At 45.8% G+C, this 555,589-nt stretch overlaps 1 protein-coding gene across 2 annotated transcripts; it reads left to right on the top strand.

The window, feature by feature from the left end:
* Positions 1-223,816: 223,816 nt before the first annotated feature.
* SYT8 (synaptotagmin 8) lies at positions 223,817-483,450 on the top strand. 2 transcript variants are annotated; one of them, XM_078682752.1, is made up of 9 exons: positions 223,817-224,260; positions 349,900-350,057; positions 371,666-371,829; positions 373,791-373,886; positions 419,565-419,732; positions 430,240-430,407; positions 446,704-446,821; positions 478,975-479,108; positions 479,743-483,450. In XM_078682752.1, exons 2-9 carry the CDS (start codon positions 349,946-349,948, stop codon positions 479,968-479,970), a joined length of 1,188 nt encoding a protein of 395 aa, XP_078538878.1. In that variant the 5' UTR covers positions 223,817-224,260; positions 349,900-349,945; the 3' UTR covers positions 479,971-483,450. The 2 variants fall into 2 exon arrangements, with proteins under 2 accessions (XP_078538878.1, XP_078538877.1); XM_078682751.1 differs by lacking the exon at positions 223,817-224,260 and adding an exon at positions 266,426-266,953.
* Positions 483,451-555,589: the final 72,139 nt, after the last annotated feature.

The following is a 555,589-nucleotide window of genomic DNA, read 5'->3' as shown; positions in this document are numbered from 1 at the left end:
AAGGAATTCATACTCCAGAATTTCTGATTTTGAAGACTGAATTCTAGCCGTACCTGTGCGGGAGATGCAGATTTGGGAAGATTAAAAACAGCTTTGTATATCTTGGTTTGGAGCTCATTCAGTAACTCAGCCTCTTTACCGCACCATGTTTCCAAGCCGTAAGACAGAGTAGGTAAAATTTGTGCTGCCATCACTTTTAGGAGGTGAGTGTAAGCTGCACAACTCAATTCTTTGTCCAGCAGTCGAAAAGCAAAATTAATGGTTGGGCTTTAATGTTTAACTCCTGTTGATGGTCCTTATGTGTATTGCCTCGCCCCAGTTTTATGCCTAGATATTTATATGCGTCTTGCTCTTCCACTTGGACGCCGTTAACGTACCATTTAAGCTTATTTTTCTTGGGGTCCACTAGGTGTACCACCTTCGTTTTCTTTTTGTTCTGCTCTAGAATTTCCTGGTGCAGGTAATTTGCTAAGTTGTTTATTGCTCTTTGCAGACCGATCAGACTTTGACTTAGCCCAATGATGTCATCCGCGTATTGTAAAAAAGGTATAGGCTCTTTGGCAAGCATTGGTGGATGACTCTTTGCTGATTGGTTATGTCTGCTAAGAACAAGTTAAATAAGCTTGGCGCCAGGGCGCAGCTTTGTTTTAAGCCTTGCTAAGTGTTTATTCTTGCGGATACTCTACTTCCGTCGCCTAGTTTCAATCTCGCCCAGTTTTCCGTGTGGAGGGCGATCTTTGTGTCCAGCAATTTGTTCAGTAGCCCCCAGATTTTTAGTTTATCTCAAAGTTGATTTCTAGTCACTCTATGAAGGCAGAATTCAGGCCAATGAAGCATGCGAAAAATTGGTTTTTCCTTGTTAGTGCTTTTTCGCTTAACAGAGCCAGAGTTGCCAAGTTTGTAGTTGTTCCCACTCCTGACCCAAAACCTGTTTGAAACTTTGGGATTATACTCTTGTCATTCATCCATTCTTGCAGGTGGATTAGGAGACATGATGTATATGGTTTGGCTTCTACATCAATCAGAGATATCAGTCCATAATGTTCTGACTTGCTATGAGTGCCATTTTTAAATATAAAATGGATTATATTCCCTCTCCAGGAATTTGGTATCATATTCTGATTACAGATGTAGTTAAAAAGGGGCATGAAATAGTTTTCCCAAAAATTGGGTGCGTTCTTAAAAAGAGCGTTTGGAAGCCCGTTTGGTCCTGCTTTCCCCTTCGTTCTTAGTTTTGTTAGTATACCTTTCAGTTTTTTGGTATTGGTAAGATTTTCTGGCTCATTGCTGTTTATCTCTAGCATTTGTTGATGGTAGCCTTCATGTGACTGGCGACTAAGATGTTCTTCTCCAGACTTTTTCTCTCCAGATTCTTTCGGGACCGAAACTGCATTGAAGTGCTTATTATAATCCACATTTTCGTACATATTTTGAATGTTTTTGATCCACCTGTCTTCATCTATTCTGGCGTCTTGTTGGAGTCTTGGGCCCTTAGTCAAGTTATTGATTATTCCCCAGAATTCCCTCCTTGTTGGCAGTTTATTTGCCAACAGTAGTTTTTTCCAAATGGATTCTTTAAACTCTGTTTTTGCCTCCCTTAATTTTTTACTATATTTTTTCCACATTTCCTTGAGGTTACCTTTATCAGGTTTTATCCTAATCTTGCTGCCCATTGCTAGGAGTCTCACCTCTCTTGTTATGCTCCTTGTAAAACTCGTAATTGGATGTTCAACCATGACTCTTTCCTGGTTTCTATTATTTTTAGTCGTCCAGGAATAGCTGGGAATTTTTGGATGAGAAACTGCCCCAGAAGTTCCTAGTTTTTTTAATACTTCTTCTTCTTTATGTGTCCCTTGTTGCTTCATGTAATCTTGGATTGTGTCCATTATTATATTTGTATCTAGACCTCGTCACTTCAAGTTCCCTAGGTGATATTTTTCTGGATATTGTTCCAGAGACTGGGTTAGTGTGATGTTAATTTTCGTAATCTGTGGAAAATGATCACTTTTTGGACGTGGACAGATTTGAAAGGAATAAATCGTAGAGATGACATTGTTACAGACGATGGTAAAGTCAATAATTGATTGGCTTTTTCCACTCAGAAACGTTATGGCTGATGTCTATCTCCAGCTATGTTGCCGTTCAAGGTAGTTAAACCTAAAGATTCCTGCTCTCAAATTATTGATTTAATTCCCAGAACATCCTTCCTCTTACTTCTGAACTGTTTCCTAATAATGAGATTACTATTAAAATCTCCTGAAATTATCAAATTGCTGTGCCCATGGGTCATTTGCAGCACCTTAATCAAGTTCACCAATGTTAGGAGTTTTTCCTTCTGCCGCTTTCTCTTTGGGTGGATGTATACATTAATTATTATTAATTGCCAGCTTAGTTTGTTGGAATGATGTTTACCAGTCAGTGTTAGTGCTTGCAGCCAGTTTTCTCCAGCATCTAGTTCTTCTATGGACCAGTCATACTTCTCTGTGGGGAAAATTGATAAACGTCCTCTTGGATGCCTAAACTTCGAAAAAAATTCTGCCAAGATATGATGTCCTGTATAACCCGGAATTGGAACTGGTTTTGTGTTCCATGTCTCTTGGAGCAATATTAAATCTTGATTTTGTATGAAGGACAGGGTTTCGTGATCTTGACCCATTTCTCCAAATCCGTGAACGTTTCAAGAGCAGATCTGTATTGATTCCGGGTGTAAGGTAAGTTTAGGTTTACTTTCTTAAATTCTAAAGACTTAATAGTTTTAAGTTTTACAAAAGCAAAGAAGACAAATAACAAAAACCAAAAACAAATCATAGACCAAGGAAAGAAAGTCCCACGGCACTGATGATGTCCTCTCAATGGTTTGATACATAATGATGTCCAGATGGTTGAGATCGTGTTCATTGTAAGTCCTATATCTGTTGGATATACTCAATTGTATAGAAAAGAAAGAAATAACATAACGACACAGGGATGATTCAATAGTAACATTACCATATAAAGATTTCAAATGATTTTTCACATTAGTAGTGTTTATGAAGTGGCAAGACAAGAGAGCAAGCGTAAGAAATTGAGTTATTATTTGAGAGGGGTGAGAACCCAACTAAAGTAATAATCAGTGGCGGCTGGTAAAATTTGAAAGTGAAATGATTGTCATACTGCACCGTAGCGCGCGAGCGAGCTTGAACAACCTAAGGAAGGCTTGAGGGGGTTCTCCCCCAAGAATTTTTTTTAAAAAGAGTGGACAAATGGTGCATTTTCAAGCAAATTAGAGAAAGCAGGGAGGTTAATAAAGCAATTGTGAAAGATCAGTTATTACATTAATAAAGAGATGTCATATAACATAGGTAGCTGCTTATCCAGTATAACCACATAGCTTCATAACAGACTTCGAGAAACAATGCATTTCTGAGTACCTCACAGATGTTTTTTATTTAACAAACAACTAAACACGTCGCAAACTAGCTGCATTCAACATATTCACTTTTTGTAGATAAAATCAGCACGTCTGTCTTTCAGAAAAGCAAACTTTTCAATTATTTGAATGTTAAAGTCTGGTATTCTTTTAACTAGATCTCTCTCTTTAGAGAGCATAGCTAATGCATTCAGTCTTTCCTGAATCATGGTGTTCCTCAGGAATGTCTTCATTCGGTTCAAAGTGGAAAAACATCGTTCCGCCTCTGCTGTTGTCATTGGAGTGATAATGACTATTTTTATTAAAGCCACTGTCTCTGTAAGTGACTTTTCCATGTTCAGGTTCTGAATTAAAGCAAGCAAAGAAATTGCACCAGTGGCCTGCCGATATACATACATACTGTTGAGCACAGTTAACCTCTTGGATGCTCGGCATATTTCCCTGCTGTGCTGAGAAATCGTAAATCCCACTCATCATGACGAGCTGGGCTCGTCATGAGCGTGCGAGGAGGCTACTTCATGACGAGCCCAGCTCGTCATGAGCGTGGAAGGGGTTAATTCAGTTCTCAGATCCTCTTTGTTCAGCATAGGGTATGCTTCCACAGCGTTATTCAGTGTTTGCTCAGGAAAGTAGTTATCATATTTTGCAAACATATCACTTTGCAGTAATGTGGCACTCACCAAATGGTTTGTAAAAAAAAACATCCCTTTGCCTGCACAATTATAGTGTCACATATCTCTTTTGAAATTCGGACCAGACTGCTGATGTTTTTTCTGCGGTTGGAGAAAGTAGAATCATTTGGCAGTCTGCTATCTAAATTGTCAACCCCTTCTCTGACTTTGTTAATGCTGGTGACAAAGTCAGTGGTAGCTCTTTCCACACAGACAGAATCTATTTCACGTTTTTGTAACCTCTCTTATAATACGTCAACATGAGGCATTATGTCATAAAACAAAAACAGCAAAAACTGGAACTCCCTGTCTTGCAGTGTTCTAGCAAAGCCACGGGCCTCACTCCGAGTTTTATATACCAATTCATCATTGGCTTCTATGGTGTCGAAACATTTCTCAAGGTCATCCCTATGTTGGTATATTAGGCTGATTGTACATATGTGAACATTCCAACAAGTTGGGCCTCCCTTTCAAATCCTTCTGTTGACAATCGTATGAAGTACCTCTGATCTTTTGGGGGAACATGAGAAGAATACTGCCATCCTCCTACATCCATAAAGAATATCTGTGATATTGTCAGGGATCTTTCCTACTGCTTGTTGCATAATCAGATTAAGTTGGTGGGCATAACAGTGCACATAATGGGCATTAGGGTACACATCTCAAAATTTTTTTGGGTACTCCACTGGAGGTGCCATTCATTACTGAAGCACCATCATGGATTTTGGGCAATCAGTTTTTATTTTTGAGGCTGCTCTGGAAAAGTCAAGTTTAGTTCTTGTAGAGTAGCTGAAGAAATGCTTTCTGCACTAGAGTCTCTTAAATGAGTGAAACCATAGAACCTCTCCACAACTCTGCTGTCATTGTCAAGGTACCGAAAGATCAGTACAGACTTTATTTTAGTGGCCTCATCAGTGGTGTCATCAGCTTGAATAGCCACAAAGTCAGTGTTTTTCAACTCTTGCACGGTATTGCTTTTTACAATCTCTAGCATACACTCAAGCAGTTAATTTTGTATTATTTTAGAGGTGCCCTTGAAGACTGTAGCACTTGCTAAATGTGCTTCCATTTCACGGTCTATGTTTGCTATTAAATCCACAAGGCCTCTGAATATACCAGGATTTGAGGAACTTTGAGATTCATCATGCCTTCGTAATGCCAGTTCAAAAGCACCACATAAACGAATGCAATCAATGATTTTTGATAGTATGTGTCTAGTCCTATCAACTGCTTCATTGTGTTTCTTTATTGTTTTTCGGTAGGCGTCGCTTATGTGGGCTTCAATCGGTGTATCTCCCAACATTCCCAGTCTTGTCAGGTTTTCCATATGTATTTTTGTGTGCGCATGCTTCTTTACTTTATCGGACAAATGCTTCAAGTCTTTTACTCCTTTTGTGGTCCAAGAAATTTCACCACCAAACAGCAGGCAGGGGAAGCAGAACAGAGTATTTTTTGAAGAACATCCTGTAAGCCAATCAACTTTTGTGTACCAGGTGTTTGAGGAAGAACATGTGTAAATCTTCCCTCATTCTAGGGAACTTTGTTGTAGGTTTAGGTCTGGCCGGTGAGGTCCTAATTGTTTTACAATTAGTTTCTCTTCACGTTTCAGTCCAATGAACGGCTTTGCAAGTAGTTGCTCTACTGTATTCATGGTGTTACCAATGTTAATGTTACCTGTCAATAATCATAAGTACAACGTATGAGGTTTGGTGCATGTATTTAGATGCCACCCACCATGTAGACAACGTACATAGCCCTTGACTACTAGAATGTAAAATATAGCAGCAGTTTCCTTACCTTAAACACTGGGGTTGTTGGCTGTATTGTAGCAGAAAAGGAGGTTGGTGCCTATTCCTCTTAGCCTTATTTGCCTAAAAAATATTGTGGCAGCCTAAAGCTTTACCAGTTGCTGAAAAGCAAATACAACAAAATGTAGTTGTGTCAACCAAATACACAGACTGTTACTTGAAAAGAACCCCAGGCCTCGGATCATACATAAAATAGATTCATCCTGTGACTTCAGAGTCAAGTTGTGCCAACGTTTCTACCCACCACCATTGCACATTGTCTTATTTGTTACGGTATGAGTCGAAAGAATGTAAGATCTTAGTGAGTCTTGGAATTGGAATGTAAGAAATCTGCTTTGGAATTGATCTAGGCAACAGATGCCCAACAATATGCTTTGAGGGCGTAATGTATCCTTTATTCTAATGGCCATTTATTTTAAATAAAGCAATCTTTTTCTTTTTAAATGCAGCCCTTTTTCCTTAAAGGAAAATGGGATCCGTCCAAAAAAGAAAATGAAGGAGTAGGAGTAGGAAGAAGTACTCCCTTGCCAAATCTCCAATTGCCGTACATTATCATAATATGCAAACTTCCCTGAGCAGTTGCATGCGTGAAAATTGTTTGTGAGGTATGCCCTTGCATACAAACGACATGCAAGAAACCAGCTCAATGCATTTTGTATACAATTTCTAAACTCGTGGAGTGAACACTGCTAGCAAAGCCATTGCCAACTAATTGCCCTCACACAGGTTTCTAAGTGCGCGCGCCTGCAGCCTACACAGGATCTGGATTGCCCTGGATTGAGTGGAAGAAACAAACAAACAACTCTGGCCTTTGAAAAACCCAGGAGTTAAGGAATTATTGAACCTGCCATGCAGTGATGCGCAGTTTAGAGCAGCATAGGCATCAGGAAAGGATATGTGATACCGGGAGCTGTATGTGTGCTCTTCTGCCAAACAGGGAAATAATACCTCCAAAACTCATAATTAGGCCCTCAATGTGTGGACGTGTGTGATGTTAAACCACATGCCTCACACTGAAAGTGCACGTGCTGGGAATGTGGGTTTCCTGGAATTTTTATTACACAACATTGTATTTATATAGCGCTTAGTACCCCAGACAAGGTGTCCACCATACGGAAACACACATCGAAGATCACCCAACACACAGTGTACTCAAACAGATGGTGGGGAATAAGACGTACCTTAACCGCTTCCGTGCGGCGCCGAATCCCCCCCCTTGCTGGACATTCCAGAACAGGGTGCGGTCGTGACGGAACCATTCTGTCATCAGCACAGCTCAACCGTGACTGATGACGGAATGGTTCCGTCACAAGCATTGAAGGGGTTAAATGAGACATGCTGAGTGACACAGCACCAGTACTGCACAGCGCTCTGAGATGTGAAACAAACTCACCTCAGCTGGTGAGACCGGTCTTCACTGAGTGAAAACGGTCTCTCTAGTGCAGCACTGAGAGGACAGTAGGTGCAGGAAATGTTCATACTAGTGGCCTGTCTCTACCGCGCGAGAGCCTCGGTGTACCTCCATCAACCCACAGGATTCGAAAGAGCTGAGGGGTAACACCAGGCAGGGATTAAGGGAAGGCATGTTGTGGGAAGCTGAGGTGGCGGTGCTTAATTCCTACTACCTCAGTCACAAACAAGGCCCATGACTTGACTGCATTCGGATCCTAAATGCCACCAACACAATCTAATCAATCATAAAAAACATACTTCCATTTATATGAACAGCGTCACCCAGACACAACCTTTGGCCCACCCAGTCATGGGAGAAGAGGCCATGGAGACCTCTCCCCTGTAACCCCCTGCTGTCTGTTGTTCTCCGACCTTTCCTCCTCTCTCTTCGGATCCTGAAGAACTCTAAAGTGTGCAAAGTTGACATTGGGGCCCGATGCAAGCCTCAACATAAATATATAGCTAAAATCAGTAGGCACACAAGCAGTGGAAATAATCAAGCCCCATAAACTGGAAGGAAAAGAGGCGCAGATTCTGGAGACTGAATGACAAATGAGGGCAATGATATTAAAGGATTCCTCTGCAGTCAGAGGTCTAACAACACTGAGAGTGGCTACAGGGGTCAAAGGCAGCTTCTCGACACTGGACTCTGGGGGGAGGCAGCATAAGAGGGAAAGGATGCCATTATACTCTGTATATATATTTTTAATTAGCAAACAACTCACCAGACTCTGGATAGAATAAATTGTTGGTGCCGTGATATATTTCTTTGAACTGCAAATGTTGCTCGAAACCCGTCCCCCACTAAAACAAAGCTGAACAGTGAGCATTGTAATGTTTGCAGTCTAGTTGTTGGTGTAACACGCATCCCTACATCCGCAGGCCAGGCATGGCCTGCGAGGAGTTAATAAATGGGGTGGCGACCGCTCGAGGCGTCACTTCCGACCGGACTACTGGCTGATGTTCCGTGACTGCTGCTGCGCAGCCTGCCCCCGCGCTAGCCATAAGCGCCCCAGTCAGGCCTAGGTGCCATCGGCCCGTGGACCATCACATTGGCGACGAGCGGAGGGGGCCCAACCCTCGCCCGTGCCCTGCATGCCTGTGTGTAGCGTCCAGCCCTCCCACATGGCACCGCAGCGCCCCAGCCTGCTGCCGTGTCTCCCTGAGCCTGCTGACTGCTGCTCCCCACCTGCGGCTGCTCCTGTGCCTGCCTGCCTACCTGCCACCTCCAAGTGCCTGCGGCACGACCTGCTGCCTCACCGCCAGCCCGGAGCGAGTCCCCCCGCCAGGACCGGCATTAATCGAAGGACATCGCGCACGACGTCGCTGAGTCCCACGCATCTCGGCTGAGTCGTGGAAGATGGTGCCAGACCTCACGCATTTCGCGTGAGGTCCAAAAACACCCGTTTCAAGGCTGTGGTGACACCCTGAAAGGTTTGGTGGACTGGAACTGCCCCACTGAGGGTTCCCATAGCCCACACACCTGGAGGCCCCAGCCTGCTGCTGCCCGGACGCCTCTCAACCCCGCGTCAAAGCCTGAGGGAGCCCGGAGTGACCATGCCACCGTCACGTGGTCAAAAGAAAAAGGGGAGAAAAGGAGGAAACAAGCGGTGCCAAAGACCGGCATACAGTAAGGAGAGGGGGTGGAAGGATAGGTCCCTCCAACACCAGGTTTTTCCCGCAAACGAGTGTGAACGCCGAAGCCACGCCCCCCCACGGCACAAGGCTCACCCAGAGAGACAGTACTGCTGATCAGACCACGCCACAACCAGCCGACATGGTAGACGACGAGGCCCCCACGACGGTCCGCATTCCCTTTCAACACGCAGCGTCAGGGGTCCTGCCCCCCTTCAGCGAGCTGGAAAACCCTGCAACGGCGGCCCCCAGATGGAAAATCTGGATAGAACGGCTGGACAATTACTTCAGCGCGACTAGAGAAATGGATACTGTGGTCAAGAGGTCCCTCCTCCTTCACTATGCTGGGGACGAGATATTCAAGTTGTTTAAACATCTCCCTAACACTGGAGCAGCAGATGACTACGATGCCGCCTTAACTGCGCTCAATAACCATTTTGACCCACAGTTAAACCCAGATTTTGAAGTCTTCAAGCTAGGTCAGGCGCGCCAGAGGGAAGGAGAAACCATGGACACCTTCTACGCCCGCGTCAGAGAACTAGCCAGCACGTGCACCGACATAGACCAGCCACAGGCAATTAGGAGGCAACTCATCCAAGGATGCCTTGACAAGACGCTTCGTGGCCTCATACTACGGAAACCAGGAATCATGTTGGAGGACATCCTGATACTCGCCAGATCGCACGACCTATCAGATGCGAGAGCCACGGCCATGGACCAGGCGCTGACCAAGCCCCAAGGGAAAGTGGAAGCCATCAAGACAGAGAGGGCGGATGCCGTGAGAACGAAATAAAGAAGCGACCAATTCCGAAGGCCCAGAGCGGAGACACCCAGGACGAGATGTGGGTACTGTGCCCACGAACCTCATGCGGCAAAGGATTGCCCTGCCCAAGGAAAGACCTGCACAAACTGTGGTATCCCCAAGCATTTTGCGGCTGTATGCAGACGGCGCAACAACGCCAGGTACTTCCGTGGGCAGAGGCCACCGGCGAGAGCAGTCCGACAACTGTCGATCACAGACACTGAAATACCGGGGGACGCGCCGAAGAAACCCGCGAGGTACTTGCCAACAGTCGAAGACTCGTCAGACGACGATGACGAGGAGGCGTACATAGTGTAATATGCCTACGGGTCAGACACACCCCTGCCACAATAAGGAAAGATGTTGGTGCCAATCAAGGCGGACGACCTCAAGGTAACTGCCACCATCCACGTAATTCACAGAGAGGCCGATACCCTCCTGAGCAGTCACACGGCCGAAGACCTGAAGCTGATTGCGTTTGCCAGAAGGATCAGAACACCACAGGTAGATGAACTCCTAGCAAAGTTTCCCGGACTGTTCAAAGGGCTAGGCTGCATAAAGTGCGAGCCCATCAAACTACACATAGACCAGTCAGTCAAACCAGTCGACCTGCGACATCGTTGGATCCCTTTTCACCTGCGACCACTTGTTGAACAGGAACTGGAAAAATTTGAAAAGCAAGGGGTCATCGAGAAGGTATCCGGACCCACCCCGTGGGTATCCCCGATGGTCATCGCGGAGAAGCCCAAACAGCCAGGAGCCATTCGTCTCTGCATAGATATGCGCCTACCCAACCAGGCAATAAAAAGAGAACGCCATATAACACCCACGATGGATGACATTATCGCAGATGTCAACGGATCCAAATGGTTCTCGAAGATCGACCTGAATGCCGGGTACCACCAACTACCCCTGGCGGAGGAGAGTCGTTTTATCACGACCTTCAGCACACACCGGGTCTCCGAAGGTACAAGAGGTTGAACTTAGTCAAATCCTCCGCGGCAGAAGTGTTCCAGAATACCATCAGGGAACTACTGTCAGGGTTGCCCGGAGCACTCAACGTGAGTGACGATATACTCATCCACTCTGCCACCGCCGCGGATCACCACAAACACCTCCGCGAAACCCTGAAACGCCTCAATGCCTATGGGGCGACACTCCATCGGGACAAGTGCCAGTTCTTCCAACCCTCCCTGGAATTCTTCGGGTACGTGTTTAACCAAGATGGCATCCAAGTCGACCCACGGAAGTCACAGGCGATCAAAAACACCCCTGCCCCGGCCACGCCGACGGAGGTGCGAAGCTTCCTGGGTATGGCTACATACTGTGGGCGGTTCATACCCGGACTCGCCACCCGGAGTGAACCGCTTCAAGCCCTCACCAAGACAGACACTGCCTGGCAGTGGGGGCCGAAAGAAGAAGAGGCCTTCCAAAGTATCAAGGATGCACTCCTAGAAAATGCTACGCTAGCATACTTTAACCCGGCCAAACCGACGGAAGTACTGGTGGACGCGAGCCCCGGCGGGCTAGGCGCGGTACTAACACAAGAGCAGACACCAGGCCAGTGGGCCGCACTAGCGTTCGCCAGCAAGGCCCTCACCCCGACAGAAGCCAGATATGCACAGATAGAACGCGAGGCGCTCGCCATCAAGTGGGCCTGTAAACATTTCCACCTCTACCTGAGAGGGCAACCATTCACCATGGTGACAGACCACCAGCCACTGGTTCCGCTTTTCAAGGGAACGGAACCCCATCCACCACCACGAATCGAACGATGGGCCGTCCAACTACAACCCTATGAAATGGAAGTTACATACCGCCCAGGATCCAAGAACCCGTCCGATTTCCTCTCAAGACACCCAGCTCAAGCGGACCACCGCGACGAAGACGATGGCTGCGAAGAGTTCGCACACTGAGTAGCTCTCACCTCGTGCCCCCAACGCATGTCTCTAGAGGAGGTGAAGGATGCGGCAGCCACCGACGCGGTCTACGCCAAGACCGTCAGAGCGGTACAAGAGGGTTCCTGGACTGACTACCTGCGACAAGCAAATGGCTGGATCCCGGAAGATCGGGAGCTGCTCACGAAGATGTGGCGGGTTCGCCACGAGCTGAGCGCCACAGTAGACAGCGTCCTGATGAGAGGACATCGGCTAGTGATCCCGCAAAGCCTCAAGCAGCGAGCTGTCCAATTAGCTCACGGAGGACATCAAGGCGTTGTCAAAATGAAGTCGCGAATGAGAGAAAAAGTATGGTTCCCGGAGTTGGAAGAAATGGTGGAGGAGTGTGTCAGGCAGTGCCTGCCTTGCCAAATGACTGGAGGTCCGGAGAAGCCCCTACCGGTCATCACCGAAGAAGCCTGCAACGTACCATGGTCAAAGATCAGCATGGACTTCGGTAGCTTCCCAGGGGGTCGACACACACTTGTCATTGTGGACCCCTACTCAAAATACCCAGTGGTCGAGCCAATTGCGTCGACAGCGTTCGTCCACGTAGGGCCTGTCCTAGAAAAAACATTTGCGATGTTTGGATTCCCGCAAGAAGTCCGCAGTGACAACGGTCCCCCATTCCAAGGGGCAGAATTCGCCGCATTCCTCCAGCAACGTGGGATCGCTCATCGACGCATCACCCCTCAATGGCCCCAGGCAAACGGGGATGTAGAAAGATTCATGCGTACGTTAAACAAGAGGTTCAGAATATCCACAGTGGAACAAGCGGACCCAGAACACCGGCTGTATGAGTTCCTGAGGAAATACTGGAGCACCCCCCATTGCACGACCCAACGGAGCCCGTGGGCTCTGATGCTCCAAGGACCGCGGCGAGACCTCCTACCAACCATGCCGGAATGGTCGTCACCCCCCCTTGACACAGACGGAACGCAAGAACGAAGACGGCGGCAGAACCAAGAGGCAGGCAGACGCCGCCGAGCCACCCCCAGACGGCTCAGGCCTGGGGCGACGGTCATCCTGCGAAACCGACGTCAAGGAGGAAAATTCCAGACGCGTTATGAGCCTGGCACCTGGACAGTAACAGCAACCCATGGTTCAATGATAACCGCTCGAAAGGGGATGGAGGAAGGATCCCGGAACGCGTCATGGTTCAAGGAAGTCCCGCCAGAACATTACGCGGAGACTGTCATCCACCAACCGACAGCCCGAACCACGGACGAAGCTGAAGATGAAGCCGAGTCGCCTACCACCGGCCCGTCCGGTGAAACTCAAGACACATGTCCCTCTCCTCCTCTCGAGACAGGCCTGGGAAGTCCGGATTCATCCAGCCGAGAGGGGTGCACCGTCTCACAACGATACCATCTGCGGACAAATCCACGCCCGAGCCAGAGACTGAGAGACTATGCCTGTTCATAAGACCCCGGGCGCCCGAGGGCATCAATGTGTGTGGACTTAAAGAACATTCAAAAGGACTAAGTTGGATAGGGATGTAATGTTTGCAGTCTAGTTGTTGGCGTAACAAGCATCCTTACATCCGCAGGCCAGGCGTGGCCTGCGGGGAGTTAATAAATGGGGTGGCGACCACTCGAGGCGTCACTTCCGACCGGACTACTGGCTGATGTGTCCGTGACTGCTGCTTCACAGCCTGCCCCCGCGCTAGCCATAAGCACCCCAGTCAGGCCTAGGTGCCATCGGCCTGTGGACCATCACAAGCATCTTCTATTATCCGTGTTCCAAACTGAACGACGAGAGAGTCCTGGCAAGTTCACCCTGCTCCGAAGATGTTAACAAACACCAGGCCCATAAGTGTCACTTGATGGGTCAGAAAACAAAAACAAAACTGTCTCAGTGGTGTTGCCTGTTTTCAATAGATCACACGTATTTTCCCCTTCACATTTAGGGAATATAATTATGACTTCACCAGGTCAAGCAGAGGAGCAATCACACACATCTGATATTCGCCACACTGCTAATCCTTTGAGCCTGCATCTGTCTGCTCAAACAGCGCTTCTGGCTTGGTGCTTTTTTATTCAACTTATTTCAATTATTTCTATGTGATTCCCCCATGGCACATAGAGAGGTCCATTAAGGGGCTGTGTTTGTCACAGTCACAAAATGGCTGCCAAGTACTGCTGACCAGAGGAGTCAGTCGGAAAAGTAGATGTCCATTTCTTCTGAAGAACAATGACATTTTGGGGCTACTTTAAAGAAAACTGTTTCAAAAAGCAGAACTGGGCTAAAATTTGGTTTGGAAACACGTAGGTGAATATAAGAGTGCCACCTTTGCTGTCTGAGCGAAATAATTCACTTCCTATTTATTTCCTCCGTGAGCCATTGTCGTTCGTGAGCCATTGTCGTTCTCGAGTCGGCCCCCTCCATTTGCAGACATTTTTACAGGTTTACATAATTCAATTGATCTCAGTGGAACGGCGAGAATATATTATTACCCAGTAGCCAGTGCTATCAATGTAGCTATTACATTCCTCCGGGGAAGCCATCCGCACTGAATAGCTATCTTAATGTTACCTTCTTTCCTAGCTCATGTTATGTTGTCACCACCACACCTACCCTCCTCAATGACGGGTATTATGCATGAAGCGGTAAACCCGAACACTCCCACGCACGTTTGGGAAGATTTCAGGGAGCTAAATGCTACTCACAGGAGTAACATCGAGGCTGAATGCCAACAAATGCAGGGAAAAGACATGACACCGCGTGTGCTCTTCTTACACTGGGATCACCAAATCTATCTTCACCAACACCCGGCAAGCCTCCTCCCTCATTTTTGCACTTCAGAAGCAATGAAGATACTCATACTGCCCTCTTCAAGCCACACCTTACCCACACCCAACCCTCCGGCGATGGAGCCCAGCGGTTAACCCCCTTGTCTAGCTAGGGTGACCAACTGGCATTGGTGCAAATTCAGGACGGTGAGTGTAAAAATTCAGGACAAAACTTCAGGACAATTGAATACGTTTTACAGACACATCATAGGTCGCGCAATAGTATATAAGTAAGCCCAGCCATATCCAAACATATTCAACCATTTGCAAACCTATCCATCATATATCCTTCCATCTATCATTTCACTCATCCATCCTTTCATCCATCCATTATCCATACATCCACCCTTTCACCTTATGCACCTGTACACTCATCCATCCACTCTTCTACCCATCCATCCATTCACTCATCCATCCAGCCATTTCCCTTTCACCCACACAGCCATCCTTTCACTTACTCATCCATCCACCCAGTCACTCATCCTTCCACCCATCCACCCTTTCAGTCATCCATCCATCCTCTCTTTCTCTCTGCATCGACCCTTTTACTTAGCAATCCTTACTTCCATCCATCCACCCACCCATCCATCTACTCATCCACTCATGAATCCATCCATTGACCCTATCACTCATCCATCCTTTCTCTCATCCATTTATCCTTTCACTCCTTCACTCATCTATTCATCCGTTTGTCCATCTACCCTCCCTTTCACTCACTCATCCATCCTTACATCCACCCTTTCACTCATCCGTCCATCCATTCACCCTTGCACTTATCAATTCATCAATCCATCATTTCACTCATCCATCCACCCACTCACTCATCATCCATCTTTTCACTCTTCCATCCTTTCACTCATCCATCCACCCTTTTACCCATCCAGCTACCCTTCCACCCATACATCCAGCTATTTACCTTTTCTCTCTTCCATCTTTCCACTCACTCATCAATCCATCCATCCTCTCTCATTATCTTTCAATTCAATCTTTCATTCATCCATTCACCCTTTCACTAATTCATCCCGCCATCCACCCATCCCTTCACTTACTCACTCGCCCACCTTTTCATAAAATTTTGAGCTGAGCCTTTTTGAGAAGAGGCCCATCAAGAACTTCACCCTCGCTGCAGGAGCCATTCCAGGACTGGGACAGAAGCCACCCAGGGCTGAGACAGGATCCACCACAGGGGGGGACAGGAGCCATCACAGGCCGGGAGGGGAGGGGGCAGGAGCCACCACATGGGGGGGCAAGAGCCATCACTAGAGGGGGAACAGGATCCACCAGGGTGGGCACAGGGGTGGGCATGCAGTATTTTAGTATCATCTTGGTCTCTTCCAGGGTGGGGTAGGGCTCCTCACCCCCTACTGGACAAGACAACGAGAAGACAGGCTCTTTCCAAAATGTTAGTTTTGCCATCCCCCACTGTGATTACAGTACTTAAAGGAGATACTCCAAGAGAACTGATTGAACTGATTGTCCTCCATACTTTGTTAATCAGTGTGGGTGTGATTGTGCCATTTCTTTATTTTATTACATTATAGACTTCATGTTTGAAGAACCGAGGTTTGTTAACAATTTAGTGACAGTAATTAAGCACTGCGAAGAGAACTACGTGCTGCCTCGGTGTAATCAGGGCCGGTTCTAGGATGTTTGCACAGCCAGTGGTTGGTGAGAGGCTCCATAGCTGGCCCACCCACTGCTAGCACCTTCTGACTCTCTAAATATTGCTGCTCCAACCACTCTGCGGTGTTCGTCTGCAATTTATGAAAGCTACGAGTGACTTCAGCATGAAGAGAAGAGAGAGAGTACATGATCATCAGGGCTGCCTACTGACATGCATTTGTACCAGCACCAGTAGCCCAAGAGGATTGCGAATATGCGTGACCCAGTCTGTGCCTGGAGAGTGTTGTGTTCTTTCATGACTATGGGGGAGATGCATCTTCTTACCTCAAATGCTCACTGTTGGATGTACAAGGGCCGCAGTGGTGGGACAGCGCATGCACTTTCTAGATCTGTGGATGCAAGGAGGCTATTTTTACAAATAGCAAGCCTCAGCTAAGATCTCGGGTTTTCACTTCTTCTCAACTGTTATATATTTAGTTACGTTTGTGACTGTGATTTAATGTTAGGGAAGCCTCCGCTTTAAAGGAGTCATTAGGGTTTCTCCCCTCCTTCTGTATTACTTTTCTCATTTCCTGCCAAGAAAACTCACATAGTGCATGAGGCTATGCTAAACAGGAGGCCACGAGGCATCTCAATTTTATCCCTGCAGAATCAATAAAAATCAGGCCTACTGCCGTCACAGCCAGAACAAACCTGTGCAAAAGGATTGAGCTATTTCAAAGAATTACAGCATTTAATCTAGGGGCAACCACAATCTTCTGTAGAAAAACCCACAGACATTGCCTATTTTCTTCATAGGAAGGTAATGTGTGAGGCCACCTCTAAATTGCAGAGATGTGACGCATTCAGGGCTGTTTGCATCTGAGTAGATGCCCCTGCTCCTGAAGTTGCAGCCCCTCCCTCTCAGTCACCTTCAAGCACATCTTAACAGCTCATCAAGGGCTGAAGGTGTGAGGGTTGCCATCCCGCTGTGCCTCTCCAATGCTGCGGGGTATCTGATCTTTGGAACAGCATCGGAGTCAAGAAGGGAGGTGGGTGGAAGCTGTGCTGGCGTTAGGGTGGTGGGACCAGTGCCCGGTTAAAATTACGGACAAATGGCGTCCGTTAAAGAATCCTTCACGGACAACGGACAGACAGCCGAAATTACGGACTGTCCGTGAAATTTACGGACGTTGGTCACCCTATGTCTAGCCTGCAAGCCCCCCTCCCCGCTCGTGCTCTTTAGCCCTGCTTTTGAAGACCCGCTCACATGCAGGCAAGCATGTACACACACAAACTTGCACACAACACACACACACACACTCTAAAGACGCCACACTTTCTAATCCGAACTTGAGGGCATTTACCTCACATCGGACAAACAGAAAACACACAATTTGATAGATGTTGGCATATTGCATACCCTAATGTCTGATACACGTGGGTCATATTAAAGTTATTAAATTTACAAGCCTCATTTTGGGTGAAAGTGGTCCTATTGAAGACATCACACTAAACGATCAGCGGAGGCTATATTGCAGATACCGTACTGTGTCACGAACAAAACAGTGGAGGCGAGATGGTCTGATAGTCAGCGTCGTGAAAGGCATCATTCAAGACAATAGCAACAGCATAGCAGCATTCTTGGTGCATAAGCATACGTCCATTTGTAAAACCACTAAATACATTAGTTGATTTATTGCTAACAATTGGGCCTCAGGATGGTGGATAAGTGGCCAACAGGAACGGGCCCAGTGTGTGGGACAATATCTTCTTAGTGCACGACACGTTTTACTGAAATACTGCCCCAAATACTGCCCTTAGTGCACAAAAACAAAACGGGGGATTGAACAAATATATACACACACCTTGTGCTAAGCTGCGCAGCCTACAGTCACTCTTCTACGCGTCGTCACTGTAGTCACTGACAGTCACACAGTCACTCACTGTCTAGTACATCAAACCATCTGGAGTCGACTGCACGTGCTCTCGTGCAGAGAGGAGGAGGAAGGGTGACTGGCCGGCCCGATTTGCCCAGCAACGGCAGAATGTCCAATCACTGAATGGCTTAACAATAAGCCATTACAGTGATTGGGCAGTGCCCCACGTTGGACGCTCCCACCCCCGCAGTGCAAGTCAAGACTCGACTGGCAACCACACACGCGCTACATGCTACAGCAGCAGACAATCCTGATGCTGCTCTCTTCAGAGGAGAGCTGCTCTCTGAAGAGAGCAGCGTCAGGATTGGAGTGAGCAGGCAAAAACGTTGCTCATTTTGGAACCACTGGGGTCTGTGGCAGTGGGCAAACCCCGTACTCACCCATGCTTACTTTTCAAAGGCCACTGTGCGCAAGTAGGGTTCCTAGCTGCAGAAAGGCAGCCGGTCAAACCCCACATGAACTGTGCGCACTGTGCCGCCCGTAGTTACTTGACAGTCAGTGCAGGCCGAGCTGGTTGTCACGTGATGTGATGACGTGACGACGCCGTGCGACGGAGCGCAGCTTTAAATTAATACAATTCGAACATTGAAAGGTGAGAACTTGTATTGTAATTTAAAGCAGCGCGCTCAATAAATTGCCCAATAATTATTAGTTTTGCCTCACCGCCCAAATGGAAAAACCGCCACTGGTAATAATCACAATCCTTGTCAGGGTGAACCACTAAATATACCAGAGTGCAACCCCTGGTAGCTATAGAGCAGAGCAGACAGGCTTAACTTAGAGGCAATGTGTAAAGTATTTATGCAAAACTAAAATGATATTGAAGTTGAAATACAAAACAATACCAATCTCAAACGAATTAGAAAAATAGAGTGCAATTTAATGAACAACATTACACAAAAAATAACAAGAATCCAATAACGGAAACCAAATATATGAATCTTTAAAGGTTGAGATAAAATAGCGCCAAGAAGCACAAAGTGCCAATAGTAGTCAATGATGTAGTAGAGCAAGACCTAAACCCAACTTGAATCTGACTGCGATGAAGAGCAGGTCAAATACACTAACCAGGTTTGTCCTGATTCAAGATTTTACCTTCTGGCTTCTGTCATCTAAATCCTATCCGCAATAGGCCTACACTTGTAAAGCCCCAAAGGACCTGAGGGATGGCGCTTAAGAGATTCAGAGGGTGACAGACAAAGGCCAAAAGGAGTGTCTGGTCTGGGTCCAATTGCTACTGGTCAGCTGGTTTATTGCAGGAAAAAGCAGCTTGTGGCCTCTTGTCCTGGGTACAAGAGGGAGAGCAGACCCAGTTGCTCTTCTCAGATCTCAGACAGCAGGTCTAGTCCTCTTCTAATCTTCCACAGGTCCAGGAGTGTTCTGAAGTGGGTGCTTGGAGGTTCAACATTTCTGTCTGGCACAAGCTAGTGGGGGGAAGGATCCCTAGGGACGACCTAACTAATGGGGTAAAGGTCCCCCTCCCCAACCCTAGCCACTTTGGACATTTTCAAGACAACCAAAGTCTATCACCATGCTAGATTTTGGATTCAAGAGCTGAGAAATGTAGCAATCCCTAACCGATCAATAAGCTCAGGAGTGATTATCAGTCTTGGTGACTGAATTGAGGCCCCTATAATATACGCAGAACCACAGTTCTGGGTGGTTCCCCGTACAGTATTTCAGGGCTCTCCATAGGGCACTAACCCCAGGTATGGTACTTCATTGTCTTCCACAGGTGAAGTAGCGTTCTCCAGGGGATGGCCAGGGATGACGCTAACTAGCCTGTGGGGAATTATTAAGCACTGAAGGGTAGGGGGAACTCCATGCAAAAAAGGGCAATCCAGTAACTCTGGGGAGTGGCGAAGACAGTTTTATTTATCTTCCTGTCTCAATGGGATCTCCTACTATTCTTTAGTTAAATCAATAGTCTATATACTTGGATTCCCCTAACTGTCCAATCAATACTTGACAAAGGATAACTGTAAAATTTAGAAATTCGATTGACTGCTCTAAAACCAATGGAAAAACCGTATAGATCCCTATGGTTTAAGTACCAATATGATGGGTGAACACCATTTACTAAGGAAGGATTTAGCACCCCTAGCTCCAACATTATGGCCACTTCTTGTTGTAAAGCCTTCCTACAGGGCCTTCTGGGACCCTATAAGGCATTTGTTTTATCACCCTTCCTAGTTCTTATTTTCATTTGGTGAGAAATCACATGCGTCTTCCCTGGTGTTTCTGTAAAAAGTCTCTTTGAACAAGTGTAAGGTTTCTAACAGTTCCATTGTTTGTGACTCTGTCCTTTGCTCCCCAATTTCCCAGGCAGGTTTCTCTGTACCCCAACCTGCCATGTCTAGGAGGCAATCACCTAGAGGTAACTCACTCCACGGTGCCGTCTTATCATAGTACACTTGTTGTTGTTCTTGGGCTGTCTCTAGACTTAGCTCAGCAATCCCCCATAACTTTCATAGGCGAATTCTTAGATGAGCAACATATTCTGAAAGGATTTGTCTTTCCCTGAGAGTTTCTTCTCAATTTTCCTGGGTAATTTCCAGTAAAGTATGAGGCTTTTGTCCAAACAACAGTTTGAATAGGAGCACCCTAACTGGCTTGGTTCTGATTTCGTATTAAAACGAAAGCTGGCAGTAACAACTCACACTGTTCCTTTCCTTAATAAATCATTATTTCTCATAATGTGAGCTTAATGGTTGTAGGAAACTGGGTTTCTGTTGCAGTAACCCTCCCACTTTTGCCAGACTACTGATGCACTTTGACTTGATGTGCCCTGGGTCCCTGCTAATCAGGTTCCCAGGGCCTGTGTTCCTTTCCCAAAACTGTACTTCTGACCCACAATTGGCACCTCTCTGGCCACATGTCAGACCGTTGTAAAAGGTACCATGGGGACCAAGGGCACTGTGGACAGGGAAGGCCTCTAAGGCTGCAGCTCTTCTTGTGCCATCCTTAGAGGCCCTGTACCTTTACACACACACACAATGCCATTGCAGGCTGCGTGTTTTGGTGCAGAACAAAGTGAAGAGTTGACATGGCACACATGGATGTGTGCCATGCCTACAACCCACTGCCCTGGCATAGGTCAGCCACCTCTCTAGCTGAGTGCACTATGCCAGTGGTGAGGGTACATGTGCATGAGCTCTGAACCCCTACGGTGTCTAGATCAATTCCTAGACATTGTAAGTGCAGTAATGCCATTAAGAGTATATGCTGCTGGGAGTTTGTCATTACGAACTCCACAGCATCATAATGGTTTTACTGAGAACTGGGAAGTTTGGGAAGTTTGGTATCAAACTTCCCAGCACATTAAACCCACACTGATGCCAGTGTGGCATTTAATGAAAAACACACTCAGAGGGCATCTTAGAGATGCACCCTGCAAACCGACCAGCCTCTGGTGAGTACCCTGACAGGTACCCACCAGCCTGTCACCACAAGACATGTTTCTGGACCACTGGGGTGTGAGCCTTCGCTCCCTGAGCCCAGAAATAAAGCCTTTCCTGGGAGGAGATGGTCACACCTCCCCGGGTCAGGAAGAGGCATCTGTGACAGGGAAGCTTTAAAGGCCTTTGTAATTTAACCTAAGCTTCTCCTGCTATCAGGAGCAGGTCCCCTTCCTGCCTCCCCTCCTTTTCGGTGGGAAGAGAGGCGGTAAAAATTAGCCAGCCCAGAAGGTGTGCCCACCTCTGCCAACCCCACCCTCCAGGTGGGGTAGGCGAGGTGAAGTCCACTCTTCAGTGTCCACCATCTTGCAGATGGCAGGCACTCCCCAATCAGGATTAGGGATTGTGCTCACTCCCCCACGTGGGGTGAGCACACCAAGGGTGTAGTCACCCTAAGGCAGTGGTCTTCAAACTTTTTTATTCCGCGCCCCCCCCCAGTGTAGAAAAACAATTCGCCGGGCCCCCCCTCAAAATATTTCACAATTATTTTATTTAACTGGCAATGTTTAAATATGTCTAGACTTATTTAAACATTGCAGCTAAGTTCTGTCACTGTTTTAGAAATGCAAACAAATACATGATTTCCAAACATACTATTCCGGTGAGGCAGGACTTACTAATGTGCAAAGGATCCAGTGTGGTTATTCAAAATGGCAGTGTGGGTCTTGGAGAAAATTTGAAGTCCCTTCCCTTTTGACACCTTCCCCCAGCCAGGATTTAAATGACAAAGGATGTGAATGATGGCCCATTACAGACGTGCTTACTGCTGCTCATTTTTTTAGGCTGAAAACAAAGCATAATGTTTCTTTTGGCCAGAGCCTGGCGCCCCCCCTGAGATCACTCGAGGCCCCCCTAGGGGGCCCGCCCCCCAGTTTGAAGACCTCTGCCCTAAGGTCAGTAGCCCATGGCTACTGACCCCGATGTGAGAAGTTGGCCTGGTACATGCTGTCCACTAACTAAAGTGGGCTCCTTGCACCAGTCCAAACGACCCTTATTGATGATTAGGTTAAAGACAACCTTTAATGAAAGCCATCCTAGTGGTAGCTAAGGAGAGCAGCCTTCAGGCTAAATCTCGAAGGAATGTAAAGCAGCTTGTTTTACCAGATCATAACCTCCTGAATGCCCAAATGAAAGGAGAACCACACAAGTGTTATTATAAAAATATGTATTTATTACTAAACACTCTCTACTAATCTCTTTATGAGATTAGAGCACAAAGTACACAAGATGAAATCACTAGAATGATAGGAAATAGCACAATACACAGTGGGCTCCAGGGGGAGGCCAAACCATATACTAAGTAAGTGGTATAACAACCACGACCTGACAAGACACAGTGCCTAGAGCACGTTGAGTCGCTGGGACCCCAAGGAACCACCCATGGTACGGACACAGGGGACCCACGGAAGACGTGTGTAGTGTGAGAACTCAGCCACGAGTTCCTTACAACTCTATGGGAAAGTCGTGGTTGGAATTTTAAAGATTAAGGACACTTAGGAGAGGACTTCAAGTAAACCCTTTGCAACATAGAAGGTTCTAAGGTCAGCACACTTGAGAGTACCGAGGTACCCGTGTGACCTATCCCAGGGGAGCCGGGTGCATAGGGGTCAAGTGGTGTCGGAAACGCTCGTTGATTTCAATGGCGTGATGCGAAGAAGTGCTGCTGCCGGGAAGATGAAAAGTGTCCTGTGTGAACCAAGCCTGGATAGGAGCTGAGAAGAACCTGAAAGCAGAGGGGACACAGTCTGGGTCACTTCATAGTGACCAGGGGCATGATAGACGAATGCCCACCGATGTTAGGTGTTTCAGGTGAGAAGAGGTGAAGCTTGACTCTGCAGCCACGGGGACCAAGAGATGTTGAGGATGACTAAAGTCCGGGGGTGAGGTGTCCCATGAAGGATGTCAAGTGCAACCCACGAAAGATGCTTCTGTGAGGACCAGCAAGATTCTGGAGACTCTCCAAGCAATGGAGAGTCGGGGCACGTCTAGAGCAATCAGGAAAGCCCACTGAAAGTTAAAGTTGCCTTCACAGAGACTCACAGGCCAACGGACTAGGGATCACAAAGGCACCTTGAGCTGAATCACAAAATACCAGCCCAAGGAACACTCATGGAGTGTAGGCTGGAAATCTTTGGTGGGATTATTGCTCGGGGTTAGAACTACAAGTAGCCCAAAGCACAGCCTCAGAGATTGCCAAAAAGCATACGCTCATGCAAATGGACACGGTGCCCAGGGGTACGGGTGGCACAGTCCCCATGAAGGCTGCAAGTCTCAGGATTGCTGAGAGCACTAGTCAACCTTGGGGACACTTGGGAACCTACCTCCTGTGTTGCAGAAATCTACCGAGTCCTCAGGAGCTCGGGAGATGCAAACCGGTCAGATGCATTTAAGGTGCCTGCTTTGCAGGGGGGTAACTCCTTTACTCCAAGGGAGATTCTTCAGTCATCCAGCATAGTGTAGATCATTGAAGTACTTGGTTTCTGTAGCAGAGTTTCGTCCAGGCAAATCTAAAGTCCTGTAGTGAGGGGTCCCTACTTTATACCCAAGGAAGGGGTGGGACACACTCTGGGGACCCACCTATGGGAGGGTCAGGACAGAGGGATGGTTACACCCTTGTCCTTTGTCCAGTTTCGCACCAGAGCAGGAGCCAATGGCTCCTGCAACCGGTTTAAACTGGACTATGCATAGGGACACCAAATGTGTCCCCAGTGCAGACATCAAAGCACTCTCAGAGTGGACCCACCCAGCCCCAATACACTAAAGCCTGTCTGGGAGGTGGTTACACCTCCATGTGATAGGAAGCCTATTGTCAAGCCTTCCCCTGCTCGAGCACCGCTCAGTAGCAGGAGGGCAGATTCGTATCTGTGGCTGGCAGCAACCATTTTGTGATGCCAGGTTCTGTGAAGCTGGTACCGGTTGTACTGGTGTTGTCATATTTTTCCCTCTAGGAGAGTGGAATCATACCTCCCAGACCAGTTACTGGGGTGGAGGTATGATTCAAAGGTGTTTGACACCAAACAGATGTTTCCATGCAGCCGTTTTAAAGTTAGCATTTACCAGCGAGGTTATAATGCACTTAAGTATATGTGGTTTGGCTGCATCACTAAAAACCCCAGTGAATAGATTCTGAAGGCTGCAGAGGGGCTCTGCTCATGCCTGGGCACCCTCTCACACAAAACCCAGCACCCTGCCTTCAGGATTTATAAGGCTTGCAATAGGGGTGACTGATCGGTTTATATGTGTAGTGATATAAAGTAGATACAGTAAACCTATATCTAAGTAAGGGGTGCATGCACCACCTTACACAGGTTGCAGTAGCAGACCTGTGGTGTCAGTTTGAGTCGTCTCTCAGGGGTGGCACAATATATGCTGCAGCCACTGGGAGGCCTCTGGGGTACCTATGCCCTAGGTACATAGTATACCATATACTAGGGACTTCAAAGGGTACTCCAATCTGGAGTGTACCTAAAGTACATGCAATCAATTTAGAGGAGAAAGCAGCTAGGCTGGGGTCCTGGATAGCAGGATCCCAACCAGTCTAAGTCAAAAACAGTGAAACATCATCAAAAATTGCGGGTAACTAAAAGAAGCAGACCCTACTCTCCTACACCCGAGAGCCCTAAAATGCCCCCTAAATACAGAATTTAGGGGCAGCCCTGAACCAAGAAAGCAGATTCTTGCAACCAACGAAGAAGGACAAAGAAGACGCCCAGCAGAGGAGACTGCAGATAACAACTGACTTGGCCCCAGCCCTCCAGGCCCGTCAGCAGTTTCGAGAGAACCTGCGCTAGAAGTCGCCCTGTCCTGCAGTCAGCAGCCTACAGAACCCTGGGAGGACTGACTGCCTTCAACAAAGACCACATCTTATGTGAACAGCAGATCTGCTCAAAAGAACCTTCCAGAATAGCCTGCTGAGGACAAAGAAACCCAACGCCTGGAAGCAGCACTGCACCCGTCACCAACGGCTGAGTTCAAGTAGCCCACCAGCACCGGCAAGGGCCCCCAGTGCTCCAGAGTCCGAGTCCACCATGGGTTGACCCTTCCAGGACTCCCTGACATTGCCTGCTGCCTCTGCACAGAGACCCCCCAACGCAAGTGACCAGGTAAGGTAAAATCTGACCTCAAAAGACACCCCTTTATCCAGCTGCCCTGTGCCCTGGAGAAAAGAACCCGCGGTGCACCTACGTCCTGAGCCCTCCAACATACCTGCCCAGCTGTTGGCTCCTTCCGTAAGTCTTCCTGGACCAAGTCTGCAGCTGATAACCAAAACCGAAAATCCCCATTGAAAACAACAGGGCACCCCCCGCCAAAACAGCACCATGCACCCAGCCGCCCCTGCACCTCTGCGGGTACACTTTGTGTGCTGGACTGGGTCTCCCTTTGCCCTGAACCAATGACCAGGAGCTTTGCTCCCACAACCCAGTGGCCAACTCGTAGGCAGCCACCAACCAGAGGCGCCTTATCCCACATTGGATAACATAGAGCCTCAGCACTCTGCACCTGGCCTCTCTAGTGCCGCTGAGGGTGTAACAAGATTGCATCCTTGACCCTGGGGGAATCCTTGTTCTAACCCCAGAAACTCAACCCTGAAGACTGATTACTTACCTGGTAACTGTTAACTTAATTTCTCTCAATAGGAACCTATTGACTGTTTTTCTCTGAAAAATGTTTTTTGTGGAGTTGAATTGTATGGAAACCTGAAGAGTTACAATTGTGCAAAACTGATTTACTTACCTTTTCTCTAGGAAATGTCCCAGTGTGATATCTAGGCATATCACACTAAGTAGAAAAAGTAATTGAAAAAGTAATTGAAAAAGTAACAAAAAAGTAATCTGTACAGTAATTTAAATACCCTGACTTACATGTATCTCAAACAACTTCATTTGACCTTGTATTCACTTGTAAACACTGCATAATCTTTTGCTAAGCATTTATTCCACTTACCCGTACCAGGCTTGCCTTAGTTCTAGAAATAAAATAACTTAATAATATTTTTATACAAACAGAATTGGTCTGAGTTCAGTCTTTAAGTGTATGACATAATTTGCTGATTGAGTGTGTACAACAAATGCTTAACACTACCCTCTGATAAAGCATTACTGCTCGCCCACACTACCACAAATATAGAGTAAGGTGCTATCTTCTTTTACCTCTGCCTACCTTTGGGGTTCCACTAGACTCAGCGCACACCATACCTCATTTTGCTATAGTATATACAGAGCCAGCTTCCTACAATGGTGGCATCATAATGTTCTCCCAAACCATGGTAGGCTGATGTACGCAATTGCTTTATGCCCAGTTGCTCACAAACACGTTTCATCAACTAACTTCGATAAAATCTCCTTAGGAAAATCATGTGTAAAAAATGTCATAGACTGTTGGGGCTATTGTTTTTCTTTTTATTTCGCAAAAAGGTACAGCTTCTAGTTAGCGAGTTGTCTAATTCACCATGACCAATAGATACTTGTCTAGTGGATGATACCAGTGGGCGTACAATATCTAAACGTACCCTTTAAAAAAGTGTGTCCATAATAGTGCACGCTACAGGGGTACCCTAGAAGGTTTATATAAATCCTTTTTTTTACACTTATTTTTTTATTAATTTTTCTGTTCATCATATGTGAATATACATATTTCAACAATGATACAAGTAGGTGGGGCTTACATACAAAGGGCACATTTGTGCCTATCGTACATGCCAAAATCACGCAACTCCCTTTTTAGGTCGAGCTATTTATAGCTCTGACATATTGTAGGGGAAACAAACTCTTTGACCAAGCGGAATCCAAGCGGATTACGTCCAGTTCATGTGGTGCACTCGTGTGAGAGGGGTGTGCACAAAACCCATCAGCCTTGCTCCCATTCGTCAAACCCATCAGCCTCGCAGCACCAGACTTCACGTGCACTTCATGTTATCCAGTCGTGTGAGACGTGCGTAGCCTCGCACCCATTTGCTCCCAAGGAATCCCTTCCGCTCCCCCCACCTCACAAACCACCATTTGTCGTTCGCATCAGACCCGCCACAGCGAGAGATTCAGACTTCAAAGGAATGCTCTCCCCACCCCCCTCTGCGCAATGCCAGTTGTCTTTCTCACTCCACCAGACATCAAAGGCTGCTGCTCCCCCAACCAACCACCCCCCCCACCACAGCAAGGCCGCATCCAACAAGCGCAGCCTCTGCTACTCTTCCAAAACAAATAAAACCAGTGAGTGCAGAACTTCATCAGTTACCGACAAGAATGCTTGGTGTGTTCATTCCACTTAAGGCCCTGTCCGTACCTCTCCCACCATTAATGGGTGCTGCTTACTCTTTCGCTCTCCTGCTGCCCGTCCTCTCACGTGCCCTCTCCCTTGCCCCCTTTCTTGTGCGCACACTTCAAATGTGACAGCATCTGGTTTCACTGGTTGACGAGCCTCTATGAGGGCTTTTAACAACTTACTTTCTTCCCTAATTTAAGTGGTTGCTTTATAAAGTTCCATGTGCCGTTATATTGATTTTCACTTCACGCTTTGTTTTTAGAAACATAAACCTTATCTTAGTGCAACTCTGACAGCACGACTCTTCTCATTTAGGTGTGTTCTTTTTAACAATCTTGGCATTCACTTACTGTTGTTACACACACCTCTATTATTTTGGAAACCTAAACTGCATTAGAGCTATTGAATGATGTTCCGAGAAAATACACAGGTTTGCTCACCTGTAACTGTTCGGAGTTATGCTTTTGTTTGTAAAGCATAGATTTGGTATCCTTAAGCATCATGTTCACCCACAGTACAGTTTGAATACTTTGTTTGATGCATATTGTTCTGTCTACTGCTCATGAATAACCACTTTAAATAATTCAGAGACATTCAAATATTTTAACCATATCACGTTGATATCTGCTGTTAATATGAGATGCTGGTTAATTTTCTCTCATATATCGTAGGACAAAAATAAACAAGCATTGAAAATCACTTAATCAGAATGTGTCCGTCTGTAATGCAACTGGTGCTCATGCAAAGTGCTCTGATTACCTTTGGGTCGAGTATTCTGCATCTCCACGCCAACCCTTCTTTCACCCCTCTTCTCTCCTTTCTCTTTCCTACCCTCCATCTATCCTCCTTATTAGCTTCCCACAGCATCACTCAACGCCACAGCATCACTCAGCACAACTCAACGCAACAGCACCACTCAACGCCACAGGACCACTCAACACCACAGCACCACTCAACACCACAGCACCACTCAACACCACAGCACCACTCAACACCACAGCACCACTCAACGCCACAGCATCACTCAGCGCCACAATATAACTCAGCGCCACAGCATCACTCAGCGCTACAGCATCACTCAGCGCCACAGCATCACTCAACGCCACAGCATCACTCAGCGCCACAGCATCACTCAGCGCGACAGAATCTCTCAACGCCACAGCATCACTTAACGCCACAGCATCACTCAACGCCACAGCATCACTCAGCACCAGAGCATCACTCAGCGCCACAGAATCACTTAACGCCACAGCATCACTTAGCGCCACATAATCACTTGGCACCACTGAATGCCACAGCACCCCTCAACGCAACAGCACCACTAAATGCCACAACACCACTCAATGCCACAGCACTACTCAGCGCACAGCATGCCTCAACGCCACAGCATCACTCAACGCCACAGCATTACTCAATGCCACAGCATCACTCAATGCCACAGCATCACTCAGCACCACTCAAAGCCACAGCACCACTCAACACCACAGCACCACTCAACGCCACAGCATCACTCAACGCCACAGCATCAATCAACAACACAGCATCACTCGACGCCACAGCATCACTCTGTACCACTGAATCCCACTGCGCCACTCAATGCCACAGTGCCACTCAATGCCACAGCACCACTCATACCACAGCACCGCTCATACCACAGCACCACTCAACACCACAGCACCACTCAACGCCACAGCATCACTCAACACCACAGCATCACTCAGCGCCACAGAATCACTCAGCACCACTGAATGCCACAGCACCCTCAACGCCACAGCACCACTCTATGCCACAGCACCCCTCAACGCAACAGCACCACTCAGCGCACAGCATCCCTCAATGCCACAGCATCACTCAACGCCACAGCATTACTCAACGCCACAGCATCACTCAATGCCACAGCATCACTCAATGCAACAGCATCACTCAGCACCACTCAACGCCACAGCACCACTCAACGCCACAGAACCACTCAACACCACAGCACCACTCAACGCCACAGCATCACTCAACGCCACAGCATCACTCAGCGCCACAGATTCACTCAGCACCACTGAATGCCACAGCACCCCTCAACGCCACAGCACCACTCAATTCCACAACACCACTCAACGCCACAGCACCACTCAGCGCACAGCATCCCTCAATGCCAGAGCATCCCTCAACGCCAGAGCATCCCTTAACGCCACAGCATCCTTCAACGCCACAGCAGCACTCAACGTCACAGCATCACTCAACGTCACAGCATTACTCAACACCACAGCATCACTCAATGCCACAGCATCACTCAACGCCACAGCATCACTCAGCACCACTCAATGCCACAGCACCACTAAATGCCACAGCATCACTCAGCACCACTGAATGCCACAGCATCACTCAGCACCACTGAACGCCACAGCATCACTCAGCACCACTGAAGGCCACAGCATCACTCAGCACCACTGAAGGCCACAGCATCACTCAGCACCACTGAACGCCACAGCATCACTCTGTGCAACCATTCAACAACAACTGGTTCTAATATGTTCTCTCAATGTTTCAAGCTTTATTACAAATGTCACAAAAAGATGTTAATATTTCACTGCTGTTCTTGGATTTTCATCACAATAAAATACACTGAACATAATCTTCCAAAAAGTTATTTTCAAAAGTTTAAGCTATTGCCATTATAAATTACAATAACTTTTATTTAAGTATTAATTATTAAAAAAAATAAACGCCATTGTTATTTGTAATATTAATACATCTAAGTCATGTAAATACAACACATATTGCATTACAAATGCTATAGGTGTCACGTTTGCGAAGGTTAAAACTATTGGCATTGTAAATGACAAAGCTATTAATTTCGCTATTTTCAAAACCAACACACAAATAAAATATTTGTCATTTACAATACCAATACCTCAAACTTTCGTAATGCGAGACCTATTGCATTGCAAATGCTTGTTGTATATAGGAAGGTCATGCCGCCTTACAAGTCAATTGCAACCAGAAACAATTATTGTAACATTTCAAAGTTATAAACATAGCTGTCAAACATCATATCTTGTGCTGGGAAAGTACAGCAAATACACTTTGATGTTAGCTTGAGGAGACAATGGCAACATGCAATGATGAGGGTGGGGGACAAAGGCTGAGAGACAGTAGGATGCAGCAGAACTACAGTATAGTCACTTCCTAGACATATTAACCAACATGTAAAGTTATCTAGGCATACTAGCGCCGATTAAATTGATTGCATTAACTCTGAGACCTCTCATCTTATGGTTGTCCATCTAGCTCAAGCCGTAGCTGAAACTCAATAGGACATTTTTACAGGATTGTTTAGGAGTGTATCATGTTTCTCGCATACCATGGACTTTTACATCAAGAAATGTTTATTTAATCTAGGGCAACTGTCTCTTTTTAGCAACCCTGAGTGTTTCACGAAAGCGGATCTCATTTGAGTAAAAGACGCCTTTCTCAGCCTGTACATGAAGAGAGTGAATCCCTCACCTTATCAAAGGTCTCAGTCAGGTCATATGCTGCTGTGCAGACTACCCTGCATACAGAACCATATATATGATATGTCCACCTCTCATCGTTATTTATTAACATGTGTTAGATTAAACATGACACATCCTTTGCTGAGTAACCCAAGGGATGGTCACAGGGTGCGGTCAGCCCACCAAGCATTTGAGACTCAGCTTCCACTCAATGCAATATAAACTTTAATCTGTCCAATTAAAATCATTTCAGGTCTCGTTTTTTCAAAGACACTTTCGTTGGTAGAAATATTACCATGGCTTGGCCTGTTTTTCTGTTTTTAAAGCTATTAGGTGATCCTTTTATTAGTTGGTCTGTTGCTTATCTTTTAAATTGTGCTGCCAGACAAAGGAACCTTATTATTGATGATCATTATTCCTTGTTTTGCAATGTCTTATCTGTGTATTATTTGAATTTTATGTGAAACTGTCTCTTATGGTTTGCTACTTCAAACCGAATAAAGTATGTAGATGATGTTGATGAGGACTGTAGTAACTGGCTTCACTTTGGTCTTTTGCGGATTTTGCTTCAAGGGATTTTAAACAACCACCCTAGAGTGTGTATCACAGATGTTGGTTTAGCAATCATATCTATTCATTGCTGTGCTCATTTAGGCACAAGGGCAAGTCCAGAAATCTCCTGCTGTGTTTGGGCTCTTTGGAGTGCAGGGCCACAACCAGCAGACAACTGGCAGTATCCTTCACAATTGCCGTTGTGACCACCTCAGTTGTGCATGGCCGCCTCCTCCCAAAATCTCTCCATCAGGGTTACTGCCGCACCATCTGGAAGAAGCCAGCTGGCTCCTCTGACCATCTGGGGCAAGTACTGGACTCTACTGGGTACATGCGCCCTATCCATTTGGGGGTCAAGTAGGTATGATGGTGAAAGCTGACTTGAGTAAATTGTAATCAAACTTTTCTGGGTACCTCCTTGATGTAAGACAAGCACTAAGTCCATTCCTTTGAGGTCAGCTCCCTACTAAACTTTCGCGTCCAGCAGCCCTTCAAAGCTTCTATTCCATTTCCCATGCTATTAGTAGGGCACCATATAAGCATGTGACTGCTTTCCTTTTGCAGCCAATGCATCAGTAGTACTCATAATGTTTGTGAGACCTTATGCTCAAAACTGTATGAGGCTCTCACGCCCATCAATTATCGTATCAGTGCATTGCATAGTAGAGAGATACTCTGAGCCAGATGTACAACCATTCCATTTTGCCAATCGCAAATTGCAACGTTTTGCGACTCGCAATTTGCCTCTTGCAAAAGGGAATGTACAAAAGTATCTCAGACACTGTGATCCCTAATGGGATCGCTAAAGACCTATCCCATTAATAAAAATTAGGTAGATCACAATTTGCGACCCCTTAGAATCTCACATATCACAGACATGGTGGCCTGCTGGGGACAGCAGACCACCATGTCTCTGTTTGCTTTTAAAATAAAGCAGTTTTTTTAAATGCAGCCCATTTTCTTTAAAGGAAAATGGGACGCATTTAAAAGAAAAAAATTCAAAGATTTCTTTTCATTCTTTAAGCGCAGGCAGTGGCCCTAAAAGATATTTTTGCATACATTCACAAAGGGGAAGGCATCCCCTGGGGACACCTTCCATTTGAGACTGATACTTCAAGTAGATGGTAACTGCAATTGTTTTGCAACCACATTTATGGTAGCAAAACATTGTACATACCAGTGTGACTCGCTATTAGGAAGGGACGCTCTTGGCACACTTTTTCCGAAGAGCGTCTCACAAACCCTATTTTGCGAGTCAGTAATATGTTACCGACTCACCAAATCGGGTTCGAACATACCACAACCCTTTTTAGCAGTCGCAAACAGGCCCTTTTCCGATTTGCAACTGCTAAACAGAGTCGTATATCTTGCCGTAGGACAGGCGGCGGCCCCTCCATTAGGGCGGAGAAGTGCCGCTCCCCGCCACCACCCACAATTAAAACGAGAATGAAACAGGGTTCTAACCCATTTTATTATCGTTTTATTTTAATACCCCTGGACATGCACCCAGGGCTGTGACGAGTCTTGAGGGCGGGTCCAGGGGATCACATTGTGGTGGGGAGTGGTAGGGCACTCCCTTGTCTCTTCACTGCACATGAAGTGTTTGGCCAGCCGTTTCAGGCTGGACAAACATCTCAGGTGCAGTGAAGCTTTCTCCAGCCCCAGCACTGTTGCTGGGGCTGGAGAGAGTAGCCACAGGTCCCAGTCTGCCTGGGGGCGCAAATTTGTAGCGTTCAGGCCAATCCGCTGCTTTCCTGCAGTGTCATGATTGGCCGCACTGCTGTCTGGGAACCTGTCCTAGAAGCTAGAAAAGCGCAATGGAGCGGACGGCGGCAGCGGCGGCTATAAGTTAAGTTTATTTATATATTTTTATTTTATCTCCGAACCTCCCCCCCCACCCCCCCGATCTCTCCCTCCCAGCTCCCTCCTCTGGTCACCCGCCACTTTGACAGGGGATAGGCCGCGACTGTGCTGCAGTAGTCCAGTCTAGATCCCATCAGGGCTAAAATGCAGGTTGACCTACTCTCAAAGGAAAGCAAGGGAAGTACAGGACGGAGTTATCTCATGTAAGAGGGACAGTGAGGGACAACAGAGGAGATGCAATTGTCCAACAGAAGCCCAAGCCTCTAAACCTAATCCAGACTTTGCCAGATGAGGACAAGAAGCAAAATCGTCAGGCAACCTTGAAGAGTGCCATTGTTTCAGATTACCACAACTAATTAGAATGTCGGTTTTGTCGTACATGAGTTTAAGCCATTGACGTCCCATTGAAATGTTGTCCTTGTAATGTGAGGTCATTATTGAGCCATTGCTAAATCTCAATAATGACAATCGTCAACGTAAGTTTATAAATTAAGGACAAAGGAACAAACAATGGCAGTAAAAGGTCTCATATACACATTGAACAAATACGGAGGCACTGAGGTACATCTTGTGGACAGTTAAAAGAAGGAGAGAGATATTGTCCCTGTGGGGCCCCCCATTTTGAGACGAAATGAAATGTTCTAGTACTTTGTTCCTTTTACTGATGAAAGGGAATCTCACTGATGAGAATCACGTGAGCAACGGGGTCAAATGACACCCTAAAATATAATGATATTCGTTCTGCTACCGTTGTGTGCCACAAACGCAAATCACCTCCACCAGCTTTGCTAGGTCAGTGCTGCCACAGGGGCAAGATCCAGCTTGGGCATCAGCCACAACTTCATTACTCTCCAAAGAAGGACATTTAGATGGTGTTGGTTTGCGTGCACAGAGGGACCCTTTCTTGAACCCGTTGTTCTAAAGGTCGCTCCCACGTCCCATTGGATGGCACTGATGAAAGAGAGGAAATAGTGCACGTGAACTGCTGACAATAAGGACATGCCTGCGGGCTTTCTGGGGTTCATCTTTTCAAAACACAGGTTCATGTCTAGCCCTCCATAAACTATTGGCTGTTCCCTGTTCATTCTGGATCTGAATTCTTCATCATGCAATAGCCAGGTAATGCCCTCCAAAACTGGCTTGTACTGTTCCTCTTTATACTATGGATGGCATTCTTCTTTAGGTTTTCCCAGACATTCTTTAGGTCCAAAAAAGCAGACAGGGCGAAATTCCTCACAGTTTCATCATTATTTCATAAAATGTCTCGTCATTTGCATCAACTCCATAATCTCCTTATCCACATTTGTATCTTTCTGCATAGTGAGGGCTAGCTCAAAGTAATCCGTCCAGGTCATATTCTTCACATAATATCTTCGTAGAAATTGGTGAGGGGAACTAACTGAGGGATAATTAGCTAACAGGGCTTTAAACTCGATATTTTACTTATCTCAGTCTCATGGCTATTTTATTTTTTATTTTCTTGATCTCTCTTCTGCCCTCAGGATAATTTAACATCCCTCTACTTCCTTTCCATCTATCTACTGGCCAACTTTGTGCAGAGATGTCTTGCTCAACCTCTCTTACTATTGCCTCGGCCAGGCATTTGGTAGACCTAGTTGCGCTTGCTTCAAAGGAAGGGTCATACTGAAGGACTAGGGTCTATTAGTTCTGGAAGGTCGGTCTAAGGCTGAGACTGGTGGCAGGTGTCTTACATCCCTCTGCGGGGTACCACTGTACTCTTCAAAGTTTAGCAAAGACTTCAAGAAGAGTTTATGCCCCCTGCCGTGTTTCATCTTTCAGAGGTAGCCTTGTTCTCTCTGTTCTCGCTTAGCATGGCCGAGGACAGTTCCCTCAATCTTAATTCTTGAGGCCAGACTAACTGACCTCTGCAGGTAGGTAACCTTACTTTATTAGGTTTCGCCTGTCGAAAGCTGCGCCAGCAGCCTTTCGCACAGGCGAAATCTAATGACTTACACTGTGTGGCTTTGTTCCGCCCTCTCTTTCCATTGGCTAGCTCCATAAATGGAGGCTAGCCATTGGAAGAGAGATCTGCTCGTCATTCTGCGAGCAGATTCGTGGGCGTTCCGGCGATGTTTAGGCTTTTCGCTACGTCATGCGGCCGTGGGCGTGTTTATTTTTTTTTTGGGGAAGGTTTTTTTTGGGTCATTCCGCCGGAAGAAGTCGTCCTTGGTGAGTGCTTGCTGTCCTGTCTTCCCCCGCCCCTCCCCCTCCCGCTGTCCGTGTGCCCGTTACCGACCCCCCTCCCGCTGTCCATGTGTGCCCGTTCCCGCCCCCCCTCCCGCTGTCCGTGTGCCCGTTCCCACCCCCCCACCCCCCTCCCGCTGTCCGTGTCTCCGGCATACTTTTCAACTACTGTATCAGGGTCTGGGTGCCTTAGTGGAAGGATAAAGTGTCAAGTGTGAACACTTCGCTCAAAACCCAGTGTTTGTTTTTTCAGCAACCGTGTTTCTTACTCTGTCCTTGTATGGGGGAAGCACACACAGGGTCTAGGCGGATCGTGTTTGGTGACTGTGCCTTGGAGCAGGCGTCGTCTTTATTTCTGCAGTGGGTGAGAAGAAGCGGTTGCACTTCTTGGTGAAGAGGCAGAGGCCCTCCCAGCTCTGGAGAAATAGAGGAAAGCACAGAGAGAGCGAAGTCACATGAGCCATCATGTTTTTTTTTCTTTTGCAGTTTTATATAGCGCAAACTCAACCCGAAGGTATTGTTACATTACAGACGGACACATTCATTTTAGGCACAGATTAAGTGTTTTGCCCAGAATCACAGTGTTGAGCAGACGCCGATACGCCAGAGTCGGCAGCTCTGATCGTTATGCCATATCGACTTGTTATTATCCTGGCTCTGCTTGCTTTGGCCTCAAGGACGCTGGATTGAGGAACAAACCGCCTCCATCAAGGAAAGTCAACACGGACAATAACAAATTCCATTCCAACTCACGCCACACATCGCCACGCCAAGGCGGCAGAGTTCAGCGTGGGAATCGCCTGTGCAGGGACCCACAGGCTGCCGCTTCACACCTCGCCCCGGCGGGATGGGAGGATGCACGCGATAGGGCGACTGGCCGGCCCTCCCAGCCGCTCCCTGCACAGCCATTCCAACCCTCCCGCATCGCCACAAGCATGGCCTCTGCCAGCACGATGCAACACGAGTCTGGACACTTGTTTCCACCAAACGCAGCCCCAACTTCGGGGCACAAACACCTTCAGATCTCATCCAACCTGTCCTCTCGGGTACCACAAGTCAAACCTCTGCACTTGCCAACAGAGGTGGCTGGTGACATTTGAAAGTGGTAGGGCGTAAAATTAATGTTGTGCTGCACCTCGGGGAGCTAGCGTAGCGAGTGATTCACAACTCTTCTGGCTGGCATGGAATGGAAACAAATACTGAAGGTCCAAGACTTCCACCCTAATTAACCGCACTCTGTGCACACCCTTGCACGTTACTGAAAATATCAGGCACTTGTCACACTTTTATGTGAATCCAATAGAAGTGGCTGAGCACAGGCTGTTTCAAAGTTACAAAGTTAAATTTTGTTGCGTGCCCTTGATGTATCACTCTCTCGACCTCAGAGTGTGTAACCAAATAACCAAAAAAGCGACCCTGTGCTTCTGGGGCGACCCTCAAGGCACTGCGTAATCTTGCCCGATGGCGTTAAATCCTTAATGGAAAAATAAAGTTGTATTTACAACGTTGTATGGATATCTGTAGTTGTTTATTTCACTACTTTTATCATTTAGTTTCAGTTTGAATCTTGAAATGTTATCAAGTATATCATCCAATTCATCCATCACATGGAAACAAAACGTGAATAAATTTTCATATGATCCCAATGCATTTCGTGCGTGCAAGCGCACTTCATCAGGGGAATCTACAATTCAAGAAATGAAGTGTGTTAAGGACACACACCGTATTCTCATTAAATACATACGACAATAATGATTATCAGAGTAACATTTAAATATCATTATTTAAACGCTATAGGTTCATTACATTATAGACATGCAATTGATGTTGAGAACCAGAAAATTGCCGACATCCATCATAAACCACAAACTCAATAAATAATTAATTACATTCTAAAGAATGTCATGATGTTAGCACAATGTCTATATTGAAAACGGATTCAAACATATTCAAAAATATATCAAAAAAACATTCTGTGGCGCTGTGGTGGTTAAAAGGCAACCCTCGTTTTAGCTATAGCTGCATTTGTTATCTTGTGAGAACGGCGTGGGATCCGTCTTTTATTACAATACGCTAAAGCTTTCAAGTTCCGTGTGCATTAGTAATTAAAGTATAATAATTCGCCATCTCCCTACCAACGGTAGTATTTTAAGCATACAGCATTATGTCTCACCTTTCTGTAATGTATCGAATCCTAAATGGATGACCTCAGTTTACCACGACCGAATGTCGAATATTGTTCTTTTAAACTAACTAGGTGAAATGAAAATAAACAAAGGACTCGGGTGAATCCAGATGGTGACGCCATCTTGGAAAGGTGACATGAACTCAAGGGTGTCATAGTGACGCATAGTCTAAAGTGAGCGCCATCTTAGAAGAATGTGTAGTGTGATATATACAGTGAAAAAAATTATAAATAATGATCGCTCTAATAGAACAAATCTCAATACAGTTAATATTTTGAGTTCATAGATAGCAAGCGAATTCCAGTCGATAATTTAGTCCGTTCGGCTTCATAGAGTTGAGGAAATAAATCCAAAAGTTCTCTCTTTGTAATAACAGTTTGTTATTGTTGATACCTGGTGTTTTGTTAATGATTTCCAAAATCACAAATCTGAGTTGAGCTACATTGTGATGATTGTCTTTGAAATGTAATGCTATGGCTGATTTCTCATTGGCAGTGCGTATATTGCTTTTATGTTCCAGTATGCAGGTTTTTATTTTGCGCATTGTTTTTCCCACATATACCAATCCACATGGGCATTTTATCAAATATATGACATTGGCAGTGTCGCAAGATGCGTTTACTTTCAGTTTGATAGGAAAGCCTTTCATTGGGTGTGTGATGATAGAACCTTGTATTACGTTGTGGCAGTTGCTGCAATTGTGGCAGGGGACAGTGCCTTTATAATCCACTTGTACTTCTGATTTGATAGGCTTAATCATTTCTTGGATATTTTTGCTTCTGGTGTATCCAAAGATCGGCTCATTGTAAAAGATCCCATTGAAGTCAGGTTCATTCTGTAATAGAGGCCAATGTTTTTTGATTATTTTTTTGTATTGCTGGCTCATTGTAGAGAATTTAGATATCACTACTGTACGAGTCTGTGTAGTTTTTTGGATTGTTTCAACAGTTCTGATCTGGTGCGTGAGTTGCATTTCTCTTTTGCTTGTTCCAGGATCTGTCTGGGATATCCTCGTTCTGTAAATCTTGGCACCATGTTATTGAGTTGAGTGGGAATTTCTGCAGGATTAGAAACTATCCTTTTAACTCTGTACAGTTGGGATACAGGTAGATTGTTTTTTAAAGAAAGTTGATGAAAGCTTCTAAAATGAAGCAAATTGTTACGATCTGTCTTTTTCTTAAAGAGTGTGGTTTCAATTTTTGAGCCTTTTCTTGTGCGTTGTACATCTAAGTAAGCAATGGTGGTGTTGTCTATAGTATAAGTAAATTGAATCCGTTCATTGATTTGATTAAGACCATCGAGTGCTTGTAGTAGTTTCGTGTGTGTTCCCTGCCATAAGACAAAAATGTCGTCTATATACCGCAAAAAAAGTAATCCATGTTCTTTCCAGATAGTTTTGCTTTTATGTGACACAACGATAAGAGCAAGACAGCAAACGTCTTCAAATGTATATTTCCGTCTTCAAATGTTGTCCTTATTGGTGGTGAGGGACAGGCAGGATGCAGACAAATTGCCTGTGCCAGGCTACTTGTGATGAATGTTTGTGTACGGATTCTAAAAACAACAGGCTAGTTTATAGAATCATAATTTTATTTCAGGATTCCTCCTCCCTCCTGTCTATGCTTGCTCCGTCCGCAAATCCGTTCCCTCTCCCGTCACTCCTTTAAACCTCCATTGGCCTTTGATGTCCAGTGTTTCAAACTGCTGGCTCGGGGCAGCCATTCCGAGTCTCTGTGTGGACACGTTTAGGGTCATAGCGGTTGGATGTTTTCCAGCCTTACTCTAGACCCAGCTGTGGGCATCTTCATGCTGAAGATCCTAACAGTGCCTATTTCCAAGAGTGGGCAAGGCTACAAAGTCGTCCCCGATAAGTGTTCACAGTGCTGGCATAAATGTTTAATTGGAACGTGAGGCTCCTTCGGCAGATGGGGCCCTTTCGTGGAGTCGTGAATCCTGTTTGCATAGACCACACATGTCGTGACTGCGTCAGATTCTCAGATCATCCCTGTGCAAATTAATTATATTTTCAAATTGTCAACTTGCTCCTAGGTAGAGACCCCCTTTTTTTTTCCTGTGGTTGAAGATGTGTGCACATTCATTAATTGCATAATTCAAGTGGAAGCAAGTCCACTCTCAACTTGCTTTCACGTGACCTCAGCAGTATAAGTACTAATGGGGAGTACTACCTACCAGGCACTCATATTCTTGGTTTTAACATCACTACTGGCCTGCCTAAGGCTGCACTGAACAGAATCTGCAAACATGCTGAAGGGTCCCCCTCTGAGCCTTGATGTCACCGGTACAATGCAACCTCAACTACCTAGTTTTTGTGCAAAAATTTGATTTTACTAATCTGCTCCTTTAATGCAAAGGGCTAACTTGTGTGTGTTTTTATACAGCACCACCCCTTTGCAACCCTGTACTTGCTTCCCTGCCCCCTGGCTGTGTTTGCTCCCCTGCCCCCTGGCTGTGCTTGCTCCCCTGCCCCCTGGCCCCTGGCTGTGCTTGCTCCCCTGCCCCCTGGCTGTGCTTGCTCCCCTGCCCCCTGGCTGTGCTTGCTCCCCTGCCCCCTGGCTGTGCTTGCTCCCCTGCCCCCTGACTGTGCTTGCTCCCCTGCCACCTGGCTGTGCTTGCTTCCCTGCCCCCTGTCTGTGCTTGCTTCCGTGCCCCCTGGCTGTGCTTGCTTCCCTGGATGTGCTTGCTTCCCTGCCCCCTGGCTGTGCTTGCTCCCCCGCCCCCTGGTTCCCCTTCCCCTGGCTGTGCTTGCTCCCCTGCCACCTGGCTGGGCTTGCTTCCCTGCCACCTGGCTGTGCTTGCTTCCCTGCCACCTGGCTGTGCTTGCTTCCCTGCCCCCTCGCTGTGCTTGCTTCCCTGCCCCCTCGCTGTGCTTGCTTCCCTGCCCCCTCGCTGTGCTTGCTTCCCTGCCCCCTCGCTGTGCTTGCTCTCCTGAGTGTGTGTGTGGCTTTGGGTGGGTGTGTGTGGCTCTGGGTGGGTGTGTGTGACTCTGGGTGGGTGTGTGTGGCTCTGGGTGTGTGTGTGTGTGTGGCTCTGGGTGGGTGTGTGTGGCTCTGGGTGTGGCTCTGGGTGTGTGGGTCTGTGTGTGTGGGTCTGTGTGTGTGTGGCTCTGGGTGTGTGTGTGTGGGTCTGTGTGTGTGTGGGTCTGAGTGTGTGTGGGTCTGTGTGTGTGTGGCTCTGTGTGTGTGGCTCTGTGAGTGTGGCTCTGTGTGTGTGTGTGTGTGTGGGGCTCTGTTGGTGTGTGTGGGTCTGTGTGTGTGTGTGGGTCTGTGTGTTTTTGTGTGGCATTTGCCAGAGATTAAACTATTGGCATTGTAAATGACAATGCCATTTATTTATCTATTTTCAAAACCAACACATAAATACAAACTTTGTCATTTACAATGTCAATAGCTCAAACTTTTCAAAAGGCGAAACCATTGCATTGTAAATGCTTGTTATATATTCGAACTGTTATCCTTAAAGTTTGGAATCTTAGAATCCTCAGAGTTAATCGTTAATGTATATTCCATGTACTTGTGCAGCAAGGGTGGACTGGGAAAAGTCAGTGTTTGGTGCTGTTGTTTCATCTCGATGTCACACGGCTATGATTTCTATTGTTTGGTATGGATAGTTTAGACTCGATTAGTTTTCCTGTTTCTCCAGTGGTAGCTGTGCTCTAGAAATCAGAGCTTGGTCTAGAACAGGGCTATGAGCTTAGATTCAATTACAACAGAACATAATAGTTAACACAGTCAATATACCGCCAGGGCTATTTCTTTGCAAAGCAACACTTATGCAAAGCAACACTTATACAGCAAAAGAAACACAGACCAGTTGCAAAAACATATTCATGAAAACCAGAGGTGGGTATAATTGCAAGATTTTCTTTTGTGAAATTCTGCACATGTTTGAGACTAATATGTCAAATTATACGAAATTTCACAAACTTCACTTCACATTAAGCTCATGAAAATTAAACATGAAGGCATAACTCAAGGTCATAAAATATGCAAGATAATGGCATGGGGACTGGTTCAAGGAGAACATGCCCAATTTGAGTCAATGACCTCCCACGGAAATTTTGTAGATATAATCACAATTGTCGTCCATATACGTAGTGTTTGTGGATGGGCTCATCCTTGGTAGCCAAGGGAGCTCTTTGGTTATTGGGTGGGATCCTAGATTTAAAATATCTCAATGTCTCTTGGTTTCCCAGAGCATTTCTGGGCATTCTCCTAACAGTTGGTGGTGCGAGTGAGACACAAGAAGTCAGTACCTTGGAAATGCTTGGTTGTGGTTGGCTTTTTAGGTGCTCCTGGGAAAATTTGGATCTTCATTTGCCCATATCTCAGAATGGCCTTGCTGCTGTCAAATATATATCGTTACCTTGGATCAAGAGGTCCAGAGAGCCTGGTTAACTTTGGGATTTAATAGTTCCAGTCAGGAAAATCATTCACTGGCGTGTACCTAAAGGTCAGGGCCAAACCTTCAATTGATCTGGTGATACTGCGGGCCAAAGAACTTCAAGATAAAATAAAATAGTTAAAGAAATCTCTAAGTCAGGGACAGGTAACGTCCCGGGTGTGGGACTTTCACTGCCATCCTGTGTGGAAGTCTCAAAGAACCTCATGCATGTCCAAATAGCCTGACAGCCCAGCTAGGGAATGTCTGCAGAGGCGTACTCTGCAACTTGATGTCTCCCACACACACATTAGCCTGCGCAGGAAAAGCGGCTAATATTTGGCTCAGGTGGACAAGGACTATATGTATTGTGAGCACTTGATTTGTCCTCTCGTGTTCACATAACTGCTGTAAATCACCGCCAAGACCTGCTTGCGGAGCCAATCCTAGGCTTCTACCATCTTAATGTGCCTCACAGGGACCACTAGTCTTTGTTGTAAGCTCTTGCCTAAAATACAAAAATATTAAGAGAATGCTTGGCATATACTTTCCTATTTATCATTTCTATAAATACTTCTTTACATTAATTTATTCAATACAATATATTACATTCTTTAGATTATATATTCTGCCCCTTGCAAAAGAAGTACAAAATAAGAGTAAGCATACATTATAATTCACAGTGACAATGAGAGCCTGACTAAAATTCAAAGCAAGTCATTCAAGGACTACAAACTTGGCTAGTGCACTAGCAGGCTATAACTAGAGTTTCTGTCCCACACCCAAGATGTATATTTAGAAAGCGCAAACATCACCGCCTGGAGTTAAAGTGATTTCAAATAAATACATTACTTCAGGCAAAGTCCAAATGATCAGGTTTGTCAGCGGTGATTTAAACTGGTACGATGGCTGTTGCTATTTAATAAGATTAGGAGTGTCTATATAGCGAGGAAAAGAGTTTCTTGTTTATCCTAGCAACTTCTGAGATATATGATATTTTCCTTTAATTGTTCCTGGTGCATGGCCTGTGAAAGCAACAGCAGAATTCATGGGCGAAACGTAATTCCCAGGACTTCTAAAGGAAAAGGAATGACACAATCCAGACACTCATGCAGTTCAAGAGAAAGAGATGCACTTCTCGCAATCCTTATTGTAATCTTTTCTTTCCCATTGTGCTTATGACGGCGTGTCAGACCTGCTTCGCGCTTCGTCTCTTTGCGCTGTGAACATTCCGCTTCTGCAATTGGAATCAACATCCAGATTCCATCAGGCTGCACTGCCTTTGGACACCTTTGGATTGAATCCAATGAATCAATTTCTTATACTTTTTCCATCACTTTTATCTTAACTTAACCGTTCATTTTTATCCATTTACTCTTGATTTGTGTTCAATTCATTTTATTTAAATGTAGGTATCGTACAGAAACTTGGGAGTCAGCAGTGGGTTCTACAAACCGTGACATTTATTTTGACAGTTAATTCCCTTCCAAGCTTGTGAATCACCCAATTTTATATAAAACCGATCATTCCTTCTTTCATTACCAGCGTGTTGAAACGCTCCTGATGGAAGTTTTAAAAAAAAACTGCCGGTGATCTATCTGTCCTTTCAGACGCTTCCTGCCCAGCATGGTGGCACTCATGTGGGAGCAGGGAGTACAGGTGGGCCATCCAAACCACCAGAGGCAACAACAGGTGACTGTTTGAATTTTAACAAGGGGTTCTGTACAAGGCACCCTTGTAAATTTAAGCACGAATGCTCCAAGTGCGGGTGGAGACACCCACTAGTGCAATGATTCACCCTTACCACACCAAGCAAGCAGTGGCGGGCAACGAAAGGGAGAGGGCAACTTGGACTAAAGGGCCCCTACTCCAATTAAGCTGGAAGCATGCACCCATGGCTTTTGGTCTCCCGCACAGGGAGGCGGCTCTGCACTTACATTGGGGTTTCCAAGAAGGTTTCAGAGTCAGTTATCAAGGTCAGGCGGATAATTTGAAATCGGCCAAAGAACAACCTGAGGTAGTGGAAGCAAAACTGGGAAAGGAAGTGGTGGAGGGAAGGATGGTGGGTCCTTTTACGGACTGCCCATGTGAGGGCTTGATTGTGTCACCATTAGGGGTGGTGTCCAAAAAAGACCCAGGGGAGTTTTGAATGATCCATCACCTCTCCTGGCCGGAGGGGCAGTCAGTCAATGATTTAATTGCAGAGAATGACTTTAGGGTGCTGTATACATCAGTGGACGACGTGGTCCATCTGGTGAGGGCGTGCGTGGGGCGAGAAGAAATGGCCAAGTGTGATGTCAAGTCTGATTTCCGCCTGTTGCCTATTCATTTGGTGGACTTCCCGCTGCTGGGGATGCAGTTTGATGGGGCCATCTACGTGGACAAGGTCTTTCCCACGGGGTGTACCATATCCTGTGCGCTGTTTGAGATGTGCAGCACATTTTTACAATGGGTGTTCATCAAGAAGAGCGGTCACAGCGAGGTGTCACGCAACCTGGATGATTTCTTGTTCATGGGCAAAGGGGGCTCAGGAGACTGTGCAAGCGCGCTGCAGCATTTCAATGACATGGCAAAGACTTTCGGAGTACCACTAGCACCTAAAAAGACAGCTGGGTTCAGCTGTCAGCAAACATTCCTTTACATTGAGCTGGATTCTGTGCAATGGTTGGGACGTTTGCCCCAAGACAAAATAACTGAAATGCAAAGTTTCCTGCCAAGGGTATTGAGGGAAAGGAAGATTGAATTGAGGGAGGTGCAGAAGTTGCTGGGTTTCCTGAACTTTGCCTGCAGGGTGGTAAGAGCGGGGAGGACGTTTTGCAGGCGGCTTAGCATAGCCATGTCAGGTGCGGTGCTGCCACATCACAGGGTCCGGATTTCCATGGGGGTCAGGGCGGATTTGGGTGTGTGGCAAATGTTCTCGGAGGACTTCAATGAGGTCTCTTTGGACTTTGGATTTTGTGGAAGAACGTACGGTATGGCAGGTACAGATATTTTCAGATGCGGTTGGTGCATCGGGTTTCAACCTGTTTTGAGATGGCCGTTGGTGTGCAGAGAAGTGGCCGGCGCATTGGTTGGCCCAATGACAGCGCATTGCCTTCCTGGAATTCTTCTCATTGTTGCTGGCGCTTGTAGTGTGGGGCGGGGAGCTGCAGAACTGGACGGTTCTTTTCCACGTGGATAATACCAGAGTAGTGGAGTTGGTGAACGGCCAGAAGGCAAAGGATTTGAAAGTTTTAAGACTGTTTCGAAGATTCAAGTTGAATTGTATATGCTTGAATGTTGTTTTACGTTCCAAGCACATGCCCGGGGCGAGCAATGATGTGGCGGATGCTTTGTCTCGTTTCTAGTGTCAGCGGTGTCGGACTTTGGCACCAGGAGCAGACCAGTGCAAGACGCAGTTACCGGACAACATCTGGGCCTGGGGGGAATGAGACTGATAGGTCTGATTGAGAAGTCATTGGCAGACTCAATGCTGCGAAGGTACAGGCTGGCTTGGTCTGAGTTTGGAGAATCTTTGGGTCCTGGAGTGGTGACATTGGACATCTCTCACCAAGAGGTGGAGCAAGGAGTCCTGGGTTGGTTTTGTGTTGAATTGCATTGACAAGGGGCTTTCGCAGACGACCATAGCTGGGAAGTTGGCGGGAATATACTTTTATAGTAAATTGTAACTGGGGTTTGATCCTGCAAAAGATGAACTGCTGAGCAGGGCATTGAAAGGTTGGGGGAGGTAGCAGGGGACTGGGGGGGAGGACGCCGAGGGGAGCCATTACTTTTGAATTATTGAGGGAGTTGTTGGGGGGTGTTACCGGTTTACTGTTATGAGGTTGAGGAGGCGAGGTCGTTCAGGCTGTGCATGATCTGGATGTTTTTTGGGGCGTTTCGAGTGTCAGAACTGTTGGGTTCACTGTGGCAGCCTGGTTTGTTAGACGGCGAAGTGTCCTTGGGTCAATGGAACCTGGGTATCTGGTTGAGGCAATCGAAGACTGACCAGGCAGGGAGGGGTAGATGGGTATGGTTGAACGAAAGCAGCTCCAGTGATTCATGTCCGGTGTGTGAATGGCGGGGGCAAGGCACACAAGATCAGCGGGATGGTGTGGAAATATTCTGTCATGCTTTTGGGGAAAGGTTCACGTCTTTCTAGCTGTTGGCAGTGTTGCGGAAGGCACTCAGGAGGGTGGGGAGGGAGCCGACTGATCATGGGAAGCATTCCTTCAGAATTGGCGCAGCTACCTCTGGCTGGGGTGGTCATGGGGGCAGATTTGTTGGATTGGGCGTTGGCGGACACGCTGTTGTGAGAGATATGTGATGAAGTAAAGGGGGAGCGGGGGTATATCTGTTGGAAGGAGAAAAGGGGAGGGCTTTTCGCTTTTTGAAGTAGGGGTTGGTTTCCAGAGGCTAATCCCATTTTCTTTATGCCGCAGGATGCGTAAGAGGACCCGAGGACCAAGACGGTCACCTGGACCATAGGTCACTCGTTTGTGCACTGGGCAGCAAAATACTCGGACCAGCAGATGTATGGCCGCAAATAGGGCCTAAGAAGCAGTCATCATGAAATCAGCTGGTGGCGTAAATTGGGAATGCGATGGGGGGCGCTACTGCCCTGGCTAACAAAGATGGTAACTCAGAGGGGCTGCCCAGATATGCTAGTTATTCACCTGGGGGAGAACGACTTGGTGCGGATGTCATTGCTGCAAGATATGCACAGGGACTTGGAGGTCCAGAAGACAAGCCTAGCTGGGACATGTTTAGTATGGACAAAGCTAGTACCGAGGAGAATTTGAAGAGGAGCTGCCAATCATGCAGCTATCAATAAGGCGAGAAGAAAGCTCCATAGAGCAAACATTAAGTTGATTGCTCATGGAGGTCTGCGACTGGAGGAGCTAGTCCTAGTCTTGGATGATGGGGTGCACCTTTCGAAAATGGGTAATACATATTACAAGATGGGGATGCGGGATAAGATCAGCAAGCTTTGGAATTAGACCATTTGGTGTCGGAGGGATGAGTGATTTTGAAATGTGCACAGGACAGCGTGAGGAAGGTAACCGCCCTGCGGGGGTTACCTAGGTGGCAGATCTTTGGAAGGGTGATGAGTCACGGACTGGCAGAGCCATCCATCGGGGCAGGGGGAGGTACACAGGTGAAGGAGGGCGGAGCGCATGCTGCAAGGTGCAGCGGATGAAAGGCAAGAGAGGATGCTTAAGAGGGCTGTGAAAGTGAGAAGGGATGTATGGAGAAGTTTACAGCAGGAATGGGGAGGAGTGAAAGTGGTGAGAGGGATGGTGAATGAACGAGGGGTGGGAGTTGCTTACTGTTGATTAAAGTTATAAAGTTGAATTGTGATGTTTAATAAACGTTGGGAGTTATTGATAACCTGGTCCTAATAAATGGCCTTTTGCGCTTCAAGCCAGGGTGGAGTGGAGTTATTGCGCGAAGCTGTAAGCATCTGCACAATCAACGTAGTTTTACACTCGTGTTACCCCAGCAGTTTCCAATGGTTCCAAAACCTTTTGATCTCTACAAATCCTTGCTACATAAGTGCTAGTTTGTAAAAACGCCCATGTGGCAGATATGCTGAAGGCAGAACCAGTTTCATATGACCCAGCCAGGCCCACATCTCTTATTCCACCGGTAAATTACACCTGTGTCATATTAATTTCTTTGCACTGCTTCCCTTCACATGGGTCCCACGGGTGTCTTATACGCAGCCGCCTTAATACTCAGCACACATGTTCTGCTTAGTTTACTAATAATTTACAACAATTTGTAGCTTGTTTGTGCAAAACGTTTCAGAGACACTGTTGACACAAGTTGTTAGCATATATAACTGGGTGAGCTTTGATAAACGAGCACAGTGCTTGCGCCCTTAAAGATACAGGCCTCGCGCGGCAGCATGTGTTTCTGATTGTGCACCGGCTTGGGCTAATGCAACTTGAAATCTGAATTTCATGCCCTCGGCATTCAGGAGGTAAAAGGAAGCCTTTTTTCGCCAAAACATTACAAATTGCCTCATGCGAAAGAGCTTGAAAGCAGAGGCGTTCGTTTGCCATCAAATGCACAATCCATGACTAAACAGGTCAACGCCGTCTCCTCCTCCTGCTTCAACACCCTCCGCATGCTCCGTAGGATCTACAAGTGGATCCCCACTGAAACGAGAAGAACAGTCACCCAGGCCCTTGTCAGCAGCAAGTTGGACTATGGAAACGCCCTCTAGGCAGGAGCCTTGGCCAAACTCCTGAGACGGCTCCAACGCATCCAGAACGCCTCTGCACGCCTGATTCTCGACATCCCTCGCCGCAGCCACATCACACCCCACCTGAGAGACCTGCACTGTCTCCCGGTCAACAAGAGGATAACCTTCAAGCTCCTCACCCACGCACACAAGGCACTCCACAACACCGGACCAACGTACCTCAACAGACGACTCAGCTTCTACACCCCCACCCACCAGCTCTGCTCCGCCGACCTCGCCCTCGCCCTCGCTACAGTCCCCCGCTTCCGAAGAGCGACCTCAGGCAGCAGATCATTCTCCCAGCTCGCCGCCAAGACCTGGAACACCCTCCCCATCCACCTATGGCAGACCCAAGACCTGCTGACCTTCAGAAACCTCCTCAAGACCTGGCTTTTCGAGCAGTAGCAGCATTCCCAACCCCAGCGCCTTGAGACCCTCACGGGTGAGTAGTGCGCTTTACAAATTGTATGATTGATTGATTGATTGAATCCATCCGCGTCTTCATTGTAAACTGGAAGCAGAACTTTCAGACTGAAGCAGACGCTGGATTTGAAAACTTTTTGTCCAGCGCTTAATTTGTATAATACTATACAATAAAATAAAATAACTATTGGGACTAAAAGAAGGTAAAAAAATACAGGACTAAGGCACAGAGAAAGTTTAAAGAGAGACTTCAGAAAGAGGACACCTAAAACAGAGTCAAACAAGCGTAAGTGAAAGCACGGCACGTTGCCCGTAAATAGTAACCTGACCCACGAGGAGAGGAATGCAGCTGCCACCCTGTGCGCCACTGCTCGCTCCCGTAAACAAAACGCTGTGGGAGTGAACCTTTGCAAAAGAGGTGGGACATTGTAACAACGTGCCCGTTCGGGTAGAAAGAGAACCCCCATTGGATGACTGGTGGAAGGCTGGCCTTACCTAACACACATCTCTGCCCCTTTGCCAGAACGAGATGATTACGGAAGGAGTCAGCCCATGGCCGGAAACAGGAGAACTGGAGGAGGACTGTACCTTTAACGGAAAGAACACGGAGAATGAAGCCCCGCCCCTCGATGACGACATGTACATCGGATTGGGTAAGAATCAGGAAGAAGAGAGTCTGGTGTGTGACGACACCCCTGGAGACTTCGGTGCAGGAGTGTGGAGTGGAGGAGACGCGGAAGGAGTGCTGACGACCCGGGCAAGATGAGAGGACGAGGGGAGAAAGCCAGGAGGCCAACGGACCCGCGAAGCGCCGTGCCACACTCCCGAGGGAGGAGTGTGGCTGCAGCAGGTACGGCAGCGGTTTGCAGGGTGGGTAGGGAGACGAGGGACCTCGGGTTCCTCAACACAGTTATACCACGTGTGTTGTGCATTTCCCTTCCACTTGTAAAATCCTCTTAGTGTAAATACCTACCTATTGTATATAGACCTTCCCTATCACCGACCTTCACTCAGAAACACTACTGATTTAAATAGCACAGCTTCACTGGTGTCCCTCACCCCCCGGTTTCCCTTTGGGGTATCAGACATAGGACCGCGTTCCTGATTGTCTGTTTCTCTTTCTTTGCATGTGGCGAGAACTAGCGGAAAGAAAGCCCTGAAGATCTCCCGAAGTCAGAGGGACTTAGGAAAAGGAGAAGACTGCTCCAGTAGACTTACCGCTAAGAAGCCTATATCAATCATTAGCCACCACGGATCCAGCGGCGTTCCAGAGAGAGAGACTCACCACCCACTATAAAAAGACCTTTTCCAAAATAAAGCCTTACCTACCCCGATCTAGTCTTCGGCCCCTTTCTGGTACCACGCCACAGACATACACCCACCTTTAGCCATTTGCAGGCTACGATGACAAAATGACACAGGCAAAAATCAACCCAATGTGTGTGGGGTCCCACACAAGTAGTTTAGGTTGCTTACAAGAAGCCTCGCAGAGCAGCACATGCGCGCTGGCTCCGGCTCAACCTAAAAATAGTGCTCACCCATTTGATAAAGCAGACCGTGTAACGAGCCAAGTAAAAGGTCCAGTCCTTATGGGCTGTCACAAATGGAGACAAGGCGGTACCAAGGAAGGACTAACAAGCCTCAAAATGAATCTGAAGCCAATGTTTACGAAGGACAGTGACACAAGACAATTAAAAATACGGTTGGAGAGTGGAAGGGGCTTCCAGTGCATACTCTATTACAGCATGCCTCGTATTCGCGCTGCCGCCAGGATCGACCTAAAGATGAGACCCAGGTCTGCGGTGTAAAGCTCTCCCTGCAGCTCTCTCCACTCTTGAGGACCATTCTGCATCGCCAACCAATCCTGCACCAAAGTAACTGAAAACATAGTATTTGAGTTTCTAAGTATTTCTCACCGGCTGAAAGACTATAAAGATAAACCAGTGCCATATAATGTACTGCTGAAAGATCAGACCCTAACATATAAAACAGACCTGTCTTCTGGCATGGAGTTAAACTGGCTAATTGTTTATATGTAACTATTGTGGGCACCAGCACATACCCTAATATGCACCTCTCATTAGCATCATCTCTGAGTCAGATCTCTACACTTCCCCTTTTTCAACCAGGCAAGGTTTTTCAGTGTTTCACCACTTTCTATGTCATACCCTGCCGTGCACAATCAAGTGTGTTTTTCAGGTTGACAGGACTTATGTGTAAGTACTATTTCTGCAATTGTGGGCACTTCATGAAAAATAGACTAATTCTAGTTATAGTCCAGGATGTATTTCACCTTCCTGAAACGTAAGCGCTCTGGCTTGATTTACAACACTAGGGGCCTGATATATATCTCGGCAGGTGGGTCAACCCTCACAACGATGACAGAAATCTTGTCCGCTGAAGTATAAATCCCATTATATCCAACGGGATTTATATTTCGGGGGATGGGACATCTGTCATCGTTATGAGGAGTAAACCCTCAATCGAGATCTAAATCAGGCCTCTAAATCCCTTGAGAAACTTGAGCTTCGCGCTTGCATGGAGGCGAGGCACAGGTCAGTGACCATCTAGAGAAGCACCGTGCGGGAATTTACGTGATAGGCTTTAGTAGCATCACCATCCACCGCAGTGTTTGCCCTATAACTGGGTTTCAACCTCCTGCAAATCAGAACACTGCTTTGAGTTTGGAAAATGAGTCAGAAGGCCCACAGTAGAGATTTGGGGGCAGCCAACCACAGGGATTTCTGTCCCCTGGGTATTTTGGGGATATAGAGTAGTCTGACAACTGCTCAAGGGTTGCCCAATTTTTGGGCTACTTTTGTAGCCCAAGGGGGATATAGTCAGGCATTTTGTAGGTGTCAGCCACAATTTTGTTGGTAACACAGTGACTGGTACCGAGGCAGTGGTAGTTTTGGCATTTCATACAGTGTTAGTTCAGGGTGTTGTTAGCATTTGTATTTTAGATTCAGTTATTGTTAGAAAGTTCTGAATCTACCTCAACGGCATTATCCACTGACAAGATGGTGGCTCAGGCCATGCAGCTGCTGGATGCTATGGGGCACCTGGATCACCTTTCGGAGGGGTGTCGCTGCAAGGTGGGCACCCCATGAGGAAGGCCGGGGAGGGGATCACGGGGGCGGACAAGGCCTGTTCTTCAAAGCTCCGGCCACTCGATTGTGGAATTGCCCAGGTAGGGAAACAGGGCCACTCCCGAGTCAGGAAGGCAGCCCCTGGTTAAGGCAAGATAGATAGGCAGGCAGCAGGCAGCAAGAAGTGCTGGATGGCCGGAGTTGACGTCAGAAATGCAAATTGGGAGGTAGGAGGAGGTTGTCAGGATCACCAACTCGGAGTAAGGGCGTGAGGCCTTAACTACCAGGCCAGAGGTCTCACATTTCATTGCAAGGGTTGGGGCCGCCGAGGATGGTAGTGGGACCCCAGGCAAGGGGGTGGGGGAGGGGAAATGAACCACATGTGAGCCAGGGAGGCAGTTTTCATGCTAGAGGATAAGTCAGGGTGGTGTACTCTGTTCTGCCAGCGGAGTGTGCGGAGTTTTACCAACTCCGTCCTCCTCTAGGAATGCGAAGTTGAGACAAAACTCCCACTCCGATGTGGGGCGGAGTACTCCCCTTAGCCCTTGTGCCACAGCTCCCAAAAAAAGGGTTATAAAACCCACCTACTTCCTCTCTGGCGTCTGCGGGCCGCCCTCCTCTTCGCCATGGTGTCTCAACTCTCTCCTCCTCGCCGCCATCCTCATCCTCGCTGCAAACCCCTATATTTACATCTTGCGTGGACTGCAAGACGTAAAACATAGGGGGCTGCGATCGGCAATGAGGAGCAGGACTGCGGCAAGGAGGAGACACCACAGCGAGGAGGGTGGCCCGCAGACGCCAAAAAGCAGGTAAATGTTTTTTTTAACCTTTTTAGGTCTCGGACCGAAAGGCTGCGCTTGCGCAGTCTCCGGGAGGAGATTTAATGTTATTGAGTACGGGGCTTGAACCCGCCTCTATCCTCCATCTCTCCTCCATTGGCTGGCTTCCTAAACGGAGGCCAGCCATTGGAGGAGAGAGGCATCACTCCAAACAAGCCCGGTCTCTTTCGGATTCGGGGGCGTGGTTTTGGCGTTCTTTCGCCCTGTGACGTCATCCGTCACTCAGAACGCCAAAACACGCCCCAGAATCCGAAATTTTCGGACGTTTGCGGCCGCCATTGTTGGCCGGAACAGCCTCGCTGCCACAGGTAAGTTTTCTTCTTCCCCTGATTGAACTCGTGTTTATCTTGCCTTCTGCCCCGCTGTCCGCCCCCCTTCCCTCTGCCCGCAGCTCTCCTTCGTCACTCCTCGCCCCTCGCGATTTATGTTGCCGGGATCCGTCTCCTGTCGTCTCCGTGTACCGTTGTCCGTGGCTTGTTTAAAATTACTTTAAGAGAACATTTTGCATCTGCAGTTTATTTTACTCCTGGAATGTGGCACCTTCCTCCTAGTTCCCGCAGCCTGCTACCACTTTCTCTCTGGCCCTTGAAAATGGGTTCACATTCTTGAATTGTCTTATGCTTTACCTGGGACTTAATACAACTTTCCGTAAAGAGTTTGAATCTTCGCGCAGCTACGGTGAGCACTTATGTTTTTTTGCAAATGGCCGGCCCAAGAGTCCGAATCACAGAAAGACTCATTCCAGAAGGGCCGGGGCACGGCCAAGCCGAGAAGGTTGGTCGGTCCTGCCGGGGCCATGGGGGAACGGTCCCTGGCTGAACATGCCCTCCTGGACTCGTCAGATAGGTTCAAGGCCACATCCACCCTATATAAGAAGGTAAGAGGAGAGTCCCGTGCGAGACCTCAACTGTTTACTTTCTATAACACGTGGGTTGAGTTAGGAATCATCACCGCTTGGCTATCGATTTATTGATGCACAATGCCAGCCTGGCAGCAGGGCACATTCACGTTTCTAGGTGATGGTGGGACGATATAGGAGGGGTCCGATGCTTAGTGGTGCAGGTGTGCTTGCAGGATATCGCCTGAGCGTGTCTTTTTCGGGGTGTGTACGTTGCTTGTTTTAATTAATTGCTTTTGTAGCCAACGTGTTGGATCAGCACACCTGCGGCTTCTTTTTGAGCAGCACAATGAATCCCCATGCGAGCGCTTGTTTCTTTTCACTCGGCTGGTGGTGCTGTCCCCCTACCACCTCCCACCCGCTGCATTTCCTGTTCCCTCCCAGGTCGCTGCTTGCCCGCCCCAACTCCCCTCGCGTCTCATGAATGTGTATGTAAACAAACTTTTTAAAATTAATTGCTTGTGTAGCCAACGTGTTGGATCAGCACACCTGCGGCTTCTTTTTGAGCAGCACAATGACTCCTGCATATGGAATTTACCCTTTTCGTTGAGCGTAAATTTATTAAATATTCAGAGCAACGTCTTCCACATCAAAGCGCCACTCAAAGCCCCTGCTCATTCCGCTGGGCTACGGGTTGGCATAAACTCGACTTGTCTCGGTGCTTCTGCTGGTGTCGGTTCCGCTCACATGCTGTCCTCTTCTTCCGAGGTTCTGCTCCTTGTGGAACAGCTAGGAATCGGGTAAAGCGCTCTGATACCTTCGGGGCGAGTTCGCGCTATTTAAAACTATTGTTTTAAATTAAATGTACGCTTAAGGAGGTGCGCTACCCTGCAGCCCCGTCCTGCTCTCACATGATGCAGCCCCGGTGCGCCGTCCCCCGCCCCCACCTCAGGTGAGTTACTTGGGTAACCTGCTGCTCCTACCCCTCTCCCTCCATCTCGCCCACGCTGTGTGCCCCCACGGTCACCTGGCTAACCCCTCTCCACCCCTCTTCGGGGCCTCGCGCCACCTGCAAGTATGGGTGTGTGTATGAGTGTCAGCATGTGAATAAGTGGTGGGTGTGAGTGTCACCTGTGTGCAAGATGTGAGTGTGTCCGTAAGTTGTGTGTGTCAGTGTGCGTGTAAGTACGAGTCAGTGTGTGCAAAAGTTATGGTGTGTGTGTGTCAGCATGTGTGTGTCAGCATCTGTGCAAGTTGTGTGTGTGTGGAAGTATGAGTGTGTGCATGTGTGTCAGTGTGTGCAAGTTATGGTGTGTGTATGTCAGCATGTTGTGTGTGGGAGAGTGTCAGCGTGTGTGCAAGTTGTGTGTGAGTGTCAGTGTGTGTGTAAGCACGAGTCAGCATGTGTGGAAGGTGTGGTGTGTGTGTGCCAGCCTGCAGCGCTGTGTGTCTCTGGGCCTTGGCAGACCCCGGCTGTTCTCCAGTGCAGGCGAGGAATGCGCTCTCCTCGTTTGCGTATGTGCATACTGTGTTTCGTGTGCAGGACTGTGCTTGCATTCTATGGGGCCACATGCAACCATTCAGGTACTTGGCTCTGCACAAGCTGCGTTTAATTTACATGACTTGTACCAGTCCATGATTTGCTGAATCTCATGACCAGGACTGTGAACGGGTCCACGGCGCTGTACATTTCACGTTCATGACTGGCCGTGTATAGCCCAGAACATGGTGCGACATCCCCATGTGTTAAAATGTCGATTGTACTGGCCCAGGGAAGGATGCTTTTTTTATGTACAAGGTATTGAATGAATGAAGTGCCTCTTCAAATAGTCCCTCCCTGGGGAAAAATGACATTCCTATTTTTTTATTTAGGTTTCCCTTGTTTGCATTTAAAGAAAATTAATTTCCCGGTATAATTACATATGTGGTTAGAGTTTGTTCCTTATGAGCCATGCCCTTCTTTCTAAGTTTTTGACGTATGTAGCTTAGGAGGACATAGTGGTTTGCTGAAAATGTGTGCAGAATGGGAGCCCGTGACATTGCACCGTCTGGACTGCAGTCAGACAGTAGCGTGTTTTCAGCTCGTCGCTAGCCCACCGCATTGTCACGATGCCCGGGGCGACCAACAGCAGGGTACCGAGGAGGCCAAGCCGCAACTAACTTAACTAGATACATAAGAAGAGGAAAACACATTAATTTGACATTTCTCTAATATAAATCTGCTGCCATTTAAAATTGCCTCTGCTCCCCCAATTGTGAAATTTTTCTTGCCTCTGCCCCCCTTATTGTGCTCGTTTTCTTGCCTTCTGCCCCCTGATTGCACTCGTTTTTCTTGCCTTCTGCCCCCTGATTGCACTCGTTTTTCTTGCCTCTGCTCCCCTGATTGTGCCATTTTTCTTGCCTCTGCTCCCCTGACTGTGCCATATTCCTTGCCTCTGCTCCCCCGATTGTGACATTTTTCTTGCCTCTGCCCCCCTGATTGTGCTTGTTTTCTTGCCTTCTGCCTTCTGATTGCACTCGTTTTTTTCTTGCCTTCTGCCCCCTGATTGCACTCGTTTTTTTCTTGCCTTCTGCCCCCTGATTGCACTCGTTTCTCTTGCCTCTGCTCCCCTGACTGTGCTATTTTTCTTGCCTCTGCTCCCCTGATTGTGCCATTTTTCTTGCCTCTGCTCCCCCGATTGTGACATTTTTCTTGCCTCTGCCCCCCTGATTGTGCTCGTTTTCTTGCCTTCTGCCCCCTGATTGCAGTCGTTTTTCTTGCCTTCTGCCCCCTGATTGCACTAGTTTTTCTTGTTTTCTCTGGGACTCAGGAGTGCATCTTCTGTGGCCCTCCACGGCCCGAGAGCAGAGGGTAGGGGGGCAAGCCCTTGCCTTGGGCATCCATAGCTACCCTGTGTGTGCTGACAGAGATGGGTGGTCATCCTGCATAGAGGGATTGTTTGAGAAACGTTGTTTTTACGTGAATTTAAAAGACTTGCCGGGAATAGGACTATTGATTTGGGGGCATGATGAGCATTGGGCAGGCCAGAGTTCAATACCTATTATTAAGCCCTACATTATTAGTTATATCACACAGAATGTTTTAGTAGATGTCTGACAGCCCGCGCGGGCCCATCGGACTTTTGCCATCCTGTTTCCTCTGCTCCGCAAGCCATGGTGGAGTTGGTAAACGACTTCCTGCAGCTGCAGGCCGTGGGTGCGTGGAGGGACCTGACGACCAGCGACCAGCTGCGGGCCGCCACCATGCTGCTCGACACCATGGAGGAAGGGGCCTTCCTGCTGGCGGAAATAGTCCCGGAGAACACCGACAACCACCGTGAGTACCACTTCCATCCCCTTTTAGAGTCACACAGCACGACGGAGGGCACAAGCACACTCCTGCCTGGCAAAAATAAAACTGCACATTTTCTGACGAACTGAAAACCAGCAGCTTTGTCGTTTTTGTGAAAAATCTATATTGTGTAGGTAGCAAAACGTTTCTTTTGGGGGTCTAAAGAACGTTATCAAACCTCTTCCAAGTAGAATTCGTCCCTAAAGCACTACAGCTGAATGAGTTGATTAAGTGAAACCCTCAACACATTCTTTGACTCACTTATGCAGTGATCAGGTAACACATACACACTGCATTTATGTTGTCTGTGTGTGTGTGTGCGTGGCTCTGTCTGTGTGTGGCTCTGTCTGTGTGTGTGTGGCTCCGTCTGTGTGTGTGTGGCTCTGTGTGTGTGTGCGTGGCTCTGTGTGTGTGTGTGCGTGGCTCTGTGTGCGTGGCTCTGTGTGTGTGTGCGTGGCTCTGTGTGCGTGGCTCTGTGTGCGTGGCTCTGTGTGTGTGGCTCTGTGTGTGTGTGTGGCTCTGTGTGTGTGTGTGTGGCTCTGTGTGTGTGGCTCTGTGTGTGTGTGGCTCTGTGTGTATGTGTGTGGCTCTGTGTGTGTGGTTGTGTGTGTGTGGCTCTGTGTGGATAGCTTTTTTTGTAGGTGGCTCTATGTGTGGGTGGCTCTGTCTGTGTGAGGGTAGCTCTGTGTAGGTGGCTCTATGGGAATGACTGCGTGGTTGGCTCTGTGTGGGTGGCCCTGTATGTGTGGGTGGGTGGCTTTGTGTGTGTGGCTCTGTGTGGGTGTAAATGCAATAGGTCATGCATATGCGAGCGATTAAGCTATTGGCATTGTAAATGACAATACCATTTATTTAACGATTAGGCTATTGGCAATGTAAATGACCATGCCATTTATTAATTCTTTAAAAAAAAAAAAAAGAAATTTCATGAGCAATGCCAATAGCTCTACCTTTAATAATGCCGAGACCATTGCATTGTAAATGCTTGTTTTTAAATGTTTCAGTGGGACTGGGACCGAGCGGAGTTCCACTGAGTTTTTTTAACTCCGTGGACCACCGCGGAGTGCCACTTCGCATACACCACTGAGGGTTACTTGAGGGCACACGCTGGAAGAGGGAGGAGCTGGGGAGGACAACATAGTGATAGGTGCAGCAGAGCAGGGGCAGGATTGGGAGGGTTAGGGGCAGGACACAGATTTTAGACAGGTTTATCAGGAACTATTGATAGAGAGTGGGGAGGTTCAGGAAATAGACAAGGGTTGGAGGAGGAGGCACTCAGGGTGGGGGGCAGAAAATGGCAACTGGAAGCCCTTAGATTGGGACAGTGGCACCTGCTTGGACAGGGCACAGGTGGGGTGAGGGCACTATGACCCAACAGATAGCAGAGGTTAGGATGGCACAGGATGGAGTGCGGGGTGAACCTGCCTTTATAAGGGGGCAGAGGGCAGCAGAAGTGGAGGAGCGGGCCCACCTTAAGGGGACCATGACTGCAGTGGCAGCTGCAGACCTGAGTTGGAGCACAGACGATGGGGAGGACCGAGTTTGTGGTACAGTGGCGTGACAAAAGTTTAAGGGCCCCCCTGCAATGTACACGGAGGGCCCCCTGCTCCAGATTTAAAACGGAGCGCTCAGGTTTAAGTACTGTGCTGAGGGAGGACCCTTCAGCTTGGGACCCCCCTCACACTGCGGGGGATGCAGGGGCCTGTGTTATGCCCCTGTTGTGGGACTGAGGACATATTTGGGCCACAGGCAGGTCGTTCTACACTAGGAGATGAATCTAGGCCCCTTTTCAGAGTATATGGCAAAGCAGGCAAAGTGGGGTGCAGCAAGGAGGGATGAGGAGCGAGGTAGGAGAATTGGCATTTGGCAGGGGGGTGGGTAATGTGGAGGAGGGGTTCAGGTGTGGGCGGGTCGCAAGTGAGGGCCGGGGTTGTAAGTTGTGGGAACATATCAGCACACCGGGCCTGCCTTGTCGCTCACAGGCCGCCGTGGATCCAGTGGTAGCAAATTCGGGAGAGCTTTGTACGACTCAGTGGTCCTGAGGTGAAGAAAAGGCGCAGTGCTGTGTGGCTAGCTGAAAGACATCGGTATACCGCAAGATCGCCACCCCATGAAGGTCTGCCACAACCTCGGTGGTGCAACAGGCAGGAGGGTGGAGTACAACCCATGACAGTAGTAATCTAAGGAGGAGTAGGCCTGTGTCAGCAGATAGGCTGGAAGACAGTATATGGCCACTCAGTGTACATGGTCACAACATGCAGCAGTGCAACGAGATGTAAGCATACTGGATTTTGATGAAGACAGTCTAGAGGAGGGTGAAGTGCGTTACGATGATGAGGTGCACGTAGTAGAGGGGTAGGGTATGCAGAAACATGAAGGGAGGGGGTGCCACTAATCTTTCGGGCTGTAGTGTCTTTCAGGTAGCACATTCCCGACACACTCAAGGCGAAAGTGGTGGAACCCTGCAGAGACCGGAATTGGCTAAACGGCGGGCCCAGGAGAGGGCACCGACTTTGGCACCAGGTAAGACACAATACAGTACATACATCCCTGCGATGCTGTCAGTGGAAGTTGAGGCTAATGTGCCTCAGTGTAGAAGGGAAGCCCGCTTGAGCAAAGGTCATTATGTGATGGATACAAGTGTAGGGACACACGATCACAGCTGGGACACTGGGGTCACTTGCACAGGGGTCAAAAGCCAGGGTACTTTTGGCAAGGTAGGGTTAGCAGGTAAAGAAAAAGAAGGGTTGCCCGTCAAGGGGTCCAGCACAGAGGGGGACAGTGAGAGGGATGCCCCAAAAGATAGCAAGACAGAAGGGGGGGAACACAGATAAGTTAGAGACTAAGGGGCAGATTTATGTCGGACTTGAGCCACGTTTACGCCGCCATTGCGTTACGCAACGGTGCGGAAACGTGGCGCATCCCTGCGACCTATTTACAACGTGACGCATCTAGGCAGATGCGTCACGTTGTAAAGCCCTGCGCCACATGAAACCTGCGTCAGGTTTCATGTGGGCCTTCTGGCGCAAGGTGGGCGGTCCCTCGTAGGAAAGCCCCGTAAAACTGACGCAGTGAAATCTACAAGATTTCACTGAGTCAGTTTTACGACGCTGCTGGGTCAAATCCTTACGCCTGCTTGAAGCAGGCGTAAGGAGTGACGCACCACGTTATGTATGGGTGGCCTCTGTACATTGAAGGAGTTGCGTCGCACTTGCGATGCTACTCCAGCAATGCGCCTCTCGTACACCACAAGATGCGTCACGCATCTGCCCTTCCTTGCACCATGGTGCGCCGCATTGTAAATGCGGCGCATCTGTGGTGCCGCAAGGAGGGAATTGCGTGACGCATCAGTTCTGGCGCATCCCTGTTGATTTGCAGAGATGCGCCAGAACTCATAAATCTGCCCCTTAGAAGCTGAAAATTGAGGAAACTCGCCTACATGGGAACATCAAAGCCTTTAGGAGAGCATCTCATGGCAGCCACTAAATAGAACATATGGGAAGGTGAATACATTGAAATTATGAAATTATGAAATTGCTGCACAGGTAGCTAAGATCAAAAGAAGGGTTCAAGGAAGCGGAATTCGAATTATCGAAGCGGCTCAAAGTCCCGGTCACTATTGAGAATTGGACGGCAGCTTTACTTAATTATGCTTGGATATATTGTGAAAAGTTCCCTGGTGAGGTCGGTTGTAATGTTTAAATATATGAATGTAATCAGAAAGGTGCACATCAATTATGACGGGTATGCATGGGTATAGTAGGATGAGGAGTTTATGGTCTGTATGGCATTTGATACAGAGGCTCAATGGGGCGAAATGGACATGGATGTATGGCAACATACAATGGGCCCGGCTAAGTTTGGGGAAACAATTTTCACAGCAAGCGGTTTGCCAATTGTGTATTGGCCCTTTCAGGGGCGCCCTACCCAGGAGGGTGTGGGGGCAACAGGGAGAGCTTCATAAACCAGCAACTGAATAGGTATTTGGAAGCTAACAGTATTTTGGACCCCTCTCAATCCGGGTTCCGTCGGGGCTTCAGCACAGAAACGGCCCTTCTGGCGGTCACAAACTCCCTGAGGATGACCATGGATGCCGGTGGTTCAGCTATTCTGGTCCTTCTTGACCTCTCCGCGGCCTTTGATACCATCTCTCATGCTAGGCTCGCGGAGAGGTTAAGTTCTGCCGGCATTCAGGGCTTAGCTCTTAAATGGCTGCAGAATTTTCTAACGGACAGATACCAAACGGTCACCATGGGTTACTATCAGTCTAAAAAAACATCATTAGATAAGGGCGTCCCCCAGGGCTCCTGCCTTAGCCCTACCCTTTTTAACATCTATATGGCACCACTGGCTAAGGCGGTTGAAGCCTGTTCGAAACGGTGTCGTACGCCGATGACACCCAGCTGCTGTTCAACATCGGCCCTAACGCGGAGGCTGACAGACTCAGGTTTAGCACAGGTATGCTGGAGATATCAAACTGGATGGCCAACAACTGCCTACAGCTGAACCCGTGTAAGACTGAAGTCATGTTGCTGGGGAAGGCGGCAGCAGCCTGGTCCGAGGATTGGTGGCCGACGCAATTGGGCCCCCCTCCCACGCCAAAACCGAGTGTCAGCAACCTCGGCATCAAGCTGAACCACGCCCTTTCAATGCAAGATCACGTAACCTCGATCTCTGGGGCCTGTTATTTTAGGTTAAGACTGCTGCGAAAAATTCTCCCCTTTATTCCCATGGCACATCGTAGAACGCTGATTCAAGCCACCATCATTAGCCGTTTAGACTATTGGAACGCCCTACTGGCCGAGGTTGGAGTAACTTACAGGAATAAACTGCAGGTTATCCAGAATACTGCAGCCAGGCTGGTCCTGAACCAACCGGCGGGTTCCCCTTCGTTGCCACTGCTGAGAACTCTGCATTGGCTACCAGTTAAACAAAGATCTTTTTTTAAAGTCTGTTGCCTGACCTTCACCGCGCTCCAGGGACAAGGCCCAATATACCTTCAAAAGAAATTGAAAAAACATGTTCCAATCCGCCCGTTGAGATCCAGCACGCTGCAACTACTCTATGTACCTCGAATTAAACGTCGTAGATCGGGGGGTATGGCTCTTCTGTACTACTAAGACGTCCTTTTGCCTAGTTGTTTCCCCCCAGGTATTACTCTGAGTTAAGCGCCGAGATGCCCCACGGTGATTCGTGCGCTATACAAGATTACCTAACATAACATAACAGGCCAGGCCAACATTTTCCGCACCTGCTGGGATTACAACTATGAGAGCGGCATGAGAGAATATTGCAAATTCCATCATGAGTGCTCCAAGTGCGCAGGCAGCACGCCCTGGTTAACTCCTTTGGTACGGGGTGGTCAGGCCTCAACCTGGCAGGCTCAGTTCAGCAGCAGGGATACAGCTGGGACAGCAGGGACAGGCAGGGGGCCACAGGGAAGGCAGGACAGAGACCTACGGGGAAGGGCTCGTACGCCCATTACATTGGAAATGCTGGGCATTTGGCTTGTGGCATATGACAGACTCAGTTTTAATGTGGGGATTCACATGGGGTTTCAGATTAGGGTACCAGGGGCCAATGGCAGATAACTTGAAATCAGCCAGTAAGTGCAGGCAGGTAGTGAGGTACAAGTTGTGGAAAGAAATCCAAGAAGGTAATGGCGGGGCCTTTTGATGATTGGCCAATGGAGGACCTGATTGTGTCCCCTATCAGGGTGGTTCCTAAGTAGGAACCAGCCCAATTATGACTTATTCAACACTTGACTTGGTGGGAGGGCCAGTCAGTATGAGTGACATTTAGTCGACTTTTGGTTTGTTGTCTGCACACCGAGGTGACTTTCAGCTGTTGGGGATACAGTTTGAAGGGAAATTATACGGGGGTATAGTACGGCCCATGGATTGCTCCATATTGTGCATACTTTTTTAATGCTTCAACACCTTTTTTGCAATGGCTGTTTATCACATGTACGGCCCATGGCAATGTGACACACTAGCTTGATGACTTCTTTTTTGTGGGGAACCCCGCTACCCGGGACTGTCAGCATACACTGTCAAATTTTCAGGAGTGGATGGGGGACATGGGGGTGCCATTGGCACAGGAAAAGACGGTGGGGCTCACTGCAGTGATCTAATTTCTTGGAATCAAAATTGACTCTCGTGTAATGAAAGCCAGGTTGCCTGAACATAAGAAATTGTCCATGCACCAACTTCTGGACTCGATGTTGGGGAAAACAGAGTCACAGTGCAGAAGGTGCAGGTTTTGAAGGGGCACTTGAATTTTGCATGCAGGGTGGTGAGAGCAGGGAGGACTTTTTGTAGGAGACTGGGTTTGGCTCTTTCAGGGCTCCCTTTGAGGAATCATCATATTTGATTTTCAGCTAGGGTGAAAGAAGACGTAAGGATATGGAGAGCTGTTCTGCATTCCTTTAATGGTATTTCCTTAGCGTCATTGGAAGAATTTTATTGGGACACTCAAACTTTCTCTGACGTGTCACATGACTTTGGTTACGGTCTACACAGGCAAGGGCACTGGTGCGTTGGGGCATGGCCGCAGGCTTGACAACAGGGCAGCCGCAGTATTGCCTTTTCGGAATACTTCCCCTTGCTAGTGGCCATAGCACTCCGGGCTGACCAATTCAAGCACAAAAAGGTTCTGTTTTGGTGGACAATATGGCGGTAGTGCAAGTTGTCAACAGGCAATCAGTGAGAGACTCACATATTTTGAAGTTACTGAGGGTCTTTGTATTACAGTGCCTACAACTGGATATAGTGTTTAGAACTTGAAATGTGCCAGAGGTGGGCAATGACATTGCAGATGCTTTGTCTCGTTTACATTGGGAGAGATTCAATGGACTGGTCACGGAGGCGGACAGTGTCAGGACTAGAATGCTGCAGCACTTATGGACAGTAGGAGAAAAAAGATGCTTCAGTTGGTAGAGGAGCCATTAGCTACATCTACAAGAGCGAGGTACTCACAGGCTTGGGCCAAGTTCTTGGCAGGGGTGGTGCAGAATACATCAGACGAATGGGCCATGGTGGAGGACATAGTGTAACTCAAGATCAGCTTGACAGAAAAAGGACAGCAGATATTGCACTCATGGGGAAGCTGTGGTGGGGATATGCGCCTTCTGCCGGCGAGCCGGGAAGAAGGATTCTGGATGGGTGGTCTAGGGAGTGGGGTCAGTCGGGGGGGCAAGAGGAAACCTTTGATACTGAGCCAAGGTGCTTGCTGAGTTGGCAGGTTTTCGCAGCTCAGACAGTAAATCAGTCCTTTTTTCCACAAGAATGTTGTGGATGTTCTTTGGCACGTTTCGAGTCTCTGAGCTATTGGAGGCTAAGCGGAACTGAGGGCTACATTTGGAGGAAATTTGTGAGGGTAGAGCAGGGCTATGACTGTGGCTATATAAGTCTAAGATGGATCAGACGGGTCAGGGTTAGAGCGTTCATTACTGGCTTATCTCGGGCTGACTTTTGCCCCATGCAGTGTGGTCTGTCACTGAAGCGACGGAATGTGCATGGGAGCAGAACAGTGTTTCAGCACTTGGACAGAAAAGCAGTCTCCGCTTTCCAGTTGTTGCAATCTTGTGCAAAGCATTGGTACGCATTGGGCTCGATGCTCGAGGCTTCGGGACCCATTCCTTCAGGATCAGTTTGGCTACAGAGGCAGGTAGGAAGGGGTAGTGAAAAAAAGGATCATCGGTTTGGGGCAAGGTCATCTAACTGTTTTCAACATTATGTTTGTGCAGAAGAAGAGATTTGCTAAGTAGCGAACAGGTTGTCACATTTTGTTTTTGTCTTTCAGATTCTGTTCCTGGGCCACTGAAGATCAGGTTGAATATATGTATTGTGGGACACTCCTTCATAAAGTGGGCTGAGTGGCAGGCCAACTCCAGTGCTCACAGGTCCAATTTGGGATTTAATGTTGGCATGTACCATATCTCTTGGCATGGGAAAGGGGGGATGCGGTGGAACAAGTTGTTGCCTTGTTTAAACAGATTGTTGGCAGGTGGTAAGTGCCCTGATATATTACTCCTACATTTAGGAGAGAACAATTTGGTGGTAGGGAAAGGGCTAGCATTGATAAAAGACATGAAAGAGGGCTTGAAGGAGATGAGCAAGCGTTGGGCAGGTTGCCCTGTAATATGGACTGTGTTCATTCCTAGAAGGATTTGGAGAGAGGCACACCGCACAGCTGCTATAGGTATGATGAGAGAAAAGATCATGTAGGAGATGAGGGCATTTTGTAGGGAGTCAGGCATAGGTAGACTGGCGCATATGGATTTACGTTTTGAAGATAAGGAATTTTCTTGGAGTGTTGGCATACATCTGTCCTCTATGGGCATGGAGTTATATCCTGTACAGTTGAAATTGGAGTTGGCTAAGGTTTTGAACATCTACTAGACAGATGACATCTAGGAGGGCTGAAAACGTTAAGGGGTATCTCCCCTTTTTCTGGGTGGCGGTCAGCAGATAAGCTGCCATAGTTTAGCAAAGTTTATTCTTGCCAACAGCGCCAATTCTGGCTGAAAGGGAATGGGTAGATTAGTCCACGTCAGGATGTCACAGGAAGTTAAAGGTTATGTAGAAAGTCAATGTGAGTAGGGATTAAAAGTTGTAATAAAGGGTTGGGGAGTTTAAAAGTCACAGTTACAGCTTAGCAGATCTGGAGTGAGTTCAATATTACTGTACTAAGTTGTTGTGTGCGCAGGGGGACTTTAGGGGAGGAGGTAGCTTATTATAGGTGAGATCATTTGTATAGTGAGGTTTTAGTTTCGTGAGCCAAAGGTCTAGGTTGTTTTGTGATGTGCACCTGTTTCAATAAAGCAGCCTTTTTCACATAATCCTGGTGTCAGTGGTCTGTGCTGCTCCTTCTCTACCTAAATGGGGATTTGGGGGGCAGCCAACCACAGAGAGGTCTGCCTCCCGGGTTTTTTGGGGGAAGTGGAGCAGTTTGACAACTGCTCAGGGGCTAGACAATATTTGGGCTCTTTTTGTTGCCCAAGGGGTATATAGTCGGACATTTTGTAGGGGCTAGCCACCATTTTGTTGGTAACACAGGGCCTGGTACCTAGACAGCGCCTTGACGCCTTTGGGGATTTGTTTGCGCTATATAAATTGGTCATTCATTCATTCACAGTGGCACTTTTAGCCCTACCTTCCTGTCCGTTATCCTTGTCGGCTGGGGAGGCGTCTCGGTTCATGGAGAGTTTTTTGCCCGGTGCGGCTTCATTAGAACAGGTGAGCAGGAGTTATTGTTGTTATTAGGGTTGTCCCTTTGGCGCAGGTGCATAGGCGGTTGGCAGAGAAGTTGCTATGGTTTAGCAAAGTTTAGTCTTGTTGACAGAGCCAATTCAGGCAGAAATGGAACAAATAGATTAGTTCACCTATGGCTGTCACAGGAAGTTCAAGGTTATGTAGGAAGTCTACTTGAGTATGGGTTAATAGTTGTATTAAAGGGGTGGGGGAGTCTAAAAGTAACAGTTACAGTTAAACAAATCTGAAGCGGGTACAATATTACTGTATTAAGTTGTTGTGGGGGAGGGAAATTTTTGCAGAGGGGAATAGCTTAATATAGGTGAAATATTCTGTATAGTGAGGTTTTAGTTTTGTGAGGCAAAAGCCTAGGTTGTGTAGTGATGTGCACCTGTTTCAATAAAGTGGCCTTTTTCACACAATCCTGGTGGTCTGTGCTGCTCCCCCTCTTCCCCAAGGATCCCTTGGATGCAAGAAGCCAGACCGGATATGATGTTTACGTCTGCCAGCAGGAACAGCAGAAGTTCTCTGCTACTGACATGGATATGGCAGCTTGCACTGGACTTTCTACCCAAAATTAGTTGGTCCAGTTCCATGACTTTGCTCTGGGACCATGAGGAATACACTGCTCAGGGCTGGTGCTAGGCATGGGCAGAGTGGGCAGCTGCCCAGGGCCTCGCGCTAAGCTAAAACACAGCCCCCCCCCCCCTTCCGTGTGAAAGGCCACACTTCCACAGTTAGCCGCCCTGCTCCTCTGAGGCCCCCTGCCCCACACTATCATATTACAAAAAGAGGTGCCTTGATCTTGCTGGTGAGATAGCGGTGGCATTCCAGGGGGTGCAGTTGGGGAAGAGACAAACATAATGGGAAGGGGCTAGCAATTATGTCAACTCACAGTACGGGGGCGGCGCACACCTCTGTTAAGTACCAGCCATTCTAGGCGACAGAAGGCCTCTTTGTTTAGATAAGGAGAGGTGGGTGAGGGGAGTAGGGAGCAGCCAGATCAAGTGGCTTTTGTTAACCTTCGCATTACAGATACCGACATTTTTTTAAATTGAAATGTGCCTGCTTGTTACGGCTCCGAGGCTCAGGGGAGAGGGGCCCCCTTCGCAGGGTCTCAAAACACTGGATTAAACTGTAAGGTCCAGGTGTGTGGGGCCCCCTTCCCTGGGCCTCTAAGCGCCGGAGAAGCTGCAAGGCCCAGGTGTGGGGGGCCCCCTTCCCTGGGCCTCTAATCGCTGGAGAAGCTGCAAGGCCCAGGTGTGGGGGGGGGGGCCCTCCCCTGTGCCTTGTATGCATTTTGTAGTGCTGCTATGCTAAAAGCAGATAAGCCCCAGGCATGTCAAGGTGGCCTATAGATTTACTTCGAAATATTTTGCCTGTCTTTAGGTCTCATGTCTAGAGCCTTGGGGGCCTGCCCCTACTTCATAAATTTAATATATTTAGTTCCCTTACTTTTTCATTTTAAACACCCCTCCCAGGATGGCAAAAATAGCCAAAGCCTATAGACGAGGCTTGGCTGTTCGGGGCAGGGAGGTCAGACTCTGGCGCTTGGACGCCTCAGGGCAGCTATGTGCGCTCTATAAAACTCAATTCATTCATTCATTCATTCATTCATTCAGTCCATTCATTCATTTTCCTTCTTGCCCAGAGAGGACAAGGACAGTGCCCACTTCTGCTCTGCCGCTGGCAGCTGCCCCCCCTTCTTACTCTTACTCTTTTTCTGTCTTGCTCTTCGGCACTTACTGAAAACTGTAACTTCAAGAATTGGGTAGTAATCCCTCTTATCTCTTTTCCTTTATTTGTTCTTCCGTGAAATTAATCCAAAAAGAAAAACACTTTTGCTGGAAATTTCGTCTTTTTTAGACATTTTTCTATTCCAAAGTACAGTCTCAGGACGTAGAGAAATACGTTTCAAGATGGGAAATATAACCAAATAAAGCAAGACACAGTGGGTCGCAAAGTGGCCTGATTGATTTTATTCAAATCCAAACACATTAGCACCACATTACAGAGTTTACCAGTGAAGCGCTACTTTTGTTTTCCAGTCTTTCTTTGAACAACATTGTTTTCCCCGGTAGAGAAGTGCACCACTCCTGGAGGTACTGAAATACCTGCTTGAAGGGTGGATTGGATAAAAATGTTAAGGTAACTAACTATGTTGTTCCTTCTTTCATTTCGCATGTGTTTCTCAATCTTGCTTTCCCTTGAGTGTTTGCTTTCTCCAGGATGTTGTAACTTGTTTCAGGCAGTATATTACTCTTGTCTAGTGCATAATTTCAATTGAGTCACAACCAGGTGTTTATAGCGGGGCACAATTGGGTTGTAGCTGAAAGCAGTGCGAGTTTCTCTCAGTGGGGTAGTATGGTGTTCAGTGGGGTAGAGAATGTAGCACTATGGCCAGAGCTGCTGAATTTGTAACTGGGGAACCAGGTTCAGCCTTCGTGACCTGTCCGCTAGACAACTCCCCTGAGGGAGCACATTCCCGTGCTAGACTGTCGAAGGCTCTGCAAGACCTTAGAAGCCCTGGTGTCTTAGCACCAGCAGGTGGACCCTAACAGTGGCAAGCGTGTGTTAACCTTGAAAGTCTAGCAACCACAATCCATACTGAAGTTCATCCCTAGTTTTGCACAGAGGCCTACGAAGCAGCACACCATAGTGCGACTATGACTGTCACTGAGGTCAGAGGACCCTTGAGCAGGGAGGCTCTAGGGCGTAGCTACCGGTACAATCGCACCTGGCGCTGACTCTGGTTGGGGTGTCATGTTTGCTGGTATATTATGTTTTTAAAACCACTTAATGCCTCCTCCTGGCCTCCAGCAAATTCCAGAAACAATAAAAATGTCATGATAACTCCGGTGATTAATATTCTTCCTAGTCAGAGATAGAGTTTTGTCAAGTGGAAGTTTTGATTTGTGGAAAGGTAGTACAGACGGTTAATGTGCCTGCTGCAAAGAACACATACTATGCAGAACACCGAGTGCGCATAATAGAAATAGGTCAGTGGGTTACAGCTTTTATCAGAGAGAGCCTTTAGTTTGTTGCAGTTTAGAAGTCAAAATCCTAACAAAGAACAGTGAGCTGTTAACTGTCATCTTAGAGCTTGATGCAAACTGCAAGGTATAAATTAGAGCATTATGTTTTTCCCCAGTCTGTGATTATCCTAATGTTGCAAAAAGGGTTCTTGTAGGTAGAAAACAATTCTGGTTATTAAGGAGAACCCTCAACCATGGTATTACATTCTAAATTCATAGTTTGTGTTTCTCCTGACCAATCACTATTAAACTATACTTCCTACTAGTATGGTTGTCATGTGTTGTTATGTGAGTCCTTTGCCGTACGTAACATTTCCTATAGAGTGATTTACAGACGTATGATTGATTGTCTCTGTGTGATATTAAGTGGGGAAGAGAAGTTGGCCTAACGGGCGCCCTAGCCTAACGGCTAGGACGCTCGACCTCAGACCTGGGGATCTGGGTTCGAGTCTCGGTAACGACACCAAACATCCTGTGATTCTGGGCAAATCACTTAATCTCCCTGTGCCTACTAAAAATGAATGTGTGTCCTCATGTAATGTAACTGGTGCTATGTAAAGCGCTCTGATACCCGATTCGGTAAGGGTCAAGGTCGCGCTATATAAAACTCTTCAAAAAAAAAGTGCTCTGACACTCTACACTGGTATCAGTGGCACTGTAAATCAAATTAAATGCATCTGAGCGAGAGTGTGGTTATGGAGACTTGAGAGGTACTGCTAAAGGGTGTTAGTGAGGGAATCTGTCGCGTAGAGCGTCATTGGAGGACACCAACAAGCATTGTCGCACAGGGCTTCACCAGCGCTAAAACCGGCCAGTACCACTTCCTACAGTTTAATACCAAATCAAAAACATTGATTTGAAAACCCCTTGAATCTACACAGCATACCTTTACTTTAAACACACCCAGATACTAAACCTTCCCTAATAAATCAACACCAGGGAGCCACTCAACAAGAATAATCTAGAATGTTGGAGTTACCCTCTCTTCATTGTTTGATTGCAATCTTTCCTTTTATCTGCTTTTTATAAGAAATGTAGATTTCCTCACCTGTTTCCCATGCTCTCATCCCCTCAATTCTTGTGAGGAAACGTGAATAATTCTGTCCTCTAAATCCAAAAGCACTGGTTCTTGGTTCTCAGCTGCCCTTGTGTGTTATGGTCAGTGAGTTACATAGCTTTCAAAGTAAAATGAAAAATACATGTATCTGAAATCGAATTAATCCTGCTATATATTCCCTTTTGCAAAAAAATTCCCAGTGATGCCATTCAATTGATTTTCCACAATGCTGTGGGATTTTCATCATGCGCTCAGCTGGAAACAATCAGTTAACATGGAGTAAATATTATCCATTCTTGTGAGACCTGCACCTAGCTTTTTCATCCAATGTGACAAATGTAATCCATTTTATACCGTTTTAAAATATATGGATTTATTGCATTTGTATATTTATCTTTTTGTCCATGTTACTGATGTCCACATTAGGTGTCTTCAGTGACGCCAAATAAGATGAATAGTACTGAGATGTCACTTTCTGTAATGTAACTTGTGGGACACCCCCGCGCCGCACGGCCACCAGCTGCTGCGTGTGCCCCCCAGTGCCTGCCTCCGTCTCAGCGCCGGCCTCGCTGCCGCCCTGAGCGATCTCCGTGGTGTTTCCCCCGTTTTTTCCAGTAACTGTGCTTGTTTTTTCCTGAATTTGTGCTTGTTTTTTATTTCTTCCCCAGATCGTGTTTCTCTGTAGTTTTGACCCGCTTTTGCCTGAATTTGTGCCTGTTTTTCCCCACATCGTGTTTCTCTGTAGTTTTCACCCGCTTTTGCCTGTATTGGCGCTTGTTCCCCCCAGATTGTGTGTCACTGTATTTTTTTCCCTGTTTCACTCAGATTAGCGCTTGTAAATTGCCGCTTATCATCGCGCTTTGCCCCCGCTTCCCGCCACCGCCTTAAGCCCCGCCCCTTTTCTCTTCTGTTTCCCTCCCCGCTCCCGCCTCCCAGCTGCTCCGCCCACCCGCGCACTTGGCCTTAAATGGCGACCGTGCGACACAGGTGAGTGTGACCCACTTGTGGGACACCCCCGCGCCGCACGGCCACCAGCTGCTGCGTGTGCCCCCCAGTGCCTGCCTCCGTCTCAGCGCCGGCCTCGCTGCCGCCCTGAGCGATCTCCGTGGTGTTTCCCCCGTTTTTTCCAGTAACTGTGCTTGTTTTTTCCTGAATTTGTGCTTGTTTTTTATTTCTTCCCCAGATCGTGTTTCTCTGTAGTTTTGACCCGCTTTTGCCTGAATTTGTGCCTGTTTTTCCCCACATCGTGTTTCTCTGTAGTTTTCACCCGCTTTTGCCTGTATTGGCGCTTGTTCCCCCCAGATTGTGTGTCACTGTATTTTTTTCCCTGTTTCACTCAGATTAGCGCTTGTAAATTGCCGCTTATCATCGCGCTTTGCCCCCGCTTCCCGCCACCGCCTTAAGCCCCGCCCCTTTTCTCTTCTGTTTCCCTCCCCGCTCCCGCCTCCCAGCTGCTCCGCCCACCCGCGCACTTCGCCTTAAATGGCGACCGTGCGAACGCGCAGCGTTGACGCGCAGCGGGCGCGCCGATTGTGCGCCGAAGGCGCGCCAAAGGTAAGCCCGTCTGCGCCCGTCCGCGCCTGGACCGCGCCCAGTGCCAGGACCCCTGGCCCCCACCGACGGAAGCCGACCCGACGAACCTACAGCGCCGCCGACCTCACCGCACTCAACACCGGCCACATCCCAGGATGTCACCAAGCCGCCCCGAAGCACACCCACGGACCCTTCAGCTGCCTCGCCTGCAAGTTCACATGCATCCGGACCTTCCCTGCACCCGACAAGCCGAACTCCAGCAGCACCCACCTCAAGTGCATCCTGCTCAACACCCGCTCCATCCACAGACACGCCGTAGAACTCTGGAACCTGCTCGACACAACCGCCCCCGACGTTGCCTTCATCACCGAGACCTGGATGAACGCCTCCTCAGCCCCAGACATCGCCATCGCCATCCCAGAGGGCTACAAGATCACCCGGAGGGACCGCGACAACCAGACCGGAGGAGGCATCGCCATCATCCACAGAGACACCATCCGCATCACGACCAACACCGACGACACCCTCACCACCGCTGAACACCTGCACTTCCAGATCCACACCAACCCGAAGACTACCCTCAGAGGCACCCTGATCTACCGACCCCCGGGTCCACGCACACGATTCAGCGAGGACATCGCCGACTTCGTCAGCCCGCACGCTCTCCCCTCCGCCGACTACATCCTCCTCGGGGACCTCAACTTCCACCTGGAGAACAACAACGACCGCAACACCAGCACCCTGCTCGACAACCTCGACAACCTCGGACTCAAGCAACTGGTGACCACCCCCACCCACCTCGCCGGACACACACTCGACGCCGTCTTCTCATCCAGCAAAGACGTCACCTTCAGCCACGCTACAGGACTCCACTGGACGGACCACAGCTGCGTCCACTTCACCTTCAGAAGAACGACGATCCACCACCTCCAGCAACAGGTTGCTCGAAGAAGCTGGAACAAGATCACAGCCGACCAGCTCACCGCCTCCCTGAGCCAGCACCCTCCCGCCAACTCAGCGAACCCCAGCCAGGCCGCCGACAACCTCACGAAGTGGATCAGCAACTGCGCGGACGAACTCGCCCCTCTAAGGACCCCGCCCAGCAGATCCTGCAGCAGAAAAACACCATGGTTCACCGACGAACTCAAGTGCTCCAAGAAGAACTGTCGAGCCCTCGAGAAAGCCTGGAGAAGGGAACCAACGACGGACAACATGACCACCCTCAAGCTCGCCACCCGGAAACACCACCAACTGATCCGCGCCACCAAGAAAAATGCATACAAGGACCGGCTGGACAACAACGCACACAACTGCAAGGAACTCTTCAACATCGTGAAAGAGCTCTCCAACCCCAACGCCGGAAACAACGACATCACACCATCGCAAGACCTCTGCAACTCCCTCGCGTCCTACTTCCACAACAAGATCACGGACATACACAACAGCTTCAGCAACCAACCAACGCAAGCCACAACCGCAACGACGCCACCATCCACCACCCTCCGCACCTGGACCCCGATCAGCACCGAAGACACCATCCGCACCATGAACTCCATCCATTCCGGATCTCCGACTGACCCCTGCCCTCACCACGTCTTCAACAAGGCCAACGCTGTCCTCGCACCCCACCTGCGGGACATCATCAACACCTCCTTCGACTCCGCCACCTTCCCTGAGAGCTGGAAGCACGCCGAACTCAGCGCTCTCCTCAAGAAACCCACAGCAGACCCCACCGACCTCAAGAACTACCGTCCCATCTCGCTCCTCCCGTTCCCGGCCAAAGTCATCGAGAAGACCGTCAACAAACAGCTGGCCGCCTTCCTCGAGATGAATGGATCCCTCGACCCCTCACAGTCCGGCTTCCGAGCGAACCACAGCACCGAGACCGCCCTCATCGCCGCCACCGACGACCTTCGAACTCTGATGGACAACGGAGAAACAGCGGCCCTCATCCTCCTGGACCTCTCCGCGGCTTTCGACACTGTCTGCCACCGCACCCTAGTACAGCGCCTCAGCAACATCGGAATCCAGGAGAAGGCACTGGAATGGATCACCTCCTTCCTCGACGGAAGAACACAAAGAGTCCGCCTACCACCATACAAGTCAGAGGCCACCAAAGTCATCTGCGGCGTACCCCAAGGATCCTCGCTGAGCCCAACCCTCTTCAACGTCTACATGAGCCCCCTCGCGGCCATCGCACGCCAACACAACCTGAACATCATCTCCTACGCCGACGACACCCAGCTGATCCTCTCCCTGACCAACGACCCCTCCACCGCCAGAGCCAACCTGCACGAAGGGATGAGAAACGTAGCCGAATGGATGACGACCAGCCGCCTGAAACTGAACTCAGACAAGACGGAGGTCCTCATCCTGGGCTCCACGCCCTCCGCCTGGGACGACTCCTGGTGGCCCCCCGCCCTGGGCACCGCACCCAAACCGACGGACCACGCACGCAACCTGGGCTTCATCCTGGACTCCTCCCTCTCCATGACCAGACAAGTCAACGCCGTCTCCTCGTCATGCTTCAACATCCTGCGCATGCTACGTAAGATCTTCCGATGGATCCCCACCGAGACGAGGAAGACGGTCACCCAAGCCCTCGTCACCAGCCGATTGGACTACGGTAACGCCCTCTACGCCGGAACCACTGCCAAACTCCAGAAGAGACTCCAGCGGATCCAGAACGCCTCGGCGAGACTCATCCTCGACATCCCCCGACGCAGCCACATCTCCGGACACCTGAGAGATCTGCACTGGCTCCCGGTCAACAAGAGAATCACCTTCCGGCTCCTCACCCACGCGCACAAAGCCCTACACGACCAAGGCCCGAGCTACCTCAACAACCGGATCAACTTCTACACTCCCAAGCGCCTCCTCAGATCGACCAACCACGCCCTCGCCGCCGTCCCCCGCATTCGAAGAGCGACAACAGGAGGAAGATCCTTCTCCTACCTGGCCGCCAAGACCTGGAACTCACTTCCGACCAATCTGCGCCTGACCCAGGACCACCTCTCCTTCAGGAAGAAGCTCAAGACCTGGCTGTTCGAGCAGTAGCGGCACCCCCCCCCTCCCAGCGCCTTGAGACCCTACGGGTGAGTAGTGCGCTCTACAAATGACCTGATTGATTGATTGAATCCTTGTGATGTTACATGCAAATTAGAGGGGCCTCACATCCTCCCTTTCGCCCGGGGCCCCAGAAGTCCTAGGACCGGCCCTGACATTGCTGTACTGCTTTCAGATAGCCTGACGACTGTGATGGCCCCTTGGAGAGTGGGTTACTCAGACTGCTCTGCTATGTACGTGTCCGCCTTGTGTGAACTGGAGAAATGGCAGGGCCCTTGCGCTTTACTCCGAGTGGTGCCTGGTGGACTACAGTAAAGCCTATGGTAAACCACGTTTCTATTGCTTTCGTGTGTGTAAAATCCAACAGAAATGGTGAAAAGGCATTCTGCAAGAAGGGGCGGGGGGGGGGGGGGCACTGTGACATGCCCTCTTGCCGCAAGTTTTAACAATCTGCACAAGTGAGGGGCCTGCATCTTCATTAGTACGAGGTAAAGAGGCAGAGGCTCCACCCTCCCTGTCAGTGTGAGACAATGCAACTGGCCAGTGACTCATTTAGTTATTTTGTGCATGACTGGCCTCTAGTGGCTACTGCTGATAACACAGTGGAAAACTATTTTTGGAAGTGTACGTTTTATTTAAAAAATAAACATGCCCGATTCTCCTGAACACACTGTTGTATATTTGAGGGTGTTTTCAGCTCCACATTTTTCTTCTGTTTCCTAAATTCGTATGGGAATATTAGATGATAAATTTGTTAACTTAATTTTAATGTTCTGGCTAGCTTGCACCTCTGCTCACTTCTTGGTCGACGGTTAGAGTATTTTTAGCCTTTAATATTTCCTACAGTTATGAAATATATTGAAAGTTGTAACTTACTATCGTCTTGTGTGTGACATACTCTTGAACGTCCACGCATGCGAAATACTTACTACTTTAAATGTTTTGACCCTGCACTGCTAAACTACACAATAAATATTTATGCACAAGCACATTGAAAAGTGGTCCCAAACAAGCCCATACTACAAGACTATCAGAACATGCAGAATACCACAAAATACAACACAATGCAATGTTTGCCTGACCACCTGCAAGCTTACCTTATTAAGAGGTGGCAAGAGCCGAGGTCCATCTGCAATATAGCATGTGTACAATGTACATAGTATTGCGCCGGATCCATGATGTCACCAAGACATCCTGCCTTGCCAAAGACACAACCTGCCTGCTCACTATTGTGTCTCCGCTGTAGAAGGTGACTCATAGGCCCTGAAATGGTGGCCGGTATCACAAGCAGGACATGGACAAAAGCCCGATGTAAGGACAGACCCACACTAGTGAAGGTCAGTCTAGGGAGTCTGCAAGTTGTGCCAGAGCAGGGTGTCACCAGCTGTGAGTCACGGTGACCTTTACACACGGCCTCGAGGCAGGCGAGCCTTTACTTCACAAATCCCTACGAACATCAAACTCACCAAACTTCATGGCTAGGTCTTCTGAAACGAATGTTATTGTTAGTCGCCAAAGGTCCCTATATAGGTGGGGTAAAATGTTGGGGTCCTCGTTCTGAGTGCAGGTAAATGCAGGTTTGTGGTGTTTTTGCATTAGCTGTGGAAACATTTTCACTGACTAAGCGATTTTGCACACATTTCCACGGGTACTTTTTTAGGGTAAAATCAACACAATTCCGAGGTTTGCAGCTTGAAACGGGTAGAAGTGTTTGTAATTACTCTGATACCTTCCTCGTTCTTCTTAGGGTCGCCATGTGGGCCAGAATATGTAACTTTTGCATCCCACAAACTCATGCATCCCTGCAGCACACAGAAGGAATTACACACGTAAAACCTAATAAAAAATACAAAGAGAGGAAGAGAGGTTGCCTGAGAGGATAAAGGTTCCTTGATTACTGCACATTTCTGCCAATAATGTACATTTTGGGTTATGTGCTAGTACCATCTCAAATCCGAGATATTGTACGAGTAATTATCTCAACAAAAGGACAGTGATAATGAAGGATAAATTAAAGAGCAAACATAATGCAATGTTGTTACCACAAACTTTTCCTCATTTTTTCACTCCAAAAATCTATTACGGCATATTACCATGCAGTAAAAGGATTACCACATTTGCGAGTTAGCATAAGATTGAACACACCACCATAAGTGAGGGCCTAACTAAGGACATTGTAGCATGGTGTACATAAAAAATGGATTAAGGGCCCAGCTCTGTGAGCTATTAATCTATGGACGAGGCTACTGACTTGGTGCGAAGGGCGGTTATGGGTACACTGCTTACTCCTTGCCCACCCAGGCTATTTCCACCTACTTAAAATGGAATGATAGGGACAAGAAATCAGTAACACGGGCTTGTCCTTGGGAAGTGTGGTGTCATGCAGCCTGTTCAAAGAACAGAGGGGCATATGTATGAAACTATTTCACAATCGCAAACACTGCAAATCACAAAAAGACAGTGTTTGCGGTCGTGAAATAGACAACCGCGACGTATGACACATTTTTGCATCGCAAAATAAAAAAATCACTATTTTTGCGATTTCTTATTTTGCGAGGCCCTAAGTCTGCGAATTTCTCTGGGCATTCGCAGTCTGCGATACGCAGGCTGAGAAAATCACAAATAGAGAAATCACAGTTTGAGCATTCGCAAAGCAATGTATAAAAAATTCGCAAATTGCAAATTCTGAAAAATTGCAATTTTGCACATCAATTTTACCTCCAAGTCAATGCAGGTGGTAACCAGGTGCAAGCTATATTAATAGGCCCACAGTGCAACAGGGACTTCCACAATGGCAGCGCTACATGTGATAGCCAGGAGGCTGAGAATTTGGGCAGCAGCACAGAGGAGGAGGCGACAGGAACGGATCTTTAGAGTGTACATCACTCTGTTCCAGCAGACTGAGGAGGAGATCCATGAGAAGTACAGGCTGGACTCAAAGAGCATTTTAGACCTGATAGAGGAGCTGAAACCCCATCTGGAACACCCAGCATGCAGGTGCAGGACCCAAACCATTACTACCAATGTGCAGGTCCTGTGCTCACTGCACCTACTGGCCTCAGGGAGTTTCCAAGGGGTGATAGCAGTGGCAGGTGGGGTCTCCCAGAGTGGCCTGTCATGCTTCTTCCATGCATTACTAGATGCAATGGTACAGAGGCTACAACATCACATACAATTCCCCAGCACACAAAAGGCATTACAGCAAACAAAACTGGACTTCTACCAGATTGCACGATTTCCCCACGTAATTGGCTGCATAGATGGGGCCCATGTGGCCATAACACCCCCATCAACCAATGAATATGTATTCAGAAACCGTAAATCATACCATTCCCTGAACATACAGGTCATCTGCAATGCGAAACATATCATTAACCTTGGGTGGTGAACTACGTTCCGCTCGTGGAGTTTGCGTATTTTCGCGTAGTTATCAAACACTACGCAATCGGCAACGTAACATAGTGGTTTTCTTCTTTGCACGCTCAATATGCGTTCTTGCGTGCGCGGTAATGATTTACCGGCATTCTGCGTTAGCCAACGAGATTTCCTATGCATTCGCGTGTGCCACGAGCTTTGGTATCTGGCCGCATGATCCCACGAGAGTGTGCGATCGCGAACACGTCATTCGGACGCGCCATCTGACTTCCGGCAGCAGTGTTGGTAAGATCGCGATCCCGAACATGGAAAAATTGCAATATGGTGGAGAATATCACCTCGAGCATCATAAAACCTTCTCGAAAATGATCATTTTGCTAAAAAAAACTCCGCAGATTGTGATTTGGCTGTACATTTTTGTGCAAGGAGTCCTTTTTCTTTCTTTACTTTTGCATTCTCCATTACATATTTTTGTCCATCTCTCTACAGTCTCTCTGAGTCTTCTCCTGGTGCGAATGTCTCTTTCATTCTCCCATATCTCTCTCGAAGTTCTACACTTTATTCTAATTAATCATTTCTAAACAGTGCCTGTCTTCTAGAGTGCCTTTTTCTACCACCTCTCTGCAATATTTGCCCCACTCTTTCTGCTCATTCTCCCAGCAGTAGCCATTTTCTGTCTCCTCGTCTTTCCAGTCACTCTCTCTCTCTTTGCAAGCCCTCAATTATTTATTTTCTCCTCCTCCTTTCAGTGTTACTTTCAAAGCCTCCCTTTCCCAAAGGTACACTTCCCGTCCCTCGCAGAGAATTTTTTTTCTCCCATCTCTCTCGAGTGTATTTTTTCAGTGTTTTTCTCCCACCTCCCACACCCCTGCCATCTCCCACCCCCATTCTACGCTCTCCGTTTCATCCTGCCTCTATCTAATTCTCCATCCCCTCTGCTCTCTTCTCTCTACTTTGTCTTTGTGCTAGAGCCCGGAAATCACAGTACTGCTGCCTGTGTCTGCTGCTTTCGTCACATATTGCTTTTTCTTGCACCGGTACCTGAGCAGATATGCTGGAGAGATATTATGAGGAAAATGTTCAGGGTCCGGTTTAAACATAAAAAAACACATCCAATACGTACTCCAGACGTGTGCTCTGATAGTACAGTGTGGCAAACAAAGCAGAAACTGTCGACAAGCACAAGTTTCTTAAACGTGAGCAGTAAACTAAGTAAGACATTTATTGTTCGTGGTCCTGCAACTCTAAGGTGTGTGATGTGTTCCTCTGTTCGCTGGTATGTGATAGAGTTGATTAAAAAAAGGGGGCAGTAATATCACAGGTGATACGTGATACTTACTATGACCACAGGTTAGATTGGGAGAAAAAGCAGACCTGCTTGCCAATTAGTTGTGAAAGATTTCCAAATCACCATGAAGAGCTCACAGATTGATTAACCTGTATAATGTTACAATGTTGTCACTCAGGTAAAATTTCATAACGTCTGTAAATATAGTTTTTTTTGCTTCACTATTTGAAGGAAATACCTTATTACAAGTAGTGCTGTTAGGTAGATGCTCTTCTTAGTGAAAGTGCTTCTAGTTTCTTGAGGGTGTCAGGCGCTAGTGTGAAAAACTGTAGCACCCTGTAAAGTCAGATTTTTTGTTTACTAATTGAACTGGCCTCCAACCCTGGTGCAGGTGTTCTAAAACATATGCACAGGCATAGGTAGAGGCAAGGCAGACAGGGTTCATATATCCTGCTCTCTTGGTAGAGGCTTTTACAGCCCATCTTGTTTATTTAAGATTTTTTCCCTCGTAGTTTTATATAGCGCACTTTGATCCGAAGGTTTCTGGTATCAGAGCGCTGTACATGAGCACCAGTTTCCTTACAGATGGACACATTCATTTTTGTTACGCAAGAGGAGATTAAGTGATTTGCCCAGAATCACAGGGTGTTGAGCGTCATTGCCAAGACTCAAACCCATTCCCCAGATTTGAGATCGACCACCCCAGCTGGTAGGCTACATCCTCTCCCCATTTGAGTGCTTCACATGCATGTTACCATTATAAATGTAAAGTGGCGGTAGTTGCCCTCTAACTCCACCCTCTAAGTCAACACTCAAAAACCACCATCCAACTCCATCCTCCAACTACAAATCCACCCTCCAACACCACCCTCCAACTCCACCCTCCAACTCCACCCTCCAACTCCACCCTCCAACTCCGCCCTCCAACTCCGCCCTCCAACTCTGCCCTCCAACTCTGCCCTCCAACTCTGCCCTCCAACTCTGCCCTCCAACTCCGCCCTCCAACTCCGCCCTCCAACTCCCCCTCCAACTCTGCCCTCCAACTCCACCCTACAACTCCACCCTCCAACTCCACCCTCCAACTCCACCCTCCAATTCCACCCTCCTACTCCACCCTCCAACTCCACCCTCCAACTCCAACCTCCACCCTCCACCCTCCACCTCCACCCTCCAACTCCACCTCCACCCTCCAACTCCAACTCCACCCTCCAACTCCAACTCCACACTCCAACTCCACCCTCCAACTCCACCCTCCAACTCCAATTCCACCCTCGAACTCCAACTCCACCCTCCAACTCCAACTCCACCCTCCAACTCCAACTCCACGCTCCAACTCCACCCTCCAACTCCACCCTCCAACTCCAACTCCACCCTCCAAGTCCAACTCCACCCTCCAACTCCACCCTCCAACTCGACCCTCCAACTCCGCCCTCCAACTCCGCCCTCCAACTCCACCCTCCAACTCCAACTCCACCCTCCAACTCCACGCTCCAACTCCACCCTCCAACTCCAACTCCACGCTCCAACTCCACCCTCCAACTCCACCCTCCAACTCCACCCTCCAACTCCAACTCCACCCTCCAACTCCACCCTCCAACTCGACCCTCCAACTCCGCCCTCCAACTCCGCCCTCCAACTCCGCCCTCCAACCACGCCCTCCAACTCCACCCTCCAACTCCACCCTCCAACTCCACCCTCCAACTCCACCCTCAATCTATCTATTTATCACCCTCACTCTATCTATCTATCGCCCTCACTCTATCTATCTATCGCCCTCACTCTATCTATCTATCTCCCTCACTCTATCTATCTATCGCCCTCACTCCATCTATCTATCGCCCTCACTCCATCTATCTATCGCCCTCACTCCATCTATCTATCGCCCTCACTCCATCTATCTATCGCACAACAACAGCATCACTCAGGGGCACCACAACATCACTATGCGCTACCACAGCATCACTGAACGCCACAACATCACTTGTCGCCACCACAACATCACTCAGCGCCGCCACAGTATCAATCTGTGCAAACATTCAACAACAACTGGTTCAAATATGTTCTCTCAATGTTTCAAGCTTTATTACAAATGTCAAAAAAACATGTTGATATTTCACTTCTGTTCTTATATTTTAGTCACGATAAAATACACTGAACATAATCTTCACAAAAGTTATTTACAACAGTTTAAGCTATTGCCATTATAAATTACAATAACTTTTATTTAAGTATGAATGATTTTTTAAAAAAAACATTGTTATTTGTAAAATCAATACTTCTAAGTCACGTAAATACAAAACATGTTGCATTAAAAATGCTATAGGTGTCACATTGTCAAAAAAATAAAAGTATTACCATTGTAAATGACAAAGCTATTAATTTCAGAATTTTCAAAAAGAACACATAAATAACAAATTTGTCATGTACAGGACAAAAAACTCAAACTTTCCTAATGCGAGACCTATTGCATTGCAAATGCTTGTTTTCAAGAGGAAGGAAGTGCCCCTGAGTCTCCAACTTTCTGTTCCTGTCCAGCAGGCTCCTCCCAGTGCTTTGTCCATGTGCTGTTCACTTTCATTTGGATTTGGAGCTGGAAGGATCACTTTTTGTGTCTGTCTGCTGCATCATATCATTGGATTGGATTTGATGACTTTTGGATTTGAGATTTACAAGCAAGTTGGAGAATTGGTGTCCTTGTTTGTTTGATTGGGGCATTGTTTGTACCTACATTTTTGGGTGATTTTCAACGTTTTTAAAAGTTATTGTTGTGGGTGGCCTGTAGTTTCAATAGGGGCCGAGTTGTTTTTCTTTGATTGTAATTTTAGCCAGTAGGCCTAGAAGTACTCATGGGTGCATGTGTCTGTGATGTCTGTTGAATTTAAACATCATTTAGGGCATGGATGGCATTGCATTGAATTGCTAAATGTGGGTTGGGGTGTATTTCACTTTTTGTGCGTGTGTGTGTTATTAAATAAATACAAATGTTGGATGTGTGTGTATGCTTGGTGTATAACTTTGCAACCTTTCTTAGCCCTGTGGATTTTCGTTTTTGTAATAAAGCTGTGTTATTTAGCATTGCAGGCCTCCTTTGTCTGGCCATATATAGGCCTGCTTGATCTCATTGTTTTCCATGGCTTGTTGTGACTGTGAGTGACCATGTGGCGTGGGGCCATTTTGTGGTGGTAGTTTAATAGTGTGCTGCTTTTTCCATATAGGCCTGCATGTCTTTCCTTTGTTCCCCTTGGCTTATGCTTCTTGTTGTTGTGGCCTGGCCATGTGGGTGGCAGCCATTTTGTGAAGGCAGGCAGTGTGCTTTTGCCATAGGCTTGCATTGTCTGTCTTCCATTTCTATATGTTGTGTGTGGCTAGCGGCCATTTTGTGGAGCCATCCAGGCAGTGTGCAATTTCCATAGGCCTGCATTGTCTGTCTTTAGTTTCTTGTTATTGTGGGTGGCCTGGCCATGTGGTGGCGGCAATTTTGTGGGACCACCCACTATGCTGTTGCCTTAGGCCTCCAAGCTTGTGGCCTAGTCTGCCAGTAGGTCCCGAGGTACTTATCATGGATGCATGAAACACAGTTTTATGTTGTCTGTTGAATTTTAAACATCACTTAGGGCTTGGATAGCATTGGATTGAATTGCAAAATGTGGTTTTTGGGATGGTATTTCAGTTTTTTGGTGTGTGTTAAATAAATAGGCCTTTTCAGGCAGTAGGTAACCCTAGACTTCCAGCTCGCGGACTTCTGGCAACTCCCCACTGCGCGACAACGTGGACTTACACTTTTAATCTTCTTCGCGCGCTCAATATGTGTTGTTGCGCGCGCGGTAACGACTTTTCGTGAAGATCGCGATGCCGAACACACAGAATTTGCAATCTGGCAAAGAATATCTCTCGAGCAGCATAAAACCTTCTTGAAAATTATGATTTTCTTCATTTTGCTAAAAAAACTCCTCAGGTTGTCATTTGGCTGTAGTTTTTAGAGCAAGGAGTCATTTTTCTTTTTTCACAATTTTTTTTAAAGAGGAAGGAAGTTTCCCAGAGTCTCCAACTTCCTGTTCCTGTCCTTTGTCTTCCCTTTTTGTTAATTTTCGTAATCAATCAAGAATGGACCACTTGACCTGAGTAACCAGGGTTTGCAATAATTATCCGAGTCGACAATAAAAATTCATTCATTTTGTTAACCCAGGCATTGTGCTTTTGCCAGAGGCCTGCATTGTCTTTCTTCTCTTCCTTTTCTTGTTGTTGTGGGTGGCCTGGCCATGTGGTGGTAGCCATTTTGTGAGACCAGCCGCTGTGCTTTTGCCGAAGGCCTCCAGGCGTGTGGCCTAGTCTGCCAGTAGGCCCAGAGGTTCTCATCATGGGAGCATGAAGCAACTGTTTCTATGTTGTCTGTTGAATTTAAACATAATTTAGGGCATGGATTCAATTGGATTGAATTGCAAAATGTTTTTTTTTTGGAGGGGTTCACTTTTTTGGTGTTGGTTAGGCCTTTTTAGCCAGTAGGCACAGAGGTACTCATGGGTGCATGAAACAACTGTTTCTGTGGTGTCTGTTTAATTTAAACATCATTCATGGCATGGATGGCATTGGATTGAATTGCAAAATGTAGTTTTTGGGGTGTAGTTAACTTTTTGGGTGTGTGAAATAAATGCCTTTGTTGCATGTGTTTGTGTTGTTGTTGTAGTTGTTGTGTAACTTTTCAACCTTTTTAGCCATGTGGATTTTCTTTTCTGCATTAAAGCTGTGTTGTTTAACAGGCATCCTTTGTCTGGCCATATAGTGATATAGGCCTGCTTGAGTTCATTGTTTTTCGGGCTTTGTGCCTGTGATGAGTAACCATGTGGCTGGGGGGCCATTTTGTGGTGGTAGTTAGTAGTGTGTTGTTTTTGCCACATAGGCCTGCTTGTCTTTTCATTGTTCCTCTTGGCTTACTGCTTCCATCCCCATTGCCAGCTGCAGGTCCCTGATGCTGCATCCATCCCACATGATGCACAAATTAAGGCCAAACAGGTTCCACTACATTTGTATTTTTGTTTTTGTTCTTTGCTATTCTTATTCTTCCTGAGTGTACGCAGTACACAAGTAGTAATTTGAGCACAGCAAATTCCACATTTGACTGATGTTCTTCCGGATTTTTTGCTTTTAGATGCACAAAAGACTGTGGAGGAGGTGTCTGTCATCATCACCCGTTGTACTGCCAGACAGACGTCCTGCTGTTGTACACAACGTGACGTGTGACCTGGCCAGACATCTCTGCAACTTGTGCACTGAGTGGTGCTGATATCTGAAGAATATGGGTCCAAAGAAAGCAGGTACCAGGTCCTCCAAAACCAAGAAAGTTGCTGAGAAGAAGGAACCGAAGAAGAAAGTGACACAGTCTGGTGTTCCACCCCACACGTTTTTTGGGGAAACAAAAATTACGCCTGCAGCAGCGGTGTCCGGGGGCAAGCTGTGGGTAGCACCTCCACATCAGTGGGCCCAACCCACCAACCCAGGCCCAAGCACATGAGTGTGGAAGAGGTAACAAGCCTAATGGTGCAAACCAGTGATACTGAGCCTGAGATATACTTTTCGCTATCTCAAAGTAGTACCCAATCAACACAGGAGGAAACACAGCAGGTAAGTGGTCAACAACAGCTGCAACCACCGCCCACAATACTAGTAGATGTTCCTCCTGAAGTAGGGGCAGTTCAGGAAATCAAGCCTCATGCAGAGGAAGAAGAAGAGGAAGCCACTCATTCAGAAGATCCATTGCCTTCTACATCCCCAGCAAGGAAAAAGAGGGTTAGTCCATCGAGTTCTTCGCTAAGCATCCCTTCTGATGATCTAGATGCCACTTGGAAGCCACAACCTGAGCCTGAGAGGGAGACACGTCCCAAGACCAGGCTAGGGAAAAGGAAGGTTCCAGAAAGCCTTACACTTATGGAGGTCGATGTACAACAGCAGGATGATGATGAGCCAGTCATCATGGACATTACTCCCGCCACAGTGCAGACCGACATTACCACATCCCAAATTGCTGTGAGTGATGTGGCACAGATAACACCAACACCATCTACAGCATCTATATTTACATTAGCAAAGGCCCAGCAGCGACCTACATCCAGCACAACTACCACCTCAGTTGAAGTAGATAGTGGTACTCGTACTGAACAGAGTCAAATTCAACGCACGCCCTCCAGTTCATCCGGCATTGGAAGTAGCACCTCCAGCAGGAGACAAAAGTTAATCTCCCCAGTTTGGGACTTCTTTACGGTAAGCGAAATGGAGGAGAACATTGCTATATGCTCCATTTGTAAAACCTCTGTTAGTCGGGGTAAGCTTGGTGCAAACTATGGTACCCGAAGGCCAAATAACCCATCTGAAAAAACACCACTTGATCAACTGGGAGGATCACCTTCGCAGCATAAAAACTACAACCATTGCTGTTGGTGGGGATAAGTGAGTAGAAGATCCAATCATGGTGTGAGAGGAAGAAGAGGGAAACATTCTAGCTGGTAGTGGTACACAAATTAGCATTGTCCCCAGCAGTTCAGTGGTACCACCCACATCCTAAGCAACATCTCAGTGGCACAAGAGTAAGAGTCAGCCTGAGACCCCAAGGAGTACCAGAATGAAAAAAAGCATGTCGTCGTTGAGCCTAACATGAAGGAAAACCATGCAGCCTACCATTATCAGCCTGTTGACTAGGGCGGAGGGGCAGTACGAACGCAACCACCCAATAGCACGTTTGTACAATGCGAAGCTGGCTAACATGTTAACACTGGACCTTCTCCCTTTTTCTTTTGTTGCAGGGGTGGGTTTTCTGAAATTTGTGACAGCCATCTGCCCAAAATGGCAGTTCCCAGCCGTTACTATTTTGCCAGAGTTGCTGTTCCAGCACTAAATCACAACGTGCTGGAATTGCTTGGAAAAGACTTGAAGCAGAGTGCTGTTCAGAGTATCCACCTGACAACAGATATGTGGACCAGACGCCAAGCCACTGATTACATTTGCATCACTGCACACTGGATCTCTTTTGTGGGGGTTAGAGAACAGATATCTGCTGGTGTTGACACTGCTGAGATTTTTCATGCCACTCGCAAACATGCAACTGTAGCCATGTTTGCCATGGAGAAATCTCATACTGCCGCAAACATTTTGGATGAGTTTAACAGTAAGGTCTTTGAGTGGCTGCGCCCCAAGAGGGCGTATCATTGGTTTTGTTGCCACGGACAATGTCAGTAATGTAGTTAGGCAAAAAGATAGCAGCGACACAGACTGTGTGGGTGTCTCTTAGGGCACTGATTTGTGTACTGGAAACACCAGTCAACCTTCAATCATGAAAATAGTTCGTTGAAACCAATCGTTTTCTATATCCAAAGTATTTTATTCATACTTCCATATGGATCAATGGTAATTCATGAGTTCATTAAATTACATTATTCTTTGATGAATCAATCACCACAAAAACTTCCAATGCATTTCGGCTACTAGACTTCGTCGGGGAAGTCTGTAAGGCAAAAAAAACATTGCTGTAACCCCTCTATATTATACCAAAATCATTATGTCAACTAAAATACATAACTTCTACTTAGTTATAACATCATATATTGAACATGACATCATGTATTGAAAATTCTGATATAAATGTGAACATGACTACTGGTGCGGTAATCACAGAATACATATCCTATTTTATAGAGCTCTGTAACATATATATTGCAAACGTAAACCATACCAGAATCAACTTATAAATTACATCGAAGCCTTCTTAAAATGTCGGTGCATACGCTATAAACACACACAGTAACCAATGGTATCGCTATAGGAAATCCCTCTAACTCATAATCTACAACGCTGTTAAATTGTTGATCACGGGTTCACCAAAGTGAGCCTCACCAGTGGTCTTACCGTGTATCTAAAGTCGTAACTCCCAAGGAACCGGGTACCCGCCCGTGGGATCCATGCGGTTGAATATGGCGTGTGACGTATGCGGAAGTGAAATACTCGACTGATGGCTAATGTTATCGCGAGAAGACACGATGGGGCATATGACGTATGCGGAAGTGTTTGATCGCAAATGTGTGTTATGTAAACAAGTGCAATTAAAGTGGTACTGTTACACATTCTAAACAAAAATGATAAACCATAAAGGTTCACGATAATATCCTAAACGAAAACTGTGTGAGGATGCGGGTTGAAACCTAAAATGTAAAGGTGGAAAGTAACACAAACACAATATAAACTATGCGCTGCACAGTCAAATATCTACGTAGATTCAGTACTATAATTGAAAAATGTAAAGATAAACATGATTCATAAATAGCAAGAGAATTCTGTCCGTTCATTCATCCCTCTTGGTTTGAGCGTTTGTAGATGGTATATCCAAAAGTTCTCACGCATTAGCAACGCTTTCTTATTGTCCTTATCATAACTCTTTTCCACCACTTCCAAAACACAAGGTTTTAATTAGCTTATTTGATGCTTAGCTTCAATGAAATGGGTAGCCACTACAGATTTGGGTGCTTTGGTTCTTATCTTACTTTTATGCTCGTTGAGTCTTATTTTTAGTTTACGTTCTGTTTGGCCAATGTACGCTTTGCCACACGGGCACTTGATCATGTAAATTATGTTTGTGGTGTCACATGTTGCATTCACGTGTAGATTTATTTTATTTCCTTTCATAGGATGGTTGATGCTCTTGCCTTCAATGATGTTATTGCAATTATTACAATTCCTACAAGGGTTTGTTCCCTTAAAATTTATGTTGGGTCCAACTTCGGGAGAGTGTTTGATTAGCTCACCCAAATTTTTTGCTCTATTGAAAGCGAAGATTGGCATGTCCTCAAAAACCTTCTTGAAGTCTGGTTCCATCTGTAGTAATACCCAGTGTCTTTTAATAATTTTCTTGAAAAGTTGGCTTACTGTGGAATATTTACTAACACAGGTTATTGTGGTTTCCTTAGTGATTTTGGTTGCTGTTAGATACACGGTAAGACCATTGGTGAGGCTCACTTTGGTGAACCCGTGATCAACAATTTAACAGCGTTGTAGATTATGAGTTAGAGGGATTTCCTATAGCGATACCATTGGTTACTGTGTGTGTTTATAGCGTATGCACCGACATTTTAAGAAGGCTTCAATGTAATTTATAAGTTGATTCTGGTATGGTTTACGTTTGCAATATACGTTACAGAGCTCTATAAAATAGGATATGTATTCTGTGATTACCGCACCAGTAGTCATGTTCACATTTATATCAGGATTTTCAATACATGATGTCATGTTCAATATATGATGTTATAACTAAGTAGAAGTTATGTATTTTAGTTGACATAATGATTTTGGTACAATATAGAGGGGTTACAGCAATGTTTCTTGCCTTACAGACTTCCCCGACGAAGGCTAGCAGCCGAAATGCATTGGAAGTTTTTGTGGTGATTGATTCATCAAAGAATAATGTAATTTAATGAACTCATGAATTACCATTGATCCATATGTAAGTATGAATAAAATACTTTGGATATAGAAAACGATTGATTTCAACTAACTATTTTCATGATTGAAGGTTGACTGGTGTTTCCAGTACACGAATCAGTGCCCTAAGAGACACCCACACAGTCTGTGTCGGTGCTATCTTTTTGGTTTGTCTTCACACTCCCGGGCGGGGAGTGATCTTAGGAGCACGATACAATATAATACATCATTGAATTAACTAGCAGTGCACAGCCTCGTTTCAACGTTTAGTAATGTAGTTAGGTCCATAAAAGATGGTGGCTATTTCAGGGTCCAGTGTTTGGCACACTGCATTAACATTGTTGTTCAAGACTTTTTGAAAAATGAATACAAAGTCAGCAACTTACTGGCCACCTCCAGAAGAATATGCACACATTTCAGCCATTCTTTTAAAGCCCGGAAGCAGCCGAGGGTCATTCAACGTGAGCATAAAATGCCAGTCAGAGCACTCATCCAGGAGGTGCCAACACGTTGGAACTCAACTTATTACATGCTTGCTCGTCTGTTTGAGCAGTACATACCACTCAATGCTTATGTCATGCAAAGATTAGGGGATCCTACTGTGAGAGGCATGACCGTTGAGATGGGCCAATGGGACCTCGTTTAATGGCAGACAGAAATGCTACTTCCTTTTGAGGTCTTCACACGTGAATTCAGCAGGGAGGACTGTACTATGGGCCAAGCTATCCCATTGTTGCACATGCTAGAGCAACAGCTGAAGGAGGTGTCTGAAACATTCACAGGTGTGGATGACAAACAAGACGCATATCATTTGGCAGACTCCTTAGCCATTCGCTTATGTGGAAATACAAGGATTCAAAATAACATTGTGTCACATCCACATAACATTACTGACACAATTTTGGATCCAGAGTACAAAGTATTTCTGAACAGTAAGGCAGTATTTCCATTTACAGAAGTGGATGTTGCCAAGTACAAAACTTTGATAGCTGAGCAAGCCATTGACTTTGAAAACGAATGGCTGGTAATTAGAGGCGCCCGCCCCAGGCCAGAACAAGTACTACAGGGCATCCAGTGTCAAGTTCTACTTCAGAGCCAGAGGGAAGTGTGTTTGATTCTCAGCAGTCACCAACACTACCAATAACATCAACAACAGCAAGAAAAGGATCATCAGCCACAGTACAATCGGCAACTGATTGGTTTCTACGGCAGGGGTATGGTAAGTCCAGTGCTTATGCAAAAGCGAAAGAGGCCGAGCACATCGGAGCACCTCTGAGCATTGAGCGGACAGTCCAGGCCTATCTGGATGACCCAACAGAGGTCTTCATGGATTGAAACCCATTGGTGTATTGGTATGGGAAAAGAAGCCAAGGGACAGTGCTCTGCTGGCTGGCGATAAAGTTCCTGGCTTCCCCTGTCTCAAGTGTCTCTTCTGAGCGTGTTTTCAGTGCTGCTGGTGCCATTGTATCTTTGAAAAGGACCAGTCTCTCACCCGAAAGAATGGAGAGGTTAACCATGATCAAAATGAATCAGCACTTTATACCACCGGAGTACAAAATACCGGAATCACAGCAGGAAGCAGAGAGCGACTTAGATGACGGAAGTAGTGTGTTAGATGACCTACTTCTGGTCGAACCACCAGAGTTTGAGGACAAGCTCCTCTTCCCTGACAACTAGACTTTCAAATTGTTACTTTCTTCCTTCCTTTATTTGTGTGTGTATCTGTCTTTCTGGTTCAAATCAAATCACAACAAATCCATCACCACTGTCTTCTCTTTTTGTTTCCATATTGGAGTTGCACCTCTGTGCATTTAACTGTAAATGTAAATGTACAGGAATTTATATAGCGCAAATCACCGAGCGGTTTCTAAGCGCTTGCTTAGGGAACCCGTCCTGGTATTCCCCTGTGAGATAACCCCGGCAGGGTATCCACAAGGTGAAAGCCAGGCATCCCGCCGCGAGGGGCCGTTGTGAAGATTAAGCAAGCTATTGCCCAGAGTCGCAGAGTGTGAACCCATGAATCAAGTAGGCACCGGAGCGAGAATTGTCGAGTCCGTGGACATTTTAGGACTCAAGACCCCGCCGAGCCGGGAAATGAACCCTGGTCCCGGGCTGACCTCTGCTTCCAGGTCTGCCTCCTCTAACCAGTGAGCCACACATCTCCACTCTTCAGAGTCCTGCTCCATCTTCCTGACTCACCCTAAACACATTTCCATCAAGCCAGACAATGGATGGAGAATAGTACAAGAAATGTTGCCTCTAACAGTCCCAGTCCCTCCAGAAGAAGTTTAACATGACTATAGCTATCCTTCTTTTGTTTCTGAGCCGAGACGCATCACTGTCCGAAGGCTACAGCCTCTGCAGCCATCCACAACTCTTCACTGTCAGAACTTGGCTTTCGCCAGTCGGCAGGCATCCAAAAGTAAACTCATCACTGTCAGAAGGCTACAACCTCGGCAGGCATCCAAAGCTCATCACTGTCAGAACAGAAGGTACTTGGCAGAGAAAGACAAGACTCTTCGAAGAAACTTGCTGACATTTCTGCAACCTCAATTGACCAATGACCGCTACCCAGGCTGTGGCCCATCACAGCAGTGACCATGTGAACCAACTTCAACTGCGACAAAGTGCCAGAGATGAATAAGAAGGAAATCGAAACAGCGACTAACAACACTCAAAATGAATGTGGAGTAATAATGAGGCCACTGCCTCGTTAAAAAAACACACACACCTGTCAGAACTAGGCATCTGATCTGACAGCCAAAGAGAAGAGCAAGACAGGTAATGAAGGCATGCATTGGATGCTTGCTGACTCTGAGCGATTGCTGTTGTTTGTGTTAATGTTGTGCATGAAGTCGAACTCTACTAGTAATTAATCTACCAAGTAAAAGTGACTCAAGTGACAGTCAATGTTTCCCTTCTTGTTGTTTAATAACCATATTGTACTCATACTACTGCAGGTGCAGGCCAATATCCGTTGCAACTTTTTAATATGGAATATGGAGTTAATCTGAGTCACTACAGACTGAGTTGCAGTTGGAAAACAAGTACCACACCATGATGATGACCATACTATCTGTACGCAGTCAGTCAGTTGGATCGGAGTTGATTGATGGAATAACTTGAGGCGTTTACTTTCAAATCATGTGGCATAAAAGGTAAACAATTCAACAACCACAGCAGACCTACATGTCTGTGTAGTGGTGGAGTCGAGTAGTACTAGTCACGAGTGTAGTAGTGGAGGTATGACTGCCAGCCATGTGTTGATTTAGTTTCTTAATTTGTGAAAATGCTATGATGCTGTATATGTGTCCTGTTTCAGGTTAATGCTGGAAACAGACTTGTTGTTTAGTAAAAAAGTTGTACTTCTACAGCAGGGCGATCCATTGGATATTTGAATATGGACAGTCAGTCAGTCGGATCGAAGATGATTTATGGAATAACTGCATTTCATGAAGTGGCATAAAAAGTAAACACAACAATTCAACAAGTACCACAGCAGGCCTACATGTCCGTGTAGTGGTGGAGTCGAGTGTAGTGGTATGACTGACAGCGGTGCATTGATTTAGTCACTTAATTTTGAAAATGCTAGGTTGCTGTATATGCCTTTGTCTGGCTCTGTCAAAATTTAAGCTAAATGGAGGTTGGGTCACGGCCCGGTGCCGTGGGCCTGTTCTGACTTGTTGGTGTTGTAGCTTAATGCTGTAAACAGAGTAGACACGATGTATCCAAGCCACCTCAGTCTGAAAGTGTTCTCTTTTCTCTTCTTGCACTGCACCGTAATTGATGCTTTTTTATTCATTGATTTTTCAATATCCCTTTTGTTTTTCCATCTACACTTACAGGCCAACCTTTACCCTGTGCTATACAATGGAGAAACAACTCATACTTACGTTACCAATCCGCATCAGGCAGGCAGAGACACCCAAGATTGATGTATGGAGCGTCCATGGAAGGGAGGATCAAGAGGAATGCCGAGATGCAAGTCCACAATTTGACCAGGATAATACAGTAACTTTAGTATTATTCATCATATTTTAATTGATTTGATTCCTTTTTTCTCTTCAATCATTACGACTGTGTGTTGTTGTTTGTTTGCTAATTGATCCCTACAACTATTTTTTAATTTTCTTTGCTATTAAAAGTAAGCCCGGTACAACATGTAATGTTTGTTTCTCTGAGGGCACACAGCCAAGGCAAATTGCATATTAATATACTGCTTCCCGGTACTGTCTAATTGTCTAGTAGTAGTTAGTAAGTACTACTCATTAACCATCAAGTTATCTTCATCATGCGTGCATTTCCTTTTTCTCCCTTTGTAGATTTATTGGATAAGATCATGGTCGTCTGCCAAGATTGTGTTTTGCTTTTGTTGTGTCCATGCGTACTGTTTTTCTTTGTTAAACCTTTCCCCAAACGCCCCTTCCCATCCATTCATCAAACCCTAACCCTCTTCCCCCACGCTGTGTGATTTATATTGAGGTGTGACTACATTAAATGTACACCAACAATTGATCACACGCTTGCTGAGGCAGATGTGGTGAAAGCAACACTAATTCAATTTCAAGGCAGGGCGAGGATCTTCTTCTGCTTGCCCACCCATGCTCTGTCTATGTGCAAGCCAATTTTTCTCCCAAAGGGACCTAATACATCATAATTAATTGCCGGCATTGATTGGATTCATCATCAACATCCTACCGCACAGCAGTAAAGGTTAAGAATTATGATTGTGTTAATTGACTCGACAACACTACAGTGTGTAACTTCTTGTACTAGGATGTCCCCAGCAACATAATGTTTTATTTTACCATTTGCAATATTGTTTGTTTGGCAGTGTTCTTGTGTCCTGTACTTTACTTCATTCTACTACTTCTCCCACAGTGTCTCTCAGGCGAGTGACTGTCTCATTTTTATTTTTGCAAATGCTACTACCATTGTCTACTACTACCCCCACAACCATGGCATCTTCTCCATTCTCTTGGGAAACCATACAGCCATCGCTGTACCTAACTTAATCATCATAAATCACAGGTAAGATAAGTTTGGTGGGAGGAATAATGGACTAGGTGGAGAGACTGACAGTACTAGTAAGACAAGTAACTCAGTGAGGGGTACCGCATCTATCTGTTTGATTATTTAAATCAAACACTGGCTGCGGCCCTGCAGCAGCAAGGAAGCCATGTGACTTAAATTCGTGAAACAGTCCCCCACAAAACATTAACATTGTATGTTTAAGTATACATATAGTTTATTACCCTAACAAAAATAAACTAGCCCACACCTGGCAAACCCCACTCCCTAACCCCAACCAACGAAAAATTCCAAACAATGTCCATAATAATAAACCCCAATGCCCAATTTCCACCCACCAACAAAAGAAATAAGAAAGGGGCAATCCAACTGGGTCATAGATAGTTCTTAGATTCGGCGGGCTTTTAGGTGTTTGTCAACGAGGATCTTAACCCTCTCCTCTAGGTGCTCCTCTAGGCATGCCATTCGGAGGAGCATCTGGCGGCGAAATGCCCTGCAGTTGCATCCACGGTGGAGGGCAGCAGGGCTGAATGTTAAAGTGCGGCAGCGGGCGGCTGCCTGACCGCAGCGCCGTACCACTGGAGGCGGGGCCTGGTTGGGGCCCGGGGCATTGGAGGAGGCGGCAGCTGCTGCCGCCTCCTCCTCCGCCACCTGAGCCACCAGCCGCCGGTACTCTTGACAGATGGCCTCCAGTTTCCGGCGCCAGGCCATGGCTGCCAACTCCTTCCTTGTTGGTTTTTCTTTGGAAGGAGGATCTATATCAAGAAAGAAAAAAAATATTGTAACCAATACTCTTAGCAAAACAGTAACACTAAATTAATTGAACACATAGTGGCACAGTAGCACTAGCAAGCCCAGTACATAACATTTGTGGTAAGTAAATATCTATCCTCCCACTTCCTCGGCCTATAACATTTGTGGGAGTTTCAGGTATTATACTAGCACTATGGACTCCAGTACACAGTACACCAGTCTTCTTATCTCTAGTTTAGCGAAATCACATAACCTTATTGTAACCGGCATGCCAGCTCAGTCAGCTAAGCTTGCACCCAAGACAAACATACGAGTCATGACGCAGACTCACGTTAGTTTTATTTACTACTGTCTGCAGGTGGGGAAGCTCGTATTTTTCTATTACCGGTGACACTGGCCATACTCTCTCTGTGACATGAAGGGCAATGGCTCAATTTCACTTTCACCCTGCCCTGGCTACTACAAAAAGGCAGATTATATATCTGATCCAATGCTCATTGCTTATATATGGGTGACGACATAAGGTCAGTAGCGGCCGGTGGTGGGCCTGCTGCCAGGCGGTGATGTGGGGTGGGGGTGGGGCAGGGTGGGGGTAGTAAACTATGGATTACGGCCGATTACAGGTAAGTAAAAATATAATTAAATAAAACGAATTTCGTTGCGCGCACTGCATCGCATTTGGTGATGCAGTGCTCACAACAAAATTTGTTTTATTTATTTTTATGTTTACTCACCTGTATTTGGCCACAATCTATAGTTTACTACCCTCCCCCACCCTGCACCTCCCCCTCCCCATGTCACCGCCCGGCAACACTCCCGTCACCGACCACTACTGCATAAGGTACTTTGTTTTGATTGATTGTGTAACCCAACAGATAGGCCACCCTTTGCAGGCTGGCTGACACAGTTGAAAATAAAATTAAGATAGGTAGGGAGTGTTCCTTGGAGTCGGAGGAAGGCGCTTGATGAATATACACAATTTTATATATATATATATATATATATATATATATATATATATATATATATATATATATATATATATATATATATATATATATATGATGTGCTTGCAAACTACTGTGAGTCAAGGGAGTATTCTGAAATTATTCCCCTCGGCTTTGCTACTCTAGCGCGGTTTCCTTTACATTCTCTTCTAACTAAGACTCTGCTTCCAGTGACAGTCTCCACCTATCCTATCTATGATGAATACATGTCATGTCATGTCAAAAGTTTTTATATAGCGCAACTTATCACCGCAAGGTCCCAAGGCGCTTGCAGCATAAAAGACAATTGATCATATGAGGGGCTAGACCAGAATAAAAAAGAACTACTTGGGGAAGAGCCAGGTTTTTAAGGATTTGCAAAATTGCTTATGTTCAGCAATGGATAGGAGATGGGGAGGCAGTTTGTTCCAGAGAAAGGGGGCAAGATAAGAAAAAGAACGCTGACCGTATCTAGAGGTACGGACGCGCGGTTGGGTCAAAAATGATTTGTTACTGGACCTTAAGGATCTTTTGGGGACATACCAATTCAGTTTTTTTGGGAGATATTTGGGCCCCTTGTTATACAGAGAGTTGTGCGTTATACTCAGGATCTTAAAATGGCTTCTCTGACGGATGGGAAGCCAATGTAGCTTTTTCAAACATGGCGCAGAGGCAGTTCTAGGGGGCAGGTCCAGGACAAGTCTGGTCGCTGCATTCTGGAGGGTCTGCAGTTTTGTCAGCAAATCCTCGTTCAGTCCAGCGTGCATGGCATTGCTCTAATCAAGATGGCTAATGATCAGGCACTGTACCAAGGGTTTTCTGGCTTCTATGGGAAGCCACCTGAAGATCTTCCTAAGACTGCACATTATTCCATAGCAAGTCCCTGTCACTTTAGCAATATGGTTTTTCATAGACAAGGTACAGTCAATTATTATCCCCAAGTTACGAACTGCAGATTTAGGAGAGGGACATACTCCCAATTCCGATGGCCACCATTCTTGTGTCCAGCATTTCTCTGCTTTACCAAACAAAATGATTTCAGTTTTACTAGCGTTCAATTGGAGCTTGTTGTTCCTCATCCAACTGCTTATCTCAACCATGCAGTGGATACATCCAGGCATCCATCCATTCAAAGTAAATGCCTATCGTTCTTCTTAATCTCTCAACAAACCTTAGTTTGTTTCACCAACAACCACACATGCGTCCTTCCTTGCTTGCCTTGGCTTTGAGTTTGACCCAAACACCGCTGATGATTCTTGCTATCCAGTATCCACCCATACTGTGTCGCCCACCCAAGCAGGCATCTTCTTTCACCTTCCACCCATCCTTCAACAACCCATGCATCTGATTCCTATCAGCCACCTATGCATGCTTCCAACATATCCTTCTCCGCCAGTCATATTACATCTCGCCTGTCCTCCCTCCTTCTACCCTTCTTTCCCTTTTTGTTCAACACATCCGTCAAGGTCATCTGATCTGACTTTAAGTCTTCTCCATAAAGCTTTCACAGCTGAGTTGGAGTCAGATAGAAGAGGCCATTGGTTACTCAACTCACGCTGCTAATGCTATTGCTAATGCTAATGCTAAGTAAAGGGTGCCTTCTTCAACCGTTGTATAACGTTCACTACAACTTCATACTTACTAGGTCTCAACAGTACTGTGAGTGAAGTGAACACCCTTCCAGCTAGTGTAATGTCAATAAGTAAAGAATGTAACTTACCACCGCCTGCTACTGCTGCTGGCTCACCCCCTGTAGCTCCTGCAGGTGCCACATCTCCTGCCCCCTCCGGAAGGGCCACATCGCCATCGCAGCTGGCCCCGCCGGCATTGGTGGTCGGTAGTACACCTAGAAAAAACATTACACATTTTTAGATGCCTGTACACCTCCCCCTATGTATTCATTTTCACTAGCAAGATTGAAAAACAAGTTAATACATACATATACAACATACATCACTAGTCCAAATCGAGTACCAAAGAGTAGAGTCAGTAGACACGAGTAGTGTTATGGTCCCTAGGGTCATTATAGTCTACTCTTTGCAAAGTTAGCCTGAGCCATGCAACCATTTTAGCTTCATCTCTTCTGCGCACGTTACCTCGCAGCTTGTTGTGTTGTACAGTAAGACGCCTTTGAGCCCACATGAGCTCATACAGCTACTGTCTGAGCGTTGCGTGCAAGAGGTCGAAAAATAAGCCACTTTGTTATGGAGTGCGGTTAGTCCGTAATGCTTAGCCATACCATGTTACACTTTTTGGCATGACTGAGAAATGCTTGCATTATACCATCTAACGCGCACCATTTTTCTCATAACAGGTGGAAGATTCCCTTCTAAGAACCAGAGATTTGCAGAGCTTATGATGCATGTAACCAGTACTTCTACGTTCTACGGTGAGTGGTGCCCCAGAATTAACACAGATCTTTTGTCTTCTTTGCACTTGTAACAATGTTTATTGTTTTAATCTTATGCATTTTGCTGTTGGGGCTGGTTGTAGTAAACTGAATTATAGAACAACGTACAGAGCTTGTTAGTTGAAAATAAACCTTTTGAACTCACACATAGACTCTGTGGTATTTGGTGTTGTGGTGGACTTACACGAGTGAGTGAGCGAAAGGGTGTTATGTTCTGGGTCGTGTAATCATTGGGTATCTTCGGGTGGGGTTTGGGGACCTAATGAGACACTATAGCTAGTCAGTCAGGGGATTGTGGGTTCTGACTGAGGTGTGAAGCAGGTCCAACCTCCCATCACCAACATCCTATTTTCATGTGCATAGTTCTGTATGTGGCTGTGCAGAATACCCACAACAGAGCAGTATGTACTATATCCTATAAAAAATAGTCAAGTATCTGGTTGGGCATTTTGTTGGAGGGAATTGTCAAAGCCTCAAGATTAAGAAGACTAAAAGAGGACAATCCAGTGGCTAGAGCTTTTGGTCAATCTGAGTTTTATTTAAAACCTTAAATAAAGAGTGGCCAATTGGGCAAGCGCCAGTTCGTGATGCGTTTTTCTTGTTCAGGAATGTGTTTTGCGTGTTCGGAATGCAGTTTGGGTGCTCGGGGATAGTATCTCGCGAACTTGCCCATGAGGTCACCTATGTGCGCGGCCATCTTGTTTTTCCATTGTCCTGCCCGTTCGCGATCCCTTATTTCCTGTTCCGGGTCACGTATAGCATGCTTGCGATACGCATTTCATGTTTGGGAACGCTTTTTGCATGCTTGGGGGAAAATATTGCACAAACTTACCCGCGCGATCGCGATGGGAGCGGCCATATTGTTTTTCACTCTATGCTATGGTTTCTGGGCCTGCTTTTCGATCCTCCCTCAATCTTTGCAATCCTTAGTTTTTTACAGTTTTTTAAAATTATTTTATTTATTTATTATCTATCTCTCCCTGTCCCTAAGTCTATATTTTGCATTTTATTTCTACTTTTACTGTGTTTTTTTACTTTTCTTTTGTTTTATATTACTTCCTTCTTTAAGCTCCTACTTCTTCCCCTAACTTTATTTTTTCCTTCTAACTTTTCTTTTCCGCCTCCCACACACCCCAGAACCAGGGCGAAGGGTAGCACTAGCATCTCCAAGGGCAAGGTGCCTCCGCACTAGAGCCTCCTGCCTTGCGGCAGATTGAGCCCTGCAGGGGTGCAGGCCCAGCAGCTTTTTTGCGAGGCGAAGGTGGCCGCCCTTGTTTCTTTTGTGCTGTGCCACCTCCCCTTGACCTTGGCAGCAGGCAGCAGGTCAGGCTCCGGGTACCCTACCCAGGAGCGCCACCGCCGGTGGGCGAAGGTGCGCCGGGCAGTGTTTCGCTGCTCAGGGGTCCGGCGCACCCAAAACCAGCTGGCCCACCGGTGGTCAGACATCCAGAACCGGGAGCAGTACCTGTTGGACCTACTAGGTGTCGAGGTCATGGGGCTTGGTGAGTAGCTAATATATAATAGTATAAGTATTGTGTATAATTTTTTCCGAATGACAAGAAAACTGCTGCTTACATTGCAGGTAAATTACGTTTCAAAATCTTGTAGGGCACAGGCGCTACTCTTACTTGTTTGTAACTTTGCGCTCACTTGAGCTGATTATGTAAGAGTTTACTTTAGAGAACTTAAGTTTGGTAATGCTATTACTATAGAGACTCTAGTCCTTCCTTTGTCCTCCTGTCAAATAGTGGTGGCTGGATTGATAGGTTTAGTTACTATTAGTTGATCATTTTTTAGTGGTCTGCGTGATGCATCCTCTGTCACTGAGTGCTGCTTAGCCCAGTCCTTAGTAGAACCTTTTGTAGTTTGTTTAGTGAGTGGTAGGCTTAGCAGTGTCAGTCACTAGCAGAACATCAGATGCAACCAACCAACAATTTGTGTATGCACAAATTTATGCATATGTCCTCCATCTCATCTATGCATTTTTGAGGGCTAAAATAAATGGAAATGCAGATTTAGTGAACAATTAGCCCGTCTGGAATAGGTGGGCTAGGTCAGGTGGTACTTAGGCTTAGTTAGTATTCTGGAATCAGAATGGGACACTGGATTAGTGTTCATAAATAAGTAGACGGTCCGTGAATCCCGTAATAATACTACTAGTCGATCTGATTAGATAGGTCAATTTTATTGCAACTGTTGTTTCCTACAATGTTTTTTGAGCATTTAAAAAAATATTTTATTTGTTTCACAGCAATCATTAATGTTTGTCTCTTTATTATATCTTACATGATCAGCAGCACCCAGGGGCAAGAAAACATGGTCCGAGTCGGCGGTACAACCAGAGGACAGCTCCTCTACCGAGGGCTCTGCTGCTGGCTCCAGTACGTCCTCCAGTGGTTAATATTAACAATTGTATTTCCCTAACTTTTACTGCTCCTTATTTTTTCCGAACTATTAATCTGGTTCCACTTCCTAATTCTATTTTTTTTACAAAATCTTCTTTGATCTTGACTATCTGTTTCTAAATTCTTGTTATCCGTGCCTCTAAGTTCTAACTGCCTCTGCTATGACTCTCTGTACTACTACTATTAGTCTTTGCATAGCTTCGCGTAGCGTGTCTACGCAAACTCTGCCCAGGGTTACATATCATCAATGACATTGTAGCTAAATACCCAGGCAGTACTCACAAATCTTTCATCTTTAGACATAGTGGGATATAGAGACATCTCAATGCTGGCAGGTTTGGTGAGGGCTACCTGCTAGGTAAATGCATGTCAAACAACCCAACATACAGTACATCTTTTTTATGCGGATGATACTATTTTATATGTTAGAACGCCCCATCTGAATTTGGAGCCCTTGATATTGGAAATTGTACAGTTCGGCAAATTTTCTGGGCTCAGCATTAACTGGCATAAGTCGTTAATCTTTCCGCTCGCGGCTGGCACGACCGCCTGGCCCTGTGAGTTCCCACTTGAATGGTGCAATGACGCAATTAAATATCTTGGGGTCTATGTCCATCTAGATAGCGCCACCATGATCAGACTCAACTACGGCAGGGCTGTTGGATCCCTGGAGTCACAAATCACGAAATGGCTGCGTCTGCCTTTATCATTGGCAGGTAGAGTTGCCAAAATTAAGATGGTCGTTCTCCCCTGGTTTTTGTACCTTTTTAATAAAATCCCCATACCTCTTACTAAAACCTTTTTTACGCAGCAGCGTACACTATTATTGTGCCTTGTCTGGGGAGACAAGATGCCTCGGGTTCGTTGGCAGACCTTGACTTTACCTTATGAGAGGGGGGCTTTGGGGTTCCTGATTTTCATTTGTATTATCTCATAGCACAATGTTGTTATGCACACGTCTGGTTTAACCCCTTCCATGCTTGTGACGGAACCGTTCCGTCATCAGTCACGGCTGAGCTGTGCTGATGAGGGAACGGTTCCGTCACGACCGCGCCCTGTTCTGGAATGTCCAGCACAGGGGCGGAATCGGCGCCGCACGGAAGCGGTTAACCCTGACGCTCGTTTCCCATATTCTAAACCGGAGGCGAATTTGGTACTACCATGCCTCCTTTCTAATATCCTGCCTAAGGGATTCCCTCGGGACCCCTGGGACATTCGAACTGTGTCTACCACATGCTGGGCGTGGGTCAAGCTGTGCAGATTGCTTGAGCTTGAGCTGCTCTATTCTCCTGCACTGCCCCTGCCTAACCCTTCCTTGCTTCCAATTACTGGCGAAGTCTTGGTCCAGCGTACGCTGGAAAAGTTTCACATTCGTACAGTGGGCCACCAGTTACCTGATGGCCACATTTTCTCGGTGTCTGAGGAGGCCCGATTCGCAGATCGTTCCTTTATGGACACTTTTGTCATGAAACGTATGCACTCCATGCTTTGTGCCACTTTCTCTTCATTTCCTGCGGCCCCCGAACCTACACCACCACTGACATTATTAATATAGAGCCCCACTGACTCACACTTGGTCTCCAAACTATACAAACAGTGTGGGGCGACCAGACCTATACCTGACGCTAAGGTGCGTGCGGCCTGGGAGGACTTGGGTTAGCCCCTTCACTTATGACCAATGGGAGCGGTGCTATAGTTCTACCATGGAGGTCTCGTTAAACAGTAGACACAAGTTACTTCATTTTAAATTCCTTCGTAGGATGTATCATATCCCCTCCCATTCTCATAGAATTGACCACAATGGGCCTCATCTTTGTCCGAAATGCTTGGCTCCATTTGCCGATTTTGCACACCTCGCCTGGACATGCCTCAAGATACACCAGTATTGGTCCCTAGTGCAGTCCACACTGGGAGACATACTGTCCAGGCAACTATTACCCACCCCTGAGATCGCACTGCTGGGCTATGTGGCCAACTTCCCCCAAAAAATCAGGAAGCTGGCAGCTCTGGGCTTTCTGTTGGCCAAACGCGAAATCGCTCTATTATGGGGCAGCAAGAGAACTCCTTCCCTGCAGGCATGGCTCCGGAGTTTGGCTTTTTGCAATGTTAATAGCGAAGAATATTCCACCCTGATTCCCAGCTCCACCCACCCTGTAGATATTTGGGGACCATACAGGGACTACATAGCCAAAAAGCGGTCTGAACGTGACTCGACAGCGTCGAGCGGCATCACTCCCGAAGGTTTTGGCTAGGCATTAGTTCATAGAGGGGTGTTGGGTTGATATACTTCTTTGCCTATTGCTGATGTCAATATGTTCCTATCTGTGACGTTCGATTGCTGTTGTGATTATTGTCTCTTTATATTGCTGAACCTCTATGCTACACTCAATGGCTGTATACCCCTGACATTTAACCATATTCCATCTTTTCTTCGCAATGGGACTTGTGACCATTTTGCATTATATTCTCTATGCACGTGATTTGTTGTCACCAATGATTGCACTGTAATGATCAATCTCCTTTACTATGCAAAAAATGAAAATAAAGATAAAAGAAAAACTATGATCATCAAATCTATATCAACATTTTCCAATTTGTTTGGAGGTAGAACATTTAATTTATCAATAAAAGCATCGAATATGAAAAAAAAACACTACCTCTTTGGGGTGTGGGACATTGCCTCACCTCTCGTTTCTATTCCTGCAGGTGACAGTGCATATGCAGTACAGGACTTCATCCTGACACCGTACCTAAAGCTAGCCTATGCAAGGGAGAGGAGATACAACAGTGCACAAAAATCTACACGCTGTGTAATTGAGTGGATATTTGGGATCCTGAAGAGCCTGTTCCGCTGCCTGCATAAAAGCGGAGGAGCACTCCAATACAGCCCTGACACCTGCTGCAAGATTGTAGCTACCTGTGCAGTGCTCCACAACATAGCTATGAAAAAAGGCATCCCAATAGAACTGACTGATACTGATACTTCGGACAATGAGGGCCGAGGACCCACTGACAGACCAGCAGCTGAAGTTGGGGCAGCTGCCGGACGGCAGAGATGGGATGAGATCACACAGAACTACTTCTAGGTGAGTAATAATGACATGATGCAAAAGATAATTTGTAGCACGTCTGTGTTTACTCAAACCCTTAACTGCAGGATAATATTTCATCACACAGCCTGACCGACTCAATGAGTGCTGCTGTAAGTAGCACATGTTAGGTCCACAATGCAGGTATTAAAGCAAGTCTGGAGTCCTGTAGGAATGGGTTGCCTTACCCATTTGCGTGACTCGGTGTTGCCAGTTCACCTTCTCCTGGGACGGACTGCTGCTGCCCGTTCTGGGTGCTGACTGCCGTCTCTTGAGTTCACAGGAGTTGCACCCTGTCTCCCACTGCGCCTTCTTGGATCGGGCATTGGTGGGTGATGCTGCTCCTGCTGGACACCTTCTCACTCTCCCCTGAGCCCAGGAGTGCTGTGCCACCTGTGTTTGCTTTCTGCAGTTGATCCACAGCAGTGGTGACCTACACGAGGCCTTTCGCCACATCCTGGCAGCAGTGGGACATCTCCACTTGCTTGCTGATGGTGTGACGTGTCAGCTGGCTAGTGGCAGTGCACAGGCGGTTCACCGCCTTGGTGTAGCTATTCAGACGGCTGTTGTAACGTTGGCTCACCTTGCGCCTGGCTGCCTGGTCCCTCTTTAATGTTGCACACAGTTCACGAATGGCACCTGTCATGTCCATGATGCCCTCCCCCATGTAGCATAGGCTTTTGTTGACTGTGCACAGCTGTCGGTTGATGGATCTCATTGATTTCTGTTGCAGGCGCTGTATCTGCAGCATACTGCCTCCAGTCCAGCAAACACTGGGGCCTCTTCATCTGTGGCAAAGCTGGTGCTTGCCTTTGGGCTGCGTGTCACTGCTCCTTGCTCCCTATGTTGGGGTGTGTGCTGTTATGGCACATGTGTCACACGCTGCCTGACTCTGCCTGAGCATCATCCTTCTGTGGAAAAGTAAATTTTGCCATGTTCTGTGTCCCTACGTGTTCCCCATCCTATGTTATATGTGCATGATTAATATGCATATGTATTCCCTTATGATCGATTAAAGACGCAATTCCAGTTGTGTCCATCTCTAATATGCCAGTTTCTAGTTCTCGTGAAAACTACGAGTACTAGGCCTATGTAAAGTTATGTTGCCACGTTTCACAGTGTGCACGTTAATTTAGTAAAAGTCCCCGTTTCTAGGCCTCAAAAGGGCCCGGACACCGGATTCAGCTCCTGTCTCCTGAACCCTCGCTGAGGAGCGATACAGCCCCCACCTGTATTCTCGACCCTTCACTTACTTCCTGCCTCACAGTGCCGGCACGGCCTGGCTCTGTCTGCTAGTCTGCCAAGAGTATGTTATGATTCTAGTTATCAGTCCAGCCCTCCTTCTCTGCATTCCTAAAGCTACTGAATCGCATCAATAGTTTCAGTCATCGTCTAGCCTTTACGTCTCCATGTAAGAGAAATACTGTATTAATGGTCATTTAATATTCCTTTACACGTACTACATGAAGAATAATGCATGCACCAGTCTTAGAGTCTGTTAGCCTTTACCCTGATAACTTTTGGATTCTATCAACATGTTCCCTAAACATCAGATACTAGATAATGTTTAGGCACATGTCGCCCTGACTCTCCAGACTTTCGTCTCCTCCTCTAGCGCAGAAGTCATAGCCCCCAGCTTCTCCTAGTAATACGTCATTACCAGTTTGCGCGCACCACTAGGTCAGAGGTCCCGGCTCCTTAGGTAGCCCCCTCCATGTTTCCGCCCCATTTATGACATATTCTGTTACGTTTGCATCACATGTCTATGTATACGCCCTGTTACACCTACTTTCAGTCTTATCTTTCGCGACTGCTACACGACACGCCTTCTGCTCCACCCACTGCTACGCCTACTGTATCTACTTCAATGCTATTGTTTTAGTATATATATGTTGTACATTGTTATTAAAAGCTAGCGCGCTCATTCCCTGTCCCCCCTGCAGGGCCCTGCCATCCTGTTCCCGTGCAGGTTGTCCTGTTCCTGTCCTTTATGCTGTATTAAAACCTGCAAACTCCAGCTACCTCGAATCTTGACTCTTATTTATTGAGCTATCTGTTATGATATATGTCTAGTCAAAAAGAGAGAGGTATTATTTATTTATTTACCACATAATGGCGCCCGAATAGGGACTTGCCCTTTCCCCACGCGCCGGTGAAGCCACGTATGCCCCCTGATCCTCTGCAGCCGTGACGGAACCATACCGTGCACGTGCAGATATTTCTGCTTCAAGTATCCCTCAGGCCCACGGAGGAGACGGAGGTTGCGGTCCAGCATCCAGACGAGGCGGTGGAGGAACGCGGCGAGTCCCGACCAGAGCCCAAGCCGAGAGTCCAAGGTCCGAGGTATCCGGAGGCCCACCCGTAACTGAAGTCCGAAGTTCGCCAGTCCGTCGTCGTAGCAGTCCAGTCCAGTCCGAGACCTTCCGTTCTTGCTGCCCGGTGAGTACCGTTGCTGGGGTAGTATCTAGACAGGGTCAATCTAATTGTCTCTGGTCCGTGGGTTTGGGGTACAACAGACTCAACACGAAGTATCCACTTAGGTGGGTGCGGGTCCTGACGTGTCTCTTTATTAGACCGGTAAGTTTCGTACTGTTTCAGCAGTGCATCTAGTAATTCTAGTCAGTTCTGTTCTCGAGAAAATTCATGTGTTCTGTTCTCAATATTTCAGGTAGTATCTTGTCCGAACTGTTATTTTAAATGTCATTTATGTTTCTCAGTGTCGTGGTACGAATGTGTTGTAATTATTGTGTTTATTGTGTATTGTATTGTGTCTAGATCCCAGTCCAGTCATGCCATTGTTTTCCAAATTACGTCAGTTAAAAACTAGGAAAGGTCTGTTAGAAGAAGCAGTTCCTGTCCCGCCTAGGGACAGTCCAGGTCATTTTATGTATCAAAAGCATGGCATAAGTGCCATAATATATCTAGATTTATGGGTCGAGTACACCAAGGAATTAGAAGAAAAGTATAGATGGCCTGTATCAGGCACATGGGATGCCGAGTGCATCATGCGAGTAGAAGAAGTATTATGGAAAAAGAAAGCCAGACAGTCACAGAAAGATGCCATCGAGTTATGGCGCAAAGAATCTCATAAAAGAACAGAAAAAGAAATCAGAAAGTCAGAATTAAGTAGAGAATCCGCAGAAAGAGCCCAAGAAAGGGAATTAATTGAAATAGGTGAACGAGTCAAGACTGAACAGTCAGACAGACAGAGGAATGCCCTTATTAAGGGTATGTACCCTCTTCTTGCCGAGGGCTTGCCAAAAGCAACCCCGGAGGCATCCAGTAATTTTCCGCCGCCATTAGTTCCGACCAAGCTACGTCACAAACCGACCGCAGCTGATATTTTTCTCTCGTCCTATTTGGACGACACAGTCCCAGAATATGCAAATCCTGTTCAGCCAGCTCCTGTAAATAATGCAATTCCTGCTCCTCCAGTCACCGGGGCACCTGTTACAGTACCTGTTACGGTACCCCCGGTCCAGCCCACATTACAAGTACCCGCTACATCAGTCACTATGTCAGCACGAAGAGTATCAGTCGACGATTCCAGTTTAGGGGCCGCGGGAGGAGGTCCTCCTCATACCCCGCCGCCAAATAGACGTCTAGGAGCAGTCGAGTTACATGAACGTGCGTTACAGCGTACGCCCAAGTATAAGTCCATCGCAGAAATCAGGCGAGCTCTTACTGAATGCTGTTATGATCCAGTTCCAGGCGAGGATAGTATGGTTATATTTTCCGTACGTATAAGGCAGGTGTCCGAGTATCTGGTCACCTTACCAAATATGAAAGAAGATCTAGACAGAATGTATCGTTTTATTCGTACAGGAGACGATCCAGAAAGTGTTGGCGAAGCCATGTCTCAAAGGAAAGCTGAGATTCAGCTCATGCTATTAAAATTTCTGATTAATTGTTTAATAAGAGAACAAGATTCCCCGACTAAAGATCCGGCCGAAATGAAAGTCCTGACAAAGTGGAGTGATAACATAGCCGAGGGTAAGCACAAGACCATCAGTAGTATAGAGAGTATGTACAAGAAAATTCGTAAGGAAATAATAAGGTTACACGAACAACGTAAAGAAGCACTAGTAAGCGAGAAAGAAAATGACTCTTCTACTGAAGAGGTAGACGACGAGAATCCCACCAGAATAGCGTATGTAGGTAGAACTAGACTTCCCGACCGACATTCACGCCTAGATTACAAGAAAACTGTTCCTTATCCAGCACCAGAACAAGGTTCTCTAGAACAAGTATTTCAAGCTACCGATCACATTCTGAAATCACGAATCGGTTATAGTGAACTTAGTACTATGCATGAACAAGAACTAGCCCGATCAGCAGTCCGATGGATTACTGATTCTACCACTTTTCCAGACGAAATAGTGGCACAAATGTTTCTGAAACTGCCCCCAGCCGAGCAGCGACTGGTGGGTATGTATATGATCCAGCACCTCATCACTCTGTATGAGGGTCAGCATTCCGATCCAGGTCCGTTACATGATATCCTGAACGAGTTACTCCAGTATAGATGGAAAGGTCTAGGTACCGATTTAATTAGTGTCATTCTAGAACAGCGCCACAAATATAGAACGTTTCTGAATCCGCATTTTGTTCATGTCTCACCCCCAGAAAGTAAACCCTTTTACATAGACAGACAGAATCCGTTACGAGAAGTACACCCAGTTAGGACAGCAGGTGGTGAACTAGAACGAGTGTTTGTTTACACCCCGATTACAAAGATGGAACTCTTAGAGATGAAGAAATTAATTCCCTGTCATGATAAAGATCCAGCAGGGTTCCATAGAGAATTAAAAGACATGCTCCGTATGGGAGAATACACGTATCCAGATATAATTAAAATGTTAAAGGTTCTGTTGCCTGCGGGCACATATGAAAAACTCAAGGAAAAAGAATGGGAGGTGGGAGAGAAAAAGATAGATTGGGCAGCTCTAGAAACTGAAGAAAATTCACGTGTACCAGGTACCGGTCTAGGAGATAAATGTAAGGAATTACCTGAGCTGTTAATTCAAGTTTTGCCAAGATTACTAGCCACGAAAAAGGAAGACTGGGATGCAATCTCAGCCTGTAAACAGAAACCAGACGAAGATACTAGTGATTTTTATTCTAGATTTGAGAAATGCTTTAGTATTAACAGTGGCCTCAAGACAAGTAGTGAGTCGTACCCTCATCTTTTTGTTACTAAACTAGTCGAAAATTCAAGTCCACAAGTTAAAAATCGAGTTTTGAAAGTTGAAAGTACTTGGCAAGCTAATACTCCGTCCCAAATGTTACAGATGCTTCAGTATCACCAGAATAGAATCAGAGAAGAACAAGATCATGAAAGGAAACGTATGAAAGACACGAAAATGAAAGTATTAGTTGCACAATCGGTTCCTCAAGACAGTCAGAAGAGGGGTACGAATCAAGCCAGTCATCCTGCAGTTCCTGTTAAAGGGACCTGCAAATATTGTAAGCAACCAGGTCATTTTATAAACGAGTGTGCAGTTCTGAAACACAACATAGCTACCGGTAAGACCAAAGAAAGACCACGTCCGCCTAGACAAGAACAAGTTTCACAGACTTCTCAGCCACCACAGAATGCATCACAGACAGTTACAGCACCGCAGCCTATTGCTGCAACACAGCATGTTACACAGCAGATGTATCAGTATGCACAGTCCGAGTACCCAGAGTACCAACAGTACTCATGAAACAGCCTAGAGAGGGAGGTAGGCTTGCCTCTCATCGAGATACCTGTAGATCAAGAGGGTCCCTATGTTCACAGTCAAGTACTAGGGAAAGACAGAAAGTTTCTGATCGATACAGGGGCAAGTAGGACTACTATTAGCCACGACGAGGTTCCAGGGGCTCCGCTCTCAGGCTCAAGAAATGTTTCCCTTGGATTTTCAGGAAAGCCTATTGTAAACGAGATATCAAAGCCAGTTACTCTAGAAGTAGGTCCATTGTCCCGTACTACTGATTTGTTACTTACGAAGTCTTGTCCAGAAAATTTGTTAGGCATTAAAACACTGAAAGAATTAGGTGCAGTTATTTGCTGCTCCCCAGAAGGAATACGTCTGTTCTTACGTGACTTCAAAGGTCACTATGTATTACGTGATTTTGATCCAAGATTGTTAAATGTCCCCCAGCATCTATGGGCACAAGGTCCAACTGATGTTGGTTTCATGCAGATCACACCCCATCGTGTGACTCTCAAGCCAGGTGTAGTGTTACCACGAATCAGACAGTATAGATTGCCACCTGAGGCTGTAGCAGCCTTATCCAAAATTATTGACGAGCTTATTGCTCAAGGAGTAGTTGTAGAAACTGACTCCAATGTATGTAATTCTCCTATCATTCCAGTCATGAAACGTACTGATCCAAATGCACCTCCAGTATATCGATTAGTGATTGACCTTCGAGAGCTCAACAAATGTATCATTCCCCAGTACCCAGTTGTTCCAGATATTTCTTCCCTATTGGCAGCCATTGATTCTGAAGCCACATTTTTTTCAGTCATTGACCTTAAAAATGCATTTTTCAGTGTCCCTATCCATCCAGACAGCCAGTTTCTTTTCGGATTCTGTTTAAATGGAAGGAGCTACCAATTCACACGAGCTCCTCAAGGTTTCACAGAAAGTCCTAGTATTTACAGTCAAGCACTTAAGAGACAACTAGACAATATTCACATGCCAACTGACACTGCCCTACTCCAGTATGTCGATGATCTACTGATCACAGCCCGTTCTGAACGTGACTGCGAGCGAGCGTCACTTACAGTTCTGTATTTCCTAGCCGAGATGGGGCACAAGGTGTCCACTTCAAAGCTTCAATTCTGTGTCCAGCAAGTGATCTATTTAGGCCACTTACTGTCCAAGGGGGGTAGGCAGTTGACACCTGACCGTATCCAGTTAATAGCAAGTCTTCCTCAGCCCAAGACCCAGAAGGAGGTACGTGCTTTTATCGGCCTCACTTCTTATTGCAGACAATGGATTCCCCAGTATGCATTTCTAGCCAAGCCACTGATACAGTTAACGACACAGGAGGCAGCCGTATCGACTGTCCTCCCTTGGAAATCTGAACATACACTTGCTTTTAATGAATTAAAGAAAGCCTTATGCCAAGCTCCTGTTCTAGCTACACCGAACTACAGTAAGCCTTTTACACTTTTCGTCACTGAACGTGAAGGTACAGCATTATCTGTTCTCACACAAGATCAAGCAGGACAATACAAGCCTTGTGCTTATTTTTCGAGCACACTAGATCCAGTAGCCCAGGCTCTGCCTGCGTGCCTCAAGTCAGTTGCAGCCACAGCACTAGCTATCAGACAAAGTGATTCCATAGTGTTAGGACATTCCCTGACAGTACAAGTACCACACTCCGTGGAAGTTCTTTTAAATCGAACACAGACTCAGCATTTGACGATTGCACGTTTAACAGGTTATGAATTGACACTGTTCCAGCCACACATAGAAATCAGACGCTGCAACGTTCTAAATCCTGCAACACTGTTACCGTCAGTTACTTCAAATCCCGCCACACATGACTGTGTGGAAGTAGTTAACACCATGACCAAGCCAAGACAAGACTTGACAGATATTCCATTACCAGATCCCGACCTGACACTTTATGTGGATGGTTCATGTATGAGGACAAGTACAGGAGATCTAGTAGCCGCGTATGCAGTGACTACTGACACTGAAGTTATAGAGACACACCGTATTGACACTCTGTCCGCTCAGGCAGCAGAGCTAGTCGCTCTGACCCAAGCCTGCATACGTGCCAAGAACCTGAAAGTTAACATTTACACAGACTCACGTTACGCATTTGGAGTCGTACACGACTTTGGAGTGCTCTGGCAGGAGAGAGGTTTCATGACTTCTCATGGAACCAAGATTCAGCATGGTCTCCTTATTCAAGCTCTGTTAGATGCAATACATTTACCGACAGCTATCGCTATCATGAAGTGCAAAGCACATACGAAAGTCACTGACATTATTTCCCAAGGTAATGATCTAGCAGATCAAACAGCCAAGCTCACAGCTCAGACTCCAGACATTCCAGTTAACAAGACACATACATACACTCCAGATCCGACTACATGTATGACAGTTAAGGACCCCACTCAAGATGTCATAGATATCCAGTCACATGCTACTCCCGATGAAATCAAGAAATGGTCCGAACAAGGAGGGGTCCAGACAGATCAAGGATGGTTGACGAAGGGAAAAGCCACATGGTTTCTCCCCGACTCAATGGTTCAAGTCATTATTAATACCGCACATAGTCCTGCACATTTAGGAGAAAAAGCTATGTTAGACAGTATCCAGAACATTTGGTTCAACAAGCACTTACGAGCTGCAGCCAAGCAGAAAGTCCGTACCTGTATGATATGTTGTCAGTTTAATCCAGGTAAAAGTGTCCCGGTGGAACAAGGGGGATTCCAGCCTCCTGACCACCCTTTTGAAGTCCTCCAGATGGATTATATTCAGATGGAGCGATGTCGAGGTTTCAAGTATGTCCTTGTAGTTGTATGCGCTTTGTCCAGGTGGACAGAGGCATATCCAGTTCCAGACTACACAGCCGCGACCACTGCCAAGCAGCTGGTTCGTGAATTCTTCCCCCGTTACGGACTTCCTAGGGCCGTGTATTCAGACAACGGCCAGCCATTCTCATCTGAGCTCATGAAGAACGTTTCTCTTCTGTTAGGGTACCAGTGGAAGTTTCATTGTGTACGCCATCCTGAAGCAGCAGGTCTCGTAGAGAGACATAATCAGACCCTGAAAATCCGCATCGCCAAAGTCTGTAAAGAGAAAGGTGTAGATTGGCTAGTAGCTCTGCCAGTCGCCCTATTCTATATGCGCATGGTCGCACATTCTAGATCAGGTCTGTCCCCGTATGAGGTCGTATTCGGCCGCCCCCCTAACATGTGGGGTACACCTAGACCCCGAAGTATTACAGATGTTTCCAGTAATATGCTGACAGATTACCTAGCTTCCTTGATGTCTGCCCTACACTCTTGTCGTTCACAGGTTGCCGCTGCATTTCCAGACAATACCGAGGTGAAACCGCATGAAATCGTTCCCGGATGCATGGTTCTTGTCCGGAATTTCGATCGTTCAAGTCCGCTGGAGCCCCGCTGGAAGGAGCCGAAGCAAGTCCTTCTCACCACCCGTACTGCCGTCAAGCTGGAAGGCAGGAAGGGTTGGGTGCACCTGTCGCACGTAAAGAAATTTTATGGACTAAAGACTATTTCTAAAAACATTTCCGAGGATTCCCAGGATTTTAAGGACTGCCAAAACACTGTTCTCAAGGACTGTCCCGCAAATGACTTTGATACAAAGCCCTCCCTGTTAGAAAAAACTCCGCAGCAGGAGTATAAACAGAAGCTCCGGTCTAGTAAAATAAGTCAGCCAGTTTAATTGTCTAAGTCCTCCCCTAGGTGAAACGGTTAGACAGGTTTCTGACATGTATAAGATAGACCCCCATAGTGAGAGAGTTAGTCAAAACTCTATCAGATGTATCATTATTTTATGTTTTCTTTTATTTTTTAGTTTGTTGGTTACTTGTATAAGCTATGCATTACATCTATATTTTCCAATTTCTCATGTAAATAAGTTTTCTAATGCTACAGTAGAGCACACATTTAGTGATCTGCCTCCTCACGAACTATCCTATCGTCTTGCTATGCGCAACAACACCTTCATTCGTATGTTACACTATTCACACCAGACCAGCAATGCCACTAATTGTTGGGTGTGTGGTCGACTCCCCCCTTTCCAGACACCGAAGGGAGTTCTGCCACTCTTTCCTTATCCGTTTTCACATAATGGTTCATGTGGAGCATGGTCCACGTTAACGTCATCCTCAACCGATATGTCCCTTCTAAACAGTACATGTTTTCCAGACAAGCAAGGTCTTCCCCATAGAACCGGGTTAGATCTAGAAAATGAAGTGTATAATTTAGGTAATTATTCTTCGAATTTTATGGTCCTGAATGTTCAGTCTGATACTACTCCAGACTTACCTGCAATTTTAGTACTACCAGTCAAAGGCGAATTATGTGTCCGAAAGAATGGTTCTACACATGTAGGACATAGTGATTGTACTACTATTGTCAAGTATAGTGACAGTAGGGAATCTATTTTCAAAGCCTCACGTCATTCATATTTTGTTTGTGGTCAGACCGCATATGTTCGTCTGCCCCTCGATTGGGATGGAACCTGTTACATTGCCTTCCTACTGCCACCAGTTTTCCTAGCCCCATCCGATTATCATAGAAACACACATCTAGTACACATTAGACATAGAAGAGAGATCGAGTCCCGATTGTCGATCAAACCGAAACCACTCTAGAACAGTATCAAGATTTTAATAAAGGATTCTTCTTCTTTATAGGCCCTATTCAGAATAGTAAGCTAATCCGTAGGTTAACCAGAACCCTTGAAGCAGTAGTGAATGAGACTACTTCTGCTCTAGGTAACTTAACCGAAGAGCAATCTGCTATGAGATTTGTAGTTTTGCAAAATCGTCTCGTCCTTGACGTCATACTGGCCGATAGGGGCGGGGCATGTAGAGTCATCGGATCTAGTTGCTGCATTTTCATTCCTAATAACGCGCCGTCTGTTTATTCAGCTATAACCAGACTTCATAAAATTGCCCATCAGTTACACCAGAATCCAGGCACCTGGACGTGGTCCGGTTGGCTCTGGAGTATAATTTCTGCCTGGGGATGGAAAGTATTGTCATTCCTAGGTATAGCAGTAATGATCATTTTCAGTTGCTGCCTCTGTTTACAATGTGGCCCTGCGATTTGCGGCATTTGTGCTACATCATGTATCCCTAGTCCTAAACCCCGCTCTAGATCCCGTTCCAAGACAATTCGAGACGAGCAAATGATACTGTATGAAATGATAGATGGTATCATGAATATTGATGTTTCCTGATGGAAACGTAGTGACAAGGAGGGAATGTGGAAAAGTAAATTTTGCCATGTTCTGTGTCCCTACGTGTTCCCCATCCTATGTTATATGTGCATGATTAATATGCATATGTATTCCCTTATGATCGATTAAAGACGCAATTCCAGTTGTGTCCATCTCTAATATGCCAGTTTCCAGTTCTCGTGAAAACTACGAGTACTAGGCCTATGTAAAGTTATGTTGCCACGTTTCACAGTGTGCACGTTAATTTAGTAAAAGTCCCCGTTTCTAGGCCTCAAAAGGGCCCGGACACCGGATTCAGCTCCCGTCTCCTGAACCCTCGCTGAGGAGCGATACAGCCCCCACCTGTATTCTCGACCCTTCACTTACTTCCTGCCTCACAGTGCCGGCACGGCCTGGCTCTGTCTGCTAGTCTGCCAAGAGTATGTTATGATTCTAGTTATCAGTCCAGCCCTCCTTCTCTGCATTCCTAAAGCTACTGAATCGCATCAATAGTTTCAGTCATCGTCTAGCCTTTACGTCTCCATGTAAGAGAAATACTGTATTAATGGTCATTTAATATTCCTTTACACGTACTACATGAAGAATAATGCATGCACCAGTCTTAGAGTCTGTTAGCCTTTACCCTGATAACTTTTGGATTCTATCAACATGTTCCCTAAACATCAGATACTAGATAATGTTTAGGCACATGTCGCCCTGACTCTCCAGACTTTCGTCTCCTCCTCTAGCGCAGAAGTCATAGCCCCCAGCTTCTCCTAGTAATACGTCATTACCAGCTTGCGCGCACCACTAGGTCAGAGGTCCCGGCTCCTTAGGTAGCCCCCTCCATGTTTCCGCCCCATTTATGACATATTCTGTTACGTTTGCATCACATGTCTATGTATACGCCCTGTTACACCTACTTTCAGTCTTATCTTTCGCGACTGCTACACGACACGCCTTCTGCTCCACCCACTGCTACGCCTACTGTATCTACTTCAATGCTATTGTTTTAGTATATATATGTTGTACATTGTTATTAAAAGCTAGCCTGCTCATTCCCTGTCCCCCCTGCAGGGCCCTGCCATCCTGTTCCCGTGCAGGTTGTCCTGTTCCTGTCCTTTATGCTGTATTAAAACCTGCAAACTCCAGCTACCTCGAATCTTGACTCTTATTTATTGAGCTATCTGTTATGATATATGTCTAGTCAAAAAGAGAGAGGTATTATTTATTTATTTACCACACTTCCCTGTGAACTGTGTGTCAACCTCCAGTGGTGACAGTGGTGCCACAATGGTGCGCTTTCTCTGTGGGACTGGTGTGGTCTCTGTGGTATCTTCGGAGTCCCCTGCCCTGCCTGCTCATCCACATGTTCAACCTCCTCAGCTCCTGCGCTGTCTTCCTGTGTCCTAGGTTGTGCTATGGATGGAAAAGAAATTTTTGATTTTGTTACATTGTTTGTATTTTTCACTCAGTAAAGTTTTCTCAATTTGTATTGGCTAACTGCTATCTATCGCTTTTTCCCTTTACAGGAATTCACAAAGCAACTGCCAATATTGCTGTAGCTCATTGCCCCACTGTTATGCATCTGACTACGTTTCCCATGATGCATTGCTATGTGTGCTGGAAAAAGTGGACCGGAGTGGCATGTGTAGTTTGTGTTTGGTGCATTCTGGACTGTGTGAATGGGATGGTGATGTGTGCGGCTGCATTTGGCATGCATCTTACCTTGGCTGGTGGTTGCAGGGTCAGAGCTGTCCATGTCAGCCACACCACTGACGCTCTCCTCTATCAGCACCTCCTGCTCCCTCTTGCTAAACTTGTGCTTTCTCTTTCTCCCTGCCCCCTCCTTGTCCTTCTGTTTGTCCGGTGACTCCATTGTAGCTGTTTGGTAATGCTGTGCTCACTCCTCTGCCTCTCCTCACAGCCTCTGACTCTGCATCAGGCAATCAGATGTCACTCCCACTTCCTGGGTGTAATGTCATCAAGCTGCACCCGAATTGCAGATTCCCTATATTAGCGATTTTTTATTTGAAAATTTCGCAAATAAGGAATCGCAAAAATGAGATTTGCAGTATATTCTGCGATTTTTTGGAAATTGCTAAATGTTTGCGACTTTAAATTTACATCGCGATTTGAGATTCTCAAAATGCGATTCGCTAAAAATCCCATTTTGGGAATTGCAAACCGTTTTTTTGATACGTATGCACATTAATTAGTTTATGGAGTGGTACTTAAGGCAGAGTGATCTGCCAGGGAGTTTGTTAGACTAACTGGACAATATTCTATTCGTTGGGAGTAAATGCCTTGAAACCTTGCAATATTTACAACAAGGGGTGGTGATGGACAGAGTCTCTGAATTAAGCAGAATACTCTCACCCAGTCAAGAGATCAGGGCTAGATCCAACACCGTTTTTTAGCTCATTGCACCATCCCAGTTTCAGAACCTGGCTGTATGCAAATTAGTCTGTCCCTGGCCCAGTGCATCATGGGAACAGGGCAGACCAGACTACAAAAGCCAATTCTTACACTGGGAAGGAAACAAGCTTCCGGGGACCGGTTTCTGGCATTTCAGCCGTCTTCGGCCCGGCTTGCTTGAATCCTGATGGTGCAATGAGCAAGGGACTCACATCTGAGTATACCCTTCCACGCTTAGGGTGGACAAAAATATTTACAACAAGGGGTGGTGATGGACAGAGTCTCTGAATTAAGCAGAATACTCTCACCCAGTCAAGAGATCAGGGCTAGATCCAACACCGTTTTTTAGCTCATTGCACCATCCCAGTTTCAGAACCTGGCTGTATGCAAATTAGTCTGTCCCTGGCCCAGTGCATCATGGGAACAGGGCAGACCAGACTACAAAAGCCAATTCTTACACTGGGAAGGAAACAAGCTTCCGGGGACCGGTTTCTGGCATTTCAGCCGTCTTCGGCCCGGCTTGCTTGAATCCTGATGGTGCAATGAGCAAGGGACTCATGTCTGAGTATACCCTTCCACGCTTAGGGTGGACAAAAATATTTACAACAAGGGGTGGTGAGGGACAGAGTCTCTGAATTAAGCAGAATACTCTCACCCAGTCAAGAGATCATGCCAGAAACCGGTCCCCGGAAGCTTGTTTCCTTCCCAGTGTAAGAATTGGCTTTTGTAGTCTGGTCTGCCCTGTTCCCATGATGCACTGGGCCAGGGACAGACTAATTTGCATACAGCCAGGTTCTGAAACTGGGATGGTGCAATGAGCTAAAAAACGGTGTTGGATCTAGCCCTGATCTCTTGACTGGGTGAGAGTATTCTGCTTAATTCAGAGACTCTGTCCCTCACCACCCCTTGTTGTAAATATTTTTGTCCACCCTAAGCGTGGAAGGGTATACTCAGACATGAGTCCCTTGCTCATTGCACCATCAGGATTCAAGCAAGCCGGGCCGTAGACGGCTGTAATGCCAGAAAACGGTCCCCGGAAGCTTGTTTCCTTCCCAGTGTAAGAATTGGCTTTTGTAGTCTGGTCTGCCCTGTTCCCATGATGCACTGGGCCAGGGACAGACTAATTTGCATACAGCCAGGTTCTGAAACTGGGATGGTGCAATGAGCTAAAAAACGGTGTTGGATCTAGCCCTGATCTCTTGACTGGGTGAGAGTATTCTGCTTAATTCAGAGACTCTGTCCCTCACCACCCCTTGTTGTAAATATTGAAACCTTGCAAAGCTTTTAAGACCTCAGCAAGTCCTGTGGGGCCCGCTTACTCCAGGAAAAATGCAGGGGCTGACACAATACCTAACATTCTTAGCAACTGAGATTTACAGTCAAGGTAATGGATTGCGGTTTGAATACATGAAGTGGATTTGGCCCGGTCTCCGCTTACCTTCAGACGTAGAAGAATTTTCAAGAAAACAAATGTCTGAGAAGGGAACGTTCAAGGCAGCCAGCAAAGAGAAATCGTTATCATCGGGGATCTGCTGGACGAAGCTGCAGTGGAGAGGATGTGGCCTAACCACTGGAGCGGTTGATTTCAAAGTTGGGGAACCGGGGTCGAGTCTTGGTAGGGATGCTCAACATCTTGTGGTTCTGGGAAAACCACTTAATTTCCCTGTGCCTAAAAAAAAAAAATGAATGTGTCTGTCTGTAATGCAACTGGTGCTCATGTAAAGTGCTCTGATACCTTCGTGTTGAGTTTGAGCTCTATAAAACTCCCCCCCCCAAAAAACTGATTTGTACGTTTAGATGTAGTCAAAAATCTCCAGCAGGATGAAGCTGCAGGTTGTAGCTGACGAAGGCACAACAATGTCAGATACCCTTGCAGCGAGGAGCCACTGAACAGGATTTGCTGCTGTGGGAAAGAATGTAGCTAGAGCTACCACAAAGTCAGGTTGACCGGTGAAGCACCTTGGGCGGATTGGTGAACAGGAAGGTCCCTGTCCCCTCCCAGTTTTCAAGGCACTTTTTGGCAATAAAAAAAAATACGAAGTCCCAAATTTTAGATCTGGGCACCTTTAGCACAACTTCCAAGGGTCAAGGACTATATAGTAGCATGTCACCCATATATAACACTGTACTTTCTTTGCATCCTCTGCCCCAGCTCCTACCCTGAGGTTGCATGTTACAGCGGATTGAGCTGGCTAGGATCTCCATGGCCAAGGAGAAGAGGAGGTAGGAAGAGGGGGGAAGTCCTGACTCATCCTGCGTCTATGAGGAAATGGGTCCAACAATAACCCATGGATTTGCACTTGGGCAGCCAGGGTGGCTTATATGTCGAGGAAAGCGCAAGTCGAAACCCATTTTGATGAGCACTGCCTCCATGAGCGACCAATCAACAGTGTTGAATGCCTTCTCAAAATCAACTATGAGAAGGGCACTGAGGTGCCACCGCACGTGCCAACAATCATTAGACAAAGTTCTGAGAACTGCGGGAAGGGATGAAACTGCACTGATCTGGATGGATCAGGAAGGGAAAAACCAGAAGGCGCCTGCGGGCAATAATCTTCAGCTTCAGTTATGTATTAATTAAAGAGATCAGTCTGTATGAAGGGCACAGTTCCAGTGGTTTCCCATAGTTGTGTATCAGTAATATAGTTGCTAGGTCTAGGTCAGTAGGAAACTCAACCTTGGACACTGCATCTGTGTATAGGCCCAATAAGTAGGAGATCAGTAGGTCTCAACATTTGTGGTAGAAATCTAAAGGGAAACCGTCTCGTCCTGGAATTTTCCCAGGGTTTAGGTCTGAGACCCATTGGTAACCTCTTTGAAGGTTAGTGGGGCCTTCAGTTCTGCCATTTGAGAGCCCAACAGCTCAGGTAATTGGGTATCTGGAATAATTGGAATTTCTTGGTCCTCAGGTGATCTGGGGATTTGAACATTTAGTGAGCTGTGGTAGTTGACATATACTTGGGCGATATTTGCTGCAGAGATTTGTGGGCGCCTGTTCTTGTTTAATACTGTGGGCACAATCCTAGACACAGGTCCGAAGTGACGAACCAGTAGAGGAGTTTACCAGACTTGTCCCTGTGCTCATATACTTGTTGGGAGTTTGTCCTTCAGTATTGACGAGCCTTGTCGAGGGCAAGCTGGTACAGGAAGCTTTTATCCAGTTCCAATTAACAGAGCAGACTGGGGTCTGGGTCGAACGTTTATTGTCTCTCCCGCAAAAGGATTTCTGTTTTGTGTGTCACGACTTGCTTATGCTTCTCACGTTCTTTACTATGGATGTGGCTCTTGGCAAGACCTCTGACGGTGGTTTTCCCAGCTACCTTCAGAACCCCCTTGTAAGCAACTGTGTCTTGGTTACAAATGAAGCAGCCCTCTATCTCAGTGGATAGGAAATTGTTGTTTCTTGGTCTATCAGGTACCAAGCGTTGAGTCACTATATTGCCTTTCTGTTCATGGATGGGGACCCAAGGTGGAGGCATGGAGGTGAGTGGTCAGAGATGCCACGAGGGAGTATTTCTGTGTCAGTAGCGCGTAAGGATTCTGGGGCTTTGTGAGGAGGTAATTCCAGAGCCCCCTACTTACCAAGAGAAATTCCACGGGTCCACACTGACGGCTGCTGCCAAGCCAGGTTCACCTATGAGAAAAGGAAAGAATAGATTAAACAAGGTAGACACCAGCAACCAATTACACTAAAAAGTTACCCCTATGTTTCTGCTCAGGTAGGAGGAGCCCCAACAGGCAAGAACCAGACCAATCAGATAGGAGGTGGAAAAAAGAATGCAGCAAATGTGAGACATCGTGCAGGAGAGCAGATATCCAGAAATAAAGGAATCCACAGTCGACCTGCAGGGTAGCCACCCAACGTATAGCACAATCAGTCTAGGACGCCACCGGTCTTGACGGGACCCCGGAGACCTGGAGCAAGGTGTGGAAGATGCTGATGAGCCACCGCAACTCAGGAGAATTGCAGTGTAGCAGGTGAGTAACCAGGGGGAAGGTGTAGGATTGTGGAAGGAGGGGAAGAGGTCATAGTGAAGGATTTTCTTGTGCTGCACATTGGGTTTTTAAATACGCTGCTAACACATAATGGAGCTTGAAATGTACAAATTGTTTCAACTCCCAGGATTCTTAATTACAAGGTCCTAAGAAAGAGGTCAGTTTCAAACTGGACCTAATACTCAAACCAGGTGACGATAACCTGGTGGGAACACATCTGACCACTCTGGTGCAAACTGGGTGGGGAAAACCTGGTGCTTAAGAAGACAGGATGGGAAACCTAATTAAATTGCATGAACTGGATCAGAAAGGAAAGAATTCCTGGGTTGCTTGGGAGCAGTGCCTTAAGGGAGGACGCCCTCAAGCAAAAACAAAGTGCATGCTTATTTTTACACCAAAGGCGATTCTCCTCATTTGATCACTAAAATGAGTGTGATGATGGTATAGGAAGGATTAGCCCCAAAATACCACCCATATACTTACCACTGTCTCTTTCTTAAGACTCGGGTGGCACCATCCTGAGGGAGAACACATAGAGAAAAAGAAAGACAACCAAACACCAGTTGTACCATTGCAAAAAACAACAACATCAATCCTCTGCCAAGATCTTTATCAACCTTGTTTGTTTTGTATTAAGAATAAGTATCAACATTTAGAAGCCTACCCAGCCTCTGCAACATTATATCTGCCCGGCACTCCTAAAGGCTGGGAAGAGTATGAAATCAATCCATGAGAGGGTTTTGTTGGCAGCTGAGGTGTGGGTGTATTCACATGTATGGGGGCTCCTGTCTCTTTATATGTCTCAAAAGCCCAAGACCCCCTTCCAGGTCTGGAACATTTTTGTTGTGTGACGTCTATGAGGTTTCTGTCCACAGAGGCATCCGGAACCAGGTTAAAGTCACCTGTCATAACTGTGACACCCTGGGGAAAGCCTGTCAATACCTTGCGACAAGCCTCTAAGGTACTTTTAGGGGACTGGTATGGTATGTATACATTTAAGAGTTTGATGGGATGCCCTCCAGATGACCCTCCAGCCCAGCATGTCTGCCCTGCAGTTCTACGTGGGTTTTTGTGATAACTCCACTTAAGCCTTTAGTGAATTCTGTGTGGTAGACCTGTTATAGCCAAAGTGGCCCAAGAATGTGCAATGGGTATCCAAGAGGTTGGTCTCTTAGAGCAGGAGGATTGCTGGTGCATTTCCTTTTGCGTACTGAAGGACCACAGTGCATTTAATTAAATCTAGGAGACCATTCACATTCCATGAGAGAATCTTAATGTCAGACAGACATGTCAGTGAGATTAGGGAATAGAGCTGGGGTCCGGTCATTTGGGCCCAAAATCCTTGTGCATAGTTAGTGTTGAGGGGGGCAAGCCGGGCTCAGTGGTGTGGGCATGGGTGCACATGCCAGACCAATGAAAGAATACCAGCATTGTTTAGAACAATGAGCAAACTGGGAAACTGAAACCTCCCTAGCACCAACTTCCCTGCCCCACACTTTGCTCCCAGAAACATGTCGCCTCAAACTTCCCTCAAAAACAACTGCTAATGTAGACTAAAATGTTTAAGAGGATACATAATATGAACGTTCCAGCAGACAGGTCCCATCCCCGCCGACCCAACCCAGCAGGCCCGGGTCAAGGTTTCAAAGGTGCCCTTGTTATTTAAGGGGCCTTATAAACAGTGATATGCATTGTCAGTTCTCTGACTGGTCTTTCCCTGAGTTCACCGGAGAGAGGTCTTCTTCTTGTTTCTGGCATGCCCAGAATAGGCCCATCGCCCCAGGTTCGGTATCTGATGAGGCGGGGAAGCGTAGGCAGTGGCCCTGGTCTCTTCTGGATAGGGTGTGCCTATGGGGATGAGCCTCCAGGAGAGTGTGTCCTGCCTGGGACCCATGATCCCATGAGGGAGTGCCTCTGGACCGGGAATCAGAGAGAAACTTTTGTCTGTCGCCAACTCCCATGCCTTCTCTAAATATTCAAAGAAGTGAGAGTGGGACTTGCATATCACTTTAAGTGTTACCAGGAAGATCAGCACCTAGCATAGATTCATCACCCTGAGCTTTTGTATAACATCTAGGAAGATTTGTGTTTGGATTGTACCATTTGTGTTTAGTCAGGACATATCATTATCAGGGAAGATTCATATGGGAGGTTACTCATCTTCTAAACCTCTTGAAGGATTGTGTCACGGTCCTTGAAGTTCATGACCTGGGTGAGGAGCAGTCTCAGAGGAGCCCCAGAGGCTGGTCTGGGGTTCTGGGATCTGTAGGCTTGCTCTATCACAAACCATTGAGATAGGGTCTCCTCCAGTATCCATGATCTCAGCCAGGTCTTCAGGAAGGTCTCGAAGTCTCCCCTCTTACACCCTCAGGAAATCCCACAAATCTCAGGTTGTTACATCTTGATCAATTCTCGACATCCTCGGCACCCACTTCAAGTTGTTTGGAGGAGGGCTGAAGTTTGGAGACAGCACATTTAAGAATGGGCACATTGTCTTCCAAGGTGGAAATACAGGATCCCCCTCGGTAACCCTATTAGCTATGTAACGAAGGTCTTGGCGGAGTATGGTGACGTCCATGTATACTTTTCCCATTCGAGTTTCCATCACATCTCTAGATGCCTGAATGGCCTGCTGGATAGCAGCAATATCTGGGGGGTCAGCCACCCTCAGGGGCTCAGGGGGGGTGGTGTAGGGCTCTCATAGGGCCAGCTGCAGACATGGTAAACTTGTCCATATTGGTATGAGCAGCTGAACTCTTGTCCTTACCCATCTCTGCTGGTCGGATAGACCACCCTGGTTTGGTGAAGAGGGAGGGAGGAACAGGATCATGGTTTACCCAGGCCCAAATCACCCATGTAAGCAGCTCTGGGGGGGGGAGGGGGCAGCACAAGCAACCAATGTGCTCCCTGATTATGCAGCAAAAGGCATGGTAGTGATGGTAGAGCAATTTATCCCAAGATACTGCCTGCTTGCCCCCCAGCCAAACTGAGGAGCCATTTTGTGTGGGGGCAGGATGAGCAGCCTGTAGATGACTCCGCTTGGGGGCCCTGCAAGGCAAGCTTGTTATAATATTTCCAATCAGCTTGTGCCCAGTGCAATCAGTTTCATGAGGGGTCTGTGTGGCCTCCAGGTAGTGTGAGCTCCTACGCAATGGCGGAGGAGCGTCACCCCACTGCCTGGCTCAGAGCCAGCAAATGTAAAATAAAACAATGTTCTTGCATCGTTTTATTTTACGTTTGCGGCTCTTAGCCAGCGGTGTTGGGAGGGGCGGGCCGAAGCATGGAAGAGGGAAGTGGGGAGGAGGAGTGCTAGTGCTCTCCACTCCCTAAGTGCTCATGTGTGTTTGGCCGGCAGTCTCAGGCTGACCAAAACACCCATGCACACTTAGGTCTTCTCCAGCCTAGCTGCATTGAGCAGCCATGCTGGAGAAACCCCACAGACTCCCTAGTCGGAGCAGGGCATCTTTCCTGCTCTGCAGCACAGGGAATGGACAGGGAATCTATCCCAGGGGTTGCTGGGACAGCAGTCAGGAAGAAGAGAGGCAGCGTGACGCTGGAGGCGGCCGCCAGCAAAAGGTAATTTAAAAATATATATATTGTATTCCCCCCCATGCGACGCCTCCCGCTCGACCCCACTCACCCCACCACCCTTTGTTTATGGTGATCGTCCCTGCCTTTGGGTCAGGTGATGCAGCCCCCCGGGGATTTAGTCCTTGATGCAAGATGATGCAGGAGAGGGAGAAAGATCCTCTTCGTTACAAATCCTGTCTTGGGCTCTGTATCATCTGGGGTACTCACCCCTCGCCAATCCATGTCTTAGCACTGGCACACACCGTGGTCCTGCCTCACCTCCAAGCGACGGCTGTCCGAGATTGACCACTGCAGGCAGGGCTATAGACACAGCTCCCAGACTGCCTCAAGCTCATTCCGCAGCGGCCCGCAGAACTACAGCCACGTAAGCCGAACCTCATCTGCGGAGCTTTTCTGCCGGGCTGAATAACTGGGTTGTATCCTCCTCTGGCCGTGGGGCACTCTATACCCAGGGACAGAACCAGCAGTCCTAGGCTTGGCTGGCAGCCCAATGCAGTAGTTCCCTTGCAATAAAGCCCTCCCGGGGACAGCGGGAGCCCGAAGTACCAGCAGAGAGCACAGGGCACCACCGGAGGCTGGGCCAGTTACTGGGCTTGAGGATTCTGCAGGATGGGTCGGCGAGTCGGAAGCTTTACAGAAAAAAGTGACTGCCATCTTCGCAATACCATCCACGCCCCAGAATCTAGCCCAATTATATGGCACACATGACCCCTGACTAGCCACATGACCCCTGACTAGTTCACTAATAGCATTGTCATCAGGATGGGGGCAGTAATGTTTCGTAGTTCATGTTTAAAAACTCACTTTTAATATATATATTACTAAAGCAGGATATGGTAGTGCACTGACATTTACAAAGAGCACATTTTCCATTTAATGGCCACAAACTTTCCTACTAACATGAAGTGTTACTAATAAAACTTTGTAGCATATAAACAATTTGTGAAAATAGGGTTTCAGCAAAAATATTTGTCATTTGCATATCACCAACTAAAGTGTCTAATTTGTTTTCATCCTATTTAAAACAAACATTTATACGACAGAGTTGCAAAACATGTGTTTTCATAACTACTGAAATATATTTTGAAATGTTTGTACAGGTTATTTACAAGCTATTTAAATGTTGTGTGTTAGAAACTAAAAACTGACACCCTGCAGCCTTTCATTTCATGCTCTTTGTACAGCGAGTTTGTCAGACAGTTCCCTTTACTTTAACTTTTTGCAAACGCCAGTCTCGAGGGTAAGTTAAGCAGCAAATGTTACGAAGAGACAGGCTGATATTTGCCCTCTGTCTCTGAACTCGGAGTAATTCTGACACTTTCCCAGTGAATAGAAAACTGTTCTATGTCAGCTCGCCAGAAGGGCCTGTAGGACCTAACAATAGTTTGCCCTGATAAAATCTTACTCACCATAGTGAGTCGGGCGAGTAGATTTCTCGAGGCCTGCTATGGGCTATTTAGGGCCTACCATAGGGGTGGCCTATATACATTAGTAGGGGAGGTTTAAGCCTGACAAAAGATTTATTTGGCCAAGTTATATTGGAAGTTTAAAACTGCACACAGATTGCAATGGCAGGCCTGAGGCATGTTTTAAGGGGTTACCTGAATGGGTGGCATGGTAACTGCTGAAGGCCCACAAGTAGCATTTACTTAACTGGCCCTGGGGATATGATATGCTACTTTACTAGAGAATTATAAGTAGATTAAATACCCCAATCAGGTGTAAGCCAACTTTACCATGTTTAAGGGAGTGAGCACAAGTACTTTAGCGCTAGTTAGTAGTGGTAAAGTGCAGAGTCCATAGGCCAATAAAAACAAATTTAGCAAAACAGGAGAGCAGAAGGCAAAAAGTTGGAGGGTGACCAAAGGCCAACAGTGAATTACAAAAACAAGAACTTAAAACATTGTAGGAAAATTTGATTAACCTGAGGGATCAAAAAAGAGTAAAATCAAGGCAAATGGGAGTGAATCTGAAAGTGAAGTGGTTGTTGAAACGGAGTTTCCATTGAGAGAAGTGCAGGGAGAAGCATTTGTGCATGTAGCTTGGTCAAGGAGTGATATTTTTACATTTTACGAAGAATTTCCTGTAGCTTAGAGAAGAGCCAAATAAGTGGTAAACAGAAAAGGCGAGAACTGTGAATATTTCAGATACTTTGGGCAGATTTGGATGCTTTATTTTCAATTGTTGTGACTCGAGATTTGTGGGCTGAGTCTAAGACTATAGAACAGTGACATAAAAAAGAACCACAGAGGAAAGTTGTTATTCAAAAATATAATCAGATTATGGAACATTTAAAAATAAAAGTTCCCATGAACGAATCAATTGGTCAAAAATCACGAATAACACAAAATCCAAAATGAGTCAGTATATGCATATTATGAGAGACTGATGTAGATTTACTGACAGTATTGTATAGTTGATGACTCTGCAAAAGAAGGTATTTCCGCATTTTTCTCTGCATTTGTGTTGAGACTGTGTCCAGATATCAGTGCTCATATTCACCAAAGTGTGATGTGTTGGTAAGTAAAATCATTACATGAAATTCTTGCTTATACAAAGAATTATAGCGACTGTTGTGATGCTAAAAAGAATATGATGAAGGAAATGTTGATGGTGGCTCAAACTAAGTTTTTCCACAAAGGTGGGCAGGTTTGTTTTCAGGTACTTGGTTTTGGTGCTGGTGTTGGTATGCAAAGTGTTAATGTGCAAGGCAACTGTATGCAATTTGTACAAGGTGGGAATGATGTTCCTCGTGATAGAGGTGGAGGATTTAATAATGCTAATGTGAGCAATGCTATTAACAATGCACAAATTTAAAATAGTCTGTACCACATCTGATAGAAAACTGGGCACTGGCAATGGTATTGTAGATTTAATCCAAATAGATTTCAAAATGCATCACAAATGCTTCCCCGAATGCAGCAGAATATGAATCAGATAGCACAGAATGGGATGACACAGTCAGTGGTATCAGCACTACCGACTCTTGTGCAGAACATGCAGAACTCAAGGGAGTTCAGTGGGAATATGCCTTCAGCCCCAGTTGTACAATAGTCCATATGAAATAACATGCAGGCATTTCAGCCACATTTCAGATATCAACAAAAACATACAGTGATTATTGACACTTCCACAAATTGTAGCTACAGCCCTGAATTCCTACAGGACCAAGTCAAGCACAATGATTGTGTCTTGATGAGGCGGAGGATTACATGCTTGCTGCACTCCTAGAGGTAGACCAGGATGGCCCTTCCATGGAAGGAGAGGTAAATAGCCACCCAGTAAAATTTTTAATCAATACAGGTCCTTCTCAGTCCACGGTTCTGCCAGTGGAGGACCCAACCTACCCCCTCAAGAAAAGAAATACAAGTTGTAGGCATTTCAAATAAACTGGTGACTAATACATTTTCAACACATGTCCCAGTGACAATTGTTCAATTATAAATAATCATGAATTTATAATCAGTGAGAAAAGTTCAGTTAATGTGTTGGCTCGCAATCTCTTGTGTAAAGTGAAGTGTGTGCTCTGCTGCACCCCGATTATGTTGACATTCAGACACAAGATGTACACTTAAATTTCAAAATAAAATGACAAGATGCCAAAGTTAAATTGTGAAAATTGATGTTTGGGATTTTACATGAAAGGAAAATTAGATAGGTAAAAGTGCAGAGCCACAGCAGGTCACTATAAAACCAAATACAGTGCATCTTTGTACTCCTCAACACAGGCTTACGCGTGAAGAAGAGGAGTGGATTTCACCTGTCACTGACAAAATTATTCAAAAGTACATTTGGTTATCAAAACAAAGACAGCGAAGGATAAATGGGGCACAGTGCAAAGCCTGCACAAAATGAATGATAGAGTGATCCCATTTTCTCCAGTGATACTGAAGCTTGCAGTAACTTTATTTAAGAGTCTTGCAGAAGTTGAGTGATTTATTATCATAGAATTGTGTTAAGCATTTTTCTCAATTACTCTTCATGAAGATAGTAAGTTTTAGCATTCAGAGTTCAAAATAGAGCACTCGTTTGGTGTACAATCCCACAAGGGTCTCCAGAATGCCATCCATTGTTTCACAATTACTCAGTGCTGGTGCAGGGGATGGATGACCTGATAGCAGCGAGAATGAACGAAGGCTGTAAACTTGATTCAATTGTTCTCTTAAATCATTTGACTCAAAATGGACATAAAGAGTTCCCTGTCAATTTGGAATACTGTCAAAAAGAAGTAATTTATTTGGGACACCAAATTGATAAAGTGAGAAAAATGTCCAAATAATGCATTTTTACTATTCTGAGAATTAACCTACAAGTTACACAGACAGCAGTGAGGATGTCTTTGGAAATGATTACAAATATTGATTGTATATCCATTTAGGCACTGCAATGCATTTACCTTAGTCAAGCTGTTATTAAGAGATTCGTCCTTCCAACTTCTTTGGTATCAGACAGAGGAATTCATTTTTAAAATGTGGTAATGAGAGTATTTTGCATTTCACTAACGGTGGAGCATAAATTCCATTGTAGTTATCATCCCTAAGCATCAGCAGTAGTGAAGCTAGACAGCAGTAGGATCAAAAGCAAAATTGACAAAGGTTTTTGCCTCAGCATCACTGAAATGGCCAGATCCTCTTCCTTTGGTTCTACTAAGTATGAGAAGCACTCCCAATAAAAGCACTGGGGAGACATGGGGATTCCTGGTATTTCTTCAGCTGCTCTTCTGAATATTACTGATCACCTGGTACTGGATTACTGCAAAGGTTTGGCTGATTGTGCTCACCAGGTGAAACTTGCTCCGCCTTCAACAAGTGGTGAGCCCTGCTACAACCTAGAGCCTGAAGAGTTGGTCATGGTGAAGAAGCACCTTCAAAAACCGTGTTTGGAGCCATGGTGGAGACGCCCATTCCAAGTGATCTTGGTGACTAACACTGCTGTTAAGCGTGGAGGCTTGCAAAATTGGATCGAAGAGAATAAAGACTGCAGATGAAAAGGTGGTGACACAAACCACTAATTCATAGGGTCAAGCTTGACTTTACTACATGAATCCAGAAGAGGGAGAACAAAGAGTTGCAGAACAACAATAAGAACAAAAAAGAACAACAAAATCGAGAACAGAAAACCAAACCTCCAACCCTTGAACTCTGGTGACCCCAAGAGCAACTCAAGGTGTTCCAGTTGCAAGTTGTGCAAATCAAGAAACAAATGTAGATGAAAATGAACCAAGTGTAGCAAATGTGACTAAAGAGGAAACCATAATACAAGCTGATTGGTCTGAAGGTATTCAAGGAGAGTGTTGCAAATATTTGACAGTGTGTAGAGAATTAAAGCAAAATCAGCAGAAACACTATCTGGTCTGATTGACAAAGATTTTGAAAAGCCTGAAGTCAGAAGATCTACAAGAGCAAGAGTGGGAATAACGTGAGCAGCTGAAGGAGCATATGTGGCAATGATTCAACCAAAGAAAGAAAGCTTGATCTGAGAGACTACTGACTTCAGTTTGAAGAAACTCCATAAAAATTAGCATGAACTGAGAGTGAAGGTGATCGACAATGAATCATTTCCTGATAGAGTGATGGAACTGAAATTTTGAAGTTTTATGTAGAGACATTTTTGAAGTTTGATATTTTCATAAGTGTGGCTGCATACCTCTCTCAGAGTAGAATTAGAATGTTTGGTTTTGTCTATACAAATACTGCCCATTATGCCAGTTGGCACATGGGGCAGAAATTAAATGAACTCCACTCCACAAGTTTCTATACGGTGCCCAGGTGTTCTTCAGGGCCTTCAGATCTGCTTCCAGAGTTCACCTCTAGGAGTGCTTTGGACTGCCTCTCTCAGATGCTACTTGAACCAGCATTCCTGTGTAATACATTGCCTGCACATTCCAGAATCAGATTCTGGTCTTGCATTTTTCACTTAGTACTTCTATCAAGTTGTCAGTTGTTTCCTTGCGGCTTTGACAACTGACAATCAAGCATGTTGCAGGCAAAGACTCTGGAAGTCCCTTGTGGCCAAAAAGTTTAGTATATCTGGCTACTGTTTCCGTAACAAATATTTTTGCTGTTTGATATAACTTGTTTGTTTGCCTTGGGCCCAACCCGAAGGACCAGTGGCTAGTGCTTCATCTGGTCTCTGCCCTCCAAAGGGATTTTTGTGGATTCCCACATTTCAGAATTCTGCCCTTAACTAAATGCTCACATTCAAAGAAGATTGATTTCGTACCTATTAAGGTATCCAGTTGAATGTAGATTTGTGCCTGCATACTTTATATGAACATTTGAAGTTAGCTTAGTGTTATATGAGTTATTGCTTTCATGCCCACTGAATAAGAACATTTGATTTGTTGAAATTATTTCTCCCAGCATTATTTTAGCTTTTCCTGCTTACATCAGTATGTCTGAAGGACTGTTATACTAAATGCTTGCAAACCTTTTAAACCAACAGTTGAAGATTTCTTTTTTTTAATACATTTTTGCATCTTGTTTTTGAGATAGAGATTTAATTAAGAGATAATTGTCATAGAAAGGGGATGCCTACAGGTAAAGAGAAATGTTACTGCCTTTAAAAATTGTTTTTATATATTTTTTATTAATATTAGGTGGTAATTTAGTGAGTATGTACAGCATTTTTCCCAGCCTGGTAGCTAGTAAATGAATCATGTCACACATGGAGCTCGGTATTACACGTCTTTATTATCTAGAGTGTAATCGTTAACTGAAACATACAGCTTCATTCGTTTTATTAACTACACCCAATCACTTATGTCACTAGACTGCGGAGTTCATTAGAGACCACAGAGGTTCCAAGCTCTATAATACACAAGACACTACATCTCCCCCTTTGTTAAATAAAAATACAAACAAAACATATATACATCATAGTTCCTCAATGAGTTATTGAGGTGCTAGAATCACTTTGAGGAGACACTGGAAAAACATTTGCAGCATGTACTGGTGAGCTAGCCACTGAGTTAGTCCTGGGGCTCTCCTGGCCCTCTGATGACAGAGTCTCAATCCAAATGTCTGGAACCGACAGACTTTGAGGCAGGTGCTTGAAATGTGAGGACTCCCTCATAATGGACTTGCCAGGACAAAGAGTAGTCACCATGTGTCCCTTACTAGTCATAACTTGCAATGGATCGGCGGAGAAGGGAGCATCAGATTTGCATTTTCGCCTCTTCTTAACAATGATGTGATCCCCCTTCTGAAATGTAATGTCCTGAGCACATCGGCGCTTGTCTGCATGAGTCTTCAATTGGGGCTTGTGAGATGAATCAGTGAGTCGAACTTTCTTGGCATCAATTGTTGTTTCAGTGGTCCACTGGGGCAGCTTGGTGGTACCCATGGCTCTCCCAAACATCAGGGTGGCCGGGCTTTCAGCGGTTGTAGAATGGGGGTAGATCTGTAGGTCCGAAGAGTAGACTAAAGAACTGACTTCAGCTCAAGTCCCTCTACGACAGTGTACTGAACAGCCTTCTTAAGAAGGCCCATAAAATGTTAAACAATGCTATAAGCCTGGGGCCATAAAGGTGTGCTTATCTGATGCCTGTTTTTTAGATGAGTAAGAAAGTCTTTGAATTCCCAACCATTGAATGGTGGGCTATTGTCAGATTTTAGAATGGACAGAGCAACCCAGGTTGTAAATATGCCTTCTAGTCTAGTTACTCGATCATGAGTCAGAGGAAACCGGGAGAGCTCATCTATGATTACCATAAGGTAATGACCATTTTCTAAGGGACCAAAGAAGTCACCTGCAATTTTGTTCCTGTATATGTTTTGGAAGATCCAACATATTCTAAGAATGCTGTGTTGTTTTGGGAGATAAACAGTTACATAAATGACAAGGCTGGAGCTCTCTCTCAACTTGCCCATCAGGATGAGGGAACCAAACATGGTCCTGGAGCGGGGGTCTCCAACCAGTCGATTGCGAGCTACTGGTAGCTCGCTGACACCCTGTCGGTAGCTCTCGACCTGTCTTTCAATTTAGTATCCTATCGTCGTTGTTTTGTTTATATTTTAGGCTTTCTCAGCCGTCTTAATCGTGTCCGCCGTCATAGAAACCTGCTGCTGTTGCTGGCTAGTGGAGCCTATCTGGACGTGGTGAAGTGGCTGACGTAGGCCCAGCATGAGCAGTGTCAGCCTGCCCACGAGAACCACGAGGCCTGACTTATGCTGCTTGCATCGTGCTTTTTCCCTGCCTGACTTGGAGGACGAAGCAGCAGCCTTGCAAGCACAACTGTCTCTGCATACAGCAGCGCGGGAGCTGCAGCACTTCCCACATTAAGCACAACCGGATCAGGTTTGTGGACAAGAGAACCTTTTTTTCCAAATGCGTGTGTGCAATGCTTTTTTCCTGACATCTGAAACACGAGCCGTTTCAAATGCTCAGGGTCTTGTATGCCTAAATAAACACTTGAGGTGGGATTATATGATCCAATTCTTCTGCGTAGAATAGATCAAGCGCATTGAATATAATCATCAATAACAACTTTATTTTCAAATCACTAAATATCCTTTGTCAACTTCTAAATGTTTGAAGACAATTTTTCAATACCTGCAATTGCATCTGTTACTACAATCTGTCATAGATGGAGCAGTCTGTGCTCGACATCCTTCCAAACCTGGCGATGACTTAGATTACATCATTATGTAATTTGGGAAGTTTCTCTTTTGATAGCCATGACTACTCGTGTGGAGTTGACCTTGGATAATTTCTATGCCTTGTCTGGTTTAAAATGCGATTGGTATTGTAATTCAGTTGTGGGTGTATAATGCAATGGAAAGCTTACAGTGATATAGTAGTATTTTCTTAAAAATCCATTGACACACTGTTTTAATTTCATCATTACATTAAAGCACCATTTCACAGGCATCTTTTATTTTTAAAGAAATAATGTACCATACACATTAATACTGGCCAGAACCAGGAACATCATTTTACGTGTCTATTCACTAAATTTTAATGAAATTAGGGGAGAAATGTAAAATTAGGTTCCTGACTCCAGTTTGTGCTCATTAAGAACTTCCATGAGGTACTTTATTTTTAAAAAATCCATGTAAAATGTTGCCTTATAAGTTAATGACATAAAGGGAATTTTTTTTAATGAAGTGTTAATTGTATGACACAATAAATATACAAGGCTTGACACTTCACTTTAAATTTATCCCATTTAAAAAAGTACCTTACCCCTGCAGAGGCCATATTTTTCTGTTGTGAATGGGGCCAATAAGTAACAGCATGAGCCAAGTGAAGGATCTGTGGCACATTCCTTTCATGAGCAAAGACTTGCAAATAATGTAAATAGTGAAACAAAAGTCATACAAAAATATGATGGAGTTTTTTTTAAAGATCACTGCGTTTATTTCTCCTTCATGCAGTAGCATTTCTTGTGAACATCAGATCATATCACTACATCAAGAGGCATTATTAGAAGTAATAGCTTTTGAACATGACATGATGGACTCCCACCGTCCATGGTGACACTGCTATATTAATAATAACTAAGTGGCAAGTCATGTGCACCATATATGTGGCATAAGTTATTATTACATGGAGCAAATGCATAGTCTAGCAGAGGGCATTTTTGGACAGCGCACACCCTGTACTCAGGCATTTCAAGGTCCCGGCATGTGATAATTTAGAAAATGGAGGCATTATGTAATAAAATATTTGTATTGCAGCATTTTTATATAGTCATGTGCTTACTACTCTTATGTAGGACACTGAAGCACTTACCTACATAATCCATGTAGGTAGGCTGTGTGCTTAGAAAGGTGTTATTTTTATTTTGTGATCCTATGTGGTAAGTATTTCCATGTTGTGCTTGATCACCGAGGTGCAGTTACAGAGTTTTTTTTTTGTTGAAAACTTTTTATTGATTTTATAACACAAACACAAACAACTTGCAAGGAGAGAAGAAAAAGAGACATCAGTATACACAACGTTGCAGTACATGGTGGCGGAGCGGGAAGGGCAATACCATGAGCATTTGTTCCATCGAGAAAGAATCTCACAGGGGGGGGGGGGCAGAAGAGACAAATTGCAACCAGCAAACAATAGTATGTGAAGGAACCCTCGGGTTACGGGGACGTGGGTGCTACATCTGGGTCAGGAAGAGGAGGGGCACATATATCACCACGGTAAGTGTTCCATTGAGTCCATATCTTCCCCCATTTACGGGGGGTACCTCGAGAAATATATACAGTTTTTTCTCTGAACATGCACCAGTCCATGTTTTGTTTCCATTTCCGAATCCCGGGCGGGCCCTGAGCGCCCCACAGTTGCGCAATGTCTCTTTTGGCAATCATATTGCCCAAGGTCACCCACCGAAGCTGCGACACGGAGTAATCATTCGGTTCCCATACATTCAGCAGGCATCTCCTAGCTTCCGGCATCGATCGCACCCCCGTAACCTCACTCATCACCTCGTGCACACGGGACCAGAATCGCACTATCTCAGGGCACTCCCAGATGATATGTAAAAAGGTGCCCAGGAGACCGCATCCACGCCGACACAAACCATCCACAGGGAAGCCCATGTGTACCAAACGGGGACCAGTGACATACACTCTATGCAGGATTTTAAGTTGCACAAATCTAAGGCGCGCCTGGATGGCCACCTCTTTAGGGGAGGAGATCGCCGCCTGCCAGTCCTCATCGTCCAGCTCCAGCCCATCACCAGTCCAGACCTCTCTAAGGCGAACCAGGAGATCGGACCTGGAGTTGATTAATTTTTTATAAATAAGCGAAATCGTACTATCAGGAACATGTCCGTCCAGTACCCTGTCTTCAAGCGGGGACGACTCCGGTATCTCCACACCCGAAGGGAAGACCGAGCGCACCGCGTGGCGGACCTGCGCATAGCGAAAAAATTCACGATCGCTCAAAGCGTACTCGGCTTTCAATTCCTCGAACGTCTTCATTCTCCCCTTAGTCCAAACATCATCAATCCTGCTGATACCAATCAAGTCCCACCTATCAAACCCCCGGAACTGCCAAAGTGAGCCAAGTCTATCAGACGCGTACAGGGGGGTGGCACAAGTCAATTTACCAGTCCACCCAAGCGCCATGGAAGCATGTCGCCACACCTGGACGGCCGTCCTGGTGGGGCCCTGCAGTTACAGAGTTATGGAACATAGTAATTTGGTGGATGAGGAGGTGTGAGAGGCAGATGTTTTTTTGCACGGTGGCAGCTGTGAACAGCACTGCAGGTCTGTATGGTTTCTTAGCATTGTAGTCTTCTTCGCTGGCTACTGCAGAGGTCAGGTGCACACAATGTGTTGAACAGGAAAGCCGTGACTAATAGGCTTTCTGGTTTCATACTGTGCATTGCAGGCACTAATAATGAGTATCTCTTTAACCCTAGTTAGTGAAGTTAGGTGTGTGGGGGACTTTGAAAATAATGTGCACATTACTCTGCCTTTAGTAGCTCACAATGATTTTCACAGATCAGAAGTAGCTCTCGCTATAGAAAAGGTTGGAGACCCCTGTGGAGGGATCGCTTGGTGGCAACAATTCCACGATGTCCCTCATGTACCATTTCAATGACTTGCTTTCGTAGATCGTAAGGAACGACAATTCTTGACTCTCTCAAGATAATCCTGTATTTTTCTAACTGACAGTTCATCACGCATATTCTTTAACTTCTGATATTCACTGTCGTTATCGAGAAGTCAAGCATGTGTTCTCCAGGATTGACGCATAATAATGTCTTGAGGATAAGCATAGTCTTATCTGCATTTGAAGCAGCATTTATTCTGTCCACAGACACAGTTGCAGAAGCATTGGATCTTACAATGAAGTTAACGCAGGCCTCGGCCTCTTTGGAAGGGATACCCTGACACTGTATGAGCACTCAAGAAAAGTAGTCAGCAGGGTTTTGATCTTTTTACGGCGTGTGCACAATGGTGTAATCATACTTTTGCAGTCGCAGCCCCCACCGCTCAATGCAAAGGGGCACTTTAGCCTTTCGATTGCCAAAAAAAGTGAGCAGTGCTTGGTGATCAGTAAGAAAAGTAAAATGTTTCTAATACAGAAGTACATGAAAGTGTTTGCAAGTCCACACAACAGGTAGGCTTTATTTCTCAGGTTGTGAGTAAGCTTGTTTAGTCTGTGTTCTGCTTCCATAAGTTACAATGCACATTTGTCCATTTGCATTTCCACTATGTTGGGCAAGAGTCATGCCCAAACCCACTGGGCTGGCCTCCACAACAATCTCTACATGCAATTTCAGTTCAAAGTAAGCCATTTCAGTAGAATTTTCAATTGCATGCTTTTACGTCTTGAAGCTTTGGTCACACTCCTGTGAAAACTGTATTGAAATATGCCTTTTTGTTAACTCTCTCAATGGGGCACTCACAGTGGCAAAGTCATGGATGTACCTGGAACAGTAGCTGGCCATACCAAGACAAGAACGCAGCACGTTACATCTTGCGGAGGGGAGGCAGATGACAAAGCCTGAACCTTGGCTGGATCTGGAGTGCCGAAACAATTTTAGTCTTGTTTTGTGAAACTTGCAGTGTTCAGCAATCAAATCAAGACCTGCATCAGCCAGTTGACAGCACATCTCTGTGAGGGCTCTATCATGTTTCTTTTATTTGGCCAAAAATATTAGTATATCATCACTGTAATTAAAAGCATGCATGAGAGGTTGTATAATGCGACAAATTACATCTTACAAAAGTTCTGCATCTGATAACACTCCAAAATGCAATCTTTGCATCTGAACACATCAAAATGAGTTGAAAGGCAGTAATGTATTTGCCTTTTTTTTCCAATTCGAGCTGGTGATACATTTTGTTCAGATCAAGTACAAAAATACTTTGAAAACAATCAGCTGGGTAATCATATCTGAAATGTGTGTACCTGGATGTCATTCTCTTTCAATTGCCTTGTTTGCTTGACACATGTCAACACAAATCCACACAGACCCTCCACTGTCCTTTTAAGGTACCACCACTATGTGTGACACCCATGGCGTCGGAGCAGTACAGCGCTCAATGATATCATGGTTCAGCAAAGTCTCAATTTCTTTTTCAACAGCTTCTTGTAGATGAAATGCAATGTGATGATGTTGTAAACAGCAGCAGGATGAATGTCGCCATTATTGTGAAGCTTCACTTTCATTGTCATAAGTTTTCCTACTCCATGGAACAGTGATGGAAACGGATTCACTGTGTCGTGATGAGCATTGACATTATATTTCACAGAAATAAGTCCCATGCCAGCCATAGTGCTGAAGCTGAGCATACATGCACACTGCAAAGTGCCCTAAAGGACATGGATTGTGGCTTGTGCCTTCGTTTTCTTTTGTGTTTTATGATCGCCATGAATGAACCTTGACTTTGCAATGGTGTCAAAGCTGCTCACATGTATACTTTGGCCTTTAGTGGTGTGAGACGGGCACTGGGAACAGGTCATGGTACTTTTTGTCTGGCATGATATTTATTGACAGACCACTGTCTATAATAAATGGTATATAGCAGCCATTACCCTTCAATTTTATTTTGGGACAATATCCAAATGAATGTCAGGATTTCACTTGTCAATATTTTTCCAACTTATATTCTTTCTTACAAATATCCAGACCTACACGCAGACATATTTTAGTAGTCAGCATTCACATCGTTCATCCATCTTCTTCACTGTCACTTGACAGTGATGTTGAAGAACCTTTTGACAAGGAATTTGATGACAATCAGCCTCTGTCAGTTTTTAATTGCCTCAACTGATATTGCCATTTACTGCAGTGGGCTCCACTGGAACGCTTCTGCAAACTTCTGCCAGCCATTTTGTCTTCACAACCTGACACACTAATTTTTTACCTCACTTTGCAAACTGTTACAAAATGTTTTTCTTTCCCGCAGTCTTTACATATCTGTCCTATGGTAGGACATTTACCTTAAAGAAACACAGAAACACAGAAAGAACAGAAAGGAAAATCCACATTGATAACAATTTCTTTTTCTTTGGAGACATCATGTTGTGTCCTTCTACCTTCTGCCTTTCAGGTGATCCTATGTGTTTAGATGTCATGAGAGTTTTGTTGTTGTATTTGTCAAGAAGCCAAGCATTTTGTTGGTCTTCAAATGCCTTATTTGTAGCTTTTAAGGTGGCTAATAAAGGAAAAAAATGGCAATTTAAACTTTGAATGATGGGTAAACAAAGCAATCAATTAGGCTTATGTTTCAGCTGGTTCTGTGGTTCCAGAGAATTTGCAAGGCTACTTTACCAGGACAGTTTCTATTTACTTTATTTATTTATTTATTTGAAAAGTTTTATATAGCACTGGCTAGACCCGTAGGTATCAGAGCGCTTTAAGTGAGGAAGAAGCACTGTTTCAGAACATGGTTACAAAGTTCCATCAGTTACTGGCGCATAGTTACATGAGTACAAAAGCATTGCATAAACATAAGGGAAAAAAATAGGCACAGGGAGAGAAAAATTAGGGGAGAGGGGAAAGGAATAGGGGAGGTAGACATAGAATAATGGAGGGAAAAGGTGGGGGAGGGGGTAGGAAGCACAACGGGGAGACGAGGAAAAACAGTGTCTGATGTCCGGCTGGGTAGGTGACGGCCGAGTGGTGAACCAGAGACAAACTCCTCTATAGCTGCATAGGACAGCTCCACCGAACATCGGCCAAAGGTTGCTAGGGAACCGTAGTACATACAGAAAGGTTATAGTTTCCGCTTAGGGGGGCATAGTCCAAAAGTTCCATCGAGAGCTCTGTTCCCGTTGAATGGTGCAGTGCTCCCAGCGGTAGTTGGATCAATCCCAGGCCTCCGCTGTGTGAGACTCCCTTGTCGCTGTGGACTCTCAGAGGGGTCTCTGAGACCACAGGGCATAAATGCTGGATCCCTCCCCAACAAGGGGAGAAGGTGTGCTTTGGAAAGGGCCCACTCATGGTGGCCATTATTAGGAACAATCGGGCTGGATTAGAGAAAGACCTTGACTGCAGTAGGGGGACGATGAGAGTTGTGTCGCTAGATCCGTAGTCTGGGAGACTGCTGCCCCATTGCAGCAATATTGATGGTAGCAGATTAAGACCAGTAAATTAGTATGTGTCGGGCGCCATTTTGATCGTAGTTTCTTGAAAAAGCAGCTACACTCACGGAATAAAATGGGTGTACGAGCAGAGTAAAGTGGGCCACACGAGTGAGGCTAGCACTGGCAAACTATGAGGTCCGCAATAACACTGGAAACACATGTTGCGGTGAGAAGAGGGTAGGTAGGGCTCGGTGGAAGTTTCAGCCGCTGTTTTAAGGACAGGCACAATCTCCGGAGCGATCGCCAGGGATATTGGCCCACTAGAAGTAGATCAACTTCTTACATCAAAAAGACGGTTGTCTCACCTGTAATCGGATGGAAGAAGGGCTTGCCTGAGGCCTCGTGTGCGGCAGCCATCTTAGGGTCAGGCATCACGGAAAGTTTGAGAAGGTTATCCAGTGGAGGAGAGGCCACGAAACAGCCAGATAGGACGCAGCCTGGGTCCATTGCAGTGGGGAGGGCGCAGGTCAAGCGACGTCGGGCTGTGTGGCGTCAGGGGGTAGACAAGGTCCTGCCATCTCGTTAGTCTCCCAATCAGACGGCAACACCGCAGCCAGCTCGTCGATCCAAAGCCAGGAAATATGTAGTGTAGCTACTTGGTCCACCCCAAGTAATTTCATAGCACACTATAGATTAGAACAAAAAAACGATTCTTTGAATTTTACTACAGGTATTGAAAGCTGCAAAAAAATGATCGTATGCGATCCGTTTTGAGTAGAATTGATTATTTGAATAAATCTAGGACATGTTATTTATGCTTGAGGTGCATGGTAGGACTGGGACAGAAAAGAGGCCCAGGCACCAAAATAAAAGTGGCCCACATTAGAAAATCTAATAGCTAAGAAAGTGGTCCACGTTTGCAAATCGGAGCAGTTTTGAACTTGTAAAGGCACTCTGTATAGGACTTTCACAAGGCAGCATAGACTGCATGCATTTGTGCTTGCTACAAGAAATGTTTGTGGCAATTTCAGGTACAACAACAGTAAAAACCAGCCCAAAAGACCATAACACAGGCCCACAACCGGCCCAAAAACCAGCAAACAACTGACTTCTCAACCCTGCCCATCAGGCAATGTCTGACTGCCCTATAGGCCAGTCCAACACTGCTGAATGGCTTGTTTATATCCTCACAAATGATGACTGGGAAGAGGAGGAGCGATGAGGAGGTAGTGAACCTATGACTTACTGGTACTCTTGATTACTCTGAATCTGGAGCTACTTGATCCCAAACTGATTTTCGGCCCTCCATCCCTCCTCATCCCTGTCTGATTTCCGGCCCTCCATCCCAACAGGTAGGGTGACCGTCCATTTGTAATTTTCATGGACTGCCTGTAAATTATCCCTAACGTCATCTCTTACCGGGTGGCATATATCTGAAATTCTTGCCTCTCAGCTAAAGAACAAATGTTGGTTCCCACAATTGAGACTCTCCAGCTGGAGTGGAACGGAGGGTGTCTCCTGTGCTGCATTGCGATGGGTGGGGACAGACAGCTAAAAAAAATAAGCCTCCTTGTCAGGGTGTCTGGTTCCCCAAAGAAGTGAAAATATGTGCAATTGGTTAACAGGCAAATGTAAATGCTGCTTGGGAACCATTAATTGATGGTGTCACCTGCAGCTGCCTGATGACAAGATATTTTCTTTTTGAGAGGGTATTGTGAAGGTGTTCCAAGATCAACTATGGAGTGCGTGCTTTTAATGGACTGTTATAAAACATGTTTGCACTAGGTATAATCTGCATATTACTGAAATCAATACTAGAATCACTTTTTATCTTTAACCTAAATGTATATGTTAATTTAGTAGCAGCCTATTTTATACTGTGTATAATGCAAGTTTAAAATAATGACTTAAAAATTCACAGTGCTTTAAGGGATCTCTTGCACTAAAAATACACAAGTCACTTTTCCCTGATGCACCAAACAGTATTCAATTTTTTGGTGAACGCATTAACCAATAGAGGTTTCATAACATAAAATAATTCATTTTCCGCTGATTTGTTTAACTTTATTTATTTTTCAGTAAAAGTGTAGTTTATTTTATATGACGTTACCTGATGGAGAGAGATCAACAAAATAGTTACAGATTATTTTGCTCTTTTTAGCCATACCCTTGATTCCGCCTCCATGCTCCCCGACTCAGTCCCAGTGGTAGTATACATTCTTTTTTAATGCGATTCAGCCGCTGCATTGAATAGCTTTGAGATGGGCGAGCCAAAAAATTAACAAAGAGTGCGGGCCAAGTATCTGGCTCAGATCTCAGAGCTTTTGCACGAGCCAAGCCCTGATGTGTTTGTTATGTAAATCATATCACAAACATACTGCAAAATATGATAACATTCAAGGGAAGTGATTAACATGTGAAGCATTCACGCTAATGTCACATTAAAGTCTATTAAATCAATTGCAATAAGGTTTTGTACAACTGGTATTCGGAACTCACATATTTGAAAGTGCTTTCATAAACATTAATGAAGAAAATGGAGTTTTGGTGAAGTAAAATATTTGCTTAAGATGACACAATTTAAGCAGGGAAGCCACAATTTATCCTTGTTTCCAAATTTAACTTTGTACAACTCAACCAGGAAAGGGTATTTGTCCTTTCTTATGTTAAAGCTTTCTTCTTTTTGCATTTTTCTGAAGTTTTTGTATAGGGTAAACTCCACCCAAAGGTATTGAAGCAATTTACATGAGCACCACTTACATTACACAAGTCACATTAATTGTATATCGGCATGGGAAGATTAAGTGGCTGGCCCAGAATCGCAGGATGCTGAGCTGATGCTGAGACTCGAATCTGGCTCCCAAGTTCCCAAGTCGGCAGCATTGGCACTAATGCCACATTCTGGGTAGAGGGAAGGAGGCAGGCAGAAGCCACATGAAAACTTGGCTCATTATGGGCTTGAACACGATCTCGAGCTAATCCACAGACAGACTTCAGGCTCAAGCCTGGCTCCTGCTTTCAGTGGCTCACCCACCTATAGAAGAGCTATATAATGTCTAAAATGCCAGTGATAGTAGCATATGGTGTCCTGCTTTACCTTGCCTTCATTATGGACATTTTGATTTTTAGATATCGTGTCAGATTAATCTTTGATCCGTATTTTTAACATAGTATACTATTCCTCTTACATAATTGTACAAAACACTGTCTTCTGGTTTTAAAGATGTAGGAAGCCAGCTCTGTATATACTATACCAAAAGGAGGCATAGTGTTCACAGATTGTCCAGTGAGCCCTCGAAGATATGGCAGAGGTTAAAGTAGATAATACCTTACTCTCAATTTGGTGGTAGCTGGGCTGAGCAGTTAAGCTTATCAGAAGTTAGTGTAAATGCATTTGTCACACCCACTCAAAGAAGGCAGGAACACACACTCAAGGACTAGCTTTAGACCAATGTTTTGTAAAAATATGACTTTAGTTACTTCTATTTTAGGAACCAGGTTGAACTCAGTTACAGGCAGGTAGTACTTTCAAAAAGGCAGTAGGAATATTTTATGGCTTTATAAGTACTTTGGTAGGGTCAATTCAAAACAGTAACGTTTCGTAGTGGTACAAGATATACAGTTGTAGATAATCAATAGAATGCAATGCAATCCTAAGGAAGGAAAACAGTGTTATGCATCAGCAGGTAAGTACTCGACTTATGTTGCCAGTCTTCGAGGGTTAGTTAGACCCTGAGCAAGGGTCAGATTGAGCTTGGCACTGCACCACCAGCGGTACTGAGGAGACAGGATGCAAAGTTCAGTATCTACGCCACAGCAGTTGATACGGGCAATGGTGTTCCGCTTAAGGGGTCAGCGGAGAACAATGAGGGTGAATGGGATTCAGTAGGCCACCAGCGCCGGGACCATCGCACTTGTCGTCAGCGAGTTACTGTAGATCAAAGGAGGCGCCATCATCCGAGCGGTCTTGGTTGTGGAGATGAAGATGCGCAGGGGATGGAGAAGTTCTGCCGAGGTTGGGCAGTCTCGGAGAGGCCACGGTCGAGAAGGCGGGGCAGGTTGAGGCCGACAGGGCCAATTGGATGAGGGTACAGGCTCTCGGGAACGAAGTTGTTGTCAGCTTGGGTCGAGAGGATCCCTCTAGGTCATGGAGGCGGTTCAGCTGCTGAGCTTTCTTCTGGCAGGCAGAGCAGCGTCAACACAAGTGTCGGTCCTCTACCGCTGCGGTCTTGTGGTTCCTTTTGTAGGATGGAGTCAGGTCGATACAAGTGTCGGTCCTCAACTACTGTAGTTTATGCACCGGCTGACACCAGGGACTAGTGCCTCTAGCACAAAAGGAAGTTCTTGGAGATGGTTTGAAGGTTGGAAGGTCTCTGGGGTTTTTTGGAGGCCTAGCAGGGTTTCTGGAAGGACATCAGGTCCAGCTGTCGAACCGGTTACAGGTGGCGAGTTCTTGCCGAGTTCTTTTTGCAGCCATTCTGTTCCTGGTCTGGCAGCGGTCTTCTTCCATCTTCCTCTTTTGGTCAGTCGAAACTGAGGAACAAGGTTCAGGGGACCCCTAAAATGCAAAATGTAAGGATGTTACTGAGGTCAGGGGCAGGAGCCAATAGATACTGTCCCCTAGAGTGACTACAACCTTTGGGTTCCCCCTCCCTTTGGGAAGAGGGGCACATCCATGTTCCTATTGGACCTAATTCTCCAAATCAAGATGGAGAATTTCTAAGAGAGGGGTTCACCTTCGCTCCTGGTGACCCTAGGGGGGTGCCAGGATAAGGTGGACACTCTGACTTTGGTCCAGGGCAGGTACCTCCACAAGTTAGAGCTGCCCAATTAAGCACATCACAAGGTCAGAGCCTTTGAGGCTCACCAAGTGTTGCTGTTCTTGCCATAGGGAGGTGTAAAGCACCTCCACCCAGAGCAAGCTTTGTTTCTGGCCTCCGGGAGCACAAAGGCTCTCACCCCATGAGGTCAGAAATGAGTCTGGTGGTGGCAGACTGGTAGGGACTAGTCAGCCAATACACTAGAGGTTGGTCATCTTTCAGGGCCATCTCTAAGATGTCTTCTGAGTGCATTTTAATAATAAATTCAACACTGGCATCAGTGTGGGTTTATTATGCTGAGAGGTTTGGTACTAAACGTCTCAGTTTTTAGTAAAGCTATCATAGAGCTGTAGAGTACGTAATGACAAACTCCCAGCCCATGCACTCAAAATGACGTTACTGCACTTACAATGTCTGTGAGTGGCATGGACACGATAATGCCAAATCCATCAATCAATCTGGGATTTGTGAAGTGCACCACTCACCTGCTGTCTCAAGGCATGGAGGAATGGGAGGGCGGGTTTTTTATCGCAGCTTTGTCCCATCCGAAGAGCCAGGTCTTGAGGCTCTTCCTGAAAGCTTGCAGTGTGGGGGTTTGTCCGATGCTGAGTAGGAGTTTGTTCCAGGTCTTGGCTGTGATATAGGAGAAGGATCACCTCCCTGCTCTGCCTTTGTGGATGCTGGGATTTCGGCTAGGCAAGATCAGCAGACCGGACTCTTCTATTGGGTGCATAGAAGGAGATTCTTTCATTGAGGTACTGGGGTCTGATGTTGTGCAGGGATTTGTAGGTGTGAGTGAGGAGCTTGAAGGTCACTCTCTTTTCGATGAGGTGTCAGTGGAGTTCTCGTAGGTGTAGGGTGATATGGTGTTGTCACGGGATGCCGAGGACAAGCCTTGCTGTGGCATTCTGGATTGTCTGGAGTTTGAGCAATAAAGATTTGTTTATTCTGGCGTAGAGAGCGTTCCCGTAGTCCAGTCTGCTGGTGGCGATCCTTCTGAATCTGAGGGGGATCCATTTGAAAGTCTTGGGGAGGATGCGGAGGGTGTTGAAGCATTTGGAGGATACGGCGTTAATCTGTTGGTGCATGGTGAGGGAGGAGTTGAGTATGATGCCGGGGTTGCGAACATAGTCTCTGGATGCGGGAGGTTCACAGAGGGTGATGGGCCACCAGTTGTTGTCCCATACTGAGGCGGTGGATTCGAGGATGAGGACTTCCGTCTTCTCTGAGTTGAGCTTTAGGCAGCTGTTGCTCATTCAGGAGGCAATGTCTTTCATACCTTCCTGGAAGCTGTGTCTGGTGATGTCGGGATCGTTGGTGAGAGAATGAGCTGGGTGTCGTTGGCATAGGATACTATGCTGAGTCCGTATCATCTGTCGATGGTGGTGAGAGTGGCCATATAGATGTTGAAGAGCGTGGGGCTGAGTGAGGATCCTTGGGGTACTCCGCAGCTGGGTTAGTGTCAAGATGGCCGCGAGGCAGGAGCGCTGAAATCGGGCTCCAGGGCTTGGGGATCACTAACTAAGTGTAACTCCCTCCCGACCCGACAAACCTACCTCAGCCACTATCCCTAATCTCACAAGACTCACCGGAATCGAACAGGAGCCAATCCAGGCGAGCTGAAGCACTCGGTGATCTTCCCTCACCCGATACTTCTGGGAAGCCAAGAAGTCCTACATGGGTGCCCAAGGCAACGGAGCCTTCAAATCAAGCCCAGGTCAGCCGGCTCACATTCCACTGGAGCCCCGACAGAGGTCCAGTGATACACGAACCCACTCCAAACAAGCGGCAAGGATCAGCGTGATTGCGCCGCTCAGCTGTTGCGACGGACTGACCCCGAGATGGCCGCCCTCGATCGACTTCAGCCTCTCCTCTCACTGTCTTGAGGTCCTGCTGCTCACCGGAACACTTGTCGGCGAGCTGTGAGCTGCCTCCTCTTGTGAGCGGATTAGAGGAGGCTCAGGTCTGTAAAAATGTGCACCCTGTAGACCGGCTTGGAGAGCAGGTCTTAATCGATACTGCCTGTCCCTAAGATGGACGACGCGTGATCGAAGCCAGCAATAGGAGAATTACCCACAGGTAACTACATGGACTTTTACCTCATACTTCTGTACTTGTGGCGCTTAGCGCAATACAGTTTCAAGCCCCGACGGCCCCATGTCCGCAAACAGAAATAGTAAGGCCCGTTCATTCTGCTCGCTGGACACATCACTAACTAAAGCAACAAGACTGTCTGTCCCCAAGATGGCCGACACCAGAACTCAGTTGGCAAAAGGGGAATTTGTAGTCTATTTATAAAAAAGACTTTACCCCTATAAAACATCACCTGAGGGGCTGAGCGAATTAAGACTGGGACTCGGTGAATACAGCTACAACTGATCTGTTCTGCCCCCTACTCAGTAAGCACCGATCTGCACTTCCCCCTATATTAAAGGTACCAATCCACTCACACCTCCAGCTGAAGCACCCTACCTAAACTACCTGCTACGTCGCGTGCATGGGGTAAATGCCCCAGCATCTCATTCCAACAAACGGACATCCCTCCACCGCAGAAAAGGGCAACACAAACCCACCAGAGTGTCCAGCTTCTCCCAGTCGACACTTCCTGATCAAGGCAGATCCCACACCATAGCAGAGGTACGGCCCCGTCAAAGAAACACAACAATGTCTCCGGGCACTCAAATTTACACCAACCCCTCCATTCCGACCCACATGAAACCGCAAGGCACGAACTCCTTTGCAATTATCTTCCCCCCTAACCTCTCCCCAAAAGCAAAAAGAAACTTTAAACATAGACTAATCAGCCAATACCCAGATACACTATTCGCAGACACTTACCACTGCGCCTCTAAAGGGCAGTGATAACACCACACTAAGAACGCAACTTCGCATCTCCAAAATGACGACCACCTCACATAATTGTAAACTGACGACCTCTCTCCCTAACCACTCAACTAGGAATGGGAACACTTCAGTGACCATCTATTCAAATGGCACAATCTTGATACAGGCAAAGAATGAGAACCTAGAGGCCTTTCACTCCCTCTTACCTGCACTCCAAACTACCCATCTTCACAAGCTCTGACCTTCCTTGTCCCAACTCTCTTCCCCGGACAACCTGTCCCTCCAGATGGAGCAAACATCCATTCCCAGGCCCCTTCCAAGAACCTCTAGCCTCCCCTCTCGAGCCTCTACTCACTCCTCTGCCCCCACGAACCGCGTCCCCCAACCCTGCGATGAACGTCAGACCCAATCGCCCCCCCAGTTGCACCAGCAGGAACACTTGAACCGTGCACCGCGGGCTCTGGCCACCAACCTTTATGTCACCCCTACATAATTCATATCCCCGACCACTATGCCACTCCTGCAGAAATCATGAGGATGAATTCTTGACGCGACCCTTGGCACCCCTGAAAAGGGAGGCAGCAAAACTGCACAAACAGCAAGAGACACAAATCGCAAGAGACACCTTAACTCAGTCTGGCCCCCCACCCCACGAGACGGCCCTAATCATCTCCCCAGCTCCAGAAAACATGGCGCACCGTCTGCCCCTCTTAGAAAGTCGTTAGCATTAATATTACTGGGCCTAAAGGAAATCCTAACCAACCTAAACAAAGCCAGAAAACCCCAGCAATCCCGACCTAGGACTCCTATTCTGACCAACCTAAACCTTCCAAATCACCCTATATGGGCCTCAACGACCCAGGTGACCTGGTTACAGTGTCCTACTAGAACTGATGCAGAGACCTTGCCACAGAGTCACACAAGAACCAAAGCCCCGGCGTCCCAGGTACAGAGTCTCCTAAAAAAGGAGGACGAGACCCAGACACATAGTCTTACTAGAACCATAGCTACAATGTCTGAAGAAGAAGCAGCAGATCTAGCCTCCAAATACAACTCCCCTCCCACAGCCTCCCCTAAATCCAAAATTCAAGTGATCATGGGCTTCAGAAGAGAATACCCCCCATAAAAACCTATAGACCCCCGTCCGTCCTCAATACCATACCTAGGGCCCCACCTGGAAACAATCCCAACAAAATAGGGCTCTCCACCATCTGCATGCCCATTAATTGCAGATCAGCCACTAAACATGCAACAGAATTAGCAGAAGCCATCCTCTCTCAAGACATAGACATTGCGTTCATCATGTAGACTTGGCTAAATGAGATCTCACCACCATGCTTAGATATGCTTGTGCCCCTAGGTTTTACTATCATCAACAAACATAGGAAAGACCAACGAGGTGGAGGTGTAGCTATCATTCACAGGGACTACATCGACATCATGGAAATAGACTTGTGTCAATATAACTCCTTTGAAAGGATTACTGTCAACATCAAACTTAAGGAAAACAATCCAATACTCTGTCACCTTCTCTATCACCCACCAGGTAACACTTCCACATTCAGGGAACACTTCTCTGACCTGATTGCACATTGCGCACTTGGAGACGCTAACTACCTAATCCTGGGTGATCTGAACCTATGATGGAATGAATCGAGCAACATGCTAATTCAAACCCTAAACAATCTTCTATGTGACAATAATCTATCCCAACACTGTACAGAGGAAACTCACAACAAGGGAGCAACCTTGGATGTCATCATCGATCATCGAGATGCAATCACGATCGACTACATTCTACCTGTCGACTGGTCGGATCACCACATGATCCTATTCCACATCAACTAAAGAGTGCTATTCCTTCCTCCCGCACAAGACCCACCCAAATGGTCTAGAAATCTCACCAAGATACCACGGGACGTCATGGAAGAAAGGCGAAGCTCACTCCTCCCCTGCGGCAACGAGCATCTCTCTACAACAGATCTCACCTCACTGTACAATGCGAGCATGGGGGTCTTGCTTGATCAACTAGCCCCCTTGAAAGAAAAAAAAAGCAGAGCTATTCCTTCCAGATCATGGTTTGACTCAGACATAAACGAAGAAAGGAAACAATTAAGAGTCTCAGAAAGACGCTGGAGGAATAATCCTACTAGTATCCATCGCGATCAACTCAGAACAGTCCAGAAGAAGTACAACAGCCACATCAAGAACAAAAAATCCACGTTCTTTCGCTCCACACTGGAGAATGAAAAGAATAGACCCAAGGAGCTCTTTAATATTATCAGGCAACAAACATCCAAACCAGCTACGTCCACTGTGCAGGCATCCAAAGAACTTTGCGATGACTTCGCCAACTTCTTCAATGACAAGATCTCCAAAATCGAGCACTCTCTGGTCCTTAACAGCCCCTCCCTTTTCAATAGCAGCCCGGCTGGATCGCATGGCAGCACTCTCATACTCCACACCAAACCCTGGTTACTCTTCCACCCCATTCCTGAAGCCGAGATAGTAAATTTGATCTCTAACTCCAAGCACTCCGCTCACGTCTTAGACCCTCTACCCGCGCAACTGACCAGAAAACTGAAATGCGCCTTAGCCCCACTCTAGTGCAAGATTATAAACAGCTCCCTAAAAAGTGGAATCATACCAGACTGCCTCAAAGTGGGTCAAGTCACCCACTGCTGAAAAAACCTGGCCTAGATACAACCGATCTGAACAACTTCAGACCTGTCTCCAACCTTCCTCTTCTATCCAAAATCTTAGAAAGATGTGTTCTACAACAACTAACTCAACAAATGGACAGTATCAACCTCCTTGACTCCAATCAATCTGGCTTCAGGAAAGGCTGCAGCACAGAATCCGCGATCCTCAACATCATCGATGACATCCACAAATCTCTGAACTCAGATCAATGCTGTCTTCTTATTCTCCTCAACCTATCGGCAGCATTCAACACAGTAGATCACTAAGTTCTCATCAAGGCTCTTCAAGAAAGGGCTGGGCTTGATGAGGTAGTCCTCAAATGATTCTCCTCCTTCTTACACAACCGCTCCCAGAGAATCAAAATCAAAAACTTTGAATCTGACCTTCACCCAGGCAACAGGGGAGTTCCTTAAAGGTCAGTGCTCTCCCCTCAACTATTCAACATCTACATGCAACCCCTCACCAACCTACTCAAAAAATCTAACATACACCTGTATGCTGACGATACACAGATTTACTTGGAAATCTCCTCTGCGAAGGACATTCAAAGACTCAACTGCATACTGAAGGAAGTGCAACTCTGGTTGTCAAGCAATCACTTAAAATTGAATCCTGACAAAACTGAATTACTCCTCATATCGAACAAAGTAGAGAACCCGTAAATGGTGGATTGGCTAAAATCTATCAATGCGCTCAATGGAAACCTCACCCTGGCTGACTCTGTTAAATCCATAGGCAGCACGCTAGACCCGATACTTGACATGACCAAACACATTCAGAACTCAGCTAAGAGCGCCTTCCTCAACCTGAAGTTATTGAACAAAATAAAACCTTTCATCCGGCCTAAAGATCTCAAACAAGCCTCTCAATCATTGGTGCTGTCAAGACTAGATTACAGAAATGCAGTCCTCACAGAAATTCCAAAATCACATCTTGCTCCCCTTAAAACTACTCTCAACGCAGCTGCCAGAATGGTCACCGGACTCAAGAAATATGAGCACATCTCACTGGCACTCAGAGAACGCAAATGGCTCCCAGTAGAAATGCGGGCTAACTTCAGAACAGCCTGCCTCACACACAAAGCCCTACACACCGGCAAATCCGAATACCTGGTGGCCAACCTCAAAAAAGCAGGACAGAACAGGAACCTCAGAAGCTCAAACACCCTACTACTCATACCACTGAAAGCTCGAAAACAAAAAACCTCGGCCAGGTCATGCCGGAAACGCGCCAAAAATCTGGAACTCTATTCCTCCCCACATCTGAACTATTCCCTCCTTTGCTAATTTAAAAAGCCAGCTCAAAATTCTGTTCCTCGATCGATCCCTAGTGAACCGATAGGAGCTATTGGAGCGCTGAAATTGACTCCTCACTCCGCCTTGACTCTACGCCAGCTAGATTGCAAACCTGATCTCTCTGGCGCTCCGATACCCACTGGTCAGGTCAGCCACTTGTGGGACACCCCCGCGCCGCACGGCCACCAGCTGCTGCGTGTGCCCCCAGTGCCTGCCTCTGTCTCAGCGCCGGCCTCGCTGCCGCCCTGAGCGCTCTCCTTGGTTTTCCCCCCGTTTTTGCCTGCATTTGTGCTTGTTTTCTTCGTGTTTTCACTGCCTTTTTCCCCGTTTTTGCCCGAATTTGTGCTTGTTTTCTTCGTGTTTTCACTGCCTTTTTCCCCGTTTTTGCCCGAATTTGTGCTTGTTTTCTTCGTGTTTTCACTGCCTTTTTTCCCCGTTTTGCCTGTATTTGTGCTTGTTTTCTTCATGTTTCACTGCCTTTGTTCCCGTTTTTTGCCTGAATTTGTGCTTGTCTTTGCATCTGCCCATCTCGCCGCCCCCCGCTCCCGCTTCCCGCCACCGCCTTAGCCCCGCCCCTTTTTTCTTCTGTTTCCCTCCCCGCTCCCGCCTCCCAGCTGCTCCGCCCACCCGCGCACTTGGCCTTAAATGGCGACCGTGCGACGCAGGTGAGTGTGACCCACTTGTGGGACACCCCCGCGCCGCACGGCCACCAGCTGCTGCGTGTGCCCCCAGTGCCTGCCTCTGTCTCAGCGCCGGCCTCGCTGCCGCCCTGAGCGCTCTCCTTGGTTTTCCCCCCGTTTTTGCCTGCATTTGTGCTTGTTTTCTTCGTGTTTTCACTGCCTTTTTCCCCGTTTTTGCCCGAATTTGTGCTTGTTTTCTTCGTGTTTTCACTGCCTTTTTCCCCGTTTTTGCCCGAATTTGTGCTTGTTTTCTTCGTGTTTTCACTGCCTTTTTTCCCCGTTTTGCCTGTATTTGTGCTTGTTTTCTTCGTGTTTCACTGCCTTTGTTCCCGTTTTTTGCCTGAATTTGTGCTTGTCTTTGCATCTGCCCATCTCGCCGCCCCCCGCTCCCGCTTCCCGCCACCGCCTTAGCCCCGCCCCTTTTTTCTTCTGTTTCCCTCCCCGCTCCCGCCTCCCAGCTGCTCCGCCCACCCGCGCACTTCGCCTTAAATGGCGACCGTGCGAACGCGCAGCGTTGACGCGCAGCGGGCGCGCCGATTGTGCGCCGAAGGCGCGCCAAAGGTAAGCCCGTCTGCGCCCGTCCGCGACCGGACCGCGACCAGCGCCAGGACCCCTGGCCCCCACCGACGGAAGCCGACCCGACGAACCTACAACGCCGCCGACCTCATCGCACTCAACACCGGCCACATCCCAGGATGTCACCGAGCCGCCCCGAAGCACACCCACGGACCCTTCAGCTGCCTCGCCTGCAAGTTCACCTGCATCCGGACCTTCCCTGCACCCGCAAAGCCGACCTCCAGCAGCACCCACCTGAAGTGCATCCTGCTCAACGCCCGCTCCGTCCACAGACACGCCGTAGAACTCTGGGACCTGCTCGACACCACCGCCCCCGACGTTGCCTTCATCACCGAGACCTGGATGAACGCCTCCTCAGCCCCAGACATCGCCATCGCCATCCCAGAGGGCTACAAGATCACCCGGAGGGACCGCGACAACCAGACCGGAGGAGGCATCGCCATCATCCACAGAGACACCATCCGCATCACGACCAACACCGACGACACCCTCACCACCGCTGAACACCTGCACTTCCAGATACACACCAACCCGAAGACCACCCTCAGAGGCACCCTGATCTACCGACCCCCGGGACCGCGCACACGATTCAGCGAGGACATCGCCGACTTCGTCAGCCCGCACGCTCTCCCCTCCGCCGACTACATCCTCCTGGGGGACCTCAACTTCCACCTGGAGAACAACAACGACCGCAACACCATCACCCTGCTCGACAACCTCGACAACCTCGGACTCAAGCAGCTAGTGACCACCCCCACCCACCTCGCCGGACACACACTCGACGCCGTCTTCTCATCCAGCAAAGACGTCACCTTCAGCCACGCAACAGGACTCCACTGGACGGACCACAGCTGCGTCCACTTCACCTTCAGAAGAACGACGATCCACCACCTCCAGCAACAGGTTGCTCGAAGAAGCTGGAACAAGATCACAGCCGACCAGCTCACCGCCTCCCTGAGCCAGCACCCCCCCGCCAGCTCAGCGAACCCCAGCCAGGCCGCCGACAACCTCACGAAGTGGATCAGCAACTGCGCGGACGAACTCGCCCCTCTGAGGACCCCGCCCAGCAGATCCTGCAGCAGAAAAACACCATGGTTCACCGACGAACTCAAGTGCTCCAAGAAGAACTGTCGAGCCCTCGAGAAAGCCTGGAGAAGGGAACCAACGACGGACAACATGACCACCCTCAAGCTCGCCACCCGGAAACACCACCAACTGATCCGCGCCACCAAGAAAAATGCATACAAGGACCGGCTGGACAACAACGCACACAACTGCAAGGAACTCTTCAACATCGTGAAAGAGCTCTCCAACCCCAACGCCGGAAACAACGACATCACCCCGTCGCAAGACCTCTGCAACTCCCTCGCGTCCTACTTCCACAACAAGATCGCGGACATACACAACAGCTTCAACAACCAACCAACGCAAGCCACAACCGCAACGACGCCACCATCCACCACCCTCCGCACCTGGACCCCGATCAGCACCGAAGACACCATCCGCACCATGAACTCCATCCACTCCGGATCTCCGACTGACCCCTGCCCTCACCACGTCTTCAACAAGGCCGACGCTGTCCTCGCACCCCACCTGCGGGACATCATCAACACCTCCTTCGACTCCGCCACCTTCCCTGAGAGCTGGAAGCACGCCGAACTCAGCGCTCTCCTCAAGAAACCCACAGCAGACCCCACCGACCTCAAGAACTACCGTCCCATCTCGCTCCTCCCGTTCCCGGCCAAAGTCATCGAGAAGACCGTCAACAAACAGCTGGCCGCCTTCCTCGAGACGAATGGATCCCTCGACCCCTCACAGTCCGGCTTCCGAGCGAACCACAGCACCGAGACCGCCCTCATCGCCGCCACCGACGACCTTCGAACTCTGATGGACAACGGAGAAACAGCGGCCCTCATCCTCCTGGACCTCTCCGCGGCTTTCGACACTGTCTGCCACCGCACCCTAGTACAGCGCCTCAGCAACATCGGAATCCAGGAGAAGGCGCTGGAATGGATCACCTCCTTCCTCGACGGAAGAACACAAAGAGTCCGCCTACCACCGTACAAGTCAGAGGCCACCAAAGTCATCTGCGGCGTACCCCAAGGATCCTCGCTGAGCCCAACCCTCTTCAACGTATACATGAGCCCCCTCGCGGCCATCGCACGCCAACACAACCTGAACATCATCTCCTACGCCGACGACACCCAGCTGATCCTCTCCCTGACCAACGACCCCGCCACCGCCAGAGCCAACCTGCACGAAGGGATGAGAGACGTAGCCGAATGGATGACGACCAGCCGCCTGAAACTGAACTCAGACAAGACGGAGGTCCTCATCCTGGGCTCCGCGCCCTCCGCCTGGGACGACTCCTGGTGGCCCCCCGCCCTGGGCACCGCACCCAAACCGACGGACCACGCACGCAACCTGGGCTTCATCCTGGACTCCTCCCTCTCCATGACCAGACAAGTCAACGCCGTCTCCTCGTCATGCTTCAACATCCTGCGCATGCTACGTAAGATCTTCCGGTGGATCCCCACCGAGACGAGGAAGACGGTCACCCAAGCCCTCGTCACCAGCCGACTGGACTACGGCAACGCCCTCTACGCCGGAACCACTGCCAAACTCCAGAAGAGACTCCAGCGGATCCAGAACGCCTCGGCGAGACTCATCCTCGACATCCCCCGACGCAGCCACATCTCCGGACACCTGAGAGATCTGCACTGGCTCCCGGTCAACAAGAGAATCACCTTCCGGCTCCTCACCCACGCGCACAAAGCCCTACACGACCAAGGCCCGAGCTACCTCAACAACCGGATCAACTTCTACACTCCCAAGCGCCTCCTCAGATCAACCAACCACGCCCTCGCCACCGTCCCCCGCATCCGAAGAGCGACAACAGGAGGAAGATCCTTCTCCCACCTGGCCGCCAAGACCTGGAACTCACTGCCGACCAATCTGCGCCTGACCCAAGACCACCTCTCCTTCAGGAAGAAGCTCAAGACCTGGCTGTTCGAGCAGTAGCGGCACCCCCCCCCTCCCAGCGCCTTGAGACCCTACGGGTGAGTAGTGCGCTATACAAATGACCTGATTGATTGATTGATATAAAACTCCTTAAATAATAAAATAAAATAAATAAATCTCTGTGGGTTCGGAGAGGAAGGGTGGGAGTCAAATTCTTTGGGTTCGGCCGGTGAGGAAGGAGCAAATCCAGTCGTGGGCGGTTCTACGAATGCCGACATCGTAGAGCGTGGTGGTTAGTGTGTGGTGGGAGATGATGTCAAAGGCTGCTGAGAGGTCTAGCAGGATGAGGGCTACAATGTGGCCCTGGTCAAAGAGGGTTCAGATGTCGTCCATGGCGGCTGGGAGGGTGGTCTTAATGCTGTGGTTGCTGCAGGAAACCAGATTGGGAAGAATCGTAGGCTATTACTTATGCAGCTATGCCTTCACCTGTGGTATGGTGCACCCTGCCTTAGGGCTGCAAGGCCTGCCAGAGGGGTGGCTTACCTATGCCACATGCAGTGTTGGGGGGCATGGCACACATGGATGTGTTGCATGTCGACTCTTCAGTTTGGTCTGCACAAAAACACACAGCCTGCAATGGCAGTGTGTGGATGTTTAAAGTGAGGGGTCTCTGAGGGTAGCATAATACATGCTGCAGCCCTCGGAAGCCCTCTCTGGTTACAAGGCCCTTGGTAGCAGGGGTACCTTTTAAAAGGGACTTATATGTGGCCCAGATGTGTGTTAATTGTAGAAACGAAGGTCTAGTTTTGGAAAGAACACGGGTGCTGGGGCTTGGTTAGCAGGGTCCCAGCACACACTTAGTCAAGTTGGCATCAGGTATCTGGCAAAATGTTCGGGGGTAACCATGCAAAAGAGGGACTTCCCTACATAACCCCCGACCAAGCGAAAGAGGATGAGACTAACCTTTCCCAAGAGAGTCTTCATTGTCTAAGTGGAAGAACCTGGAAAGTCTATCAGCATTGGCATGGGCAGTCCCATGTTGGTGTTCCACTGTAAAGTCCATTCCCAGTAAAGAGATGGACTACCTCAGCAGTTTGGGACTTTCACCTTTCATTTGCATTAGTTATCTGAGAGGTCTGTGGTCAGTTTGGATTGGGAAGTGAATCCCAAACAGGTAGTTGTCTCCGCTTCTTTAGGGACTAAACTACAGCAAAGGTCTTCCTCTCAATGGCACTCCAACACTGTTCCCTGGGGAGTATCCTCATGATTATAACAGCAGCAGGTTTGTCTTGGCCATAATCAAAGGTCTGGGATAGGACTGCTCCTATCCCTCGCTCAGAGGCATCAGTCTGCACATTGGATTGCTTGGTGTAGTCTGGAGCTTTGAGAATAGGTGCGGAGCACATTGCTTCTTTCAGGGTGTCAAAAGCCTTTTGACAACTAACTGTCCAGTTCACTTTTTTTGGCATTTTCTTAGAGGTACGTTCTGTGGTGGATATCACAATGAATCCATGCCCCTTCCCAAACTTCCTGTAATACTCAGTCAAGCCAAAGAATGCCCTGACTTGGGTCCAGGTTGTTGGAGTCTCCCAGTCCAGAATTGTCTGGATCTTGGGTTGCAAAGGTTGCACTTGACCTCCACCTACAAGATGGTTCAAGTATACATCAGTTTACTGACGTATCTGGCATTGGGATGCCTTGATAGTTAGGTCTGCAGATTGCTGGGCCTGTAAAACTTTCCCCAGGTGATCCTGCCAGGAGGAGCTAAAGACAGCAATATCATGTAGCTATGCTGCACTAAAGGTCTCCAACCCAGCAAGGACTTGATTCATAAACATTTGGAAGGTGGTAGGGGCATTCTTCAAACCAAAGGGCATAACAGTAAACTGATAATGCCCATCAGGTGTGGAGAATGTTGTTTTCTCTTTGGCTCCTGGGGTCATACCAATCTGCCAGCACTCTTTAGTCAAGTCAAAGGTGCTGAGAAATGTGGCTGCCCCTAACCTTTGTATCATTTCATCAGCCATGGGAATGGGGTGAGCATCTGTCTTAGTGACAGCAAAGAGTCCTCTGTAGTCCACGCAGAACCTCATCTCTCATTTTCCACCCTGGGGGTGAGGTTTGCGGACTAAGACCACTGGGCTGACCCAGGGACTTCCAGAGGGCTCAATAACTAACTCCAGCATCTTGCTTACTTCAGGTTTGATGCTCTCCTTGACTTGGTCAGACTGCGGATATATCCTTGTTTTGACATGCAGGCTGTCCCCAGTGTCCATGTCATGGGTACATCAGTGTGTCTGGCCAGGGGTTAAGGAGAAGAGCCCAGCATACTGTTGCAGGACATGCCTGCAATCATCCTGCTGTTGGGCAATGATGTTTTCTGAGTAGATAACACCATCAACTGGCTCATAGTTTGGACTGTAAGAGAGGAGGTCAGGGAGAGATTCACTCTCTGTCTCCTGGTCCTGAGAAGTGACCAAAAGCATGGACACATCAGCCCTGTCACAGAAGTTTCAAGCGGGTCACGTGGATCAACCTCTTGGGGTGCCTGCCAAAGCCCAGGTCTACCAAGTAGGTGCCCTCATTTTTTTCTCTCAAGGATAGCATAAGGGCCACTCCATCTCTCCTGGAGGGACCCTGGTGCCATGGGCTCCAAACCCCACCTGTTGCCCTGGTTGAAACTCTACCAAGACAACCTTTTGGTTGTACCACAGCTTCTGGAGCTGTGTGCTGATCTCAAGGTTTTTTGGATGCCTTTTCAATGTACTCTGCCATCCTGGAACAAGGGTCAAGTACATAGTCCACCAACCTTCTTTTACAAGAGCAAGTGGCCCCCCTTCCGGATGGCCAAACAGAAGTTCACAGTAGGAAAACCCTACTCCCTTCTGAGGCACCTCTCTGTAAGAGAAAAGCAGGCATGGTAAGAGGACATCCCATCTCCTTTTGAGTTTTTCAGGGAGCCCCATGATCATGCCATTCAATATCTTGTTGAATCTCCCAACTAGGGGTGGGCGGTGGACTCCACTCCGTCGGTGAAGTTCACAGTTTTGCTACTCCGCATAGCAATGTGGAGTATGGCGAAAACCCAGACTCCTCCCCTTGGTGGAATTAACGGATCCTGATGCCCACCCCTAGCTAAGACACAATTTTAGGTAGCTGAACTATCGAGATGGTAGTACTTTACACAGCCTCCTTCTCACAGCATAAAAACAGTGGGCAGCAGGAGGTGCATTCATCCAGTACCCATAGGTCTGATGGGCTGCGGATCCCTGATTATTATGCTACTTGTTTTGTCACTAAACCAATCACATAGGGTCACTTTTCCTAATATGTAGTAAGCCCCAAGGCACCCTTGATATGCCACAGCACAGCACTGCATTCGGCCATATCCGTTGTGCTTCAGAGGTATGTGTACATGGAAGGGGAGTAGAGGCAATATATAATATTTACAATGTGACAAAGTATTTTAATTACACATATTTTTGTTATGCAATGCTAGTTGAAGAGCTATGCGTCACTATAGAAAATGGCATTCTTTCTTCTTGCATGAAGCTCAGATTGAAACACTGCACTGTACTACATGGCCTAGTGCACTTTCAAGCTTGGAGCACACTGCACGGAAATGAGGTAATAAATCACGCTCTAATTCCTGGCACACACTGCACTCTAATGCGTGGTATACACTGCACTGTAATAGCTGCAGTCTGCAACACAATGCAATCTGAATCTTGCCATGTCATGACCTCTACTGTTTGGTACATAAAGCACTCTAGTAGCTGGCACAATCTACACTATAATACACGGTACAGTGCACTCTAATGTCTGGCATACAATAAGCTTGAATGACTTTCACTTACTTTCCTTTAATGCAAGATACAGTACACTCGAATGTCTTTTGCACACTAAGCTATAATGCATGGCGGAGTGCAATCTAAAGCCTGAAACATGCTGCAATACTCTTTGGTACTCACAGGACTTCTCCCAAAGGCTGGGATGCCAAGTTTTTATCAATAAAACACCATTACTTATCTGTCTTCACCACCATTTGATTTAGCACCGAAATCGGGTGGCCTACTAGGAGTGTAACAGGTGCGGTCCCAGAGGATACATAATGTAAATTCCTAGGGCAACTTAACAACAATATATAAAACAAACAAGTAAATACTAGGAGAGACAAGTGTAATGAAAAAATACAAAAATAGTTTTTTATTGATAGTAATGTATTCTTTTTTCCGATATAAAATATATGCAGCCTACACACACGCCACATCCGTCTAATCATACACACTCAACATTCAGAATATATGCATGTACAGATATATTCACTACTAGAGCCCTTGTCTATCAACATATTTTGTACATGTTCTGATGCATTTGACCCCGAGGACCCATGTTTCGGATGTGTTATGGACATGTAGCATATGAGGTTTGTACAGGCCCTTAACTCCCCTGTACCTCAGTGCCGCTCCACCAGCTTCATTTTCGAAGCTATGCACCAGAATCCAGCAGAGTGGTGCACACACATGTGCAAAACTGAGCTGGCCTTTACATTATCACAATATTACCTGCTTTCGGTCAATGCCATACCTGACCGGGACAGGATCAGCCAAAAGGTCACTGCTATTAACCATAAAGCATTCTCCCATGGAGCAAAAACTCCTGACGAGACCCTTCTATGCACTTGCTGTTGTGGGTCCAATTCGAAGACATAAGTAAATCATACAGGAGCAATCTAACAAGCCTGATGTGTGTGATACCACAGAATATCGAATTTGGGATACAAGTGAGTCCTGTTTGTTGAGACTACGTTTCCCAGCATTCATCCATGGCTTATGGTGACATTCTCAGCGCACCTTGGCAAGGCGTCACATAACGAGGGACACGCACGCAGGAGGAGTCTGTGTCCTCCAATCGATTACCAGCAAGTAGCAGAGCAGACTTGACAAAATCCACAGAAAGCACAGGTAAGTGGCAGACTGCCATATCATTTTTACACTCTCCGCTTCCGGGTTGGGGTTGGGGTTGGGTCGGGGCACAGAAGGATGCAGACAGAACTTGTGGTGTTGTGGTAGCTGTCTTGGCATGACAGAGCAATGAGAAAACTTTCAGGCAGCTTGCAGTGCCAAAACTGTACAGCTCTACCCTAACTCGTAACTGTGGGGCATTGTAAACAGTATAGACACCAAGAAGGGAACACAGGCGACCGATACAACTCTGCTAGCTCACGGAACTCTGCGGAAGTTGGCAGAGTTTTTTGGTAACTCTGCCAAATTTCGCAGAGTGAAACTCTGCGAGCTCCGCCCAAGTCTGCTCTCAATAAGGCCATTGGTTGTGGGTGCAATGGGGTAGAGAATTTGTAGTTCACTACACACTTACTCCACATGTGTTTCAGGTATGCAGGCATGAAGTTGGTACCTCTGTCTGACACAACCTCCTTAGGGAACACTACCCTGGTGAAGACACCAATGAGGGCTTTGGCTACTGTAGGGGCTCTGTAGTAGAACTAAGAGTAATTGCCTCAGGATATCTGGTAGTATGATCCACTACTAACAGTTTGTATTGGCTTCCTGATGCAGTGGGTGGTTCCAGTGGACCCACAATGTCCACCCCAACTCTTTCAAAGGGAACCCCAACCACTGATAGTGGATTTAAGGGGGCCTTTGGGTGTCCACCTGTTTTGCCACTGGCCTGACAGATGACACAAACTCCTTTACTTTTGGGACATCTAGGGCCAGTAGAAATGTCTGACAAACCTTTCCCACCTCTTGGTCTGGTCCAGATGACCAGCTAGGGGGATGTCATGGGCCAAAGTGAGTAGAAACTCTTAGTATAGCTGTGTAGTGAAGACACGGTTCTGCTTGCACACATTGCTATGTTAGCTTAAGTGAATTCATTGCTTGAATGCCATTTTACCGCTTTTGAACACAACACTACATGCCTCTGTTCTTGTAAGTCAAACAACTTTCTTTTCTTCACATGAGAACGGTCTGTTTTTCACATCTCTAGACCTACACCGCAACCGCAAGTCTGTACAGAGTGTTCAAGGTCAGGGTGCCTTTAATATTGCATTGCAGGCATGACAGGGACACTTGGAGAAAACCTTTCCATCTACAGAGATCTGTGCTGACCCTGGGATGTGATTGACTTCACCTGATCTTGGAGGTATGGGGTTCCCCGTTTTGACCTAGAGATCTTCTATTATTACTATATACGCTAGTTCCTAACAAGGGGAGGGTGGTACACAAGGTGCTATGGACCTGGTTCCACTATCAGTATAATATGATTTCTCCCTTTGTATTTTATGGAATTGTAACAATGCTGATTGTTTTATTTCTATGCATTTGTCTGCTTATGTTGGCTAAAATACTGCATCTTAGCGCACGTAGTTAAAATAAACAATTTAAACTATACAGTGTCTCTGATTACTCACGTTGTGGACTTGTATGAGAATAAAAACGAAAGAGTGTTCTTGATTCCCACTAGTCCTGAGAGTTCACTAAGTCGCTTGTTCTGGGTTATCTAATCATTGGTAGCTTCGCTGTAGCACGAAAAACGAATGAGACACTGATGCTAGTCGGATTGGGGTTCTGGGCACTGAGGTGGGTTTTTGGTACACCACAATACACTGAGGTCTTGGTTTCCTGCGCATAGTTCTGTGCAAGAGCAGAATCCCTGCAATAGCTGGGGCACTACCATTCTCCTAGTGGCACCAGGTTTGTGGTCTCTGGCCTCAGTAAACAGGAGTCCCTCCTCCCAATAGGTCTTGCGGGAGCCAATGACAAATCCCTTTTCCTGTGCAGTAGCTTGCTGTTGCAGACTTTTAAGAGTTGGACAGACCTGCTGTCAAAGGCACAGCTGTTCCCAGCTGTTTCCTAGAGGGCCCCGCTGGGCCAGGAGTTCAACCTGGTAAGGTTCAAGTTCCCTGGGCTTAGTTCCTTCTTGGGGTGACAAGACCTTTCCCGGAGGAGAGGGGTCCTGAGTCTTTTGCTGTTCAGAAGCTGGTCAGCCAGTCTTCTTACCCTTCCTCTTGGAAGGTTAGGCCATTCTCCCAGGCTTCAACATTTCTTTTTCACCCTGTGCATGAGTTTACACTCTTGTCTTCACACAGTATCTCAGGTTTGCAGCATGGCTGCATGGGTTTTTAGCTCAATCTCAGCACATGCTGAGGTCTCTAGGTAATTTCCAAGCAGACAGGTAGCTTTAAGTTTTGGAGAGATCACTACCTGTTTCAGGCCAGTACCCCCTTCAATCTAATGTCACCATAGCCATAGAATGGTGTGTAATGACTTTGTCACCGTTGGTGACTGAATAGGTTTTTCCAACTAGGTATTGTCCTGGGGAAACCAGTGCATCGCTAACCATACTGACACTGGTACCTGTACCCCTCAGGGATTCCACTCCAGTCCCATTCACTAAGGAGTACTACAAGTACATTTTAAGTTAGTCAGACAGACAGCTAAAGTGGCCAACTCTCCCTCCCCTTCAGAAACTAGGACAGCTTCCTTCAGTGTGAACCCTCAATTGCTCTGGGCACACTGTTGATCTCATCTGGAGATTAGCCACACCAGTGCTAACTGGAGGTGGACTAGGGGAATTCTTGTTAGGACAGCCAGAATCTCCAGTTTGGTGTCCAACCTTCCTAGAAGTGCGACACCAGGCCTTTAGGGGGGTCAGAATTTCTACCCTTATACCTACCAGTGGGCTGGGAAGACTTTGCGGGATCACCCTCCTGAACAGGTTTTTGGGGGCCTTTAGTAGACTCTTGGTTTTTCTCTTTTGGGAAGGGTCACCCCCTTTCCCCTGGGGAGGTTTTGTAACCCCTTTCTTTTGGTCACACCCAGTGAAAGTTTTGGTCACCCTTGTCTTGACCCAAGGGTTTGCCTTTGTTCCCAATTCTTGAGGAAGAATTAGACCTAGGTCCACCAGATACTGATGCAGCTTTTCGTTTGTGCATTTACTTAACATGTGTTTCTTAATCAACAGATTATAGTCATGCACTTCACTTCCAGTTAACCAACCATCTAGTATTTTTACTGAGTAGCCTCTTGAATCTAATCCTGTATTCCTCAGCTGTGAGTCCAACACCCTCAATCAGGGTGCCCTTCATGAGGTCATAAGACTCAGCATCTGCCATACTAAGGGTCAGACATCTGTCCCTGCAGTTACCAGTGAACAGTTCCCAAAGTAATGCTCCCCAGTATGAAGTCTTCACTTTTCTCATGCCATAGGCCCTTTCAGAGGCTGTGAACCATTTGGTTATATTGTCACCCTCCTCATGTTTGGAGACATCCCTTTGGGGACTTTAGGGTCATAAGGTTGCTCCATTTCCCTATTATGTTTGCTGGTACCATTGTTGAGACTGTTGAGAGGTAAGCCCCTCTCTGCACCCTCTTTTTCCAGAGCAGGGTGTCTTGACTCTAGATCTTTTCTTTTAGTCAGCCTTTCTAGAAGGATGGCCTCTTCATTGAGGCTGTTCTCAATGATCTCATCAGGACCTGAACCACCTGTGTGGGACCTAGGTGTGTGAGCACTACCCTTAGAGTCAGGGGCTCAGGGACCCTGTTCTCCTTATTTAGTGTCAGGGGCTCAGGGACCCTGTTCTCCTTATTTAGTGTCAGGGGCTCAGGGACCCTGTTCTCCTTATTTAGTGTGAGAGTTTAGGGTTGTGCTCCATGTCATAAACATCATCATCTCCTGAGTCAGGATCTCCCCCCGCAGAAGAGTGTTCCCTTGCACACTCGGCCAAGAGCTCCTGGAGCTTTATCTAGGAGGCATGGGACCCCATGGAAATCTTTTTAAATTTACAGAGGTACTTTAACTCTCTAGATGGAGATGAGTGAGTTAACCCTCACACAACCCTGTTCTGTGTATCGGTCATTATTTCACTAATAGTGGGGATATTTTTATAAGAGGCCTAAAAAACTTCTAAAATACTTCTACCCCTAACTACAGTAAGATGTTATTTAAAACAAATACTAAAGGGACTTACCCAAGGCCCAAACAGACATGTTTATAAATTGACAATTCAACAAATCTGACTCTAAAGACAATTTTGGAGTTTTTGTCCTGTGATCAGGTGTTGGCTGAGTAGTCCAACACATGCAATGGCGTAGACCCCACTGCTGATCCACCAATGTAGGAAGCCGGCTCTGTATATACTATACCAAAAAGAGATATAGTATGCATAGAGTCCAGTGAGTCCCCAAAGGTATGGCAGAGGTTAAAGTAGGTCATACCTTACTCTCAATTTAGTGGAAGCTGGGCTGAGCGGTTAGGCTCATTTGAGGGTAGTGTGAATGCATTTGTCATACCCACTCATACACGGCAGAAACACACACTCAATGACTAACTCCAGACCAATGTTTTATAAAAATATTACTTTAGTTACTTTTATTTTAGGAACCAAGTCAAACTCAGTAATTGGCAAGTAGTACTTTCAAAAAGGCAGTAAGAATATTTTATGGTCTTGGAAGTACTTTGGTATTGTCAATTCGAAAAATGTACATTTAGTACTAGTACAAGATATACAGTTGTAGGTAATATATGGAGTGCAATGCAATCCTAAGGAAGGAAAACAGTGTTATGCATCAACGGGTAGATACTACCAGTCTTTGAGGGTTAGTCTGACCCAGAGCAAGGGTCAGGTTGATCTTGGGTCTGCACCAACAGCGACACTGGGGCAGCAGCTGCAGAGTTCAGTATCTATGCTGCAGCGGTCGATACCGACAATAGTGTTCCGCTCTCGGGGTCAGCGGAGAACAATGGGGGTGAATGAGACTCCGTAGGCAGCCAACACCGGTACTATCGCAGTCGTCGTCAGCGAGTCACTATATATCGAAGAGAGGTACCACCAGCCCAGCGGTAGTGGTCGTGGGGATGGAAGAGTTCCTCCGAGTTTTGGCCGTCTCAGTGAGGCTGCGGACGAGCAGGTGGGGTAGGTGGAGCCCAACAGGGCCACTTGGAGGACGGTACCGGCTCTCAGGAACAGAGCTGTGGTCAGCATCAGTCAAGAGGATCCATCTAGGTTGTGTAGGTCGTCCAGCTGCTGGGATTTCTTCTGGCAGGGCAGAGATGCATCAACACAAGTGTCGGTCCTCTATTATTGCAGTCTTGTGGTTCCTTTTGTAGTAGTGAGTTGCATCGAAACAAGAGTCGGTCCTCAACTACTGCAAAATTTAAGGGCGTTACTGAAGTCAGGGGCAGGAGCCCATGGGTACTCTCCCATAAGGTGCCTTCACCCTTTGAGTGCCCCCTCCCTTTGTGGAGTGGGGCACATCTCTGCTCCGATTGTGCCTAAATCTCTAATTGAAGATGGAGAATTTCTATGGGAAAGGTTCACCTCAGCTCCTGACAACCTTAGGGGTGTGCCAGGCTACGTGGGACACTCCTTATCTACTTACTAATCTTCCCGCTGGTCCAGCTTTCAAAAGTGGGGTCTGGACCAGGGGGGGCATCTCCACAAGTTGGAGCTGCCCAAATTAGCACATCACAAGGTGAGAGCTTTTGAGGCTCACCTCTAATTGTTGCTGTTCCTGCCTGGGAGAGGTGTGAAGCACCTCCACCCATTCAGCCAATACACTAGAGGTCGGTCATCTGAGTGAATTTGATAGTAAATCCAACACTGGCATCAGTGTGGGTTTACTATGCTGAGAAGTTTGGTACTAAACTTCCCAGATTTGAGTAAAGTCATCATGGAGCTGTGGAGTTCGTAATGACAAACTCCCAGACCATGAGCTCAAAATGGCTTCCCTACACTTACAATGTCTGTGAGCTGCAAAGACACTCTAGGGGCATATTGCTAATGCAGCTATGCCCTCACCTGTGGTATAGTGCACCCTGTCTTAGGGCTGTGAGGTCTGCCAGAGGGGTGGATTACCCATGACACAGGCAGTGTTGGGGGGCATAGCACACAAGGAAGTGTGCCACGTGGACTCTTCAGTTTGGTTTGCACCAAAACACTTAGCCTGCAATGGTAGTGTATGGGTGTTTAAGGTGAGGGGTCTCTGAAGGTGAGATAATACATGCTGCAGTCCTCAGAGGTCCTCTCTGATCACAAGGGCCTTGGAACCAGGGGTAGCTTTTACAAGGGACTTACATGTGGCCAAGAGGTGTGCTAATTGTGGAAACAAAGGTACAGTTTTGGGCACAAACACAGGTGCTAAAGCCTGAATAGCAGGGTCCCAGCACACACTTGGTCAAGTTGACATCAGGTATCTGGCAGAAAGTAAGGGGGGTAACTATGTAAAAAGTGGCACTTTCCTACACAAGGGGATTGAGAAAAATTAACTAATCAATCAGTGGCTTAAGCGCACTATGTGTGACCGAGAAGCCTGGGTTAAAATCTCAGATTTCTTGCATGGATCAATTGTGTGATCTTAGTCAAATCAATTTACTTCATGTTTCTAATTTAATTGATAGTGACATTTGAGAGCACATTCAAGTAATTCAGTTTAAGATGGACTGTGTCCAAAAAATCACTTGCATGTTTTATTAGCCTGAAATGTTCCATCAGCCAAAACAATAATATTGGCCATGATGTAAGGGACACCAGATCATTGGTTCACTTTGTTCACCCCTGGTATTGTCAAGAGGGAAGGTTAATGAGTGTTTTTAAGTTCATGTTTAGAAACTTTCACTTCAAATAAATATTAATGCAATATTGTGATCTAAAGTACTAAACTGAAACACTAACCTATGTTTTTTAATAAGATTGTATTGTTGTATACAAAAAGAGGTCACATAGCATGATAGTAGCCAGATATGTAGCAATAGATTCCATCCTACAATTAGAGAGGAACATTTATGAAGAGCTAGCATACAATTGTTAAATGTTTCTGTGTAACAAATGGACCCATAATAAAGTGGCCCTTCCCACGCTCCTGCCCAGTTGCTGCTGCTTTAACTTAAAAGAAAGTGTTCTAGAGGGGAAATGAAGACAGTATGTCAGAGACAGACACTCTTAATCCACTGCCTTGAGTAGTTGCCTAGATGTGGCATAAACAGCTACTATATAGAAACCAAGTGTACATGTGTCAGTGAGTGGATTATGAGGAGAGAGTATCTTGTTGTTGGAGTCTTTAAAGCACCTGCACCAAAATGTGCCAAACCTGCATAATAAAATATTTGATTAGACGGCTCATTTGTCCCTGTGTAACACCGTGCTCTCAGATCGAGACAAAGAGAGCAGGACCTTGGTCCAACTTATGGTAACCAGAGGAAGTGAATCCTTCCAGATCAGTTTATTATTGTGTGTTGCTAGAAGAAGACGTAGGAGCCAGGTTGAGGAACTTGGTGGAGGGTTTCTTGAACTTAGGGTGGGGGAATACGCCCAATAGGACCACTTCTAGGTAATTCATTAGTTCACTGCCCATCATGGGCAAAAGCACCTCAAGACCTCTCTGGCAGTGTGAAAGGAGTGTGGGCAACACCAAAGCATATGAAGCAAACTGGCATCAAATTACATACAGCGAGGATGTGCAGCTGCAACTCCCAGGTATATTTTGTTAATTCAGGCAGGTGTAAAGTAGGCTCAGTTCCTAATATTACATTGAATATTACATTGAAAATACTTAAAACAAGAGACATGGGATACTTTGCAGGGATATTTCAATATTTTATCCCAGTCCACATCGTGAAATAGGGCATTTTAATGATTGAGGTATTCGCAAGATAGGAATTGATCCAGGTGAAGACAGTTTCTCACCAGCGACAGACAAATACAACAATTTTAAGAGGTCTGCAGCATGCCACTGATGGACTTGCCCTGAGCGAATGCTGTCCTACATGAGTGGTGAGGCCTAACAAAGGTATTGCAGGAGAGGAGGATTTCTTCCTGTTAGTGAGTCTGCAGGTTCTAATAGGGTGAGAGAAATTCAGATGGAATAACCCTGGGTGACATTGAGTATAATGGCCAGTTGGAAACAAGTAGTGCTGTAACCTATCCTTAAAGTCTTTACAGGTAAACCCCATCTTATGCAGGGGGTGGCCAGACACCCAGTGAAACAAACATTGTAGTTGTGCAGCTAAATAATGGCAATTTAAGTCCAGATGGACTAATTCACCCCTAGTTGCTGGTAGCTTTAGAGTAAAAAGAGCTACCTGGTGGCACCCCAGCCCCCAAATCAGACGTGAGCCATTTGGAGGTGGCTGAAAAAGAAACGAACAGATGAAGGTTTGCAAAATAGTACAATAACTGGGATAGACCCACCATTGTCATGTAGTTCCTATAAACCTATATAGGATCTGCGCGTTTAGACAACATACACTGTAGGATTGGTGTCAGACTGATTCTAGACACCCCTACCGGGTATGTTAGCCTTATACCAGCTAGCTCACAGTGCCACTAGAAAGCCCTCTCACCAAGGAGAGAAGAATTCTTGGCAACTACCGAACATGACAACCATGATCCCTCAGGATCGTGGAAACAGTATATTACTCAGTAGCGGTCGGCAGCAGGAGTTACTGCAGGGCGGTGACTTGGGCAGGGGGAGGGGCAGGGTGGGGGTAGTAATGTATGGATTACAGAGTTTTACAGGTAAGTAAACATTTAAATAAATAAAACAAATTTTGTTGCGCGCACTGCATCACCAAATGTGATGCAGTGCGCGCAACGAAATTTGTCCTGCAGTAACTCCTACTGCAGACCGCTACTGATATTACTGTTCGCTCAGTCACTCGAGCTCACTTCGTCTCAGAGAGATACACAAAATAAACGATGGGGACGTTTTTCAATAAGCATTTATTGAGCCAGCGTCATTCTAGTGTAAAATAGGTGTGCTGAAACAACCACTAGACAGTAACAGATATAAATGATTATAAGCACTAACGGAGTAAAAGGATGGTAGATTTCTACCATCGCGCTACAAGGAATACAGGCAAGTATATAAAATACATGACAGTAAAATGCATACTCCTTCGATGCGACTCTAACTAGATGTACCTAAGTGTACCTATCTTGTATTTAGGTTTAGAAGCGAAGAATCCCTCTAGGATAAAGTCAACCCCATTACCTGAAGTGAGACTGTGGAACCCCGTCTTGGTCTCGAGATAGACACCCCGCAAGGGGGGTCAGACCACTGCTAGCTGGATATCTGCATGCAGGAACGTCAGCGTCTCGCGTTAGTGTGTCCGCATGGAAGTCCTTTTCTCCTCCTACTACCTCAGCAAGATATGGTGTATATATACCCAAAGTGGTACCCCCTGGGGATATACCTTGCTGAGTCATGTCGGACTAGGATAACGTAAGTAATGACCCTTATACATAGTTATTATGCAGGAGATAGTAGGCCTGCTGTCCTGCTGTGATTCCAAGAATCCTCATGCATAATGGATGAGACGTAAGCTTTTCGGAGAAAACCCATGTCATCATTAGGCATTACCGTTACTAGGTAAAAGATCCGTAATAAGAACCGTTATACAGTGTAATATCAGGGAGATGTAGGTGAAAGGTGCATTCCTTACCTGAGACGATATTGGGGTGCCTATATGGAACAGAACACCATCTTTACTAGTGCCGCCACATGGCCCATTACTGAAAGAGAAGATCAAAAATCACACTGGCCGAGGAGGGACTTTCACTCTGCCCAGATTTTCAACCTGCAAATCAGTGGGATAATGGTATATAAAGGGGAAAACAATACCATATGTTATAGAAACTCTTCTTACATTTAAAAAAAATCTTTAGCATGTTCTTACATTTTGCTTGCGTAATTTTCATCCTAAATATTTTGAAGATTCTGCATGTACTTTGGCACTTAAGGATGAGCCACATCACTGGTTTGGCCTAGGCTCTACTGTGGATTCATTTTAAGACATGGAAAGAGCGGGCAATCGGCCAGCACAACCTTCTAAGGGCTCTAGCCCCTGCTCACCCTTCACAAACACAACCAGTGGATCATTTTACCAGCAGAGTTTGCCAGCATAGGTGCTGCTTGCTCAACCACTTGACAGTTCCTCTTCTGTTTCTCTCCTCTCTGCTGAGATAAATTCCCAAGTACACAATACTTTCCGATAATCATGGTGGGCCCATCTTGTCTGATCTTAGGAATTGTCTCACCTTGTTACCCTCTTCCTTATTTGTCCGGGTCTTAGTAAAAACCCTTTGAATCAGTTGCTGTGAATCTCCCATCTGATCTAGATTTCATCTTACTCTTTAATTTTATTTGACTGGTATTCTGGGCTCCCAGTTCTGAGCTAAATATAGAGTTCCTGAAGCACACACTAGTGCTGTGAGACCACAGACAAGTTCTGTGTACCTCACATCCTCACATTAGATGTGAGACTGACGCCCACACCATCTGCTCTGCCTCATTATTTTTTTTCAGGTTTTACGTTGACTGGAGGTTGAGGTGAGCCAGATGTTTTCATTCAACTTGTCCAAACCAGCATATGGTCACTTACCTTAATGTTTCCCAAACTGTTTGCCATAGATTTTAAAATGTTTAGAAACATAATCAAAATGTTGCTATTGCTTTCTCTCTAAGAATGTTTAGGAAATCTTGATAGAGATGATGACCTTAAATCCATGAACAAGGAACTATTGTGCCATCTGAATGTAGCATACATAAAGGCAATCACATAAAGACCACAGTGAATATATAGTTATATATTGAAAATAGTAAATAACCGCACTGACAAAGTACTGAGGTATGGTCGCTCCTTGGATGTGTCAGTATAATTGTCCTTTTGGCCTGAGTTTTTGTCCTTCATTTTAACTCTTTGTCCTGAATTTTTGTGCTTAATTTCGACCATTTGTCCTGAATTTTTTTGAAGTCCTCTCCAGAATTTGTCTCCATTTCATGTGGTCACCCTACCGTCAGGGCACCGATAATGTACCTTATGAAGACAGAAAATGCCTGGGAAGAGGAACATTATTATGGGATGGGCCACAAAAACTGAAAAATGACTACTTTTGTGGTAGTGAATTGATGTGGGAAGGTGCTGGCAAGAGAGCTGAGACTTACAGATGATGCCTGGGATGAGGAGTTTCTGGTTTTGAGTAATTAAAATTACCAGTAAATAATAGGGTCATTTATAACAATCCACTGATTAGAGTAATGTTGCAGTTACAGCATTATTGAAATCTGGGAAAAACTGCATTCCATCATGAAAAAGTGCACCCTTCCGACAAATAAAAGACCGGTGGTAACTACTCTACTCATGAGGCCAGATTGCATGTGGCCCATAATTCCAGGTTAGACAGGTAACAGGAATTGGAAACGTTAAGATCCACAATATCCAGGGTTCTACCTGGACATTTCTTTTGACCAAAGTATGAAAAAAGTGCAAGGGAAGTTAACTAGCAAATGAGGAATAAAGCAGGAATCTGAGCAGAAACACGGATTAACTATGCCATACCCTCGGGCAGATTTACAAGCCCCATGTGCCACCGATTCATCACTTTATGCAACGCATCGGTGGTTTTTGTTTCACGTAAAATTTATAAGGTGACGCATCTATGAAGATGCAACACGTAAACGGGGATGCGGCGGAATGGAGGTGTGCGAGAATCTGCTGCAAAACATGAGTATTAAAATATGCAAGGTAGGCATTCCTACATTAAATCCAACGCATTTCCAGTGTAGGCATGTTTACAACAATTCACCGCATCGATGCATCTTGATGATGCGTCACGCAATATTGAAATTATGCTCGCAAGCCTACGCCTCCTAAACCCACACGCAGGAAATGACGCAGGTACCACATAAATTGAATTGAACATCAGCACAGCAGTTTTGCAGCAGATCAGCCAACATGGACCTACTAATACTGCAGCTAAGATTTTGGCCAAGAAGACAACAACCTCCCCAGACCAAATTCCACAACCTCACTCCACCATCACAACTAAGGGAGCACAGGAAAAGAGAGCGCATCTACCGTCAAAGGACCACCTTCATTGGACTCCACGATGAACAAGTCATTAAAATGTATTGCCTCACAAAAGCATCAATTTTGTCCCTGCTGCATCAGATCTCACCATGGCTACAGACACCAAACGACAGGGTCAGCAACATTCCACCGCAGACAAAGCTATTGGCAGTGTACATGTTGGCCTCGGGATCCTTTCAAGCAACAGCTTGGATGCCATCATTCAGCTCACACCACAGCACATCCATTTTCCCAACACACCCCAGCAGCAGATGGACATTAGACAAGCTTTCTATGCCGTCGCTGGCTTCCCACATGTACTTGGTGCAATGGACTGCACACATGTTCAACTGGTACCGCCTGCAAAAACCTCACACCTATGCCACAACAGGAAGCACACACATTCCATCAATGTCCAGGCCATTGTGGACCATCGGGGACTATTCATCAATGTACTGGCAAAATATCCGGGGAGTGTGCATGATTTATATATCTTCAGAAACTGCATCATCAATGACTGTTTCCAAAATGGACAATATGGATATGGTCTCCTTTTAAGTAAGCAACAATAACTATAATAATAACATTAACACATGACTATACTCTGCAGGAATAGCTGGCCCTCTGGCACATTACGTGCCCTTGTGTCAGTTAATGTGAAAATGCCAACCCACATATACACAATGACCACATAACGACGAGGTCGATTGACAAGCCCCTTGTGCTGCCAGTACGTCACTTTTCGTGAAGCACTGGCAGAGCATTTCCCTGCCCCATACATACAAGTACAGGAAAAGACAGCCTGTATTTATTTTCCTGTCCTTGTAAATATGGCCTCTTTACACGCAGCACTTGGCGTGAAAGGGGCATTCCATGGGTTTTGCTGTGGGTATTCCCACACAACACCATCCAGACAGATTTACAAGGAATCGTAAATCTGGAAATGCCTCAGTATGCTATGTCATCCTAGGGGGGGGCGTCGCTTGGTGCAATGAGGAGAAATGTGTGCATTTCCCAGTGTGTTTCCCTCTTTCAATGTGTGCTGCATTCTACAGCACGCATTGAAAGAGGCAAAAGCCTGTAGTGATTGTTTTTGTGCAGGAAAGCCCCTTCCTGCACAAAAACAATCTCCCCATGACGCAGGCATACTTGCACCATGGTGCAAGGGTGCATGTGATGGCGCACTGCAGCCGTTTGTGCGCCAGTGCAGGGGAGAGCACAGGTATGCAACATTATATTGTAAATATGTCACATTCATGTGCCGGAAAGTGCCGTAGTGTGGTGCAGGGAAAGGGCTTGCGGTGCCATGCTGTGGTACCGTCTTGATACCATCTGAAGATGCACACATACATAGCATGATAACAGAAAGTGCCATGGGATAACAGATAGAAATTCATGCAAATATCATACAAAAAGTTGTGAAGACCAATAAGTCACACTCTTGAGTTATGCACACATCCCATCTAATTAAAACCAACTATCATAAGGTGTAAAGCATGCTTGGAAATAGCTACACAGCCAAATAGAATATGCACTTTGCCTTAAGGTGTACTTAAATGTCCGAATATATCATAAAGAGGATACAGGTATTGGTGGACCATGTGACAAAGGTACCTGTGCAGGGACATGTCACCAAAATGTGTGACAACACAGGGCCAAAGACAAAATCATAACATCAACAAAATGTTTTGGATCACTATGCCTTGCAACTGACTCTGTTTTGCAACAACAAAACATCTGAAGCACTCACATATTGAAATGTGCCTAGATGTGCCATGCACAATCAGGGAAAGTGTGCATCAAACCAAATCATCACACTGATAACAATCACACATTGCAACACCACACACCTTTCTGTCCAAAAAACATGCACTGCAAAGCTCCGTCCCTTGACATGCACATCAATTGATAGATAGCAAGTCAAGTGACAGGTGTCACAAACAATGGAAAACTCAATGTCATAAACAACATCTAATTATCACCAACAGAAATCATCATTATATTCTGTACAAACATAATGTACACCACAAAATAGGTATACATTCTTCTCACTAAAGTTAACACATTTATCTTACTTTCCACTTACAGCCAATCAAGGATATGGCCTACATAAGTGGTTGATGACACCATTTAGCAATCCCCAGACCGATCCACAAAAGGCATACAACCATACACATTGTCGAACAAGAAACATCACCAGAAGAAGCTTTGAAATGCTCAAGTCCAAGTTTTGCTGCCTAGATTTATCAGGAGGAAGGCTATTCTATTCACCAGAAATGGTCTGCAAGATGATAATGACATGTGCAATACTCCACAACATATGTGTCAAAACAAATGTGCCCTGGGACGAAGAGGAACAGCCCCCTGAACAAATTGATGATGGCTATGATGAAGCTGAAGCAAAAGGGCGAGCCATACTCAACACTGCTGCAGGGATAAGACGTCACACACACACATTGTCACTCAATTCTTCACATGATGTAGCAAATCTACAGTTGTAGCAATACCGAAAGAATTAAAAGATTGTGTGAGAGGTGTTATTTGACATCAACATATGTGAAGACACACAGGGTGCCTCACTGTGACATGATAACAAATGTCCTGCAGTTAGTGCTGATGATGTGTGATGCAATGTAATCCACATGATGTGCAAGTCTACCGTAAAAGTACCACAAATAAAGCAAATTCTTTTTTTTTATACACAAGTATGCACACATATCCCATGATGAACGTGAATGTTGTCAACATAAATTAACACAAACATTCATAAACTCATGCATCATGTTGAAAAGGAACACATACATGTGCATTACTTGACACATACCTTGTACAATACCACACATCTCCAGCTATTCACCTCAAAATCATGTTTGAGTGGATGTATGACGTTACAACGCATACTTTTACCACGCATACCTTTACAACGCGGTTTTTACCACGCATACCATTACAACGCATAGCGCTTAGAGGTGCTGGATAGTGGTAAGTATAATTTTCTATTCCAACTCCAGTCCCCGTGGACACTAGGGAAGTTGTTGGATAGAAAATTAAACGTATTACCTATCCTAGAGCGCCCCCCCCAGCGCAATGCGTTGTAATGGTATGCGTGGTAATGCCTGCGTTGTAATGGTAGTGCGTTGTAAAAATTTCGTTGTAAACGTTACATACCGTTTGAGTCACTCAGACACCCAAAACGTGTTGCAACAGACCGTAAAGTGTCGCAAAATTTAAAGCGTCAAGCAATCACAAATCAGGGTTGAGTCACTCAGACATTCAAAACATGTTGCATCAAACCGTAAAGTGTCCCAAATTAAAAAGTGTACAGCAATCCCAAATCAGGGTTGAGTCACTCACACCCCCAAAAAGTGTTGCAACAAACCATAAAGTGTTGCGAAATTAAAGGCGTAAAGCAATCACAAATCAGGGTTGAGTCACTCAGACACCCAAAACGTGTCACAACGGACCGTTAAGTGTAGCAAAATTAAAAGAGTAAAGCAATCACAAATCAGGGTTGAGTCACTCAGACACCCAAAACGTGTTGCAATGGACCATAAAGTGTCACAAAAACAAGTAGCATCTCCTTTAAAGTAGACACTAATCTTAAAACATGATGCGTGGCAGGTGCAAATGCATGTCATCGCATGAGGCCTAACACTTCAAGTATTAAACACACGCAAAACAGAGAAACGTCACTGTGGCGGGGTGGGTAGCGCAGGGGTAGGAATAGAGTCTGAAGGCAGGAAGAGTGCTTTTAAGGATGGCTTTATTTTTAGATATGCTTTCTTTCTCCGATTTGAATGTCTAATGCGGGCGAACTCATCGGTCTCCGTCCTAACGCCTTTCGGGAACCCAGGCGAGTCCAGGGCGGTTCTGCGACGTGAAGATGTTCCTGCCGCCAGAACGTCGGGGTAGCCGTCGACCTCCAGCCGGACTCCGGAAGAGCACCACCGGAAAATGAAGAGAAGAAAAGAAAACTCAGGAAGAGTGTTGGCTTCACACTCGTCGAGGGAGAGGGAGTGAGGGACTCTAGTGGTTCAGTGAATTTACAGAGCGGAGTGGCGGCGTGCTCGTGAGGAAGGGGTGCAGGGAAACGTGAGGCGGCATGTGGTGAACGCTTCAACCGTTCCAACCCGCCCAGCCCGCTACCTTGCCCCGTACCTTGCTCAGCCACGCCCCTCCCCCGGGTGCGTGGCAGGGCGAGTCGCGGAGTCGTTGGCCTCCTGGCTTGTCGGCTTCTACGAGTCCGGTTCCTCTTCTCTCCGTCTCCAGCGTCTTCTCCTGACCGCAATCGTCCTCCGGGGAAGTGTTCTCCGCCGACTTCCGGGTACCGCCTTGTTTTGAAGCGAAACACTCCTCCCTGGGTGACGTCACTGCTGCTAGGCTGTCGGCGTTAAAGGTACAGAGACCCATTTCGGTCTCTCCACCCCAGGGATACGGGAAATCCGGGTTTGCCCACTCCTCCTCAGGTTCTGCAGTCTCGTGCTGAAGGGGGCGAGAAAGGGCAGTAAGGGTACAGCGGACCACCAGTCCTGTGCAGTCCTACCCCGGTCCAGGTCAGTCTCACAGGGGCGACCCGCCCCGTCACAGTCACACATGTAGATGTAAACTAAAATGGCAATTGAGTAGAAAACATGACACATCATCAGAAATACGACGCAAAACATCAAAACGTGACGCATCATTGCAGGAAATGATGCAATGCCTCGGCAATGCTGAAATCCAGGAAGTACACAGTTACTTTCACTTTCTCTTAGTATTCCTAGGAGTGTGCTTGGTGGAGGAGGCTGTTGAGGAGTGCTGTCATTGTTTTTGGAGTTTGGACTGTGTTTTGTCTGGTTTGTGCGCACTTTTAACATTTGTTTGTCTGTCATTTGAAAGTTTTTTTTGTGCTTTAAATTGTTGTGGCTTGGGGTGTGAGTGTTTAGTTGGGGTAGCTAGGTGTACGTTAAGCATAGGGGTGGGTTAGTTTTTTTTTATAAGAAGATAGGTTTCCTTTCTAATTGTATTAAGTTAAATTTTAAACAACAAATTCATAAGTTGTCATGTCTGCCAGGTCCAAAAACCTGTCCACCAGACAGTTTGGTGGCATTATATGGCTCATATTCCATTTCCTGCCACGTATGATCAGCATGGGTGGGAGGGTGGTCAAGGGCTACTCAGCATCGGAACGGAAGCAGAGGTGGGGCAGCACAACATGGCCAGGATATTTGAGGTTGAGCGCACAGTTCACCAACTAAAGCACCGATGGCAGGAGCTGGTCAGTCGAGAGGGTGACTTGCTCGACCATCTTGGGCTGGAAGTCGGTGGACCAACTGGTAAATAAATGTCTAATAACAAATGTCTTGTTCAGTAAGAGGCATATAGCAATGCCATACATTGCTTTATCTTTAGATTTAACTTGAATAAGTGGTGTCACAGTGGTCACTGAAAAGATACATCATGACATTTGTGACAAAATTGCTTGTAGTCATGTCACAGCCTCATATGTAGTAAAAATAATTTTCAATGAATATCAAGGCATCTTTGCATATACACAAACACACAGTGCTAAGGGTGGGAAAATGTGTGTGATGCAACAATCTATCTTTTTGTGTTATATCATCTGTGATGTATGAAGCCGACATGTGTGACATTCATTGGCCATCTTAAAAATTCACATATGTGTGTCACTTCTACAGACATGCCTCGAAGATGTTGCTGTGTGTGTTCACACTCAATACCCATGGACCATATACGTTTACATTAATGTAACTTCAAACAACTTAACTATGATGGCATTGCACTGGACACCAACACTTGGGTGAAGAAATATCTAGGCACTATGGGGCAGATTTACAAGAAAGTGACTCAGTGCATTCCGCAAGCCCTTTTGCTGCACCCCACTGAGTCACTTTCAGAGCACATGAATGCAACATATTTACAATAATATGTTGTATTCCTGTGATCTGCGCAGGCGCACAAACAGCTGCCATGCGCCAGCACAGGCACCCTTGCACCATGGGGCAAGGATGACTGCGCCGTGGGGAAATTGTTTTCGTGCAGGAAGGGGCACTTTCCTGCACAAAAACAATAACTACAGGCATTTTCCTCTTTCAATGCGTGCTGTAGAATGCAGCACGCATTGAAAGAGGTAAAAACGGGGATAAATGAAAACATTTCTCCTCGTTACGCCTCCCTACACTTCCCCATGGGAGGCATAGCATTCACACGCATTTCAAGATTTACGATTCCTTGTAATTCTGGAAATGTGTCTGGTTTCATGGCTGTTGCGTGGGAACACCCACAGTAACACCCATGGAATGATCTTTTCACACAAAGTGCTGCATGTAAATGGGCCGTCTTTACAAGGACAGGAAAAGCCACGCAGGGTGGCTTTTCATGTCCTTGTAAATATGGAGCAGGAAAATACGCCACCAGTATGTCAGAAAAAGTGACCTACTGGTGGCGCAGGGGGCTTGTAAATCTGCCCCTATGTGTCAATAACAAGTACCTTGCGCTGCCAGTACGTCACTTTTTGTGATGCACTAACAGCACTTTTCTCTGGCACATATGTAGAAGGACATGAAAAGCCACCCTGTGGCTTTGCTGGTCCTTGTAAATATGGACTATTTACATTCAACACTTTGCATGAAAGAGGTTTTACATGGGCGTTGCTGTGGGTGTCAACATGCAACACCCATGGAACCAGACACATTTCATGATTGACAAGGAATTGTAAGCATATAAATGTATCAGTATGCTACGCCACCCTAGGGATGGAGTAGCGAGCCACAATGAGGAAAACTTATTTCTTGTAAACAAGTTTTTTACCTTTTTCAATGCTTGCTGTATTCTACAGCACACATTGAAAGAGAACCAACGTATGGAAGCTGTTTGTGTGCAAGCGCAGGGTAGAGCACATGAATGCAACATATCATTGTGATAATTTTGCATTTCAGTGCCCTGAAAGTGCTGCTGTGTGGCACTGACCAAAGGCTTGTGATGCCTAACTGTGGAACTTTCAATGTAAATATGTCCCTATCTTGAGAAAAAATGTCACATTCCACATTAGTCGGAATGTCGATGTAAGCATGAGGCATCAATCAATCAATCCAGGAAATTATGGGGTTTATCTACAAGGCCCTTGAAATGCGGATGTGTCACTTTTTCACATTTGAAAAGTGGCGCTTCGGCAAAGCAAGGGTCATGTGAATAAGCACCTATGAGTGCGCGATTCACCCGTGAGGGTATCAAGGCGCGGAGGGGGGGGTGAGCAGATCCGTGCAAAGAGTCAGGTCATTAGAGTGTCAATAAAGATGTGCAGGGTGGGTGTGTGCATGATGTTGATCCTTAACTTGGTCAAGGTGCGCAGGGTTTGGGCAAGTGCACGCTTGGCGGATCGGTGGTTACACTTGGGGGTGTGGAAGGAGAATCTGTAGTTGAGGTATTGGGCTTTGCTGTTGTGGAGGCATTTGCACGCTTGGATAAGTATGCTGAAGGTTACTCTCTTCTATATGAGGAGCCATTTGAGGTCTAGCAGGAGTTGGGTGATGTTTATGTGTAGGATGATGCCAAGGACGGGCCTGGCTGCAGTGTTCTGTAGGGTCTTGAGTTTCCAGAGGATAGTTTTGTTTAACCTGGCATAGAGGGTGTTTCTGTTGTCCTGCCTGCTGGTTATGTGTGTGTTGGTGATGCTCTTCATTCAATAATTGCTGATCCATTTGAAGCTGTTTTGCGATGCCGAGGGTGTTGAAGCGTGTGGATGTGACAGAGTATACCTGTTGGGCCATGGAAAGTGATGAGTCAAGTATGATGCCATGGTTGGTGGGGGATTCGAGTGGTGTGGTCCACCAGGAGTTATCACATGCAGAGGTCGAGTATCCGAGGATGAGGAGCTATGTCTTCTCTGAGTCTAGCATCAGGGTGACGTTGCTCAACCAGGATGCAACGTCTTTCATTCCTTCCAGGAACTTAAGTCTGGTGGTGATGGTGTGCGTGGTGAGGCTGAGGATGATATGTGTGTCACTGGCATAAGATACTGTCTGTCGATGGTGGAGAGGGGGCAATGTGATGTTGAAGAGTGTGTGTCAGAGTCACGATCCTTGGTGTACTCCACAGTTGATTTACATTGTTGTTTAGAGGAAATGTGTGAGTCTAAATGTTTGTCATCTCATGGTGAGGAAGGAGCCAAGCCATTAGTGCGATGTTACTTGAATGCTGGATTGTGGAGTCTGGCTGTTAGTGTGTGGTGGGAGATGGTGTTGAAGTCTGCTAAGATAGTGAGTACAATCAGGTCTGCAATGTGTCCTCGGTCGAGGAGGATGAAGATGTTGACTATGGCAGTGCATAGAGCAGTCTCTGTACTGTGCTTGTGGCAGATCCAAGATTGTGGGTGCTTGAAGATGTTGTTTCATTCAATGATTTGCAAATGCTGGACATTGACTTTGTGCTAAAATGGGATGAGTGAGATGGGTGGGTAGTTTTTAGAGGACCATGGTGTCTGCTTAAGGCCTCTTCCAGTTGTCAAAAAAGATGCCAGTTTTGAGGGTGGCTTTGAACGTGTGTTTCAGTTATGGAGCGATGGCTGCAGATGCACTGTTTAAGAGGGGTGGGACAGGGGTCCCTGTGGGATCAGGAGTGGATGCCTTTCGTAGTTGATGCAGTGTTCTTGGTGGTGATTGCGGTCCAGGATAAGATGGAGGTGTGGCTGGCGTTGCTGGAGGATTGTCTGCTTTCCAAGACTGGTGTCAGGTTGTTGATGTTGTTTTAGAAGCACATGTAATTCAGACGGAAGTAGGAGCATAGCTCGTTAAAGGGGTCCTGGGAGGGGAAGAGGTATGTTTTGTCGCTGGGTGGGGGGGTTGTCAAAGTCAAGGATGATTAAGCAGAGTTCCTTGCTGTTGCTGGAGTTTGCGAAAATGTTTGTGATGAAGGTCCATTTAGTAATTATGATGAGTAGGTGGAATTCTTTTATGGTGTCATTGGAGGTGGTGCGGTCCTATGAGGATTTGCCCTTCCTTCATTCTCTAGGCGTCTGCAGGTGCATAATGTTTTTAGGATTTTGAAAGAGAACCAGATAGCCTTCCAGTGCAGTTGTCTGTTGGGGTTATGTAGGTGTGCAATCATGTATGCACAGTTGGAGATCCATCTGTGGATTTCTATGTCTGTGAGTTTTGTGTTGGTCAACATGTGTGTGGCATTGCAGTCTTGGGCAGAGTTGAGTTGCTCTTTGGTGATGTTGTTCAGGTTTCTTTGTGGAGGGTGGTGAGCAGGTTTGTGTGACAATGGTTTATCTACGGGGAGGTGTACACATTGGTGGTCATGCCATGGGGATTGTGGGGGGTGGCTGAAGTGGATGTGGTACGCACACATATGTGAGGTGGCCAAGGGGTTCAGATGGATGTCGCGGACAAATGAGAAGCAGAAGGCGGACAAGACATGGCTTGTAAAGGATTCTGGATTACAAAACAAATTGGAAATGGAAAGCCAAGATCAACTGGAAATAACGATGGAGGTGGTAGTGGCCTGTGACCAGGACCATCTAATGCACCAGCACCGAAACCCGTAATTGCCTCGCCCTCTACTTCTGAACAGTGTTGCAGCCATTATACAAACTCATTACAACAAGGAAAGCCAGCTTCTTCAAATACCAGCTTTACAAAGCCAAAAATCGCCCAAAACTACTTTTTGAGCTAATTAAATCACAATCCATCAACACCCAATCTCAGCCCCTCTCTAACCTGCAACCAAACTGCGATGCAGTTATGGAATTCTTCCTCGAAAAGACAAATAAAATCTAATCAGATCTAAGGTCTGCTGCACTCAATCTCTCGCCCTCTCTTGACTCCTCTGTCTCCACACCCCTGCCCTCGCCTCATTGTCTCTCACTCAAAAACAATGCGTCATGGAGTCAATTCACTTCCCTCAATGACATTACCAGCCTCAATATTCTCTCGCCCCTTAAACCCTCTAATCACTTCAATTACCCCTTCCCCCCCAACTTCTTCAAAGAAATGATAGGTTCACTAGCACTGCTGTGGTTCAAGAATCTCAACGCCTCACTTCTTCAAGGTGAAATCCCGACTGCCTGAAGGCTGGCCTAGTGCTCCCTATTCTCAAAAACCCTCGGCTGACCCTGTTGACCTGAACTACCGACCAATCACAAACATACCCACCCTGGCAAAACTTCTGGAGAAATGAGTTCATGAATAACTACGCAAACACATTGAGCAATTCCAGCTTCTCAACCTACTCCAATCGGGCTTCCGCACTGGCCACAGCACCAAAACGGCCATCACTCACATTGTGGAAGACGCTCTCACTTTACTTGACCAAAATGAAGCCTGCCTTTTAATTCTGCTTGATCTCTTATCTGCATTCGACACTGTCAAACATGACAATCTACTCTACCTCTTGGAACACAGGATGGGGCTCTCAGGCATGGTCCTTAAATGGTTTTCCTCTTTCCTCAACAAAGAACACAAAGAGTCAAATCCAACCAGCCTTCATCTAACCTTAGTCCCTGCACACTGGGTGTCCCCCAAGGTTCCTCACCCTCCCCCACACTCTTGAAACTTTTCCTTGAACCATTGACTGTAATTCCTAAATCCTCCAACATCCACTATCACATGTATGCGGACAACACCCAACTCTTCATGAAAATCTCTTCCCCCAATGACTTCAAATCTCTCAACTCAACCCGCCTCAAACCTTAAACTGGCTAACCTCCAACCATCTCAAATTAAACACCCTCAAGGCAGAATTCCTCCTCATTGCACCCGCTAGGCAAACCCCCACTGTGGTGAAATATCTCTGTAACCTCACCGCCCTCAACTGCACACCTCACGTCATTGACTCCACTAAATCACTAGGAGTTGGGCTAGACAAAAACCTAAACATGCAAGCCCACATCAGATCATCGACCAAAGGAGCGAACTTTCAACTTTGCACCCTTAGAAAACTCAAACACTACCTTCCCCAAGATGACTTTAATTCGGTGGTGCAAGCACTTTTTATCTCTAGACTAGAATACGACAGTGCTAATCTATGTGGACTGCCGAAAATCAGTTTAGCCCCCATGAGAGCATCTCTAAAGGCTGTTACTAGACTCATCACAGGTGCTAAGAAGACCAACCACATTTGCCGGACCTGAAATTGCTCAATTGGCTTCCCTTTGAGGCAAGGATCCAACTAAAGATCGCTTGTATGACCCATAGAGCACTACACTTCAACACCCCTCTCTACCTAACAAACAAGCTGGAACTTTCTGGTGGCTCCAGGTCCACAAGGAGCACTGGCACACTGCTGCTCAAGCCAAAGAAATTTAATAAGCTTAAAACCTACAATCGAACATTCTCTGGCATCACCCGTAGAATCTGGAACTTCCTTCCAGTGGATACAAGACTAATTTCCTCTACACTTGCCTTCAAAAGGGAAGTTAAAGCTCTACTAATGAACAAATTGTTGAACTAGATGCTTTGCTCCTCTTGCCTCTAACTCATTGTATACATATCATTTGTTGTGACCCATTGTCGCCTGCCGTACTGTCTTGTTTGCTCTTGATTTTTATTGCCCTACTTCTCGTTCTCGCCCAACCTGCTTCCTATGTCCAACTTAATTTCATTTTGCTCCTGTTGTATATTGTCCCACTGTTACCCTGATTTTTCTCCCCTAGCTGTTTTCCTATGTCTACCTAAACCATATGTAAATCGCTCTGATACCCACCTGGGTCATGTTCGCACTATACAAAACTGTAAAAATAAATAAATGGGATGTCCACCTCCGCCTCCTCACGCCCAGCCCAGACCGCCTCCGCTGATCGCCCCCTCCTTGCCTCGCGTGGGGAGTGGGACGGGCGGCCAGTACACCTTGGGCGGGTCTGGGCTGGGCGTGCACTACTCTGGCTCCTCCACCCCCTGCCACGCCCCATTCAATACTCCCCCCACATGTGTCCCTATATAATCACTTCCCCTCACCGACGGCGCAGCAGGCGGGCGCAGCGGGCGCGACGAAGGCGCGCCGAAGTTGCGCCTAAGTTAAGCCCGTCTGCGCCCGTCCGCGGCCGACCGGGGCTAGGGGCACAATCCTCTGCCCAAATCACCTCTTACACCTCTTCCCAGCTTCACAGGCTACAGGGTCCGTGGGTGCTATCTGCTTCTATACACTCACGGATATCCGAGCTAGATTTATCCCCTCCTTCTCACTGTTCCTGTTCATTCACTTCTCCTACTCCGGTCCCCCCTCCCATAGAAGCCGTCAATACTGCCCCAGTTAAGACCCTTAAGGCGTATTATCTGAACACCAGATCGGCGGTGGCTCATTCACATGAACTATCACTGTTGTTAGATCAGCACACACCTGATCTTCTCCTTTTAACCGAGACATGGTTCTGTGATGACTCCCTACCCATCTTGCTAGCTACATTGCCCGCCCCCTACTACGCACTTCGGGCCGATCGTTCATCCGGCAGAGCGGGGGGTGGCGTCGCGGTCATTGCCCGGTCTGATCTTCCATTTCAACTGCTTTCTCTCCCCGATATTGCCACCACAGAGTATCTTGCCATTCGAACCACGTCCACATCCCCCCCTCTCACCTGTCTTCTCATTTATCGACCCCCCCAGTCGCCTCTACGATTTCTCCCTGACTTCCAGGAGGTGTTGGCCACCCTCTCGGTCAACAACTCTTCGGTGTTATTACTGGGTGATTTTAATTTTTGGCCCTCTGACCCAGCAGAGTGTTCATCTTCTAGAGAGTTTTCAGACACTCTTTTATCTCTTAATTTTGTTTCCCACGTATCTTCCCCAACTCACGTCAAGGGGCATATCTTGGACCAGATCTGGTCCTTGAACTGCCCTGTCGACTCCCTTCTTATTTCTCCCTGCACCTGGTCTGATCATCACCTGATTTCTTTTGTTCTTTCTATCAGCTCTCCAGTTAGGGCCCCCCTTCCCAAAAATGTCTGGGTCCGCTCGTGGAGTAGAGTTGACCCGGCGAACTTATCAGCTCTTTTAAGTGCTTCTTATCCCGCCCTACACGGGCTCTCCACCTCGGCTCAGGTTAACAGCATTGAACAATGGCTCTCCTCAGCCAGTGAGTCCATTGCCCCCTTGAAACGTCTGACCTCCAAGCGGGAGAAAGATGCTAACCTGTGGTTTACCGATGACCTGAAAACCATCAAATTATCGGTACGCCGTGCTGAGAGGGCCTGGAGGAGAAACTACTGTCCCATCTTAAGAGCTGATTTTACCACCCTATTAGCTCAATATAAGAATGCCATCTTGGCCGCTAAAACGACCTATTTCTCCTCCAGGATCCTCACAGCCGAGAACCAATCAAGGGAAATCTTCTCAATTGTTCAGAACCTAGCCTTCTCAGATCGTACCTCTCTTAAGCCCTCTCCTTCCCTTGCCCTCTGTCACTCTCTGAATAGCTTTTTCATTGATAAAATTGCTGCCATTAAAGCTAATATCCCTGCACCTTCCCCGTCTTTTGTTGATCCTCAGTGCCCCCCTTCCCAGGGACAATTAAACTCTCTCCCCCTTCTGACCAAGGAATCTTTCACATCTTTAATCCCCCTTGTAAAATCTGGCTCTCCCCTGGACACCTGTCCCGCTCATATACTCCGTCACATTTACATCTCTTGCTCTGATCCTCCCCTTCATTTACTAAACAGTTCACTCTCTCAAGGGGTTGTCCCCAACCCCTTGAAATCAGCTATTATTTTACCCATTTTAAAAAAACCTGGCGCAGACCCCTCGATCCTAGCCAACTTTCGCCCCATTTCGCTCCTACCATTTTTGGCAAAGGTGCTCGAGCGCCATGTCACCAGGTCGCTGGGCACCTTTGTGGAAGAAAATGGGGTATTGGCTTCCCGCCAGGCTGGCTTTCGCCCCGCACACTCTACGGAGTCCGTAGTCCTCTCGGTCCTTGACAACCTCAGGGAGGGGAGGGACACCAATCAATTCCAAGCTCTGGTCCTCCTCGATCTCTCTGCCGCCTTCGACACGGTGGATCATACCATCTTACTTTCCCGTGTCGCGGCGGCGGGGATCGGGGGTACGGCCCTGGTTTGGTTGTCCTCCTTCCTGAGGGACCGCACCCAGGCAGTTCGCCTGGGTGACTTCACTGCGGACTTTCGGAAGGTCCTGTGCGGGGTCCCCCAAGGCTCCTCCCTTTCACCGCTTCTGTTTAATCTTTACATTTCTCCCCTCATTTTTTCTTTACAACAAATGGAGGTCACCGTATACAACTATGCGGATGACCTTCAACTTGTCTTCAATCTGTCCTCTTCTTCTGCCTCTATCTCTAATTTCCAGTCTACTATGATTTTCATCAGGGACTGGATGGATTTCAACCACCTGAAACTCAACCCTGATAAGACCGAGTTGGTGCTGACAGGTGGTTGCTCCAGTCCCTGGTCTTCACTTTTTTGGCCCCCTTCCCTTGGTCCCTCTCCGGTCCCCTCTTCTTCGGTAAAAACCCTTGGTATTAAACTCAACTCTCACCTTACCCTTCACTCCCAGGTTAGTTCTGTGGTTTCTTCCTCTTTCCTGTCTCTTCGTACCATCCGCAAGGTCTCTCGATTTTTCACCTTTGAGGCCTTGAAGTTGATCATCCTTGCGATGGTCATCTCCCGCCTGGATTATGGCAACGCCCTATATGCGGGTATTCCTGCATATAGTCTCAGGCGGTTGCAGATGATCCAAAACCAGGCGGCGCGGCTGGTCTTTAACCTTCCTAAATCCTCACATGTCACCCCCCTTCTGAAACTTTTACATTGGCTTCCGGTTCGGGAACGTATCCAATTCAAGCTTGCATCTATTACTTACCAGGCTCGATTGGGTACGGCCCCTGCATTTATTTCTTCGGAGATTATCCCCTACTTGCCAGCTAGGGAGCTCCGATCTTCTTCTCAATCCCTCTTGATGGTTCCCCGGTTTCGCCGGAAAAAGTGGGGGGGCTCAAAATTTGCGACCCTTGCCCCAACCCTTTGGAACTCATTACCCCTTGATCTTAGATCTTTAACCCCATATTCCCAGTTTCGAAAGAAACTTAAAGCCTACTTCTTCAGTAAAATTTTCATTTAATTCCCTGTTACCCGACCTCCCTTCCCTGTCTTTCGTGGAGATCTGCCAGTTACAGCGCCATGAAACCGCTGGTGTAAGAGCGCTATATAAGAATTTTTAAACTCAAACTCAAACTCAAACCTAGGATGGTTTGAAATTAAAGATCAGTGGCCTTGAATTGCAGATGGCCACAGTGCTACAGAAAATGGACAGAATGCAGCAGGGCATGGACTAAATGATGGGCCACATATAACTTTACTTTAGTATATAGTTTTTATATATTTGTAAGTAATTGTGGTTAGGATTAGACATAGTGTAGGTGTAGGATAGTTATGTAATGTAGTGTTAGTTAGGTTAGTTAGGTTTTTAAATTCTTAATAGGTGCAAAAGTTATTATTAATCTAGTTTTATGTACTGGGGGGTCATCTACTTTGTTATTTGTTAAAAAAAGAAAAATACACCAAAAATCTATCTGTGTTTCAGTCATCTACTTCTTAGTTTACGTATAGGGTAAGTATGTGTATGTCTATTTGGCATTGATGTGTTAAGGATGGGTGGGGGATGATGTTTAGTGGTCTAACAAGATTCATGTTTAGCTTAGGATAAGTTAAGTAGGTTACCCATACTTAGTATAAAACGTTTTTAGATAGATTTGTAGCTTTAAGATATTTTAGTATTAGCTTTAGAAGTAGTTTGTTACTGATATTTCTTACTTCTTTTCAATGTCAATAAAAATCTGTTATATTCGAACATTTGATATAATTGATTGATATTCAGCAGTTTAAAATTTGTATGTGTGTTAATTGATCACATGTAATGTTAACTCTGATTTGTGTTTGAGTATATTCTCATTGACAGATCTAGCATGGTGCTGATTCATGCTGATGTATTTGTACATGTAATTTCAACACCTGGTCATCACCAGTTTAGTGTACACGCTCTTGTAGCTTCACATACATTTGGATATGGTTTAGACATGGGTATACGGAGGACAACTGTATGTGTGTGGATCACGATTCATTGTCAAATATGTTTGTTGTTGATATTTTTGGGTACATAGGTCTTGTCTCTTGTACAGATGGACAGGACGCACACACTACACATTGTCACTATTGGTGTTGTTAGGACTATGTCATGGTAATGGACAACTAGTTATTCTGTTACAAATAGTACATTCATGAAACTGCACATCAAAATGTCTTTATGCATGACAAGTTGTGTGTCACAGATTGTGTATGTAGCCCCCAGGAACAACTTTGCCCATATCTTGGTTACTGGTATGAATATTTTCCCTTGCTGTCCATGTTGGGTTTTTTGACACTACATCATTGATGTTTTTGTTTGCTATATTTCAACATGGATTGTCATGATTACATTGTCATACTTACCGGACATTGAGCAAAAACGTATTTACTCTTTGACAGGTGATCAAATTTATTTACACACAACAATCACATGTGACATGGTGAAATTGATAAAACATAAGATAAGGGCACATTGTTCTTGAAACACAAGTTGTGGAGATGCACTCATGTTGACAAGTGTGTGAGTATTGAAAACAAAACAATTATTTTTACTTTGTGTGGTGATTTATACATTGTTGTTGGCACAATGTATTGAACTTCAGTAATGAAGAAACTAATGATTTGTGGCACAGGTGTAACCGGTTTAGAGAAGAGATTGTCTTTTGGCAATGTTTTGCCTCAATGGAGAAAAAGTCCTCTTGGTATACAACACATGTTACTCTGTGTGCTTTTAGTGTCCTGTCTACCTTTTAAATTGTGTAGCTGAAGAGCCATCTTCATCAGAATCTTCAGGTTGCTCCTCAGTTGGCTCTGTAGTTGCATGATGTGTTGGAGTAGTGATACTGACGGCAGAGGAGATGTGAGGTACTACATTATCATGTGTCAAGGAGTTGGGCATTAGCGCATTTTAAAAAATGTACTGCTTTTTCATGACAGTTAACAACTCACTATGAAAGCCAGACATTGTTGCTATGTAACTCTCCTGCTTTCACAGCACGTCTCTCAGTATATCAGAGATATTTTGAAGATGTTTTGCAACAGCCCTGCAGCCACTTTGTGGTGGCATTTGTTCATGCCTCTGACTCATTATTGACGATATGTTCGCTAACGATTGTGCAAGACCAGGTGTTGTGTTGTTGATGGCTTGGTCCTGAGACATGTTTCCAGATTCAGTGTTCATGCTTTGGAGTATGGCCTGCAGTGTACTACCCACACTTTCCACAGCCACATGCACCTCTTGGAGTAGTTCGCATTGTAGACCAACTGCTGTTCTTTGGAACTGCATCTGCCTCTCCTCAAAGTCAGGGGTTGTATGTGTAGTGGCAGTTACTGTGCTGGGACTTTGTTGTGTTTCTGCGTTAGAAGCTACCCCATTGTTGTCAATCTCTGGAGGTGGTGTAGGTGACCGTATCGGTTGCAGCATGTCATCCAGAGTGTCTTTGTCTATTCTGGGCAGATTGTCGTCCGTCTCTTCAAATTCATGTGTGTCTTCCACATCTTGCAATGTAGTAGGTACATTCTCTGGGGGAAAAATATAATTTGTTAGTAGTGATTGCTTGTTTAATCTTAGTGATGTTTAGTCAAAGGCATCACGTGTGGTTTTTCAAGGCTGATGTCTGTGTGACAGTCTAGTGATCTATGATCTGATGAAGACCGCTGATCAAGACTTATACCCCCTTGCACCATCATTGCACCACTTTTTATTACAGGGGCGGTACAGGGCATTGTTATTTATTGTCACTGACACGTGGACATACACTACGTTGGTAATGTTGCTTTTGGTGTTAGGTGCACCTTTATGGCAACACTGCAATGTCAGAATCCATTTATTATGTGATGGCAATGTGTTGGCCTCCTATGCAGCACCCTATACAACAATCCTTTGGATATCTTGGCATGCAACATATCAAAGACATTATGGGCCATATGTACAAGACATTGCCTCAAAATAATGATAATTATCTGCTTTTCTCGACACAGCCTATTGCCAAAAAGTATTTCCAATACATTGCTAAATGGCAATAGTTTTATGTAGGAATATTCACTGATATTCTAGGTCACTTGTAAAGATGGCCTTCTGACTGGACCCAAAGGGTCTTGTTAATAAACCCCTCATCATCAGGGTCCAACCAGGCAGCCGAATGCCGCCTGGTTGTGCCTCCACGCCTGACTACAGAGGAGCAGGTGTCGTGAAAACGTGTGAAGTGGATGAAGGTGAATATTAAAAGATACCTCTGGGAATCCTTGCCTACCGTTTTATTCTTGGCGGCCCAGGGTATTGTTTAAAAATATATAAAATATGTGATGCAACTACAATTAGAAAAATGATTACTAAGAGTTGACTTATAAGGTCTACATGTTTCAGTCCCTTCTGGAAAAATATATGCAGGACTTTCTTCAGGACCAAAAGGAAGGTGAAGTGAGTGGCAAAATTTGGTACCACGGGTGATTTTTGTCCTACACACGCGCCAAGGTGTGTGGAAAAAAGTGAAAAATGAGTGTTTGTATACTCACAGACACAAGACAGCTGCAAGAAAAAACCTGCGAAGAAAAGGAACAATACACAACATGTATGATGCAACACTTTAGAATGGCATACATTGCGATTGGTTGGGTGTCATGCATGATGATTCCTGTGGGGCCAGATCAAGTGACAAATGCTCAGAGAGCGCTGCATGCACGTACTGGTTTGTGGCATGCTGTGGCCGGATCAGCGCAAAGTGCTTGCTGGTCGAGGAACTGCCAAATGGCTAGTGAGTAGATCTAGTGGGTAGATCAACACTATGGCGTGCTGGAAGGGCGATGGTGAGCCGCTCGCTATTGAGGCACGTTGTGTACTAAATAGTGATCTAAAACAGGGCAACCCCGTGTTCTGTGAGGGGTGCCGTAGTGAGATTGTGTCTCATTACGATATGGCTACCAAAAGTACTGAAGAATATAGTGAGACAAACAAACATTTAAAAATGACATGTTAAAAAAGGTGCACCAATATTTAAATCGCTAATGCTTGCTGTTCCAGTAATTCAGGGCGCGGGGTAGAGGGACTCCCGTTAACGATCTGAAAGAGTTTAAGGGGAGACAAGCTCTGAGGTTAGCCTATATTGGGCGAAAAAGATCGAGCCGTCTGGGGACGCGAGACCTTACTTGTTTAGAGAGTGTCCTCTGCAGGGATACCTATTGGGTCCCTCGGTGTCCCGGCTGGTAAATGATTGCCGGTGGCGTTTGGTTGAATACCGGCGTCTGTTAGTATTTCCGGGTATTGGGTAGAGAAGCCTCATCATACGGAGGCAGTGCGTTAGTGCGCGCCGCGCATGCGCAAAGAGTTCCTGCAATCAGAGTGCGAGTGGCAGCCATCTTAAGACGGAGTCCCGGAACAGTACTTGTATGTACTAAATATGAGGGATACACTTCTATCAGGCCATATAGGACTCGGAAGACTGTGTGTGGCGTTGTGTTGGATACATGGTCTAATGTCCTCGCATTTAATCACTATGGGCCATATGTAGGTGGCCAAATACCGGTCGGTAAAACCGAAAACGGGTTGATTTCGGCGTTACCGACCGTTATTTAGCCATGTGAGATGTACGTAATACCGAATTGAATCGATAATAAAGAATCGGTAAATAATTACCGATTCCTTATTTACCGATCGGATAATACCGAAACAATGAATACCGAATCGGAAATAACAAAATCGGTAAAAACACCAAAAATGCGATGTAGCAAACCTTGTTATTACCGAATATGACCAAATTCGGTAATAACAAATCAGTATTTACCACTTTTCATGAGCAGGTGGTAATCAGGTGCAGTGCATAAAAACAGGTCCAAAATGCATCTGTGTGAACACAATGGCGGGCCTCTACCTCATAGCAAGGCGGCTACGTTTGAGCGCAGCAGGAATGAGGATCTGGAGACGGGAAAAGCGGGTGTACAGACTACGCATCACATTGTTCCAATTGACTGAGCCTGAAATCCATGAAATGTACAGACTGCACCCATACACCGTCCTTGACCTAATACGGGACCTAAAACCCTATCTGGAGCATCAGACACCAAGGGCGCACGCAATCCCCACCCATGTTCAGGTACTCTGTTGCCTGCACCTCCTTGCATCAGGAAGTTTCCAGGGTGTGATAGCCGCAGTGGGTGGTGTGTCACAGAGCTGTCTATCCCGTTTCTTCAACACCTTCCTGGATGCCATGATGGACAGAATGGAACATTACATCACCTTCCCCAGTACACAGGCGGAGCTGCAGAGGACAAAGCTGGAGTACTACCAACTTGCGCAGTTCCCACACGTAATTGGGTGCGCCGATGGGACCCATATACCCATCTGCCCACCTGCAGCAAGTGAATACATCTACAGAAACCGCAAATCCACCCACTCCATCAATGTGCAGGTGATATGTAATTCCAAGTACATTATAACTGACATCATGGCCAAATTCCCCGGGAGTAGCCACGACTCGTACATTTTCCGCAACAGTGGCATCCATACACGTCTGCTTGCTGGTGAATTTGGAGACGGATACCTACTAGGTAAGTCAATGTGACACACCCTTATGTACATCCTGGCTCAAGCTGTTGGTCACACAAATTAATGGCACTTTCTTCTGTACATAGGTGACAGCGCATATGCCCTCCGGTCTTATCTACTCACACCATATCTCAACCCAACCACCCCAAGGGAGAGGAGATACAATGTGGCACATAGGAGCACACGCAACGTGGTGGAGCGCACATTTGGATTGCTTAAAAGCAGATTCCGTTGCCTCCACAAAACTGGAGGTGCACGTCTGTACAGCCCCATCAAATGTTGCAAGATAATTGCTACATGTGCAATGCTACACAATCTGGTCACAAAAAAAGCAACAGCAGTGGAACTAACTGACTCTGTGGACAAGGACGATGACAACCCTCAGCCAGAGCCCTGCGCAGCTGGTGTTGCAAATGAACATGATGGGAGACAGAGACGGGCAGAGATTACGTCAAACTATTTCTGAGTGAGTAACGAGACAGAGAATAAGGTGTTTATTAAGCACACCTCCAGTATTGTGATCAGTGTCCAATCGGACATGGGTTACATCACCCATCTTATGTATGGCAATAGGCATAGGTCTCTACTTCCTGCGTCCACGCGCTGCACGTGCACGTTCCCTAGCAACACTGTCTGTTGTGTCGAACTGTTCCTGTGCAGCCCCGTGGCGTTCACTGCGCCTCCTGCACTTGGTGGGTGAGGGCATAATGCCACCACGGCTGGTAGCCTCCTCTCTGTCCCCCCCCTCCATTGTGGCCGCCTTTGCATTCTGCAGGAGCTCTAAAGCTGAGGTCATAGACACCATCCCCCTGGCCACATCCCTGCTGCAATGCGCCATCTCCTCCTGCATGGCGATGGACCTGCGACACATCAGTGATGTTGCAGTGGCCAGCCGGTTCTCGGACTTGGTATAGGCCTGGAGCCTCTGCCTCTCCCTGCGCCTGCCAAGAAGGTCCTGCTCCAGCTGGCTGCAGAGGTTGTCCACAGAGGTTGCTACTCTCTCCATTCCCGCACACAAGTTGTCTCCCATTGCACTGATGCCCTTTCCATCCTGTGCATGTGCTTGTTGATGTGTGCCACCTCCCTGTGCATTGATTTCATCTCCCTCCATTGCAGGCCCTGGACCTTCAGCATGTTGCCTTCAAGTCCAGCAAACACACTTTCACCCTGCTCAGATGCCTCAGGACTGTCCGGCCTTGCCCTGCGGCGTCGGGATGAACTGTGGGCGCCCCCGGATGGAGTACCAGCCCTCTCCCTGTTGGCTCCCTCATGAATTGGACTTTGTTCGCCCACTGTGCCCTCCTCTGACGACTCCTCCATCTGCTGGAGGGTGGCCACGGCAGGCCTCCTGCCTGACTGTGGTGGTGGTGGTGTTGGTGATCGTCACAGTGGGGACTGGGTGAGGGGATGGCGGCCTTCCCTGGCGCTGTGGTGATGGCTGTGGTGGAGGATTTGATGGCTGTGATGGCGCGGAGTTTGTGGTCCCTGCAGGCATGCTGTCATCCTCATGTTTCCTCCCCTCTGGCCTGGCTGACTTTGCTCTGCTGCCCACTGCAGCACTGCGAGATGACTCGCCTGTAATGACACAAATGTCGATATACTCACTGCTTTGTCTGCAATAGAATTACATTAAACATCATGCCTACAGAGCACAGTGATTGTCCTGACGTAGCCAATTACTTTACCATGCTATTGTGTTTGCTAGCCTGACTGTCCTATACATCAGTGCCCTCTGACTGCATCTCCCATAATGCATTGCAGGTAATCAGTAAGACGTGGAGTGGGAGCCCCTTTGCCACTATGGGGATTGGGGTTGGGGAGGGGGTAGCACAGCATGCTGGGCATGCTTCTTACCTTGTTTCTTTGCTGCTCTGGCCGAGCTGTCTGCGTCTCCCACGCCACTCACACTCTCCGGCTGGATGGTGGACTCCACCATCTGTTCCACCTGTTTTGGCAGCCTGCCTCTGTCTCTCTGCCATCCTGACTTTTGCTGTCTTCCTGAGGTCGTACCACATCTTCCTGATGTCCTCTATGGTGCGCTGGATCACACCTATGGCATTAATTTTGTCCCGAATGCCACTCCAGATTTGCCTCTTCTGTGACTCGGGCACTTGGTGGGACTGCGCTCCAAAAAGCCTGTGATGGTCTTGGCTGACATCCTGGATCAGTACCTCCAGCTCCTTGTCACTGAACTTCAGTTTTCTTTTCCTATCACTTCCCTCCTTCTCCCTGTCCTGGCTTGCCATTTCAATGTTTATCTTTTTTTTTTCTTGTTTGTAGCTGTGAGGCTCTTTTGCTGCTGGCTCCTCAGCTCACCTGCATGCCTGCCTGCCTCACAGTGAGCTCCAGGTCCTGTGCAGCTGCCTGGGTGTGGCCACTTCCTGTTTGGGAGGTAATTGGGTGACACAGGATTGGCTGATTCAACGAATTACGAAATTTTGAATTACCGATTCGGTAATGTATTCTGTAACTCCGATTCGGTATTTGTATTTCGGTATTTTAATTTTTTACCGATTCGTTCACATTCGGTATTTATTACCGAATTTTAACGATTCGGTAATGTTTACCGATTTTTCATCTACATCGCGTTTACCGAATTCTTAATACAGATTCGGTAAAATTCGGTATTAAGGATTCGGTATTCTTGATTTACCTACATATGGCCCTAAGTTGTTAGTGCAATGATTTATTGATATTAATTTGGGAAAGTATGTGGGCCATTGACGGTGGGGGCAGAGCCCGAAAGAGTAGAATGCTTACACCATTAAGATGGGGGCCTACTTGGGGCATGGTCCTGAAAAGGGTGCTTGAGTGTCTTAAAATATACAATACCCTGGGCCGCCAAGAATAAAACAGTAGGCAAGGATTCCAGAGGTATCTTTTAATATTCACCTTCATCCACTTCACACGTTTACACGACACCTGCTCCGCTGTAGTCAGGCGTGGAAGCACAACCAGGCGGCATTCGGCTGCCTGGTTGGACCCCGATGATGAAGCATGACACCAACCAGGTTGGTGTGGCAGGGGTTTATTAACAAGACCCATCGGGTCCAGTCAGAAGGCCATCTTTAATAGTGACCTAGAATATCAGTGAATATTCCTACACATAGTGGGCTGGTCCACATTGATTCTATATAATACATTTGGGGACAGGACGCGCCCCTAAAAACCCTTGCTCTCCCCCTTGATTATTCTACGATAGTTTTATGTAACCACAATGAAAACGTCCACTAACACTAGCGTGAAGACATTTCAAAATCTGATGTTAGTGGGCAAACAGTGACAAAAGGCCTATTAGCAGCAAATAAATGAGAGTAAGTCATCCAACAATGATTTTGTTTGTCTCAAAAGTCAGGTTTTAGCCTATGAGTCCACCTCCAATGACAAATAGGATTAAAAAGGATGATACTGCATAATGGAGCTGCCAGGTCCAAGTACATCACAGATCAACAACCCCTCCAAACCCTGCAACAGACAGAGTCCCAGGGGAAGATTACATTTAGGGCTACAATCATGAAAAGAGGCGCATTGCTGGGCTGTACCAGTGAGGCATTGCTTATCATTGTGCACTCCTTGTAACACCATGGCAGACCAAACCTTGAAAGTGCGGAAAATATCCGGGGCACGGAGGACTCGCTGGACCAGCGTCTGGGACCCGAAGTTGGATGTGGAGGTGCAGTGGAGTTGCTAAGCTGTGTGGATAGGCATTGATGAGACGATGATCACCCTTACCTGTTGGTGCAGTCTGCCAGGTCACATGGAAACACATAGCTTACTTGTGTGAGACCACCTGGTCCCCCTTGTGGCTGTGAATGGTAGAGGCACTCCTGCAAACTAACGTAGTGAGGTCTGCATCGCATACCACCTGCCACCAAAACAACAGGTTGCACAGACGATATTACCAATGGTGGTCCGCCCATCTATGCATCACAAGCCATAGGAGATTGCTCTAGCCAGTTACTGTGAATGTCGAAGCCCCTCAGCTGTCCGGAACTTCTGTTGCTGGAGCGCTGAAACTCCACGCCTAAGGGAGCCCTGTTGCATTACCTGCATCTCGAGGTTTCCGAGCAGACTTGGCAGCGACTGCTGTACCCATGCTTGTGATTTCCCACCTGGCTGAGGCTCATGCTGGCTGAGTCACAGATTTTGAGGGAGTGCATTGTATTGCGCCACAGTGTCAATGTCCAGGTGAGGAGATGGTGGGACGTGTAGCAGAGGAGGCCCGGGTGAAGAGTATGACCCAGGGCTACCACCTGTGTGTGATGCACCCCCAGTTGCGGATCATGCGCTATGGCTGAGGAGTGTTGCCCCACTGAGTTCAAGCAGTGCAAGAAGTGGAAACATACAATGAAGATAACTTTCAGAGGTACTCATGCCATGTTTCCTTTCTGGGTGGGTGGGGCTGCTCTACTCACGGAGCAGGGCAGGGGCGGAGTGGTATGCCCACTCAAGTGCCTAGTGGCTGTTTGCTGGGCCCTCTCTGGCCACCCAAAGCAGTCATGCGCCGTTCCCTGTTTGCAATGCAGGCTGCATTACAGCATGTATTGTGAACATGCCCACCCCTCCAGCCCCTGCCTGAACGCCTTGTCTCAGCGCTCATAAACAATCACAACACCACATTGCAGCATTGTGATTGGCTTAGGGGTGGGAGTCTGGCTGCCTGCTTCCTGTTCCTGGAAGCAGACTCAGGAGAGCAGGAGCACAGAACACGTGACCCAGCCTCAGTGTAAGATTACTTTTATTGTAATATTTATATCCCCCGCTCACACACACACACCTGCATCCATGCACACTCCATTGTCCTATTCCGCTTTCCCCACCTCCCAGCTGTCCAGTCCAGCCTGCAGCATTTCTCAATGGGGGCCATTGTGCGGACAAGCACAGTGTGCATACCAATGGTGTCACTGAGGAATATATGACGTCACAACGCATAGTGTCATGGCGAGCAGAGGATTCTTACATGAACTTGCACAGGAACAGAAATGCTAGTTCCCTACTCCTTCTCAGGGATACCCCAGAGACCGGTATTAAATCTGGTCTCCAAAAGACCCCCAAGGGGGAAAGGGGAGTGAATAAAATAATAAACGACAGAAGAGACAGGTCCAGGACCTTTGGTTTCCAAACTTTTCTTTCGTGCCTGTCCGTCCCGCAGACTGAGGTACTGATAAGACTTGAGGAAACTAAACACAAACAATTACTGTAACCCCCTATTCTACTCTGTTCTTGTTTTATAATTTTTTACTATGCTTACTACGTACCCAATGTTCCAAGATCTAAGCTTCTCTTCTTATATTAATTCTCCGCATAAATGTGCTCTTTCTTCGATTATTGAATACTGCCTTCAGAAGGTGTCAACCTGTTAATCAACATAACTTATTACTATAGTTGCTACCTAATACTGTTCCAAACTATGCAACTAATTCTTAGTAATACTCTACCTACCAGAACCCTCTGTCTGTCTATCTTTCGTCTACACTGTATATTATTTTATTCCTGCTATGGTAATAGTCATGTAGATGATGTTATGATTATTTGTTGTGCTGCTATTCCTATTGTTGAGTTTTTAATTTCTCGTTCTTCTTTTCTTTACAGAGTTCGTTATCATTAATCCATAGATAAGTTCTTTACCCTATTAACCAACTATATACAATGCTTTAATGTCATTTAATTAATTTCTTTCATGCCAAATAAAGTTTTTAACATCTATGCCACTTAGCTTGTTATCTTCTTCCTTTTCTCTTGCTGTATCAGGAAACTGATGTGAAAACATTGGAGTATCTTTTCTGCCAAATGAAACTGCCAGGTTCACTGAGGGAGAAGGAGGAGAGTCGTCGAATAGGAACGCCTTCAGATACACCCCTTCGCTTCTGGAACAAGCGCGCAAAGTCGCATTCGGGACGTTGGAGCCCCTACTCCCGAAGGGAATTAGGACCGAAGGAAACCGGAAGAAATAACCGATGCGAACTAAAAGAACACACCGAGAATTTGTCACGGAGCAAGCCTTATGAGGTACAAACTCGGGAAATACTTCAGTGAAGTGCACATTCATTAGGGAGCACACGCTTCACTAAAGTTCCAAACACCTGTGGGGAAATAAACTAGACCGCAAAAGTAGATCGAGGCTCGGTGGCTATCTTTAAGTTCCTCTTATGCCATAGCATTTTCCACTTGTTGCTCATGGACCGATCTTCTCCTTTCAGGTAACGTCTTGGATTCTGTAATACACACACAGTATTTGCCAGGTGGTCTGGAGATCTGACAGTTCCCCCCAACAAAAGAGGTCCTTCCAATCTTGGTTTTGTAGGAAATCTTTGATGAAAAGACTTTACCAACCTAGGAGCATGAACGTCTGATTCAAGCTCCCAAGACCGCACCTCTGGACCATAACCATTCCAGTCCACTAAATAGTACAGTTTTCCCTTAACTTTTTTAGAATGTACAATTCCTTTTACTTCGAATTCTACTCCGGATTCTAATTGGATAGGCTTTGGGGTGAATCTTTTCTTAACTCTGGAGATGCCTTTTTTTTAACAAAGAAACATGGAAGATTGGATAGATCTTAAGCTTGGAAGGTAATTTCAACCGGTGAGTTACTGGATTCCTTTAACCTAAGGTTTTTTGTACTTAGCCAAACACTATTCCCTTCTTCTAAAGGGGGCCTTCTCTTCTCTTCTCTTCCTATCTGTATAAGTCTTATATTTCTTTTTAGCTTGCTCTAAGTTTTGTGATGCAGCTGGGTGAACTTATCTTAAGTGGGACACTAAATCTTTAACTTCCGGAACCAAGATTTCGATTTGCCTTACAGTGGAATTTGGGTGTCTGACGTAGTTCAGGTAAAATGGAGAATATCCTGTGGAAACGTTCCTAGCATTATTGTGTGCAAACTCTGCTGCCCATAAATAGTCTGGCCAATCCTCATCTTGTTTTAAAAGGAACAACCTTAGATACTGCTCTAATTCCTGGTTCCCCCTCTCAGTCTGCCCATCTGTCTTGGGGTGGTAGAGTGTTGGATTTCTGGCTTCAATTCCTAAACCTTCTACAAAGGCCTTCCAAAAATGGCACAAGAACTGTGAACCTCGGTCTGAAATAATGATTTTTGGGATTCCGTGAATGTTCACTATTTTTGTGCTGAAGTGACTAGCTATTTGTTTAGCAGTGGGAACCCCTTTTAGCGCCAGGAATTGTGCCATTTTTGAAAATGTGTCTACAACCACCAAAATCGTGTTGAAACCCTGCTAGAAGGTAAGTCAACTATTAGATCCAGGGTGCCATGGTATGGGTGTGGTAGGCATAGGTTGCAACAACCCTTTTGAAGCCTGCCATTCCGAATTTTCCCTTGAGCTCAGATTTCACAGGTTTAATATATTTTTCAATATCTTTAGTCATTTGAGGCCACCAATAATTCCTCTCTTCAGTTTTTGATTCTCCTTTGTGCCCTGCCAAAAGATTATCATGACATTCATACATTGCTCGATTCTTCAATTCATTCATAGGTAAGTACAAGGCCCCTTTGTGGTAAGGTAGCTGATGTTGAATTTCTCTTCCAGCTTCTTGTTTGACCCATTCCTGCATTGCTTCTGGACTTATGGCTTGAGTGATTTGCTCCTTCAATTTAATGGGTGTGGTAGCACAAATTATTCTTGAGTTTGGTATAATCGTTTGGATTTCCATCTGACCTTTTTGATTTTCTGTTCCTAATCTGGACAAGGGGTCCGCCTTCCCATTTTGAGCTCCTGGTCTGTAAGTGAATACGAAGTTATAATCGGCAAAGTACAGTGACCATCTGAGTTGTCTTGGAGTTAAGGTCCTAGATGATTTCTAGAATTTCAGGTTTCGGTGATCAGTGAAAATGGTTACTATGTACTTGGGTCCCATAAGATAGTGTTGCCACTCCTTAAAGGCATCCTTGATGGCCAACAACTCTTTTTCAGTTATAGGGTAATTCACTTTAGCGGGTGTTAGTTTTCTTGATATGTAGGTGATTGGGTGTAGTTGACCTGTTTCCTTATGTCTTTGGGATAGCACACTCCCAAATCCTAGATCTAAGGCATCCGTTTCAACGTAAAATGGTTCAGAGGGATCCGCATGTAAAAGGATGGGTACTGAAGTGAAATTTTCCTTTAAGGATTTAAAGGCTTCCCTCTGCTTCTTCTGTCCATTCAAAACAAATTCCTTTCTTGAGTAACTGTGTAAGAGGAGGTACCTTTTGTGAAAACTCACTGATGAATCTTCTATAGAAGTTTGCAAACCCTATAAAGCTCTGAACCTCTTTAACACTTGTAGGGAACTTCAAGTCAAGTACTGCTCTTATTTTTCATTCATCCATGTTTATTCTAGTTGGTTAAAGGATAAAGCCCAAAAACTCCACTTCGGAAACATTAAATGTGCATTTTTCCAGCTTTACAGTTTGTTCTCTCTGAGTTTCTGCAACACTCTCCTCACCTGTTCTTGGTGTTTACTCTTGTCAATGGAATAAAACAGAATATTGTCTATGTATACAATAGCACATTGATCTATGAATTCACTGAGAACGTTGTTTATAAAATGCTGGACAGAAGGTGGAGCGTTGCATAGACCATACGGAATAACCTGGTATTCGAATAGCCCAAATCTTGTCCTGAAGGCTGTCTTCCATTCATCGCCTTCTCTCATTCTGATTAGATGGTAGGCCCCTCTTAGATCTAGTTTCATATACATTTGCGCTCCATTGACTTGATCCAACAAAACTGAAATGAAGGGAAGAGGATATCGATTTGTCTTTGCAGTCTTGTTAATTGCATGATAATCGATGCAAGTCCTCAAATCTCCTTCCTTCTTTGGCACGAAAAACAGAGGCGAAGACATAGGAGATTGGGATGGCTGGATAAACCAGTTTGCCAGGTATTTGACTAAGTATTCTTTTAGGTGTCGATGTTCCTTTTCAATTAGAGCATAGACTCGACTACAAGGCATATTTGAGCCAGGTTCAAGATCTATTTTACAATTGTGAACACGATGAGGGGGCAACTGCTTCCTTTTAGTTGAAAACATCTTCAAAATCCTGGTATTCTCGAGGTATTTCCTGTGAATCAATGATGCTCACAGATGCTCCTACCATACACAATAAATGAGCAATATTACCTTCACAGGTCCTTTCCATTCCTCCAAAACAATTTCCCTTACTATAATCTGAATCCATCACGATCGTTCTGGAGCTCCAATTGATGGTTGGGTCATGCTCAGTAAGCCATCGTAGTCCCAAAATGAGCAGAAACTGGGGGGCATCAATTAAATTAAATTGAATCACTTCTCTATGCCCATCACTTGAAATCATTTGCACTTGTTCCATATGGCTCACTATGGGCCCTGACGAGAGGTGTGTCCCATCCACTGCTCGGACTGGCTCTCTTTTGGATTTTAGCTGCAAATTTTAGATCATAAAAGTTCCCGGTGGATCCTGAATCTTTCATTACAGAAACTTCTGTCAGTCACTTGTCTAAACTTTATAACCATGGACAAAATTAAGTGCGGTGAGGACGACTGGAAGGTATTTGACACTCAATGTTCTTTTGGAGTTGATTCTTGATTAGCATCCGCCGGTCCAACTCCTCCTACAGGTGGTGCTGCAAGTTTTCCTTCGGCTTTACTGAGGTTTTTGGTTTCTTCGGACAAAAATCTCACGAGGTGTCCACTCGAGCCGCAATACATGCACAAGTTGCCAGCTCTTCTTTTATCTATTTCTTCTTTGGTCAAAGGGCTCCTTATAGTCTCTATCGGCATGGGTTCCGAGCCTGATTGTCTTTCTGTAATTTTGCTGCCTTTCGGACCTGACTCTATCAAATCTTGGAACTGGTGGTTTGAAATCTTTCCTCCTTTCGCCTTTTCTTTCGTCTTGACGGAAATCAATCTCTAAAACCAGGTCTACTAGTGCTCAAACTTCTGTGGGTCGATTTGGAATCTGCGCCAGGATATCCTTAAGTTCATCTCTTAACCCTTGATAAAAAAACGCAGCTCTTTTACTCTCTGGCCAGTTTGCTCCACCACTAGTTTGTTGAATTGAGCCAGGTATGCTACGAGGTCTACAACAAGGGGCCTGTGAAGGTCCCTTGTTGTAGTTCGAGCAATTTACTATCGACAGCTTGAGAGATTCTTCGCCAGGCAAAAATCTGAAGAAATTCTTGTTTGAACTCTTCATAGTTATGCAACGTCATCGCGGGAATCCAAGGGCATGGACCATGACGCCGCATCACCGCCTAAATAAGACAAAACGAAGGTCACTCTTGACTGCGCATCAGGGAAAATTGAAGGGCTACACATAAAATGTAGAGAGCACTGAGTGAGGAAAACCTGTGCTTTTTGTGGATCCCCACTAAATGGTTCTGGAGGAGCTAACGGGACGACTGATGATAATGAGTGTATTACTTGTGTTGTTAACCTATTTGAACTTTCTGTGGGAGGGCTTAATGTTTCCCTTCCAGAACTAAATGGTTGCCCCATTCTCCTTGAATTTATCATCTCCAGCCTTGGGCCCTGATTATCCTCTCTAACAGCAAGTAACTCTTTTTGCCTCTAAGACTGTTCCCAAGGTCTGTAAGTTAATTCCCTTGGCCATTCTGTTCCTGTGCAAGTAAGACATGGGCACTTCACTCTGTCAGGGCGAGCAGAGGATTCTTACATGCACTTGCACAGGAACAGAAGATGCTAGTTCCCCTACTCCCTCTCAGGGATACCCCAGAGACCGATATTAAATCAGGTCTCCAAAAGACCCCCAAGGGGGAAGGGCGAGTGGATAAAATAATAAATGACAGAAAAGACTGGTCCTGGACCTCTAGTTTCCAAACTTCTCTTTCGTGCCTGTCCGTCCTGCAGACTGAGGTACTGATAAGACCTGAGGAAACTAAACACCAACAATTACTGTAACCCCCTATTCTACTCTGTTCTTGTTTTATAATTTTTTACTATGCTTACTAGGTACCCAATGTTCCAAGATCTAAGCTTCTCTTATATTATTTCTCAGTATAAATGTTCTCTTTCGTCAATTATTGGATACTGCATTCAGATGGTGTCAACCTGTTAATTAACATAATTTATTACTATAGTCCCTACCTAATACTGTTCTAAACTATGCAACTAATTCTTAGTAATACTCCACCTACCAGAACCCTCTGTCTGTCTATCTTTCTTCTTCACTGTATATTATTTTCTTCCTGCTATGCTAATAGTCATGTAGATGATTTTATGATTATTTGTTGTGCTGCTATTCCTATTGTTGAGTTTTTAATTTCTCTTTCTTCTTTTCTTTACAGAGTTCGTTATCGTCAATCCAGAGATAAGTTCTTTACCCTATTAACCAACTATATACAAGGCTTTAATGTCATTTGATTATTTCTTTCATACCAAATAAAGTGTTAACATTTCTGCCACTTAGCTTGTTATCTTCTTCCTTTTCTCTTGCTGTTTCAGGAAACTGCTATGAAAATGTTGGAGGCTCTTCTCTGCCACACGAAACTGCCATGAACACTGAGGGAGAAGGAGGAGCGTCGTCGAATAGGAACGCCTTCAGATACGCCCCTTCGCTTCTTGAACAAGTGCGCAAACTCGCACTCGGGACGCTGGAAGTCCTACTCCTGACGGGAAATAGGACGGAAGGAAACCAGGAGAAATAACCGACACGAACTAAAGGAACACAGAGAATTCATCACGGAGCAATCCCTATGAGGTACAAACTCAGGAAATGCTTCAGTAAAGTGCGCATTCGTTAGGGAGTGCACGCTTCACTAAAGTTCCAAACACCTGTGGGTAAAGAAACTAGACCGCAAAAGTAGATCGAGGCTCAGTGGCCATCTTTAAGTTCCTCTTATGCCATAGCATTTTCCACTTGTTGCTCATGGGCCGATCTTCTCCTTTCAGGTAACGTCTTCAATTCTGTTATATACACACACAATATTTACCAGGTTGTCTGGAGGTCTGACACATAGCATTAGATTGTATTCCATTACAATGCATACTAATACTACACATATTGCCACAGTAGTAAATTTTCTTTGTTTTGGAGTACTAAAAAGTTATTATTCCCACTACACTGCGTGCAACCCTATAACTAACTCTTGCACCCCAAGACACACCTTAAACCCTTAAATTACATATTTCTGACCCACAAAATACACCCTAAAATTCACCTCTGACCCCAAAACACATACTAAAATTAATCCCCGACCCCCAAAAGACACCCTAAAATTCATCCCTGACCCCAAAAACACACCCTAAAATACATCTTTGCACACAGGAACACACCCTAAAAAGTCTTCCTTGACTCCCACCACCAATGCCCACACTGACAGTTTGGTATCTCCATTAGTGGCCGCACAATGCGCTTGAATGGCATGCAATGTCACTGCAACTGCATTGTTGAAGTTGCATTGTAAAGGACTTACAATGTGATGCCTGCATTGTTGTGTATGACTCAGATGTCTAAGTCAAGCCATAGGCAAGCCAGTCTGCCTCCGGCCGCCCCTGGCCGGCGCACATCAACATGGACCCTTCCTCTCAGACACTCTTCCGCTACGATGCAAGCACCCTCCTCGCCATCAACCCTGGACGCAACACCACCTGTCATCTTGTAACACTGTGTAAATCTCTTGGACCCTGCACCGGTTGACACTACAAATGCACCTTCTGCCGCCCAGCCAACCAACAGTGTACACAACCAGATCAACTGCATCTTCATCAATGTGTGGTCCCTCCACAAACACACAACAGAAATATGGGACCTCCTCACAGCAACCTCTTCAGACATCACCTTCTTCACAGAAAACTGGACCTACCTCTGCTCAGGATCAGACAGCGCCATCACTGACGGATACTAAATGACACACAAGGACCACCCATGAGCTGGACCTGACCTGGTCTCCTGGACCTGGTGACCTGACCTTGGGTCGCTCCCCACGCCGCACGGCTCCTCCTGGGTGCCCGCGTCTCACTCCCGCTGCTGCAGAGGGTTCATCGCCCCTGGTGACTGTAGGTTGTACTGCTAATTCTTTTTTCTCCCAATTGTCTCTGTAACTTGTTTTTTGTATTTTGCTTTTTGCATTTTGCTTTTGTCTCTCTGCTAGGCCGTCTGTGAGCCCCCCGCCCCACGCCGCTGCTCCCCTGCAGCCCGCCCCCTTTTGCCTTCTGTCCCCTGTGCCCTCACCCATTGGCCGCCCCACTCCCGCCTCCCAGCTGCTCCTCCCTCCCACTTGGCCTCTTATGGAGGTCGCCGCGCGGCAGTGAGTGTGACCTGACCTCGGGTCGCTCCCCACGCCACACGGCTCCTCCTGGGTGCCGCGTCTCACTCCCGGTGCTGCCGAGGGTTCGCCGCACCTGGTGACTGTAGGTTGCACTGCTAAATCTTTTTTCTCGCAATTGTCTCTGTAACTTGTTTTTTGTATTTTGCCTTTTGCATTTTACTTTTGTCTCTCATCTTATCTCTCTGCTAGGCCCTCTGTGCCCCCTGCCCCCCCGCTTCCTGCCGGTGCTCCCCTGCGGCCCCACCCCCTTTTGCCTTCTGTCCCCTGTGTCCTCGCCCATTGGCCGCCCCGCTCCCGCCTCCCAGCTGCCCCTCCCTCCCACTTCGCCTCTTATGGAGGTCGCTGCGCGGATGCGCAGCGGGCCCGCCGCTGGTGTGCCAAAGGCAAGCCCGTCTGCGCCCGTCCGCGCCTGGACCGCACCCAGCGTCAGGAACCCTGGACCCTGTGCCCCCCGCAACGCCAGACTGCACTACGACTCCAGCACCCTCCACGCACTCAACACCAGACGAGACCACCCCTGCTACCAGGCCACCCGAAGCGCACCCAAGGGCCCTTCGCCTGTCAGAACTGCAGATTCACCAGCATCCAGCCCACCAAACCACCAACCAGAGAACCCAACCACCTCCACTGCATCCTCCTCAACACTCGCTCCGCTCGCAAGGACGCCATCGAACTCTGGGACCTCCTAGACTCTACCACCCCCAACGTCGCCTTCCTGACGGAGACCTGGCTGAACTTCACCTCAGCACCAGACATCGCCACAGCCATCCCACAGGGCTACAAGATCTCCCGCAGAGACAGCACCAACGGAGTGGGAGGGGGAATCGCCATCATCCACAAGGACACCCTCAGAGTCTCGACCAACACCGATGACACCCTCACCACTGCCGAGCACATGTACTTCCAGATGCACACCGACCCCAACACCACCCTCAGAGGAACACTCGTCTACAGACCGCCCGTACCACGACCACAGTTCAGCGACACCATCGCCAACCTCGTCAGCACCCACGCCCTTGCCTCCATGGACTACATCCTCCTCCGGGAGCTGAACTTCCACCTCGAGAACAACAACAACGCCAACTCCACCGCCCTGATCGACAACCTCGCCAACCTCGGACTCAAACAGCTCGTGACAACACCCACCCACGCCGCTGGGCAAACGCTGGACCCCATCTTCTCCACAAGCCCCCACGTCTCCTTCAACCACACCACCGACCCCCACTGGACCGACCACAGATGCGTCCACTTCACCTTCAGGAAACCCACCACACACCACCGCACCCAACAACTACCACGCCACTGCTAGAGCAAGGTCACCAAGGACCAACTGACTACCACCCTCATCCTGAGACCACCCGCCGACCCCACCGCCCCAGACACCGCCGCGACTAACCTCAAACAGTGGATCAACAACTGCGCCAACACCCTCGCCCCTCTCAAGACCTCCACAACCAACCACACCAACAAGAAAGCCGCCTGGTTCACCGAAGACCTCCGGACCTCCAGGCGCACCTGCCGGAAGCTGGAGAAGAAATGGCTCCACAACCAAACACCAGACAGCCACACAGCCCACAAGATCACCACCCGCAGACACCACCAACTCATCAGGACCGCCAAGAGGACCGCCTTCAAGGACCGCTTAGACAATAACGCACACAACACCAAAGAGCTCTTCAGCATCGTGAAAGAACTCTCCAACCCCAGCTCCAACACCAACGACATCCCACCATCACAAGACCTGTGCGACTCCCTGGCCACCTTCTTTCACTGCAAGATCACCGACATCCACAACAGCTTCAACTCCGACACCCCCGCACCCACCACTGAGTCCACCACCCCTGTGACCACGACCCGCACCAGCCGCCTGACCACCTGGTCCTACGTCAGCCACGAAGACACCATCAAAACTATGAACTCCATCCACTTCGGATCCCCATCTGACCCCTGCCCTCACCACGTCTTCAACAAAGCCAGCACAACCATCGCGCCCCACCTCCGGAAAACAATCAACAGTCCCTTCGAGACAGCAACCTTCCCGGAAAGCTGGATGCACGCCGAGATCAACGCCCTTCTGAAGAAGCCCAAGGCGGACCCCAAAGACCTCAAGAACTTCCGGCCCATCTCCCTGCTCCTGTTCCCGGCAAAAGTGACAGAGAAGATTGTCAACAAACAGCTAACCCGCTACCTCAAAGACAACAACATCCTGGACCCTTCCCAATCCGGTTTTCGCAGCAACCACAGCACCGAGACCGCCCTCATCGCCGCCACAGACGACATCAGGATCCTGATCGACAAAGGAGAAACAGCCGCCCTCATCCTCCTGGACCTATCAGCAGCATTTGACACAGTCTGCAACCGCACCCTATCAGCACGCCTCCATGACGCCGGAATTCAAGAGAAGGCCCTGGCCTGGACCACATCCTTCTTCTCCGGCAGAACCCAGAGCGTCCGCCTCCCACCCTTTTGCTCAAAAACCACTGAGATCATCTGCGGCGTCCCACAGGGATTCTCCCTTAGCCTGACGCTGTTCAATATCTACATGGCATCGCTCGCCCAGGTCGCACGACAACATAACCTCAACATCATCTCCTACGCCGACGACACCCAGCTGATCATATCCCTAACCGAAGACCCCCATACCGCCAAAGCCAACCTCCACAGAGGAATGAAGGCCGCAGCCGACTGGATGAAGGACAGCAGACTGAAGCTGAATTCAGACAAGACGGAGGTCCTCATTCTCTGACCCACCCCATCAGCCTGAGACGACTCTTGGCGGCCCACATCACTAGGCACAGCCCCGGAACCCCCAGACCACGCACACAACCTGGGGGTCATCCTCGACTCCACCCTCTCCATGACCAGGCAAGTCAATGCCGCCTCCGTGTCCAGCTTCAACACCCTCCGAATGCTCCGCAGGATCTTCAAATGGATCCGCCCCCCGACACGAGAAAAAACGTCACCCAGGCCCTCATCACCAGCAGACTCGACTACGGAAACGCCCTCTACTCAGGAACAACAACCAAGCTCCTGAGACGACTACAACGAATCCAGAACGCCTCGGCATGACTGATCCCCGATGTCCCATGATGCAGCCACATCACACCCCACCTGAGAGGCCTGCACTCGCTCCCCGTCGACAAGAGGATCACCTTCAAACACCTCATCCACACACACAAAGCACTACACAACACCGGACCTACATACTTCAACAGCCGACTCAGCTTCCACACCCCCAACCGAAGCCTCCGCTCAGCCAACCTCGCCCTCGCCACAGTTCCTCGTATCCGGAAAACCACCGCCGGTGGCAGATCCTTCTCCTACCTTGCCGCCAAGACCTGGAACACTCTCCCTACCAACCTACGACAGACTCAGGACCTGCTGGCCTTCAGAAGACTTCTCAAGACCTGGCTCTTCGATCAGTAGCGCCCCCTGCAGCACCTTAAGACCCTCACAGATATGTAGCGCGCTTTAGAAATGCAGTGATTGATTGATTGATTGATTGATTGATGAGGAGGCATTGCCATTTCCTACAAACAACACACTCCACTGACCACACACTCTAATGACAAAACGGTGACCCTGGTACAACTCAAGTTCAAGATCTGTGCCAAGCACAACAACATCCTCTGTATCACCCTCATCTGCAGGCACTCCGAGCCATGGACCCCTATTCCCCAATACAATTGTGGACCTCATTGCACCCCAGGCTCTCCCATCCACCAACGACATCCTACTTGGAGAACTCTAGTTCCACCTGGACACTCCCAGTGACCAGAAGACCTCACCCTTCTATGTAAGATCACCAACATCAAACTCAAACAGCTATTCACTGCACCAAGCCACATGGCATGACACACAGTCAAAAAAAGAGTAAGTGTGGCTGCACTCCTTTCCTTTTCAATGTGAACCTGTTTGTTTCAGTTAACTAATCTAGTGCTTTTGTGCGTGCTACCGATGCAATAGGAGTGATAGGACCCCTGTCACTCTCTGTAAATGATTGAAGATAAGACTGTGGATGACCACAGCCTAAACACGGTGCACAGCTGAAAAGACGACACTCGTAAGACAAATTACCAAATTAATGAAGTTCCACTCCAACAAAGCTCAAAAATGGCTTATGCATTTAGACTTGTATTTTAGAAAACATTTATATAGTAAATACAATATACATTTTATTATGCAGTGGTAACACTCTACATTATACTGTCAGATAAATTTTCAACAAAAACATTTGTCATCAATGTCATGAAAATGTGAAATACAATTACAAAATGAATGTCAAGACTTAAGAAAAATCTAAATAAAAATCTCAAGGAGAATCCCAATGCATTTCGGGTTCCAACACATGAACCCTTCTTCAGGGGATGTATCACTTGTATTCTCAATCCGACAGTGTATTCAACTTATGTCGTCCACAGGAAAAACCTACAACACAATTAACTGTGTTTATCAACTCATAAAATATTCATGACCACAAAAATTCATTGTACTGAAACATGCAGTTCAATGGTGGATAATAGAATTTGCACTCAAAAAAATCGCGGAGAAGTGCAAAAGTGAAAAAAGAAGAAGCTTAGAGGATAGAAAAGCAGGTGTGTGAAAATCGTGTGCATCCACGTGTAGAGGATACAGAGTATCTAGGAATCCAAACAGCCAGCAAGAGTCAAAAGCTCACAACCCTTGGTGTTATCTCCTCTAGGTGAAAAGAACTGGTGAGTTTAGTGCCTCAAACACAACTAGTAACAAATTAAATTCTTACCGACCTCGGCCGATAGTGATTTTATTTAGAACCAAGTCCGTACATACAGGAACTAACCTCTGACATTAATAAACTTAAAGACGAAATATCCCAGAAAATGGAGGGTGAAAACTGGCACAAAACTTTGGAGGACATAAACCATCATCTGGACAAACATGCAAAGGAGGTACATGAAAGGAAAATTCGTAAATTTCGGAGGGACACCATCGATTACGAGCTAGATGAGGTGTATTCGTGTGCAGAAAACTATGCCCAGAAACGATTTTTCAGAAAACCGAACACTAATCCCAATACCTCGGAGGAAAGTCTAGCTACAGACCACGACCTCACTTTACAACGCCTTAAACCTACAATAACACACATACAAAAAGAAACAGCTTCTGAGAATCTAGCCACATTATCTGCATCGCAGTCTTTTTTAGCAGAGGGCCCGGCTCCCAAAGCACCACCCGACAAGAACACTGTAGCACAAGAGTCGGCACCAGAAGGGGAAAAGCAGCCGCAAAAAAAAGCAGAGGGCAGACCAACAAGACAGGTGAAGAAGTAGGATCCTTGGTAATGAATATCTCGAGAAGACAACTAAGCACGGAGGAAATACGTGTTTTAGACAAAGGCACCTCTTTTGTGCCAACGTATTCATCCAATGATCTAGAAACGGAAGTTTCTTTATTCAAATTCACACGCATATTGCGCCTCAAATGTTTTTTTTCTACTTTACCATCTAATGAAGAGAAGGGTGACGTATCAAGCCAGTTTCGTCCCAAAAGTCGATTTATATCACCCATTACACATAAATCTTTAGACATTTTTGAACATCTAGTCAAGACGGATTTACAAAAGATCAAGTACAATAGAAAAACACGTTCTAATTTAACTCGGAAAGAACTACACATCTTGAACTCACTACGACAAGACGAATCCATCACATTTCAACCAGCAGACAAAGGAGGAGCCTTGGTGGTCCTAGACAGAGACTTTTATGAACAGAACGTTAACCAACATGTTGCTGATCCGGACACTTACATTCCACTGGATACAGATCCAACTAGAGAGTTAATTACTGCACTAAGGAATACAGTGGTAACAGCAGTTGAGAACGGAATCATTGACGATAAAACTGGAAAATTCCTTGTCAATGAAAAACCCCAAATCCCTCGGATCTATATGATCCCAAAGATGCATAAAGACAGTCAGCGCCCACCTTTTAGACCTATTGTGGCGGGGTGTAATTCTATTCATGAAGCCGTAGGATACTATTTAGACCACTTTCTACAACCTTTGGTGCAAACATGGACCACTTATGTGAAAGATACCACCGACTGTCTACTCAAATTGGATAAAATACGAGCAGTTTTTCTGGAAGATATCCTTCTTTGCACGATTGATGTGATCGCTCTTTACACTTCGATAGCCCATGAGGAGGGCATAGAGGCGGTCAAATGGAGACTATTAAACTCTGACTTGAACACAGATCATTAAATTTTTTTACTGGAACTTTTACATTTTTCACTATTTCATAGTTACTTTGTTTGGAAAGAACAGTTTTATTTACAGCGCACTGGCACATCCATGGGCTTTCCCGGAGCCCCGTCATATGCAAACACCTTCATGGCCTTTTTTGAACACAAACATATTCTAACAAATCCCACCTGGCAATCAAATACAGCAGCCTTTTTGAGATATATAGATGACATTTTGGTCATTTGGAGAGGTTCTAAACCACAGCTAGAAGAATGCATTGCTCACCTCAACGCACAAAATCCCAGAATCCAATTCACATATGACATACAGAGAGAAAGAATTCACTTCTTGGACATAGAAATCACCAAAACCGATGAAGGATTAACTACCTCAGTGTATCGAAAACCAACAGACATAAACAATCAATCAATCAATCATGACATTTGTATAGCGCGCTACTCACCCGGAAGGGTCTCAAGGCACAGGGGGAGGGTACTTTACTGCACGAACAGCCAGGTCTTGAGTTGCTTCCTGAAGGAAAGATGGTCCTGGGTCAGCCGAAGGTGGATGGGGCGGGAGTTCCAAGTCTTGGCAGCCAGGTAGGAGAAGGATCTTCCTCCGGCAGTGGCTCTGCGGATGCGTGGTACGGCGGCGAGGGCGAGGCTGGTCGATCGTAGCTGGCGGGTGGGCGTGTAGAACGTCAGGCGGTCTTTGAGGTACTTGGGGCCCAGGTCGTGGAGAGCCTTGTGTGCGTGGGTGAGGAGCCTGAACGTGATCCTCTTGCTGACGGGGAGCCAGTGCAGGTCTCTCAGGTGGCCGGAGATGTGGCTGTGTTGGGGGATGTCCAGGACAAGTCGTGCGGAGGCGTTCTGGATGCGTAGGAGTCTTTTCTGCAGTTTGGCTGTGGTTCCGGCGTAGAGGGTGTTCCCGTAGTCCAGTCGGCTGGTGACGAGCGCCTGGGTGACGGTCTTCCTGGTCTCGGTGGGGATCCATCGGAAGATCTAACGGAGCATACGCAGGGTGTTGAAGCACGATGAGGAGACGGCGTTGACTTGTCTTGTCATCGAGAGGGAGGAGTCCAGGATGAAGCCCAGGTTACGTGCGTGGTCCGTTGGCTTGGGAGTGGTGCCCAGGGCAGGGGGCCACCAGGAGTCGTCCCAGGCGGAGGGCGATGATACCAGGATGAGGACTTCCGTCTTGTCTGAGTTCAGTTTCAAGCGGCTGTTCTTCATCCACTCGGCGACATCTTTCATCCCTTCGTGTAGGCTGGTTCTGGCGGTGGCGGGGTCGTTGGTGAGGGAGAGGATCAGCTGGGTGTCGTCGGTGTAGGAGATGATGTTGAGGTTGTGTTGGCGTGCGATGGCTGCGAGGGGGGCTCATGTAGACGTTGAAGAGGGTAGGGCTGAGTGAAGATCCTTGTGGTACGCCGCAGATGAATTTGGTGGCCTCGGATCTGAACGGGGGGAGGCGGACTCTCTGGGTTCTTTCGGCGAGGAACGAGATGATCCACTCCAGTGCCTTCTCTTGGATTCCGATGTTGCTGAGGCGCTGTACTAGGGTGCGGTGGCAGACAGTGTCGAACGCTGCGGAGAGGTCCAGGAGGATGAGGGCTGCTGTTTCCCCATTGTCGAGCAGGGATCTGGTGTCATCGGTGGCTGCGATCAGGGCGGTCTCGGTGCTATGGTTGGCTCGGAAACCAGTCTGCGAGGGGTCGAGGGATCAATTTGTCTCGAGGAAGGCGGTGAGCTGTCTGTTGACAGTCTTCTCGATGACTTTGGCAGGAAAAGGGAGGAGCGAGATGGGGCGGAAGTTCTTGAGGTCGGTGGGGTCCGCTGTTGGTTTCTTCAGGAGGGCGCTGAGCTCGGCGTGCTTCCAGCTCTCCGGGAAGATGGCGGTGTGGAAGGAGGTGTTGATGATGTCCCGCAGTTGGGGTGCGATGATGGAGTCGGCCTTGTTGAAGACGTGGTGGGGGCAGGGGTCTGTTGGTGATCCGGAGTGGATGGTGTTCATCGTGCGGGTGGTGTCTTCGGTGCTGACCGGGGTCCAGTTGCAGAGGGTGGTGGTAGGGGGCGTTGGTTTGGCGGTTGGGTGCGTGGTTGGTGCGCCGAAGCTGTTGTGTATGTCGGCGATCTTGTGGTGGAAGAACGAGGCAAGTGAATCGCAGAGGTCTTGCGAAGGTGTGATGTCGTTGTTTCCGGCGCTGGGGTTGGAGAGCTCTTTGAAGATGCTGAAGAGTTCCTTGCTGTCGTGGGCGTTCTTGTCCAGTCGTTCTTTGAATGCTGTCTTCTTGGTGGTGCGCATCAGTTGGTGGTGCTTCCGGGTGGCGTGCTTGAGGGCGGTCATGTTGTCTGAGGTCTGGTCGTGGCGCCAGGCTTTCTCGAGGGTGCGGCAGTTCTTCTTGGAGTCCTTGAGTTCGTTGGTGAACCAGGGGGCTTTGTTGCTTCTGGGCCTGCTGGGAGGGTTCTTTAGTGGTGCGAGGTCGTCGGCGCAGGTGGTCAGCCACTGTGTGAGGTTGCTTGCTGCTTCGTTGGGGTCCGTAGTGCTGGCGGGAGGGTTCTGGCGGAGGGAGGTGGTGAGCTGCTCGGCGGTGATCTTGCTCCAGCTCCAGCGAGGAACCTGTTGTGGGTGGTGGTGGGTCGTGTTTCTCCTGAAACTGAAGTGGACGCAGATGTGATCGGTCCAGTGAAGTCCAGTGGAGTGGCTGAAGGAGATATGCTTGCTGGAGGAGAAGACGGGGTCAAGCGTGTGGCCGGCAAAGTGGGTGGGGGTGTTCACCAGTTGCTTGAGTCCGAGGTTGGCGAGGTTGTCCAGCAGAGTGGTGGTGTTGCTGTCATTGTTGTTCTCCAGGTGGAAGTTGAGGTCCCCTAGGAGGATGTAGTCGGAGGAGGCGAGGGCGTGTGGACTGATGAAGTCGGCGATGTCTTCGCTGAATTGTGTGCGTGGTCCCGGGGGTCTGTAGATGAGGGTGCCTCTGAGGGTCATCTTGGGGTTGGTGTGTATCTGGAAGTGGAGGTGTTTGGCGGCGGTGAGGGTGTCGTTGGAGTTGGTCGAGATGCGGATGGTGTTCTTGTGTACGATGGCGATGCCTCCTCCAGTCTGGTTGACGCGGTCCCTCCGGGTGATCTTGTATCTGTCCGGGATGGCTATGGCGATGTCGTGTGCTGAGGAGGCGTTCATCCAGGTTTCCGTGAGGAAGGCGACGTCTGGTGATGTTGTGTCGAGCAGGTTCCAGAGTTCGACGGCGTGTCTGTGGACGGAGCGGGTGTTGAGCAGGATGCACTTGAGGTGGTTGTTGCTGGTGCTCGGCTTGGCGGGTGCGGTGCAGGACCGGAGGCAGGTGAACTTGCTGGCTTGGCAGGTGAAGGGTCCGTGGTGCGTTTCGGGGTTGCTCGGTGGCAGGCGGGGTTCCGGCCGGCGTTGAGTGCGTGGAGGGTGGCGGCGTCGTAAGTCCGTCGGGTGTGCTGGAATCGTCGAAGGCCTGGGGTCCTGGCGCTGGGCGCGGTCCAGGCGCGGACGGGTGCAGACCGGCTTGCCTTAGGCGCAAAATCGGTGCACCCACTGCGCGGTCGCTCCGAGGGCATCATACATCAGGAGCCGGGAGGGAGGACCAGCTGGGTGGCGGGAGTGGGGTGGCGAATGGGCCGGAGGGGGGCGGGGCCGCAGGGAGGCAGCGGCGGGAACAACGCTCTACATTTCACAAGTGCACATCCCATGACATTAAAACAACATCTTCCTCTATCACAATTCATGAGAATTAAGAGAATAACTTCGGATACGAATATTTGTGATCAGGAAATCCAAGCTCAATGTCTCAGATTCAAGAAAAGAGGATATCCCCCTGAAACATTAGAGAATGCGGTCACACGGATTTTATCCACATCAATGGACGAATTGTTGAAGTCACGAAATAGAGCAGTTCAGAAACGTGAAGTGTTTGTATTGAAACACTCCATTGAAGCAACACAAGTTAAAAAGATCATAAGAAGCAGATGGGACATTTTAGATCAGGAACCGGATTTCAAAGGTCTATTTCATGGCCCGCCTCTTTTTGCTCATACCAGACCTAGAAACTTAAGAGAGTTGCTAAAACCTAGAGATAAACATACCGACAAACACAAGGGCATGCGTAAATGCCACAACTGTAGACAATGTTGTAATGTACTATTGGGAGACATGTTCGCATATCCACAAACGGTCAAACAGTTGAAATTACGTCACACATCGGATTGTAACACAGATCAGGTAATATCAATAAAGTTTTAATGGAGTTAAAAAATCCGATCATTTTTGCATTGGGTATACATGCCGATATAAAATGTCACTCAGACAGAGAACGGACGTTTATAGCGTCCAATTAATTTTATATATCGCTATCTATTTTGCCACAACACTTAATTTCAACACAGGCAGTGTCGGGCCTCGAACCCATGATCTTTGCAGCTTGCAACACAATACGGCGCCTTTAAAAACGCAAAGTATGCAGAGATAGCTTACGGCTGATCCCGGAACGAAGAAACACATGGATTCTAACGGCACAAACAGAACAGTTGCAGTTTTGGTAAATAACTTTTACCGTTTTATTCAACACCATACAGGGGCAGTATGTCCTGTTCGCATTTCGTTTTTTGTTTATTTAGTATTCGGAAGGACCACGTTCGAAACTTCGCGTCCAACTCAGTCAGTGGGCACGCATAAGCTAGCGGTAAGGGACATCTTACCGTCTCTCTAAGTTTTTAATGCTGATGGGCTATCAGTACTCTGATCGCATGATTTTTATGCATTTACAGCGCATAAATTTGGTCAATAGCTGACACACAGATTTGAATGGTGACATCTTATCGTCTTTAAGTCCTGTATATACGGACTTGGTTCTAAATAAAGTCACTATCGGCCAAGGTCGGTAAGAATTGAATTTGTTACTAGTTGTGTTTGAGGCACTAAACTCACCAGTACTTTTCACCTAGAGGAGATAACACCAAGGGTTGTGAGCTTTTGACTCTTGCTGGCAGTTTGGATTCCTAGATACTCTGTATCCTCTACACGTGGATGCACACGATTTTCACACACCTGCTTTTCTATCCTCTAGGTTTCTTCTTTTTTCACTTTTTCACTTCTCCGCGATTTTTTTGAGTGCAAATTCTATTATCCACCATTGAACTGCATGTTTCAGTACAATGAATTTTTGTGATCATGAATATGTTATGAGTTGATAAACACAGTTAATTGTGTTGTAGGTTTTTCCTGTGGACGACATAAGTTGAATACACTGTCGGATTGAGAATACAAGTGATACATCCCCTGAAGAAGGGTTCATGTGTTGGAACCCGAAATGCATTGGGATTCTCCTTGAGATTTTTATTTAGATTTTTCTTAAGTCTTGACATTCATTTTGTAATTGTATTTCACATTTTCATGACATTGATGACAAATGTTTTTATTGAAAATGTATCTAATGACAGTATAATGTAGAGTGTTACCACTGCATAATAAAATGTATATTGAATTTACTATATAAATGTTTTCTAAAATACAAGTCTAAATGCATAAGCCGTTTTTGAGCTTTGTTGGAGTGGAACTTCATTAATTTGGTAAAATTTGTCTTGAGACGACCGAGTGTCGTCTTTTCAGCTGTGCACCGTGTTTAGGCAGTGGTCATCCACAGTCTTCTCTTTACTCATGACACACAGTCAAGCACATCTCCCCAGCAGCGGGAACTTCAACTACAGCCACACCACAAGGCTCTCCAGAACCAGCCATCATTGTATACATCATGTCTTCACCATGCACACCGTACCCCACCGCAATCAAAGCCCCACCAGACAGATGGATCAAGGCCACCGTAGAACTTCTCGTAAACTCCCTCAGCACCACCATTTCGACAACACTTACAGATGATTACACCACAGCACGCTTCCTCCACTGATGGATGTCAAACTGCGCTGACACACTGAAGAGAGAGCATGCTAAATCTAGCACCACATTGCACCCTATTTGCAAAGTGACCCATGCAGGCATATGCATGACCTTGTGAAGCCGTGTGACACATTATGCCTGCTTCAAGTATGATGTATGAAGGGTATGCGTTCCCACCAGACAAAGCCTCCTAGGAGTGGCACAGTGAATCCCATCAGATATCAATGCAACAATGGTGGGAAGCCATTGGGTCAGTACCTTACGCCTGCCTCATGGCAGTTATAAGAGTATTGCAGTGCCAAAGGGAGAGGCCCGTGCATTGCTGGAGGTGTGTCATGCTTGTGACACAACTGCAGCAATGCATGACTTTTGAGCTGACAGATGCGTCGGGATTTCAGATATACTGTTATTACTTGCAACATGGAGCACTGTCTAGTGAATACAGTGGATCCATGTTGTCACATGAAGGGCGTAGTGAAAAGTGTTGCAACACTCTCTTGATGCAGCACTGCAACACTTTTCATGAATGAGACCCAGGAATGCACACTATCTTATTGATGGTGCACAGTCCTGCCCTGTAATTTTGTTGCAGGGCAGCGCAGCAACATTCCTTGCAGTCCTGCCCAGCACAGAAACCTGCTGAGATGAGGCCCCAAGTGTTTGCTCAAATTTTTAATACAGCTATATACTGGTCTTAAAAAACAGCCTGTCACTGCAGTTAGGGGCAGTTTGTTTGGTCTTGCTCCAAACAAGTATTTCCTTGTAAAGATAACAAAGTGAGCTTTGGGGCCATTTTGGCACTGAAATGGCTACCTTGCGTCTCATTAGGTCGAGACCTGCGTAGGCTGCGCTTGCGCAGTCGCAGGGAGAGATCTTATGTTTCACAGTGTGGGGGCTTGAACCCGCCCCTCTTCTCCATTGGCTGGCTTCCTAAACGGAGGCCAGACATTGGAGGAGAGCGGCGTCACTCCTGTCAAGCCCGGATTCGGGGGGGTTTACTTTCTTTCTCTCCCTTACGTCATAGGTCCAAAACACGCCCCCCATCACACTGCCTGCACGCACAAGTCGGCTCTCTGATTGGTTGACAATTACCAAAAGACACTACTATTGGTGTTCGTGATTAACCAATCAGAGGGCCGACTGGCGTGTGCAGGCAGCGTGAGCAGCTCTCCTCTCTTGTTTCTGTTAAAACTTTCTATTCACAAGAACTATATGACACAAGTCTAGCAAGTATTGCTGTAATTTAATTTAACAAAAATGCTTCCTAGCTCATAGGGATTCGAGAGCTAATTCCTGCTTAGAACAAAGGCTATTAAGTGTATCCGATTTGTCCACTTAATGAGGTTTTGTAATTGGGTTTCATTATAATGCAGCTTTAAAGATCAAACCTCGTAAACCTTTTAATGCTTCAGGGCACGACGCAGTGATGGTAATGTACCCGTGAAAAACTTTCATTTTTAATGATTTCATCTGTTCGGAAATGCCAAAAAATCAATATTGAGGCACGCGCTGGGACCCGATGTCTTGCAAGTTTGCAGCCTACAATACGTATTGTTTTCTTTCGTTGGCTCTGCGTGCAGTCGAGGTGGGGCGCCGTTTGCATCAGTAACGTAATACATTAAAAAACGAACAGTGAGGAGAATCGGGCAGCGCGCATGAATTAGCACAGCTAAATTCATGAGCTACAAGCAGGCGGCGTTCGTGCGTCACAGTGATTGTGCATGCGCCCTTTAAAATTAAGCTTGTGTCCAGTTAAGCGCTAGGAAGCTATGTAGGTTTTCACTTGGGAACAAAAAAAATCATTTGTGCTTGTGAATGTAAAATGGACATCGACGGCGGTTAATGGGTATCCTGAAAACGATGGCAGGGAAGTAGTCCACTCCCACTGTACTGTGAATACCCCTGGTGCTTAGCTGCCGAGGTTTTAGATTGCTATGTGTGATATTTTCATGGCATAAGTGTAACTATGAGTGGCATTTCAACGACTTAGTGACACTTTTAGCACCGTCTATCCCTCATCTGGCGCGTGAGTGGGTGTGCACAGGATGCCCTATGGTGAGTTTTTGAGGCTTTTCCCCTCGTCTGGTGTGTGTGCGCAGGTCACTAGATGGTGTGAGTAGGCCAATGAAAGGGTTCTGAGGGTTGTACCCCAGGTCTAGTGTGCGCGCAAAGTGCACTAGGTATTGTGAACTGGGCGCGCACGGGGTTCTGAAGGCTGTATCCCTTGTTGGGTATGTAAGAGGGTGTGCACAGGGCACTGTAAGGTGTGAGGAGCTGCACACAAGCTTCTGGGGGGCTGTACTCTTCCTTTGGTGATGGGGAGGGTATGCACATAATAATAATAATAATAATCCACATTTGTAAAGCGCACAATCACCCGTAAGGATCTCTAGGCGCTGGGGGCCGTCGGGAAGATTAAGCGAGCTATTGCCCAGAGTCACATGGTGCAGGGCTAACCAGCCGCCGGAGCCGGGGATCGAACCCTGATCCCCAGATTCCAGCGTCAGTCGCCCTGGCCGCGGCGCCACACCTCTCCCACATGGCTTTAGATGGTGTGAGGGGGCTTTGCAGAAAGTTCTGGATGGCGTGTTGCTCACCTGTTGATTTGATTTGGGTGTTAAGGTGGTACTGGGTGGTGTTAAGGCATGATTTGCAGACACATCTGGAGGATGTACGTAGAGCGTATCCATTGTGTAGGCTGTGGGAGTAAGCTATTGGCATTGTAAATTACAATGCCATTTATTTATCTGTTTTCAAAACCAACACATAAATAAAAATGTTGTCATTAACAATGATAATAGCTCTACCTTTTGCAAAGGCGAGACCGTTGCATTGTAAATGCTTGTTTTTGTTAGCTGTCAGTAACAGAAGTGGGGTTCCTTGTAATGGATGCTAACTGAGGTTAGCAACAGCTTGTACATATGGCGATGAAGAAATCGGGGCCATACCCTCTTAGAAGTGCTGCAACAGCAGCATTAACTACTTGTAAATATGCGCCTATGTGTCATGTAATTTTACGTCCTGCACAAGCACTGAGGGTGATTGTTATGAGCACCTAGAACCACCATGTAAAGAAATCCATTAGACACAATAAATATAATTAATTCATGTCCTTTTAATGGAGCTTGTAAATCAGCTTCCAAATCTGTCCTGGTACTGAACATTCTTTATCTTTGACATTCTTTTACATCTCACATTATGATGTCATTTATACTTCATTACACACCAGTGCATTAAATCCCATTTAAAGTGATGCACATGTGTGACAAATTGCTTGTTGATCCCCCCATATATTTGGAGGCACATTGCTCAATCACCATGGTGCAAGAATGTCTGCGCCATGGGAAGATTGTTTTTGTGCAGGTAGGGGCACCTTCCTGCACGAAAACAATCTCTACAGGCATTTTCATCTTTCAATGCATGATTTAGAATGCATCACGCATTGGAAGAGGAAAAAACGAGGAGAAATGCAAATATTTCCCTTCTTTGCGCCTGGCTACGCCAGGGTGGCGTAGCATACTGACGCATTTCAAGGTTTTCGGATCCTCTTAAATCTGGAAATGTGTCTGGTTCCATGGGTGTTGCATGGGAACACCCACAGCAACACCCACGGAACGACCCTTTCAAGCAAAATACTGCGTGTAAAGGGGCCGTATTTACAAGGACAGGAAAAGCCACGCAGGGTAAATATGGGGCAGACAAATGCGCTGTCTGTGCATCACAAAAAGTGACGTACTGGAAGCGCAAGGGGCTTGTAAATTTGCCCCACTGAGAAGAGTTGTGATTGTGGACAAGTCCAAGGACAACAAGATGCAGACATCAGACTGTGGCAAAGGGACATTTCTAGCTCTGATCACCACCATTACCAATTACTAACATATGTGCACTTATTGTGACTTACTTGTTGTCTGATCTTCATTTTCTATTGCTGCACTGTCCAATCCCGATATTCCTGTTACTATCTCCTCTGGTATGAAAGCTACTACCACACACTCCTCCAGGTCATCCCGGACCTCCTGCTCTGCTGGGCTGCCTACTCCAGTTTGTAAGACTGCCTTACGATTTGCCGCAAGCTTTTCTTTGGTTCTGCGCTTGCAGCCGTGCCAGCGTTTTCTACAATCCATGACAGTCCTCTTAGATTGTCCAACACTATCGATCTTCTGGACAATCCTCTGCCGTAGCGCCTCCTTTTTGGCAAGAGTCAACTTCGAACTCACAAAGAGTTGGTGCCGGTGATTGGTGACCTCAGTGACAAGTATCTCACTTGCAAGACGCAAAACTGATTACGTGACTTTTTCGACAGTGGTGTCATGCTGACTTGCGGCGGTTTTGCGGAGCCTACGTCAGTTCTACTGATGCAAGCTGAAGCGTTGCGCTGCGGTCTGTCAAGATGTAACTTTGATGCATCCTCTGGGAATTGCGTTGCCGTAGTGTTGACGCAAGTTTTTTGACGCATCACTACGTCACTTCTTGTAAATCTACCCTCCTCTTTCTTAGGCCTCCTGGTAATCAACCAATACTCCCAATTTCGAGAAGCACCAAAAGCTGCCATATCAGTAATTCTAGGGGGTGGGGGCAGCATCGGATTGGTAACGCGGGCATTCGGGCAATGCCCGAGGGGCCGGTGTCCGAGTTCTGCAGTGGGCTGCTTTTTTTAGCAGTCTGGGGGGCAATTTGGGCGCTGTCTCTATTGTTCGAATACAGCCAGCGCCCCAGGAGGTGTCTGGGTGGCCTTTCTAGAGGCGGATGGGCGCTCACTACCTCCGTTTACCAAAAGGCAGAGGTATCAATCCCTTTGTCTCGCGAGCCGGCCCATTAATGTGTGCACATACTCAGCGGTGAGCCTGAGTAGAAGAGGCCTCACTTGTTTCACCACTGTAAACTAACGCGTGCATTTTTTTTTACCCCTCCTAAAGTTTTTTTTTTTATAAATTACAACAACGCAGTGATATGAAGTGTTAATGCAAATGTGGGCCGATTATTTTTTTTGCGTGCCCGGGACGATTTTCATTCCCAATCCAACCCTGGGTTGGGGGGTTAATGAAGGTCTGCCACACAATTTGTAGTACAGCGTGACCGAAAAAAGCAGTAAATTCACGGATAACATGATTGTCACTTTACTCCCCAATTACGGACTAACAAGTCTAAATTAGGCTTGACATCGCCTGCGTCAACTGCACTAATGTAATATTTCCGTGTTGCGTTATTACCAAGGATACAGAACGAACCAAACTAAGAGAGCCGTGACTTCCCCGGGGCGCGGTACTTTCCTCTAAAGTTTGTTCGGTGCCTCCGCACCGCCCGGGGTTCGGTTTTGCCGCCGCCTGTTTGCTTTTCATAACCTAAAGACGTCGCCCACATTCCTGTGGGAGTTCCTTGCCTCTCTCGGTGCCTGTGTCTGCAGGTGTGCAGTTTATACCCGAGGCGTGGCCTTCACAGGTGCCCCGTCCCCTCCGCCGAAAGTCGCCTTTCCTGTTCCCCAGCAGCGTCGACGGTTCCACCTGCCGGGCGAGGGGTCGAGCTGGAAATGCTGTATGGGGTCTTCACAGGGGATGTCGCGGGTAGGAGTTTCGGGGTGACTTGCGGCGCGTGCACCGTAGAAGGGAGCGTAGAGAGAGCCCCGTGAGCGCCAAATTCGCAGCAGGTGAGTCCCGAGGAGAGCTCATGCGTACATCCTTGTTCTGCCTCTCTGTGTGTGTGGCAGTATACACGGTGCTCGTCGCTTTATGTTCTGAAGAATTTCTGTTTTTTTACTGTTGCTCTTCCTCACTGCAATTCTGAAAACGCTTACATAAATCATCGTCACGGCTGAATAGAGAACTGTGATTGCTGCTTAATTTGTACCCGTGGTTGCAGGTGCTGTGGATGTTTTTTTTTTTTTTATATATCCGACTTAGTCCCAGAGCGAGAGAGGGCGCAAAGAGTGAAAAGGAGAAAGTGGGGACAACAGTTACAAAGAGAGAAGTCAGGGAAGAAAAATAACCCGCAAGAGTGAAATTAAGAGATAAGAAGTGTGGAGTGGTGGAAGAAAGAAACATAAGGTAGAATAAAACTAGGCAGCTGGTGTTCTGCAGTTCCACTATTCCGCAGTGCGAGTGGTGGACTCCCAAGAAAATCTTTGGAACTCTGCCCCCATTTAATAAATATTATTATCATTTAGACTTCTGTTTCGAAGTCATGTGTAACACCCTTTTCAAGTCTTGATCTTCTTGTCTTCTGGGACGACTTTTTGTACTTTGTAAATTATAACAGTGGGCTAAAAAGGAGCTTGCAGTGCTGTTGGCTACATAGTTAAGAGTGTTTCAAATTGTGACACATGACAACGTGCGGCCATTTGACCTCCATCTGAGAAAACAGGAGAAATGCGTGCTAACTGCACTATAACATACCACTTCCTGAAAAGTTCTGTGACTGGTTAATGCCATCAAAAGACTGGTTGTAACTACGTAGGATGCAGAAAAATGTTTGTGAAGATGTGAAGTAACATGGATATTTTGCAATATAGGTATTTGTAGTTATAGATTTGCATTTTTGGTATAATGGAGCACAGCAATTGGAAACCTTTATATTTGCCACTCTTTTAGTTCATTACCCATTCATAAATTAAACAAAAAAAATCTTATTGAGATTTGAAAATATATTGTGCGTGCAGCCATACAAAAAGTGCCACCATTGTTGCGCGGCTTGCTCAGAACGATAACCTTGCCCCCCCCACTCCCCCATTCCTCATCTTCGGTACCTATATTATGGACTGCTCTTTTTGTATGCCACCCCACTAACCTCCCCCCACCCCACTAACCTCCTCCCGGTTAGGGTGTCTCTGTCTATGCATGGCTCAGTTCAGTTTATGTTCCCATCCGTCTCTGTTATGGTTGCTTACTTCTGAGTGTTGTGCTCCCCTTTTTGGGTGTGTCGCATTCATTAGTCTCTCGTGGGCCTCATTTTTGGCTTCCATGTTCGTGGTGTATATATCCCATATCAAAGCCTTAGGGCCTCGTCCAGTTTGTATTCTGTGCCCTGTAATTGCATCTGCTTCCGCTTTAACCCATGTCAGTAGATCAGGTAAACACAAATTTTCTTCTAGAGCTGAACTTGCCTTCCGGGACATGGCACGCAGCGCCTAAATAGAGCAAAGTCTATGAATTTACATAGCACTTTATTTTTTTAGGTCTTGGCACAAGGCCTAAGTTGCTTAGCTCTGGTGTGCAAGGGATTGAGCAGTCTACTGGTTTGGAGAAAACTTCTAGCACTGTCCCCCATTTATGTGTGCTGTAGTGTGCTGCTTTCTCATACCATGTGGTAGAAGCCCGCATCGCTGTCGACATCAGAGTTAGCCAGTGGATCTCCCCCCCCAACCATCTTGTGCATGCTGTGTGGTGTGAGGGCATTACCCCTTTATTTGTACTCCTTAACCCAATCCTTACGTAACTGAGTGCTGACTCTGCAACAGATAACCCTTTATTTACTAGCTAGGAACACTTGGTGCTTGCGCCCTTTTTGCCTTTCTATAACATTAGTCACACGTGCAAAATCCATAACAACCCAACCTTGCAAAGCCTCAATCTATTTTTTCAAATCTGGAGACAATAACACCTTCCCTCTGAGGTAAACTTTTACTTTCTGTTCTGTGCCCTTCACCCTACCTTTCCCAATCCTTCCTCCCCCCCTGCATTCTGCCCCGTTAGTATCCCCCTCCTTAGAGCCCTGTAGTGAAGCTTGTCTTAGAATGTTCATGACTACTCAAAACTATGTCTTTGCCCTCTCTTTGTTTCTCTTTCTTGACTGACTGTCCATGGGCTCCAGGAGGCCTGTTGTTACAGGCTTACAGTCTGCTTTTTGGGGGTTGTCCTGCTTCGTTATCTGGCATTGTCACAGCATGTCGGTCCTCTGTTGGTTGGGTACCAACTGTTGGCAGTATTTCTGATAGTCTGTCATGTTAGAAATAAAGCGCCTAAACCGGGCCGGGGATGGTGGTGTCCTCAAGAATAGACAAGAAAATCTGTTCATAAAGATAAGATTCAAAACCGCATTTCAGTTGAGAATAGGAATTAGCCACGACACAAAAAGGTAATGGGACACGTAATTTAGAAACCATGAAGGTTTATTAAATATGAAAGTGCAATACAGAAGGCAAAAAGTATATAAAGCCTTTCCTGGCGCAGGCTCGGCCAGTCTCGACCACGCCCAAGTTTTCATTCATAAAAACATCTTCCATCTTCCGAATTTCATCCACCTGGGCAAGACTACGACTGAAGCTGGGCCTTCAAAGACAATCTATTTTCTGTGAGGCTGATACCCTGAAATACTTTATAAGGACACTAAAAGCTGCAGACAACACCCTATAAGTCCGGTTAAAAGAAACTCTTGCCAGCTCTGGGAATCCGTGGAATTGTCAAATTATAAAGGCCATAAGAACGCTAGACATCGACAACTCATTACTAACCGCAGACACTATTCCATGCACAGTCTGGCAAAGGGTTATCAATAAGCAGGTCAGACAAATTTCCTACCGGATGTACATCCAGGTTCTAAAAACAGCAACTATCTTGCTTCCCTTGAATAACTCATACCTCCCTGGGGTACCTCAATCTTACCTCCTAGAAAGTCTGAACACAGTGGCCCGGAAGAATAAAATGTTCATGCGTCTCTTAGGTCTGCGCTCCACTGCCTTCAACTGATGGGCTCCAACAAGTGAGGAGGGGGCCTGCAAACTGTGCAACTACAAGTCTGAATCATGGTTGCATCTTCTGTGCTGTTGCCTCTCCCTTGACGCTCCCAGAAGACTTCTTTTAAAACCCTTATATTTAAAATGGGGCATCAGAACATGTTGGGAGGCATCGGCCCTTTGCTTTACTTCCTTAGACATTCAAGTGCTTGCAAGGTCTGGAAAATATGTGAGACTCCTGGACAATCTCTGTTGACCCTCTCTTGCCCCTGCCCTTCCAGTTCCTCCCCCCCAAAAAACTTATCACTGCCTTTTTTCACCCCCTGTACTAGAATTCCTGTACTAATTTATTTTATTCTTTGCTCTGGAAACCTGTTACATGATTATAATGGTAACTACAAGACTGCCTTGTTAGTTATATGTATATGAAGTTAAACTTGATGGTTTTCTTAGTTTTTGCTTTTAACGTGGTAACTGCACTATGATGACACTCTATTGCAATGATTTTAATTAACTGTGCTAATTTAATAAAACCAAACCAATAAAGTTGTATCATTTTTCAATCAAAAGCATAAAGATCAGAAATCAATTAGAAAGGATGCAACATAAGCAAAATCTGAAACATAGTCTCAATCCAGAATATGAAGCAAATCAATAGAAAATGATACAGCATGTCTAGAAAGAGGCAAAAGGCTCTGGTTAGTCCCTGGTAAATTCCAGAAAAAAGCATCCATTTATAACAAAATTCACCATAGAAAGCAATTGAAATCGCACAGTGAGCTTAGGGTGAGCAAAAGTAACAAAACATTATTGAATCATAACACAAGCATTATAACACTTCATATAACCCCACCAGCCTAACACTCTCCCCCAAAATAAATAATAATAAAGAGTCTCCTTCTGGCTCAATATCATTTGACGTGTAAGCACAAATCTAGTTAAATACACAATAGCAGCCTTATGGGTGAATAAGCCTGCAGTGAATAAACAAGAAGAGACAGTGGAAAGCAACAATTTAACTAAATCATTTTGTCCGAGGATCTTCAGGAACAGCATGTCAACACAAAACATCAGTGCACATTTTACTGCATGTGGTGTCAATGAGAAGTAAAAACATGATTTATTTCTGAATCCAAAATAAAGTGGAGGCCTAGTTCTGCCATACAATAAGAAAACACAGTTCTGTACATCAAAGCATTGTCATTTCAATTGCCAAATGATCATGTTACTAAGCAAATATTATTCAAACTAAAAATAGCACTAACACTAAGGAAGGGTTGTTGGCTTACTGCATACAAACCTAAGTACTGGGACAAGGGAAATAGGGAAATGTCCTGATTACTTGTGATCTTCATTGTTCAGAGTTTGTAATCAATTAACTGAGCAGTGCTATCACCTGATATTTAATGCTAATGCAAGAAAGGCAACAAAGTAGTTTTTGCTATTTCTTGCACTAGTACCAACCTTAACTGAAGCCACATGTATCGTTTTTATGTATCTGAATTCAGGGACACAACTAGAAAAAACTGAGGGTGGGGGGATGGAGGTACTAATATTTCACACAGTGGGGATTGAAGGGTGGCTTCCTCAGAACCTACGTCAAAATTACGTATGGGGGCTTGCTTTACTGATCTGATACAATATATGGGAAATAGTGCATTTTAGAACCTGGTGGAGTAGTACCATTGGTCTCAGACTTAACTACTTTTTCTGTTGTTGTATGTTTTTTTCTCAAAACTATTTTAGCAAAATGAATTACAAATGTTGTATTATAATGCATATTGACTAGTAGTTATGGAAGGATGTAGCATTTCTGTTTTTATTTTCTGGGAGCAGGGTAAGAAACAGCAAAAGTGGAAAGCATATTGGGGCGGTTGCATTTCTCACCACAAGAGGACATAAAACACTTTTACAAGATATTTGAGCATCCTAACTGAAATCATGTTTTGGGAAAATGCAATCAAAAGGCCCCTGGTTAAGCATATTTCTGTTGGTATTGTTCTAAAACTGGCACACCCACTAGCACTCACTACATTTACGTTATTTTCAGAATACAATGTTAGTACATGAAACATCTCTTTTAAAGTTAGGAGGATGCCACCTGTCAAGGTGCTATAACACAGTACATAAAACAACTATTTTGAACTTAGGGTAGGATGCCGTTAGGCAAGGTTCTCTTAAGTAACAGAATGTTGAATCTCTACTCGTATTTTTCTACGTGGTAACCCTTTGCTTCAGCTCACATCAAATATTCTTGGCTGTGATCAATGTAGGCACTGTAGAAACCTGAAAACCGCCCAATTTGGAAATATGACTAAAATCCCTGATCATGAATCAGAAAAGAGATCAACGTGGTATTGGCTCTTGTAGAAAGAATAGTAAATGCATGAGCCTGGATACTAGCAGGACCTCTGGGGCTAAATCAGAAATAGAATTGAAAAAGATTTTGAACATATATATGTAATCATAATGTGAGGGACTGAATGAAATGCAGACATAACATGGTCTGCAATATTGCAGCAGCCGTGGAAGTGGCCATAATAGATCGGTATGTCATTAGTAATCCTAACGTTTGATTTTCAGAGGGGAGCACAGACTTCTGATCAGAAAGCGAGTACTCCAAGAAGAACATACCTAGAAATAACTAGAAATTAGCGGTTCCGGTCACACTGGACTTGGTTTTACTTTATGCAGATTTTCAGGAGGAATATTTCTCCACCATACTACAAGTGGTTCAGTGTGTCCAGAACAGAAATTACTGGATCCAGAAATACCAAACCTGGCTTTACTGGGATAAGTCTCAGAGCAAAAAAAACTGTGGCTGGTGAATAGCAGAGGATGTAGGCAAATGAACATTCTATAGATGGTCAAGGTTTCATACTGAACGTATCAAACTCTGGTGTACAATGTGCTGTAGGCTAAAAAGCCATAACTTATTTAGTTGTCACACATGGCATGGACTTACTTGGCAGCTATGCCCGGACGTCTTCATTAGAGTCAGTGTAAGTCACCACCCACCTAACCATACCACTCCTTCCTCCATTGATCACTCTCCTTCAGTATTACAAAGCCCAAAAATGAATAGTTCACACTTGTCTTTTTCTCATGATGATCCTGACTGGGGTGTCTGGCTAAGAGAGGAGGAGATGGATCTTCATCAGTAGGGTGTTTTTTTTCTTAATATGGAGGCTACACTCAGTTTTACAACATGAACCTGACGTCTGGTAACACACTCAACAAATCTGACTTAGGGCCTCATTATGAGTACGGCTGTCCACAGGACTTCCATACTAACGGTGGCAATCCAACTACGCCTCACTTGCGGTCTGCCTGCCGTATTAGGAGTGTGGCAGTCGGACCAATGTGCTGCCGGGATCCAGGATCCTGCGACAGTGGCCCAGCAATCAGAGGCACGAAAATGCTGGTGGTGGTGCTGCAGCACCGCTGAGCATATTCGGAGTTGCCTGTCAATTGCCACTTTCATAGCGGTTAGCCCACCATGAAAAGGGTGGCGGAGATGCAATTAAGCAGGCCCTAACAGGGCCCTCTGTCGCTCAAGGGCCTTGGGGTGCATGCAGGGGGGCACATGTTGTGCTCCCCTTGCAATTGCACACCATTCCTGTACATTGTGGCATGCACGACATGGTCCATGCCACACTGTGCAGTAATGTACTGCAGACACTGTCACGGCGGCGGTCTGCATGTTAGGCTCTCCTATAAGCCTAACAGACCACAGTCGTGAGAATGCCGCAGCACACTCGTAATCCAGCGTGCGGGCACATTACCGGCTTGGTGAACCTTCTGTCAGCGCGGTGGTGGCAGGCCAACAGGCAAGATGTCACATTATGTGGGTAATGAAGACAACCGATTACTCAGGACTGCCAAACTCATAATCAGTACATCAATCATCTGTACATGCATATGATAATAGTGCAACCTTCCAGAGCCTATATTTTTCATATACACCGATTATTTCACCAAGTTACCAAAGCATATTGACTAAACACAGCAATTAACCTCCATAGACAACAAGTTTAGACCCTCCACTTTCATTTTAATATTTTGTCTCATTAGTGATCACCTGTAAAGCTACACTTCAAATACTGCACAATAGTTCATAAGCTAGAACCCCTCCTTTTCAAAATCTTGTCTGTCCCAGAAACTAGCGTAGATTTTTCTGCACAAGTGATTATCACTTCGCTGTAATTCCAACATGGGATTTTCACATTTGCTGTGACCCATACATGCTCACATTAAATACATTTTAATTTTCACTGAAACAATTATTGTCTGCCTGGAAAAAGTCCTATGTCAAAAGGGGCAAAACACGTCAGCTGAAGCATAACACATGATGGATTTGTTCAACTTACTTTGTTCATCACTCTGGATGTCAATATATAATTACTAATACCTTCTGATCACAGTGGGCAACATAACAATAAAAATCATTTTAGGAGCACAGCAATTTCTGTTAAAAAAAGAAAAAAAAGTGATAGAAGTAGCAAATAAGTGAGCCAATGATGTAATCAGGTCTTATCCTCAAAAAGTTAAATGAAATCATCACTGAATATAGCTACATAACAAACTTACACTGGGCAATGGTGAGCACAGAATGATCAACAATGCAAGAAAAAAATAACAATTAAAATGAAACTTTGGGCTCGAGATTTCCTTCATGCTAAACGAAACACTAAGAAATTGACATGCCAGTACTGAAACATTCCTAGGGCTCTCACAAAGCACGTCCACCCAGATTGCCACCATGAACCACAGCCCAATTATCGAGACGTCTCCAGGCTTTCACTATTCCCATGCCCTGTCTTGCATCACAGACGGATATTTCAGCAGTGAGACATTTACAAAACTCATAATGCATGTCATTTAGGCTTGAGCAAGCACAGATAACACCCTATTGAGACATCCACAGAGCTCTGACAATGTACCTCAGTATTGAATTGTATTCTATTGATGTATACTAAAGAGACATCTAGAGAGCGATAACGGCGCACCTCTTTTCTGATTTGCTTCATGTACTGCATCCCACATAATGTGGCACCTGAAGGGTTATTGAAAAGCTTCTCTGTCTTCACATACAGTGTGTATGTCAACCCCACTACTGAAGCAACCAATCATTCAAATCTTTATTCAAGAATTGGAACTCTAACGAGATCCACATGAGCACATAAGATCCCTTTGTGAATAAAATAGATTTATTACAAACTTTAAAAGCATTAAAGGAATCTGAAAAGATTTTTGCAAATTATCTTATTCACAAGGCAAATTTGCAAATGGCAGGCTTCAGCTGCTGTTCGTACATTATATTTTCAAAACAACGACCTCAAGTAGTAACAACGGTGAAAGTGCATTCAGGGCAAACACATAATGCATGGTTCAAATTCTGTATACGAATGCTACAAAAATGACAAAATGAATCTTTAGTCGGAGAGTTAGACCAATCTGTGGTTAATATATTTAAAGGAATTAAATTCATACATAACAAAGTCCAGAAGCGACAAATTCCATGCTCAAGACTCCATGACAAATACTGCTGTGGTTCTCGTATGCAAGAAAAATCAGTTATTACATCAAGTGTTCACTTGGATTCACAATATTTCAGATCTCATAGTTGAATTACAGTTGAGAAAGAAAGCTTAAAAATAACTTAATATGAGCGTAGGAAGAGAACTTAGGGGTGCCGGCTTTTATTCAAACAAACTAATTGCATTAATAAACCTTCTAATTTTCAAGCTGAAATCCCCACCTGACCACATTGGCCAATAAGTACTTATTAATCCAAAATCTAATTTTTGGGCGTGTGCAGCTACCAAGAAGATGAAGTTGTACAACGTCCGCAAAAATTGGCCTTCCAATTTCTCTAAAAAATCCCACTTTCTGATGTCAATTGTCTATATAGCATATAATAAAGTTGGAGGGATATGTACCTGGTATACAGATAAATGTATAAAATGTCTATGATCCACTGCCTTATAGAATGCTCTTGACTTAGACTGTTAGCTTGCGGCCTGGCCTTAGTGGAACTGTGACATATGTGATCTTTCTCATTCAGGCTGCTGGACATAATTTTCCCAGGTAGGAATATGATTTAATTACCTCCAGCTTCTCCTTACCAAGGAACCAGCAATAATTGTAAAACTTCCTAGATATTTTTTCCTTAAAAATCAAGATTTTTGGATGCATTCATTTTCAAAACATGAGGATGAACAAGCTGCTGTAATGAAGACAACCGATTACTGCCCCCAATTCTTGGACAGTCTTCAATGCTGTTGCCCAGATGTTGAGGTTAGGTCGAAATACATAGGAAGAACAACAGTATAGGGGCAAACAGATCACCCTGTTTTAGACCATTCTTTGTTGGGATGAGAGAAGACAAAGAATGATCACCACCCAAAAGCACCTGACACCAAGTAGAGGAATTTAACACAATTAATTGGATCAAATTATCAAGCATACCTAAACTATGCAATTTTTTCCAAAGGGTTGGACGATCCACTCTATCAAACGTTGTGGAAAAGGCTATAAAGGCAGCATATACATAAGAGCCATGACCAGAAACCTACTTTCCCATGATTAATTGCGACATAATGATGTTATCAAACGTGAAATATTTTCTTAAAGCCCACTTCTTCAATAGGTATAATCTTTTCCTCTTCAACCGCACCAATATGCTCAAACGACATAAGTAAGCAATTAGGACTGCTTTTCGCAAAAACATTTGCCTACCGCATTTAAAAGGATAATTTGACTATAATTACAGGGTTCTTTTTGGCACTATGATGCTCACTGACAAGGACAGGAGAATGAGGCCATGCTGGTAGCAATATTCAAACACTGGGGTATGAAACGTCACCCATAATGAAGCCTCTCCCTTAAAGACAGAAATGGGTATCTCATTGGAACCCATTGCCCTGGAGGATCTCATTCCCCTAGATAACCCTCAATCTGCAATATAGAGGAAGGACTACTTAAGGGTAGGGATTATACAATAGGAACAGAATGTTCTACAGGCTACTCTGATACATCATTAGTTGCATATAGGTCAGCAATGTAGTTACCCCATTCCTCTTCCTTAATTGGGAGAGACCTAACTCTGTTCCCACAACAATTAGAAATAATCTCTCAAAATCAATTCCCATAATTGCAGAAAAAGCTGCTTATTTTAACACAGTCCATTTATGGCCATTTTCTTTCTTCATTAGGAAAGTTATTTTTAACAACTTTATTTAAAGTTCATTCCCCCACACTCCCTGGAAAAATGATGCATCTGTAAGAGACACGTTACATTGCATACATAGTATAATGATGGTAAATCAACAAAAACATTTTAAAAGTGTCATGGTATCTCCGATACACACCCTTTACATCATGGAGTACCCTTTACGCGGTGAGCCACTCCTGTAATCCTCCCCTTATCCCATATCCCACCCACAAGGTCATTAGGCGTTGTCTCCTGCAGTCAAATTCGCCACAAGATGGATTGTTTCTAGAGGGCATCTAAGGGAAGTTTTTAATCTCTGCCTTCTCCAAATTTGCCTCTTTCCACAGAGCGTGATGGAAATTGGCTTTGCGCCAATCTATTTCCCTCCCTGTTGAGATGTGCAAGTGATTGAAAAGCTGGCCCACCTAATGGAGGCTTGATATTTGTATTATCTTTATCCACAAAGTGCTTCATATACCTTACATATTTAGTAAGAGTATCTGGATGCATGAATTGTTTAGCCACAATTATTGCACTCAAAGATTCTTTCAATTTAGGAATCCAGTAGCTTCTGCAGATATATTTTTCAAACCTCACTGTAGCTTCTGTAACCTCCCAGGACCCTACCCCCCTTCAGGACGAAGTCAATCAAAAAGGAAATAACTTTATGGTCCCTAAAGAAACCATCAATTACATTCATTTCTAAAATCAAGACAACATCTGTATAAGGGACAATCAGATAGTGAATGATTGAGCAACTGGAGTTAGATTTGTGAGTAAAGTTCGCTGGAGTATCATTCTCAATTGGCCATTGCCTATTAGGTATTCCATATGTCCTACTACTTCCAAAAGTAGAAGACCTCTTTTATCTACTTTAATTTTGTGGGAAAGAGTAGGGGCAATCTTTAGCATTCATTCTTTACCAACATTGGCAGATACCCTTACGGAGTGGTTTGATTCTTTAGCATTGAGCTCACCTACCAAAATTACACATTTACATTCCTCACGTTCCACTTACACGACTATAAAGGAGAACATTTCAATTACCAAGTGAGACAACCATAGAGTTCCCAAAATGCACGTCAATGCAGTTTTGCTTTGAGCACAAATAATCAGTAAATAGGCCTCTGCAGAGCTCTCGGACACAGCTCACTAATTTGCTGTGTACTCTGGTATTGTAGTCCTGAGACATCCAAAGTGCTCTTTCAAATATGTCTTTATCAGTGCTTCATGCACGAGTGCATCAGAGCTGAAACAGCACACATCTATTCTGATTTGCAGAATGCAGGGTTGCCCCAGTACTGACACAGTCACAACCACAATTCTGTCACATGCTCCTCTGTTCTGACTTGCAGTGCATGCTGGAACCTCCCACGGTATTTGCTGTGTTATTGAAATGAGTTTTAAGTGTGTCATACAAATGCTGTCTTTTCCATCTGCACAATATATGTGCGTCCATGTTGAATCCCCCTACATAATGGGGCCCTATCCGAGCATTAAGGCCTCTGTGCAATGCATTGAAAGAGCTTGACATCACTTATAATGAATCGTTCAACTTGCGACAGAGAAAACTGTACACTGTGCCTATTATAGGTAGCGATCTCAAAAGCAAGTGTAGTTACAATTAAGATTTTCAAAGTCAAAATAATGGCTCCTGTTTACGTTTCATATGTTTTACTTAATTTACTTCTCTAAAAATGTTTGCCTTTTCCAGGATGCTGTTTTTTGTAGTTTTTTTCATGCAGTGCATTAGTCTTGTATTGTGCTTACTGTGAACTGGGCCGCCTGTAGTTGTCTGTGAGTTCAGGTTGACAGTGGGTGTTGACAGCAGACTAGGATTGAGAATTCCTGAGTTAAGGCTTCGGGTAGAGCAAGGTACTTACAGTCAGAGCTTTTAGCGGGGCAGGTCCCACCATCTTTGAAACTTGTCGCTATCAGGCTTTAGATTCATGTCTTTACCTTTTGTTGCAAACACTGATGAAAATCTCAATTATAACTGTAAAACCCCTTTACATTTTTCCATGTTTGTGATGCTGTCCATGTTTACTTGTCTTTAAAAAAATATATATTAAGTCAGATTTAATCAGTTCACATACCCCATTGGCAAATCAATGGGCACATATAATTTTAAACAATTATTATCATCCAACAAAGATGGTGTAACAGATGAGCAGGTAGAAGGAAATATAAATGTCCAGAAAGTCAATCAATGATAGATATAATAAGAAATACGTGCGGGGCAAGCAGGAATGCGTCGTCGAAAGAAAGGATAAGGTTCCATTTGAGCAAACTCACAAGCATTAATAAAGTCTGCAGATCCCAATTATACGGCGCCCATATTCTGTCAAACCTCCTAAGGGACCGAGCACTCCTTACTCTGGCCAAAGCTGTTGTGAATCATGTGTTTGCTGGAAGGTTGCCCACCACTTGGTAGCTCGTGGAGGGACTACTGATATCCAAGGCAATACAGAGTCTGGCAGATACTATAAGTATAGACAGCAGCCATCTTAGCCCAATGTCGAGTTCCATTCTGTATCCCAACATTATTTCCTTAGGAGTTAATTGCAGTTCATATCCTAGACGCGCCATAGCTAATTAAAACTCCTCTTCCCAGAATACCTTAAAGGTGGGGCATGCATATAACCTATGAAGAATGTCTGCTGCTTGACATCTACATTTTGGACAGCTGGTTTTGTCTGGGTAAAGGTTCGCACCCCACCTCATTAGTTTTTCTGGTGTGTAGTATGCATGCAGTCTTAAATTGCTCCAGCTTTAACTTAACAAAATACACAGGGCCCTCAACCGTCTCTAAAACCCGATATATTACTGATAGTAACACCTGCTGAGAGAGCACTTTGCTCCATTCAGCTGCCAGGATGTATCACTCCTGTGCTCACAAAACCCTTGGTAAGTAATGCTAATCAATGATTCCCGACTAGCTTTAAGGATGTTTGATAAAATAACTGGGGCTTCCAATCAATTGTCGCTTTGCCTTCAGTGTAAAAGTAATACCCATACTGTAAAAATTAAAAAAGCGATAGCGAGGAAGGTCACACTCAGTTTGTAACTCAGAAAAAGTACGAAAGCCATTGACATCAAATAGCTGCCCTACTGTCAGTATATTACCTGATGTGTGCCATGCTTTACAAGCAGAATCATGAAACACCCCAGGAAAAGGCAGGTTGTCCCAGAGCGGTGTGTTCCTATGTATTTAATTTATAGAGTATTTGGCACAGATTTCTCGGCAGATAGTTGCAGTGTCCCTAACAAACTTAAACCTTACCCACTTGTGATAATTGGGCTCCATTATTCTGTAGAAAAGAGTCTAGTCTTGGAACCCAATGGTAATTAGTAGCCAAATGCAGACAGGTCTGGTTCTACTGGAGCAAGCAAATGGCGCAGACAGACAGCAAAAGCTGCCCAAAAATATAGCTTAAAATCCAGAAAACTGCATCCCCCACTGATATGGTAATTTTAGTAAACCTATAGAATGCCTTGGCTGCCTATCGCCCCAAATAAAGCCCCTTCTTACTTCTTAAAAAACACATTTGGAACACTTAATGGCATAACCCGAAAAAAAGGCAAACAAAGACAAACATTTTGGGAGAATATTAATTTTTATAACATTACATTGATCTAAAATGCACATATGAAGCCGATTCCAGGACTGCAATGTTAAAATAACAGACTGAAGCAGGGATTCGTAGTTCAATTTAAAGATCTTATCTATCTTAACACTAATTTTACTCACAGAAAGGACGCAGTAGTTACTATCCCCTGTATTGGTGTGACCAGTTCATAGTTCAACAACAGCTGAGTCTTAGCTATGGTCAATTTATAACCAGAAACCGACCCAAATTTCTCATCCTCCTCTCCAAACAGTTCATAGCAGTTTTGGTTCATCAGAAAATATTGCCACATGAGCGGCATATGCACTGACCTTCAATTTCATTCACCAGAGACCATAGACCTTATCGCAGCATTCTTCTGTAATGATTGCATGAAAGGATCTAAGTACAGTGCAATTACCAGAGGAGAGAGCGCACCCACGCTGAATCTTAAAAAGGGAGTGAGGATATGCCTGTATATACCGGGTTGGCAGAGGGGGAGTTAAACAAGGCCTGTAGCCATTTACAAGTTATTTGCCAAACCCAAGCCCCCATCATATTCCATTGACATTCCCAAGCTACTCGCTCAAAAGACTTCTTGACATCTAATAAAATCATAGCAGGTTTTGTACCCATGCTCTTGTAAGCAGCAATTGCATTATTAATATGACTTGTAGTATCCCTGCCCGGAATAAAGCCATGCTGTTACTTGGGTACTAAATCTGTTAAGAGGGGCAAGCCGCCTAGCTAAAACTTTGGCAAAGATCTTAGCATCAGCATTGATGGTCGTATTCCAGGTATCCGGAACTATGCTGACCTCCTCTATGTACTGTGCTAGCCTTAGAATTGGTGTAATTATGATATTCTTAAATGTCTTAGAATATTCCAAGGGGATTGAGTTGTCGCCTGACGCTTTGCACGAGGGCAAAGCTTTAATGGCAGCCGCCTCTAGTTCCCAAGCAGTGATATCTATCTGTAACAATGCTGTCTGCAATTCCTCTACCTTTGGCAACCTGCTACCTTCTACGTAAGTTGCTACTTCTAACGCACAACAAATTTGAGGATGGCTACATAGCTCTTGATAAAATAGAGACAACTGTTCAGCAGTGGCTTGGGGGAGGGTATCAACTGAGCCATCACTACCTCTGATGCCCTGGTTCAGGCACCTGGTCCTTCTATCCGAGATCTGATGAGCTAGTACTCAACCAACCTAATCCCCATATTCATACTAAAGAGCTTTATCTTTAGTGTATGTAGCCACAATTTTCTCCCTAAAATTTGACTTAATTGAGATTGCCTATTAATAAGCTGGGCATGCAGAGCTTGCTCGTCAGGACACCCTGCCCTAATAGCTGCTGCATGGAATACTTCCAATTGTAAAATTGCATGGGCTAGCTGTTTAACACTATTTTGTATATCCATATTTTGTGTCTAAATAAACTGTGTCATCATACCCCTCATGTCGGCTTTCAATGTATCCCACACCACCAAAGGTGAAACTGTCCCCAAGTTATCCTCCAGAAATCCTGTGAGAGAACTTACCACAACCTTACAGTATTCTAAATTAGTGAGAAGCTATCTAGGAAACGAAAACTGACACAGTCAGCCTCCAACTCCTAACAAATTTATACATAATATAATAGGGTTGTGTTTTGATGAAACCTTGGGGAATTCCTCCATCTCAACGTCCCTGAGAAATCTCCATTTAACAAATATCATATCAATCTGAGAATAGTGCTTGTGTGGGGATGAATAATATGTGTACCCTAGTAGAGTAGGATATAGTGCCTTCCAGGAATCTGTAAGCCAGTGTAACCGAGCAAGTTCAAAAATGGAAGCCCTCGTCCTCACCATTCAAGGAGAGTCAAGATGATTGATTGAGTCATTAGCATAATCAATCACACAGTTGAAGTCTCCCATTACCAACATTGCACCTCACCAATCTGATAATTCTAGACGAAGCTCATTCTGCATCTTAGGATCGTCAACAAATATCAATACACATTTCTGACCATATACCAAGAGTTGAGCAATCACCCATCTACCCCTTGCATCAGATGCAACACTCAGCTCCTTGCACTCTAAGCTCTTTGCTACCAATACAATAACCCCTCGAATAGGAGCAGTCTGTGATGTGTTTATCAACAGATTATAGTAAAAGATGTTTATATAGATATCTAGCTTTATAAGACAAATGTGTCCCTATTAGCGCAATTATATGTGGGTTATATATTCTAATCTCCTCCCGTACCAATTGTCGTTTATTGGAGGAATTACAGCCAGATGCATTCAAACACATGCATTTTAGTCTAATCCTCATTGCGTTAGCTCTATTCTTAACCATCTGACCCTTCCCTGAGAAACCATGCCCTTGTACTCGTCCATCAATTTGTGATACATCCTCTGATTAATCTAACTGATTTTCTACCCCTTGATCCCCTACCTCCTAAATGCCAAATGTTTTATCCACTTATATTGGCAATGAACACATCCCCACCCAGAACAATCCCCTGCCTGTTGCAGAAGACCCCCGTCTCTGTCTAGAGAACTCTTCCCCAACTTTGGGCTGTAGATGGTTAGAACCAGCCCCAAGAGAACGATACCCCCATGCCTCCGAGCACCCACCGAACACCCAGTTTACCCTGTGAAACATTAATAAGAAAAAAAGAGTTCAGAAATAAAGCAACCAAGTAACAGTGAACAAATAGCCATTCCTCTAATAAAGAACACATTGATCCAAATGACCAGAAACCATTATTACCATTACAGCTATCCAATTCTCAATCACTTGAATATCCCTTTAATATTGCTGAAGGCTGTCGTTGCATCCTGTTCCGTAAAACACATCTGATTCTGCCCATTATTATATAATATGTGCCGTGCCGGTTCCTGCAGATAAACTTGTGCCCCCAATCACCTTCAGGGGGTCAATCAGTTGGGGTAGTTTCCATTGACTGTCCATTGTAGTTTTACTGAGATCTGACTGGACAAAGATTGACATGTCATCCATTGCCACCAGAAGAGCAGGTCGGGCTTTCATCAAATTTGCCTGTCTCATCAAACTGTTGCCTATGTAGACTAGGAGTGGGTGAGGATGTACAGAATGCTAATTAGAAAAAGACCTATTGCTATCCCTAATTACGGATAGCCAATGTGACCTTTGAATTTGTGAGTCCATGTCCTAGGCCATGAAGTCAGGAAAGGCTTTCCCGAGCAGCTGTACTGTTGGGGTCATCCCCCTCTTTCCCTTCTAGAATGCCAAACACTTGCAGATTGTTCCTCCTCTGGAGATTTTCAAGATCTTCAACTTTAGACTTCACCAAATCCAGGCACTGGTCATGATGTTCAATGGATTTAGCAGTGGGTGATCCAACTTCCTCTGCATCTGCAACCGTTGTTGTAGTTATACCACTTCTGTGGACAGAGCAGATACTTTCCTAGTGACCTCTGCTATTGACTGCTGAATGCCACACCGTCAGCACTAACTTGCACATAGTGCTGCTGGGCCTGCAAAGCTGTAGGATTGCCTGAAAAAATAGTTCCTGAGCTTCATTGGCAGCTGGATCGTTTTCTAGCATCCCAGAAGCGGAGAAATTGGAGGAAAGACTACCAATAGAGCTGAGGTGAGTATTCTGGGAAGGACTGACATCTGATCTGGGCATATCAACCGATGCTAGCTCCAGACCTTGCTTCCTTTCCTCTCACCTTTATCTGGTAGCTGAGCCTCTATGCCGGCGGTAGACAAGCAAGATAGTATTGCTTTTGCTTCACACTTTGACATTACCCAATATCGCAATAGGCTACTGACAGTACAATTCTTAGCTCAAACTGCCTTTTTTGCCAGATTGCAGGCACTTCAGTGCTCCATTCTGCTTTTTGGGATTTCCCTGGCTGGTTGAAGACTATCACGTGGTTGATTGCACACTTTATGCCACCTTGATAACCCCCAGGCTTGTGACGGGCACCAGATCTACTTCCTCCTCCTCCAGAGAGAAGACGGCATTAGCTGATACTGATGCTACCACTGCCGGCAATAACAAAGTGTTACTTATTCCATTCTTATTAAGTATTTGCGGTATCATGGTAGAGCCAAAAATGTTCATCTCTATGGGATCAGGGTTTCCCCAGAAGCTCAGCAGGTGACCCGGGGTACTCACAGTCTTGTCTACCGCATCCACTGCAGCCAAAGCCTCTGCAGTTCCCCGATACTTCAAAGGAGTCGACTGAGCTTCAACCTCCTGACGTTAGTGGTAAAACGTTGCTACAATGTTGCACCACAGAGGCTACCGACATGCCTGCTCCTGTTACAATGTTGCTTTCCATGTGCTGTTTTGCTGCAGATATTGTCGGTGAAGCAATCTTTCCAGTGGGTGCCGCTGCCATTCAAGCATCCACCAGTGAAGTATCTTCCCCAGCAGCCAGGGACTCCCTAGTACATGCTTGCAACTAGCTGGCCACTGTGCCTCCCCACAACAGCTTCAGAATCGGCCATCCAACTTGAGAGGCTGCGCATTCCATTGTATCGGGCGACAAACAAAGTGCCAGGTTGGCAGCCTCCAAGCAGCTCATTTCAGAATGTGTCTGCGCCACTCAGTTAGCTCCATGCTCCCCTCTGCGCTCACTAGATCACGGCGGCACCTTACTCCTACCAGGAAGCCATTGCCAGTGCCAGTAGCCTCCGTTTATAGTCCACGGGAGGCAGTGGGTAAGTGCTTTATAATATTGGAAACTCCAGGAACAAAGCTGCCAAATAAGTGAGACCACCTATCAGTAGTCTCTGAACCTTATTACCAAGCGACCTTGTAACAACCGGGTAGCTTCTTGATTGGCTATCAGCTCACGCTCATGAAGGCAGGTGGGAGGATCTGGTCTCTCATTGGCAGGCGATCAGCCTGCCATCTTTCCTTCACCTCCCCATGCTTACATTGCATATGGTTTACTTCAACTTGCATCCCTAATGATTTATTTTTTCAAGATATTGTGTTTCTTTATGGAACACATGAGACTTATAACATGAATACTTTGAAATTTGTAGCGTCCATGTGTTTGAACTGGTTCAGGTTGCAAATGGCTGCTTAAGACATTTCACAATTGAAAACAAAAAGTTGAGGCAGAAGGAGGTGCAATTTTTTTCACAGTGCTTGTTAGTGAATCATAAATGTGTGCAGTCTACATCCTCATCCAGTTTTTGGCCATTGCAGATTGATGGTCGCATTTGATCCCACGTTATGCCGAGGGTGGATTTCTGAAAGATCTGGAAGAAAAGGGGGTAAATTGTGAAAAGAGTGATAAACTTCAGGAGAAAGTTGTGTGAAAAGTGAAAAAGAGAGTATTAGGCATTCAGAATGCCACTGCCCCTGCTACAATCCTTACTAGTGTTTAATTCAAAGTCTTATACTTTCAGAATTTAAACATTTTCAATTTTAATTATTCACAACAAAAATCATTATTGTTAATGATTTATACGATGTATTTAACTAGCTTTGGTAAAGTTAATATGTCTGGCCTGTTTTAAGTATATTGTTGGCTGTCTGTATCCAATAACAGAAAACTCACAGAGATCCACCAAAATACTGACAAGGTGTGATGCTGTGTAAAACACAGGATTTTAGTTTACATGTTTTAAGTCACACCATTAATTATATAGATAAACCATACCTCTTTGAAAGAATTCCTAGTTATGATTCTTTAGCCACTCCCCTTTTGGGGACCCACCTCAGTGTTCTACCTATTTGAAGCACTACGTACAGTGGCTGCCAGAGGGTCATAAAGGTGATCCGAATACATACTTGTCCAATCTACGGGTCCTCTGTAAAGCAGACAGAGCAATGGTTATGTGTGCCACTTGTAAGTGTGTGGTGGAGGTATGAACCTCTTCAACTATTGACAGGGAGAAATGAAAAGATAATTAAATGCTTACAGGTGAATGTGTTTGAGGGATGATAAAGTGAAGGAGATGCAAGAGAGTATGTGCAGAAGCAGGGGGTTGAAGGTTGCGGAAGGGAAAGAGGGGAGGTGTGAAGCATGCCACTGATGGATTTTAGAAAGGTATGGGTAGAAGATGGGTGTAAGTGTCTGCAGAGAGGCTCAAGAAGAAGTCGTGTTAAGGGAAGGGTATGAGTGACTGTGGCACTCTGTATACCATTGCCTCTTTCACAGACCCGAGCAGTGCTTAATTCACAGGCTTATATTTTAAGAATTGAACCATTTTCAATGCTAATTATTCCTAACTATACAATTAGTATTACGTGTTTATCTGAAGCTGCTAAAAAGCACTGGCTAAGCCAATAGGGCAGACTTGTTTTAGGCACATGTTATGTAAAGTCATGTTAAGCATGATTAATAAAGTGCACATCTACTCAAAAGAGTGCCCTGGCGCTAACGGAAGAGCAAGGGCAAAAAAAGAACTAAATAGTTGTTTACTAGACAAAGATCCTGATTTTAAGCATTTTCCTAAACAGTCTTTCATTCTCTGCTAGCCTGAGTGCTAAAGGAAGCTTATTCCAGCCCACTGGCCCCAAAAGAGTGAAAGATATTGCTAGGCAAACTCTCGGTACCGTGGCCAAGTGATTATTGGAGGAGCGCAGCTTACTCAAAGGCCTGTAATAGGAAATCCTAGAGTACAAATGGTCAGATCACGAGTGGTTTAGCGCTTTGTGCACTAGTAGAGAAGTCTTAAAAAGAATTTGCTTGTGTACAAGAAGCTAGTGCTAATTCCACAAATGTGGGGAAATGTGCTCCCTTCTAGGTAGACTGAGAATGAGCTTAGCATCAGATTTCTGTACTGTTTGAAGTTTCCTCACTAGATACTGTGGGAGACCACTGTATAAGGGATTGGCACAGCCCAACCTGGACACATCCAATGCCAGGACCTCCGTAATCCGTACTGGGGCCAACAGGAAGTGCAGAAAGTTCTTGAGCATGTGTAGTATGACAAAACATTTGCCTACTACAGAGTTGTTTTAATTATGGAAGGACAATTTATTGCCAAATTTCACACCCAGATTGTTAAATATTTCCACTTGCCTACTGGGTGGATGTGTCCCCTCTGGCAAGTGCACTTCCAGCTGGAGATCCCAATTGTGCCCCACACAGTACACCTCGGTCTTCTTGGTATTACACTTCAGTTGGAAGAAGCTCACTCAACGGAAAATGGCAGCGAGCCATGTTTTAATAGCATCATGTTCAACTGGCACCCTCTTATCAAATGGGAAAACAATCTGGGTATCCTCAGCGTTAAGAGATTAATTTGGCCCCAAATGACTTAGCCCCACATTATTTAATATTTACATGACTCCCCTTGCCGAATTGGCTAAGAGCCAACCCCTGAGGGACCCCGACCAAGACATTTTGGCTGCCAGAGGAGGACTGAGGTAACCAAACCTCTTGCCTCCTATCTTTTGGGAAGAACAGTAACGTCTGTTATTGTGTGACGTGTTTGGCTGCAATAACAGAAAGCTCACAGAGATTAACTGAAATACTAGTCAGGTGGCATTCTATGTGGAGCACAGGATTTTAGTTTGCATATTTAAGCCACGTCCTTAATAATTCTTGTAAAAATGCATAGTTTAAAAGCCCCCCACTCTTTTCACCCCACCTGAAACCCTGGATTGTAGTGTAACTTGTAGCTCTCACAAACCCCATTATGATACTTAGGGGGTTTACACTCCCGCTGTATTACTGTAGATGTTCAAATACGCAGATGTAGTATACAACAGGTGTAACATGCTTTGACAGGTACCTTGTTATGAAAACCAAGCTAACTTTCAAACTGTGTTTTTTTTTTGCCTGAGTGGTGGGCCTCTTGTCTCTCCGGAATGGACAAGGTCTGTAGGTTAAGGGACTCTGTTAAGAGTGGATGTACAGTCCACACAGCTCTGAAAGAAACTTACTAGCCTTCAGTACCACAGGGGTATGCCAGATTGCCTGGTCGGCCAGTTCAGACCGTGATGTGGCTTTGATGTTTATGAGACCTAGTAGAAGGCATGTAGATTTGAATTTTTCTACAATAGTGCAGTTTTCTGTCTGTGTTTCTGAGTATTCTGTATCATTCATACCTCACCAAGAGCAGGGTAGGGAGGTGTGCTTGTGTGCGAGTGTATGTGCCGGTGTCATTTGTTTGTACAATTGAGAGGAGGTGAGCATGTGGTGTTGCTCTCTGCTTATCCTGTGCTGGGTATGTGTTTCAGCATCTGGACTTTGTGTCTGTGTGTATGTGTGTTGATATCTATGTAGATATGTCTGCTGTGGTGGTTGTATACATTTGTTCCCCGTAAGGCTTTCCTTTTTTAGGTCTCGACTAGGCAGTTAATGGGCTGTCTCGTTCGAGACATGGAGTATCTAACTCTGTGGGCTTTCACCAAGCCCCTCCATGCCTTTTGCTTTACATTCATGTATTTGTATGTCTTTTAAACTCTGTGGCTTTTTGGTGGTGAAACCGTCCCAATTGTCCAGCCTTTGGTGTTTTCGTTCCCCCATGGTGACTGGACCTTTTACTGTTTTCTTTCTCCTATGTGGATTTATGTTTTTTTCATGGACTATTTTCTTATTTTGGCTTACCACTGAATTTTGGAAAGATGTGAACCAATTGCACTTAAGTGTATGTGAGTATGACATTTTTTTGCATCCATGACTTGTTTGCAGCTGTTTCTTGCCCAGCTTACAAATTCTTGACCAGTTTGGTATTGTGGGTTTTCATTTTCATTTTAGATTTGGGATTGAAAGGGTTTCTTTATGTCCGATACTGAACACGTCGGTACATTGTTTTCCTCGTCCATAACTTGTTCGCAGCTCTTCCCTACCTTGCTTACAACTTGCAGAGCTGTCACTGCGTTTTAAAAAATGATTTGTGAAAGCAACCTTTTTCCTGTGCTTATTTGTTGTTGAGAAGGCCGCTTGGCTTTCTATTGAATTTCTTATTTAGGTTTGAAGGGTATCTTTATTTTCGATATGGTGCGCAATTCACTTAGGGGTCGATTCCGATCTGGTAAAATTTCCGTTCGTACAATTCGCATCCGGAGCCGTTTCCGTACGACTCGTACACACACTGTATGACTCGCCGAGTACGATCCGGGCCGGGGTATCAGGACGCGATTCGTACGGTCCACGTCAGGTAAGGGCGATTCGTACAGAAAAGCGCACATTCACATACACACCGAACGGTGCGTACCCCTCCATGATCGCAGGGGTACGCACCGTACCCCTGTGATCACGGGGGTACGCACCGTACACCCAGCGGACATGGGGTACGGTGCGTACACCCCGAGATCGCGGGGTACGGTGCGTACACCTCGAGATCACGGGGTACGGTGCGTACACCCAGTGATCGCAGGGGTACGCACCGTACCCCTGCGATCATGGGGGGGTACGCACCGTACCCGGAGGGGCCGTTCCGCACCTGTTTCGGGGCGAACTCTGCTTTTACGGCTGTTTTCAGCTCCCATAGAAAAAGGGTCGTACGGCGCGTACCCAACACGAATCGTATTTGACGGTTCGTAAAAAGCAGCCGCGAACCGTACAGATGTCGCATACAGCGGGTTCCGAGGGAGAATCGTACGGGGATTTCATTCGTACGGTCCCTGTACGATTCGTACGGAGTCCAGCTCCCGGTACGGATCGTACTTCGTCGTACGTACGGGGGACGTTGCAGGGTACGATTCGTATGGGAAAAACGCTCCGAAAGGCAATTGGGAGCGCTTTTTACCGGATCGGAATCGACCCCTTAATGTCTACATGCAGACAACATCCACATATGCCGGACACAAAAATTATAGAGATCTTTATAGCAATGCTAATTCTCTCTTTAGTCTAGCATAGCTGTCTCCTTTGTTAACACAGTTACAGACACTCCAAACCCCTGGTCTCTAAATTGTTGTTTGGGTGGAAAACCAATGTTACTACAGATGGCTTAAAAGGTAAAAGTAGAAGGTTTATTACTTTGTAGTTGTGTTTAGAAAGATGATAGCTACACTATATGAAAGAGAATGTTAGCATAGCTGTAAGGATTACTGTCCCTGCCACGACCTGCATGTGTGTGTTTTTTTGGCACATAAACTTTGTGTGGACTGTTGTAAATCACTGGTTGTGAAGATTCCCACCGAGACTAAAACCTTCTTACTAATCCTCTAAGTTATTGGTTGGGGATAGCAACCCACATTTGCTGTCCTTTATTGTTATTGTAAGTTAACAGGTACTGTACGATAGAGAAGGAATTACTCAATAGAAAAAGAATTACTCGATGATTGTGGCCAAGAGTAAAGGTTCAAACCAAAAGATTGTGCTTCATTGCAAAAGAAAATAAAGTTCATTCTAAACACCCCCATTTACGATGGTATGGAAAGTTGTAGCAATTTTTTGCTACCCAGGATTCGCTAGGACAATGAAATATAGATCAATATCCTTATACTTTATGGATGAACCAAATGTAATCTGAGTATATAAAATGACGCAGTGTTAGACATGTCTAATATGATCTCCTTTCTCTAACAAATAAAGTGTTCTCCGTTTGCTGGGTTTCAAACTTTCCTTCTTCAAAGTGCAATGTAAGAGAGCAGTTTAGCTGTGATGCCAGATAACAATAAAAGGGAGAAAAAAGCATTTTTAAGTATGTGGAGGGTGCTCCAAAGGCAAAAAACGTTGTCTTTGAAAAATGAAACGCTTTGCATGGTGCATTGTAAGGATGTGAAGACCTTTTTTCACTACATTCACTTATCTGTTGAGGTTTGTGATGGTATAAAATAGAAGAAAAGCACTTCTTTGCATAGCTACACAGTTTTTATGAGCAGAGTTGCATAGCTGCCAGCCTGCCAAGGTTTCAGATTGCTACGTGTGACATTTTCCTTATCTCAGTGTAATTATGAGTGACATTTCAACGACTCTAAGTGACACTTTCTAAAGAGCAAAATCAAGCAATGAAGACGAGAGAAACATATAAATATCAGAAATTGCAGCGTATCTGTTAAGTTGCTGCCTACTAGACTGTAGTGTGAGACTGTGCAGCGCGCACAATAATTGCCACCCAGTGCACGCTGTCCGTGAATAAAGTGGACAATGTGTATGATATGAGCAATTCAATTAAATATAGATCATGTGTGGCGGTGGGGCATTAGTAGAAGTGTCAATGAGGCTGAGCACATTTTGGAGGCAGGCTGTACTCCTCTGGCAACTGCATGATTTTTAACCTCACTGAGGGTGCTTGGGAAGTTAGGTATACTTACGTAATTTTGCAGCGAGGGCGGTTGGCGAGAGCAGCAGCCATTCCGTAAACAGGCTGGCTGGCCTAGGTCACTTCTGTGCCTGGTGGCCACTGCTGCTGAGGCTCTCTCAGATACCAGCTGCGGTCCTCTGGGCAGCCGAGCTGTGAACGATTAACCACCACTCTGATGGCCGCCGCAGTGAGCCGATTGTTTTAGCCGCCACGATGGCCCGCAGCCCTGCCTGGCTGTGTAGGCTTAGTGGGCAGGGGCGGCTCTAGGCTCATGGCGGCCCTGGGCAGGGAGCATAGGTAGGGGGCCCCGGAAGAGAGGAAGAGGGGATCCGGGCGGGCAGAGCGCGGAGGCCAGTGAAGAGGGGGGGGGGGGTTCAGGGTGTTTGGAAGTGGAACAGAGCCGGAGGCCGCCAAATCCCTGCCAGGGTCCACCACGCAAATATGTATCCATCCTCAGAGGATTGTTATATTAAGGATATATATTGGCGTGGTGGCCCTTGGGGTTTGGTGGCCCTGTGCAGGTGCGCAGCTTGCACATGCCTAAGGCCGCCCCTGTAGTGGGATTCATCATTACCTTGTAGAGGTGAGCTCATGGTTGCAGGAAGCACTGCAGCAAAAATAAACTATCTGATTTCAAAGTTTGCGCCACCCACCCACCTATAACTGTGAGTCTCAGACAAACTCACACTCCTGACCAGTATGCCCCGCTGTGTGGTGATTGAATTCATAGTGTTATATTGTTGCCCTTGAGCTCAGCCAGCCCCCAAACCTGCTGAGCAGCGCACTGCCTGCCACTACAGCTTTTACCAAGTCATGTTTTAGCACTATTCTGCCAGCGTTCTCCAGGCCACTTGACAGCTGAGCTGAGGAGCTGTATATGCATAACAATACATTTCAGTGTGGTGATGCGGACAACCATGCTGAAATACATTAGTGTAATGCCGGATGTGTGGTAATTGGCAAGGCTAAAGTTGCCTTCAAGCCACTGCACGCAACTGCACTCCGACAACAGCATAGCAACACATCAGCATCACTCAGCCCAAGCACAGCTCCACCTCAGCCCAAACGCAGCACCAGAACAGCACCAGCGGAGCACCACCTCCGCACCAGTGCACCACCTCATCACTATCTCTGCACAAGTGCAGCACCACCTCACTACCAGTTCAGCACTACCTCAGCATTAGTGCAGCACCACCACCTCAGCATCAGTGCAGCACCAACACAGGATCATTCAGCATCACCACAGCATTACAGAGCACCACCTAACCACCAGCACAGCATCTCCTCAGCATCACTCTACACCACCATAGCACCAACTCAGTATTAGCACAGCACCACCTCCGCATCGGTGCACCACCACCTGTGCAACACCAACTCAGCACCAGCTCAGCCTCACCACAGCATAGGCGCAGCACCGCCTAAGTACCAGCACAGCACCAACTCAGCCGCAACTCAGCACCAATGCAGCACCAGTTCAGCATTAGCGCAACAGCACCTCGGCACAAGCACAGCATCATTGAGCACCACCTGAGCACCAGCACAGCATCACCTGAGAACCGCTAAAGCATCACTCAGCACCACCTCAGCATCACTCAGCACTACCTGAGCACTACCTCAGCACAAGCACAGCACCTCCTCAGTATCACTTTAGCATCAGCGCAACACCACCTCAGCATCTGCACTGCATTACATGAGCACCACCACAGCACCACTTCAGCATCAGCAGATCACCATCTCAGCTTCAGCACAGCACTGCCTCTGCATCAGTGCGCCACCACCAGCGAAGCCCCACCTCAGCACCAGTGCAGCACTACCTCAGCAGCAACTCAGCACCACTTCAGCATCAGCACAGCACCACCTCAGCATCATTGCAGGATAATCTAAGGACAGCACCAACTCATCATCACTCACCACCACCTGAGCACCAGCTCAGCACCACCTGCACACGACCCCAGCACCGCCACCTCAGCATAACTCAGCAACACCATCTGAGCATCACTCAGCACCACCTCAGCATTATCACAACACCCCCTGAGCACCACTTAATCAGCACAGCACCATCTAAGCATCAGCTCATCACCACCACCTCATCAGTGCACCACCACCAGCACAGCACCATCTCAGCATCAGCACAGCACCACCTCTGCATCAGTGCACCACCACCAGTGCAGCCCCATCTTAGCAGCAACTCCGCATCAGTACAGTACCACTTCAGCATCAGCGCAGCATCACCTAGGCACAGCACTAACTTAGCATCACTCAGCACCACCTGAGCACCAGCTCAGCACCACCTAAGCACTAGCACAGCACCACCATCACACTATGACTCATCACCCCACCAGCATCACTCGGCACCAGCACTGCCATCACTTAGCACCAACAAAGCATTACTCAGCACCACCACAGCATCCCCACTTCAGCATCACCTCAGCACACCACTAACTCAGCATCACTCAGCACCACTCAGCACCAGCCCAGCAACGCCAACTCAGCATGACTCAGCACCAGCAAATCATCACACAGTGCTACCACAGCATTACTCAGCATGACCTCTCCTCAGCATCACTCAACAGTACTCAACATCATTCAGCACCACCTGAGCACCACCACAGCACTCCATGAGCACCATCAAAGTATCACTCAGCACCACCTGAGCACCACCTCTGCACAACACCACCACCTCAGTATCACCTCGGTACCACTTCAGCACCAGTGCAGCACCACCTCAGCATCGGTGCAGCACCACATTAGCACCATGAATGTCCTCAACCAGAAGGGTTAGGTCCTACAGAGGTTCTTATGATGCATATTAACTCCTATACTGTAACATTAAAGAAGCATTCCTTATCAAAGACATACATCTGGCTGGACATTTGTCTTCATTATTTGTCAACTACATACTAGGGACTTAAGATTTAACTGCTCAACCACAGCTACTACTTGTAAGTCAATGAAACTAAGGGGGTCACTGATATTTTGTACAAGCAACTGTATCCAAGCCCCAAGGGCCACAAGGAGAAAAACATGGATAATGCTCAACGTTCCCCACCTCCCCAAGGCTGGAGGAAATACGTGAAAGAGCTCCTTCCCCCCCATCTGTCTTACTCTCTCCCTCAATTGCTCGCTGCGTTTGGCTTCAATCACGCTGTTGCATTGGCTCGAAATTCAAAAAGGGGTGTCTCGCTTTGGGGGTTTGAAAGGTATATACTTTGTGTAAATGTGTAAGAGGTTGAAGGCCTAAGATTGTCTTACCCTTTGCTATGTCTGACGGCACCACTGTCTTCTCAGCTCAGCAGGCTTCGAGGCACGATGACATTTCCAAATTAAAGAACGTAGAGGAGCGCAATTCTACCAGACTCTTAGCAAAGCTTGTGTGTCCTCTTACAAGCTATTGACTGCTGTATTAAGGCAAGACACACGAATAGTGTTGCCAAGAAGCATGACTTTTACTGTAAGAGCTATCTTGCTCGCAGTATGCTACTCTGGCAAGTAGGAAGGGCAGCATCACTAACACGATTGCTCCCCTGCTTCCTTCAAAACAAATCAATAAATGTCAGTAAATATAATTTTGAACAGTATCTGCTGAATGTGTTTATTTTTTCCTGAAGAAACCTTTGTATTGTCAGTAGCATTGTTTTCCCTTTTGTATCAAGGTGTGTTGTATCGAGGTGTGTGGCCATGCCGTAATAGCAGGTGACTGTGCCACAGAACTTTTACCAAAATGAGAGTTTAATCGTAGACTTTGCTTTATAATTTCTGTTGTTGGTTGTATAATATGCCTTTCTTTTGCAGCATACTTTAGTCAAGCCTGCCATATTATGTGTGGGCCATTTCTGCATCCCTCCAGACAACAAAGGCAGCAATGTCTAAATATTTTCTAAGCCAACTAAAACATCTTAGCCACAGAGCTGTGTAGCTTAGCCAAGATCCATCTGTGGCTGGGACTGGCTGGGTGCCCTCACTAAAAGCAAGCAGTCTCTATAGATTGCGATTTAGATTGATCCAACGCATTGCTGGTGTATCAGTGAAAGGACGATTGTCGATGAACCCTACACTAAAAGCCTGGTCAGTGAATGTTCCTGGCCCTGGCCGCATATAGTCCTCCCTCCAGGTCTTAATTTGTGCTGGCGGCTGAAGGGGATGGCCAAAAGCACGCATATTTGGGGATCGGGATTCGGGACTTACTTTTTATCAACTGACTTTCACCCTGAGCAATAGAGAGGAAGGCAGAAAAGGGAAAAAGAAGGAGGAAGAGGGTGATAGGAAGACGGCAACAAAGGGAGAAAACTGATGGAAAAAGGATATGCAAGACTGAGTTTTATTTTTCAGCATCAAGAAGTCTTTATTCGATTAGTTCATCATAAAAGACATAAAATACAGTATATACATATAAAACCTATAAAACAAGTATTAAATCATTTATAACTAATCAGCTTCTTATACAAATATGAGAAAATTTTTACAAATGGACTCTGCTACAACCATAGGTTAGCATGTTACAAAAGACTATACAGTCACCATTTGGTTAAATTTGATACGCCTACATCTAAGCGCCCAGGCCCACCCAAGGAATTTGGCGACCCCCACAACAATAAGGCACTCCAAGTTGGTTTTTAACAGTCTCGTAGCTTCCACCGACGATCTTGTGCCTAAGTGTCTACAGACCGGACTTAGCCATTTAGCTCTGGGGGCAGTATATAGAGGGCACACATACAAAAGATGATTCAGGCTTTCCCCGATACCTTGACACCTGGGACAACACCCCGACCTATCTGTTCCCCACTTTTTAGTAAACTCCCCAATGGGAAGCGAACCGCATCTGAATTGAAAGAATAATTTACGGTCCAGGGGTTTAGATATGGTATCCCAGTACCATTCAAGCTTGGGCGCATCCTTGTGTACGATAAACAGTCCAGTAAGGTTGCTAGAGCTCGTTTTCAAGTACATGTTATGAGTCACCCAATCCCAGTAACATTTTTTAAGTTCCTTTTTAGAGGGAAAAATGGCTGACTCAGGCGAGGACATAAGATCTCCAAGACCCAAAGCTAGTAAAGTGGCCTTGAGGTCATTGAACCATCCGATGTTTGTGGCTCCAAGGCTATTCTTGACCTCCAGGCATGCAGCAGCATAATAATGAAGTTCTGGGGTTGTCCACAGACGGCGCCAGAAGGTTAGTGGACGGAGTCTAGCTTGGTCCACCACCGAGTGGCACCCCAGATCGTAAAGAAGGGGAGTTAGTGGGGTCGACTGTGGCAAACCTGTACACATTCTCAAAAACTTATTTTGAGCATGTTTCAATGAATCCAAATTGCTGCCACCCCATAGTTCCGCACCATACAGGACTGCAGATAGAACCTTACCACCATAGATCTTAATAAGCGGGGACATCGGCCTCGTAAATGACCCTTTGTGTTCCTTAATCAGTGCCCCGCCCAGCTGTTGGTGTTTCAGGGTCATGAGCTCGATCTGATGGGTCCAGCTCAAGGTGTCACTAAAGGTAACTCCCAGGTAGGTGAACTGCTTAGTTTGCTCCAGGGGGATATCCCCCATGGAGACGCTGGCGGTTATTTGTTTATGCCCCCTTAACACCATAAATTTGGTTTTCGACACGTTCACCTCCAGCTCATGTTCGCCGCAGAACCTCTCAAACCTAGACAGAGCCTTTTGCAGACCCTGTCTAGTGCGTGAAACCAAGAGAGTATCATCGGCAAACATGAGCAGAGGGATACGCATGCCCGCCAAACTTGGAGCATCCGTGGAAAAGTTGTCAAAATATTTAGTGACCCCGTTGATATATAGGGAAAACAAGGTTGGTGCCATAACACAGCCCTGTCTGACGCCTTTAGCCACAGGGAAGTTCTCCGTCACCTCACCCGGTTTGCCCCAGCGCACATAAGCAAATGTCTGAGCATGGAGGTTCACTATGATACGAACCAATATGGGGGGCATACCCATATCCAGTAGGGATTTCCATAGGCCAGCCCTCGGGACCAGGTCAAACGCTGACCTAAGGTCCACGAAGGCCGCATACAGGTTGCCCTTACCCAGGGTAACTGACTTCCAGTGCAGAAGCATAAATCGGAAAGCCTGGTCCAAGGTGCTCACATGGGAACGGATCCCAGCCTGGAGCGGGGTGAGAATATCATACTCCTCTATCCATGCCTGGATCCTGGTGAGCACAAGTCGGGTTATGATCTTCTGTACCGCGTCTATTAGACTGATCGGCCGGTAGTTGGATGGAACCGACCGATCGCCCTTCTTAAAGATAGGCAGTATTTCAGCACCAGCCCAAGACTCGGGTACTCTGGCGTCCACTACCAGTGCATTTACCAACCGCACCAGGTATGGAACCCAGAGATCATGGTCCTCCAGAAAAATATCCGCTGGGATACAGTCTGGACCAGGCGCTTTTCCCCTAGGGATAGCTTTCAGAACTGCTTCAACTTCATTAGCCGAAAACACTAGAGTGTCAAAAGATAATGGCCAGCTAATGGGAGCATACGCAGTATTGCTACATCTAAATTGTTCCACAAAGTGGGACACCCATTTTTGTGGTTCAACAGATGCGGGGCATGGGCGATCATCCTGTGATCTACCCCACCTGAGGAGGTGCCAGAACTGCTGTAGGTTCCTAGAGTCACAGGCCTCAGCTAGAGATGTCCATCGCTCGTCATCCCACTCGGCTTTGGCCTGACATTTGGCTTTATTAAAGGCCTTCCTACTTTCTGTAATTAGGGCAGGGTTCTTTGATTTTAAAGCCTTAAACAGAACTGCGTGGGACTTTTTGCAGGCTTCATTAAACCAATTTAATGGTTTCCTGCCCTTCCCTTTCCCTTTGTTAGCAACATACTTAACGAACAACGATTTTAGGGACAAAAACAAACTGGCATGAATAGTTGAAAAATCTGAGTTCTGTACATCACACCTTTCAGTTTCAACCAGAGTATTTGATACCAGAGCTCTAATCTTTTTTCGTGCTTCCACGTCTACTGAAACCTTTGGCCAGCGCACCCTCCTCATATCATTCGTGAGTACTACCGCCTCCTGAACAGGATAAGACTGTCGTGAGCCAGTCCCTACAAAGCTAAAGTCCCTCAGTTCTGCCACCAAGGGTTCATGGTCACTTTCTTGGCGCGGTTTAACAATCATATCTAAAACCACCTGCCAGATTTTCATATCAACTAAAATGTAGTCAATACGACTACTGTGCCTACCATTAAAAAAGGTATGATTACCCATCCTGTCCGAGCTGGTTCTACCGTTCAGTGCTCGCAACCCCCAGTTCAGACACAGACCTTTGATATATGTAGCTGCTTGAGACCATTTAGTTATCGGGGGAATTTCAAGTTGTGGGATCCCCCAGGTCTGATCCTCTGCTTCAGTTAATAGACCATCATCATGACTTAGTGGTTCGAAGCAGGTGTTAAGGTCACCCATCACCACTACATGTCCAAAATTAACATTAGAGCTTAAAAAGTCGTCTAAACAAGTAAGGGTATGCGAAACTCTCCCACCCGCCACTCCCCTCGCATAAACATTAATCAACATTATCACCAGCCCACTACGTGTTTGAATGCTAACTATCAATAAATCAGGACAATCAATAAAAATTTCCTTGACAGTTACACCTTCGGCTTGCCGAACCCATGTTGTGAGACCACCCATAGCCCGGCCTCTCGGTCCTTTGGTCGCAGGTTTGTAAAAATTCAAAAAGCCTTGGAGATACACTGGAGAAATTGCCCAAGTCTCCTGCAAACACCAAATATCTCCTTGAGAAATGAACTCCATCCAATCAGGAATACAAGTGCAAGATTCTAACCCTGCGATATTCCAACAACCCATGACAGTACCCTTATTGTGCATTAACTCACACGGATTGGAGGACACAGGGGGGTGGGAATCATTAGACACGGGGGCGGTTGCTTCGGACACAGAGGCAACCTGGCTCGTACCTGACAACCGCAAACCCACAAGTCCGGCCTGAGGACAGGGCTCTGAATTTACACCTGCTGTAGTAGCACTCTCTGTGATAGAAGGGGTGAGTGCTATTTCCAGTGCACCTGTCTCCACTCGATTGGCCGTGTCCCCCTTAATGCAGTTACGGGGATGTGTGGATAAACTTCCATTAGTGGATGATAAATTGAACAAATCACCCCCCCCTTCAATATAATCCGAGTTAGATGCACCAACCCCTATCAACACTGCTGGTCAATCATTAGTTGATAACCCTGATAGGGGATCATAGAGATTCCTCAGCGGTATATTCCACTGGTCCTTGGGGTTCAGACTAGGTGGATTGTGGTAAGCTGGATAAAAGCTAGGGATCTGTTGGGCCTGAGGAAAAACATAGTTTGGAGGAGCTATGGGATACAGTGTATTATTTGAAGCAGGATAATTAGGTATGATTGGTGGCCCAGGTGGTTGAATTTTAATTTTAGCCCAACCTGGGGTGAGTTAAACAGACAGGAATTTTAGGGTGGTGGAACAAAGATGCTGGCAACTCCGGTGATAAGCTCCTAAAGAAAACTTCGAAACCCTCGACTCTTTTTTGTAATTTGTTTTTATCAAAATAAGTACTAGGCGACTGTAATTCAAAAGAGAAGAACTGCTCATCTCTGAAAGCATTATCTAAGCACATACTGACCCAGGAATGAGGTTCATTCTCATCATTACATGTGTATGTGAAGTGTTTCGAACTCTTTGGAGATAATAATTCTATATAAATTCAGGTGCAATACAATACATATGGTGCCCATAGTGGGGGCTATAAGAGCACACGTGGAAGCACAGAAGATACTGTTGAGTCCACAAAAAAGTTGCAGGAGCGGGGCAATGCAGCTGGAGCAGTCACTGGCTGAACAGGCCAAGATGTACAAATCCTTTTTGTAGTCACAAACCATATGATTCTCAATGTTATAGGGGTTTCGACTCCAAAGTGGCTTTTCCTGATGCACAAAAGTCCTTTTACAAGTCGGAAAATGATTTCCCTATCACAAAAGAGCATTTGCAATCCTTTCTGAATCACAAATAAGAGGTGGCATGAAAAGGGCATCCCGCTCCTAGTTGCTTTTTGGAAAGGATGTATGCTTGGATTTAGACTGCAGTTGCAAACAATGGACGAGTCACTGGCCCTCAGGCGGGTGGTAAATGATTCACAAAGGGGAAGGTGTGGTACACCTTCCCCTCTACAAATCACGTCATTGAAGAGAGCAGGCAGTGGTTCAGAGTAACATTGCCTGCTCTCTCACCCCACCATCTCTTCCCAAATTGGCGAAATTCTTTTTAAAGCTGCAGCTGTAGCTTTAATGGACATAGGCTACTTAAAAAAGGTCCCTTTTTGCAAAGCACTGCAGGATCGGAGGTGCCCTGTCCCTTGCAGGCCTTTATGCCAGCATTGGCTGTCGTTCACAAGGAGTAACAAAGTACGACCTGCTCAATTAATATCTTTAAGGCAGGTCGTTTTGTAACAGTTTTACAAAACAATGTGTGATGAAACCTATTAGTACATTATTCACATTGCAAATTGTATTCTCATTCACAAATCCATTGGTGTGCAAACTGTGCATCCATGGTTTTGCACATGGGAATAGTGCATTGGCCCCATAGAGCGCAGGGTCCAATTATGAAGCTCAGAGTTCCATTACACGTAGAGAAATTCTTGAGTGTTTTACCACATGCTATAGATGAAAGGTCTTCAATATGGGCACCGAGAGGGGTTATTAAGGCCAGGAGTATTTAATCCTTGGAAAAACATGGGGCCATATGTATCAACATACAGTTTTGCGATTCCTAAATAGCGATTTTTAAGGAATCGCTATTTAGAAATCGCAAAATGGTATGTATGTAGGAAATCGCTTCATTTTAGCGATTCCTTAACATTCCTAAATTGCGATTAGCAAATTGCTAATCGCAATTTTCCCATTCATTTGGGAGGCCCATGGGAATGAAGGGGAAATTTGCGATTAGCAATTTGCTAATCGCAAATTGCGAATATTTTCAAGGGTGCAGGGGTGTCACAAGAACACCCTGCTGCACCCCTGAAAATGACATGTCTGGGCATATGGCGCACATACATGCCCTAAGGGCATGTATGAGTGTCATATGGCACCTTTGAGTTTAAAAAAAATTGCTTTTTGAAAAGAATTCGCAACTTACCACCAACTAGAAGTTGGTGGTAATTTGCTAATCCTTATGGGCATTTTTGATTTTATTTTTCTTTGATACATTGCATTTAAGGAATCGCAAAATTTGCGATTCCTTAAGTGCAATCGCAAAATAAGGAATGGCAAATTTTGCGATTCCTTATTTTGCTGCCAAAATGTTTCATACATACCATTTAGTAAATTAGCATTTGCAAAGGTCGAAATTCTGCGAATTTCGGCCTTTGCGAATGCTAATTTGCTTGATACATATGGCCCATAATGAGGTGTGACTTCCATGGCAGCAACAATAACTAAATAAAGCCCGGGGAGTGAGGTACAAAGACAACATTGGGGTAGTCGAAGTATGCAAGGGCATAGCTTCAGGGGAATGTTTGAGGTAGGCTTGGAAAGCTGTGCCAGGTTCAAGTTTCCAGGCATACTACTGCCAATGAGACACCCAAAAGGTGAAAGACTAACCCCGGGCAGTGACTTGGGGTGGCATTCTGAACCATATTTCTTCAATCACTGTGCCACACCAGACAGAGGTTTGGCAGACAGAGTAAAGGCATACTGGGTGGAGAAGGGAAACATCCAATACAGCGCAGTCATTACATTGCACTACTCTTACAACGCAACTGTTACAACACAACTGCCTTGATTTGATTTATTGATTTATAAAGCGCTATGACTGCTGTAACCAACTAGGGAGGGACAACAACTCAGAACAAAAGGGTTTTCAGCAGATTTCCAAATACCAGGAAGTTAGTACACAGGTGTAGGTGGATAAGAAGTTGGTTCCAATAAAGGGGAGCTAGATGAAAGAAAGCTGTGCCACCCATGCAAGTTTTTTTAACGCATGGGATGTGCAGAAATGCTTTGGACCCTGACCGGAGGGACCTGGATGGCTGGTATCTGCCGAATTTGTCTGATAGATAGCTAGGACCCAGGTAGTTTAAAGATATGTAAGCAATGCAGCAGATCTTGATTTTAATCCTCTTCCAAACCGGGAGCCAGTAGAGCATTAGAAGTAAGGAAAGAGAAGCTGTTCTAGGGGGGGCATTGGCAACCAGGCGGGCCACAGTGTTCTGGACAACCTGCAATTTATTCAAGGAAACTTCTTTGGCAGAAATCAGCAGAGCAGGCGGCTTAGCACTAACCCTGGGCAAAGCACTACGCTAGCGTAGTTTGCGAAGTTTGCGCTACTTCGCACTACGCGAACTGCACGTAGCACAATGCAAACACGGGTAGCGTAGTGCAGCTGTCATTTTTTGCTTGCTCGCGGTCCTCAACGTCAAGTTGGCCACCGCGAGCAAGCAAAATGACAGCTCGGAGAGATTTTTTTCTCGTGCGCGATCAGCAACATCAAGTTGCCGATCGAGAGCGTGGAAAATAAACCTCCCGGTGAGATTCTCAACACGGGGAGGTCAGATTTCTCATTGCGAGTGGTCACGTATGCTTGCGACTGCTCGCGATGAGAAACTACCAGTTCGCGTTGAGAAGGCTGCCGCTCCAGTAAATATCTACTCGAGCGGCAGTAAAAGACAGTTTGCACTGTGCAAGATGCTGTTTTCAGTGATTGCACAGTGCGGACAAGCATCCGGCACTGTGCAGTCATCGTGAACAGGGTACTACGCATTTTGCGTAGTGCTACGCCTAGTGCTACTTCGCGAACTACGCCCAGGGTTACTTAGCACTAATGTCTGGATCAAAGTTTTCCGCGGGGAGGATGGTAAGAAAGGGAAAGCTCTTCGTAGGAGACTAACCCCCTGTTTCATCATTGTCCTCTTTTGCGAGTCCTTAATAGCGATTATTAAGGAATCGCTATTAAAGACTCGCAAAACGGGATTCATGTAGAAATCCCAATATTATTTGCGATTTCTACAGCTTCCTTATTTGCGATTAGCAAATTGCTAATCGCAAATAAGGATGCGATTTCAAGGGTGCCAGGGGTGTCCAAAGGACACCCTGTAGAACCCCTGAAATGTAAATGTAGACTGATGTTGCGCACACACATGTCCAAAGGACATGTGTGTGTGTAACATACAACTTAGAAAAAACTAAAGTGCATTTTTCTAAGTTTTCGCTATTTACCACAAAGTCAGACTTTGCGGTAAATAGCGGCCAAAAATAGCGATTTCGCAATTCAAAAATGGTTCATGAATTGCATTTTCATGAATTGCATTTCGCATGAATTGCGAGGAATTGCATTTATTGAAATTCCTCGCAATTTAGCGATTTCGCAATTTGCGATTTTTGCATTTGGGGTGATGAATCCCAAATGCAAAAATTGCGCTTGCAAAGGGCCAGATTCTCAGAATCTGGCCCTTTGCGAGCCGATTTTCCGTTGATGAATCTGGCTGTAAGTGTGTGGAAGCTAGCCCAAGCCGTAATGGCGGCGTGCTCCTCTAGTGTTCGTTTTTGATCTATACGAACTCCTAGATTTTTAACCACCTGTTTTGTGATTACATCACATGCCATTACAGTGCATGCCATTACAACACATGTCACTACAATGCATGCCATTACAACACATACCATTACAACGCATGCCATTACAATGCATTATAAGATAAGTAATAGAGCTTTTTAAGTCTTAAGGTGGGTATGGGTTTTGGGGTAGATGGGAATAGTAATTTTTACCCCTACGCTATCCATTACTTTCCCTGCTGTTGCACTCACTGGAGTGGGAATAGTAATTTTTACCCCTATGCTATCCAACACTTTTTCTACTGTTGCACTCACTGGAGTGGGAATAGTCATTTTTACCCCTACGCTATCCAACACTTTCCCTACTCTTGCACTCACTGGAGTGTAAATAGTATTTTTTCCCCCTGCACTATCAAACACTTACCCTTCTGTTGCACTAAAAGTAGTATGCATTGTAATGGTATGCGTTGTAATGGAATGTGTTGTAATGGTAGTTTAAAAAAATGTGTTGTAATGGCATGCAATGTAAAAACCATGTTGCAAAAGCGTTCGTTGTGTAATTGTTTGCGTTGTAACGTCATATATTACTGGAGGTGGACTGTACATCTTCCACCCTTCCTTTATTGAGCCTGGCAAGTTTAGAGATGTCCGCCGGCCCGCGACAGATATCTATACATTGAGAGGTTACTATCAATGCAAGAAAAGTTTGATGTATGGCCCCATCAAAGATGATGGCCGGCCCTCAAACTTTGCTAAAGTTTTTTATTTTCTGAAAATCTACTCCCAAAGTGGGAGTTTGTTTAAAAAAAATAAAAGTAACAAATGAAACCCACACCATGAAGCTTTCTCGAGTTGTGCAGTCAATTTTTCTCTAATTACCGTCCTTCACCACCAGGATATACCTAGTGTTGCGAGATATAAAAAAAAAAGCCATCTGATTGAATACTGTAACCAGTCGCTCCAAAGTGCATGGCTTGGTTGGTGGACATAGACATCAAAGCTGACCTAGCAAGAAGGGAGAGATGCTGCTGTCCTTGTGAGCAATGCATGTACCATGAGTGTGGACAGCAGAACAGTCTATCTGCAAGCACCCTCAGTGATATCAAACGCATAATGTATGCCTGCAGGCATGGTTCCCTCAGGGGCCTGGTAGAATGCTAGTAGTAGAGTTCCATGATTCCGAACCCCAGGCTGTGTCAGAGTACAAGTGCCCTCTGGCTTTCTAACCATCCTTTTGCCCATGGACATTCCACTCCCTTTCAAAGTGCCCTCGCTTACAGGTACGGGTGGAGCAAACCTACCTGAGGCTAGGCCTTACCATCTGGTAGGACCTGCCCATTATATTCTTATCAAAATCTGCTCCCGTTGCTGAGATGTAGAAACATCAGCAAGTCACAAATTCCTACTGGCCTGAATCTGCTCAGCATTTTACCTTTCTGTAGCTGTTAAATACCAAACAAGACCCGCTGGTAGCATAGTTACTTGGCTAGTTAGCACATTACAGAGATCAATGTGTACGCAGAAAGGCTGCAGGTTTCAATTGTGATTCTGCCAATCCTGTCCCTCGTTTTTCTCTGGTTGAAACAACTGTTCTTGAGTATTTGTATAAATTCAAGCATTGACAAATTGTATGATTTGGATTACGTACTGTTAGTCACACTAATAAGACATCAATTAAAAATTTAGAATAAACAACTTGGTTGGTATGAGTAACTTAGTAAAAATGGCAAAGCTTCTTTTTCAGACTTTTCCATGCTTCCCTTCGAATACATTTTTAACATTGTTAATTGAGATATAATTAAGTTTAAATGAGCAACAGGAAAAAGACGTGCAAGTAGAAGAAAACGTATATGTATTCTGTTCCATGGATGTTTGGAGTTCTCGGACATAGAGAAATAATATTTTAGCGCCTCTTTGAGCTATATATGCAGGTTAATGGGTCGACAATACAGATAATTGTATAGTTAAGGAAATGGTTGTTACAAATATCTGGCATGGATTTGATATTAAATATGATCATTCTAGCTTTTTGTTCTTATTAACGTTGTAAAAATCTTTTGACAAATTGCCAGGATATTACTTGTTTGGAGATATGATAAATGTACACGTTTATGGAATAATCCAATAATTCTGAGAGCGTTGATAGCTGGTACTCAAATATGGCAGTAGAATGGGATAAGGATTCTGGGAAATCTTCTTTGGGGGTGGGGGCACATGAACTCACAGGATCTACAGAAAGAATTAAGGTCTCCTCAATTGGGGACCTTCTTTTCAATAGGTAGAAATAAAAAACTGGTTGAACCAAACCAATAGAGGAACTATTAGAAATGAGACTAATTAAATTACACTGTGTCAAAGGGAGATTTACAATCAATATTTTATCCTTTGGAACAGTTTTGAAGATGATAATACAAAGTAAATGGGGAAATGTAGCACTTCATTTAGAAGAACCAGAACTGGTTATATGTAATAAGAGGCTGAAAGGTGGCAGTGTAAGACACTAGCTATACTACTTTGTATTCAGACTGTATCATACACCTCTAAAAGTACATTTTTGGTTTCCTGGCTCCAATCCACAATGTCTTCCATGAAAGATTCATCGAAGATGTTCCGAATTGGTTGACACTTCAAAGTAGATTTTAAAAATGTATTACGTTTAATAGGAACTCTGGAATAATATTTGATTAAACTGCTCTTAGAAGTCCACCGTTTTGGCATACGGAGAGTAATTGCAAAGATTTGGAGCTGTAGTCTGTCGCCAGAAGTTATGGAATAGCTCATCGAGGTTAGATTAGGCTAGGAGGAAGACACCTCTGCAGGGGGCAGGGCAATAGTCCAGCACTCCTGTACCTGTGTGTGTCATACACGGATACTGCAGCAAAATCTAATAGGTCCCAAAGGGATGGACACAGATATGTCATGAGAATTTGAGCACAAAAATATACTATACAGAGATTAAACCATAACAGAGTGTTTTAAAAAAATATATATATATTATTATTATTTTTTTTTTAAAAGAAGCTAATCCTTCATTAAGTCAGCTATCATCAGAATAATACAAATAGACCCAAAACTGAGTTTGTCAAAAAATATTTTGTACAATGTATTACACATATACTGGTTAAAATACAATTTCCTCATGAAGTTCATAAAAACATAGATATTTCATACACAAAATATTTTTTTTTAGAAAACAAGTCTGTTGTTTTCTAAAAAAAATTCTTTTGTGTATGAAATATCTATGTTTTTATGTTTTTATGAACTTCATGAGGAAATTGTATTTTAACCAGTATATGTGTAATAAATTGTATAAAATATTTTTTGACAAACTCAGTTTTGAGTCTATTTGTATTATTCTGATGTTAGCTGACATAATGAAGGATTAGCTTCTTTTAAACATTTTTTTTTTTTTAAACACTGTTATGGTTTCATCTCTGTATAGTATATTTTTGTGCTCAAATTCTCATGACATATCTGTGTCCATCCCTTTGGGACCTATTAGATTTTGCTGCCATACTTACCAGTCCCTATTGTTAATTGTAGGGTACCTCCCTTTCTTTTGAACCTACACGGATACTGACCTCTCTGGATCCGTGTGTACCTTGGAGGGGTGGGCAGGTTTGTGCACAAATGGTTTTGAGGCCTTGTGAAATGTCCACCCACGAGGATGGATGACAAAGTGTAACTAAGAGCAGCTGTTCATGGAGGCGGGACTGTTGCTTCTTCTGAGGTTAAATGGAAGAATAAATAGCGTGGTTTGAGGACGGCTTGGGCCGAACAAATGGCAAATGACCTGTAGTGGGCCCACCTCACAAGGAAGCAGGCAGAGAGCACGAAAAACACTAAGGGAGAGGGTTGCCATCGGGTTGTTGAGGTAGGTGGCATGGCCGCACTGTAGTGTCTCAGTACTAGGGTAACAGAGAATGGTGCAAGCCAGGACTGCTGAGCGTTACGCAGGGTGGAGTGGGTCCCAGCACTGGAATAGCAGGGGGCTGAGGATTGGGTGGGTGGGGGGAGGATAGGCCACCGAGCTCAAAGTTTCTCTCTGCCGAAGTAGCATTAGGTGCTGCAGCAACGAGGCGCATTGGCTAAACTTAATGTGACATATGTAAACTGCCAGGGGCGTAGCTTCGGGGGGGGGGTTTAGACCCCCCTGAAATGTGTTCTGTAATAAATAGTTTGGTAATGATGCTTTCAGTCGGGTGAGGTGTGGTCGGATATCACCCTGGTTTTTACATGCCCACCCTTACAAAAACACACACACACACTCCTGTGTGCCTTATAACTTGGTTAGTTTGAAAACTGATGTGTATTTCAATCCACATTTGGCTCTCTCTTTCCAGTGACTCTTAAGTCCCCCCACCCGCCTCGTGTCCTGCTTCTGATATAAAGTATTTTTAGAAGCTATGCCATCGTGATTGTTGGGAAATCTGAAGTGTCCACCTCCCCCTCCGCCTACACCCCTCCCAATCATACTGACCAAGCTAGGCCCCTGTAAACCGTTTGCTACTATTCTGGACTCACCGGAGGGTCCGACCCTCTTCTGTCACAGCACTGGAGAGATCGGATAGACAGAGGGCCTGGCCCGAGCTCTCGGTATCTCAGAGCTAGAAGAGAAGGAACTGCTGAGTGAGGAATGAGGTGCATCGCTGGAGCGGCGTGGGTCCAGTACTGGCATACAGCGTGTCTGCAGCAGGGCCGGTTTAAGGCAGACCTGTGTGTGGTGTCTGTGCTGGAATAGAAGAGGCCTGCTGCCGGCCAACATGGGTGGGCTGAGAGCTGTGCAGGGGTCTCCCTTCGAGCATTATTCGCCCTCGTCCACTACAGCACTTCTGTGGAACGTTGTTGCCTAAAAAGAATGAGTTGCTGAACAGCCCTCGTCCCTGTGCGTCCCCGGCCCTCTCGCATCCTCTCTCCACTGCCTCAGCTGCCAGGAACGCTGGTATTCCAAGGAAAGGATGTGACTTCCTTCCTTCCGCCGACTCTGCGCCCTCCTGCCCACGGCGCTGGTACAGGCGAGCGCAGCGCGTCCAGCTGAGAGCAGAGAATGACGCCCCAGGAGCTCACTCGGAGGTAAGTCATGGGCCTTCTTCTTCAAGGGCATGTGAGGAGCGACAAGGAGCAGCCAGACACCTTCCGCTCCCTCGCCGACGAGCAGTCCTACCTCATTTTCAACATTCCAGTGGCCAGGGGCTGACATCAACACCCCACCCAACTCTAGATAAAGTGTGCACCCCACCGTTCACCACAGGCCACCATCAGCTAATAAAAGTCCTTTGAGTTACTTGAGGTTGCCACATTTCACCACTGGCCGCCACTTACTACCGTCCACTCATAGGCATCACTGCCCATCACTAAACACCTGTTACCTTTGCCCAGTGGTGCTGGAACAATTTTCGATGCTACCATTGTTACATCGCTGAAATCGTAGGCATTTTGAAAAATCCAAGCGTCATCCAAATAAACCAAGTGTAACAAATGTGCTATAGTTGTTTGGGCGTGGTAAATAGACGTAGTGCATTTTGGGGGGAATAGCCACTAAATTTACACAGACATGCTATTTTAGTGATAAAACTATGTAGCTCACAGCCGAAATAGTGTGTGGAATTCGGGTATCAGCTAATATTTGTCATTTGTGCATCACCACGTACGGTGTTTTGATTTTCTTTGTTGCTATTAAGATCTTTGTTTCCATCACACTTTAAAATGTGCTTCATATTTGCTCTCCTAATTGCTGACATACTTTGAAATATGTGTATAGTTCATTTACAGGTATTTACATTTTTGTGTTTGAATAAAAATTGACAGCCTGCATACAGCCTTTCCTTTTATACTCCCTGTAACCCAGCAATATTTCCCCCAGGTCCCTTTTGCAAAATCTTCTCACTTTACAGTCAGAGAAAGAAAAGTACACACCAGTTTCACTGTTAAAAGAGAAAGCAGCAATTAGTCCGACAATATAGTCTGGCATTCGCCCTTTGTCTTTGAACGCACAGCAAATGTGAGCACACCATTTAAAGGCATCGTTATTGCTCATTCTCATTCTGAACTACAGCATGGTTATTTTTGGGGTGCTGCGCCACCCACACACCCCTACTTCCAGTGCTTATCCAACCACCATTCCCAAAAGTTACTGCAATCACCAAAATCTGCCACCATATACCACTACTCACCATCAGCGACCATGAGTCACCGTCATTCAACATGCGGACTAGTCAGCACCAGTAGTCACTACCAGTAAACATCAACCGACTCCATTCAAAACAAACACCACATGTCTAATTTCTTCCATTTTGCTCCACTCACTAGCAGCCACCACCGCACTGCACACATCATCAGCAGTGGCCATCTGTCACGGTTAGTATCACTAGCTACTCCAATTTACTGCAGGCCCTTTAGCTCTCCAAGAGTCACCAGTGAACACCAAACACTGGAAATTCACACTAGTTCTCCTCACACCTCACAGCTCTATTCACCAGCTCTCCACTCCACTTACCACTACTAAGTACCAATAAGCACCAGTCACCAGATGCTAACAGTTATAGATTTCCCCAGGGAAATGTCATATCTACGTTCATTTTTTAAATGTACTTTATTAAACTTGTATTAACAAATCAGCCAGAATGACAACAGTATGTTTTGTATGGTCACACATTGCTCATATATAATTAGAACCGTCATTTTGAGGGATTCCATTATTATTTACGTATCCTTTACATTGGGCTATTTCTATCTCAATATCAGATTTTCCTTTTAACTAGGGGCTTTCACATTGGACTTGTGTTATTATATGTAGATTAACAAGGGTCGACATCTTGTTCTTCTGGGGCTCTCCACACTCGTCTCAAAGTGTCCAACTAATCTTAACTCTTCCGGGCAAACCCTGTTTTACCCATGCTCTTATGGGAATTTACTTAATTGTCAGTTAAAGTTGAGGTAGATTCTTTGCTATGTGAATTTACATGTACAACATATGTATTCACATCTAAATCACACATTCAGGTGGGAGGTGCAGGAGCAGCCTCATAAAACGTGAACGTTTAGATGCAGAATAAACAATAAAGAGGTCCTTGAAATGTTTTTCGGCTGGTAGCATTTGTTGTGTCCTCAAAGACTGCCACATATTTCCTGGGCCATTGGCGAGATGATATTTTAGCCAGCAATCCCACTCTAATGATTGTTCCAGCCCCACTGCACACATTCATGTCGGCCTTTTTGTGTGTTAATTGAAAAGAAGGTGCTATTTTAGGGAATACATGGGTCTACAGTTAGAGTTATTCATACATTTATAAACATTTAACTAGTTGCATTGCGTGAAATCACTAACAAATGTGTATGCTGTCAAGTTATTAAACAGAAATTGAGAAATTAAGGGATAATTTTTTTTATAAAGCTCTTTATTCTTCATATTTCCAAGCTACCATGATTACATGAGGTATTTCATTTAACGTCAAGGCAAATTATTTGTGATCCATTAATAAATCATGATCATTATGTTGTTCTGACAGCTTTAAAGTGATCTAGTTTTATGAGTGTGCTACAAATTAACAAAACAAAATACATCTAGTTATACATAGAAATGTGCAAAGAACATTTTAGATTCCATTTTTACTTGTTATAAATTGGGCGTAGGCTTTTTGTAGTGGTACTTGTCCTTGGAAATGTCAGAAATGGCAATTGACAAACGTCTCACTTGGTATTTATATTTAAAGATAGATGTTTGCTTGGATTAAATAAAATAAACAGAGTGAATGGTCTGACATGGATGTGCTTATGGTTTGTTGAAGCATGAAATGTTCTACCCTAACTAATTGGAGGAATTCTCCTCTTGATAATACCTAAATCATTGACGCGAGTGTTCATGAGGGACATGTTTAGGTAAGAGCAAAGGAGATCTCTTGGTCATATTCTGAAATGAAATGGATGCCGCCAGGGGAGTTAAGAAAACACACATGTGAATGGGCCGATATACGGTGACTGCACACGCGAGCAGCCTTGCTTGTGGGGAACAAAGGGACTCCACAATTCGTTTCACAATAAGGAGGTCACAATCGTCTTCCCTCTTAACCATTGGCAAAGGGGTGGCAGCCTCTCTGATACTAGTGGAGAGGCATCATCATTTCAGGTCTACCCTCAACTTGTGCCCTAATGGTCTAATACAGTAACATAGCGCTGCTCAAGTACATGTACACAATGCTAACTCCACTCTTTTAAGGTGATCCAGAGGACAGAATGTACCACTACCACCACCGGCTGCCGCCACAGGGGATCTCACCTACATTGTACAAACCATGGTTGCATTAGGACTGACAGTCACGTCTCTGCAACCTAACAACCACAGAATAGTTCTATGTTTGTACAGTTTGTAGCCCGAGGAAGAAAAGATGCATCATCACCTGCCCAAACCTGATTCACCAGTTGAGTGTGGCGATCCATATGAGGTCGCACTGTGAGTATTTAATTGTAATTGCACTCATATAGTGCTTACTACCCCTGACGAGGCATCACAATGCTTTTTGGTGAGTAGCACGCTACTCCAGAACCCAAAATGGATTAGTGGTGACTTAGTACAGGGGAATGTGAAATAAATTTGAGCGGTGGACATGTGAGTCTCTTTTTTGGATTGAAAAAGAATAGTGGAGGGATAGAAGAGGGAAGGGTTTGCATTTATATAGCGCTTGGTACCCCTGATGATGCGTCAAAGTGCTTTTCGTCAAGTAGTACGCTACTGCGGAAACCCAACAGGATTAGTGGTGAATTAGTATAGGAAAATATGAAATCAATTTGAGCAATGGACATGTGCGTCTGTTAGTTGGATTGAAAAGGATAGCAGAGGGATAGAAGAGGGAGGGTCTAGAAAGTGTTTATTAGGAGATCATAGCAGCAGGAGGAGTTTTGGGATGAGTAGAGGGGAAGAGTCAGAGGGAAGGGGTCAGAAAGGCTTGTTTGGGAGATCTGAATGGTAAAAGAGGTTTGAGATGATGCAAGGAGGGGTAAAGGAGGGAATGGGTTATTTTGGGGATCATAGTAGTAGAACAGAGTTTTGGATACGTCAGAAAGATGAGGTAGAGGATCTATATCGAGAGATGTATAGGGTGAGAAATAGGGTTGTGCATTGTAGAGAGTAGTAGATTGAGGTTTGGGATGAGTCAGAGAGTGGAGGTAGAGGAACACGTCATAACTGTCACAATAGAAAGATATGTAGTTTAGTCTAATAGTTTACCAGCGGAACAAACCGGTTTTCAGTTACTTGGCTGTATTGATGGTTGTGACTCTGTAGACGATCAGATATCGAATCATGATGTGAACTAACAACACAAAGTGCAGGGACAGTGCCAGTTTAGTACCAACCTGTTGATGAAGGCAGCAACAACCATTCGCTAGAGAGTGGAGGAAAGCATGACGTCAACTAGTGAGACCACTGAAGAAGAACAGAAAAGGGACTGGAAAGGAGAAGAAGGGTAACAGGCCAACAGCTACAGGATATACCAGAACCACATGAAGGCATACCTTCCTTGTCTTGTCAACATCGGTTGCCTGTCATTGTGCATTGTGATTGCCCAAATAAGAATTTTGATGTTGTAGACAGAAATGCAATTTTCGTAGCAACAAAAAGAGTCGAAAAGGCAGTGTTGTACATGAGTTGTCAAAACTACACAGGATTTTTTTATAGGTGTCGCCCGTGTTTGCGAAATCTCATGTAAACAAAAAAAATCTTAAACTAGTCTTAGAGCCCGCCCATTACGCATGAATACTTATCACTGGTTGGCTTCCAGGTCACGCTTATTTCCTTGCTTCTGATTGGTCAGCACCTCCTGCTCCTTCCTGCTTCCTCCTGGGGTTTTGTGTGTTTGTGTATGTCCCTGACATGAAGCATGGACCAAGTTCAGCTTCCTATCTGCGGCCAGTGCCCTTCCATTAACCACAGGCTCCTGCAGCTACTCTTTTTTAGGTCTCGCCTGTCAATGCGCATGCGCATTGAGCAGAGCGAGACTATGGGGGCTTAAACAAAGCTTACCTACACTGGCGATTCACTGGCGATTTGATGAAGTGCATGTGCACTTTTAACTCAATGCGCAAGCGCAATTAGTTAAAATGCGCGTGCACAGCATCAAATCGTCAGCTTAGTGCCGCCAGCAGCTCTTCCCGCTCCGCCCCCTGCTGCATCAAAGGCTTGGCGCTCTGCCTCAGCCCAGCCATTCTCCTCCCCTAATTACCCCCTGCTGCATCAAAGGCTTTTTCACGGCCGGCCGGCCGTGCCTTCAGTTTCACGGCTGGCTGGCCATGCTGTATCCCAGCAGTGTTGTGTGCATCGCGCAGCTTCCACTTTTGTAAAGTCAAAGTGAGTTTTATGACATTGCATGCATAGAGTGTGCTGGAGTGGAAAGTTTACATCTTTCAAATTTGTAGTGTTTGTGCTCGTTGTCATTGAGTATCTGTTGTCTTCTCTCCTGCTTGCACTCTTGCATTTTCTATTAACACTTCTACTTTTCCTTGCTCGATTTGTCTTTGCTTTGAACGTTTTTGCCTCCGTGCAATTTCAGTCCTCGTTGTCATTGAGTATCTGTCGTCTTCTCTCCTGCTTGCACTCTTGCATTTTCTATTAACACTTCTACTTTTCCTTGCTCGATTTGTCTTTGCTTTGAACGTTTTTTCCTCCGTGCAATTTCAGTCCTCGTTGTCATTGAGTATCTGTCGTCTTCTCTCCTGCTCGCACTCTTGCATTTTCTATTAACACTTCTACTTTTCCTTGCTCGATTTGTCTTTGCTTTGAACGTTTTTGCCTCCGTGCAATTTCAGTCAAAGCTTCAGCAATGACACTGAAGAGTGCTTGAGCAAATGAGCTTAAAATCCTCGGCGCAAGACGAATAGCCAATTAAGTCCGGGGAAAAGAAATGCTCCGTAATAGAGATTGATGACTCGCTTTATGTACGGCCTCAGAAAGGATTGGAATCATTTAAATTAACATATTCAATTACGGTTTTAAAAAACAGCCGTTTGGTTTCTTGGCATTTAGTCGAGTATTTAGTTTGTGTTGATGAGCCATACATTCTCCCTCTAACAAGCAAGGACGCATTTATTCTCGCGCTGCCTGCTGCTTCCCTTCAAGTAATCACCTCCCTACTTAAAGCAAGCATTGGCATAGCCAATAGGTCTTGCTTTTGGGACCTTATAATAGTTTAGTGTCCAGCACAGTATCCTTGTTTTTTAAACGCAGCGCTTACAAACAGACAGCATACACAAAAGCTTTCTCAAAATACAGCATGAGAGAATTCTTCACACACACAGACACACACGCACGCACTCACACACACGCATGCACTTGCAAACAGACTCACATGCATGCACTCACATACACACACCCACATGCACACACATGCATTGCGAAAGTTATAACTATTGGCATTGTAAATGACAGAGCTATTAATTTAGCTATTTTAACAAACACATAAATAAAAAAAAATGTAATTTATAAGACCAATAGCTCAATAGCTCAAACTTTCCTAATGCGAGACCTATTGCATTTCCAATGCTTGTTTTGTTTTACTTTTGCACATGCACTCTTGCAGATGTTATGTGTTCGCAGTCCCTCTTTCTCACCCGTGCCTTCCTCCAGCTGTAACAGCACCCTCTAGTTGCTTTCTCTCGCCCTCCTGCTGTCTGTTTTTTCTCCGCCCCCTGCTGTCTGTTATTTCCTCACCAGCCCCTCTTCCTGCTACGTCCCTAAAATATGTCTATCATCTTTTCGAAGTCTGTCTTCTCCCACGTAGACGCTTCGCTATACCGCTCAAGATGTCAGCTGGTAGTACCTGAATATTCTTCCTCTGGTAGGCTGTAAATTTGTTTGCAAATTTCTAAGGACCTAATCCTGCCATCTTTAAACAAATCTCCCAAAGTTGTACAGTCCTGCCGTAATCTAAATGTATTCATAGTGCACAGGTATAAACAGAGATGTGTGTGTAGAGAGGGTAAAGATGACATGCTACATGCTGCCTGTTTAGACAATTGTTTGTATTTTTTAATTGAATTGTATTGCGTAATTGTATTCCTTATTGTATTCCTTATTTCTTGTTAATATTATTTTTCTTATTCATATTGTGTAATGTTATTCCTTATTTCCTGTTGTTAATTATTTCCCCTTTCTACAGTTGTTCTGTGTTTTGTTTCAGCTGTACTACGTTGTTTATTTAGCTAGCTCCCCTCACCACTCACTCTTTCCTGCCTGTTTTGCTGCTCCTGCTTTCCGCCGCCCAGCGTTCCTCCTCTTTCCAGGACCTACTTAATGGAAGCAGCAGTGCGGCTACGCCAGAGGCAACACCAGAGAATCCACAATGCACACAACCACCACCACACCAACCACGCCGACCATGACTTCCTCTGAACTATTCCGCTGCCTTGTGCTCACTGCACAATCACTTTGCAAGCACGCCACCAAGATTTGAGACACCATCAGCTCTTTCACACCCGACGTCCTCTTCCTCACCAAGACCTGGCTCAACTCCACTTCCGCTCCTGACATGACACAACTACTCCCGACAGCTACAACAAACACGGAGGCAGAATCGCCATCATCCATAAAGAAACCATCCGCTGCACCACCACTGCAGACAACATCACCTGATCATGTAACACCTCAATTCCCAACCCCAAACCAATGGCAGAGCCACTATCAGAGGCACCCTCACCTTCAGACCTCCAGAACTACGCCCCAATTTCTGCAACGCCATCCACGACTTCTTCCCCCCACCCGCCATTGACTCCTAATGCTGTGTCTTCCTCGGAGACCTCAATTTCCACCTCAACAACCTAAACAACACCGCTAAACTCCTCAAAAGTATGAACAACATCAGCCTGACCCAACTATTCACCGGCCCCACACTCATCGCAGGACACACGCTTGACCCCATCTTCATGACCAGTGACAGAGTCAGGTACAGTCATGTCACCAAGCTCACCTGGACAGATCACGCCATCATCTACTTCACCATTACAGGATCCCCTGGCACTGCCACCAAGCTGCCCAGAACCTTTCAATGCAGCCACCAACTATGACAAGAGTCACCCCAGTCAAGCCCTCCTAACCCAAGAAATCCACCAAACAGGCCAGTTGGTACACCACGGAATTGAGAACCTCGAAAAGCAACTGCAAGTGACTAGAAATAAAATGGTGCACCAGCAAGGATCCCACAGACTGACCGCTTTCAAGATAACTCTCATCCAATACCACCAACTCCTGAAAGACTCGAAAAGGAGTGCCTTGGCTGACCGCACCAAAGCCAGTACTAACCACAACAAAGAACTCAACATCATCAGAGTTCTTCAGCCTCCCAGCTACTGAAAACATCATCACCCCTTCCCAGGAACTGTGTGACATCCTGGGGACTACTTCTAGGATAAGATATCCACCATCTGCAAATACTTCAAACCCCAACCCATCCCATCTGACTTTTACAGCCTCCTCACTCCCACAGAGGCAAACCCCATCCACCTATTCATCTCCTGGGACCAGCTCACCCTACAGAACACCTGATGAACTCTGTCCACTCAGGAGCACCCACGGACCCCATGGATGGCTGTCCCTACCACATTTACAGCCTCGGAGCAAGAAGATCAGCATGGGTTTACCTCCATAATCAATGCACCCATCACCACTGCCACCTTCCCTGAAGAATGGCAACACACAGAAGTCAAACCCCTTCTGAAACTACTGTCCGCCAACTCCAGTGAACTCAAGAACTACTACCCTCTCCCTCTGCCCCCCATTTCCTGCTACTAAAGTCCTAGAAAAAGCCATCAATCGCCAGCTCAAAGAACACCTGGAGAACAACAATCTGCTGCACAGCCCCCCAATCAGGATACCACACCAACCACAGTACCGAAACTGCCCTGGGGAGAAATGGTAGCCCTTATCCTGCTCGATCTCTCAGCAGCATTCAACACCTTCATCACATAGAGATCCAAGGAAACGCCCTCAAATGGATTGCCTCCTTCCTCTCAGGAAGTACCCAGAGAATCAGCCTACCACTGTTCACCTCGGAACCTCGGAGCATCATCTGCGGCATCCCTCAAGGGTATTTCCTCAGCCCCCACACTGTTCAACACCTACAGGACCCCCTTGTCCAACATCGTCAAAACCCATGGACTAAACATCATGTCCTATGCAGACAACACCCAGATCATCCTCTCTATCAGAAAGCTCCTACACCATGAGGGCCAACTTCCACAGGTGCATGATGAGTGTCATGGACTGGATGAAATACAACTGCCTAAAACTCAGCACAGACAAAATGGAAGTGCTGATCTTCAGGAACAACACCTCCCCATGGAACAACTCCTGGTGATCCTCCAAACCAGGACCCTTACCCACTCCGAAAGACCATGCTTGCCACCTTGGCATTTTTATGGACAGCAAGCTCACCAAGAAATGCTAGATCAATGCAGTATCTTCTGCCTGCTTCCTCACTCTTCGCACGCTCTGGAAAATCATCAAATGGCTCCTCATCAACACCAGATGAACCGTCACTCATGCTGTAGTCACCAAATGGTTAGACTATGGCATCACACTGTATGTAGGAATCCCCATTCAACTCTTGAACCACACTGAACTTAGCGGCCAGATTCATCTTCGACCTCCCCAAACAGACAACATCACCCCCACCTCAAGAAGCTCCACTGGCTCCCCATTCAGAAGAGATTCCGATTTAAGATCTTGATCCACACCTACAAAGCCCTTCACAATCAAGGACCAGCATATATCAACCACCTCTTGAACTTCAACCACCCCCCCACACACTTGCGCTCCATATCCCTCTCTCTTGCTCACACCCCCTACAATCGCCAAAGCAACAGTAAAGGACGCTCCTTCCCCTACCTCACTACCTAGACCTGGAATGGCCTTCCCATTCACTCCTGGACCTGATCCTGTCTTCTAGAATTCAGTATGGGCCTCAAGACCTGGGTGTTCAACAGATCCTACCCAAAGCAGCAAGGCCCTCAGCACCTGGAAACTCTCGCGGGTGATTTGCCTCACTTTACAAATCCTGATTGATTGACTGACAGAGTCAAAAACATTCAGAAGAGCGGTTTTGATCTGGCTGAAGTATAATCTTCATAGTCTAATGACATCTCAGAGTCTGGCCTGCTACTGCTTGGTCTGTATGTGCCCAAAGTTTGCTTGACAATCTTTGTATCCTTTCACCAACTGTCAGAAACTACAGAGTTATAATAATAACAGTAAATTGTAGCCTTTTGTACCTTGTAAGTGCTTTAATTGTGCTAGCCCTCATGTTGCTTGCCACCCTGGACCTCCCCACGCTATTTTCATACATATTGCACAGCAGCGCTGGCTGCTGTGCAACACGTGCTTAAGGGGAAAAAAAGCTCTATGACACAGTTAACACTGGCTGCCTCATAGCACCTTTTTTTAACTTTAAGTCTTGTTGCACAGAAGCTAGTTCATGACATTGCTGAGTGATCTCGCTTAGGTGACACCTATTGTCTTTGCCAAAGATTGTTAGAAGTAACTGGTCATATAAGTTCAGTGGTCTAATTTAGTAGACCCAATGTTTGTAAATGCAGGATCAAGCTGGGATGGAAAAAAGGCATGAGCACTAAATTAAAAGTGGCCCTCATTAGTGGATCAGATAGTTAAAAAAGTGACTCACATTTACAAATCTGGGCAGTTTTGAAATTTTAAAGAAATGTCGTATAGGTGTTTTGCAAGTTGTGGGAGGCTGCTTGTATTTGTTCTTGCTGAAGGGCAGAGAAATCAACAGGAAAAACTGGCCAAGTAGACCATAAATCGTCACACAAACAGCCCAAAACACAGCCCATACACTGATTTGTCACGCCATCCCGTTCGGCACTCTCAGATTGCCCGATAGGCCAGTCCTACCCTGTGTACATGTGACCGGTAAATGCATTGTTATATATTTAAGGCTTTGACTATATGGTGAGGCCATTCTACAGGAAAGGAATCTCTGGATATACAAATACGCACACACATGCATAAAACCTGCCATTGTAAAATCCACAACCAGCAGGCAACAATCGAAATAACAAGGACCAACACCATACAGACTGAACCTGAAGCATAAGACCAAATAAACACATGCACACAGTTTTGTTGTTGGTCAAAGATCTGACATCCCTGAAGCTCTAATGGAAGGACCAACCATCGGCATATATATCTGCCTAATTAGGATAGGATAGGGTCAGACTGGCTAGGGCAATCAGGCAGTAGGCTGGTCTGAAAGGTCAGTGTGTGGGCCATTTTTGGCTGTTTGTGGGTCTGTTTTATGGTCTGTTGTTTGCTGTTGATTTCCCTGATATTAAAACAAACATTGCCTTCGGAAAGCTAAACTCTATGCAGCCTTCCATACTTTGCGAAACAATCATACAGCTTGTCTTTCCAAGTTCAAAACTGCCCCAATTTGCAAAAATTGGCCCGTTTTTTAACTTCATCATTTATTAATGGCGGTCACTTTTATTTTGGTGCCCAGGTTAATTTTCTGTCTCAGTCTAACTTTAGGACAAGAAGATTTACACACCTTGATAGAAAGATTATCGGGTGCAAAAAAGATCTGTCATACAACACTGATCACACACTCAAAGTTTGTTGAAAGGTCACTAAGCACAACTGCACAAAGCGCCCGCCAAGGGGATAACTGCAAATAGCCAACTATCTTTTTATTAAGGGCAGAAAGATACTAACACAATCCGTAACTGAATAATAGGTTCACTCAAAATGGTTTAGGGATTGGCTTTTGCCTCTTTGAGAGTCACACCACTGGCAAAACCGAGTAACCAGAAGCTAACAGTCTGTCTACCAGATACAGGGCATGCCCAGTGAGTTGGCCGGATGGAATTCCAGGGAGATGTTCAGAAGGTTTTTCTAGAGCAGGGCAGTCTAAGTTAGAACATACCACTGTTGATCACTGGGGTTATGCTAAGGTCTCTGTCTAAGTAGACTCCAAGTTTTTTGTGGAGTGCAATATGGGAACTAGAATTTTAAATATAGTGAAGTAGGCGGATGACTTGAGGATAGGAGTCGTGTTCAGAGGAGTACTTGAGCAAATTATGGGACTATGTCCTCCTGGATTTTGCAGCCTTTTGTCAGTTCATCAAATGTTTCCTGAACACTGAAGATTTTCGTTGTTATTTGGGAAACATCTGTGTATGAGAAATATCTATGTGTGAATGAAAACTGAGGGTGCGGTGGAATAATGTGGTTATGAGGCAGCTGTTTGTAAGCTGAGAGAAAGTTGTGAGTTTTGTGGGACTCCACATGTGGAGGGAGGCTTCTCTTGTATGAATGGTCAAAGGTTAACTTATTAAGTGTTGTCTATGAGTAAGGATTTTGGACTTTGATTGCATAGTCGACCTGTAGCTGTGTGATTACTGTCAATCATGTTGTGAAGACAAAACAGAAACAAATCAACACAGGTATTTGTGCCGTAGAGAGTTTGCATATGCATTGATTCACATTACTGTAGTATCACCTCAGTAGATTATCTCCGGCCTTCCACTGGTTTACACTGCATAAACTCAATCTAACACAGCATTAATGGATCAGATCTGTTGCTTGTCCCGATCCCACCCAAGCCAGCCCGTCAGGGTGAAGAATTTCTGATGACTCATATCTCCTGTCTGTTTCGTGGGCTGTTTTGTTCTATTTCCAGCCTCCCAGGTCCTTACATAACCTATTTGGGTGTGTAGGTGGTCATGGTTCCTGTGGTGTTGAAGAAGTACACACACGCCAATAGAATAGGTTCCGTAAGCTGGTTTATTTGCTCCTTTACATAATAAGAAGCACCCAGCTTGCTTGACCCACCAACCATCTCCAGAGTGTCTTTGTGAGCCGGCTGGAATGCGGAAGCATTCCACATAGTCACGATAACACCCTCAAGTCCGCAAGCACAAGGCGAGTGTTGGACTTGGCCCTTCTGGCAGGTTCACCCCTGAACTTTTTGCTTTTGCTATGTGACCTGGTGATAGTGATTTTTGGTTTCTGCGCACTTTACCACTGTGTCCCAGTGTAAAGTGCGTGCATGTGGTGAGGTTGGCCTGCCCTCCCATAGGAATACATGGGGAATGTATGTGTCCCTGGTAGTTCCTGATGCGTGGGGAGTGCAGGTGCGAGTTTGGTATGTGCGGACTCGTGTGATCGAATGCTGCGCGATGATGTGTGCGGCATGATTGTGTCTAGTGTGGAAGTGCCACTTCTCAAAGTTGGCATGTTTGTGTAATTTGTGTCTGGCTTGTGATTGGCTGGAGCTGGCTGGTGAACCTGGCTCCATGAGCCATGATGGGTCTGCCCCGGTGGTGAGTGTTGAGATTAGCATGAGTGATGTGAGGGAGGAGTACACCTTGGACCTGAATAGGGCTGGGCTTTCTCCACACAATGCTGGCTCCTTCCCCTGTGGTGCATCTAATATCCCTAGCCTGGCCAGTGAAAGGAAAGGGTGGTTGAGCACATCAGAGTGCTCCAAAGCCAGCTACAACTGGTTTCCCCCCACCCTGCACACAGACAAAGGGATGTAATGTATAAAAAGGGGCTGTGTCCCCAGAAATGTGGTTCTCTTCCTGGATCCTTTCCTTGAGGGGGGCTGCCACTGGGGATTGCCTCCCTGCCTAGGAGGACCCTGTGAGCTGGCTCTGGGCCCAGCCTTGCCCCCCCCCCCCACCTCCTGAAGGACTTGTTGCTGGACTTTGGGGGCATTAGCGCATGAGAAGCGCTTTACTTTTACTTGCTGAAGCCCTACAGCGCCTGGGAGCGATGGATTTGCCCCCTAGCTCCCCGCATCAAGGCGGCATTTCGTCTGATTAGAGCCCGAGAGGCTCCTGGGCATCATAATTATTTCGAGTTCCCCGGGAGGGACTCCTACGTTGCCTGGGTATTCGGGGTGGTAGAGCGGCCCCGGCTGGCAGCGGGCCGCTCCCCCCCCACTGGGCATTCTTTCTTCAGAGCCCCGAGGCTCTCAGCCTGCAGTGTTGTTGCTTGAGCCCACGAGGCTACAATGTGTAGGCCCCATTGTTTCCACAGCTGCCCAGCACTTAGTGGGCAGCTGCTCCGTTTACGCCCCCCCTAACATTGCAGACACAGGGCTGGTCAGCCCCTGAAAGGCCAGGTTGGCCTAGGGACAGTCACAGGTGGTGGCTTATGTGATTTGTGCGCGAATGTGCTCCTGCCTAATGTGATTTCCGCACAATTGTTCTTGCTGCACCTCTGAATGTGTTTTTATGCATCATGTGCTTTTCCCTACACCGCTGAATGTATGTTTATGCATCATGTGTTTTCTTTCCTATACCTCTGAATGTTGTGATGCATCATGTGTAATGTTCTCATGCCTATACCCCTAAATGTATAGGGATACTTAGGTGCTACAGTGATTTTTTATTCTATGTTCCAAGTGCGAATTTTAACAAGTATTCCAAGACTAAAAGTGCATATTCCTGACAGTGGTCCATGTGGCCCTGTCCTGTACATACCCCCTGTAAATTCTGCCTGTGCCTGTTGGCACCTTGTAAAGTGTGTGTTTTTATCTAATGTGTTTGATAATACAAAGGCTATTTTTATATATAACCTTGTGTGGAGTTTCCTTTGTGGTGGGCCTTGGGTGTTGTTGCTGGGGGTGCGCGCGCAAAAGCTTAACTTACATAGCCTCCGAGTTTAGCCTTACTGCTCGTGTCACATTACCAAGGGGGTGAGCAGGGGTTATATTGGCGTGTAACTCCCATGCCCTGACTTGGAGTGGTGGTCTCTGACTGGTTTTGGCGCAAGCCCTAGCCAGCCAGAGATCCCATTTCTAACAGCGAGTAACAGTACATAGATCACAACATATCTCGATACTATATAAATGAAACACAAATAAACAACAAATAATACACATGCATAAAGACACAACAAGCATAAAATAGCATTATCCCTTGACAAAATCTTCAAACTTGGGAGGAACACGACGTATGTGGGATTCTCTCCCCGAAGTGCTACCACTGCCCCTTGAATCATCACATTTGCGCCGTATGCTTCTTGTTTACTACCCTCTACGCTTGACACCCCTGAAGAGTTGCCTCCATCCCTTACTTCCCCTTTACTGAAATCATTTTTTTTAAATATAAAGCCACTCTTCTTCTATTCCATTGTTGCCCATTCTCCAGAACTAAATGCCACTGGTGCACTTCCTTGACCTCCATTGGTACAGGAAATATGTTCATCCCATACTCTCTCTTTCTTAACTTGACTTATATACAATCTCCTACCTCTATTTTCCCCCTCATTCTCTCTCTTCTCTACCTTTCTAATCACTCCGTTTCCAATCAACCATTGAGGCGTAAGTTTGACTTTGGGCATTCTGCCCCTTATCCTTTTAAAGGGGATCTTACCCGTGACCCCATTGGTCGCCGTATTGTAAGCCCAAACCATGTCACCAACACATTTTGCAACATCTTGTTTGCCGTGCATAGCCATTTGAATAGTACCCTTTATGACTCTATTCATGCGTTCCATCATACAATTCCCTTGGCGATTATAGAGTGAAGTGCAAATATGTTGTTTTTCATTCCATCTCAAGAAACTTTGCATGGCATGTGACTTGAGCTGCGTGCCATTATCGGCTACCAATATACAAGGAGGTCCTTCTCTTCTAGAAACAGCTTGTAAGTTCATAATCACATTGCCAGTGGTAATGTCTTTTAAAAATCTACAATAACCCATCTCGAATGGACATCTTCTAAAACCATGGCAAATCTTTTATCACTGGACAAGAAGTCCATGAGACCAATAAAATCAAGATACACATTTTCCCAAGCTGCACCATTTACACTTCCTCCAAGCAAACCTTTACCATGTGTATCAACTTTGAGTCTCTTTTCGCTATCTTTAAATAAACTGCAATTTTCCACCCACAACTTAACATCTTCATCTAGTCCTGGCCAGCAAAATTTGTCCTTGAGTCGCCTATTAGTAATAGTTTGTCCTAGATGCCCCTCATGCACCAACAGGAACAATCTTTTCCTCAAACCCCTAGGGGGCAGATACCTTTCCCCCCTTAGTACTAGGTCATCAGTTGCTCCAATACTAAATTGATCCTGTAGCTTAACATAACTCCACAGTGCCGGTTTTAAATCATCCTTTGTCAAAGTAAACTGTGCGCCCCTCAAATAGGTGCAAAAGTACTGAACGCCCCATGCTGCAGAAAATGCCTCCCTCTCAATTACAGCGTAGTTGCATTCAGATTTGTAGAGGGTGTGTGACGCAAACGCAACCGGTTTTTCCACACTCATCTTTATTTGTGACCGAACAGCACCAACGCCATGAGCACTAGAATCAACTGTATGTATATTACTCTTACCAGGTTCAAATGGGGTCAAGATGCCAGCATTCACAATCTCATCTTTTATGTTACTAAACGCCCTGTCCTGATGTCACCCCATTCAAATGTTTTACCTTTCTTCAACAACTCTCTAAGAGGCACGGTTATGTCTGCGAAATTGTGGGCAAACTTAGAATAATATTTAACTAAACCCATGAACGACTTGAGCTGGTCCTTGTCAGTGGATATAGTCGCACACTTGATAGCTCTCAACAGCCCTCTTTTGGTTCCGCCCCTCTCTTTGAAATGGTATACCCTAAATAGTCAATCTCCTTCAAAATACATTGCACTTGTCCCTCCTTAAAGTAAGCCCTGCCTTGTCCAACACGCCTAAATTTTTAGCCAATGTCTTACTGTGTTCTACTTCACTCTTCCCAGTGATAACCAGGTCCTCTTGGGAATGGTGTGTATTTTCAACTGTGCATCATACACTGAAAAACGTTGCAGCAGATGCCAGTCCGAACGGAAGCCTTTTAAATTGAAACACACCCTCCATGGTGATAAAAGCAGTCAACTACTTAGAATTAGGATGTAACATAACCTGATGGTAAGCCAACCTCAGGTCTAACTTCGTAAAGAAGTGTGCTTCGTTCATTAACAGCACCATCTCAGCAATGTTTGGCAAAGGGACACTGTCCACAATTATGTTCTGATTCAATGAACTGAGGTCAACACAAAATCTGAGTTTACCAACCCGTTTCTTAGTGATAACCACTGGAGAAAGCCACTCTGACCTTCTACGGGCTCAATGATGTCCTGCCTTTGCATGTCCTCTAGCATTTCTTTCACCTCACTTCGAATAGCCACGGGAATCTTCTCACTCCATGTCTCACAGGTTGTGCCCCTTCGTTTACCTTAATTCCATGTACATACCCCTCAAGCCTCCCTAAATCATCTTTGAAAGCATTTTCATACTTGGCTAAAATGGATTCTGTGCTGTCACCATCATGAACCATGAGTATTTACTCTTCAGACCTAGGATCTAAAATAACATTCAAATCATGTTGTTGCACCCAGTCCAAATTGGCTGGGCCCTCATTTGACACAAACATTTTTCTCACAGCTTTTCGTCCTTTAAATTAAAAATTAGTTTGAACAAAACCCCTGATAGAGATTACCTCCCATCCATACCATTTGGGCGTGATGTCGCTGTCACAAAGAGTCATATCAGGCAATTTATCGTTGAATAAGCAAAATAATACAATTGTGAACATTGAACCCGGATCCACCATCAGCTCCACAGCAACACCATTAACAATAAAACTTGCTCTGGGTCTTTGCATTCTGCCTTTGTGTTCATTCTCCACACAAAGTACTGTGTCCCGCGAAGACAGCGCCTCATCAACAAAAGCAGCCTTACTTTTTGAAAAATCCTTGCAAACTCTTGCTAGGTGCCTCTTCTTCCAGCACCTTCTACAAATGTTATCCCTAGCATAGCAACCCACAAAATCAGCAGAATGGCCCATGCTTCCACATCTATAGCACCCATTAAATGTGTTTTTGTTAGCCAAGAAAGACCTTGGTTTGTGTTTATTAGCTGTAGATTTGTACTAGTCATTTTGCTTCCCTTTGTGGTCTTAGTTTGCTAAATCTTCTTTCTTACTAACTACATTCCCTGTGGCATTTTTTCTTCCAAGTTTTGCATTTCTCTCATGCATATGTCTGATTCCTCAACTATTTTTGCAATAGATATAGCTTCCTGCAGAGTCGGATTCCTAGCCGCCCATAGTCTCTCTTGCATCCTTTTGTTTTTGCATTGCACTATTAGTTGATCCCGCATAATTTGATCTGTCATTGTACCAAAGTCACATTTGAGTGCCAACTCCCTCAGCCATGTAACTATTTGGTCCACTGTTTCTCTTTCTTTTTGTGGTAAAGTATAACATTTGTTAACTTGTTTGCCATAGTACTTTCCTGATTTGTGTTTCGGTTCCAAATAAGGATTGTCAATTGGTTCACCATCTGCTCCCATAACCTCCGGTACAAATTTGAAAACACGTTGACCTTCTTTACCTAAAGAATTCAACCATAATGATTTTTTCCTTGCTGCTGAAAATCTCAGGCCATCTATGGCCTCAATATAATTCTCAAAAATCGCAATCCACTCTTCCCACTCAATGGAAGGGGCTTCACCCTCATAGTAAAAGTTGGGTGTTGGTGTAATCATTTGACCCGCTACCATGTTGGTATGTTGAAATTAAAGCATAAAAACAAGGCGTGTCCCTTTTTTTTAGATGTAGATTATAAGTGCTGTAAGAAATCAAAATACCTCATAAGCATAGACTATGCACAAGTGTGAATGAGCTGTGAGTTCCAGAAAGCAAAACACACACAGGCTATAAATTTCATGCAATTGTGTAGGATAACTGGGAGTAAAAACTTGAGTAGGTCACTTAACTTGCCAAAAGTAAAAAGACTACAAATAGTACATCGTGAAGTAAGTTTAACAGTGACAGAACAGATGTGCAGATCACTGTAATACCATGCCAGAAATTATCCAAGAACCGATGAGCAGATTATTATACAACTTGCATAGGTGATGTGCAGATCACCGTAGCACGCATTTGCACAAAACCTGGGTTGAACACCGATATTGTAATTGATACTTGGCAGATGTGCAGATCACTGTGATGATCTGCTGGGTAGAATTGCAGGGACGAAGGGAGAAGCTTAATAAAGAAAACAGTAAGCCCCCGGCAACCACGCATCTGTGCGAAAAGTCACCAGGAGTGCAGATCACTGTGACGATCTGCTTAGTAATTTCCGACACAACCCCACAATGAGTGGTTCGTGTAGCACCGTAACAATGGGTAAAAGCAGACAAAAAATGGTAGCACGCACAGACACAGACGTAGCGCAAGGATTCTCAGTGCGTAGGCCTCCGGATTCACTAAAATAACTGCCACAAAAGGAGTCAAAGTAAGGAAACAGTACTTTGTATTTTGTATCTCACACGAATAGCTCACATGCGTTGAAAGCAGAGTAAACATTAGTGCCTTTGTTGAGTCACCGCTTTGAAGACGTAGGTCCGAGTCACCTCATTGAACATGTAGGTCTGTTTCTAGTGGTAAAGGAGCGCAGGTAATAGTCGCCAAATTGTGGTGTTGAAGAAGTACATAACAAGAAGCACCCAGCCTGCTTAACCCACCAACCATCTCCAGAGTGTCGTCGTGAGCTGGCTGGAACGCGGGAGCATTAAACATACTCACGACAACACTCTCAAGATGGGAAGCACAAGAAGGAGAATAGCAGTATATAGATCACAACAGTTCCTTTCTCCCTTTTTCATTAATTCTCTGGATTCCCTCACTCATTCATGGTGGTCTGGTTCCCGGTGGGTTTGAGATTGCCTGTATTATTTCCGCCCACATCATCAAGTCATCAATCAGTTTTGATCCCGCCTGACCAATCTCATATGAGGCTCCTCTAAGGCAGCCCATTCTAGCAAGTCTCTTTTCCAGGCATGCCTAGTAGGTGCTCTTGGACTTGCCCAATGCATTGCTATCCGTCTCTTGTCCAATATTGTACCTAACCTGAAAAACGTGGTCTTTATGTGTGTTTTCCCCCTCCTCTAGGAAGGATATTCAATGTGTAGCTTTTCAACGTGGAGGTTGTTTCCTCCCTTTGTGAATTTGCCTATTGTGAGTCCACCTCCTGCCAAAAGGCTAGTACCGCTCTGCATACCAGATAACATGCAGAAAGCCTGCCTTTCCCTTTCCACATCTTCCACATGTCGATAGAATGGTTGGGTAGATTTTGGTCAGTTTTGCCAGAGTGTAATATGTCGTCTGATCATACTTGCATTGTATAAGCTTGAACCGTGCACTGCTAGACACCATCTACACCACTGACACACCTCCCTCCATTATTTGTCTGTCAGCTCACACTCCAATGAATTGCACCATGTGTCCTGTGCTTTTAGTGCACAGACTGGTTTCTCTACCTGCGATACCCAATATAAATGAAAAAGAAGCATTCGCAATGCAATTGGTCTTGCATTTATGAGAGTTTGAGCTATTGGCATTGTAAATGACAAAGCCTTTTATTTATGTGTTGTTTTTAAAACAGATAAATAAAAGGCATTGCCATTTACAATACCAATTGCTGACACTCTGCCAAATGCAAGACCTATTGCATTGCAAATGTGTGCTATAATTTTTTTTAAAGCGTTAGGAGAGAGCTTGTCCTACCTATAACAGCAGGCAGAACAAAACTATTTGAGAAAATAGTGTTTGGAGGCTTTAATTAAAGCCTACCGAGCAACAACACACGTAACAGGGGGTGTCGCCATAGGAGGTTACAAAATCAGACAAGGCGGTAGTAATGAGGGATTGCCAAGTCTTTTGACCAATGAAAAGCCACAGTTTACAGTGAATCATGACACAAGCCAATATAAAATGTGGGCGGAGAGTAGGTGGAGCTTCAAGTCCTTACCTCAATACAGCACGCCTTGCAGAGCAGCGCATGCGCTGCCCAGGCTTGACCTAATGAGGTCCTGGCACGGAGGAAGGGCGATCAGAATCACCATCGTGTTCATCTGTAGGTGGGCCTCAGGGAAGGAGGGCTATACCCCCCTGGCCATGTAAGCCAACTTCACATTTTGGAGATATAGCTGACTCCACTCTCCGACTTCTTTGTATCTCACTTTCCCTTTGACGTTTGTTGTGGGGTCAGATTTCAGAGCCAGCATCATTTCTCTCTGGTTTGTGGGACTTGTAGGACTTGTGCTTCACATGCTGGTGTTCCTGAGCCCCTCAGTTCATTCTGTACATTCTGTAACATTACCAGTGTCGGATTGGTAAAACGGGCACTCAGGCAATGCCCGAAGTGCCAATATCCGAGTCCAGCTATGGGCTGTTTTTTTGAGCAGCCTGGGGGGGCACGATTTGGGTGGTTTCTGCGTTGTTTGGATGCCGCCGTGGCCTAGTAGGTGCCTGAGAGGCCTTTCTTGAGGTAAATGGGTGCCCATTACCTCCCTTTTATCAACAGCCAGAGGTGTTACTCCCTTTCTCTCGCTGGGCCAGCCCATTAATATATGCATATTGAGGAGGGGCAGGGGGCCTGAGCAAAAGTGGCCTCACTTGTTTTCAGGTGTGTTTCACCAGTGTAAACGAATCGGTGCACCCGTCCACCCCCCTTTTCTTTTATAGAATTTCGCCGAAGCAGTGTTTTGCGGAAAGGCAATATGCAAATGTGGCCCACTTTTTTTTTTTGCGTGCCCAGGCCGATTTTTTTCCCAATCCAACCCTGAACATAACCCCTGTGATATCTTCTGACCTTCAGGTGACACTGCACGCCTGTCACTGATGCATCCTTGGGGCCTGCTTCTTTCCCTCACGGTGGCCTAGGCCTGTCTTTGTGTTTATAGACATGTTACTGAGTCCTGTAGTTCAGTTTTATGACTTGTTCTTTGCTCCTTCTGTGATCTCTGAAGCGTCAGTGGGATTCACAAACATGTCAATGAGGGAGTCTCCATAGCTAGGGTGATAAGAACTTTAAAGTAAAAAAAAACAGAACATGTTACAAAAATAGAATGACTACGCTTTTACTTGAACCGAGCACACAGAATGACAGCGATCATCAGCATACAATTACAGAAGAGGGTGTAGGAACATAAATAGAATGCAATTTTAAAGCCAGTATCATAACTGTTAATTAAATTTCTTTCTTATAACAGCTTCGAACTATCCCTGCTTTGGGCCACATAAAAGGCACCTCCCACCGTTTTTATTGGACCCTCTCTAAAAACCGGAACATGAGCTACATTTCCCGAAATCTACTCGGACAGCAGGTGAAAAACCGGGACGCCTACACACCCTGTCTATAGCTCATGGGCGCATGTCTAACTCTCACCTCTGCGATGTCGGTCTCTATCACTCAAATCACAGCAGGTGATGAATGTCCCTTTTACAGCGTTATGCAGCAGGAAAATGCGCCTGCCCGAGGCCACGCAGTGGCCATCAAGAGGGCGGGTACCTAGTCAAGGAGGGCGGTCCCGCCCCCCCACTGTAATGTCCGGCACCTCCGCCTCACCGGTTGGAGGAGGCGGCCGGCCGAGAATCTCGTCCGGGCGGCGGGGAGGGGCTTATGGTGTACTTATGCTGCGGCGCCCCTTCCTCGAATCCTCTTTGCCGCCCGGACGCCGTCGCGACCTCGCTGAACACTCTTTTGTCGTCTTTCGTCGTTTCAAGGTGAGCGGGGCCTCGGGCCTTTTGTTGCCTCCACCCCCCAGTCCCTGCTTGGCCGCCTGCCCCCTCGAGGTGAGGTGAGAGCTGGCGAGGTGGCCCGTGAAGGCGGGCTGCTGTGGGGGGTGGGGGACGTCCGGGGCCGTTGCGGTCCTTGTCCCTGGCGGATGCGGGTTGCGGCGGGTACTTTACGGGCCCCACAGCGGTTCCCCGAGCAGCTGACCGTCGTCAACGGGATGGGGCCGGGGTGATTTGTGCGGCCTTGTGGGATTGGGCCTGTATTTACGGGGGGTTTGTCGACCTCCGCTCGCTTTCCCCGCCTATCTTTCTCCCGTCGGGGTGGCCATTTTGTGTCCTGATCGGCGGGTTATTTGTGGGGGGGCCTGCCCGCGTGGGTGAGGTATGATGTTGCTGGATCGCGTGTGCTGTTCCCCCTTTGCCTGCCAGTCGCGCATGGGATGCTTGCCGCTCGAAATGTATTTAACCTTTTCCTTCATGTATAGGCAGATCTTTCCATGCTCGAAGTTTCGAATCCTTTCGGTTTGCATCTGTTGTACATGCTTAAGTAAATGCCGTATCCACTTTAATGCAGCTGTTTTCGATTATTGATGCTTTGTGTTACGTTCCTTGATGGCGCGGGGCATGTTTTCGAGGGGTTGCAGGGAACCAATTTACAGCTTGCGGGCTCATTTATGTCTGTTTTGGCCAACTTTACGATTATGCTCAAGTCAATACATGTGTTAGTTAGTAGTTTCACTATGCTGGAGGGCTGGGTGTGTTATGGTGCGGCGGATGTTCTCCTAATGATGCCTTATAAAATGTTTCAATGTTTGTGACGTGATGGCGCGGCGGATGTATTCGGAATGTTGATTTATAACGCTTTTGTGTTTGTAGCGTCGTCCCCCCTGTGGTCGCACGCATGCTGGAGTTCAATATGCGGTTTGCTATGTTTTCTGAGTGTGGGGAGGTGGGCAGAACACGACGTGTTCGACGCTGCTTTGGCTTGGCGCATCGTTTGGCTCAAATGTTTCTTTCACCGAGATCAAGGTGAGGGACCTGGCGGGCGCCCGCCATTTCGTATGCCCCTCCCCGGGGGTGCGGAGTGTTTACACTGCCGGAGGTAGGGGGGGGCCTGCGTCCTGGGATCCCGGGCCTACAGGGGCTTGGCTGCCGGGCGCATGCCTTTCAAATTGGCGTAATTTTCTAATCATTGGTTTTTCTTACAGAAGACGTGTGGAGGTTGCGCATGGGTCTCATCTTGGTTGGCGCGTGCGCACGCTTTGCGGCTCCGGTGGGGCCTCGTTGTTCACATGCCTCTTTCCCTTTGTCTTTTAGAGTCCGGCCGTTTGCGCGCAGTCGCTTCCGCGCCTAGCCCTTCCGTGGTTACCGGATATCGGGACATCTTGTCGCACCTTCTGCCGCACGCCTTATTTTGCGCACACGCTTACGCAGGGGAAGCGCAAGGTACGTTTTCACACGCGCGTGATTGATGGGTTTGTAGAGAGTCTCACGCATCCTGAATGTTTGTGCACGCTTTCACGTTGGGCGTTTACCGGCGTTTTACGATCATGGTGCTCTGTGGATCCCGGCATGGGCATTTGAGGTGGTGATTCAGGCGTTTCACAGCCCATTCTGTTGTTTCAGGTACATTATTCGTGTGGGGGACTGCATTGGTGCGTTACTTCCGAGTCACAAGGATCTTGCTGAGGTATGTTTTTGGCGAGTGGGCCTCCCTGTGTGGAATCTGCCCGCGTGACAGGAGTTTCGCCCCCCCCCCCCCCTTTTTGGTCTAGTGTCGTGGGGTGCTTCGGGGGAGAGCTTTCGGGGGTGTATGGTGTCTTGTGGTTTATTCAAAGTCGTGTGTATACGTCCTCACGGTCCTCTCTTTTCCAGGATACTTTCGACTGCGGCATGGAGAGTCAGGGGTCCCCCGCCCTTTTCACACAGACTTCCCTGGTTGAGGACTCTGGGCTAGGACCGTCGCAAGACCCCCAGATGAAAGCCCTTTTGGATGCGATAAAGACTAATGGGGTGGCGTGGGCGAGTGGACTTTTACTTGCCAACCCCCCTAGAGCAACGGGGCCGCCCCCTGCCCCACTCATAACTGAAATTGAGGCGGCAGAGGACACAACCACAGGGAGGTCCAAGCGCACTAGGAAGCCAACAGTCAAAGACTTCCCACCGGAGCCCCCCGCAAAGTCCAGGGCGGCTGAACCGATCAGAAACGTGATAGTACATGCCCCGGCATCCCCCCCGGCGGTGGTCCGGGTGTGCCCCCCCTCTCCTCCACGCTTGGCGGTCCCGAGTGCGGAATTCGCTACCCGGGCGGACCTGGGTAAGATTACTGACTCGCTGGCCTCTTTTATGTCCGAAATAAGAGCCAGTTTGTGCCCTGCCCAGTCCGGATCATCTGTTTCCGCTTTACCTGTGATTCTGCCATCTTCGCCAGTGGCCCCTTTGTCTTCTGCCGGGGAGGCAGATGTTGCTCAAGTGTGGGGTGGTGCTCCTGCACAAGGGGGGTTTGTTGTGGGTCCCGGCGCTTTACCTATTGTCCAGACGGTCAGCGTGTTAGACAGTCAGGTGCCGGGTGCTTTTCCTCCTCAGGTTTCGTCGCCAATGCAGGGTGTGCCCCAGGTGGCCCCTTTGCCGGCGGTTGTCGCTGCCCAGCCTCTAGCGGGGCTATCGGCCACTCCCCCCCCTTTGCCGACCACCAGTGTGGTGGCTCCACCGACATCATTGGTGCCCATCCCTGCGCCCGCTGCCCTCATGACCATGGCGCCCCTTCTATCAGGCAAATGCTCCCTGGCCTGGCAGGTTCCCCAGGCGGCGAAGGAAGGCATTTGGAGGAGGGAGTTCATTGACATTTTCTCGCTCCTCATGTTGGGGGCGGATGGGGTAGATGTGCGTAGGATGGGGTCTAAAGATGAGGAGAAGAAAGCTCGCTTCCAGTCCTGGCCCGAGAAGTCTATTAGAAACTGGCGTCAGGCCTTCGCCATCCTGGCAGCAGTCATAACTGAACGTTTTCCGGACCAAGCACAGGGTCTTTTTCAATACAATAGCATCATAGTTAATGAAGCGGAAGCAACAACTGGGATGGGGTGGTATTCTTATGACTGCGAGTTCCGAAAAAAGATGTCTGTCTGCCCCGAGCTGGAGTGGGATCAGGTTGAGGTCAGACTGTGGATTGCTCATATGGGTAAAAGTAAAGTAGAAAGTGTTAACAGTGTTGTCCAGGCCAGGAAGTCAGATAATGAGAAGCTGTTCACCCAGAAGAGGAGTAATTTTCGCCAGTCCTTTCGTGGGGGGCGAGGGGGGGGCGGTTCTAACAAGCAATTCGCCAAGAAATATGCTCCTGCCACCTGCAGGATGTTTAATGCGGGAAACTGCACTTGGGGGAAAGCCTGCAAGTTCTCCCATGCGTGCAGCAAGTGCGGTGGCCCCCACCCTGAGTCCTCTTGCGAGAAGAGATCCCCTGCCCCCAATGCTGCCAACAAAGACAAGTAGTACTCCCAGGGTCCTTCCCACCCCCCCTACCCCAGTTCCTGTGGTCTCCCAGCTGCGCGAGCCTCTCAGCCCTCCCCATCGTCCACCTGTGGTGCCGGTCTGGGATTGCCCCAATCGCGGGACCAAAGGTCCATCGCCAATCATTTTGCCCAGGTTACTTGCCCTCCTTCATAAATACCCCAATGTGAAAGATAGGGATACCCTGTCCCATGGTTTCCTCGAAGGTTTCCAGATCCCCTATCAGGGCCCCAGAGTCAGCAGAGAGGCTGATAACCAAAAATCAGTAAGGGAGCTCGCAGAGGTCGTAGACATAAAGATCAACAAGGAGGTAGCATTGGGGAGGGTGGCTGGGCCTTTCCTGTCTCCCCCCCTCCACGACTTTGTTGTGTCCCCTTTGGGTGTGGTCCCCAAAAAAGATCCTGGGGCCTTCAGATTGATTCACAATTTGTCCTTCCCAGAGGGGGACTCTGTTAATTCATGGTTGCCTGAAGAAGCTTGTTCGGTCTCCTATTGTTCCCTGGACATGGCCATAGATTTGGTGAGGAGGGCAGGGGTAGGAGCTTGGCTGGCCAAAGCAGATATTGAGGCGGCTTTCCGCTTGCTACCGGTCCATCCTGACAGTCAGCACCTCTTGGGATTCAAATGGAAAGGGGGGTACTACTTTGACAAATGTATGCCCATGGGGTGCGCTGTCTCGTGTGCTTTCTTTGAGGCATTCAGCACCTTTCTGCAGTGGGCCCTCGTGGAGGAATACAATGTGTCTGCGGTGTCTCCCTACCTGGATGATTTCCTGTTCATTGGGAGGGAGGGCACGCAGGAGTGCCAGGAGGGCTTGGACTGTTTTGTGGAGCTGGCTGGCCGCTTGGGGGTGCCCTTAGCGCCGGGTAAGACCGAAGGCCCTGCTCAGGTGCTGACTTTCCTGGGGATTGAGCTTGACACTGTACAGGGGGTGTCCCGTTTGCCGGCAGAGAAGGTGGGGGCCTTGAGGGGGGACATCCAGGCCTTGCTGGGAAAAGACAAGGCGCCGCTGGGGGTCATTCAGAGCCTCTTGGGTAAGCTAAACTTTGCTGCGAGAGTGATTCCGGTGGGGCGCGTCTTTGCTAGGCGCCTGGCCAAAGCCACTGCGAAAATTAACAAACAGTACCATTTTGTCAGGTTGACCTCCGGTCTCAAGAAGGATTTGAGGATGTGGGATGTTTTCTTGGCGGAATTTAATGGGACTGTGAAGTGGAGGTCCCCTTGGGTGGGGAGTCCAGAGTTAAACATGTACACTGACGCCTCAGGCCGCGAGGGCTTTGGGGCCATTTTGGGAGATGAGTGGTGCGCGCAGCGTTGGCCCAACTCTTGGCGCAAACGCGGCATTACTTCCAATATTGCTGTCCTGGAACTATTTCCGATTGTCATTTCCTTACACCTGTGGCCGGAGGCCTTGTCCCACAGGAAAGTCTTGTTCTGGTCAGATAACATGGCAGTGGTGCAGGCGATCAATGGGTTGTCCGCCAACTGCCCCATGGTGCTGTCTCTGCTCCGGGAACTGGCTAGCAGGTGCCTGTTTTGCAATGTCGATTTTAGAGCCAGACACATTGTGGGGGTCACCAATGTCGCAGCTGACGCTCTCTCTCGTTTTCAGCTGGACCGTTTCCGGGCAGCCTGCCCTCAGGCGAGAGAGGAGATGACCCCCTTTGCGCCAAGGCTTTGGCACATCTTGGAGTGGAGCAGCACATGAGGGAACTGGGCGAAAAATCATTAGCTCTGAGTACACGTAAGCGCTACGCAAGCCATCGTGCTACGTTCACTAAAGTGATCTCGGACTTGGGTCTGCAAACATTGCCATTAGAGAAGAAAGTTCATGCTTTTATAGTGTGGGCTAAACGGCAGTTGAAATCGCACTCTTGGGTGTGCGGCCACCTAGCGGCTATTGGGCACGAGGCTAGATTGTGTGGGGGACTTGACCCCACCTCTTCATTTGCAATTAGGGCTGCCTTGAAGGGTTGGGCGAGGGAGGATCCTAGGGCCCCAGATGACAGGTCCCCCATTGATTTCCCTTCCCTCCAGGCCATGTTGCAGAGGTTGCAAGCTGTTGTGCACTCCAGGTACGAGGAGTCTCTCTTCGCGGCGGCTTTCGCCCTAGCTTTCTTTGGTGCATTCAGGAGTAGTGAGCTGGTGGCGCGCTCTAAGTCCGATACCTCTATGGATGCCCTGGGTGTGGCGGATATCAATCTCGAGGGTGGGTTGTCTGTTAAGCTGAGAAGATCCAAAACTGACCAGTCTGGGAGGGGGTCCCTGATTAGACTTTCCCCCCTTGGTGATCCCCGCTACTGCCCCGTGGCATTGCTGCAAGCCTTCCTGGCATTACGCCCGTCGGGGCCTGGTTACCTCTTAGTGCATGCCGATTCCTGCCCTTTAACAAAATATCAACTGGACAAGATTATGTTGGCTTGCCTTGACAGGGCTGGCTTGTTGGTTGTAGGGAAGAAGTTCTCGAGTCACTCATTCCGCATAGGGGCGGCCACTTCAGCTTTCCGCGCGGGGATGTCCCCAGGGCAGGTGCAGTCGGTGGGACGTTGGGAATCTGCCTGTTATAGGCGTTATGTCAGGCCTTGACCTCTCCCCCCCCCCCCTCTTTTTCAGTGTTGTTGATTTTGTTTGCTGTGCTTCACAATTTCGTTTGCTGTGCTTCACATTTGTATAACATGTGTCTCGAATAAACACCCTTGAACATATCGCGTCTTTCTTTGACAGGTACTCGCGTGTGGGTCTTGGGGCATTCTATGGTCAGCAGATTGGCGCGCTGGGCTGCCATCCGACAGTGGACTGGTACCTTCGCAGAAATAGAGTGTGTGTGGTGGGGGTTCCCCGGTATGCGCTGGCATAGCCTGCTATTTCGATTGAAGGAGATCCTTTCCCGGGGGGGGCCTCTTCCTCAGCATTTAATAATCCATTTGGGTGGCAATGACATTACCTCAGTGGGGAAGTCAGCTCTGCTTCTCAGGATGAAAACGGACCTGGGTATCATTGGTAGCATGCTGCGCGAATGCGAGGTCTGGTGGTCTGAATTAGTGCCCAGGAGGCACTGGCGGGGTGCTCTGTCCAGTGAGGCAATCGAGAGGACTAGAAGACGCGTAAATGCGGCCATGAAAAAGTTCACACAGCACAGAGGGCTTGGTTTCATTCAACATGGCTTGATTCAGGAAAGGGTCAAGGGGTACTTCGAGGAGGATGGTGTCCACCTCACGCCTGTGGGCTTAGACCTCTTTTTGTTGGACTTGAAGGAGGCACTCATGAGCAGAGGATGCAGGTAGTATAGGTGACATTGGTGGGGGGCCTGTGCGGCAGCGGTTACCACCGCACAGGCTGTGGCGGAGTTACGGGGCGATCCGGAAGAAGAGAGGTGCAAATGATGTACTTCAGCGGGCACATAGGGGTGCCAGAGCCTACCTGTAACCTCATGGGAGGTGCAGGAATCCGTGTCGGCACCCCAGTAGTCCTTCGGGCGGTTGTGGGCCTGTGCAGCCGGGGGTTTGCCTAGGCACGCCCAGCAAATGGGTGTGTCAGTATTTTATTATGTTATACAGCAGTTGGGTGGTTCGCCACTGTGCTGTTTGGCTCAATCAGGCGGACAGGTGGCGAGAATGCGGCCTGTCCTGGATCGCCCGTAAGCTAACCCACCATCTTTACATATGTTGTATGTAAATAAATCCTGCAGCAGTTTTTACCCAAACTTATAATTGTCTGTGTTTCCTTTGCGGGTTTGGGTATGTGGGGCGGGGGAATGTTATGTCGCCCTGAGTTGACTATGCGCCTGCCCGAGGCCACGCAGTGGCCATCAAGAGGGCGGGTACCTAGTCAAGGAGGGCGGTCCCGCCCCCCCACTGTAATGTCCGGCACCTCCGCCTCACCGGTTGGAGGAGGCGGCCGGCCGAGAATCTCGTCCGGGCGGCGGGGAGGGGCTTATGGTGTACTTATGCTGCGGCGCCCCTTCCTCGAATCCTCTTTGCCGCCCGGACGCCGTCGCGACCTCGCTGAACACTCTTTTCCCTCCCTTCCGCTTACCCAGAGTGTTAATGGTAAGGGTTGGGGCGTTTTGTAATGTGTTTGTTTATCGTTGCAGGCGGAGTTACGGGGCGATCCGGAAGAAGAGAGGTGCAAATGATGTACTTCAGCGGGCACATAGGGGTGCCAGAGCCTACCTGTAACCTCATGGGAGGTGCAGGAATCCGTGTCGGCACCCCAGTAGTCCTTCGGGCGGTTGTGGGCCTGTGCAGCCGGGGGTTTGCCTAGGCACGCCCAGCAAATGGGTGTGTCAGTATTTTATTATGTTATACAGCAGTTGGGTGGTTCGCCACTGTGCTGTTTGGCTCAATCAGGCGGACAGGTGGCGAGAATGCGGCCTGTCCTGGATCGCCCGTAAGCTAACCCACCATCTTTACATATGTTGTATGTAAATAAATCCTGCAGCAGTTTTTACCCAAACTTATAATTGTCTGTGTTTCCTTTGCGGGTTTGGGTATGTGGGGCGGGGGAATGTTATGTCGCCCTGAGTTGACTATGAATCCTGGCTCACCCTTTGACACACCTGAACTCAAAGGTCATGAACGCATAAGCAGAAAGTAAATAGGACTCAAGAAGTCCTGTTTACTCTAGTTTTCTTTCCTACCCTTCCCATAGTTGCTCTGCGGCAATCTGGTGGCTGCTGAGGTCTGAATCTCAGGCAAAGGGTAAGCCGCTGCGTAACTTGGGTCTATGGGTGCCTCATGTCACTGGGTCTAAGGGGTCACGTCTGCGCCCCTTATTTGGTTGAACCAGCGACCTTAGACTCGCAATCTTGTAGCATGATTAAAATGATACAAATGTTGGCGAAGTTGGGTAAGGGAGTGCATTCACCGTGGGTTTGTTCTGGCTGCACTGCAGTGAAGGCCGCCTTACCTGCTTTACACGTATCCGGCTGCCCCGGTTTAGTGAGTAGGTGTGTTCTGTGTATGAGAAGGGCAGGGATCCCTGTGCAGTGATGGGTGTGGGCCACTGTGACTCAGGGGCGCTGGAATGTCACCAGCAAGCTGTTTTCCAACTCTGTGACGACAGGTAGCAGCCAAAGAAAGGAAACAGACAAAGGTCGACCGACTTAGAATGAAACTGTGAGATTTACCGACATTCCATCCAGAGCTACTGAGAGGCACGCAGGGTTGAGGCAGGATCAGCCACAATCAACCCAGCGAAGGGTTAAAAACAAGAATAAGTTAAGTTTCGTGGAAAAGCAAGAGCATTACAATTATATTGTAAGGATACACTGGACTAAAACAGGAAGCTTCCCACAAACAATACCAGAAACATCAAGAAATGCAATTGTTGTTTACAGTACTTATGGAGCTTTTCATTCAAAATAGGAAACATTTAAGAGAAAACATTGTAAACACTTTGGGAAGACGGATCTCATGAATAATGTTGTAAGATGAGGTCAAAATGTTGCTTTTAGAGCGGGTTTAGTTTAGTAAATAGTTATGAAATCACCCGAATTAATGTGCGCACTTTCCCTCTGGCTCTGAGATTGAACATATAACCGTGTGAAGTGGTCTCACAACAGCACAAGAAGTGATACGAGCTAGTGGCGGATAGAATGTAACCTTTGTCAATCTCTAGCAATGTACTATGAGTAAGGATAATAGTTTAACAAATCGCTGGAACTCGCAGGGCAAAGTTAAGAAGTGTCTTTTGGCAAACCATAAATATCCAGTTATCTCAACAGGGAGCATTACTGTGCAGAAATCCCAATGCTGTGTGACTCACAGAGAGCAAATCCGAATTTCCATAGACATAAGCAGACGGTTTTTTGTTGAGTAAGTTGCAAAAAATAGCCCCACACAGACATTTGTAGGTCTGTTTGGACAGCGCAGCTGTCGCCATACCTTATGTGTTTGACCTAAAAAAGAGCTTTCAGGTGTCCTACAGAGAGCGGCTCTGGCTTAATGTTTTGATTGTGCAGAGGTTGTGTGCTTCCACAGAAATTGTGCTCCCCTACACACAACTGTGATTATTTTGTGTGTTTATCCAGCTGCCCAAGTCAGCTCACTAAGACACATAAAGTATCAAGCTTTAAATGAGGTAGAGGCTGGCCTCCTTTCAGGGGCACACACATGGCACGCCAATGATCTTAAAGCGCCTTAGATAAGTGAATCATTTGCAGTGTTTTTTCCTCTGACAGTAGCACAGATGGGTAGAGGACAATCATATTGTCTAGTCTCAGCCCCCATAGTATTGCATTTGAATAGGCCTGTGGTGGTTATGGTGTCAAGACAGGCCTATAGTATTATTGGTTAATTGAGATAAGTTATGCCAAATTCCATAGGTTTCTTATGACAATTTATGGCAAATCCAGTAGGCCTGATTTGCCTATGTGTTAAAGGCAATAGGCCTTTAAGGATGGATTTTTATTACCCTGTGCTAAAGCCAGTAGGCACATGCTTTCTTACATGTAATCTCGCAGTTTAACATAGTAGTCAAGGGTTATGGTGTTGGCCAGCCACTCTTGGAAACCCTGGGTGTGGAGGATTTTTGTTGAGGTGGAACGACAGAATGAACACAGTAGACAAGGTAAGTTGAAGAAGAAGTTTAGTCAGAAGCACAACCTGGCATCTGACCACCTCTGGAAATCAGCTGCAACTGACAAACCTTGAGTGCTGTCAGCCTAACATTCTAGCATGGAGCCAGAGAAGCTATTCTAAGTAGGAACATTTCATAACAATTTTCACTGTGATGATTCTTGGAAGGCCCTGTTGAGAGGAGTTGTTTATTGTTTGTTAATTGTATTTTTGCATATATTTGTATTTTTATAACTGTCTACAGCAAGAATGATAGTTTCCAGCTTATACACACTTGACCTGTGTTGGCTATAGCGTCAAGCCAACAGTAAAGTCTATAAGCATTATCGATTCACTGGGCAAAGTTATGTAAGATTCATTAAGTGTGATCAGTATATAATGAAAAGTTATGACAAAGCAGGTAGGTGTGGGTTATTGTGCAACGCTTGTGTTGAAGGCAATAGGCTGTTAAGGATGGATTGTTAGTACATTGTGCTAAAGCCTGTAGGCAGGTATTTTGTTTCACAAAATCTTGCAATTACCACTGTAGTCAAGTGTGTTGGTGATCCACCCGAATAAATCTTGGGGATAGAAGATTTACACTATGGTAATCCTTTTAGGTCCTAATAGAAGAGATTTCATATAGTTTTGATAGCTGTATTTTTGTACACATTTGTAATTCTATTACAGTATACCTGATGGTTGTGGGAAAGAGTATGCCCTACTCAGTAGGCCTGAGTTCGTTATGGTGACAAACCAATAATAAAGTTATAGACCTGACTGTTTATTAAGACATTTTACAGTGAAGATTGTAGACCTGACATTGATTGTGAAAAGCACATGTTAAAGTCAATAGGATTTTAAGGGTGGATTTTTTAAATCTTTATTAAAGCACACAGTTAGATGGTTTGTTACATGGAATGTCACAGATTACCAAAGGTACTTTGGTGGTGGTTACTCCCTCTGACACACAACCAGTATAGAAGATGTGCACTATGAAAATCCTTGTCAGATTCTCATAGGAATGGTTGTATTTTGTCTTTCTTACTGTCATTTTATATACTTTTAAAATTGTGTTAGTGTATGCCTGAAGTTTTTCTTGTGGAAACACTTAGGAGCAGTAGAGCAGGCCTGATTTGTTTATGGTGGTAAGCCAATGATAACAGCCATAGGCCTTATTTTCTTATTATGAAAATTTACAACAAAGGCAGCAGGCTTGTTTATTTACTTTGTAACACATGCCAAAGCTAATAGGCCTTTAAGGGTGGATTGCTTTTGTACTATGTAAAAACCTGCAGTGAGATATTTTTATGTCAATTTTACTTAGAAGAATACTGCAGTTCCCCGGGCAGTGCTAACTAGCTGCTCATTGCATGGGCAGTGCGCCGCATACCAGAAGACCATTTTCTCAATACCAGGCGATCGTTATTGAATGCTGCTGCTCATAGTGTATCATTGTTTTTTCATTCTAATATTGCCAGAACTTTGGTTAGAAATCTGGCGGTCATGCTGGAACTTTAAAACAACAATAGACTAAGTGCTGTTGTGCATTACCACTGCAAGATGAAACCCGCTGGTATGTTTAGTTTTGTTAATGCAAGCATACTCCTTCCCACCGTGTTTAAGTGATATTTTATTTTTTCTGGTTATTTTCTTTTAATTTATCTTGCATATGTTGTTGAGTTTGTGTGTGTTTTATCGGGGATGTGACAAAGGGTAAATCTACGAATAAAAAGCAGGGGATTGATGAACTGATTAATTTGTGCAAAAAATCAGGGCCAGTGTGCATATATGATATCTTATTGAGTGCCTAAACCCATCATTGGCACAAATGGCATTTTTATTCATAAGCCGGACCTACTGCCATTGCTTGTTAAATAGTAAATTGTTGCAGTGGTACATACGTAAGGACACCTCACACACAGTAGTGTGGCAGATGCTTTGCAGACCGGAAAGATTTCAAAATATTGCAGTAGGACAAGTCAGAGAAACACAGTCAATGTAACTGAAATTTATGGATGAAAATCTGGACATATTTGTCGCATAACATGTTGCAGAGCATGAAAGGCTCTTCAGGAAAGCCTCTTAGGGTGTCGCACAAGCCACTATAACATGAATATAGTTGAGTGTATAAGCCATGCCAGTGTAATGAAAAAGAGACACCATCCCACAGATGCCATCATGAACCAAGGCCAGTGACGAGGCAAGGTTGGCTCAGCATCTAAAAGAGACATCTGGGACAGGAAAATAGTCCCATCCCTCCGTTTCTAGAACAGCTCCAGTAACGCACTAGACCGAGATGCAGTACAAGGAAGGACACCACTGATACATGATTGGAGAATCAAACAGCAGACTTGGGTAAACATCAACACTGAGCATCTTTACAAATTGGTTTGTGTTCTGTGTGTCAATAGATTGCATTCATTGTGTAAAATTGAAATTGAATATAATGATTCCACTCCCACGTGCTGCTCATGTACAATCTACCATAGATCACAATGCACGCTGGGGACATATGGTAATATGTAATAGAAAACACCATCTCCAGCATGCAGTGATCAAAGGTGTAAGCGATCTTCACTGTAATTGGGTGAAGCAGAACTGTGTCTCTAAACAGGGCGCACGGCGCATAGATATGGGGTTGTATGACAAGCCCCTCATGCATTTACCCCGTATGCTTTTACAACACAATCACTACCAGGGTCGGACTGAGAACCCAAAGTAGCCCTGCCAATTTTGTCGGACAGGCCTCACATCAAGGAAGTGGGGGTGTACAAGTGTAAAGCACTGCTACTTTTGCTACTGACGGCCGATATTGCAGCACCTGCAAAACCGCCCCCGGTAACAAAACTGGTCCTCAGCACTGATGCTTTTGTTACTGGTGGCCGATATTGCAGCTCCTGCAAAACCGCACCCCAGTAACAATACTAGTCCCCAGCATTGATTTTTTTGTTGTTGCTGGGGGGCGATATTGCAGCACCACTGCAAAACCAGGCCCCAGTAACAAAACTGACCCCCACTGCTCCAATTCTTGCGCCTACCCTTCCAGCCTCCCAGAGAAATGACCGATGCCCACTTTAACCAGTCTGGTCCTGGTCACTACCCCGACTGTGATGTTTCTATGCGTTATTTTACCATGTAAGTGGTTACAAGGACTTGACTTAGGGGGTGTTGGACTTTGGAATAGGATAAATTACTGTTCCAACTCCAGTACAGTAGGGAAGGTGTTGGACTTTAAAATCCAACACCAATCCAACAACAGATCACGAAAGCAAGTTGTTGTAACAACTTGCTGGTTAAAGGAACGCATGGTAATGTCACAGTCGGGGTAGTGACTGCATTGTAAAGGCAGGTTTTTGCGATTGCAGGGTGAAGGAAGTTTTCCTAGATATGGTGGTCCATGTAAAGAGATGCACATCTCAGTTATAAACAACAAGGAGGCTGGCTGTCGCTAGACATTTATTGCACTTGTTTATCTGATATTGTCCTCTGTGTGATACAGAAGACACACCCAGCATGCCTGTTCCCGATGATGATGTGAACATCATCAATCTGATAATGTAAAACATTGGTACTGCCCTGCAGGGACTCCAGGACCCAAAATAATTTACAAAAAGGGGGTGGGACTCCAGGACCCGGCATATCCATGCCTCTGGTAGACGCATCTTCACAGAACGGACAACATCACAGCCCATCGGCAGCCATGCTGCCAGCCCTGCTACAGAAGAATTCAGGGGTCTTGGAAGGGCCGTGCTGAAAGTCCAACAAAAGTATTCATAGGCCATCATTCTGCTTGGCTGGAGAAAGTGGAGCATGGACCAAAGCATGAGCTCTTTATTCTGGCGTGTAAAATAGAGGATAAATGAGATCTGTCAGGTCGTGAAGATGGTTGAAGTGGCATCACGTTCTCTGTTAGACAAAGCAAACAAGGCAGACATTAGTCCCAACAACTGACCACATGCTCAGCTCTCCTGACGATTGGTCAGCAACCACTATGTCCATGATGGGTCATCTAACGCTCAGTCTCCTAGTGCAGGTGGCCTGCTCAGGGCATGACTGTGAAGGAGTCTTCTACGCATGTGGTATCTGCACAGGGGCAGCTACAGGCTGTGTGGAGACTAGGGTTCCATCACACAAGTGTGTGTGAAACTGTTGGCAGACATACTGCTGCCAGGGTTGGGGTGCTGCGGTACCAGCAAAGAGGTAGAGAGGTTTGAGTCAGACATACAGAGATTGAACCAGGACACCTGGCTGCACCAGATTTCAAGTTATGATAAAGTGTTTGCTCAATAGTATTCCTTCTTTTACTTATATTGAAACTTTAGTTCTCTGCATTATTTTATTATTTTCAAACAAGATTCTTTGTGAATAATGTATGCCAACATCGAATAAATTAGTGTAATTTTTCACAATGTTTGTCAGATTCAGTAAAATGACGCGTACTTACTATTGCGCTTAATCAACTTCATCCAATAACTTTCGTCTGGTCTGCAGATACAATATGTTAAACATAAATCATTTTGTAAAAACCTTGTGAAATATTATCAAGCATGATGAATTATCTAAATATACACCTTTTTTTACCTTTCAAGGTTGTCTTTCGGATCTTATGAAGACACAGGGGTTAGTTACATTGAAAAAATACACAAAGGTCACAAAACGCAAATCAAGTTCCTGAAATGTTTGTGTGTTTAAAATGTGGAGAAACATGATTGGTAACTTTAACTTCCTTGTTGGTGAACTTAGCACATGCCGTTCTAGATAATAGTTTTATGTCATGGAATTCCTTCTTAGAAATAGCTTCCGGTTGGTGTAACGCTTACACCTTCCTTACAAAACTCTGCAGTCTTCAATTATCCAACTACACGAAAGACGTGTAAGCAGTTATTTATTTTAGTTCACATTGCTGGCTTTCCAGTAGACACATGACTTACTTGTAAAGGGTGTCAAAGTCTCGTGCATTCATTTCCGAAAAATAATACTAATATAAAACTAAACTCGGTGCTATTTTCTTTTAAAACAGAATTTGTGAAAAGTTAGAGTGGGCGTCTGTAAACTATCTCATTAAAAAATCTTTAACTTGTTTAGGTTTTATTTTTTTCATAAGGGCAGTACAATGCCTGACAGCCTGGCACATAATCTGGAGCCCCCCATGGTTATTGCCGGGTATCTAGCTCAAACCAATGCTCAAGAGGGGTTTAGCAGAATAGGTGCCCTTTTCATTTTTCTAAAGGTGGTCGACTATCTTAAAATATCCCTGAACTTGCGCAGATGCTGAATCAACAGGCAGAACACAACCCTGCAACGTGTCTGCTCCGCAGGAAGGAGACACCACCGAATTCTGAGTCAGTAATAACACAGCCTTGTATCTCTTGTCTGAAAGCTCTTTGTGGTAAATCAGTCTCAAACTCCTTTGCTGTTTTTCCAAGATGATTAATAATGTTAACATGAAGAAATAAAAAGTGGAGAGGTGAGGTAGTCTGAGCTGGGAGTTACGACTTAACTGAAAAGGCAACACCTAGTTACTCAGTGAATGAGTGAATGAAACAAATGTATTGCACCATAGGTAGCAGAAGTGGATGCAAAGAGGGTTCTTAAAATCGAGTTTTAATATTTTCTTTTAAACGTAGTGCCATTGCTGTGACGTGCCGGACTCCAGCAAGTGAACCCTTTGCGAAACCTAGGAGTTTTTATAAGTGGGTCTGTCTCTACGTGCATGCCTTTATTCAGGAGGAAATATTCTAATATGACTATGTGCAATTTGTCATGAAACACTGAGCCTAGGAAGGAATCAGGCAGAAATTGCCACCATGGGCGGCACAGTTCAGAACCAGGGAGTAATAGGTGCAACTTCACTGGAGAGTGATTAGGCAGGGACAGGTAAGGTAGATAACATCGGTGGGAACACGTGTGCCTAGAACTGGGGAAGAGAGCCAATTATGAAGCCTATAGGAGAAGTCATGTGTTGAGGAATTGAATGTGAATTATTTAGTAGATGGGTGTGAATGTCAACACAAGTCCTGGAGCTCAAACAAAATTATAGTATCTGCCAATATTTTAACAGATTGCCTGTAGGAAGTGTGTCTTGTACCTGTACAATCTAGTTCAGGATTTTAGCACCAAGTTGAAGTCCCCTTCCCATAGTACTGTGTCAACCTCTGAGTGTTTGGGTATTGTGAGGATGTCTAGGAAAATTGGTAGATATCAACATTGGGAGCGTACACATTTATCAAGGCTACTTTTATGTTCCTTAGTGTTCCTATCAAGACTATACATTGGCCCTCCACGGCCACCTGTTGTTGGTGTAGCCTAAAAGCTGTATGCATGCGTAACGGAATGCAGACCCCTCGGGATTATGAATTGTATGAAGAGAAGTACCTGTGGGGGCCCCATTTCCAGTCAAATTCGTATGTGCTTTTTGGGGATAAGTGCATCTCCTGCAGGAGCACAATATCTATAGTTGGTCTCTCTAAGTAGTATACCAGTACTCATCTTCATTTATGATAATAGTTAAGGCCCCCCATGTTCCAAGAGATAAATTAGATATGTTTCCATGGGGATGTCATTAAGCTTGGGTAGTCTGGGTGAGTTGCATTTGCAGGATCAAGGTCTGGAACACTGTGAGTTGCTGCTGGATTGCAGAAGGAAATGACTAATGTATAGTCTTGTAACATCCATGCTTTCCGCCAGCCCACACTGACAATCCCAACCTTTTTGTAATACATACCCATGTAACAGTTTGAGTCGTTCGTTCAAATAACTTTATTTCGATTTCTCAGAGGAAATCATAAAAGTATACAATTATTTAAAAATATACCAACAATAATCACAATACATTTCCAAATAATCCGAGAAAAGGCAACATCATAATGCATTATTGCACATTTCTATAAAAAACTAAATAAAAATAAAATCAGTAACGATTTCTCTGATGAATAAAAGAAGAAGAAGAAAAAAAGGAAACCTCATAATACATTATTACACAATTCTGATTTACACAAGATAAATCAATAACGATTTTTGATTGCAAGAGCCGATCGAATGAAACTTAATACAGCATTACAAATCTTGTCCGTTGACAGTGATAACAGATATTCATAACCTTCTTTGTAATATGGCGTTCCAAGGGATACTAATAGTGGTCTCTATTGTACAGTAATTCCGGCCTATTGAAAGCAGAAGGGCCCCTACCATTCCATGCACAGGCGGTTCTACCCATCAGATAGTTGTACCTTGCCTTTGGTCTTAAAGGCGAGATGTATTGTGCACTAGGGTAAAAGTCATATAAGTCCCAGGTGGATATACGTCTATCTCCTTCTTGAGGTTGCCAAGTTTTTAAGTATGGGACAACATATCTGTTCCTAAATTTTACTAACACTAGGTCACCGGGAATGTCTTTTGGTAAGGAACCCATCCAGCCCACCCTTCTAGCACTCAATATTCGTCCATCAAGGTCGAGTGGAAGGGGTCTATTTTTTGCTAGCCAAAACGTGACCTTGTTAAGTAAGTCTTGCTGGCTTTCGAGTTTACCATATGGGAGTGCTGGTACTCCCGCCAGGACAGACACAAATGGGGCAGCCTCTGGGGGTAAATGAATATGGGGAACTTTTTTAGTCTCTGTTCTAGCAAGGTTGTGCTGCGTTGAAGTGACCCTTGGAGCTTTTGAGACTGTTGTATCAGAGTCTAGCGACAGGATTTGAGCACTTTTGCTTTTTTTAGGTGGCTTGGTCTCTTTAGAGGCAGCTAATGGCTGAGAGCAATTTGATGTTTTGATAATTTTGGTGGGTGGGAAGATATCCTTGAGCCTTTCTTCTATTCCCGTCAGCCTATCCCCTAGAGTGTTAATTTTTTCCAACAAAGGTGATAAAAGGGATTTGACCAGTAGTTCAATCTGAGAAAGTAAAGGCTGCTTTGAAGGAGGTACTGTGTGGTCAAGCTTTACTGCTGTTTCTGTGGTTAAAGGGGAATTATTAGAAGACAAAGAGGGGCTTAGGCACAATTTTTGTAACTTTGGATAGTTCCCATTTTGTTTGACTCCATCGTGCTTCCTTTTAACACAAGAGATCTGTGGGAGTACTGTGCTTTGAGTGTTAGCTTTTTTTGGTGAGAGGGGGGATTCCTGCGGGCAGTCATTAATAGGTAATGTACAGCCACTGATTATGGTACAGGATGGAACGCTTTTTTGTTCGTTTAACGGTTCCAATGGGACGTACCTGGTTTTACACAGGCTATTTAATTCCTCCCACAGTGCGAGACATTGCGTAGTATCGGCTCTATGTGAAGATGCTTGTGAGCTGGGTGTGGCAGGTGTACTAAGTATGAACAGGGGAGAATCAATTTCTGCTGTTTCATCAGGAGTAAGCACTGTTGTCCTGTTAAAATGAAAATCTAATGTCCCTTTGCAGAATCCCCTCTGTGGGGTAGCTTTATTGGTGAACCCTTGCTGAGTCATGGTCTGATTTAATTATGACTTAGCACTATAAGGAATATGGCGTAGTAACACAGTCGGAGTGTTTATACATGAAGGGTCAGGTCCGTTGGTATAATCAATAGGTAGGTATTGAAAATGTGATTGTATAAGTCTATCTACCTCCACTTTAGTGCGCGCCAAGGGGGGTGGCCCGTCCCGTCCCGTCCCTCTCGGACCTCGGAGGGCCACAGAGGGCCCGCCCTTTGCCCGGGCTTAGCCCGCGCGCGGTCCCGCGACGCGGAAGTTGTGCCACTTTTTGTGCGCCTCCTGGCGCGGAAATGGCGTGCTGCGGCTTCTGGTGCCGCTAAGGCGTCTGGGAGCAGTAGTTCGCAAAGCCCCCCCCTCCGCACTGCAGCCGCTGGTGGCTGTGGGCTGCGGCGGCGGGAGGGAGGAGGGCAGAAGCAAGTTAGGCGGTGGCTGGCGCAGAAAGGACCCTGGACAAAGTTTGCCCCCGCGCTGCTGGTAAGTCCCCCACTCCACGGAGGTTGTGCCCCTTTTTGTGCGCCTCCTGGCGCGGAAATGGCGTGCTGCGGCTTCCGGTGCCGCTAAGGCGTCTGGGAGCAGTAGTTCGCAAAGCCCCCCCCTCCGCACTGCAGCCGCTGGTGGCTGTGGGCTGCGGCGGCGGGAGGGAGGAGGGCAGAAGCAAGTTAGGCGGTGGCTGGCGCAGAAAGGACCCTGGACAAAGTTTGCCCCCGCGCTGCTGGTAAGTCCCCCACTCCACGGAGGTTGTGCCCCTTTTTGTGCGCCTCCTGGCGCGGAAATGGCGTGCTGCGGCTTCCGGTGCCGCTAAGGCGTCTGGGAGCAGTAGTTCGCAAAGCCCCCCCCCTCCGCACTGCAGCCGCTGGTGGCTGTGGGCTGCGGCGGCGGGAGGGAGGAGGGCAGAAGCAAGTTAGGCGGTGGCTGGCGCAGAAAGGACCCTGGACAAAGTTTGCCCCCGCGCTGCTGGTAAGTCCCCCACTCCACGGAGGTTGTGCCCCTTTTTGTGCGCCTCCTGGCGCGGAAATGGCGTGCTGCGGCTTCCGGTGCCGCTAAGGCGTCTGGGAGCAGTAGTTCGCAAAGCCCCCCCCTCCGCACTGCAGCCGCTGGTGGCTGTGGGCTGCGGCGGCGGGAGGGAGGAGGGCAGAAGCAAGTTAGGCGGTGGCTGGCGCAGAAAGGACCCTGGACAAAGTTTGCCCCCGCGCTGCTGGTAAGTCCCCCCCAGTTTGAGTCAACCAAAATAGAAAAAGTGATTGGCAAATCCAGGTGGTACACACTATGGGAAATGCTGGATCCCTAGTGCACACATTTGATGAGTAGAGTGATCAGAGTCATAATAAGCAAACAGCAGGGCTCAATCTGATGGCGTACATGACAGCCCACCCGGTGGTAATATGGACTATTTACACTACCCCCCTTTGTGCCACACCAGTTCGTGCCTCATGAAGTGCAGGGACTGGGACCCCATATCAGGGCCACTCACTGCCGTTGTGGTCCTCCTCATCTCCTGGTGTTAGGTCGAATTTGCTGTGCGTGGAGTGAGTCGGTGAACCAATCACCAATTGTGGAGAACCTCTGGGGGGATCGAAGCGTGTTGCAGAGTTTGACAGCCTCCTCCGCCGATCGCCTCCACTTTTGTTAAGTAGTCAAAATATCAAAGTTCCAAGTCACGTCTGTGCATCACAGGACAGGAGTTTGATTGAAACCATAATGAAAGTTGGGGTTGAGAATATTTTGGACTGTGGACACAGTACTTGGTGTACTTTCTATATTGTCCTTTTTCATCATTTATAGTTTTGGAGAAGTCAAACACATGTAATAATATGCAGATTGGGACCATACAATTTTTTTGGGAATAGTTGTGATAGGAAATGTTTGCAGTTGCCCAAGATCCCAGATCTACAAGATTACAGTGTTAAGTTTGAGTCCAATTTAGAACTGTGCCTATAGCCCTAAAGAAGATTTCCAAACAAAATACATGTTCGCTGCATCTGCTGCGTTTATTGACTTCTTTCAACATAACTGAGCCTCATATCCAGCTTGAATAAGCCAGGATCTCAACTATTAAGACAAGTGCACCAGCACAATTTTATTTTTAGTTAACAGTTTTATGTATTGAATGAGCAATGAGAGGAATAGGAGTGCTTTACATATTAACAACAACGTGACACAACAGTTGTACATTGCACAAAACCAGAGTAACATGAGGGTGAGAATAGAGGGACAAGGAGACGACTAGGGGCTGGATGAGAAAGAGGGTGGTTGAGGGAAGGAAACAAGAAAAGGTCATACATCTAGCTAGGACTAAAACATAGAGCGGGAAGGAGGGAAAGAGGAATGAGGAGGATGATGATGGAATGGAACAGGCAGTAATAGGGGGAGCTGGAGAGGGCAAGTAGACAGAATTGGCTGCAGTTATGCAGATAAGAGAGGTGAAGTAAGTATACACAAGCAACCAAATACACTAGAGTTAGACCTGTAAGACTTAGGGTGGTCTTCCCAAAACCTTTGCCTGCTTGCCTCCAGTTTTGCCAATGTTGTTTTGTTGTTTTTTGGACTCTTCGCACTTTACCACTTCTAACCAGTTCTAAAGTGCATGTGCTGTCTGCCTAAACATGGTTTGATTGACTTATCCACAATTTGCATTTTTAATTTTCTTATAAGTCCCTAGTGAAGTGCCCTACATGTGCCCAGAGTCTGTATATTAAGCACTACTAGTGGGCCTGCAGCACTGATTTTGCAACCACTTAAGTAGCCCTTTAAAACATTTCTCAGGCCTCCCACTGCAGTTCCTTTGTGAGACGTTTACATTGCCATCTTGACTTGGCATTTAAAACACGTTGTCAAGCCTTAAACTCCCCTTTCATTTCCTATAAGTCACTTCTAAGGTATGCCCTATGTAGCCCATAGGGCAGGGTGCTGGGTAAATATAAAGGTAGGACATGTACTTTTAAGTTTTAAATGTCCTGGTAGTGAAAAACTCCCAACTTAGGTTTTCACTACTGTGAGGCCTACCCTTCCCTTGGGTTAACATTTGAGATTCCTAGTTACATCTAACATGTGTAATTCCCAATTGGAAGGAGGTGGTTCTGTCATGTTTAGCATCTATGGAATTGTAATGATAAATCCTCTTTAATGGTAAAGTCGAATTTATCATTACAACTTTAAAAATGCCACTTTTAGAATTATGCAATTTTTCTTCTCTTAGCCCAATAAACGTCTGGGGTAGTTGGCAGCTGAGCTTTGTGCATTTCCTCTGGACAGCCACAGACAAGGGGTTCTTAGGTGTGACTTGATGGGCCATCCACATCTCGATGGGCCATCCTGACCAGGACGGGAGGGTGGAGCTGGGCACAGCTTCGCTCTTACACCGGAATAAGCTGGACCCTGTCTCCACAGAAAGGACAGATTAACCCCTGTAGTGAATCTGGAGCCAGGGCAGGGAGGGAGGACCTCTGTCCACTTCAAAGTCCCTCCTTGAAGTTTCCTCCACTTCAAAGGCCTCACTGAGTATACAAACTGCCCTTCTGAGCCTACCACCTCAGTACACTTGTGGATACTCTACCTGGAAGAAGGACTGATGTGCTGCTGGAGGACTGCCACTCTGCTGGACTGCTGCTGTGGTAAGAACTACTTTCTTGTTGTGCTCACCTGCTGCCCTCCTTGCCTTGCTGAGAAGGACTGGACCCACATCACTTGAACCCAGACCAGAGAGCTTGCTGGCTTGCATACTGTTCTGAAGTCTCAGGGACTTCAAAGACTTCCAACCACCCACTACACACCTGGACTCTTCCATCTGTGTGTCTGCCCTGCCAAGCAGTACCAACTGAGTTCTGAACCCTTGAAGGTGGGTTTGAAGTGTGCTCCTGCGTGGTGCAGCAACCCCATTTCTGACACATTTTCGACTCTGTGCTGCTCGGAGCTGATGCATAACCTTCGCTCAATGGATCGGCAACGCATTGCCTAAACCTGTAGATCGTCAAGGATGGATCGCCTCCTCTGCTTCTTGCATCTGGACTTCGACGCAAACAAGGTACTTAGCAGCGGGCCAAGGCTGATCCCTGTATACGACCCGCACTAGATCGCGATCGGCTGGAACGTTTGGATTTGACCCTGTCTAGCACAATCAAATAGTCCCTGTTGGCACTTTATGCTTTTAAGCACTACATTTCAGTTTAATCTTTAAAAATTAATAACTTTGGCTCTACTTATTGGATCTTTGTCTTTTTAGTCTTGTTTTGTTCTTTTAATTAAACTCGGTTGTTCTAGCCAGGTGTGGTATTTGTTGTGTGGTGGTTTCACTGTTTTACTGTTTGAAGTGTTGCACAAATACTTTACACATTGCCTCTTAAGTTAAGCATGACTGTTCTGTGCCAAGCTACCAAGGGGTGAGCACTGGTTAGTATAGAGTTTTTCTGACTTACTCTGACTAGGATTGTGGTTTTTGCTTGGACAAGGTGCATACCTCTGTCAACCAGAAACCCAATTTCTAACAAGCAGGGTCACTGAAACAAGTACAGTTTGAAAAAATTTGTCTTTAGATTGTAGAGAAATGTCTGAAGAGAATATGTGGTCCTGATTTCAACAGGAATAAAATTCCAAAATGAGATAGGCAGCCCCAGAGAAGGACGCATGCAACACTTGGGTGCTTCTGTAATTGTGAATTTCCAGAAGAAGGTGGATTTCGCTCCTGATCAATCTTGTTTCACTGGGTAGCTTGATGAAATTAGTAAGATAAAGATGAGCGTTTCAGTGGACTGCTTTGCAGGCCAGGCATTCTAGCTTAAATTTGAATATGGCCTCGATGGAAAGCTAGTGTTGCTTGGCTAGAATTCGAGTGATATGATCAAACTTTCATGACAATGGGTCATATTAGAGCAATGCGCATGTTGTCTAAGAATGAGATGTTATCCCATGCACAAGGTGGTAAACTGGACACTCTGGTTCTTGTCATGGATACTTTTTAGTTCTGTGAGTAAGTGGCTTAGTTTTTTCTTACTGAGTGAATGTTTTTCAATCATGCGGTAACAGTTTGAAAAGAGGAAATGTATAGACTTCTTTCCTTAATAATGCTGAGAGAAGATTGTGTTGTTCATAGTTGGGAACAATTCAATTAGCTCAGTTGCAAACGTGTAACATTAATAAGCAGCAGAAGCATCCTTATTCAGGTTTTGACTGATGCAATTGAATTTGAGGTAAATGCAAGCTTCACAATTTTTTTAACCCCTTCGCTGCGGCGGCAATTCCTCCGCAGCGCTAGGGGAGAGGGGGGCCACGTGGGGCTCCCATGCTCGTGATGGAACCGCTCCGTCACGAGCCTCGGGCACGCTGTGCTTATGACGGAGCGGTTCCGTCACGGCCTCGCCCGCTCAATAGAATGCGTCGCGCAGGCACGAAATCAGTGCCGCGCAGGCGTGCCGAGCGGGCCGTGACGGAACCGCTCCGTCACCAGCACAGCGCGACTCAGGCTGGTGACGGAGCGGTTTCATCAGCAGCATGGGAGGGGTTAAAGATTCCAGTTTGTGTGTCCAAAATCACTGATCCCCAAGTGTCAGCCACGGTACAGCACAGGTGTCACTATCAGCAGGAGCTCAAGCACAGTGACTATTGGGTCACAAATATGTCAGGTGCATTGTGTTACAGACTTATTTATGCATCATAGCATAGATGTGTAAAGCACAGGTTCACATCTTGGTGCTGAGTAACAGATCTTTATCACTACCTAACTCAATAATACTAATTTCATCAGCCTCAGAAAGAGCAACACTCAGTCGACCTGCTGGATTCAAACCTGTGACTAAGATGGATTCATAGGATGGATGGGTTTGTCCACTGACCCATCAGGCCATGTGGAGTCTATCAGTGTGAGAGCCTTAGTTCAAATCAAGCTAGTATTACATTAGGAATAAATTGAATACACCCTTCTAATCAGTTTACGTTAACGTAACTTTCTCCGGGATGTTTTTCCGTATCAGTACTGCTTATGAACCTATCAGCACTATTTTTATGATGGAACCTATTTATACGCACCTTCTGCTGATTTCTTTGATTTTATTACATTTTTTAAAACTCGATTTGTCAGTCTTTGGGATTTTTTGGACCTGATCTGTTTCCGATTTAGGAGCGACCCAAACAAACTACAGGTGTTATTTGGGCAATCCACTGCTCATTTTATTATCATGTTTTAAGTACATTGTGGAACCTCAAGCAACTTCTTTAGGCATCTGTTTTGTGTATTCTCTAGAGACGTTTTCATTCTATCAACAGATTCTGCAAAACATTCTTGTGCTTCAGTGAAATATTTGATCTGATAAACATTCTTATTGGCTTCTAGCAAACTAGGCCTGATCTACCAAAGGATTTTCCCTATTCTGTGTTCATGGAGATTTGATACGCAAGGGCTGTAGTTACTGATAATGCTGCTATAGATACGTGCCCCCTCCCCAGTGGTGGACCTAGCCTTACTTTCCAAATCATCATGAAATGCGACTGGCATAAAGGATTATTGGTCAAAATGAAAGAACGTATTTTCACTTTCATGTTTCCACTTATTATTATTTTATGCTGTAATGGTTAAATTGCCACAAGCACGTAAGGTGGAGTCCCAGCTTCTGACATGCAAATGGCATGTCTTAAAATAAGAAAGTGTTTTCCCCATTTAATGGAATAAACCAGGTGTGTACGATTGCCAGTGAACCACTGGAAACACTACATGCAGAGGCATACTTGCATACCGCTGTAGAAGATTTTCCCACAGGCCTGGTTCTCCAAAACATCTGATAGGAAAGGAGAATAGTTAATAGCCACATGTTAAAAAAGCCAGACATGCAACTGACACCACCTCAGCTCACCCCGCCTTCCAATGCTCCAGACAGCAGAAATGACTGCATAGATTTCCTCACGTTCAAAATAGCATGGTCAGCGACTAGCTGCCGCCTCCCCCCCAATCCGGCACCCAACACCCAGGAACGTGGACACGAGACGTGTTTTACTTTTTGGAAGGCGGGCGCTAGTCGCCCGGCCGTATTTATTAAAGTATGACATTAAAAAGGTTTTAATTGCATAATCAACAATGAATACAAAAATCAGCAGGACATTTAGTTATACAATTCTTATCAACAAGTTTGAGAGCCTGACCTTAACAAAACTCTAATACATGTTGTTTCCTAGCTTAGACTAAACATCCTAAACTTGATTTTTGTACATTTCTGGCCATATGGCAGGGTCACTACCGGTGTCAGGTCCTACAAGCTGCGCCTCCCCCCTAGAAGTGCGCATGCGCAGTGTTACCCCGGGAGTTGCCCGGTCTACGCCCTAAACTCCATTTACCCACTAAAGGAGGGCCCTTACTCTGCGCCGGTGGCGTCATGAGTCCACGCGCGCGGGGTGGCTACCAGCCTAAGGAAAGCGTGAACTACTCCTACCCGCGCTCCTTTGCCTATTACCTTGCCCCTGGAGTTCTGGGAGTGGCCCGCAGGCCCCTCCCCCTGGGCGGGAACCTCCATAGGATGATGCCCGCCCCCTCAGACCTCAAATATGTGCTCACCGATAATGACCTTACCGCATGCCCCATACCTAATAAATACGACGACCTATGGGAAAAAATTCTAAAGGACAGCTACACTGGCTAATAAATAACAGTATCAACGTATAGCTAAAAAGGGAAAAAAGGCCTAACGACACATGGCATTAAAATACAATTCGCTTCACACATGTTTCGCCAAATAACAATATCAACGTATAGCTACAAAGGGAAAAAAGGCCTAAAGACACATAGCTTCAAATACAATTCACTTCACACATATTTTGCTAAAAAGGGGAAAAATTCCTAAACAAACGCATCACAAAATACACCAACAGACCCCTCTCTCCTGTGGACCGTACCTTCGAAACTTACCATTAAACCAGACATAACACTGCTCAAAACTTTGTTCCAAGGGATGGTGGGTGGGAAAACAAAGAAGCCCCGAACGCGGGGCACAACGTTCAGCGAGGGAGCGTCCAGGGACAAGGGGGTCTCCTGGGCGCTCCCTACCTCTTATTCCCGAGGGGCCGGTCGGCCCCTCCTATCGCCCGCCCCCCCTGACCCGGACCCACTAAATTGAATCCGGGTCAGGAGGGCCGCCGGCCAATCGGCGGTGGGCCGCACCCCCCCAGGGCACGCCCCCACCGCCGAATGACCACAAGGAGAAAGAGGGGGCGACGGTCGCCGCGCCGCCATGCGTGCGGGGGGGCCGAGGGCCCCCCCTTTTCACATGGTCAGTGACTAGCTGCCGCCTCCCCCCCAATCCGGCACCCAACACCCAGGAACGTGGACACGAGACGTGTTTTACTTTTTGGAAGGCGGGCGCTAGTCGCCCGGCCGTATTTATTAAAGTATGAAATTAAAAAGGTTTTAATTGCATAATCAACAATGAATACAAAAATCAGCAGGACATTTAGTTATACAATTCTTATCAACAAGTTTGAGAGCCTGACCTTAACAAAACTCTAATACATGTTGTTTCCTAGCTTAGACTAAACATCCTAAACTTGATTTTTGTACATTTCTGGCCATATGGCAGGGTCACTACCGGTGTCAGGTCCTACAAGCTGCGCCTCCCCCCTAGAAGTGCGCATGCGCAGTGTTACCCCGGGAGTTGCCCGGTCTACGCCCTAAACTCCATTTACCCACTAAAGGAGGGCCCTTACTCTGCGCCGGTGGCGTCATGAGTCCACGCGCGCGGGGTGGCTACCAGCCTAAGGAAAGCGTGAACTACTCCTACCCGCGCTCCTTTGCCTATTACCTTGCCCCTGGAGTTCTGGGAGTGGCCCGCAGGCCCCTCCCCCTGGGCGGGAACCTCCATAGGATGATGCCCGCCCCCTCAGACCTCAAATATGTGCTCACCGATAATGACCTTACCGCCACAGGCCAGCATTGTTAACCGACGATCTGGCCTCCCCCTCTAGCCCCTGCCTAAGGACACCCTCCTCCTTTCAAAACCCTCTAGCCAGGCCCAGATATTGTCAGCCCAAAGGACATTACCCTCCTCTGTCAAATGAACCCCGTCCTTCAAGTAATACTTGTGACCCCAGATGCACCCATGAGGTATTGACTGTAACAAGGGGTTCGAAACAACCTATCCAACCGTGTGTTGATCCTCTTTACCGAGTGATTCAACGCCCTGACCGAATGTCCCCCCCGCCACTGTAGTCGAGGTATGAGTTGTGACCATACTAGTGTGCACCCGGGGCAGGTCCTAGCCATCCAACCCGCCGTTGAGATAATCTCCTCAATCAGAATGCGCCTGCCCAGTGTTGCCAAATCATTCTCCCCAAGGTGAAGTATCACCACTGACGGTGGAGACTGCTGGCGTGCTAAAAGCCCTTGGAAGAATCCCCTAAACTCGTGAAGACATAACCCCCCTCTGCCAAAGAAGGTGATGTCCAACCCTAGTTGTGCCGCCCTTTTCCTCTTGTCACCTGACAGGAAGACACATTCTGCTCGCTTCACATATGAATGACCAACAATCCAGACATTGTTCTTCATTATTTCCTGGTCGCCGCTCCGTGCTGATGAATGTTGCCGGTGCCCGACGACAAATTCCTCCCCTGCGTAACAGGTCTGAGAAACTGTAAGAGAGCGGAAAGAGACCAGGCGTGAGTGACAAGTAATCATAGCATGTCAATCCGAACATAACGTTTATAGCATTCTGAAGACCATCTCCCAATTGTCTTCACTCTTTCCACCGGGAGGCCCCCCGCCATCGCCTCAGTTGCTGCCCCAATCCTGAAGGAATGAGAGCCAAAATCTTTGGGGTCAAGACCTGCTTTCTTAACCCCCATCTCCAATACTTTCCTGAATTGATACCTGGTCAAGGGGCTCCCGTCGGCGTGACAGAGCAATGCCCTGCCCGCTGAACCTACCAACATTCCGTGGAATAATTCTACGTGCCTCACCGGGCAGCACGGGTTGGCGGGGGCCCGTTGCAGAACTATGGTGTGACCCCTAGCTTCTTGGTCGGTTTTTGATTTTTGGATAATCACCCACATGGTGTCCCCCATTATCGTCACACCAGCCTTTTGCAAGCCGCCCAGTAGGTCTGACTTGGAACCTGCCACAAGTTCGCTAATTCTCAGCGCCCCATAGAATGCCAAGGAGAATGCCGCCTTAAAAAGAAGCACCTCCCACTCCGAGCTACAAACAGTCTCCAGCGTGCCCAGTAAGGCTGTTAGCCGGGCCAATCCAATGGGCTTCCTCTTATCCTTCTGGTGTCCCTGAATACGGCGCCATCCCCTTAAAGCCTTACGTATCATAAAGGTATTAGTGGGATCCCGGAAGCCCCTAGCTTGAGCGAAGAATGACACCGCTGCCCTATGCCTGGTCGCAGCTGCCACCGAGCGCCCCTCCTTATGCATCCATTCTAAATAGGCTGCAAAGCCATCCTCCTCCGCCCAAAGCGCTTCCCACTGTGGCCCCAAGAAAGAACAATAAGACAGAAACGCCCCTTCGTAAGCCGTCTTGGTCCTGGGGGCTAGGCTAGCGACCACGAGGTCCTGTAATCTGGGGCACCAATCTGCCAAAGTACTGCTGGGAAGTGTGCTGGCGAGGGGTCTGCTGTGGGAAGATGCTCCCTGAAAACCTGCATTTTGAAGCGAGAAAGGGAGTCAGCCGCATTGTTTAGAACACCAGGGACATGTTTGGCTCTAAAATTAGCATTCAGTTTAAGGCACCGCAGAACAATTTCTTTGATCAGACGAAGTATGAAAGGACACCGCGCCCCCTGCTGGTTGATACATTCTACCACCGTCATGTTATCTGACCAAAACACCACTGATTGGTTACATAGGTGTTCGGGCCAGACCATCAGTGCCACCCATATTGGGAAGAGTTCAAGGAAGCCAATGTTGCTGGTCAGACCCCATGTCTTCCATTCTTCTGGCCACTGTTGAGCGACCCACCTGTTCCCTAGGATGGCGCCAAAGCCCACACTACCGGCCGCATCAGTCCATAGGCCCAACTCCGCTGATGTTGTGAGCGGGCCGGGCCAGACCACCCTACCGTTAAAATCCTCCAGGAATGCCATCCAAATAAGCATATCCTGGCGAATCTCAGACGATAGGCGAGTGCGGTGGTGCTTTTCCCTCAGCCCCCTCATCGCGTGAGCGATGGAGCGAGAGAAAGGGCGAGCCATGGGGATGACTCTCAGTGCGAAATTCAATTGCCCTACCACCTCCTGTAATTGCTGCAAAGTGACCTTCTCCTTCCGGAGGCATAACTGTAGCGTTGTCTTGAATTTGCACACCTTGTCCTTAGGTAATCTAAAACATCCCTCCATTGAGTCAATCTCGATGCCAAGGAATTCTAAGCAGGTGGTCGGGCCAACAGTCTTCCCGGGCGCAAGAGGGACTCCAAAAGCCCGCATGAGCACGCAAAATTCCTGCAATGCCACTGCACACTCCTGAGATCCCGCTGTACCCAGGAAGAGGAAATCATCTAAATAATGCATGACCCGCTGATGGCCCGTCACTTGTCTCATGGCCCATTCAAGAAAGGAGCTAAACATCTCAAAGTAAGCGCAAGATATAGAACAACCCATAGGCATGCATTTGTCCATGTAGAACATATCCCCAAAGGTGAAACCTAAAAGATGTTGGTCCGCTGGGTGGACTGGGAGGAGGCGAAAGGCTGATTCTATGTCTGATTTCGCCATCAGCGCCCCGGGTCCCGTGGCCTGTAATAAGTTAACAGCCTGATCAAAAGAGGCGTACTTAACACTACAGATACCCTCGTCAATGGCATCATTCAGTGACGTCCCCCTAGGTGCTGACAGGTTATGAATCAATCTGAATTGCCCCTTCTCTTTTTTGGGGACAACTCCCAGTGGGGAACACACAAAATTGGGTACTGGCACTTCAGTAAAAGGGCCAGCTATCCTGCCTAATGATTGCTCCTTGTCAATTTTGGCGGCCACAACAGCCGGATTGTGCTTGACTGACAATTGATTTCTACAGTGCGCACTGCCTGTGTATCCCCCGGCCGGGATCCTAAAACCCTTAGAAAAACCTTCTTGGAGTAGGGTGGCCGATGTGTGGTCTGGGTATCTGTTCAACCATGGAATCATTGCCACCACATCCACTGGAGTGGGGGGGCCTAACCTGTTTGACTTATAGTGGCTTTCCCCTACCCCTCTGACCTGTGTTACCTTGCTTGGACCTACAGGTAGTTTCTGGATGAGAGGGGTGCCCACAGGAGGAACATGCATGTCTAAACTTACACGCGGCCCTTGTGCAGGTGCGCCTATTAAAATCCCAGCACACCCCTTTTTTCTCTGGCCCACCTGCCCTAAACTTCCCAGGTACCTCACTCGTTTGGGGGGGCCGAAAGGGCTGATGCGGTCTAGTGAACACCTTGACCGCACCGAACTGAGGGGGAGGTGCAGTATCAGAGAACTGTTTGTGCCAAGCCATAGAATCTACCGTGTCCCATGGCAATGATCTATTAAATTCCAATGCCTTCCTGAAATTGACATCATAACCCTTCCATGCTTCCCCCGAATACTGTTGACTCCACCCCACAATCCTGCTCGAGTTGCATGCCAATGCTGCCTGTAAATCTGGAGGACGCTCAGCTTTAATTGCAGTGAATACAGCCCATGCTTGCATCCAGTTGTTGAGAGTTTCCTCAACCCTAAATCTAGTACATTGCGCCCTCCATTCACTTGGGAGCATCCACTCTTTTAGTGCTTTTGCCTGCTCCATTTCCCTATTATCTAACAACAAAGAATAAATGTACACGTATTTATCCGCCCAAATCATCTCTTTCACAGCTAATGACACATGCTGAGCCAGATTTTCGCTCCTGGAAGGTAAAACACCGTCCCCCAAGAGCGGCAATGCCACTTCCTTACCAGGTGCGGGCACCGGGGGCGGCTGCCCTTTAACTCCGTCCGGCTGGGGAACACTTGGACCTGCAAGGGGAGAAGATATTGGCAATGCAACACTGTCGGCGACCGGTGCCGATCTGATTTTCTCCACAAACCTCGCCGCTTCTGCCGCATGATCTGCAGAATTCGGGAAGGCTCCCCCTTTTTGGAGCCATGGCATCATGGCCGTTAACTGAGATAACAATTCGGGTGGCATTGACTCTACATTATCCCCCGGGACAACAGGTACCACTGGGGTTATGCCCTGTGTTCCTGGCACAGCTGGCAGGGCGGGTGCCGGGTGTGGCCAGCCTGTGCCCGGGATTGTGGGCACCGGTGCGGGAGCAGACCCAGCGTCTACTGGTTGACCTGCCGGCACCGGCACCACGGGGGCAATGGGTGTAGGCACATGCGGGGGTGGGACGACCGCCGGCGGCGCGGCAGGTAACGGATCTACTGGACCTGGGGAGGGGGCCGCATCCCTGGGTCTTTTGGACCTAGATTTCCCGGGCGGGGTGACAAAATCCCCCCTTGGCACTGGTGCCACCCTCTTGCGGATCGGCCTCCCGGATGGGCCCGGGGCATCACCATCTCTCTCATTAAACCGTGCTTCCAGCTCATTAACTTTCCCTAGCTGTTGCTTAATGTCACTCATCTCCTGCATCATGGCCCGCATCATAGCCTCTATGTTGGACCCCCTTTTTCCACCCCGTGGACCTGGCATGATGCTACCCCAAAAAACACCCGCTGCCTACTCTCTTAATTTCCCAACAGGCCAACTGTGTGTACCTTTCAGATGGAGGGTCACCAGGGGGCTTTCAGCACCATGCAACGGCGACCGCAACACTAGCGGCTTGTCCGCTTATGTAAGGGGTGAGTAAACCTAATGTAGACCCACCCGGCGGCCACCAGGAGCGATGAGTGCTAGCCCCCCGTACCCCTCTTACCGATCAGTCCCGTGTCCTCGCCGGCGATAATGGTCTGCGTTCACGCCCCCCACCACGTTGCGTGCTGAATGCACCCACGTCCTGACTGCGAGTGACTTGTACCGATATCTTGTAAAAATAGCCTGGAATTGAGAAATGTATTAACACCGTGTACAGAAAGTAGGAGCAGATGAGGAGAAAACCTGGCTTTAATACAGAGGACTATTGGACCCTCCCTGTTAAACCTCACAGCAGCTGTGCGCCACTAAAAACACACTATATGGGCAATATTCACACATAATCACAAGATTAATTAATCTTACTCTTAATTACAGATTAGGCAATTACAAGGTTAGATTAGGCCATGCAATACACCTACAACACAGTTACTGAATGTTACTTCTCCCCTTTCTTCCACCACATTCCTAAAAAAAAAAAAACGGTATGTGAATCCTAGTTTTCTCCTTGTAATTGCACGGTATTCTAGGGGTCTCCCATCCAGGTGCTGCCCTGGTCGACCCTGCTTAGCTTCCCTGCACGATTTATTGTATCCTGCTCGCCCCGGCCCGATTGCCGCTTCCGGAAGTGCGCTCTAAACCGTTTTTTAAAATTATGACGGGCATACAATAATCCACTGTTGCAGGTACACAATCCCCCCCCTCCCCGTATTTCTACCGCCGCTCCCGGCGTATCTCAGCAGCGTCTGAATCCCAATCACTCCCACCCCCCCTACGATACCTTGCAGTCCTTGGAGATGGGTATCCCAGCAGCGTCTGAATCCCAATCGCTCCCACCCCCCCTACGATACCTTGCAGTCCTTGGAGATGGGCCGCCTCGCCACCAATCTACTACCGGTCTCCACTCGCGGCAAACCGGTGAACGATGCTCCGTGCCTGGCGCCTCCCCCTGCTCACACAAGGCGGTTAAGAAAACGATCGTCCGCGCACACGACAGAGACGCCCTCCGTGCCTCCTGGGCGCTCCGACCCGGGTGATCCCTCGCGTATTTCCGGCGCCAGAACCTGCAAACAAAGCGGGAAAATATTTAAAACAACAAGGAACCCCGCGCTGCCCTCCGTATCTCCTGGGCGCTCGAACACGACGCGGGAGATCCTTCGCCTATTTCCAATGTTAGGACCTGAAAAACAAAGCGGGAAAATGTTAAAAAACAAAGAAGCCCCGAACGCGGGGCACAACGTTCAGCGAGGGAGCGTCCAGGGACAAGGGGGTCTCCTGGGCGCTCCCTACCTCTTATTCCCGAGGGGCCGGTCGGCCCCTCCTATCGCCCGCCCCCCCTGACCCGGACCCGCTAAATTGAATCCGGGTCAGGAGGGCCGCCGGCCAATCGGCGGTGGGCCGCGCCCCCACCGCCGAATGACCACAAGGCGAAAGAGGGGGCGACGGTCGCCGCGCCGCCATGCGTGCGGGGGGGCCGAGGGCCCCCCCTTTTCAATAGGTCCAAAGTGTAAAGAAGATTTAGAGGAGAGGCGATATGTGGCATGCAGAGGCATACCAAGAGAATCAATGGGCTACACCTTTTATTCCCTTGCTCAAGAGCAAGAATCATTGAGGGAGCAGACTCTCTACTACAATCAGCCGAGAAATAAAGCTCCACAACTGGCCGCTGGCTGTGTAATGCTGCTTCTAAGTGGTGTGCACCCTGAATATCGACCCCAGAATACAGATGTGACACAAGAACGAGAACAGAATATTGAAAAAAATATTGACAGGTAATTCTAGGTTTTCTGTACCTCACCAGTTGCGGCCGGTGCAGGTTAGCGCGGTGGAGCGGGCGGGACGGGGCGGCAGGGGGAAGCCAACAGACGACAGAATAGGTTTTATTTATTTAGTTTTACCTATTCCGTCGTCTGTTGACTCCACCCGCCACCCACCTTGCCCCACCCTGCTTAACTGCACTGGCCGCCCCTGTACTTCACTCCACATATATGATCCCATGGGGGACATATATCTTCCTGGTACGTGGATGTGGAGTTAGGATAGTAAATCTATAGCATTTACCTTTTGATATTTTGTCCCTCGATAGTCTGTCCTCGATATTCCTGTACCACGCTATTCTGGGGGTCGATATTCAGTATAACTAAATGTTTTAATGCAACTTTAATACATGCAGAGTAGGGTGCCTGTTAACTCTGCACACCAAGCATGTGTTTGCTCTTTTGTGTAATGTCAATGAGATCTGCTTACAGATGCTTCAGAGTACTATGAAGCTCCAAACACAAGGAGATACAAAACCATAGACGGTCAGAGTCTGGAAATGCAGGTATTAGAAGTGAAAGTGCATCACGGCACGGAGAGCGTAGTTAACAAACTGGGTATTGAGGACTTCTTAGCTCTTGCTGTAGTGCTTAGCAATTTTTCAGAATCCCCAGCACCTAAAGCAAAATATGAGAACGAATAATGGGTTCAATGAAAAATAGTCACACAAGCATTGTTGACCTCTCGCAGGCAATAAACTGCATACACATTAGAGTAGTCTTAGAGATATGCACTCACACTGCAATCAGTTTCAGCCAATGCTTCATTCACCAAACTAGATGAAACATAGAAAATAACACCCATCTCAGTCTATGAATCTTTGGAGGCAGACAAAACACATAAGGCAAAATGTGTAACTTTGCACATGTCTTGAAAAAATTTGAAAATAATAATTGCTAATAAGAAGTTTATTCTTCAATATACTGCGTCTGCCAAACTGTCCTTATTTTAAATAGTTTGAAGTTGCAATTAACAAAATTTTGCATGATGACCAGAACTTGGTTCACGATGTGAAAAAAGCAGACAGTTGCTAGCTCTGTGCCTGCCAGCCGTCTGCCATTGTGCTGCCTCACCCTGTAGGGACGACATTTTTGTACCACTTGAGCGGCTGTGATTGCTCTGGCATGGTGATGAACACACAAAGCAGCAGGCAAAAATAAAATGGTCATCCCCTACAATAACTGTTCATCCTGGCTTCCGACTGAAAATACATGAGCAATTGGGCTGGGCCTGCACACTCACCTGAAGCTAAATGTGCACACCCGGCCCAGCCTCAACATGACTGTTGCTGTCACGTCATCTTTATTCCATGCTCTACAGATTTGCACATATAATTTCTGGATGGCAAACAAAAAAGTGATACAAAAAAAGAAGTAAATTGTTTTATATGGTTAGTGGGGCGTGTGTTTTCTAATCACTAAAAACGCCCTGGATCAAATACCCCTTTACTCTTGCCTTAAAATGTTTCTGCCACCTAGAGATCCTTCCTGAGTGTGAAAACCAGAGTATCGCCCTTAAAAGAACCCTGGATTCTTGAAAGAGGGCTTGTCTCGCACTAAGTCAACATCAGGACTACCCCACTCCAAACAAATACCTGATATGCTTAGAGCACTGCCTGATCCATCACTCAAAGGATGATCTGAACGTCGTGTCCCACAATGCATCACAGGAGACTTGTGGGTGAACTATTCCTGCTTCAGTCAGCTCTCTAGATTGTTTGGAAAGTGAAAGGCTAACAAATAGGCGTCAGGGCCCCCATTTTTATTTGGAGGCTGCCACCCACTGCCAGTACCATCCACTGCCACCTCCAATGCCATACCACGTCTGGCCCAGTGCACTGGCTAGCACACAGGGTCGGTGATCTTTAAAAAGAGTGAACGTTAATGCCTATTGCTCTCTGCAGTACACAAAGTGAGCCAGTTTGGCAGTGTCGAGAGAAGTTTGGAGAGGGATTTTCAACCAAGCCAAATTTGAAAGGATGGAGTGAAATGCAGTATTGTGAAGCATACTTTGACATGATATCCATAGGCTCTGAAGGAGCAGTCCTGCAGTATTCCAGTATTCTCATGGTGTGGTTTGCCAACCAAACTTCACCCTTCCAAAGATTTTGTGTGTAAAACACAATCATTACTCGATGATCATCAGCTTATCACTTTGAGAATCAACACACTTGGCTAATAAATACATGTGTATTGTTTTGGAAAAATGTAAGTCTATTCCACCAAACAAATGTTTATCAGTTTCACGAAAATACATATTTGTTGTCTTGAAACACCATATTTAGTCAAAACATGGTAGGTGGCCAAACATCAGTTTATCAGTTTCATCAGGTACTCATGTGTACTGAATGAATGGAGGGATTTATAAAGTGTACGGCTACTCAGCGAGTGTCGCTGTACTGAACTAAGGCCACATATGGGTAAACTTGCCTTGCATGTCCATATAGCTCATCGATGCCCCCATTGCACAAATCCCTGCTCACACTTTGATAGCAGCATAACTTCCTAGGAAACCCTAAATAAGGGGTATCAACCTACTCCAGAAGGAACTGAATCCATGCCAGATTTTTAGGCTATCCACAAATATAAGTTTATGTACAGCTAAACGTAAATCATTTACATAGTCATCAACTCTCCTTAAAATGTGGCATTGATCCGGCCCATTCTGGCCTTCTGTTGGCCATTCCTAGAACACACTCTGCAAAAGGAGTGTCCATAGTTGGTGCATGGTTAGCAGACCTGTTCTACATTGTCAGAACATCCACATGAGGTATATTGACATACCTGTAATCTAAATGTCAATAATTTCTAAAGCCATTGGCTATCCAGAAATTCTCACATGCACCCTTCCTTCGTGGAACACTCCTTTGGACACTGTTGCGCCTCCACCTTTACTCCTTGTCACCTAGGGCAGTTACTATCCTATTTCTGCCCCAGACATTTTTTAATTCACTTACTGGGTTAGTTTCTCCTGTTGAAGCTTGGAACCATGTTCCATTAACTACATGACCTTTTTACATTTTAAAACATTTCCTATACCTAACCTGAGTAGGTTTGCTGCTTTCCTCCAGATGATAAGCACAGCATATTTACAGTAATGGACTTTTCACTTACAAATCATTTCTATCAGGTCTTTAAATCGAATTAAGCCATTGGCCTTAAAACACAGTGGCAGCTAGCACAGATTGGGAGTGGCGGGATGCAAAAAAATACAAAATCACTTACCTCTTTACCTCTTTGGCCGGCCACATCTCTCCTCCGCTTCCATTCTGTCAAGTCCCAGACCGGAACCCGGAAGTTCACAGACTCCCCTAGTCCAACCACAACGCTGCAGTCACCATGACAGTAGCGTCGTCATTGGTCTGAGCAACGTGGTTCGGCGCTCAGACAGGGACTATGAGCCTGTGCATGTTCTCCAACATAGACAGCAGAAGGTACAAAGTTCCCCGGAGAATAGAAAAGAGAGTGTGTATGTTTGTATACGAGGAGAGCAAAGACAGGGAACAAGGAGTTCCCTTGTTGAAACTAAGAGGCCTCACACACCCAGCGAGCTAGATGTCATGCTTCATCATTGGCCTCCTGCTCCTCGTCAGACTGGCGCTGCAATGTCTGACGGGCGCCTAATAGGCGCTCTTTGTAGGAGTTCTTTTGTTCCAGCCAATGGTTGAGTGCGTGTGAGGGGTCAAGTGAAGGTGTAGTCGTGAGGGGATTGTGAATTAAAAAAGGTAAGTCAGTTCACAAGGACCTTTATTCGCGTGGCTAACTCCCTTGATTAAAAAGGTGGGAGGGGAGTTGAGACTGTAAGGGGCACAGCTGACTACCTCGGACCCTCTGGTCAGGTCGACATGTTTCTTGCCCAAATGGCAATTCCTCAGGACCTCAAGTGCTCAGTACTACACAGTGATAAAAGAACAATAAAGAAAAGAAAAATACAACCTCTCTGGGTCTGTAAGGGGGCAGGCCAAGGGGTCCTGCAGTAGTGGGGTGACCCTAAGGGTGTCCCTAGTGGGCCCCGCAGTCTGTTCCCGTGGGGCAGCACAGTAAGGTATGGTACCTCTAGTGCGTGCAGCCAAGGCTTGTCAACCTACCCACACGCATGGCGCTCCTACGGTAGCACGGAACAGCTGGTGGAGAACATGCAAAGTGCGCATGACTGTTTGGCCGGCCCAAGTTCACCAGCCAACCCGTCATGCACACTTAGAGAGTGCGCCAACCACTCTGCCACCCTGCTCCATGAGCAGCCCAGCTCAGCCTCGTGCAGCAAAACTGCCTCCGCAGGGAAAAATAAAATGATAATAACATTATGTTATTATCATAACATTTTTCCTTTCTTGCACTGCTCAAAGCAGTGGGCAGACTCTCCTCCACCTTAGCAGAAGAGCCGCCCCTGCATAAACACACAGAATGTATTAGATTGTTTGATCAAAGGCCAGGGCTGGAGGTGTGGTCTCGTGATGATGACTTGATTTGGGGTGACTTCCGGCCTCATGCTTGTCCTGCTGGAGGGGCTGAGCCAGGCAATCATCGGTCTAGTAGAAGAGTGGCGCCGTGGCCAGGTCGAGTGATGCTAGAATCACGGTTCGATCCCCAGCACCGGCGGCAGGTCAGCCCAGCACCATGTGACTTTGGGCAATAGCTTGCTTAATCTTCCTGACGGCCCCCAGCGCCGTAATACCTCCAGGTAGCTGTTTATTTTACATTTAGTGCAGACTGGTTGTTCGGATGATTCCCTTGGGTGGATCCTGACAGCCTCAGTGAGCCCGACCTTGGCTGTGTTAGTCCATATTTGAGTTGCTGGGGTCGTTGAGAGTCACGAACCAGTTAGTATAGTCAATGCTTATTTATTGTAGTCTGCCAAGATCCATAGCTTCCTTCTTTCTACTGTAGTTTTTATAGTAACCACTAGATGGCAATGAATGACAGCAGACTGATGTTTAAATGTAACTTTACAATGCTGTATCAGAGTGGGAAGAATGACGAACCTACCAACGCCAAAACAAAACAAGCACTTGCAATGCAATAGGTCTCGCATTTGCGAGACTTTAAGCTATTGGCATTGTAAATTGTATTGTATTGTATCTGTTATTTCTAAAGTTCGACTATCAATCTTGGCACTATGCAGAAATGGATGGGAGGTACAGGGTGGTCCGAAATTGCCTTAGAGAGAATGAAGGAGTAAATGGGAGAGAGGCATAGAGAGTCCAGAGCTCCAAAAATCCAGGTTTTTAGGGATTTCCTGAAACAGGCTTCAGACTGGATGAGAGGAAGATGGCTGGGGAGTAAATTCCATGCTTTTGCCCCGAGGACAGTTACTGATCTACCTCCTTTAGTTTTATATTTGAAGGGTGTGGGTTTTAAGAGGTTAGCAGAGGAGGATCATAGAGGGCGTGTGGTGACATAGGGCGACAATCTAGATCTTAGATGCACGTGTCCTGAGGCCCTGAAAGCTCTAAAAGTGATGACGAGTTTCTTAAATAGCACCCTTTCGGGAATGGGTTGCCAATGCAACACTTTTAAAGCTGCAGATGCTGAGGAGCGACGTGGCAGCTTGAGTACCAGGCCGGCGGCTAAGTGTTGAACTGTGTGAAGTTTTTTTAGGATTGCTTTATTGGCACCAACATACAGGCTATTGCATTAGTCTAACCCAGAGATTATTAGGGCTGCTGTAACAGTTTTCCTTGCTATAGCTGGGAGAAGGTCAATAAAGTTTTTCAGGGATTTGACAAGCTGAAAACACTTTCCAGAAACTGATAGTGCTTGTGGACGGAAGGATAGGGTAGAGTCAAATTTTTACCCCAAGATTGTTTACTACCTCCACCGTATTGGGTGGCGAGGGGTATTTAGCGGCCACCAGCGACTAGGGGTAAAGGTGTTGGCTTTGCCTAGGAGCATGATTTCAGTTTTTTCCGAGTTACACTTCAAGTGATTCTGCTTCATCCAATGAAAAACCTCTGTAAGACAATGTTGGAAGTTTTTTTCAGCATTGACTGAATATTTATCTAATGCTAGAATCAGCGGAGTGGTGTCTGCATAAGAGGTAGTTTCGATGTTGAATGATGATATCAATTCTATAAGTGGGGCCATGTAGATGTTAAACAGTACTGGACCCAACATAGATCCCTGCGGGACACCTATATGCAGTGGTTTAATGTTTGACTGGTAGGGCCCAAGTGTGGTTACTTGCTGACGGCCTGTCAAGAATGATTGGAACCAGGCCAAAGCCAGATGGGAGATGCAGCAAGATCTCATGGGAGATGGTATCAAATGCAGCTGATAGATCTAACAAAATCAGTACTCCATTTTTCTCTTCATCCAGGGCAGATGTAAGGCTCTCTGAGGTATGTAGAAGTGCTGATTCTGTGGAGTGTAATGGCCTAAAACCTGATTAATTCAGAGATAGCGTGTTAGTGATTTCCAAAAAGGTCATAAGTTGACTGTTGACTATTTTTTCAATTTTACTGAGACAGGGTAGTAAGGAGCTAGGCCAGAGGTTAGAAAGGGTGGTGGGGACTGATAGCTGTTTTTTCTAGAGGGGCTTGACTGGTGCAATTTTCCAGTCTAGGGGTACCTCTGCTAATGAAAGTGATGAATTGATTATACTATTAATGAATTGGTTCACAGTGTCAATAATGGCGTAAAGGATTTTCGAAGGGCAGCGGTCAGAGGGGGATCCTGATTTGCAGGAGAGGATAACTTGGCGGGATTGTTCCATGTCAATCATTTGAAATGAGTGTAGATAGTGCACCTTATTCTGACTTTAGAGGCTGGTTTGATGGTGGGGGTAGGTATCCCCTTAAAATCAGCATGGATGTTTTGAATTTTCTGTTAAAATAAATAATCTGTTTGATTACAGAGAGACTGTAAGGGAGGAATTTCTTGTTTGAGTGCTATAGGATGCGTGAAAGATTTAATTATCTTAAAAATATTTTTTGGGCCAGAGTCAGCTGAGGCAAGTACTTTGGAGTAATATACTTTTTTTCCTAGTCTAATTAGACCATGATAGGCTTTTAAGGCTTGTTTGAACTGGAAAAGATTTTCTGATTTATTGTTTCTTCACAAGCGGCACTCCAGCTGCCTACATTGGAGATTTAGATCTATCAATTTTTGTGTGAACCAAGGAGAAGAGGTTTTAACAGTAGGGTTTTTTCTATTTAAGTTGACCGGGGGCTAGAGTATTACACAGTAGGGACATCCAAGAGGTACAATGTTGTGAGTCCCTAGCAGGTCTCCTGTTAAATTGGGTCTAAGGTCTAGAGCTATATTATTAAGGTAAGGGTTAGCTAACATTTTGTTCCATTTCCAGACCTTAGTAGGAGGGCCACTGGAACAGCTCTGTATAATGTTGGTAGACTTGTGTTTTATCTCAATTGGGATAAACCAGTGTTCCGTCCAAGACAAATGTAGTGGGGGATTGATTTTTAGGGAGTGGTAATTGGAACATATTCCATTCACGGTGTGTCCGGCGTTATGAGTGGGGGAGAATACCAGCTCTTCTAGACCTAGGGTGTAAAGTGTGTCTAAGAAGTTTCTAACTCCTGGTTCATTTTTGCATTCTAGGAGTAGGTTGAGGTCCCCAAGAAGGGTGAACTTGGAGTACCTGAGGATTAGAGGGCCAAGGGCGTCACCCAGCGAGTCTAGGAATTGGGAGCTTCAGCCCAGCGGACAATAGACTAGGGCTCCAGGGAAGGAAGTAAACCCATCGATCTGAAGACAGAAACCTAAGATTTATGCCCCTTTTAAATCAGTGATCTCAAAGGAGGAGCATTGAAGCACATTGCGGTAGAGAATTCCAAGCCCACCTCCCCATAAATCCAATCTATCTTGTCTGTGTATGGGGTACCCCTGGGGAAAGGCCTGTGCAATGTCTGGGCCACACCACTCCCGAAGCTATGTTTCTGTAACAAACAGAATATCAAGGTTTCGAACCAGGATCAGATCATGAATGTTCTGAGAGTGCTGGGGGAGATCTAGCGTTAAGTAATCCTTTTAGGAGTAATTTGGAGGTCCTTGCTGCTTTCTTAGGTTGTTCTGGTTGGATGTTAAGTGCAAGCCTGCATTTCATGCATGTAATGTGCTGATCCAGTTTTCCGGGTGCAAATAGGTTTCACAGTTCTGTGGGGTTTTATTGAAACTGAGTAATACATCTCTTGTTAATAGCATACCTGGTTTGAAAAGGGCAGCATGGCTGGCACTGGCCGCGATCCGGCCGTGGACAGGCGCAGACGGGCTTGCCTTTTATTCATCTGTTTTGATAATTAACACATAAATAAAAGGCATTGTCTTTTACAATGCCAATAGCTCAAACTCTTGTCAATGAGAAACCTATTTCATTTAAATGTGTCAGCTGCCAGTGTCACGGACAGTTTGGAAAGTGAAAGCAAGAATGACACGCTGAATGTTGAAGGAAAGCGTGTAGTGCCTGCAGTAGGAGAAACTCATTAAAGAAAATAGTGCTTAGAGACTAAATAAGACATACCTTGTAACAACAGAAGTAAAAGGCCCAGTCCTCGTGGGAGGTTACAGATGAAGACAAGGTGGTACTAAGGAGGGACTATAAAGCCTAATAACGAACAAGAAGCCAGCATTTACTGAGGACAATCACACAAGCCAATGAAAAATATGGGCGGAGCTTCAAGTCCATACTCGCAGCGCATGCGTGCCCAGGCTCAGCCCTGTGGGCTTGTCAAACACAGAAGTGAATGAAAGCAACAAAGAGGAGCAAGGAAAAAAAGCCATCCAATCTTGAGAAAGGATTGTTTTTGTGGAGTATGATATACAGTGATGTCTCCCGACAGATCTGTGGAGCTGTCCGTAGCAAGACTGCAAAAAGAAGGATCTGAGAAATGCGGGGCACATGTGCCACACAGGTGCCTAACCCAGGGCCACACTGTGCGTTAACTACCTCTCAGCATGATTGAAACGACCTTCACTCGCAAACATGTTTGGTCCGGTAATTGGCAGAAGCAGCTGATGTATGTGAGCTTGATGGGCGAGGCCCCACCATTCATGGGGGAGAGGAGAAGAGAAGAGAGTTGGGAATGAATGAGCTGCTTGAAAAAGGCTGGCTGGTTTATAGATAGTCTCCAGATTGTCATTGTGTAACTGCGCATGCACATATGTGTTGTCCGCTCGCCCAATAATATACATGCTAGGGCAGTTATGTCAGGTGCAGGGGGTTGTCTAGTTTTCAGTGCTGTGCATTTTGTCAATTCTCAGGCACTTATCCCGGTGGCCCTCTGGATGTATTCATGCAGAGTACTTGAGAGCATAGAGGGCTGGGGGCTGGGCGGACCAGCAGAGACAATGTAGGAGGGGATGGCATTTGTTGCAGCATCCTATCATTATCAGTGAAGGCTGGTAGGGTGGGTGGAGGAGGAGTTTAGAAATAAAAAGAAAAGAAAACTTGTCTGCTGGTCACTGTCACAGTTGCCAGCTGCCTTCTCTCCTCAGGAACCACGAACAGGAAACACCCAGGCTTCGAGACTCCCCGACCAATCATTCCGCTGCTAATTGCAGTGTTGTGATTGGTCTGAGTGCCATGGTTCACGCTCATAGAGGTAAAGGGAGCCTTGGCATGTTCTCCACCCAGACTGTAATACAACCTGGGTGAAAAACACGCAAAGTGCACATGACTGTTTTGCTTGCCCGAGATGGTTGGCCAAACAGTCATGTGCATATTGTGTGCAGCAGCAGCCACTCCTTCTCCCTGACATCACAGGATCCCAGCCCCACCCCTCTCTAACCTGGTGACAACGGGAATAGAAAAAAATTATATTAACTTCGGTTATTAGCATAATATTTTCTTCATTGCACTGCTTTACAGGGTGGTCCTCTGACAATTTGCTTTTTGCACTCGCTATAGAGCCCTTGGCATGCAGGTTACATGACGTTCTCAATGACTGGGTGATTTGTAGAAATGTGGTTTCCTTATACGCAGATGGCTTAACGGTGTATTTATTTAATGCTAGGCAATCCCTGCACACATTCCTTGGGGAGATATTCAAATCTAGGTGGCATTATAGGGGAGCTGACCTGGGGCAACCCTGGGAACTCGCCTCTTTTAGATATCTAAGAATACAAGTTATTGGACATACAGAGCAAGCTAGATTACTTTATATCTGTCCCCCTGTTCATGGTGGGGACAATTGCCATAGCGAAGAGGCTGATCGCCCCAGGTGCTTGTACCTATTTAAAAGTTGCATGTTCCCCAGTGACATACGAATGAAACTTAAATCAGCACTGATTGTCCTCGAATGGGGAAAAAAGCAGAGCAGAATTAAAATGGAAACACTGCAACACATAAATTAACAGGGCGGACTTCGGGTCCTTGACCTCGCAGCGTGCGATCAGGCCACACAACTGCAAGTCATGGCATGCTGGTAAGGGGCAGGCCCTGGTGTAGACAGGACTATACTGTGTGGTTGCAAAATTCAATCAGAACTCACACTGGCCATGAATAGAATGAGAGGCAAACACATGGCTGACAAAAGAATATTTGCACTGTCATTGCATGCCTGGAACATGTTCGGGGCACGCTGGAGGCGTACTATGCCCTTTTCACAAGAAGCACCACTGTTGGACCTTCCTGGGTTCCAATGTTTGGGTAGAGATCTGAGAATGAGAAGTTGGAAGCAGGGGGTTGCCGTACCACAGGTGACATGTATGATGAGGGACACATACTCACATGGGAATAGGCACAAAACGTCTTTGGGTGGACAACGAATAACTTATCCATTATAGGGCTATTAGCCTGATGGCATGAGAGACCTGGGGCTCCCACGTCACTGAACCGCAGGTCTCAGCTAAACTTACATTGGTTGCACGCACCGACAGGGGTACAGGAGTAATAACACACCTCTATCAGGCAACACGAGTGGATAGTGATAAGCTATGTTGCATGTGATAAAGAAATAGGAAACAGACTGCAATTTGCAGTTCTGGGACAAGTAATGGCAAGACACATTCACACTCATTAAAACCACAACCAGTAACAGTAGATTCAGCTTCATACATTTCAACTTTGTACAGCGTACGTATGCTCCATAAACTAGATAAAGAAAAATCACTCCTCTCCCCCACATGTGGTCAGAATGGGGTGACGTATCACCAGTAGACATGGACATGCAGCACAATCCAGGACTACTGGGAGTGGGTGGCAGTCACTTATTGACACATATGAAACCTTCAACTGCAGCACAGCCCACAACTCTTCCTACTAAATATGAGGGTACCCACTATAAAATGCCCAACAAAAAAAGTAGTTGATTTCACTCTGCTGCAGGCCAAGTGCTGACTGGCGACTTACTGGCTTAGCATCAGGTCTACCACAGTGGAGGGCTGGTTACAGGAGATTGCAGAATGGTTCACGACTGAGGGAGTGCAAATTAAATAGGTCAGAATTGATCCCAAGCTTATGGAAGACCTGGAAATATGGCACAAACTATCAAGAACACTAGGGTTCCTCCCCCCAGATGTGCGCCTTCTATTGAGGACAGCAGTGTTACCCTATGTGGTCCTCTATTTCTTGATGAGACACCCAATACCATATGGTGCAAGCGATCAGGGACCGTGTGCCCCGGGCATGCCCCCACTCCAAATATGGGACTCAGTTCTGTAAGCTTGCCCAACAATGCCCCAATAGGTCCCTTGACTTCACACTAATAAATCTCTAGTTCAGACTTGAATTTTGGTATTGTCGTACGGTTCATACTTTCTCAGTAAAACTGTGCGTTTGTTGGACAACATAAGTATCAAAACAGTGCTGCGCACACCATCGGCATATGTTGGCCTGAGTCCTAGCTAGCTCACAGTGCACCGCCAGTACCCATAACCTATCAAGGTAACAGGTGGTATGTGCAACCATCCTTCTCAGGAGTTAAACAGGATTCTACTGGGCTTGAAGTCCGACCTATGGCAGCCTCAACAGTGTCAGCTAAATGCTCCTCTAAATAAGAAAAGTAGTGATTTTGTTTATATAATAAACTTCGCCCATGTTGATATGCCAAAGTCCCATCAGGCTGTCATTATTGATTCTATCCTGACAAAGCTGGCGCGAAGCTAAAAATAATAAACAATACGATTTTGCACAGTGAGCTTTAGCTCTCATACATATGATAATATGCCTATAAAGATGTATAAATGTGTGCAAAGTTATTTACAGTAACATTATCCATACAAGCATGCAAGCAAATGTGTGTCAAATTTCAACGTTCAATCAAAGATGGCAACTTGAAATGTGAACATATAAAATGGTGGTGTTCCTGCCCGGGCCTAATGTGGATACCACGTTTACTGATATTCTTAACAGTTTTTTAAAACCCCTAGCCCTCAAATTAGACTCAATAGAATCGAGACTAATAGACCTAGAAAAATTAAGAGGGGGCACTGAGGTTCATGTGGGGCTGGGAGAAAGTACACGGGGAATACAGGGGCATACTGCCGGAGTATCCTCTCTGTCTATGTCTATTTCGGCTGTGGTTGCAACATCCCTGACAGTACCACCAGGGGAATATACTAATAACTCCGTTATATCGGAGCGCCCATTAGCGATTGTACCACCTCCCAGGTTAGAGCCACCGCTTCCTGCTCCCAGGTTAGTGCCGCCGTTACCAGCCCCTAGGAGATCAAAGCAATTAGCTCCAACCATTCCATCCATACAGGAGAGATCTTCACATGGGATGGTAAACGGTTCAAAAAGGCAGGTTGATCCCAAATCTGGGCACAAGGCAGTGCACCTACCTCCTGAGGCGGTGGGTTACACCGTAATTTTCATGGGTGCACCTGAGCTAGTAAGTGGTGCAACGGAACCATATGAATCCTTGCTTAACAAGGTAACTAGTTGGCTAAACATTAATAGACCCCTACCGCCGCATTTAAAGGGTGATGTTCTTATGGTTAGAAGGGTCCCATGGGTTGGGTATACTTCCAAGAAAAAAGCGGGGGACTGCATTATTGTTAGTTTTAGGAACCCACAGGTAGTCACTTATATTAGTAACTGGTTGGGTAATGCGGGTAATACTACCATCGAGTTGGTCCCCCTTTCATATTTTTACCCCAATGTGCTTACACACAATGGGAGGAAGGAGGAGGGGTGGACGCAGGTGGGCTTTGCTGTAGATGGGAAAAGATACCGGCCTAGGCAGAATTTATTTCCGGCCCAAATTAATTATGCACTCCCCAACAGATACACTTGCCTCGACGAAGTGGACTGACTTTGTTGGGGTGTTCCCTTGAATTCCCATAGATCTAGTGAGAGTGGACCTATAAGACAGGGGGAGGTAACGGTTGTGTTGGAGACTTTTGACAACAGGGATCGGGAGCTTTCCCTAAGGAGCATATTAAAGACCCCTATTGTGAGGGACAGGGTAGTAGGTACTTTACCCCCAAAATGGTTCTGATCTCACTCCAATACTGCCGGGTGTCGTCAAGACCAATTCCACCCTCCAGTCCACCTCGGAGCCCCTAGTATGTCACCATACATCTCGATCAAGGGGCGATGTATCGGAGGCTCCACTGGGTTTATCTGTAGGACAGGCACCAAAAACCTCTATTGAGGTTTTGAAGTTCGTGTCCTGGAATGTGGCGGGTATTGTAAATAAAATTCATACTGAGGATTGGGACTTGTTAGTGGAAGGTAGTGATATTTGTCTATTCCAGGAGACTTGGGCAAGGGAACCCCTGAGTAGAACGGGCTATGCAGTTTTCGAAATCCCGGCTAGCTGGAATGGCAGGGGGAGGCCCTCGGGGGGTCTGGCGGTTTGGGTGGCTTCGCACGTTGGGTGTTCCGTGGAGAACATTCCCACGTTCTCCAGGGACATCCAGTGTGTGCTCCTCAGTTGGCCAAATGCTGTAAACCTAGCTATTGTCAATGTATACTCCCGCTCTGTTAGTGTGACTTCAGAATCACCTACCCTGGATGACCTTTTCTCCTTCCTGGGCCAATTTCCTAGTGATTGTAAAATAGTGATGGGTGGTGACTTTAATTGTCACTTTGAACCTCGGAAGGGTCTAAAGGAGGGTGCTATCACTATGGAAAATGACCATTGGGGTGTTCCTCCTTGCCAATCTCCTCATCCAAAAACCTGGTCCCCATTGGCAGTTCAAATCATGTCCCTTACATTGAATTTTGCGCTGAGGGCTTGCAACGGACGGACTCCGTCCGATAGTCCCTCTGTGTGCACTTTTAATAGAAGGGATCATGAATCAAGATTGGACTACATATTTGTTGATATCTCTTTATGGTCCAAGGTCCAGGATTTTAGGATATTGCCTAGAACAGATAGCGATCACAACGCACTGTTACTAGAAATGAAACACCCCGTTTCTATCGGCAAGTCACTTTCTTCTAGCCCATGTGGCGACCCCGGGACTCTGGTCCTTACCTCCAATAGACGCAGGGTTAAATGGGGGAAAATTATCAGTGCAGAAGATAACATAAGGAGGATTTATGAAGTAGCACTCCCTAAATTTGAAGAACTGGAGGATCTAGTAAATCTACCATGGCAACCCGACTTTAATGAACAGTTAGGACGCATCCATGAAAACTTGGTGGGTGCACTAGGTGAGGTTTTTTATCCGATGGTACCAGCACGGCGCAAAAAGACCAGAACCTCATCCTGGTATAATTCCTCTTGTAAAAAGGCAAAAATAGAGCTTATTGCCGCAATTAAAGAAGGCAAAGACAGGGGAAGGGTTGCTGAATTGAGGAGGGAGTATAAGGCGGCCTTAGTACTTGCAAAGTCAGAGTGGGATTGGAACCACTGGCAGGAGCTCTCCCTAGCATTGGAAACCAGGGATCTTAAGAAATTTTGGTCCTTGGTAAATTTTGGCACAGGTGAACCCAAAGCTGCAGTAGAGCCAAATATTGCATCTTCTGTGTTGGAAGAACATTTTAGTAAATTATACCAAGATATTGAACAACTGACAGATGCGGACATCATCTCTGATGATCTACCCACCTCTGCAGTTGGTATGGAATTTACCCTTGTGGAGGTAGTGGGTGCAATGGAGAAGTTATCAAGGGGGAAGGCCCCGGGACTAGATAGATTACCTGGTGATCTTTTCAGACACCATTCGGAGATCTGGGGCCCATACTTTCAAATTCTCTTTAACGCCATTTTGGGAGGCATGGGGGTCCCTAGTACTTGGCTGGGGGCGGAGATAGTGCCCATTTTTAAAAAGGGCTCTCCTCTGCTCCCAGCTAACTACAGGCCGATCAGCCTCATAGATGTCCCCCAAAAACTTTTTTCCCGCCTTATCCTGGACCACCTTATGGACTGGATGGAGGCAAATGAAATCCTGAGCCCACTCCAGGCTGGCTTCAGGAAGAACACGTCCACCATGGACCAGATCTTCCGCCTCGTCCTCCTATATTGGAAAACTGTGAGGATAGAGGGGGGAAGACTGTACATGGTGTTCGTGGACCTGAAGTCAGCCTTCGACATGGTCCCACGGAAGAAGCTCTGGGAGGTTCTGAAAAAGCTAGGTGTTCCCACACAACTATTGTATGCCATAATTAGGCTCCATGACAATAACTACGCACAGGTTAGGTGTGGCAGGGATGGAGAGTTGTCGACAAGGTTTCCTGTCCGCCGAGGGGTGAGGCAGGGTTGCGTTTTGGCGCCAACCCTGTTTTGCCTCTTTGTCAACAACGTTATAGCTCACCTGGACAACGTCAGCCATAATGACCAGGGGCGGTGGGTGACATTTTAATGTGGTGGGGCGCAAAGTGATTTGCATACAGCACCGTAGCGAGCGAGCGCAGCGAGCGAGCCTGAACCCCAAAAGGGGGGTTTGGGGGGATAACCCCCCCCAAGAAAATTTTGGAAAAAAAGACGAAAAATCTTGCATTTTCAAGCAAATTTGAGAAAGCAGGAAGGTTAATAAAGCAATTGTGAAAGTGCAGTTATTACATTAATAGATGGCATAACATAGGTAGCTGCTTATTCAGTATAACCACAGAGCTTCATACATTCCGTCCTATTATGCTCAGACTGAATCCTGTCACCAGGCCAACTGGCTCACTTTCAAGAACAGGACCGTATTCAAACCACTTACATGGACATACAAATAAGCAAATGACATGGCATTCAACCTACTCTCTGACACCCTACCATGCTACACACCAACTCGGAACTTTAGATTCACCAATCACAACTTTCAAATCAGCAAATGACACGGCTCCCAACACCCTCTCTGACACTCTACCATACTACACACCAGATCAGAACCTTAAATCCACCAATCACAACCTTCAAACAACACCAAAGCCACCATGTTTGCCTCCTAGTTCTGGGACTTTTACATCTCTGTCCTTCTACACTGAAACTCCACATCACCCAATATGTGGCCCATCCAATCGCTGCAGGAATTTCAGATGGCATTGAAAAGACATGTGCTTCAAGGAAAAAGCACAGCGGCATGGCGGATGTCGACAATGGCATTTAAAGAACGTGCAATACAAAATAACGTTATATGGGCAAACATTTTTTATTAAGTAAATAGAACACTATGAGCGATCCGTACAGGAGAGCTGCATAATTGTGACCAATTGACTACAATCAACAATCAAGGGGAGAGGATTTAGCCTTACGGCTAGAGCGGTCGGCTTCGAAGCTGGGTAACCTGGTTAGAGTCTCAGCAACAACACTCTACATCCTGTGGTTCAGGGGAAATCACTTAATCTCCCCATGCCTACCAATAAAAAAATGAAGGTGTTCATCTATAACGAAACTGGTGCTCATGTAAAGCGCTCTGATACCCGATGTCTCAGGTCTAGTTCGCGCTATATAAAACTCAAAAAAGAAAAAATCTGAACTTCAAGGTCTGCTTAGCCATACAATATGACTATTCAATGATCAAATTATACATGTCCTACACACGGTCACTGCGAGGAACCTATGAAGCAATGACTGATGACTCATATGCCTTCCCCATAGGCCTATACACCCAGGAAGCAGCACATGACTCTTGCTGTAGCTACTCTGCGAGTCACTCTTGTGGAATGCTCAAGAGGAACTGACCCTTTTCTAAGCGGAACAGCTTTGAAAAACCGGAAAGAGAATGAGCTTTACTCTGTAATGCTAGGAGTGTTGTCTTTATATCTTTGGCACCTCACCTGTTCTAGGGCCCTCCGGTACGCATGCTTGAGCCTGGAACTTCCCATTATCAGAATAAGTGAGTGGATGTGGTTGTCTGCTTGTTGGTCTCTAGTGTATGTGGCTGTGTGCATGTGTGAGTATGGTTGAGTTTACATGTGCTGGTGTTTGTGGCTGTTTGCATGTGTGAGCAGGTTTGCGTTTACATGTGCTGGTGTATTTGGCTGTTTGCATGTGTGAGTATGTTTGAGTTTACATGTGTTTGGGAAAAGAATTACAATCAATGCAATGAACTCCCCACTGTATTTATGTCCTGAGTAATTTGCCACAGCCTCCTGTGCACTGAGATATCTACACAACAATATTAACCTCCTCCCTGCAGCTAGGCAACATGCAGAAATGCAATTTCATAAAAACTCATACTTACAGGCCTTGGGGATAGCATTTATACCAGATAAAAGCCAGCCACTCTGTTTCTATTAATGTCAGATTTCTGCATCCGTTATCTCTCTAGAGGAACCATGACCAAGGCTGAGAGGTAAAGTGGGCGTAAAATTAGACTTTAAATTTGCTTTTGTAGTGAGATCAAATCCAAACATTGGCAAAGCGAATGTGTTTGACTTTTATAGTAAATACAGATACACACCATCCAAGCACATGTTGACTCGACATAGATGATACATGCATGTAAACATCCATGCACTCTCAGACTAACACAACTACAGTACTACATGCATACATACCATCGGGCAGACCCCCATGCCAACAGAACAACAGACCCCAGGCAAACAGAACAAGAGACCCCCCCACACACAGAACAACAGACCCCCATGCACACAGAACAACAGACCCCCATGCACACAGAACAGACCACCCCAGTGACACAGAACAACCGGCCCCCTGGCACACAGAACAACCGGCCCCCTGGCACACAGAACAACAGACCACCCCAGGCACACAGAAAAACCGGCCCCCAAGCACACAGAACAACAGACCGCCCCAGGCACACAGAACAAGAGACCGCCAGGAACACAGAACAAGAGACCCCCAGGAACACAGAACAGACCCCCCACACACATAACAACAGACCCCCCCCACACACAGAACAACACACCCTCATACACACAGAACAACAGACTCCCATGCACACAGAACAACAGACCCCCCAGGCACACAGACCAACAGAACAGACCCCCAGGCACCAAGTTCCCTATTCCTATTGAGCAGCAGTTCATGTTAGTAAACGGAACGCGTGTCATGTCGAATCGGACAGCTGGAGAAAAACAGATCGGGTGTGCCCTCAGTCCTGGTGACAAGGCCACACATTAGTGTATCTGTGTTATTCATCAGGACAGCGACATGTGGCACACATGACATATCACACCCAGTCTCTACATACTGCTAGCACTGGGACGTGTCTATAGAATAAGGTTGTACAATAAAGCTTTTGTTCTAAAAAAAAAAAAAAAAAACGGACAAGACAGATTACTTTTGCAGTTTTGTACAAAGCGAACTCTTCCCGAAGGTATTACAATGTAAGGTATTATTGTGAGTTTTACATTACAGACAAACAAATTCATTTTTGATAGGCGCGAAGAGATTTATGAAGTGGTGGTGCCCAAAAACAACTGCCGGTGGGACCCACCTGCAGCCACCGGTACAAATTAAGCACTGCACATAACCCTAGAAAAGTAAGTAGAGCACTCCTTGTGGGATGCGAGGTCTCAGGATCCGTACCCAGAGTAAACACTTTGTATTTTTTATTTGTAGGGAACAAACAATGGCAGACAGTGCAGGTGTAAAAGCATATAAACTACCAATGTGCAAAAATTTCACACATAATAACTCAGATCAACCGGCTAAAGAAATTAGCAAAACATGCAAGTGGAGTACAAGTTACACATAATAGTACAGTTTATGGTTAGTTAATCAAAGTAGTCATACATTTACATAAAATAAAATGTATAAACTCTCTGGAAATAAAGTTCAAAGGTGCTTGATTAAAATCTACAGCCCACAGATTGCAGACCTTATCAAAATCCAAAAATAAAATTAACAATTGGTATAAATTAAAAAAGGTAACTGCAGTACACCCCGATGAACCACGATATACTGATGAGGATGATTAGAACAGAATTGAAACATTGAATTCAATTAAAAGGAAGACAATTTGTGAAATCATTTTAGAACAACCTCTTAACTTAAAATTCCACCTGGCCATAGTCATTTCTGAATCAGTCCAAAACCACACAGATCTGTTGTACTTGTTACAATGTGCCAGGTTCATCAGGTTCAACCCTTGCACAGGATCTTCCCTCATTAGACTACAAATGACACGAATCACAGCAGTTTGCAATATCTCAAGCCTTGGCAGCAGCACGCTGATGACAGTGCTAACATCTAGCAGTAAACACTGCTTGTACTAGCACTGTTTGTCACCCTGGGACGACGACTATCCAGTTAGCGGCATCAGATGTAGATGAAATGTGCAGCTTTAAACCCTACTTGAATCTGTGTTTCAAAGGGTGAGTGATCATCAAACTGAGAGCATGTCTCTTGGAGAACAGTAATGATAGGAGTGAGAGAGCGGCCCTGGAAGGCGGGTGAAATAAAAGGAAGATATTCCTGCTTACACTCCAACACCAGAATCCCAAAGTCATCACACTTTAGATATAACCACTGATCTTCCACCCAAGCATTGGTTGCTGTTTGCCAGTCTAATACCTGGGCGTCATCTTGAGAGTGTGCATGAAATACCACTAAGCATGCCCGTGAGCAGTCAAGACTAATTAAACCTGAAGAAGAAATGGGAAAGTTTAGAACCTTTACGGACTCAACAACTGAGCGCGACCACTGGAGCTGTAAATTGCCCACATGCACCTTAGCCTAGTAAGAAAGACAAAATCTTGTGCATACCGACTACTAATTCCGAAACCCCAGTTGGGTCTGATGGCTTGGTAAAACTACAGCGACATGTGCTTGATCTCAAAGTCACTGGTTCAAATTCTTGCAATCCCACTCTGCCTTTTATCCTTGCGAGGTCAAGAAAATGAATACCAAGAATTGGGTGACAATAAACATCTGCTATGCAGAAACAAGATTCTCTTCTGGGTGAACATGCACTACAAATATTCATCTGTGTAAGGCTGTTGATATCACTGTGTAATATTCTCTTCCATTGCTTCGGTCTCCAGTAGCAGTATTAACATTGGCCTGATGTTTGCTGGGTTCGAATGGACTATTTTAGTAAAATGAGAGAGTAACACCTTGTTCTATCTCCCTTTGATGAGTGCATCTCTTTACAGAGGCATTAATCAAATAAGATAAAACCTCAACAAAAAGACCTTTTTTTTTTAATCAATGTATGTGGTTAGATAGATGTTCTTGAGCCCGAGGAATGTATGGAAAGCTGCAAAAATTCATTACAGCGCAGGCGTGGCACAGAAGAGAAGGGTTTAGGATGTGCATAATTATCTGTGGCTATATTTCAACAGTTGTAAATAATGTGGCCCGACTTAGAGCACTACAGTGAGTTAGAGACAATAGACGAAATATTAGTGTTAGGAAAAGACGGCTCTCAATACACTCGGCAGTCTAAGTGTCCAGGTGTCTTTACCATTGATTCAAGCGATCACAAGAAAATCGGCACCATCTGTCATAAGGACTATAGGAGTGCGGTAAATATTTCACTATTCAATTTATTGAGGAAAAGTGTACTACGTTTCTCAACGCCCAGCTAGGTAAAATACGGTATTATGATGCATTTAGCACAACCCATTGAATTCAGCTCGTCCATGGTCTTATGTGGTAGCAACTAGGAGGCATGCCATGTTTGTCACCTCCAACTGTGTTTCGGAAGGGTATTGTGATAACAAAAACTATCCATCCATTCAGTTTAATAGTCCTGGTTATAAAAAGCCAATAATATTTTAGTACACAAGTTGTCCCAAGTAAACATGTTGCATTCTTTTACATGCAATTAAGGCATTGGATAATTATGTGAAATACTGAGAGTACATTTTTTTGGGAAAAATAAATGCTTTTGCTGACAGACGTCCCAATTGAATAATTGTTTTCCTGATGGTTGATGGCAGAATTCATATGTCTAAATGCAATGCAATGTAAAGTGTCCTTTAGTTTTTTTCTAACTCGCTTTGGTTCTGAAGACATCCTGCAGACTTTCCCGCGCATGTGCTTCTGTCAGTTGTCTCCAGTCCTCTGGAAGATCAGCTGGCTGGGCTGAGTATTCCTTTGCATAAGCTTCATTAAAGCGACTAAAATTAAACTTCCAGTAATCTGAGGCAGCGATGCTGGGATCCGGCTGAATGGACCAATCAGGATACAATGATCGATAATCCTTGTAGGGATGCCATTTGCCTTCAGTGTCAGAATTTGTAAAATTTGATTCTGATGCTACATCAGAAGAGCATAAACAATAAACAAGTTTCTTGGTGTCTGTATCCTTGTATCTACCTAATTCCTGCGATCGATGGACGGTTGCGAAGTGTTCGGTGTGCGCCTGACCTCCAGCCTCACAGGGGGCTTTGCAGAACGGACACTGCTCCCCGCATCCAAACACTTTATTGAAGAGCTCGTCCTGTGGCCTAATGGTCCGTTTAGAGAATTTCGCCTCTATGTCACAGGCTTTAAAGGCTGACAGAATATCACGTTCTATATCAGATAGAAAGAACAGAACCGCCACACAAAACTCGTGAATCACCACTTTAAAATGTCACCCACCGCCCCTGCTACAAACTGCTCGGTTTTATATCCCTTGGGCTACATCTGTAGCCCAAACATAGCCCAAACACTGGAGCAGTCGCCCGACTGCTCCACTTCCCCAAATAACCCATGGATAGACTTCCCTATGGTCAGCTCCCCACTAAATCTCCAATGTGAAAATGAAAACAAATTATTCTATTCAGGATGTAAAAAAGATGTTATCAACACATTCAGAATTATTGCCCTTGTATTATTCACAGATCACAGTCCTATGATACATAGCGCTGACACCTATGAACTGTGTTGCATTTGTTTTTCCTTGGCAGAAACTGGGCCTCAAATGTGGAGGACAAATGCACTGAATGGCAGCACTATATAGGTTTTGCCAAGGCTACATCATAGCGAACATGATGGTGAGAGCAACCACAGTCGGCGCCAGCGCTCGTGACTTCCTGGGGCTGCATCACAAAAACGTCACACTTTCCTTGTTTGTGGCACGCCGCACCTTTGAAAAGTTGCTGCTTGCGCAAAAAAATCAAAGTGCCCCATATTAAAATAAATGCTCACTTCCAGTGCAGCTGCAAACTCGCACTGCCCTTGGGGCCACACATTCAAGTGAAATACCTACGGAGCAGCTATTTAAAAGCTGCTCCATGTTTCACTGTGCAGGCGGTAGTGATGTAAAATGTGGGTCCAAATCCAGCCTTTGACAAAAAACACGTAATTGTTAATGAACTCAACATAGTTTGTAAAAATGTTTTCCTCCAGAAGCGTGTCCAGTAGAGTGAACTGGAAAAACATGCGGCTGCTGTATTCCTTGGACCGCCCACTGCTGAGGATGTCGTCCACAATGTCTATAATCCTAATACCCAGCAATCAACATATGTTTCAGTATCAATATGATGTGAAGGCCGCTACTTAGACTTTTACCACCCTTTGGCTTAACTTTTGAAATATCTTCTAGGCATTAATAATTACGTTGAAACTGAAACCTCTCAGTGTCTGAGACTGAGGCTGTACTTACCCGAGCACAGTATTCGGGGAGATTTTTGAAATCCGCCTGCAGAATGCTCCCAAGAAAGGGCAGGGACTCACGACCACGAGGAGGCGAGGTGAGTCGACTGAACCGGATCCTCCAACGTCAGCACCTGCGAAATGGCCAATCACTGTATGACTACATTCCAGTCAGACACAGTGATTGGCCATTATGCAGTGCTGCTGAGCAGCAGTGCACCACCACGCGCGGCATCCAATGATGGATTGCTGCGCGGTGACCGGCCAAGCCAGGATTGGGTAGGGGGGCCCACTGTCTGCTCGCCCTCTGCCCTTCCTAACGCTGGGGGCTGGCCTGCCCGGCTAAACCTGCACCACCCCTGGTCATTCACTAGGAGGGGGAACTTACTGCGCATGCTTGGGCAAGTTTAAGCCCCAAGCTTCACATGCGCTAGGAAGGTGTACCTGACTGTCTCTGCTGCTACAGCGCTGGTGACGTCACACTGTCACTCAAGCTGTGCAGGACAGCCCCCCTGCGTGCAGCGGGTGCTGCCAGGATTCCAGGCTCGGCGGCGCAAAAACAAATTACTCCGACCTGGTGGCGATTTATTTCAAAACAAGTTGAGTAGACAAGTAGTTCAGCAATTCCAGCCGCGGGTCCATGTGGGCTAGTGGGGCTACGCCCCTACGCCCCAATGGACGCACCGCTGCTGATAATGACGCCCCCCTTTTGGCAGGTAGGAGGGTGCCAGCGATTATGTTTGCTGACGACACCCTCCTGCTTTCCAAATCCCCGATGGGGATTCAAAGGATCCTAGATGGATTTGGTCTCTTTTGCTTGCAGCATGGTCTTGAAATCAATACCGAAAAGACCAAATTAGTGATCTTTAACCCATCCGCAAAGACAAGACCAAACCCCACCCTGGGCGAAGCTAGTCTGGAAAGGGTCACAACTTTTCAATACCTGGGGGTAACATTGCATGAGAATCTCTCCTGGGAACCTCAAATATCTAAATCTCGGTTGAAGTTGTGTCAACTCTCAGGTGCAATTCTTAAGGTTGTGAACACTTCGACTTTTTAACCCATAAGCCCGGCATTAGAGCTTTATAAAACTCAAGCCAAGGCAGCTGCATCCTATGGCAGCGAGCTTTGGGGGTACAGAGCGGGGCGTGAACTGGCTAATGTGGAGAATAATTTTCTAAGACGTCTTCTGGTACTCCCTCGTGGTACACCCCTGCTTCCCCTAAGACTGGATGTGGGTCTACCTTCTATCGCCATAGAACTGGAGTCCAGGCCATTAAGATTCTGGCACAGGCTATGGACTACCAGCGAACTCACCCACTACAGGCAGGATCTCACCCATTTGTTGAGTCTTAATAAACGTGATAGAATCCCATGGTTGGCTTTTGTTAAAAAGGAACTGTATAGGTTGAAATTGCAGGACCTATGGGAGGACCCGGAGAATGGATGTCATACCATCTCTCGTAAAAATCTGGTGCGAATTCATAAGGAATCTAGTCTAGCCCTTCTCACGTCTGCTACCACCAACGGCACCCTGACTGCTCGTTTTTTGGAATTTAAGAATTCTTATGAATTTGAGGATTTTATGGACATCATATTCCCCATCCTGGCGAGGAAATTGTTCATACAGTGGAGGTTAGGCACTTTGCCCCTAAAAACCTTCACCTGTAAATGGCTTAATGGGGGGGGACAGAGTTTGTCCTGGATGTAATATGCATGATGAGGAGGAAACTCATCTTTTTTTCTTCTGCCCAGCATATACTAAACCTAGGAAATACTGGCTGATGCCTATATGCAGGAATCTGGGATCTAGATCCTATTTAACTGTATATAGAATTCTAAAAACAAGCACCTTGCCTCATATTGTATTTGCAGTGGCCAAATTTATTATGGCTACATGGCAGTTAAGGAAGAAATTATTGCCTGCATAATTGGTGTATTTGTGAATGTTTCTCTCCCCAACAGAATCATCCCTTTTTTAACCCTATAGCTTACTTTTTAGGGCATGTAATTGAATTTCCAATTCATTTTTACTTCTTGCTATATAATTGAAGTTTCTTACCACTGTATTTTGGAAGATGTAATGCATTTTTTAAATGGTGTTGATATATTGCACTTATTATCACTGTATTATAGAAATGCAATGCAATTTTTAAATGGTGTTTTTAATTTGTATTATAAGTAATTGTTTGTGTGAATCTTTTATGGTCTAAACGACCGAAATAAAGAAACTTTGGATTGGATTGGATTGGATACATAACAGTATGTGTGAGCACTACATTGTACATTATTGCACATTGCCAACTGTGTTGCAATGAATTGCCAAATGTGTTAAATGTCCACTGATGCATTTACTAAGCACCTGTTTACCAAGAGTAGCTGGTAGTGCTCTAGGGCTTATATTTTATTGTATAGTGGTGAAAGCTGTTTCTGCTAAGCATAAAATAACAAACAGAAATTCGTCGAATTTGGCAGAAAAGCTGATGGAGTGAAAAATTATAAGAATAGGTGTTCTAAAATTAGTAACATTGGCTTCTGACATATGAGGAATACACACAGCACTTCCTTGGGGGTTTAACAGCACCTGCAATGGGTTGGGTCTTTAATGCCACTGAGGTGACTCCATATACTCAAATAAACAACAAGTTCTTGATTTGATACTGTTCACTCTCAAATTGGTAAGTACCTGTGTGGACTACGATGGCCAATCTCTCACTATGTGATACACCCCACGCATGAGCTGTGACAGTAGGGGAACCGTGCTTTCACCAGATTGTTGAATCCTTACAGAGCACACATGTAGAGTAATGAACATTTTAATACATTTTACTAAAGATCGTAATATTGATACATTTAGAAATTACATCTAAAAGAGCTGTAAAGTTAAACTAAAATAACTAACACCAGGGTATGAAGCAGAATATAAATAGTGCACTCAGTCAGACCACCCAGAACACACATAAGGCCAACCAATAGGAACACCAAAGCTCTCTATCGTCCCAAGGGTCAATCAGCAAAGACTAGCATTTGACATTTGTAACACGCAGACAACCCTGATAGGGCACTGCTGGCATGTAGATGTTCCTTTCTGTTTCTGAACATGAGCGGTAAGAAAGAGAGACTATGCTAAATGCAAATATGCCATTGTGTGAACCTCCCCCGCAACATACCCTATCCTATACTTAACCACAGACTTGACTTGATCTTACCTATCTAGTTACCTTGTTGTTTAAACATTCACTGATTTGCCGTACCTTATCTCGATGTAATCATGTAATGATTTAAAGTACTCTGATACCCGCGGGTCCTGCTAGCGCTATATAAAACTCTCAAATAAAAAAATAATCTTTTGGAAACAGTGCAGTTTGTATACCTGAAGAGGCTATGCTTAGAGTACTGTTTCCTCATTATCAGGGATGAAAAATACTTTCATGTTATGCTTGAGATGAACCTTGCAGTCAGGAAATACTAAATGGACTTTATCTTTCCTTTCCTCAGATTGTCCTTTCCTGTGTGGTCTCCTCCAGATCCCAACATCCAAGCCATGCCTGCCAAAGCCCAAAACACTTCCTCAACTTCAGACAAACCAACCCAAAAGACACCCACCACCACTGAGGATCCAAACTTCATTAATGGCATTATAAGCAAAATACCTTGTAAGTATACATTCACTTATGTGATTTATAATTGTAGTTAATAGAGCAAAGGTCGCCTTCTTGCCAGGAGGATGGGTGTTCTCCGCCTGTCTCAGCTGTATGTCTGTTCTGTTGTGAACCTTGGGCTCAGCCAGCAGCTCTGTAGCATGTGTGTAATATGGTGTACTATACATACATGCATTGGTACATGCATTACATGGTTTAACCAGCTTTTATGGAAATTCATCGTAGACAAAACACATACATAAATCCACTCTTGCCTCTGCACTGTCATACTGGCTTGCCACTCCATCATCCCCAAAGGATTCCTCTGTCCTTGCCCCAGACCACCTTTAGTTCTATTATTGCTTCTGTACCAGCTTCCTCCTCTAGAGTATGCTTCATGTACCCTTCACATGTTTACTGGTAGTCACTTCATACAAACACACAAAATTTGATGGAACGAATGCTTGCAGGTAGTCTAACCCTGCCAAACACTCATCATAGCATTCCACCCCTTAATCCCTTTGCTCCTTGCCCCACCTCAAATATGAACCAGCCATATGGATATCAGCCTTCGTCCTATTCCAGCTGGAACAGTCCTGCCCCAAATGGCAAGTCAGATCCTCACTGATCCAGCACGTAAGCAACCCAAGACCAGTTTCGGCCTACTTGGGCATCTTCAGCGAGGTACTGCTTGGTTGCTTTAGCACAGTGGGCACGGTTTGGAATGCTACCTGACTAATCACCAGTTGAACCAAGGCAGCCTTGGGAGTCGGGCTGGTGTAGTGATTTTAGTAAAGCGACTCACATAACACAGAGAAAGCCTGAGAATGATAGTATACGAAAGCCTGTTTGGCCCAATGAAGATGTACTATTCACCTTAGGTTTATACTGGTTCATTTATTTATTGGATAGAGATGTCCCACTGCATTTTACAGTTTACTGTGTTTTACCATAGGTATGCACATAGCACCCTAAACACCCCATAAGATAACTCTACTCGCTGTCTCATGTGCATTTGATCAAATGATAAAAAATTACCCCTACTGTAGGCACCAGTCAGTTGTCACCTAGAATTGTGGCTTTACATTGCGATAGACTCTACAGCTTCTTCCATGAGTGAGTATCGATCTTACAGTCATGAGCAGCTGAGAGCAAGGGAAGACTCTTGGAATAACACAAACCTGTTCCAATCCAGGTCCTGCAGATGCTTCATACAAGTTAGCTGTGGTACCTAGGTGGGAGCATGTCGGACTGTTTGTGTACCTCTGTATCATACTGAGAAAAATACAATTATAAAGAAGCAGAGCAATTGGTCTTTTCCGTTGTTATCATGCCATAGGGCAGATTGTCTGGAGAGTCAAACATTTAATAACTACTTGAAAGGGAGAAAAGATGTTTGCTATGGGGTCCAATCCCTCTTCTAATCGCAATAAGAACCAAATGTACCCATAGGATAAAGAATTGGTAAAGCATTGGGTCATCATTTAGTCTGATGCTTGTCTGGGGCAATTTTCCTTTAAAGGATGTTGTCCCTCACCCACCTGTCTGGTGGCATGCTTCATCATAGGGCTCCTCCTCACACTGGATGGCGTGGGCTACAACCCTGGCAAGCCAGCAGAATTCTTAAATGTTTTTCAGGAGACTTATGATGGGTACTTGTTGATGAGAAAGTAAAATGGGGTGTGTTCTGTATATAGAGTTAAAACACCTCTTGGTGGATCTAAAACATTGTTATTACTGTCCCTGTGTGGGTATAGCTAAAATGAAAGGAAATAATTCAACCCTTAGTTTTGGTCATGTGCTTCAGCCCTCTCAAGAGTTGCAAGTGGGCATTGTTCAGGAGCATAAACTGTTATTCTTTGTTTTAAAATTGCCTCAATAGGATTAATACTTTGAATTTTTTTTACCACCTTCCCGCATTACTGCCACCAGTTCCAATAGTGGTGGATCTGTAAACAAAGATAATCAGAGGAAATCATGACTTATCAAACATATCTTAGCGCTGTTTGTATGAGATTCACACATGAACTCAGGGCAAAAAGTAGCAAAAATGAATGTGTTTTCAACGGTGTGCTGATGCATCACACAATGAGGTCGTTTTCCCTATTATTTTATGTCTTACCCTAAAAAGTCCAAGTTTGACTTGCGTGTTAAGGGTAAGAGCTGTGGAGATTCTGAAGTATGGATTGGGAAATTACACATACATTCTTTTTAGCCCTTTCAAAGATACATTTTGTGAGACTTAAATTATAACATTTAGCCTGGCAACCGACATCAATGGTAACTCTCTTGAGTGTTTGATATTAACACCTCATATCAATGCATGTATAACATAGGGGAAAGAATGATATTAGATGTCTTAGATAGAGCTTATCATGTCTACGTAATGTTTGTGGAAATTAGTAAAACAAGTTATGAACAATACTGTTGCTGCTTCGTGACTCTACCTCTCACATTAATGACTTACAAAATGGTCGCGTCCCACAAAAACAAGTATAGTTCCCAAATGTATAGCGTAGTATGATACATTTGTATTGAGAAAAGGGAAAAGTTCATGGAAGAGTGGCAGAGCCTGCTCCTTACTCGGAAATAGTTCACTCCAGGGCTTTAAATGGGCCTGGTCCTGCCGGTGCTCAATACAGGCAGTTCTAAAAAGGAGGTGCTGAGATGGGTCTCTACCGGGATCTCCATTTTTGCCCTCACACTCAGGGTGAAGAAAATTCTTAACTGGGAAGCAGGGCCACCCTTCACTGCCTTTGAGGTGACTTCAAAGAGACTCATTATAGTTCTTTCACAGCCTCATCATTTCAAAACTGAAGCATTTTCAATATTCTATACAATGAAGTCATAGTTGTTGTTTATTTATCTGACGCAACTAACAAGCATTGACAAAGCCATTAGTCCTGGCTTGTTGTAGCAGGTGTAGTATTACTTGTTGTATTATATATCTGGATGCAATGACAAAAGCAGAAAAATACCTGTCAGGAGGCACACTATACTCAAGAAACTTTTTCCAATAATCTGCTGTGATGTTATCTACATCTTGGGAAAAGAAGAGATTGTGACTTTCCCCAAAAATTTGTTTCTTGATCTTAACTGCTGGTAGAACCTGAAGAAGATCGGTGTATTGCAGAAAGAGCATGATGACACCACGAGGTTTTGCAGAAATCTTCGTTCCAAGCCTGTTGGCCCTTTGAATGTTGAAAGAAGTAGTAGCAGGCAAATCCAAGAACTTGGGCAAAAAAGATTGAAAAAAGGCAGTTGAGTTGTAGCCTTCAATATGTTCAAGAAGACCATAAAGTCTGAGGTTGTTCTCACGATTTCTGTTTTCAAAGTCTTCCGCCTGTTTTTTTAGAAGACACACTTCAGATTCCAGAGATGAGCTACAAGAACACGAAGTTTCAAGAGACTCCGTTCCCTGTTCCACAATGAGCACTCGCGATTCCAGAGAAGACCATTTATTGTTCAAAAATTGTAACGTTTTATTGGTTTCTTCTATGAAGGGTTTCAGAGCTCAGATCTCTTCAAGAATAAAATCCATGCCTGATGAGGATTTTTCTGGAGAAGGAGGGTCTTTTTGGGGTCTTTTGGTGGAAATTGCAGTCAGTTTACTTGAGAACTGCGTTTTAGGTATGGTGCCTGAGGAATTATCAGGTTTCTGAGAGGGGAGGTCTTCCATTTCTGTGCCGTTGGAATTTGAGTCTGAGTCTGGGCACTTGGGAACTTTAGAAGACGCAGTTTGCTTAAGGTTCTTCAACCACCCCATAAAAAATAAAAAGTATTGTGGAATTCAGTGACTGACACTAAACTCTTGTGTCCAATAACGCCAATTCATAAATAATTAGCTTCAAAAGATTTTACACTATCAGCCGCCTGCAGAAACCAGAAAGACTCCTTCAATGACAGGTAATATAAAATCAAAAGGCAAGGAAAAGCCACCATGAAGAGGTTAAGTATTCACCTCATAAAGAGAAGAAAAAAAAACCAGGCAGAAAACAAAATGGTGGTTGCTTTGCAGCATAATAAAGAAAACATCTCCAAAATATGCCAGGAAGATCACAGGAACACCAGCAAAGAGTCCACAACAAGAAGAAAAAGGCATCCAATCAAGAATAAAGGCTCTGTAACATTTGCAGACTGTGAACTGAGACAGAGTGGAACACTGTGTGATGCGAAGCGCTCACAGAAGAAAAAGACAAAATGGCGGCTGCTGAAACGGGAGCCGAATCGTGCCTCAGAGAGGCGCTAAAAATTATGAAAACAGCATGAAAAGCTGTTCAGGAGCTCACCGCATTGTGGGGGTATAAATTCCAGCACCTCTGACGTCCTCAATAATGAGACTCCTCCCGAACAGAACACTTTTCGGGATCGGTATAGCGGAGCTCACCCGCTACGCAGCCATCTTGTTTGGTGCGTTGGACCACCCCCCCCCCGGGAGGCACAGTATACTAAGCACAGATTTTTAACGTATGCATTTTAAGCTACGCACTTAACTGCATCGCCAACCTGGTTTTTCATCGCACTTAAAGCCCTGGTTCACTCATTCTTTGTAATAAAGGGAAGAGCGTTTTCGGCATCCCTTCAACAAAAGACAAGTAGTGCATATCTTATTTCCAGCTCGTCACACGCTCATAAGTGAGCACTGATGGGAAATGTTGTTCACAACTACAACAGTGAATTAAGGATTAAGAAACGTTCTAGATCAATAAACATCCTATTTTAAATTGTAAGTCAGAAATTAGAAAAACTGAAGTCAAATGCCGATTGTGTGGTTTATCATTGTTGAAAACTATGGACTTCCATCATGTCACGTGCCTACTCAGGATTTCTAAGTGTGATAAGAGATGTAGTTTGTTCCCAAAGTGGCTGTTAACCAAAACGCAATGTAGAGTCGCGTAGGAAAACTACCTCAGAACATCTGTTGTGGTATAGTTGCAACTAAATTAAATACAAACTAAATGATTTATTATCAAAAATCCGGGAACCTGCAAGTCCATAAGCTACATCGGAGACGCATAAAGGGAATGGGGTTCTCTGTTGTTTGTAGTCCTTTTACCTAATCAACAGCAGGATACATTTTTAGAACCGTGACTCAGGTACCTACTATATTAGTATCTAAAACACAGTCTTACTAAGCAACAGAGGAAAAAAGGAAACTGTCAGTACGTGTCTCTTTTTTCACTGACTCTGTGGCTCACTCTATGAATAGTTTGGAGTAAGTTTATTGTTATGGATAGTTAATTAAAACCAATACAAACATTTTGCATTAATGGTTTAAAAATAGAATAAAAAGTTTGATCATTTAAAATCAGCTTTCTTTAAAAACATACAATGGAGGACCCAAAGTGAATATCTAGCAGTCTTTTCCCGGTGATAAAGATCAATTCAAAATGGTCAGGCGATTTCAGTTGATGTTTCCTAAGTTAAATTTGCCCGGCGTAAAAACGCCTCTAATACCATACGAAGTTATTCAATAAAGAGGCAGGCACTGGAGACAGGAAGACAGGAAACAAGTTTTATTCCGACGGAGTAGAACACATCAGATCGGACAACAAGGTATCGTCTCGAGGTGCTCTCTCAGCCTCTTTGAGACCTGGTCTTTTATACACTGGTTTAAGACATGTGAACGTTCTTTATTACAACAAGGGCATTGTGAAGTATGAGAACGACATCCCCGGCACCCCCCCAGTTCCGGCCCATTCCAACACATGACAACAGTAGAGGCCCTTTCCCCTCATATGATTGGGATAGGGCTATCACGCAGCTGAGTGTTCTGCCGATTCCTACGGAATGTGTGCGCCTGATCGAATCTCAGGGGGTGGGGAGGTCATGATCAATAGTGGCTCCTTTCAGGAGAGGCGAGTGCATACAGTAGTGGGCAATAAACTGTATCCTCAGGCTAAAGGATGACCAGCGGTTCGTACAGGCAGTCGGGCTCAGAGGAAGGGGTCATCAAAGGAGGGGTATTCATGGACGGAAAGGAGGTGTTGGTCAGGCGCGGGATGTGATTCCCTGAGACAGAGTCATGGGAGGGGAGGGTTCATGACTTGTGCATGTGAGTGCGGGGGCAGCCAGGGTGCGCGGGGAAGGCTTGCAAGGTTCAGGGAAGTGTGCTGACGGGCGATCGTGAACAGGGAGACCATGGTACCTAAAATGGCTGTCGTGTATGCTCATACGTGAGTCTGCAAGATGGCGTAGATGATGTTCAGTACACGAACTAAAATTCCACAGTCCTCCCTTTAACATGTCTCGCCAGCTTGTCAGTTCGGATCAATCCCCATGAGACCACGCACCTCTATCTCGTATAGGGGACTCATGTGCTCAGTTTTAAAGTTCAAAGTCTTTGGGCACATACAGTTGGAAATGAGTGCACATAAAGGTGGTAAACATTGAATACCTAAGCAACACCCACACAGTATCATGATTGGTATCAATATAAACGTAAACAATCTCCATCCCCAGTCCTTCAAAGTGTCCCAGAACCAGCCTCCAAGCGACCATCCTTCCTGCTCCTGGTGAACCTCCGAGGACAGTCTGTGGAGGTGTTCGATTGCTTTGTAGACTGAAGGTGAGTTATCTGGCACGTAGGTGCAACAGCTGGAGCCGATGATGCGGCATGCACCTCCACGGTCGGCCAGAACCACATCTAGAACAAGGCGGTTTTGAAGAGCCACCAGGCGGACTGCCTGAAGCTCAGCCGTGTTGTTAGCAAGGATGCCAGCGGTGATGTTAATTGTTGTTTCTACTGCCTGAGTCAGGTGTCGGATAGCGCGGCTATTTGCCATTGGTCCCCACAGAGGAACAAGTCCCTTTTGCTGCATCCAGGAACTGTGCTCCGGTGGAGTCGGCTTGTTCAACATCTCCGGCGCGCTTTTGCCAGTGGTGGTAGGCTGAAGCCACATACGTGGGTGGAAGAATGAAGGCGATGTAGCACGTACCCCTCCAGCCTTTTGGGAGCCAGGTGTAAGCTTTGGTGCCACAAACAAAGTACATATTCGGGGAAGCAACAAAGGAGGGGGGTCAGCTGAGACCAATGTTTTGGTGATGCGGCAAGAACTGTGACCCACCAGCTGCGTTCCTTGTCCTTCGAGGCATACGAGTCCTGTGACATTGATGACAGACATGGCCACGGTCAGGGTGGCAGCCGTTTGTTTCCGCAGGTGGGAGAAGGTGGGTCTGGCTGGATTGTGGAGCACTTGCATTTCGACCCTTTCTTTGGCAGGGATGTTCGTAAGGAAGGTTGAACCTGAAATTGCAGGACAAAAGGGAGCAGACGTCTTTCCTGTTTTGTTCAGCCAGAACCCATAGTAGAAGTGTGACACTGTTTGACCAGAAGCGGCGTTGTCCTTGTGGCTTTCCTGCATGAGGATCAACCAGGCGAGGCAGGAGCCGTGAACTGAGAAAGGAGAAGGGATGAAGGGGATGGAGTGTCCGGTAGCATGTGGGAGCAACCCACATATCCAGCAGTTCGTGGCATTTTCAGCAAGGTTGTGCTGGTGCAACAGTTGTACGAAGGAATTGTTCCAGAACTCCTTACGCCTTTCTCGGAGCTGAGGTGAAAGGGTGATCAGGTGGTGCTCTTTCATGGTGGTTGGCTGGACAGTGGTTGGCAACATCTGGTGAGCGGGTGTGCTTTCCTCCAAGATCCAGAAGGAAGTCATGAGGAGGAGGCAAAAGAGGAAGACAATGAAGAAAGCGATTGTCTTTGATTTGTGCAAATTATCAGTCTTTGGGTTCCTGTAGCGGGTATTTCCTGTTGCTTCCGACGTCTTCTTATCTGGCGCTTCCATCATCTTCTTATCTGGCGCTTCCATCATCTTCATCTTCAAGGTGCTCGGTAGTGGGCAGAACCACAGACTTTGTTTAGCTTCTCTCCGGGTAACCCTTGGTTGCTTCGGGTCACCGTTCTGAGATTTTTAACTTAGTCAGTGGCCTACTTAGCCGAAGCTCCCTCCTTTCGACGCAGGAAATACCCTTCTCGGGAAGGCACAGTGGGATCAGAGTGTTTTGCAAGTTCAAGTGCCTCGGTATCAGGATAGCAGTTCAGTGATGGTCGGTCTTTGTTCAGGAGCTCTTCTTGGGTGCTGACGTTGTCTGTCGTGGCCAGGGTCGAGGAAACCTTCTTGCAGTGGTGTGCGTGCAGCCAGTTCTTCTTCCCCTCCACTCGAAGAGCCATCCGAGTGGTGATCAGTACTTGCCAGGGGCCCGTCCACCGGGGTTCCAGACTCTTCGCTCCTTGAAAGTTCCGGATTAGGACGTAGTCTCCCGGTTGGATATCGTGACCGGGACCCCTGGAAGCATCGGGGATGGCCTGCTGCACCTGTTGATGAATGACAGACAACGTTTTAGTTAATTTGTATAAATAATCTGACAGCAGGACGTCGGGGACGTCGTGAATGGAGGTCGGTTTGGGGGCAGTCCAGAGGTTCATAGGCCGCCCAAACACAACTTCGTAGGGGGTCAAGTGGTGCTTAGTGGGAGTGGAGCGCATCGATAGTAATGCCAGTGGAAGGGCATCTGGCCACTTAAGTCCTGTGGTGGCCACTATTTTTGACAGTTTCAGTTTCAGTGTAGCGTTGTGTCGTTCAACCAGGCCAGCGGATTGGGGGTGGAAGACTGCATGGAACCTCTGTTTTACCCCCAACCCCTTCAGGATTAATTGGATAACTTCAGCTGTGAAGTGGGGGCCATTGTCGCTCCATAAAATTCGACAAAGGCCGTAGCGAGGGAAAAACTCCTTCAGTAGTACTTTGGCAGTAGTCATGGCAGTGTTATCTCGGGTCGGATAGGCTTCCACCCATTTGCTGAAGGCACATACAATGACTAATACGTACTTCAAGCCTTAGCACCTCTCTAATTGGATGTAATCCATCTGGAGGACCTCAAATGGGTGGTCGGGGATCCCAAACCCTCCCCGGGGTACCACAGTTCCTTTCCCGGGGTTGTGTTGTAGGCAGATAAGGCACTGCTGGACTAGGCGTTTGGCCGAGTCGGGGATCTTGTTGTTGTGCCAGACTTTGGAAATGAGTTCAATCATGGGGGCAGAGCCTATGTGTGCAGGGGAGTGTGCCATTGTCAGTATGGGGATCAAATATGCATCAGGCAGCAACCATTTGTTCGTGTCCTTTGTCCGCCAGCAGCCTTCATCGTCCCTTAGACCCACCCGCTCCCACTCAGTCAGTTCGTGTGGTGTGCTGGCCGATTGGATGTCCCTGATCGTTTCCCTAGCGTCGGTCCATTTTTCTGCTTGTGACCTGGTCACATACATGCGTGTCGTTGTCCTATTCTCAGCTGTGGTTCGGGCAGTGATGTCGGCTAGTGCGTTTCCCTGTCCAACTAAATCTGTCACTTTCTTGTGTGCCTGGCATTTGATCACTGCTAATTGTTTGGGGAGAAGAACTGCTTCAATCAGGGCAGAGACTAAATCTCCGTGAAGGATGGGCGTACCGTGGGACGTCAGGAATCCCCTTTCCCTCCACAGGAGCCCAAAATGATGAACCACCCCGAAGGCGTACTGGCTGTCCGTGTAAATGTTTGCCGTGGTTCCTGCCGCTATGATACATGCTCGTGTGAGGGCAATTAGTTCTGCTGCCTGTGCGGATCGTTGTGTGATGCGAGCTGTTTCAACTACTGTTCGAGCTGTCGTCACCGCATAGGCAGCAGAAGTGGTGCCGTCTGGGAGTTTGATACAAGGGCCATCTACCCATAGTTCTCCATCAGGATCTGTAAAAGCAATGTCTCGGAGGTCAATTCTACTCCTAGTCTGTTCGTCCGTGAGGGTCACACAGTCGTGTATAGGGGGCACATCGGGGTCATTTTTGGGCAAGGGTAACAGTGTAGCAGGATTCAATGTCGTGCATCTCTTCAGGGTGATGTGGGGTGCAAGTAGAGTCAATTCATACCCTGTCAGTCGTGCACTAGTCAGGTGTTGAGTCTTGGTCTGGTTCAAAAGGGAGTCAACTGCATGGGGCACTAATACCGTGAGAGAGTTCGAAAGCACAATTCCCTCACTCTGGCGGATAGAGACAGCAGCAGCGGCTACTGCTCGAAGGCAGGCAGGTAGAGCTCTGGTGACTGGATCAAGAGTGGCAGAGAAGTAGGCACAAGGGCGTTGTTTGGCGCCGATGGGCTGAGTTAGAACAGACAATGCGCATCCCTCCCTTTCGTGAGTGAAGAGGGAGAAGGGCTTGGAGTAATCTGGTGTTCCTAGAACGGGTGCCGAGCAAAGGGCATCCCGCAACTCCTTAAAGGATGCTTGGCATTCGGGAGTCCAAGGGAGTGGGAACGGAACATCTTTGGCCAACAGGGAAAGTAGGGGTTTTATAATGGGACTGAAATTTGGTAACCATTGTCGGCAGAAAGAAGTAAGGCCCACTAATGAACGGACTTTCTTCTGTGTTTTTGGAATGGGGGTGTCTAGGATGGTTTGGATTCGGTCGGGCGTAAGTTTCCTCCCTTCTTTGGACAGGAGATGGCCTAGGTATGTTACTTGGGGCTGGCAGAACTGCAGTTTCTTTTTGGAGACTTTGTGGCCATTCTCCGCAAGAAAGTGCAAGAGTTGGATAGTGGCTGTGATTGCAAGTGGAGTGGTGTCGGCCGCCAAAAGGATATCATCAACATATTGGATCAACACCACTCCATCTGGTAGCTGGACGGCGTCCAGCTGTCTTTTGAGGGCCTGGCTGTAAATGCTGGGACTTTCAGTGTAGCCCTGGGGGGCTCTACAAAATCGGTATGAACGGTTTTTTAAAGTGAAGCCGAAGAGATAACGGCTGTCTGGATGGATGGGGATAGAGAAAAATGCATTTTTAAGATCAATAACGGTGAAGGTGGTGGCAGTGGACGGGATGAGAGTCAGAATGGTGGCGATGTCTGAGACTACGGGGTACTGTGGCACCACCACTTTGTTGACTTCTCGCAGGTCGATGATGAAGCGGTACGCTTTCTCATCTCCCTCACCTTGCTTCTTAACAATGGGTAGGATAGGGCTATTGCAGACATTACTAACCACTTCCTCTACCACTCCTGCTTCTACCAAGGACTGAATAATCGCTACCAATGCCTTCTCGCCTTCGGGCGATATCCGGTACTGTGGGAGTTTCGGGAGTATTGCATCTGGTCGAACAGTTATGTGTACAGGATCGATCATCATTCGTCCTACATCCGAGTCGTTTCTGGCCCATAGGTACAGGGGTAGGGTATCGAGCAAGGATAGGTCAGCATCTGCTATGGTGTACATATGTCGTGCGGGGTAGGGTCTGGACATGCTCGGGTTGTCGTACAGGATGACTCGGACTCCATCCGGGGAACACCTAATAGTAGCGCGGAAATGTTTCAGTAAATCAATACCCATAATGGCGTCAGGGGAGTTGGAGGAGAGCAGAAACGTGGTGTCAGTGGGATTGTTTCCTAGGTCAAAGGAGATAGGTACAGACAGGGGATTAGTGGAGGGCGTTCCATCGAAACCTATCGAGGTAATGTGTGAGCCAGACAAGGGTGCCCTTGGAATCAGTCGTTTTGATAATACACTACGTGTCGCTCCAGTGTCTACCAAAAATGGAGACTTTGTACCCAGGACCTTAGCAATGACGTAAGGACCTTGCTGGTCAACACAGAGCTCGACTGGATCCCTCCCTTGCCCCTGGCAGTCCTATGCAGAGTCGTGAGCATTGCTGCAGTCGGACTGTTGGCCCTGATTCTGTCGGGGGCGGTCAAATGTGTTTGGTCTGCCAGGTCGGTCATTGGTGGTGTCGCGGGTCTGCCCTAGCCTCTGCCCTCCAGTTTTGGGGCCATTTGCCATGTCCCTAGTCTCTTTATTTTTAATCAGTTCTCGAAGGGCCGGGCATTGGGACTTCCAATGTCCAAATTCTTTGCAAAATGCACACTGGTTCTCATCGAGGTCGGTTCGTGGAGCACCAGGTGTGGGGTTGCAGTCTCTAGGGGGCGAATTCCTAGGGGCATTCGACTGGTAGTTTCCCCTATACCGTTCCCTTCCTGTAGTCACTTCATGTAATTGAGCAATCATCACTCGTTCCTTTAAGTCCTTTTTCTTTTTCTCATTCGCCCTCTCGTTCTCGTTCTTTTGGTGTTCATAATACTGAGCCATCTGAAGGATAGCTGCAGGTTTGGAGGCTCCCCAACTACTCTCACTCGTCTGTAACTTTTGGGAGACCTCTTGCGATAGCCCCTTTACGTAGTTTTGCACAAATAGGTGTTGTCCGGTTGCGGTGGTCATGTCTTGGCCACTGTAGTCGGAGAAAACCGTCTCAAATCGGGAGAAGTATTCTGATACGTCCTCCTGAGGTTTCTGGCGGCAAGCCGTGACTACCGACCAGTCTACCTTCTTTTCTGGGATCAACGTCTTTAGCTTCTGCACTATTTTGTCGGGGAGTTCCAGTATGTCTTTTACAAGTTTCTTTCCGGGCTCTCGCTGCCCATCTAGTTCAGTGAGTTGTTTCCAGGTGTGTCCGAACAGATCTGTGTGGTTGGCTTTCCGGATTTGCTTCCACACATCAGCCGGTAGACACAACCCGAAAAACAAATCAATGTCCGATAGAGTCATTATGGTTGAGCCCAAGGCTGTGCCTAGTTCGGTATAAAATGCTGTAGGGTTCTTTCTAAAATCGGGCAGGGTTTGCCTGAAAGTTAAAATATCTTGCCGATCCCATGGTTGGTAAACCCAGTTGTACACAACCCTCCCTTTTGCATCTGCGTGGTTGATATCATCGTTTGTTCCCTGACCTCTTGGGGGAACCCAGTAGGGGGTGGCTTCTCTGATAGGCATCATAGTGTTGGCTGCTTCTAATGAGGGCTCAATCGTCTCAGGGACTGTGATCTTGACCTCTGGTTTCTGTTCCGCGAGGTGGCGGAAAACCTCAAGCGTTTGCATGAAGAGGTCCGCCACATCGCTTTCAGTCCCATCTCCAACATCGACCCTTCTATATAGAGCCGTTAGTTTAGCAGGACCCTTATTCTGGTACCTATCCTCATAGGCGTTCAGGGTGTGGTAGCTGAACCGTAAAATGAAATGCCGTCTGCGACTACCGGCATGTGAATTGTGCATATTCATCGCATACTCTTCGCTCTCCTTCCGTTCTACCAGGGTCTTTGCTATCTGGTCGATTCCAACCCGCTCATCTTTGCTCAACCTATTTGGTCTGGCTGTTAGCTGTTTGCCAGTCTCGAGTTCATCTGGTGTTGTTACCAATGCGGCCGGTGCAAAGGCCGTAAGAGCCGGGGCACTAGCGCTAGAGTCACCCACGCCTGCACTTTGAACTGGTGAGTGTTGTGCTAGAGGTTGGCAGGGAGCATATGGAGGAGGCATGTAGATAATTGGAGGACCGAGCAGTAACTCGTCATTTGCCCGCTGTTTGGAGGGCATCTCCGGGTAGAGCGTAGGGGTGGTCCTGACAGGGCATTGGCCTGCCAGTCCTGATTCTTGTGTTTGTTTAGCTTCCTCTCTTCTTCTTATTTCTTCATCTAGTTCTTTTGCGGCCAGATGGGCTGCTTTTCGTAATTCTTTCACTGTTTTTGCTTCTTCTCTTTTCCTTCGCTGTTCTGCTTCTTTGCGCCACATGCCAATACTATCGAGCATAGTGGGCGTTACCTTATTTATTTTTACAGCTGCTTCTAGTGTTTTTATTTTATTTTCATCAAAAGAACCTATCAGTGGCCACTGACTTTCAGGATCCTTTTTTGTATATTTATGCCATAATTTACTATAAGCTATAGCGACTAGTCCTTGCTTAGTAAACATGTCCTTATTAGGGGTGCCTTCCAGTGGAGCTGGATGGTTCATCTCTAATAAGCGGTCCGGGTTGACCCAACTATTAACCAATGGGGAGAAGATAGGCATGACGGATTACAATGGGGGGCAAAAGCCTGCACTACCTATCTTTTCACTACTTGCAAAGACTGGACAGAATATTCTATTCTACGCTGTTTGCAAATAGAGAATACCTCCAGAAAGAACCAATTCCAAACAGTCAATGTTTGGACAAACAATCAATCAATGAGGAACGAAATAGGCACGACGTGTTAAAGGTTTGCGTTACCTACCCTTCACTATCTGCAAAGGGAGAGAGAATATTCCTATTCTTCACCGTTTGCAGGCAGAGAAGATCCTTAAGAGAACCAACTTCGAACAATTCAATGCTCGATTCAAACAATCAATCAATGGGGAGAAAAAATAGGCACGGCAGATTACAATGGGGGACAAAAGTCCGCGTTACCTATCCTTCACTATCTGCAAAGACTAAACAGAGTATGGCGACTCTGTGCTTGTTTGCAAATAGAGAATCTCTCAGAAACAATCAATAAGTAATACTAGTATTTTCAAACAATCAATCAATCAATTTCGCAATTTGTCGTGTGTCACGACCTTACCCGGACCGCATGGACAGTTTCTCGTCTTCCGCTTCCAGCGCCCGATCGTCCTCTACTCTCTGTTGCTATCGCAGCACTCCTGGTGGTTCCCAGTCAGGACCGTAGATCACTCGGGAGAGGTCTGCTCGGAATCAGTGAAGTTCAGATGATCGGCTGTCAGACGAGGGTCTATTGGACAGGAGCTCTCCCGATCGTTGCAGTCGTTCACTCTGTCGTCGGGACCTCTCCCACTGGATCCACGTGTCGCTGATGGGCCCCGCGTTTGGGACGGCAATTGATAAAGATCAATTCAAAATGGTCAGGCGATTTCAGTTGATGTTTCCTAAGTTAAATTTGCCCGGCGTAAAAACGCCTCTAATACCATACGAAGTTATTCAATAAAGAGGCAGGCGCTGGAGACAGGAAGACAGGAAACAAGTTTTATTCCGACGGAGTAGAACACATCAGATCGGACAACAAGGTATCGTCTCGAGGTGCTCTCTCAGCCTCTTTGAGACCTGGTCTTTTCTACACTGGTTTAAGACATGTGAACGTTCTTTATTACAACAAGGGCATTGTGAAGTATGAGAACGACATCCCCGGCACCCCCCCAGTTCCGGCCCATTCCAACACATGACAACAGTAGAGGCCCTTTCCCCTCATATGATTGGGATAGGGCTATCACGCAGCTGAGTGTTCTGCCGATTCCTACGGAATGTGTGCGCCTGATCGAATCTCAGGGGGTGGGGAGGTCATGATCAATAGTGGCTCCTTTCAGGAGAGGCGAGTGCATACAGTAGTGGGCAATAAACTGTATCCTCAGGCTAAAGGATGACCAGCGGTTCGTACAGGCAGTCGGGCTCAGAGGAAGGGGTCATCAAAGGAGGGGTATTCATGGACGGAAAGGAGGTGTTGGTCAGGCGCGGGATGTGATTCCCTGAGACAGAGTCATGGGAGGGGAGGGTTCATGACTTGTGCATGTGAGTGCGGGGGCAGCCAGGGTGCGCGGGGAAGGCTTGCAAGGTTCAGGGAAGTGTGCTGACGGGCGATCGTGAACAGGGAGACCATGGTACCTAAAATGGCTGTCGTGTATGCTCATACGTGAGTCTGCAAGATGGCGTAGATGATGTTCAGTACACAAACTAAAATTCCACACCGGGCCAGGACAGCGTGCACCCTTTGCAACCTGGTAGCTGTTTGCTTGTTATTTGTGTTAATGATCGTCGATTTTTGCAGTTTTTGGCAGTCTTTGCTCTATTATAGCCAGGAACTTAACGTATCTACAGTTCAGTTTGGTATTTGAAGGATTGAAGCAGGCGAGCACCGCTTGCCTTCGTGTGGTAGTCCCTATCTGCTTAAACTGATCCTTTAAGAGCTGTTGGCGGGCTTGTCGAAGCTCTTCGCAGAGGCAGGTCATATGAAGTATGTCTCCTTTTCCTAGGTTGCAAAGTGGGCAGGCTTCTTGGCTGTTGTTTCTGAGCCATGGTGGAATATGTTCTCTGCTGGGCAGCACCCCCTAGTCTGTGTTTCAAGAACTTCAGTTTGATGGTTTTTGAATAGCCCTGGCTGAAGTATGCTTGTGGTGTCAGTGTTTTGTACGTATTTAATGTCATCCAAGCGTGGTTTCTTTTTGTAAAGGCCGCCTTGTTCTCTACTAAGGAAAGATGTCTTACGCTTTTCCAGACTAGTTTTTTGAACGGGTTGTGCCCGAGTTGCATATCCCAGATCGCAGATGCCTTGACGGCCCAAATGTCGCCTTCAGGTAGGAGTGTGCCTGAGATACATCCCTGCTTTGTATATCACGTCACAACAGTGAATTTAGTGTGTCGATTGTGGCAGAGCGGAGTTTATGGCAACAAATGATGTAAGCTCCCTGTCTGGCGAGGTCCTGTCTTTGCAAGCCGAACTCCAGCCTTAATTGTGCGGGCGAGGTGTAGGGCGGGAGCGAAAACATTGTTCTGTATGCTTTTGCCTGGATGATGTCTAGGTTCCTGGAATCTCTTCCTCGTAGTGCCTCGTTCCGTAGGAAATAGAGGGGAGTAACTTAGCCTGAATGACTTTCAAGTAAGGTGTCAAAGTTGGCCCTGAAAGTTGATTGGCTACGTTTTTCAGTGTGACGGCAATCAGAGCTCCTCTTCTTTTTGTTTCCTGCAGCTGCTGGGCAAATTAACTTTCGCTGTCAAAAATGACTCCCAGGTATTTGTATTCTTGAGATGGCTCTATTTTCCGGCCGCCCAGGAACCACGACTTCTGATGTTTGTTCCTGTTGTTAATGGACATTGTGCGTGTTTTGCTCAGGTTTAATTTTAAGTTGTTTTGCATTGCATAGCTGTGCATTTCAATCAGTAGCTTCTGTAAACCAGTATGTGTATGGCTGAGAAGTACGGCGTCATCCGCGTATAGTAGATTGCTTAGAGTTTTTCCTCCCAGCCTCGGGGAGTGGGAGTTGCATGAGTTGAGTTTATTTATTTATTTTATTTACGTAATTTTTATAGCGCAACAAATACCCTGGGGTGTCTTGGCGCTGTGGAACTACTGGGTCAGCCATCCTCTTACTGGTTAAACAACCATGTTTTTAAAAGCCTGCGGAAGCTCATCAAGTTCAGGGCAATTTTGATGGCAAGTGGCAAAAGATTCCAAAGTTTTGGAGTGGCCACAAGGAAACGCCTGTCTCCCCAGGTGGCCGTTCTTGTACGTGGCACAGGGAGGAGACTGGTGTTGGCCAATCTTAATTGCCTTCTGGGAGTATACAGCTGAAAGGCTTCGGTCAAGAACCTGGGTCCTATGCCATGTACTGCCTTATATGCAATGCAGAGGGCCTTAAATTTAATGCGGCTCTCAACTCTCAGCCAATGTAGCTGACGAATGCCAAGAGTGGTGGATTTGTGGCGAGGAATGTTTAGGAGGATCCTAGCAGCCGCATTCTGGATGGATTGCAGCTTAGTTATGACACGCTTCTGGGTGTGAAGAAAGAGAGCGTTCCCATAATCTATTTTAGAGAAGACTAAGGTGGAGACCAGAGTCTTCCCGGCTGAGGGGGGGAGGTAAGGTAGTAATTTCTTAATTTTTTTCAAAATAAAGAATGATGACGAGACAACCTTGTTAGTGTGGAGGTCAAAAGCCAGCTTGCTGTCAAAAATCACTCCCAGATTTCTGGCTTTTTCCACTGGGACAGGTGGATGGCCGAGCTTTTCCGGCCACCAGCTAGGGGACCATTCAGGGGAGAGTTTTCCGAAGGTCATAATCTCGGTCTTATCCGAGTTGAGCCTAAGACAATTCGAGGCCATCCAGGTACTGACCTCAAGCATAGCTCTCTGGAAGTTGGCTGCCACAGTGAGGCCGTCCCTGTGGATACCCAGAACCAGCTGGGTATCATCTGCGTAAGATGTAAGCCGTACCCCATGGGCCTTTATTACCCTCGCTAAGTCCGCTACATAGATGTTGAATAGCATAGGACTTAGCGAGGAGCCTTGTGGGACTCCACAAGGGAGTGCAGAGATAGGAGAGTAGAAATCTCCCAGCCTCACTGTCTGGGTACGGTTTGCCAGGAAAGATGAAATGAGATCCCTGGCCGAACCGTTAATCCCCAGGGCTGTGACACGGTCGACTAGAGTGACATGGTCGACCGTGTCAAAGGCCGCTGACAAATCCAAAAGGATGAGGACAGCCGCCCCTCCCTGATCCATGATCGCCCTGATCTCATCAGAGGCCTTTATCAAGGCGGTCTCTGTTCCATGCCCTTTCCTAAAACCAAACTGCGTTTCATCGAGAAGTTGGTGGGTCTCGACGAACTCTGAGAGCTGTCTATTCATCAGGAATTCGCATACTTTGGCAGGAAAGGGCAGACACGCAATGGGCCTATAACTGGCGACAGCTGTAGGGTCTAGGGAAGGTTTTTTTAAAAGGGGTTTTATCACAGCCTTCTTCCATATACTGGGAAATTGGCCTGTCTGGAATGCAGTATTACAGATCTCCATGAGGGGGCGTGAGATCACTTCTGTGAGTTTTGGCATCACAGAAGGAGGGCACGGGTCCAGAGGGGAGCCCGATTTGATGGTGAAAATGAGTTTAGTAACATCATCATGTGAGGCAGGTGAGAAACATGAAAAGGACTCATGATTGTGATGGGAAAGTACTTCTTTCACAGTACCACCTCTGTGTTCAGTTTTGATATCCCCTTCAAATGAAGCATAAATATTTGCCACCTTTGTAGTAAAGAAAGTGGATAATTCATTACAGAAGGTCTGTGAGGGCTCGACTCCAGGGCCAGAGGGGGGGATGGACAGAGTCGTGACAACAGAGAACAGCTCTCTAGCGGAGTTAGCAGCGGTCTCAATTTGCGCCGAGAAGAAAGCCGTTTTTCGAGCCATAACCGCCTTTTTATAAATCATAAGGGCATCTTTATAAATTTGTCTGGCTATAGGGCAATAGGCTTTCCTCCAGCGCCTTTCTAGATTCCTACAGTATTGGCGATGAAGTCTAAGATCTTCATTATACCAGGCAGCCGAAGGAGATGCTCTGTTAGGTCTCGTGAGTTTCTCTGGGGCCACTAGATCGGCGGCACTACGGATCCAATCCTGGAAATCAGAGGCTGATAGTGGAGGAGTATATCCTCCCTGAGGACAGGAGGAGACCAGGGAATCTAGCATCTGAGGGATGTCTGCGTTTTTCCAAGCACGAGTACCCACCCTAATTCGGGGCCTGGGAAGTTGGCTTGATAGATCCGCCATGAATAGGTTGAACAGTATCGGGGCGAGCACGCACCCCTGTTTGAGGCCTTTGGTGGTGCGGACTTTGGATGACAGATGGGTGCCGCTTCCTAGCTTCACCTGCACCCAGGTGTCAGAGTGGAGAAGCTCCAACATGTTTAAGATCGGTTGCGGTATACCCCATTGTGCTAGTTTCCCCCAAAGCCTGCCTCTCTCGATGTTATCGAATGCAGCACTAAAGTCGATGTAACACAGGTGCAGTGGCAATTTTTTGTTTTCGCTGCATTTATAATCAGAGATATAGCCAGAATATTGGTAGCTGTTCCTGTATTTTTACGAAAGCCAGTCTGGTTCAATGGTATGATTTGATTTGAGTCTGTCCATGACACGATCTCCTCTAAGATGCTTCCCGCGAAGTATTTTGCCTCGTTGTCGATGAGGGCTACTAGGCGGTAATTGTTGGGATCCATTTTATCGCCTCTTTTTATGTATGGGGACGATTGTCGACCCTCTCCAGGACTCTGGAATTCTATTTAGGAGTCTTATTTCCATAAATAGTGGTTGCAGGATGGTCGCCCATTTTGTGTTATTTTCCTTAAACAGGGCTCCATGAATAGGTTATCACCATGTAGTGAGATGTCACCATATATAGGGTAATCGAGAGATGTAATGTACCTCATTTTGTTTACCCCATGACCCATTAAAGAAAATCTTGCTATGGAAAAAACCCAGAGGTTACATGTATATCAAGAGTTTAGATTCAGAGGCATCTAAGGTATAGTACTCAGGCCTTTCTCATGTGTACGAAGTTTGTTCTTTCTGGAATTTCTCAGTATTTAGGATGTTCCATTATTGATTGATTGAGTGTTTCATTTCATTTGACATATCATCGTAGGTTGTCACGCGCACTAGGCATTCACCTGATGGTTGTTTTGTGAGATGCAAGGAGAGTTTTACCATTTCTGTCGCTCTCTTTTCTTGTAACCTCTGTCTTGAGGTATCCATTCTGTGCCATAAACCAGAGGTCCAAAAACAGAAGTTGTTGTGGGTAAAATTCAAGTGTGGGCCACAGTCAATGATTCACCTGATGAATTCCCAAGCTCATGTTTCATTACCTCTCCGTGTAATGAAGATGCCATCTATATACTGTTATTAAGGACTAATGGAAGTGTAGTATAAGTTGATCTCTGAATAGATCTGTGCTTGTTCAAACCTATACATATAGATATTTGTCACACTTGCGGCAAAGGCTTTCCCCACGGCAGTACATATTACCTGAAGGTAAAGTTGATCTTTATATTGAATTTTTTTTCCAGCATGACTATTGCAACACATTACATGTTGAAGTCAGTGGGGGTGATTCAATTTTGTTGTGCCTCTGCCTGAAACTGATGTTTACTGACAATGTATATTTTTGAGGGATGATCATGTACAGAGCTTCTACGTGGAGTTTAATTAATAGATTAGTGGCTACATCAAATACTTGATCTTTCAAATTATTTAGGACATCTTTTATGTCTTTAAGATATGATGGCACTTTTCGGACACTTTATTTTGTTTCATTTTCTTTCTCTTCATATTGTCTTCTTATTTATTTATTTATTTATTTAGTTGAAAAGTTTTATATAGCGCTGGCTAGACCCGAGGTATCAGAGCGCTTTACATGAGGACGAGCATTGTTTCAGAGCATATTCTGTTTCCATCATTTGTCATTCACTCCCCTACTTTATTTTCTCTTCTCCTCTCGTCGTCAATCTCTTCCTTGCCTTCCCATCCTTTTATATTTAACCTGCACTTCTTCAATCTCAATTTTTGCTTGTCTCTTCTTTTCCCTTCTCTGTTCTTTTTTCTCCTTCTCTATTATCTTTTTCTCCTTCTCTATTATCTCTTTTCTTTTCTTTCATTGTTCTTCTTCTTTATTCTCTTATCCCTCTTTTCTTCTCATTATTTCAACTCACGTCCTTGTCTCCTCTATCTCTTCTGCATACTCACTCATCACATTCATTTTTACCCTCTTCTCACTTTAACCAATTCCCACTATTTTCTGTCCCTTCTATCCTCCTCTTGTTCTGCTGCTCCACTGTCCCGTCACACTTCTCCTCTCTTTTCCACTCCACTCTCTCCTCTCACTTTTCTTTTCTTTTCTCGCCACTCACTTTTTTGTCTTTTCTCTCTCTCTGCCTGATCTTCTCCAAACTCCCTCCTTTTGCTCTTCACCTCCCTCTTTCCTCTCTTTCACCTCTTATTCTTCTCCTCACTCTTACTGGTTACTCTTCTGCTCACCTAATCCTGTCATTGTTCCCCTTGATCGCTCCTCTCGCTCTGTCCTCTCACTGCTTGTCCTTCTCCTCTCTTGCTCGTCACTCTTCTTCTTTCTCCTTGATCGCTCCTCTCACTTTCCCCTCTGTATCACCTCGTCACTCTCTGTAGTTGCTCTTCTGCTCACTCTTGTTAATGTTTTCCTTTATTGTGCCTCTTGCTCTTCTGACTGTCTCCCCTCTTGTACCTCCTCTCACACTCTAATTACTCCTCGTCCTTCTTGCCCACCAGTACCACAATGGGCTCTGATTGCGATAGCGGCGGCAGCAGGCCTGCTCATCCTGCTCTGCGTCATCTGTATCATGGTGAAGTGCTGCTGCCGCAAGAAGAAGACGGGCAAGAACAAAGACAGGATCAACTTGGGGAGCGTCAATGGAACCACCACAGCCAGCCTGGTGAGTCCCAGAGTATTTGTCAACCCTAAATTCCACCCCCTACCCTCTCCTAGGGATCCTATTATTTCAAAATTTTATAGATTATGACAAAATTAAACTGTGAACCAAGATCAGTCTCAATCTCACAATAAATTAGGGGCACATGAAATTTAGAGGTACGAAGCCCTTGTAACAGTGAGCATCGACACACTATATTGTATCACAATTTTTCCTTAAGATAGAAACCTTTCACCAAAAATGTTAACTATTTGGTAATTTGAAAAACAATGCAATACAATAGGATCCCAAATAATGACACATGTCAAAATCCTAATTGAGCGCACGTAAAGTTGTGCAATTATTTGCCCAGCGTAATATTAAAAAGAAAACACATTTTCTATCAAAATTTGTTGTTATGTGTACAGTTTTACCTCCTAAGTTTGTGCTATGATCTCTATTCAGGTATGTTTTACTGGTGATCGTGGTTTGCTTATGGGCAAGTGTAGGGAAGGGCGAGTCACTAGACAAGAAAGTAACATTGATCCTGCACACATGAATTCATGTGCTAAGCAACATAAAGTGCTTACAAATGACAAATATGTCAAGTTCTCCCTTTGTGAATGCTTGTGGTCACTTCCCACCCCATGAATAACATCAGACCTCTTGGTCAGCACCAGAAATACGAGAGCAATTAATTTGTCTCTGGTGAATTGTTAACAGATTGAAATTAAGATCTGTTGCTCATAGAAGGCAATAGCTTCTGGCAGCATATATTTGAACCTGAGAAATGTAAGGTTCCCAGTGGGATCATCAGAGAGTTTACCTTTGCAGGCTTCATGAAGCTGGCATGTTCCTTCAGCGGGTGACTGCTGCTCATGGAAGCTTTTCCGTTAACAAAGGGTCAAGGGCTTGAGTCAAAGTGGGTGCTTTGTAAGCATGTGCTGTTCTATTTTTCGATCTTTTATTCACATTACATTAGCTCCTGAATGCACACAAAGCAGATGACTTTAATGAAGCAACCAAGCTTGTTTTCAAATTCTCAAAATATTTGTTGGTATGAAATCAACCAGGTGGATTTGGGATTAGTCGTATTGTGTGACAATGTACGTGTCAAGATTTACAGTGAAAGACCGTGTTTGTCGTCACTGAAAGATCGTGTGATCTCATGATCTGTTGGATCCAGTGAAGTGTGGGTCTTCACTCGCAGGCTACATGATCTCTTGGTTCAATAGACTGGCACAGTGTGGCTCGCCAATCACAGATCATGCGAGGTTGTGATGGCTCATGATCGAATGCAGTGTGGTTCATAATTCCCAGACCATGAGATATCATGTCCTTATGGCTATTGGTGCTGGAGACTGTAGGTCGGCCCTCACAGAGCATGTGATCTACAAGAATAGGGGGTCCCATTATGTGAAGAAGTGCGGCTCAAATGGTTAGAGCGGCAGACCCTGATGCAGAGGTCTGGCCCGGGACCAGGGTTCAATACCCGCCTTGGTGGGTCTTGGGCTCAATTTCCTCGGACCTGACAATTCTCGCCTCGGTGCCTAATTCTAATCATGGGTCCCACTCTGCGACTCTGGGCAATAGCTTGCTTAATCTCCACAACGGCCCCAAAAGCGCTGGGATGCCTGGTTTCACCCTGGGGGTGCCCAGGAGTGGACACTCACAGGGAAAACCAGGAAGGGTTCCTAAGCGGTATACGGACAGCGCCGGGACACTACCTCAGGGAAGTAGCTATGCGCTCTATAAATACCGGTACATTATAGTGTACTCATAGACCCTGTGATCATCTGGTTTGATTGGTCTGGTGCAGTGTGGATCACTTATCATGGCTCATGCGAAGTTCTGGTCTCTTGGCTCATCATTGATGTCCGTGTGAGTCACCTCTCGCAGACCAGGTGATTCACTGTCATTAGGGGTTCCAGTTATAACTCACAAACCATGTGATCTCTCGTTCTTTCCCATCTCTCTCGTCACAGGTGCAGCCGGACATGGATGATCTGGATGACAGAGTTAATAGCACGGAGAGGGGAAGCTTGCAGTACGCTCTGGAGTACAATTTTCTCAAGCAAGAGGTATGGCTGTGTGCATGGGAGGAAGTGTGTTTCTCTGGCATGTCGAAAGTCCTCATCATCTCATCTTTTCATGTTAGCTCTCAGAAATGTTCTGTGTAGGGTGCGGAGTGCCCAAGGCTTGCTCTTCTGTATGTGAATGGGAGAGCGGTCACTGAATGACGTAGGGTGTGGATGCCCTGAGGTCCCGGGTCTGACTAAAAAGTGTTTTTCTGAACATCCCGAGGACTTAAATATCAGGAACTTTGGGACTAATGTATTATTCCCATTTACAAACCAGGTATGTGCAATTTGAACACTGTCTGGTTTTCAAATGGGAATGCTATTAGCGATGCATCCAAAAAAGATTGTTGCACCAGGCGCCACCAAGGCTAAAGCCAGCCCTGTCCACTATCATGACTTGTGAAAGCTGAGATGGAGGACTGCAAGTCTCCATCCCTGCATTAGCTTTCACAAATACTTTTTTTTTTATTAAACTCAACCAGTGCCCTTTTAAAGGATAGGTCCTGCCTTTAAAAAAATGTTTCCTGTTTGACAATAGTTCAGAATCAGCAGGCAGTGGTCCTCTGAATCACCTACCTGCTCTTTCTGAGGCTGTTGTCAGTTCCAGTGGGACAGCTCCACTTTGTGAATCATTTACCATGCCAACACGAGGGTCGGTAAATGACCAATGGTTTATAATGGCAATTGCAGAAAGCATATCTTCCCTCTTTACATTTAGGAACAGTTATAGAATTGGCACTAACTTTGATGTATAAAATGTTTTAAAAACATTTAGCACACACTGCGAGACACAGAGCATCGACGTACCGGATAATATCTAATGAGAAGGAGTCGAGCTTTCCTGGTTGCTCCTATTGGATATTTTTCTACTTAAATAAGAGGATTCAATGTTTCAACATGATTATTTTAATGTGTATCTTTTCTTGAATACATTTCACAAAGATGATTTTCCCATACTTCTTATGGCAGAGGCGTTTTATGTGTTTGAGGTACATTTGGCTCGTGTTAGACCTGGCACCATTGGCATGCGTCTCCCTTCCATTTTTTTGCTGGTGCCTCATGTGTTTTTGCTGGTGTTAGATGCTTTGGGCACTGTGCCACTGCTGTCCAGTGCCACAGTGCAAGTGATCCCTATTGTAAATAAATGTATTAATTGGTGATTCCATGATTGACTGTTTGGTTTACTGTCAGACCCTAGTACAGTGCACCAGGGGTGCCCAGGGCTTGTAATCCAAATGCTGCTAGTGGGCCTGCAGCACTGGTTGTGCCACCCACAGAAGCAGCCTTGTAAAATGTGTCTAAGGTCTGCCATTGCAGAGCCTGTGTGAAGTCTGGTACTGTCATGCTGACTGGGCAAGTGCACCCACTTGCCAGTCCCTAAAACTTCCCTTTTCTTCATATCAGTCACTCCTATGGTACGCCCAAGGGCAGGGTGCATTGTAAGTATAAGGTAGGACATGCCCTGGTGTGTGTGGCATGTCCTAATAGTGAATTACAGCCATTTTCGTGTTTCACCATTGCAAGGCTACCTGTTCTCCATAGGCCAGAATGGGCTGTTAGAATTGTTATATTTTATAATCCTAACTGACTCGGAGAACATGGTAGACATTCGAGTTTAGTATGTCTGAACTCAGAATAATAAAATACATCTTTTAGTTAAGTTGGTTTTAATATTCTGTGTTTGAAAATACCAATTTTAGGAAGTAGGTATTTTCTTGCCTAACCTTTCAAGCCTGCCTCTGGTAGGTTGTGTATTCCTTTGTCTGGAGTTTGTGAGTGACAGGGCTGAGGGGTTCCAGGAGACAGGCTGGGGCAGCCCAGTGGTGAATAGAGAGATTTGCATCTAGATGGGAGGGAGGAGTTGCAGCTGGGACCTGAATAGGGCTGGGCCTTTCCTCTATACTGCTGGCTCCACCTCCTGTGGTGTTTCTGATGTCTCTGCCCTGCACACTGAAAGAAGAGAAGGAATCCTGTCAACCGAGTGCTCCAGGGCTGTGCCTTCCCTCCCCTGTGCTGGCTCCACCTCCTGTGGGGCGGCTGTTGTCTCTGCCCTGCACAGTGAATAGAAGGAAGGAGCCTTGTAAACAAATTGCTCAGAAACTGGTTTGGACTAGGCAAAGGCCCCTCTCCCCTCAGAGAACAAAGGATTTGGGGATATACATATTGGGACCCTGATCCCATGAAATTAGATCACTTTTGGACTACAAGAAGAAACCATTACTGAGGAGAGGAACCTGAAAAACTTGAGAGAGACTATCCCTAAGCTGAAGTGCTGCTTGGGGGATTGGCCTGCAGTGGTTGCCTGACTGCCAAAGGAAGGAGAAAGAACTTTGTGTGCTTTATTTTCAACTTGTGAAGGATCTCCAAGGGCTTGGAACAGAGCTTGTCTCCTGCTGAAGGCTCAGGGACAACAGGCTTCACCCACCAGCTCCCCAAGAGTCTTCCTGAAGTGCCTGCAGCTGTGCTGGACTTTGTGGGGGATTTGCCTGTCGCAGGGATCTGGAAGGGTGACTCAAGATCAAGAAGCGCGTCGCCGAACTGCCACTTCACAACACAAAGCGCCCCGCATCACCGGAGAAGAGAAGCGAGGTCGCAGCAGACACATCGCCGGGAAGCGTTTCGCAGGAGAGAAGGATCAACGTCGCATCAGACGCCGCCGCATCTCTGAGAAGCGTGTCGCAGGGCCTGTCGCGGCTCATCGCTGGAGAAGAGGATCGACGTCGCAGCAGACGCTGCCGCATCACTATGAAGAGTGTCGCTGGGCCTGTCGCGGCTCGCATCGTTGTGGAAGCAACTCGCATTGCCAGGGGAGAGGATTGACGTCGCCGCAGACGCCGCCGCATCACCGCGAAGCTTGTCGCAGGGCCAGTTGCGGCTCACATCTTGTATAGTATCTTGCATCGCTGGAGAAGTGGATCGACATCGCAGCAGACGCCGCCGCATCACCGGGAAGCGTTGTCTTTATTTCTATGCCGCATTTCCATCTCTGCAACATTACTTGTTGTGGAAGCGCAACGCATCGTAAGGTACATTGACGGAAAGTGTCGCATCTTAAGAACTGAACTTAACTAAGCTAACACTACCATCTTAAAGTACAGTATTGTGGATTTTTGTCGTTTTTTTGTCTTGTGGTAACTCTACATGAAGTATACTTATTCTCTGTCGTGTACATTTGTAGTGTTGTCACTGGGTTACTGTATGTGGTCACAAATGCTTTACACACTGCCTCTGAGATAAGCCTGTCTGCTCATGCCAAGCTACCAAGGAGGTGAGCAGGGGTTATTTTAGGAGTGTACCCCCTTAACTGACTAGGGGCAAGGTTCCCTATTTGACACAAGTACCTACCTGTGCCAACTAGAGACCCCCAAATCTAACATTGGTGGTCAATGTTGAGGATTCTGGACTTGCATTTGTGACTCATGTAAAGTGATTGGTGAACACTTCTTAGTGAGTGCAGCCCAAACGCAACCACATACGTTTGGTAGATTCCTTTTTGGGATTTTCTATTTTTGAAACATGCCAAATTCAACTGTCATGGAGAAAGCAGCATCCATAGCATCTGTTGATCTTGATTGGGAAGAGGAGAGACTAGAGTGATACACCTTAAAACAGCTTAAGCATTTCTGCAGAAGAGTCAAAGTTTCTATGACCAGTATCTCCAGAAAGGAGGAGTTGCAAAAGGCGCTGAGGGCCTGGTTTGAAGCAAGGAATACCCCTGAGGAAGGGGCTGTGAATGCAGATGAGTAGCTGCAGGGCTATTGGGTCCAGGGGGGAAGAAGGTAGCCTCCCCAACAGTTAGCAGTGTTTCTGCCAGAGGACTGTCTCCAGCAGAGCTTGAGGACAGGAAAGAGAGCAGGATGCATGAAATGAAGCTGAGCAAGCTCAAGTTGAATGGGCACTTAAAATTTGAAATGCAAACTAGAACATTAGCCATAGAGGAAAAGAAAATGGAGTTTGAACATGAAAAGGTTGTGAGGGAGTTGGAATTGAAGGCCAAGAGCTTAGAGATTACTCCCTCTGGTGGCAGCACACCGTCAGTGCCTGTGGAAGCTAGAGTATATAGTCCCAAAGATGTGGTGAAAGAGTTTTATAAAAATGATGATATTGGGCAGCGGTCAGAGCCTATGAGGTGGCCATGTTTTTCCACCGGTTCCCTGAGAGAGATTGGGGAGCGGGGTTGTGGGGAAGGTTCCTTAGTGAGGGGCGGGATACACTGTTAGACTTGCCTTCTGAAGTCCACAATTCATACAGCCACATGAAGGATGCGTTAATGTTTAGGTATGGTTTGACCCTTGAACTCTATAGGCAGAGGTTCAGGTCTTGTAAGAAGATAGAGAACAGTACCTGGGTTGAATATGTCACTTTCTTTTGCAGAGCACTGGATGGTTGGGTAAAGGGCAGCAAAGTTAATGATTTTCAAGGTCTCTTTGATTTGATTGCATGGAAGCACATGTCTAATAATTGTTTTCCTGAGCTGTGCCAGCACCTGATTGATAGCAAGCTGACTAACCCTATGAAGCTTGCTGAGGAGGCGGACCGCTGGGTGAGCACCCGGGTCGAAAATGGTCACATGGGAGACTCAGCCAAAGGTGGGCAGGGTCCCCAGTAGAAGAGTGTGGGGACAAGGGTAAACAGCAGGAGTTCCACAAAGGGCCCCAAAGTAGTCCCCAAGGGAACCAAGGGAAAGGTTCCCACCCTTCCCTGGAGAGAAAGGAAGGGGTCCCGACAGGTAGTTCTGTTCCACAGGGGCCCCAGAAATGTTACAAATGTGGTGACCTGGGTCACAAGGCGAGTGATCCCAGGTGCCGCCTATTTGGAAAAGCAGCACCCACTGGTGCTCCACCCCAGCAGATGGCTAGTGTAGCCTTGAGGGAGGAGATTGATGTACAAGGTGGGTGGGGTCCCGCACAGATGACCCTTGTCTCTTTAGGAGACTGTGAGGTGGTCTCAGAAACTCAGCTGCCCAGGAACACTAAGAAATATGGGCAGTGGGTGACCATCAATGGCCAAAAGGTGGAGGCTCTTAGAGATACAGGAGCCAGTGTGACAGCTGTCAGGTGTCACCTGGTGTCTCAAGAGCAGATTGTCCCTCATGCATTCTGCCGAGTTGTTGCCGCCGACAACACAGAGAGCCATTGCCCAATGGCTCAGGTTCCCTTTGAGTGTGGGGGGGTCTCTGGTACTCTTCAGGTAGCTGTGAGGCCCGCCATGCCTGTTGAATGTTTGTTGGGGAACGATTTGGAGAGCCCCCTTTGGGAAAAGGTGAAGAAGAGTACTCACTTGAAGATGGTGGGTCTGCCCGACTAAGCGTGCGTGACCACCCGGTCAATGGCAGTAAGTAGGGGTGCTCAAGAAGACCTGGAGCCTGAGAGGGAGACCCAGGAACCTGCCTTAGAGAGAAGTGGCGGGGGTGCAGGAAACCGGCCCCCAAGGTTCCCACAGCCCAGGAGGAGGTAGACCCTGAGGGTAATGCCCTAGAGCCTACCGGGGAGCAAGTAGCCGAACTGGGGGACCCGCCTGAGCTGACCCATTGGCAGCAAGAAGGAGGCCCCTCCAGGGAAGAATTCTGCCGGGAGCAGAGAGAATGCCCTTCTCTTGAGGGCTTGCAGCAACAGGCTGTAAGCCAGGCAGCAGTTGATCAGTCAGGATCACATTGGATCTACTGGGAGAATGGTCTCCTGTATAGTGAGCCTAAGGTTGCTGAACCTGGGTCAGCCCGTGTGCTGGTGGTACCCCAGAAGTTCAGAGCCTTCCTACTGGGGCTGGCTCATGATGTGCCATTAGCAGGACATTTGGGGCAGAACAAGACTTTTGAGAGGAATGTATGACGTTACAACGCATGCTTTTACCACGCATGCTGTTACAACGCAGCTTTTACTACGCATACCATTACAACGCATTACACTTGGGGGTGTTGGATAGTGAATAGTTTAATTTACTATTCCAACTCCAGTCCCAGTGGACACTAGGGAAGGTGTTGGATAGTAAATTAAATGCATTCCCTATCCTAGAGCGCCCCCCAGTGTAATGCGTTGTAATGGTATGCGTAGTAAAACCTGCGTTGTAACAGCACTGCGTTGTAATAGTTGCGTTGTAATGGTTGTAAACCTTTGAGAGGCTTGTCACCCACTTTCATTGGCCCCAAATGCGCAAGAGTTCAGACACTCATTACAGGACCTGTCAGACTTGCCAGGCAAGTGGAAAGAGTGGGAGGAAGCACACGGCTCCTCTCCAGCCAATCCCTGTAATCAGTACCCCATTTGAGCGGGTGGGGATTGACATTGCGGGACCACTGGACACCCCAAGACAGCCATGGGCAACAGGTTCATCCTAGTCTTGGTGGACGATGCCACCCGGTACCCGGAAGCCATTCCTCTGAGGACAGTGATGGTCCCCGTGGTGGGACGAGCACTGTTTGGAATTTTCTCACGAGTAGGATTCCCTCGCGAGGTAGAGTTTGACCGGGGAACCAACTTAATTTCCAAGTATATGAAGTTCCTGTGGCAGGAGTGTGGTGTAACTTACAAGTTCACCACTCCTTACCACCCCCAAGGAAACGGGTTGCTTGAAAGGTTCAACCGGACCCTTAAAGGCATGATAATGGGTCTTGAGGAACCCATGAGGCGTAAGTGGGTCGTCCTCTTACCATGCCTGCTCTTTGCATACCGGGAGGTGTCACAGAAATCTCTAGGGTTCAGTCCCTTTCAGCTTCTCTATGGACACCCGGTCAGAGGACCTCTGAGTCTGGTCAAAGAAGGCTGGGCGCAATCTCCCAGGAAACCTCCCCAGGATGTATATAGCTACATGCTGGGCTTCAGGAACCAGACTAGGTGTTTCAGGCAACTTGCTGAGGCGAATTTGGAAGCCAGCCAGGAGGAGATGAAGCGCTGGTATGACCAGAATGCCACTCTGGTAGAGCTTCAACCTGGACAGAAGGTGTGGGTCATGGCCCCAGTGGAACCCTGTGCGCTCTAGGATAAGTGGACCGGACCATTTGAGGTTGTGGAGCGCAAGAGTCCAGTTACCTTCTTGGTGGACTTGCGGTCTCCCAGGAACCCATTGAGGGTCCTGCATGTCAACCGCCTTAAGCCCCACTTAGAGATGTCTGAAGTGGGCATGCTCTTAGCAACAGATGCTGGAATGGAGGAGGAGACTGAGCCTCTTCCTGACCTCTTGTCTGCAACAGAGCAAGATGGGTCAGTGGATGGTGTTAACCTCTCTTCCACCCTGACCCCTGAGCAACAGGATGACTGCCCCTAGTAGCTGGGACAGTTTTCTGATCTGTTCTCCCTAGTACCTGGTGTCACAGATTGGTGCGTCCATGATGTGGACACAGGAGACAGCTTACCTGTGAAACACAAGTCTTATTTATTTATTTATTTTATTTTATTTGCAAAGTTTTATATAGCGCTGGCTAGACCCGGAGGTATCAGAGCGCTTTATATGAGGATCAGCAAGTTACAGGATACATAGTTATATCAGTTGAATCAGCGAGTTACAGGTTACATAGTTACAACCGTTTGAATCAAAGAATCACAGAGGGAGGGGGAGTGAAGGAGACAGGAACGGGGAGAAGAGGAAAACAATGTCAGATGACCGGCTGGGTAGGTGACTGCCAAGAGGCCAGACTCCTCTATTGCTGTGTAGTACAGCTCCATTGGGCATCGGCCAAGGTTGCTCGGGCTCCGTTTTAGGTAAGAACAGTTTTGGTATCCACCCAGGGGGCGTCGTCATAGTTCCATCGAAGGGGAAGGGAAAGAGACATAGACGGAGAGACAAAGAAAAAAAAATGTCCAGTGACCGGCTGGGTAGGTGACGGCCAAGGGGCCAGACCCCTCTATAGCTGCATAGGACAGCTCCACCGGGCATCAGCCAAGGTTGCTCGGTCTCTGCGGTAGGTACAAACAGAGTAGCTATCCACCCAGGGGGCGTCGTCATTGTTCCATCAAAGGGGGAGAGAAGGAGACACATAACAGGGAGACGAGGAAAAACAATGTCAGATGACCGGCTGGGTAGGTGACCGCCAAGGGGCCAGACTCCTCTATAGCTGCATAGGACAGCTCCACCGGGCGTCCGCCAAGGTTGCTCAGGCTCCGTGGTAGGTGCGAACAGTTTTGTAATTTACATCAGTTGAATCGGCGAGTTACAGGTTACATAGTTAGATCAGTTTGAATCAAAGGATCAACAGAGGGAGGAGGAAGGGGAGGGTAGGAGACACAAACGGGGAGATGAGGAAAAGAATGTCAGAAGATCAGCTGTGTAGGTGACGGCCAAATAGGTGCTGGAGAATAGTTACATGAGTTACAAAAGCATAGCATAAACATAGGGTGGAGGGGGTAAAAAATACAACAGGGAGATGAGGAAAAACAGTGTCCGACGTCCGGCAGGGTAGGTGACGGCCGAGGGGTGAACCCAAGCCAAACTCCTCTTTAGCTGCATAGGGCAGCTCCACCGGTCATCGGCCAAAGGTTGCTCGGGCACTGCAGTACATGCAGGAGGTTCTATATTCTGCCTAGGGGGGCAAGGTAACTGACAGGGTTAGGGCTTGCTTCAAAGAGGAGGTCTCAAAGATGCTTTTTCTTGGGGTGATTGAGTCCTCTAGCCGTCCTTGGGCCAGCCCAGTGGTCTTGGTCCCAAAGGCTGCAGCGCCGGGTGCCACACTCGAACTCCGGTTCTGTGTGGACTACAGAGGGCTCAATTCAGTCACGAAGACTGACGCACACCCCATCCCCAGAGCTGATGAGCTCATTGATCGGCTAGGGGCTGCACGGTACCTCAGCACGTTTGATTTGACGTCTGGGTACTGACAGATCGCCTTGACTGATGGGGCAAAGGAGAGGTCAGCATTCTCTACACCAGATAGGCATTTCCAGTTCCATGTTATGCCCTTTGGGATGAAGAATGCCCCTGCCACCTTTCAGAGGTTGGTCAACCAGGTGTTGGTTGGACTGGATACGTTCAGTGCCACCTACCTGGATGACATCGCAGTGTGCAGTGCCAGTTGGGAGGAACATCTGCACCACCTCTGGGAAGTGTTGTTGGCACTGCGGAAGGCAGGCTTCGCGATCAAGGTGAGTAAGTGCCAGATTGGGCAGGGTTCTGTGGTGTACTTGGGACACCAAGTTGGGAGCGGACAGGTGGCACCCCTGCAACCCAAGATTGAAACCATCCTGGCTTCGGAGCCCCCCAAAACCCAGACAGAGGTGAGGGCCTTTTTAGGACTCTCAGGGTATTAAAGGAGGTTTGTCAAGGGGTATGGCAACATTGTTGCCCCCTTGACAGAGCTGACTTCTAGGAAGCAGCCCAGTAAAGTGATTTGGACTGACACCTGTCAGAAAGCTTTTGAGGCCCTGAAAGCTGCCAAGTGCACGACGCCCGTACTCCTGGAACCCAACTTTTCAAGTGAGTTTATCATTCAGACCGACGCTTCCGAACATGGTGTGGGGGCTGTTCTGTCACAGATGAATGAGGAGAGCCTAGATCAACCCGTAGCCTTCATCAGTAGGTGATTACTTCCAAGGGAACAGAGGTGGAGTGCTATTGAGCGTGAGGCATTTGCTGTGGTCTGGGCACTGAAGAAGCTGGGACCATACCTGTTTGGGACTCACTTCTGGGTTCAGACAGACCACAGACCCCTCAGATGGCTGATGCAGACGAGGGGTGAGAATCCAAAGCTGTTGAGGTGGTCCATTTCCCTACAGGGTATGGACTTTACGGTGGAACACCACCCTGGTACAGAACACGCCAACGCTGATGGTCTGTCCAGATTTTTCCGCCTTAGTGTTGAGAACTCCCAGGAGTTAGGGTAGTTCTCCCTACATTTCAGCTGGAGGGGACACATGTTTGACCTGGAACCATTGGCGTGGGTCTCCCTTCCATTTTTTTGCTGGTGTTAGATGCTTTGGGCACTGTGCCACTGCTGTCCAGTGCCACAGTGCAAGTGCTCCGTATTGTAAATGAATGTATTAATTTGTGATTCCATGATTGACTGTTTGGTTTACTGTCAGGATCAAAAAGTATTAGGAGGAACTCTTTTTTGAAAAGGGAATAGGTTTGTATTCAACAAAAACAAGAGTCCCTTTTCCTTGTTTTATAAGGAAACAATCTCAAACGGTCATCTATTCTAAAGCTGCTATATTGATAACCGGTATGTTAGGTATGGCATAGAGTCAAAACAAATTAATAAATTTACATGTACACAATATAACCCTTATGTATCAAAATGTTGTATATTTCTAAATGAATAAGATCAGCAGGGTACAATGAGGGCAACAGTTGGCAAAGGAATAGATTGTATTTCTTATTTAATTTATCAAACAATCTGTTATCTTTTGAATTATTTTAGTAAAAACTTCATCATATTAAAAAAAAAAATACAATACATAATAAAACAATTTGTGTTATAAGAAGAAAAACTGTTGATGTGGCGTTTCGGTGAAAAAGATCGTCACCTTCTTCAGGAAAATAGTTTCATGTTAAAAACAATCTAAATCAAAAAATATAAAACATTCATTATAGAAAAGACTAAACTGAACCATTTAGTTCACAACAACCTTTTTCCCGCTTGTTTTTAATTTAAAAAAAAGCCATCTGCCCCTCTACATATAACTGTACCCTATATGTCTGCTCAATCTTAAGTCTTCAATTTATTACGTATTCCACATGACATTTTTTATTCAGAAAAGGTTTTTTTGAAAAAAGGAGATTATTGGGTCTTCAATGCACCCCCAATTTTCTGAAACATGATCCCCTGATTACTAGTATCCACATTTTATTTAGAATCAACATTTTCAAATATTTCTCAGCAAATGTTCCAATATTTGTTAATCTGTGGACTCTCTCAATTTGCAAGCACCGGCTGAAAATCTAAGCTATAAATACAACTATCTCTCCTTATTGAAAGGATATGGAGACATACCTAAATTAGTCTATTTGCTTCGCGGCCTGGGTCAATTGGCCTTGGTTGTCGTTGCAGTAATTTTCGGATTTTTCATGAAAAATTGCTAAAAACGTGAAGAGGACTGATTAGATTATTATTTCTAATGAATCATTCAACATCCTATCAACTTGGATATTACTTCACGGTCTATTGTAGGTACCTTAAAATGGAGTCTTGGGTTTGTTAATTTTCCCAGACGAGTACTATAGGGTACAGTTATATGTAGAGGGGCAGATGGCTTTTTTTTTATTAAAAACAAGCGGGAAAAAGATGTTGTGAACTAAATGGTTCAGTTTAGTCTTTTCTATAATGAATGTTTTATATTTTTTGATTTAGATTGTTTTTAACATGAAACTATTGTCCTGAAGAAGGTGACGATCTTTTTCACCGAAACGCCGCGTCAACAGTTTTTCTTCTTATAACACAAATTGTTTCATTATGTATTGTATTGTTTTTTAATAAATATGATGACGTTTTTACTAAAATAATTCAAAAGATAACAGGTTGTTTGATAAATAAAATAAGATATACAATCCATTCCTTTGCCAACTGTTGCCCTCATTGTACTCTGCTGATCTTATTCATTCAGAAATATACAACATTTTGATATATAGGGGTTATATTGTGTACATCTAAATTTGTTAATTTGTTTTGACTCTATGCTATACCTAACATACCGGTTATCAATATAGCAGCTTTAGAATAGATGACCGTTTGAGATTGTTTCCTTATAAAACAAGGAAAAGGGACTCTTGTTTTTGTTGGTTTACTGTCAGACCCTAGTACAGTGCACCAGTTGTGCCCAGGGCCTGTAATCCAAATGCTGCTAGTGGGCTTGCAGCACTGGTTGTGCCACCCACAGAAGCAGCCTTGTAAAATGTGTCTAAGGTCTGCCATTGCAGAGCCTGTGTGCAGTCTGGTACTGTAATGCTGACTGGGCAAGTGCACCCACTTCGCAGTCCCTAAACCTTCCTTTTTCTTCATATCAGTCACCCCTACGGTAGGCCCAAGGGCAGGGTGCATTGTAAGTATAAGGTAGGACATGCCCTGGTGTGTGTGGCATGTCCTAATAGGGAAATACAGGCATTTTTGTTTTTCACTATTGCAAAGCTACCTGTTCTCCATCGGCCAGAATGGGCTGTTAGAATTGTTACATTTTATAATCCTAACTGACTCAGAGAACATGGTAGAAATTCGAGTTTAGTATGCCTGAACTCAGAATTATAAAATACATCTTTTAGTAAAGTTGGTTTTAATATTCTGTGTTTGAAAATACCACTTTTAGGAAGTAGGTATTTTCTTGCCTAACCTTTCAAGCCTTCCTCTGCTAGGTTGTGTATTCCTTTGTCTGAAATTTGTAAGTGACAGGGCTGGGGGATACCAGGAGACCGGCTGGGGCAGCCCAGTGGTGAATAGAGAGACCTGCTTCTAGATGGGAGGTAGGAGTTGCACCTGGGACCTGAATAGGGCTGGGCCTTCCCTCTACAATGCTGGCTCCACTTCCTGTGGTGTGTCTGACGCTCTGCCCTGCACACTGAAAGAAGAGAAGGAATCCTGTCAACAGAGTGCTCCAGGGCTGTGCCTTCCCTCCCCTGTGCTGGCTCCACGTCCTGTGGGGCGGCTGATGTCTCTGCCCTGCACAGTAAAGAGAAGGAAGAAGTCCTGTAAACAAAGTGCTCAGGAACTGGTTTGGACTAGGCAAAGGCCCCTCTTCCCTCAGAGAACAAAGGATTTTGGGGTATAAATATTGGGACCCTGATCCCATGAAATTATATCACTTTTGGACTACAAGAAGAAATCTTTGCTGAGGAGAGGAACCTGACAAAACTGAGGAGAGACTATTCCTAAGCTGAAGTGCTGTTTGGGGGATTGGCCTGCAGTGGTTGCCTGACTGCCAAAGGAAGGAGAAAGAACTTTGTGTGCTTTATTTTCAACTTGTGAAGGATCTCCAAGGGCTTGGAACAGAGCTTGTCTCCTGCTGAAGGCTCAGGGACAACAGGCTTCACCCACCAGCTCCCCAAGAGTCTTCCTGAAGTGCGAAGGGAGCTGGAAGCGTGACTCAAGATCAAGAAGCGTGTCGCCAAACTGCCGCGTCACAACACGAAGTTCCCCGCATCACCGGAGAAGAGAATCGACGTTGCAGCAGACGCCGACACATCGCCAGGAAGCGCGTCGCAGGAGAGAAGGATTGACGTCGCATCAGACGCCGCCGCATCTCTGACAAGCTTGTCGCAGGGCCTGTCACGGCTCATCCCCGGAGAAGAGGATCGATATCCCAGCAGACGCCGCCGCATCACCGGAAAGAGTGTCGCAGGGCCTGTCGCGGCTCGCATCATTGTGGAAGCAACTCGCATTGCCAGGAGAGAGGATCAACGTCGCTGCAGACGCCGCCGCATCACTGGGAAGCTTGTCGCAGGGCCGGTCGCGGCTCACATCTTGTAAAGTATCTCGCATCGTCGGAGAAGAGGATCGACGTCGCAGCAGACACCGCTGCATCACCGGTAAGCGTGTCGCATCAAGGAGAGAGCGTCGTCTTTATTTCTTTGCAAAAGAACTTTGCCGCATTTCCATCGCTGCAACATTACTTGTTGTGGAAGCGCAACGCATCGTAAGGTACATTGACACAAAGTGTTGCATCTTAAGAATTGAACTTAACTAAGCTAAAACTACCATCTAAAAGTACAGTATTGTGGATGTGGATGTTTGGTGTTTATTGGTCTTGTGGTAACTATATATAAAGTATACTTATTTTTTATATAAAACCTGTGTGGTGTCTATTTGTAGTGTTGTCACTGGGTTACTGTATGTGGTCAAAAATGCTTTTCACACTGCCTCTGAGATAAGCCTGTCTGCTTGTGCCAAGCTACCAAGGGGGTGAGCAGGGTTATTTTAGGAGTGTACCCCTTACCCTGACTAGAAGCAAGGGTCCCTATGTGTCACAAGTACCTACCTGTGCCAACTAGAGACCCCCAAATCTAATAGCTGTTTTGCAGGAGAACTAGATTTTATCAATACATCCCCAGTGCCTTTACTACCATTTATTTTGTCTTGGTTTCTATTAGCAATTTACAAAGCTGCATTGCAGATACCAAAGCAGCATTATCTTGTAGCGTCTCTGTGTTTGATAGCTGATTTAACCAAGATTCTTCTCATGCCTTTGATTGGTATCGAAGTTGGCATATAGGCAGCTGCAAATACAACAGCTGTTTTCCTTTCCCATAGTGAAGCGAATGTGGTTTCTGGAAGGGGTGGGCAGAACTCAGAGTTTCACTCCATGGAATTCCTCGTGGTTACCTAAAAACTCTGCGAGATGCTGTGGGGTTCCACAAGAGGAGGAATTTAGTACATCACGCTGCTCGCAATAATTTTTAGCACCACATAGTTTGTCCCTCACTGTATAATTAGTGTGAATGGCACCTCACAGCACACCAGAGGGCGCTGCTTCTATCTGCTGCTCATGTATATTTTCTACTCAAGTGGCAGCTTTCTCAACACGAGCAGTAGCAGTAGCAACCTGCCGCAACCTCCTGCGTTCAGAAATCTTGCCGGAAGGCGGCCTAGCACCTGATTTTCTTGCTTGCGCTTGCCAACTTAATATTGGTGAATCACGCGCGAGAATAAACTCCACCACACAGAGTTTGGCGGAGGTTTTCTGGAATTCCACGCTCCAAACGGAGTGCTGAGTGGGCATAACACCGCAAACCCCACCAGAGGAGCAGAGTTTAGTGCCTAGTCCTAGTTTCTGGGTGAATCAGGTGGATGTTGAGTTCTCTACGAGGCACTGTTTAATTTTAGCTTGAGTGCAGGCAGTGACCTGTCTTTGCTAGTTAAGAGAAATGGGAGGGGGATGTGAGAAATTAACTATTGGAGGTTTTTATCTCACTGTCTGTATAACTGAGCACTTATTGAATGCTCCTTTGTTAATAATGCCCTGACTCTCATGGCATGGAGCAGCCCTATCCCCACTTGTACTTGCATCTGGATGGCTGCATAGATAAAGTGAAAGGTGAGTGCCTATAGAGTTCTGTTAATATATTCTACCTTGAAATAAGTTCTGGGGCACACTACAGTGCCATGGCTTCAACTGATTTGACAACTTTTTCACAAAGAGACAAACATCAAGTTACTGTCAATGCCAGTATTTGCCAATGGATGCCTTTTTTTTTTTACATGGGGTTGGATCCCCTGTGCCTTTGCTCCACTCTCCATCCTGCATACTGACATTGCATCCCTTCATACTGCATTGCCGTTTAATTACGTGCTGCAGGGAAGGCGGTGAACGTCTGCATACAACTGAAACTATGACTTATTCTCTTGGTAGAGGCCGTGTTAAGGGTTCCAAGCAAACAATCCATGTTGTAGCATGGTATAAAATACAACGATGTAATGCATGGGACAATAAACTTAATTTCACCATTTGTCAATAAACTTACAGATTTCTAATGCCTAATGCCTATTCCGGGTAGAAGAGCCTACTTTACATACCGACAGCTATCTTCTTGATAACTTGGGCACATTAGTCTTTTTACAATTGGGCTCACCTAACCCACACACAAATCTGATGGTAAGCGTAACCTGGACTTTGCTTCCGAGAGCACTACGATTGTTGAATCCTCGGTTTTTCTTCATTCTTCTGATCTCAGAGAGACTCCATTGTATTTGTCGCTTTCTGCCTACTCAGCAGTAACCCTTAAAGTAGGCCATGTCCTCTGGACCAATCTGGTGTAAGGGTATGCAAGATTCCCTTAATCCATTGCTTAAAGTCAAGTCAAGTCAAGTCAAGAAATTTGTATAGCGCGCTACATACCCATAGGGTCTCAAGGCGCTTGAGGAAGGGCGGGGAATTATTTGTCGAATATCCAAGTTTTAAGTTGCTTTCTGAATGCTAGGTGGTTCTGAGTAAGGCGAAGGTGAGTGGGAAGTGAGTTCCAGGTTTTAGCTGCGAGGTAGGAGAAGGATCTACCTCCCATGGTGGTTTTGTTGATGCGAGGTACAGTGGCAAGGGCTTGGTTGGAGGATCGTAGCTGACGGGAGGGGGTGTAGAAGGACAGTCGTGTGTTGAGGCATTTAATTTAATTTAATTTAATTGTGGGTTTATATAGCGCTAGAATCAACTCCCGGAGGAGTATCTCCGCGCTTCGACCGCTGGGGAACCCGTCCTGGCTCACCCTGAGAGATAGTCCCTAATGGGTATCTCTAAGGTGCGACCAAGCATCCCCGGCGGTCTGGGGGGCCGTTGTGAAGATGAGGCAAGCTAATGCCCAGAGTTGCCGAGTGTGGTCCCTGACTGGAGTAGGCACCGAGGCGAGAATTATCGAGCCCGCTGACCCTGGTCCACGACCCTGCCGCGTCGGGAATCGAACCCTGGTCCCGGGCCGTCCTCTGCTTACGGGTCTGCCGCCTCTAACCAGTGAGCCACACCACTCCACCATTCGGGTCCAAGTTCGTAAAGTGCTTTGTGTGCGTGGGTTAGGAGGCGGAAAGTAATCCTCTTATTTACGGGGAGCCAGTGGAGGTTTTTCAGGTGACCAGAGATGTGTTCTTTACGCGGGATGTCTAGTATGAGCCTGGCTGAAGCATTCTGGATGCGTTGGAGTTTTTGCTGGAGTTTTGCGGTGGTACCTGCGTATAGGGTGTTTCCGTAGTCCAGGCGGCTCGTGACCAGTGCGTGGGTGACCGTTTTTCTAGTTTCGTTGGGGATCCAGCGAAATGTTTTTTTGAGCATGCGAAGAATGTTGAAGCAAGATGATGAAACGGCGTTGACTTGTCTGGTCATCGAGAGTGAGGAGTCTAGGATGACGCCCAGGTTCCGTGCGTGGTCCGTCGGGATGGGTGCTTTTCCAAGGGCTTCTGGCCACCAAGAGTTATCCCAGGCGGATGGGGAGGTGCCTAGGATGAGGACTTCTGTTTTGTCTGAGTTCAGCTTCAGACGGCTGTGCTTCATCCACTCGGCTACTTCTTTCATTCCTTCGTGTAAGTTGGTTTTGGCGGTGTTCGGGTCTTTGGTGAGTGAGAGGATCAGTTGAGTGTCGTCAGCGTAGGAGATGATGTTGAGATTGTGTTGGCGAGCGATGGCCGCAAGGGGGCTCATGTATACGTTGAAGAGGGTGGGGCTGAGTGACGATCCTTGTGGCACGCCGCAGATGACTTCAGAGGCCTCTGACTTGAATGGGGGGAGGCGGACTCTCTGGGTTCTTCCGGTGAGGAACGAAGTGATCCATTCCAGTGCTTTTCCTTGGATTCCGACGTTTCTGAGGCGCTGTAGAAGGGTGCTATGACAGACTGTTTCGAAGGCAGCGGAGAGGTCGAGGAGGATGAGGGCGACTGTGTCTCCATTGTCCAGTAGAGTTCGAATGTCGTCTGTTGCTGCGATAAGTGCGGTCTCAGTGCTGTGTTTGGCTCGGAAGCCGGATTGTGAGGGGTCGAGGGATTTGTTGGTTTCTAGTAAGGCGGCGAGCTGGTTGTTGATAGCTTTCTCGATGACTTTGGCCGGGAATGGAAGAAGCGAGATGGGGCGGTAGTTTTTGAGTTCGGTGGGGTCAGCTGTGGGTTTTTTCAGAAGGGCGCTGAGTTCTGCGTGTTTCCAGCTTTCCGGGATGGTGGCGGAGTTGAGGGAGCAGTTGATGACATCTCGGAGGTGTGGTGCTATGATGGAGTCTGCTTTGTTGAAGATGTGGTGAGGGCATGGGTCAGTTGGGGATCCTGAGTGGATGGAGTTCATCAGGCGGATGGTGTCCTCAGTGGAGATCGGGTTCCAGTCGTTAAGGGTGTTCGAGGGGGGTGAAATTCCTGCTGAAGGTTGGGTGGGTTGGTTTCCGGGACGGATGTCGAAGCTGTTGTGGATGTCTGCGATTTTGTTGTGGAAGAAGGAAGCTAGGGAGTCGCAGAGGGCCTGGGAGGGGGTGATGTCGTTGGAGTTGGCAGATGGGTTGGTAAACTCTTTGACTATGTTGAATAATTCTTTGCTGTTGTGGGCGTTGTTATCTAGTCGGTCTTTGAAAGCGGCTTTCTTGGCTGACCGGATTAGTTGGTGGTGTGAGCGGGTGGCGTTTTTGAAGGCGTCCCTGGTGCTGGTGTTTGGGTCTTTTTTCCAGGTCTTCTCGAGGGAGCGACAGAGTTTCTTGGATTTCTTAAGATCATCATTGAACCAGGAGGCGTTTTTGTTGCTTAGTTTGCTTTGACGTTTTTTCAACGGTGCTAGGATGTCAGCGCTGTTGGATAGCCATTGGGTGAAGTTGATGGCTGCTCGGTCGGGGTCTGTGGAGTGGGCGGGGGGGTTTAGAAGAAGCGATGAGGAGATCTGGTCGATGGTGATTTTGTTCCAGTTTCTTCGCAGGGTGGGTTGAGGATGGTTGTGGATTGTGGTCTTCTTGTGGGTAAAGTGAACGCAGCTGTGGTCCGTCCAATGAAGAGCTGTGGTGTGACTGAATGAGACATGTTTGCTGGAGGTGAAGATGGGGTCGAGTGTGTGACCTGCAATGTGGGTGGGGGTAGTGACAATTTGTTTGAGTCCGAGGTTGGCAAGATTGTCCAGAAGGGTGGCAGCGCTGCTGTCGTTGTTCTTTTCCAGGTGAAAATTGAGGTCTCCCAAAAGGATGTAGTCCTCGGAGGGGAGGGCGTGTGGGGTGATAAAGTCAGTGATGTCTTCACTGAATTGTGCACGGGGGCCTGGGGGCCGGTAGAGGAGGGTGCCTCTGAGTGTGGTCTTGGGGTCGGTGTGGATCTGGAAGTGGAGGTGTTCGGCGTTGGCAAGGTCGACGTCTGAGCTGGTTGAGATGCGAATGGAGTTCTTATGGACGATAGCGATGCCTCCTCCTGTTTGCTTGATGCGGTCCTTACGGATGATCTTGTATCCTTCCGGGATGGCAATGGTGATGTCTGGGGCTGAAGAGGCATTCATCCATGTTTCTGTTAGGAAGGCGACGTCCGGCGAGATGGTGTCTAGTAGATTCCAGAGGTCGATGGCGTGTCTGTGGACCGAGCGGGTGTTGAGTAGGATGCATTTTAGGTGGTTGGTGTCAGGTCTCTGATTGGTGTTGGTGGATGAGGAGTTGGATTTGGTGCCGTCGAACTTGCAGGAGTTGCATGAGAAGGGTCCATGGGTGTGTCCAGGAGCGGCCTGGGCGCAGGTGGGGGAACGGCCGGGGTTGAGGGCTAGGAGGGTGGTGGCATCGTAAGAGATGCGAGTTGGCTGGGCGTTGCGGGAACCAGGGGGTCTGGCGCTGGGCGCGGTCCAGGCGCGGACGGGTGCAGACGGGCTTACTAAAGGGCTCTTATCAGTGATTCAATTATGAGTGATGCCACACTGATTCTCCACCTGATCCGAACTTCTAGCAACTTAGCATCAGTTCACCATATCACATCATAAAGTCATGGCCTTCCTGCAAAATGCAGAATGGTTTATGGATGACTTCTTGATCACTAAAAGGAAAATGATGACATGGAATGGTTGTTGAACCACACCTACTTCCAATCCACCCATAGCTCATACCTATCCCCGTGAGACTCTATAAATTCACTATCCTGCGAGTTAAATCAATCGCTTTTACCACCAACAGCACTGTAATTTTCTAAGGAATGTTTCAGGGTGTGTGGTGGTTTATAGTCTTCTCTCTGCCTCTACGAAGATTCACTTTCAGCCAAGTCAGTAGTCCTACATATTGCTGGATCTTGAGAAAGGGTAGATGCATGTCAGTCGTGTCTTCATCAATGCAGTTAGCATCCATTTTCTATGTATATTCAGTGTTGTAGCTGTACCCTTTCCTAATGCTACCGTTTGGTTAGTTTCCCTGAATATTTAGGACATTATTTGATTCCCGTTCTGAGACTTGAAGGATGCTTCAGATTGAAATTGTCAGTAGTGTTGAAATTACTTTTTATGAATTGTTTTATCTATGAGTGATTTTCCTTGAATAGGTAAGCAACACTTAGGGCCTTACTTAGATGTTGGCAGATGCAGGTCCACCCTTTTGAGAAAGAATAGAGGCCCCAAACTTTCTAAGCAGGGCATTCACCACGTTATGCTGTATTACCTCCATCCGTCAAACCTTCTTCTAGAAGCGCATTATTGGAGTCTTGACCTGGCCTTCTTTATTTTCATGCTAATTTCTGGGCTTGTAATTCTGTCTAGACTCTTCCTACCAGACTATTAGGTACGGCATAGCTAAAAACCTGTTAAATTTACAAAAGTTATATTGTTTGCTATACTTACTAATATGGCCTTCTCAACCAACCCTTTTCATCCGTCGGTCTGTTGTGTCCTTTACATCTTTCTTCCTCCCACTACAACATATGGCAGGAAGAACTTGGTCAGTCCACTTCAGTCACTGTCTAATTTCAGTGGAAGTAGCAGCTTCCTGCTCTTTAACAATAAGCTCATCCACACACAAACTAGTTCCCTTCAAAGTATACTATGGAAATGAGTGTGTTTTTAAGACAAAAACATATTTGATGTTTTAGGCAGTTTTTTTTATATTGGCAAGGGCTTGGTAACTTCATCAACAATAAAGTGTTACAAAATTGGTAACAAAAACAAAGCACTGGCACTACCAAGTGGCAGGCAGCCACCAGCAGACAGACTGGCTTTACCAATATTTTTTGGATTAAATAATTGGTGTTGTCCATGTTACTAAAGTTCATATGACCTGCAGTATTTTCAAATTATCAGTGCTTAATCTGTGCCGGTGTTTGCTGGGGTGCAGCGGCAGCATTTATTTCATACAACCAGCACATCTTTAAATTCCACCATATGGTGCCACTGCCTATATATTTTTTAACACAGCACATCAGAAGCATGTTTAACAACTCAATATACATTTAGCAAATAATATCAGTGCTTCCATGCCATTCCTACAGCTTTGGGTAGTATAAATTGTAATATTTGTAGGAGTATGATGGTTAGTAAGTGGGGCCGGTACTGGAGTTAAGTAGCACCAGCAAGGATGGTGGGTGGTGCAAGCTGTAGTGGCCACCTGAGACATATCTTGGGGCTAGACACTTATTTCATTTTTTGCTTTTTTTTATTTTTTACAAATTAAGCACTGCAAAGCATAAATGCCATTTGTATGTAACAGCAAAAGCAAGCACATTGTTAATTGTTCACTCTTTACCTGTGAGCAGCAGCATATTTACTCCACACTGCACTGTAAACTAAAAAACAAAACCACAGTATGAGGCTTATATAAAGAAATGTACATAGCGATGCAAAAGCTGCAGTTAACTGCTGAAATGGGGTACAACGAGGGTGGCATCTTCTCTTTCAACCTTACAGCCATTGTTGTTGAGCGCATTCGTTCACAACTAAACCTCACCTCCACCCAAAGCATGTGTGCTATTTTGTGACCACACCCTAAAATAAAGGATTTTTGTGAGCAGTCAGAATACTTTGTTTGGCTGTTACAGACAAGGCAGCCCCTGTGAGACATTTTAGAGAATGGTAAACAAACTATCACTTTCATTTCAACAAGTGTAACATCTAAAAGCGGAGCCCTCCGATATCAGAATGCAAAAACCAGACTATGGCTTATGTTTATTATTGGTGTGTGGTTTTATTTAGCAGGTGTATGTCCCAGGGGCAGTGGCGCACTTCACAAAAGAACACGTGCAAGAGACCAAGGAATGTTGCGTTAGGTTGGGGGAGGGGAGGTGGAGAAATCAAGAATAAAGGCAAAGGCAACTTTGAGAAGATTTACAAAGTTCAGTAACATTAGGATCTGTAGGAAAACCCCCTTTTAAAAATCACTTATATCATGGACAATTTTCTTTCAGGAAGAAAGGCTTCCAGGAAAACTCATATTCAGAAACCCATTTTTTGCTTGAATATAGTCCCACAAGGGAAGTTTTGTAATTCTGACAGATGAGCTGATTCTAAACCTTTTTAGGTCTCGCTGAGCCATTGCGTTAGCAATGCTTGCGAGATTAAAGTAAGGGCTTTGAAAAGTGCTCCTAAAATGCGGATTGGGTACAGTGCATGTGAGCACAACCACGCGCATTGTGCATGGCTTCCATTTGCCACCAAACACTTCGTACGCGCGCGCCGCGCTCCGCCTCTGCTGCCACTCGCATTCAGCTTACCAGGCTGCACACCCCCTCACCCCCCATATGCTCGCTCGCCAATGTCCCACCCTTCCTTTGATCTCCGCTTTTCTTTGAACTTTCAGAGCGAGTTCTCCCAGGCTCCTCTCCACCCCCTTCCTTTAATGGCCCTCCCCCTCCCCCATCACAGAGTGCGCATCACTTGTTGCTTTCTCCCTGCCTGCTTCTACACAGCCCCTGTTATTGCCTTTCGTTCGCTCAGGTGGTCACCCCTCACCGATTTTCTCTAATACATGTTCTTTTCAGTGAGTGTCCAGCGCTCAGATTCTATAATAGTCTGCTTGAACCCGGACCGCTGCTCAGTCCACGGTGTGCCTAAATGCTTGAAGTTTTCCCCGGTTTCTAAATTTCTGTGCTGCTACTTATATCAATAACTTTCCTGTGCTGGACTTCACTAATTGCTTGTTTTTTGCATGTTATTTAAGCCACTCCCTTTATTACATTACCCACGCTGCTGGCGTTATCCTTTCAATCCAATTTTTGTTTTTTAATTGTGTTTATTAAATGAACACGTAGGGCGACAAAGCATTCATTTGTGACATCTTGAAGCATATACATTGCAGGTATAATCAAGCTAATCTAGCATTTCAGTTACATAGTATTAGAACACAATCTGAAGCAGACACAACAGAACAGTATCTCATACAAGAACATTAATTAATCCTCAGTCCGAGGTGACCTCATCTTCAACCAGTCGTGGTGGCTCGCATATATAACCTCTGAACTTATTCCAGGCACCCCATATTGTCTCCCATTTCCCCGGGCATCCGCGGTGGACAAACACCGCTTTTTCCGCCACCATTGCATCATCCATGTCCTTACACCAGTTCCTGAGCGTAGGCAGCACATCTGAGCCCCATAGCTTGGCGACATTGCGTTTCGCCATCATCATGCCCAACATGGCCCAATCCTGTTGACGGTGTGTTAAGTCATTAGGCTCCCATACATTCAATAAACAGCGTCGGGATCAGGCAAAAGGAACACAGCCAGAGTCTGGGAAATGGTACGCATTACCGCCGTCCAGTACATTGCTACACGACCACAGCTCCACGTAGTATGGTAGAAAGTCCCCTCCTCCCCACACCCACGTAGACAATACACATGAGACGCCTTTCCTATCTTGTATAACGTCGTTCTGGTGTAGTACGTGCGGTGTAGTATTTTAAGTTGGACTAGTTTGAGCCTGGAGGGTATAGCCGTTTCCCGAGGGGAGGAAAGGGCCTCTTGCCACTCGCAATCATCAAATGTGCCTACGTCTCGAGACCAGTTCAACCTCAGTTTGGACGTCATATCAGGAAGGTTGTTAACCAACTTTCGGTAAGTGAAGGATGTTGCTTTAGTCGTCATATGCTCCGTCAGTAGCCTATCTTCAAGAGGGGTGGATTCCTGCAGTTCAGTACCCACCGGTATGGCTGTTTGCAACGCATGCTGGATTTGAATGTATCTGAACCGCTCCATCTGTGCCATATCATATTGCGTTTGTAAGAAGGAGAAGTCCACCACTATGCCTTTCTTCCAAAGGTCTCCTACCACTGAAATGCCTATGTTGTCCCAAACTTGGAATCCCTTACAGTTGCGAAGGGAACCCAACCTGCACGAGTCCCACAGTGGTGTCATTAGGGTGATGACACCAGAACATTGAAGGCGTCTGTGTGCCTTGTACCAAAGATGCACCGTATGACGTGTAGGGCCTATTAAATCTGACGGCGTCCGGCGGCTGTAGAGATTGCCCATCAGTCCTCTAGACTCCAGGCATTGTCTGTCTCCAAAGTAGGCCGGCTCAGTCTGAGGGGCATGAAGCCAGTAATTTATTTGCTTGAGGTGTGCCGCCCAATAGTACAGTTCAATATTTGGGAGTGCTATGCCTCCGTCATGCCAGTCTTTTACCAATTTGTCTTGTGCAATGCGAGCTGGTTTTTCATCCCACAATAGGTCGGAGACCGTCACAGCTATCGCTTTAAAATGAAATGCCTGGACCACAAATGGAGTATTTTCTAGGAGGTACAGGAAGCGTGGGAGTGATATTTTATATAGGGCCGCCTTACCTAGGAGCATGAGGGGGAGAGCCCGCCACACCTTCATTTCGCGTTTGAAATGGTCCAGTGGTGGCCTCAGATTCAAAGTATAGAATTCATCTGGGACCAATGTGACATATATACCCAAGTATTTGAATGCCGCTGTAGTAGGTCGCAAGGAGCAGCTCGCGGGGAGCACAGGCGGGGGGCCAGCGAGAACAAAGAGGACCGATTTGGACCAATTAATCCTGTAACCTGACACTCTTCCGAATTTTTCACATACAGTTAGCAATTCCAGAATGGATTTTTTGGGGGAAGTGAGATACAGAAGTACATCATCCGCATATAGGGATATGCGATCCTCCCACACGTTAGACCAACTGAGTTCTTTGATGGAGGGTTCCCATCTAATCCAGATCGCTAACGGCTCTAAAATCAATGCAAATAGTAAGGGGGACAACGGACATCCCTGCCTCGTCCCGCGGCCGAGTGGGAAATCCTTGAGATGTGCCCGTTGGCAGCCACGAGAGCCAGGGGTTTGGCATAGAGCAGACGGACCCAGGCACAGAATTTAGGGCCGAAGCCTATGTGTTGAAGCACTGCGAACAAATATGGCCATTCTACTGTATCGAACGCCATAGTGGCATCCAGGGAGAGGAGGACAGCAGGTTCCTGTATGTATGGCCTGCGTGCCATGACCGCCTGTAATCGGCGTAGGTTGAGTGCCGTACTACGATGCGGCATAAAGCCAGACTGATCTGGGTGTACCAAGGTGACAAGGTGGGGGGTCAAGCTCAACGCCAGTAATTTGGCGAGGATCTTGGGTTCTGCATTTATTAAGGATATCAGCCGATAGGAGGTGCAAGTGGCCGCAGGCCTGCCTGGTTTATGGATAGCAACAATCGTGGCAAGGCATTGATCTCTAGGCAGTTCCCCAGCTTCAAGACTATCACAGAACATATTCAGTAAGTAGGGGGCCGAAGTTTGCACCGTTTTCTTATATAATTCCACCGGAAGCCCTTTAGGACCCAACGCCTTGCCAGACGCGAGTGAGTAACAGGGCCGGACTGGGAACCAAAACCGGCCCTGGCAAAGTGCTCGGCCGGCCCCCCCTCCCCACTTGGGGGGGTTGGAGGTGCCGCAGAGCTCTTTGCCGGGACCGGTTTTCGGCCGATTTTGTTGCAGGGCCGATTTTGCAGCTATGCTGCAAAAACGGCCCTGTAACAAAATCGGCCCCCAGGGGCTCAAAACCGGCCCCCACCCTTGCGGCGCACCGGGGGATTGCCCGGTGCCCGCTATGGCCAGTCCGGGCCTGGTGAGTAAGTCGCCTCTTAAATTTCATCAGGAGTGATGTCCGCCTCCAGTAGGAGTACCGCTTCTGGGGAAAGGTGAGGGATCGTCAGATCTTTAATGTACTCGTATGCTTCCTCCGTATACGACGCCTGGGGAGCATACTTTTTTTCTAAATTATCGGCCAGAAGACTAACTATAGCATCAGAATCTGAGGTAGTGGAGCCAGCAGGGGACGACAGCTGCACAATGACTCTATTCGCTTTCTCCCTTCTGTCCAGCCAGGCCAACATCTTCCCTGCTTTGTCCCCCATCTCATAAACTCTATGCCGGGTCGTTTGGAGTGTGTTCAATCCAATTTTTGCTGCTGTACTGTCCCTCACATTTTAGCAAATTAAGGCGTTATGTGGGGATGTTAGGGCAGGACGATGGTAGGTGGTATTGCAAGTTATTTCACCCTTCACCCCCTCTCAACCCATTGTAACCTCCTTCAGCACTGTGCATCCCTTCACAAACTCGCACATAGCTGACCTTCGCTGCGTGCTCTCTTCAGAGAGGCCAGGTATTGGATGGGCGTACATCATCCGTGTGACGTGACTACAGGCCAGGTAATGTCCCCCAATTGACTTGTGTTCCCACTACTTTCCGCAGCTTGCGTCTGTTTAGTCCCCCCATGCACCCAAATAGACTGCATTATACCGCATCATTTGGCCTCTTTTTTTATTTTATTTTTTATACCCAACCCTTCCGCATACTATAGCCCAAGCAATCGTTGCTGCTTATTTATCTTATGCAACTAACAACCATTGACAAAGCCAATAGACCCGACTTATTGTCAGTATGCTGCTACTCGTTGTATCAAATATCTGGAAGCAATGATAGAAACAGCCAAAATACAAGTGGGGCAGCACACTAAGCTAAGCACAATTTTTTTTGTTTTGCATGTTATTTAAGCCACTCCCTTTATTACATTACCCACGCTGCTGGCGTTATCCTTTCAATCCAGTTTTTGCTGCTGTACTCTCCCTCACATTTTAGCAAATTAAGGCGTTATGTGGGGCTGTTAGGGCAGGACGATGGTAGGTGGTAATGCAAGTTATTTCACCCTTCACCCCCTCTCAACTCATTGTAACCTCCTTCAGCGCTGTGCACCCCTTAACGCACTCGCACATAGCTGACCATCGCTGTGTGCTCTCTTCAGAGAGGCCAGGTATTGGATGGGTGTGTCTCCTGTTAAGGGGCATCATTCATTCCAGTTATCTTACACAAGATCACATTCATTTTTATTGTCCCGGGAATATGAGCTTATTCGTACAGAGCTATAGGATGTCGAGCGACTCCGTGACTCTAACCCGATTCCCAGTTCTAAAGTCAGCAGGTCTGGGCATTACACCGCATCCTGGGGTAATGGGAGAGGGGCAGGCAATGCCACATGGAGGCTCAGCTCGTCATGGCTCGAGGTGCCAACAGGACCTCGGGCTAAGTGAGAGCCAGGCATCTCCCTCCCCCCCTCCAGTATTCAGGGAGCTGAGCCGAGCCTGCCAGGACCTCTCTACAGGCCTCTGCTCTGCTGATGTGGACGGCATTAAATGAAGAGTATACTGTAAGGTGATGCCACAAGTCCTCGCTTCCTTCCTGATGGCTCTGCGCACAAGCGTCTCTAATCCTTCTCTGTACATCTATCTCCCGTAGCGCCTCGCTCTGCACACAGCTGCTTTCTCCTAGCGCTGCATGCTTCTAGCTCACTAAAGCCTCACTAAAGCTTGACGATGAGTTCAAGCGCAGTGGAAGACCTTTTTACAATAGTTGACTAGTTATCTTTCATTTGTTTATTGGTGCATTTGGATGTTAAACAGGTACTGCTAATAAGGTGAAATCTTTGCCCAGATGGTGTTACCGTGAGTAAAAAAGACAAAATTAGTTAAGTAATGTAACAAAATGTGTTGCATTATGCCGCATAATTTACCTTTTCTTGCCATATAATTTAGCGGCATACTTTGGTCCATCACTGCCACATAGTCCCAGTGGTCCTAGATATAATGTTCTTGTTAGACCACTATTTCTATGTCAGGAGAGTTTAAAAGCTCAGAAATAGACATGTGCATACTTTTGTAATCGTCTAGCGTAGGGGCGGCATGTCGGGGTCTCGCACATGACCTATTTTGCATCTATTTTCTCACATTTTGGTAGTTTTTGTAAATACAGTTGGGTAATTTAGGTGGCTCCTGGACATGTCACAGCAGCCTCTTTTGGTGTCTCAGGTATATTCACCCTTGGATCTCAAGAGGCTAACTCTCGGGTCTCACCGGAGGGTCACTTTATTATCTCATGTGAAGGTCATTTGAGGCTATAATGTGAGGGTCACTTTAAGAGCTAACTGTAAAGATCTGCATACACTTGTTCTTCAAGTTCAAATGGTATTTATTGATCAGTAAGAAAATTACAGCATCCCCAGCAGCCACAGATCATCTTCTGTTCTTCTCAAGCTCCAGATTATATCCTATGTCATTGCTGACATCATACATTCTAAAATCAGATGCAAGTCTTTACACTAATATGAGTTATTTTATTAAATGCTTTAGATTTCACAAGAGGGTCTCCATCAGCCGGCCAATTAATTAATGTACTGGTACACTGCTTTTTCCCAGTGGCGATAGATGCAAAGCGGAAGTGTGCCTTGGATTTATTGAGGCTTAACAGCAGTGCAAGTTATAACTCGGACGGACCGTCAAGGGGGAGCAGGGAGTCTGGAAGCACATGCTTCAGAATATGAGCATTAACTGTGTGCTCATAAGAGCTGACATTAGGCTTATCTGCCCCTCACCCACCCCACACACAGCCACACATGCACACAGCCACACACACACAGCCACACACACACAACCACAGTAAGAAAATCACAGTATCTCCAGCAGCTACAGTTCATCTTCTGTTTTTCTTCAAACTCCAGATTCTATCCTATGTCATTGCTGACATCATACATTCTAAATTCAGATGCAAGTCTTTACATATCTTTCCCCTTTTAATATATTAACAAACTAAAATATATAAGAATAATAAAAAAGTTACATTAATAATAGCAAATGTGAACTTGAACACTGACTAACAAGCATAGCAACAAGAATCAATAAATTAAACCTGGATTTTGCAAATATCGCCCATACTTCTAGTGGTTCCAATTTCTAAAACCACCACATTGCGCTTGACTTCTCTCACTCTGTAAGGAATGGAATATTTACTCTGACACTTACAAACAAACCCTTTTAACTTGACAACCACCCAATCTCTAGGTTCAACACAACACCGCTTCCCACTTTTTTTTTTATTATAAAACATCACATTTTTAATTTGCGACCTTAGAACATTCCCCTGGATCGCCGCTCGATCAACTTTTACATTAGTTACCACACCCTTAAGCCACTCTGGACACTCCTTTACTCCAGGGTTTCTTCCTTTTATCTGAAGTTTGAAGAACAACAGAAGATGAGCTGTAGCTGTTGGAGATGCTGTGATTTTCTTACTGATCAATAAATACCATTTGAACTTGAAGAACAAGTGTATGCAGATCTTTACACTGGCGAAGAGGTGAATGGGCAAACTATTGATCACAAGAAACAAAAGGAGAAACTCCCATCACAGAATGAGGACTAGTCCTATGCGTCCACATCATTCTTCTCAACTCAATTTTCCATGGAAGATGATTAGCAATGGATAATTGTATACTGAAGGAAGAAGAATATATGAGGATTTTCCGGAATTGTCTTTAGGCATGGGTGATGGGCAACCAAATAATGTATACGAAATGTTAATGCAAATGCTTGATATTCAGTTAACACATAAGACATATTTAGTGTTAGAACGGCATAAGTTATTTTCTAGAATACAAAAGCGAGATGAAGATATAGCATCTTATGTTGCTACTCTGAGGGGTTTGTCACTGTCATGTCAATTTGAGAAATTTACTTATTCCTTGATCAGGGATCAAATAGTTAGGTGCACAAATAACAAGAGAATAAAAGAAAGATTGTTAATGAAAGATCCTAATTTAGATGAAACTATCAAAATTGCAAAAAGAATGGATCACACAGCAATATGGTTAAAAGAAATTGATGATTCTAGTAGTGATAAAAAAAGAGGCTGTTGTTGCTGAAGTAGGAATGGTGCATAACAAAGAAAGAAATATTATGAAAGGAACATCAGAATCTAAACCAAAAAGTGACATCCAGAATAAACAAACTAGTGGTGATTAGAGAGCGATAAAATGTTTTCGATGCTGTGCTCCGGGGCATATCGCATCCAGTACAAAGTGTGGTGCAAGTGGTTCAATTTGTAGGTAGTGTGGAAAGAGAGGCCATCTTGCAAAAATGTGTAAAACGAAAATGGACTTTGGAAATATCAAGCGGATTCAACAAGTGGAATCACAAATGGATGATTCATGTGATGATGTCCAAGAATTGATTTCCACAGTAGAAATTGTTTCAGTGGTAGATGCTGATGTGCAAGATGGAGGGGGCGTGAAAAGTCATACTCATAATGAATGGGGTTAATGTTGAAAGTACTGATAACTTGGAGAAACCTCATTGTCAAGTATCTCTTGAGGGGGTGTCAGTACGAGTTTTAGCAGATTCTGGTAGCCTGTTTACCTTAATATCAAAAAATGTGTATGAAAATAGTTGGGACATTAATTTGTTACTCAAATCTGACATAAAAGCAGTAGGATATGCTGGAAGGAGATTTGAAATTCTGGGAATGAGATGGTTAACCATTGATTTCAAGGGTGTGAAATTGTATGGTAGAGTATATATTACTGATTATGTCTCCAATCTGTTAGGTTGGCGTCATCAACGTGATTTAGGAATAATCATCAATCCTAATGCCTGTGAACCTGTGATGCTAGCTGAGCGTGAAGAAGTGAAAGAAATTGATGTTACTGATTGTGAAAGTCTTGTGGAAAAATATCCAGATGTATTTTCGGATAAGTTAGGATTATTAAAAGGTTTCTCACATAAAATCATATTGAAAGAAGGATCAGCACCTGTAGTACATAAGGTGAGGAATGTCCCTAATGCCATGAGAAATCTTTTAAAAGTGAAATTGGACAAGTTGTTGGAACAACAAATTATCGAACCTATCGGAGCTTCCGATTGGTTGGCGCCAAATGTAGAAGCACCCAAGGCTGAAGGTAAAATTTGTTTATGTATTGATCTTCACGATCTAAATAAAGCTATCTGGATGGATAGGCAACCGCTTCCTAATATATCTGAGATGTTGACAATCAATGGAGGAGGAGTTGTATTCAGTGTTCTGGATATGTCGTCCGCTTATCATCAGGTGGACTTACATACACAGTCAAGATATCCAACATCTTTTGTGACTCCACTAGGTGCCTTCCGTTACAAGAGAATGCCATTCGGGCTAGCCTCGGCATCTGCAGTGTTCCAAAGGATAATGAAAAATATTTTTGGATATCTCAGTCATGTGTTATGTTTTCAAGACGATATATTGATTATTGGAAAAGATTTTAATGAACATGACACATTGTTTGATGAAGTGATGTTGAGGTTACGTAGACATGGTATGAGAGTAAGGAAGGAAAAGTGTCAAATTAGGAAGAGTGAAGTGACTTATCTTGGTCACACTATACGTGCTAAAGGGTTAACTCCAAAGAAAAGTATTGTGACTGCAATAGAGAAGGCGGATAGACCACATACCAAGGATGAATTAAAATCATTCTTGGGTTTAGCAGAATACTGTGCTAAATTCATAAAGGGATTCACTGAAATTGTGGAACCACTAAGAAAATTATTAAAGAAAGGGGTTGAATTTGTGTGGAGCTTGCAGTGTGAGAGTGCATTTCTGCATATAAAGAAGGATATTTGTCATGCTTCAACACTAGGATATTTTGATATTCCAGCAAGAACATATGTCACAACAGATGCTAGCAAAGTGGGAATTGGTGCTGTTCTCACACAAGTTAAAGATGGTGTTGAGAATATAATTGGTTTCGCATCTAGGAGACTGCAAGGAGCAGAATCTACATATTTCGTAATTGAAAGGGAGGCTTTAGCTTGTTGTTGGGGAATCAATAGATTCAGGTTCTATGTATGGGGAATTCCTTTCAAATTAAGGACGGATCACAAACCATTAACATTTATCTTTAAAGGAGGGAGAGGATTGGAAGGAAATGTCACGCCACGCATATCTAGATGGTTGTTATCAGTGATGGACTATAACTTTGAGGTTGAATTTGTGAAAGGTAGTAAAAATGTTGTTGCAGATTTTTTATCGAGAACACCTGAAAATGATGATGATAAAATTGAAGAAATAGCCAGAGATTAAGTGTTTGTCAATGGCGAGATGGCCATAATCGCTGAGGAGTGGATGGTTGCAAGAGAAGAGGATGTTGGAATGGATGAGGTAGAGGAAAAGATTCTACATGGTTGGAATGAAATTTGTGAAATGAATGCTGAATTACGTGAATATTTTAAAGTTAAGGAAGAGCTAAGTATAATGGATTAAGAAGTTGATGAGAAGGAATCAACTTGTCCTCCTAAAGGTATTCGTTCAGGGATTCTCAATGTTGTCCATGAAGGCATTTGGGGCGTGGTATGGTGAAGAGGAAAGTCAGGCAATCATACCGGTGGCCTGGGATAGATCGTGATGTTGAGGAAAAAGTCAAGAATTGTCCAATATATGCTAATAGTGATAAAACTAAGATTGTTAGGGAGCCTCCATTGGACGTTGTGACTTTTCCAGAGAAGCCTTGGGAAAAGTTAGCCATCAATTTCCTAGGACCCGTATCTAAGTTGGGATCAAACAGCAGATTCATTTTAATCTTAGTAGATTATCATACAAAATGGTTTATGTTTAAGGATGTGAGTGAAGTGAAAACTTCAAACATCATTGAGTTTTTGGAGGAAGCTTTTGTGGAGGAAGAAATACCCAAGAAAATTGTGTCAGACAATGGAACACAGTTTGTTTCTAGACAAATGAAAGATTATTTATCTGGAATGGTAATAGAGCATGATAAGGTGGCTCTTTTCCGACCTCAAGCCAATGGGTTGGTAGAGAGAATAAATGCACTGGTGATGGATAATATACAATTATCCATTGGAAATCATCTTCCTGGAAAAGTGAGTTGAGAAGAATGATGTGGATGCATAGGACTAGTCCTCATTCTGTGACGGGAGTTTCTCCTTTTGTTTCTTGTGATCAATAGTTCGCCTCTTCACCTCGTCTCCAATGTAAAGATCTGCATACACTTGTTCTTCAAGTTCAAATGGTATTTATTGATCAGTAAGAAAATTACAGCATCTCCAGCAGCTACAGCTCATCTTCTGTTGTTCTTCAAGCTCCAGGTTCTATCCTATGTCATTGCTGACATCATACATTCTAAAATCAGATGCAAGTCTTTACACTAACATTAGTTATTTTATTAAATGCTTTAGATTTCACAGGAGGGTCTCCATCAGCCGGCCAATTAATCAATGTACTGGTACAGTTATAACTCGGAGGGACCGTCAAGGGGGAGCAGGAAGTCTGGAAGCACATGCTTCAGAATATGAGCATTAACTGTGTGCTCCTAAGAGCTGACATTACGCTTATCTGTCCCACACCCACCCCACACACAGCCAAACATGCACACAGCCACACACACACAGCCACACACACACAACCACACACACACACACACACACAACCACACACATACAACCACAAACACAACACACACAACCACACACACACACAAACACAATACACACAACACCACGAACACAACCACACACACACATAACCACACACATAACCACATACACAACCACACATACAACCACACATACAACCACACACAACCACACAAAGAGCCAACCGTCAGTGCACACTTTCACCTAGCACTGACACAAGCAGTCATCAGTGCACGCTTTTACCGGGCACAAACACCACCAGCTGTCAATGCACGCTTTCACCGGACACAAACACTACCAGCCGTTAGTACACTCTCCCACCAGGCACACACCACCAGTCGTCAGTGCGCATTTTCACCAGGCATACACGCACCACCAGCCGTCAGTGCATTCTTTCACCAGGCACACACACACCACCAGCCGTCAGTGCACGCTTTCACCATGCACACACATACCACCAGCCGTCAGTGCACACTATCACCAAGCACACACACACCACCAGCCATCAGTGCACGCTTTCACCAAGCACACACACACACCACCAGCCGTCAGTGCACGCATTCATCAGACACACACCACCAGCCATCAGTGCACGCTTTCACCAGCCACACACACCATCAGCCATCAGTGCACGCTTCCACCAAGCACACACACCACCATCCTGCATTGCACACTTCCACCAGGCACACACACTACCAGCCATCAGTGCACAATTTCTACAGACACATCAATTGTTAATGCATCCACAATTAACTATTGTAACAATAGCAGGATGGCGCACTTTACTTTTAAACATATTCATTTAAAGCCCAGCATGCCACCATTACTACAAAAATAAATACTATTTTTTTTGGCCTACAATTTATAGACTTTTGTTGCAATTGGTGTTGCAATATTTAGCAAGGCAATAGCTCAAACTTAACTAATGCGAGACCTTTTGCATTGTAAATGCTTGTTTGCCTCTTTACTAGGGGTCTTTTTATGGCTCCACCCACATAGAATATTTCGCTAAAGTCCTGGATGGATAGTAACTCTGTGAGGATGAGAGCATTTTGAAGGACAGAGGTAGTAGGAGGAAAATATCCTCTAGCAGGTCAATGTGGCATACACTGTTCACTTTAGAGGTGAAGGAAAGGTCCCGGAGAACACCTAGGTTTTGTAATATGAAAATACTGTTTAGAGCTGAACCAATGCAATGAAGTAAGGTGAAAAGGGGATGCGAGGGGTCCAATGGGTCCACGTGTATGATCTCAGTCTTCTGGTTCTTCAGACTGACCTAATTTTTAATCATCTAGTATTGGATTTGCTGCAACATTATCTACCTTGCGATGAGTCTCAAATCCCTCTTGATGGGCGAGACAGATCTGTGGGGGCAAAATCCATGTTATTACTGCAGTCCAATGATCCTGCATCCTAGTCTTTTACAAGAATACATTGGCATTAACAACTCATCTGGTCAGGGACTCTACTCTCCACCCCAGCAGCTCCGCTGTTGTGCCGTTGCCGCTACCCCCTACACCTCCCTGAGAAGGTAGGTGTTCGAGGCCCTCCTCCACCCCCAGGCTCCTGCTTTCGCCTCATCCCTGCTGGTCCAGTGGGAGAGCTTTTGCTCTTCTGCTGGTCCGTTGTTGTCTGTCTTTGTGCCAGTTTTCTGTCTTTTGTTATTGTGCCTTTGTAATTTTTATTTTGTCTTTCTGTTTATTTTGCCTTTTTTCATTTTTTGCTTGTACCTGTGCTGTTGTTTGTGTCCTCCGTGCCCGTTTCGCCACCCCTTCCCGCCACTGCTGACCCGGTGGTCCCTCCTTCCTGCCGGTTCCCGCTCCAGCCTCCCAGCTGCGCTTCCCTCCCCTTCCCTATTTAATGGGCACCGCTGCTCGGGTGTGTGAACAAGACCTCTGCCCTCCTGGTCAGAGACTCTACTCTCCGTCCCAGCAGCTCCGCAGTTGTGCCACTGCCGCTGCCCCCTACACCTCTCTGAGAAGGCATTTGTTCGAGGCCCTACTTCAGCTGTAGGGTCCTGCCTGCGCTTCATCCCTGGTGGTCCAGTGGGGGAGCCTTGCTCTACTGCTGGTCCGCTGTTGTCTGTCTTTGTGCCCGTTTTCTATCTTTCGTCTATCTTTTTGCTAGTGTGCCGTTGTAATTTTTATTTTCTGTCTTTCTGTGTATTTTTCCTGTTATAATTTTTTGCTGGTACCTGTGCCATTGTTTGTGTCTGCCATGCCCGTTTGGTGCCCTTTCCTGCTGCTGCTGCCCCCGTGGCCCCTTCCCCCTCCCGGTTTCCGGTCCCGTCTCCCAGCTGCGCTTCCCTCTCCTTTCCCTATTTAATGGCAGCCGCTGTGTAGCTGTGGGGCAGACGAGTGCAGCGGGCGCGCCATTGGAGTGCCAAAGGCAAGCCCATCTGCGCCCGTCTGCTACCCGATCACGACTAGTGCCAGGGACCCTGGTTCTTCGACCACCCACCGCTACAACTCAGCTGACCTTCACGCACTCAACCTCGGAAGGAACAACAACTGCCAAGCTGTCTATGCCGAACACCACCCACTGCCAGTTCTCTTGCCGACAAACCTTCACCATCCTCCGCACCCCCACGCCGCCGTCCTCACGCCAGACACCAGCACCCCCGAAGCCCTGAGGTGCATCCTCCTCAACGTGCACAGGTAGGAGTCTGAAGCGGACACCCACTCTCTCTTTTCTCCCCCCGCTTCCTGCACAAGTGTACAAAGGGCGTGTTTCTCTTTCGCCATTACACTGGTTTCTTTTTGGAAGAGGCTAATGAGGACAAAGAAAATCTTTTTTTTTTTTTTTTTTTTTTAAACGTGCACTCCCTGCACAGACATGCTGTAGAGATATGGGACCTCCTCGACATCCTCTTGCCAGACGTCGCCTTCATGAAAACCTGGACCAACCCCACCTCCGGCCCTGACATCGCCACGCCGTCCCTGACAGATACACGATCCAGAGGAAGGACCGCCCAATCCGCCCAGGACGAGGAACTCCATTGCACACAAAAGCTGCCTCTGACTCACCACCTCCAGCACGTGCAACTCCCCATCCACCACCGAACAACTCCATTTCCAGATCCAGACCAGCCCCAGAATGACTCTACTTGACACCCTCGCCTACAGACCCCCGAACCTCAAACCCCGTTAACCACTACCATCACCGACCTCATCGTGCCCTACACCATCGCCTCCATGGACTAAATATTCATCAGAGACCTCAACTTCCACCTCGACAACCGCAGCAACCTCAACTCCGCCACCGTCATGGACCACCTCGCCAACCTCGGTTTGAAACAGCTCGTCACCACCCACAGGCACAAGGCAGGACATACCCTCGACCCCATCTTCGCAGGAGATAACAACATCCACTTCAGCCACACCATGCAACACCCCTGGACGGACCAACACTGCGTACACTTCTCTTTGACAAAGCCACCATCTCCAAACCTACACCACACCCTCCTCGAAGGAACTGAAGCAAGGTCACTGAGGAGCACCTCAACTTCACCCTCATCCATGATCCTCCACCACCTCGACAAACGCCAACAACGCAGCCAACTAACATCACAGATGGATCACCAACTGCGCAGGCAAGCTCACCCCCTCCGCAACCCCAACAGACAGCGCCCCTGGAAGGACACCTGGTTCACCGCCGACCTCCAAGTATCCAGACGCACCTGCAAACGTCCCGAGAAGCTATTGAGAAACAGCAAAACCTCAGAAGGCAGTACCATCTACAAGAACGCCATAACGGTATACCACTAACTCATTGGATCCAACAAAAAGACCTTCATCTGAAACAAAATCAACGTCAACACCAGCAACTCGAAGGAACTCTATAGCATCATTCAGGAATTCACCAAGCCCCCCAGTAAAGCCACGGACACCTTACCCTCCCAGGACTTCTGCAACAAACTGGGCTCCTACTTTCACCTGAAAATAAGATCCCTCTACGAGAACGTCAACAAACAGACTCTGGACACTGAACGCATTCCTTCCCCAAGCAACAATAGCCAGCCTACTATCACCTCCTGAACCCCAGTCACCACAAAGACACCCCATCGACCATGAAAGGCATCTATTCAGGAGCCCCCATGGAGCCCTGACCTCCGCACAGCTTCCACTGAGCCACCGCTGACAAAGCCCCTGAGCTACGACACACCATCAACGCCACCTTCGAAGCAGGCACATTCCCCGATGACTGGAAACAAGCAGAAGTCGAGCTCCTCCTCTACAAGCCCTCAGCAGATCCGACAGACCTCAAGAACTACTGACCCATCTCTCTCCTCCTTTTCACGGCCAAAGTCACAGAGAATGCCCAACTAATGAACTTCATCGAAGAGAACTCCATCCTAGACCTCTCCCAATCTGGATTCCGCAGCAACCACAGCACTGAGACTGTCTTACTCGCTGCCACAGATGGCATCCGCACCCTCCCCGACCAAGGCCCTGATCCTGCTTGACCTCTCTGCAGCCTTCAACACCGTCTCCCACTGAACCCTCACTGCCAGACTCCTCGAAGCCGGTATACAGGGAGCCGCTCTCGAAAAGCTCCGCTCCTTCCACACCGGCATAACCCAAAGAATCAGACTCACGCCCCTCATCTCCAAACCCACAGAGATCGACTGCAGAGTGCTCCAGAAATCGTCGCTCAGCCCCAAGCTCTTCAACATCTACATGGCCCCCTCGCCGCCATCGTCAGACAGCATGGACTCCGAACAGTATCCTACGCCGATAACACCCAACTCATCCTCTCCCTCACCAAGGACCCCCTCACCACCAGACTCACCTTCCAAGAAAGAATGATGGACATATCATCCTGGATGAGCAGCAGCTGCCTGAAGCTCAACTCAGGGAAGACAGAAGTCCTCGGACCCTCCCTCTCTGCATGGGACAACACCTGGTGGCCCACCGCCCTCAGCAATCCCCTAATCCCCAAGGACTACGCCCGGAACCTCAACATCATACTCGACTCCTCCCTCACCATGACCCAACAGATCAGCTCCGTCGCCTCCACCTGCTTCAACACCCTCCACATCCTTTGCAAGACCTTCAAATGGATCCCCCCGAAACCAGAAGACCGTCACCCATGCACTCATAACCAGCAGACTGGACTATGGAAACGATCTCAATGCCGGAATCAACAAATCCCTGCTCTGCAAGCTCCAGACCAAACAGAACACCGCAGCCAAACTTGTCCTCGGCATCCCTTCGACATGAACACATCCCCCAACACCTGCGAGAACTCTACTGGCTCCCCATCGAGAAGAGAGTAACCTTCATGATACTCACCCACGTCTACAAAAGCTTCCACAACACCGGACCCCAACATCTCAATGAAAGAGTCTCCTTCCACGTCCCCAAGAGAAACCTCTGATCCGCCGACCTTGCCCTCGCCGAAACCCCTGCGCATCTGCAGAGCCAGAACGGGTGGACGAGCCTTCTCCTACATCGTGCAAAGACCTGTAACGAGCTCCCTATCAACATCAGACGCGCCCCCATTCTGCACACTTTCAGGAAGAGACTCAAGACCTGGCTTTTTGGCTGACCCGGAGTTGCCCCCATCCCTCCAGCACCTTGAGACCCCACGGGTGAGTAGCACGCTTCACAATTCCCTGAATGAATGAACAACCCTACCCTATATATATACAATTTCCATGGTTAAATATTCTTACAGAATAGTTCCATTTCCTGCTAAGCTCCAAAAGGAAGGAGACACACATGTGAAGCTTCATTGAAGCAAAAGGTGTGTAAATATATGCGCAAATTACTAAAATGACCGTGATGCATTATGACTTGGGAATATGAGCGATTGTGATGTAACATAGGTAATGTGATCTATACAGCTACGAGGTCCATAGCATTATTAGAGACCATAGAGACAAAGGATTTTTAAATGCACATTACACACCAACGAGAAGTTGATTCTGGGTTTTGGCAGTGGAGTCACAATAGATGATTTTGGATGCATATCTCTGCATCGTTTGCATGCATATGTTAGTTAAAGTGATGGAGTCTGTTATGTGAGTGCTACAGCTTTCATGGGAAAGACAGTGCACACAGTCAGACATGTTGTTGGGCGACACACTCAGCACAGGGTTAGGCAACCTCTTCACCTAGAGCACACTGGTGTTTCTGTGCTTGCCCAGAAGGGTGTTCTGCAAGCTGCACGGAGCATGAAGGTAGCAAAGCAGGAGCGTGATCACAGAATTCAGCGCTTAGCAAATGATGTCCAACTTGGACTTCTTGATTGTGAGTCAAACTAACACGATGATTTTCAGGAAGGGGACATGGATAAGCCTTATATCCTGCTTATTCCAAGATGTTTGTCAGTCCAGAGAATTCTATCAGAAGTTCCCAATTCAAGGGGGAGTATAGTATTTTCCTGTGATGTCAGTTCCTGCTTACATCTTATATAAAGCGGCACTTACAAGTGATGGATGCATGGCAATACATATGCTCCCATATTTTGAGTTGCATTCTTTTCACCTTGCTACTATTTCTGTTCCTGATTTTTGTTTTTGCTTCTTGTATTATTGACTTCGACTGAATTTATTGCTGGATATTCTCCTTGGCTCTTTCCTCTTCTCTGTTGTGAGGGGGGTTTAGTGCCTGGCTAGTAACATCTGTATTTATTTTCATCTTCAATCAAGAGCTACTAGATTGCCAAGGAGGTATTTTAATTTTTGTGTTTCTTTTAATACTATTTGTGACCCTCTTAAGGAGACACTTAAGTGCAGTATGGAACCGTGGCTACTGGGAGGAGTAGCCCTGTCCTCGGGCAATCAAGAGGAGGGTTCAACAGAGCTTCTCAGCATCCAGTCAATGACAGGACCCAGGGTTTGTGCCAGCTGGACATCTAGATGTCAATGAGGCCTGGAGAGAAGGTGGACCCTTGAGGCACTCCTTAATTGATGGCACTGAGAACAATTATACTAACATGTGATGCTAGACAGTCAATTAAAGATTTATGGTGAATGGTGCAATAGGTTGAAAAGGTGTTGATGTTGTTGAGATCGTATATGTTCAGATGAACATAAAGGGCATAATATTAAAACCTACATTCGTTGACGAGAAGTCCTTTAGCATGGAGTCATATGTTCCTGCTTTGTGTAGGGTGATAAGAAGTTCTTCCATGCTCCTTTACTCCAGCTCTGACACGCCTGAGTGATTATTTGAAAAACAAATGTGCCACCCCTTTTCAATCTCTCGCACAGTGTGGGTGCAGGATGGCAAACCACATTAGGGCATTAGGGTCTCTGACTGGCATAGTTCTGTGAAGCTGTATGGTGGATGCTGCCCTATCTCGCTTATTTTTAAGTTGTCTAGTATGCCCAACAGTCTTGGCACTTCTGTTGCGCACAGCAGACACCGTTGTAAGTAAACATAGGGAGTTCTGTAACTTCTTCACTGTGGCTCCATTACTTGTGAGAAATAATGATGAGTGACAGGTATATTATTATATTATATTAAATAACTGTGGACTTTATAAATGTGTTATGCACCTAAAAGCAGAAACACTCATTGTGAATTTCTAAATACAGAACTCAACTACACATGTAAATTCTAACCTACAACCTAATATTCTTTTAAAATAAATTATTTAATTTAAAAACTGAAAGAATGTATTCAAGTTAAAATATGCAAATTACACTTCCCTTGATATTTTCTGCTTTGGATTAGCCTGTGTTCACTGAACTTCTGTCAACTACTGAACTCCAAGACCTTAAAACTTGCTATAATTCTCCAAATAGCCTTATCACAGAGATGAGCTCCTGAAAAGGTAATTTTACTGCTGAGTGAATAGTCTTTGAAAACTTTCTTGTAAATGCTCTGCAGGAAAGGCTTTTAGCTTGCTCTTCGACTGAACACTGCCTCGAATCAGCTCTGGCTACAACTGTAACTCTCAACTTCCCAGTTGTTTTGAATTTTGGGATTTCTATGAGGCTTAGTACTCAATGTTCATGTCACTAGTTCTGGAATTTGAGGCCATTCAGATTGAGGATGAAAGATAGGAGCTTTTATATTTCAATGTAAAACATACTCAACTTCTAAACCACTGAAGAAATTGAAGTACAGAGATTATTTGGCTTGGAACACCAAAAGGACTCAAATGCTTAACATGTATCAAGTGCCTACCGCCAGGGTTTGTTTCTAGCTCGTTGGAGTAGCTAGAGAAGCCCAGTGAAGCCTTTGTGGCTTGACTCAGCTGAGAGCAGCAGAACTCCAAAAGTGTCAGGGGATATTTTAAGGATGGTACGAGTCAGTATAGGGAAGAGAGAGGTTCAGTAAGGTAGATATTTACAATGGGGCTGAGTTCAGGAAGTACTTGGGTCAATATGGTTATGACGTCAGACTAGGCTACGCTGATTATGGAGTCCTAGGTTGTATTTGGCCATCTACCAGATCTACTTCACAAGGGGCTAAAACGAATGCCCTTAGTTGGGGATGCAGAAAGTGACTCCTGATGAGTGGGGGTAAGAGGTAAAGTTTGGGGAGATTTTAGCTGTAAGCAGGACCCAGTGGTCCATGAGCATTTCTACATGATATGGAGGGGCTACCTTAATGCTGCTACAATGGATACAGTGGCAGCAAAAGTCAGTAGTTTGCTTCAGCAGCACCCATGGTGGGGTCGTTTGAGTGACTGAAATGGAGGAGGAGACAAGAACATCCACAAAGACATGGTTAAAGGTAGTGGCAGTCTAATCCCATGGTCAAATATTTACAAGGAAAACTAAGGCTATAACGAGAAAACTACATCAAACAATGCTATTGTATTTATTTTCTAAAATTCCCCTATGCTTAGGAAGCAAAGAAGTTGAAATATGTGACGTATTTGTCTTCCTCACACACTTCTCTCTTTGATTACACTCCAGGAGTCCTGATGTCAGGGTGTCCATCTCCCTCACGCATCTCCAAGTCTGCATGCATTTCTGTGTCCTGATGCAAGAGTACCTTCATCCTCACATACTGATATTTCAGCACCTTTGCATGTTTGTGCACTTAATAGCACACTTGTGCTTGCTTGCATTCAATTACCGGGAATAGAGCACGCTTCCATTATGTGATTCATTTAATTCAGCTGGGCAGTTAAAAAATAAAGACTCGGGCTATTCACAAACTGCATTTTGTAATAAATGTAGTACTTCTAACATACTGCAAAATGCTATTCAAAAACCTTTATACAAAGGTCTCTGCTTCGGCCTGCCCTGTCTTTTCTGTGCAGAGATCTCCACCCTTACTGCAGAGATCTCCGCACACGTATATGCCTACGCTTTAGCAGAAAATGTGGGAGGGACAGGGGTGTGGCTGGAAAATGGGAAATTATTACTACAAAATTGTAGGGGTTAAGGAAGGATTTAGGAGGGGGTTACTGTGGTTCAAGGAGGGGTTCAGGAAGAGACATTCACCCACCCACAAAAGAGTAAGCCCATCCCATTGCTATTCATAAACTGCACTCTATAGTTACTACCGCTATAAAGGACCCACAACAGTCGTAAATGTACTCCAGCTGAGACTTGAAATACGTTCAGCACCACACATGGCCAATCTCTGATACTGCAACAACATCTCATAGAAAATAATGGAGGAGGGACTTAAAATAGAACTCCATGGAAAATAATGCTAAAACTAATTAATTTATTTAAACTTTAAAGAAAATATGTCTTTAATTTAATGTCAGTAGTATATCCAAATAAATAATATTTTAACATGGCATTTTGAAATTTAAAAATAAATGTAACTATTTAAATAAATAAATACATTATTTTAAATCAATTCTATGCATAACTATTAGTATACTTTACTTATAATAAATAAATATAAACATTTTACTTTAAGTTAGTATTTTTAGAATAAATCTTTAGAAAGTAATGTGTTTAAAAAATAAAATATTTAATAGTGCTTTGGTATTTTTTATTTTACATTTAAAATAAATAAATGAAATTTGTTTACATTAATATGTAACATAAACATTTTTTTACTCCTTTTTTAGTTTAATACATTTTTTATAATTTCCATTTACGTTACCATAGGTAAATCCCCATCCCAGTGGCAGAAACCTCTCCCTATCTCCTTCTTAGAGTGAAAAGTTATTAGTAGTAACTTTACAATTGTAGATTAGGCTCCACCCTTGAATTCATGGGGTGGAGACATCTAAGTCTATACATTGCAGTAACTTTACACAGCCTCAGCATACTATCCTATGCCAGCAACACCCAGTTCATCCTCTCCCTCACCAAGGACCCCACGACCACCAGACTCAACTTTCAAGAAGGGATGCAGGACGTTGCATCCTGGATGAGCAACAGCTGCCTGAAGCTCAACAAGGAGAAGATGGAAGTCCTCATACTCTGAACCACCCTGTCAGCATGGGATAGACCTGGTGTCCCACCGCCCTCGAAAGCCCTCCAACCCCCACAGACCAAGCCAGAAACCTCAACATCATACTCAACTTCTCCCTCTCCATGAACAAGCAGATCAACGCCGTTGCTTCCAGCTGCTTCAACACCCTCCGCATTCTCCAAAAGACCTTCAAAGGGTTCCCCCTGAGTCAAGGAAAATGGTCACCCGGACTCATAACAAGCAGACTGGACTACGGAAAAGCTCTCTATGCCGGTATCAACAAGTCCCTACTCTGCAAGCTCCAGATGATACAGAACACCACAGCTAGACTCGTTCTCTGCATCCCCTGACACAAACACATCAGCCGACACCGACAGAACCTCCACTGGATCCCCGTCGACAAAAGAGTCACGTTCAAGATACTCACCCATGCCTACAAATGCCTACATAACACAGGACCCCAATACCTCAATGAGAGAATCACCTTCCAACAGAAACCTTCGCTCCTCCAACCTCGCCCTTGCCGGAACCCCGAGCATCTGCATAGCCAGAACAGGGGGAAGAGCCTTCTCCTACATCACAGCCAAGACCTGGAACGAGTTCCCTATCAACATCAGATATGCCCCTTCCCTGAACTCCTTCAGGAAGGCTCTCAAGACCTGGCTCTTCGTCTGAACAGAACTGCGGCTCTCCCCACCTCTCCCTCCCCCACAGCGCCTTGAGACCCTCACGGGTGAGTGGTGCGCTTACAATTCCCTGATTGACTAATTGATGAATTGACAAAACAAGTAAAGTTACTAAAAAGCATGAGTAGATTTACATGTATATATCTAGTGATGTATACTTTTCCTCATGTGCAGATTTATTTTTGTGAATCGGCCCCTTACTGGCAAGTGCTAAGCGCCAATTAAAATTAATGAGTCCCGCTGTCAATACCTGCAGTGTTGCCAGTCGTAGATAATAGCTGTCACATTGACTTCACTTCCTCGGACCCAGTTATTCCTTCCAGCATTTTTGTAGTGTTTCTATACACTTTCTAGTGGCATGAACATCAACAGGCAATTTTAAACATTTTGAAAACTTGTGGAGGGATAGGAAATGGAAACTGAATATCAAATAAGAAGAGAACATAGTGCTACTTGATACATTATCGGAGTGACAGGTGCTCTCACGGCTAAACTACTTAACCCACAAGGACCATAAGTTATATTGAATCTATAGATTGTGTGGAGTCACCCGTGTGTGGACGTTAAACACTTAGCTGCTTGGAATTCATTTTTATTCATGCCCTCTTTTGTTTTCACTATATATACCACGTCCACATCCTTTGACCGCAAATTAATTAAAAATATGTCAGTAAGATTGTAAGAAGAGAGTTGAGGTAGAAATCTTCATTTATTTTTTAGTTCATCCTGCCATGAAATGTAGGGCAACTGAGTATCAGACATACATACCAGGGAGAAAACCTTTGCACAAAAGAGAATGGGAAACAGAATCATGTTGTAAGATACCCCATAACCAGTTAAATAATCACAGACAAGCATACAAGGAATAAAACCGTGATTTAGAAGTGATGGGGATCGTGAGTATATGATTATCACTTGTAAAACCGGCAGACCAGGGAGAAACCCTGCTATAAGAGAAAAAGTGAAATAGGATCATACTAATAGAATAGAGTATGGTCACAGATGAGTTGATGAGGGTGAGGGACACAGTGCACCCAGGGTCCAACTTATAGTGGGCAACTCATCCTTGGACTGGCTGGTACCACCCATATCGGTAACTCAGGGGGTGGGGAAAATCAAGCCCATTTTCTTGCCACTTGTAATGAAGGCCAATGTGTTTTCTACCTCTGTGTGAAAGAGAGACAGAGTAGAAAACATATTTGCCATAAATGATGGCAATTTGTTTATTTGCACCACAAATACGGACAACAGAACTGGAGCAAACTGAACCCAACCCTTGCTTTTATGCATTAGCATGAGCACTTTGGGGGCGGCGGGGGACTGCATGATCACATAAACCTGTGGCTACTTTGCAATGTACGTCCTGTTTGTTCATTTGCTGAAGAGTAGGACCACATACGAGGTGTGCCTGGGCTTACCCACATTCTGGGCCATAGCCAAAGATAGTCAAGTTATGGTGATACCGGCTATGAAAAATATGTTCTTGTGTAATATATGTGGAATAAGGCAGGGTTTCTTCATGTGTGTTGAGTCTGGTATGTAGTTTAGCTTGTAGAGTACTTGCCCTCATGTTTTCGTATAGGTTGTTTTCTTGAATGTCCTTCTTTTCTGATCTTGTTCTAGCTCATGGTGTCAGTGAAGGAGGCCCGGGACCTGATGGCCATGGACAACTCTGGCACCTCTGACCCCTATGCCATCGTCTACCTCACTTCCGACATAAAGAAAAAGTTTGAGACCAAGGTGCACCGGAAAACGCTGAACCCAGTCTTCAATGAGAGCTTCATCTTCCCGGTAAGGCTGCTGTGACTGGAGGCAAAAACACAGAGTGTCTTGACTGTGATCTCAGTTTCCAATTTCAAAGCAGGCAGGAGTAATCAACGGGACAAAAACGTGTGAAAATGTTGTGCGAGTCTTATAATGTTCCAGGGATAAGGCCAATACAATTACAGGGTTCTCTCTTGTGACTGAAACGTTTCAGATGCTGATAGATCTGGATTGGCTAGCAAGACAGAGCGAGCCTGTCTTGAACATTGCCAGAGGTGTGGCACCGCGGCCAGGGTGACTGACGCTGCACCATGTGATTCTGGGCAATAGCTTGCTTAATCTTCCCGACGGCCCCCAGCGCCGGGATGCCTTCGGGTAGCTGTTCGCGCTTTACAAATACTGGATATATATATATTTTACAGAATAACATACCTCACAGATCACATGCCAAAATGGAATTAGAGAAGGAATACACATCGTTCCAATGCTATTTATATGCATAATATTATTGAACAAATATAAGTTAATCACACTGTTGAGGAGGCAGTGATCTCACCATAGAATTCTGTTAATGGTGTGGTATTGTATTGTATAACAAACCTATATAGCGCGTGCTGTCACCCAAAGGGTATCCTGGTGCTTTGACTCCAAAATCACAACACAAGCAAGGGAGGATCAGACATCTCTAGGAAAGAGTATGCAAATGGCATCACATCTAAACAGGTTGGACCAGGAAGCTTTCATGAAAGACATCCTAACACCAACCAGGAATGAGGCAGTCAAAAAGATTCTATTCAAACCTAATAAAGAAATGACAGACTCTTCCTCTTTTTACCCAATATGCTACACGCCATGTGACACATAAATATTTCCTCGTCTGAGACAGAAGGTTGGGTAAATCAATGTCCATTATTATCCACCACAGCAGCTACGTAATGTAACACAACATTTTGCCTGTGAAGACAACAGGTCATCTCAAGCTTCCGGCTATCTTAGATGCTGAAAAAGCATTTCACTCACTTATCAGAGTTAGTACATACGTCCAAGCAGGATTGGATTCCGCATGGCATGCTTCAGATGCAAACACTCTGAAATAGCCCAATGCTCAAGAAAACAAACAACACATCACGCTCCATTTATATTCACAAGGTCAACAACACTAAAAGACAAAAAGCAAGCGTGGTGTTCTATTTAGCTGTACCACAAGCACTATCACCGCCTTGTGTACTTCTGAGTAAGGAACTGCCACCCAAAACAGCTTGATTGCACATTCAATTCTTCACTGTTATCCTTCATCACATATTCCTCCACAGCACAGAAGTGTAGATTAGTGAATCTCAAGTGGTTTTGCAGCATCCTGTTTCTATCCATTAATTATTGGCCACAATTAAGGCTTAATACTCCAGAAAGGCCTGCTCCTTATATGATCTACTTGTAAGTCCATCTACCTCTCGTGGACTAAAATGTTCGCCACATTTTCTACAATCTTGTTTTTGAGATTATCATGCCAGCTTCAGAGGCATGTTTGAAATCTTCCATAGCTATCTGGCAAGGACCTACTTCCAAAGTATGTTTACCAGTGTTTGTATGTGCAACTGACCATTCATCCTACTCATTAGCTCTATTGCCTTTGTTGAATTTAGAGACAATGACCAAATGCCTTCTAAATGGTTTTCCTCCAATGAGTGTGCCATGGGTACTTCAGACTCCACTATTCCGTCCCTCATTAGTACACAGTCAGATGCTTCACCAGACTTGTGTGTGTTCTTACAAGTTTTACACGAAATGTAATAGAGAGACTTCTCAATTGGGGGCAGGCAGGCTCAGAGCCTTGATAGATTTCCATATTTACAGCAGCAACTCTCACTTCCACTTTCCTGCACATTGTATTGTATTGTAATTGCATTTATATAGCGCTTACTACCCCATACGAGGCGTCGGAGCGCTTTTTCGGCAAGTAGCACGGTACTCCGGGACCCATAGAGGATTAGTGTTGAATTAGTATAGTCAAACATGCAAGTACATTTTAACACCTCGATCTTTCCTCCTTCACCAAGGCAAGGCTGTTGTACCACACAGACTAAAAATGATCGGTCGCAAACAGGTCTTGTTTTCTTAACTTCCTCTCAGACTCAAATGGCCAACAAGTCTTTCTTCACAAATGTCTGTGTAACTTTGTATTGCCCACCTTAAACCTTAGAGAATAATCATAGGGGCTTCTGGGTACATCCTTCTTCTTTACGCTCACCATTAGAGGATTTCTTTTCGACATTAGCAATGAGTGATAATAAGAGAATTAATCTGAGGCATACATCTCAGCAGCTATAAAAGCCCCCATTTTTAGGTCTTTCACATTATCTACAATGCAATATAAAGAGCAGGTTTTCTGTGAGCCCCTTGCTCAAAACTTTATGGCTTTCTTGTCTATCTTAATTCCCTGCTCCCTATTTGATGACTTTCCACCTATTATTGTGTTTGCTCCATCCTTAGCTTCTTTTTTTCCATTATCTCTTTTTTAGTTTTCATATAGACTTACATTTGAGGTGACTAGAGTTGTGTAATGTACTTTTACGTACATTACATATATTGAAGTTCCATAGTTTCCTTATTGTGATCTTACATCAGTTCGTTTACAGTGTGTGTTTACAATCGTATGGAGGGCGTGTAAATATTTACATATGTGTGTTTGATATCAATCAGGCGATACTAAGTGATCATTGGAACAGCATGAAGAATAAAACCGTATACCCAGCTCATTTCTTCCATGGTGGAATGACATAAGATTCAAGCTGGTGGATAGTGTCTGTTACATAATCATATCTTATAATTCACCGTTACTGTTGAACTCATGAGTCATTCTTCCTTATGAGCCATATCGTGGTGAGCGATGGTCGCTCAAGACATTCGTGCTTTCCTCCCCTGGTTTCTTCACATCAGTCCTAATTAAGAAGACTAGGCTCATTCCATTGCTCAATATGAGGAAACTCAAGTTTTACCTCTCTGATCTCCTGTCACCTAACTACCAAGCCTAATAAACTGTTCCCACTATGGCCATAGCTCTTTCACCCATCTTCACCCTCTGATGTATTATAAAATACATTTTAATTTGCTGAATTTCATATATGAGTGCTGGCAGCTGCACACTTCTTCCAGGCTGTTTTTTTTCCCATCATCTCGCTCCTCACTGCCCGCTGCCATGCCTTGCTATAATAAAATTACTTTTTTTCAGCGGATGGTCATGACAGCTGCCCGGCCACTCTCTTCCCCATCATGTCACTGCTTGTGTCCCCTTCATGTGCCACTATATTTTAATTATTTTTTTCTCGGCAGCTGCACACTGCTGCTGGGTCATTCACTCATGTGCATATTGTTTTTAATTGACTTTTCTATAATGGCCATCCTTCTTAAAGGAGAGGTATATTTTTAAACAAGCATTGGAAATGCAATAGGTCTCGCAGCATTAGAGTTAGTGCTTTTAGAATTGTTTATGGTTTTTTTTTGTAAATCTTTAGCATTTTTGTTTCCTGTAGCTAATGCTAAAGAATTACAAATAAAAAAAGCCATAAACAATTCTAAAAGCTCTAACTCAAATGCTCCGAGACCTATTGCACTGTGTGAGGGTGAGGGGTTGAGGGTGAGTGAGGGTGAGGGTGGGTGAGGGTGAGTGAGGGTGAGTGAGGGTGAGTGAGGGGTTGAGGGTGAGTGAGGGTGAGGGGTTGAGGGGGAGGGGTTGAGGGTGGGTGAGGGGTTGAGGGTGAGTGAGGGGTTGAGGGTGAGTGAGGGGTTGAGGGGGAGGGGTCGAGGGGGAGGGGTTGAGGGTGAGTGAGGGTGAGTGAGTGAGAGTGAGGGGTTGAGGGTGAGTGAGTGAGGGTGAGGGGTTGAGGGTGGGTGAGTGAGGGTGAGGGTTTGAGGGTGAGGGGTTGAGGGTGAGTGAGTGAGGGTGAGGGGTTGAGGGTGAGGGGTTGAGGGTGAGTGAGGTGGAGGGTGGTTGAGTGAGGATGAGTGAGAGTGAGGGTTAGTGAGGGGTTGAGGGTGAGGGATTGAGGGTGAGTGAGTGAGGGTGAGGGGTTGAGGGTGAGTGAGGGTGAGGGAGGGTGAGGGGTTGAGGGTGAGTGAGGATGAGTGAGAGTGAGGGTGAGTGAGGGGTTGAGGGTGAGGGGTTGAGGGTGAGGGTGAGTGAGGGGTTGAGGGTGAGTGAGGGTGAGGGTGAGGGGTTGAGGGGGAGGGGTCGAGGGGGAGGGGTTGAGGGTGAGTGAGGGTGAGTGAGTGAGGGTGAGGGTGAGGGGTTGAGGGGGAGTGAGTGAGGGTGAGGGGTTGAGGGTGGGTGAGTGAGGGTGAGGGTTTGAGGGTGAGGGGTGTCCCCAAACAGAAAGTTCCAAACTTTGCCATTGGCATATTCTAAACCTCACTCTTAAACATTACATACCAACAGTCACTATGCAATGCTGAACAAACCCGGCAATTGGTGAAAACGGCCAACTTTCAAAATCTAGAAAAGTTAATGCCCTGTAACAATTTTGTAAAACCCCGGTCAAAATCGCCCAGAAAACAACCCTGAATAAAAAATAAAACTGACAACTAAATAGATTCCTACTTGCCTCCCTACTGGGTCCATAGACTGACACCAAAGGACATCATCAGAAATAATAGTGACAGTACATCAACGAGTCACACTTAACCAGCTGCCGAGGGTACTGGCATCTTGGTCCTAAGAATCCTTTCATTTACCAATCTTAAAACGGAGGGAACAGTCCAGTTATCCACTAACAAGCATTTGTCACAAACCTGATCAAACGACCGATCTCCGGCAAATCAGCGCCAACAACTAACACGCCTATATTGAAGTCAAATAAAATCCCATTCTGCTCGAATTCTCAGTAAGTTTGCTGCTAGGAACTCTACTCAAGTGCTCCAACTGTCTAGGTGCGGGAGGGAAGATTACCATTCCTTACTTCACAATGCATAATGATGAATCTTTTGTCTGGATCCACGGTCTAACAGTTTGGTGTCTGAAGGTTTCATTAAGGCCTCTAGAAAGGGGTGAAAGTAGATGAGCATGCATGCCACGGTCCCGGGCTGGGAGGTCCCCACGCCCATACTGGTCGGTACTCTATCACACTATTTGCGCACATTTAATAGCCACAACCTTAATACCAGGACATGCATTAAATATCTATCCCATGCTGGCAGCACAAATTCCTAATCAAACATCACTTTATCCAATGCTGGGTTTTTGCCAAAGGTACATTCTCTTGCCAACTGAAGGACGTTCATTCTTGTAAATACTTGCCATCACTGCAACAAAACCCCACAAGTAGACGATGGGAGATGAGGTGAGCCGGAGACTAGACAGATGTATTATCTTGGGGAAAATGTTTAACAAATAAGAATATATAGCTATGTGCTGTAGCATATATGAAAATCTAAAAAGATGTGTTCTCACTTGCACAGCCCCTGCAAAAAAGATACGTGACGTGAAGGCAGCCTGGAAGTCACCCTAAGAAAGCCCCATACACTGGCCCTTCCTACCATCCTTACATATGCATCCTGTTAACCCACCTTATCTGCAGCCGTGGGCTTCCAGGCGCCTTCTTAGCCCGAAAGAGTCTCTGTAGCTCCAACCATTGGCTCTGTCATTTCAGGGGAGTATCTTAATAACTATACCTTTTACTTAACTTTCGAAGTCGAGAGGGAAATCCCGTGGGATCTCGCCAAATGTCACAGCACCCTCGAAGGGAACACGAGAGCAAATAAATCCGGATTATACAGAGACAATGGTAAATCATTTCCACCGTACAGGAGCAGAGCACTGCACTGCAGGCAACTCAACCCGAGCATGTCGGGATTTGGGACCCGCTGAGAGGATTCGGGAAGCCAGCACCGGAGCGGAGCACGAGGGCCTGCGTCTGTCAGCAGTGATGGCGGATTAGACACTGATTGCTGCAGGGGGGGGCACTCGCGGGAGGCACGCTATTAAACTGAGTCTTAGACCATATAATTGTTTCTGTGCTGAGCACAGGCGCCGGCATCATCTATGGAGTGAGCGAGGAGAGGGAGAAAGGCGGGAAAAAAGAAGGAAAACCTGTGACGTGAGGCACGGGGTAAGCAAGAAGAGGGAGGAAGCACAGGAGAGATATGGTGGAAGCAAAAGGATAATAGAGAAAAGGAGAAGCCAAGGAGACATGAAGCAGAGGCGAGAGGGGAAGCGCAGGGCAGAGGGGAGGGGGAGGTAAAACAAGGTGAGCTGAAATGAAGCAAAAGAAAGAGGAATTAAATGAGGAGAAGAAGGAACTGAGTAGAGAGAAAGAAAAAGCATTGTCGAGGCTTTCCAGGCCAGATAAGAAGTAGAATAAACGTGAATGGGGGGAGGAGGGAGGAGAAATGCGTCTCGGCCGGAGCAGGGGGCGGAGCAGGGAGAGCGGGCTTTGTAATGTAATTGACACGGCCGGCCGGTCGTGAAACTGAAAGCAAGGCCGGCCGGCCGTGAAAGCCTTTGATGCGGCAGGGGAAATGCGAGACGGCGGGGAGGGGGCGGAGCGGGTAAACAAAGACGGACGTGCACGCGCTTTTAAGCTCAATGCGCATGCGCATTGAGCTTAAAAGTCACGGGCACTGCAAGGAATCGCCACGATTCCTTGCAGTGTGGATAAAGAGTGGATAAGTCCCAATACTCTCGCTTGCTCGATGCGCATGCGCATCGACAGGCGAGACCTAAAAATGGCATAATGGTCACTATTGTGTCAGGAAGCACTAATGTAGCGGTCATCTTGGAATGGCGAAAATATTTTTTTTACCATTTTAATGTGGCTGCTGCATGTGTGCTCCTTTAGTTGTGATGCATTGGTGGTGAGTTTGACATTTTTTAAATTTAAGATTTCAGCACTACTAATGGCCATTATGGTATTGTAAACTGAAAAAAAAGTGTATCTGTGCGAACCACCACAGAAAAAGTGCATCTGCACTTACATTTTAAAGATAGGAACTATTGACTGTGCCAGTGACGTTTAGGTTTGACATGTAACTGTGCTTACAATCAGTAGTGGCTGCGAGGAAAAGGAGGTGGCAGGCACGGGGAGTTGAAAAACACAAAATATTTTTTTTAAACTCCTACCTCCCCACGGCCGCCGTCACTCCTCCATCATTGCTTTGCTTCTTAACGAGTCCCAGAAGCAGGAAGCACACACGCTTCCCTAAGCCAATCACAACGCTGCTGTCAGCAGCGCTGTGATTGGTCTGAGGGCCATGGTTCGGTGCTCAAACGGAGACTGGGAGCCTGTGCATGTTCTCCCCCCAGGTTGTGTAATACAGCCCGGTGGAGAACATGCAGAGTACGCATGACTGTACAAACAGTCATGCTCACTTATTGTGCACAAACCACTCCTCCTCTCGGTGGCACCAGCCCTGCTAGGCCCTAAAACAATCCGCCACTAAAAAAACATAAAATGATAATAACTAAGTTATCATTTTATTTTTCCTTTTTCTGTTCTGAGATCAGTGGAGGACCCACCCCTGCTTACAATACTCATGCCATACTGCAGTCTACAAATACTCTAAAGGACTTTGGTTCAGATTCCTTCAACCACTGGTTTATTTAGCTCAGTAAAGTTGTGCCATTAGCTTGAAACATTGCTAACCACACCCTGCAACAACAGGAGTATTTTAGTCTTCTCTTCTTTCTCCCATCAAAGTTTGGATGTGACTAGGCTACAAGGGTGGATGCTCCTGTTAGGATGGTAAGTGCACTCAGTGTGCATTCTCCAGTTATACCCTTAAGGTGGCAGTGCTGAGGTGACAAGGAGATGGTCAGGCAAGGGATGACTGAAAGGGTGTATTTCATTTGGGAGTGTAGGTTCATGAACTGCATTAGCAGGGCCTGACTGATTATTTACAGTGCAGGTGAGTGTCATAACTCAGGTGGATAGACGATTGTGCAGAATTTTCTGGAGGAGAGACTCAAAATGGATGGAGACACAGAAAATCAAGGACGCCTCTTTGGAGTTGCGTCGAGTCTTTCACGCCGTACTCCTAAGGAATGCACAGCCTAGGAGGGTGCCTCCAGGGATTACAAAAGGGGCCATGGTTACCAAAGACAAGACAGCTTTCTCTAAAACCTACAGATCCTGAGTTGCTACCGGTGTTCATTTGGGAAATCCTGGTTCTTCATTCCACTCCTGTGAGTAACGGAGCCCTAGATCTGTTGGTGACACAGCTCCTTGTGATCAAGAAGGATGACAGTAATAATGTAGGCTTTCTGAGTCACCATGGAGCGCCACCAACTCTCAGGAAAGTTCTTAGCATTGTGTGGTACTCTTTCTAATTTTTTGATTGCTGGGTGGGTTCAAGCCTTGGAGCTTTCAATCTGCCAAGTGACGTTTATGTAAAGGATACTGAATTAGGAACCCCTATTTTCTAGTGTTTACTGCTGGGAAAGGGTACACTGTCGACATACACCCAAACCACTGTACTTGTTATCCAGGAGACAGCTGTTCATTTTCCTCCTCCAGCCCGAGGAATAACATGGGGCCCTCACATCATTCTAATAAAAACATACAGCATTTCCAACAAGGATGGTTGTTCTCTGAGTAAGCTGTATTGTGACTTTAGACTGGGTCCAGAATGTCAGTGCTGCCTGGCCTCACATACTTGACCCGTTTAAAACAGGACTGTGGTAAACTGGGTTCTGTGCTTAAGCTTGTTGGAAGGAGTGGGTTCATTGTGCAGTTCAACACTAAGGCCCTCGTTAGGAGCAGTGGTATTACAATCAGAGCCATATCTCTGGGCAAAATTCTTCATCTCACAATTCCAGTATCACCTGGCAGGGAATTTTTGAGTCTGCAACTCTGGAGCCCATCATTCCAGGCCCGGATACCAGATATGTTACAGTGCTGCATGGGCATCTGCTGCAGGCTTGCCGGTCTCCTGCTCTACTCCTGCAGTCAGAGGGGGCTTACTCTTCACCCTAATGTAGGCAATAAACCACGGAAAAAAGAATTTTGGTTTAGGAACGATGGGCCCAATTCACAAAGGTAAACTTAGACGTTTGGTCTAAAATTAGGCCAAGTCTCTAAGTTTACGATTTTGGGACTTCACAAAGGGCATTTATGAGTACTATCTTTATATCCGCACTCAGGGTGGATATTCGGCCCGAGTGCGTACATAAAGATAGTACTTGTAAATGCCCTTTGTGAATTCCCAAAGTCGTAAACGTAGACGTTTGGTCTAAGTTTAGACCAAATGTCTACGTTTATCTTTGTAAATCGGGCCCTATGCCTTAAAGCTATGACGAATATCTTTGTATTTAACCTGGTAGTTATTGAAACAGATTTGGAGGTAGAGAACATATATGATAAAATTAGGACTATTTGACTGAATCTTTGTACATAAAGGGAAGGCTCAGAGCAAGTGAAAGGTCCCCATTTGTCTGTATTATCATGGCAGTTTTCCTTAATGTATGATAATTAGTGTGGTCCAAGGTTTTCCCTGTGTCTATGAAGGTGGCAAAAAGCTGGGTAAATCTCCTCAGTGAAAGCCGGGCAATATCCCAGACTTCACCTGACTTAGCCATGGCAAAGCGTAACCAACTTTTGGATTACTGACTGGGTTGACTTCTAGCCGCAGGATGTCCCCTCAGAGGTCTCGACATCTCTTGACTGAAAAGATATGGAAGGGAATGCGGTAAGGAGGTGAGAACGAGGCGTGAGGTTGAGCTCTTGGACTGTGCAGGGCATGTTGGGCAAGGAGAAAGGGACATTGCTAAGATGTGAGGTTGGCTAGTGGAGCAGCGGATGGTGAGGGGAGAAACAGGTGGGGCTTTGACTCCAAAAGGGAACGTGCCCGCTATGGGCACTCCTATCAGGCGGCAGCTGCTGTTCAGCAGTAGTCCACCCACTGCACGTTGCAGCTTCTCGTTGCCAGCAGGGATGTTTTTCCACTGCGCTAAGGGCTGTTGTTAAAGAAACTCCATTTTCAAGCTTCGAACCACACTAAAGTTTAAAAAAATATACTGAAATGGTCACTCCCGCTTTGCCTGTTTCCTGAGCCGCAGCGATGGTGCTGGGGTCATCCTGTGGAGACCACAATTATTGGGCGTCTGGGAGTCTTGTAACTTTAATCTTGTCCTGTTTCCTTAGGCTTACACTGAACGCTTAACTTTCTCTCATTGGAGACCTGGTTCAGGCAGAAAATGTCTTGGAGGAACTAAGAAACTGGTTGTGTCCTGTTGTCATATGCTACCAGGTTTAGAAACTGGATTGTCAGTTTTGTTGTGAGCTTTTCGTTATGAGACGGCAGACCTCACATGTGTTTTACACACAAACACCCACTACCATGTTGCATGTAAAACACATTAGAAAATCTATATACCTTGACCTACCCCTAGGAACAAGTCACATTTGGGTGCACTCTTGCCAAACCTCACTGATCACTTGAGAGTTAACAGTGCACACCTGATACCCCACAAGATTCTCACAAGCACAGTTAGATTCTTTCAGTTTTCGTGGAAATTTATTGTGCCTCTCTCCTTTGTCCGTTGTAGCTTCCTAAGGAAAGTAAGGCCAACTCAACATTGGTGATCCGGATTTATGACTTCAATCGCTTTTCGAAGCATGACGTCATTGGGGAACTGCGCCTTCCATTGGAGGACATGGACATGCAGCATGTGATTGAAGAGTGGCAGAAGCTGAGCGCCTACTCAAAGATGGAGGTAAGCCCCATAGAAAGGAATCAGCCCCTCAAAGCTGAAGTCTGCCCCACCGTGTGCGCTATATGTCTGAATAAATCCCCTGTAGAAAGCGTCATAACAAACTATGCGATAATGAAGCACAGAAGGTAACGAGCTGATGACACTAGCCTGTGAGGAGGCACGGTGTCTCTCCGCCCATGTTCAGATGGAGGGACCTTAGTAGGAAACGTAACCCTTGGCCTGTGTCTTTATTTGCGGTCTATGTATTTTGCTTTCACACAGAGGTGAATGCCCAGGATCAGAAATGGAAGAAGTAAGGATCCGTTGGCAATGGTTTTGTCTTAAAAATCTTAGTTTCTGGGCAGGCGTAGAACCGTGGAATATGGTTTTGTTGGAGCTTGGGTGAAAAAAACAGTCATAACTATCTTTATTATGTTCATGAAAACTAATAACCAGGGAGGACGTTAGTTATTGCAGTCAAATTATTGCTGGCGGTTATTTGTTTATCTACAAATCATGTACGTTCATGTTTTCATTTAACAAACAAATCCTCACATGAAATACAAAAATAATGTAACATAAAAACTATGCATGTTAAACATGCTCAAAGTTAGTACATGTTCTTAAAATTACATTTAAGTGGAGCAATACCATAAAACAGTACTGATATGACTTTCATCAGTTAGCCATGTACAGTTCTCTAGGCAAAACCTCTGTCTATGCTGTTAATCCTGTCAATAAGTGAACAGGAAATTCATTATACAATGGACAGACCAACATTATATGGTGCAAACGTTCCTCCTCTTTGTTCTTACAAATGAAAATTAGACCCTTATTTCTGTAGGGTCCACCCAGTTAAATGTAATAGGGAGGGGACCAAAGACAGTAGCAGGAGACGTCATAATTTTGAATTTCAGGGACACCTCTGCTGTAGAGTATATCTGCGATGCCCCACTTTATAGACTAAATACCCAAATATGTCCATTACATCTTACATACTTCTACCCTACTCCTAGTTTGGAACCGCCCCACCCCAGAAGAGCATATTACAACAGGGGCTGTCAGCTTCCACCACACAGAATATCAAATGGGCGATTAACTAGGGAGGGTATGTTTTCGTGCCGTCCCCTCTTTCCGCTCCAACCACATTGGAATAGGTTTAGTGTGCTGGAAGAGGTGGACTGACTTAGTTCAGGGGTAGCAGAGGAAAACGAGCCATCGTCTGTCCCTAGGGAGGAGTTAACAATACACTCTTCTTCTAGGGAGAAGACTAGTGATAAGGGGAACAAGGATATAAACGTTCCTGAAAAAATAGTAGAAGGATGTCTAAAACTGGTTTCCTGGAACATAGCAGGGCTAAAAAATAAATTGCTTACCCCGGAGTGGGCCGCCTTTATGGCAACATATGACATCTGCCTGATGCAAGAGACCTGGGCACTGGAGGAGAGCACAAGCTCGATTTTCGCAACCTATGATGTTCTGGCAGTGTCTACAGGCAAAGGTCGCCCATCGGGTGGGTTATCAATTTGGATAGGCTCTCACTTCGGAATACAGGCGACTCAAATTCATACAAATTCCCGGGATATCCAGTGTGTTTTGCTAAAACCTCCAAGTAAACCCCAAGCAGCCATAATAAACATATACTCGAGGCCATCTAAGAATGGGCAAGAGTCGAATACAATTAAAGCCCTTAACTCCTTTATCCTTGCGCTAGACCCCTCCGTTACAATAATTGTCGGCGGTGACTTTAATTGCCAATTTGAACCGCTGGGCACCCTGGAGTTGGGTGAACAAGATGAAGTAGATGCACTGTGGCACATACCCAAGCCTAATATCACTCCAGTTAGAGTATGGACCCCGTTAGCGCTACAAATAAAATTATTCACCCTTGCAACATCCTTGCGGCCGTGTAATGGAAGAATGGATCCTGACCGCCCAGGCACAGCCACGTTCAATAGGGGAAATAAGGTCTCCATCATTGACTATGTTATGGTGGAAGCGAAAAATTGGGACCACCTGACGGAATTTAGGGTTGTGCAAAGGCATGATAGCGACCACAATGCCTTGGTTTTAACTTTTAAACCCGGGTCTTTTGGTCTGACAAATCCTGTCCTTAACCCTGACATAGATCCCCCTCCGTTTATGGTGTCTAATAATAGAAGGAGGGTTAAATGGCCTCACTTAGTAGAGTCACCCTCACAGCTTGCGAAAATATATCAGCTTGCAATTCCCTTTATAACCCAGATGAGTGACTCGACTACCGGGCAGCATGCAGTAGACACACACAGGCAGCTAGCAGTGGCATTGGGGGAAGTGTTTTACCCTGTAAGTAGGTGTAAGCGGCGCATTCCTAAGACGCACCCTTGGTTTGATGATGCCTGCAAGAAATTAAAACAGGAGCTCCTTGCGGCAATCAAAAGCAAAGATAAAGAAAACATCAGGGCAATTAGATTGTCCTACAAGAAAGAGATCATCAGGGGTAAGAGAGAGTGGGAGGAAGCTAGGTGGGAAGAACTGAGAGGCGCCCTCCTGGCAAAGGATTCTAAATTATTTTGGGCAATAGTAAGCTCTGGCGCGAGAGAGGGAGGAGAAACTCCCCTACCAAATATCACCCCATCAGTTTGGGAGGCGCACTTTGCAGCGCTTTACACAAGTCCCGAGACTGGCACCCTTGAACATACAAACAGGGCCTTGATACAAGAGTCAGACATTGCCCGTGGGACTCCATTGGCCTTAGACCTCCCGCACGAGTGTCGACTGCGGGGGGCCTTGGGCTTGGACTACCAGATGGGTCAGTGGGACACTGGGGAGAGGACGGGCTTAGGAAACATTGAGAGCATCTCACTCAAGGAAGTGGAATCTGCGGTTGTCAGGCTGCTTCCAAACAAAGCCCCAGGCCTTGATAGGTTACCGGGCGACCTCTTCCGATCCCAGCCAAAAATATGGGCACCGTACCTTGTTGTATTATTAATGCGGTCCTCAGGGGAGCTAAGCTCCCAGACTCTTGGGCGGGCGCTGAAATCGTCCCCATTTTTAAAAAGGGATGCCCTTTAGTTCCATCGAACTACAGACCGATTAGTCTTCTGGAGACTACCCAGAAGATAATGGGCCGCATCCTTCTGGACAGAATATTGGGATGGATGGAGGAGTTTGAAATATTAACCACCCTCCAGGCTGGGTTTAGATCTGGAATCTTGACCCTGGACCAAATTTTTAGGTTGCAGGTCCTTTTCTGGAAGTCAGTAAAAATAGAGGGTGGCAGCCTCTACCTTGTCTTCGTAGCCCTGCGGGCCGCTTTCGACCTTGTGCCCAGGGAGAGCCTATGGAGGGTCTTGAAAGAACTTGGCCTCCCGCCCTATCTACTAGATGTCCTGAAGCGTTTCCATGCAGGGAACTATGCCCAGGTGAGGTGTGGGAAGAACGGAAAATTATCAGCTCGCTTTCCCGTAACTAGAGGTGTTCGACAGGGCTGTGCCCTGGCCCCTACGCTCTTCAGTCTGTACATCAATGGTCTGGTGGGGGAATTAGCTAGAGTCAGGGATAGTGATGCCACGTGGTTGGCTACAGGTCGGGTGCCCGCCCTGATGTTCGCAGACGAAACTCTGTTGTTGTCGCGAACATCAACGGGCATCCGGCGGGTTCTGGATGGGTTTGTTTCTTTTTGCGACACGAGGGGCTTGGAGATAAACCTGGAGAAGACCAAATTCATGATCTTCGGTCCCCCGAGGCGCACCCGCCCGAGCCCCGTGCTAAATGGTACCCCGCTCGAACGGGTGAGAACCTTTGTTTACCTGGGTGTCAACCTGACTGAAGATTTTGGTTGGGGTCCACAGGTATCTAAATCCACCCTGAGGCTTTCGCAGATCGTAGGGGGCATAGGCAAGTTCCAAAAAACAACCCAGTTACCCCTCCCCTAGAGATCTATGGTACCCAAGCTAGGCCAACTGTGATGTATGCCGCAGAACTGTGGGGTTACACGAACACGCAAAGCCTCCTTAAGGTGGAGCAGGCCTTCATGAGGAACTTGGGGGGTCTTCCCCAGAGTACCCCGCTTGTACCCCTGAGATTAGACCTAGGTCTAGAGCCCATTACAGAACTGCTAGCTGCTCGACCTCTCCTGTATTGGAGAAGGCTCTGGACAGTTCCGGAGTTAGTGGATTATAGAGCTGAATTCTCTGTAGTTTGGGAGCGGTTGAAGGGCAAGAATACACCTTGGTTATCACACATCAAAGCCCTTGCATATAATATTGGCCTCCCCCAATTATGGGAGACCCCGGAGGTGAGCTGCCCAGCGGTACTGAGAAAAGAGCTGTTGGCCTCTTTGAGACATTATAACTTAAGTTTGCTATACAGCTCGACAACCATGGGCAGGCTGACTACAGAATTTCTGCAGGTGAAACTCGCACCCAAGAGGGAGGAATTTTTGGACCTAATACAGCCTGTACTAGCAAGGAAATTGTACACCCAATTAAGACATGGCTGTCTGCCTATCGGGGCATTGACTTGTACATGGGCTGGACGAGAAGATGGAATCTGCCCAGCTTGCAAAAGCAGTAAAGAAGACATCGTCCACGTTTTGTCTTCTGCCCAGCCTATAGTAAATTACGGAGATGCTGGTTGGCACCGTTGTGTAGAAATTTGGGACTGAAACAATGTGCACAAGCCTGCAGAATCTTAAGACACGACACCTCCCCTCTTATTGTGTTCTCTGTTTCCCGCTACCTATATGGCATGTGGCGTAGAAGGTCTATCATGATTAACTGGGATAAACTCTGTTGATCGCTACCCCTTTCCCTTTTGATAACTTACTGTTTAATAATTTTTTTAACTCAATGTTTTTAACTATTTATGTATTTTATCTTAGCGCATGTATGTATTTTAACTGCACTTTTATGGTCTATGACCGAAATAAAGTTATCAAAATGAAAATGTAATAGCCCTTGATTTTACTAGACCAAACTTAATTCCACAAATTGCCCATGTTAAATAGAGATTATGCAGCAACTCAACGTGCCATGTGATGCTGATGGAAAACCAAACAACAATACTCTTTACAATATCCTTTAAGTAAATGTCCTTCTGTTAAGAAACGTGGATGAATAAGGTGCAGTCACTAGATGACCATGAAGTAACCTAATGTATCTGACATGCTCGCTTTGTACAGATGCTCTGCACCCAGTGCATCCTAGGACAGCTATGAATGATGATGCTGTACACTTTAACCCTGAAGCACTTTTTTATTGTCTGGCTTGACAGCGCAGCTGTCGCCAAAGAATTATGTGAGCAACACAAGAGCGGAACTTTGATTCCGCCCTCGTGTCGGGAGCCAGAAGTACATGTTTTGATTGGGCATATGTTGTGTGCTTCCACAAAAAAGTGTTTCACAGATATTCAAACACCAGTTCCACCCTATCACTATGGTTCTTCCGTCCTGAAATACTCATGCGCAGAGACCTATCAAAAGAACAGCACAGGGAAGCCCCAGTGCTTAATTTTAGCCAGTGGTTGCAGGTGAGGAGCTCAGGCTCTAATCTTTGGGGCCTGGCACAAATAATTCCTCAGCAAACTTTGATCCCGAGAAAGAGAGAAAAAACACCTAAGGCAGAAAGAAAGGGGAAGAGCAATATGTAGAAAACGCTACAGAGGGAGAAAGCAGGGATGAATAGTATCCTGCAAGATTGAGATAAAGAGGCAGGGAGTGCCGCTTGCTGGATCAAGCAGGCATGTGGTGAAATCAAGACTACGCATTCTTATTTGGCACCCTGACCTTAAGTAGCACCGGCTGGGGGTTTTGAATGAAGCTTTGGGCTCCAGCACGTAGGGAGACAGAGAAAGCACCTACCTGTACCCAGACCATACCGGGGACACGAACGCCGCCACCGGCCAAGAGTCAATCTCTCTTTTGCATCGCGCCGCCGCCCCGGGACCACAACTCCCGGAAGCCTCAGTGGCGGCGCGCACCTCTGACCTCGCGCCAGCGCCCGGAGGCGCTTTAAATCGGCGCTGAGGTCGGCGGAGCTCGGGGGAGACAGAGAAAGCACCTACCTGTACCCAGGCCATACCGGGGACATGAACGCCGCCACCGGCCAAGAGTCAATCTCTCTTTTGCATCGCGCCGCCACCCCAGGACCACAACTCCCGGAAGCCTCAGCGGCGGCGCGCACCTCTGACCTCGCGCCTGCACCCGGAGGTGCTTTAAATCGGCGCTGAGGTCCGCTTCGCGGGACGCCGGGCGAAGCCCGGGCCAAGGGTGGGCCCGTTTAAGCCCGTTCAAGGCCGGGTCGGGCCATCCCCCTTTCATCCACCATACGGCCTACCCCTGTGAGTATTCTGCTGATGTACATTATTGTAGTTTACTGGGATTTCTGCAATGCCTTCTAAGGAGGCTAAGGGGAGAGTGGACACTGTCAATTTTATGGGAGCCATGGACCAGTTCATAACGAGGATGAACTGTGTTGTTGATGAGGGGATCACAATAATGGAGCGACGTGTTTCCCAGGAACTGGCTATTGCAAGGAGGTCTTCGATGGGACATATTGCGAATGTGCGAACACCTGTGAACTTCAGTGGTAATGGTGGTATAGGTGCTTCGCCAATTTTAGAACTCCCCATTCCACAGCTCCCCTCTTGTGACTTATCACAGGCTTCACAGGCTTCACCTGATAGTCAGTCCACGGTCTCAGAATCATTGTTGTTATCCCCCCAAAGGTTGCCCCCTGTGCCCAATGCAGTTAAGGTGCACAATACTAGACAACAGCGAGGGAGAGACCCGGGGAAATTCCAAAAAACAAGCAAGGGCTAGCAAACAACATTGGTGGGAGGAAAAAGAAAGCCCCAAAAAACTTGAAAGAAATTCCAACTACCCTGGAGCAGCCCTCTGTAAACCCTGCCCCGGGCTTAGCTGATCCTTCCCTGCCTTGTAGGGTCCACCAGGTAACAGGTGGTTTGCCCAGTCAAGGCGATTTGGAAGGGCTGACGGAGGTTGAGTCAAATGCTATCTATAAGACTCTTAGAGTTCTTCTAGCTCCAATAGAGGAAAGACTGAGTAAGATCGAGCTACATTTAAAAAGGATTGAGCGCGACCTCAAGGGAATTGTAGAACCCCCCTTAAGGGATACTATTCCCACAGCTACTAAGTCACTAGCTAAAACCTGTGGGAAAAAGGCTCCGGCTCCAGCCGTCCAGAAGGACGTAATAGTGTCAAACTTAGCCCATAGGGTTTCATCTGCTCCTCCAGTTGCACCTCCCATTAGGGACATAGCATCTGCTAATTTAAATAGATCACAAAAGCATAATATACCACACGACAGTATAGGTGGTGAGGTCCCAATTGCCCATTCTAATATAGGTAAAAATATTTTAAATTTACCCCCGGAGGTTTGTCCACTTGTGGTAATCCTAGCCGGGGTACCAGAGTTGGGCAAACACGAAGTAGAAACCCCCACAAAACTGCGGAATAGGGTTGTACATTGGTTAAACACGAACAGACCACTGCCCCCTTATCTTGTTGGCAAAATACTTATGATTCGAAGGGTAGCATGGGTCGGTCATTTGGCCAAAAATATAAGGGGCGATTGTATTTTGATCAATTTTAACAACCCTAGAATTGTTGATCATATTTGTAATTGGAGATACCCCAGTGCAGGTGCGACCATTCACTCTCTCCCACTGACTTATTTTTATCCCCCAGGTCATTTTATCTCACAGATAGATGGTTGGACACTAGTGCAGCGGAATAGGAGGGGACCACCTCAGGGGGGATGACTTATGCCCTCCCTTCACTTGGACCTTATCTCCAACCATAACCGTTTTGATTGTTTGGAGGCTGTTGATTGACTCGATGATGGAGTAAGAGTGTTGAACAGTTCCTCTTTCTCTTTGGGCAGTTGCTCTCCCCACTCTTCTGTGTCACCACAGCCCTTGGGCCCTGAGCCTTCAAATTCAGCTCCGGAACCTATGAGGATTGCTAATATTGTTACTAGTCAGGACTTAAGTGAGTCTTCAAAATCAGCTCTGGAACCTATGAGGATTGCTAATATTGTTACTAGTCATGACTTAAGTGTAACTTCATGTGTCCATATTCCCGGTAATCCTCACGTTAATAACCTTAAACTTGTCTCGTGGAATGTGGCAGGTCTGCGAAACAAGCTTTCACTACCGGATTGGAATAATTTCATAGATGGGTATGACATATGTATGTTTCAGGAGACATGGTGTCTCGAACCTTTATATAAGCAGGGATTTTCTTGTTTTTATGTACCTGCTACTACGGTTGGGCGAGGTCGTCCTTCTGGAGGGCTTATGGCATGGGTAAGGGTTGACCTTAACCTTAAGATCACTCATCACACTTGCTCATCTTTGGATGTTATGAGACTTTCCATTAGGGGTATGAATGGTATTCCCACTTGGGAATTCTTTGATGTATATGCTAGAGGCACCCAATGGGGGGCCAAATCTTCCACTATTGCTACCTTATCTGATTTGCTTAAATTGTGTTCTCCTGATTCCTTAGTTCTGGTTGCTGGGGACCTTAATTGTTCGTTTGAGCCTTTGGCAGCAGATGACATTCTTGGGGTGCATGAGGATGATGCCCGATGGGGTATTCCGCCCCTCTTGCTCACGCCTGTGAGGAGATGGTCCCCAGTTGTCATCCAATTAAATGGCCTAATGATTGAAACAGGACTAAGAGCTGTAAATGGTCGCACCATCTCCGATGCTCAGGGGGCAAATACATATAACAGAGTATCGTGTGAAAGTAGAATTGATTATATAATGGTGGACAGGAGAGCATGGAAGTCAGTGGTGGACATGGTCATTATACCGTCAGTGGAGAGCGACCATAACCCCCTGTCCCTTACATTGGTGGACCTGTGGCAGAGAAAGGAGCATACCCCTTCAAATAGTGCGTGGTTAATAACTAAGAGAGTTGTACCATCTAATTGCAATAGATTCCTCAAGTGGCCCAAGTTCAGCATGGACGAAACTAGATTAAGTGCACTGGATGGAATCTTTAGTGAGCAGTCCTTAAGGCTTTCTGCAGTATGTAATGGTGTGGCTGGGCCTGCGGAGGCAGTAACTATTTATACTGATACTATAGATCAGATTGGCAAACTGTTTGTAGTCCCAGTTAAAAAGAGCCCGATAACTGTCAAGCCAGCGCAGAAATGGTTTGATAGTAACTGTAGAATGATGAAAAATAACTTGATTCTTGCTATTAAATCCAGCAATCCAGTTGCTGTTCGGTTGGCCAGACTGCACTATAGACAAGCCATACCACAGCTAAAAGGGAGTGGGAAGAATCTCACTGGGAAAGCCTCAGAGCTGCAAGTAAAACCAAGAATGGGGAGTTGTTTTGGGTCCTAGCCAGAAGATCGAACGGCTGTGACCCGGACCAAACCCCCAACCATATTACAGATAGCGAATGGTTTGAGCACTTTAGTAAACTCTACGGGGGTGTAGAACCGCTCGGAGCCCCAGGGCATTTGAGCGGTGCCCTGGCTACTGGTTCTGGACAGGCTCCCCTCATTAGAGTTGATAAGAAAGAAGTGCTGGCTGCAATATCTAAGATTGTACCTGCTAAAGCCCCAGGGCAGGATGGTGTACCGGGCGACCTTTTTAAAGCCAATCCTGAAGGTTGGGCCTCTTACTTTGTAAGCTTTACGAATGCACTGTTGGAAGGCTCACCTGTCCCGAACTCATGGAAGGCGGCCGAAGTTATCCCCATATACAAGAAGGGCCACAGGGTGGACCCTGCCAACTATCGCCCAATCAGTCTTATAGACGCGGGGCAGAAATTGGTTGGCAGGGTACTCTTGGAGAGGATTCTTTCCTGGGCTGATGAGAACAACACCATCTCATCCTTCCAGGCGGGCTTTAGGGCCTGCACAAGCACGATAGATCAGGCATTTAGGCTGGTACTTTTACATTGGAAGGTGGTTACCATTGGCAAAGGCGGTCTTTATTTGGCATTCATTGGCTTAAAGACCGCCTTTGACTGGTCCCCCGAGACCGCCTATGGCTGATCCTGGAGGAGATGGGGATTCCCTTACCCATTTTGAATCTCCTGGCACGCATGCATGATGGTACCTACGCCCGTATTAGATGGGGATCACAGGAGCAAAAAACGGATAAAATCCCTGTTAACTGAGGGGTACGCCAGGGCTGCGTACTATCCCCGACACTTTTCACGCTATTTGTGAATGGTGTAGTCTCTTTTTTGCTGGAAATTAACGCTGATGCCCCGGTCTTGGCGGGTGATAAAGTCCCCGCACTTCTCTTTGCTGACGATACATTGTTGGTTTCAAAAACTCCCGCAGGATTGCAGAAGCTGCTGCATCGCTTTTGTCTGTTTTGTAAGCTCAGGGGTCTTGTTATAAATACCTCGGAAACTAAGCTCCTCTATTTTAACCCGAGTAGGTCGTCCAGAGCCACCCTTTCCCTGGATGGGGTGCCATTGGAACGTGTAAAAGAATTCGACTACTTGGGAATTAGAATTTCGGACAAATTGAAATGGCAGCCACATATTGATAAAATGGCATTAAGCCAAAAAAGGGTGGTTGGAGTATTAGGGAGAGAACACCGTCCATCCACCTCCAAGCCCATTGCTCCTGCTTTGAACATCTACGCTGCAAAAGCTGTAGGGTGCGCCCTTTACGGCGCAGAGCTTTGGGGCTTTGACTGTGTTGATGCTTTAGTCACTGCAGAGAACAAGTTCTTTAAGGAACTGGTATCGCTCCCGAGGGGTACTCCCACCAAACCACTCTTGAGTGATCTGGGTCGCCGCTCTATTAAGGATCTAGCCACTCTACGCCCCCTTTTATATTGGGCTCGGCTATGGCGGACCCCGGAGCTCTCAAGGTATGTAGATGGTTTAAGAGAAGTCATGAACCTTCATGGAGCCCACAAAATCAGTTGGATTAGAAATATAAAGAAGCTTCTGCTTGTAACGGGCTTGCCAGCTGATTGGGAGCCTGGGGTATCTTTATCAAAGGCTGAAACCAAGCGAGCCTATTGGACATGGGTTGACGATCAAGAGCAGAGGGACCCAAACCTAGGTAGGCTAACTGAGGCATTTCGACTGCATAAATTAAAGCCTCGCCTGGGGTCTTACTTAGATTTTATTAAGAAACCAAGAGATAGATCCCTTTTCATCCAGTTTAGGTTGGGAACACTCCCCCTTCACAATCATACCTGTAAGTGGAAGCCCCCGCACCAAACTTCTCCTGACTGCCCAATCTGTGAAGGTGTCATGGAAAATATCCCTCATGTCTTTTTTGTATGCCCAGCCTATGCAAAACCCAGACAGAAATGGCTCAAACCTGTGTGTCTGTTGCTTGGAACCAGGGACCACTCCGCTGCACTTAGAATACTTAAGGCTGATGCTAGCACAACCTTAGTGTGTGGGGTGGCCAAATTTCTTAGTTGGGCCTGGATGATTAGGCAGAAGGCTACTAAATGATTTAAGTTTTAGCTGAATCTTTTATATGTTTAAATCTTCACAAAGCTGCTAAAGTTTAATATATTCTTAACCTATTTATTGTGATACAAAAGGTCTTTTACTATAATCTTTTTAAAATGTATTGTTAATGAATTGTGATTTTATATTTTGATGTGCTTTTATGATATTCTGTATATCGAATAAAGCTTTGATGATGATGGTATTCTTCTACAAATTAAGCACTGTCTTTAATCTACACGATGGTCTCCTGGCTCCTCTCCTCACTGGCTGACACCAGCCTGTTTCTACAGAACATTTACATGTTAAAAATGTATATAACATAGATGTCAATGACCTAAGATGGAGCAAGGTGGAACTGTAAGGGTTGAGAGTTCCTGAACATGGCAATTGGTAGCAGTGCAGGGCTTTCTCATTCCTGTCATGAGACTGCAGGGAAAATGCAGAGGGGTTAAATGTTACTATATTTGGCATGGAACAGCAATTGTTAATTGGAGTTGATGTGGATGTTCTGCACTTACCAAGAAAAAGCAGAAGCAAGATGAGAGAATAAATGAATGAATGCATGAATGAGAACATTCACACAATCTATCATCCAATTGTAGTACCGTTTCATATAATAAGGTATTTCCTGTTTGTGTCATAACAAAGTGGGGAATGTTGATGAATATTGTTCACACAAGCAAATGAAGTGCACATCACAGACACAACAGACACATCGCTGACAGTGGTAGCAGTGGTGGCTCCTCAAGGGAGTGCTGCGGGGCAGTGGGGCAGGGCGGGGGAGGGGCAGGTTGTAGGATTGTAAACTGCTGCATACGGCCGAACGGAGTTAAGTAAATAAATAAATAAAACAAATTACATTGTGCGTGCTGCAACGCCAAATGGCGATGCAGAGCGTGCAATGTAATTCGTTTTATTTATTTATTTACTTAACTCCGTTCGGCCATATGCCGGAGTTTACTACCCCCACCCTGCCCCTCCCCGTCCCGCCTTACCACCCTGCAGTACTCCCTCGAGGAGCCGCCACTGATGGTAGTGAGAGCTCGCGTGTAATCTTGTGCCTACAACCATGAAGAAGACTGCAAATGGCTGTGAGGGAATGTGGGCAGTATAATGGTGGCGCAGTTACCAAGCCAAGTGGTGGAATTTGTTTTTTACAACACGCGTTTGACTGATTTGGAGAGCTCGATTGGAAGCCAGTCAACAGTGGCTCTTCTGCTATGGTGGAGTAGTGTCGCCCCACCTCCTACTTCCCCACCAGCTACCCCAAATCCTGCGGCAGGCAAGGAAAAATAAAATGATAATAAACATGTTTTATTATAGTTTTATTTTTCCGTTTTCCAGCTGAGTCTTTGGGGACGGGGGGGGGGGCAGGGGAATGACAGTCACTGGAGGGGGGTACACTAAAGCCGTCTCCAACCCAAGCTGCTTTGCTAGGTTGAAGACTGCAGGCACAGGCTCCCAGTCTCACTGGGAGCGCAAATTCAGGGTGCTCAGGCCAATCCTGACGCTGCACTCATGCATGAGAGCAGCGTTAGGACTGGCCTCAGAGGAGTCTGGGAGCCTGTGCCTGCAGTGGACTGGAGCAGAAGAGCACGATGCGGCTGGCAGCAGGAACGTTATTTTCTAAAATGTAATGTTTTTTTTTTATTTGTTGCCCGTTGTCCCCCCCCCCCACCCTTTCCCTTTTACCCGCCACCACTTTTCAAGGACACCAGCTGCTACAGCAACCAGTGCCCATATTAGGTTGTTCAAGCAACGAGAATTAACAAAAATACTTCTAAAACTAGTATAAAGTGAAAGGAGAGACAACTCTAAGGAACAGAAAAAAATCACCGTTCCGAATATGCTGTCAACCGCTGAAATCATATCAAAACTCATACTAAGAAAGAAACAAAGGAAACTAAATGGTTAAGAAGAGGATTCGGAGAGTAAGGTCATCCTATGGACAGATCTAATGAAAAGTGAAAGACAGTCATATTCTTTTAAGGATAGGATAAAGGAACACCCATGTTGGGTTCTTCTTTACATCTTGACGTCGTGAAGCAGTAGACAGACCCCTTCACACATTCCGTTGCCTGCTTCCCAAAGGGGAGTAGATGATTCTACAGAAGATAGTAGTTCTACCTTCACCAGAGCCAGGGAGCTGCAAGATGCACGCCAACTTGGAGGCAGGTGGGTGTACTTAATGAATGCTTTTAACATACGCCTAGAAAGGAGTCAGGGTGTTGGTGGTTGGGCATGCCTGCTCCCAGGTAATAGTAGTCCCATCTCCTTCTCTCTCTGGCAGATGTATTCCCTGATGACAAGAGCAGAGGACATGGCTACGATCACCCCGCTTCCCATGGCACCATGCCAGTTGTTAGGATTACATTTGTTTTGAATCTCCAGGATTCCTCCCTTGCTCTGTAATGCATGCAAGACAGTGCTGGTGGGAATCCTTGACATTTCCCAGTGTCCAGGGTGATAGTCGCCTTGAAGTAGTGTTTGCCTGCTCATTGGTGCAGCAAAGGTGCCTTGGGCCCCAATGAAAGTATTGAAAACGTGCTTCCTGGTTCGGTAGTGAAATCAACCACAGTTGGCGCGCAGTGGGCCCCTATGAGTCCTGGCTCTCGTGCCATTGCACTTGCTGCATTATTGGTAGTGAGTGGCACATCAGCTACCAGCCAGGAATGAGTTTCACCAGGTTCACATGGGAATATCAGTGTGGTAGAGCTAGCACTGCCATAGTACTATCTGTCACCACCCTCCATTTTCCCGCTAAGTCTTGCTGACCCTGTAATTGAGCCACAATGATGCAGTTAGTAGATCCTTGCCGAGTGGTGGTGGAGATTATGCCTGCTCGGTGTTAGTCCCTCTCCCCACATCTAAATAGGACCATAAATACCTCAGAAATAGTCAACACTTGTATAGAGAACTTGTATGAAGAGTTATCGACATTACCAGAAAGCCACATAGGCTAAGATTGGAGAAACTGTCTCCTAAGCAAGTGAAACAAGCATTGGCAGAGCCAATAGGTCCCGCTTTTGGGACCTTATATAAGTGTTTAGCCATGCAACAGTTGATGTTGTTGCACCAAGGATATCCAGCACAATATCCTTGGTACAACAACATCAAGTGTTGCATGGCTAAACACGTATAAGGTCCCAAAGGCGAGACCTATTGGCTATACCAATGCTTGTTTTATAAAGCAATAAGCTCTTTAAAAGGCCCTCTGCTGTCCGGAAGGACCAAGCTGCAATAATGACTCCCTTCGGCAGGCCCTGGAGGGGCACCGCGAGAGACAGTCTGGAGGTCACCGCGGCTGCACCTCCGAGGCGTTTCTGCTGGAAAACTGAGGCTTCTCTGTCACGGCGTGTATTCTTTACAGCCCCGGAGATGTCAGAACACATGTCTGGTTTTATACAGTAATGGGCTTTTTAATTGTCTCGTTTCGATGGAGCGTGACCATGCAGCGAGGTGATTGGTTCTAAGGATGAAGGGCCGAGGAGGTGCTGCAGGTTGTTATGTCTTATCATGGTCGATGCTTCTAGAACGTCCATGGTGCGCAAAGGCGCTTCAAAGTGCTGAGTGGAGAATGGCAGAGGAAAGGTGGAGACAAGAGAGGGAAGGGAAGAACATAAAGGGTGGATACAACATGGAAACCGGGGAAAGGGGAGCGTGGTTTATGCAGTGGGGGTGCGTGCTAAACACTTGGAATAGTTCAGCCCAAATACTGCCCTAAAGAAATCAATATGTGGAAATAGGGGTGGAAGCAGGGGACATGGAGGGAAGTAGGGGATTAGAAAAAAAGGCAGAGGGACAGAAGGAACGAGTGGTGCGGGCGAGCAACCCACCTCTCTTTCCTTCTTTCATTTAGTTGCTTCCGTGTGAAATGGATCCAACAAGCATTTTATACAGTATTGGGCTTTTTTAATTGTCTCGTTTCGATGGAGCGTGACCATGCAGCGTGGTGATTGGTTCTAAGGATGAAGGACCGAGGGGGTGCTGCGGGTTGTTATGTCTTATCATGGTTGGTGCTTCTAGAACGTCTGTGGCATGCAAAGGCACTTCAAAGCACTGAGTGGAGAACGGCAGTGGAAAGGTGGAGACAAGAGATGGAATGAAAGAACAAAAAGGGTGGATACAACATGGGACTCGGGGAAAGGGGAGCGTGGCTTTATGCAATGGGAGTGCGCGCTAAACGCTTGTAATAGTTAAACCCAAATATTGCCCTAAAGAAATCAATATGTGGAAATAGGGGTGGAAGAAGGGGACACGGAGGGAAGTAGGGGATTAAAAAAAAGGCAGAGTTACAGAAGGAATGAGTGGTGCGTGCGAGCAGCCCACCTCTCTTTCCTTCTTTCATTTAGTTGCTTCCCTGTGAAATGGATCTCCAACAGCGCGACGCGGGAAGCTTTATAATAAGAGAGGCTGATGAGGAGGGAGTGGGAGAAGGGAGGGGTAGGGAAGGGGATTCATGCGCTGTAAGGCTTAATGAGACATTACAGAAAGCCAGATGGCCTGTGCACGTGCACACGCGCGTAACCGCACGCTGGAGGCCGGCAAAAGCCTTTGGGTAGCACTTTGAAAACCCAGTTACTAAATGTCTCGCCAGGTCAGCGCATGCACTAGCTCAGGCGAGACCTAAAAAGGAATTCACCCTTTCCAAAGACAAAGAAACACAGTATAATCATTGTAGGAAATTACCAAAATACAGAATAGTAAGGGAACTCTATATGATATAAGACCTAGCTTAATGTTTTGATGGATGTTTTTTCTTTCATTGGTCTATAAAACGTTTTGCATGTACTTGCACAAACGAAACTCCTGGGGTTGAATAGTGACTCTTCTCTTATTTGCTTTATTTTAAAATGCAGCAAGAGCACCTAGGAGACATCTGCTTCTCTTTGCGATACGTCCCAAGTACCAGCACATTGACTGTGGTTATTCTGGAGGCCAAAAACCTCAAAAAGATGGACTCTGATGGGCTTTCTGGTAAGTGCTTGAGAATGCTCCGGGGTCTGAAGTGAAGCAGTTTGATCAACAGAAGTCCTTTTCAATATTTTCTCTGTCTAGCCCCATGAACTGTAGGTTCACCAGCAGTTCCCTGTGAGCTGCTATTTCAGCGCATTCAGTGATTTGTTATTCGGAGCTCTGCTACAAAATTATTTTTATAGGACAGTAGCCAGGCCCTTCTCATAGGAGAAGTAGCGCCATGGGTTTTTGGTTTGTGTATGGTGGTTCATCTTATCTGTGCCCTTTTTGTGCAAGGATGGCTTGATTAGGTTTTATGCAAGCCCAACAACATTTTGGAAGCCATGTATGTGTTTTTTCTTCATGGAGGGATATGTCCCTTATGTCAAGTGGGGTAGTATCTCGTAAAGTGAACCAGTGTCCTTGTCAAGATATAACTGCTTGTAAGGGCAAGATATAATGGGTTTTATATTGACATGACTAGGGCTAATAGCAGAGAAATATGCCAACTGTGAATACATTGTAGATGCTTTTGGTATATATTTCAGTTTGACCACCTGGCAAAGCACATGACAGCTGCAAGGTGAGGCTGTTTAGTGATTGGACCACAAAGAAAGTGCTCCAGAGAAAACGTAATATTATTGCTGCTCCTCTTCTTCGCTAAACATTCTTAGCTGCCAGGCGAGAGGGAGAAGAGACTGCAGAGGCAAGAATGTTTCTCTATATCACCTACTCCTGTTTGGGTGACTCAAAACATAACCAGTCAGAGCCCTCGCCAGAAATGTTAGATATAACTGGAGTTTTCAGAGCTGAGCACCTTGAGCATAAAACAGGAGATACCTGACCCCGCCAAGGACCTTGTGTCGAGTCTAATCCTTGAATTGTGATTCAAGCTTGGCCGGCATATCCTTCCAACTTATCGCTGAAGCAAGAAGGTAACAGGATGCAGATATTTTACTGATTTACAGGCTTTTCTTTACTTGTGTAATATCCTATATGTTGGTTTGTAAATTATCATTTGTATACGGTAAGCTGAGTGTGGTTGCATTTGAGTGTTCTTCAAACCCTCTGCACTGTTGTTTCTTTATCACTTTTTTAAACTGGGAGAGAGACTGGAGTCTCCCTGTAATTGAGCAGAGGGGTCTCTTTCTTGTTAGTATTTCCACCCTTAGAGCCCGTCTAATAAGAGGGAGTCGATGCCCAGAACTGTTTCGAAGGGTGTTAACAGTCCCGAAAAAATTGTCTTAAATATATGTGGGATACCACTGGTATCAGACATATTTAGGATTTGGCTTAGCATTTCTGCGAATTGCACTGGGCAATTTGTTGATAAAAGGGTATGTATCTCCGCCGTTGTCCTTGCAACTTGCAGATCATACGTTTCTTTTGATGACGTCAAGGGCACAGTTGTCTGTAAAAGGGAAGACTTTATTCTGCTTAAAGTATCAATTTGAATAGAAGAGATATTCAAAGAAGGCCACATTTTTGCCTCCATGTCTGGAGTGCTGTTTGGATACAATACTTGCATACAGCAAGTGACTATGGAACTAACGCTCACAAGATAAGCTTTTCCTGGCACCATGCCACAACAGCTGTGGTCCACTATTAGAATATAGCTCCCGTTAGAAAGCCGTCTAAAGAATGGCTCTATTCGTGTTGCAGGTGTGCCATGCTGGTGACATGAAAGGTTATTTGAAGTCCCCTCACAGGCCCCATGCAGGTCAATATCTTGACACAGAAGTATACCGCCTAGTGATTGTTTGCAATTTTTTCGAATAAGAAATACATTCTGTTTCTTTTCACTGTAACATGTGTGTGTATATGGTAATTTCCATGATGACTTAATGTACCCTTTTGCAATTTTCACCCCGAGTGGGCTGGGTATGCTCAGACGTGAGTCCCATGCTGCATATAGCCAGTGTCTAACCCAGGGTGGTGTGGAGTGCAAAAAAACGATGGATTTAGGCCCAGATCCATGTGCTGGGATGAATGTATGACATTGTTCTACATTCTGTCCATCAACTGTGTTTTTTGCAATTTTCACCCCGAGTGGGCTGGGTATGCTCAGACGTGAGTCCCATGCTCTCCACACCACTGGAGTCAAGCTATCCAGGCTGATGAAGGCTGATAGCCAGAAACCGGTCCTTGGATGCTTGATTCCGGTCTAGGAAAGACATGGCTTGGTAGTTCGGACTGGACTGTTCCCATGAGGCACAGGGTCAGAGCTGATTTGCATATAGCCAGTACCTAACCCAGGGTGGTGTGGAGTGCAAACAAATGATGGATTTAGGCCCAGATCCTTGTACTGGGATGAATGTATGACATTGTTCTACATTCTGTCCATCAACTGTGTTAATGTACCCTTTACCCAACCTTTCATACTGGCCCACTGGTATATACTCTTGACAATATTTAAATTGGAAAGTTGTTATCGGAATTGTGATTATACCATGTATTATCCATTCAATGACAGGTCTTTCTGACATTGTCAATGGTAATCTCTCAAGTTTTTCAATACTCAGAATCGTATAGTCTGCTCCTTTTTGTGCCAAACTGATTTGTGTATCAGTAAGGTTAAAGATAGAGAATAATGACGTTGTGTTGATTAAACACCAGGGCACGAAGCCTGAACGCAGATTTTGCAACGTCCAGCCAAGCGGGAAACCTCACTTACAACGAAACTTTTACAACGCACTACCATTACAACGCGGTCATTACAACGCAAACCATTACAACGCATTGCGCTGGGGGGCGCTCTAGGATAGGGAATAGGTTAATTTACTATCCAATAACCTTCCCTAGTGTCCACGGGGACTGGAGTTGGAATAGTAAATTAAACTATTCACTATCCAACACCCAAAAGCGCTATGCATTGTAATGGTATGCAATGTAAAAACCGCGTTGTAAAGGCATGCGATGTAAAAGCATGCGTTGTAACGTCATACATCCAGCCAAGCTGTACAATAGAACGTAATTGGGACTGACCGTGTTGTAACATAAGTAAGTCTTGTTCTATGATATCAATAGCAGAGGATACAATACTGTCCTGTGAATATATTCTGGAGGACAGAGTCATTATCCCATTGTCCACAACAGAAAATGATTTTTCCAAATTAATACGATCAATTTCTCGTATTTTTTCTGCTGTTTTAATTTGCATCACTTTCCAAGCCTCGTTGTAAGTAGCGTATATACCGGCCGCTATGAAACGTTTTTGACGCTGTTTGCGTGGTCCCATTATGAAATCACGCAAGTCAGCACCGTCTTTAAGTAAAGTCAAGTGTTGCTTAATTTCAGCCAGTGAGGATTTTTGTAGCCATTCGAGGCATAGTTTCCCTACACTGTATGTTGTGACTATCCCTGGATGTTGTCTCTGGGAGTATCTTGGGTCTGGCCTGGTCATTTTTAACCCCTGTGTTTTGTTCAGGAATCTATCTTGACAGTTATTTGTGTCTGTGGTCCAGATCAACCATTGTTTCCAATCAGGATGTGTTCTGTTTTGGTTAAAAATATGGGATACGTCTATTTCAACATCTGTAGTGCTATTACTGTCAGGTGTTGGCTTTGGAATAGACGGTTTGGTTAAGTCTTTAATTTTGGCTAGGCCGAGACAGGTTGTCTGTTGAATTGTGTCATTCAAGAATATAATTTGTTCTGGGATCATGCAGGCTCTAAATAATGCTTCTAGACCTTGGACCTGCCAATCTTTGGTACCCCAGATGGTTTATGTTTAAATTTTGTTTTTCCAGAAATCAAAACCAAAAGTAATCATTTTTTCATAAAATGTTTCTGAATAAATCAATTTAGTATTTGTCAGCATTGTTTTTACCCCTGTCTAATTTACCAATTTGAAATAAAACGTTTCTGCATCACTTGTGTTAAATCCTGAGAAGTACGGGAATTTCCCGAAAAATGTTTTTGAACTACCTTTCGGTGGAGTTGCACAATGTTCCCATTGATTATAATTAAAAACATTTCTAGGTTGAGCAGATTTGTGCAAATAGTGATGTGCATAGTGGTTGTAACAATACATTTCTTCATAATTAGATGAACCTTGTAAGTAATCATGTTCTGTAAATTTTGCTGACATTACTAAATCTGACATCATATCATTAATGCTTTCAAAGTCCCAATCATCAGAGAATGTACTCTGTTTTACAAAGTCACTTAAAGAAACCTTAAACTGGTGTGGATATCTCAATAGTTCGACCGGGCCATAGATTTCGTAATCTGTTTTGTCCCATGCTACCCCACCGGGTATTGGATTGGCTGTGACATTCACTGATGATAGTTCTCTTTTCTCGATGTGAGATGACTTGTGTGGCTTTCGGACCAAGTTGATGTTCTGACTTGCTGTGTCCATTGTACTGTATTTTCCCTCAATGAATTTTCCCAAACAAAGAACTATGATGAGCCAAAGCAGGAGGAAAAGTACACCTAACACAATCCAAAATTCAATCCATGGAGAAATCAGATAGGTTTCTTTGAGTTGATGAAAGAGTTCTATTACTTTGTCTTTAAAGGTTTTTGTTGTTGGCTGTTCTTCAGGCTCGCTTGGATCCTCAGAAAAGTCATCGAAATTGATGAAGTAGCCGGATGCAGTTCTGTCAATTGTTTGAATCGCTTCCGAATTTTCATTTGCATTTGGATTTTTCTTTGTTTCATTAGCATAGTCTGAGGCTACATCGTTGTAGACTGGTGTTTCTTGACGAACTGTTACAATTTGGGTTTCAAGAGGCACAAGTTCCATTGCATTGTTGCATAGTCCTTTTTTATTCACTGCAGGTTTATCAAATGTGATTAGTCTCTCAGTTTGAACCTCTTGTATTGTAGCGAGTTTTGGTGTTCTGCTACATCTTGGGAGTCCACTGGGCCTACTACTTATTATTGGCCACATGATTGTGGTTTTACCAGGTCGATGGATACAACTCGGTTCTCCTTTTTACCAGCAAGGGGCGGTAGTACAACTGATCTTGTTCCGCTGATAGCTAAGACAGGTACTGCTTTTCTGTAAGAAGGCCCAAATTCCTTCTTCACCGCGATCTTCTCTCTGACCAGATCCCCAATCTTTGGAATCCAGACAGGCCTTGCTGGGACAGGTGGTTTATCTTCAGTGGCTGTTGGCTGCTGTTTTAGCTTTACGTTGCTCAGGCCTTTTCTTGTTTCATTTAAGTCCTGTAAAATAGCCAAACGATCTTTGATATCAAAGCATTTTTCTTCTACCACTGAAGTCTGACTATCTAAATCCTGAATATGCATTCTAGTCCCGAACAATAGTTCGTACGGGCTGAAACCTTTCAGAGAATTTCTTGGCAGATTATTAAGACTACGTTGGACACTTGTTAAATGTTGGACCTGCCCATCACCCGAACCTAATACCCTCGCCGTTATAGATTGCTTTATGTCTCGATTTTTTCTTTCCTCAATCCCATTTCCCTCAGGATGGAAGGGGCAAGAGTACCGCAATGCAATGCCCATGCTGGTCATGGCCTCCTTATAAGCTCGAGAGTTGAAAGCAGGACCCTGGTCAGAATGTAGCATGCCAATTGCGTATGTGCCGATATAGACTCGCAAATCTTTTATAACAGTTCTGGCGTCAGCCGAGCGCTGGGGGCACATCCAAATGAATCTCGTGCAGGAATCCACTGCGACCATGATATATTTATAGTTGCCATCCCTTTGTAAGGGACCACAGTGGTCCAGGTAAACACACGCTAATGGTTTATCTCAGATTAGATGGGGCGTCTGTGCTGGTCGTTTCACTGTTGATACTTTCATTCTTTGGCATATCTCACATTCTAGAACATAGTTCCTAGTCTGTTTTCTCATACGTGGCCACCAATATCTCTGTTTTAATAACGATATTGTGGCAGAAACGCCGCTGTAATTAGTCCTAACCTGTGTTCCATGTTTGGAATTGCCCTATCCCCCGCTCCAGGGATTCGAGCAAATGGAACATTATTCGCATCAGTTATGTATGAGTACTTACTGGAAAGCCTTTAGGGAGTGATTTTATATCATCTTTTACCGTAGCACTGACAGCTTGCATTATATCGCTGTCTATTTTTGTTTTCGACCGGGTGATAGCAGCTACGGAAGCCGTTTGCACAGCTGCCTTCACGGCCTCATCAGCCAATGAATTCCCCGCAACGTGAACGCCATCACATTGGTGGCTCGGTGTATGTATCACGTGAGTCTTTTGTAGTTCTTTCTGTAAAAGAACTACTTGTTCCCAAAGCGTTTTATGCTTGATTGTGCCACCTTTTGCATCTTTGAAACCGTTTTGAACCCAGTTCTGCAAGTATTCATTATAAGACTGAACGCAGTAATATGAATCGCACACTATTAGTGTGGGGAATTCACGATCAGTATTTTCAAGCGCCATCTTCAATGCTAGTAGTTCAGCTCGCTGAGCTGTACAATCTCCTAGAGATTGGGTTTTAGTGACCAATAGTCTAAATTTTCCTTCGTGCCAACGACCTTTAACAATCGCGCACGCAGCACTGTAAGCTTGTTTTCCCCAAACTGAGGGTTCTGCATATCCGTCTGTATATATTACACAGGCGTACTGTCGTAGGGGCAGAATTTCGATTGGCAGAGGATATTCTTTTTCATACGTTAGATCTTTCAGTTTTTTCATGTTCGGGTCAAAATAGTATTTCACTTTTTCTGTATCAAGAGAATTTTCCCATTATATCCATTTTGGATCTAATGCCACGGTAGTTAAATTGCGTGGGCTTGTTAATGCCTCGAAGGCTGATTCTGCTGTTAAAACAGTTATCTGTCTGCCTTGGGCTTGGGCTTGGTCTCTTTCTTTTGCTACAGCTGTTTGAACCGCATTTACAACATTTTCCGCAAGACTGAATGTTTTTTCAGCTTGTGTGTACAAGTGTGACTTGTAAGCTATTGGTACCTTTTCTCCCTCATTAGAGGTTAGGTACGTGAATCCGCATCTTCCTGGGATGACTCGGATTACAAGGTTGCGTGTGTTATCGTGAGTTTGCAATTTTGTTTTAGCTAACATGTCTGTTTGCAATGATCTCAAAATTTCTGTGTGTTTTTTAGTCCAATTGATTGGTTTAAAATCAGGTTTTATTAATTCATAGAGAGGTTTAACCCTCTCTGCATAATTTAGAATGTAAGTTCTTCCGAAATTCAGGAAACCTAGTATTGATTGTAAGTTCTTCAGCGTTTTTGGTGCTTGGAGTACTGCGCATTTCTCTAAGAAATTGTCCGCTAGGCTTTTGCCTTCACTTGATAATTCATATCCTAAAAACAGGACTGTTAGATGGGCAATTCGTGACTTTTTAAAATTGAATTTGTAACCCTCTGCTGCGAAAGTATTATGGTGTTCACTCTTTTCAAGTGAGTATCCATTCATCATCTGTTAGATAGATGTCATCGACATAAGATAATGCTTCATCATCATATATTTGTAGTAACTCTGTTACTCTTGCTGAGAATAATCCTGGGCTATTCTTGAATCCCTGTGGGAGTCGACAGAAATTATTATGCGATCCCATTATTGAGAAAGCGGTCAAATACCTGCTTTCAGGTGCAATGTTTTGACAAAAGAATCCATTAGAGATGTCTAATGTTGTTTTGTATTTTTTGCGCACCATATTATTCATTAGTGCTGCACTGTGTGAGTTTTGTACTGCAAATGTTTTGCAACACGAGTTAAGGTGTCTGTAGTCCAAAACTAGACGATATGAATCGTCTGGCTTGGAGACAGGAAACAAAGGATTGTTCATTTGCGAGGTGCATGTTTCAATTACCCCTGGTATTCAAGTTGATCTAAGATCTCCCTGACTTGCTTTTTAGCTTCTTGTTTTATTGGGTACTGCCTTTGTGCAGTTGGTTGACATTTTAACTGGATTTTGTGAGGAGGAGAGTCCTCATCCCATCCTACATGATTTCTGTATAATGCAGGAGCTTGGGCTACTGCCCATTTTCTTGCATATGTATATTTTCTATGAATTGGAATATGATTTGAGAAGGCAGGCATAATCATTTCTTCGCCATGAGGGCACTCCCTGACAAACTCTGGTGGCCAGTCTTTCTCAGCTAAAAGGATGTCATAGCCTTTGGAAAGGTTATCCCAATATAGACCCCTTACTTTCCTAGTCTTATCTCCCTTTATACGTAATGTTATTTCGTATGTTTTATGAGGTTTGCTAACTCTGGTATCCGCAGTTTCCACCTGAATGTATTCATTGGTGTCCACTGTCTCCAGATGATTCATCAGGATCTTGCGAGCTATGGTCACTTCTGCTGCGCTGTCTAGCATTGTCTGGGCCCACTCTCCGTTTTTCAGTTGTGTCCTTAGTATCCTCGGCATGTTTAACTATTTTAATACTGGCTACCTTCTTTCTTGGAAATTGTAATTTTTTACTTTGAGGAGCAGGTTCCTTGTCTTTGGACTTGACGTGCTCTTCCCTGTGTTCTGACCGTCCTCTTCTTTCCGATTTCTGTGAGGAAGTCTGAAAAGATCGAGAGGGACGTGTATCAATATCTTGATAGCTATCAGGTTTTTTCAAATTATCCCTATTTTGTAAGGTTGTATCTTTTCTCAGAGGGCTCCCTCTGGGGAGGCTTGTGTCCTTGGTCCGGAGATCTTTCTCTCCGCCGAGGAGACCTTCCTCTGGACTGGAATCTTTTTTCCTTGGGAGTGGATTGTTTATTTCCAGTTTTTTTTTGGAGTGTTTAGATTATTTTTAGTAAATACCTTTTCAGGATCTTCAGTTAGTTGGGGTTTTACTGGTTTCCCACCCAAACTATCTCTTCCTAGTTCTTCCTAGGATTTTTCTATGATTCTGGCAAGTTCAATTGGTTGGTCTGCTATATCTGTTTCTTTCAATGTCTGGCGGATCGCCACAGATGCTGCTTCTCCTTTTATGTTGGCTAATAATATAGCCGAGACCTGCTTGAAGACTTTCAGTAATTTCATACCCAGAGTTAAAGCAGGTTCTGGACCGTATTCATTTTGAATCTGTCTTAGCACATCTGGTATAACCGCCATGGACGGAACACCATGTGTTTTTGTGTAAATGGAAGCAAAGACTGTGCCCCAAGTGTCACAGTCCTCCACATGTGGTGCGATCCCCATTGGAAGACAGATAGTCAGAATTCTGTGTTTCTCAGTAGGGGTAGTATCCGGAAATACTGCCTCTATTTGAGTGATTTTTTGTGCTAACCAGAATGGAATTTGTTCCAGTTTTGCGGGTACTTTGCCAAGACATGATTGTATGTTCTGTGGTGTTATTTTGTTTGTGTTCCCCTGATGAGGGGTCAGCTGTGGAATGTTAATAGCTGGTTGGACTGTTGAAGTCCGCATTACATATTGGACTAATTGTCTATGTATTTTAATCAGTTGTTTTAGCTGTGCTAAAAGTTCTGGTACTGACATTTTTTCGATGTCGGGATGTGGTGTGTAGCTGGCTAGAACCGGCCACGTTGCTCCTGGTCTACCTAGTGGACCGAGCCTGGTGCTGTGATTATTATGTTTTAGGGCGCCTTTAAACCAGAGCAGGTGCTCTTGGTATTTTAGTGGGATTTCTACCTCCTCGAAAGGGGTGTATTCATCCGGAGGTTCCTCTATTTTGTAATAGTGGAAGTCGTGTGTGACAGCGTTTGCTGCTGGAAAGTTTATCCATGAATAGAATACCTCTGTCTGCCGATATTCATGAGCCTCAATTACGAATACGACTATTCCACCTCTTGGTGTTAGTCCATTTTCTATAAGTTTAAGAGTTATAGTTCTTCTTATGTTGACCGGAATGAGTATTGCATTCGGGTCATTCTGTTGGAGAGTTGTGTCTTCCAACAACAGTTGAGACGCTGTAGCATCTCTTTCTTCGTCTCCGTCAGGCATTTTACTGACAGAAGGTTTTTTGCTTGCAGATCAGGTTTCAAGGAAACAAAGATTAGGTGCACAATATTTATGAACACTGTATCCTTCAACGTTGACTATACCAAAAACTATACATAGAAATCTCTTTCTACTAAGTTCCGGCAGATTTTGACCTTTTACCCACTCCAGACGTCTTTTGGAGTATTTACGGGAAAAAGGGTCTGTGTGAAAAAGCACAACTGAGTTACTCTAACGTCTTGCATTAGATTTATCGCCTTACCAAACGTTGGGCGCCATGTAGTGTAGTTCCTATATTCCCAATAGGCTCTGCGCATTGGAATAATATATTCAGTAGTGTAGATGTAGGACTGAGGTCGACTAAGTCTCTACTGACTATATTAGACTTAAGTTTTTGCCAGCTAGCTCAGAGGTCACTAGAAACTTTCTCGAATAAACGAGGAGGAGTTTAACCTCCCTGGATAGACAAGAAGGGATTAGCTTCTGACAACCATATAACATGACAACTTTGCTCCCTCAGAATAAGAGTGTATCTCTAGAGTCGTGTGAAAACAATAGACAGCTATTTCACTCAGTCAAGTGTGCATACTTAGTTTCACCAGAGTGCGGAGAAACGAAAGACGGGCGTTTTCAATAAAAGGTGTAATTTATTGAGCAGTCTTCTTCCTCATACAAGAGAAATGAATTGCCACAATGCAATACTCATAGTAAAGTAAAGTGCGTACAGTAAAAGGAGGATTAAGAAATAATACTGTAAAAGCATTGATATGGTTTCTTAGCCATATGATACTTTAAAATAGATAAAATATATACATACTTATATACATTGACTAACGTACTCAACTGGTGCTTCTAAATACGCCTACCCCGGTGTACCTGACCTACGCCTAATACGTGGGAAGGAGTAAGTAAGTAGCAGTTTAAGTTAAGTTTGTTTTTGCCAAGAATCTGACTCAAGAATTCTCTCTAAGGTGTTAGTCAGCTCTGTACCTGGGTATTAGAAAGCAGGAGGTCTTGTATCTCTCTCTCAGGACTGGATATCCCAGTAACCCGCGAAGGTATCTGGAAACACCGGAGCTGGATTTCTCGGCAGGAGAAAAGACAGCGTCTCTCTCAGTGCGTCAAAAGAGGAGGGGCAGCGTCCGTGGGCTCTCGCATCAGCTGGGCTCTCGGGCAAGTAGATAGCTGCTCTGCTCCAAAACCACCACCGTGTGTTTGCTTAAGGCAACGTTGGTATATTTATACCTGAAAGGTGCCGGGTTTGATGTAAGGTTGGACATAAGACGTCAATAAAGATGTCACTAAGAACTGGCCATTCTTACAGTGCTTTACAGGAGTTCGAGGATGAAATCAAAACAAAAGCAAGGGGTATTTCCCAGGTTGCTGGAGGTTTGGATTGTTTAGAGAACTCGTTGTGCTTTCTAGGGGGCCGGGGAAGTAGCCTTGCTTAATGTGACAGCATGTGCTACGACTGAATATGGATATGATTATTATGCCGTTATAGGGATATTATTGATTATAACCGAACAAGGGCATAAAATAGTAATATCGATTTAGGCTCCTGGATAAAAACACAATAGTGGAAGAGTAAGGATGGGTTGCGGTGGGGGAAGACTCTTCAAAATGAAATTGTAATGCAGTGGTTTCAGAGACTAGAATGAAAAAAAACTGTATAATTACTTTGTAAAAAGAAAGAACAAATGCTGGCTGGTGAACACACCACAGTCAACTTAATGATTTACCTGGAAAAACAACAAAGAGAAATAAAATATGCAAAAAAAAGTTCAGTAAAAAAAGATCCTAACTCTGAAAATGTTTTTATAACATGAACTAAGCCATAGAAGGACTACTAAATGCTTTGCCAAGAAAAATCACATATGTAAGCGAAAGGAATGAAAAAAATAATCTTACTATTGCGTCAAGAATTTTCAATTCTATTAAGGACACGGAGGGGAGGATTATGGTTCTCTTTCTCTACTGAGGAAAACACAGCAGCCAATCAAACTTTTAACTATGTAACCCATGAGCACTTCCAGCCCCTACTTTACACCAATCACAGGGGTCATGCCTGAGTATAAATGGCCACAGAACCTTAGTCCATCCTCTCTCTTTGTGAAAAAACAACTTAAGTTCTCAAAAACCTTGAATTGGTAAGAACGTAAATTAAATAGCCACAGGACCACTCCACGGGCCAGCTCCAACAGGCAAAGCTGAACATCCTTCGCACGAACAGATACAGTGTCAGCCTCATATCAGACCACTTCAAGTTGCTTTGGCATCCGTCCCTGAAAATGAAATAAAAGCCATAATATCCCTCCTCCATGAACTTCTTCTCAAACACAGGGGGTAATCATACAATAGTCACTGTAAGATGAACAGCTATAACATAAATACCTATGCATCAACCTGAACATGAAAACATCATATAACAGTATGTCAATATACCACATCCTAGGTTGGGATAATCCTCACCTCCGTCTCCTTAATAGAATAGAACATTTTTGACATGATAGCTAGAAATGTTTTTATTCTGTATGGAACAGAGGCTTCGAATTATGCTAGTTTATGGTTGAGCCACCACATTTAATGGAAAATCTACAATTGACTTATGACAAAATACTTTAAAAGTCAGAAGACCAATCAGCTGCAGCCATAATGTCCATCAGACGAGAACCAGTGGAAAAGCCTTCAGAGTCCATAGCCCCCCTCACTGAATGAGTTCTGAAAAGGGGAGACATCAATTCCAGCTTCAGACAACAACCATCTAACCCAACGGGCCAAGGTAGCCAAAGAGACTGGGCCGAAAGGTTTCTACAAAGAAATCAATAATGGTCCTGAAGTACTACAAAATAACAAGGGCTATACCTACCAATATCCCAATCCCATTTCCCAATAATCAGTCAATTGGCAGTGAAGAAGGTTCAATCGTTTATTAAGCAAAAAATACTCTATAGAGGAGCCTCTCCAACCCTCACCCTCAGGTGCGCGGAGAAGACTGCTGGCTCGTATTCAAACACGCGATTATATACCTATTGGTTCAACACACATAATTATTGTAAAAGAAAAAACACCAGTTGGCCCTCGAGCTCCAGGAAAGGACCATATATGGCACACATGATTAGTTCAAAGCTTAACTATTTATTACTGGGAAGGTCAGGAGGAGTGACTCCCTTTCGTCTTGGTGCCCGGGAGTGTAGGCACGGCCCCTCGAGGAATGTGCTTATCGCACCCATAGCCAGATGCAACCTTCATTCCCTGGACAGTAGAGAAAACAATCTGCTTTAAGCTGCTCTCAGTAACTCAAATGAACTGGGGCTTGACAACCGCCGAAGAGTATCACGTGATTACAGCCCTTATTCGAGCAAATGTTCGAAAATGGTGTCTGTATGGTTTTTCAGCCTGCTCCCGTTATCAATGGATATGCTAGGAGTAAACAAACACTGTCCTTCCTACACAGCATATATGTATATATCAGAAGAAAAGGTACATGTAGATACATCATGCTAACATAATATGGGTCCAATACTCCTGATGTAGGAAATCTAATTTTTATCCCTCAGAACGGCCCTTTTAGCATGATGTAGCTAACTAAAGCAGTTAATCTTCGAATATTCCTTCATCGATCTGCATTAGATCTTTGAACTCCTGCTGAACTAACTGAGCCTGGGGATGGACCGGCCAAGGAGGAGGTGAGTTTAGTTGCACAATAGGAGCAACATGCAGGTTCACATTGTACACAAAGGCAACATGTGAATATGATACTGGCTAAGCCTGCCAATACCATAAAATTTTTCCATCCCCAGGTAAACAACAGACCCCAGAACCAACCAGAGAGAGACCATGTACCAGGGTCTGTATGTATTTCGGAAGCCAAACGATGTAGCTTCTGGATAGCCAAAGGAATGGAGGGGGCAGAATCAGGGATATAAACACAGCAGGAACTGCCGATCACACGGCATGCTCCTCGATCTGCCAAGATAACGTCTAAAACCATACGGTTTTGAAGCGAAACGAGCCTGGTCGCCAGGAGCTCTACTGTTATATTAGTCAATATTCCTGCAGTAGTGTTAATTACCCCTTCAACTACTCCGGACTATTGCCTTACTTCTTTGCTGGTAATTCTAGGCCCCCAGATGGGCAACACTCCTTTTATAATGTCAGTGAAATGCTGTAGTGGAGTATAGTCTGATCTATACTGGCAGTATCTATCATTCTTTTATTTCTTCCAACAGGTACACTTCGTTTATCTAAGCGGTGATCCTTGTGATAATCTGAAGGGGCAATATAGACTGGAGGGTACAGAAAAGATAGGTAGCAACGTCCAGCCCACCCTCATGGGAGCCAAGTATAGGCATTTTCTCCTCAGACGAAGTACACATTAGGCGGGGTTAATATTGGAGGGTTGCTAAAAGTACGTAACTGATGAGTATAGTTACATCAGCTCTCTCCTACTGATATCTACCCTACTCCCTGAACACAGAATGCAGAAGTACTTTTCAGTATAGGCACTGGAATAGCCCTATCTTCAGTAACATTACGATCTTGAAAATGTCAAAAATATTGAGTGAAATTAAATTCCTCAAAATACAAACTCTCGTTTCTTAACCAAGTGACATTTTCATGTGTTGTACACATATTCATACATGCATTGGGATCTAATGTTCCCTCTCCATTATTCCCATCGGGGTCAAATCCTTGATGAATTTCAATATATGCTAGAATCCTCTCATAATCTTTTTCCGAGAACCTTTGAGAGTCCACAGTATAGTGCATATACATCATAGAGTGTAATTTAAACCAGGCCTCGCAACTTCCCAAATAAGACAGGGGTAAGGATATGAATAAGTCGTGCTTGTGCATAACAGATGGTAAAAGACCACAAACCCAACAATTTGTCGTATTGGTGGTGCTCTGTGCTTTATGAAGCATTTCAACAAAAACATTTTTCACATAAGTCTGATGATGCCTCCCCTTATGTGGAAAAAGAGAAAGAGTTTGCCTACAAGGGATTTAATTAATCTGATATTTATAGAGATATTATCTCAAAGATGTTTATCACGGTTACATCCTTAGTAGTGGTGAACAATAGATTTAATCAAATACAATAAATGTAATATTAAGGAAAAATAAATCAAATCTCAAAACTCAATTGTAAAGTGACACACAGGGCAAGAATCTGCTTCAAAATATACATATATTTAATATTTCAGCAATAAATTAATCAGGGAGTAAAAAAGGATTAGAAGCAACCATACATAGTTTGCAAGGTAACAACTACTAGCCTATACAACAACTATGTTAACATCTTTTCATCAATTCAAAACAGCAAATGTATGGAGAAAAAGATGCCGTAGTCGACGTTTCGGTGTGTGATGGCAATAAGACCGTCAGACCATCTTCAGGACAGAAGGTTGATGATAATCCCTGTGAAATAAAACATGAACAACACTATTTCAACATTGTATACCAATTATAATTTATGGTAACAGAAGAGAAAAAGCACCCGTGTGTAAACAAAAAAAAGAAGAAACGTGAATATATTTAAACCTGCACCAAAGCAAATGGTTTAAAGGAATTATAAATGTTTTAATATTAAATAATTCCACTGAATGATTGTGTCTACGTACAAAATAATTTCTTAATGGACTCTTTCGCAAAACTTGTTTTAACCAGGATATATTTTTTCGGGATTACAGCAAGCAACTGAAGGATTGAAGGAAAGATACATAAATTATTCCTTCTTATTTATGCATGTACTTCCCACTTTATTTCTATTTTGTGGAGAGTTTGTTATTAGAAAATATAGCGGATAACTCAAGGGTTGTTCAAGGTCACGCTATTTTTGTGGACCTTAGTCTCCTTATGTGGGGTTAAAGTATAAAACACATGTTCCGGAGGTGAGGCAGTTGTTCCCAAAACAGTATGCATAGGGTAACGGAATTCTAAATATATGAACACTCCGATTAATAGGATTAGTAATATTGCTATCACCACTATAAATGCAATTTTAACACGTTGGGTCCAGCTAGAAAAGACAGGCATATATGCCGGTAAATAGCGTGGTGCAAAAGGGTGTTCCTCTTCGGGAAAAAAACGAGCAAAGGGATACATGCTAACTAAAAGTCCAAAAAAATAAACTAGGGCAATGCAGTCCAACCTGCCAGAGGGTGCTTCTTTCCTGTGTCCGTTTAGAGCCTCACAGGCAGGCTCCTATCGTTCATCACAAATCAGATCAAAGCAAACTTCTCACGTTGAAGTTATGTTCTCACACAACCCTTGAAGAAAACACAACCTGGGCCTTTTAAACAAGAAATTCAGTCTTTCTTTCTGAACCGAGAAAGCAAATGTTCAAGGCTCTCAGCGTGTTCAGTCTAGTGTCTCGCACAGTACCCCAGAAGCGTATTCAGCAGACAATTGTAGACCCTATCGCACAAGTCTCTCCCTATCTCCTACCATACTCACCTGGAGTACCGTGTTGTTTTTTGGGCTGCAGGTTGTATCGAGCATGGCTAGGCACTTCCTGATCAGAGAACAAAACAGAGGATGATGCAGCCGGTGCAACAGCGGTGCTGCGAGCCTCTCGTTCAACTGTAGGGGCAACAGAATCTATGGCAATCACTTGTGCTGATGACGGAGCCCCTTCCGAACCCGAAACACCTTCTTCTTGCCTTTCTCCAATTACTTAGGCGTCAGAAAAAGGGACAAAACGAGGAACTCGCTCACTTTCCTGGGTCAGGACCTTTTCCTGACTTCGTTGATCATATGGAAGTGGGAGGGGCAGTTTCTTCACATGTGACACATGGATCCAGTGTCGCTTGCCATTCACCATCACCGCTGTCCGATTAGCCAACAGGATTTGGAAGGGTTCGGAACAACGTGGGTCCAGGCAGGATTGTCGCTGATAGTTACGAACCAACACCCACTGTTCTGGCTCTAAGCGATGTCCGGGACTCTCCGGCAGGGGCTGCAAAACTGCTGAAACCTTTTGATGAATGGAACGGAGATCTTTAGTCAAAGCATACAGATAGTCTGTCAACATAGGATACTCTATATCACAAAATGTTCTAGGTCTCGGGATGCTCCAAACATTAGCAGGGCGCCCAAAGATGACTTCATAGGGAGATAAGCCTGAACGGGAATGTGGGGTAACCCGTATGGACATCAATGCCAGTGGCAGAGGGTCTGGCCACTTCAGCCCAGTACTTTCGTGAACTTTCGCCAATTTGAGCTTTAGTATTCCATTATACTTCTCGACCAACCCAGCAGACTGGGGGTGTCGAGCCGCATGGAATTTCTGTTTAATCTGTAGTCCATTACATATGTGACTGATAAGATCTGCATTAAAGTGTTTTCCGTTATCACTCCAGATCACCCGAGTCAATCCATCGCGTGGGAAGTATTCTTTTACCAAAGCCTTTGCTGTTGCTAAAGCAGTATTTTCCTTGGTTGGGTAGGCTTCCACCCATTTGCTGAAGGCGCACACCACAACCAGGACATACTTCAAATTGTTGACACGCTCCAGCTGGATATAATCCATTTGGAGTACCTCATAAGGCAAAGATGGTGGTGCAAAGTTTCCACTCAGAACAGGCTCCCTTCCCCCAGGATTATATCGTAGGCAAACCATGCAATATTGCACCAAATGAGCAGCGGTCTTTGGAATATTGGAATTGTACCATACAGGATCTAATAATGCACAGATACCTTTGGCCCCAATATGAGCTGAACCATGTGCCATTGTCACCACCGCATTCACTAATGCATTAGGCAACAACCACCGCTGTTTTTCTGTTAAATCAACCCAACAATCATTTGCATCTAACTTTCCTACTTCCTTTTTCCAGTGAGCCAACTCAACAGGAGTATCTTCTTTCTGTATTTCTCGGACACTCTCCATGGTGTTATCAAACATCTCTGTTTCCACCACCCACCTAGCAGAGCTAGTCACAAACATTGAGGTCAATTTGGATTTCACTGTTTCCTTAGCTACTTGATCAGCAAAAGCATTACCTTCACCCACTGCATCAACCACTGACTTATGTGCACTGCATTTAACTACTGCCACCATCTCTGGTAACGTCAATGCTGTCAGTAATCGCAAAATCAAGGGGCTGTGTTGTATTCGCTGACCATGGGAAGTAAGAAAACCTCTCTCAGCCCACAGTCGGCCAAAACTATGAGCCACGCCGAAGACATATTGGCTGTCAGTGTAAATGTTTACTCTCAGTCCTTCACTCAACTCACAAGCCCTAAACAATGCCACTAACTCAGCTGCCTGTGCCAATTGATAGGGTACTCGAGCAGTCTCAACTACATTGTGTAGAGTAGTTATCGCATATGCAGCAGTTGTCGTACCATCTTGTAGTTTGAAACAAGAGCCATCAACATACGAGGGTCAGATAGAGGAGTGTCTGTCAGGTCTACCCATCCCTTTGTCCCTTCCTCCGTCCGAAATATAGAATCATGAACATCATTGTTCTTTTCATTCGAAGGGAGGAGTATAACGGAGCAGGGTTCAGAGTGGCACATCGTTTAATCATAATATGGGAAGCAAACAAAGTCAATTAGTAACCTGTAAGACGCGCACTCGTAAGGTGCTGGGTCTTGGTTTTGTTCTATAATGTATCCACAGCGTGCGGTACCATCACTGTGAGGTCGGTGTTCAGAACGAGCCCTTCCAACTGTCGAATAGCCACTGCGACTGAAGCAGTAGCCCTTAAACAGCTAGGGAGTGCTCTGGCGACGTTATCCAACACCACCGAGAAATAGGCACAAGGTCTGTCATTACCACCAAATCCTTGTGTTAACACAGAAAGCGAGCAACCGTCCACCTCGTGTAAATAAAGCACAAAAGGTTTCTGATAATCAGGGGTACCAAGAACGGGTGCAGAGCAAAGAGCAGTTTTTAAAGAATCAAAAGCATTTTGACAATCATCGTTCCAGGGTAAAGGTTCATGCACATCTTTAGTGGTTAAGTACAGGAGAAGTTTAGTGAGAAGGGAAAAGTTAGAGATCCATTGGCGACAGTAAGAAGTCATGCCGAGGAATGCACGAACATCACGTTTAGTACGAGGCACAGGCATATTAGAAATGGTAGTCACACGCTCAGGGGTTAGTCTCCTCCCCTCTTTCGACAGTAGATGACCTAAGTAGGTCACCTCCTGTCGACAATATTGGAATTTAGAAAGGGAGACTTTATTGCCATTAGCAGCCGAATGAGATAATAATTTAACGGTGGCTTCCTTACAACCTTCCTCAGTATCAGAGGCCACCAATAGATCATCAACATATTGCAAAAGTACATTACCGGGGGGCAAGGAAAAATCATCCAACAATGTTTTCAAAGCTTGACTATAAATACTAGGACTCTCTGTGTACCCCTGGGGAGCGTGACAAAATCTGAAGCTGCGACCAGATAATGAGAAGCCGAAAATATGGCGGCTATCGGGGTGGATCGGAATGCTAAAGAAAGCATTCTTCAAATTAATCACAGAAAAATATTTTTCAGTGGGAGGAATCATAGTGAGAATAGTAGTGATGTCCGAAACCACAGGGTATGGGCCAAAACTATTTTATTAGTTTCTCGCAAATCAATCACCAAACGATAAGTATCAACATGATCAGAGTCACTGTCAACCGTAACCTTTTTCAAGGGTAAACAACCTTTACAACGAAACTTTTACAACGCACTACCCTTACAACGCGGTCATTACAACGCAAACCATTACAACACATTGCGCTGGGGGGCGCTCTAGGATAGGGAATAGGTTAATTTACTATCCAATAACCTTCCCTAGTGTCCACGGGGACTGGAGTTGGAATAGTAAATTAAACTATTCACTATCCAACACCCAAAAGCACTATGCGTTGTAATGGATTGCGATGTAAAAACTGCGTTGTAAAGGCAGGCATTGTAATAGCCTGCGTTGTAACGTCATACATCCTTTTTCAAGATCCGTAAAATGGGGCTGTTGCATATATTAGCAGCCGTCTCCTCCACTACGCCCTTTTTGATCAAATCTTGTATAATGGAGAGCAAAGCTTTCTCACCGGCCAAAGAGATTTTATACTGAGGTATGCGTGGTAGTCGAGCGTTGTGCTTCAAAGTGATAGAAACGGGTGGAATCTTTAATAATCCACATCGGTGTCTCCCATGGTCCATAGTGTGGCTGGGATAGCAGCAAACTCAGGAGGGAGGGGGTCATTTTTAGAAAAAAACACTGCAAAGTATGCTTGCCAGGGGAATTGATAGTCAAATAAACACCATCTGGTGAACAATGAATTTTAGCATGTCATTTCTTCAACAAATCCAAGCCCAATAGGTTTTCACCACAATGGGCGGTCAAAAGAAATGGGTAGTCTACTGTAACTGGACCAGTCATAAACAGAATAGGTTTGGAGATGGGACTCACCACCGGAATTCCTGAGAATCCCACCAAAACATTATTTTGCCCAGACAGAGCAGCCCCTGGGACCAGTGAACGAGAAATAGAACTATTCATCGCACCCGTATCAACTAAGAATTTTTCAGATGTCTCCATCAAATGCGCCTTTACATACGGACCTTGCTGATCAACGGGTACTGACACCTGGCCCCCACTCTATCCTTGGCTATCCTATGTATAATCATACCCTTCAGTTGCATCCATTACACCGTCTTCATTATAATACTGCCTACCTCTCGAATTATCGAATTAATTCTTGTCTGATCCAACGTGCACCGCCTCCTCTCGTCGCATATCACTGCGATCCACACCACCTCGACCTCTTCCTCTCCCTCTTATAGCCCCATTCTGAGCCAGCAACAAAGGACACTGAAATTGCCAATGCCCTTCCTCCTTGCAGTAAGCGCACTGGATTATTCCTAAAGTAACAGCGGGACCTTTGCCTCGTCCAGTTCCCGCCCCCCTCGGGACGAATCCTCTAGCGCCTCTTTCTCCGCCTCGACAACCTGTTGCATCAACACCCGTGTTTTAAGATCTTTCGCTTTCTTTTCCATTTTTTGCTTAATCTCATTCTCCCTATGTTCGTAATATTGGGCCATACTCAATATTACCGAGGGCATAGAAGTGGTCCAAGTATTCTCAGCGGCTTGTAGCCGCCCAGAGACTTCTGGTAACAAGTTGGTCACAAAAAGATTAACAAATAATTGTATTCCACCTTCCACTGATAAATCCTGTCCACTAAAATCAATGAATACACCTTCAAATCTAGTGAAGAAATCAGACACACTTTAATCTTTCTTCTGCTTACATGCCGTCAATTTATCCCAATCCACCTTACGAGACGGAATCAACGAATGCATGTAAGTAATGATACGGCCAGGTAACGCCAACAGTTCAGGATTTGGTTTATCACCAGGCTTACGTTCCTTTTCCCAATCTTTTATCTGATCCCATGTTCCACCCAATTCTGTAGCATGGTCATGATCATGCACCTGATGCCATACATCAACAGGGACTAGCAACGCGAAAAATAGCTCTATGTCAGCTAGGGTCATAACAGCTGAGGAAGTCGCTTCTGTGAGCTCTTTGTAGTAAGCCGTAGGATTTTTACGGGGGTCAGGTAGTTGTGATTTTAACGAGAGGACTTCACTCCTTTTCCAGGGAGTGTAAACCCACTGCTCCTGTACTCGCGCCTCTACACGAGGTCTAGTCACTACATCCTGATCATTTTTAAGTTCCGGTATTTCAGGGTAAAAAATAGGATGGACTTCTCACATAGGGTGCTGAGAGTCCCATGAGGGACATTTTTGGTGCATTCGCCCTCGATAATTCAATAGAACCTCAACATTTCTGTAAACTTCCTCTGGTCCAAGTTCAGACTTATGAGCTCTGTCCCGGATATCATACATCACTCGTGGGGCCTGCCCTCCCGGAAAACACTGTTCCCATAAAGTAATCAAACATGAGGCCATGTGTTTCAAGGCATGCTGCTGCATGACAGGCTCATAGTCTCGAAGTGTGCTCCATATATCAGTTAGACTATAAATAGGATGTTGCACCCACTGAGAGGACTGATTTGCAATCATCTGTTTCTCATCTAGTCCTACCGTCGAACGAGTAAACAACCTTTGTGTGACAAGATCCCCCAGAGCACGGGATGGAGTTGGGTCAGCTAAGGATGGGGTCGTGCTCGCAGACTGGGAAGCCTATGCAAAAGTCGGGGGAGACAAAACAGCTGCGGACATGACAGAAGATGGCAACTTAACAGACCATAAAGTAGCTGTCTCAGACGTGGAGGGAGATAAAACAGAGAACGTTCTCGGAGAGGCAGGTGAAGGAGAAACAACCGGAGCAGAGGCTGAAGGGATCTGTACTGAAGTTGAGGGTACAACAGGATATATACATTGTGGAGCATAAGGGGGAGGTGGACGAGTATCCAATAAATCCTCCATCTCATCCTCTGCTTCAGTCCTAGTCACATAGGTCTTATCCATCTGTAATCTAAATTGCTGGTCTGCACAATCGATTCCTTTTTCTGTTTTTGCTTTATCATAGGCTATGGCTTTCTGCGTAATTGTCTGACCTCCCTTTATTTTACATAATTTCTCCTCCCGTATATGCCTACGTTTTGCATCCTTCTGCCACATGTTTAGGGAATCAAACATTGCCTGTAGACTACACTTAGAGAACAAACGATCTCGCAAGAAATGCGTTTTGTTTTCATCAAAAGACCCAGTTATGGGCCATTGCAACTCTACATTATCCTTAGTGTATTTGTGCCATAAAGTATTAAACAAAATAGGGGTAATACCATGCTTTACCTACATATCATAACTTGGGCTGCCCTCAGGCGGGGCAGGTTGACTTTCAGCCAAGCACGTGTCCTTTCTGCGGCAACAACACCCATAACACAATTTGCTAATACACGGCATAATGATTGTTGAGACTTATTCTTCATTCAAAATAAACACAGACTTTCAAACATGGCCATGTTCATATACTCACAACATATTCAACCGCACTCATATTTGAACCCATACAGAACAATAATACACGTACATACGAGGATTTTCAAAACTACATGTCTCTCTTTTTTCTTTCTTTCAAAACAAAGAACAGAACCCGTCGACTCCTGTTCATGGAGAATTAATCAATTGAGATTTCAGACCAACAGATACCAAAATCAAGCAGTCCAAAGACTACCAAGAGACCGTCGGACAGGTATAACCACAGACTGTCCTACAGACCATCCCAAAGTCTTCCTGGTTCACCCTTAGGACTATTCTGACTAAGCCTGCTACCTTAGCATCGCTTCAGATATGTTCCCCAGGCTACCCAGGTACAACCACAGGCCTTTCCGAGACCAGTCCGGCCGGGTGTGCACCACACAGGCCACACGAAGGCGTCCGATCGGCGTCTCTATTATTCATAAAACAAGTCCATGGAGCATCTACCCGTGCAGCCACAAGGCTGCCCCGTCAGACCTCCAAAATTCTCGTGGTACACTGATCACCAAATCCTACACAGTTAACTGCTTCAAAAGCACTGCTCAACAGCGCGTTCCAAAAGACATCAAAAACAGTCCACTCACCTGGTGCACGCAGGTACAATTGCGTATTCTCCACTGCCAACTCCTGAAGACCAACACGGTCAGTTCCTGGGTTACGCCCGTAGGACTCCGGCGAAGGGTCACTAGCAGCTGGAGCACGCTGATCGTGAGAGCGAAGTAAGGCAAACCAAAATGTCCACCCGCTCGACCAGAGCTCCCCTCCTTTGTCCCTTTACCCGTTTACGGGAAGGACGACCCTATCACGGAGTCCCACCAGAGTTGCCAACTGAAGTACCACAAAATAACATAAAGGGCTATACCTACCAATAGCCCAATCCCATTTCCCAATAATCAGCCAGTTGGCAGTGAAGAAGGTTCAATCGTTTTTAAGCAAACAATACTCTATAGAGGAGCCTTTCCAACCCTCACCCATCAGGTGCGCGGAGAAGACTGCTGGCTCGTATTCAAACATGTGATTATATACCTATTGGTTCAAGACACATAATCACTGTAAAAGGAAAAACACTAGTTGGCCCTCGAGCTCCAGGAAAGGACCATATATGGCATACATGATTAGTTCAAAGCTTATCTATTTATTACTGGGAAGGTCAGGAGGGGTGAATCCCTTTCGTCTTGGTGTGTAGGCACGGCGCCTCGAGGAATGTGCTTATCGCACCCATAGCCAGATGCGACCTTCACTCCCAGGACAGTCGAGAAAACAATCTACTTTCAGCTGCTCTCAGTAACTCAAATAAACTGGGGGCTTGACAACCGTCGAAGAGTATCACGTGATTACAGCTCTTGTTCGAGCAAATGTTCGAAAATGGTCTCTGTATGGTTTTTCGTCCTGCTCCCATTATCAATTGATATGCTAGGAGTAAACAAACACTGTCCTTCCTACACAGCATATATGTAAATATCAGAAGAAAAGGTACATGTAGATACATCATGCTAACATAATATAGGTCCAACACTCCTGATGTGAGGAAAATCAAATTTTTATCCCTCAGTCCTGTACAATCACTTCGCAACTGACGAGTACAGTCTTCATAACACTTTAGACACTTGACAGTACACAATTTCTGTGAAAAAGCAGGGTAACCAACACATCTGGAATCAGCTTTGGTATGTCTAGAGATAATAAATGGCACCCCAGATGGAGTTCATACTCTACCTGCTAGAACCAAGGCACTCATATCCGAGACTCTTCGACAGGAAATCAGACATAAGAGGAGAGTAGTTTTGCTGATAATTGCTGTTCGCGAAAGACCCTTGTTATCAGGCCAATCTCTGATGAAACGTAACACCGTGTCCACATCCCACATCACATTGTGGAATGCTTTGGCTGACGTGGACAGACCATCCTGATACACCATAACAATTTGCAGAAAAGTTGATGTTCACCTACCGGTTTACCATCCAGATGGGGATGACCTGTCGATATTGCCGAATGGAAATTGCTCACTGTCCTATTAGTCAGACCCTGACTAGCAATATCTGCCAGAAAATTCCCAAACGTATGGATTCTGGATCCCACAGGATCCACACTTCACTCACTATGCCAACTAACCCATCTACACCAGGCTGCTTCATAGCGTTTGTGAGTAGAGTGGGCCCAAGAATGATAGGAAGGACAAGGCATCCTGCAAAACTCCAAGCACTTGCCAGCATCACCTAAAATTTGCCAAGCCATGAGAAATAATAGCCCCTGAGTCACCAACATGTGTGGGAAGCCTAACAGGTCCATGAGAAGATCTGGGCTAGATGGAAGACATACCGGAGGTGCACAGGACAGATACAGGGACACTGGGAACCATGATAATGCCTTCCAACAAGGGGTTATCAGATCTAACTCCCCCAGCTGTTGAATCACCTGTGCAAGTACCCTCTGAATAATGGCAAATGAGGGAAATGCATAAAGCAACCCCGTTCACCAACAGTGGAGAGAGGCATCTGAACGGGTCACCTGCAGATCTGGTCCCCAACTGTAAAAGAGGAGAAGTTGCACATTTAGATGGGTAGCAAACACATCTATCGCACAAAGACTACAGTGTAAGTTCAGAAGTTGAAAGCTCCCATGGTGAGGCCTCCAATTGCTGGAGTCGTGCAGGAACAGAGAGTTCTAGTCCGCTACCACATTCGACCTACCCAGAATATATTCCGCCATCACCGCTATGTGATATTGGAGGCAGTAATGGCAATCTCCACTAGGAGGCAAGATCTTGTCACACCTAATCGATTGATGTGCAGGGCTGCCTATACATTGTACTTTCTCAAGAGAATGCAACAAGTCGTTTTGCTTGTAGATAAAGTAAAAATTGGAAAAGAACTCGCCAGAAGCTCCAGACAATTGATAAGAAGGTGTGGTTCCTCCAGGGACCACCTGCACCCCGTCTCCACAGAGTAGCAACCAGCTTTCTAGCCCCACCAACTGGCATTGGATTCTGTTATCACTTCCGGAATTGAAGCAAATATAGCTTTGCCATTCCAGGCGTCCATATGCTCCAACCATGAGTACATCTCCATCCTGGCCTCCTCCAACAGAGCAATCTTTTCAGAGTAAGCTAAACCTCTGCGAAGGTGCATTATTAAGGCAGAATGGCCTGATAATGAAGGGGGGGGCAAAAATATTTATTGAATGGAGAAAGCTAAAAGTCCTAAAAGGCAAGCCAAGATCCTCAAGGATATTGTTAGAGAGGCAAGCGCTCTCCTCAACTCTTTCTTGATGTAAATCCGCGTTTTCAATGGAAGCATCAGCTGGGCCAGATAGAATCCACCTGGGACCCCAGGAACTCCATCTTCTGAGAGGGACTCTCAATCAACTGTTCCGAGTTGATGGCAAACCCTAGGTCCTGAAGGAGCTGGGTCATACAAGAGAGATGAAGAAGGACGAAGTCCATACCCTTTGCCATTACTAGAATGTCGTCTAAGTATATGATCAGCCAAACTTCCCGTTCCTGAAGGTACTGAACCACAGGTCAAAGTAACTTGGTGAAATACCAAGGAGCTGAAGACAGGCCAAATGGCAGGGCAATAAACTCGAACCACTGATAGCGCCACAGCAACTGAAAAAATCTGCGACGAGGGCAAATATGGGGACTGCTGCATAAGCGTCCTTGAGGATGCACTATCCATGAATTTAATTCTTTGAGATTTAGATACAAGCGGAAAACCTGATCTTTCTTTGGGACCAACAAATATTGTGCTGGTGAGGGTTCGATTCTGTTATCACCCCTTTCTGGACTAGAGAAGCCATTTCGTTGTGTATGAAATTACTTTCTGTTTGGAAAAATGGAGAGGAGCCTGTCAATTCCCCTGGTGTGGGGAGGAGTAAAACTCCAGTTGGAAGCCCTGAACAGTCTGCAACACTCACGGATCCAATTGTGTATGAACAACCTTATCCGCCCCCCCCCCCCCCATCATAATGTCAGAGGATGGAAAAATATTTACTTGAATAGGTGATATTGCTGGTGTCATTTCCTCCCTTGTAACTTCCTTGTTGGGCACGAGCCCAGCCCATTGAGGGTGGGGTAGAAGTTGGAATGTGGAGCACCACCTCTTCTTCTGGATGCATTTCCCCATGAAGCCTTATAGAATCCTTGGCCAAGCGCCCGACCTCGGAGGCATCCGGCCCTGACAAAAAGGCCACTTTTGAAAACTTTCTTCAAAGAGGAATGGGCTTTATCTAGGTCAGAAAAGGTGGACACTTATTTGCCCAAATCTTTTACAAACGTGTCGCCAAAAAATAAGCCCTTGGCTAGGGATTCCGCCTCCATAGAGGGCAAATCTGCCAGTTGAGGATCAATCCTCATGAGGAAGGATTTGCATCTGTTGGTAGACAAGGCGCAGTGAGCGTTGCCTAAGAAACAGATTTCTCTTGGAGCCCATTCAAGAATCTCAGTAGGATCTAGTTGAGAATTGGCATCCTTACCTTGGACTGCTAAATCAAAAATTTTAGCGAGGCGATCAGAAACAGCAAACAGTTTGTCTTGGCATCCGTGCCAGGCCCAGTCTGGCCTCTCCTTAGGATCCTTCGCACATTTCTTTAGAAATATAGACATATTGATATCTAGTTCAGGGATATCAGTTACTTTGCCAAGAAGAGAGGGTTTGAACATTCTGATCTTAAAGTATTGCGCACTTCGCGCTCAAAACCCTGACGTGTAGTATCCTGCACATAAAGTGCGACTTCCATGCAGGGCACCCATTAAGTGGATCTGGGATGTACTATATTTCAAGGGTCAAAAAGCAGAACCTCTGACGTAACATGATGGGTTTTGCGTTTGCACATAGTCTCAGGGCATTGCTTATTCTAGCCGTCCTCTGAGTCAGAAGAGGGAGGAGAAGGAGAAGACACATCTGCCACCATAGGGGTGGAAATCGTGGAGGTACCCAGTGTACTGTGTAAAATGGAGCTCCTATAACCATGGTCCCGAAGGACAGAAGAGGCCATCTGCGACAACGCCTCCGCCGAGGACGAACACTTAGAAACAACATAGCGGGCAAAGGCTGGTTCACTCAAACTCAAGCCCTGTGCAGAGGAATCCCATCCAGGACCTCTCAACATAAGTCTTCATAATGTGCCAATGTCTGAGATAAGGGGTGCAAAGCCTTAATCAAAGCATGATTCACTGGGTCCTGTACATGTGAATCTAATGCATCTACCAACTGCTCTTCCATGTGGTGCTCGTAGGGCACTTCTTCCTACTCCAAATATTCCTCACCCTCCTCAGTGTAGTAGGCTTTCCTGAGAACTGGAGAGGTGAAAGAGGTTCAGGGGTAGAGTATGCCCAGGGGTGAATGGAGATGTCTAGAGACTCTCAGGCCATGGTGCCCAGGCCAGCAAAGTCTGTTATATTACATATTGCCGAGAAAGACTTTTAAAATATATTGTGGAGGAAGCCACTCCAAACTCTCCTAGGAAAATGTCCTTCTTCGTTTTTGCTCCCCGTCTGGTGTTCAGAGCGACAGGGAGACGCCGGTGTTCCACCTGCTGAAACAAATGTAGCACGAGGAGCAGATCTGAGGATAATTACTACGATCGGATACATGCACATGTGCAAGGCCAATCGACACTAAAAGAGGACTTCCCTTTGTGTGCCGGAAGCGCGCTTCTCCCAGGTCCCGCTCCACCACTGGCCAGGCGACCGGGATGTTACTTCCTGTGAGTGCAAGCGCTTAATCACCCATTTAACATATGTAACAATAATTAATAATGCACGCATGCAATTTGAATAATAATCCAAAATATAGAGCGTGGCAGAAACCACTTATGAAATTAACGAAAGGCACCTTTAACTCAGCTGCTGTAGCAGCAGAGAAAGAGGACAGACTATGGTTCGGTTGTCAATTATATTCAGGCATGAACCCAGTGATTGGTAGAGAGAAGAAGCTGTGAAGCCTCATGGGTAATGCATTTTAATGTTTGATTGGCCACTGTGTTTTCTTAAGTAGAGAAAGAGAAGCATAATTGGAAGCCACCGTTCCTGGCTTAGAATTCTGAATTGGCATTAATACAAAAACCCCAAAGAGCTAAGGAAAGCCACAACAGCAGAGACAGACATTTCTCCTGAAGGTAAACACATGAACAACTATCTGGCACTGTAACTGTGGGGTCTTTGTCATGCCGCACATAGCAAATAGGGACACAGCCCAGAGTTCGAGTAGCATGCTGTTTAACTGTATGCTAACCGTATTGAAGAAATCGGTAGCCAGTGAAACAACATTCTGCAAGCAAAGTAGGAGGCTCGGCCCTCATCTGGCTCTCATCCTTCCTGAGGGACCGGACCCTGGCGGTTCGTCTTGGGGAGTTTTCAGCTACCCCCTGTCAGGTCCAGTGCGGGGTGCCTCAGGGTTCTTCTCTGTCCCCTTTATTATTTAATCTCTACATCTCTCCCCTTATCTTCGCTCTTCAGCAGCTGGAGGTCACGGTATACAACTATGCCGACGACCTCCAGCTCATCTTCAACCTGTCTTCTTCCCCTGACTCTATCTCTAATTATCAATCAATCTTATCTTTTATCAGGGACTGGATGAACTTCAACCACCTGAAGCTCAATCCTGATAAGACGGAACTTGTGCTAACGGGTGGTTGCTCCAGTCCCTGGAACTCTCTATTTTGGCCCCCTTCCTTTGGCTCTCCCCCTACCCCAGTTTCCTCTGTTAAGACTTTAGGCATCAAGCTCAATGATAAACTCACCATTCACTCCCAGATAGGTTCGGTGGTCTCTTCCTGCTTTCTCATTCTCCGTACTATCCGTTCTATTTCTCGCTTTTTCTCTTTCCCTGCACTCAAACTGATCATGTCCGCACTGGTCCTATCCCGCCTGGACTACGGGAGCGCTCTGTTCAACGGCATCCCGCAATATAGCATACGCAAGCTACAACTGGTTCAGAACCAGGCGGCTCGCCTTGCCTTCGGTCTCCCTAAATTCCACCACACCTCTCCTCTATTGAAGACCCTTCACTGGCTTCCTGTCCGGGAACGCGCCTTGTTTAAACTAGGCTGTATGGCTTTTCAGGCCAGGTCGGGTCTGGCCCCTATCTTTATATCTTCAGCCATCAAAACCTACGTTCCCGGCAGAGACCTTCGCTCCTCGGCTCAACATCTTTTAGTAGCCCCTCGCTTCAGGAAAAAAAAACAGGGTGGCTCTAAATTTTCTACTCTTGCCCCTGTGTTTTGGAATTCCCTTCCCTTTCACCTTAGAGCCCTCACCCAATATTCCCTTTTCCGCAAATCCCTGAAAACTTTTCTGTTCACCCAGGCTTTTTTTTCTTAAAATTTTTTTTCTTTTCCCCCTGTCCCAGTCTATGCCCTAGTGCTTGACCCCGCCACCCAGGCTGTTTGCGATTTTAGCGCCAAGAAACCGTTCAGGTGTATGTTGCGCTCTACAAATATTTTAAACTTAAACTTAAGTAGCAGTAGGAGACCCAGGTGGCATATAACAAGGACCCACAAAATCTGTAGTAAAGGTAGCTTGGTATTTCTATGTTGGAGCTGGGCAAGTCTGTATTCAAGTACATAAAAGAAAAAGGCAAAGCGAAAATTCAACATTTATGGACTCAAATGGAAAGTGCATGCTTTGCGTGAGCCAATAAGACATCAAACCAGGCCTGTCCCAAGCAAAGAAGAAAGCCATTAGGTGTTTCATACACAGGCAGATCTGTGTGGCTTTCTCTAGTAATATTTGTTGGAATCCTAAGCATTGTGGCATTAATAGCCCTGTTTTATGTTCATTGATACACCATGGTTTTATCCACAGTTGATAAATGCACAGCAATGGAAGCCACTAGGGTAACAAGAGGATATTGATGCCCGATGTCCACAACTTAATTTTCCCATTGTTCAGGATCTTTAAAAAAAATTCATTTTAGCTTTGGTGGAAAAAAATCAGGCCCATATAGAGGAGATTAAATCAATCTCATCAAAACAATATTAGAAGATTAAATTAAATCAATATCTAAGTAATTTTAGCTGTAAGATGCTGACCTCTTCCAGTCAAGATGTCACAACCAGACACTACATTGTAGAGCTTGTCTCAGAGCAATGTAATGTTCCGCTAGTAAGGGATGGTCCTCTTGATACCAAACAGGGTATTGTCTTCTAGCTGAAGACATGTTCTATTCTTTTATTATAGTCAAACATGTAACAAAAATGTATACTGACCTGGACAAGTGTCAACTGGAAAGTTCAAGTCCAAGCAGTTGGCCAGCCTGCTCAGGGAAGATCTGGAGAGCTTGGCTCTGAGCAGACTAGTGGAACTGCAGTAGAGGCCTACAGAGCTGGTGTCTGAGCAATCTAACTTTATGCTGCAGGGGAGACCTGGAAAGCTGTCCCCCAAATAATATAGCATTCTACCAAAGACAGACCTGGAGAGCTTGTTTCCGAGCATATTAGTATTCTTCTAAAGGGTGACCTGGAGAGCCTGTGTCCAAACAATCTCACATCCTACCATATGGAAGACCTAAAGAGTTTGTCTTGGACGAAGCTCACATTCTACTGCAAGGAAGACCTGGTGCACTTGTCTCTGAGCAAATTGTCATTTTACTGCAAGGGAGACCCCAAGAGCTTGTTTTTGAGAAATCTGACATTCTACTACAGACAAGACCCAGAGAGCTTGTCTTATCGGAATCAAGCATTATACTGCAGGAAAGAACTGGAGAGTTTGTCTCCAATCAATTTAGCATTCACTACAGGGGAGAGCCAGAGAACTTGAATCCAAGCCATTCTAGTGCAGGGGAGGCCTAGAGAGCATGAGTGCAAACAACTTAGTGTTCTACTAAAGATGAGGAGTGGAGAGTTTGACTCAAATATACTAGGTGTTCTTCCTATTAAAACTGAAGAGATGTTACCCAAAAGATAGGTATTCTTCTATAAGTGACATGTGGCGAGCCGATTTCCTTTTTAAATTGTTGTCTCTGTGAGACTATGTTTTCGCAGTTGGTAGCTTTGGGGACTGTTATGGATGCATGTGAAGAACTGCTGCAGAGTAAGTCTTCAGTCATGCCTATTACAAGCATGTGGGTTCTTCTACTGGCAAGTGTAGATTTCTCATGCAGGTCCATGTCTCTTAACAACACCCTGCATTTATTGGACATTGCCCCCGTAAATAATAGGTTTCTATCCAGACACCAGTTATCATACATTTGTATGTTCCTGTAGGCTTTTGGGGGCTAGCAACCCCCACACTGGGGCTTGCCCCTCTCTCACCCTCTCTCGCTCTCTCTTGCTTTCTCTTGCTTGCTCTCTCTCTCTCTTCTCTCTCTAGATCTCCTCTCAGCTTAATCTTTTGATGTTTGTGCAATACAGATCCCTACGTCAAAGTGCAGCTACTCCTAAAGAAGAAGCATTGGAAGAAGAAAAAGACTACAGTGAAGAAGAACACGCTTAGTCCATACTTCAATGAGGCTTTTAATTTTGAGGTGAAATTTGAGCAGATCAAGGTGAGTACAGTGGACCTTTCTTCCCTATCAAATGTCCTCATACATCTGGCCGTACCTCAGGAAGAAACAGTAGAAATGTCAAACTAAGTTGTATGTAAACTCAGGTTCTCCACTCAGGATGTATAGTGAGGAATATATCATTCAGCATGTGTAACTGCACCAACCCTTAACCCCATGCATGCGGCGCACATTTTCGCGCTGTGCGGGCGATTTGAATAGTGGGCGGGATTCGGATGGCCCCCGGCCGTCCTCTGTACACGCCCACCGTGACATTGGATGGCCGGGGGCCGTCCGAAGCTTGCAAGGGGTTAAAAAGGTTTTAGAAATGTAATTGCTTTTCTTAAACGTTCTCAGAAGCCAAACAATACAAAGATGGTTGACATTTAGCAGGGCACTGCAGGCTCTCTCCTTTCTACACTCTTACATCAGGCAGAAATTTAGTGGAAATAACAGTAGCATAGCATCCCCTTCACTTTATAACGAGACCTTTCTTTCCTTTGTACCTCTCAGTGTAGTAACCATGTTTCCATTCTGTCACTCTTGCCTTGTGATCATTGGAGTACGTCCTAAACTACATTTTAATTGCTGTACTATCAACTGATACTCACACATTCATCTCTTTCTTGCCCCCCAGGATGTGGATCTTGTGGTCTCGGTCTGGGACCATGACAAGGTGACCAAGAATGAGGAGATTGGGAAGCTGTTCCTGGGATGCAAAGCAACAGGAAACCAGTTGCGTCATTGGTCTGATATGTTAGCAAACCCACGACGACCCATGGCCCAGTGGCACGGACTGCAGCCAGTAGAAGAGGTGAACCATGCCCTTGGGGTGAAGTCTCGATTCAAGCTGCCCAAACCTTAAGACAATGGTCCATCCCTCCAGCATGTGTAGCAAGGGCATGAGACTATAGGATGGGACTGTGACTAGACAGATCCAGGGGCCCATGAATAAAAAGAGGGATGTATGCATAGTCTGTATGCATCGTCTTGAGTAGATTTGGATCCCAGTTGTCCATGAACACAGCAGAAGATTGACAAATCATGGTAAATTGGCTTTTTCTATGTGACAGGACAAGTTGGAGAAGTGTAAGATAGGCATATATGGAGATCCGTTTCTGTGTTAGGAAGTGGGGGAGCAGTTTTGTGGATGTCTGTCTTCAGATGAAAAACCTGACAAGTCGGCAATCACAGCCAACTGGAGGCTTTGGGCCAAGGTGTGGTGCCATACACCTGAGAGGAGGAGACAAATCCTCCATTGTCCCTTTAGTAGAAAATCCACTCCAGTTGTAAGGGCCACTCTGGAACATAAGATCAACACAATGTGTTTCACAATCTTGGACCTGCTGGTTGACCTTGCACAAATTGCTCTAGAGTCTATTCTACAACTTCAGTATTGGAGGGATGTTGTTGATTGTAGCCACAAAGGGATTTTCTGGTACTTCAGTCCCGAAGGAATGTTGGAGAATGTGGGCCATGGAGGGATAATATGGAGCTTCCGCTTAATTGACCAGGAAGGTAAATGATGTAGAATTTTAGTACTGGAAGGGTGGTCTCAAATTTCAACCCTTGTGGTCTAGAACTCTGCCCCGGAAGGATGCTTTAGAAGTTAATTAATAGGGAATGTCTAAAACTACAGCCCTGACGAAGGTCTTGAACTGCAGACCTAATTCAGTTCTGTGGTATGGTAGTCACTTCCCTTTGTAGTAGTCTTAACTATTAACACTGGAAGGTTTGGCTGGAACACGAGTTCTGTAAGGATGGTCAGCCATGAAAATGTGACTTGTAACTTCATCCTCGAAATGATGATTTGAAAAAATATCCCTGATTGGATGGACTGAAGCAGAGGTATTCCAGGTTGGTCCACAAGGTTCCAGTCCAACTTCAAGGACCACCAATGACTGTGTAAATTACTTCTATTTAGATTAATATCTAGAGGGGTGGCCTACAGCCTCAGTCCTGGGAGGCGTTCTAGAACTTTGGCCCAGGAAGGGTGGTCTAGAAATGTAACCCTAAAGGCAAGTCTAGAACTGTAGTCATGGTGGGTTAAGTTAGAGTTTATCCATGAAGGCGTGGTCCAGAAGTCTATGCCTCAATGGATAATCTTGAACTTTAGCCCACTAATGGTCTAGACCTATAGATCTAAAGGGATAGCATGTAACATTAGCCATGGTAGGAGGATCTAGAACATTACCTTGGAAACATGATCTAAAAGTTGGACTGCCTAGAAAATCAGCCCTGGTGATTATATTGAATGGCAAACTAATGTTTCTAGTAGCCTAAACCACAAGGGGGAGCTGGCACTGCAAAGTGGCTGTACGGTGATGTGCTGGTATAATAAACAAAAAACCAACATACTAGAAACCCTAGCGTGATATCTGGCAATCATGAACGTTAAAAAGAGAATTGATCTCAGGAAGTCTGTTCTAATATGTAAAATCAGTATGTAACTCTCTGCCAGGTACTAGCAACACTATCCTACACACTACAGCACAAAAAATACTTATATTATGTTTTTACTGTATGGGACTGTCCACTTGAGAGAGCTGCTTGCTCACACACATTGACACTTGCACTTATGCACAGTACCACCTCTGTTGCTCCAGAAGGCGGCAGTGCCAGCCAGTAGCGGCTCGCACAGGTTAGAGCAGTGAGGCGGGCGGGGGCAGAGCAGGGTGGGGGTTGATGGAAGTCGACAGATGACAGGATAAGTAATATTAAATAAATAAATAAAACTTACCTTACGCTCACGGAATTGTGGCGATGCGGTGAGCACAAGGTAAATAGTTTTATTTATTTATTTAAAATTTCTTATCCCATCGTCTCTCGACCTCCACTACACCCGCCACTGCCCTACCACTCTTACCTCTGCGAGCCACTACTGGTGCTGGCAGAGAAACACAGTTTCAGTTGGTGGCCCCTGAAGTCACATATATGACTTTTGGACCCTATGGAATTGTCTACTCACTCTCAGTCACGCATATGTTCATATAGCACATATGTTCCTAAACAGAGCTGCCTAAACCTGAAGTGCCCGTGTCAAGTCTAGAGGGGTGGTGGTGACCTTAATGCAGTCAGGCACTGGTAAGGTATATGTTGTCAGATCCAGGAAGAGGAGAGGTACCTTGGTGGAAAGTCCAGTTGATACTGCCGAAGAGGGCGACTGTTCTGACCCCCAGCTTCTGCACTGCTTGGGTGAGGAAACTCTCCTCTTGAAATGAACCAAATTTTGACCAAAGCACTCCATAGTAATCAATAGTAATCCAATAAATTTATAGATGTTGAGTAATTCATAGATTCCATGCTCATATAGTCACTCTAGAGACAGCGATGATGAACTAGAATGTTTTATTTCGCATTTTCAAATGTCTAATGCTGCCGTTCAAGCTTTAACATAGACATGTGCTATCAACATTCCCTCGAGCCGGCACTTGTAAAACAACCCAATGCATTTCGAACTGTTTAAGTTCTTCGCCAGGGGTAATGAAACAAATTAAAAAGAACTGCATAAACAACAATGCTGTGCATTTTAAACCTGTAAAAAAGTTGTTCCCAGATTTGTTTTTAAATCCCCCCTCCACCTGTCTCCCCTCGTGAATATTACTGCAAGCACAATAACCCAAGCAGTGCAGCAGCTGGGGGCGGAACAGTCGCCCTTTTCGGCAGTATCATTGATATGCTGTGTGGGTACGGTCACAGCAAGCTGTTAGCACGCATTCATTTGCCAATATAAGTGATAATTAAACTTTACATGAAGGGAAGGTGTGCACTCGCTACTTTATATTTGCTTAGAAAGTCCAGTTGACCATTTCCAAACATTTTCTACTGGATTAGTGTTCTAACATGCTGGTTTTTGGAAATATAAGGAATTCATAAGGCGCAAATTGCTGTCGATTTCAGTAACATTTGGGAACTGCTTATTAGGACATAGTGATGAGTGCTGGTTTTATGTAGTATTTTTATAAAACCAGTACTACATCCCTTATTTTTTCATATGAGCATAAAGGGCTACATTTCTAAAGCACATTTGCTACAGCAGGAGTCAATAGAAAATAATTTGGGACTAGTTACATGAAATTTCCAGCATGGCCGACAGACCGCTGCTCTCAGATGTAGGCAGAGGAAAGACTCATACATGCCTACACCCAGAAACTAGCACAGAATACACTGATAACCTAACTACATTGGCGACTGAGCTCACGTGTTCATTTTCCTGGTGACTGTAAGAAGAACCAGATCATTCTAATTCATTAAAATGTGTTGTTGTTTGAAATTAAATACATGTTAATAAATGCAGTATATACATATATACATATCTAATATATAAAGCAAGTTCTGAAAGATCCGCCAAGATTTTTGAGTTCTTTGTCTGACCAGGCTGATGCGGCTGTGTTGGGATTCTGTTGCTGCCTCTCTTCGAAGTGTGGAAGAAGGGGTGTGGCCTGTGAGTACATAGACATTGGGCACTTAAACAGAGTGGATACGTCGCAATCCAAACATACTATCCATGACGCCCTCCAGGTTGCTGGCACTGATGCAGCTGTGATACTTTGTGTGAGAAGAGTACAACACTGGTCCTCAGTCCTGGAGCAAGCTGTCCGCCATCGCCATTTCCACCTGGTGCTCAGTCCGTAAAGCTTTTTCTCAAGTCCTGCGTGGGGGGAGCAGTCAGCAGAAGATTTGGAGATTAGGGTCATTCTAAGGACGGATCTAATAAAAAGTGAAAAACTGGCATATTCCTTTTGGACTATGATAAAAGAATGCCCATGTTGGTTCTGATTTATACCTAGGTATAGGTAGGCAGTAGACTCCTTCACACGTTCCGTTTCCTGTTCCCCGCCAGCCAGTTAATTAAAGTGGAGGTTGTAATTCTACAGATCAGATGATAGTTGCTCTGCCTTCACCCGAGCCAGGGAGCTGCAAGATACACAACAATTTAAAGGAAGGTGGCTGACCTTGATGCATGATTTTAACATAGGCCTCGAATGAAGTCAGGGTGTTGGTGGTTGGGCATGCCTGCCTGCTCCCAGGCAATAGTAGTACCTCCGCCCTCTCTCTCAGGCAGAGGTATTCCCTCAGGACAAGAGCAAAGCACATGGCTACCATCACCCCGCGACTTGTGGGCACCATGCCAGTTATTAGGATTACCATAGTCTCCATCTCTCTTTTGAATCTCCATAATTCCTCCCCTGCTCTGTAATGCATTCAAGCCAGTGCTGGTGGGAATCATGGGCATTGCCCAGTGTCCAGGGTGATGGCGGCACAATGTAATGTTTGCCTCCTAAGTTGTGCAGCAAGGGGGCTTTGGCCCCAAATGCAAGTTAAAAAAAAGGGCATGCCTGCTTCCTGGTTCAGTAGTGAAAAAGAGCCAACGTAGCAGAGCAGTGGGCACCTCAGAGTCCTGGCTCTCGCGCCTTTGCACCTGCTACATTATTCATAGTGGCCCAACAGCTACCAGTCAGGTATGAGTTTCACCAAGCTCACAAGGGAATATCAGGGTGGTGGTGATTACACCACCATAGGTCTATCTGCCATTACCCACCATTTTTCAGCTAAGCCTTGATGACCCTGTAATTGAGCTAAAATGCCACAGTTTGTGGATCCTTACTGAGTGGTGGTGGGATTATGCCTGCATGGAGGGGGTGTTTGTGCCTACATCTAAAGAGAATCATATCACCGTATTGGCCAGGCTCATCCAATCCTTCTTCTTTTCAGTTGTCTAATACGCAGACGATACTCAGATAGTGGTATTGGTTTCCATGAATCCAGAGGAGATAGGGACTAGATTTAATAACTGCATGAGTCAGACAGACAACTGGATGAAAATCAGGTGTATAAAACGGAACTCCAGGAAAATGGAGGTCCTTCTTTTAGATAATGACACCTCCATCTGGACACTGAGCTGGTGACCACAAGAAGTAGGCGCTCTGCCCAATCCTGTGAAGAAAGTTTGAAATCTGGGGCTTGTATTTGACAACAGATTGAACTTCGGTGATCAGATCAACACTTTAGCCTCCTCTGTTTTCTTTACCTTGAAAATTATCAGAAAGGTGTGTCCCTTCATTCCTAAGGACCTTCAGAAAACCATAGTAACCACACTTGCCTTACCAAATTGGACTATTGCAACGCAATTTTTCTGAATGTTTAAAAAGATAACTCCACAAATTGCAGATACTGCAGAATCCTTCAGCACGTCTTCTACTAGAATCCCCATCGACATCTAAGGCCTTGGTTAAACTCCACTGGCTTCCCATAACACAAAGGATAGAATTAAAGGCACTCTGCATTGCCTTCAAAGGCCTGAATATTTGAGGAACGAATGTATCTGGTACTCACCCCCCAGAAACCTTAGATCCTCCAAAGCCAAATATGTGGCTGTACCCAAGTTTAAACGAGCCTCTTGGGGAGGAAGAAGTTTCATTACGGAAAGTGCTAAACTGTGGCACTCCTGCTGCAGTTGAAGGAAAGCCTGCACCTCTGCTCTTTCAGAAAATCCCTCAAAACAAACCTGGCTTTTCAGTATTTAAGGTTTTCAGCTTATCTTTGGCAGAAGCAACGAAAGAGGCCTCGTGGCATTCAAGTGTTTTATAAATATATAAAATCAAAATCATAGGTACCTCAAAAATAGTCAGCACTCGTATAAACCACTTGTATGAAGAAAATGGAAAACCACTTACAAGAATTACCGGAAAGCCACATAGACTAAGAATGGAGAAACAGTCCCCTAAGCAAGAGAACATATACATTCTTCCTGTCCGTAGTAAAGAAAACACATCAAAATTATTGTTGGAAAATAGTAGAATTGAGAGCAGTAAGGAGATTCCTAAAATATAGGACCTATTTACTGTCTTGAATGATTTGTTTTTTTGGATTGGACCAGAAAATCTTTGCACGCACTTACATAAACTGTGGTTGAATAGTGACTCCTCACTTATCTGCTTCAATCTAAAATGCAGCAGGAGCTATTCTCATTGCAATACATCCCAGATACCAGCACATTGACTGTGGTTATCCTGGCATCAAAGAACCTCAACAAGATGGACTCTGATGGGCTTTCAAGTAAGTGTCTGAGAGTGCTCCCAGGCCTGCAGTGAAGCTGTTTGGATAACAGAAGTTATTTATTTTCACTCATTTTCTCTGTCTAGCCCCGTATACTTTGCACTCCTGCGAAATTGTTTTTACAGGACAGTAGCCAGGTCCTTTTCATAGCTTTTTGTACATCCCAGCACACATTAGTTATGCAAAAATGCATTTACGAATTTGTAGCGCACTTAGAGCATGGAAAACACTATTTTCCATGTTTGCAAACTTAGGGTTGATGAGAAGAGTGGTAATTCACAAACATTTGAATGCTAAGCCTCACAACGTATACACTCAAAGTAACTTGCAGAAAAACAAAGCAACTGTTTCTCTGAGGAGAAAAAAAAATGTAATGAGGTATTATGGGAAAGAAAGTTCACAGGTAAAACATATTTACTCCTTGAAGGAAATCAGAAGCAAGAAGTCAATGTGCAAATGTACTTTTGCTATACATAGGTAAACTGTCCACTTAATGAAACAAATCTACCCAAGTACGGACAAGGAAGACAACTACTAGAAATCTAGAGTCGCTCTGCACTCTAAGGAGTACCCACTGCGATTGTTGTGAATCCATCAAAACTGACAATCTACTTCCAACTTAAACTAAACCCCACATGCCCACATGTGTAGACTTCCTACTTTTTAGATGTGGGTTTGAAAATCGGGAGCGCGAAGGGGGGGGGGGGCAGAAATCGGTCCTGTAGGGGGAAGGAACGATTCACTCACCATGCAGTGGATACTGGCAGAGACATGTAAAGTATTGCAGAATTATGTTTTGGTCAGCACAATCCGGACATAACGTGCATTTTATCAAGCAGTTGTTAGTCTAGACGAGAGTCTAGAACTATGGGATTGCTGCGAGGCCATATTTATGGCAATACGGCATTATGCAAATCTCTGTACGACAGTTACTGTTTAAAGGAAACTGTGCATTGGCACTGATCTATAGACCGATATGTTGGAAAAAAACACAAAAGAATGCGAGGTGTCTAGGTATCTGGTACACTTTCTAAAATAATAAAAGGAAAGACTTCTGCTGATGAAACCTAAGGCAGTGACGTAACTGGCTATCTGGTTTCATTAGCTCTCGTGGGAGAATTTGGTGTCACAGTGTATTACTTAGGAGTTTTGTAGACTTGGGTAGAGCGGGCGGGGGAGAAGCTGTGATCTCAGTAAAAGAAAATGAGGGTTCAAATAAACTTCTAGTGTGTTCTGCATTTTAACTCTTCTTCCAAATACAGAATATAAAGGAAAAGTAAAACGATTCAATATTGTCAAAAGATATACATTAACAGCAAGGAACAAAACATGGTCGCTCAAAAGACTGTAAATGTTTAGAATTTAGTCGCATGGACCGTCTCATCGTAGGAATTAATTATAGCTTCTACAGCAGTGACACGGTGGCCTTTCGTCAGAATCTTTGAAGACCGTTTGTCACCGATAAATAGAGTGCCTGGTTGTGCCACAGCAGCAAAACACGTACATGCGTGTTACGTGACAAAGCATGAGTGATCTTGAAACAAGCTTTTTTAAAGCAACCCCACTGCATCAGCGTGGATGACTACAACGGCCAGGGGCTCCGAAAGGCTCAACTATAATCCGGGTGGACCGCTTCCCAGCGCAACTGCAGTTCAAAAACAACAACAAACAGCCACTTGTACCTGTGAATTCTCGGCTCTCTGCATGGTTTTACGCATCGTGCTGCCAGCTTGGTTCCCGAAGCTGAAAGAGGGCGACAATGCAGGGGGTCCGAGTCAGTGGCCCTCGTGGCCAGCAGCTGCTTATGGATATCAGATGCATTCTACAACGCAATAGGCACACATTCCTGGGTGGCAGAGCGCTACAGAAGATGGCGCTGCTTTAAGGCACACACAATCTACAATGTAACGGAGACAAACATAGGATAAGGAGTGACAAAAGAGTGGGGGTCTTGTGGCATTTCCACGGGCACTGGGAGCCAACGCAATTGAGAAGAGGCATGAGATGGCTTCACCTTCCCTGCGCAGGCAGGCGCCTGTGGGTGGGACGCTGGCTGCCTCTTGGAATAGCCATGCAGACCTGCAGGTGCTGCACCTGCGGCGCCTTCCTAGCGCGGGCCGTTCCTGTGTGGACGAGGCTACCAACTTTTCAGCCGAGTCTGGGCTACCCAAATCTAGGCTTATCCGCGCTGCTTGCCAACTCCCACACAATACACTGCAAACGAGATTTACATGGCACACCGGGTCTAGCATTAGGCAATGCGAACAGCGCCTGCTCAGCCACTCCAAGCTGTCCACGCGCGTTGTTTACAAACACAGCAGCAGCACGGTCTCTCCTTACCTGTCCCACGCAGCACGGCACAGACATGCTGCCGGAGTACAGCAAAGCCAAGCTCCACTGAAGCGGCTACGGAGCCTCCCCGAAGTGCAGCCCTGGCTCCACGGGCAGCAGAAGGGCAGGCGGGCGGCCCTGGCTGCTACCACAGCAGGCGAGCAGGCAGTCTGCCTCTCGCCGGTCTCACAATAGACCCGGCTATCGTCGGCTCTTCAATCCCAGGAAGTGTGGGGTCTCTCGATGGTCCTAGTCCTGCGATTTGTAGTTCTGAATTTTAAACAGCTCCAACAGGATAACAAAGCCATAAAAGCAAATCAAATCACTGGACTGTATGAAATGCGGTCGGGCAGAAATGGCTGCCGCAAAGCTCCAAAATTTTCGGAATCGGGGGCGTGTTTTTTGGTGAGTGATGGATGACGTCACAGATAGAAAGAACCTAAAAAACACGCTCCCGAATCCAAAAAAGACGGGGCTTAAAGGGAGTGACGCCCCTCTCCTCCAATGGCTGGCCAGCATTTACGAGGGCAGCCAAAGGAGAAGAGGGGCGGGTTCAAGCCCCCTAAACTAACAAACATAAAATCTCGGAGCTCCGCCCACTGCTTAGGCAGTGCGACGGAGTCCTCGACCTCAAAAGGAGTCGATGGCAAAGTAGGGATGGGATGGGGCGGGGCAAGACTCTTCAAAATGAAATTGTAATGCAGCGGCACCAGAGAATAGGAATAACAAAACAGTTTAACTACTTTGTAAACGTGGGCACAAATGCAGTCTGCTGAACACACCGCAGTCAACATAATGATCCACCTGAAAAACACACTATAAGACATAACAAATGCAAACAAAACTAACTACAAGCCCAATTAAAAAGGTTCCTAACTCAGAAAATGGTTAAGTTAACTAAGCCTTATCAGGACTACTAAATGCTTTGCCCTGCAAAATCACACATGTAAGCGAAAGGAATTCTGCATTGGTATAAATTAAAAAAAAAGAGCTAATGAAAGCCGCTACAGCAGAGACAGACATTTCTTCTGAAGGTAAACACAGGAACAACAGTCTAACACCGTAGCAGAGGGACATCACAAAGAGGAACACATACTGAGTTCGAGTAGCCTGCTGTTTAACTGTACTCAAATCCTATTGAAGAAATCACATTGGGGCATAGCCAGTGAAGCAACATTCTGCAAGAGGGAGACGCAGGTGACATATAACAAGGACCCACAAAATATGGAGCGAAGGCAACTTGGAATTTCTACTTTGGAGCTGGGGTAGTCTGTATTCAAGCAGATAAAAGAGAAAGGTAAAGTGGAAATTAAACAATTATGGAGCCAAATGGAAAGTGCATGCCTTGCATGAGTCAATGAGACATCAAACCAGGTCTGACCCTAGCAAAGAAGAAAGTCACTTCCATCAGATGTTTCACACGCAGGAAGATCTGTGTGGCTTTCTCAAGTAGGATTTGTTGTAATTCAAAATATTGTGGCACCAATAGCCCTTGACTGCAAACAAGTTAGTGTTCTACTACAGTTGAGGGATGGAGAGTTTAACTCAAAGGGGCCGATTACGATGGCGGGCGGACTTTGTCCACCCGCCATCACATAGGCAAAGGGGACCACCCGCCATAGGTGCGGCGGTCCCGCAATACAAGTTACGATGAGCCCACCACACTGGCGGGCGCATACCGTATTTTTACATTGCGGCGGGCGGTGCTGAAAGCAGAACCCGCTGCAATGTAAAAATACATGTTGTGCATTTGCATGTACACGTGGCAGGCACCGTGCGGTGCCTGCCACCTTGTACATGCGAACGAAGGGGGGTACTGTAGGTACCCCCTACGTGCAGCCCCCCAACCCCCGGGGGCCCGCAACGGGCCCCCGAAGGCATTCTCCGCCTGTCTTTTTGTGGCAGGATCTCTGCCAAAAAAGACAGGCATCCTAATGTGGCATTTCCACGGGCACTGGGAGCCAACGCAATTGAGAAGAGGCATGAGATGGCTTCACCTTCCCTGCGCAGGCAGGCGCCTGTGGGTGGGACGCTGGCTGCCTCTTGGAATAGCCATGCAGACCTGCAGGTGCTGCACCTGCGGCGCCTTCCTAGCGCGGGCCGTTCCTGTGTGGACGAGGTTACCAACTTTTCAGCCGAGTCTGGGCTACCCAAATCTAGGCTTATCCGCGCTGCTTGCCAACTCCCACACAATACACTGCAAACGAGATTTACATGGCACACCGGGTCTAGCATTAGGCAATGCGAACAGCGCCTGCTCAGCCACTCCAAGCTGTCCACGCGCGTTGTTTACAAACACAGCAGCAGCACGGTCTCTCCTTACCTGTCCCACGCAGCACGGCACAGACATGCTGCCGGAGTACAGCAAAGCCAAGCTCCACTGAAGCGGCTACGGAGCCTCCCCGAAGTGCAGCCCTGGCTCCACGGGCAGCAGAAGGGCAGGCGGGCGGCCCTGGCTGCTACCACAGCAGGCGAGCAGGCAGTCTGCCTCTCGCCGGTCTCACAATAGACCCGGCTATCGTCGGCTCTTCAATCCCAGGAAGTGTGGGGTCTCTCGATGGTCCTAGTCCTGCGATTTGTAGTTCCGAATTTTAAACAGCTCCAACAGGATAACAAAGCCATAAAAGCAAATCAAATCACTGGACTGTATGAAATGCGGTCGGGCAGAAATGGCTGCCGCAAAGCTCCGAAATTTTCGGAATTGGGGGCGTGTTTTTTGGTGAGTGATGGATGACGTCACAAAATGCCCCCATTGTACCATGTCCCGCAAGGCGGGCGGAAAAGGACCGCCTTGTGGGATCACGGCAGATGGTCTTTCCGTCCGCCGCGGTACCATTCCCATTCTCACCGCCATCCTAATTTGGCGGTGGGAATATTGAGGTTGATGACGGGCGGATCGCCACCGCCAGGCCGGCGGTCCTCACCGCCGGCCCTGCGGTGGCGATCCGCTCACCATCGTAATCGGCCCCAAATATAGTAGGTGCTCTGCTATTAGAAATAAGAGCTTTTCCCCAAAAGGTAGGTTTTTGTTTATAGGTGAAACATGGAGAGCACGTTTTCTTTTCTAATGGATCTCTGCTAGACTATGCTTTTGCAGGTGAGAGCTTTGTGGACTGTTATGGATGCCTAAGAAGTCTTGCTGCAGAGCAAGGCTTGAGTCATGTCTACTACAAGCATGTGGGTTCTTCTGCTAGCAAGTGTAGCTTTCTCATGCATGTCCATGCCTCTTAACAACACTCTGTGAGTAATGGACATTGCCCCCGGAAATAATATATCGATATCCAGACACCAGATATCAAGCACTTCTGTGTTCCAAGTTTTGTGGGTTCCGCAACCCTCACATAGGGGCCTGGCCCTCTTTCTCCCTCTTCTTGTTTTGCTTTCTCTTGCTCTCTTCTTAGTGTATTCTTTTGGTGATTAAGCAGTACAGATCCCTACGTCAAGGTGCTGCTACTCCTAAAGAAGAAGAATTAAAGAAGGAAAAAGACGACAGTAAAGAACGCTCTTAGTCAATGCTTCAAACAGTCGTTAGAGCAGATCAAGGTGAGTACAGTGGATCTTTCTTCCCTATCATATGTCCTCATACATCAGGTCCAACCTCAGGAGGAAACAGTACAAACTTCAAACTAAGCTGTATGTAAACTAAGGTTCTCTTTTCAGGATGTATAGTGAGGAATATATTGTTCAGTACCTGCGCATGTACTATCTCTTAAAAAGTTTTTAGCAGTGTACTGTAGGGTACTCCCCGTTCTACCCTCCCACAGCAGACATCAATGTAGTGGAAATTACAGTAACATTAAGGGACACACCGTTCACTGCATCACAAGCTTTCTTTCCTTTGAATCTCTTAGTGTAGTAACCATGTTTCCATTACGCGTCACTCCTGTTTTTAGATCATTGACAGCTTGTCCTAAGGCACATTTTAATTGTGTGCTATCACTGAACTATCACCTGATACACACAGACTCACTCTCTTTCTGGCTCCTTTGCTCCCAGAATGCGGATTTTGTGATTTCGATCTAGGACCAAAACAAGGTGACCAAGAATCAAGAGTTTGGGAAAGTGTTCCTGGGGTGCAAAGCAATAGTAAACCGGTTGTGTCACTGGTCCAACATCTTAGCGAATCCACGGCGATCCAGTGGCACGGTTGCAGGCAGTAGAAAGGGGAACAATGCCCTTCGGATGAATTCCTACTTCAAGCTGCCCAAACCCTAAAACAATGCTCTTTTCCTTCAGCATATGTAGCAAGGTGTCAGACAGCTCAGTGTTACATGTGAATTTAAAGCAACACTAATCTGTAAATATCGAACCCAGCAGGAGCAATGTTCTGAAGTCCAATCCTCCAATACCCAAACGACCCACCAGGAGAAAGCACTGAGGGGACTGAGGGGTGGGGGGGTTGGGGGGTGAGATAAACTGCGCAGGAGTCCACCCTGGGTCTCCCACTGTCCGCCCTCTGGAATGCTGGCTCACAAAATGTTGTGTCGTATACCAATGGAAGGATCAATACCCCTGGGATTCGTGTGCTCCTGGAAAAGAGAGATCTGAGAACGTGAACAATGCTGTCGATGGTGTCTCTATAATGACCTATTAACATGTATCTATGTATATTCTACACCTGGAAAGTGTAAACAAAGCGCCATTCTGGAACATAATAGGACGGGCTGATTTGTGACGCCTTGCTGAGGTGTATCCACAAGGCTCAGCATAATCAAGTTTGTAGACAGGTTAGGTAGAGTTCAGGATGCAGCAAGAACCTCTTATAATTAGAGGGCAGAAGGAAGTTCTTGAAAATCAGAGCATAGAAAAGGGGGCTGGTACTCTTGAAGTCAGAGCCCAGCACTAGGTAAGTAGGTTAGTGGATATGCTGGGGAACACTCACTCACTTATACTATAGCCCTTTTCACTCAAACTAACGCACACATTCTAAAATAAAGTACGTGCAATACCACAAGGCATACTGATTAATCGCTCAGTATTGTATGGCTTTGGAGACTCGTTAGGCCCATCCGTGGCCCGTACAGGTAAGAGCAGTGGGGCTGGGTGAGCTGGGAATTTCAACGGACGATGACCAGGGCAAATGAATTATTTATTTAATTTTTAATGGTCACCATCCGTCGAAATCCCCCCACCCAGCCCCACCGCTCTTACCTGCATGGGCCGCGGCTGGTTAGGCCCAGTATGCACAAGAATAATAAAGCTCACTCATAAAAGACTCTTGGTAATAAGGCTTTCTCTCCAACATCCGTACTGGTATACAATACCCAATGCAATGCTGCGCTGTATACGAAGAATTTCCCAGGCTCTAGCTTTGCAGCTGAAAGTGTTGTAAATGTGCTTGAATTGCAAGTCTTTGTCTTTTGCCATTGATTATATGCCCCCCGATGCGCATGCGCACTTGCTATACATTCAACTTAATTTTTCCTTCCTTTGTTTTGCAGGATAAGATTCAGCGTCTCGGAGCGGTCACTACCAAAGTAAGGGGGCCAAGGCTCCCATGATGCAGAGACTTGAAGGAGGCTAGAGAATAAGAAGAGGGTGCCAGAGCTGGATTGCCAAGCGAGGTGCAGCTCTGTGCGCTGCCCTAAGATGGCAACGGAGACTCCAGCATCTTGCACAAAAAGGGAACCACCAATCGGTTGGTTCCTCATCAAAGCATGTCTGGGCCACATGTATGTGGGGGGGTTTCTGGGGGCATGGCCTCGCCTGACACTCACTGCTCTAGCCCATTGGAGCCCACAAGGGGCTGAGTGGGCTACGGGGGCCAGTGGCCCTTGACAGTAGTGCACACGACTATGGGACTGTGACTAGACAGACTCAGGGGCCCATGAATAAAAAGAGAGATGTATGCATAATCTGTATGCATTGTCTGAAAAGTTTTGGATCTAAATTGTCCATGAACAGAGCAGAAGATTGATAAACCATGATAAATGGGCTTATTTTTTTTATTGGATATGTTGGAGAAGTGTAGGATAGGCAGATATGGAAATCCGTTTCCATGTTGGAAAGTGGAGCAGCAGATTTGTAGATGTCTGTCTTCAGATGGAAACTCTGACTAATTAACCATTATAGCACAGTGGAGGCTTCAGGTCTAGGTGTGAAGCCATACACTTGACAGGAGAAGACAAATACTCAGTTGTCCATGTAGGAGGAAATCCACTCCAGTTTTATGGGCCGCTCTGGAACATTAGATCCACACAACATGTTTCACAATCTTGGTTCAGGTGGGTGACCTTGCATGTATTGCTCTAAAGGATATTCTACAACTTCAGTCTTGGAGGGATGTTGTTTATTTTTTAGCCATGATGGGATTATCTCATATGCCAGCCCCTCAAGGGATGGTGAAGAATGTGTGCCATAGAGGGATGGTATGGAGCTTTAGCCCTAAGTGGCCGAGAAAGTGAATGATATAGAATTTTAGTTCTAGAAAAATAGTCTAGAATTTCAACCCTTGTGTGTGGTCCAGACCCTTAGCCCCGTAAGGGTGCTTTGATACTACATTCATAGGGAATGTCTGAAACTTCAGCCTTGAGGGAGGTCTGGAGCTGCAGACAAAAGAGTGGATGCTGAAATTCAGTCCTGGTGGTATGCTATACACCTCCCACTGGAAGAATTGGCTCGAACATGAGTTCTGTAAAGATGGTCAACCATGAAATTGTGACTTGTAACTTCAGTCTTGAAATGATGATTTGGAAAGTTATCACTGATTAATGGACTTGGCAGAGCTAGATTCATCTCTAGAAGAGTGGCCTTCAGCCTGGGAGCAGGGCCGGACTGGGACACAAACCAGCCCTGGCAAAGTGCTTGGCCAGCCCCCCAGGGATTTGGGGGTGCAGCCGAGCTGTTTACCTGTTTACCAGGGCTGGTTTCTGCTGATTTCGTTACAGCGGCCGATATTGCAGCAATGATGCAAAGATGGCCTTGTAACAAAATCTGCCCCCAGGGGCCCAAAACCGGCCCCAAACCCTGGCGGCCCACCAGGGTAATGCCCGGTGCCCGCTATGGCCAGTCCGCCCCTGCCTGGGAGGCCTTCTAGAACTTCTGCCCAGGAGAGGTGGTCTATAAATTCAACCCTAAAGCAAGGCCTGGAGCTGTAGTTGTGGTGGGTTCGTTTAGAATTGTATCCATGAGGGCGTGATCCACAATTCTCTGATGGATTAGAACATTGGGCGATGAGTGGTTTAGATCTATTGAACTACAGGGCTAGTCTGTCACTTTAGCTTTGATAGGATGACCTAGAGCAATATCTCTGGATTCATGATCTAGAATTTGAACAACCAAGAAAAACATCCCTGGTAATGATATACAATGGCAAATATAGAAGGATTGAAAACATTATTTTGAAGGTATTCTCCTGTCTGTTCAAGACCATGTAATGTAATGTAACGTAATGTAATTTGAAACTTATATAGCACAGCTGTCACCCCACGGGTATCCTGGCGCTGAGACTTATCCTGTTGTCAGTGTGCATCTAGATGACCTATCCAAAAGATAAAGAAGGACTCGAGTTATTCCTCCCTCGGGAAGAGCCAGGTCTTCAACCTCTTTCTAAATGGAAGCAGGGTTTGAATTTGTCTTATGTTTATGGGAAGATCATTCCAAATCCATGAGGCTGCGACACCAAAGGCTCTCCCACCAGTCCTAACGTTCTTAAAATCTCGTAGTAGCAATCAGATTTGTGCTTGATGAATGGAGATTTCTCCTGGGAGCGTACCACTTAGATTTTTTCTGCAAGAATTTCGGGCCAAATCCATGTACTGCTCTAAACACCGTACACCGGGATTTAAATTGTATTCCTTGGCAGATTGGCAGCCAATGAAGGTTCTTCAAAGCCAGCGATAATGAGGATCTGCGCTGCCAATTTAAAGCCAGTTTGGCTGCTATAGTCTGACTCCTTTGCAACTTCAGTGTTACAGAGTTTAGTGCACCCAGGTATAGTGAATTGCAATAGTCCAACCTGCTCATTATTACACTTCTCACTACCTGTGCCCTGGTAGTAGTGGGCAACAGAGGGAGGATCGTTCATAGGGCTCTATTCAGGGAGAAACAGGTGCCCACTGTCTTATTAACTTGTGACTCCAACTGGAGGTTATCACCCAGCATAACCCCCAGATTGTTTACTGTTCTAGCTGGAGTCAAGGGTTTGTCTGTGGGGGTGGGTCTAAATTCTGAGGGAAAGGGGCGAGCAATTTTAGTTGTGGAACAGTATGCGATCTCTGTTTTTTCTCCATTGAACTGTAGGGAGTTATTTCTTAGCCATTTTGTGGTACTTTGCATACACTCCTGGAATTTATCCAGAGAGACTGCCTGATCTCCTTCTAGAGAGAACACCAGTTGTGTGTCAAATGCATAGTTGATGAAATCAATGCCAAAGGACTTGATAATCGGAATGAGTGGGCGCAAATTAATGTTAAATAAAACTGGGCTGATTGCTGATCCCTGTGGTACCCCGTGGCGCATGGGAGTCTTTGGGGATGTAAAAGGTGGAACTTTCACCGCCTGTTGCCTGCCTGTCAAATATGACCACAGCCATATCAGTGCCAGTCCTTTCACTCCAATACTCTCAAGTCTCTTCAACAAAATACTATGAATCACTGTGTCAAATGCGGCAGACATGTCCAATAATACCAGTACGGTCGCATTGTCATTGTCTGCCCTCATTCTAAGGTTGTCGAGTACTGTCACTAGGGCAGTTTCAGTTCCGTGCCCTGTAGAAACCCGAATTGTGCCTAAAAAATAATAAATGTCATGTAAAAAAAAGAAAATATTTTTTGACATATATATTAACTTAATATTATTAAAAAATAATTAATATTCTTCATGCTAAAATATTTAAAACATTATTAAAATATATTTACACATTTATATAAACATATTGTATATATTTAAAAATAAATAATATATAATAATTTAAATAATAATATTAATATTTTTTATGTAAATTTATATTTTACACTACATTAAATGGAACAATAATAAAAATGTAGCATAGCGTAGTGAATAAAATGGTATTAACACTACAACAAGTGCAAAAGTATAGAATATGTTGGATAGCGGGTGGGTACAAATTACTATTCCCACTCCAGTGAGTGAAACAGTAGGGAAAGTGTTGGATAGCGGGAGGATAAACATTACTATTCCCACTCCAACGATTGGAACAGGAGGGAAAGTGTTGGATAGCAGGAGAATAAAAATTACTATTCCCACTCCAGTGAGTGTAACAGTAGGGAAAGTGTTGGATAATGGGAGGGTAAAAAATACTATTCCCACTCCAGTGAGTGGAACAGTAGGGAAAGTGTTGGATAGTGGGAGAATAAAAATTACTATTCCCACTCCAGTGAGTGTAACAGTAGGGAAAGTGTTGGATAATGGGAGGGTAAAAATTACTATTCCCCCTCCAGTGAGTGGAACAGTAGGGAAAGTGTTGGATAGTGGGAGAATAAAAATTACTATTCCCACTCCAGTGAGTGTAACAGTAGGAAAGTGTTGGATAATGGGAGGGTAAAAATTACTATTCCCACTCCAGTGAGTGGAACAGTAAGGAAAGTGTTGGATAGTGGGAGAATAAAAATTACTATTCCCACTCCAGTGAGTGTAACAGTAGGAAAAGTGTTGCGATAGCGCAGAAGAATAATTCAGTAGACCCAGTCCTACAATTTAAATAAAACTAATTTAAAAATAATAAATTATTTACATTTAATTTACCTCCCACTATTTTCCACTATTGACGTCACCTCCAATAGTCTAAAATATTAATAAATTAACATAATTAATTAACATTTAATTAATTAGCTAATCACAATTAAAAAACCAAATAATAACAATATCTAAATTAATTAACACAATTAACAGTATAAAATAACTTTCATTAAATATTATATAAATATTAATAAAAATATATTTTCAATTAATTTAAAACACACTATACTCCCCTATAAACACTCAACACACTTCTCAAAAAATGAACATAATTAATATAATAACACATTAATTATTAATCATTAATATTTCATTAATTACCAATTCATACAAATGTACACAATGTATGTAATTATCAATTAATTAAAAACTTTTAATAATAACTTTTTAAATATTTAATAATAAATTAACTTAATTACCAATATTAATTATTTGCTATAAAATATTAATTAATACATTATTTTTTAAATTTTAATTAAATTACTTCCCATCCTATTCCCTATAAACCCACAACCCGCTACGGAACTAATATACGCAAAAATGTATTAACATAAAATTCATTCTCTTAAAAAAAATGTAACATAACTCTATACTTTTAACACATATACTAACATATAATACAATTCTTAAAAATCGATATAATGACATTCTATACAATGACATTCGATATAATGACATTCGATATTACTTACCTATTTGTCGATAATATTTCCAACTATGTTATGTCTATTCTATATTCTGTCCTCTCGATATTTTTGATTCGATATTGGGTCCTTTCGATATTTTTTATTCTATATTTGTGGTGTTTATCGTCCTCTTGCCTCATTCAGTGTGAAGCCTAATAATTCTGTGCCCTCGACATCGTCGATGTGTAGGGGCAGGAAGTCCCACTTATCTTTAAATATCACTCCGACCACTCCGCCTCTCCCTATTGGCCTAGGTTTGTGAAAGATTTTATACCCTGCTGGACAGGCTAACCCTAATTCAACTAAAGAGTTGCCTCGTGTCCAGGTTTCAGTCATGAATAACACATCCAGGTCCAGTCACTCCAGCATAGTGTTCACCTCCTGGAAGTGCTTGACTAAAGATCTAGGGGGTCATTAGGATGGCGGGCGGACTTTGTCCCCCGCCATCCTATCGGGAAATGGGACCGCCCACCATAAGGGCGGAGGTACCGTGGGGGCCATTAGGACGCGCCCACGCACAGTGGCGGGCGCATCCTGCATACCTGACATTGTGGCGGGTGCTGCACTCAGCACCGCCCACCACAATGCCAGGAAGGCATGTCGTGCACTTCCATGCACAACATGACAGGCACCGCGCGGTGCCTGCCATGTTGTGCATGGAACTGCAAGGGGGTATCATAGGTACCCTCATGTGCACCCCCCAGAGTTCCCTGGGGCCCGCAACAGGCCCCCACAAGCAATTCCCGCATGCCTTTCCATGGCGGCAATGCCGCCACAGAAAGGCATGTTTCCGCCCCATGATAATATGGCTGGCAATGTCTAATAGACACCGCCACCATATTAAACTCTCTTCCGCCCAGTCGACTTGTTGACCGGGTGAAAAAGCGGGACAGTCTTTCTGTCCGCCGCGGTCCCCCCACCATAGTATTATGGCGGTGGGGAAATGGGTGGCGGGCGGGGACGGATCTCGGGCGGATCGCCACCACCATGCGGGCGGTGGCGATCCTAATGGGCCCCCTAGTGTTAATCAAGGCACATTTAAGTCTCTCAGAGACGTAGTCATCTGTGATGATAATGTCATTGTTCACCACAGCCTCTTGTGTCCCCCTGGCATCACTCTCACCTACATGTATAAGTTGTTCTTTTGAATAGCAGAGTCTAGCCTGCCCTGGAGTAAAACTGTCAGCATGGCTAACGCTGTGCGCGGCTAGTGCGGGGACAGGCGCAGACGGGCTTGCCTCTGGCGCGCCTCCAGCGTGCCATTGGTGCGCCCGCTGTGTGCTTGCAATACCCTTCTTAAATAGGGAGGTGTGTGCTGCTCAAAGAAAGACTAGTGCGCTGACCAAGATGGCATCGTCATGGTGACCCGCTCTAACAGGCGGAAGTACACCAGCAAACCTTGGCCAACGGAAAGTACGAGTGCGAGGTAAGTACTTTCCTCTCCAGATCCCCAGATTAGCAGCGATTACTTTAAAAATTCTTAAAACTTTAAAAAGAATATGCTTTAAAAGAAGAAACAAGCGCTTAACTGGCACGTGCTGTCTTTTCAACTGAGAGTAGCCGGTAGTCTTAGATGTTCTAGAATCTGAGCGCTTGCATCACCCTTCCTAAATAGGGAGGTGTGTGCTGATCAAAGAGAGACTAAGATGGCGTAGTCACAGTGACCGCTCTAACAGGCGGAAGTACACCAGCACACCTTGGCCAAAGGAAAGTGCGAGTGCGAGGTAGGTATTTTCCTTTCTAGATCCCCAGATTAGCAGCAATTCTTAAAACTTAAAAAAGATTATGCTTTAAAAGAAGAAACAAGCACTTAACTAGCACGCACTGTCCTTTCAACTGCGAGTAGAGCTAATGCACTGCCGGTAGTCTCAGATGTTCTAGAATCTGAGCACTTGCATCACCCTTCCTAAATAGGGAGGTGTGTGCTGATCAAAGAGAGACTAGTGCGCTGACCAAGATGGCGTTGTCACGGTGAACCGCTCTAACAGGCGGAAGTACACCAGCACACCTTGGCCAGCGGAAAGTGCGAGTGCGAGTGTGAGGTAGGTATTTTCCTTTCAAGATCCCCAGATTAGCAGCAATTATTTTAAACAGTCTTAAAACTTTAAAAAGATTGTGCCTCAAAAGAAGAAACAAGCACTTAAGTGGCATGGCATGCGCTGTCCTTTCAACTGCGAGTATCACTGATGCACTGCCGGTAGTCTCAGATGTCCTATCCACTAAGGTGAGAGGTACCTTATATCTTCTTCGCAAACCTCCTCTCTGGCAGCCTACATCATAAGGTGGAGCTAGAACTGTAAAGTAGATGTAAGGTGATGTGCTGGCATAATAAACAAAACACACAAAAAAGAAAGCATAGAAGGATATATTTGGATGTTCCTGTTTTGTGGTGCAATCATGAAAGTTAAAAAGAGAATTGATCTCTGGAAGTCTGTTCTGAAATAAAAGCTCTGTAAAATCAGTATGGAACTTAATGGCTGGAATTAGAAACAATATCCCAACGACTACAGGACACAGAATACTTAAGACATGTATTTTATTGTGTATGACTGTCCACTTAAGAGAGCTGCTTGTTCACACACTTGAGACTTGACACTTATTAGCTCCCGTTTACTTAGTGATACTTTGACTAGTAATGCTATTGCGTTTCTTCACTTTCTACCCCTGTTGCATATTTGTATAGTAGTGCCCCTTGTCCCAGGTATAGTTTGGACTGCCCCTTTTGCCTATAACTACACCTAGAATCCAGCACATAATACCAGGATAATCATACAAGAATTGTAACTGAGACTTATACAACTGTCATGTCTATTTTCCTGGGGACTGTAAGAAGAATTAGTACATTCGCATTGTTATTAAAATGTATTGGGGTTTAAAAATTGAATACATGTTAATATATGTATATATGTCAGCAGGTGATGCTGCAGTGCCTAGAGGCCAGGTGGAATGGTGAGCAAAAAACAATGGATTGGGATTTGGCCTGAGCAATTGCCAGTGGCTGAGATTAATTCAAGCATTCCATCCATCACCTTGTTGTTTTTGTATTTGATGACCTATGTGCACAGAGTATGCCCAGACATGGATCCTGGGCATACTGTGCCACTGAGACCCAGCTATACCTGGTTGAGGAGCCATCATAAAGCTGAAACGGATGGGTTGTTTGTGTTCCAGTTCAGGGGGCACCTGGCCTGGCAATTCGAGCTGTACTGTTCCCATGAGAAGCAAGGGCAAGACTGATTTGCATATGGATGGGCCCAAACTGAGGAGGCATCGTGACCAGAAAACATTGGTTTAGAGTGCAGACTGAGCAATTGCCTGTGGCTGAGATTATTTTCAAGCATTCCATCCATCAATTTGTTGTTTTAGCATTTGATGCTCAAAGTGCCCAGGCTATGCCCAGACATTGTATTGTATTGTATTGTAATTGCATTTTTATAGCGCCTACTACCCTTGACGAGGCTTAGTGTTGAATTAGTATAGTGAAATATGCAAGTACATTTTAAGTGGTGGATTGGTTAGTCAGTTGTTTGGATTTGGAATGATAGCAGAAGGATAGAGGAGGAAAAAAGGTTTGTATTTATATAGCGCTTGTTACCCCTGATGGGGTGTTGAAGCACGCTACTCCGGAAGCCCATAAAGGATTAGTGGTGAATTAGTATAATTGAATATGGAATTTGAGAAGTGACCATGTTAGTCTGTTAATTTTGATTGAAAAGGATAGTGGAGGGATAAAAGAGTGAAGGATTTTTTTGTTTGTTCTTTTGTTTTTTGGTCTTAGCAGTAGGAGGAGACTTATAGAGGCACTAGTCCTACCAGTAGTACCAACCCAACTCACTGTGCCACTGGAACCAAGCTGTATCTGGCTGAGATCCCTAGTAAGGGCAACACTAGTCCTGAATTAGCTTGAGATACAATTTAGGGGGGGCTCGCCTGGGAGTTCGGGCTGGACAGTTCCCATGAGGAGCAAGGTTAAGACTGATTTCCACATGGCTGGGTTCTAACTAAGGTGGCATTGTGGGCAAAAAACAATGGATTGCGATGCTGCTCGGGTGATTGCCGGTGGCTGAGATTTTCCATCCATCACCATGAGTTTATGCATTGGATGAGCTAAGTATGCCAGGTATGCCCAGATGTGGGTCTTAGGCTCACTGTGCCACTGGAACTAAGATAATCCTGACTGAAGAGCCCTGAGGTGGCATGGTGAGCGATAAACAATGGATTGGGATTTGGCCCGAGCAATTGCCAATGGCTAATATTAATTCAAGCATTCCATCCATAAGTTTGTTGTTTTTGCCTGCACAGTAAAGGGCAGACCAGCAGCTTTAAACATCCAGTCATCTTTCATTAATGCAATGTTCCCAGTCAAGGGACGAATTCTACCTTCACTGGGAACAGAATTTTTTTTGTGATTTTGTGATAAGGCACACTGTCTCATTCTACATCTGGTGCACAGACACAGAGTGGGAAATTACCCTACACCCATAACACAGCCCAGGGGCTTTTAAGATATCCCTGCCAGAATTTTGTGTTGCTGAAAGAGCTCTAGAGCTATTTTATGTGCCAAGAAGATAACGAGGATGATTCCACTTGACCTGAGGAATACATTTCTATCCTACATTCTTAAACTTCTTGGAATCCAAGGACCATCATTGCACAGTAACACGTGCGATTCACCCACTACTCAACACGCCCCCCACAATCATTCTTGAATGAGGGTCAGCCACAACATAGTCACAACTTCACATTAACTTTGATCATTATGCATGTGCATCATCAACAATTTCCTTAAAGTCAGGTAAAGGAAAATAAGATGCAATAAGCTAGAACTTTGCATTAGGAGAAAAAAAATTATTTACATTATATACAATGCAGCTATCATCAAGAACTCGGACATTGTTGTGAAATCTCCCGTGCTTATTGCGCCAGCAGGCCCCAATTTGCACCGTCTCCTGAGTTCCACCCAGGGCTTCCTGCATGATTAACGGAACACATTGACAAGCAGGTATTGTTAGCAACTTTCCCCAACCCTCCATCACGGAGAGAACTACCAATCCAGGGCACCGCATTAATGCATCAGCCCCGCTGGGGTACCTGAACTCAGGCACAGCCCCCAAAGTTCTAAAACCAGGCAGGTAGGGTAGGACAGGGGAGTCCAGACCACCAGCAGGTCAGTCCCCCCTTCCACCATCCCAGTACCCAAATGACGACGACCCCCTGCCTAGAGGTTAGTCAATTCAGTCAAAGAATCCACTTCTTGGTATCCCTTGCTATTTTGCTGCCACGGACCCTGCTACAGGAAGAGGACTAGGAGCTTACTGGCACTCTCGCCCTCCCTCCCTCCCACTGAGACTGACTGCACTCTGAAATGGTCCCCAATATGTCCTGTTGGGCAATGCGGATCCCCAAATCTGCAGGGATACTATGATGGGAAATTGTTCTAAGAAGGTCACATTGCGAGTGAGCCCAAAGAACATCCACTCCTCCGGCCAGTGTTTCATGAACAACCTTGTGCAAAACGCCGCACCAAGACCTACGCTACCTGCTGCATCTGTATAAAGGGCCAACTCTGCAATGGATTCCACCAGATGTTGCCACAACAGGGAGCCATTGAAGTAGTCCAAGAACCCCCTCCAGGCAGGGAGATCCTCCCTGACCCCGAGGATAATCTGGTGTGATGGTGCTTGGGCTGCAGATTACAAGAAGGTCACAGAGGACAGGCGACAGTACATGCTTCTCACTGGGGATACTCACCACCCCAAACAAGCCCGGAAACAAAACAGAAATGGAAGCACATCCCAGATGCATACTACTCACTGGGGATACTCACCACCCCAGCCAAGCCAACACACTAAAACAAACATGCACCATGCATTTCTTGTCATGGCCAGCTACTGTTCAGCATATATACAAGACTCATATGATCCATTGAGAGAGTTGACGAAAAAGAATGTTTCATTTAAGTGGTCACATGAATGTGAGTACAGCTTTAAGAAAATCAAACAGAACCAACATTGTTTGGTCACCTGGTCTAACAGACACCATTAGCCACCAGAGCACAAATGTGGGAAAGGATAGTCAACAAGATCAATGCAGTAGGGACCACCCCGCACACCAAGAAGGAAAATATGAAGCGGTGGCATGACCTGAAGAGGCAGGTGAAGGAGAAGAACAACAAGAACCATCAGCTGGCTCAGATGACTGGCGGTGGCCCTCCCATTTCACCAAGAACATTCACTGCATGGGAGGTGAAGGTGCTTGCCATACTGCATCTAGAGAGTCTCACAGGAATACCCGGAGGTGTGGAGGCTGGTAAATACAAACAAATGTCTACCATCATACTGCTATGTACTGTCTTGCACAACTACAAAGCTACACCTCCTAGACCCAAATGCACCCATGTGCACCACACACTCCCCAACACGTCTTGCAGATCCAACATTCACTCACTCTAATTCACCCCAAAGGTAGCTAGCAACAATCCCTGGGTTGCATGTGTACAGGCAGCCAGCATTACAACTCCCACCAGGCCCCCTTGACCTACCTCTGAGCAGGATGGAGCACTCCCCACCCTAGCCATTAGCATGTGGCAGCCATTGTACCTCCTCAACCAAACTCACAGATAGGTACCCATCTTTACAGGGAGGGGTGTGTGTGTGGGAGGCCAGCACTTCAACTCCCAGCAGGCCCCCTTGTCCCACCCCTGAGCAGGGTGGAGCACTCCACACCACCCAGAAGCATGTTGAAATTAGAAAGGCCTTTGAGGAATTTTTTGAATCTATTTATAAGGAGGACATTGTAACCCGTCCTGAGGAGGTCAACGATTGGCTAAGATATATGAATCTCCCCAGTCTTACATATGATCAGTCTCAAAATTTGGAGGGTACCATCACTGAAGGAGAAGTTAGGGCTGCTATAAAAAAAAAGCAAGAAGGGAAAGGCAGCGGGGCCCGATGGGCTACCTGCAGAAATTTATAGAATCTTAGAGGATGAGATAGCCCCTTTCCTTACTAAGATGTTCAATCAGATCCTTCTTGAAGGCCAGACCCCCCGTCATCATGGGACAACGCATCAATCACACTCATATTGAAACCTGGGAAGCCTAAGGATGCCTGTGAATCTTACAGGCCAATATCAATCTTAAATGTGGACTATAAGATCTTCGCCACAATTTTAGCCTCAAGGTTGGCCCTGGTAGCCCCGTCAGTCCTCCATGTAGATCAAAAAGGATTTGTAAAGGGCCGACAGTTATATGAACTGACATACGACTTAATAGGGGCAATAGATATCGCAGTGTCACAGAATTTGCCCTTGACTGCTCTCACTCTGGACGCAACCAAGGCCTTCGACAGGGTTAATTGGGTTTACCGGTCGGGGGCCTTGGCCAAATTTGGAGTGGGGAAGAGATTCTGTCGTGTAGTTAGTTTGTTGTATGCCAGTCCATCGGCGAGCCTATTAATCAACGGGGAGTTGTCAGACCCTTTTAATATAACTAGAGGAACTCGGCAGGGGTGCCCGCTTTCCCCCCTTCTGTTTGACTTCTACATTGAACCTCTCGCACAACAACTGAGGAGAGAGAATGCCATCATTCCTTTTTGTCACAGAGGGTGGGAAAAGAAGGTGGCGTTATATGCTGATGACCTGCTTGTTCTTACATCAGACGTAACAGCGGCACTCCCAGTTATATTTGAAATTGCTCAGGGGTTTGGAAAGATATCAGGGTACCAGATCAATACATTAAAAACAGAGATGCTGGTCTGGAATGATGATCCAAGTCTATTGGAAATACAGGCGGGTGAATCTTTGCGCTATCTGGGCTTAAATATCATAAAAGATATTAATAAGCTTGCTACTGTAAATCTTATAGCAATTATTAAAGAGTGTAGGAAATTAATGCATGCATGGTCCCACCTTCACTTATCCCTGGTTGGGAGGGTTAATCTCGTTAAAATGTCCATTCTGCCTAAATTTTCATTTCTTTTTAACACCATTCCCCTTTATTTTGATCAGACTCATATAACTAAAATACAGTCAGATATCACTTCTTTTATCTGGAACAAAAAACTACCAAGAATAGCTTGGAAGAAGCTTAGACGGCGATGGGAGAAGGGGGGGTTAGCCGCACCAGACTTAAAGTTATATATGTGGGCTTTTCAGCTCTCACACATGCGAATGCTTCTAAAAAAAAAACTACTGACTACGGGGTAGGATTAATGTTTTCAGCCATGTTGGAAGGGGAAGGCCTCAGCCAGTCGGGATATTTATTCAAATTTGGCAACCCGAAATTCTTTAAAAAGATCAAACTGAAGGTCCTGCTTGGTTTGGCGAAAACCTGGACTGAGGCAATAAAATCAATTAAACAGGGGTATTACTGCGATAAAACACCGCTTTGGGGGTTACCTGATAGTCCAGCCTGGTTGGAAGATATTCTGGCCACTCCTTTGAGAGAGGCAGGCCTTAAAGAATGGGGGCTCTCTTCTATGAGGGGGACCTGCTTTCATGGGAGTATTTACAGAATAAAATAGGTCCAACCCTTTCGAGGTTTAAATACATACAAATGAGGAGCTGGACGCAGGCATATAAAGATCCACCGACAAAAAGAAACAGGTTTCCTCTTGGAGGGCATAGTCAATTAATAACCAATCTGGTAAATATCCCTCCATCCAAAAGTGAGATTTCACAATGGTATATACTCCTACTTGATGAATCTGATGGGGAATTTAAGCTACCAACTCAACTTTGTGGTGACTTAATAACGAGTCAAGACATACAAGAAATCTGGTCTACCTCATTTGAGCTTTTAAAAAGTTTGGTGAAACCCTCATGGCTTCGCAGAAACCATCTTTTTACCCTTCATAGGGCGTATTATTCTCCCCAAAGACTATCCAAATTTGCCTCAGGAAATCCAGTGGCATGTGCAAGGTGTGGGCTGATTGCAGCTTCAGATATTCACATGTTTTTTGAATGTCCCCGGATTGCTGCATACTGGGATGCCATAGGCAAGACTCTTACGGCATCGTTAGGTCTCCCAGTTATCATGGATTTACCGTTAGTGATCTTTGGAATCCTGAGGACACCTCAAAACACAGCCAAAAGCCTGGCCTTTTACACGGTCCTATTGGCGAGGAGGGAGATCTGTAGGAGGTGGAAGGATCCTCTCCCTCCTTCCCATGGGGATTGGTTGACATCCAGTCTCCAGACGGCACGTATGGATCTAGCCAGATCTGGAAATCAAAGTAAAAGGGCCTTTTGGCATTTGCTTGTATGGGCACAATAAAGATCCGGGGTTTTTTTTTTTTCTTTCCCCGGGTCCAATGATTACACTACTATGGTGCCAAAACTCAGAAGTTATCCGGTCACAGCCCGGCCCAGGCCCTGTAGTAGGCCTCCCCATTGGTAGCCAAAATGGATATCAAGCTAACGACAGTTGTGGGATTTATAGCCTTCCCCCCCCGAATGATCCCTCCCAGTTATAATACTGTGTCAACTGTACCTATGCTTATTCTAAATGGCTTTCTTAAAACCATGGTGGATATGAGGACAAAAAAAAAAGAAAAAAAAACAAAACTAACAGGTAGTTAGCCATCTTAACAGGGAGGGGTGTTGGTGGGTGGGAAGACCACACCACAACTCACACGAGGCCCCCTGTCCCACAGCTCAGCAAGATGGAACACTCCCCTACCCAGAACCATGTGGCAGCCATTATACCTTCTCAGCCAAACTCACAGCTAAGTAGCCATCTTCACAGGGATGGGTGTTGGTGGGTGGGAGGCCAGCACTTCAACTCCCAACAGGCCTCCTTGTACCACCCCTGAGCAGGATGAAGCACTCCACCCCACCCAGAAGCATGTGGCAGCCATAGCACTGCTCACTTCAAATTAACAGGTAGGTAGCCATCTTAACAGGGAGGGGTGTTGGTGGGGGGAAGACTGCACCACAACTCACACCAGGTACCCTTGTTCCACAGCTCAGCCGGAGTGAGCACTCCCCACACCCTGAACCAAGTAGCAGCCAATGCATTGCTGACCTTCACCTAACATGTAGGTAGCCATCTTAACAGGAAGGGGTTTTGGTGGGTGGGAGGCCAGCACTACAACTCACATCACGCCCCCTGTTCCACAGCTCAGCAAGATGGAGCACTTCCCCACCCAAAACCATGTGGCAGCCAGTGTACCTCCTCGACCAAACTCACAGTTAGGTAGCCATCTTCACAGGGATGGGTTTTGGTGGGTGAGAGGCCAGCACTTCAACTTCCAACAGGCCCCCTTGTCCCACCCCTGAGAAGGATGGAGCAAACCCACTACCCAGAACCATTTGGCAGCCATTGAATTTCACTCATAAAACTTACAGGTAGGTAGCCATCTTCACAGGGGGGGTGTTTGTTGGTGGGAAGCCTGCACTACAACTCCTACCAGGCCCCCTTGTCCCACAGCTGAGCAGGATGGAGCACTCCCCCCCTCCAGCCAGAAGCATATGTCAGCCATTGCATTGCTCACTTCTAACTAACTGGGAGGTAGCCATCTTAACAGGGAGGGGTATGTGTGGGTGGGAAGTCAGCACTACAACTCCTAAAAGGCCCCCTTGTCCCACCCCTGAGCAGGATGGAGCAACCCACCCCCAGCCAGAAGCATGAGTCAGCCATTGTACCTCCCCAGCCAAACTTACAGGTAGGTAGCCATATTCACAGGGAGGGGTGTTTGCGGGTGGGAAGCCTGCACTACAACTCTCATCAGGCACCCTTGTCCCAATACTGAGCAACATGGAGCACTCCCACCACACACACCATGCTTTATTGTGCCCTGAATTTGTTATACATGTGATTTGGAGAGTCACACATTGGTTTCTGTAACAGTTACATACACTCAGCTGTCTGCACGCCGTAAGTGGCTATTGGAACCATACCAAGTTTGGTGGGATGTGAGGGCTGGTGTTTTGCACAGAATGTTCCCTGGGATTTCTTTGGACGGCCCCTTGAACATTTGACGGGCGGCCTCTGCTGCGGGCTCAGCGGGGTCTACAGACTCACCCCTCTCTGTGACCGCAGGGGAGTTGGAGGAACTGTCATCCTGCGGGCCACTGGAGGGAGATGGCGCTGTAGTTTGGGTCGCAGGCCTGTTTCTCAGTACCGCCACAAGCTGGCCAAAGAGGTCCACGATTTGGCCCTTGTGGATGTCTATGGAACTCAGCAGCAGGCGGAGCTCACAGGAGTCTTCAAGAGGCTTATCTCAGAGGCAGTGTGTTAAGCATTTGTGAACACATACGGCAATACAGTGACAACACTACAGATGGACACCACACAGGTTGTATATCAAAAATAAGTATTTTTATATAGACTTAACACAAGACCACAAACAACAAAAATCCACAATACTGTACTTTAGAATGGTAGAAATAGCTTAGTTCACTTTAGATGGTAAATGCAACACTTTACGTTCAATGTACATTTAGATGCATAACGCTATACAAACAAAAGTGTTGCAGGGAAGGGGATGCATTGGTTCCTTACTTGCAAGAACGGGGATACGTCAGTTCCTTACTCCAGTGGAGGTGATGCGTTGGTTCCCTACTGCTGCATAGGGGATGGTGATGCGTCAGTTCCTTACCGGAGGGGAGGTGATGCATCAATTCTTCTCCACCTAGGGAGGTGATGCGTCGGTTTCTTACTGCGCTTCTATGGCGAAGCGACCAGCAGCACCGCGATGCATTGACGATCCGGTGCAAACCAACAAAAATGGCATCTTCTTCTTGAAGCAACAATGCAGGGGTGATGCGTGCATGCCCGACGGCCGTGCAGCGACTCTGCGAATCTTCTGAGCCGCAACAGGCTCTGTGACACGTTTCTCGGGTGATGCGACAGCGTCTGCTGCAACGGCAACACTCTTCTCCCGTGATGTCTGGCGCACTTGGTGATGCAATGGCGACAGCGGAAATGGCGACACCCTTACTCAGGGATGCGATGACAGCGGCTGTGACACACTTCTCCGTGAGTCGCGCTTCCAGCTCACAAGCAACATGCTTCTCCTCCGTGTGTCACGCTTCTGGCTCCCAGCGACACACAATCTCTCAGGCGGCCCAGCACAACAGCAGGCATTTCAAATTCCCAGCAAGGGAATTCAGGGGAGCTGGTTGGTGAAGTCTGTTATCCCTGAGCCTTCAGCAGGAGGCAAGCTCAATTTCCAAGCACTTGGAGATCTTCTACAAGATGATGAAAGTGCAGAAAGTCCTTTCTCCTTTCTTTGGCAGTCAGGCAACCACTGCTGGCCAATCCCCCAAACAGCACCCAGCTTAGGGATAGTCTCCTTCTTCCGTTTCTCTCTGGTTCCTCTCCTCAGCAAAGGTTCTTCTTGTTTCCTAGAAGTGATCTAAAGTTCTGAGTTCTGGGCCCCTCTTTTATACACCAAAATCCTTTGTCTCTGAAGGCAGTGAGTGTCTGTGCCTAGTCCAAACCAGTTCTGTGCAGTCCTGGAGCAGTTTGTTTACAGGACTCCTTCTCTTCCTTTGACAGTGTAGGCCAGGGACATCAGACGCTTGGGGAGCCAGCATTGTGGAAGGCAGGAACAACCCTATTCAGGTCCCAGGTGCTCCCTTCCCAACACACTACATGCAGATGGGTTTATTCAGCCCTGTGCTGACTCACCCTGTCTCCTGGAACCCCCCAGCCTCTGTCACTCAAACTCCAGACAAGGAATGCACAACCTAGCAGAGACAGGCTTGGATAGTTAGGCAAGAAAATACCCACTTTCTAAAAGTGGTATTTTCAAACTCAGAATGTTAAAACCAACTTCACTAAAAGATGTATTTTATCATTCTGAGATCAAAACAGTGTGTAAGAGGATGCACAGCTGTAAGTGTGACCAGAAACTTAGAAAAGTTCAGTGAAATAGGGTGCTCTCACAGGAAGCGTATCCGTCCTAAACGCTATCAAATACAAAGAAAGTCGTGCATACATGCATATGAATGCATCCCTGTGTTGAGGCACTCCGCTGGGTTCATCAAGGACTCCCAAACAATGTTCATTGATTGTTGAAAAGTTTATGTTTATTTATCCATATCATTTGATATTTTCAGCATATCAAGTATACGACACAGTCATCAAGGCATCATTATAGATGGTTATATATATTTCTTTGAACTCCACTGCATTTCGGGCTGGTGGGCCCTTTTTCAAGGAGTTCTACAAAAAATGAAGAAGATATGGCAATCAGAGCAAAAATATATTCCATTCTAACTAGGTTAATAATGCATTAAAGCAAAACTGTTGCGTGCTAACTGGGTTAATAATGCATTTCGTGCACTGCGGTCAAAAAATGCATGCAACCGTGTGAAATAATTAGTGAGGAAAACATAAAGGCTGAAGTCTCTCTGTAAACATAAGTGATGCAAGGAAAGTGATATAATGATGATAAAAACCAACGGTCACCAGAAATATGTGGTGTAGAGGTGAAAGCCAAAAACGGGTCCGAAGTGTTCAGAGATGGGTGAAAAAACGTGAACAGAGGTAAAGGTATAAGAGCTACTTACAACTCCGCCGTTATTAGGAACAATGTCAGTACAACTGTAAGGGTAGACGGAATGGTATAAGGATCTATACAAAGTGAGACCGAAGTCTCATAACACTCATTAATCTATGAGGTAGTGCAGAGTGACTTTGTGAAAAGTTAGATCGGCGTGTTCATGCTACGGGTCCGTTAGAAACAGCATCCTACGCGAACGCCGCAAACGCGGTGATATGTCAGTGTATCGGTTAGATGATAGGTGAAGTTGGTCACGTGTCATTAGTAAAAGTAGATGACAGACTGTTACGGCAGCCATCTTGGGTGGGTTAAGGTACGAAAGTGATCGTAGAGGTGAACATAGAAAGGTAATCACAGGGTGTATCGTGAAGTGACTGATAAAGTTGAATGAAGAAATGGCATAAAATGTGATTCACGACGTAAAGGAAATTAAATTAAAATTAAAAAGATGCTGATAATAACATAACTGAGCAAGTATAAACAAAGATACACGGCAAGACGGTAAATCATATTAAATTCAGATGAACGACATGATAAACAAGCCACAGCAAAGTGACAGTATCAGGATGCCACATTATGGGGTAGGGTGGCCAGTAGGTGGTATATCTGACCATAAGTTATAGGTAACAGCTAAATTCAGTTCTGTCATTTAACCCAAAGGGTTTCATTGATTGTAGACGATAAATCCATATCATCTCGCGTTGCAATAGAAATTTACGGTTGTCTCTGCCCTCTATTTTCCGAATGGTTTCAAGTACCATGAATTTTAATTGGGCAACAGTATGTTTATGCTCATTAAAGTGAACAGCAACGGTGGATTTATCATTTCCGGTTCTAATGTTCGATTTGTGTTCATTTATGCGCACTTTGATTTTTCTCTCAGTTTTCCCCACATAATTTTTCCACAAGGACATTTTAATGAGTAGATAAGATTAGTAGAATCACACGTGGCATTTACTTGCAATTTGATATTGTTTCCTTTCATTTCATTCTGAGATCAGGCATACTAAACTCGAATTTCTACCTAGTTCCCTGAGTCAGTTAGGATTATAAGATGTTATAAACAAACTGCCCATTCTTGCCTATGGGGAACACGTAGCCTTACAATAGTGAGAAACGAAAATGGCTGTAATTCACTATTAGGATATCGCACACACATCAGGGCATGTCCTACCTTTTACTTACAATGCACCCTGCCCTTGGGCCTACCATAGGGGTTAGTATTATGCAGAAAATTGAAGGTTTAGGGGCTGGCAAGTGGGTGCACTTGCCAGTCAACATGGCAGTACCAGACTGCACGCAGGCTCTGCAATGGCAGACCTGAGACACACTTTACAGGCTGCTTCTGTGGGTTGCACAACTAGTGCTGCAAGCCCACCAGCAGCATTTGATTTACAAGCCCATGGCACACTCAGTGCACTGTACTAAGGTCTGACAAGTAAACCAAACCAGCCAATCATGGAGTCACTAATCCATACATCATTTTACCAAAGGGAGCACTTGATTTGTACAGTTTTATTGGGGTTTACGGGGCATTAACCAAACCTGTGCATGCCAAGTCCTTCCTCAATGTTCAGTTATCTCAGTGTATTTAAACTTGTTAACTACAGATCCTCGTAATTTGCATATGATTAAGACCCATTACAGTCGAAACACGTTATGCTGACTTGATGGTACCTGCTGGAATAAAGAACCTGTCTTATCTCACTCCTGACTTGTGGGCTTGTTTCTCACGGCGTGCTGTGTATGTGAGGTTTCTTCTGGAATATATATATATATATATATATATATATATATATATATATATATATATATATATATATATATATATTCACTGAAAAAACCATAGGTTTCAGGAGTTATATAGTTAGGAATTAGTTTTTAAAAAACCTTTGAAATTCACTCAAAAAACTATAAGTTTTAGTGGTGTTATAGTTAGCTGGACATTTTACTCATACAAAACCAATGAAATTGCTCCTATATAGTTAGTTGTACTAACTATATTTCGCGCACCCGCAATCCACTGCTGATGATGTCACATATTAGATCATTCATGACATGGTCAGTGACATCACTGATGACATCTCAAATGACATCACTGATGACATCACTGATGACATCATCCAGTGAATGTGGTTTGCTTCGTTATTTAAATATGCATTATATATATAGCAATTTACATTGAAGAATGAGTGGATATATATAAATATATATTTGGATGGAGGATTTAGTAGCAGTGTAATTGACTGTTTACTTGACCAATTTATAATGTCTCACTAAATATAGTGGATAGTGACTAAACTGTGTGAATATCTGTATCACTTTGTCAGTTGTTGTGTAAACTGATTCTACAGTTGGTTACTAGCTATGTGAAAGTCTATATTAGTTATTGATTAGTTAACTGAGTATTTGTATGGGAGTGTGAAAGTGTGTGTGGTTCGGTGGGGGGTGTGTGACTGTCCAAAGATGTGTGAATAGTTGATTCAGTAGATATATGAAGTTAAAACTACATGTTCTAACAGTTTGGGTGAGGGAATCTCTTTATGGGTGTGGTGTGAGCAAATATATTTCTCAAAGGTACAGGTCCAACAAACTAGAAAAATAAAAGGCAGTGTATGTGTCAGTTGTTGTATATAAATAAGTATACATAAGACACAATGATTGTGTGAGTGACTGTATGGATAACTGTATACTTGTAATAATGATTTTATAATTCACTAAGTATGACTTACTATCTAAATGAATAGAAGAAGTGGTGTTTGTATAAGTGTTTTGCTAAGTACATATGGAAGTATGATCCATTGTTTGCATAAGTGAGTAGGATGACTTCATATGTGAATAGGATGCGTGCTGTTGTTTAATGTCGATATAGATGTATAAATATTTTTGATAGTGTTCCATTGTTCATTGACAGCATGTATGAGTGAATCCATAGGTAAGTGATTAGATGTGTGTATACAACTATGAATCACTGAGTGGATTTTTAGATACTTGTATTGCTGTGACAATGGATTTAAATATGATATTCTGTATTTTACAAACAGTGATGAAAAATTGTAATAGTGTATGAAAAGGTGTATGTGATTGTCACGTGGATGATGTCATCAGTGATGTCATCAGTGATGTCATTTGAGATGTCATCAGTGATGTCACTGACCATGTCATGAATGATCTAATATGTGACATCATCAGCAGTGGATTGCGGGTGCGCGAAATATAGTTAGTACAACTAACTATATAGGAGCAATTTCATTGGTTTTGTATGAGTAAAATGTCCAGCTAACTATAACACCACTAAAACTTATAGTTTTTTGAGTGAATTTCAAAGGTTTTTTAAAAACTAATTCCTAACTATATAACTCCTGAAACCTATGGTTTTTTCAGTGAATTTCAATGGTTTTTTAAAATGCTAATTCCTAACTATATAAGGCCTGAAACCTATGGTTTTTTCAGTGAATTTCAAAGGTTTTTTAAATGCTGATTCCTAACTATATAAGGCCTGAAACCTATGGTTTTTTCAGTGAATTTCAAAGGTTTTTTAAATGCTAATTCCTAACTATATAAGGCCCGAAACCTATGGTTTTTTCAGTGAATTTCAAAGGTTTTTTAAATGCTAATTCCTAACTATATACGGCCTGAAACCTATGGTTTTTTCAGTGTTTTTAAAAAAAAAATTGATTGGTTGACTGGCTTATTAAGTGTATCTTAGTGAATACATATATTAGCGAGTAATGTTTAAATATTTAAATATATGCATGAGTGATGTAATATGTGACGTCATCAGCAGTGCATTGCAGACGTGCAAGTTATAGTGAGTCCAACTAAATATAACGTGGGAATTTCAATGGTTTTATGCGAGTAAAATTTCCAGCTAACTATAACTGGTGTGAAACCTATGGTTTTTTCAGTGAATTTCAAAGGTTTTTTTAATGCTAATTCCTAACTATAACTGGTGTGTAACCTATGGTTTTTTCAGTGCATATATATATATATAAAATTTCTATGGCAAAATGAAACCCCTCATTTTGTTCCTTTTCAAATTAAATGTATTAAGTGTTACCACTTTATTCCAATCAAGATGACTTCAGGTGTGCCATACTTTTGTCATAAGTAAGACTGTTAGCGTTCTAGTTGTTCTTTAGAACACTCTGGGACATTCTGTCATTGGGCTATAGTTGGGCTACATCTGGCTGATATTTGGGCTACATTTGGGCTCTTTTGTCTCTGGTGGCCATCTTGGGAGACTGCATATCAGAATTTTTTTAATGAAATATAAGAGGATTTGAGAAGTCACTCAAAATGTGCCCTAGTTTTTCTTTCTTCAGCACTAATCATAATTTCTATGGCAAAATGAACCCCCTCATTTTGTTCCTTTGCAAATTAAATGTTTTAAGTGTTAACACTTTATTCCAATCAAGATGACTTCAGGTGTGCCATACTTTTGTCATAAGTAAGACTGTTAGAGCTCTAGTTGTTCTTTAGAACACTCTGGGACATTCTGTCATTGGGCTATAGTTGGGCTACATCTGGCTGATATTTGGGCTACATTTGTTTTTTTTGTCTCTGGTGGCCATCTTTGGGCTACATTGGGCTACATTTGGGCTCTAACATATATATAGCACAATGTAGCCCAATATATATTTTTTCAAAGTTAATTTTCGTAAAAACCACTGGAGCACATATCTTGAGACATAGCAAAGGCACATCGGGCTACCAGTCCCTACAATTTTGCCAAGTTTGGTGGAAAACCATTCAGCCGTTCGGGCTAAAAGTGAGTCCAACCGCCCTATGGAAATTAACATGGGGAAAACACGTTTTGGGACCCCCCCTTTTATCTCGGCCCCCGCTTGACGAAACCCCCCCAAACTTTCAGGGAAGGAGCGGAGCGCCACGTGGCAAAGTTAAGGAAAATTTCAGGAAGATTCCTCAACTGGCGCCAAAGTTATTCCCAATAGAATGTTGCAATTTCCCTATGGAAAACAATCCTAACTATATATACCTACTGGCTATCGCCAGTAGAGAGAGAGAGAGAGAGAGAGAAAGAGAGAGAGAGAGATAGATTCATTGAAAAAAACCATAGGTTTCAGGGCAGTTATAGTTAGACAGACATTTCACTCATACAAAACCATTGAAATTCCTCCGTTATAGTTAGTTCTACTAACTATAACTCGCGCAACCGCAATCCACTGCTGATGATGTCACATATTACATCATTCATGACATGGTCAGTGACATCACTGATGACATCACTGATGAGATCTCAAATTACATCACTGATTACATCATCCAGTGAATGTGGTTTGGTTTGATATGTAAATAGGAATTATTATATAAATAGCAATCTGCATTAAAGAATGAGTGGATGTATCAGTGACTGGATAAAGGATTTACTAGCTGTGTGATGGACTGTTTAAGTGACTAATTTAAAGTGTCTCACTAAATATATGAGTTAGTGACTAAACTGTGTGAATGTCTGTATCACTCTGTTGTTGTGTAAAGTGAGGCATCCGTTGGTTACTAGCTACATAAAATATATATTAGATATTGATTAGTTAGGTAAGTATTTGTATGGGACAGTGAATGTGTGTGTGGTTGGTTGAGGGGTGTGTGACTGTGCAAAGATGTGTGAATAGTTGATTCACTAGGTATATGAGGTTAAGAGTGCATGTGGAAACTGTTATTTGGGTGAGTGAGTATGTTTATGACTGTGTTGATGAGCAAATATATCTCTTAGTGATACATGTGCAACGAAGTAGAAAAAATAAAAGGCAGTGTATGTGACAGTTGCTGTATATAAAAAACTATACATAAGAGTCAGTGATTGTGTAAATGAATATGAATGACTGTGTACTTGTAATAGTGATTTTATAAGACACTAAGTGCGAGTTACTATCTGTATAAATAAATGAAGTAGTGTTTGTATAAGTGAGTAGCTGAGTAAATGTAAGAGTGATCAATAGTTTACATAAGTGAGTAGGATGGCTGTATAAGTGAGTAGGATGTGTGCTGGTGTGTCAATGTCGATATAAGTGTATAAGTGCATTTGATAGTGTTCTATTGATTTGTAACATCGTGTATGAGTCAATTTATAGGTGAGTGTTTAGATGTGTGTACAGACCTAGGAATCACTGAGTGGGTTTTTAGAAACTTGTATTGGTGTGTCAATGGTTTGAAAAATTGTACTTTGGCTAAAAGATGCAGCACTGGGTTCTCTCCTGATAACAGGTGAGTAAATCGGAATTCGTTGTTCGGATGATTTTAGGTGAATATTTTAAAGTTCCAAAACTCCACACGTAAAAGAATTTCCAAATGAAACCAGTCAATGTAAGCCTATGGAAGGAAATTCAAGTTACTGGTAAGTACGGTTAGAATTAATTTTCAGGATCAGTACTGGGCTCAAAGATGCAGCACTGAGATCTCTCCTGATAACAGGTGAGTACGTCAGAATTCGTAGTTCGGCTAATTTTAGAGGAATATTTGTAAGTTTCAAAAATCGACACTTGGAAACTTTTTCAGCAAAAAGCAGGCAATGATATCCTATGGAAGTAAATTCAAATTACTGGTAAGTACGGCTAGAATTACTTTTCAGGATCAGTAATGGGCTCAAAGATGCAGCACTGAAGTCTCTCCTGATAACAGGTGAGTAAATCGGAATTCGTAGTTCGGCTGATTTTACTACGGTCCAGTATATATAGAGCCACTTTCCTACACCATCCCCTTCCTTCACCACTGTGCAAGCACGCCCTGTGGCGCGTTTTAAGTTGTGGAAAATAATTCCCCTTCAATCCTGAGGGTCCCTAGGGTCCAACTAGCCCACTAGGTACATTCAGTAAGCGCCACAGAGCTGCATAGCAGAGAGATGTAAAAAGGGGCACGGCCTAGACCACCTTTATACAACGCAGCACAGTGGCGCTTACTGGCTGCGTTTCAATATGGATGGCATCTATAGGAAAGATGGTGTACATTTTACAGATGAGGATAACAGAGTCTTCCTCTTGAACTTTAGACTCTGCATAGGTACTTACTTGTAGGTACCAAAATCTCTCAATAAACAAAAGGGCTCTTTTTAGAGCCACCCAAGAACTAAACTCAAAAGCTTGATGTATACCTGAAAAATATTATTTATTTTTTTGCTTTGAGTCGCGCACCCAACACGTTAGAGTCGTGCACCCACCGAGTAGAAGTCGTGCACCAAACGCGCTGGAGTCACGCACCCTACACGTTTGGAATCGTGCATCTAACACGTGCACACCAGGGGGCAGCGCTGAGCGCCGCGCTGGGTGCGCGACACCTAATCTTACCGTAAAAATCAAAAAATAGCCCCTATCACTAATTTCAATTCTCCCCGGGGACCCCATTCCCCGGGGCTTATGTAAAACATTATGTGCCGTGGGGGGAGGCCCAAGGCCCCCACGGTCCCAGCCGGCTCCCCGCGTCCTTCGGGCGCCGGCATTGCTTTTCCACATGGGGTATGGATTTTTGAGTAGGTTTCCCTGCTCTCTCTTTCAAAATCCAAACCAAGTTTGCTATGGGAGGGCGGAAGCCTTGGCTCTCGCCCCCCCCCCCCCATAGAAAACAGCAGTGTCCCGGGGGTGGGCACCCCGAGACACTGCAGGAGCTGGCCATGGGGGGTGGCGGTCCCCAGGGCCCCCCCAACCACATATTTTGCTGGGGGGGGGGGGGGCTTGGAGCCCCCCCAACCATTTATTTTGTAGCCCCGGGGGGTGGCGGTCCCCAGGGGCTAATTATAAGAGAATCTCCGTTATATATATTTTTATTTTTTTACGGCAGGAGCCGCGCACCCAGCGCGTACTTTGCTGTTTTAAAAAAAAAATTGGAGGGCCTTGGGAGTCCTTGTAGAACCCCCTAATCTGGTCTAGAGGGTCAGGGTATTTCTACCCTGCCCCCTTTATACATTTTGCACACTTATTCCAGTAACTTCTTCAACCTCGCATCTACCGAAGCACAAAATGGCTGCCAACACTTCTTGGTTTCGAATGTTGAAAACCACTTGACAGCCAATTAGCATTCAGCGCGCGATCGGGACGGTGCGCTTAGGGTGCGCGGATCCTGCGCGGCCATAGATATATATATATAATTTTAAATGTCATTTTCTCAGGAACTACTGAACGGATTTACACCATTTAAACAAAAAAGGCACGAGTTTGAATTAAGGACTACCTTTTTGCCACATTTGGTGTAATTCCGTTCAGCAATTCGGGCTGTAGCCACGATGAACTGTTCCTATGGAAAATTGCATGGGGAAAACACGTTTTGGGATCCCCTTTTTTCTCGGCCCCGCTTGACGAACCACCCCGAGACTTTCAGGATAGGAGCAGACTGGAGCTGGCCATTAGTTTTGGAAATTTCGCGAAGATTCGTCAACCGACGCCAAAGTTATTCCAAATAGAATATTGCGGATTTCCTATGGAAAATAGGTCCTAACTATAACTATCTACTGGCGAACGCACGTAGATAATAGATATATCTATATCTGTGTGTGTGTATATATATATATATATATATAAATATATATATATATATATATATATATATTTATATATATCTCTCTTTTGTATCACTCTCTCTCCGAGCCCTCATTACCCCTTCCTAGGTCCTTCTCGTCCCAGTCATTAAGTCATTAAACAGTGAGAGTGCCCCCAGACAGGTATCTAACACACAAGTCCTTTCTTTATGTCTATGTCACCATTTACTAAAGTCGTCTCCCTCCTTCCTCACCTTCTGTTCATTTTCCTGTCAGCCATAGTTAAGAGAACACACTAAGTTAAAAACTCTTTTAATTTACTTATATGTACTCTTGACTATGTGCTCACTGTGACGCCAGGTGAACTGGAGTAGTATGTCCTCTGCTCATGGCTGTGCTCCCCCCTCATGTTAGGTTGGGGCGGGGACCACATTTTTAGTGTGCCACAGGTAGGAGAATCAGGAACCCGGAGTCTGGGGATTGCCTGGATCTGCATAGATGCTAAGGGTTCAGATTGCTTATATGTGACATTTTCATAATTTCAGTGTAATTATGAGTGACATTCAACGACTATGAGTGACACTTTCTCACTAGCAAAATCAAGCAATGAAGTGCATGGAAGAGATAAATATTAGAAATTACAGCCTTTTATCAATAGGAAAAACTAAAATATCTGTGAGTTGCTCAAAACCCCTGAAATGAAGGTTGCCATTTCACAAGTACCTGGGGGTCTCCAATCTGAGTGCTTTGGCCAGTAGCTTTGATTACATGTCTTGAGCTGCCGCGTTTCTTGGGCCTTCGGGATGGAGAGTCACAGGTAGCTCTCTTCTCTTAAGGAGTGTTTCGCACTGGTTGGCAGCAGTTTTGATGGTTATGGAACTGTCTGTGTGTTGTTTTCCAGCAGGATTTTGCTAAATTAAAAAACATGGTGCCTGGTATCAGTCACGCGTGCTGAAGATCCTTTTCAAGGCTGGGTAGCATTCAGAGCGAGCACAGCCAATGAGGCACAGTGTGGACCACAGGATGCCAGCCTCACAATCTCTCTGCCTGCAGAGCAGGCGCTGCAACAAGAAAAAGAATGTTGAATTTGATTTGGCAATAATCCCATACAGTTTAGCCAGACAGTATCATACATTTGAAGTAGGGCAGCAGCACATTTATTGTTATTGCTCCTATCCGTTCAGCAGCCTTTCAGCTCCTGAGACTGTGAATGGTGGTGTGGCAGGCCAGCGCTGGTACTTTTAAGCCAGTGCGCCAGGCCTGCGTTGCGAGTACACAAGCCTCCAACTCCCTTGCATACACCGAGGTCAGCAGGCTAAGTCCAAAAGTTGTTAGTTAATAAGGCAGTCATTTTATTAATCTTGGTCAGCACTCCCAGCTGACAGGCAAGTGTGATGTCCGGGCATGCTGGGGACTCCGGTGCGAAGGGAGTGCCATGACTCTGTGCTCTGCCGGCTAGTGGTGCCGCAAAAACATCCTGCACCCGTAGTGCCTCCTGCAGAGCAGCACACACAGTCTGCTGTGCCTCAGCGCCACCTTGGGTGCGGGTTTGGAGGAGAAGAATACTGCTACTACTGCCTGGCTAATACCATATGAAAACGCTGGATCCAAATGAAGCTGGGCCCTCCTCTTGGTGTTGTCAGTTTCATGACATGGAGCAGAGAGTCTGGCCTGAGAACCTCACACTGCCGAAAAAATAAACAAAATATCAGGCTCCTACCGCCTTGTCACAACCACCTGGCTATCACAGCGCATGCTCTGGCCTCTGCCTCCTGTAACTGTGCAGCCCTGGCTCTGGCCTCAACCCTCCCTGCCTGCCCCGACACTGACATTGTCTCACTGAGAGAGTCTCAGATCGCGCTGCACTGCAGTAACTTTACTACCTGCTTTTAGTTTACCCAGGCTTCGCGCAGCCAGTCAAGGTGCTAAAAATGTGTGACAATGCATTTTAATGCAGTGATGCGAATCACCACATTAAAATGGGTTAGTCTAACACCTGATGCGTGGTATTTGGCACGGTTGCTTTAGTACCAGGGATGTTTTCGGCACGCCTCGGAAGCGGAAGGTGCAGGGCACCTGCGGGGCTGCTCAGATCGCCCCTGGTGCCGCTGAAGCGGCTGGATCTGCGAGGAGACGCGAGGAGAGGACGGCCACGGGCAAAATGGCGGCCGGAGCCCTGATGAGAGCGCCGATGACTTCAACCCTCAGTGGGAGGTACGCTTGACGGGCGAAATTTGAGGGACGCAGGGGTTGCCTCTAGTTGAGGATAGTCTCGGGGGGCCTCTGTAGCGGCAAGACACCGGGGGCGGCCCCCGTCACAATCTGCCTTCCCACGCCTGCCTGACCTTAAAATGGCGGCAGGGTGTGACATGCAACTATCGGTCAGCGCCTCTACTTGACCATCTGGCCCCAGCGCTTACTGCCTCTCCCATAGGCGACCCCGCAAGCTCTCTCTGTGTCTCATACCTGAGGGGTGAGCCCTCCTCAAAGATCCTTGGCGGTGACCCTCGCCTGCATCTACCTCTGCATCTACGATCTACCGGACATTTGCAGTGCCTTATTGTGAGGTGCCCACCCGACGACAACAACCCGGGAGGTAGAGTCGCTGGCTGCTCGCTGATTCCTAGCGGAGCCTCCCGCTAACATATCGCACCAACAGCGTCAACATGGCCTTCACCACCTGGCGCAAGCTCACCCCCACCGAGCCGGCTGACCGCAAGCTCTCCAAGATGGCGACGCGCCTGCGGCTGGCCTCCAGCTTCATCTTCCACCTGGACTCCCACCTTCTCTCCTGGACTTCTTGACTTCTTGTTCTGTCCTGGCCGACACCTTGCTGCTGTTTTCGGACAGTTTTTTTCTGGACTCTAGCCCTCCTTTCATTCCGTCGCCCTTCAACCCCTTATCCCCGTGGATGATCCTCAAATGTTTTCTCCCTTTTCTGCTTTCCCTTCTCTCCTTACCCGTGCATCCCTCCCACCCTCCCTTTGTGCTGTGACTGCATCCACACTTTTGGAACTCTGCTCTGTGATTTATTGAAATAACTCTAATCACTAGTAAATGCAGTAGACTCTTAGAGTATATCCATTCTTTTCCCCTCCCTATGTATATAGGGATAACTCCAATCACTAGTATATGCGCAGACCTTTGTACTCTCTACCATTCCTACGTGACCCTTAGAGTATATCCAGTCATATCCCTCCCTATGTATATAGAGATAACTCTAATGACTAGTCTCCTATGTGACTTTTAGAGTATATCCATGTGTATCCCCTCCCTATGTATATAGAGATAACTCTAACGACTAGTCGCCTATGTGTCTGTTAGAATATATCCATGTGTATCCCTTCCCTATGTATATAGAGATAGCTCTAATTACTAGAATATGTAGTAGTCCGCGTTGCTCTCTGCCCTTCCTATGTGACTTTTAGAGTATATCCAGTCTTACCCCTTCCCTATGTATATAGAGATAACTCTAATCACTAGTTTATGCAGGAGTCCGCTGTGCTTTCAACCATTCCTATGTGACTCTTAGAGTATATCCATGTGTATCCCCTCCCTAAGTAGATAGAGATATCACTAGTATATGCCTAGATTTTATCCATTTGTACCTCCTCCCTGTGTGATTCTATCTCTTGTGCATTTGCAATTTTTTCTGTTTGTACCTCTTTATAACGTATGTAATCCTAAATCTTTCTATAACGCATATAATCCTCAATCCGTATGTTTTCAACTGGTTCTTATGTAAGTCAACAATTTGCAAATTCTTTTTGTACCGACAGTCCTTATGTTTGAAACTGGGTCCTATGTAAAGCGCTCTGACACCTTCGGGTAAAGTTCGCGCTATATAAAATCGCATAAATAAAATAAAAAAAATAATAATAAATACTGCAGCTGTGGCTGGGATGTGCTAACTACCTAGAGGCATCCCAAATAGGTAAAGAACTTCTACATTACTGCTAGCAACCCTGCCTTATGCACTGAGGTGATCACTACTGGTAATCTTGCATGTGGTGGGCAGTCATGTACTCTTTTCTGTTGTGGTCACTATTACAACACTATTAATATTCATAGCTGGCAATTATTTTCACCGAACATAAGCAGCTCTTCTTACACAAAAAGCTGGAAACCTCTGTGCTAAACTGAAATGGCCTCTTCTAAATAGAGTAAATATATAGCTTCACTGGCTGTCTGTCTAGTGTAAACTAAGCATATCCCCCCATGACCCAGGGCTTTAAGTGGGCCGGGTCTCACCAGTGCTGAGCACTGGCAGTTTTTTAAAGGGCGCCTCAAAACGGGTCTCTGCCGGGCTCTGTTTTGTGCCCTGGCACAGGCGGTCCGTTTTTTTCTGGACTGCAGGGAGAGCAAAGCGTGCACATCGATGTGCGCATGCTCACACTGCTCACTTCTAACTAGTGGAGAAGTTATGGCATGACTTCATGCCAGGCGAGTGTTGTAGGGGAAGGCAAATCCTTTAGAGAGAGTAATTTTCTCTATTGATTTCCCTTCTCTTTTTGAAACTGAGGAGAAGCAACATTGTTGTGGTGTCACCAGGGCTTTAAGTGGAAGCTTTATCAATATTATATACAAGCCCCAGTTACTACTTATTTATCTTATGCAACCAACAACCATTGACAAAGCCAATAGTCCTGAAGTGTCTATTGTAAGCAGATTTTTAGGTTACCTGTTTTTAAACCATGCCCTTAATTACATTCGCCACGCCCCATTGAGAGACCCTCCCCAGTTCATCCCATTTAAATCCCTGCAAAGACCCAAGCCATTGCCAACAATCAACTGAGATGGCCTTGTGCTCTAGCACGGAATTGTTTGGTTCCATAGATTAATCCCAACCCCCTCGCTTGCGCCACAGGGGGCTGCGAGCCAAGCCAACTAAGCGAGGCGTGGGTGATGACCTTTGGACGCAAGCAGCAACAGTGCCCAGGCCTTCACGACAATCAAAGTAAATGTCTCCAACACATCCGCTGCGCAGTACTCACAGCTGCGCAGAACCTGAACCAACGCCCGAGACTCTCAGGATGAGGGCGGAGAGGAGAGACCGCGCCCATGGCCCCCATGGCCCCGGCCTTGGTCACCGCGCAGGCCATGTTCAGCGAAGCCGAGGCGCACGAGGCGCCTGTCAGTCGAGTGAGATAAGTGGGGCACCCACGCACGAGGCGCGCGGCAGCCGTGGAAACGCTGCCGCCGCCGTCACTGGGCGCGGCGCCTGGCACGCGCTGAAGCACGTCAGCTGCCAGGAGGAACTTGGCACGGGGTCGGGCAGCTCAGGTGAAGGCCTATGCGGACGTCAACTTGAGGCTCAAGGCTAGAGGATTCCACTTAACGAAGAATTAAGGGCTTCTGCGGTACTGCAAATGAAGGTAAGGGGCGCTGTATCCCACGCCTCTTGTCAGACAAAATGTGAAATAATAAGCGTGAAGCACAGTGCCGGTGTGTGGTTCATGCCCCTCCCTCAGTTCTGGCCTGCATTACTAAACTGTCTGCAATCCAAACCAGGCAGGTCCGAAAACACTGCTTAATAAATTAATAATGTACGTCATTCATTCATATGGGCTCCAGTACTCTTTAGTTTGCGGCTACAGGTGAGCCCCAGTAATGTAGCGGGTGCTGCAGGTAAAGTTAAGGTGTGATAGTCCGAACTAAGGGGCGTTTGCAGAGCTGTTAGTGACTCAATCTTGGAATAAATCGCACGGTGATAGGAGGAACACTGTCAAACAAGGAGAGGGAGAGAGTGGGTCATGTTGAAATCATGTACGGGGTCCGGGTGCATGGGCCAGCCAGGCCCGGTTACAGGATTCTGAATCTTTGAGGGCCATGAAGGAGCATGGATAGACAGGCCACGAAGAAGAAAGCAAGAATGGGCAAAACACAAACTATTTTAGTGAAAAGCTAAACCAAGGCAACTCATTCTACCCGCCAGTTGGGTGCTCCTGTATTAGAGCACCACAGGTTTGAAGCACCCAACAATCCCGCTCTGTATGCACATCACACCATGATACTTTAGTACTGTGACTCGGGCAAAAATCTGCGCACGCATCGCAATCCGGATTTAAAGTATTTCTCCTATACCTATGTTGGGATCAGCAGGCAATTGAGCCAGTGAACCAACACGCTGTATCAGCTCCTGACTTTTCTGCAATTTATATCTAAACGCTACTCTGCCACTGTACTCAGTTTTGATTTACACAGCTTATGATATTCAATTACTGGGATAAACGTGTAGTGATCCACTGATCCCCTATGTAGAGCAGGCTTCAAGCATTTATGCACCCTTTCGCTGGGAGGGCCTGAAAGAATATATAAAAGGTACAGGGACCTTTCAAGGTCCACTCCTATTTAGTAACCAGAGCATAAATGCCAACATTTTAGAACAACAAAGAGTGAGATTAAAAAAAAGCAGGTTAATATATTTTCCCCATTGACTTCTATTGAAGAAGAGGGCATTTCAGGCGTGAGACAGCAAAAATAAAGTCATTTTTGGCTTAAAAATCAGGAATCTCCCACCTGAATCTGGTCTATTGGCATGTTTGATCAGTGTGTTAGCACTCGTGCTACGTCTGCTGCACACACCGCTGATGCTGCATGTTGTAATGTATCTTACCTGTTTCTTATCTTTATTGCCATTAGCCCTTCCTTTGTGTCCTTTCCCATTTAGTGTTCCAGAGTGTTTAGTGGTTCTAAGCTCTTGCCTTATTCCCAATGATTCTGTCTTGTGACAGTTGCGAGTTGGGTCAGCTGGGAGGAGGATTACTTCTGTCATTTGTTGAAATAAATCACTATGTTGATATGTAAATGTAAATGTAGTACACTTGTAAAGCGCACAGCTGCCCCAGCAACGGGGCGTCCCGGCGCTGTATAACTCTGGGGAACCCGTCCTGGCTTTCCCTGTGGGATGGTCCCTTGCTGGGAGTCCCCAAGGTGGAGCCAGGCATCCCCGGAATTGGTGGGGCCGTTGTGGAGATTAGGCAAGCTAATGCCCAGAGTTGCCGAGTGGAACCCCTGATTAGAGTAAGCACCGAAGCGAGAATTATCGAGTCCGCTGACCAAGGTCCACGACCCTGCCGTGTCGGGAATTGAACCCTGGTCCCAGGCTGACTTCTGCTCTCAGGCCTGCCGCCTCTAACCAGTGAGCCATACTACTCCACATGTATTCGCCGGTATTCTGCCTATTTTCTTTACAACATTTGGCGACGTTTTGAGTAGCTGACCTGATTCGAGGATCCGGCGCTTCAGCAGAATTGGATGCAGTGAAGTTCCTCACTCTCAAAAGACAGATCCGGCGTGCAGTGGTTCCCGTTTCGTGCCACCCTTGTGACGCTCTGCAGGTTCCGGTGGACTTTCGCTATTTTGGGCTGTTTTCACGTTCTTTGGCTAAGTGCAGTCGACGTCACTTCTAACGACACTGTCTCGAGCGGAGCCGCGAGACCATCATCAGAAGTGCTCTCGTGAAGCTTAACCATGTATCGAGGTATCTTAGCAACATTGCTGCTTTGCCTGCGTCACCTGCGCGAAGACGTCACCACGTATAACGTGCGCCCATTTTGGATTCTTTTGTTTACTTTCGTCATGGATTCTTCCCGTGAACATTACGTGCCGAATATTTGAGCATCAAGTTCACTATTGGAGTGCCTACATTTAACGGTGACTTATTTTGGTTTTCTCTTTTTGGGTGCTGTTTTGACTGTCTGCTACAGTGGGTATTCGTTTGGTGCACTGTTTTGGACCTTTTGGTGCTATTTTCCTTTTGCCAAATTTGTTTACCTTATATAATTATTTATACGTGTGTAACTTATCTTCTGGGCAATATGGCACAGCAAATAAATGTAGCTCTTCCTCCACCGTTTTTATCAGAGCCAGGCACTCCGCCGATTCCATGGGAGGATTGGATAGTTATGTTCGATAACTATCTGGATGCTTTGGATGGCCAGCAATTTCCTGCTGAGCGTAAAAAGGCATTGTTATTAAGCGCTTTGGGAAAAGAGGCACAGCGCATTTTTAAATACTTACCTCAACAGTTACATTCCTCTGCACAATCAGCTCCTGACGAATATACTGATGCTATGTCTCGTTTGGAGATCAGATTTGCAAAAGAATAAAATTTGGTTTTAAATCGATTTAGGTTTTATACACACAAACAACATGCAGAGGAGTCAATTGCCGATTTTGTGGCACGGCTTAGAGAATTATCTGTTAAATGCAACTTTGGGGCGATAGCTGATGAGATGGTGAGAGACCAACTTATCGTACAGTGCAACAACAAGAAGATCCAGGAGCGTTTATGGGCAGCAAAAAATCCTTCTCTGACAACAGCCATTGATCTTGCCAAAGTAGTGGAACAATCGGAAATATGCATGAAAGAGTTGCATAAGTCAACTCCTGTTTCTATTGTTTCTGATTGTACTTCACAAGAATGTGAGGGTTTTGATGATGAGTCTGTTGCTGTTCTTAAATCCAAAGGGAAGTTTGTTTACAAACAAAAGCAGTATGTAAAGCTTAATGCAAGATTTTGCTCAAGGTGTGGGAGCAATACTCACTCTTCTGACGCAAGGTTTTGTTTTGCCAATAATAAGGAGTGTTTAAAGTGTGGAAAAGAGGGGCACTTTTCTAAAATGTGTCGCTTCAAGGGTAAGCAAAAAATAGCTGTCGTACAAGACGACTGTATTGACATCCACAGGGATAAAGACAAAATCTGGAAGAGCCTGTTTCAGATGTAAACCTTACAAAAAAAAAGAGGGAAATACGTCCTAAGGCTGATTTTAATATCAATGGTCATCTGGTCACTTTGATGGTGGACACTGGCTCTAGGTATACAATAATTCCAGAACCATTATTTAAAAGGGAATGGTCTGATGTTTCCTTGTTACAATGTGATATTGCCCCCACTGGGTTCCAAGGGGAACACATAGAAATGTTAGGATATTTTGATGCTAAGATTTATTTTTCAGGCAGAACTATCAATGGGAAAGTATATGTAGCGTTAGATGGGCCTCCAATTCTTGGATGGATTCATCAGTACAACCTTCATATTAGAGTGGATCCCAGAGCTGAATGTCAAGTGATGGTAGTGAATGAAGAGTCATTGAACGACATCTTGCGTAAGTTTGAGAGCGTTTTCAGAAATGAATTGGGATGACTTGATGGTTATGTCCCAAAAAATTAGTTTAAAAAAAATGCTATTCCCATTCAGCATAAGCTTCGCAGAGTTCCTTTAACTGTTAGAGACGAAGTTAAAGACCTGATAAACGAAATGTTACAAGGGGGGATCATAGAACCCGTTGAGGCTTCCAATTGGATATCTCCGGTCGTGATTTCACGTAAATCGGAAGGAAAAATTAGGTTTTGTGTGGACCTTAGGTCTCTTAACAAAAATGTTATTGCGGATACTTTTCCACTTCCCACTATAGGAGAATTGGTGTCTACTTTGAATGGGGCTACATTTTTTACGAAACTTCATCTTAAAAGTGCATACCACCAGATTCGTCTTCATGATGAATCAAAGAGTTTCACAGCTTTTATAACCACTGAGGCTACCTTCCAGTTTACCCGCCTCCCATTTGGTCTCACATCAGCTGCCAGCGTTTTTCAACGCATGGTTATGGAATTATTTAAAGGCATAGACAGGGCAGTGTATTTTCAGGATGATATCTTGATCTTTGGGAAGACAGTGGAGGATCATAACTCTACTCTTATGGAAGTTCTGTTTAGGATTGAGGAGGCGGGTTTGACCTTATGCAAGGAGAAATGTTCTTTCTTGGTGCCAGAAATTGAATATTTAGGGTATGAGATTTCTGCACAGGGTGTTAAACCTAAGAAGAATCTGATAGAGGCGATACGTTTGGCACCTTGCCCCGTTGATAAAGATCAACTTAGGTCCTTTATGGGTCTCATTGAGTTTTATTCTAAATTTGTAAGAATTTTTTTCAGATAAGACAGTTGGGTTGAGATCGCTATTGAAGAAAGGGGTGAAGTTTGTATGGAATGACTAAACTTTTAGAATGTAAACCGTCGCACTCTTTGTTACTTGAGATTGTAAAACTGTACTGAAAGGTAGTTAGGTGCTAAATGAGTTCCTCCTTCTGAGTCTTGGAGGCTAAAATAATGAATATGGTAGCGTCATTCCAACCCGGAATGACGTCCTCAAATGCACACAACACTGAAAAATTTCCTTTATGCTTTGTACTTTCAAATAAAGTTTTATTGAAACACTAATTTAGTTGATTGTAATTATTATTTTTTCACAATGTCACTGATGTTCAAATGTCAGAATTATACTTGGCCCAATGCATTTCGGGCATTGTGCCCTTCGTCAGGGGCATTAATTCTCTGTTAGGAAAATAAACACAACTGTCATATATTCGTAGACATAGATACGTGACTGTCATATATTCATAACCATATTTACAATGACTCTCATACCAAATGCTTTAATGATATCAAACAAGAATTGTGTGATGCAAAAATGTTGGCGCCTTTTGATGTTAAGCGTTTGTCCACTCTTATCATTGATGCCAGTTCCACTGGATTAGGGGCTGTTCTTTTGCAGAAGTATGATGAGGGTGAGAGAGCCGTTGCATTTGCCTCACGCACCTTGTCTCTTACTGAGAAAAACTACACGGTTATCGAGAAAGAAGCATTAGCGGGTGTTTGGACAGTACAGTATTTCAGGACGTATTTGTGGGGTACTCGATTCAAGCTTATCACGGACCACAATCCCCTTATCAGTATTTTTTCTCCTGGTAGTTCTGGTAAAGGTTCTCCTAGACTTGCTAGGCTGGCCTCTAGACTCCAGGAGTACCAGTATGATATTTCTTTTATTCAGGGGTGGCGTAACATTCAAGCGGATTGTCTATCTAGACTTCCTATCCACTGTCATGTTAACAATGAGTTAATATTGCAAGATGATATTGCGATAGCTTTTGTACAAGATGTTTTGACTTTGGGTGTTGGTGCTTTTACTCAAGTTGATTGGTCTTCTGCAATGTCTCAAGACACTGTTTTGAAGACTGTTGTGTATATGGTGAGGTTAGGCGTATGACGTGAAAGTTGTGTCCCTGCCTCTGTTCGTCTTTATATTAAAATCTTGGATGAGTTGTCTCTTTCTGATGATGTTATTTTGATGCGAGGCGATAAGTTTGTTCCTCCGGTTTCGTTAAGATCTAAAGTTATTGCTCTAGCTCACGAGGGCCATCTTGGACAAACTTTCACTCAGCGTAGAGTTAAAACTGATTTTTGGTGGCCAGCTATGGATGCTGAGGTCTCTTCTTGGGTTCAAAATTGTTCCTGGTGTAATAATAGTGAAAAGAGACTTAAATTAGTGGGTAGTCACACCTGTGGTGAGATTTGTGTTCCCACAGCAACCCTGGCATAGTATTTGTCTTGATTTTATTGGTCCTATGTCTGAGTTGCCTCTTGATCAGCGTTTTGCTATTGTTGTTATTGATCTTTTTTCGAAGTGGCTTACTGTAAAGTTTGTTCGTGACATAACTACTGATTCCACAATACCATTTTTGTCTGTCTTGTTTTGTGAGGAGGGGTGTCCTCATACATTGATTACAGACAACGATACTCAACTCACTTCACATGACATGCGTAATTTTTTGGCTAATTGTGGTATTACACATCACAGAACTTCTTTATATAATCCCCGGGCTAACGGAGTTTGTGAGAGGGCTAATAGACTTATTAAGGGGATTATTCAGATGTCTTTGGCTTCAGGTGGGTTTTCTCACGATGCGGTGCATGATATGGTCTGGGCTTATCGCTCTACTCCACATGAACCTAATGGTAAGTCTCCTTTTGAATTGATGAGGGGTAGGCGTCCAGGTACTAAATTGAATCCTTCTTGGTTGAAGAATAAGACTCTTGGATTTTATGGCGTGACTCAACCAAGTGATACTGTGCGGAACATTTCTTGTGGTGATCTAGTCAAGGTTAAGCCTGGCAGGGTAAATAAAGGATTAAACAAGTTTAGAGGTCCTTACAAAGTGAAGCTTTCTTTTCCTGATTATGTGGTACTTGAAAATGGTGAGAAATGGAACCTTCGGAATGTAGCTTTGTTTGAGAAGTCTGATATGTTTTCTGACTCAATCCAATTGGAACATGACTCTGTGGTGCCTGATTTAAGTGATTCTGAGTCACCTTCAACTTCACGTTATATGTTATCTACTTTTGAAGAGACGTCTGCTCTCCCTTCTGTTGTTCCAAGGGAAGAGGGTGGTGGTGATGCTTCTAATATGTGCCAACAGGTCGTTCCTTCACCTGTTGAAGTTTCTTCACCTGTTGAAGTTTCTTCTGTTTTTCGGATTCCTAGAACTCGTTGACCTCCTTTTTATTTGAATGATTATTTGTGTTGAGTTGACCTCCTTTTATTTCTTTGAGCTTTTGTGTCTATTTCTAATGTTATTGTTATTTACTTATTTGTTGTGTTATTTAAAGGGATAAGATGTGTTGTAATGTATCTTACCTGTTTCTTATCTTTATTGCCATTAGCCCTTCCTTTGTGTCCTTTCCCATTTAGTGTTCCAGAGTGTTTAGTGGCTCTAAGCTCTTGCCTTATTCCCATTGATTCTGTCTTGTGACAGTTGCGAGTTGGGTCAGCTGGGAGGAGGATTACTTCTGTCATTTGCTGAAATAAATCACTACGTTGATATCCATGTATTCGCCGGTATTCTGCCTATTTTCTTTACAACACTGCACATTACAGTGGCGACGAGGATGGGCTGCTGTGACTCCTGTGCAAGCACCTCACACCAGTATCTCACAACAGGGCGTTCAGGCCCGCCTCTGCTGAGCTGCTCCAGGCTGCAGCTGCAGGCCAACATGGCCTGTGCGATTCAGTGGCATAAAAGACACCAACAGTGCATGCAGTGTCGCTGAACATGAGCAGCAGGAGGAAGGAGCTGTCAGCGGCGGTTCCTCCTTCGGAGCGGAGGAGTGTCACCCCACTTATGTGCCGCCCAAGGTCCCAGAGATAAAAAATAAAACAGTAATTCATTCCCATTTAATTTTTTATCATCCCGTTGTGAAGTGAGCGTTGGGATGGGGTCTGTCCAGTAAGCATGGGGGAGTGGTGGGCAGAGAGGCTGCCTTTTGCACTTGTTTAAAGTGCACATGTGTCTTTGGCCAGCCATCTAGAGACGGCCAGCCACACATGCACACTTTTAACCTCTCAACCCAGCTGTCTTAAGACAGCTAGGTTGAGAGCAAGTACAGGCATCCTGTACCCTCGGGAGCGGCACCCGAGGCCGCTCCCATGAATCAGGGCACTGCTCACATGCTGGTTGACAGCACAAGAGCAGTCCAGGATTGGTCGAGGAGTTTGCTGGGGCCTACACAGCAGTCCCAGCAGCAGACTAGGTTGGAGTGAGGAGGCCGTTGTCACCATCAGGATTGGTAAGGGCAATTCATTGCCCACCCCCAACCCTCAGTAGATGCCAGCCACCACTGGGACCTGTGCAACCTTTTCACCCTGTCAAATGAGTTTGAACTGAAAAAGACAAAACAGTTTATAAGAACTGTAAGAATTCTGACCTCTGCCCAGCGTAGTCATCATTCTTACTCAAGGGGCCTGGGGCAGTGCCAAGCCCAATGAGGACGACCTTGTCTGAACCACTGAGTGCCTTAATGAAATCCAACATATGTTAGTATTGGGGGAAGCAAGCTGAGACAGCATTCCAGGACATCAAGTACTCATTACAACATCACCATCTATTATTTTGACCCCAACAGACGTCTGAGCTGGTCCTAGGTGACAGTCCTGTCGGTCTCAGAGTGGTCTTAATTAAAGAAAAATAGAGAGAGGAAAAGGCTCCCATAACATATGTAAGCAGGGAGCTGACTGAAACAGAGGCCAGGCATGCCAGCTGGAACGAGAGGCGCTTTAGATTAAATGGGCCTGTCAACATTTTCACCTAAACATCTATGGGAGGTAGTTCCAAGTTGTGACTGACCAATAACTTCTAGTCAATTTGTTTTCCGGCATATTACAACATCCTTCACCGAGAATTGAGAAGTGGGTTGTTCAACTCTTACAGTGCTTAATTTGAGCCAGTGGTTTCCGGTGCTCGGCAGCTGGACTTAATAGTTAACACCAGGGCTGGTGATAGCCTGCCACAAGGTGACACTGTCTGGCTACTTTAGAGATGACCACAATAACAGTCAATTATTAATTCAATATACATAAAAAATAACTATTGCCTGCTGCCCAAGCCATTCTTATAGCTTTGGGGGCCTGGAATAGTCCGAATTTTCACACTTGTAGGAGTGTGATGGTTAGTAGTTGTGTTGTTACTATCATTGGCAGCATGGCAGGTGCAATGTGTGGTGCAAGCTGTAGTGGCCTCCTGACGGGAGCTCAACCACTTAGTCTTTTACAAATTAAGCACTGCTCTTAACCGGACACCTTCACAGTGGTGTGCTGGCCAGGAGGGAACAACCCTACTGATCACAAGCAAGACACCCACTGCCATCCAGGATAGGGGTATCTGCGAACAGTGAGGAGGCCAAAGAGTTTCTGAACTTAGTCATAAAAGGAGCCTGTCAAAAGCCACAATGGTCGATCAAATTGTATACAAATGACTCCAGAGAGAAGGAATGTATTCACACGGTTGTGAAAGTCATGCAACACCACAAGTGAAGATCTTTCCTATGGGAGGCTCATCTCTGGAACCCAAGGGACAGAATTATGCTTTTTTCAGCTATGGCGAGTGAAGAAAGACCTGAGTGCATCGAAGGAAGGGCTGCTGCTGCACGGATGCCACATAAAAATACCACAAGCACTTCAGGAGCGAACCACCGAGTTCGCGCATGAAGGTCACCATGATATTATCAAAACAAAGGCAAGAAAGAGGGAGAAGCTTAGGTTCCCAGGAATGGCCGAGGACGTGGAAAATCAAATACAAGCATGTCAAGCGTGTCAGATAGAGGGCAAGACCACCAATCCGGTTCCATGTGATAACGGAAGTGCCATGTGAGGACCAGAGGACAAATGTCAGCATGGACTTCAACAGTTTTGCAGATTGACCGTCGACGCTGGTGTTGATTGATGGGCCCTCTAAGTTTTGTATCGGAGAATTGACTGAATTGACTAGCATTACCAATATTAAACCACTCCTTGAAAAATAAATTGCCACATTCAGTGTTCCAACTGAATTCAAGATGAACAATGGGCCCCTATTTCACGGGGTGGAGTTCAGTGACTACCTTGATCAGCTAGGAATGGAACATAAAAAGATAGCGCCACAATCTTCACAATCAAACTAAAAGCTAGAGCACTTCAAGCGCACACTAAATCAGGTGCTACAGATTACACTGTAGTAAGGGGAGGAGCTGTAATAGACCCTTCACCAGTTCCTGAGGATGCATTGAATATTCCCTATAGCACCACCAAATGCACCCTATTGAATATTACCATCTTTTGTATGATGTACTCCCAGACTGTTTTTGTTGGCCCTAGAACTCTGCATACTTTACTCCTGCTAATAAGTAGTAAAGTGGTTGGGCTCCTGTTTTAACATGTTGAAATTGGTATACACCTGGTTGGCATACTTAACTTACTGATAAGTCCCTTGTATATGGTACAGAGTGTACTTAGAGCCTTTGTGCCACCCACTGGAGTGACCCAGCAAACCTGACTCCCGGCCTACCATTGTATCTTGCTGTGCAGTCTTAAACTGCAAATTTGACCTTTCAAAATCAACCCTTTTTAACAGATCAACCCTTCCTTTTTTTTTTAACAATTTTTATTGCGTCAATCATCAAATACTATGCAGAGCTCTGTAACCCAGAGGCCAACTGCTATATTTTACAATACAAAAATTGTGTTGACTTTTAAGAAATATAACTTACAAAAGAACAAAATAATATGCGACAAAGCCCCCCATGCACTGTCATTGCACCATATCTTATGCAACACCTCCACTCCCACCACATCAATGAGAAATCCCTCTGTACCATTGAATTCCTGTACCGCATTCTGGCTCCCTTATCCCCAAATTGCCTCCTCTCCTATAGAGACAAGCTCCAGGGGAAGGCCTCTATAATCCGCCCACCTTTTCCATATCTTCACAAGCTTTTGCGGGTACCCCCGTGCCTTAAAGATAGGGAGTTCCAGTCCCATATTAAAGTCCAGCCCATTCTTCCATGCTGATAAAGATGGCGGCTCCTCCGCTTTCCACTTCCGTGCAATGTCTCGTTTGGCTAATGTAAATCCCAATAACATCAGGTGGAGCTTGTAGATATTTCCCCCCACACACTCCATTATATGCAACAGCCCTAATTTAGGTGAGTATGGGAGCTCCCAACCCAAGACCTCTGCCAGACAAGCCACTACCCTTGCCAGAACTTCACAATCACACTACACCGCCACACTGTATGAAAGAGGGTACCGTTCCCCTGACCACATCGCAGGCGGAGTGGGGATGCCACCAGGCATTTCCTCCACAACCTGACTCGAGTATAATAAACCCAATGTAAATAGTTAAATTGAATTAACCGGAGACGCATTGCGATTGCAGCCTCCTGGGGGGAGACCAGTGCCTCCATCCAGTCCTTTCCCTCCAACAGGCCAATATCTTCCTCCCATGATTCCCTGAGTCTATCCAGCGTAGTTGGGCTATTTGTTACTAGAGACTGATAAATCTGGGAAATGTTATGGTCTTGTAAATCCCCCATAAACAATTTGGCTTTGATAGGGCTAAAGTCTGGAAGGGACTCCAAACCGGTAACACTGGGGAGAATGGCATGTCTAAACCGAAGATATTTATAACATTGAGTCATAGGCATCTGGAAATTTCGCTGGAGCTGTTGAAAGGACTTAAGGACCGTACCTCGCATCACATCCCCAAGGGTGGAGATCCCTATATTATCCCAATCACGGAAGCACGCCAGACAAACCTTCCTTTTAAATATTAATAAATCATTGCCTTATGGTTCACGAGGCAAGGTGCATGGTATTTAAAAGTAGGACATCACTGTTCCACATTTCCTTACAGTGAAAAAGCTCAAAAAGCTATTTCACTCTAGCATGGTTTACGGGAACTCTCAGGAAGAGCAAAAGTGCCTGCAAACGACTGGAGAGGGCATGGCGGAAAAACTTTAATCCAGAAGATAAAGAAATTTACAAACATGCCTTTAAGGTCCACTACAATAAAATCTTTGAAGAAAAGAAAAATGTCTTCTCATCTAAAATCGAGACCGTGGGGAATAAGGGACTTCTCATCCACAAGTGCTGCTGACAGACCTTTTACTCCCACCTGTTAATGGACAAGCCATCTTGCCTCTTATTTTTATGATAAAGGTTCCCACCCTGGTCAATGGAGTGAACATAGGACTTCCATCTCCCGTTACCCCTGAGACAGGTCCATTTCTTATACAGTTTCCTCTAATCCCCTTCTTAAAATCTTTGGAGATTATGAAAGCCCTCAAGTCAGGCTCTTGCTCCGACCTATGCCTAGTTAAAGTGTTGGCTTCTGTAGCAGTGATCATCAATCCAGTTGCCAATTTGATCCTCAATACCTCGCTGAAAATGGCCAGGTGCTGGGCAGATGGAGAAATGCAAAAATTCTCCCACTATTAAACAAGCATTTGCAATGCAATAGGTCTCACATTAGGAAAGTTTGAGCTATTGGTATTGTATTTTTTTAATTTTTTTATTAATTCAGTTCAAAGCCATATATACCAGAAAATAAACATACGAGGGGATTATATCATATCCAAAACAACATGTTAAGATTTACATTTTCAGGATAAATAATATAGACATATAAGCAGTAAACATGATTTTAACATAAAATAGATAACTGCTATACGAATTATCTCCTTTTGATAGCAGGAATAATAATCACTGGTAATCCAAATATTCTATCAAAGTCTTCCAGATTTTGTACCCTCTACGCTTTTTCACAATCGATTTGATGCGATATAAATTAAATTCTAAACAAAAGATATTATAAAACTTTGCTCTCCACATTTCATATGTAGGTGCTTCAGGCTTTAGCCACATTGATGATATGCAAAGGCGAGCTACAGCCATGGCCATGAATATGATATATCTATTTACTTGATAACCTAAAAACACTTCGTTATCATTTGATAAACCAAAAATAATCATCTCTCTTGAGATTTTTACATCGCATTTTGTGATATGTGCTAGTAAGATTTCTACGGATACAAAAAACGGTTTTAATATAGGGCAGTCTGAAAAAATATGCATAATATCTGCTAAATCACATTGGCATCTATAGCATTTCCCATTATTGCGACTGCTCCATTTTGACATTTTAAGTGGTGTATGATAAAGATTAAATAAAGTTTTATAATGTTGTGAATATAGATTGGCAGATAAAATAATTTTATCGGCCATGCATATTGATTCGTGAAAAGGTACTACAGATGTGCCTAGTCTCGTACACCATTTTAATTCCTGCTGTTCCAAATCATCCTGCTGTAAATTTAACAGATAGTTATATATAATCCCTATGCGTGTTGGTTTTTTAAGTATTTCCATGAATTCATTATGGCAGAGTGGTACAATATTTGGATGTGTAAAGATGAAATTCCGTATTTGCAGATACTTAAAAAAAATCATGTTGGGAGAGATTATACTCTTCTTTTAGCTCCAGAAATACTGCAAATGTACCATTTTTAACCATATCGCCAATGGTTGTTATACCTTTTCCCCGCCATAAACCCATAATACGGTCCCTAAATATCAATGGAAGCAATTCTATAGAATTACATGGAGTATAAAAATTAATACGTCTTAATGAAATAAGCTTCCGTATAGCTCGCCATCCTTTAAAGGCGGACATTATGAGTTTAAATCTAGTTCTTTTATAGTAGCTTGGTTCTAAGAACCGGAGCAGCATTTGCCGAGATTGTGGGCCAAGTAAGAGAGAATAGATATCTGGGCTTTCAAATGTAGGTGGAGTTCCACCTATTGAAAAATATTTAATATTTTGCATTAAACATGCCAAATAATATAATGCAAAGTTCGGAACTCCCCAACCCCCCCCTTAAGATTGGTAATGTCATATATTTAGATGCTCTCCGCGAGGACTTCCAACCCCATAGAAAGCGATCAGTTATAGACTGCAATTTGCTCAATTGTAATTTGGATATCTCCAATGGTATTGCTCGAAAATAATATAGAATTTTCGGTAAGATAGTCATTTTTAAGACATTGCGTCTCCCAACCAATGATAAATGTAAACATTCAATTTTCTCTAATTGACTTTTAACTGATATTAGTATATCGGACCAATTTGCCATAACTAACTGTTGAGGTAACAGTCTAATTTTAATGCCTAAATATTTGGCCTTTAGAGTGACTCTACTGTCATTGGCACATAATCCTGCTGAGCATACAACCTGTGTCTTCTGGATATTAAGTTTATACCCTGACACATTGCCAAATTCACGAGTCAAATTTTCTATTTCAGTTAATGCAGATTCCGGGTCAGATGTTATTACTGCAATATCATCAGCGTAAGCTAATATACGTATATTACCTCCGGGCAAGACCATGGATTGTATATGTTGGGATGACATAAGTGCCTTTAGCAGTGGTTCTATATACATGGCAAATAGAAGAGGTGAGCAGGGACACCCCTGCCGTGTACCCCGCGTGATTTTAACTCCCATTGACTCTTGCCCCGAAATACATATCTTTGCCCTCGGATGTCTGTACATAATTTGTAAAGCAGATATAAACCGTCGTCCAAATCCCATTTTCTCCAAGATCGCCCATAAAAATACCCATGAAACGCGATCGAACGCTTACTCTGCGTCTAAAAACACCAACCCAACGTCCAAATGATTTGCAGTAGCATAATCTAAAGTTGCAATAACCCGGTGTATATGATTAATCGTGCCGCGACCTGGGAGAAAGCCGTGCTGTTGTTCAGAGACTAAACTTGAAACAATTTGGCTTAGTCGATTGGCAAACATTTTAGAATATAATTTCGCATCAGCATTTATGAGTGAAATAGGGCGGTATGACCCAGGTAAATGCGAAGGTTTATCTTTTTTACGAAATATAACTATGCTTGAATTTTCCCATGATGGTGGCGGATATCCATTTTGGGCTTCTAAGAATGTTGCAAGGATATCATTCTTAATTATGGGGAATAGTATTTGATACATTTCTAGCGGAAGTTTATCAGGGCCACAAGCTTTCCCCAGAGCCAGTTCTTTCAAAGAAGTCTCTAGTTCCTCAATTGTAATTGGGAGCTCTAGTTGTTCCTGCTGTACTGAGTCTAGTTGTGACAGTTCAAGTTTATCTATATATTGATCAAATTGATCAGGTAAAAGATTTTCTTGAGTATAAAGATTTGTATAATACTCATAAAAAACCTGTAAAATCCCTTCGGATGACTCAATTAGGATGCCCTGATTATTTTCTATTGAGATTATACGCTGTGTAGACTGTCTCCCCCGCATTCTTTGAGCTAAACATCTACCCACATTTTCCCCATATTCGTATCTTTCTGCACGAAAAGTCTTATATTGCTGTGCTATATCATGGCTTTGTGCTTCGCAACTTTATCTTGAGAAGTTTCGCTATCTCGATGTAGTCTAATGTCATGCATTAGATCTTGTTCTGCATTTATTAATTCTTGTATTAGTTGTGTCATTATATTTTTCTTTTTCTGTTGCAAGCTCCAGCCATAGCTGCATGTTTCGCCACGTAATCCTGCCTTGAAGCAGTCCCATACCATTGCATAAGATGTAGAGCCTCTGTTAAGCTCAAAATATTGCTGGGCCCAAACTGTTACTTGTTTCACATATATTTCATCCAATAAAAGTTTCTTATTAAAAGTGAAAGATCTTTGCATTAGTTGGGTATTAAGTACAGGTATATCTATAACAATTGGAGCATGATCTGATGTGATGCGTGGTTTGACTACCATACAAGATCCTTGTGCCATGTGTCTTGGTATGAAGATATAATCTATTCGCACAAACTTCTTGTGCGGAGAAGAAAAGAAAGTAAAGCCAGGATCGCCAGGGTTTGCAACAGGCCATCCATCAATCAAGCCATGCTGATATAGAAGTTGACGTAATGCCTTAAATACCTTAGGTTTCCTGCCTTTATATCTAATAAATTTTGGATTCCAAATATTCAACTCCCCATGAATATTGAAGTCCCCCAGTAAAAATAGTGGGGTACTCCAAAGAGCTAATTCTACATTTAGATATTCTATCACTGCAGCGTCATCAACATTGGAGCCATATACTGTACAGATTGTAGTAGCAACATTACTTATAACACATTCCGCGATTGCCCAACGTCCTAAGCTATCTACTTTAGTTTTCCCAGTTGCGATTACAGATCGTCGTCCCAATATTGCCACGCCTCTATTCATGGTCGATTGTTGAGAGGAAGCCAACACACTAAACCCAAGATCATTTAGAACTTGTCTTTTTACCCACGGTATATGCGTCTCTTGAATGCATATTATATCAGGTTGTATTAGGCGTATTTCATGCATCACACGCTTGCGTTTATGCACGTTATTAAGGCCACATACGTTAAATGAATACATTCGAAAATTACAGCTCGCCATGACAACTACTTAGATTCGTTGCAAAAATTACATTATAACATTGTACCATTACATCAGCGAAAAAAAGGCAATTTATTTCAACACAATATTCTATGACCTTGACTGAATTTTTTTTCCCCCTTTTTTTTCCCCAGCACACCCCCGTGTCCATCCCACCCAAACCCCCACACACCATCCCCCCCCAGTGACCCTCCCCCAACATTAAGGCAAAGGGGCCTATTGCCCCGGTGATGTATGTGAGAACACCACAAGTGTTTGGGCGTAACCATAACTCTAAAACAATAGAAAAGCATGAGTTTTTCCACACAAAAAACGAATATCTAGAAATCAGATCATCCTCCTCATGCTAATGTATTCAGATACGCCTTTGCTAGAGCTTCTGCGGTGAAAAATCTGTTTTGTCCCTTATATACAGTCTTTAAAGTACATGGTTGCAACAGGAAAGCTTGAGCGCCCTTTTTTTGAAAAGGATCAATCAGTTGACGCATTCTCCAACGATTCTCTACCGTAGTATGGCAATAATCAGGACGCACAAAAAACTCTATACCCTTCCCAGAACGTTTCTTATCTGGCCTTGCAAGATCATATAATTTTTGTCTTGCCAGGAAGTTATAGGTTCAGGGATATCAAAATAGCTCGAGGGTATTGCCTAGTTTGGGTGTTCCGTGTTGTTTGTTTTCGAAAAGGAAAGCGATGTGCTCTCTGGATCTCCTGAGACCATTGCCAGTTTTTGACATCGGGAAAGGCTTCTTCGAAAAGTTCCACCACAAACTGTCGTACATTTTGTCCCTCGCTTCCTTCTGGAACACCCAAAACTCGCAGATTATTACGACGAAGTCTATTTTCCAAATCGGTCAGTTTAGAATTCACGTCTTCTTTCTGCCCCTTGGACTTGTCGAGACTGGTTTTAATGTGAGTTACTTGGTCCTCTAGTGAGGATATGCGTCCTTCCGCTTCCACCATCCTATCTGTAAAGTCATTACATGATTTTACTAAGCGTCGCACCGTGTTCTGGAGTTTTTTGCAAGCATTATGCGTTTTTAAGTGCTCAGATTTTGCCTCCAGTCGTTGTTCTGAGATGGCTTTCAATATAATATCTATTGGTGTTTGATTAGAACAGCCAGGGCTAGGGCTAGTTAATTGAGTAGAGTCTACTAGATCCTGATCTATATCTTGGTCTATTATAGTTGGGTCTCCATCAGAGGTTTCCTCGCTCCAGGTTCTATCTGCTTGCACAGCGGCTGTAGAGATGTCAGGTGTTTCCTTACTTGTGTTTTCAAGATCATCCTCTAAATCCTCTTCTTCTAGATCGGACCCTTCGGAATGCTCTGAGAGTGAATAAAATTCACTATCTTTGCTGCTAATGGGGTCGCCATCACATTCTGCCCCCTCAACTCGGGATTGATCAAATTCCACATCACCTTCACCCTCCCTCCCGTCATCATTAGTATTAAAAACAACAGTATTCTGTGTTTTGGGCAGTGTGAGAGGGGAGTCAAGTATGGGTGGAATAATTAGAATAGTTGGCGCGTTTGAGGTAGCTGCCGGAGATGCTACTAGCAGCGCAAGTGCCTCCACCAAAGTCTTATCATGATCATGATCATTATCCAGATTGGTATTGTAAATGACACATTTTTTATTTATGTTTTGTTTTTGAAAATAGCGAAATTAATAGCTTTGTCATTTATAATGCCAATAGTTCTAACTTTCGCAAATGTGACACCTATAGCATTTATAATGCAATATGTGTTGTATTTACGTGACTTACATGTATTGATATTACAAATAACAATGGCTTTTAATTTTTTAAAATAATTAATACTTAAATAAAAGTTTTTATTTTTACTTTCAAAGTTTTGCGAAAACAATTATTATACCTAGTGTTACAGCACACCGTACATCAAAACACAATATATCACACTAATCTTGTCATAATCTACAAAATGTTTTTAGGCACATTTTACACTTCACTTGGTAATTCTTATTAACAATAATTCAAAAAATAAGAGAGAGAAAAAAGGGAGGGGGAAAGCAAAAAAAAAAAAAGGAGATAAATAAGAAAATGATGAAAGGAAATAAACAAACTCAGCATAAAAATAAAGTATAACCATATTGCTTATCCTAGTGTGCTGGTCATTCCCCTTTTCCATTGTACAATGGGATTCCAGATTCCCCCCCCCCCACCCCAGTGCTCTGGCCCTGCGGCTTTTCCTGGCATAGATTGCATTTTCCAGATTATAAGTAGCCAACAACCTAGCTAACCAGTTATGAAATGTAGGGGGCAACTTGTCAAGCCATGCTTTTGCTATACATATGCGAATCACTGCTGTAGTCATGAAGAGGAACTCTGTAGACTAGCTCCCTGTCTCTCCCTCTACCCCTGGGATAATTAGCTCTGGTGACAAGGTAGTCTTGATCCCCAGTGACGCATCCAGAAATTCCTCGATTGCCCTAAGAAAAGTGTAAAGTTGTGGGCAAGTGGCAAAGATATGTATTATATCTGCATCCGTAGAGTCACAACATGGACAGGTTAAACCTGCTGTGCCCCCCCACTGTGCTATTCTAGCAGGTGTGTAATACAAAGAATACAGGGTTTTGTACTGTTGTGCTTGTAGGGAGGCTGACAAAAGTATGGTACGTCCCAGACCCAGGGAGACATGGAACCCCTCCTAAGTAGTACCTAGTTTCTCTACCCATTTAGCAGCGTATTTATCACAATCGTCTGGTTTGGCTATATTCAGCTCTGCGTAAAACTGGCGGTTTGAGCAATCCTCCCTGCCCTCGATGGCATCTAGGATGCGATTTTGGCCGAATCCTAAAGTTCCCCCCCCGCTTGCCACCAAAAAAGCTCCTAACATGCAGGTACTTAAAGAAACTCCTGCTGTTTATGGCAAATTCAGATTGTAGTTCCTGGAACTGAAGAATTCCATTAAGGCCCAAGAGGTCGCCTACCTTCTGTATGACGTGGCACTCCCAATCTGACATAGCTGAATCTCTAAATATTTCCCCCGGTAGAGAAGCATTTGTTGACAAGCGGGTGTATCTATTGAATCTGCCCAGCCCGAATTTCTTAGAAAAGGCAATCCAAATTTTATACGCTGCTTGTAGTGTCTTGAACTTAGTGCGTTTATAGTAACTGAAGTCGATGGTGTTTAAGAAGCAATTTCCTGCGTTCCCACCCAGCAAGGTAACATATAAATTTGTATAAATAGGCCTGGTTCCAGAGTTCTCACTCCCTCCTCCATCGCCGCCTGTTAACCCCTGAAATTATTGCAGTGCTGCCGCCCAATAATATAGTCTAAAATCTGGGGCCCCCTAGCCACCTCTTTCTCTTGGTAGGGTGATGTAGCGACAGGCCCTCCTTGTTTTCCCATGGGCCCAGATGAAGCTGTTCAATATGTGTTCTAATTTGTTAAACCAAACATGTTCGAAAAACAATGGGATCGCCCTAAACATATACAGAAATTTGGGCAGTATGAGCATTTTAATAACATTAGTACGCCCCACGAGGGTTAGGTGCAAGTTGTGTATTCTATTGAGATCCTTTTTAACTTTTGTTATTAATGGCAGCATGTTTAACTCTACCAGGCTATTCAGGTCCGAGGTTATCCTAATCCCAAGATATGTAGCTGCTGGAACCACCCTCTTCTCCTCGCAAGCGACGTATACGTTTTTCACTATTTGGGTTTTACCTCTATTAATTGCGTACCCTGAAATTGACCCGAAACTCCTTACCTCCGCTTCGATTTCCTTAATAGCCTTGACTGGGGCTGGGGTGATAATGGCCACATCATCTGCGTAAGCAAATGTTTTGTATGCTATGCCATGCATAACAACTGGCGGAATTTCAATATTAAGTTCCAGCCTATGAATTAACGGGTCCAGGTACAGAGCGAATAACAATGGTGAGGAGGGACATCCCTGCCTAGTCCCCCTCTTGATCTGCAGCGTGCTTGTGAATCCTTTATTAATTTTCACCCTAGCCGAAGGATCCTTATACAAGGCCTGTATTGCCCTTACGTATCCTTCCCCAATCCCACACCACCTCATAGCCTCTCATAGGTAGTCCGAGGAGACCCTGTCGAAGGCCTTCTCTGCGTCTAAGAATACAGCCGCAGCAGGATCCCCTGAGACCTCCGTTGCATTCAGCAATGTAATCATCTGTCTTGTTTGCTGTGTGGTGCCTTTCCCAGGGATGAACCCATGTTGCGTGGGGCTGACCAGACTCTCGATCACCCTCCCTAATCTAGTTGCCAATATTTTGGAGAATATTTTGGCGTCTGCGTTCATCAGTGTAATAGGTCTGTATGAACCTGGCTCCAAGGGAGGTTTGTCTTTTTTTAAATAACTATTATGTCCGCCCCCCCATGAGCAGGGGATCGAGTTCCCTTGCTGTGCTTGTATGAGGGTAGTATGTAGGTCCCTGCAAAGTGAACCCCTGAAGGCTTTATAAAATTCAGCGGGTATTTGGTCCGGACCTGCTGCTTTCCCCGAGGGAAGATTCTCCAGAGCTGCAGCTATTTCCTGTGGTGTTATTAGGAGGTCCAGCACCTCTTTTTCCTCCTCGGAAAGTACAGAGTGTGGAATACCTTCAAGGTACTCAGTAATACTATTTGTGGTTATCGTCTGATGTTGATCATAGAGGGATGCGTAGAACCCTCTAATAACCTCCCTAATATCTTCTGGACTGTTAACCACTCCCCCCTTGCCATGGGAAATTTCCTTGATTTCCCCTGCTGCGAGTTTCTGCCTTGTGCGAATTGCCAATATATGTCCTATTCGTTCGCTAAACTTGTAACATCTTTCTCTCTTAGCTAGGTAATTGATGGCTGCCTTACTGGAAATACATTCACTTGCCTCTGCTTTATTGAGATTAATCCTAAGAAGAATATCCTCCAGCGAATCCTTTCTTTATAAGGCTGTAGTCAGTTGCTCTTCCAAATCTGCTAGATTTTTTGTGATTTTAACTATTCTAGCCTTCTCCTGCCTATTTCTGTGTATTGTAAAGCTTAATGTTTCCCCTCTGATTCCAGCTTTAAAAGCATCCCAGGCAACACCTGGAGGGGGAGGAGGGGGGGGGGCTACCTCTAATAATTCCCCAGACATAACATAACCATCCAGTCCTGCATTTGTTTGACATATTTCTCATCTTTCAAGAGAGCCCTCTCAAAAGTCCAACTGGATTGTTTAGTCGGGGTATTTCCTAATTTAAGCGTTAGTACTAGAGGGTTGAGATCGAATATAATTCTGGGTATCTTGTCTAACAGGGTTCTATTTACTAGAGAGCTAGAGATTAGAAAGTAATCCAGTCTGACTATGATCCTATGGGGGGCTGAGTAGAACGTGCTACCGGAGCCGACTGGATTACATTGAGCCCACAAATCCACGAGTGAATTATGCTGCGCCAGATTAAGTATAGCTTGGCATGTCCGCTTTTTACGACCAGAATAAACCTGGCCGACCTCTGTACCTAGCCCATCCAGCCCGTTAATATTAAAATCCCCACAACAGATAATCGGTTCTGGCCAAAGGGGACGCTCGGAATCCAAAAACTCAAATATGTCTGGGTCGTCCTCGGAAGACCCATAGACAGAAACTAATGTGAAAATGTCTCCCCTGATCTTTCCTTCCAGAATTACCCACCCCCCCATTGATCTTCTTTTTTCCTTCTCACCGTGATGTCCCCCCTTTTAGCAAATATAGCTATCCCTCTTGTTTTAGGCCCCTGCTTTGTGCTACTACTTCAAAGCCCAGTTGTTCCAGAAGGTAGCCTTTGGTCCCGTCAATATGGGTCTCTTGGAGACATATTATGTCTAACCGCATTGATCTAAGAAGAGCTGCCACCCGCTGCCTTTTATTCATGTCATTGAGACCGCAAACATTTATTGAGGCGATTCTTATACTCATCGATTTAAGATAGAATTTTCCCCTACCATTTCTGTGTCATTTTTGCTCAATCAGTGCCTGAAAGTGTAAATTGAACCTCTGTGGTGCTGTGCTGTGCTACAGTGTGCTGTACAATCCAACCATCCATCAACGTTCCCCCCCCCGCACCCACCCCCCTCTTGCTGCTCCCCCGCCCTTCCTTCCCTCCAAGAAATCCCCGCCTCCCCCCTTACGGGCAAATAGGTCTTGCATGGATCTCAGCTGTCGCATCCCTCTCCCTCTTATGCCTGCTAATCCCTGCTGTGTTGACCCCCCTCCACGGTGAATCCCTCCTGCCCCTGTTAACTGGCAGATATCTTAGCCTAACCACCCTTCTGCCCCTTTAGCTCCTCCAAATATTGCTGCGCTTGATCTCCGAGAAGAACATCCTAACATGCCCCCTTGTGATTACCTTGAGCCTAGCTGGAAACAGGAGGTAGGCCTCTGAGCCTAGTGCCTGGAAGGGCGAAATTAGCTGCCTGAGTTTTCACCTCCTTTCTACCGTAACATGACAGAAATCGGGTCTCGCAAAAAAGGTGGTGCCATTGAACGAACGTTTGGAGTCTGGCCTAGCCTTGTCAACGAGTTCCTGTCTAAGCAGGTAATTACCTACATACACCAGCATAGCCCTGGGCAAACTTTCTTGACCACCTCCCCTGCCTTTCTTTGTTGTAAGTGGGAACCTGTGTGCCCTTTGCACCTCATACTCCCATTGCCAATGCGCATCGGGGAAAGCCCCTTTTCGGAGGTTGACCACAAACCCTTTGGCGTCCTGCCCTTCCGCCCCTTCTGCTATGCCAAGTAGTCTAACGTTATTCCGCCGCTGGCGGTTTTCAAAGTCCTCCATCTTCCACTGCATGTCCTCCGTCATTTTTTCCTGGGCCGATTTAAAAGTCTGCCAGCTTGCCATGTCGTCTTCCAGTCTTCCCGTTCTCTCCTCCACCTGTGAGACTCTGTCCGCCACCTCCTCATATAGTTTATTCACTTTCCTCACTGAGTTCTGAATTTTTTTAGTGGCTTGATTAGCCCTCCGACTCTCAGTTCTTACTTCTCCCTGCATTTGTTTTAGGGTGTTGAATAGTAAATCCAATGGAGCATGCTGGGGTGGAGTCTTAGCGGGGGCCTCCCCTGTAGCTACTGTCGAGGAGTTTCCTTCCTGGTATACTTGGGAGGTAGCTGAATAATCCCATAGGAGTTTTTTGTTCATAATTGAGGGGTACTCTGGATTGTGCACCCTTGCCTTAGCTCTCCTTTTTTTCTGGGTGCTTTTATTGCCTGAGGTGGTGGAACCTGTGTCTGAACTGCCCCCAGAGCTTGCTTCACTGGAAAGTAGAGACTCAGAGTCCTCGTTCAATGAAAAAAAGCAGTCCCCATCAGGTGAGCCTCCCCCTCCCCCCTCTCTCCAGCCTCCCCTGGATTATGTCATCTGATTTTAAACTCTGTGCTGGCAGGCTTGTATCACTCCTCCATTTACTCACTGTTAGCTGTGGGGTATTCAGGCCTGCATTCATCAGTAGTAAGGCATTCATCATGTCCATGTTGCCTGTGCTTGTATCCTCCAGCGCTATGGCAGCACCCGTGATCACCTCTTGGCTCCTATTGACCATCGCTGTATCACCCGACTGAGTATCTGCCGTTTTTCCCACTGCCGGGCCTGAACCCGGTTGTTGCTTAGCAACCTTGCTCGTAGCGTCCTCGAGGAGGACGGCTCCACCGTTGCACGCGCTGGTGTCTGGCTGATCTGCTTGTGCTGCCGTCGGTTCTGCGGGTTTCAGGTTGAAGGCTTTGGTGAGGGTAGGTTGCCTGAACGTTGTGTCCTTCTGTGCAGTGCCCTCTTTCATGATCCTCTGTGTCCGCTGCAGCGGAGTGCTCCGCGGCTCTTCTAGCGAGGACGGATCTCCTGTTTTAGCCCGCTGCTCCGTCTTTTTTTTTTTATGCTGGGGCTGTCGGCTTCCGAGTGGCGCCGAGGGATCCCTGGATCTGTCCCGGCGCCGGAGTGTCCATTTTGCTTGTTTTTTCCGCTCCCCCTTTTGCCACGGTAGCGGGATCCATCTGCGCCTTCTCCTGTTTCTGGGAGCGCAAGGACATAGTAAGGGCAGCCTTGTTATGGGTAAAGTAGACGAACAGGCTGTGCAGGCTCGATTTCAGAGTAGCGAGGCCAGCTGTAAAGATGAAATAAGAGCTTCGTATTTTGGTCACTCTGTAATCCTCCTTGCCTGTTCGCATCCAATTTTCCGGGCTTCTGGGGGAGCACAGCATGCTATTTAGACTTCCATGACCATGGACCATCTTAGTCAGGAGAGGGATTGAGTGCAACTGCCCTCTACGATCCTGCTGCGGTCATCTTGCCTCTAATACCTAAATAAAAGTTATTGTTCTAACTTTCGCAAATGTGACACCTATAGCATTTGTAATGCAATATGTGTTGTATTTACGTGACTTAGATGTATTGATATTACAAATAACAATGGCTTTTAATTTTTTTAATAATTAATACTTAAATAAAAGTTATTGTAATTTATAATGGCAATAGCTTAAACTTTTGTAAATAACTTTTGTGAAGATTATGTTCAGTGTATTTTATTGTGATGAATATTCAAGAATAGAAGTGAAATATTAACATCTTTTTGTTACATTTGTAATAAAGCTTGAAACATTGAGAGAACATATTTGAACCAGTTGTTGTTGAATGGTTGCACAGATTGATGCTGTAGTGACGCTTAGTGATGTTGTGATGGCGAACGAGTGATGCTGTGGCGTTCAGTGATGCTGTGGTAGCCCATAGTGATGTTGTGGTGCCCCTGAGTGATGCTGTGGTTGTGCTGAGTGATGCTGTATGCTATGCTATGTTTTGTTTTGTTTTGCTATCCTATGTTTTGTTTTGTACTGCTATGCTATGTTTTGCTATCCTATGCTTTGATTTGTTATGCTATGCTGTGTTTTGTTATGCTATGCTATGTTTTGTTACGGTATGCTATGTTTTGCTATGCTATGCTTTGTTATGCTATGCTATGTTTTGTTATGATATGCTATGTTTTGTTGTGTTTTATTATGCTATGTTTTGCTATGCTATGTTTTGTTATGCTATGCTATGCAATGTTTTGTTGTGTTTGGTATGCTATGCTATGTTTTGCTTGCTATGATATGTTTTGTTTTGCTATGCTATGTTTTGTTAAGCTATGCTATGTTTTGTTGTGTTTTGCTATGTTTTGTTATGCTATGTGTTGTGTTTTATTGTGCTATGTTTTGTTATGTTATGCTGTTTTGTTATGCTATGCTAGGTTTTGTTTTGCTAGCCTATGCTTTATTTTGTTTTGCTATGCTATGTTTAGTTTTGCTATCCTATACTTTGTTTTGTTATGCTATGCTATGTTTTGTTGTGTTATGCTATGTTTTGTTGTGTTTTGCTATGCTATATTTTATCGTATTATGCTATGCTTTGTTTTGCTATGCTATGTTTTGTTATGCTATGCTATGCTATGCTTTGTTATGCTATGCTGTTTTGTTATACTATGCTATGTTTTGTTTTGCTATGCTTTGTTCTGTTATGCTATGCTTTGTTATGCTATGCTATGTTCTGTTTTGGTATGCTATGTTTTGTTTTGCTATCCTATGCTTTGTTTTGTTATGATATGCTACGTTTTGTTATGCTACGCTGGTGAGGGTGTGTGAGGCTGAGTGAGGGTGAGTGAGGGTGTGTGAGGGTGAGGGTGTGTGAGGGTGAGGGTGTGTGAAGTTGTGTGAGGGTGTGTGAGGGTGTGAGGGGGTGTGAGGGTTGGGGGTGAGGGTGAGGGTGAGTGAGAGTGTGTGAGGGTGAGATGGTGTGTGAGGGTGTGTGAGGGTGAGGGGGTGTGAGGGTGAGGGGGTGTGTGAGGGTGAGGGGTGTGGGGGTGTGAGGGAGTATGAGGGTGAGGGGGTGTGAGGGTGAGGGGGGTGTGAGGGTGAGGGTGTGTGTGAGGGTGAGGGTGTGTGTGAGGGGAAGGGTGTGTGTGAGGGTGAGGGGGTGTGTGAGGGTGTGAGGGGGTCTGAGAGTGAGGGGTGTGAGGGTGAGGGAGTGTGAGAGTGAGGGTGTGTGTGAGGGTGAGGGGGTATGAGGTTGAGGGGGTGTGGGGGTTGTGAGGGGTGTGGGGGTGTGAGGGTGGGGATGAGGGTGTGAGGGTGTGTGAGCGTGAAGGGGTGTGAGGGTGAGGGGTGTGAGGGTGAGGGTGGGTGAGGGGGTGTGAGGGTGAGGGGGTGTGAGGGGGTGTGAGGGTGAGGGTGTGTGAGGGTGAGGGTGTGTGAGGGTGAGAGGGTGAGTGAGGGTGAGGGTGTGTGAGGGTGTGTGAGGGTGAGGGTGTGTGAGGGTGAGGGTGAGGGGGGTGTGAGGGTGAGGGGGTGTGGGAGTGTGTGATGGTGAGGGTGTGTGGGGGTGTGAGGGGGTGAGGGTGAGAAGATGTGAGGGTGAGGGGGCGTGTGAGGGTGAGGGGGTGTGTGAGGGTGAGAGGGTGAGGGGGTGTGAGGGGGTGAGGGGGTGTGAGGTTGTGAGGGTGAGGGTGGGTGAGGGTGTATGAGGGTGAGGGTGTGTGAGGGTGAGGGGGTGTGAGGGTGAGGGTGTGAGGGTGAGTGAGGGGGCTTGAGGGTGAGGGGGTGTGAGGATGAGGGTGTGAGGGTGGGGGGCGCGAGGGTGTGAGGGTGAGGGGGCATGAGGGTGAGGTGGTGTGAGGGTGAGGGGGTGTGTGAGGGTGAGTGTGTGTGAGGGTGAGGGGGTGTGAGGGTGGGTGAGGGGGTGTGAGGGTGAGGGGGTGTTTGAGGGTGAGAGGGTTGTGAGGTTGAGGGGGTGTGAGGGTGAGGGTGTGAGGGTGAGTGAGGGGGTGTGAGGGTGAGGGGTGTGTGAGGGTGAGGGTGAGGGGGTGTGTGAGGGTGAGGATGTGTGAGGGTAAGGGGGTTTGAGGGTGTGTGAGGGTGAGGGGGTGTGAGGGTGAGGGTATGAGGGAGGGTGAGGGGATGTGAGGGTGAGGGGATGTGAGGGTGTTTTTTCTGTACTGTCTAAATATATGCCCGTGTTTTGCGGTGTTGTAGACTTGTTCCTTGGGTGCACGTGTTTGGGTGGCCGTACTCTGTGCCATCGACATAAGTACTCCCTGAGGACCTTACAAGGTCAATGGGTGGTAACCTTTCAAGCGCTCGTTTCAAGTTAAGCGGGCGGTCGGAGAAGAGGGTGCCTTTGTGCATGGCTGTGATTTGGGGGGGTGTTAAGAGCGTAAGTCATCCTTGATGTTGCTGGAGCGTTTTGAAGTCGTTTGGTGTTGTGTTCAATGTGTGCTGTAAAAAAGACAGGCGGGCGTCTTTTTTTCCCGGCATTGTTTAGTGTTATGTACACTCCTCAAAGGCGGATGCAGACAGGCATTTTTAAAACTTGTGGTCCAGTTGTGGTTGATGCGGAGATTCGTTTCTTGTTAAAACCTGTTTTGATAGTGATCACCCAGTTGGAGACCGTGGGTGCCTTTCTGCTGAGCTCTGAGGGCATCGGAAGAGAGCGGCTCCTTCCCACTGTGATTAAACAAACATATGCCCTTTTTTTTTTACCTACTTTGGATGGAAGCCCTGGAGCAATGGTGCTTGAGGCCGTGCGGGGAGGACAAGGCTCGGGGATGGGCAGGAGGCTGAAGCTTTTCACAATAAAACATTGCCACTAGATGGCAGTGAGTATCCACCACATTAAACAAGCATGCAGTCAGGCTGATACGAAGAAGCCTTTCGGAGCAGGGAAAAACAAGCTCTCAACATTGCGTGGGGGGGGCGGGGGAGCGGAACGGATTCCTTTGAAGTCTGATGGGGGCGCGGGGGAGCGGATCCTTTGTAGTCTGATGCCGAGGATCACAAGCTGATAACAAATGGTGTGTGATGTGATGTGTGAGGGTGAGGGGGTGTGAGGGTGAGGGGCTGTGAGGGGGTTGTGAGGGTGAGGGGGTGTGAGGGTGAGGGGGTGTGAGGGTGAGGGTGTGAGGGAGGGTGAGGGGATGTGAGGGTGAGGGGATGTGAGGGTGTTTTTTCTGTACTGTCTAAATATTTGCCCGTGATTTGCGGCGTTGTAGACTTGTTCCCTGGGTGCACGTGTTTTGGTGGCCGTTCTTTGTGCCATCGACATAAGTACTCCCTGAGGACCTTACAAGGTCAGTGGGTCGTAGCCTTTCAAGCCCTCGTTTCAAGTTAAGCGGGCGGTGGGAGAAGAGGGTGTCTTTGTGCATGGCTGTGTTTTGGGGGGCGTTAAGAGCGTAAGTCATCCTTGATGTTGCTGGATCGTTTTGCAGTTGTTTGGTGTTGTGATCAATGTGTGCTGTAATAAAGACGGGCGGGCGTCTTTTTTGCCCGACATTGTTTAGTGTTATGTACACTCCTCAAAGGCGGATGCAGACAGGCGTTTTTAAAACTTGCGGTCCGGTTGTGGTTGATGCAGAGATTTGTTTCTTGTTAAAACCTGTTTTGATGGTGATCGCCCAGTTGGAGACCGTGGGTGCTTTTCTGCAGAGCTCTGAGTGCATCGGAAGAGAGCGTCTCCTTCCCACTGTGATTAAACAAACATATGCCCCTTTTTTTGTTGACGTACTTTGGATGGAAGCCCTGGAGTGATGGCGCTTGAGGCCGTGCGGGGAGGATGAGGCTCGGGGACGGGTAGGAGGCTGAAGCTTTTCACAATAAAACATGGCCACTAGATGGCAGTGAGTATCCACCACATTAAACAAGCATGCAGTTAGGCTGATACAAAGAAGCCTCTCGGAGCATTGAAAAACAAGCTCTCGGCATTGCGTGGGGGGGAGCGGAGCGGATTCCTGTGAAGTCTGATGGGGGGCAGGGGAGCGGATCCTTTGAAGTCTGATGCTAAGGCTCGCAAGCTGATAACAAATGGTGTGTGATGTGATGTGCACGCGCCTGGCTCACATGGACTGTATCGAATCCACTGTTTAGGGAGACTTTTCGGAAGCCTACTATAATCTCGCCTACTATCCCTACGGGATGGAATAGACGAGACCTAAACAGCCCTCTGCAGACACCTTGGTGGCTTCAAACTATAGGACAATATCACTACTTCCTTTTTTCTTCAAAGCCCTGGAGAAATATGTGAATTTAGTCTCCACAGAATACGTGGAAACTAACCATTTGCTTCATCACAGCCAGTCCGGTTTTATAACTAATTTTAGCACAGAGACAGCCTTGCACGAAGTCTCTG

The sequence above is a fragment of the Lissotriton helveticus genome, chromosome 3_1, assembly GCF_964261635.1.
Source record: "Lissotriton helveticus chromosome 3_1, aLisHel1.1, whole genome shotgun sequence".
NCBI classification, from domain to species: Eukaryota; Metazoa; Chordata; class Amphibia; order Caudata; family Salamandridae; genus Lissotriton; species Lissotriton helveticus.
Note: the sequence above shows the minus strand (reverse complement) of the source record. Positions and strands in the feature narration are given on the sequence as shown.

Bases quoted from the DNA above. Each gene is read 5' to 3' on its own strand.
- SYT8 (XM_078682751.1), top strand. From the start codon at position 266,928: ATGACGCCCCAGGAGCTCACTCGGAG. The intron at 419,733-430,239 runs GTAAGGCTGCTG...TGTCCGTTGTAG, and splicing joins ATGAGAGCTTCATCTTCCCG to CTTCCTAAGGAAAGTAAGGC. The intron at 479,109-479,742 runs GTGAGTACAGTG...CTTGCCCCCCAG, and splicing joins TGAAATTTGAGCAGATCAAG to GATGTGGATCTTGTGGTCTC.